The sequence below is a fragment of the Elgaria multicarinata genome, chromosome 10 (assembly GCF_023053635.1).
Source record: "Elgaria multicarinata webbii isolate HBS135686 ecotype San Diego chromosome 10, rElgMul1.1.pri, whole genome shotgun sequence".
Classification (NCBI taxonomy): Eukaryota; Metazoa; Chordata; class Lepidosauria; order Squamata; family Anguidae; genus Elgaria; species Elgaria multicarinata.
The window spans coordinates 15,010,118-15,586,833 of NC_086180.1; the positions used below are offsets into that span (position 1 = coordinate 15,010,118).

Genomic DNA, 576,716 nt, shown 5'->3' on the forward strand with positions numbered 1-576,716 from the left:
GTACAGCTCCATGTACTCAGGAGGAGAAGGAGGAATGATATAGCACTGGAGCAGTCTTCCAGATGTGTTGTACTACAACCCACATCATCCCCAGCCAGCATGCAACACATCTGGAGGGTAGTAGGATGCACTTCCTATACACTATCTTATTATTATCTTTATACCAACTTGGGTAAGAAAGCCATGATTATCATGTCCCTATTACAGGGGTGGAGATGGGGATGGAGGAGCTGAATTCGAGAGAGCTTAGCCTTCCTAAGGCAGCATGCAGGTGGAGTGTATGCATGTTTACTCCAAAGTAAGCCTTGCTTCCACTTTAAGGCCTGGGCCTCAGTTGAAGCTGCCGCCGGACCACGACGGATGCAGGTAAGCCCCCCTCCCCCTGCCCCCTTACCTGGCTCTGCTGCAGTCACCACACAGACTGCAGCAGCACCAGGTAAGCCCCCTTCCCCCCCACTTACCTTTATTTGGAGCTCCGGATCGAGGTGAAGGATCCGCTTTGTCTCGATCCACTTCATCTCGATCCGCAGCTCCTCTGACCCAATCCGTCTCCACCTTTGGTGGAGGAAAATCAGGCCACTCTGCTACCGCTTCTATGAACCAAAGTGAAGCAGAGCACAGCCCTACCACTCACCTTTGTTGTGTTGCAGGGAATGACTACAAGGTTAAGCTGAAGACCTCTTGAAGATGGATATGAAGGAAAGAAGAGAGAAAAGCCAGGTATGATCAGAATAGAAGTAATTCTACAACTAGGTCCTATTCCTAAACATCCGAAGAAAGTTACATTTCTCTTAGGTACCAGTATTCAGGTTTGGCTAGCTGCTTTGGTGTGAGTCCCCTGAACTCCGGTGTTGAGAGACTATGGCCAAGCAGTAGTGAAGGCCTGGAGGAATGAAATTAGGGGAGACGTGATAGCTGTCTTCAAACATCTGAAGGGTTGTCACACAGTTGGGGTTGTCACTCCAAACTGGGACAGAGACTGGGGTTCTAGTCCCCACTTAGACATAAAGCCAAATAATATCAAACAGCAAATACAGATCAAAAACAATTGCAATATTAATTTTAAAAATAAAAGAATAGGTTTCTAGTCCCTGTATTTTTTGGAGACAAGACTGAAGCTGCAGCTCTAAGCACACTTACTAGGGAGTAGGTCTCATTAAGAGCTAGTGTGGTGTAGTGGCTAGAGGGTCAGACTGAGAGTCAGGACATCCAGGTTCTAGTCCTCACTCGGCCATGGAAACCCTCTGGGTGACTTTGGGCCAGTCACAGACTCTCAGCCCAACCTACCTCACAGGGTTGTTGTTGTTGTGAGGATAAAATGGAGAGGAGGAGGACTGCGTGTGCTGCCTTGAGCTCCTTGGAGAAAATGGCCGGATGTAAATAAATAAACAATAAAATTTAAAGTTAAACCTTATCTCCGCAATCCAGCACAGCATGAGGATGATTTAAGGCCATTGAAATCAATGTATGGGATTATATAGGAACACAACAAGCTGCCTTAAAGTGAGTCAGGCCCTGGGTTCATTAAGCCCAGTATGGTCGACACTGACTGGCAGCAACGTTCAGAGTTCAGCCCTTGAACCGGGGACCTTCGTGTGCTTTACCACGGAACTGCAGCCCTTCACCTTGGATCATGCCCCCTTTAAGAGAAGAAAGAAAAGGTGCGCCAGAGAGACTCGTGGACCAAATCCTAACGTTTTCCTTATTTTTAGGCTGAGCAGCTCACCCAAAAGTGCCAGTTAGAAGGCAGTTTGATCCCGCTCAGGTTTTTGGTGCTTGTGCGTGTTTTAAGGCAGCGCGCAAGGTAATGAATCATGCATCGTGGTCCTTCCTGAGAACGGGAGAGAGAGAGAGAGAGAGAGATCCAGAGGAGGAGACAGCCAAGGTCTCACGCACAGGCGCGGAAGGAGGCGGCGGCGGCGGCGGCGGCTGGAGGGCAGCGCGTGCCCAGGTGCGTGTTTGAGCATCAAACACGTTGGGTGAATAATTCATTGGCCAGGTAAGAGGCCAAGCAACTCCCCGGCGAGCCTCCTCAGCCTTTCCCAGTCTGGGGTCCCAGAGGTGATTGGACTACAGTCCCAATCATCCCCGACCACGGGCCACGCTGTTTGGGATGATGGGACCTGTAGTGCCGGGAGCCGATGTTGGGAAGGGCAGGTAGAGAGCTCAATCCGATGCCTACGCACAGACCTGGGAGTGAGGCTCCTTGAAACCGACGAGACTCACCTCGGAGAAGAGGCGCACAGGGTCGCCCTGGGGCGCTCGGGCAGTGTCAGCAGCGGCTGGTGCCCCTGGGGGCTGGTGGGGCTAAGGCCAGGGCAGGTGGGCTGCCGGAGGACGGAAGGAGAAGACCAGATGGGGTTCTTGGAAGCAATGGATGAAAAGTATCTGGTTATGGCGGGGCGGGGGGGGATCTCTGCCCGGTCGGGGACAGCCGGGGGCGGTCATTGCCCCATTTGCCCCAAATGTAAAGCGGTCTCTGGAACTCCGTCTGACCCTAGATGCATTCAGAAGTCCCATGGAATTCAACAGAGCAGCTCGGTCCTGCCAGTCCTACCCACGCCCTGGCCACTTCAGCGGAAGTTTGCCCAGTCCTTAATGGCATTTAAGCACACGGAAATGCATCCCCATTGGTTTTAAATGGGGAGAAAGGACTTCCAAGCGGCGGGGCTCAGGAGCGCAGCCTCCATCCGGTTTCATCTTATTCACAGCAAAGGACCTGGGATTTGTCGCCACTCGCAGCTCAGTTCACTCGGTTGCCGATATGCTCCCCCGACGCACTTGAGCCCCATAACCCCGACGCACTCCCCCATAATGCACTTGAGCCAAACTGCCTTGGGGGTGCCAGAAAGGTCACAGAGGCAATTTACGTTCCCCAGGGTCCAAATCCTGACTCCCTTTTACAATGTCGTCCCTTGACACAGGAAGCAGTAATGAAGACGACCCTTCCTCTGAGCATGTGCAGAGGAGCATCTCTTGGGCGTGAACTTTCGAGATCAAGGGACGGGTGTGTGTTTCCCCCCAGCTCTGAGGACACGAGCGAAGTCTGACTCTTTTCAGCCGTTAAACCACTGCGTTCGAGGCAACTCTAGATGAAATGAAGGCATCTTATTCCAAAGAGAATTTGGGTTGGGTTTCCTTAAGCCGGCCCATCTTAAACGCAGCTGAAGCGCCTCACCAACCCCAAGCTCAGTGCGACTTACAGGATCTCTACAGAATCGCACGGATCGGGGTGCCAGTGAAACAACGGGAATGGGCTTCCCTGATTCAATCCAGACGCCCTTTTTCCAGTCCTGAATTGACTTTCCATCTGAATTCGCCCTTCCAGTACTTTCCCGGCTAGGAAGGAAACAAAAAAACAATCTCGGGCTTTCAGTTTCGCCGCTGCCACTGATACTACTTTCGCTCCCACCGCGCGCCTCTCTAAGCACCCCCCACGCGCGGCGAAAGTAGGTTGCAACGCGACTCACTCCCTAGTGAAGCAGATGCAAGCGGCCCGTTGCTTCAGGCTGCGGTCCTCACCTCAACACACCCAGTGGGGCTGCCTTTCCCCAATCCGGTGCCCTCCAGATGTGTGCGACTACAACACCCATCACCCCCAGCCAGCATGGGAGTTGTAGCCCAACACAGCTGCAGTGGCGGCTGGTGGCTCTGCTGTCAGTGAGGCACTGAATCCGGTCTGGGTTTCAGTCAGAACTGTAAAGGGGGCTCTCCAAAGTGCTGAACCCTACCCTCAAAATAGGCCCAGCACCCTGGACAGCTCCTGTAGAGTTCTGTCAAACCCAGAGCGGATTCATACTGCCCCCACTGACATCGGAGCCACCAGCCGCCACCGAAAGGCAGTCCTAGCTCCACTTGAGCACAGTGGGACTACTGCTAAGTTAAAGTGCATCGGGAAATGGCACTGCCCGTGTCCCCAAATTACACAGCGAGTGCACACTCACTTACCACCACCACCCCACCACCCGACTCTCTCTTTTTTCATTATGCAGCCCCACTCACAACCTTGGTGGGCCTAAACTCGGATTGTCTAAGACCACAAAAGAGCCCTCCTTGATAGACCCATGCCAGGATCCGATTCTAGAAGCCCTGATAGGCAGGGCATAAACGTAACACACACACACACACACTCACACACACTTGGGTATTTGGGGGGGCAGGGTTACACTCAGCATCTGTATTCAGGGATAAACTACTGCTGAGCATGGAGGTTCCATATAGCCACCATGACTGAGAGCTGTAGATACAGGTTTCATCCCCCCTGAATGTGTCTAACTTCCGCTTGCAAAGCCATCTAGGTTATTTATTTATTTGTTTGATTTGTACCCCGCCTTCCTACCAGGAAAAAAAATGGCACTCAAGGCGTTTTACAATCACAAATGCTGGCTAGTAGCCATCGACACATCTCGTGGCACTGAACTCCGTGGGACCCTTCTCGGCTTAGATCGAGTCATTCCGAGCTGCGTGGCTTGAAAACCGGCCTGGCCGCGGTCGCCTTCCTTCCCTAGAATCACAACGCCGGGGAGACCTTCTGGATCCGTTCCGTTCTCCTCCAGAGAACGCAGGCTGGTGGTAGGACACACACACACCCAAAAAATGGAAGCGAGCCCCATTCCCGACCCGGTCGCCTCTCCCTCCCCGCTCTCCGGGGAGCCCATTCCGCTTGTCTCGGTGTATGAATAATTCGCAGCCCGCGAGTCTCGGCTGGGCGGAAATCAGCCCGCTGGTGCGTAAAAGCGCTGCTGGCGCCCACCGCCGCGCGTCCCTGGTGCGCTCGGAGCCTCTCCGGCGTGGCCAGGGGTGACCCTCGCCTCTCCGCCGCCCTTTTCCTCCTCCTCCCGCCCGCCGGGGGTCCTGAGAGGCGCCCCCTATCTCCCCCCACCCCGCCCCAGCCTCGGAAGGGCTGGCGAAGCGAGCCTCCTTTAGACTCCAGGCATGTAGGGAGAGCTGTGAGATCACCCGGGTTATAAATATCTCCGTGCCAGCGCGCCGCGCTCTCGGATCGCGCTCTCCCTCCAGCGGGCCGACGATGCCTTCCCAGCGCGGCGGAGCGCCCGCCCGCTTGTCCCGAAGGTGCAGCAGGAGCAGCAGCAGCAGCAGCAGGAGCAGCAGCCGCCGCCTCCGCCGCCGCCGCCGCAAAATGCCCTGCGCGTCCCTCCCTCTGGAAGAATGAGCTTGTCTTTCTTCCTCTGCTTTCTCTTTCTCAGCCACCTGATCCTCCTCGCTTTGGCACACAAGGAGACGCTGCCCCCCAGAGCGCAACTTGGAGACGCGGCTCGCCGTGCCGAAAACAGCAGCAGAAGCAGCCTTGGAAGTAGGAACACCACTTCGTCGTCGTCTTCAGCACCTGCCGCGTATTTTTCCCCCTCTTTGGGAGTTCAAGGCAGCGGCTCCGAGAGGAGCAGTTTCCAGTGGAGCCCCTCCGGACGCCGAACAGGCAGCCTCTATTGCAGGGTGGGCATCGGCTTCCATCTCCAAATCCACCCCGACGGGCACGTCAACGGCTCCCACCAAGGCAGTCTCCTAAGTAAGTGCGTTTTGCTCCTCTCCGCCCCTTGCTTGGGGAACCGGGGCCGCCTGGGGTCATTTAATGCAACCTTGCGTTTTGTAAGTGTGGGTGGCCAGTGGTCTGCGTGTGTAAACACATTTTGTAATCCATTGTACACCTGTTTAAAAGAGACTTTAGTGTGGCTACTCACCCCAGTCCTAGGGACTAGAGGGCTGGGAAGTTAATACAATAAATGTAAATTCGGTTAAGATGATATACTGGGCTTCCAGACTTATTTAAGTCCAGGTAAAAACAACAAAGAGACCTGTGGCACCTTAAAGACTAAACAATCTTAAACACTAACCAATATATTCTGGCATAAATATACACCAGAATAAATTGGTTAGTCTTTAAGGTGCCACAGGACTTTATTATTTTTGCTGCAACAGACTAGCAGGACTATCCTCAGAAAACTCAGTGGATGTGTGGACTCCAGAGCATTCAAATGGGAATGCCTTAAAGCAGCCTTTCTCAACCTGGGGCGCTCCAGATGTGTTGGACTACAACTCCCAGAATGCCCCAGCCAGCTGGCTGGGGCATTCTGGGAGATGCAGTCCAACACATCTGGAGTGCCCCAGGTTGAGAACCACTGCCTTAAAGGGATAGGAATTTCACCATGGACTTCAGCCTGGTATGAAGATTGCACCCCTAGTCAGCACAAATCCTAAAACTTTGGCTTTCGCATGGGCTGAACCAAAGTCTGGGTTGTGTGCGTGGGGGCGGGGATAAAGAAATACCCCCCAAAACACACCCACCAATTCTTAATTAATCCCTCTCAATACAAAGTAATAACCTGGTTTGAGAGAGCTGGGAACTGAGGTCATGCTATACTAGTGCAATGGTTCAAACAAGGCAAAATAAATGGGCCGGGGGTGGGAGGGATCTATAGCATTATGATCATAGAGAAGAAAAAGAAGTCTAGACTAGGTTTTCGCTTTCCATACAGTTATATTTTGACTTCTTTGCCTTTGAATCCCCTATGCCTTTATTTCACCTCTGTCCCATTTGTTTTTCTGATCAAGGTTGCAGTCCTATACCCACTCCTCTGGGTGTAATCCCCATTGAACTCAGTGGGGTATACTTCTGAGTAACTATGTACAGGATTGGGCAGCAAGTGATTGCAAAGTCAAGGCGGCACCATGAGCTACAAAACAATCACAAGAAAATGTAAATGTTTTTATGTTTGGCCAATAGGAGCAGTTGGAAGTGGACTGAACACTCCAAATGCAAATAAGGCAGCCTCTGATGATTGTAAAGGCACCTGAAACTGCAGGAACAGTGAGGGGCAGCTGATATATCTAACAGAGTCACGTGTTCAAGCTTTTTCCTGGACCACTTCAGGCAGCAGGTGGAAGGATCACATGCTTGAATGTTGCTACATCCCAAAAAAATTGCACATTTAAAACTTGCATGTCAGGGAGAAGGGTTCTGCCTGGGTTCCTCTCTTGATATAAGGATGAAGGGAAGGGAGTCTCTGGTATTTAAGCTTTGTTTCAATGGAGAATGAGGAATAAGGCGATGAAAGTGAGGTGGCACCACTCTCTAGGAGAGAGTTCTAAATATGGAGAATAATAAGGAAAAAGCAAATGGATATATTTCAACAATGGTGGGGCCCCATCCTCCCGCCCCACCGATAAGGCTATAATCACACGCATGATTATCAAGATTAGTTATTGTGCTGAATAATATTTTCTTGTGAGTAAATATTTTCAGAAGTGAACAGCAGGTGTGCTTAGAATCCAAGTATATCAACTCTTAAATCTTTATGATGACCCACTGACCAGCCAAGATAGCCAATGAGAAAGACTTTGGGACAAGGCTACCTGAAAGACTGTCTTCTTCTATATGAGCCTGCCCAGGTGCTAAGATCTTCAGGGGAGGCCTTTCTTTCAATATATCGGCCTTCAGAGGCATGTTTGTTAGCCGCACAAGACAGGGCCTTTTTGGTGGTGGCTTCCAAGCTGTGGAACTCCCTCCCAAGGGAGGCTAGGTTTGCTCCCCTCTGCTGTCCTTCTGCTGGCAGGAAAATATGCTTTATTTAAGAAAGTCTTTAGCCTGTAAGTAGGTCTGGTGGATTGGGTGTTATTTTTAATAATACTTTTCTATAATTATTAATGTTTTATAGTATTTTAATGCATTGTTTTAATCCAATTTAATTGCTTCCGTAAGCTGCATTGAGTGGCATTGTTTGATACAATGGTTAGTGGGAGTTGTAACATAAGCAGATCTGTACAAATTATAGCCTTAAGGCTTTTTATCCGTGGCTCTTTGGGCTTCTTCACACGAGCGAAATAAGGCATGCTCATGATTGGCCACGCACAGAAGCTCGCGGGTCCTTTTGATGACATTGGCAATAACCAGGACGTCTCCCACAGTTTCCAGAGAAAAGCTAGAATAAACCCGTAATGGTACAAAATCAGCAGCATGTAAACCTGGCATTGTGCTATGAACTTGCAGAGGAAAAACTTTGATCGGAGGGAGAAGAGGGTAAAATGCCATTCTTCAGCAAAGGGAGGCAGATCTCAATGTGTCTACTCAGGAGTAAGTCCCATTGTGTTCAATGGAGCTTACTCCCAAGTAAGTGTGCCGAGGGTTTCAAACTTACAACACCATCTTACATCTACTCAGAAATAAGTCCTGGATTTCCTGGGGGCTGCAAGGAGATAAACAAAAACAAGACTCCGCCCCCCCTGCTCCTTTGCACACATGCCAGGCAGGGAGGGAGGTGCTCCCTCCATTCAACCAAGTCTGCCATTTAAAGAAGCCCCGGGAAGCAGCAGGATCTTTTGCCTTGTCACCCCTGTCCTCCCATGTAATGCAGCTCATATCAATCACGCCAAAGAACCAGGAAGCACAACAGCCCCGGGTAAACAACGGGATTTCCCTTAATGTAGAGATGTTCTTTGTGTGATTTGGGGGAAAGGGATTTAAATCAGAATTATTTCCCGCATTTTCAGGCCTAAACTAAATTTCCATGGAAGGTATTGTTACAAAGTTCCTTAATGCGATGGAATGCATATTTCCATTGTAGCACTTTAAGGAAAAGGGACAAGAAAAAGAAAGAAAGAAAGAAAGATAGATAGATAGAAAGAAAGACTACAATCTGATTGATGGTATAGCCCTCTACCCTTCAGATGTTGGACTACAACTCTCACAGTCCCTGAACTTTGGCCTTGCTGGATGGGACTGATGGAAGTTAGAGTTTATTTATTTATTTATTGCATTTTTATACCACCCAATAGCTGAAGCTCCCTGGGCGGTTCACAAAAATCTAGAGTTCAACATCAAGTGAGTTATACGTTGTCCACACCTACCCTACAGTGGCAGTGTGGAGTGGTGGATAGAGTGTCAGATGAAAATTGGGAAGACCTGGCTTCAAATCCCCCATCAGTCATGGAGCTCTCTGGGTAACCTTGAGCCAGTCACTGTCTTTCACCCCAACCCACCTCAGAGGGCTGTTATATGGATAAAATGTGGGGAGAACTAAGTGCACCACCTTAAGCTCCACGGAGGAGTATAAATATAAGCAAGCAAGCCAATGAATGCAGGTCCCACACCTACTTCTGGAAATGGCCCTTGCCCCCATTGACTTCTATGTACGACTTCACCAGCTTAAATGCCTGGATAAATGTGTATTGGATTGGAGCCTGCATAGTGTTGGTCACAATTGTCAGATGCTATGGGACTCAGCCTGGGAGCTCTGTGTGTGGGATGGGGATGTGGGATAGGACTAGCCCTATCATTAGGCAGAATGAGACAGCTGCCTCAGGCAGCAGATTCTAGGAGGTGGCAGCAAGGTATTGAAGGAGAGACCTATAGCCATGCAGCCTGCCCTGTGCCCCTAAGCTAGCCTGCTGCCTTCAAGTATGGTATGCCTATGCGGCAGAGTCTTGCTATTTACTGTTTTACTCTGTACAGCACCATGTACATTGATGGTGCTATATAAATAATAATAATAATAATAATAATAATAATAATAATAATAATAATAATAATATGAAAAGGAGGACAGGGCTCCTGTATCTTTAACAGTTGCATAGAAAAGGGAATTTCAGCTGGTGTCATTTGTATACATGGAGAACTTGGTGAAATTCCCTCTTCAACACCACAGTTAAAGCTGCAGGAGTGACCAGATTTAAAAGAGGGCAGGGCACCTGCAGCTTTAACTGGTGTGATGAAGAGGGAATTTCACCAGGTTCTCCATATATACAAATGACACCTGCTGAAATTCCCTTTTCAATACAACTGTTAAAGATACAGGAGTCCTGTCCTCCTTTTCATATGGTCACCCTAGGTGTGGTGGAGGATGTTGCCGCGTCATCAGTGTTGAAGAAGGATTAAACTATCAGTCCAGCTTTCGTACATGGCATGGCAGGGGGACGCCATCTTGTCTTTTGCCTCAGCCTCATGGGTAGAGAATGACTTCCCTTCAGGACTTAGCAACAGGGTTGGCCTTCTGTTGGCCATCTTTCTTTCTTTCTTTCTTTCTTTCTTTCTTTCTTTCTTTCTTTCTTTTTTTAAAAAGTAAGTTTTTAGAAGTTTTATTTGTGGGGAGAAAAGAAGAAAAACAGGCAAAGTAGCAATTCTACCAATTTACTCACAAAGAAGTAATACAACTCTATAATTTTATGCCCCTTGGGTTCTGGCTGTTTTATTTTATTTTGTTATTTATAAACCAGCCTTCATCTAAAGATATCAAGGTGATGAATAAATAACAAAAATAACCACAGAACGCAATAAAACAGCAAAACACAATTGCTAAAACAGCATTCAAGGACAGTAAAAACAAGCAGAAGAGACAGACCAATTTGACCGCCCAGGAAAAAAGAAAAGGTTTGACCTCTCGCCTAAGTGATTGCAAAGTTGGTACAAGTTGCCCTTCTGTGGGGAGGGTGTTGCACAGCTAGAGCACCAGAACACGGGAAAATTTTGCCCTAAATAAAAGTTAGAAGGTACTTTGAGACGATCTTAAGACGTAAGCAGGCTGGTATAGAGAGAGGTTTTCCTTCAGGTATTAGACTCCCAAGCCATTTAAGATAACCACCAGCACCATGTATCAGGTCTTTAGGTCCCCTCATGATACAATGTCTGCCTCATTCCTGCATTACCAGGTCTACTGGCTGAAAGAAAGAAATTCAAACGGGGATAGTATCACCACAACCCAGAATCCTCCTGGTCCTGGGAGTCAGGTGTCACCAGAGAGCCAATCCAGTGTCACTGCCTGATATAAAGCTCCAGAATCACACACTTCTCACTTAGTTTGGGCCCTCAGGCCTGAGCATTTAACAAAGGACATTGCCGAATACTGAGTCAGACCCTTGGTCAATCTAGCCCAGTATTGTCAACACTGAATGGCAGTAATGGCTCTCCAGGGTTTTAGGCAATTTTTTTTTTCCAGCCGTACCTTGAGATGCTGGGGATTGAACCGGGAAATTTCTGCATGCAAAGTAGGTGATCTACCACTGAGCCATATCAAAAAAATATTTTTAGAATGCAGAGGAGTGGTCATGACATGAGCCATTGTTGTTGTTGTTGCTGCCCATATTAATATAAGGACCATCTTCCCACAGAAGTCCAGGATAGTACACAACAGAATTAAAAATGCAGCATTGCAGATCATAATCAAAACTTCCAACCTTTTAACTAATGCAGTAATGTAATACAATGCACACAGTCTCAGACATTCAAGTTACAGGCACGGAATACATCCTCAAAGCCCAGGTGAAGAAATATGTCTTTAATCGTCAGCTAAAATTCAACAATATGGGGCCCAATCATGCTTCTCCAGGGAAGGGATTCCGCAATTGAGGTGACACCACTGAGAAGGCCCTATCTCAAGTCACCACATCCTGGCCCAAGCCCACTGGTGGGACCTTGAGCAGGGCATCCCCAGCCAATCTTAAAGCATGTAGTACAGCGAGAAGGTACCCCGAGGGATGATATGAGCCGAGGATCAGACTGAACTTGGGGCAGAGGGTTGGACTAGATGGCCTTTAGGAACCCTCCAGCTCTGAGGCTGCGATGGAATTATTCCAAAATAATTGGTTTGGAGATAGCTAGATTAGGCAGCTTTTCTTCCTGCTATCAATGCGTCCTCTTATGCCGCACAGATATTGATGCTTTTCAACCAAGCCTTTTATTTACGCAGCAAGAACTAGAACATGTGTGGCACTGCTGAGCGGTTCCTGCTGGAAAAAAAAGCTTATTGTGTCAGCAGTTTGCTGCTATCCACCCCACTTTTCTCAGCCTCTTTATTTCACCGCATTTTTCTCTTCTCATCGAGTGGCTCATTTGAATTATCCATCTGCTTCCAGCTGTTTGATGTCAAACTCTTTTTTATATTTCATCTGCCCATTTCTTTACAGTACCCATAAATATTTGCACAATGAAAATTAATTGTGAAAATAGCAAGGCCCAAGCAAAAGCAATAATTCTCAAATGCCAGAACCTATTGGTCTCCCCCCCACACACACACAAATGAAAGCAAAAGAGAAAACAAAGTCATGCCCTCTGCATTAATTTAGAGTGCAATCATGTACCCACTTATCTTGAACTCAGTGGGACGTGCTTCTGAGAAGACATGTATAGGATTGTGCTATTAGTTGGCTTTACATCATTCCTATATTCTTAGTTCTTAGTTTAATGGTTGTTTTGACAGTCAGTGTAGTCCCATAAATAGGGATTGGTGAGAAATTTATTCAGTTTGCATTTCAATGCAAACTTACCAGGGTAGGATCTACACTACTGTTTTAAAACGGTTTATAACAGTAGTGACAACTGTTGAGGCCCAGAACACACTCCCTATACAGTCTTTAAAACATTTTCAGAGTGTTATATCCTGCTTAGTGTTGATCTGGCCTTCTGCACTGCCTGAACCTAAACATGAACTGAAACACAGTTTGCCATCAAATCCCTATGTTTCCAACAGTCGCAATACAGTCTGCATAAAAATAAATTTAAAAAAACATCACAAAACTATGCGCATTTCAAAAATAGACACACACAATGCATATGTGTGTGTTTTTAAAATAGTTCATTAAAATGTGTATATTTGGGGGCAATGTGCACAAAAGCTACCGTTGTCACTGAAATGTCGCTTGACAAAAAATTATTTATTTATTACATTTTTATACTGCCCAATAGCCAAAGCTCTCTGGGCGGTTCACAAAAATTAAAACCATAATAAAACAACCAACAGGTTAAAAGCACAAATACAAAATACAGTATAAAAAGCACAACCAGGATAAAACCACACAGCAAAATTGATATAAGATTAAAATACAGAGTTAGAACAGTAAAATTTACATTTAAGTTAAAATTAAGGGTTAAAATACTGAGAGAATAAAAAGGTCTTCAGCTGGCGACGAAAGGAGTACAGTGTAGGCGCCAAAAATATATACATTTGCCAAAGCACTCATGAAAATGTGCACATTTTTAAAAAAATGTATAGAAAATTGTGTAATATTAAAATGTGCACGGAAATGCATGTATTATTTTGTGCTGACTATTTAAAAATTGCAATCCCGTGCAGAAATGGGATGGAATAAACTTAACAGTGAAGAAAAGGGGGGGAAAGAGTGAACCTGAACAAAATTTCAGCATTACAGATTTACCGACCCATAAATAGTTATGTATTGGTATGGGTTCCAATGTTTTGTCACTTATCCATTAAACAGGGCGATCATGGCCAAATCAATGGGTATATTCACATTAGCAGTTTAGTGCTAGTTTCCTGCTGACCCTAGTTAGCTTTTCTTTTCAACCAGGCAAGGCACAACAAAGCAGAAACACAGTAGCTTCTCTCTTTAGTGCCAATGAAGTACTTTACCACTGGTGTAAACTGCTGGTGCTTTAAAATGTAGGTGCAAAACACACTTACTGTTTCTCAATACCAATTCACCATCCTTAATAAAGAAGGAAAGAATTACAAGTTTGCTGAGAGGTGAGCATTACAAACAGCTTGGCCATTCAATCAACTAAAGAAATCATCAATACACATTGAACTATTGCAGCAGATGCTGTGATGCAAAAATTAAACGGTTGTCCAGATGACATTTGCATGTCCCAGGTTCTGACCATATATGCCCATAATATCCACCTTGGACAATGGCACACCATCCTGTTTTGCCAAAGCCAGTTCACGGCTGCCTTAAACAACTAGCCTTTTATCCGTCTCATCAGCTGTCATGGGAATGGGATGAGGGCACACAGAGGCTCACAAACCAGGGAATGTGGCAACCAGATCTAAGCAACTTATCCTTGCAGCAGCACCATGGTCATTCGCTGGAGAAGAAAGCTTCTGTCTTACTCTCTGCTCCATTTATACCCCACCAATGCACCCGGTGGCCAGAGAACACTCTGGCTATATATATTTCAGTGGTTATTAGGTAATCCAAGAGGACCAATATGGTTCTATTTAATTCTATGTATGTGTGGGCCAGTTCAAGCCCATGGGCCAAATCCGGATCTCCAGAGTTCTCCAGATGGCCTCAGGTGTTAATCTTAAAGCTCAGGGATGCTCAAACAGATGCAGGTGGTCTTTCAGATAACCTAGCCCCAAACTGTTTAGGGCAGGGCTGGGGAATCTGTGGCACCTGTGGTATCCCAGATGTTGTTGATTCCAGTTCCTATCAGCCCCAGCCAGACTGGCCAATGGTGAGGGATAATGGGAGTAGTAGTTCCTCAATGTCTGGAGAACCACAGGTTCTCCACTCTTTGTTTAGTGCTTTAAAGGCTAGTATCAGTACCTGAAGCAGCCCAGAAACCAATAGGTAGCCCACAGAATTGGTGCAGAAGAGGTGTAACATGATCCAAATGCCAAGCAATAGCTGCTGCATTCTGCACCAGTTTTAGTTTAGAACTTTAGAACTTTCTGCATCGGGTAATAATACTCTTTACCCATTTCATCCATTTTCTTTTGCCAGTGCACTTCCTCTCTCATATTATGACCTCATCATAACCAGCACTTAGATTGTTCCTTCCATAATTCCGTAGCACTACAGGGGTGATTCAAAAACCTGGCATTGATATGTAAAAATAGTACCCACTTTCTCTCTCTCTCTCTCTCCCTCTCCCCCCTTTCTCTCTCTTTTAAAAATAATATATCTTTATGCAGTTTCAGAATCACCTTTGTTCACCTTCAACGCAAAGTAAATCTGTTCCTATTTTTCTTCTACTTTTGATAGCCCTTTGAAGCAGAGCGGCAAAGGCAAGAGCAAAATGCATTCTCTTCAAAAGCAAATCGCCAAAAGAATTGGGAGGCAGGATAATGCAAGAACAGGAGGAGGAGTTCCCTGCCATAGAAATCCATAGTGATAAAAGGCAGAGATGGGCCTCATGTTGTGGTCCATCATGCGCCATTGAGTCATACCTATGAAAGACTATGGGGAGACTCACTCAAGATACAGCTTGACAATTACACTGATTGAGGCACAGAGGTTCTGATACAGCTTGAACTGTGCTTCTGCCCATGCAGCTAGGATGGGTATATGTACCCTGATGCACCTCAGGCGCATGCATCAAGCTCTGTGGGGACCAGATGTGCATTCAGATACACATCTGTATCAGCTGCACCTATGGATCACTCATGCTGCATGGGAGCAAGAACAGAAAGACTGGCACCTGACAATTTTGCAACTTCCCTGGAGTAGAAGGGCTCAGGCTTTAAACTCTGTAAAGCTTGTGTAAATCTTTGTGTTGGATACCTAAAATACATATAATTTAGCTTAAGACACATTCTGCTGGGCTCATAATAGATGATGATGATGATGATGATGATGATGATGATGATTAACATTTTTATACCATAGCCGAAGCTCTCTGTGCGGTTTACAAAAGTTAAAAACAGTGAACATTAAAAAGAAATATACAAAATTTAAAACCATGAAAAGCATACAATACAAACAAAAACAGACAATATCCATTTAAAACCAACTATTCTGAGGTCAGTTTAAAAACTCAGCATATGCAGTTAAATGCTGTTAAATGCCTGGGAGAAGAGAAAAGTCTTGACCTGGCGCCGAAAAGATAACAATGTTGGTGCCAGGCGAGCCTTGTCAGAATTGAGGGGCCACCACTGAAAAGGCCCTCTCCCTGGTTGCCATTCTCCGAGTTTCCCTCAGGGTAGGCACCCGGAGGAGGACCTTAGATGTTGAACGTAGTGACCGGGTATATTCATGCCGGGAGAGGTGTTCCGTCAGGTATTGTGGTCCTAAGCCGTGTAAGGCTTTATAGGTCAAAACCAGCACCTTGAATTGGGCTCGGAAACATACAGGCAGCCAATGCAATGAACTAAGCGAAGAACTCATTTTCGAAGGAGAGATGGTGCGGCTTTAGCATCACAGATTGAGCAGGGCTTCAGGAGGTTGTTCTCGAATCTTAACCAGGAGGGTCTCCTGTTCCAGGATGGAACCTGGGGGATGTATTCTAGTCAGGTATGTCAAGGTGCAGGACAGTTAGCTGAGAATTGGACCACAGAGAGCTCTCTAAGGAGCAGGCTTCAAGATCAGACTAGAGTCACTGAGAGCTGGAAGTGTTGCTTCAGCACTGGTCTGAGCTGACTAATGTTATATAAGGGAGGTTCAAATGATGCCTTCACATGTTCAGAGGTCTAGACCCTTTCCCTTTGTAAATGTGTACAGCAGTCACACAGATGTTTAGGGTGCATGAGATGCACTCTATGCATACCAACATGCACATGTAGAGGTTTTCTGCATTATAGAGGATCCTTATGTAAAGCATATCCCATTGCATGGAGGAGATCCACTCACTTATGTGTGCATAGAACCCCTTCTCACCCATGCCTAACATGCAGATGGCAGAGAAGGCATGGTCACTAGGCATATCGGTGTCCTGTTCCATTCCAGCATCCCTACTAGGCAATGGTTCATGGCGAGGGGACACGGGGCTGGGCAATAGCTGAAGTAGGTGTGGAGAAGAGCAGGTTCAAGAACCCCAGACAGAACTGTAGATGCTGACACAGGGACTTGGTTCAGCACCATGGAGAGCAACCCTGCAGCTAAGTAAACCAACGTTACCTCTGCACTGGCTTAGAGCAACTGACAGGTGTTTATAGCCAGGCCAAGAGAGCCCTTCTGGGAACTCCGCCCCCTCAAGTGCTGCATCAGTTCATTTTTTAAAGGGCAAGTGCTCTTTCCCACTGGCTTTTCCTGACTGGTGAAAGTCTGGGGAGTGAGGATCTGGTTGGAAAATGCTCCCCAGGGCTTCCCTGTTCACTGGATGGGTCTGAGGCCCACTTCTTGGAGTCAGAGAACCACAGTGTCTCCTTGGGATTGAGTGGCCAGGGTGCAGGATCAAAAGTGGAGGGGCCCTTGTCTGGGAACTGGTTCTGACTAGGGATGTGCTCCGCTCCGATTAGGAGCGTAGAAGCAGTAGCGGATTGGCCTGCTCCGCCTTACCCAGAGGCAGAGTAGGAGCGGACCGCGGACCCCCTAGAAGCAAGGCGAAGAGAAGCGACCATTTTTCGGAGCTCCGAGTTCAGTCGGAGCGCTCCGGTCGCCATCTTGAAAACATTTCGCCATAGGATTGCATTGCGGCAAATAATCGCGCATAACTACGTTGTTTTTGAAGCTATCGTTCTGGAAATTCTTGTGCACAGAGAGTCGTGGATGGGGGTCATTTTGAGACCACTCTCACCTCTCTGCGTGCTGTGGTTCACGTGCAATATTTTTTTAAAAATCGGGTCAACCGCGCGGCTCAAACTGCGTTTCGGCTTTTCGCCCATAGGATTGCATTGAGGGAAAGAATCGGGGATAACTGGGGGGGGGGGTTTAAGCTATCGTTCTGAAAATTCTTGTGCACAGAGAGTCGTGGATGGGGGTCATTTTGAGACCACTCTCAACTTTCTGCGTGCTGTGGTTCACGTGCAATATTTTTTTAAAAATCGGGGTTTGGGTTTTTTTTATTTATTTTTTTATTTTTTTGGAAGCGATGACAGGCACATTCAACTCCCAATCCTGATGAGAATTGATCTCCTCAGAAAGCATCCTCCTCCAATCCCAGCGTTGGAGGGGGGACTAAGGCAGACCCACCCTGAGAACTTTCTGTTTTGTGTCTCTTTGTGGGTTGGCGTTCGTGGAGGGAACACTTAGTTAGTTAGTGCTCCTGCTTTGGACTTTGGAGATAGATTAGGATAGGTTTAGTTTGGCGCGTGTGTGTGTTTGTTTGCTTCTTTCTGACTTGTAGCTTAGTTTGCCCTGTGTTTTCCCCTTACTTTGATTTAATATAAACTTTATTTTTGAATTTTGGAGTGTGTGGTTGGGTTGGTTGCCCCCCCCTTCCCTGTATTAAAGCCTGACTGTTCTGCTTTTGTGAAAGCTTTCTTTTGAAAGCATACACACACTTTTTGTCCCATTTCCCTACATTTATATTCTTAAACATATTTTATTATATTCTTTCACATAGTCCATTAGTATATATTCTCATACATATTATATTAGTATTCATATTTTGTTCTTCTTATAGTAGTGGTTGGTTCTTTTTCCCCCTCCCCTCTCTTAAATCCTGATTGTGTTTCCTTCTATCTTCTATATACCAAATATACCAAAAAAATTGGATTCTCTTTTTCTTCTCTGTGTAACTTCGACGGAGTGGGCTGCTTTTGTCAAGTTCAACAGGCAGCCACAGATTGAGCATTTTGGGGAAAGCATACGCACACCATTTCCCTATTCTTAAACATATTATTATTATATTCTTTGACATAGTCTTAGTAGTCTATTAGTATACATTCTCATACATATTAGTAGTAGTATTCATATTTTGTTCTTCTTATAGTAGTGGTTGTCCCATTTCTTGTCCCATTTCCCTACATTTATTAGTAATATTCTAAAACATATTATTATATTCTTGTAGATATTCTTAGTAGTATATATATATATATATATATATATATATTAGTATATTCTCATACATATTAGTAGTAGTATATTTTATTGTTCTTGTCCCATTTCCCTACATTTAAACATATTATATTCTTCTTATACATATTCTTAGTAGTACCTTATACATAGTATTAGTAGTATTAATATTTTGTTAGTCATCATGAAAAGAGGAAGCAGGCGTGCTGAAAGCAGCAAGGCTCAGTCTGCCAGCAGTAAGCAGGCTTCCTCTCCTGTGAAACTCAAACGGGCAACTCCTTGGCTGACTGCTCCAAAACAGAAGCAGGACAAGCAGCAGGCAGAGCCACTCTCTTCTGCAACTTGTGCCCGGCGTTCTCTTTTTGAGGGTGGGAATGGGAAAAGTGCCCGTTTGCAAGAGGCACGTGGCAGCAGTGCCATTAGAGGAGGAGGAGTATCCCCAACTCCTTCATTCTCCTTTCAGCCCACGAGCCCGCTGATGGACCTAGACGAGGTCCTCAGCACAGTGGAGGGGGGGGGAGGAGGAGGAGGCGGTGGGCCTCCAGGATGTGGGGGCTGAGGAGGAGCAGCAGCAGGCCGAGGCTCTCTCCCCAGTCTCATCCCACACCCCTGTTTCTGTGGCAACACCAGAGAGCTCAGGCGGGCAATTGGTGGTGTCACCACGGAAACGAAAGACAAGCATCGTGTGGGACCACTTTGAGTTGGGAGCGGATCCCCGCTTTGCTGTCTGTCGCCACTGCAAACTCAGCCTAAGCAGGGGTTCATCGACAGGGCATTATGGAACCAGCAGCATGAAGATGCATCTTCATAGGCAGCACCAGGCGATCTTGCTGGGGAAAGAGGCGGGCAAGGCGACTGGTTCCAGGGGAAAGCCGAAGGCTGCTGCTGGCACTGCCACTCTAAGCTCTCCATCTCCCATCCCCACAAGGGTTAGGCAGGCAACCCTGCAGGACATGGGGTGGGGGAAGTATTGACCCACAAGATGGCGTTTTCCAATGCCCACCCAGGGTGCTACTGTGTTGGGGCATCTGCCGGGACTGACTCCTCCCCAATACTAGATCTATGACATGTCACTCTGCCTGCCCCTCTGCTAGCCTGTCCTCCTCGGTGACCGACTCGCTGGGATGGTTTGCGTTTGCAATGCGTGACTAACTGCAATGCTGGCTTAGAAACCAGCCATCACTTCCTTGTGCCCCCAGAAATGCCCGCAGCCTGCCTGCCTGCCTGCCTGCCTGCCCGCCTCCCCCGGGGTGCTGCTGTGGTGGGGCATCTGCCAGGACTGACTCCTCGCCTACTCTGCCTGCCTCTCTGCCCGCCTGGTGCCTGGTTTGCTCCCAATCGTCCTCCTCTGTGCCCCTCAAGGCGTAACTGCTGGCTTAGAAAGAAAGAACCAGCCATCTTTGCCTCACTTTGCGCCCACTTATGGGTTGGTTTGCTATGCGTTAGTGCTCAAGCCATCCTTGCGGCACTACAATGCATGCTGCCTGCCTGCTTTCCCTCCCTTCTCCCCTTCCCGCCTTGCAGCGATGGTGTATGTGTCTTGCTTTGACTAAGGGGAGAAGTCCTTCCTGCGCTCACTTAGACTTTATCAAATTCAATAATCCCTTTTTCAAATGTGCCAGAAGATTTAGGGTTATCTCGTGGCATGTTGGGATTGCCTTGGAACTGGCCCCATTGAGCTGTCTGCAATTGCAACTTTAAATCCCTGACATACTGGAGTGTTCAAATTTCAAAAGTTCCCCTAACATCAGGGGATGATGGGATTGCCTTGAAACTTGGTGTCCATGGGGACACATGGGTAAGCTGTCATGGGACCAAAGGATAGGTTTCTAACGTGCAAATTGACGTAGTTGTAGAATGGGACTTGATTTGGGGTGAGTTAAAAAGTTTAAGCCGCGCCAAAAATCAGGGGATGATGGGATTTGCTTGCAACTTGGCGTGCATGTGGACACATGGATAAGCTCTCATGGTGCCGAGTTTGAGGTTTCTAACATGCAAATTGACGGAGCTATCCCAAGGGGTGTGAATGGGGTGCCCGATTTTCATAAATTCCCCAAAAGTCAGGGGATGATGGGATTGCCTTGCAACTTGGCGTCCATGTGGACACGTGGATAAGCTATTATGGTGCTGACTTTGGGGTTTCAAACATGCAAATTGACGTAGTTGTAGAATGGGACAATTTGGGGTGAGTTAAGCCATGCCAAAAATCAGGGGATGATGGGATTTGCTTGCAACTTGGCGTGCATGTGGACACATGGATAAGCTCTCATGGTGCCGAGTTTGAGGTTTCTAACATGCAAATTGACGGAGCTATCCCAAGGGGTGTGAATGGGGTGCCCGATTTTCATAAATTCCCCAAAAATCAGGGGATGATGGGATTGCCTTGAAACTTGGCGTGCATGTGGACACGTGGATAAGCTATCATGGTGCTGAGTTTGAGGTTTCTAACGTGCAAATTGACGGAGCTATCTAAAGGGGTGTGAATTAGGGTTATGGGAGGTGCGTTAGAGGGTAGAGCCGCACCAAAAATCAGGGGATGATGGGATTTGCTTGCAACTTGGCGTGCATGTGGACACATGGATAAGCTGCCCTGGTGCCGAGTTTGAGGTTTCTAACATGCAAATTGACGGAGCTATCCCAAGGGGTGTGAATGGGGTGCCCGATTTTCAAAAATTCGCCAAAAATCAGGGGATGATGGGATTGCCTTGAAACTTGGCGTGTGTGTGTATACGCCCATGAGGTGTCATGGTGCCAAACGTGAGGTTTCTAACTTCAATGGAAAAAAAGTTGTTTACTTTTTTAGCTTTCAATGCAACCCTATGGGGGGGCAAAAACGGAGCTCCGGATCCGGATCCGGAGCTCCGAGCGGAGCGGAGCGGAAGTGGGCGGAGCGGGGGCGGGGCGGAGCGACCCGCTCCGAAAAATGGCGGATCTGCAAGTGAAGCGGAGCGGGGGGTCCGTGCACACCCCTAGTTCTGACTATGTCTCAAAGTTGCTGCCGTTGGAAAACGCAGTCTCAGAGGGCTCTTAGTCCTGGGCTGTGACACCCGGCACCAAAGGGTAGAGATCCCTTGTGTGCCCATGTGGCCTTCTCATGAACGGAAGCTGGTGGCTCTGATTTTGATGGGGCTGTGCATCCATTCTGGGTTTCAGTCAGAACCAGGCAGAGCTCTAAAGGAGCTACTCCAAATGCTGAGCCGTATCCCCAAAGTGGGAGACATTCCCCCCCACCATAATACTAGAACCCGGGGTCATCCCCTAAAGCAAATTGGTGGCAGATTCAGGAGAGATAGAAGGAAGTCCTTCTTCACACAGCACGTAGCTAAATTATGGAACTCACTACCACAAGATGAAGTGATGGCCACCAATTTGGATGGCTTTAAAAGGGGGTTGGGTAAATTTCTGGAGGAGGAGAAGGCTTATCAATGGCTACTAGTTCTGATGGCTACATGCAACCTCCAGTATCAGAGGCAGAAAGCCTATATACCCCAGTTGCTGGGGAACATGGGTGGATTGTTGCACTCATGTCCTGCTTGTGGGTCCCTGGCTGACAGCTGGTTGGCCACTGTGTGGACAGAGTGCTGGACTAGATGGACCCGTGGTCTGACCCAGCATGGCTCTTCTTATGTTCTTATTATCTTTGGAGTTCTGCCTGGTTTTGACTGAAACCCAAAATGGATTTACAGCCCCACCAAAATTAGAGCCACCACCTTCCACTGCCTCTCACATATCCTTTGAATGCATGAGGGGGTTGTCTGAACCCCATAACGTGTGGCAGAGAGAGGTCTGCATGAAACTCCACTTCTCCACAGACTACTTGTCCAGAAGTTGAAAGGGTTTGTGTTCCCTTATGCAAGCATGGGCATCTGCAGGATTTTTTCCCAGGGGGTGGGGGTTATATACATTACTAGAAGAGCTTTTTAAAAGGACAACTTTGAACTGCACTGTGGTTTGTGGTTGTCATTTGGGCACGTAGCGCTCGCTGCTCTAACACTTCTGTATGTTTTCCGTGTTACATTCCATGACATTTAGAAGCCTGCAGAGTGAGGCCAAAAGTCCTCAGAACTGTGAATTTGACAGCACTAATGCAACAGTGTGATTCCGGCTTCACACAAGAGGCTTCATGAACGTCAACAAAACTTTGTTCGGAGTGAGGCATATAAAAAGACTAAGAGCAAGAGGTGACAGTGCAGTGGGGTGGGGGGAAGCCCAGGTCAGCCGTCTCCATGAAATATGTCATCCTGGGTATTTTCTGGCATCACTGCCTTTATCATAACATTGACAGCATCACTTGACTTGTCATAATGGAGGTCACCATGATCTAGAACAGGGATGAAGTGCCTCAGGGTTGGGGGCCCAAATCCATCCCTCTGGGCCTTCTTCAAAAGGCTGTGCCCCTTCTCCTGGGCCCACAACCTTTGCTGTATTATGAGCACCTTGGATGGCTCTTTCAGAATTCTGACAGGTTCTGACTGAAACCCAGAGCAGCTTCATCACCCCATTGACACCAGAGCCACCAACCTCTGCTGGTTAGGGGGATTGTGGGGAGAAGGAAGTGAGTCCTCACACTAACATCCCCCCTTCACTTTCCTGGGTGAATAACCCCAAGCCTGGTTTGCAGGGCAATGGTTGCTAATAAAATATCAATGATTTACCATATCTGTACAATGCTGTGGTGCTGAGCGGTGCAGAGGTGCTGGGCAGGAGTGAAGCGATCACCCAGTCACTGCAGCAGGTTGTGAGATTTGCACGAAGCTGTTCAGTCCAGTTCATAACGCACTAGTTCGTGAACTGAACCGGGCTTTGCTTCTCCAGATACAGTTTTCAAATGTTCACGGGAGAACCTGTTCTTTGCCAGTGTGCGGCCGCTGTAAAGAAGGCAAACTCCATGTAAGGCATTATAAGAAAAGGAATTGAGAATAAAACCACCAGTATCGTACTGCCCTTATACAAATTTACAGTGCGACCACATTTAGAATACTGTGTACAGTTCTGGTCACCACACCTAAAAAAGGATATTATAGAGCTGGAGAAAGTGCAGAAAAGGGCAACTAAAACGATTAAGGGGCTGGAGCATCTCCCCTGTGAGGGAAGGTTACATCAGCTGGGACTGTTTAGCTTGGAAAAGAGGAAGCTAAGGGGAGACATGATGATAGAGGTGTACAAAATTATGCATGGCGTGGAGAATGTGGATAGGGAGACATTTTTCTCCCTCTCTCAAAATACTAGAACTCAGGGTCATCCCATGAAACTGATTGGTGGGAGATCCAGGACAAATAAGAGGAAGTACTTCTTCACCCAGCGCATAGATAAATTATGGAACTCACTGCCACAAGATGTAGTGATGGCCACCAATTTGGATGGCTTTAAAAGGGGGTTGGATAAATTCCTGGAGGCGAAGGCTATCAATGGCTACTAGCCCTGAGGGTTGTGTGTTATCTCCAGTATTTGAGGCAGTAAGCCGGTGTGCACCAGTTGCTGGGGAACATGGGTGGGAGGGTGCTGTTGCACCATGTCCTGCTTGTTCATCCCTGGCCGATGGCTGGTTGGCCACTGTGTGAACAAAGTGCTGGACTAGATGGACCCTTGGTCTGATCCAGCATGGCACTTTTTCTACTTGGAGACCAGTAGAGCCATTGCTGCATTTCCCAGCACTGTGCAAAGCAGCTAGGTCCTGTGTGTGTGTGAAAATTTGCAACCGATGAAAAGATGTTATTTGGTGCATGAATTAACAGTAAGGTGCCCAAGGCTCAAACTTGTCTGGATAAGATGCTCTTTATTCTGAGAGCACTGCTCCAGATTCATTGACACAGCCAAGGCTATTTGCTGGTAAGAGAAATGCACTCCGCATATCCTCAGAGGCCCTCTCATCTATATAATTACTTCACTTTCCCCAGAATTAAGTCCAACCATTGAAAACTGTTTTCAGGATTCAGGTCACAGGGTGCAGGATTCAACCTTGAAGGTGGGCAGAAATCCTGGTTCAAATGACTCTTTCTGATTTGACAGCTCTCCCCCATCCCATTCCTTAATGCTTTTACTGTTAGCTTCCCATTGAGGCAATTGGCTAATCCCAGTGGAAGCAGCCATTAAATCCCACCCCTACCCATCCTACATCAGCCGTGTCCTTTAAAAACTCAGGACGTCTATAAATAAATGTATATTTAGATAACCCAAGCAGCAAGCAAGAAGCAATCAACCATGAAATCACTGGTTAAGCCTAAAATGACAAAGCTGGGGATTTTTTCTTCTTTTCCCTTTTCCTTTTTTTTTTAAAGGAAAGACAATGCATAAGATTTCTTTCTCTCTTCTTTCTTCTTCTTCTTCTTTGCAGTGCTGTGAAAAACGAATTGTGTTTTATTTTGGGATTTCTGTCATCCTAGGTATTTTGGAAATATTTGCTGTGTCTCAGGGGATTGTAGGAATACGAGGAGTTTTCAGCAACAAATTTTTAGCGATGTCGAAAAAAGGAAAACTCCACGCAAGTGTAAGTAAAACAGACAAATGATGAAAAACTGCATTTCCAGATTATGTTGAAATGTTTCTTGGGGGGTGGAGGCAAAAAAGAAAACATTGCAGCAACATCATCTGTACATCGTGAGATTTGATTCCGCAGACCTACACATACTTACAAAAATTCAGGAGAGGAGGAATGAGATGCTTCACTTTGACCTTAAATATTTCATCCCAAGCCTGATTAACCTTTAACCCAGCATGCTGAATATAACCCACCAACCAGGTATGGCAGAGGTGTGGAACCTCTTCTAGACTGAGTTCTTGGGGGGGGGCGCATTTGAGTGGGGGTTGGAACCAAAGACAAAGTGGACTCAATGCACATCAGGGTTATGAAAGCTACATGTGCATCCTTGACCATTGCAAGGGATTCTGGGAGCATTCTCTCAGTTTGTGCAGCTCCTCCAAACTTACTGGGACTCCATATGAAATGAAACTGCAGGACCGAGGACTGTAGGGTGCAAAGACGGCCGGATACTTGGTGGGTTCCTTGAACTTTCTCCTGGGCAAATGCCTGACCAAACTTTCTGCTTATACAAGCCATGCAAATTCATGCTAGAAGCAATTCAAATGCATTGTGAATGCTGCTTTGCTTTGCCGTGAGTTGGTTTTATGTCACCACACTGTATCTGTAAATTCCTCTCTGGGTTTCGTTATCACCTGCTTAGATGGCTGGCAAAAGAACTAAGGCAGTGGTTCCCAAAGTGGGCGGTACTGCCCCCTTGGTGATGGTTGGATTGCATAGGGGGGCGCTAAGAAACAAAGGGGCAGCAGGGGGCGCTAAGAGGCAAAGGGGCGGCAGGGGGGCGCCCGAGGTGGTCTTTTCTGAGAAGCGCCTCTCCAGAAGGTCTTAAAACCCAGGGACATTTTTATGGGAGAAGGTAGTTTGGTCCCAAGCCATATAGGGGAAGAATCCACACATGTATTAATGCCATTTAAGAAGAGTCCTTTTAACAGTGAATTGAAATGTTTCAAAAGCACCAAATCGCTAATGAAGAGACATACCCCGCTTGGTGTGCCCTGCCATGCTGGCTGCAAAACAGAGGTGTTCGCTTTCTTTTCCCTCCCTCCCTCCCTTGGCAAGCCTGCGGCAGGTGCTTCCCATTTAAAGGGGCCACGCACAGGATGGCTCCTTTTTCATTCTCAGCTCCTCAGCTCAGCTCCTCCACCCAGCTGCCACTGCTCAGCCCAGGTGCCCAGACCAACAGAATCCAGAGGAGCGTGGCCCCTTTAAATAGGAAGCACCCGCCCCAGGCTTGCCGAAGGAGGGAGGGGGAAAAGAGCCAGCATGATAGGGGGCGCTGGGCATGAATTTGTGGAACCAAGGAGGCGGTTACCTGAAAAAGTTTGGGAACCACTGAACTAAGGTCTCCCTGCAAGACGTTAAAACTGAGCTATCTGGCATACAAGCCTGGCTTTGTAGTCCTGGTTTAGCAAAGTTTATTTCAATTAACCTTTAGGATATTGTACGGACTGCTTTGAATGCTTTCGGTCTGAGTTTTCTACCATTTCAGGCTGGCTTTTCCAGAGCCTGAACTATAGCATGTCCAATGAGTGGTTGAATAGGAGCTGTTTTCTCCTCCCTATCAATCTGAAATCATTTTGCTATTACATGTTAAAGCTTTGACTTATGATTCAGTGGCAGCCAAAATTAAATTAAGCCCCTTCCTTGGTTTCCAGTTAATTGCTATGAGCAAGATGTGGTGTTATAGAGGGACACAGGGGTTGAGACAGGTCAGCCTGAAAGGTTAGGGCCTGCAATTTTTCAGCCAAAGCAGTGCGAGAAATTAGTCGAAACCCGAGCCAAACGTCTAAAGATCACTGGGCTAAATAATGCCGATAATACAAAAACAGCATCTGTTGTTCTTTCTTTCCTGCTTTGGCAGGATGAAGTTATTTCGCGGGCTAATGAGTTCGAGGAGGAACAAGCAAGTGCTGTGCCTGTCAGTCACGGAAGCTCTTTGATATCAACATTTTGATTACTTCTAGCTGAACTAGAGATAAAACTAAGTCCCACCATTATTGGTGGTGGTGGTGGTGGGGGAATTTGTTGGGCTCTGATAGGTTTCCCCCTCCTTATCTGAGCTTTGACCTTTCATTTAGGTGGTGATTTAATTAAATTATAAAGCTGTTTATTTTCAATAAGGAAACGGGATTCAGAAGCAACATTAATCCAGGCAATTATCAGCTCCCTGCACAGATGGCTCCATTTTCATTCCTATTTACACACACACACACACACACACACACACACACACACACACACACACGTCGTATGTTTAAGGCTAAAATCTTGTGCATACATACATGGGAGTAAATGATACTGGGTTAGATACAGATTTAGCCATACTAAATTATTTCAGTGGGTGTACTCAAAGTATGATTAAATCTAGATCCACCAAGATACAATATTCAGATTATGTCTGACTAAACATGCAGAGGACTGGACTGTAAATTGCCATACTGTCATTAATTTCAGAAGAGGCATTGCTGGATCAAACTAGAGGCCTGCGTAGTCCAGCGTTCTGTTTGCACAGCAGCCAATCAGATGCCTGTGGGAAGCCCGCAATAGGACCTGAGTGAATAGCCAGTGCAATGTTTCAAGTTTCTATAACTAGGATGAGGAAGGGCAGATTGCAATCACTCCAGAGACAAACAAAATACGTAGATATCTAGCAGTATTTACTTAACTTTAGAATGTTTGGTAAACAACACTATTAAGAAAATGATTAATAGAACCATCAACCAAATACGAAGAAGAACTCTAAATTTAGGCGTTACTGTTGCTAGATCTACAACAGTTGCTCGGTCCAGTTCCTTTAGTCTTTTGTTGCCCATCTCTGTTGTGGACATTCACTCTTCAAGTGTCATCAGCCGAGTGTTTTATCGCACGCTTGTGACTGGCCACTTATGCCACGTGGTCTCTGCACACTTCCCTGTGTAATTTGAGCCTGTCCCCAATGCGGGGACAGCTACAACTCCATGTGTGGCTCATGAACCAGCAACTAAAAACCAAGGATGCTTCCAGACAAGGCTTTTATTGTGTGCTTGTCCTGCCTCATTCACTGAATTTTACGGGGGTCTAGACATCACCAACTTCCACTTATACCACTCCCATGTTTTCCTACCTTTTTCCATCAGTAAAAGAGGAAAAACTGAAGAGTCTTTAGGTTGGTAGTGCTGAGAGCTGACTGCCTGGAACTGCCCCAAGAGCCAGATGATAGTGAGGCAGCAAGCAAAGTGTGGTTAGGCTGAATAGCTCAGGAAAATATGCCAGGTTTTGAGGAAGGACTAGAGGGAGAAGAAGAAAGTGGTGAACTGAGAAAGGGAGGTTGCATTAAACACAGCAAATGGATTTAAAACAAGGCCAAGGAGATGAATGCACAGTTAAAGAAGGCAGAGTCATGCACTACTAGACGTTGGTTGCAAGATGTACATTGCTTTCTTGCAGAAGTTTGGAATTCAGGGTAGGAAGCATCTATGCCATACAGCATGCATTCTGATAAAGAGGAAGTTCCTTCAGTGCTTCTAATCTCCTCAAATCCTTTTGGTAAGACATGAGACCCTTCTAGATACAATCTCACCTATGCCATATCATATAACCATCTGGGGATTTAACAATACAATAATAAACTTAATTGGAATACCTGTTAGCAAGAAACGGCCCGACTTGCTGATGTTCCCAACTCGTACAAAAACACAATTTACAGTGGCATTTTCGGCATACCATCTAGTTTAATAATTCTTTTTTCATTGATTGCAAAGGCAGCTGAGCAAAATTAATGTCCCAAGAGACAAAGGATTTGCTCTTCTGGTTAACACAGATCTTGGCAGGAAACAGAGGACTTGCTTCAGTAGCCTCAGACAAGATCACATCAATAGTTTTTCATCCTTTTGTTCTAGCCTGGATGGCCAGACATAGATTAGAAAGAGGAAAATGACCTTCACAACAGACATCTGTTGGATTGGATGTAGCCACTGTTAATACTCTCTTGAGGTCCATCAGTCAAACTAGAGTAGTGTTCAAAATCTGAGCAATGTGTTTCTCTAGAGTTTATGTCTAGAAAAACTGCAATATCTAGACATCCCCCTCCCCTATTAAATAGCTGAAGTTGGACAGAGAGATAAAACAATGAAGAAAAATATGGCATTTGTTTTCTTCCTAGGGCCATGTTTGAACTGGTGCTTAGATTGTGCTTGTAGAGGGGTGAGACTTGGGCTTGTAGGTCCTCTCTTACCACATTTCCTGCCTTTGCCTTTACTGTCTGGTGGACCAATCACAAAAGTATCTACCTCTTAACACAGAGCTCTTCACGGTGCACAATAAGAATGATTGGGAACGTCACATTGGAACCTCCCAAAGTTGACCAGGTCAACTCAGTTTAATATATTAAGTCAGTGGGGGGGGGGGAGCTCTCACAGGATAACTTCTTTGGGGTAGGGGAAGCCATGAGGCCTGGTGGTTAATAAAAACAGTGTATATGCAGCATCCTGGTCCTTAGTAGGGTGTAGGTTGAGGTCATAACAGGAGAAGCAAGGGCACCAGAAGGTAGTGTACCTCCAAGGGCAGCTCAGAAGTGGTTTGTGTTACAAACACTTTGAATGTTGCGATGTGCTCCTCCTTATTCCATGTACCATTCCTCTAAAAAATAATATTTTTTTATGTAAAAAACGTATTTTTAAAAATCTTTAAATCTCTACAAAATGTATAAACTGGGTGTGCTACTAGTGGTCATTTGTTTATTTGGAGTGCTGTACCATGCGCATCACATCGCCTGCATATCGGTTGACTCATTTCATACAAATCTACGTCCCCGTCCCCTCCTTCCCGTGTCCTCTTTTTGAGGATGCTGTTCCCTTTTCTTGGCAATGTATAAGTGGTTATCCTAACTGTGGGTCACAGTGGGGACCCCTAGCCTAGAGAATCCCTGGAGTATCACAAAACAACCAGGATCCTTAGAGTGTTAAGCGAGGAAATGGTCAGAGGACAAACCCTCATTGTAAACAGGGACAGGAAGGGAGGATATTCATCTGGTAAATTCTCCATTATTCTTCCTTCTCTCTCTTAATGAGTAGATCCTTGACATAAACAGCCCCCCTCCCATCTATCTAGACTGAAGAAGCCCTATTGATAGATGAGACACACATTTCCGTGCCAAAACAATCCAAAACCCTTTGGGAGGTAATCATGTGGAATTGTCTTCTCAAATTTATAGTGAGCAAGTCGGGAGCAGGAATTCATTGCAACGCTATCATCTTTCAGCTCCTCTCTATTGTTAGTAGCTATTTAGCTCAGTCTTTTTTGGAGCAGGGGAGCAGAGGGGGCAGGCAGCAGAATTCTTCTTTCTCGCATAACCCATCATGGAGAACAATAAGAGACAAAAACTTTGCAAGTGCTTCATTAAAACCATTGTTTCCCTTTTGGTCATACAGCCTTCTCCAGCTTGGTGCCCTCCAGATCTGGTGGATTACAACTCCCAGGGATGATGGGGTTTGTATTCCAACAGATCTGGAAGTCATGGGTTGAGGGAAATGACGGTTCTGACTAAGGATGATGGGAGTTAGGAAAAGCTGGTTAAAAGAGATGAAAACCAGGATGTTAGGAAAAATTGCAGGTCCAGAGCTTTCTCAAGCAAAACAAATACTCTCTTGTTGTTCTAGTTGTTCTCATAGGTAGGCATGTAAGGAGGGCTTCAGATACAGATCTCAAAGTGTGGGCAGATTGATATGGGTGAAAGCAGCCCTTCACGTAATTTGGTCCCAAATCGTTGAAGGCTTTAGCAACTCTGGATAATTTTGGCTTACATCTCCCATCATTCCTCACAATTGGCTATGCTGGGTAGTACTGGAGTTGTATGCTAAAATAACTGGAGGGTCACACCTTCCCCACCCCTGCTTCATAGGTCAATACCAGCTATTTAAATTGGGCCCAGACATGCACCAGTATATAGGGGCACAATATAGGTGTCGCATGACCAGCCCCTACTCACACTTGGATGGCCATGTGTTGCACCAGTAGAAATTTCTGAACTGTCGGTAAAGGGAGCTTCATGTAGATCCCCAGACCAGGCTGGATGTCCCTAGCGCATGGCTAACTGAGGCTGGTATAGTGTGGTATAGTGGTTAGAGTGTTGGACTGGGACTTGGGAGACATGAAGCTCATTGGATGAATTTCGGCCTGTCACTGACTCTCAGCCTAACCTACCTCATAGGGTTCTTCTGAGGATAGAATGGCAAGGAGGGTCATGTATGCTGCCTTGGGTTTCTTGGAGGCAAGGTGGGATAAAGATGTAACAAATAAATAAATATAGTGAGAAAAGTAAGTAACATACACAAGATCAAGTAAAATAATTATTATATCAAAATGTCTAGCATGTCACTCAGGCAGCAGAATATTCAGGCACATGTTATTCTTCATTCCTATTGATAGTTCAAGCCACACAAGTTTGATGGATGATTATGTGTCATAGTAGTCACTTCTTCCATTAAGAAGAAGCGTTACAACCCATTGTACTTTTACACAGACTAAAATTGGCTTTACTGATGACTTGAAGCATCAATATGGTGAAGAGTGTACTTTATACGCCCTTTATGGTTGGTTAAGTGACTGTTTCTTATCTTGTATTATGCTAGTCATGCAAAAAAGAAAAAGAAAATCTGTTTCTGCAGCTTCATGAGAAATGCGAGGAAGTTAATCAGGAAGTTTGGACTAGAGAGGGTCTACCAAAAAATCTGAAAGCAGAGCTTAGACATCTAATAATAATAATAATAATAATAAATGTGTATAGAATAGTGCTTTTAAGTATTCAGGCTTCTTCCCATGCATTATCTAGTTACAATCTTTTCAACAAACCTATAAGATAAATCAGTATTATTATGCCTATGTTGCAAATGAAGTAATGAGGCTGAGAGAGAGTGACTTGCCCAGGGCCACCTAGCAAGTTCATGGCAGAGGCAAGATTCAGAGCCTGCCTACATGAACAACTTATTGCATGGTCACAGAATTTTGTGCATCCTTTACATGATGCCATCAACCTCCATGTCACCTCCCATGATTTCCCCCACTAATCTCGCTTTTTTTAAAAAACAACAACAACAACCCTGAGATAATGCAGTATTTAAAATAATTGCAGCATTAATCCCGCCACTAGATGGCACTGTTTCATTGAACTTTATGGAGTATTGCCTAGAGGGGAAATTTTCAATTACAAATCACATGATCACTGTTGGTCACCATTTAAAGGAGCCCAAAGTGAATGTGGAAAGAGCCAAGAAAAAAACACCTGGTAAGTATGGGGTTTTTCCTAAATGTAGAGACGCCCTCAGAGTTTGAACCAGGGACTTCCTGATTCATAGGTCATTCTCTTAGCCACTATGTTGCACAGCTCCATGATGTGTGTAACTCCACCAAATGGCCATCCATGATGCTATGCTCTCCAGCATGAAATCTAGCTTCATTGTTTGAAATCTGATACGAAATGATATCAGATAGAAAATTCACATCTAAAACAATTGCAACATTTATTTTAAAATGAAAAGAATGTTTCTAGTCCCTGTGGTTTTGGACACAAGACCAAGGCTACAACGCTAAGCACACTTACTTGTGGGGGGGGGCATCTCATTAAGAGCCAGTGTGGTGTAGTGGTTAGAGTGCTGGACTGGGATTTGACAAACCCAGGATCTACTTCTTGCTTGGCCTTGGAAGCTCACTGGGTGGACTTTGGGTCTGTCACAGACACTCAGTCCAACCTACTTCACAGGGTTGTTGTTATGAGGATAAAATAGAGAGGAGGAGGGTTATGTATGCTGCCTTGGGTTGCTTTTTTGCATTTTATTTTATTTTTATAAATCACTTTGGGACTGTTTTTGGTCATGGGAAGCCATGTATACATTGAACAAACTAAACAGTAGTCCTCTTTGGGTGGCGGAACTCAGGTAGTCCCTTCCTAGCTGAAACACAAGCCCAAAGTATTCAAGATTTGTAACCTGGTACACCTGAAACCCCTTTTTGTAAACTGCTGTTTTCCTTCTCTAGGCCAAATTTACAGATGACTGCAAGTTCAGGGAGAGGTTTCAAGAAAACAGCTATAACACATACGCCTCAGCGGTTTACAGGACTGAAAAAACGGGAAGAGAATGGTACGTGGCTTTGAACAAAAGAGGCAAAGCGAAGAGAGGGTGTAGTCCCCGGGTGAAACCTCAGCATATTTCTACTCATTTTCTCCCGAGGTTCAGACAAGATGAGCAGCCCGAACTCTCATTTACCGTCGCCGTCCCTGAAAAGAAAAAGCTGCCTGTTGTCATCCCAGCAAAGCCAAAGGTCTCATTGCCGGTGCCTCGAAAGAACTCCCCTCCAGTCAAATACAGACTCAAGTTTCGCTTTGGGTAGTAATAACCGCTCAATTCATAAATTCGAGGACTGACCTTTTTCTCAGGAACTGCTGCTTGTACGTGGTTCCGTGGTGCAGAATGGCGGATGAGACTCCGTGGCGCATTCAGCTCCATTGGGAGACCCTCCCATTGGAAAGATTCACATTCATTTGGGGCCTGCTGACACCCAAGTTGAGTGGCTTGTTTGGTAGTTAAAAACAAAGTCGAATTCTTCAGCTACGTTAAGGGGGAAAGCCCCAAAAGGAGTTCAGGTGAATGGAAAGGCATTTGAGGGGGGTTGCCTTAATTTTCAATCTCATCTTTCTGCTTTCCAGTTGTTGGTCATGGATTGCCAGTTTTAAATGGCTGTTCAAAAATGGCAACAGTAGAGTTTAAAATGACTCTTGCAAGATGTGAAAGATTACCTCATATGTTGAGTTGTGTGTTTTGTTTTTTTTAATTTGTATTACTTTTAATTGATTTCTTACTGTGATTTCTTCTGTGAAGAGGGAGGGGGAATTGCTTCTGTCATTTCTATGCCCTCATCACGTTTTTTTCTGCACTTTTAAGAAAATGTTTGAAAATACCTCAGACAAATAGATGGTTGAAGGTGGATTCACCCAACTGGTTCATCAGGTGATTTAAATTTTAAATCATTCTTACGTCTTGGAATTTGGTGGGAGGAAAATAGTGAGGCAATAAATTGGTCAGGATGAAAAGGCCCCACGTGGTGTAAACTGTAAGACAAAGCTTGAGCGTTAATGTTTTGCTGGCTCTGACCCTGGGGGTGTCTTCATGGCACCACTTTGCTGCTCCTGCCTCATAAAACTGGGAAGAATCGCTGCTGCAGGGTGGGGGCAGGAAGTCGCCATGGCAGCCATTTGGCTCATTGGGCCTGCCCAGACTTCCTGCTCTTCCGGCAACCTATCAGCGCTTGCCATCCACCCTGGAATGCCCCCGGCTCAATGCTGAAGCAAGGTCACACGATGGAATGACCATGGTGACCCTGCTTCAAAGCAAAAAGTCAGGGTAAGTCCCCAACTTCTTAAATTTGCAGCTTTGGGGAAAAGCCCACGGTGCCTGTGAGTTGGTGGCTGCATCATATAACTGACGCAGCACCACCATGCAGCCATTGTGGGGCAAATAAGGTGTACAGACAGCCCCCCCCATTGATTCCTTGGCTCTGAGGCACCCTCATAAGGTGCTTCCAGATGGAGACCTCCTAGCAATCACAGTCAAAAGACCCTGTGCCATTATTCCATCTTTTATTCTTTCACATATTTTGGGGGGGTTTTAAAAAAAAAGGTGGGAAAACTCAGGAGGGCTACAAATTTAAGTCAAGATCATCTTGACCACTGCCCCTCATAAAAAAGAAAAGAAAAGTGAATGAAGCAGGGCGATTGCATGGTAGAAGCCTCGTCAGGAAGCTCCCCTGGCCTCTAATATATATGTGAAGTTTCGTAAGTGCAGGAGCTGCCCTATTCTCTTCTGATGTCAGGGAGCACATTGTGTTAAGGTACTCACCAAATTTTAGCTGAAAGCAAAATTTAAAACCAATTTAGTGTATGTATGTGTGTGTGTGTGTGCTTGGTTCTTTTCAGTCAAAACATCCAAGGAATTTCAAGCAGGGCCGGTGGCAGACTATTTTGCACCCTAGGCAAGGCAAGCTACTTGCTTGTAGGGATGTGCTCCGCTTCTAATCGGAACGGCGAATTAGAAGCGGAGCGGGGTGCTTCGCCTCCCCTTAAAGCGGAGGCGAAGAGGATTGGGGGGGTCGGCGGAGCATTGCGAAGAGGATCGAGGTGAAGGCGGATCCTTCACCTCGATCTGGAGCTCCGCAAGAAAGGTAAGTGGGGTTTACCGGGCCCATGCGGCTGTTGCCCATGTCGCCCATGCGGCTCGGTAAACCCCCCTCCCTCCTCTCCCTTACCTGCGTCCATCCGTGGTCCCTCGGCTTCTTCAGTTGAGCCCGCGGCTCAACCAGGAAGTCTAGGCCGCACTTGCGGCCCAGACTTCCTGGTTGAGCCACGGGCTCAATTGAAGAAGCCGAGGGACCGCAGATGGACGCAGGTAAGCCCCCCCTCCCCCTTGGTCCCTTACCAGGCTCTGCAGGTAAGGGAGAGGAGGGAGAGGGGCCTTACCTGGCGCCACTCCCCTCCACTGCGGAGCTCCAATTCAGAGCCGGAGCTCCGCGGCGAACAGGAGCGGACTATGGGCGGAGCGGCACGGAGCAGAGCGGAGCGGAGCGGAGCGGGCCTCCTCCGAAATCTTCGGATCGGCCCGCAGGGCAGATCGGGGGCTCCGTGCACACCCCTACTTGCTTGCACACACACACAAACACCAAAATTGCCAACTTCATTTCAGCTGTTCAAGAAGAGTTTCTGAACTATTATATTTTCCTTTTATTATGTTTTTTCTTAAAACAGCTAATTTGTATAAAACTGTGACCCTTAAAGGGCAGGACTGCGCCCCTCTGAGGTCTGCGCCCTAGGCGGCTGCCTAGTTGGCCTAATGGTAGTGCCAGCCCTGATTTCAAGGGACACCAAAACAGTTTAGACTAGCAACATTTCATGATGGGTGGGGTATGGGGTATGCATCCGCACTTCATATTCATATGGGGGCGGGATGTTCACTCATTACTTTCCAGGGAGAAATCTCTACCCTAAGTCTTGGGAAGCCATTCTTCTTTTCTGTAGGAGGAAAGTAATGGATGAATCCGGCTATATCGTTTTTATTTGAATTCCCCTGACCAACTGATTGAAAAAACTAATTCCAGGATAGTTCAGATGGTCAGGGAGGTATTGTGTTCCAAATAAACATCCCAGTTCACAAGATGCTTCTGCCCCCTCACCATCCTGGGGAGGGGAAGTGGTACACGAGGGCCCCACATTGGGGTTGAGATTTCTTCACTGAAAATAAAGATTGAACAAGCCCAGAGATACCCACAAAATAGAGGTACGGCATTTCCCAAAAGAGAAGAAAACAGGACAGCCATTGCGTCCCCTAACTCCACATAGACATTAGAGCCCTAAAACACTTTGGGCAGTGTTTCATAATGTGAAAAAACCAAACCACTGTTGTGTGACTCCATCTCTACCTCTGCTGTGTGTTTTTTAAAAGGGTTGATTCCATTCCTTGAAGAACTGAAGTCATGTCTTTAAAGATACCTGCCTTTGTATTCTGTGCCATAATGTTGATTTCTTCCTGTCCCGCTCTTTTTGTGTGTGTTTTAAGGTAGCACAGGGGGTCGGTTTTATCTCCTCCTTCCCCGGGAGGCAAATGTGGAGCGCGGGGGGAGATGAGGCTTGAGGAGGAAGGAAGCGCTTCCGTTCCAAATGACCCTTATTCCATTCTCTCTCCTGCTGTTCCTTGGACAGCTGGAAGAACACGTCTTATCCTGTCCATCAACCTCATTGCTTCGACGTCTGCGTTTAAAATACCTCTGCCATGACCCCGTGGAATTCCTGCTATTATCGGTCCAAAGAGAGCGAGCTGCTTTGTAAGAGAGGTGGAGGGAAGCAAGGCCCACCCTACTGGTGGATCGGATAACAGCCATTGCTGTCATGGCCTATTAAAATGTGTTTTATTCAGTAAGCAAAACCCTCTCCTGAGACTCCTTTTCCAAAGGTGAATGTTCCCTGTTGTTCTTTCCTGCTTATGCAACTATTTAAAGGCTGGCCGGCCGTGTACCACAGAGGGTCAGACCACCTCTGAGGATACGTGGGCTGGTCTTCACATCTAAACAAAAGAGCCATGCCAGGCTCTTTGGATATGACTACAGCTGTGATGATGGGGGGCCCTTTGCTCTAACTTGGCTACAGTGTCTGAGTCAGGGGAAAGTAGGCCTATAAGAGAATAGGGATTTTTCCTTGTGAGACTGAGTCAAAATTTCTTAGGTCAAGACCAAGTCTGCATGCCATCTGCACTAATAAAATTATGTACCAAGGAAAAACTTATTCTGAACCAAGGACAGCTAGATTCTGCTACCTGAATACATTATACAAATCTCCCTCATTTCCTTTACCTCACATTCTTTATTCTGCTTTCTTGCATATATATTTTCTGGTCTTGTGGGGCACAGGGAGAGGTGAGGAGTTATACAAAGGGAATGGAAGCAAAGCCCAACTCTCTAGACAATGAAACCTTATTATTCAGACTCCTTTGGCTTCTGCCATTTTAGCAGTTACTTTTCACACACTTCTAGACCTATCTTCGCATCCATAAGGGCTAGAAACATGATTTGGGGGCGGGGGGCGGTATGGCATACACAATATTTCCCTTTCTTTAAAATTAAAAAAGGTCACTATTAAAAGTGGCTTTACTTTATTTTTGTTGGCCTCTCCCTCTCCTTTTTGAGTAACTATATTCAGTTGCCATTGTTGTCACAGTGAGGACCACTATTTCCCAAGCATCTCTCAAGGGAGCTTGCCTCTCACTTGGCAAGAAGCCAAGAGCTCTTTCTCTAGGCTCATTGCTGGTTTCCAGTATAGTCTGGGTCAATACAGACAACTATTTATCAAGATCAGAAAACATCACACTTTCTAAGCTGGTCATTTGAGCCTGTACGGGTAACAAAAAAACTTGGTGGGTGTGTGTGTGTGAGAGAGAGAGAGAGAGAGAGAGAGAGAGAGAGAACACAGGGTGGCCATGTGTTCTCTTTTACAGAGGACTGTCCTCTGTTTTGAAGGCATCCTCTATCTGAATGATTATCCAGCCTAAGACCAGTATAAAGACAAAGAACCATCGGAATGAAGAGGTAAAGTTGTCCATCTACAGCACCTGGACAGCAGACTGAGCTGGCAGGGACAAATGTCACCTGGGCAGGATTTACACTACTGCTTTAAAGTGCTTCATAACAGTTTTGACAACTGTTGGAGCCCAGGACACACTCCAGATACAGTTGTCAAAACTGTTATAAAGCACTTAAAAGCAGTAGTGTAGTTCCGGCCCTGGTCACAGCATTCCAAATGATGGTTAGATGTACCGTGCTTCTATTTAAATTATAATAATTATTTCTAAATGTGCAACTATACATACAAATTAGCAAATGTTGGTCCTCTTTTTTTGGCTGTTCATAAGTGGCCACTGTACTCGGTCATCTGTAATAGGGGTGTGCACGGACCCCTCGCTCCGTCCCACGAGCTGATCCGCCCATACTCCGCTCCTCTTTGCCGCGGAGCTCCGGCTCCGAATCGGAGCTCCGCAGTGGAGGGGAGTGGCGCCAGGTAAGGCCGGGAGAGGAGGGCGGGGGGGTTACCGGGCAATGCCGCTGTCGCTGCCCGTGCGGCGACGGCGGCAGAGCCCAATAAAGGACCAAGGGGGAGGGGGCCTTACCTGCCTCCGTCCGCGGTCCGTCGGCTTCTTCAATTGAGCCCGCGGTTCAACCAGGAAGTCTGGGCCGCAAGTGCGGCCTAGACTTCCTGGTTGAACCACGGGCTCAATTGAAGAAGCCGACGGACCGCGGACGGAGGCAGGTAAGGGAGAGGAGGGGGGTTTACCAGGCCCTGCCGCTGTCGCCACATGGGCGACAGCGGCAGGGCCCGGTAAACCCCACTTACCTTTCCGGCGGAGCTCCGGATCGAGGCGAAGGACCCGCCTTCACCTCGATCCTCTTCGCCACGCTCCGCCGGCCCCCCAATCCTCTTCGCCTCCGCCTTAAGGGGAGGCGAAGCACCCCGCTCCGCTTCTAATTCGCCGGTCCGATTAGAAGCGGAGCACATCCCTAATCTGTAACATTCTGCGAAGTGGTAAGCATTTTGCCACATATCCATATCCATTCAGAAAACTGAGAGAGTAAACATTCTCACTACTTCGCAGGATGTTACAAAGAATAAAGTGGAATATATACATGTTGCATTAAGTTTGGTTATGGGCCATAGCTCAATAGTTGTAGAGCACATACTTTGCAGTCAGAATGTCCCAAATTCAATCTCTGACATCTCCAGGTAGAGCTGGAAAAGATTTCTTTCAGAAACCCTGGAGTGCTGGGATCAGTCAGTCTAGACAGTACTGAACAAGACAGACCAGAGGTCTGACTCAACGTAAGGCAGCTTTTTAACTATCTCATCATCCAGTTGGACAGGGGTTAACCTTTTCTACTGCAGTGGCAACTCTTGTAAGGTTTGGTTCTGCCCTTATGTGTCAGGTACAGGGATCTAGGTACACAATAATTGTGCCATACAACCCTTCTTTCCTTCAATTTGGAAGTTAAGTTATCATAATACCATACCTTAACCCCAACTGAATTTTTCACCTGAACGGATGAAGGAATGAGAAAGCAAGTTGTTTTGACTTAGCACCTATAGAATTCGTAATCCAACCACTTCCTGGGCATTGACTTGGAAGCAGTTATCTATAGTCGCTAGGCCATGTCATCATGTTTCTTCCCTCTCTTGGGCCTTATAAACAGCAGGACTGGGAATGAAGGTCACTAATGTCACAAAGGCCACTTTTACATAAACCCCAAGGCTTACCATGGATGAACTGCAAGCCCATTCACTCCTCCCACCAGTGTGACCAGCTAAATAAAGAAGAAATTGTACATTTGACATGTTCTCTGGATCTTGGCTTGTTGCTCCCAAACAGAGCCAGAATTTGAAAACCAAGAACAAACCCTGGTTTACAATTCTGGCTTCTAAAGGAGCCAGGATACTGTTTGCACAACACACTAGACACTATTCCTGGGTTGTTTAGCTGGTTGCACTAGCAGGAGGCCCAATAGGGAGTGAATGGGCTATGTGCATTATTTATTTATTCATTCATTTATTTATATTTATTTATTTATTACACTTATATACCGCCCCCATAGCCAGAGCTCTCTGGGCGGTTTACAGAAATTCTAAAATTGAGATAAAAACAAGTATACAAAATTAATTTTTTTAAAACACAGAACATACATACATAAAGCATTAAAAAACTAAACATGTGGTTAATTAAGATGTGCCGCTATATACTTGGGCAAAGAGGAAAGTCTTAACCTGGCGCCGGAAAGATAGCAGCGTTGGTGCCAGGTGAGCCTCGTCAGGGAGATCGTTCCATAGTCTGGGGGCCACCACCGAAAAGGCCCTGTCCCTCGTTGCCACACTCCGAGCCTCTCTCGGAGTAGGCACCCGGAGGAGGACCTTAGATGTTGAATGTAGTGACCGGGTATATTCACGCCGGGAGAGGTGTTCTGTCAGGTATTGTGGTCCCAAGCCGTGTAAGACTTTATAGGTCAAAACCAGCACCTTAAATTGGGCTCGGAAACATACAGGCAGCCAGTGCAAGCAGACCAGAGCAGGTGTTATATGGTCGAACCTTCTGGTTCCCGAAATCAATCTGGCACTGCATTTTGCACGAGGTGCAGCTTCCGAACCGTCTTCAAAGGCAGCCCTTGTAGAGCGCATTGCAGTAATCTAACTTGGAGGTTACCAGAGCATGGACAACTGAAGCCAGGTTATCCCTGTCCAGATAGGGGCGTAGCTGGGCCACCAACCGGAGTTTGTAAAAGGCACTCCGTGCCACCGAGGTCACCTGAGCCTCAAATGACAATGATGGATCTAAAAGAAGCACATGGGTCGTTCATGGTAAGTCATGGTAAGTCTTCAGAATCCTGGCTTACCATTCTGTGCAAATCTGGCCTCTGTTGTTGTCCACTGCACTCTTGATTAGTTGTCCTGTTAAACAACCTGGTCCTGCTCAAAATGTTAAAATGCTGAGGGCACTGATAAGTATTAGAGAGCAATATGCCATAGAGCTTGAAACTGTGATGTTTCCTTTTTATATGCAACATCCTTCATATTCATATCTCAAAGGTTCTGTTTGGAGAGCTATTCCACACTCCACAGAAACGAACATTCAGTCCACATGTACAAAGAGCTTACTTGTGGTGCCAATAGGAAGAAACCCAGGGATGCTTTAAAATGACAACAAATGTGAGATTTGCTTCATAATTAAAGACGGTGATGAAATGAAACCTCCATGTTTAAGAATAATATATCACAATGACCGGATGCAGGCACAGACAACAGAAGAGAATTCTTGTATTCATGTCTTGTCTGTGACCTTCCCATGAGCGTCTGGTTGGCTGCTGCCAGAAACAGTATGCTGGACCAGATGGACATTGTTTGGCCTGATCCTTTTTTATGGATTTAAAAGGAAAATTGTTCCATGGAAAAATCAACTTGCATGATTTTTATCATTTATTTATTCTCTGTAACACTGCATATAAGAAAATATGATTTATTTAATTTTAAAGAGAGTAAGGTATACTCTCACCTTACCTATTCAACTTGTATGCAGAACACATCGTGCGACGTGCTGGGCTTGACGAGTCCAAGGCTGGAGTTAAAATCGCAGGAAGAAACATTAACATTCTCAGATATGCAGATGACACCACTGTGATGGCTGAAAGCGAGGTGGAGCTGAGGAGCCTTATGACAAAGGTGAAAGAAGAAAGTGCAAAAGCTGGGTTGCAGTTAAACCTCAAAAAAACCAAGATTATGGCAACCAGCTTGATTGATAACTGGCAAATAGAGGGAGAAAACGTGGAGGCAGTGACAGACTTTGTATTTCTGGGCGCAAAGATTACTGCAGACGCTGACTGCAGCCAGGAAATCAGAAGACGTTTACCTCTTGGGAGGAGAGCAATGACAAATCTTGATAAAATAGCAGAGACACCACACAGACAACAAAGGTCCGCATAGTTAAAGCAATGGTATTCTCCGTAGTAACCTATGGCTGCGAGAGCTGGACCATAAGGAAGGCTGAGCGAAGGAAGATAAATGCTTTTGAACTGTGGTGTTGGAGGAAAATTCTCAGAGTGCCTTGGACTGCAAGAAGATCAAACCAGTCCATACTCCAGGAAATAAAGCCAGACTGCTCACTTGAGGGAATGGTATTAAAGGCAAAACTGAAGGACTTTGGCCACATAATGAGAAGACAGGACACCCTGGAGAAGAGGCTGATGCTAGGGAAAGTGGAAGGCAGAAGGAAGAGGGGCCGACCAAGGGCAAGATGGATGGATGATATTCTGGAGGTGAAAGACTTGGGGGAGCTAGGGGTGGCGACAGCCGACAGAAAGCTCTGGCGTGGGCTGGTCCATGAAGTCACGAAGAGTCGGAAGCGACTGAACGAATAAACAACAACAAAAACAAAGAAGGCAGTAAGCCAGTCTCTCCAAACCTGGTGCCCCACAGATGGATCGGATTACAACTCTTGGGCTGACTGGAGATGATGGGTATTGTAGTCCAACACATAAGGAGGGCACCAGGTTGGAGAAGGATGCAATAAACAATGGTGTAGATATCAGAAAGGCACTTTCCCAATCTACTGTAAATCTGTGCAGCTTTTACATTTCAGCAGTGAAATCATTGATGTACATTCAAAGGAAAGAATTATGCATAAAGCCTAGTTGTGATGTATTGGTAAAATGCATATCAGAAACTAGAACCAATCACCAATTAAGCCTTAACAGACATTTTTCTTGGTTGAGAATGGCTGGCAATTAGCATGGCCAACTTCTGCACTGACCACATAGCTGTCCTTGGTGCCATGAGAATCCTCACCTGTTGGGTTCTGTGGATCAGAACTCTAATAAAGGAACAGGAGTAGGCCATGCTTCTTTCCTCCTCTTCGGCTGTCTAGCAATTCTACTTGTAAAACATATGCTTTCCTCTTGTTTCTTGTACTAATATCTTTCAGTTGCATATCAGCAATAACAAAGCCATTTGATCAATTTAAGGAGTGACTGCAGCATGAATAAACATGCCAGACAATACATTTCTACATTTGGGGGAAGCTTGACTTCTCATCTCTTTCCCCCCCCCCTCTCTCTCTTCTGAATGATTATTTACAATCCCTTTTTTCCTAACTGTCTCATTTAACACAGTCGAAAAAACACTGTTCAATGTTTCCAATATCAATAATGGATGAAAAAAGATTTTCAGAAACTCATCCACCACTAAGCATATTGAACATGACAATTATGCCATACAATAAAGTAAACCTATGCTGACGTGTAAAGAACACTGTATAATTGTGAGCCTTTTCTTTTACACAACTACAAAAAGGTGAATTGTGATTTCCTAGTGAGACCCTGTTCAGACAACACACTAAGTCACAGAGGTTAAGCACATTGAGCTGAACATTAGGGCTTAGCATGTCATGTGAACCATGACTTAGCATGTCGTGTGAACCATACCTAACCATGGTGGCTCCATAACCAGAGTTTAAACACTCACTAACCATTTGCTGCAAAAGGCTTAGTGGCCTAACCATGGTTTAGCATGTTGTCTGAACAGGCCCTAAGTATGTATACAGCTTTTTGTTCTGCTTTTTTTTTTTTTAAGAAAAAAATCCACACGTGCAAATGACAAAACATAATCCATGCAAATAGGCAAAGTATTCCATTGGTTTAGCGCGTATTCCCTTTCTCTAGGCAATCCTGGGGACTGTAGTTCTCTGAGAAAGAACTTAGGGACCTCTAACAGAAGCAAGGGGGGGCTGGGGTCTCCTATTTCAATGGGTAATGAATCAGCTCTGGGTTTCAGTCAGAACTCCACAGCGGTTTTGTGACATTATATATAAGGGCACAATCAATCTTATGTATGTTTAGTTAGGGGTGGGGTGGGGGGTCCTAAAATTCCAAGAATTCCCCAGCTAGCCATGCTGGTTGGGAAATTCTGGGAGTTGTAGGATTTTTTTTTCCAGTCTAAATATGCATAGGACTGCACTGCAAATGTATTTAAATGCAATCAATCAATAGGCAAAATTTAAATTAACACATATTCTGTATCCCAGAAAGGGGTTAGGAAAGAGGTAATCTCCCAGTTTATCACTCATGTCATGTCTCATGTTGTGATCCAGTCTTAATACAGAGAAGACTCTGAAAGCGCAAGAGCAATTTTGCTATCAGAGCAGGAATTTGGGGGAGATTTTCAAGGCCCCACTTAAAAGAATGAGCAGGAGGAAGCCTCAAAGGCAACAGGACTGACTCCCCACACTGTGAAGTAAGGGAGGTAATATACATTACCATCTAAAGGGGAAGGTGGAACTTAAAACCATTGCAATCAGTATCTAAAATTACCTAACTGCTAAAGCTAAGTAAATCTTTGGTCTGTACCCAGATGGAACTATATGGGAATGTCTATATAGCATTTGAATTCCATGGAAGAAAATGAGATGCAGTAAATAATTATAACCTTCACTCTAGTCATGATAACTTTTGCTGGGAAAGGAGCCAATCCACCAGATTTCAGTACAATCAGATGAGATTCTGCAGAACCAGCAATTCAATTCTCTCTTTTTCTTAATCTTTTATTTTTCTTCCTCCAGGATACAATTAAAAATAGTGCGCCCTTAGCATTATTTTTCATGACTCCAGGTTTCTTTCCAGTGCTTTAGAATTCCAAAACCTAGCCTGACACTGACTACCTCTTTCTCTGAAGGATGAAAAAGAAAATCTATTCCTAATTGGTATGTGCAATACAAAAAAGAGTTATCCACACAATACATCCATATGAAATCTTATTGGGCTGCAGAATAATAATGACCCCAGAATAATATAAACCCTTCTATTGCGGAGGATGAGCTGGCAAGAGTTTTTAAGCTTTCCAGTGTCTATTACTTAGTTTAGCCTTATTTATTTATTTTACAATGAAACGAGGTGACCATCTGGAGTCTCAGCCTTGAGCATCAGAATGTCTTGGGTGGAATATAATAAGAGAAGACCTATGATCCAACATGATGGAAGGCCAGGACAGACAGAGAAAATTGAAGACAGCAACAAGGTGGGGGAGACAGGGTATGGAAGAAGGAAGGTGTAATAGTGCAGTCCTATGTGTATCTACTCAGAAGTAAATCCCATTTAATTCAATGGGACTTACTCCTAGGTTCGTGGGCATAGGATTGCCACCCAAATATCTGTACAATTGGAATGACCTACCCTGAAGTCTTCCGATGGAGGGTTCCATGAACCAACCTGATTAATAGTTATAAAGATGTTTTAATCATGTATGGTATGTTTTAATCAGTTTTTAATGTGTATTTTATATCATGTTTTTATACTGTGTTTTATACTTTGAATGGTTTTAGTTTTTGTGAACCGCCAGGGAGCTTCAGCTATTGGGCGGTATAAAAATGCAAATAATAATAATAATAATAATGGACTTTTCCCCAGCCCCAAACACACTCCACTTTCAGCTGGGAATAAGCATCATTTTGTTGTAGAAATGTATAATATCGTTTTAATGTAAAAAATAATAAAATGAACATCTGTAAGCATGTGCATTCCTGCTTTCCTGTCCCCTAACTATAAAATGTCTTTAAAAATAAGAAGGAAGAAGAGGGAAGAAAAGGGAGAGAGAGAAATATGCACATGTGAAAGGACATTTTTAATGCTACAGAAGAGGCTTAATAGAACCATGCTGCACATGCCCCTTATTTGTCACATCTTTCATGTTTTTTTGTTTTTTTAAAGTCGAGAGGGTAGCTCTTCCTTTTGAATCCCTCATCATTTTCTCGGCTCCATGCATTCCCTAAATAATGCAGGCCTGGCAATCTATCTGTCCTTGAGGATAAATGTGAGAGCAGCAGAGAGAGGCTGTTCCTGATGTCAGCTCAGGCTTTTGATCGCAGTTCGTGGGTTTTGCAAAAGCTCATGCAGCAGCCCCACTCAGGGCACTTCTGTTTCATCAGACAGGTCTGTTTAAGAGTTTCTTCCCATACATGTTCCTGTTGGTGCTTGTTCTTGCAGCCGGCACTGAAAATGAGCTCAGCATTCAGAATAATTCACCTTGGAATACACTACAGTGAAGGCCGTGATCAGACACTAGAACTGTAATGTCTGTATTTGGAGTTCCCTATCAAAATGCAAATGAGGGCTGTGGATTGGTTCATCATGCTGTTATTGATATATTTTTTTAAAAAAAGAATTAATACATTTCTTTATTAATACGTAAAGGTGGTACAAATTTGTACAGATCTATAAAATAGAGAACATACAACTAATTAAACTGACTAACACATAACACATAGTCACACATACAAATATCCTGGTTGCCAGACGCTCTGAAAGAGAGGGAAATTCTCAAAGCTAGGGAAGCACATGGCGATAAAAAGTCTTACTGTCCAGATCTTATAGAACTCTGGAGATTTGTCCATACGTATTGAGATATAACACAAAATCAGTCACATTGCTATTTATCTAAATCAGGGGTGGGCCGTGGAGGCTGGTGGCTCCAATGTCAATGGGGCGATGAAACCTCTCCAGGTTTCAGTCAGAACTCTAAAAGAGCTATCAACTGGGAGTGGGCAACCTGTAGCAAGTAGCCCTCAGCCGAATTTCAAAAGCCATCAGCCGAATTTCAAGAGCCCTTTGCATATGATCAATTCAGGCCCCTGGCAAGAATTATTTATTTATCATCATCATCATTGTCGTCGTCGTCATCTATTACATTCATATACTGCCCCATAGACGAAGCTCTCTGGGCGGTGTACAAGAATGATTTTTCCCTTCCCTTGCAGCCCACTACTTGGGAAGGAAGAAAGAGGATGAGAAAGAAAAGGAGGTGTCAGAAAGAGAAAAGGGGTGGCTCACCCACTATTGGCTCCAGCTCTGTACACCACCGACATGAAGTCCCCGACAGATTACCCATGAGGGAATGAGCCCCTTGAAAGAAAAAAAAGGTTACCCAATCCTGATCTAAATCTAGGCAAGAAGCAATTCCTCTATCCTGACATCTTTAAATGTCCCTGAAGATACCAGTGGTTGGCATCAGCTCCTATTAAATCTCCCACTATAAGAGCCAAGCTGCTTTCATAGTCTCCAACATTAGTCAGATGAAAATGGGTATACTACTTCACTTAAAAATATTCCAGACAGTTCACTCAACCCACATTCTCAGCTTCTAATTTGGCTGATGTAAACTGGTCCCAAGATTAAAGCTGCTTCACACTTTACAGCAAAAGACGGATTTCTGTATTGCCACCATGGACAAAGGCTGACCATATACACTGATGGCGCTATATAAATAAATAAATAAAAATAATATCTTTTGTATCTTGTTTGAAGGGCACTTATTCATAGTTTTTCAGAAATGTGCTCGCTGTATGTGTTCAGACATGGATCGATGCACTTTGAACAATACTGGAAATATGTGGTCAACTTATAGTGAAAACAGAGTTCCATCCGTCTTGAAGCACCCCCGATTGAAAAGTGAGATGGGGTGAATGGATCAAGACAGAGCAAGATAATCTTACTTCATGTTTATACAGTGCTTTAGAGCATTCAGCATGGTGCACATAGATTATTTCAATAACCCTCACACAGCCTTCTACAGGAAGCCAGTCTTACTATTATCTCCATATTACTAATGTAAAACCCATGTCACCACGGGCATTAATAGTCTGAGGGTGAAAAATACTGTTCCTTGACTCCCACTATATCAGTCTTCCAGAAGCTGTATGGAGGTTACTTTCCTTCAATGCAACCAAGGACTTTTGGCCCTCGCTTCCTACAAAAACGGCACCGCTGAACGTAACAGCCATGCTGGATCAGGCCAAGGTCCATCTAGTCTAGCACTCTGTTCATACAGTGGCCCACCAGTTGTCCACCAGGAATGCACAAACAGTACATGAGTGTAACAGCACCCTCCCACCCATCTTTCCCAGTAGTTGGTGTACACAGGCTTACGGCCTCTGCTGCTGGAGGCAGCACAGCCATCAGGACTAGTAGCCATTGATATCCTTCTCCTCCAGGAATTTATTGTACCCCTTTTTAAAGCCATCCAAATTGGTGGCCGTCAGTGCATCTTGTGGTAGTGAATTCCACATTTTCTTTGTTTCTTCCCCTCAGGCTTCAAGCCCACCTCCTTCCCTCTTCCCCCACATTTTAAAAGCCATTCCCCCGCTCCCAGGGCTGCATCTTTTCCTCCTCCACCTCCATCCCTGCTTCCAGTATGACTGCTCTGACAGCAGACTTGACTTGCAAAGCCCAAGGCCCTCCTTCCATCCCCGCCTTTGTCTTTTTCTCCCTGCGTGCCTATTATTATTATGTTTTAACAATGTATATTATGTTTTAATTCAGTTTTATGTATTTTATATTTACTGTTGTTCCCCACCTCGATCAGAATGGAGAGGTGGGTAAGAAATAAATTCATTATTATTTATTATGGCACAGAACTAGGTGAGAGCTGCAGTTCCCTGACCATCTCAGGCTCCTGGCCAGGGCACAGAAACACACTGTTTGGCTATTAAAGCTCAAGCTTTAAATTTTCTCAAACTTTCAAAGAGTTCTGCACATCTACACTGCTCAGGCTTCAGTTGAAAAAGAAATGAGCAAAATCGGTCTGGTAGATCTCGAGTATTAAGCCTTAAATGACCGTATTCTTATAGAGATTATTTCCATATTGCAAAAGCAGGGCTGGAGCTGAGAGATTGTACCTTGCCTACGGCAACCTTAGTACAGAAGGAGATGCTGTTACCATAAGCATGGGGTTGTCTCTCAAAACCAGCCCCAGCTCTGGTTCCTCCCTGCTTTTCCATGTAAATATGTACTAATGAGATCGGGGCTATGACATCATCACATCATATATTCCTATCTGCTCTCCAGCAGCAAAAGTGAACAAAGGACAAATGTGTAATATGTTTTGTGACTACTTTTTACACAAGAGAACAGGGGAAATGAGATGCATGGCTGCTAATTTGGGTGGTAGCAGCTCCAGAGCTCTGGTAACACCTAATTACTGATCATATTAATCCAGTACTTTGCCATCTGCATTGACTACCAGGCTGTTTCCAAGCCCAATATTAAAAGTACTGGTTTTAACTTTTAAAGCCCTAAACAGCTTAGGGTCAGGTTACATGATGGAACATCTCTTCCCATATATACTTATCTGGTGCCTTCAGATGCCCCTGAGAAATGAGAAAAGATGGGTGGCAACAACAGAGTGGTGGCAATCCACCTGGAACTGTCTCCTCCAGAAATATTCACCTGGGTCTTTTCGGCACTAGGCAAAGATCTTTTTTATTTCCCCAGGCATTTTAGAAAAAGTGTTTTATTGTGCTTTTAAATCTTTGTGCTGTCAATTATCTTCTGCTATTGGTTTTACTTTGTTTTTCTTCTGTGCTGTTTTCATAGAATCATAGAATAGCAGAGTTGGAAGGGGCCTACAAGGCCATCGAGTCCAACCCCCTGCTCAATGCAGGAATCCACCCTAAAGCATCCCTGACAGATGGTTGTCCAGCTGCCTCTTGAAGGCCTCTAGTGTGGGAGAGCCCACAACCTCACCTGGCCACTGATTCCATTGTCGTACTGCTCTAACAGTCAGGAAGTTTTTCCTGATGTCCAGCTGGAATCTGGCTTCCTTTAACTTGAGCCCGTTATTCCGTGTCCTGCACTCTGGGAGGATCGAGAAGAGATCCTGGCCCTCCTCTGAGTGACAACCTTTTAAGTATTTGAAGAGTGCTATCATGTCTCCCCTCAATCTTCTCTTCTCCAGGCTAAACATATCCAGTTCTTTCAGTCTCTCTTCATAGGGCTTTGTTTCCAGACCCCTGATCATCCTGGTTGCCCTCCTCTGAACACGCTCAAGCTTTATTTATCTGTTGTTTCATTTTTATCTTGCATTTTATGATTTAAGTAAATATTCTGTACTTCCCAGAGAACTGGTTCTAAGAAATATAAGAATTAACATAATCATCATCATAATTAGTTCTGTCCCTTATAAGTCCATGGCCAAGGCGATTTCAGTGAGAGCGTTCCTAGAATGTGCTCTTTGCTATTATTTATTATATTTATTTATTTCATTTATATCCCACCTTTTTTCCTTCAAGGAACCCAAGGCAGCACACATAATCCTCCTCTCCATTTTATCCTCACAACAACCCTGTGAGGTAGGTTGGGCTGAGAGTCTGTGACTGGCCCAAAGTCATCCAGTGGGTTTCCATGGCCGACTGGGGGCTAGATCCCAGATCTCCAACACTTTAGCCGCTATAGCACACTGGCTCAACATGAACCAAATCAGCATGTTGGATGGTCTGGAATGACAGCCGATGAAGGGTTAAGGAACACAGCTGTCTGTCCTGTCTTTATTTGAGTGACACAGAGGTTTCTAATGGGTATGGCTGTTGACTTGCTGCTCCAACTGTACTCAGCATATGCTTTTTGCCCTTTAACAGATCCCTCAGTATAGGCTTTTTTTTTTTTTTGGTGTGACCTATTTTTCCTCTTGCAAAGACTGGAATGCTATGGGTAAATGCCGGTCCTGGCCCAACAATGGAAATGAACACATATTTCCCCGTCTCTATTCAAAATAGAGCCCTGTATGGTTGTATTAGATTGTAAGCCTATGCGGCAGGGTCTTGCTATTTACTGTGTAATCTGTACAGCACCATGTACATTGATGGTGCTATATAAATAAATAAAATAATAATAATATCTAAAAACGGATACTGAAAAATGCCATCTTTCTGGAGCTCATTAGTTACTTTTCAGCTCACTTTAACGGGGCTTCTTCCTCCCTTTTTGTGCAAAGGTCTGCAGCATTATATAGACTAATAATAGGAAGAGAAAGCTACAAGAGAGAAAGTCACATCAGGTTATTCTTGCCATATGCTCCCAGACCATCCGTGAAGAGGAAAATCTCTCCTGTACTGATCAGAGTTGAGATTCAGCTTGCTGACAATCATCCCAGTTCCTTAGGGGACCTCTTGAGAAAGCAAATGGTAAATGCTGATGCTTAGTAGAGCTTCTTGAGACTTTACACCTGGTGAAATTCCCTCTTCATCACAAGTTAAAGCTGCAGGAGCCTGGCCCACTTTTGTATCTGGTCACCCTAGTATAACTCATGCAGCTTTAACTGTTGTGATGAAGGGGGAACTTCACGAGGTGCTGCATGCATACAAATGACACCTGCTGAAATTCCCCTTTCTATATAACTGTTAAAGATACAGGAGCCCTGACCTTTCCATATGGTCACCCTAATTTCCAACTCATTTTTCCTACAGTATTGAAACTGTAGCATTGCAGAAATTTGTTATTCATACTGACACCCTACAGAAGTTTACTCAGAAGTAAGCCCCATGTAGTTCAATGGGAATTACTCCCTTGTAAGTGAATGTAGTTTATCTTTCACGTTATTAATTTATGATATAAAACGACAGTATCGTCATGACACCTTAAAGACTGATCTGTTTAATGTGATGGCCTGAACTCACTCCATTCCCGCATCTTGTGTACAAAGCCCTAAACAACTTGGGATCAGGATACCTGAGAGAGCGCCTTCTCCCTTACCAACCTGCCCGGTCACTGAGCTCATCCGAGGGCCTGCTCCTGGTGGTTCCACCTAGATCCATCCTCTGATTAGAATCCACCAGGGGAAGAGCCTTCAGCGTGGTGGCACCCTTCCTGTGGAATTCCCTGCCTCTGGAGGTCAGGCAGGCGCCGACCTTGTACTCCTTTCTGCGCCTCCTGAAAACATCTTCATTCCAAGAAGCCTTTCTTTAACATGCAGCCTTGGATTTCTGTTTTTTGCTTCTTTTTAAATTTTGTTTTAACTGTTTTATTCTGTTTTTATTTTCATTTTACCTTGTACACTGCTCCAAAATTTTTCAATAGGGAGCATTATATAAATATTCTAAATAAATAATAATAATAAATAATCTGTAACTACTGGGCAATCCAGGTTTATGTAGGATTACTCAGGAGTAAGTCCCACTGAATTCAATGGAGCTTTCTCTCAAGTGAGTGTGCATGACAATGCAGCCCATGCTGGCTTCCCTGGGAGTAAGCTCCATGGAACACAGGGCAACTTACTTCTGAGTAACCCTGCATAAGATTAAGCTTGCAACAAATCTAACGCGCTGGAATTCTTGCTTCGTGCTCGGCTGAACGTCACGGGGCGGAGTTACTGTGAACTGGGGCGGGCTCGATAAGAGAAGTCGCTCTGCGATTGGATGCCAGGCAGCCCGTAGGCGGGGTGATCTCACGTTCAGGTTAATTATATGCCCTACCTGGGGGGAGGAGGAGCGTGTGACGAGGTAGGGGCGCGGCTTCGGGGTTGGGGCGGAGCGAACGGCTGGGCGCTGCTGAGTCATTGGTTACTTTGATGGTGGTGGGTGGGGGCTAGCTCGTGGCGCTGCTGAACGATTGGCTGCTTGGAAGGGACTGGGCGGGGTTCGGCAGCGGTGGAGGCGAGGCGGCGCACGGTTGCTAGGGACGCCGCGGCCCTGAGGTAGCCCGCGAGTGGCTGATGGCGGGCATGGAGGGAGACGACGCCGGGGCCGCCTTGGACCAAATCGTTACCCAGTTTAACACCTACGAGGATTATCTGGATTCGCAGATCACCACGCAGGACCTCTACTACTTGGAGGTGAGCGGGCTTTTCATTCACACTCCTTCGAGCATTGAGGGCCTCTGAGCATGTGCAGAGTGTATCTGCCCTCCCGCTCGCCACTGTGAATAACTGCAACCCTCACAAACAGCCTCTGAGTTTTTCATAACGGAGGTCGCTTAAGCACTGCTGTAGTGTTGTGTCTTAACGGCCACATCCTGCTTTATGTTGGTTTCCCAGGTAATCATAAAACGTGTGAATGGACAAACACGTGTATCATACAGGTACACGCATCAGGGAAATGTGATGGGTAGATCTGTTGAGTGTGCTCAGGTTTGGAAATAGTGTGATTAAGGCACACACATCTCACCAGCATTTAGTTGTAATAGCCAAGGACAAAGTGGGACCAAGATGGATCCTTGCCTAGGCTTGGTGTTCAGTTGGAGGATCAGGATGTGGGGCTTGTGATTGGGTGGCACTGCTACCATAGATGCATGCCAGCCTTCTCCAACCTGGTGCCCTTCAGTTGTATTGGACTCCAATTCCCATATGCTTATGTCAGCTGTAATCAAAAACTGGAGGGCACCAGGTTGGGGAAGGGTGACATCTAAGGTAAAAGAAGAAAAAGAGGGCTGTAGCTCAATGGCAAAGCACTTGCTTTGGATGCAGAAAGTCCCAGATTCAATCCACATCATCTCCAGATAGGACTGGAATAAATCCTGCTTGAAACACAGGAGAGCAATTGCTGCCAGTCAGTGTCAAAGTGCTGGGCCAAATGGATCCATGGTCTGACTCAATACAAGGCAACCTCGTGTGTTCCTAAGAGAGCCCCAATTATGCAAGTTTGGGCTGAAGTTGGGTCTTGGGTATGAAAAAACTGACAACTTCTGTTCCGGGCTGTGAACTGGCGGAGGAGGAAACGGGAAGAGATAGTAGAAGTTAGGGTACTTGGAGAAGCAAGCAGGTATAGATTTTTAGGCTTTTTACTTGAGAGGCCATAGCAGGAACAATTCTGCCAGTTGTGCTTCTGCTGAGATGGCAAAACTTGCACCTAGTGAAGTTTCTACTGTTGGGAGGCTGTTTGAGGTACAAAGCCCCCCACCCCACCCCACCCCACCCCCGGGTCTCAATATAGAATTCAGAAGGACACTGAAAAACTTGGAAGTGGCGTGGCATGGGGGAGGTTGAGTGCTGAGCGCACGTCCCTAGCAGAGGGTGATGGAGTGGCCAACTTTAAGCTGTGGTTACTCCAAGTAGGCCTCATTCCATGGAATAGGATCAATTGTGTGGTAGATGGCAGCAGTGATCCCAGGTTTCTCTGTGCCCCCCCTCCCCACACACACACTGTGGTAGTGGCAGACCTTTCCTGTGTGAGGTGAAAAGTGGCCAGGGCCTTCTCTCCAACCTTCAGAGGTTTATTTATTTGTTTAAAAGATTTAGAAGCCCCCTTTTAGGAAAACCTTCCCTAGGTGGTGTACAAAATTTAAACCCACCAGACGCAGTGAAACCATGATAAAACACAATAATGAAATCCAAATTAACAATGAAAACCATAAAGCTCTGCCTTAATTATAGGCCAAGATAAATTATAGGCCAAGTCTTTAGGGCCAACTTCAAGGCCTTTTATTTATTTAAAAGATTTATAAGTTGCCTTTTAGGGGGAAAAAACTCTTTACAATGTTACAATTGGCGTACAACATTTTAAAACACAAAGCACACTAAAACAATGATAAAAACAAAAACCCAGTTAACACCATATACACAATAGCATACAGTACAGTCCTGACTCAATTGTAGGTTGAGGTAAATAAATAAGTTTTTAGGGCCAGCTTGAATAGGGTGACCATATGAAAAGGAGAACAGGACTCCTGTATCTTTAACAGTTATATAGAAAAGGGAATTTCAGCAGGTGTCACTTGTGTGCATGCAACACATGGTGAAATTCCCTCTTCATCACAACAGTTAAAGCTGCAGGAACCATGCCCTCTTTTGAATCTGGTCACTCTAGTATAGCTTCTGCAGCTTTAACTGTTGTGATGAAGAAGGAATTTTGCCAGGTGCTGTATACATACAAATGACACCTGCTGAAATTCCCTTTTCTATACAACTGCACAGGAGCCCTGACCTCCTTTTTGTATGGTCACCCTAAGCATGAAGGCCTGTAATGATGGGGCCTAATGGGAAAATATGGGAAGATTACAATGGATGATGGTGTCATGTGGAATTTCCATAAAACCAGAGTGAACCAGCCATGCCAATTCCACAATAATTTCTCATCTGGAAGCAGTTTAAGGTCTACCAGACACATCCTTGCCAAACTGCCATTTTGAATGTCCTGACAATTTTCAGTTGCTTTTCTGCATCTTCACTGGAAACTGCATGCTTGCCCTCTCTAGCATACACTTGCCAAAATAAAAATAAAAGAGTCATCTGCCTCAGAGCAAATCTGTCCAGAGCAAAGGTTAGTCCTGTCCCTATTCCATTATGTGGTGAGGATGAAATTACTGCTTCTGGCTAAGTGCTATGACTGAAAAGCATTATTTGCACAGCTGAAAGCCAGTTTTGTCCCAGTATTGTTTAATACTGCAGGTTTTAGACATTGTCCCTCATAAATCTCTTTCTCTTTCCTCATTGCCTTTTTTTCCTGTTCTCTGATACGCTATGCTGAGGCTCCTGTCCTTTGAGAATGAGAATCCAAGGGCAAGCATGCAGTGCAAGAATTTCCAAGAGATATTTAAGGAGATTGTTGAGAATGTAGAGGGAAGTCGGGGCAGGCTAGAGACTAGAATGGGGAAGAGATGAGTCATAAGACTGACAGGGTAACTGACAACCGAAATCAGGTGTGAGGATATACATGGGTTAGGGTTAGAATTAGATATATTAAATGTAATTAGCTGCTTCAGTGGAGCAGTGAATTAAGAGCTCACTGCAAAAACAATCTTTCTGCATGGTTCTTTATAAAGAGGAATTTAAGCTCTGCTCTTGAGATTAAACAGAAGAGAATATGAAGGGTAGCGAAGTTGGAAAGCAAATGCTAAACCTGTGGCTTCAACATCCTTTTCCTCCATAACAGCACTCAGTGGAAGATTGGCTTTAGGCCTTGAAAAGTGTTGCTTCCCAACCATGGAGTGAGCTCTTTGTGGAAGCGGGATGAAGAGGTGGAAGCAAGATGATGATGATGATGGGGAGATAATGGCTGCTGAGCGAGGGGATCTTTTCTCTTCTCCCAGGCATTTTAACAGCATTTAACAATGTTAAGTTTGTTTTTAACGGACCCCAGAAATGTTGTTTTTCAATGGATGCTGTTGTTTTTATACTGTTTTTATGTTTTTTTATTTTTGTATACTTTTAATGTTAACTATTTTTAATTGTTGTAAACCGCCGAGAGAGCTTCGGCTGTGGGGCGGTATATAAATGTAAATAAATAAATAAAAGTAGATTGAACTATGCCTGCCACAGTAATAATTTCCACCTTTGGCAGTTACGTTGCACATATCGCATGATACAGTTGGAATTGTGGGTGGGTTCTAGCAGGGCACGTTTTTCTAAACTCTCCCCTGCTCCAAGAACATCCAGCTTTATTTTGAAAATAATAATAAAATCATAGAATAGTAGAGTTGGAAGGGTCCTATAAGGCTATCTAGTCCAACCCCCTGCAAAAGGCAGGAATCCACCTTAAAGCATACCTGACAGGTGGCTGTCCAGCTGAATCTTGAATGCCTCTAGTGTGGGAGAGCCCACAACCTCCCTAGGTCATTGGTTCCATTGTTGTACTGCTCTAACAGCCAGGAAGTTTTTCCTGATGTCCAGCCGGAATCTGGCTTCTTGTTACTTGAGCCCATTATTCCGTGTCCTGCACTCTAGGATAATTGAGAAGAGATCCTGGCCCTCTTTTGTGTGACAACCTTTCAAGTCCTTGAAGAGTGCTATCATGTCTCCCCTCAGCCTTCTCTTCTCCAGGCTAAACATGCCCAGTTCTTTCAGTCTCTCCTCATAGGGCTTTGTTTCCAGACCCTGAACATTCTCATTACCCTCCTCTGAACATGCTCCAGCTTGTCTGCATCCTTCTTGAAGTGTGGTACCCAGAACTGGATGCAATACTCAGAATGAGGCCTAACTAGTGCCTTTTGGATTAACCCAGCCTTCCCCAACCTGGTGCTCTCTAGATGTTTGGACTTTAGCTCCCATCAGCCCCTGCCAGAATGTCCAATGGTCAGGAAGGCTGGAAGTTGTGGTCTCAAACGTTGGATCCAAAAGGCAAAAAACGAAAGGAAAAGCAGTGGATAAGCAGATGAAGGGTGTGACACTGTTTGCAGCCCATGGTGAGGTAGGAGGAAGCCAAATTGGAGGAAGGGGGAACATGTGGTATCTGCCATAAGGTCATGTGGGACAATTTGGGATCTAACTGAAGAGCGCAATGCAGACCAGTGCTGGTTGACTTACCAGGAGAAGATGATGTTGGGAATGAGGGAGTCAGGCAGGGATGCTACATTGTCCACAGGTCCCATTAGGTCTACTGAGCCACTCCCCACAAAATGTATGTGCTGTTCATGATGAGCATGCTGTGTTCACTGTCACCCTATGGCGTTTTAAAATGATATAGCACATCTCTTGAGGAAACAACCTGGCTAATGCTGGAGCAATAGTTGGCACATGACAGTCAGTGCCCCCTGGATTAGCTAACTGAGGAATGACCTAACTCGCTCATGGTTTGAGTAACACTATTGTAGTCTGTATGTTGCCATATCCTTACTAATTAAATAAGTGTCCGGGTTGTGTGTATTTGTATGGAAATGCGTAGAATCTTACAGGACTTCGTTGAGCTGGATTTCGTAAATAGCTGAAAATCAATTCTATCACTTTGTCTCCTGTTTCCAGCAGGGAGCCATCAAATTCCAAATTGCTCCTGCAATCAAGTCAGATGTGGCAGGCTTTTGGCTGAGCTGTGATAAGGCTGGTAAATGAGATGGAAGGCAAAACTGGCATTTACATTTCAGCTGACGTTCTTTGGGTCTCAATGAAAAAGGGAGTTTTGAAGAACACTCATGCTCCTTTCCCATGCCTTGCTGATATAGTTAATGAGCTCTTATGGTTTAGGACTCTTTTATTTGTAAGGTTTATTTAGATCAGCGGTGGGTGAACTTCAGTCACGTGAGATCTACTTTGATTTTATCCTGGAACCCTGAGATCCATCAGCTGGATCCAAGTGCAAATAGTGGCTTTGAAAGAGGGGTGGACAAACATTTAAAATTAAGAAACAGGAGTCATTTGAATGCATTTTAGCTCACAAAGTTCCAGAACTAAGCTCGCAGCCCTTTCACCAAAAAATCTGTTCTTCCTCCCAAGCTTCCTTCGATAGATATATATTGTGGCCTGCCACATGTTTCACACTCCCTTCCCAGGGCTGGCACCAAAACACAGCATTGTCAGGCACATGCCCCCAACACACACACCAGTTGCTGGGAAACACGAGTGCAAGGGTGCTGTTGCACTGTGTCTTCGTTGTGGGTCCCTGATCGAAAGCTTGTTGGCCACTGTGTGAACAGAGTGCTAGACTAGATGGACCCTTGGTCTGATTCAGCATGGCTCTTCTTAGGTCATAGAATCATAGAATAGCAGAGTTGGAAGGGGCCTACAAGGCCATCGAGTCCAACCCCCTGCTCAATGCAGGAATCCACCCTAAAGCATCCCTGACAGATGGATGTCCAGCTGCCTCTTGAAGGCCTCTAGTGTGGCAGGTATGGGCTCTAATCCCATCCTCTCAGCGGCCACAATTGTGGCTGCATTGTTATTTTCCCAAAATACAACGTGCCATGGTGGGGTTTGAGTCATTAATAGTAATCATTTTATTGTTTACCTATGAGCCATAAGAAAAAGAAGGAAATTTATTGTTGAGCAACAAATATAGTTCTTTATTTCTTGACTGTCAACACAAATAACAAAACACAGAACATAACATCATTTCCATTATCAAGCAACAGAAAACACACAGATTTGGGACATATAACAAAAGTCTTTCTGAGTCTAAACTTAGCCATTGGATAACATAATGGACAATACCCTCAGTAACAGTTTTACAAACTCACTAGAATACTGTTCCAATGCTAATTTCTTATAGCACCCTTCTAAGAAAGCAGAAGGCATAGCATTACATCAATTCTGTGATAACATTCCTACGTTAAGCTAAAGCAATAAGTTCCAAATAACTGGCTTTCTGATGATCTAGCTTGATACATGGATACAATCTAGAAAAGCTAGAAGAATGGATGATTAACGTATCAGTCAGAAAGTCTTTTCCAAACACAAAAAGCCTTAATTGGGATTTGGAACTAGACTGGATCTTAGTCAGTTGATCATCAGGATGTCTAGCAAGTGTCTGTAATGCAGTTAATATCTTTTGAGAGTTTAAGGGAGAGAGATTTGACCTTAAATGCCAAATATGAAGATGGCAAAGTTAACGTTCTAGTATGAAAATTTAGGAATTAGATTTGTATTCTAGCCCAAATAAAAAGGCTAACCCACTTCTTCACAGTCTTGAGACACAGGGGTTCTAACAGGTAAAGCCAATACTGTTTTTAGAAAATGAATTTGGACCTTCCTCATCTCCTGAATTTATGATTGGCTAAAGCCCCAAAGTTCCACACCATATAACAGAAGGAACAACCTTAGCTAAAAAGATGTTAAGAACCAGGGCAACCAATTGTCCACAGTTTGTATAAAACAGCTTCATGATGGCTCTTGCAGTACATCTTGCTTTAATGAGAATAGCAAACTGCTAGGCTTTTCAAGATAACAAAATGATTTAACCCAGTCTTCCCGAACCTTTTGCCCTCTAGATGGTTGGACTTTAGCTCCCATTACCTTAATCTGGTATGGCCAATGGTCAGGAATTTGGGGAATTGTAGTCCAAAGCATCAGCCAGGCACCAGGTTGGTGAATGCTGATTTATAGAGCAATCCGATGTCCCCTGATCAGTGGCTGGGGGGCACATAGGATTGTTTGGTTTCTGGGAACTGTGGTCGGAACAAGGGCCTCTAGGCCCAGAAACCGCTCTCCCTGTCCCCTTATAGGTGGCATGATTTTCTCTGGTTTTCTTGGAAATGGAGCATGGAGATGGTGAAAAGGGAGCGGTCCAGGGGGTGGAGAGGAGAGGAGATAACAGAAGCAGCTTCCTATCAGGACTTCAGGCTCCTTCCCTCCTCCTCCCCAAGGCCATGGCTAGATGGGTGAAATTGCCCATCTAGGAAAATCGACCATCTAGGCAAAATGCAAGGCAGCTGGAGCAAGGAGGAGAGGATAGCTGGCAGCCTCCGATTACAGAGTCTGGCTACTATCCGGATAGGATTGCACCCTTACCCTGTTGAAAGGAGTTACTAGAAATTGACCAGTTAAATATAGAGAATCCCTTTACAAACACAACCTCTTTAGCTTTTAGTAAAGTTAATTCTTGGCTGTTCCTCCTGAAAAAAAATTGGTCAGCAGGTCCATCTGCTTCTTAAGACTGATCAAGGATAATATAACCATATCATCTGCATATAAAAGAATTATGATCTTTCTGTTCTCTGTTGCAGGTGGACATGCATCCAGTTCCCTAACAGTTGAACCGAATCATTAACATAAAGATTAAAAAGAAGGGATGTTAGAACACCACTCCCTCCGTTTAACTCCCTTCGTAATTGGAATTGGGTCAGACAAAAGCCTACTCTTGTCTACTCCAATTTTAGCAACAGTATCTTGATAGCAAACTTTGGAGAAGCGTCAGCAATGTAGAGCCTCTATCAAGAGCAAGCAATTTAGCCCACTACCAGGTTCTTGTCTTTCAAATCAAAAGCCTTGAATTATTCTTAACCATTTTTTCAATAAGATGAGACAAAGTGTAGCAGTGATCAGTAGTGGAATAGTTCTTTAACCCAGCTTGCTTTTTATGCAAAATACTGTTAAGGGAGACCAACTCCTGCAACTTATTAGGAAGAAAAGTAGCATATCTTTTAGAAGGAATATCCAGCAGACTAATTCACCTGTAATTAATTCACCTGTAATCAGCACCATGTACATTGATGGTGCTATATAAATAAATAATAATAATAATAATAACAATTCTGAGTAAGAAAGGGAATACCCGTTAAAAAAGATAAAAAAAGATAAATATAAGCAATTTCCATTCTGTCCTCCTTGTGAGTTCCTGGTCGACCACAGTCTGAACAGAATGCTGGACTAGATGGACCCTTGATCTGATCCAGCATGGCTCTTGTGAAACTTCATTTGCTCTTTCGCTCTGCCCACTGCCAATCTTAATGGAAAAGCAGGCACAGAGCTGTGGCAAGTTTTCTTATTTCTTGCAGGGCCAAAAAGCTCTTATAGCTGGAACCATGGACTTCTGCTAAGAGCTGCGCTACTACATCTACCAAACTACTTGGTTTTCGATTCCTGGTTGACATGTTTGATTTGTGAAAGCTTGGTGCTTCCTGGGTAGGCTCTGTATTTGGTGTACTTTTTTTTTTCCTAGGCTTTTTCTCTGCCCCCTTCCACCTGGGACCCATGGGCATGTAGATGCTGGTAAGATGTGTGTGAGTGCCTAGCAGAGTGTCCATGTGAGTGTCTAGCAGAGTCCTGTGCATTGAAGAGCTTAATTGTTTAATGGCCCTTGATTTAAAAAATCCATTAAAAGCAAGCTGGGAAGTGGATTTGGGGATGCCTATAGACCCCTTTGGGATGTGCGTTTCATTTCTGGCTTAATGAATGTAATAAGTACAAGGGCAATGGAACTTTCTCATTGGCAGTTAACCCCAACCAAGGCTCAAAAGTTCTTCAAAACAGCTGCAACTAATTTTGGGATGGGTTAGGACAAGAGTTTCACACTCACCATTAATAAAATATCACCATGACTAATGCTTGTAATTCTGGGTATTTTCTCGAAGCATTTTCAGTCTGCACTGCATAAAGACACCCATAAGCTGCAGCAAGAGCAATAATTGCAACCAATTGGAAAAATGTAATGAGCTTATCAATCAAGGCTTGGTTTCGGAGGCATTCAGATCATTTTGGAACGGACAACCTCGTCCTCTATATGAAGGTTGCTAGATGCTATGCAAACCCCGGAACATTTTATGCAATATGGTAACCATTTTTGTGGGATGTTGATCATACAATTTCAGCTTCTACCCTTTGATTCTTGTAAGATTTTGCTGACTTATTAAAAGAAAATATTTACAGCCTGAAGGTCTTGTGACTCTGTACGCTATGCCTCCTAACTAGGTTGCAGTAGAAAGAGAGAAATGGGAAGATCATGGGCACGGGGGTGGAGACCTGCAGTATCCTGTGGTGCTTCAGAAGCTGTCTAGGGGCAATAGGATTGCTCTCTCCATGTATTTATTTTTTCCTCCTGCCTCTCCAGCTCTTTTTCCTTTTGTATCATGTCTTTTAAATTGTAAAGCCCTATAAAGCCTTATACGGCTTGGTTCCAGACTGTATTCTTCCTTATGAGCCGGCCTGTGCCCTGAGACCTTCAGGGGAGGCCCTTCTCTCAATCCCGTCATCATCACGGGCATGCCTGGTGGGAACACGGGAGAGGGCCTTCTCGGTGGCTGCTCCAAGGCTCTGGAACTCCCTTCCTAGGGAGGCTAGACTGGCTCCCTCATTGCTGTGTTTCCAGAGGCAGGCAAAACCTTTTTTGTTCCAGCAGGGCTTTGGAAATTGTCTGGACCTCTGTTAATGTTCTGGATATTTTTTTTTAATTGTCATTTGTCCTTTAATTTTTAAAAAAATGTTTTAATATTACAGCTAATTTAGTTATTAACTTTTGTATATTTCTATATGTTTAATTGTATATGTTTTAATTTTATAAAGCCACCTTGAGTCCCAGTACTGGGAAAAAGGCAGGATACTACTACTACTAATAATAATAATAACTGATGTGACTAAGGAAAAGGTCAAAACTATTCCGTTAGTCATATCAAATAATAATAATAATAATTAATAATCTGATGGCAGACAGGTATTGTTTTTTACTGATCTGTGTGCCTTTTTGGCTGAGGAGGAGGGTAAAAATGCTTAAAATCTATAAATAGATTGTGTTTTATTGTTTTCCTTAATTTTTTCAGGCTATGTTTGCTTCACATTCACTGAGCTGAAGTTTTTAAATAAAGAAACTGTTACTAAAAAACTCTCAACTCCTGTTGATGTGTACAGACCTATGCCCCCTTCCACCTTTTCTCCCCAACCCTTATGCATAATATACACACAAACACACCTGATACTTGCACCCCCTTAAATGTTGGTGTTTTACTGTCTTGAGTTGCTGCACTGGTGCAAAATAGCGACCATTAGTGTTGCAGCTGTGGAACAACCTTTGCAATCTGTCCCATGTATTTTGTGCTTCGCACATCAAGCAAGAAAACTGGGCTGACAGAAGGCCAGAGAGGATTTTGGGTGGTCTGTTCTCCAGTTGCAATAACTACACCCATGCGGTACTGTTGTGATGCTTCAAAAGAAAGGGTGTAGCCACCATTTTCTTTGGTTGCTGTATTGAGTCTGAAAGGTTGTGTCTAGAATGCCACATCAGGAGTTGTAGCATGCCTAGAATGATCGAAATGTTGAGTAAAATTGGGGTTGTTGTGCTTAAAGGCTGCCACTAGGTGGAAATATTATTTCACTTTTGTTTAAGTGGTGCTATTTGAGCACATAAGGTGCGTTGTAGGAGACGAATCGCTGCACTTTGCAGAAGTGTGTGCCTGATCATTTTGGCCCTAAATTAATGTTCCTTAGGTACTGATCCGCAAGCTGCACAAGGCCTGTCAAAGCTTTACCTTCCACCACTGCTGCCCTCACTAATTTCTTTTATCGTTAGTATTGTTATTAATGTTATTATTGCAGTCGATGTATTTGCAGACTCATAGAATGACACATATGGGGCACAGGACTGGGGCAGTGGCAGCCCCCATGAATAGCGGGGTTATAGGACCCATTGGGGGGGGGGAAATGGGCTGTTGTGCCACACAACAAAACTACCCCATAGATGTACATGTTTGAAATAATTGGTATCATTAAAAATTCAAAAGTTCTTAAAAGTGCTCCAATTTAACAACTGTGTCCTGGAGGTGAATGATGTAACATGGACTCAAATGACAAATGCAAATTTCAGTCAGGCTCATACGGGAGGAGGTGGTCTTTCAAATAACCCAATCCCAAGCTCCTTAGGTGCTTTGTAGGTAAAAACCAGCCCCTTGAATTGGACTGGGAAACAAATCCAAAGCTGATGCAATTTTTTTCCTAGGTTCGTATTATACTGTCTGTAAAATGCATGCCAGATAAGAATCTGGTTCCTTCATTTTGCCCTAGCTAAAGTTGCCAAATATTTTTCAAGGATAGCGCCACATAGAATGTGCTACAGTAATCAAAGTATAAGATGATTAAGGCACAGGTCACTCCCTCCACCCCAGGAAGGAGTGCACCAGTAGAAGATGGCAAAGGCGCTCCTGGCCACTGCCACCATCTGCCATCCAGCATCAGCAATGGATCAAAGAGCATCCCCAAGCTGTGTACCTGATCCTTCAGTCAGAGTGCTGCTCCATCCAGAATAGGTTTTATTCCCAATCCAGAATAGGATTGGGAATTATTCTCCATCCAGAATAGGTTTTATTCCCAATTTGTCTGCTGATCAGTAGGACCGTCTTACCTGGATTGAGCCTCAACTTGTTCACCCACATCCAGTTTCCCATTGTGTCCTGATAGTATTTCAGAACTTCCACAGCTCCTTTGACATCAGTTGAAAAGAAGAGCTAGTGCTAGGTTTCATCAGCATAATGATGAGATTCAACCCTCAGATGCTTCATGTAGACGTGAAAACACATGGAGGACAAAATAAGAGCGCCAAGGAGTCCTTTAGGCATGAGCAATAGCCTCCTAACACAACCTTCAGGGAACGTTCAGTCAGATAGGAGCAGAACCACTGTGACAAATCCCATATTGGCCTGTGCCTCAGAAAGATGCAATGGTGGATGGTATTGTGTGCTACTGAGAGGTCCACCAAAACCAGCCGGTTTTGATTGCTCCTGTCTAGTTCCCATTGGAGGTCATCCATCAAGGCTGTTTCCGTCCCCAAAATCAGACCGGAATCCGTTTTAACAACATTTATTTTTAAGTATTAAAACCTCACAATTAACAATTCAACAGAGCATCAGCCTTAAAACTACCTGTTCCTAAGGACCCGAACACCTTCTGGAAAGTGAAGGGCTTGGCTAGCCTCCTAAAAAGCTCCCTGGGAATGGAGTTGTGAAACCACAGATAAAGCTGGAATCCTCTACTCCAGTCTTCCCCAATCTGGTACCCTCCAGGGGTGTTGGATTGCAGCTCCCATAATTTCCAGCCAGCGTGGCCATGGTAGGTTTGTATTGTGTCTTGATTGTGCTGTGTCTGCTCCTTGCTGACAACGATCTAACCTCTAATGCGAAGGCTAAATGCCAACCCGCGATAAATGAGTGAAGGAGTTGGAATTATAAGTTACTGTTGAAAGTTAACTTAGGTTGCCAGGTGTAATGGCAGAAATCCAGTTTTTTAATTTTTTTAATAAGTTAATTAAAAATCAAGATAAAAAACCACACAACCATCACATGAAATTCTGAGGATGTGGTGTGTGGAAGGGGAGACACATGAAGATGGTTTCAGCAAAAGTGAGATTGGAGGGAGTGAAATAAATTGCAAGAGAAACGAAATAAGATTGATTCATAAACGGGCCTGGCAAAAAGGACAAGCCGTATAAGTATAGGTGCTTCTGCGCTGAGCATCGGACACTTCTAAAAGCATAGTTGTTCTTTGTGATCCAGCTGATGTGCTGTTTTTGCGCTTTCAGAATGAAGACATGGCTCGCCAGCTGGTGGAGCTGGGCTTCCGGGGAAGCGGAGAAGTGCTGAAAAGGGAAGATTTCGTAGCGAGGAAACTCGCTGCTGAGGCTTCAAGGCTCTCAGAAAGACACCAGCAAAAGTAAGTGTTGTGTTTGTGAGGGTGGGAATGGGACATCACAACATTAGGAAAACTGGAGTAAAAGATAATAATGCATACATTTTTAAATGTACCCTTGAGGACCATCTAAAGTCAAAGCATGAAAAATGTCTGTCATCGAGGAATCAGCATCAGATTTTTAGCCTTGCCCAAGACTTTATGCACACTCAAGTCCATCACTACCAGCATCAGATGCTTAGGTCAATAATTCCCAAACTGTGTGCTGCAAGGGAGCTGTATATTCCTATTTCTCAAGATACACTTATAGTTAGAGGTCTCTGTGAGTCCAAAATACCCACTCAAGGGAGGGACTGCCCATTATATCTCTGCATGATTCATTGCTGTGGTCTTGCCTTCCAGCCAGCCTCTGCTGGAGCTGGAAAATTTTGCCACATTTTTCCATTGGGTGCAATTGGCTTTTCCAGTCTATCCCATTGTAGAGATGTGGTAAAATGTCCCACCCTCAGAGTAGGCTGCGTGTTGTATCCATTCATGCCTTGTTACTCTGGGCCTGTCTTTTCCCAGTAAGATCAGTGTTTCATGCAGAAGCACAAGACAAGCTTCTCTGTGGGCAGCTACTCCTTACAGAATAAATACCTGCCTATTCTAGTGCAAGAATGAAGTGTACCTCTTACTTTAATTCAGAAAAATAACATGTCTTAGGAAACAATGGTTCATGCAATTGGATTTTTTTTTAGTCCTAATCTTAAAAACACCTGCAGGAAAGGTAAATGAATATTGGGACACATTGCCCACCTTAGAGCAAATAGCAGAGAATTTTCCAGGCAAGGAATGGGTGCAAGTGGTGCTGACCTGTTGCATCCCAGAAATGCTGATCCCATTCCTGTACAGCAGCCTTCTCCAACCTGATGCCCTTCAGATGTGTTGCACTGCAACTCCCATTGTTTCCAGGTGGGAATGATGGGAATTGAAGTCCAACGTATCTGGAGGGCACCAGGTTGGAGAAGTTTGGCTTATAGGATTGCTCCACAATCGTTCTTAGCAGTAGTGTCTGGAGGAAATTTCAACTGATGCAGCTGAAATGCAAAGTAAAGAAACGTGCACTTGCCAAAATTCCTTCTGCACCCATAACCCTTCAGATACAGGAGCTTTGTCCTCCTTGGCACCTGTGCATTATTAGCAGTGGGCTACTGGTACCATCAGCATTTGTGTCCTTCCTGTGCTGAGGCTGCACAATTGCTTAATGGCTTTTGGAACTGATTTTTGACATTCGCTGCCCTTCTCCAGTGTCCTGTCCAGCAAATCCATGTTCTCAGCCTTGTGGTGGAGAATTTAGCCTGTCTTCCTCCTGTTGGAGGTTTTTTGTGTGTTTGTTTTTTGCAAGACTTACTTTGCTTGGACAGCTGTCAAGCATATGCTGTCACATTAGCTGTCAAATTCAAAGTGGAGCATATGCCAGAGCAAAACATTTTTACTTCTTTTGGTCCGTATCTTTGCATAATTGGTAATTGACCTCTGCTTTCACATGCTTTTTGGAATATCGCAGGAGGAAATGCTTGAAACTGTGACTGCTAAAGGATTGGCCTTACTAACAATTCATGGAGCATTTTTTGGTGTCAGAATTGCTTTTTTAAAATGGGATTTGTGTTCATCTGTCAACTCCTAGACTTTGGCTCACTTCAGACAACAAGTTAGTCAACACAGTGTGAAAACTCTACTCAACGCTTGTGTTTTTAGGGGGTACCCTTCACACATGTTCTAACTCCACTGTTGCGTGACTCTGGGCTACCGTGAAGATGAGTAAAATCCATCGCGATGTTTGATTGACAGTTCCTCCACCCTCTCTCCTCCTCCGGTCCTCCTGATAGTATCCCATCAGCCATTGCTGCAAAGAAAAAATCCAGGTGGCTCTCACTGTTTTTGCTGCTCTTGCCAGAGAACTCTGTAGCCAGTGGGAAATGTCAACTCAATGCAACAGAAAACTCCATGGTGCCCACCATATAACATGTAACACAACGGTTGGGCAAGAACTCTCCTCTGCACAGAGTGGATATTTTGCATAGGGTGTTTTCCAGAAAAACACCGTTGCGTGGGGTTTTCCCGCCAGACAACACATTTCTCAATGGTGGTGTAAAAACTACAGTGCGGAATTCTAAAACCACCATTGAGAAATGTGTTGTCTGAACTGAGCCTTTGGCTGCTTTCCATGTCTTGTTATCCTGGGTCAACAAACTGCATTTACCTCTCAGACTCCCCCTGGTAGGAGTGCAAGATGTGAAGTGAAATATATTAAGTACCCTGCTTGATACGGGGCCTCTAATTTATTTAGCTTCTTCCTGTTTTTGTTATTGTAATAATAAAAAGCTTTGAGCAAAATTCCCAACGTTGCACACTCTGGGTCCTGGTTTCTTTGACCTAAGATTAATGGGTTGGAGTACATCGCCAATCATTTGTGGCCAGCATGGCCATTGGGTTGCTGGCTGGGGATTTTGGGAGTTGTAGTCCAAGAAATCTGGAAGGCGCCAGGTTGGGGAAAGCCGTTTTTGTAGGTGATGAACTCATATGGGTGACAACATCCCTCCCAAGCAGCGGAGAGAGATTGCATCTGCTTGGGGTAAGCAAGTCAGAGCCAAAACATGATGTGAATGCAGCCTTTTGTTATTTCTAGTCAAACAGGCTGCAAAGATTGTGGAGATAACTTCACATGGGGCCTAGGGTTAGGAGACCGTATCCACTGCATATGGATTTCACAAAACAGATCCAAAATAAGCTGCTTAATATTTGGTTGCAGGTCTCTAGTTTTTTTAAAAAAATAATCACAAGAGAGACTATTTACTTACTGTTACAGACATGGGAGGCACTCTCCTACTTACCCTAATCTCCTTGTGATTCCCCCACCCCACACTTTTATTGGAAATATCAGCAAAGATAAATTAAATTAATGATAAAGTTAGTTTGGGGATTTTATCAAGTCTTCATGTTATTGAATTAGCTAATGAACACACTGTTTAAAAGTTGTAGCCCTGCACTACCTCTACCAATCCTTATTTATTTATTATTGCATTTATTTATTAATTTATTTGTAGCAAGTTAAAGAAAACACAATAGGTTTAGCAACACTTTCTGAAAATAACTTAGAGTATTGTCTTCGACAATGCTTAATTTTACTATCTTGAATAGCCATGAAATGCAAATATGTGTTCGAACTACGGATGACCGAATCTGTCAATCTCTTAGAGGTCTTCATTTTCCCACCCCACCACCAAGATTGTTCTGCCCTGGGTCTGCACAAGCTTTGTTTTCTCTGCCCACAAATGTGTTCATATTTTTGTATGCTTCTTTCAAATGTACATGTTTTTGTATGAATGCACCCATTGACTAAAGCATGGTTGAGCACGTTTTAGAAATGATGCATTTTACTTGGTGCATTTTCAGATGTACACATGAAGTAGAACGCATTGCAAGGTCGGGAATGAATGAATGTGCTACCAGAAATTGTGTTTAGATCCGTGTTTGGAACCAAGAGGTGCAAACTGCGTAATCCTGTATTAAATTGTGAGCCCAACAAGTAGTGAAATGTTACGATCAAGAAGAAATCTTCCCTTTCCTTCATGAGATATGAGATTTTCTTCCTCCACTCTGCCTATGGTCTTGGTTACCATGTTGTCTTGTTAAAAACTTTTCTTCTGAAGGGGTTTAACTGGTTCTGTCTTATTTGCTTTAACATATTTCTACAAGGGTGGAAATACTGCTGGGCAGGGCTAGATAGCATCCTGTAGAGAGGCAGGACTTTTGCTGTAGCAACAGAAAGGCAGGATTTGGACTCTGCCTTTTCAGTACTATATTGCTTCTCTTCAGGGGCTGAAGGAAGAATGGAGACCCTGATGCTATCAGGTTTCACAGAAGCATCCACTGATCTGAGTACCAGTGGAACAAAAGTAAATGGTGGAAACAGATGGGCCTTGGTACAGGTACACGCTCAGCGTAGAACCTTTTTGTGTGACAGAAGTTAATCACATTTTGTTAGGTCAATATAGAAACACATGAGATCTGTTGCTGGTTCTTCTTGTGAATCAGCTGCTTATGTCAACATTCTTGCATCTTCCTACATGCCTGGAGAAACACCTGGATATTTTTTGTTTGGAAGTGTTCAGAAACCGTGGATCTCTGTGCCTTTGCCAAGTTGCTTTGCAGAGGCAGCGTTGTTCTAATGGCAAAGATGTGGACAACCTTTCTTAATTCAGCTAGAGACTGATCCTGTGCTAGTGTGTTGCCGAGGAGAGGATTATTCCAAAGCTTCTGATGAAACTTTATGTTTGTATAAGTGGCTGTGGAACAGGATGTCTGAACTACAACAACATGGTGCTGTGGAAATTCACCCATACCTACCACTGCAGCTCACACAAAGGTGCAAATTCCCACCAAGCCTCTGTTACCATCCTTATACTTCTCTCTCGCTTCCTTTTCTCCTCCCATTCTCTACAGCCAAGGGCCACCACCACGTGTCAGGATTTAGGGGGGAAGTCATTCAGATTAGAAAGTGTTGCTTCTTGGGATTCTTGAGCCTTGACACTCCTTCATTAAAAAAAAACATAAGCAATTATTAATTGGACCTACCCGCCAGGAATATGGAAACATGTTCACCTGGATTTTGGGAACATCATAGCTTTCCAGAATTGTGATGCCAGCTTCTCTGGATCAGTATGATTCCCCCACTACAACTGTAGAGCCAAAGCCTCAGGGCTACTTTACATATTATATTGTGGAAAAGACATATTTCCATTTTGTGTGCATGTGACAAAGAGCCTGGCCAATGCAGACATGTGTATCTCCATCATATAGAGCTCCGGCTATTGGGCAGTATACAATGCAATAAATACATAAAAATAAATGGTTGTAAGCATCAAACTTTTAGGTATACATGTAAAATGCTGTAACGTGTGCAGTGCCACATCAAACTGGCACTGTCTCAATGGTTGGATTTTATCCATGTGTAACTGAATCTGTGAAGTCGCTCTTGTTTTTTCCTTCTGTACACATCAGAAGGGAAGGTTTGGAGCTGGGGCAGCAAATGGCTGGAAGAATCAACACGAAGGACAGATTTAAGGTTCACCTCCCTTTCCAAAGGGATCATTGGAGCGCCCCAAAATAATGGTTTCTTGTCTCCTTGCTGAGTTTGGCATGAACATGGGGTCAGTCCAACTGTCTATTTGCTACCCGCCCACCCACCCCTTTGCTAAGAAACATTCTTCCGCTCATGCAGCCGGTTGGTGAAGGATGCCAGTTCAAGTTAATCCATATAAACATGTCAAACTGAACCTCACAAACTCAATTCTATGATCCCAAACTCAATTTCTAAGTAGACTGCAAAGTTATACAGTATACAAAACGTTCCCCTGGTTCTGGGAAGACAATTTGGGTTGGATCCAGACTAAATCAGTCACAGTTAAAGTCCAATTGGAGTCAAATTAAGTTAATCTGACAGAAGCGTTACTAAGTTATTCAGGATCCAACCCTTTAGATTTATCCACCACCTAAGATAATAATTCTGCTGGTTAGCGCTTGCCAGTTCATGCAAGTTTCTACCCATAAAATATTTACCAGCTTGCCAACTTACGCATATGAATGCTAGTAGTTTGCCATGCATTGCTGTCAAGAAAGGGGGGAAAATCCAGCTCCCCTCCTGCCTTGAGGCAATTCTTACTTTCCACAGGCAACATGCAAGTGGCCAGATTCAAAATTACTTTATAGCACTAGCAAAAAAAAAAGTGAGAGTAGCAGAGGTGCGAAATGCAGCAGCTAGGTGCTAACTGGTACACAGTATCGTAATCCTATCACCCTGCTATTGAACGATCTGCTGGGTTGCCAGTTGTTTTGCAAGCTCAGTTCAAGGTGTTAACCTTTAAAGCTCTAACGGCTTAGGGTCTGGCTATCTGAAGGACCACCTATTTCGGTATGAATCTGCTTAGTTATTAAAAGCCAGGCACTGTCACTTATAGAGTCCTGTTTGCCGGGCACTTGGGAAACTTTCTCCTGTGTTGCGCCCAAACTCTGGAATGCACTTCCCTGTGGAGATGTGTCCCCCACATACCCTATGTTCATGAAGACGGTCAAGGCACATGTTGGCTTTTTAGATTGTTATGGTTATTAGTGTTGTTTTTAATATTTTACTATGCTTTTATTTGACTATGGTTTTTATGTTCTGAAATAGATCAACAGAGAGAGAGATAGCTGACTAGATAGCTAGATTATGGAAGGCTATTCAATCACCAAGAAACTGGATGAACTTGGGCTAGGCACACTCAGCCTAATCTGTTATGAGGATAAAAACAAAGTAACCTGCAACCTTGTATGCAATCCTGAGCTCATTGGAAGAAGCGTGGGACTCAAATGCGATTGGAAAATAATAATGGTGATGATGATGGGTGGTGATGCTGCTGCTGAGAAATTCTGTTATATTCAGTAGTATATAAATGTTACAAAATAAGTAAAACAATAAATGATATTGCTGTTACCACACTACATGGGTTTTCTAGTTCTAGCACCCATATAAGGCACAATGCTTCTTGCTCAGTGCAAATGTGCGCTTAATTTAAAGGCACCAATGTAATAAGAAAGGAACTGGATATCTCTTTACATTCGTTCAAATTAGATCTTTGAATTTCATTTTCCATATGAAAATTATTTGAATATGGCATCCAGTGAGGAAACATGAGGGGAAGGGGAAGGGGAAGGGATGTATCTTTTCTAAACATTACTTTTGGTTTTGGCATCATAAATTTAACCACCAAAATATAATGGAAAGGATTAAGCACTGGGATCTGACATTTATTCTTCTTCTAAATGTTTCCACGTATTTCAGTGGCTGGAACTACAGGAAATGCCAGCCTCCCAGGCAATAATGTACACAGTAGAGAATGGGACATCCCAAAAATGATTAGCTTCATGTGAGGGAAACTTTGCATCCTTGTGTTTGGATGTGGCTTGAAGGTTTTTCCCTGATGATCCATAAGCAAGGCTAAATTATCCTAGTAAAGGATACAGCATTAGAGTCTAAGCCCTTTGAAGATCCTTTTACTTTGAATCCCACAAGATCCAGAGCATAACTTCCAGTATCTCTCGCTGTGCTGCTCGATCCTCCCAGAGTGCAGGACACGGAATAATGGGCTCAAGTTACTGGAAGCCAGATTCCGGCTGGCCATCAGGAAAAACTTCCTGACTGTTAGAGCAGTACGACAATGGAACCAGTTACCTAGGTTGGTTGTGGGCTCTCCCACACTAGAGGCATTCCAGAGGCAGCTGGACGGCCATCTGTCAGGGATGCTTTAAGTTGGATTCCTGCATTGAGTGGGGAGTTGGACTCGATGGCCTTGTAGGCCCCTTCCAACTCTACTATTCTATGATTCTCTAGAGCTGTTTGTATTTGCATCTCCGTAAGGTGGCTATGCATAGGTGGAATCTGGTATTTCACATTTTGGGATATTTGGGTTATTTTATTAATTTTTTAAAAATCAAGTTTGTCTCTGGACTTGCTCAAATAATCACATAGCAATGTCAATGGGTGGAACAGCCTGCGGTCTCAATGCAAGATGTCACTTTGGTAATTTGAATTGTCTCATCCTCTACAGTAAAAAGGGGACAAAACATTGGGGGACATTGACCAGGTTGAGATGACACTCTGTGGCTAGTCGTGGGTAATTTAACCCGTGAAGAGCTGGGACACCCATGGGTGCCACATTGCACCCGCAACCCTGGCTTGGAGCGTTGCCATGTCATGCAAACCTGGACAGTGTGGCTTATGCAACTGTGAAACAACCCTCACATAACTCTAAAGCAGCCCATTGTTTATGTGAGGGTTGTTTAACCCCCATATAACCCACACTTGCTGAGTTTGCATGACACGACAACCCCTGAGTGGGGGTTGCATATTCAAAATGGCAGGCCACTTGCACCCCGCATATTTAACCAATTGCGGGCTGTCGCGTGTACAGTCCCATTATGAGATATTTGTTCAATTTTGTGGCGTGACCTTTTGTAAGTAGCAGGGTCCTTTGTCACACATGTCACTGAAAATAACTTTGAAACTTTTGTTGTGCCATTAGCATGCAGGTGCAAAAGTTATGGCAAGACACCACAGCAGAAGTGAGCCAGTTTAAAATGAAATTTATATTCTGATCATCAGGCCTTTGTTATAGAAGTTAGGAGCAGTAGGATACCTTAGTATTGTGGCTGGAGGGAAAAGGGATAGTCTTCTGCTCCCAGGCAGTGCCGGTTCCAGGTTTTTGAGGCCCCTTGGGAAAGATACCTTCAATGGACCCCCTCTCTCAGTGAGTCCACCTTCTCACTGCCATGGTCACCAGCTGCTCTTGCTCCTCATCCTCTTTCTCATCAATGCTACCACTCGCTTGCTTGACAGGCAGAGACCCAACGAGCAAGTAGGCCGTGGTGGCATCTATTCTTCCTCCTTTTCACCACCACTGTTATCTGGGCCAGAGCAAGGAGCAGGTGAACAAGCACGTTGCAGTGAAGAAGTCAACGGATTTTTCTGAGTGGCCCCTCTTTGGATGTGGGCCCTTGGCAGGTGCACAACCATGCCTACCCATGATACTGGCCCTGCTTCCAGGTCCCAGCATAGCTCCACCCCTGGGACAGCTGATAGTTTTTTTGGGTTTTGTTTTGAACTGGCTGAACTATAAAGCTTTCCAGCTGAGGTCTGTTCAATACCCAGCTCCTGGCCTTGCTCCTGGTGTCTTTTAATTGCTGGGGGGAGTCCGCACGTAGTTCTCAGGGCTCTTCTATCCGCCCCCAGTGCACCCCGAAAACGAGCGTGTAACTTGCCTGTAAAAGAGCCGGGGAAGAAGCGTCCTTGCCGCCGCCGCCGCCGCCACCCAACTCCCTCCTCGCCGGCTGGGACGGAGAGCTCGGCAGAAGAAGGCGGGGTGGAGAGCTTCTTCCCCGGCTCTTTTACAGGCAAGTTACACGCTCGTTTTTGGGGTGCACTGGGGGCGGATAGAAGTGCCCTGAGAACTACGTGCGGATTCCACCCTGGTCTGTCTGGTCTTCTGCTCTCTCTCTGCTTGTCTGCCAGCTTTCCTATCCACCTGCTTGCCCAGCCTCTTTGAACCTCCATGTTAGGGAGGCTTCTCAGCTCAGAACCTTTTCGGCAGATTGACTCTGCCTACAGACCAGCCTATCTGTGAATATGGCCCAGTGCTTTCTCAAAACCCTGGTCCCCATCCCGCAAGGCCTCACATGTCTGCTCCCTGCGTGCTTGTGGCCCAGTGATGACAGGAATGCCCTTCAGGGTGGCTTCTGTTGCATTGTTACGTCGCTAGCTCCCACCGATGGCACAACATGACCATTAACATTTAGTTGATGAATACATCTTACAAGTAAGACCTGAAAGAAAATATGGCAATGTATTCTCATCACTTAATTCTCACCACTTTTCTTGCAGCAGCCAGCCAGCCAGCCAGCCAGCCATGCCCTCCTTCTCCAGGAGGCCATTTTGTTTCCCATCATCATCATCATCATCATCATTACCATCATTACCTATATTTATTTATTTATTTCTTACCTGCTTTTCCCTTTAGATCGAGGCGGGGAACAACATTAAATACAACAATACAAAATAAATCAAATGCATAAAACAGATTAGAAAAGCATATAAAACCAATACAATATTAAAATAACAATCAGAATATCTTAAAATTCTTAGGTTTAAAATTCACCTGGGTAGGCCTGCCAGAAGAGACTATAGCTGTCTTAAACTCGGAAAGAGTGTTAAGTTGACAAATCTTTTCCATTTGATAGTCAACATTCCGTGCCCACTGAACATGCTCAGTCCTCATTGAGTAGGGTGACCCTATGGAAAGGAGGACAGGGCTCCTTATCTTTAACAGTTGCATTGAAAAGGGAATTTCAGCAGGTGTCATTTGTATGCATGCAACACCTGGTGAAATTCTCCATCAGACAGTTAAAGCTGCAGGAGCCCTGCCCTCTTTTGTATCTGGTCACCCTACAAAAGACGGCAGGGCTCCTGCAGCTTTAACTGTTGTGATGAAGAGGGAATTTCACCAAGTGCTGTGCATGCATACAAATGACACCTGCTGAAATGCCCTTTTCTAGACAACCGTTAAAGACACAGGAGCCCTGTCCTCCTTTTCATATGGTCACCCTATCATGGAGCTGTTTGGTTTTTCCCCTCTCCATTAGGTGTTTATTTTTTTAAACGTTTTTTTTTTTACTTCCGCAAACCTCTGGGCTTACCTGATCATGCTGATACCTTCCCCTTGTTTCTCAAAGCTCCCATTTTTGGCTCCATTTCTGTCAGCATGCACCATTTGAATTGGCTATTGCGGGGAGGGGGGTGGATGATAGTATGTGTGATTTTCCTTCCTTAGAGACCCGTGGGCGATTCTTTATACAGGGTCGTTGTGTGCAACTGCTACAGAAATCTTTTCCATTTGCTCCGTTTGCAGAAGAAATATCAAAGTCTTCCATGTTTTGCTGCTGGCTATTGAAAGTATGTCTGCACATTTGCGACAGTGACTCAGGGAGAAACCGTGCCCCAGTGCCCTTATTCTTACGTTGGAAAAGAGAGAAGGAAACAAACAGTGAAATCTGAATAGTTTGCTATTTGCATTAAGTATTTGAGGATGCTTTTCAATTTATAGCACATACAACACACACACACACCCCCTTCCCTTTAAATAACACGTGGAGGCCAGGAACTCTTTTTGATGACTCCAAACGTTCTTGTCCTTAACATGTTTACTTTAATACAATATTAAGTCAGTTTTTGAAAAGCTCCAGGTGTGTTTGGGTAGCTTTTCACTCAGTGCAAGTGAATTTGTTACATTAACAGAAATGTTTTTGCACCTGGAAATGGGCAGTGATAATCAACGTTCTCAGCCTTAAGAGTAAATTGCTCCTGTTCTTTTCTTTTCGCTTCTGCTTTTAAGTTTCAGAATGGTTTGGTGTAAATGCCTGGTGAATAAAAGAAATTTCTTTAGGAAAGTATTGCAAAATGTTTCCCTTTTGTAAAGAACCATTTGGGGTTTGTGAGTTGTTGTTTTTGCAACACTTTTTTTTAAGCAAGTTAAGCCAGAGTTCAGAAAGCAAAAAAAAATTCTGTCTTTGATTGTATAGAAAATACTGAAAATCATGTAACCTCCTCTGAACCTTTTTGGGTAAGACAGGATAAACACCCAAATAAATAAAACAACTCATCAGTGACATGGTTGGAATAAGATGTGAACTTCAGCAATATGGAGCTAGGAAAACTTTATAGAGTTACATGTAGTCCTGTACTTCTGGTTCCCAACTGAAAGCCGTCTTATTTTGGCAAAAGCACACATTTCTTATCTCTATGTAACCTTACCCCATTTGCCCGGCATTGGTGGCCCCAACCACGGCTCTGTTGGATTGGTCCCCTATATACAGTGCTGGGATCCCACTGATACGTGACTTCTGCTTTTCCCATATTTATGTCCTCTCCTTCGTCGAGCTGCTATAAGTAGTAAATCACTTGAACAGATCCGAAGTTGTGGTGTTATTTATAGCCTGTCTCTTCTGTGGCTGTTTGTCCTTCCTGCTCATCCTGCTGCCAGTCTTTCTTTTAAAAAAAATATTTGGCTGATTCATTCTGTAGGGTAGTTCATTTTTCTACTAGGGCTTTTTTTTTTCTTTAGCCACAATGCACTTAGGTGGCTAAGGAGAACCTCTTGTCTTGTATATCTTTGGTTTTCATTGCATTAAACTTTCCAAAAAGGGAAAAGGAATGCATCCACTGGTGCTGAATGTGTCTCCTTGTTCTTGCCCTGAAGGTATTTTTTCTTTTCTTTATGGAGCTAACTGTTCCCTTGTTTGAATCACTGGTTATGAAACAAAATAATGTGTATTCTTTGTTACCAGGCTTTTCACTAAATGTTGCATATTTGAGAGAAGCCATTGATCCTAAGTTGAAACACAGAAAAGAGAGCAAACTCACTTGGAGACATCGTCTTCTAGACTTCCAAGTGAGGGACAAGAGCCAAGTCACTCTGTGGCTCTTTCCATATTCAGTGACCATAAGCAACAGGTTTTGCAGACCTCTTCTTGGCTACAGATATGCCTCTGTTTAATTCTTGCCTTTCACTTTGTATTTATGTAATGCAAGTGTCTGCAGTTTTGTGCCCTACTGTTATTATGATTGCGATCCACTACCCTCTTAAACCATTTATGCATCTGGTTCAGTCAGCAAGGTGTGAAGAAAGACTTCTTGATGCCTGTCCCTACACACACACACACACACACACACACACACACACACACACACCTACTGCCGCCATTGTGAAATACCCTCCCACAGCAAAATCAAAGTATGAGCATCATTGATCCGCGTAAAAGAACTACCTTTTTTGAACTGGCTTTTAAAGTTTGATTATGTTTGAAAAGAGTGGAGGAAATCTTGCTCTGTTATGCTTATTTGTCTTTGTTGCATACCCTAAGAACTTCAGGCTAGATTGTGCTCTGAAGCTAAAGAAATACATGTTGGGGGTATTTATTTAGGGTGACCCTATGGAAAGGAGGACAGGGCTCCTTATCTTTAACAGTTGCATAGAAAAGGGAATTTCAGCAGGTGTTATTTGTATATATGGAGAACCTGGTGAAATTCGCTCTTCATCACAACAGTTAAAGCTGCAGGAGCTATACTAGAGTGACCAGATTTAAAAGAGGGCAGGGCACCTGCAGCTTTAACTGTTGTGATGAAGAGCGAATTTCACCAGGTTCTCCATATATACAAATAACACCAGCTGAAATTCCCTTTTCAATACAGCTGTTAAAGATATGCCTCCTTTTCATATGGTCACCCTAAAAAATTATTCTATGAGTTCAGTAATCTTGATCATATTGGCTCTCACAACAGCCTCGGTGAAGTAGGACATCATTATTCCTGTTTTAGATATGGAAATTGGAGATGCTCTCTCTTTCACTCTGTGTGGAGTTTGTGGTAGAGGAAAGCACTGAAATTCATGTCTTGCAGAATACATCCAATTCTGTCTTCACTAGACTGCACAAGACGGATCTTATTAATTAAGAGGATTTATTTATTTACTTCAACATTTGTATCCCACTCTATATCACTGGGATCTCAGGGCGGCGATAAAAATCAGCACAATGTAAAACAATAATATAGACAGCTGAAAATGTATTAAATCGTTAACAAATTTAAACCAGTAGAATTTTTTTTTAAAAAAGCAATAGCAACCAGTGAAAAACAATTAAAACTACGTGCAACCATGGAGAATCCAGCCACGTTTAACTTGGCGACGAAATGAAGTTAGTGTCGGTGCCATTCTGGCCTCCAAGGGGAGAGTATTCTAGAACCATGGTGCCACAACAGGAGATGAGGTAGGAAAAGTTGTGTGGGCAAGAGGGTGGACTGATACAGTTAGATTCACCTCTTAGAAAGTGACTGATTTTAGTGAGGTGTGCTTGAGGCTGTGTTCTACGTATCTGCAGGAGTTAATGTGTAAGATGGGAACCAAGTACAGGTGTAATATGTGTGTGTGCAGCTTTTGGGAATGGGCTTTTATGGGTACAGAGAGAAAGGTCTGAATATCTTCAGATCGGGAGTGGGCCACCTGTCACTCTACAGCCACACAAGACTCTTGGCCTAATTTCAAAGGCCCTCCACCCACTGGTTTTGGTTCCACCCACTGGTGGCATGCAACCCCCAACAGTTTCCTCCCCCCCACAAGCACAAGATAATACAGCCCTTGACAGGAATACGTTTTGCCCACCCATATGGTAGAAAATGCTCTCATTCATTGTTTGCCTTTTCTGTCTTCCACCCTTCCTGCCCCACAGCTGTATAAATTTAGATTGTAACCTCCCCATAGCAAGAAGCTGGCTTTTGCTTATGCTGCTCTGTAATCTGCCATGTGCCTTGATGGTGCTCTGTCCAAGTAAAATTGATGACACCTGGAAAAAAAATCTCAGCAGCACAAAGGGAGCAAGCAGGGATGCTGGTAGCAGTCAGTAACCTGCACTGTTCTCCAGTCCTCTACTGTGTTTATTTATTCTGCCTGCCTGGGTGTTGGTCTGTTTGCCGTTGTCTTGCAGCATCAGTGTCATGTAGGGTGACCATATGGAAAGGAGGACAGGGCCCCTGTATCTTTAACAGCTGTATAGAAAAGGGAATTTCAGCAGGTGTCCTTTGTATGCATGCAGCACCTGGTGGAATTTCCTCTTCATCACAACAATTAAAGGTGCAGGAGCCCTGCCCTCTTGACCAGATACAAAAGAGGGCAGGGTCCTGCAGCTTTAATTGTTGTGATGAAGAGGGAATTTCACCAGGTGCTGCATGCATATAAAGGACACCTGCTGAAATTTCCTTTTCAATACAACTATGAAAGATACGGGAGCTCTGTCCTCCTTTCCATATGGTCACCCTAGTGTCATGTAATTGTTGTACCAGGACTGAGGAGATCAGCATCAAACCCCCTGTTCAGCCATGAAACTTACTGGATGCCTTTGGGCCTGTCATCATCTCTTCGCCTAACCTACCTCACAGGGGGGTTGTGAGGATTAAATGGAGGCGAGGGGAAGAACCATGGATGCTGCTTTGCACTCCTGGGATGCAAATAAATCAAATCAATACAGTGTGGTGGCGTGTAGTGGGGATGGCACAGGCCCACACTTCTGAGCATGTGGTTTCTCACCCGGTGCCATGTGCACTGTCCTTCCTGATTTCGGGCGTTTATATGCACATTCTCGGGTCAATGATCTAACTTTGTGTCCTGGTGGTGTTACTAAGTTGCCATCCTCGGCCTATCTGAGAGGTGGAGGGGATGGGCAGCGAAGGAGGCAGCAGTCATGTAGGTAATGGGATGGCAACCGCACACCTGTTACGCGGAGAGCATAATCCTTCCATTATTTGTGCTGCTAGCTGTGCTGGTGCTGAAATCTCACTGCACATAAATCAGAGTAGCTGTGCAAGTGCCAAGGTTTATAATTTGAGTTGAAGCAAAGACAAGGTTTAAGTCTGCCGTCCAGCAGAATGACTTTATACATGTTCTGCGTCTTGTAGCGCCATTTGGCTCGTGCAGATTCCAGCTCCAGCCTGAATTACTGGAAGTAAGCTACATATTCTCTCCAAGGCAGGTACTCTGAACTACAAGGTTGCCTGCTCCAATGAAGCTTTTCATCTCTGTTCAAAAGCAGTTGCAACAGTTGAAGCAAACCTAAATACGAAAATGCCACGGCCATGTTGGCTGGGAAGTATGAGAGAGGCATTCCAGCACACCTAGCGGGCCTCAGATTGGGGAAGTATAGGTTAGCACAGGTTTTCTTTCTTTTGCTCCCTGTGACATCCGTCTTCTACAAAAGATAGGGCAACCCTCTCTTAATCGTAGAAATGCTCAGTTAATGATATTAGATCTGTGTGCACTTTGTGCCGAAAGAAATTCCAGTGCATTTCTGTGCAACAGTTTTTCATAATTATGAGAAAAGACAAGCAGCATAGGTAGTAGAGTGACCAGATACAAAAGAGGGCAGGGCTCCTGCAGCTTTAACTGTTGTGATGAACAGGGGATTTCACCAGGTGTTGCATGCATACAAATGACATCCTTTCAATACAACTGTTAAGGATACAGGAGCCCTGTCCTCCTTGCGATATTGTTACCCTACATCAGCCTTCCTCAACCTGGGGCGCTCCAGATGTGTTGGACTACAACTCCCAGAATGCCCCAGCCAGCTGGCTGGGGCATTCTGGGAGATGCAGTCCAACACATCTGGAGCGCCCCAGGTTGAGGAAGGCTGCCCTACATAGTAGTAAAATCCTGTAACGCCTTGCCCTCTCCTGCTCCTTTTGTACATCTTAAGAATATAAGTTGAGCCCTGCTGATCAAGACTGTCCATGATAGTTCAGCATTCCTCTTTCTACTAGTGACCAGGTTTAAGATGCCTCCTGAAAACCCACAAGCAGTAGCTCTGCCGTGTAATATCTGGGAATGTGGAACAATGAAGATGCTCTATCTAGGGATCATGAGAACATAAGAAGAGCTGTGCTGGATCAGACCAAGGGTCAATCTAGTCCAACACTCTGTTCACATATTGGCCAACCAACTGTCGACCAGGGACCCACAAGCAGGACATGGTGCAACAGCACCCTCCCACCCATGCTGCAACAGTACCCTCCCACCCATGTTCCCCAGCAACTGGTGTATATAGGCTTTCTAGGTAAGGCTCATGGCTAATCACTTTTGTAATTTCACCTGGTTTTGTCTGTACACTTTCTTAACTGTATTTATTTATTTATTTATTTATTACATTTCTATACCGCCCAATAGCCGGAGCTCTCTGGGCGGTTCACAAAAATTAAAACCATTCAAAGTATAAAACAACAGTATAAAACCATAATATAAAATACAATATAAAAGCTCAACCAGATAAAAACAGCAGCAATGCAAAATTACACATTTAAAACACCATGTTAAAATGTATTTATAGATTGTTAAAATGTTGGGAGAATAAAAAGGGCTAGAAAGTTGTATTGCTTTTAAAGGAAACTGAGATTCTCACAATGTTGAATATGGTATATCTGATGAAAAACCCCAGAGGATATTCCTGTATATGTATGTATTTATTTTTCTGTTTTCAAGATGTTTTCACCCCTGTTCTGTTTTGTTGATATTCACAATAAAAATGAAAACCAAAACCAATGCTGAATTCTCGATGCAATACCAAATGCCTTGGCTGTATATGCTCTGGTCATGGGATTACGCACATCACAAGAGGAACTGTGATGTGCATAACTGCCGACACTCAATGTTTTGTAGACACAAAAGGAGCTCTTTGGATTGCAGCTAGGCTGCTGGGTTTGCACTTTACCAAGACCACTGAGTGGCTTACTTGGTAGCGCCCACTTACAAAACAACCTGGTGAATAAAGACATTTTTATAAGCAGTGTACTGTGTAGCAGAGCATCCCGTCACTGAAAATTCAGTGTATTCTCTCTCTTGGTATTTTATTACCACAGGTGCACAGCAGCTCCCAATCGGAGGCAGGCTGTGGGCAAGATTTGCTATTAATTGAAAGCAATTCTATTTATACACCTGCCCCACAAAAGGTTCCAAAGGCAGAGAAGATGCCAGAGGAGGGAAAAAGCAAGAAAACAGCCCCACGCCGTACTGACACAGTTGTAAATTTAATCTCCTCCTTAGGGGAAATAGAGTGGAAGGGTACAAACAATTCTCCAAAACAGCTTAACTACTACTCCAGAGGTGCAGGTGTTCAGAACCCATTTCAAGGATGTTTACCAGTTGATTCCTGCAGCTGCCAAAAAGGTTGCATCCAAATCCTTCTGCAGATGTTTTTAGAAGTAAGCAAAAGTGCTTGGCTCTGGCTGCTGCCTTTTCTATTGGGTGAAAGGGGGAAAGACGTGTTTTGCAGCATTTCTACCTTTATCATTTTTATTGTGATTTTTATTTGCACGGTTCGACCATTTTATCTATATAATGTCAAGTTGTGGCATGTTCTAATACCTCATAGCATTTTAAAATATTAATTAGAGTTATCGGTTTTTCCAGTCAGGCAATCTGACAGATTTGTCCCAACAATTCCCATGGGAGCCAGTGGAGTGTCTCCATAACTTCTAACGTCTTGCAAGTACCACTTGCAGCATCTGAAATTAATGATGGAATTCCCATTCTGTGGATTAAGTTGCTCATTCATCACTCCCCTTATTTTATGTCCAATTATTTGATAGATTATGTGTTAAATTTATTAATTCAAAACATTTAACAGGAAAACACATCTACCACACTTCATAGGTAAGGTCTACTTACTAGGGCAGTGTTCTTCGCCTGCAAGGCCCGAGGGTCACTGCTGGCTCCCAGTCACTTCAAGTGTGGCTCTCCATCTCTCTCTCTCTCTCTCTCTCTCTTTGCAGTAGCTGCTTATTCTTAGCAGGGAGTTTTGCCTAGATTTGCTTTAGCGATGGACCAGCTGCTGTGGTCTGGGCTACCAGAAGAGGCTTTGGGGGTGGAGAGCCAGGAGACCTTCCACTCCTCAGCTATAAGGTGGGGGTTGGGGAAGGAGAATTCAGGCGCAATCAGCTGACTGGCTCTGGTCGGGGAAGAGCCCAAGAAGCAAAGAGCAACTTGATAATTGTAGTGATGCACTGTGCAGCCATTGAAAATGGAGGAGAAATTGAATGCACAGGTGAGAGAGAATGGAATGTGGACCTGTGCTAGGGGATTTTGCAGCACCGAATAGAGTGATGAGAAGAAGATCCATCCCGGTCCAAAGGACCAAGTGAATGTGTTGGAATTTGTCTGCCTGGTGGTGACTTGGTTGCTGATTGATGAGGCCTTGATTGGACAACGTGGAGGGGAATGGGAAGGAGAGGTGGGAACAGGCTTTTAGCCATGTCAGGTATGCAGTGTTGTCTCTTGCCATGGGAGAAAGGAGAGGAGAGACCTCCTCCCCCAATAGCATCTGTGGTGGTGCCTGGATCCAAAATGGCATCTGCTTGAAAAATGGTGAAGGCCACTGTATTAGGGAAAGCCTCGTGAAATGTGACTAGTGGGGCAGTGCTGCCGTAAAGGTGGCACCTTCTCTTTTTTGCAGTCAAGTTCTGATTTTCTCCCCTGGCAGGGGGTTCGCACTGATCCACAATGAATTTGTTGCTCTGACTGAAGCCTTGTTCCACTCCTGCTCCACCCACCCACTCCAATCATCCCAATGTGATCTGAAAAGAGTAGAGAGGTTGCTGTTGATTTAAGTTTCCCTGCATGCGACTTTAGGTGTGAGTCGGAAATACCCGGCTCCATTAAAATATTAGAAAGGGAGACTTTGAGAGAAAGTGATGTATAGATACCCATAGGGAGTTTTGCTGTGATCAAACGTAAATTAGTTAAGGTCTGAGGATTTCAAAGAGTGTTGAGTATACAATCAGAGTTAGACAAGAGCCTACTTCATCAGGTGCATCCCTGTTGTTGTTTACTACAACCATCTGCCCTGGCTGTGTTTATGGCAGTCTTCTCCAATCTGGTTCCGGACGGATCTGCTGGACTTCCATTCCCATCATTTGCCAGGGGAAGACTTGGTTATGGAATTACACATCCTGATCCTCAGAAGGGTCCCACAAGACTTGTGCATGTTTATACAGGAATAGGATTTCAGGCCGACTTATTTGAACCTTGAGATACAAATTATAGTTGACCTTATCTCTGATTGTGTGAGTGGGGCCTTGGATTTATCGATACAAATGATCGCTGCTGAACCACAGCTCCAAACTGTATTCTGTGCCCTGGATATACCAATAGTCTGCTTTGAGCAATGTGATACGTGGTTTCTTTGGAAACTAAACAAACATACCAGCAAAGCTCATCCATTGTTAACCACCAGAGTGTATTCCAGATGATTTTTAACAGGTTATTTTCTTGGTGCCTTCTTTTTAAAATCAAAGCTATTATGAATCAGCCAATGGGGTGGGGCTGGGTGGCTGCAGGGGGTGGGCAGCCACTCTAGAGAAGTAGCTCTGTGCCTGGAGTCTTTCATTCAGGCCTGTTTTAATAGCAACCTGGGAGGAAATTTCAAACAGACTTCGGTCCTCCATTTGGAACTCCTCTGAAATATTTCTGCTAGTTTTCTATGCTATCTTTTTTTGGTTTCCTTGGAATTCCTGAGCTGTTTTGCCAGAGGAGAAGGCTCCCAAATTCGTTTCTGATATCACTTTAGGTGAAATGTACATGGCAGCCCTAGTGAGCAGTGACAGAGGCAATACGTTATTCTGTATTTCACCAGCTTGCTCCAAGACCCAAGCCAGGGGCATGTGAACCTCTCCCCGTCTGGTGCGAATAGCAGCAGAAGACCTGTCAGATCCGTTCTTCCTTCTTGAGGCCTGTGCATGAGCTGATGGGCAAATGGCTGTGAGCCACTGAAACCCAGATGCAGAGAACTCTAAGCAAAACTCTCTGCTGCAGTTTGCACGTGGGAGGATGGAGAAGAGAAAAGAGCCCTTGGCCTGTGCTGCGCCTTGTGTGGAAGAACATAATTGGCGTGCATAATGGGAGGGGATTTGGTTGGCATAGGGAGTTCTGCTGGGGGGAGTTGGAAAATCTTGGGCACCGGATGCAAACCCTGGGCTATGTTTCCTGTCCCTACTTTAATAGCATTATACCTAAGGGTCTTCACTTTCTCTCTCTCTCTCTCTCTGTGTATTTGTGTACACATAAAACAATTTTTGTCTACACCCAAAACAGCTTCATGCACAAAGGTGGCAGAAATATGTCAAAAACATGGAGTTTGTGCGCGGAAGCATGTACTGGCGAGATGCAGGGCTCATCTACACCAAACAGGATATTCCACTATGAAAGCGGTACATAAAAGGCAGGACCCGCACTACTGCTTTATAGTGATATTGAAGTGCACTGCAGGATCTACACTACTGCCTTATAGTGGTGATGAAGTGCACTGAGAACTGTTGGGGCCCATGACACATCTACACCAAGTAGGATATAACACTGTGAAAGTAGTATGAAAGCAGTACATGGTATGTGTCAATGGGCCCAACAGTTGCCAGTGCACTTCAATACCAGTATAAGGCAGTAGTGTGGCTCCTGCCTTTTTATATTCCGCTTTCATGCCACTTTCGTAGTGGAATATCTGCTTGGTGTAGATGAGCCCGCAGACTGTGATTCCTAACACAGGTGCAAGTAGTGGCAAACATATGAAGATCCTAAGGATGGTTTCAAAAGTGACGCTAAGATTGTTTTTTGTCTGGAGCCTGGAATGTGTCTGTGAACTTGGTAAGTGCAGTGGAGAATGTTGGGGAAAAGACATGATTACTTCAAAATATCACACCTAAAAGGGGCAGTTTGAGAGCCCATGTGTTTTTCTGTTCTAGTGAAGGGGCACAATTGGAGCTGAGGCTTTTTTGAAGGCCTGTGGCTCTTATATTGCACTACCTGTTGTATTTATTGATCACTGGATTTTCATTTGCTTCATTGTTAAATATATCATTTTATTATTTCCTAAGTCACCTCAAGCCTTCAAGAGTCAGGGAATAAATGGTTTTTTAAAAAAGTATAAACTAATGCAATTCATCATTATTCGTCCTTTTTTTGTCAGAAAGAAGCTTTCTATGTTCTTTCTCTAGTGCCTTAGATTGTTCTTGCCTAGATTACAGTGACTGTGGTTCCTCTAACAGTAATGCAGGTCTGTGCAATGTCATGACAAACGCTGGAAATGCAATAAATAAAAGCAAATTTGACAGTCTGCATGCAAGAGACAGATAGCTGAACTAGGGAACAGACAGCTGAAGTGCTGAGATAGCGCAACCATTCATTTACGGACATAAAAATGGATTTCACATGGATGCAAGCTGTGAGCAGGGACCACACACAACTAAGCTAAAAGCAAACACCACGGCTGGTAACTAAAGCCACAGGTCTCAAACTACCAGTCACAGCATATTCTTAGTGAAGTCTGAAGAGACAGAGTGGGAACTTCCATGTGAAACAGAATTGATTCAAGATTCTGTCCCATAAGCTAAACTAGAAAAACTCTGGAGCAGTTTCTGCATCTAAGCACTTTTGACTCTTAATAAAGACCTGGAGGCTGTTCTTGCAATTTTTTGCCTGAATGAAGGTGCATTTTGTAATAGTCATGGATGACTTCTGAACCATCACACAAAACACAACTCATCAGTAGCAAGCCACCATGGCTTTGGTACACCTCCAAAGCCCTGCTGGGCACGTACTTCCAAATGGCAAGTGAGCATGAATAACTTGGGTCAGTTCATGCTATTGGAAGCCATGGTGAGTAGGATGACCATATGAAGGGTGACCATATGAAAAGGAGGACATGGCTCCTGTATCTTTAACAGTTGCATAGAAAAGGGAATTTCAGCAGGTGTCATTTGTATGCATGTCGCACCTGGTGAAATTTCTTCTTCATCACAATAGTTAAAGCTGCAGGTGCCCTGCCCTCTTTTAAATCTGGTCACTCTAGTATAGCTCCTGCAGCTTTAACTGTTGTGATGAAGAGGACATTTCAGCAGGGTAATGTATATAACACTTGACATTTAACTTATATTTTATTAAATATTTCGTAAAGGAAATTCTGCTTTAATTTCTCAGTTTCAAAGTCACAACATTCTATTCAAAGTCACTCTCTTCAGATATATCGTCCCTCTCAGTTGCTGGATTAGGGAACGTTTTCCTCATTGGTATATGTATGCCAAAATTGTAAGAACTATTTGTGCAAAGTAGCCCAGAGCAGGACAGGAACACTTTCCTCCTTGAGATTTCACATGCTTGTAACTACAGTGCATTCATTTTCTAAGCAGTTTTCCCCAGTTTGCCTCAGCTTAAGATGAACTTGCTAAAGTCTCCAACGTGGGTACCAATGTGCCTATGGACACCTCTCTTATCCGCCCGTCCACTTCCCGGCTCTCTGTCCCTCCTGATTTAAATACTCTCTCTCTCTCTCTCTCTCTCTCTCTCTCTCTCTCTCTCTCTCTCTCTCTCTCAAAAACCTAGGCGGTTGGCATGCTTGCTAGAATGGCTGTGGTTGTGTAAAAGGCTAATTGGAGGTTAGCTAAACTGCATGAACTAGAATTGCTTTCCTAATGCGCAGTTGCAGGCTTGCTGAAGCATCATAAAATACGGGAATTTAATGCAAGCCATTCCCACGGTAGGGCATTTCCTTAGGAAAGTATAAACCTAGTGTGTTCTGTTACTGGGATACATCTAAGCAGTGAGATTGTTTCGAACTGGCAGTTTGTTGCACATATCACAGATGATCAGCAGGATTACAGCCCGAAATGACAGAATGTGCGTGCAGATTTACTGCTATGACTTATTATTTGCAAAGACAGACTTGTCGGCATGATAAAACATTCTCCTTGCGCAGCTCAAAATTGATGCACCAGCATATTACCTAAAATTTAAAGGGTTTACATATGCCCTTCCTGTGCAGGGACTACCTCATGGGAAAATCACCCAGTATTTTTCAATTTAAGTCGTATATTTTTCTAAAGAACATGTGTTTCTGCCATCTGGATATCACAAAAGTTCAGATGCTTTTAAATACTACTTAGAAACAGTGATCACATGCCAGAATTTATTATCTCTTAGTCATGCCATTCTACATATCTTTTGCATTTTGCATTTTTAAAAAAGAGGTAGAAGATAAAGCCAAGTTGCTTTATATCTTCCCCCTACTTCAATTTTATATTTTCGAATAATGTTGCTTGCTTCTAGTTGCATTAACCAAGCAGAGACGGATACTAAAACAATACTCAACAGTGTAATCTTTACTTTGTGCCAAATTGTGGTTTATTGAATTTTGGTTATTCTATAGGACTTGGTCTGAGCTGACACTCCACAGAGCCAAGCTGTTGAGAGGCCATTGAGTCCAATCCCCTGCTCATTGCAGGAATCTACCTTAAAGCATACCTGACAGATGGCTGTTCAGCTGCCACTTGAATGCCTCTAGTGTGGGAGATTCCACCACCTCCCTAGGTCATTGGTTCCACTGTCGTACCGCTCTAACAGTCAGGAAGTTTTTCCTGATGTCCAGCCGGAATCTGGCTTCCTGTCACTTCGCCCATTATTCTTTGTCCTGCACTCTGCAATGATCAAGGAGAGATCCTGGCCCTCTTCTGTGTGGCAACCTTTCAAGTATTTGAAGAGTGCTATCATGTCTCCCCTCAATCTTCTCTTCTCCACACTAAACATGCCCAGTTCTTTCAGTCTCTCCTCATAGGATTATCAAAGTGATTTTTTTTTAATAATAGTGACTTTGGCAATTTGCTATAAACGATTGTAGGGAAAAACAAATGAAGGCAAGACCTTGACTAAATGCAGGGAGACAGTTACCTTCCAATTTGTGAGACCTCCTTAACCACTGATTGAGTCAAGATGATGCTATAGAAGCCTGGAGTTCAAGAGATGCCAGGAATTCAGTTTACTGAAACCCACCCACCCTGCCCAGTACCTGGCTGAGTTACGGTGATATGATAGAATGTTTGTGACCATTCCAGTGCTCAAGAGTGAACCAGTGGCTCCTTAGTTCTCAGCTCATTCTCGTGAGCTGCTACATTCCACAGCTAATACATCATATCAAAAGAGGATTTAAAACAGTAATTAATATACGGAATTTCAAGGTGGCATCCCATCCTGGACAGTTACTTTCAGACACGGATTACATACGTGTATGCTGAATAATTTATGGGGATTAGAAACTTCTTGGTTGGAGACTCAATGGGAGAGCAGCACGTGCGTAGATGTTGGTTCCCCTGATGGCAGGTTGGGGCGTTCGCTCCCCATCATAATTCAGTGACAGTATAGTAAACTTTTAAAATACTGTTGGAACTCACACACAGCCTGACTGTACGTTTCCAGATTGATTAGCAGAAGATACTGTTGCTGTAATGCCAACCCAGCCATGCCTTTAGGATTAGGATGCCAAAGCATAACTAGATTGGAATGAGTAATGTAAGAGCCATATACATACTCTTCAGCATGGAATCAATAAACACTGGGATTCCTCCGTAATTGTGACCTTCACTCCCGTTGGCGGCCACATGTGCTGTTGGAGAATGATCTGTATCTTCCTTTTAACAAGATATCTGTTGTTTGTCTCTCATCAGTAAGAGTTTGTAGCCATATCCGTTTCCTCTTATTGCAAACAGGGCTTTTTATGGCTTATGTGCATTCATCAGCTGTTAGTACATTTTTGTGGAAGGGAGTCCTTCCCACACATTTCTTTACTACAAAAGCAAACATATGGTTCTTCCTAAATATCTAAACAGTAGTGGTTTTACAGGAAAACTTACCATCTGTCCTCTTAGCCTTAAAGACTATGTCTTGCAGGAGTAAACTAAGTTACAAAAGGCTGCAATCCTGTTGCAGCCCCATTATAAACAATTCCTAACCCAATTTTGATCTGAGTTCGGTCTCTGCATATTTTGAGATGCAAATGAAAGTAATTAGACAGGAAAACCACAGAGGTATTATTTAAATACTTCTTTGAATATTTGAAAGCTTTTGGATACATTTTGCAGGTTGGGATATTACACAATGTGTTAATAAGTATTAATTGGGTTGTAGAACCATGCATTTTTACATCGGAGCTTCCATGTTGGTGTTTGACCACCAACCCTTTGGTTTGGTGGTAGAGGGAGCCTTCCAACTGGGCAGATATGATGGGCTGCCATCCCAACACATGTTGGCTTCTGTCATGCCTGTTTATCATGCAGATGGATGGCAAATATGATTGCCAAGTAATATGTTTGCTTCTCCTGACCTTTAGAGCTATGTTCTGGCAGATTGGTAACCTGGGACTGGAAAGCCAATAAACATGAGTGCAGCGTTCCTCAACCTGGTGCCTTCCAGATGTTTTGGACTTTAGTTTGCATCAGCACCAGTGAGCATGGCCAATGTTCAGGAATCCTGGAAGTTGTAGTCCAAAACGTCTGGAGGGTACCAGGTTGGGGAAGCGTGTGTGTTTGTATCACCTACCTCTTGGTTCTTCTAGGGTGTAAATAAGGAGGAACAGCACTAGAAAAAAACAGAGGCAGATGCTCAAAAGTAGTAATTTATATTTCAATAGCAACCTTCCTCACTGATACTGTAAATTAATAATGTATATTAGACAGATGTTTAAATGAAGACAAAATGCTAAAATAAGCCAATATAATAAATGTCTGCCATCAAATGTAAGAAATACCCCTGAGCGCTTGCTTTTGGCTCTGCCTATTCTCTGTTTTCACCCACCCGGGGTCTAAGTGTTTACAAAAGATGTATATGCTTCTGAGCTTGGAAGGGATGAGGAACCTCATCTTATCTTGGACAAAATTCCTTTGGAGATTTCTGTAAATTTAGGTCTTTCAACATGTTTTAAATCTTTCCCACTCTCAATCATGGCGAGTTCTGGGATTAAAAAGCCACAGAGGGCAATAAGGGGCTGTCTCAGACATCCTATAAAGAGGCAACAGAATGAACTGTGAATGACTTTATGCTTTCTCTCCTGATGCTTCTTCATGCACATGTTCTTCCCATACATACTAATGTACAAGAACACCTGAACTGCTTCTTGCATCAGATCATTGTTCTATTTAGCTCAGATCATTGTTCTATTTGCTATTGAACAACTTTACCCATTAAGCAACGATTATCCTCTGTGGGAGCTTCACAACTGGTATGAAGGATCAATCTTCTAATAGCAGTTCTCATAGCAAAAATGTTGAGTATGATCCAGGACAACACTTGTGTTGGAACTGGAAATCTCCTGAAATGTTCTTTCCTGCATCAAGTAGTATGTTTCAGTTTGCTTTGGGGAACTCCATCCCCCACCCACCCCTCCCCATGGCTTCACAACTCTTATTTCTCACATCATGTCATATATATGAATTCATATGTTAATCATTCAACAGGCAAATATATATATGACTAAATGAGATTGGACAGTCCTTGGTGTAATGTGGGTTCAGAAGTGACTTGTCTCTGAATGAAGGAAAGGGCATGTCTCTTAATATTTCTTCTCATGTATCATTTTGGACATGTTTTTATATACTATATGTCACTTCTCGGTATGTCACTCAGTATCCTATTTCCTGCCAAGCTGAGCAAGCCAAACTGGTGACAACTAAGAGAATGACAACTAGGAGAATTTTAGGTGTTGCCATGTGGAATGGGAGAGGTGCTGCTGAAGAGAAGCCAGTCTGTAGCCCTCTTCGCCTTATAGAACTAGTTCTATGGTTCTCTCTACTTTGCTCCCCTTTGAAATTGGCAAAAATGCATAAAGGTGCCTCCGGAACCTGTTGGAAATGTGAACAACAAGAAGGAACATTTTTATCATATATGGTAAATTGTAAAACAGCTTAAAAAATGGATACAAATTCATTCTCTAATCCAAAAGATATTAAAGTTCAATATGCAATTGAAGCCAGAATACTTCCTTTTGGGTTTAATGGACAATCAGGTGGAAAGGAACTATGGAACCTTATTCTTATATGTGGCAACGGCAGCGAGACTATTATATGCACAAAAGAGGAAAGGATTATCATTACCTACAATGGATGAATGGCTGGTGAAGATGTTGGAGTTGGCAGAGATGGCAAAACTTACGTCAGTAATCAGAGAAAAGTCATTATTTATGACTGAGTGGAAACCACTGATAGACTTTTTGCAGGGACTAGGAAAAAAATGATGTGTTTATCTGTGGATTCAATGAATAAGAAGAAAATTAAGATAATAGAAAGAGGGGAACTAATTATAGGTAATTATAGAGTAATTGTTACATATTTTTGCTGTGGAGAAAATCGAAAGTCCATTTTAATTGTGTATGTTTGTATGGTTTTTTGTGGTGTGTGTGTGTGTAGTGTCCGCTAGTCTTTTTTTGTTTGTATTTTGAAATAATAATAATAATAATAATAATAATAATAATAATAATAGTAATAAATACTTTGCTCTCTACAAGAAAAGAAAATCCTTACTCCCAACATTCTTGGTACGTAGTTTGATTTGTTTATCCAGTAGAATAGCTACAAATTACTTAATATACCAGTGAGGTTTCATATGCTTGTTTTTTGGAGTGAAATTTCATCACTATCTTCATTCTATGGTCAGATGACAAATTGGAACAGTTGCATTTTTATTAATGTTCTTGCCCAGAATCCAAAGAACTGTGGAACTAGTTTTTTTAAAACCTAAGAGGTCTATAGACTGCCTCCTCTTCAATAGCAGCTCTCTGTTTTTGAAAGCACTTTGTGATATGGAATGGGGTGTGTGTGTGTCAGTTGTTCAAAGGGGAAAGCTCCCAGTAAAATATCCCACGTACTAGCACAAGTCCCTTGCATGACCTTAAGCAGCTCTTTGAATCTGAACCTAACCCTTTTTCTGAGCTCTTTAAGGGCCTGTTCAGAAGACACCTTAAGCCCTGCAGGTTAAGGGTTTAACGTTTCTTTGGCAATGCGTTTTGCTAAACCCTGCTCAATTACTAACCACAGTCAGTCTGCAGCAGGTTTAGTGGCTCTAACCATGGCTTAAAGTGTTGTGTGCAACAGCACGGCTTGTGGTTAGTGCTAACCCCAGAGAACCACAGTTTCGCTAACCACAGAGCCTAAAGTGTCATCTGAACAGGCCCTAAGAGATCTGGGTACTGTACTGTCAACAGACCAGAAGTATTGGGAATTACACTTACTGGAATTGTTTGATATGATCATTTCTATACTACAGCCCAGTAGTAATGTTCCTTGGCCTATATACACCAGTTGCTGGGGAACATGGGTGGGAGGGTGCTGTTGCACCGTGTCTTGCTTGTGGGTTCCTGGTCGACAGCTGGTTAGCCACTGTGTGGACAGAGTGCTGGACTAGATGGACCCTTGGTCTGATCCAACAAGTTAAAAGATAAAAGATAAAGGGTCATACCAAAAAGTTATGAAGAGAATCAGTTGCCCAGTTAATTCTAACCCGCATGCCAATGGAGCTTTTTTCAACACAATCCTATTAATGTTTACTTAGAAATAATTGTATTCAGTGGAACTTACTTTAATGTAATTGTGCGTAGAATCACAGCTTTGGGAAATAACTCAGTCTTGATATTAGAGCAATGGTCCAAATAGTTTTCAACCAGTGAATGGTGGTTTCTGTATTCTTTTCATAGTTGGTACCTGCTTTTAATAAATTTAGAATTAACTCATAGGGCACTGATGTCAACAATAACTTTTAAATAACACAGCAATACTTTTTAGGGTCTAGCGGAATTTAATATCCTGTTGTTCCATTAATTATGCTAAGTATGTCTTTCCAATATAGTTGTATAATCAGGAGTATTACCCAGTAGTGAAGGGGCTAGATAATTGGTCTTTTCTGGAATAAAGCAATCCCTTATATATTTAAGCATGTTTTGTTATATATTGCTTACTGCACTTTTCCACGGAGTTGCAAATCTCAGCCGGATTCACTGTTCAGTGCTGGGAGACCTACTGAGCTTTGTTATAACATTTAGCTTGGGAATCTCATAGAATATCTGGGATTTGATTAAAAGTCCCATATGCTACTAAGATTCCAGTAGTAATATTTTCTGAAAGACATTGATTCCAAAATATGGTAAGGTTTTCTCAGCATTTGGAGGTGTGTGTGTGTGTGTGTGTCTGTATGTGTGTGTATAATTTATATATATTTTATGGCTTTAAAACTGAAGGGTTAGAATGTGTCAGGGAAGGAATCTGTGACTCATCTAATGCAGTCAGATCTAATGGTTTCCCCCCCCCCCTTCTGTTCACTTGACATCCATGGGGAAGATCAACTTACTTTTAAGTTGCTGATATTGATGATATTGTACTGGCAGTGAAGATCAAAGAATCAAAGCCAGCTCCCTTTCCCCATCACAAGCTTGTCCATGGAGGCATCTGATCTCATTCTGGCACCTTTAGGGTTCTTGCCTTCAGCGCAGAAAGCTAAGGAAATAAATGGTGATCTCCAACAGGTGCTGAACAGCAGAGAAAGTTGATGGGCCATCATGAGCTTTGGTAACTGCAGAAGCCAAGGAACAAAACGGTGTGTAATAAACTTCTTTTCCAAAGGGGAAAGAGAGGTTCAGCAGAATGTTGAATGCAGAGTCCTCTGGAGACACTATCAAAAGCCTTTTCAGCATTGAGAGTATTGGCATACTTAGTATGTGTGGGGAATGTTGCCTGACACCTGCCCACATTATGCCTGAGCGTAGCCAATGCTATTAATCTCTCACTTTCAAGTATACTAAACTTCTCAGAAATGACCTGGAAAAGTTGTGTGTGTGTTTTAAAAAAACCCAACCAACCAACTTGGCCAGTAGGCCAGTTTTGCTCATCTGTGAATCACCAATAAAGAACATATTCTTCATTCTTCTAGCCTGGCCAAAAGCTGAGTTTTCCCTTTCCTCTTCTAGGCATTGGCAACAAGTTTCTGGCTGAAAGCAACTGATAACAACTTGCTTAGCAGGTGCATGTATACTTCCCCCCACACACACACACATACACACCACATGCATGACTTAGTTGTCCATCCCTCTTTTCTTCAAGGGAGAAGATTTGTGTGAGACACACACATATATGTATATAGCATGCATTCCATCACACCTGTATGCATACAGGACCAGTACAGAGAGTATTCTAAAATTTGTGAATACAGAATCATTTAAGCACAAAGTCTTGGCTCTGGAAGCTTAAGTGTGTTTGATGTGATGTCTGAATTGGCCAACCATGGTTCACAGTGGACGAGTTTGTATGTCACACTAACACAGAGTATTTAAAAATGCTGGGTGGTTGTGAACGAGAGGCAGTGAGTGAGTATGCTGGGTCCCACTGCCTGATAGTTGCCGCTGCAAGCAGGAGGAACTAAACAGTCCAGGGACACTCTGGGTTGTTCAACATGTCTGAACTGAGAATTCTGGGTTGTTCAGGGAGAAACAATCCAGAGTTGGAACGCAGTTAACCATGGGCTTTCAGCTTTGAGTATTCTCTCCCCAACAACCCAAAACTCCCAATTTATTTATTACATTATTTTATTTATTTATTACATTTATATACCGCCCCACAGCCGAAGCTCTCTGGGCGGTTTACAACAGTTAAAAACAGTAAACATTAAAAAAAGTATACCAAATTTAAATTTGGACCTCACCCTAAATAACGCAGGGATGGAGTGTCCCTCAGTTGTTGAGTTCTGCCAGAGAGATCAGGCGGAGGGAGCCAGCGTGCTCGCTCCTGCTCGTTCATAACAACTCAAGGTTGCAAACTGGGCCAACAGATCAGCAAACTAGAATCAGAAAACGTGGTTTGGAACTGGGTTTGCAAACCATGGTTTATGCTTGTTTATTCATAGCCTTTATATGCTGTTTTTTCACCCTAGAAGGTGGTGAATCATGGTTTCGTGTGAGGTCTGAATTGACAAATCATAGTTGTGTCCAGCTCAAACAATGGTATCGGCTCTAAATTATGGTTAATGCAGATAATAGTTTGGCATATTGTATGAAATGAGCCAGTTTAGAATTGGCTTCTGGGTGTTTGATAAACTAAGCAGAAATTATGTCAAATGGGTAGGTAGACCTACCTTGCTTGTGTTGCTCAGAGCCTGTCCATATGAACGTTTTAGCTGATGTTAGCCATTTCCTTCAGCCTGGATGTCGTTCCTACAAACTTTGTTTTTCAAGCACTTGCCTAAAGCTGATCCAGGCTGATTCAAACATATATAAGAAGCACATTGAGCAGTCCTTCCTGGGATGTACCACTTCAGTCTGTGGATGTGAAGTGCATATTTGAATGCTCTCATGTAAATTTGGCCCAAACAAGATATAAAATGTTAGAGTTCCTATTATTATTATTATTATTATTATCATCATCATCATCATTATTATTATTATTAAGCAGCTACGAGGATCCTCACATTAGATTGGAACTATAGTGCTGTGGGATTACTTCCTCCCCCTTAGGACATTTCCCCAATTTCCTCCCAAGCTGCTATTTGCCCCATTAGGGAAAACGTACAGCTACGTTTTCACTAGCGGGACTAAAACCAGCTTTAGGAGAAATGGGTTATTAACTATTGACAGGGCCGGTGCCAGACTATTTGGCGCCCTAGGCAAGGTGAGCTATTTTCACCCCCTCCACCCCGAAAAATTGCCTAGAACAGCAGTAGAACGCGACAGATCCTGCCTACAGACTTAACAATCCAAAATGCCACAACACACAAGGAGATGAAGAGGGAAGAGAAATGTTTAAAATTGAATTTATTACAGTGTGAGTTTTTGTGAGCAACAACCTGCACCATGAAAACTTCACCCACAATAAACATCAGACTTTACTGTGCCCCAGTTCTCTTATTTTGTGATTACTGTAACAAACTGAGTGCTCTGCTTGTGTCCTTTTCTGTAACTTGGTGCAATTAACAATGCAATTACTTGCTGTTTAGCCATACCCTTAAATACCAAGTTACACACAAAAAAGGACATAGCAGAGGATTAACACTAAAGACCCTTTAAAGGACACCCATCTCCTCTGCCTTCATTAGCCTAAATTGATTTTTACCATTCAGGATTTATTTATTTATTTATTTCATTTATATACTGCCCCCGGGCGGTTCACAAAAGCCAAAAACAGTAAACATCAAAAGTATATAAAAAAATGAAAACATCAGAGACATAAAAACAACACTATACAGCTAGTAGGATTGGCTAAAACATCACAGAGCCCCTCTCTGCAGCAAGTTCAGGCACCGCCAGAAAGGAACTGGCAAAGTGAGGGGGACCAATGGCTACTATTAGCAGACTGGCAGTCCCAGAGCAAAGCTAACGAGGAAGAAACCAAGAAAATAGCTTACTTTCACGAACGATGACGGCTGGTTGCTCTCGCCTCGCCTGTCGCCTCGTGTTCCTCAGCTATTGCAGCTGTGGGAGGGACGGGCAGCTTCCGGGCGCGTTCCGGAAGCCTGAATGAACGTGTGTCGAGTGGAGCCGCCCCTCTTCCTCGCCCGCCCAGTCGTTTCTCTCTAGAGCTGCTAGAGCGGCTCTGGGAGCAGGGGGCGGGGGCGGAGGGCGGCTTCCAGGCGCATTTCAGAAGCCCAATATGGAGCGCCGCCCCTCCCCCAGCGTCCCCAGTTGAATCCTCGGGCCAGGCAGCTGTCCTCAGTCACAGCCAACACGTAGGTGAGTGCTGCGTGCGCAGCGCCCGGCCGCCGCCGGCGCCCCCCAGAGCTTGGCGCTCTAGGCAGTGGCCTTAGTCGCCTCTATGGACACACCAGCCCTGACTATTGAGGAAATAGCATGCGGGGAGGGTTTAAATCTCGTCTTGCCTATTGCCATTGTCCCAACCCAATTTGGAGTATCACACAGTTTATTTTTTGAACGTATTTTTAAGAAACAAAGAAATCCAATCACAGATCTCCAATATCTCATCTAGTTTGCCACTAGATAGGGAAAACAGGGAAGCTTGAATGCTTTGTGTTTGCCTATGTTGCCATTTTATGATTTATGTCACTAGCCAACTGAAGTGGCAGATTCCAGGGAAGCCTATACCATGTGTTGTTTCTGTGCTATTTAATTGGCTTCTCTGTTTGCTTATTTGAAAAAACAACAACATGTGCGTATAAAAAACACACACTGACATTCAGCAAATGTGGATGCTCAAAAGAGGCCAGCAGCTTCAACCTCCTTCATATATAAAATAATCTTTGTTTAATGCCAGTAAATGAGGTGGTAATAACGTCAGACAACTTCACAGGGTATGAAAAGAATCTTGGGGGTTGGGGGTTGCGGAGGAAACTGGTAAGGTAACCTCGGCCTCTCTCCTAAGCAGGAGAAATTGTCAGGTGGCTATTGGAACATGGGGCCACAGGTATAAAAGTTGATTTAAAGCAAGAAGATTTGGGGAATATATTTTAATCCCCCCCTCTCTTCCCAATCATTAACAGCAGCATTCAAATCCAGCAATGTGACTGCCAGTGTTTCCCCGGCTGCTGGATGGAGTAGCCCGATCCACTTTCCTTCCACAACACCTGTGTTTACATTGAGGCCTTGGCAGTACATGACCTTGCCGCAATCCTTCACTCACAGCTTTCAGTTTGCTTTCAGCCATGGCAAGAAACGCTGGTCCTGCACTTTCACTAGCTAGCACTGTTGGCATGTTGATTTAGTAGTCCTCAGCTCGGAATCTGATATAAATCAGTTTGTTGGAAGCTCACTCCCATTGGAGAATGTTGCCTGGACATCTCAGATGGGAATAAAAACTTGCCTTGTAAACATGGTTGAACTTATTTTATTTTATAATTTGATAGGGTTATTTTTGGTGGCTGTTGCTCATACTGTTCCCCCCCCTTTTTTCTTTCTGAAGTTTTAAAGTTTGTTTTACCTATTTTTCTTTTGCTCTTTTCTCTTCATCCCCCCCCAGCAGATGTGATTACAAAAGATACTTTAAAAAAGAACAATGAATTGTATGCAACCATTATATTGTGTACTCAATAGGAAAAGAAACAATCCAATCAGATCTGTAGCCCTGACTGAAGTTGGGCAGCTATGTTGCCCTAGGGGATTCCCCCTCTCCCCCCACCCCCGAATTCTATGCTTTGATGTTTTTGTTCAAAGTTTCTAGCCCTTTCTGTTCCAGAGATATATGGAAACACATGCAGGCAATTGCCTACTCTCTGTAAGAAGTAAAACTTGGCCAATTAGTGCCAAGTTACTGAAAGGAATAGCAGGTGCATAGTACTTAATTTTAATTTTTAAATTAATGTTATTTAAATAATCCAGATCTATATCAGTCTGACTTCCAGAGAGTGTTCAATATGGAATCTACCTTGGGGTCATTCTGTTAGATGACCTATAACAGGTTGAGCTAGGGAGAGTATTCCTTTTTCCTTTTCTTTTTTGATTTTGCTAGATCTCTTAATGATGTTCAATACCATTGACTGCAAGTAGCCTTCTGGATTTTCTGGCTGGCTTGGAGCTTGGGGGCACTGCTTTCATAAAGTCATAGAATAGTAGAATTGGGAGGGACCTATAAGTCTAACCCCCTGCTCAATGCAGCACTCCATCTCAAGGCATCCCTGACAGATGGCTGCCCACTACCTCCCTAGGTCATTGGTCCCATTGTCATACTGCTCTAACAGTCAGGAGGTTTTTCCTGATGTCCAGCCAGAATCTGGTTTACTGTAACTTCAGCCCATCATTCCGTGTCCTGTACTCTGGGATGATCGAGAAGAGATCAGCTTCCACTGCTACCTTCAGAAAGTGGGAGGCTACCATTCTTCTTTGCTGTTTTCAGGCTTTTATACATGAAGCCACTGGGTAAGGTTCATTAAGGATTTAGAGTGCAATGCTACTAGTATGTTGATGGCGCCCACTTTTATTTCTTCTCCCTGTCAGCATCCAGTGTTTGTAGGCTCTTCTGTGAATTGCTGCCCGAGATCGTGAATGGACTTGGAAAGAGTGAATAACTTGAAGCACAATCCAAACTAGGCGTATACCAATGATCGGTGGACACACTGATCTGAATATGGGTGGTGGTGTATATCTATTCTTGATGGGGTTACAGTCCCCCTGAAAGATCAAGTGTGAAGCGTGACAGTGTTCTTGGATCTGGCTTTGCTTTTTGACATCCTCGTGATTGCCACATCCAGAAGCATATTCCTTCTTTTCTGGCTGATTTCCCTGAAACACCTCTTTCTAGGGGCAAAGGACTTGCCCATTGACTTTTATGCCGTGGTAACGTCATCCGTGAGAATTCTAATATGCTCTACAAGGGGCAGTCCTTGAAGACAATTCGGAAACTACAACTGATTCAGAATGGTTTTATTCTGGTCTAAGAAACTTAGACCAGCATCATCTAAAAACTCATATATATTTTTGAAAAATTAGAAAATAAACATAACTGTAATATAATTAAAATACCTATTGCATTTATTTATCTATTTATTTACTTACTGGTGGCATTTATATACTGCTGAATATAACAAAATCTTCTAACTACAGGGGGAAAAAATCAACGAGTAGTAAAATGGAACAGCATAACTAATTTACTTACAGACCAGAGAAAGCCTGGGTGAACAAGTGTGCTTTAGGAAACGTTTAAAAGATATCTAATTTTCTGCCTCCCAAACTATACGAGGGAGAGTTTACCAGATGGTGGGTGGTGCTACAGGGAAGGCCCACCGTCTGGATACTTCATGGCAACATTCTGTGCATTTAGGAATGACCAGAAAGGCCTCCTCTGCTGATCGTAAAGGTTGCCTGGATATGTATAAGGGAAGAGGGTCTGCTAGGTATCCTGGCTTTATATGACAATAACATAACTTTGTACATGGCTCAGTAGCTAAAAGGCAGCCAGTGCAGTTCTTTTAACACAGGTGATATGTGAGCATAGCACTTTGAAACAGTCGCTGACTTACCATGACTTTTTCCTGTATTCCAAGGTCACTGCCTTCTTTGCTCTGTCAGTTATTGGTGATCTTGCTTTGGATTGAAGCTGGGGGCATTTCGGGGGCAGATTGAGGCTCAGGGTACGTCGGGGGACACTATTATTATTATTATTATTATTATTATTATTATTATTAATTTATATAGCACCATCAATGTACATGGTGCTGTACAGAGTAAAACAGGCAAGACTCTGCCGCATAGGCTTACAATCTAATAAAATCCTAGTAAAACAATAAGGAGGGGAAGAGAATGCAAACAGGTACAGGGTAGGGTAAGCAGGCACAGGGTAGGGTAAAACTAACAGTATAAAGTCTGCACAACATCAAGTTTTAAAAGCTTTAGGAAAAAGAAAAGTTTTTAGTTGAGCTTTAAAAGCTGCGATTGAACTTGTAGTTCTCAAATGTTCTGGAAGAGCGTTCCAGGCGTAAGGGGCAGCAGAAGAAAATGGACGGAGCCGAGCAAGGGAAGTAGAGGCCCTTGGGCAGGCAAGAAGCATGGCATCAGAGGAGCGAAGAGCACGAGCGGGGCAATAGTGTGAGAGGAGAGAGGAGAGATAGGAAGGAGCTAGACCGTGAAAAGCTTTGAAGGTTAACAGGAGAAGTTTATAGTGGATTCTGAAGTGAATTGGAAGCCAATGAAGAGATTTCAGAAGCGGAGTAACATGGTCAGAGCGGCGAGCCAAGAAGATGATCTTTGCGGCGGAGTGGTGAACAAAAACCAACGGACTGATGTGAGAAGAAGGAAGGCCAGAGAGAAGAAGGTTGCAGTAGTCCAACCGTGAAATAACCAGTGCATGAACAAGCGTCTTGGCGGAAGAGACAGACAAAAATGATCGAATCCTGGCAATATTATACAGGAAAAAACGACAAGATTTAGCTACTGCCTCAATATGAGGAATAAAGGAGAGCGAGGAGTCAAATATAAAGCCAAGGCTACGAGCTTCCTTGACCGGAGTAAGCGTAACATCATTGACAGTAAGAGAGAATGAGAGATGAGGAGAAGGTTTGGGAGGAAACCTTCTAACGCAGAAAGGACACGCAGAAAGGCCAGGCAAGAGGGCAGGCTCAATAAGTTGGATGGCCACCAGCACTGCAGTTTTTTCGGGCAGAAAGTCTGCGCTTCCTCCTGCTGTGGAGATTTACCACCACCACTCTGCCCCACAGGTGCGATGCCGTGGGGACGAGCAGCAAAGTACCATCATCAAGACACCTCCCCACCCGGGAAGCACTCTGAGTTTCGCGGACCTAAGAAAATGTAATGTTTGCATGAATCCAAACAAGCTCTCTTCAACTCTTCACATATTACCTTGCTGTTTTATTGCATGTGTGTTTTATTTTCAGAGGTTTGTCAGTTTCCCACACACACACACACACACACATCATGCAGAGGCCTCTGAAGCAAGAGGGAATCCGTGTTGTATAAAGACTTTGCAACCACATTGCAGGAGCAATATGTTTGTCAGGCTGCTAGATTTCACTCTTGCACAAAACGTCTAAAGATGCCTCGTATTTTTCACTGTTTGAATGCGCCGCAGGAAGGTCAGTTCTCTCTAGAGAGGGCCTGCCTATCGCCACAGGACCGTGCTAGCCCTAATTCCTTCTCTTTTGAACCTTCCCCTCTTTCACCCAGGTAGCTCTTCAAATAGTTTAATCTGATGGCGATTTGATCAAACGACGGCTTAGTAAGACCAGTCTGTTTACTGGATTGTGCTGACTCAGCAGGTAGTAATTAAAATATAGCGTGTGGATATTCCTTGGAGAAAGCCTCCCAGATTTGCTCTCTCTCTCTCTCTCTCTCTCTCTCTCTCTCTCTCTCTCTCTCTCTCTCTCAAATAGTAGCAAGGGAGGAGTCCTCTCTTCAAAATGGAGGGTGTTCTTCCAACCCAGAGCTTCTTGGGGAGACTGCAGACATTCCTGCAGCTTCTTTTTTTCCTACATGCTACGTTTGTTCCTTTCCAGGTAGCCCCAGCATTTTTTTAGGAGTGGAGATGGCCATGGCCTTGCTGCACCTGCTCTTTCTGCCATTTCCACAGAGAGCTGAAGGTGGGAATTACTTATGAGTAGCATTAGCCCTCGCAGAGATCTGTGCCTGGTGATGTGCCAACTTTCAAAAGGGGTCAGGGAGGCTGCAGCACAGCATGGATGCTGGCAGCGACTCTCCCAGCAGAACTGTTTGATGTCAGGCCTAATTTACTAGTTCCTTTCTAGCAGATTCTCAGTTATGGTTTCTGTGGGTCTTCCCTTCTTTCTTGCTGGCTTTGGGGGCTTCTGATCCATTTTTCATCAAGGGATAGCAATTACAATTCCAAGTTTTATCAGGAAGGGCCCATAACTGCCTGAGACTTTGGAGAGCTTCTAGCCTCCCCCAACCCAGCACCATCCAGATGCGTTGGACCATTGGCCTTGTTGGTTGGGGATGATGGGAATTACAGTCCAACACATTTGGAAGTGAGCTGAGCAGCTGCCATCTTACGTTTCCCCAAAGGCAATACCTTCCATCAACATTGGGCATTGCAGTTTGGAACATGGAAGATGGTGGCTGCCCAGTGCCAGCCAGAGGCGAGCAGCTGCTAGACTTGCTTCGAAAATGCTGCTGTCAGAGGAGAAGCCTGACTGGGGTTGCAAGTGCTGGCAGGTGGCCAGGCAGGAGCCCAGTAGGGCTGGGGCCCAGGCAGGTGTCAGCCTCTTTGGGCCTAGCCAGGGCCCCAGCAGTTGTCCCAGTAAGCTGGGTGCTGACTCTGGGCCTGGAAGGATTCTACCCACATCACCTGCCTTTGTTATGAGAATCTAAGAAGTCTGAAGATCAAACCCTTCCTTACGAATGGGGAACCAGGAGTTCAGTACGGAAATGTAAGATCTTTTCTTCAGAGGAAATTTGAGCAAATAATTCAACAAGAATGCGTTGGTGTGTGTCGGTGGGTGGGTGGGTGTCCCCCCCCTCTCCCCTATTTGGAGTTTTGCTGACTAGATGAGGCATATCGCTGAGCCTTATTTAGCAACCCTTTGGCCTGGGTGGGACTAAAGTTTCCATCACGGAGCACTCATGCACTAGAATTAGCTGGTTGGGGAGCGTCCCGAGGCCATGAGATGGGATAATTTTTCCTCAAATGCTCTTCTTTGGCACCTGATTGTTTTGAGAAACATCACAGCATTGGATGGGGCTCATTATCCAGGTGTGTTAAATTAGCCTTGTTGATGCAAACTTTCCAGTGAATGTTTCAATTAACTCTTTTGATGTTGAGAGCCTTAATTTCATACGGGGAGGTGCTTGAGGTCAGAGTTCCCTGGGAGCCTAAATGCCAAGGGGTGAGGTGCATTGCCCCTCCCCACACCTGGCCTTTTCAAGCCGAAAAGGGGAATGAAATGTAGGGGCCCTAAAAACTCAAGTTCTACAATATAAAAGTCAGCTACGCTTCTTGCCTTTTTAATTTTCTCCCTCTGTGTGTGTGTGTGTAAGCCTGCAGTGGGCATGTTCCATAAAGTCGTGACAGACGGTATCTCCACAGGTTGTGTCTATTCTCTCTGTGTTCTTACAGACTGCCTTTTTACAGTCACTGACCCTGTTGAAATGACATGCTAAGCCATAGCGGTTAAGCATTTTGAACTAAACGTTACGGCTTAGGGTGTCATGTGAACCATTCCTAACCATGGTGGCTCCATAACCATGGTTTAAACATGCCCTCTAACCATCTGCTGCAAAAGGGTGAGCGGCCTCACAGTGGCTTAGCGTGTTGTCCGAACAGGCTCACTGTTTCACATGGTTTCTGCTGTGGACAATGTCAGGGCACGCACAGCAAACGTGCCTGCTGGTTAAAGTGTGTGTTGTTGCTGTCTGTTTGGTATCCTTGCAACCATGGCTGTTGAACCTCTTTCAGCCGGAGGGCTGAATTCCATTTTGGAGAAGCTCTCAGGGGTCGCATTCCAGCGGTGGGCAGAGCCAAAGCCAAGAAGGGGACTGGGTCAAAGGGCTGGACCCAAAATGCCCCAGAAGCCAGCCTGTTTTAGCTTAAAGAGAGCTTTGGCTATTGGGCGGTATAAAAATGTAATAAATAAAATAAATAAAATAAATAAATAAATAAATTAAAGCTCTTACTGCTGGTAACTAAGCCTTCGGGGAGGCATTTCAATCTTTTAGAATGGGGGAAAAACTATACATAAGCCAGGAAACCACAAAACGATCGGTGGTTGGCGGGAAAGGGGACGGGGCCAGCAAAAAACGCATGGCCATCTACAAAACCCTGGAGGGCTGGATTGGGACCCCCCCAGGAGTGCTGGATTAGCCCCCACACCTGAGGTTCTGCACCTTTGCTTTTAAGGGAAACAGAATATTCGGCTGGTTAGCTCAAAGCGGTACCTGATTGACTAGCCTTTCTTGCCTCTGCAATTCCTGCCTGTGTACATTCTTGCCCTCTACCATTCCCTCTTTTCCTTTCCTTCCCATCTTAGATGCTACTCTCTGTCCTCCTCCTCTTGCCTTTATTACTCTGGGCCGTTCCCACTTGCAACCACATTTTCGTAGACCTCCCTGCTTCTCTTGCCCTACCACCATTATAGGCAGTAGGACAAAACTCTCTTCTCTTTGCCTAAGCTCTTCTACCTGTCGTGACCCTCTGTAGGATCTGGAAAACTCAGCCAACAACAGAAAAACATCTGTCTATGCTGCTCTCTGTGACACTAGGACAACTAGGTCAATCACCACCACCACCATGAAATGCCTTAATGCATCCCGATACAGGTGTGTGTGTGTGTGTGTGTGTGTGTGTGTGGTTCTTGTGTATTTTTACCAACAAGTCCATCTAATTTCCCCCCTTCTTTTTATGGTACAAGCCAGCTGTGTCAATTTGTTGTGTCTGTGGTCTACCAACCAACAGAAGCTAGTTGATTTATCTTTTTGTTAGTCTTCTGTGCTTTGAACGCTTGGGGAAATAACCTTCCTCAGGGAATGAGCAGGTGTAAAAGACCTCTTCCGTTTGGTCCTTTTCCTCCCCTTCTATTAAAAGCAGTCAAAGCCCTGGTTGTTGTTTCGTTGGGTGATTTGTAATATGAGAGGCCTGTCCAGCTCTCAAAATGAGTGCAACCTTTTATTGCTTGGTTTCCATCACTTGACTTGTTTGTAACTAAATTTATCCCCTGTGTATTTTCTTAACCCGATGAGGGCAGTTCTGTGTGGTTGGCAAGGGCGTTCTAGGGGTTAGAAACACAGAAATGGGATGGCTGTCAAAATAAATAGACTTAAGTGTGATACAGGATGCTGGTCTGAAGCTATTGCTGTGTAACACCTCTGCAGCAAACAAACAGCCTGGAAGGTTAACAATAGCCATCTGACATATTGGCCTCAGTGCAATTAAGCAAGATGAAGACGCCTCCTCTGGGTTCATCATGCGTGTGGCTGTCAAAGACTGCAAATATAAACAGGAATATCCGTACTGCAGTCCCTGTTGAAGATATGCACTTCTGGCTAAAGGCAAGGAGTTGATGCCACATTGTTTGGAAAGAAAAAAAGCACTGCACTCTCTCTGCTGCCTGGTCTACACAACATGTGACCTGCCAAGTTGAATACAGGCCACCAGGCCTGCTAGACGCTTGAGAACACCTTCTCCTCCTTACATTCTGAATGCAGCAAGTTATGGTTTGATCTAACCATAGCTTGGTTATTTGATCCTGCTTTATGATCTTGGTTTCTGGACAAACTAGAGTTTGCTGCGTTTGAATGCAATGGCAAACTGAGTTTTGCTGAGATTAGAAATTGCAGCATGTGAGGGCAAGGGGGAGAGGGAGCAGGTGAGTTTGAGGTTCACAGTTGCTCCTGCACGTAACACCAAGCCATGGTTTTGTGTTCCATTTGAGTGTATTTGAGTTTGACAGTGGCACTTATTTCACACGCCAGCAAGGTAATGCTCAAGATCCTGCAAGGTAGACTCCAGCAATTCATGGAACGAGAATTGCCAGATGTACAAGCTGGGTTTAGAAAAGGCAGAGGAACTAGAGATCAAATTGCCAATATCCGCTGGATAATGGAGAAAGCCAGGGAGTTCCAGAAAAACATCTATTTCTGTTTTATCAACTATTCTAAAGCCTTTGACTGTGTGGATCATAACAAACTGTGGCAAGTTCTTGGTGGTATAGGGATACCAAGTCATCTTGTCCGCCTCCTGAGGAATCTGTATAACGAACAAGTAGCAACGGTAAGAACAGACCACGGAACAACAGACTGGTTTGAGATTGGGAAAGGAGTACGGCAGGGCTGTATACTCTCACCTTACCTATTCAACTTGTATGCAGAACACATCATGCGACGTGCTGGGCTTGACGAATCCAAGGCTGGAGTTAAAATTGCAGGAAGAAACATTTAACAATCTCAGATATGCAGATGACACCACTTTGATGGCTGAAAGCGAGGAGGAGCTGAGGAGCCTTATGACAAAGGTGAAAGAAGAAAGTGCAAAAGCTGGGTTGCAGTTAAACCTCAAAAAAACCAAGATTATGGCAACTAGCTTGATTGATAACTGGCAAATAGAGGGAGAAAACGTGGAGGCAGTGACAGACTTTGTATTTCTGGGCGCAAAGATTACTGCAGACGCTGACTGCAGCCAGGAAATCAGAAGACGTTTACTTCTTGGGAGGAGAGCAATGACAAATCTTGATAAAATAGTTAAGAGCAGAGACACCACACTGACAACAAAGGTCCGCATAGTTAAAGCAATGGTATTCCCCGTAGTAACCTATGGCTGCGAGAGCTGGACCATAAGGAAAGCTGAGCGAAGGAAGATAGATGCTTTTGAACATCTATCAAAAGCAGTGGTGTTGGAGGAAAACTCTGAGAGTGCCTTGGACTGCAAGAAGATCAAACCAGTCCATACTCCAGGAAATAAAGCCAGACTGCTCACTTGAGGGAATGGTATTAAAGGCAAAACTGAAGTACTTTGGCCACATAATGAGAAGACAGGACACCCTGGAGAAGAGGCTGATGCTAGGGAAAGTGGAAGGCAAAAGGAAGAGGGGTCGACCAAGGGCAAGATGGATGGATGATATTCTGGAGGTGACAGACTTGACCTTGGGGGAGCTAGAGGTGGCAATGGCCGACAGAAAGCTCTGGCGTGGGCTGGTCCATGAAGTCACGAAGAGTCTGAAGCGACTGAACGAATAAACAACAACAACAAATCTGTGGATAGGAGGACTTTGAAGCTGCACTACAGTGACCGGGGGAAATGGCTTATAGAATTAGACTTTCAGAGAAGGATGTTCCTTTGTCCTTGAACCCTTTCTTTCTTTCATGTGGATGGTTTCCTTCAAAGCCTTGCCAAGGGGCAGTCAGCATCCGTATCTATTGTTTTTAGAGATCCAGGCTCAGGAGACAGACGCACCAGGAACTGGTTTGTTAACTTATTTTTTTACAATATTTATATGCCGCTCCATATTTAAAATAAATTCTGGAGTGGTGAACTTAGGAATAAAACAGTAAAAAGATTAAAAGAGCAAATTGAAATTGTTCAATTTAAAACAAAGTGAAAATGGTTCAGGCATTAGAAGACGATTCTTTCAGAGAATGAGGGAATGAAAATGTCTGGCTTTCTGCCTAGCTTTTGCCTCTTGCAGGAAAGCCCCATTTTGAGAGATTGGTGTCTGAAATGTGTTCAGCAGGGATGGGCAGCTTTTGGTCTGCCAGATAATTTCATTTACAACTTCTATCATCCCTCACCCTTGGCTATGATGGCTAGGGCTTCTGGGCATTACAGGCTGAAACTTCTGGAGGGCCACAAATTGCACATTCTGTATTGCAGTGTGGGAACGGAATCAGAAGGCCCACCCTTCATGCTGCATATGAAAAGCATGCTAATCAGAAGCAGCACAGTCTTCTTGACAACCAGGCTAAGTTAAGCCTTGCTGCAACTCTCTCTAGATTGTTCTACGTGGTGATTTGGTGCCTCTAGCCAACACTTAAAGACCCATTACTCCCTTGGTTTACACACCAGGTCTTGTGTAGGGTTCAGAGTAGTGGAGAATCACGAGTTCATGCTAGGGTAGTGCATGTTTAAAATGATCTTACGATAGCTTGAGTGAAACGTCCATTGTAGGCCAGCCATCACGAACAAAGCCTATTCTAATCACAACACCATGCATGTCCGTCAAGTGTAGTTTAATTGAGATTCTCAGCTGTAGCACTTGAGAACTACTACATGCAGAGCAAATAAGTGTGCTTAGGGGGATGTATTTTACTGTATTTTGAAAGTCAGCTATGAGTGCTATTCCACCCGCCCACCTCCACCCCCCATGCCCTGCCACCTTTGTGTCATCACTGTTTTTTTCTGTGATTTACCTTTTAGGTGTATGTGAACTTAGAAGATTTTTTGGCTTGTTGTGCAGCAAATTTCCCATGACATAAGAGTCTTTACTATAGCTGTCAGATGTCACTAGACCCAAGCCAGGTTTTGGTCTTTCGTCTGTAGACTCTGAAGGTGAAGAAGTTGGGTCAAAGCTGAATTGTCTTACTTAGTCCTTGACATCTGGCACGTCAAGTGCTTACCTGGCCATTTCAAGTACAGATGGGTAAAGTGTTGCTAAAGTTTCAGGTTTCTCATCCTGCAGACTAGATTCAAGATAAGAAATGTCCCACAGCTAGAATTACTACATAGGAGAAGAAGTGCAGTGGAAAACTGGATAGCAGTAAAAATAACTGGTGGGGAAAGCAACTCCCAAAAGCTTATAAAATGGCTCAATAAGTGCACAGGTGGCAGCTCTGTCTGGGAGTATAGAATTTGAGGCTGCTTTTTTTATGACCCATGAAATCCCTTTACCAGAGGGTGTTGTATGGGGAGTAAGGGCAAATTATACATTTTTCAAACAGTGGTAGCTTTCCTCCCAAATGAAATGACACTGTTCCTTTTCTCTCTGTGTGTACATGGAAAGGATAGTGGTGTTGTCCCAGGCAAACAGAGTTTCATCACCACAATACAGTTATTTCCTTAACTAGTAAAATTCTCCCGTTGTAAGTACGTGGAGGTGGGTTGTGCCACAAATCACTTCATTACAACATAAGACCATAAGAAGAGCTATACTGGATCAGACCAAGGGTCCACCTAGTCCAGCACTCTGTTTACACAGTGGCCAAACAGCTGTTGATGAGGGACACATAAGCAGGACACAGTGCAATAGCACTCTCCCACCCATGTTCCCGAGCAACTAGTGTATGTAGGTTTATTGCCAGGACTAGTAGCCATTGATAGCCTTCTCCAGGTATTTATTCAACCCCCTTTTAAAACCATCCAAATTGGGGGGCATCACTACATCTTGTGGTAGTGAATTCCATAGTTTAAGTATGCGCTGTGTGAAGGAGTACTTCCTTTTATCTGTCCTGAATCTCCCACCAATCTGCTACATGGGATGACCCTGGGTTCTAGTATTATAGGAGAGGGAGAAAAATGTCTCCCTATCTACATTCTCCACACCATGCATAATTTTGTACACCTCTATTATTATTATTATTATTATTTGTTTATATAGCACCATCAATGTACATGGTGCTGTACAGAGTGAAACAGTAAATAGCAAGACCCTGCCGCATAGGCTTACATTCTAATAAAATCATAATAAAACAATAAGGAGGGGAAGAGAAAGCAAACAGGCACAGGGTAGGGTAAACAGGCACTGGGTAGGGTAAAACTAACAGTATAAAGTCAGAACAAAATCAAGTTTTAAAAGCTTTAGGAAAAAGAAAAGTTTTTAGCTGAGCTTTAAAAGCTGCGGTTGAACTTGTAGTTCTCAAATGTTCTGGAAGAGCGTTCCAGGCATAAGGGGCAGCAGAAGAAAATGGACGAAGCCGAGCAAGGGAAGTAGAGACCCTTGGGCAGGCGAGAAACATGGCATCAGAGGAGCGAAGATGTCTACCATGTCTCCCCTTAGCCTCCTTTTTTCCAAGCTAAATAATCTCAGCTGTTGTATCCTTCTCTCATAAGGGAAATGCTCCAGTTTCTTGATCATTTTAGTTGCCCTTTTCCACACTTTTTACAGCGCTACAATACCTTAGAATACACAGTATTTTAAGTGTAGTTGCACCATAGATTTGCACAAAGTTAGTATGACGCTGGCAGTTTTAGTCTCAATTCCTTTTCTAATAACGCCTAACTTCTTTACAGCAGCCACACACTGGGTTGGTATTTTCATCGAGCTGTCCACCACAACCCTAAAATGTCTTTCTTGATCAGTAATGACCAGCTGAGATCCTATCAGGTTATACTTGAAGTTGGATTTTTTTTTGTTCCAACATGCCTCACTTCTCACTTGCTTACATTGAACAGCATCTACCATTTGGATGCCAACTCTCCCAGCTTGGAGAGATCCTTTTGGTGCTCCTCACAATCCCTATTTGTTTTTAACCACTTTAAATAAATTTGTGTCATCAGCAGACTTGGCTACATCACCCCTCACTCCTAATTCCAGATAGTTTATGAACAAGTTGAAAAGAATTGGTCCCTGTGGGACCCCACTATTTACTTCCCTCCATTAGGAGAATTTACCATTTATTCATACTTCCTGTTCTTTAACCAGTTGCTGATCCATAAGAGGACCTCTCCCCTTATTCTATGACTGCTAAGTTTTCTCAGGAGTCTTTGATGAGGGACTTTATCAACAACCTTTTGGAAGTTCAAGTAAACAATGTCCACCACATCTCCTCTGTCTACATGTTTATTGACATTCTCAATGAACTCTAAAAGATTAGTGAGACAGGACCTACCTTTGCGGAAGCCATGTTGATTCTTTTTCAGAAGGACTTGTCATTCTATATGCTTAATATATTTTGCAGATACTTACCGTATTTTGCAGATACTTACTTCATCTGTATCTTTATCTTTGTGGAAGACATGCTGATTCTTTTTCAGAAGGACTTGTCATTCTGTATTCTTACTATATTTTGCAGGTACTTACTTCATTTGTATCTGCAAAATTCTTTTCAGTATGACTGGGCTCTTTAGTATCAGGATGGATGGCAGGTTATGCTTCTACTTGTACTTCTCGATTCCCCCCATGGGAGTAATTTCAGCCCTTCATTATATAGCAGTGAAAGTGAAGGGATGCCCCTGGGAATGCTATTCAGGAAGAGTCTAAACCTGCTCTGTGTCCCTGAGATTATCAGGTTTTGCACCCTCTTAACTGTGTCCCAGATTGTAGTATATATACTTTGCTTCAGAATTTAATGGGAACCATAGAAAATCAAATACAATGAGAGACTTAGGCCACAGCTAGACCTAAGGTTTATCCTGGGATCATCCAGGGTTCGCCCCTGCCTGAGCACTGTATCCCCTGTGTGTAACCTAGATGAACAGGTTTGACCCCTGGACAATCCAAGGATAAACCTTAGGTCTAGCTATGGCCTTAGTGACATTTGGGAGTAGCTACCTCTCTACAGGCAATAATTGTCCCTCTTTAGGTGACTGTTTATGGTATTCAACTTACTATACCAAGTTCGGCATCCATGCTCTTTGGTTGGGAATGGATCACACCCGATCTGACTGCATCTTGCATTCATTTAATTGGAACTTGTATTCATGCTCTGCATAGGACTGTGGCACACCTATGCAGTGTCTTGAATTGCTTGGCCTTTTGACCTCATTTTGTCAGAAAGAGTGCTGTTGTTTTCATATATTTGTTTGCATATATTTGCACCAACTTGAGAACATAAGAAAAGCCTTGTTGGATCAGACCAAAGACGTATTTAGCCCAGCATTCTGTTTCCCATTATGTCCAACTAGATGCTTAGGATAGTTGTTTTTACAAGGATACTGTAGTTTTTATGCTTCTTACGTTTTTAAATTTTGTGTATTTGTTTTTAATGTTTACTGTTTTTTACTTCTGTAAACCGCCCAGAGAGCTTCGGCTATGGGGCGGTATATAAATGAAATAAATAAATAAATAAGTGATCACTTTATGCATCTGACCAAGTGGATTTTAACCCTTGTAAAGTTTATGAATCTCTAAATTTGTTTTTAAGGTGCTGCAGCTCCATGTACATTGATGGTGCTATATAAATAAATAAACACATAAATAAGGACTCTCCTTGTGTTTTTTCTTGGATTGATTTGATCCTTCCTACTCTTGGATCCTTGCTAGTCTTGGTACTGTACCAGATATATTGAGATCTTAGGAGGAAGTTGTGTTGTCCTGCTGCACCAATAATTAGTCCAGGCTACAATTCATGCTTGGTCTGATAAAGCAGCCTCCATTTCAAGAATATTCAAGTTTACAAAGGAAAAAAGCATCAAGCTGGAGCTTCCGTTACTTTTTCTCAGTGTTACTTCTTGGTGCGTGCCTTTTACTTGTGCAGAGTGCATGTCTGAAGTACAGTAGTTCAAGCTCTTCTCCTCCTTAAAACGCTTTTTGTTTGCTTTGGAATCCCTATTATTTGAATTGGCTGCAATTGAAAGTGCTTGTTTGAGGCCAGATCCTTGAGGTTGTGTTGGTTATAACTCTCATCCCATATATATATATATATATATATATATATATATATGGCTGGGGGTTGGCGGAGGATGTACTTTGGCTGCCTGAAGGACATGATCCTAGCTTTGCACCCCTGTTGGATGAAGTATTTGTTTTAATATGCTCGTTTTGGGATGAGGTAGCTTGACACTCCTGAGTCAGTTGATTTGCTTGGCACTCCTTGGATGAGTTGTTCTATTATCCTCATCAGTCGTCACTGGCATGGGTTGTTTTCAGGTCAGCCAAAAGCAGCTGGATGGCTGACTTCTGGCTGATCCTGAAATACACTGGCTGCAGCTGACCTAGTAAAGAATAATGCAATGTTTAGGGTGCTGCCAGCTTAGATTCATTCTGCATTTTGGTTATTCCAATGAATTTCTGGCATAAGGTCAATAATAGAGAGAAAAACTGGGGGAAAGCAGGATGCTGGGTGGATGGAGCCCAACAGTATTCCAACAGTACAAGGCCTACTAAGTCTGGCTTTCACATCCCTTTTAATCACGTATTGACTGTAACATCAAATGATGGTTGTTGTGTATGAATGAGTCATCACAGATATTCCTCGCATATAATTTTTTTGTATTACCCATTGGCAACTCAATCACACTAATTTTCAGTGGGGATGGTTCATGTGTTTGACAGTCATCCAGCATTGAGGAATCAAGCAATGTGCTTGCCAGCCTTCAGTTCAGACTGCTCAAGGCACTTTATTAGGAACTGGGTGAGAGGAGGAAGAAACTTAAATATCTGCAATGGATTCAATGCTACTTGTAGGTAGTTCTTATGTGGGGACAAAGGCTGATGCTTCAGTGAGGACTCTCATTTTCATGTATCATTTTCTCACAAGGCATGTGAGTGCGTTGCAACATCTGATTCAGAGCATCTAAGGTGTCTAATGAGAGACTACCTATTTAAAGTCTTAGACCATTCTGAAATAGCTGTTAGCAATGTCAGGATCAAGGCCGAAATACAAATGGTTCCAGGTAGGGCCGGGAATCTACACTTATGTCAACAGTGTAAGTAGCATCCAGAGGTAGACGCTGCTGTAGAGCAGTCATAAAAACATGAGAATCCCACTGGATCATATCAATAGTCCATCTAGTGAAGTATTTTGTTCTCTATAGTACATAAGGTAAACTGTGCTGGATCAGACCAAAGGCCTGTGTAATCCAGCTTTCTGTTCACACAGTGGCCAATCAGATGCCTATGGGAAGTTCACAAGTAGGGATAGCCTAATTTGTCTGTTTTACTTTCTATTTGATCAGAGAACCGCATCACAAAATTCAGGGAAATGCGAAAACTGAAGGGTGATAGCATTCCGGTTCACGTATTAGTTTTGGAAGTGTGAATTAGGTCAGTTCATTTTAAAACCAAAGCCAAATGAATGCTGCCTGCCTCCCTACACACAGGCAGGACATAAGTGCAACAGCACCCTCCTACTCACATTCCCTAGCAATTGGTGCCTCTTATAACCATGCCATAATGACTATAATCCATTTATAGCCAGCCTTATGCTCCATGTTCCATAAAAACATAAGAAGAGCCTGGCTAGTTAAGACCAGAGACCTATGTAGTCCATCATTCTGTTTCCACAGTGGTCAACCAGGTGCTTCAGGGGAGCCAGAAAAGCAGGACATAAACACAGTAGTGCTCTCCTACTATTGTTTTCCAGCAACTATTATTTCTGAATCTGGAGATTGCAGTCTCTGTTAGTCCAGCTCCCAGCAATTCCAGCTTTCCTCTGGAAGTGCGCCCTGCTTCTTCAATTGCAGTTCTGTCTGGATGCAAAGTTCACTCTATGCCTGGAAATTTATTTATTTATTTATTTATTTATTTATTACATTTTTATACCGCCCAATAGCCGAAGCTCTCTGGGCGGTTCACAATCCTGGAAATGTGTTTGTTGGTTGGGCATTTTATCAGGACACAGTGCAATCTCAACTAAGCAGCATTGACAAAGTTCAGGTGGAGTTTTTTGCTTTGGGAAGCAAGCTACCACTGTTCCAAGAAGTCAGACAAACATTAAGTTAGATCAATGTGTCACCTGGTGGTTCTCAACCTTCATTTCGTGAACAGCTGAATTCCTGAAATTTATTTCTGATTGTCGAATTGATGGAAGCTTATTAATTAGATGTGCTTGAGTATTGCCTCTGAATCAAGACAGTAAACGAATTCCAGATGTCCTGTTTCGTTATGCATCTCTCTTTCTCATCTTTCTGCAAATAATTATTATCCAGGTTGAACTATTCATTTTCTCTTTAAAATATATATGTACTGATAAGGATTGTTTGTAATGATTGCTTAGAGGTTGTGTAGGGAAACTGTACCCATTGCATTGTTATTATAGCATGAGCTACAATAGGCACATTTACAACAACATGGCTGTTTCAGAATTGCACCACACACAAAAATGCTGTAATTATCAACAACAAATGTGTAATTTATTATACAAAAGGTGAAAATCCAACCTTTCAGAATATAGCACTACTAAGTCCATATTCAAAGGAAGGAGGAATTGCAGTAGGATTGAACTTTCAACAGGCACAAATAGAGATCAATTCAAAGACACATAAATCTAAGATTGTACAGATGGGCATCCAGTACTGTTGCCATTTTGATAAGTCTTCGTCATTTTGGTAAGTTCTTCCTCTGTTCACACAACAGTTTAAAACTGAATAAAGGAAAACTCAGTAAGATTATTTATTTATTTATTTATTTATTACATTTCTATACCGCCCAATAGCTGGAGCTCTCTGGGCGGTTCACAAAAATTAAAAACATTCAAAGTATAAAATGTTTTTTTTTTCATGCTGATCTTCCAGCACTGAATAATAAATGGCAATTGCAGCCTGCCAGTTTAGTCAAACCAAGTGACTTTAACCGGAAGTTTTATTTATTTATTTAATTATTTATTTAAAGTATGTGTATCCCACTCTTCAGTCAATAGGCTCCCAAAGTGGCTTACAAGAATTGGCAGTCAGTTGGTCCCTGCCCAGAGGCTTATAATCTAAATAGACAAGAAACAAGGAAAGGGATTGGGAGGAAGGAGGAGGGGGGGAAAGGATGATGGTGATTCTTCAGTTGTCCAGATGGATGGGAATAGATCAATGAATTAACTGCTTACCTAGCTCAAGAAATGCTTCGGCATGCACACCTTACCAAAGTAGACTTTGTTGTAGCATGGCATACAGAAGTAGCCGCCTCACATTGTTCTCTGGACTGTCTTTATAGTACACAAGAAAAGGCAGACGCGAAGATAATTCTTCATGCCATCAATGCCACAGAAAGAGGAGTTACAAAACTCTTTATATTTGCACAGGACACAGGCGTTTTGGTTCTTGATATAAGGTGGTATCCCAAACTTTCCCTTGAGTCTTATTTTGTGCCTATTTCAAGAAACATTATTTCAATTGCAGAGATATTCCTATCACTAGTCTCCTTAAAGGCTTCTGCATTTCCTGCATTTCATGCTTTGTCTGGATTTGATTGCACAGGTACTTTGTTAGGAAAAGGTAAAATTCCATACATGGAAGCATTCAGTACAGTGAATGAAGACACCCTTTTAGCACTTAATTCACTAGGACCACCTGAAGATTCTGTTTCAGGGACCACTTACTGATATTCCCTCTGGTCATACCTTTGCCTGAAGCCTTCTGCTGCTGGCCTCTGCTGCCTGCTGGAAGCATCACCATCATCTCACAACTTGACTTTCTGTTCTCCTCAGCCACCAGCTTCACTATCAGATCTTGCAGTATGGCTCCCTCCCCATCTCTGAGTCCATTCTCTTCAGCCAGCATCTCTCTCAGGCTAAATGATCTTTTTAAATCTTCTGGCCAGAATCTCTGACCAAAGAAACAAAGGCAACTTTTTTCACATTGTCAGCTTGAAGCCTGCCTTTCATAGCAACCATAACCAAGGTAGTTACAACTCTCTTAGGCCCAATGCAGAGTTAGATTTCTGGCCTATTCAGTTACGTTCTAACCTCATTCAGAGGTCATTCAAATAATAAAAATACTCAAACACAATGAAACAGATTTAAATTTAAAAAAAATCATGTTGGGGCAAAGACCTATTTTTCTCCTCAAATTGCTTTAATGTTGGTTTATTTTGTGCCTGAAGCTTAGTTGCTTTGATGTCCGTGCATTTTATTTATTTATTTATTTATTACATTTATATCTAGGCTTTCTCCCTCTTGCAATGAACCCATGGCGGCTTACACGGTCTCCTCCTCCTCTCCATGTTATCCTCACAACAACCTTGTGAGGTAAGTTAGGGTGAGAGTCAATGACTGGCCCAACGGTAGATTTTTTAAGACCAATTTCCACATGATACTTAAATAGTACTAGAGTTCTCCCTTAAGTCATATGTAGCAACTATAAGCATGTTTATGCAGAAGTAAGTTACAGTGAGTTCAAGAAGATTTACTTCCTAATAAGTGAAGTTAGAATTTGGCAGCCCTAATAGCATTTATTATGTATTTAAATCCCTCCTGACTCCATCTCTCCATAGCTTAAGGCAGCTTATTTAAAATAAAACAAGAAAATAAAACAACCACCAATATATTTAAATTCCTATCTTTCTGAAGAGTCATGTGGATATTTAATTATAAATACGATACAGTACTATTTATTTATTAGCAATATTTATATATCGCTTCTCATTTGGAACAAATCCTGAAGGATTTTGCAAAAGAATAAAAACAAATAAACAAAAGTCACATACACACACACACACACACACACACACACACACACACACACACAGATAGCTCATGGCTGGTGGAGAGCTGAAGCAAACAGGTACGTTTTTAATAAACATCACACCATTGAGGCCTGACATACCTCAGAAGGTGAGATCATTCCTCAGGGCAGGTGCCACCAGTGAAAATGTCCACCTCGTTGTTGTCAAACAGAAATCCTTAGGCCATAGACAGCAAGGCTTCCTGTGAATATTGTAGCAGCCTACAAGGTTAGTGTGAGAGGGGACATTCCTTGAGGTGACCTAGTTGCATATTGGTATGTACGGTAATGTCAACACCTGAAACCTAGCTTTGTAGCAGACTGGCAGCCAGTGTAGATCAAAAAATGTGAAGTGCCTCTTGAAATTGAAAATAGCCAGAAGTTTGGCCTGTCTGAGAGTGGATTGTAGTCTTCATATTTAGGCTGCCAGACGGAAATTGAAAACTCAAAAAATGCCTATGTTTATGTCCAATATATTTGAATAATAACAATAATGTGTTTGGATTAACTTTTAATATAATTTAACATTGGCTTCCAGAGGAGTTCTTAGCTCTGTTCGTATGTGATGTGGAAGATGAAGGGGAGCTTCTCTTGGAACATGTCTGGAACATTCACCTGAGGGTGTGAAAAATATTAAAGGATTTATTGGCCTTTGGGCATGTGTAATGTGGAACAGAGCCACCTGGGAGTTTACGAATTAAATTCCTGGGTTATTTTCTATCAGAGGAAAGGAAATGTTTGGTGCTGAATAGCAGTTCACTACACACTAGCTGCAAGATTTTGCTGCAGGTCTTCTCAGATGTTCTTTGGTCTGTTTGAAGCTACAGGAACTGATAGGGATAGCATGCAGAGCAAATGAAGACAGGGGAACTATTTTATAAAGTCTGTTTGTTAAAATAATCTAGGTTGTTTGTTAATTCTTTTTTCGGTGTATGGATGAGCTAGAAATTCCAAACACAAACCTCTCTTGTTGATGATTTGGATGCAGGTCACAAAAGTGCTGATTGCAGAACAGTTTGATTGAAATGTACATGAGGCCATTTGGATTGGGAATATAGGGATCAGTCGTTTTGTATGCCAAATACCATTAACTGAAAAGATTTTTTTTTGTTGGGCCAAATTCCAATGCCCTCCTGGCTAGTAGGCCAAAATCCATCTGAGGTTGATAACTGAGTAAGGACAGTACAGTAATCCCCATACTGTTTGCTGTCAGAAGGTAAGTAAGTGTGGCATGAGAAAGAAATTAAAGACTCCTTTGAGCCCAAATTACCCAACAATAGAGAACTATCCAAAAATACAAAGGTAGTAGCTAAATAGGAGTTCATACTCTTAACTCAGGCCTTATTCAATACAAGAAATGTGATTTCTAAGTTTGTAACCATTTAAACAATTATCCTGCCAATGCAAAGGCAAATAATTAAGCCCATCGTTATTATACTCATATTGCAGGGTAGATTATGTGTCAGCCTAGTGTTGTTATTCCCGTATTGGTCAGATGGGGGCTGAGAAGAGTAGTGTGTGACAATATAGTTCAGTGTTATTCAGTCTCCTGGCATGTTTATTTATTTATTGCACTTATATACCGCTCCCATAGCCAGGGCTCTCTGGGCGGTTTACAGAAATTCTAAAATTAAGATTAAAACGAGTATACAAAATTTAAAATTCTAAAACATAGAACATACACACGTGAAGCATTAAAAACGGTTAAACAACTAAACATGTGGGTGATTAAGATGTGCCGCCATATGCCTGGGCAAAGAGGAAAGTCTTAACCTGGCGCTGGAAAGATAGCAGCTTTGTTGTTGTTTTTAAAGGAAATGCAATTGTGTAAAGTTGATTATCAGAGTGGTGTTGGGAGAAGGGGTGATTGAATGCTTTCCCACTTATATGGGAAAACTAAGGAGTCGGTTGTGTGTGGGTGAGTAATTTGATCACAAAACAGCCCAAAGGGAAAGCGTTCATCATCACCCCTCTCCCAGCTTCAATCAGAAACTTGTTAATTTTATGCATATTTATTGAGAATAAAGTCCCACTGTGTTAGTAGAATGCTTCCCCAGGAAAGTATGCAGCTTTAGACTTATTACAATATATACTTGTCTTATTTTTTTTATTTAGCCTTTGATACCTTTCCCTAGAACAGTTCAAAGTGAATTGGAGTGGGAAAGCAGTGGGGTGCTCATTACCCCTTTCTCAATGCACTACGTGCAAATCTTCTTTGGGGAAAGGGAATATGGCAACCCTAGCTATGTGGGGGGGGCGTTGTAGGGGGGGCTATCATAGGGCACTTTGCCAAAGAAGGGGGCTTAAACCTGGAGTCATCTCTGCTCTTTAGAGTAAGCTTTTTCAGTTATACGAGTAAAATGTGTCTTCCGTTCTAATGCAGAAGGAAGAAGGTTCCTAGAAAAAGGTATCTCGTCTGTTAAAAGTACAAATATATATGCTTGGATTAGAGAGAGCCATCTAGGAACAGATACAGATAGAGTATCCAGATACAGATAAAGATACAGTGCAGAATGAAATTTAATAGGGATAAATGCCAAGTTCTACACCTAGGAAAAAGAAACCAAATGCACAGTTACAATATGGGGGATACTTGGCTCAGCAATGCTACAAGCGAGAAGGATGTTGGAGTTGCTGTAGATCACAAGCTGAATATGAGCCGACAGTGTGATGTGGCTGCAAAACAAGCAAATGCTATTTTGGGCTGCATTAATAGAAGCATAGCTTCCAAATTGCACGAGGTACTGGTTCCCCTCTATTTGACACTAGTTAGGCCTGATCTTGAGTATTGTGTCCAGTTCTGGGCACCACACTTCAAGAAGAATTCAGACAAGCTGGAGGGGGTTCAGCAGAGGGCAATGAGGATGATCAGGGGGTCTGGAAACAAAGCCCTATGAGAAGAGACTGAAAGAACTGGGCATGTTTAGCCTTGAGAAGATAAGGCTGAGGGGAGACATGATAGCACTCTTCAAATAATTGAAAAGTTGTCACACGATCATCCCAGAGTGCAGGACACGGCATAATGGGCTCAAGTTACAGGAAGCCAGATTCTGGCAGAACATCAGGAAAAACGTCCTGACTGTTAGAGCAGTATGACAAAGGAACCATTGACCAATTGAGGTAGGGGGCTCTCACACACTAGAGGCATTTAAGAGGCAGTTGGACAGCCATCTGTCAAGTATGCTTTAAGTTGGACTCCTGCATTGAGCAGGGGGTTGGACTCGATATGCTTTGATATTCCCTTCCAACTCTACTATTCTATAGTTCTATGATTTTATTATTCTAAGTGGGTGAGAGCAGCAGTTCCTGACTCTCACTCCTTTACCCCTTTAAACTGTTTATCTTTACATTGGCAGTATGTAGAAGATGCTATCAGTGAAATTTCCTGAAGTATGTAAAATTGATGAGTTCTCAACTTACTGCAAGTACATGGGATTTTGAGAGTGGTCAGGCTTAGCAGGTGGATGTAGCTAAATGCTCTGATATTCCCTTCCATGCAAACAGAAGGCTTTCGGCCAGTGGACATCCTTGGCTGGCAGTCGTAGTGCGGGGAAGCAAGCCGTAAGAATCCAACGAATTATTATCCTCCTAATTAAAGTTTCTAATTGTATGGTATGACTCCACATGAAAGACAGGTTATTTTTTCTGAGACGCTTGGCACATGGAGGGCTTCCCTCTGCCTACAGGGAAGAAGAAAAATTGCCTCTAGTCTCTCCACAGTGCTGCATGATAACCCTATTAGCCTAGCCTCTGGCTGACCTTATTTCTTACCCGGTTAGGTGAAAACATGTGTCTTAAGATAACTTAGTAAGAAAAGTTGGAGGGGGGAAAATAATTCAGAAACGATCCCTTACGACAGTACTTTTAAGACTTATAAAACAAAGTCCTTTGCATTAACATTACCTCCAGGGCTTCACATTAATAAAAAGAGACACAATGATGAAGACTTCACATTCCTGAAGAGCTGCCTTGAAATTTATTAGGAGACAAAGATTAAATATTTGAATTTCAAGAGTTTTGCATTTGCACTTTATAGCCAGGTGGCTTGGATTGGAATTCTTGTGGTGGCAAGTATCCAACATTGAAAAGATACAGCCCAGGATATGGAGCTCAAGCTGCAAAATGATAGAGTATTATAGCGCATTCCCAATATGATTTCATCTCATGAGTTTCAGTACCTGGCTAAAACATCCTTTCTTTTAGGCCTGCTTTTGGATATATCCAAGATTAAATTATGAAAAAATAACAATGTAGTTTACGCTTGTTTGTTGTGGTTACTTTTTATAACTCATCATGATAGCAAGATAATGAAGAGGAGGTTAGAAGTAACGTATACATACATCGTCACACATCCACATTCTTTTAGCAACATAATGTGTGACGTTGGCAGGAATATCTATTCCATCGGCCAATTTAATAGATTATAACAATAGTTACTCGGTGAGTAAAACCAGTGTCATGGCCAGAAATATAGGTGATCCTGAGAAAATCCCCACATCTGCTCTGGAACTAGGGGATGGGATTCCCCCCTGCCCTTGATAAATGATGGCCAAGGATGAAATATGGCCAACTGTTGACTACACTGTGACTCCTGCTTCATTTAACTAAGTATAGAAAGAGTGCAACTATAAGGGGAGCCTGTTGTCTATAGTGTCTGATCATTTGATGGAGATAGTGAAATGGCCCCAATGGGCATTTCCTGGTTTCTCTGTTTTCAGTGCAATTTAAGGTTGCTATAGTACCTCTTCACACATTATGTTTTAAGTGTGTGTGTATGTTTAATATATACCTAAACAATTATAATGGGTGAATGAGATGTGTGAGAACAAAGTGTCAAATGTAAACACGCAACTCAATATAAGTACATCTAGAATATGTCTATCCCTACTGGCTATCCGGGACCAGGGGTGGGGGGAGAATCCTGGGCTTTCCCACTTCTGGGATCGTCCCCCAGTGTTCAAATGCCAGTGCAACGTCCCAGGAGGAAAGAGGGATGTCTAGTGCGGCGTTTTTGTTTCGTTTTTTGAAGGATACTTGTGCAGCAACGCGGGTGCGATTGTGCTTGAAAAAAATAAGGAGATTTAAAAAAAAACAAGAGGCATCACTCCGATGGCAAAATAACTCCTTCCCCCTCGCAGAGCTCCGTGCCTGGTGGCAGAGCCCCACTACTCTCAGGGAAGAAGGGACAACCCCGGGAGTGGGCGCCACACCACCTGTGATCCCCAGGTGTGCCTTGGAACTGCGGAACAACCGGGATATCTGTGGTCCAAGTTATCCTGGGGAAAGTCTCTGGTCATTCCCAGTTGACCCCGAGATCCCCTGTGCATCATTTGGAAGCACAAGGATGACCTAGAGACGATCTCAGGTGTAGACATGCCCTTAGTGGCAAACCCAGTTTTGTTGGTGTTGTACCCCACCTCAATCCAGAGGGAGAGACGGGTAAAAAATAAATAAATAAATAGATGATGATGATGATGATGATGATGATGTGTGGAATGGTCCAGAGCTTTCAGACCCTTTTTGGAAAACAGCAGGATGGGCAACTTGTTTAATATTGAGAGCCTAGAAACTTCTCCCAAATTTGCATGTTTTAGCCTCGTGTGGTTTAACATAAATTACATATTATTTTCCAAAGTGTTGTGGATGCCAAATAGGAATTAACTATGCTTATTAATATGAATTGTTACACTCAAGCGTACAAAACACAAGCTGCCTGTATTCATATATGTTTCTAAGAATCATAAGTTGAAAAATATCGTGAATTAGAGTTTCTTTTTACTATTCCTGCTAGTTTCTGAATTTTTACCTCTCCCCTTTTCATATTTTGAAACTTATTTCAGCATCCATGAAAACAAGAGCATTAAAAAAATTTAAAGCTGGTGTTCTCCAGATTGAAGAAGAGCTCCGTTATCACACAAATTTCTCTAGTGTATTGCCCACTAATTTAGATATTATAGCAAGAATAGATAAAAATGTGCTTTGACCACATCATTCAGTCAACCTATTCTAAGAACTGTGAGCAGCAGTAATTTTAGCTATGGTTGTAATCTGTTTCTACATGAAAAAGAGTAGTTCTTCAGAGCAGAATGTAAATATTCAGATCCTTTTATGCTTGGTTAAGGTAGCCAGTGTGATATAGTAGTGGGATTGAGTGTCATACTTTGATTAGGGAGACCTGAGTTCAAATCCCTGCTCAGCCATAAAGACCACTGGGTACCCTGGGGCATTTACTCTCTATCCGCCTAACCTACTCCCCAGTGTAGTTGTGAGGGTAAAATGGAATAATTCAATGTGTTCCCCTGAGTTCATTGAAGGCATACAAATGTTATGATTATTATTGATTATTATTACTATTATTGTTATTATTTCTTCCTAATTTTGGATGAATGGAATGTTTTGTTACTAATTCAGAGGAAGTTAGTCATGCTTAATAGGGAAATAAATGGGACATGCGTAGGCCACAACTAATTTCTTTCATTGATGTCAATGGAACTTAAGCGTAACTAACTTTTGATTGAAGCTGTTGACCTTATTGATGGAGTTGCTTTATGTGCTTAGATCTGTCATTTCCAACAGTAATTTTTATGCTTCTGGAAAGTGTTTGGTCTTTGAGGCATCTGGTTGCATCTTCAATATGAGCTCTCAGTTACAATTGATGGAAACGCAATTAAATTCCATCTGGTTTGGGTGTGCGGTCTACTAGAAGCAGGGCACAGATGAAAATGTATTTCCGATGCTCATAAACAAGATACCAACAAACCCCATGGAACCCGGTCCGGTACCTTCTGGAACAGATTTTTCAGACCTAAACCACAGGAAGTAATTCAGGGATTCTTCCCCCCCCCCCTTCCCCAACTGTCTGCTCATTTGAGTATATAACTTTCTCGGGTACCTCTTAAAGCCTTTTAAAATGTTCTTGGAGAGCTAAATAAAAATGAATTGCAGTGACTTAAAACAAGAACATTACCGCCGACAAGGCAGCTCTCCAGTTCTGTTTTATGATGCAAAGGGGAATTTTCGAAGTGTTCTGTAGAAGAAGGAAATAGGCTATTATGCAAAAGTGTGGAAAATGAAGTTTCTGAATTGGGCTAGCTGCGACAGCAATCCTTGAAACAGGTTGAGATTGGAATTAAACTGTTTGATCCGTATTAGGAGCCTCCGAAGTGTCTGCCTGCAGGGGTTCTTCTTCAGTCCCCATTGTTTGGTGCATTGCTTACTATATATAGAATCATAGAGTTGGAAGGGGCCTAACAAGGCCATATGTATTATGCCCTTCTCCAAGATGTTCAAAGGGCATTTTAGCTTCACAGTAAACCTGTGAGGTAGGCTAGACTTGCCTTTCCCAAGATCCCCCAGTGAGCTTCATTGCTGAACCAAACCCACAGTGGCTTTTCATTTGTCTACACAGCTAAAGTGGAAGCCCTGCTCCATCTTCTTTAACTGATAGAGGTATGGCTGTGACCTTTCCTGTCAGGGGAGTTTTTCAGTCCCCTTATCATTTTGGTTTCCCCTTTCTGCACCTTTTTGATGTGGGGGGAGCCCAAAGACAGGCCTACATTGACTATCTTAGTGTGCAGGGCGGCAGATGTGAAGACAAGTGGTTGTTCAGGCACCCTGGTCCCAAGCTGTGAAGAGCTTTAAAGGTCAAAACTAACACTTTGAATTGATCCCAGAAAGAAACAAATCAAACTTGATAAAGCACGGGCATAATCTGATCTAAAGACTCAGTTCACAGCCTCACAGCTGTATTTTGGACTCCAAATCATCTTCAAAGGCAGCTCCACATACAACATAGACAAAAAATGTAATCTGGAGGTTACTATGCCATGGATTGTTGAGGCCTGACTCACTCTGTCCAGGTAAGGTTGCAGCTGGTGCATCAGCCTTAGCTGCTAGAAGGTGCTCTGTACCATGAAGACAACCTGCACCTCCAGTGACCAAGATGGATCAATGAGCATCCCCAGACACAAACCTGTTCCTTCAGGAGGAGTCCAGCCCCATTCACCACAAGGTGGTCACCACAAATTAGTAATGTGTCCTGAAAGGCGGCTAAGAAATGTTTTAAATAAATAAATAAATAATACATTTCCATCATATGAAGATTTTGCATGAAGATGTCAATAATTCCTTCATTAAGAATGAAATGTTTGTGCCATCATTTTGTTTCCACTCTAACAAAACTGCAGAATGAGGCTTTGCTGCTGTTTAATTAGATAAACAATCTCAGTTCTTTAACTTCTGATTCCTATTCCATTTTTTAAAATAATGACTAATGCCAATTTTTGCTCCAAAAAATTGAACCTTAAACGCAACCATTTTTGTATTGATAATGAGGGCATGGTTAGTTGTCAAAATCTTTGATCTGGTTTTCAGCAGTGTGATTGCCTGGCCTAGTATTACGGCTGGTACTAGTTAATTACATTGTTTTATCTACATTCTTACCCATTGGTCTCAGTGGATGTGTTTTGGCTCCCATCTGTTCTAGATTCAAGTTCAAAATTACTAGTGGGCCCCATATACAAAATGAATACGGTGTTGCAGTCCAAAAGTTTAAGCTGTTGACACTTAAAGGGCAATGACAGTGGCTCCACAGCTTCAACAGGACTGTGTTTCTAGGGCATTTTTCACTTTTGGTATGCAGTTACTCAAGTGCATATATGTGTCCCTTTCAATGGTATCCTTCTGAAAATGGGCTGCAAGCCAGAAGTTAATATTAGTGCCTTATTGAGCCAAGCTACCACAGGGGCCAAGGTAGGCAATGAGGCATTGCTTGAGCCCAGAATTAAAGGCAGCATTCACGCTGCCAAGATTGCAAAGTCTTAATCCTGATTGTAAGTATACGGGCAGCCGTCATCGTGCGTTACTCAAAATGAATAACTATACATAGACACAGGTGCAGATTGAAAGAAGGCTTATGCATTTCCATAAGCAAAGCTCTCTTTTTGAAAGTTCAGATGTCAGATCCTATGTCATTGTTTCTAAGGGAAACGAACCGTAGAAAACTATGGAGCTCTCTTAGCCAAAATGCAGAAAAACTTGTGACTTTTGGCAGCTGAGGAAATGAGAGTCTAATTATTTTGAACATGAACTTTCAATAATCACTTCATGCATCCCTTTATGCCACAAACACATGGGACAAAAAATTCTACGTTATTAATATGCACTGATAGATCAGCTAATAATTTTTCTTTTTCTCAGTCAAAATATTTAGATGGTAGATTTTTAAACTGATGTCCCTTGGGGATCAGTTTGATCAACTGGGTTTATTTTGAGGCCTTAGAGGGTCTCGCAGATGATGTCACAAAACAGCTGTACTGAACTTCACATTGAAGCCATTTATTGACCTTTGACCTTTTGTAAAACAGCAGAGAAATAAATATTAGGATTATGTTTCTGCTGCGTTCGGTAGAGTGAGAAGCCCCCACCACTGACAGGCTGAGGCCCTTAAAAATCTCATTAGAGGTTGCTCACGATTTTGGCTTAAGGCGGCTTGAGAGCTTTGACACTAGGGCCAAATTTGTCACTCTGAAACGAGGAAAAGTTAAAAGCTTACTCATAGATTGAACTGCATAGATTTCTGAATGCCTCACGAGGCCTGATCAAAGGCAGTGGAAAGAGTGAGGCCTTGTATGCTTATGCTTCGTTGATCTTTCCAAGTTACTTTTGTAGACTTCCTTCCTCACTCCATAACTTGGCACAGAGGCCAGCTTTGGAGCTCAGTCTTCAAACACAAATATTTGGGGGAACTCCTTAAAACTAAAGTGTGGCAAGATTTGCACCAGAGTAACTGCCTAATCAATGTCTGTTTGCTAAGATATTCTCCTTTTTCTTTAACTCATGATAGGACAAATTGCTAAAGGACTTGGCCTTACATGGACTGAAGGCCAAACTAGACATTGCATGACAGATGTATTTAAAACTTGCCCAATTTTGCTTTCTTTGGAAAAGCAGCTGTGGGATGTTGCCATTTTGAGTAGAGGAATAGACTGTTTAACCCTTATTCTTTCCCTCTCCCAAATTAATCCACTCTTGAGCTTTTTTCCACCTCTGAGGGGAAAGATTTGGGTAAGGTATGAGCTGGAGGGGAAAGGGTTAAGCAGTTTGCCACTTCTGTACCTCCTGTTCCTCGTCTTAAACTGGCAGGTTCCTCTGGTTTGCTTTTCATTAAAAATAGTTGGGAAATTGTTACATGCATCTGCCATGTAATGTCTAATTTAGCTCTTATTCCTAAAGGTATGTTAAATAATAATAATAATAATAATAATAATAATAATAATAATAATAATAATAATAATAATAATATATTTATTGGTTACCCGTCTCTCCATCTGGATCGAGGCAAGGTACAACCCAAATAAAAACACCATAAAGTACATAAAACTAATTATATATGCAAGTCTCCTGTATAATCATCTTGGCTCCAAGTTACACAGGAACAAAGTAGCCATAGCTCAGGGTTGAAGCACCTGCTTTTCGTGCAGAAGGTCCGAGGTTCAATCTCTAGCATCTCCATGTAAGTAAGACTTCAGATAGTTAGCTGAGAGTAAGACCTCTGTCCTCAGACTTTGGAGTGCTGCTGCCAGTTGGAGTAAAACAATATTTGGCTGGATGGACCAATGGTCTGGCTTAGGTCTGAGGCAGCTTCATATATTCATGTGATGTTCAGGTTCTCTGTCTCAGATGGTTTATCCAGAGACAATACCCCTTTTTACAAGAACAAGGAATTCTAAGCTTTGTTAGAGTGATGTTCACACATTTCTCATTTAATGGAATGCATGCGATAAAGTCCCCCATCCACACTTGATTCTGGCAGACTGCAGAGATAGCTGTGGCCTAGGTGCCTCTTTCCAGCTGTTGCCTCGCCCTGTGCTCTTGGCAAGGAGAAGGATGCGGTTGCCACCTGTTCACTGTTGGAACCTCTGCATCAGTGGTCCTTAAATCTCATATCAAGGGACTAGAAGATGAGAACATAAGAAGAGCCCTATGGGATAGACCTGTGGGATCTAGTTCAGCATCTTGCTTTCCACAGTTGTTAACCAGATTTATTTATTTATTGCATTTTTATACCGCCCAATAGCTGAAGCTCTCTGGGTGGTTCACAGATGCCATGGGAACCCGACAAGCAGGACGTAAGAGTAACAACCCTCTCCTGTTGTTTCCCAGGAACTGGTTTGCTTCTACCATATTAATTACTTACCTTATGCTCACCATGCAAGTGGAGGAAAGTCTTTTGAAGTAAAACTCTGCATTGCTGTGTTTGACACTCCACTGATGTAACCTACGCTTGATAGTGGAAAGGTGGGCTTGCCTCTTGAATAATGGACCTCACCAGCAATGAAACTGAGCTAAGCATCTCAATGTCCCAGGTTCAGTGCTCACCTTTACTATGTACTTACCAGGTTGCATCTGCCAAGCCATTATCTCAGCCTTTTCCATGGCAATATGGGGATAATAATAATGACCTACCTTACTGAGTTGTAAAGATTTTTACATGTCAGTATGTGTGGAGTGCTTCGAAACATTCAACAACACTATATTAATGCAAAGGATTATAAGCTGCTTTAGAGAAAATATCACTTTCATTTTTAAAACATTTTAGCTGAAAGGGGGATTGTCTCTTCATGATGTAGTGGAAACATCCAAGAAACTTTTGCCTCTTTTGGCATTTTGCTGTGTTTTGCCATGGTCTCAAGGATCACCTGAAAGTGTACCCCAGTCAATGGTTTGACAAAACGCTGATCTATATACAGTTTGCTGGGCATAACTTTATCAAAATCTCCAGCTGTTTCTGATGACAACTTTTTGACTAGTGTACAAAAGTTCTGCTTGGTTGGTCCCATTTTTTAAGATCTGTCATTTGGGGAAGATAGTATTCCTTCACACATGGGTCTCATTTCCTGGATTTATGTCTGGAATTCTCTTGTAAAATTCTGTTCAGAGAAACTATCAGCGATAGGATATGTATGTTGGTGTCCTGAGATTCACAACTTTATTATATTTCTATTGTGTCATCCTATAATGGATGAGCTTTACACGCGATTTTTATCTATATAGGTGATCACTACTGCTCCTTAAGAGTGAAGGCAATCTTTGAGTCTGATTCTTGGAATCCTCCTCATTCCAGTTGACTCTGCTGGCTGCTTAAAACCTTTTTGCAGGACAGACCTATGAAGTTGCAAGTACACACCAACAAATGTGATGTGTGAATGTGGCAAAATTGTATCTGCAAGCACATGTACCTTGCAGGTACACTCGTACACTTGTAAATTGGTTACTACATATCATGACACCCTGATGGGGAAGTAAGGAACATGTTTGCTTAGGGTGACCATATGAAAAGGAGGACAGGGTTCCTGTATCTTTAACAGTTTCATAGAAAAGGGAATTTCAGCAGATATCATTTGTATACATGCAGCACCTAGTGAAATTCCCTCTTCATCACAACAGTTAAAGCTGCAGGAGCCCTGCCCTCTTTTGTGTCTGGTCACTCTAGTATAAATAACCCACTCTATACACTATTGGTTATTTATGTAGGTTATTTCGGCAAAATAATCCTTGTAGGTTAAAAAAATACCTGCCACACGATACAATAAGCCACAGTGTGCTAAATAACCCACCCTGGATTATTTAACCCATCATGGGTCATCATGTCTTCTGAACCCAGTCAGCATCTCTCAGATGCAAGCCTGATTTTGTGGCTTGAAAACATTGTAGGTCAATTTTTTCATGTTGCTTTTTAAAAAGAATTTTGTACCATTATTTGGGGAGATGGGGGGCGGGAATGCTTAAAAAAAAACATTTTAAATGCTTTCAACCAAACTAATTTAAGTTTGTCTTTGCCTGGCTTTCTACCTTGCTTAATTAGCTTATAACGAGTGCTGAAAAGCAGTGGTAAATTTGTTTCTTGCTTCTGGTTGTTTGTTAAGTTCAGCAAAGATTATGTAGACAGTGGAGACAGCCCATGTATTTATGATAGAATAATTAAAATGTTTGCTCTAAGAAACTATACCGTTAAGGTTGCAAACCTATTTTATTGTATTTTAATAGGGTAGATGTATAGTAAAAACCTCTGAAAATCTTTGGCTACTTGCTTCAGAGATGTGTTACATACTATTTCTATAAGGATTTTGCATTCCAGATGGAGTTGCTTGCCTAATTCACGTCATGAACCTTGACCCCTGAGTGTGAACCTTGGTGCTGTATATAGTGTGTCCTTTAAAAAGTTGCTCATTTTTGAAACTGGGTAACTAGCAGCACAGTTTATCAGGTAATAAATTATTAGAGAAACTTTACTCCATGAAGGAATGTAATTAATACTACTCCATGTAGAACTAACTGTTGCAGATGTTAATATTAGCAAATCAGCTGCAGACCGGACTTCCTGTTTTCCTGGAGAATGAAAGGAATTCTTCTGTCGAGTATAACACAGACTTACGTTTTGTTTTAGAAATGGAGGTGGGTTTGAATGGCAACTCTTAGAACTGTGTTGCTTATGCTCCAAAATCATGGAGTTGATTTCATGTAGGTTTTAAAGTAATGGCCGGGAAGCTTTTGTGTTGCTGAGGGTATCTTGCAAATATTTGAGAATTTTTGGCATTCACTAAGGCAAGGGTGGGGAGCAGGTTTACGTGGGGGGGGGGCAAATTGCCTTCCACTAGGCTCTCCTCAGGCTGTATGATATTGGTGGGCAAGGTCACATCCCACTGATACCCACTAACATCATTGCTCTGCCCAGTTTGCATTTCTTCAAGCTGATTCAGGTACAGAGAAAGAGACTCAGCCAGCACTGGGAGGAGCTGAGTCCTCAGATTTGTGCAGTGCACATTGCTCCCAGGGGTGGCGCACAGTACATGACTGGACTTGGTCAATATCATCAATCCCTGGGCTAAACATTGGCTGGAGATTCTGTGCGCAGAGGTAAGGGGGTTCTTCTCACCACCTCCTCCATAAGACCCCAGTAGTCTCTAGGATAGGGCTTAGAGAGAGGAGGGGGGCAGGGCTCGAAGAAGGAGCCCAAACCTCTGTGGGCTGGACAGGGAACACCTTCCATGGGCCATAGGTTCCCCACTGATGCATTATAAATTAGGGCACAATTCGTCAGGAAGATCCCTTGTGCACACCAGGGCCAAAGTGTGTGCCTTGAGAGAACTGCTGGTACGCTTAAACAATTAAGGGGTCTGGCCTTTCCACCTGCTCTTGTTGTGGGGAGGAATAGTAGTTCTGCTGCATCTCTGCATTGCTGCAGTTGAGTCGTTTGGTCACTTTCAGTGCAGAAATGCCGCAGAACTGTACCACATCCAAGTAGGCTGCCCTCTTGCATCTCTGGTTATCACTATTCTGGGCTCGCTTCTTTCCAGTCTAAATGGAGTCTCCATGTTCAGTATACCAGTGGCTGGGGAACGACAGCTGGGATGGGCTATTGCCTTTATGTCTTGCTTCTTGAGGTCATGTGCTTGTCCACTGCGGGAAACAGACCAATGGCCTAGGTGGCTGTTTGGTCTAATCTAGCAGTGCTCTGCTTACGTTCTTAATGTTCCTAAGTTGATCAGTGGCTTCTGCTGAGAGAGAGGACGTGGGCTCCTCTGAAAATGGGTAATCCTTAGTCTCACATACTTTAAAGGTAATCCCTTTCAGCTGCAAGAGAAGAATCAAATGCTTTGACATTAAATTTGGGGGGAAAGGATACTTTGGCTACCAGAAGATTGGGAAAGCCTTCTTTTAAGATGCTGCAGGACTCTTTCCTCCCCAGCACTTTCTTGCCAGGCCAATAATGGTTCCTGAAATGGTGAAAAGAAGCTGAAGCTTCTTTCAAGGAGTTGAGTTGAGTTTGTTTATTTCGGTCATAGACCAGCACAGTAGAAAATATCATCACAATAATATTAAAAACCCCAACATACAATAAAATACATGCATAAAATACAAAAAAACACGGCAGTCAGCCTAAGTCTAAAGTACAATAAAATTCTTCAACATCAATTTCCGTCGGCTTATGGCAGCTGCACAAAAACTGGCCACTTTTAGAGTAACCTGAGGATTCTGATCCGATAGAAAATGTTTTATGTAATATTCATCTGATCTACCGGGAGTTCGCTGTAAGATAGAGGTTATAAATGTTTGGCGCAAATCTTGATAAAAGGAACAATACAGCAGAACATGGCCTAATTCTTCAAGGAAGAATTAGGCATACCATTGACTGTAGACACACCAACTGTGTTCAATAATGAATGAAGAGTATAAGTGGGAAAACAGCATTTGCTATTTATTTTTCTTAATTTTTAAAAAACTTAGTTATGCTTCTGATTAATGGATTTAGGAAGTTTGGAAGATTGTAAACAGGAAACAGATGCCATGAATCTTTTGCTCTTAATTTTTATTTCCTTTGTAAAATAAAGAACACTACTGTGCTGCTTTTTTTTTTTAGAAAACAAAGTTAAACCACACTAGTCACTACCACTTAGCCGCTATCCTGAATTACTGTAGTGGTTAGAATGCCACTAAAGTGCAGCATTAGGAAAAGATTTATTTCTTGGCAACACTTCAGATGCTTGGATTAACACAAGTCAACAAGCGTATTTGGGGTTATATTTGGAAGTTGCGTCTTGTACAGTCTTTAAATCGGAAGCAATAAAAAACAATTTTAGACTTTGAAGAGCTCATGCAGCAGTTCTTCATATTCTAATTGGGATGGCTTTTGTTCCTTCATAATGCTTTATAATTAGGTTATTCTTTGTACGTTTTTATTTGTTCTTTCAATCATAAATAGCAGGTACTTTGGGTGATGACCTTCCTCATTTGAGTTCTACCTAGGCAGGGTGGGACTTGCCAAGCACAAAGGGTAATTCTGATTCAGCGCCAGCACAAGCTCTCATGCTGCCTGAGGCAAGAGAGCGCTTGTGCACTGATGCCCGCCATAGCTGACCCTTGCCACCGCCCCCGTTGCTTCACCCCCATCCCTGGCACTGCTTCCTACCCCTCATCCCCACCCTTCACGCCGTTGTCACCATCTGCCCCCAGCAGGGAGCCAGAAAGTAGGCTCTCTGAAGCACTGCGTTAACTTCTTTCTCTGCCCAATGCGACTCCACAGAGAGCCTGCCCGCCTTGTGGCTTGCTCTGAGACAGTCAGAGAGAGCCAGAGGTTGGATAGCTGCTGCAGAGAGCCTCCCTCTGCTGCAGCAAAAGAACAGGGCCAGTGGGGCTTTTTGCAGCTACCAGCCACTGGGCGACACTACAATGGATGCTCACCTCTGCAATACCAGTCACATGGGGGGGGGGTGTTTGTGGTCCCCTGGGGCCTCCATGAATGGCTTGCCCCCCTCCCACCATGTACTAGTTAGTTTTGTTTTGTTTTTAAAAAAACTTCCATTATTCATGGGATGGAAGGTCATGGGATGGACTTAATACGTGGGTGGGGAACCTTTTTCAACCTGAATACCTCATTCAGGAGACATGATTGCACTCTTCAAGTACTTGAAAGGTTGTCACACAGAGGAGGGCCAAGATCTCTTCTCAATCATCCCAAAGTACAGGACATGGACTAATGGGCTCAAGTTACAGGAAACCAGATTCCGGCTGCACCTCAGGAAAAACTTCCTGACTTTTAGAGCAGTACGACAATGGAACCAATGACCTAGGGAGGTTGTGGGCTCTTCCACACTAGAGGCATTCAAGAGGCATCTGGACTGCCATCTGTCAGGTATGCTTTAAGGTGGATTCCTTCATTGAGCAGGGGGTTGGACTCAATGGCCTTATAAGCCCCTTCCAACACTACTGTTCTATCAGTCTATGATTCTCTTGTGTTCCAGCGACCACATGCCAGTAGTAGGAAGGGTCACCCCATACTCTCATATACTGTATTCACACACACCCAAACACATGCATGTCCATTCATACAGCCATTCTCTGTCTATCCATCTCCCTCTCCCTCTCTCTCTCTCACGCACACACACAGACACTTACACTTAAACATGACACCCTCCCATGCAGCCTTATTGCTCTGTAGAGGAGACAGTTGGTGTCACAGCTGAAGTGTGAATGGTTAACCCTCAACACATGTGGAACCACCACCCCATCCATCCTCATGGTCATTAAGCTTTAAAAGAGTCTCCCATTGCCTCCAATGGGTGGCTTTTTGCAAGCCTGAATGTGAGGAAGGTATCTCTCTGTGTGTGTATTCCATTTATTTGTAACATTTATATATCGCTGAATATAATAGAATCTTTCAGTGTTTTTGAAAAGCACAGAAGATGGAATGTTGAAGGAATTGAGCCCCACCATGTTGCATTTTCTCACCCTTTTCCTTGTTTTAAAGTTGTGAGTAGGAGAAAAGAAACATCAGAACTGGTTCTTGGCCAGGAACTACTAATGTAATCAAGTTTGCAATTTTCTAGCATTCGTGGTCTCTACGAACTGCCATTATTTGCATGTAATTAGTTCAGAGTCCTGGAGTACATGGCATAAAAATAATAGGTATAATGTTAACATCTCATATGATTTTTGTCATTGGATGCCAGCCCACCAATTTGCACAGTCCCTTACATTTATCCCTCTATACATGTCATAAAAAGCAGAGTAGGGAAAAATGGAGTTGGAACATCTCCTAACTCAATCATATACTTGTTTCCTACTTTTCCATTGTAATTCTCTAAAATATAGCCCAGAGGAGTTTCTCTGATGCTTTTCAAATGGCAATAATTGCTGAAGTTAACTTGTTTAGTGATGACTTGGCTGTAAAGTTTTAGTAGAGTGATTCTGACTGAAAAGTTTGAAGCTTGCATCGGTATTTTCAAGTGTTGCATTTACTAGGCTCTTAATAAATGTTTTTCTTTAATCACTTTCTATGAACTCCCCCGGATACTAGGGCCGAGAAATAAAAACTTGTAGCAAGTATTTAGACATTTTTCATTAAAACGAAACTACAAAATAAAATATAATAAAAAAAAACCCTAGTCCCTTAAATTGAAGTATAAACATAGCTTATAAATTCTTTTTCTCGAGGGTGACTTCTAACCCAGCTGTTTTCCCCCACCCCAGAGCTGATTCCTTTCCTTTCGGCTCTGTCTAGATGATTTTACTACCAAGAATAATACAGGCAAACTTGTACAAACACACACATAATCTTTGAAAATCCCGAGGAAAATGTGTTGCACGTCAGTGTCGTAGAAAGCTGAATTTGACTGATTATCTCCCTTTTTAAAAACTAGCATCCAGGGACTGTGGGTGGAAAGGAGCCGTGGTGGTGGTGGGGAATATCGCTGTTTGCACACTGTAGAGTTTTATGGTAAAATATTAGTCGTGTTTTAGAGACTGAGCACTGCAAAGACTGCATGGTAGCTGAGAATGCTTTAAGATTGGCCTATCTGGCCTGATATTGTCAATCCCAGTGAACGGCAGTGGCTTCCTAGAATTTCAAACAAGTCTTTTGTGGTCTTGTTATCTGAGATCCTTGGAAATAGTGGAGATTGATTTTGGAACTTTTGATATGCAAAATATGGGCTCTGCCATGGAGCTCATGCGTCTATAATGGGTGATGCAAGGCTTGGGTTAAATCCAGAGGAGGGATTTGGAGGCAGCTTGTTAGACAGAGAAGGGATGGATCAATAAGAAATGGGCTAGCATGTTGTTCAATGAAATTGTTTTATCTATGAGCATAGTAATTTATATTTTAAATGATCTTTTTGTATTGTGCCATATGAATAATAATGTGATAGACTTTCCTTATTCAGGGCTCTGGTTCATAGTGTGATTAACTTTTCTCTATCTCTAGACCATAACCCAAGTTTCCAACATGCGGTCGTGTTTCTTAAGACCTCCCGCCTTCTTGGGAGACAATAACGAGATTCGCTAAGCCATCTACAAAGTTTTATTCAAGCAATAAACTTCTTTTCCCACCTGAAAGGAGTCTAATCTCTAGGAACTTTCCTCTAGGCAAAACTATGCAAACTAAGTGAGACAATTGTCCTTTGGAGAAGAATGGAAAGCCCTTTCCCCAAACACATTTACTTCAGAGATACTGGTTGTGATGCAGCTTCTGACGAGGTGCCAGCCAGCTGACTTTCTCTCACCTTCCTTTAGCTCTGCCCATTTTAGTCTGCAGCGTCCCAATCCCCTTTCCTTTTGAGTCATGTTTTTTAGATTGTAAGCCTGTGGGCAGGTACTGTCTTAAGAAATATTTCTATAAGCTGCCTTGAGAGCCTTTTTGGCTAAAGGGTGAGATAAAAATGCTAAAATAAATAAATAAATGAATAAATAGTCAGAACTACAGTATTTGGTCAAGGTTTACTTTGGGCTCAGTTCCAGAATTGTTTTTTTGGTTTGTTTGTTTTTAAAGGATTTATCCCTGAGGCTTGTAAGAATGAAGAGTGCATTGGCACGTATGCAAAAGCAGCTCTCCATTGTTAGGAAAAAGCATGAAAAAGGGTTTTGCTCTTGAGTTCCACTACTTCCCTGTAAAACCGAACAATAGGACTACTGATGTGTATTCAAAAGAGAAATACGGAGCATTGTTTTCTATTTTGCAGGTTTGATCTTTGTTCCTCTCCTCACCCCCAATCTCTAGTTTCATTGACAAAGAACGACAGGGGTGATTTAAATAAGGATTGTTTTGTGTGTTGGTATTGTGGCTTCACCTGGGTTAGGGTTAGGGTTAGGCACCCCTTCGGCAGCTGATTCCCTGAAAAATCTGGGGCATCACTGTTGCAAAGCAGCAACAATAATGTCAGACAACCGCAGCGAGTGTGGGCTTTCTGAAGCAGGAAACTTGCAGCATCCTATGTCAGACGTTAGAAATGCGCAGCAAATTTATTTATTTATTTATTTATTTATTACATTTTTATACCGCCCAATAGCCGAAGCTCTCTGGGCGGTTCACAAATGAAAGGTGGATGGGTGGTAACACTCCAATTTTTTTTCTGTCAACTCTGTGCAACAGTGCAGCTGTGGGAGCCAGTGACTGCGCATCTCTGCCGCCACAACTCGTTTCATTTATGCGTTCTGTAGAATATATAAAAAATATATAGAATTATTGCCCTTTCCCAATAATTGCCCTTAGTTTTGTACAAGAATTTGATATGAAACGGTTGCCATAATGATCATTTGTAGACAATCCCCTGGGTCCTGCCCTGTCTTGTATTCTCGCCCTTGCCTATATTATTACGATACTTTGCATCTGCCTGGAGGTTCCACAGGGGAGGCATATGTACACATCCACCATTTCAGAATGGATTCTGCTCTTCATAGGGTTTATCTCTCCCTGATTTTCGCTGTCTTTGGGATTATTAAGAGCATAATATAGTTCCTGCTGGGCCTGGATTCAGAAGCAAACTAGCCTAGGATTTAAAAATGGCCCATCACACTGTTGTTTTGTATGATACTATCGCTGTGAGTAAAAGATGTAGGCTTAAGATAGAAGCCGGAGATGTATATGATGTGTCACCTAGGAAGATGATCCTTCATCTATATTCAGAGAATAACTCTCAGGCAAGGGAGGAGCAGTTTAAGATGTAAGTATATCAAAAGTCAGAGTGGTGTAGTGCAATGGTTCCCTATTATTATTATTATTATTATTATTATTATTATTATTATTATTATTATTTATTGCATTTTTATACTGCCCAATAGCCGAAGCTCCCTGGGCGGTTCACAAAAACTAAAACAATTAGCTAAGTACTGCGGACCCCTTGTTTTTCAAATGCCAAGCCATGGACCCCCCTACTTTTGAAAAAAATGTTATCTCTATGGTAGTTATCTGTGCAAAGCAATTTTTTGGAGAAAATAAGGGGTAGCCCCTAATAAGCAAAGGATTTTAGGTATACTAAAAAACAGACCATAACGTTTGTGATATTACCACGCAAAAATGACAATGATTTAGTTAGGAATATAAAGACGAATTTAATTTTACTAACGTCTAGTTTACAATTGAACAAATTATGACATGTCTAGCAGCTACTAAACCTAAATGTGATGGGAGAAATCATGCCTCGTTTTTGTCCTGAACAATCCCTTCCACATCCGATTCAATATTTCCTAATTTTAATCTCAAATCTGGATCAACATCAAACCGATTTCTATGTTTGTTGTTCATATAACAAAATGTCGAAAATGTTTGTTCACAAAGGTATGTGGAACAAAAGGGAACTAGATGTTTCAGAGCTTTTTCAACTAACTTCTTATAATCAGGAAAAACCTTCAACCAGAATTGGTCCAGTCTATATTCTTCGAAAAATGATTTCAATGAACCATCACAAGTCACGTCAACAAGTGCATCTTGCTCTTCCGCAGATAGAGTCATTAGTTGTACATTACCACATTCAAAAGGATTTCTTATCCATGAGTTTTCAGGATTAGGTGCAGGGAAGCAATCTCTGAAGCTAGTCGCTAAATCACACAGGTGCTCCGTGATGTTATATTTTGCTTCTGGTAGGAATTCGTTGTCAGTGGACTCCAGAAATGAATGGTGAATATGTGAATGGTGCCATGGACCCCTTGGGTGGGTTACGCAGACCCCCTGGGGTCCGCGGACCACCAGTTGGGAACCACTGGTGTAATGGGACTTGGGAGATCCAGGTTCTAGTTCCCATTCAGCCATGGTAGCTCACTGGGTGACTTTGGGCAAGTCGCAGACTCTCAGCCCAACCTACCTCACACAGTTGTTGCTGTGAGGATAAAATGGAGGGGAGGAGGACCATGTATGCCACCTTGGGTTCCTTAAGGAGGAAACAAGGTGGGATATAAATGCAATACGAAATAAGCAAACAAATAAAAGTCAACAACTTTTGTAAACCGCCCAGAGAGCTTCGGCTCTGGGGCGGTATATAAATTTAATAAATAAACAAATAAAATAAATATTACCAAGTATTTCGGTAAAACTGGTAATATATCTACACTTGCATTTTGGCCAGTGTTTAGACTGCGCTCTTAGAGTTCATGAGTCTGTTTGAAGCCAGTCAGTTTTTTTGTGGGTTTTGCATTGCTGGTTGCAGAATTGTCAGCCATATCAAATCCATATACATCGCAGATAGTTCCACAATATCTGAGGGATTGCCTCATTCTATTCCACCTGCCTACTCCCTGAGATCAGAAGGAAAAGCACTTTTCTCTTTCATACCTAGGGTGAGGCATGGTTGGTCCAAGATATAGGGCTTTCTTAATAACTGCACCAATATTCTGGCCCTGTGATGCATAACGGGCCCCTTCTCTCTCTGTCTTCCACTGGTTGGTGAAGACATCTTTATTCTGGCAGGCTTTTACCTTCTAAATACCTGCTGTTTTATGTAAAGTTTATGTTGTTATCTGTGATCTCTGGCTTTGTTATATTTTTATTGTTGCAGTTATGATATTGTGGTTTTAAATCATGTAAGCCACCCTGACTATGGCATAGGGACTAGAAGGGCCGGATAAAAAAAAAATCTCTCTAAAGAAATTAAATAAATACATTGCGCCAAGTGGTCTTATCCCTGAGATCAAGGCTACGTATTCTGTGTCCCTTTGAATTCTTTGCAAACGTTGTCCCAGTCGAAAAGGTACTTCACCTGCCTGCCTGTAACCTGAGCTGAGCATTCCTGCACGCTTGTCTGCCTCAGAACAGGATTTAAGACCTTCTTTGGGAATATTAAATATGGAGGCAAACACAGGTGCATGACTTCTGGCTTCCATCTCATTTGCATAATAGTGGCTTGGTAATTGAAGTGGAGCATTACCAGGCAGCCAAGCCTGAAAAGATAAGAGCCTTGTGGTCAAGTGTGCTCACGTAAGGCTTTTTGTGTGTGTGTCTTACAAGTGCCGTATTCATTCATTGTTGTGAACTGCACCACCTGTTAGCTAAAGTGCACAAGTGTGTTTCCCCCCCTCCCTTTTACCTCACCGAGATAATTTTAAGTGTCGCTTTGACCAGTCATCTTTTGTTTAAAGCCTTCAGCAGCTAAGGAAAACGCCCCCAGCAACCCCTGTCTTCAGTTGTGTTAGCCATCTGTGAGAGCCACTGTGAGAGCCAGTGTAGTGTAGTGGCTAGAGTGTCGGACTGGGAGTCGGGAGATCCGGGTTCTAGTCCCCACTAGGCCATGGAAACCCACTGGGTGACTTTGGGCCAGTCACAGTGTCGTGGGCTGTAGCTGCTCAAGTGTCCCCAAGGAGTCAAAACCAAGGAAAGTTCCTGGGCCAATCCACAAAGCTTTATTGCAAACAATTAACACTTCTGTAACACAAACTAGGAACCTTTATGGGAAAATTCCCCCTAGGCAACTCTATGCAACTAAGCAAAACAATTGACCGTTCAAAGGAAAGAAAAGGCTTTTCAAATGTCCCAAGTTTCAAGGTGGAGGAGGGAGCGTCAACACCTTCTCACGCAACCTCTCCGACTGTCTCTTTGGTGCTAATCTCGCTGAGCGTTTTAACTTCCGGCGTTTCCTAGCATCCAGTAATGTTTTGGAATGTTCACACCCCCCCAAGTTGACTCCCTGTCTCTTGAGAGCATAGGATTTGGCCTTGAGGAGACAGACTCTGGGAGGGGTGCATTCACAGCTGGAGGCTCTCCTGTGTGAACTCCCCCCCCCACTGGCTCGGCATCTTCTGAATCAGAATCTGTTTCTGATGGATTCCCTGCGTCACCTGGTCCCAACACCGAAGCAGTAGGGGCATACATGACACACAGATTCTCAGCCCAACCTACCTCACAGGTTTGTTGTTGTGAGGATAAAATAGAGTGGCAGAGGTGGATTATGTACGCCGCTTTGGGTTCCTTGGAGGAAAAAAGGTGGGATATGAATGCAACAACAACAACAACAACAACAACAACAACAATAATAATAATAATAATAATAGATCCTAGTGATTTCAGCAGGACTCACTCCAAAGTGCATGTGTACAGGATTGGGCTCTTACGTTTGGTCTAGGCACTACACTTACCACACTGTCATTCTGGAACACAATTATTGGCGTAATATAAGATGCATATGATACTATGGGTTGTGTGGGGGAAAAGGCAGGATATAAATGCAATAATAAATAAATAAATAAATAAATCATCAAGGCAAGATGGTGATTTCTCTTGCAGAAAGTGGAATGTGGAAGAAAGGATGTGATAAAGGATGTTCATTTTACCTGCATATATGTTCTGACTGATTAAGAAAAAAAATAATCGTAACGTACATCATTACTTATATAACTTGGCGCTTGGGCACTTGATGGATTGTTCTCTTGCATTGCGATCTTCATTAGAGGTTCTGGTCTGGATGCCTTCACGCTCTGAAGTTAAGTGGATAGCAACTGTTGAAATGGCCTTCTTTGCTGTGGTGCCCTATTTGTGGAATGTTCTCCCTAGGAAGCTGACTCTGACGTCTTTCTAGTGCCAGGGAAATTATTTTCTGAGATATTCTTTCTGTGTTTTATTCTGCCACTGCTCTTTTATTCCTGATTTTGTTACATTTTTTTGATTTACTGCTTTATGATCTAAACTGTTTATAGTGATTGTAACACCACCCTGAAGGCGTTTTCTACTGAACGGTGTGGTATAATTATAAATAATAAAATTTATTTATTTATTTATTTAAAAATTATCTCAAACCTATAGATGCCATACAGATTTTTTTTTTTAAAAAAAATGCAGTACAGGTTTTAAAAAGAAAACAGGATCTCCCTGCAGCCGTTCAATCCTAAATCAAAGACATTAAGGAGGAAAGGGGAGGGAGCGAAATTGGAAGGATAGTCAATCAGGAAAAGCCAGGGTGAAGAGATAAAGTCATATGGAGGCATTTGAAGGTATTCCTAGAGGAGAATCATATGCCAAATGGAAGATATTTCAGTGTTAAGGAGCTACAAAGGAAAGGAGATATGGATAGGGAACACATGATTCTATGACCTAAGAAGAGCCATGCTGGATCAGATCAAGGGCCCATCTAGTTCATCATTCTGTTCACCCAGTGGCCAATCAGCTACAAGTAGAACACAAGTGTGACAGCACCCTCCACCCATTTCTCCAGCAACTGGTATGCATACATAGGCATATTGCCTCTGATACTGGAGGTAGCACATAGCCATCAGGAGTAGTAACTATTGATACCCTTCTCCTCCAGGAATTTGTCTAACACTCTTTTAAAGCCGTCCAAATACTAGGCACTGTTCGATGTCTTAGAGTTGATGGGAATAGCTAGTCAAACTTGCTAACTTGACTAACTCCTTAGTTGAGAATTGCCATCCTTTGTTCATGCACTACTTGTGGAGAATCCAGACAACATTGTGGCCAGTCCATTGCATCCCAGTGTTTTCTATTTTGTCCTTCCATCATATTCCCAAGGTTTTATGTGTGTGTGTGTGTGTGTGTATGTGTGTGTGTATGATGACATTTAAATTTAGATGTGGTTAATGTTACAGTCATCCTCAAATAGGAAGCAATAAAAGAAAACTGTAAGGAGGAAACCACTGATTTATATTATTGGGGACATTTTGCTATATAGGACTTCCTTCTAAGTAAACATTCTAAGGGGATCTCAGCCACGAGGAAGCATATGACTGGAGGAATTATTTGTTTATTTATTTATTTATTTAAAACATTTATATCCCTCCCTATATCCTTAAGATCTCAGGGTGGCGTGGGATGCAATAGCATTATATTAAGTGCTGTCTGGAACCACCAATCTAGAACCGCCATTTTAATTCTAGTTCCAACGTTATTCTTGGCTTAGGTTGCTCATCATTCTGCATTGCTTCTGAGGACTGATATAGTTTTGATTATGGGCATGTCTACACCAGGTCATAATCAATTACCTTTTTGCCAGGGTCGTCCCTGTGTGTCCAAATAATACACAGAGGATCCCGGGGGCAGGCAGGGACGATCCCTGCATTTTCCTGGGATAACTGGTTGCCCAATTATCCCAATTTTCACCACAGTCCCGGGACCATCTCAAGGACCAAGGCTGCTGTGCTGTGTATTCCCAGTGCCTGAAACAAGTACAGAGCCGTGCAGGGCGTCTCCGTGCCTATGGTGGTGGGGGGTGGGCAGCAATTTCGCCATCCCAAGGATGGTGGTGTGTGAGTGTTTGGGTGCATTTTTTAAAAAAACTGGTTTTTCGCCTTGCGCTCACGGGGCTCCTCTTAAAAAATAATGATGATGGCTGCGATGTCCCTCTTTCCTTCTGGGATGTTGCATAGCCCTCAGGACGTTGGGGGAGGATCACGGGATCAGGTAAGTCTGCGATTCTCTTTCCTCCCTCCTTCTACACCCTTAAGGTGTAGACATGCCCTACGTGTTAAGTACTCAGGGATATTTTGCAGATTGGGGCTTAAGTTAGGTAACATCAGTGTGTGTGGTGTTAAATCTGGTGTTGTGTTTCTCAGGAAACTCCTGCTTTCGATGGGAGACAAACGACAAGGCCTACAAAGCCTTTATTAAGCAATTAACATCTCTTCCCACCTGAAGAGAATCTAGCCTCTTGGAAAGTACCCCCTAGGCAAAACTATGCAAACTAAGTGATACAATTGTCCTATCAAGGAGAACAGAAAGCCTTTTCCCAAAGCCCGTTACTTCAGAGAGGCTGATTCAGAGGCAGCTTCCGGGGCAATGCAAGCCGAGCTGACTTTCTCATGCCCTCTTTTTGCTCCTTTCGCTCCGTGCGTGTTAGCCTGTGGTGCAACCTAGCATCAGCCAGCCTGTCGGGGCGCTCTCCTCCAGAAGAGCCATCGCTTCCCACTGAATGTGTAGGATTTGCCCTTGAGGAGAAAAGCTCTGGAGAGAGATCATCTCCAGATGAAGGAGCAACCGTGAGAGGTATCTCCTCCACTGGTACAGGCTGGTCTGGTGCTGACTCCTCCACTTCAGAGTCCGATTCTGATTGATTAGCTGAAACACCTTCTTCCAAAACAGGGGGAGCAGGGCTAGACATCACTTACAATTCTGCTGTTGGCAACCAGATGCTAGTCAGCTGTTGAGCTGGCTAACAGTCAGTATTTGCTGTGTAGGTGGCCTTTTCCCTTCCAGTTCATTTTCTTCTCACTTCTCCTTGCATCCTCCTTTGTAGTCGTCAAAATGAACATTCCAGGTACATCCCAGAAACAACTTGTGCAAAGGAAAAGATGCCAAGATGTAGGAGCTAGGTTTTTTCTCTTCCTCAAATCTCTTGTAAGAAATCTGTGGGAGTTTTGAACCAGAGTTGCAAAGCCTGAATACTTGTCTCCAAAGCTTCTTAGAAACTTCTAACGTTTTGAATGAAAAGTCAAAAATCTCTTGGGATTATTATTATTAGGTCTTGCTAAGGTTTTCGTTTGTTACTCATCAATAAGTGTTATTTAGGGCTTGATAAGTATCATTACTTTGATGTGTTACTTTCCAGGACTGATGCAAAAAGTGCTTAATAGTATAACAGATGCTTTATATTTCCTTAAAATAGATTAATATTATGATTTGATCTAAAAGTGTTTATTTTTAAAAGTGCTTCTTGTACAATGTGGTCCAGGGTTCATGCACTTCTGATACTTTTGATGTCTATGCTTCTTAGATTTTGCTTAGTTATTTCTCCCAAGCTGCCTGTGAAAATATATTTATAACATGATTCCAAGGCTTCCCAAACCACAGGCCTTGCCCACATGCATCTCTTAAAAGCAAATTTAATATTAGAAATCTCCAATCCTTAACTGTGGATGGAGAAATTGTATAGGTGACCTATTGCTCTGTGACTGAGGCCAAGCAGGATATAATACTTTGACCCTGTTTAGAAGACACCTTAAACCACAGCTTTAACCACAGCGGTTAAGCCAGAAAGCGGTGCTATATAAATAAATAAGAAGAAGAAGAAGAAGAAGAAGAAGAAGAAGAAGAAGAAGAAGAAGAAGAAGAAGATGAAGAAGAAGACACCTTAAACCATGGCTTTAACCATGGTGAATAAAGCAAAAAGCCTTATTCACTGTGGTTAAAGCCGTAGTTTAAGGTGTCTTCTGAACACAACCTGACTTTCTGACTTAACCACCATGGTTAAAGCCATAATTTAAGGTGTCTTCTGAACGGGCCCTTTGAAAGCGATTTGAAAACAGCATATGGTCAATACCGTTATAACAATGGTCAATACCGTTATAAACCGTTATAAAGCACTAGTGTAGATCTTGCCTGAATGTCTATGTGTATTTAGTATACCTGACTAACTTAAGTCCCATTCATTTCAGTTGGTGTACTCTAAGTTGGTCTTATGTTGCATTTTACTCAGGGTTTCTGTGAGCTTTGACCCTCTTGTGTTCTGAATTCTGTGAGCCTTGATTTTGTGAGGAGCTTCGGCTGTTGGGCGATATAGAAATGCAGTAAATAAATAAATAAAATCAATCCATTTCCCAACGCTAATAGAATCACCATAATAGCTTCCTGGTAAAAATTCTATCTTTTAATTTTTTTTATTAATGTTCTCATTAAATTCATGTTGCACTGGATATAACCTATGAAGCTTAGACATTATATACTTTACATGTCAATAATCAATAATTAGGATAATCAAATCACATTTAAAAAGGCCAGATTACTTAATCTGTGCTTCCAATTCCCATTTCTTAAATTACCCAGTACAATTCTTAAGCATTTGTATTTAATACAAATGTCATGTTTTAAGTTATATATCATTATATAAAGGAAATTTGGCTCTCTTAGTTGTAACTGTGGGAGAATTAGATCATTGATATCTGTTTCTGGGGCAGGGTTAAGCACTTGAATCTCTGTATAATTTCTTGGCTTTTGTTTTTTATCTGCTCAAGAAATAAGTGACATTTCCTCAGAGTACAAATATTAGATGTTTTGCCATTAATGAAATGCAATGAGCTTGAATGAGAATTACTGCCAGTAACTAGTTCTGTACTCTCACAACTGGTGGCAGAGTGGCCTATTACAACCATATCAAGCTCTTGACTGGGTTACCACCTGATTGCCCAGTTTCTGATAATTTATTACTATGTGTTGGGCATGTTGGCCTAAATCCAGCATAGGGCTAGGTACGCTTAAGTCAACTGAAGCTGACAGGACGCCTAACTGTACACTAGGTTTAGGCCTTTATCTTGAATCCAAATTTTAGGACAAGGTCCTCTCTTCATGTTAGCTCTGTTAATCACATTAGGAAGCACATTAAACTACTTCCTTTAAAACACACTCACACACAACTTGACAGCAAGTGGTTTTTTTTTAATGAACTTAGCCTAGAGCTGATAAAGTAACTTTTTTTTAAAAAAAAAAGAAAAGTTGTGAATGTTGGATAAATGACAGGACCACGTTGCTGGTAGCTTGCTGTTAACTGTTTGTAATATCGGTGCCAATATTATGTCAGGTGTAGGTTTCTCCCCATCAGCCAAAGCTGTGATAACCATGGAAACTGTTCAAATAAAGTGAATAAGCAACCAAACTATTTTCTAAAAAAAATACCCCAAACCAACCCTGACTTTGTAGAGATTCATGTATCATGTAGTAAGTGTAGTTTTTACAATTACTGTTCATTTTATTAAACAATAAAATACGTGGGATTAAGGCCCTTCCAAAGGTATTTCCTGTACATTAGATTATGTAAGTAGCAATCAAAAGTTTTATAGCCCATTTCTCAATTGAGTGTGTGCCAAAAATGTCAAAAATGGTAAGAGTTTAAGCTTTCTTTTAAAAAGCAACTTCCTAATCCAATTAGTCATTGTAAAGAGTAGCTCTCTCTTAACACAGTCCATGCACGGGAAGAGTGTTTGAAAGCTGATATTCTGCCTTCATGTGCTATACATGTATGAAATACCTCTATAGTTCAAGGTGTGCTTTTTAATGCTATAATCAAAGGCAGTGCTAGCCAGCAAGCTCTGCTGGCTATCATGAATTCAGCCTTAGTTTGACCTTTTATGGGAGAAGTGCCATTTCAAGATGTATAATTTAATGAAGTGAAGGAGAAACAAATATTGGTTGGTGATCTTTGGTTTAGTGGACAAAGGGCTGAGTTGGACACTAGATGGCCAGTTTCCAGTTCTTTGGGGAAGCTTGTTTATTTTATTTTACTTATATAGAAATATATACCATTCACAGTGGCGCAGAAACACAATATAAAACCATGCATTCAATATACAAGAACAATAATGCAATAAATGGCTTCGAATTAAAGCCTCTGTGCTGAATTTGAACACATTCGTCACTGAGCTAGATAGTGACAGATGGATGAATTAGCTAGTTCCCTAATGCTGCGATCATTTTTCCACAGTACGTTTTCTCCAGGGTACATGGAATGTTTGCATTGTGTTCACACGGAACGCAGCATTGTGTGCCAGATTGTAACCATTTGAACAGTTGAGGCAGGCACCATCGTTTCTGCATAGTTGTAGACTATCTCACATTCAGTTTTTTATATTTATTTAGTTAGTTAGTTATTAATACTATTTATATATTGCATTTTCAAAAATGTCACCAGGGCGGTATACAACAATTCAAATATTGGGCAGTATCCTATACTGCCACTGCATTCCTGCTGTTTGTTTTGTGCCAGTGGGAGCAACTGCTTGTGCAACGGGCATTTTTTGGTTCTAAAAGTTATCCTGTAAACAAGCAGAAATGCTTGTTTCCAGATCAGCTAGCATTTCCATTTGTTTTGAGATGCTTGTAAAATTGCAAAATTCCCGCTGCACCAGCAGTTGCTCCAGCTGGCACACAGTAGGATACTGCCCAGTAATAAACAAAAACATAAAGGTGAAAAAACAAAACATATGAAAACATTAAAACAACGTTGAATAAACATTAATACCACTACTCACAATTTAAAAGGCCAAATTAAAGGTATGTGTCTTAACTCCTTTCCAGGAGGTCAAGCAAGTGGCTTCTATAGATGTATTTGGCAGTATTGGTACAAAGAAATGTCTCACTTTGTGATGGTATCTTTGCACTTCACTTAGCTGACTGTGTGTGGTCTGCCTGACTTTGCCTTTAGATTTCTGTATGCGTGTTTTCTCCAAATCCTGTTTTTTTTTAGTTATATTTATGCAAGGAATATGGTTCGAAGAAGAAGAAGAAGAAGAAGAAGAAGCCATTTATGTTCCAATCTAGCATTAGTTGCAGGTAAAATATTATTTATGAATGACTAGTTGCATCTAGATAAGGATGCACATTTGAATGTGTATTTGAATTTCAAGGACTCCGTCACTGAAAGAAATGCAGTATAGATAGATGACATCCTTTATCTTGTATTTGTGGTCGTAATTTTTGTGAACCACCCAGAGAGCTTTGAGTATCGGGCGGTATAGAAATGAAAGAAATGAATAAATCCTTACCACAGTGCACATTCATATAGACATCTGATTTTTAACTGTCAATCCTGATCCAATAAGTGATATATTTTTTCTGGATTGGAGTGTTTGAATTGCTTGCCTATGCCCGTTCCTTTACCTTACATCATCGTCGTCCGTCATCATCATCATCATCTCACATTAAATATATTTCTATTGTGATCATAGTATAACCCTAATTGACAGTATAATTGGAAAAAAAACTGTGACAAGCTTTGTGTCAAATAAGGAAAGACATAACAATAGGGGAAATTAATAAAGTAGTCATTATGGAATGGTAATTGTGCCATTTCAAGTAAGGGCAAAAGCTTTGGAAACAGTAACTACCTGTTGAACTGACTCTTAGGATCACTTCTTGAAGCTGATGAGGACATTTTTTGTTGTTGTGGGGGGTGAGAAAAGGGGCAGGATTCTCACATGGTATTATCAGTAAGCAGTAAAAAAAATGTTTACCACACAGCCCACAGTATCATGTGCATCTTATATTACACCAATAATTGTGTTCTGGAATGACAGTGTTGAAAGTGTAATGCTTAGACCAAACTTAAGAGCCCAATCCTGTACGCATGCACTTTGGAGTAAGTCCTGCTGAAATCACTAGGATCTTATTTATTTATTTATTTATTTATTTATTTATTTATTTATTTATTGCATTTATATCCCACCTTTTTTCCTCCAAAGAACCCAAGGTGGCATGCAAAATCCTCCTCCGCTTCATTTTATCCTCACAACAACAACCCTGTGAGGTAAGTTGGGTTGAGTGTCTGTGACTGGCCCAAAGTCACCCAGTGAGCTTCCGTGGCTGAGTGGGGACTAGAACCTGGATCTCCCAACTTCCAGTCCAACACCTTAGCCACTACACCACACTGGCTCTCCACTTCTATGTAAACATGCATAGGATTGGCCCTTCAGTGTAACATTAAGCTCTTTTTCTAGGAGGTGGCTCCTGGTAGACCCAGTAGGACTTATTCATGGCTAAACATGCATAGAATCAGGTTCCAACTTTTTCACCCTTGGCTCTTCCCTAGGAACAGCCAATTCTAAGCTGAACTATCCTACCAACCATTGGTATGTATGTGGAGCTATCCCAAGCCCATTTACTTTTATTTTAAGTCCCATTGATTTCCAGAGTATTTACTTCTGAGCAAGCAGTTGAAGGAGAGGAAGGCCACCAGTTAACCCATCTATCTTCGTGTTTAGGCTGTTGATATCAGGGATGGAGAGAGAGGGAGGGAGGGAGGGAGAATAAACCTGCAGAGTGGAATTATTATTATTATTATTATTATTATTATTATTATTATTATTTATATAGCACCATCAATGTACATGGTGCTGTACAGAGTAAAACAGTAAATAGCAAGACCCTGCCGCATAGGCTTACAATCTAATAAAATCATAGTAAAACAATAAGGAGGGGAAGAGAATGCAAACAGGTACAGGGAAGGGTAAGCAGGCACAGGGTAGGGAAAAACTAACAGTAGAAAGTAACAGTAGAAGTCTGCACAACATCAAGTTTTAAAAGCTTTAGGAAAAAGAAAAGTTTTTAGTTGAGCTTTAAAAGCTGTGGTTGGTTACTTTGCCTTTCTTGAGATGCACTTCCTCAAGTAAACAACTCAGTTTCTGTGCACCATTTATCTACTGTTAACCACCCAGTCTTCAGACCTTTCAGAGGGCTGAAGAGAATTCTGGGACATGGCACAGGGGACTTCCTCAGGGGTAGGACAGTTAGGGCCCTGCTTGCAAGGAGAGACAGTCCTGACCTTGTCCTCTGACTCAAAGGATGAGTTCCCTATAGAAACTCCAGCAGAAACTCCATCTCCTCAGACTCTTTGAATAGTACAATCAGCTCTTCCAAGTAGAGCAGAGCTTGACCACACTACAGGTTATGTCAGCCTACTGAAGTTTTCAGTGGGCTTTAGCTCCTTGCTGAGACAACATCCTCCTAGTAGGAAGGCGTTCCAGCCAGCAGAACCCACTTGGAGTTATCCAAGATCTTGTTTTCTTCCCATCTTGATCTGGTGACATGCTTTTCCTGCAAGCCTCCAGAAACCAACAGAATGGGACATTATTTAAGCTACTCAAGGGAATGACTGCCCTTAATCCACTTTGCTGCCACCGCCACCTGAATGCTACACTGCAAGAACTTTCTTGCCTATAGTCATACTTTTCAGGTGTACCCATGGTATCTAAAATAGCACCAGTCATGTACAGCTTCCTATCCTGTAGTTTAAAATGGTGCTCCAGGAAATTGACCATCTCATGACTGCTAAAAGGTAACAGCCCTGCCTCTACTAGTCCTTCAGACAAGGGCCTCTTTATCACTGGGCATGTGTTGCCTTAAGATACTTGTGAAGGGTCCAGTGTGTTTCATAGTGTCACATTAAAAGCCTAGACTAACTGGAGCACAACATACCACACTTTAACTACCAGTGGTGTCTTGGGTGACTATCACCATGGGAAGTGAGCCTAGAATTTCCACACAATTCTTCTCTCATAACATGAGCTCTTTGTACTCTTAGCCTGTGTGTTACTCCTGCATAGGTTTTGACCCTTTCCACATGGCATTGTTTGGCCATGCCACTGAGTTGGACAGCCCAGCTGGAATAACCGATTCCAAGTCTCTGCCTCCAGCTCATCTGTGAGTCCTTGGAAGTTCTGTGTCACAGCAGTAGATAATTTTAGCAGATTTGTTTGTGAGTTTTTGTTTTGCATCCGGCAAATTACTGACCTCCAACAGTTTGCAAAAGGTTGTTCTGAGCATCTCAGCATGTGTCCTACTGATCTCATTTGAAGATCAGTAGTGAATACACATTGCCTACGGAGTAAGAACTGTCTCATTACTGTTTCTTTGAAAGCTGGACATGTACTAGATTAGCTCTTTTAAAAATCAGTTTCCACAGGAAGATCTTCTTCCCATCATGCTGAAGAGTTAGCTTTAATGTAAGTGGAAAATGCTTCTGGAGACCAGGACATAGCGATATCTGCAACGGAAAGCTTGCTAACAAGAGGATGATCAGGGGTCTGGAAACAAAGCCCTATGAAGAGAGACTGAAAGAACTGGGCATGTTTAGCCTGGAGAAGAGAAGATTGAGGAGAGACATGATAGCACTCTTCAAATACTTAAAAGCTTGTCACACAGAGGAGGGCCAGGATCTCTTCTCGATCCTCCCAGAATGCAGGACACGGAAAAACGGGCTCAAGTTAAAGGGAGCCAGATTCCAGCTGGACAGCAGGAAAAACTTCCTGACTGTTAGAGCAGTGCGACAATGGAATCAGCTATCTAGGGAGGTTGTGGGCTCTCCCACACTAGAGGCCTTCAAGAGGCAGGTGGACAAGCATCTGTCGGGGATGCTTTAGGGTGGATTCTTGCATTGAGCAGGGGGTTGGACTCGATGGCCTTGTAGGCCCCTTCCAACTCTGCTATTCTATGATTCTATGATTCTATGACTTTTGACAGCCCGTGACAGAGGTTTCCTCGCTCAGCATAACCACGTCACTGTTCATAGCCCTTTTCCTTGTGCTGTTGGTCCAGCAACCAACCTGACGTTAATGTGTTGTATCTCTTTTCTATTTTCTCCTGAAGTCTGAAACAACAACTACGTATTTTTGCAAGCAGAATCTCTGTTAAATCATTGTGTATAATTATGTGTACAAATGGCATGGTTAAGTGTTAGGCGGTGTTATTTGCAACAAGACTTCTTGAAATATATCAAAATCTGCGTAGGAATGTGTAATTGAAACTAAATACCAATTCCCATATATATCTCCTTACTATATCTTCAGTGGCAGCTTTTTGAAACTCACATAAAGTTATCTCTTGAGTCTATAATCAAGTGCAAACCAATCCAGTTCTCAAGAACATGACTCTTATGGCCAACTTTTTTGGGGGAATCCCATGTTCTCATGGGAAAAATGTAAAACAATGGTTAATATATGCAAAGACTCATTATTAATTTTATCACTCTTCACGTTTAGATAAAAAAATATGATAAGCATTCACCAAGCAAATATTTTTTTTCCCCTTGAGTGAACACCTGTTTCTTAAAGAGATTAGGTCGGCGTATTTCTGGTTGATGGAATCCATGTAGCCACACTAGATAACTGTAGGAAAGCCTGAGCGTCATGATTTACATTAGTATTATTCTCATACAGTCCTCTTGTCTGTGAGCAGCAAGGAATGGGGGCGGGGGTGGGGGGCAAAGAAAGAATTCTTGTAAGAATTGGTAGCACATTTTCCCCCCTGAAGAAGCTATCTATTGGCTCTGAAGATCTAAGATAACTGAGCAGATGAATCCAATTTAACTCTAAAAAAATAATAATCAGGTAGCAATGTTAGTCCATTAGAAAAAAGTCAAAAGTAACAATAAGGTAGTACTTTTATCTAGACCACTTCAAATGTCAGAAAATAGTGAGTAAACTTTCAAGTTCCCTCAAATACTTCTTCAGACTGGATGTTGAACAAACTAATGTAAGGGGGAAAGGAAGAAAAATGTTCCCAGGCATGGTGAGAAAGCCCATCTGTAGTTGTAAAATGGTATAGAAGAGATGGTATGCATGTTAGGTTAGATTAGTTTAACTCTATGGTGACCTGGATTTTTTAGATTCCCCACCCCCCACCCCGGGTCTGATTTTAGACTTCACTTTGAGACTGGGGCTATTCTGGTTGTCCAGGTGGATGATCTTCATCTGGAAGTACACTCAGATAATGTGACCTGGTTGGTCTTACTAGACCTGGCAGTGGCATTTGGTCCTGTTGACCACCAAGTATTGCTGGGGTGACTATGGAATTTGGTGGAGGTCATGAGAATTGCATTTGCAATGGATCTAGGCCTTCCTCCCTGGGCATTTTCAAAGCCTGATGCTGGGTGGTTATTCTTCAGCCCTACAGCATAAGCAGCCCAAGCAGTTGCCAAGGACACATACATTTTAGGCACTGTAGTCAGGCACTAGGAGACACAGAAAAATGCTGCAGAGCACACACATGCATAACCAAGTAATGGGGAGCAGTGTGCCCGTGGGTGAAATGGCTGGCACCCTTTATTTGCATTTGGCAATGGAGTTCCATTATTGAATGATTTACAAAAGGAAATGTTTTTCAGTAAGGTGAAGGTGACAGATCTTTCTTGGGGGCTAAAATGTCTTCTGCTAGCCCTATTTTGGCCTTATGGAAATTTAACCTGAGGGTTTAAGTGGCCATCCTATTGTTATATTGCAACCTTGTCTATATCGGGAGTGGGCAAAGGTAAAACTCAAGATTTTTTAGACTTCAACTCCCAGAAGTCCCTGGCAGCATGGCCAATAGTCAGGGATGCTTGGAGTTATTATTATATCTACTTTCTACCCACTACTGATCTATTTGTAGTATCATCTGTCATGTGATGTCATCACTTTGCTGATGATACTTGGCTCCATGTTTGCTATCATTAGATTCCAAGAGCAGAAAGCTTGATGTTGAAGCAATGCATGTGTACAAAATCCACAAAAGACAAAAGTAAATTATTTTATTTTTTGGTGTGTTTTAAATGAATGAATAAAGCAGTGGAGAAAAAGAAAGAAAGAAAGAAAGAAAATAAACATCCACAGCTTCCATCATCATGAACATTGTCACCATCAGCCTGTATTCTTCTCATTATGTGTAGTTTTGACTGTTGAGGGTGCTCAGAAAAATCCATGGTGGGAATGTCCTCCATTGCCATAAAATTGACTTGGGCTTCTCCCTCTGATTCCAATGTAGTATGTGCAGACGTTCCCTGGGGAACACTTCCTTTGTGATAAATGAAAATAAATTAAAATCTCATATCCGAAGCACAGAAGAAAATGGGTTATAAGAACGGGAAGAATAAGCACAGTACATGGCAGAGTTGTATGCATTACATTGCAAAGGCGTGCGTGACTTGCTGGCTAATCATTAAACAGAATGTTCAGTTTTTCTTTTATCGGCATCATCTGTATACTGTATTGAAAGGGTGCGATTGTGTGAATAAGCAATAGAATAATTGAGTGTTTACATACCAGGAAAAAAAGTGTACCTCTGATCCTTTGTAAAGAACTTACTCTAGCTTTTTTTTTCTTGAGGAAATAACTTCTTTTCGGTATTTATTTTAACAAGCTTTTGCAGGTCGTTGAGTGTTAAATAAACTTAAGTCAAATAGGAGAAATGCATAGCAGGGGCTGAAGAATCCTGATTGGTCTTCTTATAGTTGCCACTTCTACCTTCCCTGTGAAAATTCAGATGGTATTATAAGACCAAACAAAGCTTGGCTTATTTCCACCTCGAATATATACCTTGATCCAAGTATTCCTTCTAGGCGTGGGAGCTGGGCATAGTGTCTCTTTTTATTAATGTGACACCCTGGAGGTAACATTAATGCAATGGACTTTATTTTATAAGTCTTAGAATTTTAAAGATTTTATGAACTGTAGTCATATCATCTTGTTTGATATATTTCACTGTGTTATACCATGCATTATTTCAGTTGATTGCACATGCGCACACATGTTAATGACCACATGGCTTCATAACTGAAAAAGGATCATTATGTATTAGTCCACAAATGGTCAAAATTTGTGTTTTTATGAAAAAGTGCACAATTGCTATGGGTCATTGTGTGTTGTACTGTGCTTCATCGAACTGCATGTGCACACATCTGCAGTATCACAAGCCCCAATATCTGAAAATGATACTGTATTCATCTACAAGTGATGAAAAAAATTACGATTGTTAGGAGAGTCACTGTGTGTTTTTACCTCTCTCAGTTGGCTACACATGCACATATATATGCAATATCACATGCCTCCATACCTGGAATTGATCACAATATATTACTCAACAAATACTGTAACTTTGCTCCTTTTCTGAAAAAGTGCACTGCAACTAAGGCCATGGCTAGACCAGGCCTATATCCCCACATCGTCCCGGGATCATCTCTGTATATCCAAATGACACACAGGGGATACTGGGAGCAGGCAGTATCCATTTGCCAGGGATAATCCTTAGGTCTAGCAAAGTCCTAAAACAGCCTTTTCTCTCTCTCTGTTGGAAGCAGCAATTTTGATATCCATACCTCATTTTTTGTGTAAAGTTTAGTTCCATCTACGGAGTAACTAGACTTTGAGAATAGTGATTGGATTAATAACTCTGGATCAGAGTCCTATGTTACGTCTAAAATCATGTTTGAATGGAGCTGGGGTTGTGTTTAATAATCAAGACTTTTCTAGAAATATGGAGTCTCTTTGAACATGTTATCTTGATTTGGAACCATGGTCCAACTGGATCTTCTGAATTTGTCAGCAACTGATCTCCTTCGTAATACTTTTTTTGTTCATTCCTATCAAAGATTCTCTGGATGGGGAAGAATGTAGTAAGACCTGGAAACAAACACTGTGTTCTGTCTTTTTTCCTTTCTAGAATTCTATCAAGTGCAGGAAAAGAACTGAAAGACAACTTTCTAAAGGCGTTGGCAGAGAGGGAGGAAGCCAATCGTAGCGGGAAAATGTCTGTGAGTAAATTTGAGTTCTCCATGTGGAAATGTTAAATAGAATGAAGCTTGTGACTTTCCTATGGGAGAAACTGAGGGCGGGTTTAGAAATCAGTTTCTTGGAGCACAAGTTGGTTTTTCACATAAAGGCAATATCACTATGCTGTGTGAATGCATGGAGAGGATTGTACGGAATGATTCTTCTGTCCCAATAGACAAATTGGATTTGCATGAATGCAAATGCGTCTCTTAGTTGCCTGTGGTGTACGTGTGTGTGTGTATGTTGAGGAATATTTGATTTTCTGAGTAATACTGCAGCAGACGTGTTCACAAGTTTTTACAGAGGCCTTTTGGGAGGGTTTCATGTGAAGCCAAAGTGAGATGGATATGAAATTGCATACACTATAATTCAGATATTCTTCTATGCAGCTAAATATTTAAATGTAGAAAATTACATATAATGGTTTATTTATTTATTTTTTAAGCGTTGTTATAATTCAAACATTTTGAATTCATGCTTATGCTTGGACACTTCCTTGCTCTGCTTCATTCAATAGTATTCTGCTCATAACAGTAGCTTATCCTTCAGCTTCTGGAGCCACCGTGGCAGAAAAAATAAAAATGATCACAATCCTACATGAAGAGCTAGTAGAAGCTGCCTGTGGGACCTCTGCCAGTCAAGCCCATGTCTCTGAGTTTGCACTGCCAAGCCATTATTGCTGCCAGCATCATGGAGGGGGAGGGGGCAAGGGGCAAGCTTGGGGCTATATTGGCCTTCCAGGAACCAGTGTGACCACAAAGACATAATGATTCCATGCTGTTCTTCTTTCTGGATTGCTAGTTATGTGCCATTTTACATTTAAGCACCGAACAACAACACAAAATTGTGATTTGAGCACCCTCTAAATGTACTTCATATCCATGAGAGACGGAAAAGCTCACACAAAACCCAAAAGTATGTTAAGGATGCCCAAATCATTTGCAAATCTTCTATGCGCTTCCAAACATTGTGGAAAATAGTTCTGAGTCTTTTTCAGAATAGTCCCATAGCACACTTTGGATACACATACTGATTCAGTGGTAGTTTCCTTTAATGGGATGGTGGGGATGGAGTATATTAGAACTGGGGTTATCTGTAGTATGTGAGAATACAATAATCTAAACTTACTGTAATACCTACCAGGTGTTGCCATAAACACAGCTATCATATAACCTTGGGACCATCCCATATGTTAAGATAATCAGATGCCTTTGACATATGGAAGCTCTTATTTCCACAAATCAGTATAAGGGATTTTATCATTAGTCTTCTCAAATATCTTGAGGTTTGTTAATAAGCTTCCAATTAATGGTTGGTTTGACATAATAAATAGCCTTTCATACTTTAGGTCTACTAATTTATACAGCACTGAGCGGTGTTAGCTCTTCCAAAGGAGTTGTTTAGTTGTCAGTCAATTAGTAGCAAGTTACAAATGATACAGCTTGAATGATTCAGAAATAATCTCAATAAGATCTTCCCTTAGAACTGTAATTAAAAGATTGGACTGGTCCAAGCTTGTGTGTGGGTGTATGAGAAACAATCTTATAGCTGTAAATAATTGTCAAGGAACATTTCCCAGTAGTTTCACTCACCTTGAAATCATTCTTTTTGTTTTGTGGTTGAGGCAAAATTCTTTCAGTGGAAGAGAAGCAGACTGGTCACCATTTTGTTTTCTCCAGAACGGCATGTTCTGAGGGGTTGTTTTGAATTTTGGGAAATTTAAAATGATTGTCACCATAAAAATGGCTTCCTCCTTTGTGACTCATTGAGGTCCACCTTCATAGTGCACATCAGTTGAATATGTGGTGTCATGGCTAAAGTGTTGGACTGGGAGTTGGGAGATCCGGGTTCTAGTCCCCACTCAGCCATGGAAACCCACTGGGTGACTTTGGGCCAGTCACAGACTCTCAGCCCAGCCTACCTCACAGGGTTGTTGTTGTGAGGATAAAATGGAGAGGAGGAGGATTATGTATGCCGCCTTGGGTTCCTTGGAGGGAAAAAAGGTGGGATGTAAATGCAATAAATAAATAATAATGCACTTTTACACAGTGCTTGGATCTTTCCTCCAGTAGCTCATTTTATTTGAGAGTTGCAGTGTTAAATACCCCACAAGAAGAGGCAGTGATTGAAACAAGCTTGTCAAAAGTATGAAGTCAGAGTGTGCTGTTCCATGCAACCATAATTTTGAACCTGAACTACTAGAAAAAGAGGTTCTTTACATTTGGTTTCTTCTTCTTTATATAAGAATGTCTTGCAAAAAAGCCACTGTGGTTTAAAGGGCTTTTTTGGGTGGAGGGAGGAATCAGAGATTAATAGTGCAACTCTATGCATGTTTAATCCAAAGCAAGGCCAATAGAGTTCAGTGGGGTTTACTCCCTAGTAAAAGTGCTGAAGAATCAGCAAAATGCTTTGGAGGAACAAAGTTGTGAGAGGGACTATCTCATGAAATGGCTTCTCCTCAAAGTACCATTTCAAAGATTTTTTGGTCAAATCGTTGTCTGACATTTGTATTATCATTGCATGTTGCCTGTGTCAACAATGAACTAGCAGCAGGTCATCATCTTATTGAAGCTAGCGTAGAAATACCTGCCACAGCATGACCCTCTTCAAAGGAACCACTGTTGCTGATTCTAGGACTGGAGGTGGGGGAATTGTGAATTGGGTTGTTTCTAATACACCAATTTCCTGTGTTGAAAATGGCCTGAAACATAAGATTACATTGCATATCATCAGAAACATTGTGCTGACATGATCTTTTGCTGCTTTGCTATTTTCCAACTTTCATAAAGTTTTTCGGGGGTGGAGGAATGGGGATGTGTTGCTGCTCAGGAAAAAAAAGAGCGCATTGTCCAAACGTTTATTTCCCTTCTGATCGAACCCATGTTTCTACAATTAATGCTTCCCTGCGGAGATGATATGAATCATGCAGGTAATCATAATTTAATTTCAAACAAATCACTTCTGTGTTTGGAATATTAAGTGCATATCAGATTCCAATTCTTTGCAAGCAGCATAGCATAAAAAGAAGTAAACGTCTGTATTTCCTGGAAGTTGCTGCGATTTGTCTTCTAGCAGTACGTATCAATAACTGCCTTTCCGCCATGTTTAAAGAGAAAGAAATATCACACAGTTTTAACGAGAAATGGTCTTTCAGCAGCTTAAATATCTGATCTTTGCCAGAAGGTTGTTCGTGGGTTTCAGTCATAAAATATATATTTTGCTTGCAGTCCTTTTCCAAAAAAAATTGTTTCCTTTTCCTTTGCTCTTTGTTTTTTTAAAAGCAATTTTGCAAAGGTTGCATGCTCTCTGCAGCTAAAGCAATTCCAATAAAAAGATATCCTTTTCGCTTGCAGAGTTGAACTCAAACGACCCTGGAGGTTACTTCAGTAGAATTCTAGGAGAAAACCCTACCTAGCTAATCTAGGACATGTACACTGGGATTTTGGAGGAGAACACAAGAAGTGGTTTCAAATGTTGACTTTGCAGTGTCTCCCAAACCTGAAGTTTGTGTGGTGTCAGGCAGGGATTCAACTGATAAGCTACCATTGACATCTAACCAAAGGAAGGTAACAAATTCTTGGACAGCACTAGGCCAGATTAGGTCATGTGATAAAAGTTTTCAGTCTAATGAAAGTTTGCAGCTCGAATTTGCTCACTCAGATGAACTCAAGGGTATGCCACTGCTCTGATTCCTGATCAAAAACGTGCACAATTGATGCACACATTTGGGAAAATATGCACGAAAATGCTCACAAATTTTCATGCGAAAGGAAAAAAAGAACAAAGCGAACACGAGTCAGAACAAACGAAATTTGGAATACCTCGACAAGCTCAAATTTTGCTGATTCCCACATCCCTGGGAGAGTTATTCTAAAGAATGCATTAGTTTGAGATCTACAAAGCAGAATCAAGTGGTAAAGCAATTTCTGGACTGTATCACTCTATGATGCAGGTTTAGGATTTTCTCTTGGAATACTCCCCCTTGGAAAAACAAAACAAAAACCCTCCCTCTGCATAGAATCATAGAATAGCAGAGTTGGAAGGGGCCTACAAGGCCATCAAGTCCAACCCCCTGCTCAATGCAGGGATCCACCCTAAAGCATCCCTGACAGATGGCTGTCCAGCTGCCTCTTGAAGGCTTCTAGTGTGGGAGAGCCCACGACCTCCCTAGGTAACTGATTCCATTATCGTACTGCTCTAACAGTCAGGAAGTTTTTCCTGATGTCCAGCTGGAATCTGGCTTCCTTTAACTTGAGCCCGTTATTCTGTGTCCTGCACTCTGGGAGGACTGAGAAGAGATCCTGGCCCTCCTCTGTGTGACAACCTTTTAAGTATTTGAAGAGTGCTATCATGTCTCCCCTCAATCTTCTCTTCTCCAGGCTAAACATATCCAGTTCTTTCAGTCACTCTTCATAGGGCTTTGTTTCCAGACCCCTGATCATCCTGGTTGCCCTCCTCTGAACACGCTCCAGATTGTCTGCGTCCTTCTTGAATTGTGGAGCTCAGAACTGGACGCAATACTCTAGATGAGGCCTAACCAGGGCCGAATAGAGAGGAACCAGTACCTCAGTCGATTTGGAAGCTATACTTCTATTAATGCAGCCCAAAATAGCTTTTGCCTTTCTTGCAGCCATATCGCACTGTTAACTCATATTCAGCTTGTGATCTGCAACAATTCCAAGATCCTCTTGTTTGTAGTATTGCTGAGCCAAGTATCCCCCATCTTGTAACTGTGCATTTGGTTTCTATTTCCTAGATGTAGAACTTGTCATTCATCCCTATTAAATTTCATTCTGTTGTTTTCAGCCCAGCACTCCAGCCTATCAAGATCACTTTGAAGTTTGTTTCTGTCTTGCAGGGTATTAGCTATCCCACCCAATTTTGTGTCATCTGCAAATTTGATCAGCGTTCCCTGAACCTCCTCGTCCAAATCATTAATTAAAATGTTGAAGAGCTCTGGGCCCAGGACTGAGCCCCACTCGTTGCCTCTCCGCAGTTTGAGAAGGTTCCATTGATAAGTACTCTTTGAGTCCGATTCTGTAGCCAACTGTGAATCCACCTAATAGTTGTTCCATCTAGCCCACTTTTAGCTAGTTTGTTAATCAGAATGTCATGTGGTACTTTGTCAAAAGCTTTACTGAAGTCAAGATATATGATGTCCACAGCATTCCCACAGTCCACAAGGGAGGTTACCCGATCAAAAAATGAGATCAAATTAGTCTGACAGGATTTGTTCCTGACAAATCCATGTTGGCTTCTAGTAATCACTAGCATGTCAGGAGGCAAAGTTTTGTTTACTTTTCTTCCCTGGCATGCCATTTATTTATGTGCAAGAGTCATGTTCATGAGGAGCCCTCAAAACATTCAGCTTCCCTACCATCAAAATCTGCAACCTAAAATGATACAGCCTAGGACTAGCATTTCCATTTGATCCTAGCAAATATATAATCTGGTCTTTAGAAATTTAGAGAGTGATTTTAAGTAATTTTCTTCATGTCATTGAGAAGGTATTTGATTGACTTCCCAGCCTCGATTTCTGGACTTTGTATCTTTAAATCACTACTACACTTTCCAAAGATCACCTTGATGTATTACAATGCTATTTAATTTTGAGTAACAAAGATAGTAGGGGCCTCAGAAGTTGGCTTGGCCAATTTTTTAGAATAGCAGGGTTCCTTCAACCTTTTCCAAAAGATCCTCATCCTCTTTCCCCTTGGTCAGCATGCTGATTTGTACAACTGTTCTTACAATTAGGAAATTTGATTTTATAGCCAGTCTTGTTAGAGTTTAAAAATACTACCAAGGGAAGTAAGTAGTCTTTATGAAGTTTATTTTGAGTAGCACCTGATAAGATTAATTTTGTAAATACTTGCCGGATGGGGGTTGCTTTTTTGAAGACTGTAACTACTATTTCACCCTTTAATTTTGAATAGTAGTCTAAGTATGGCAAATGTTTGTATTCAAGACAAATCCCTGCCAAAACTGAAACAGTAGAATATCAAGATAAGGTGGATTAGAGACGATAGTAACCACAGCTTTCCAAAACGATGTAGCAGCCATTCAGTGGTGTATATTTGTAGAAAACTTCAGAACTTATTTAACATCATGAACATGAAATGAAAACATTTGACCCAGAGCCACTGACTTGAGGAAATAATATTCTCAGAACTAGGAAATGCCTTTGAAGTGGCTAACACTACAGTGATATAAAAATCACATCACTCCAAGAAGAAAATTACAAGTTAAAAGTAAAAAAAGAAAACAACTCATAATTTGAGGGCAAACTATGATAGTTGAGAGACTACTCAGCTATTACAAGATGAGCTTGTAATATTTAAAAAAGAAAACCATCCTGAAACAATTACCTCCCTTAGGGTGAAGGCAAACATGAAATTTCTAGAGCACTAGGACCAATTTCAGTATGACTTCACCGCACCGAATACAGACATACAACTTCCTCTCCAGGGTCAACCTCTGGGCAAAAAACAACATCTAGTTTGACAAATTTGCAGCAAAAGCTGGCTGTGGATGGGGTTGACTGGCTAATGTCCATGACATTCCCCAAATATATGTGTTTTTCCCCCACCCCTCATTCCTCAAGGACTTTTTGCAATTGTTTTAATAATATTTTCAGTTAAAAAAAACAAGGTTAAGGATGAACTTTGTGGACCTGTTCAGACGCTAAGCCATAGTTAGGCCGCTTATCCTTTTGCAGCAAATGGTTAGTGAGGGTGTTTTAACCGTGGTTATATAGCCACCATGGTTAGGAATGGTTCACATGGCATGTTAAGCCATAATGTTTAGCTCAAAATGCTTAACCTCTGTGGCTTAGCGTGTCGTCTGAACAGGGTCACAAACAAATTGACAAATGGTCTGTTTTTTAAAAAATAAGACATGTCTGAAGCATGAGGAGAGGGGCAAGACTGAAGCAGTACTCAAATTGCTAGTATGTACATATACAAGGCATATTGCAAAGACAAGCTGAATTAGGTCTTCCACCCTCAGTAAAGAATCTATTCTGATCATTGTTAAGACGCTACATCCATCTTCACCCTGATACTTCCTTCCTTACCTCGTTTTTTTCGCTAAGCCCCATAGTTCTTCAGTTATTCCCACTTTATAAATAGACAATCAAGGTTGAGGGATGTTTGAATCCATGGCTGACAAGGGACTTGAACCCACGTTTTCTGGGTCTATGTGTAATTCTCTTGTCTGTGGACTGGGTTCCCTCTAGATAAAATTATTTAAGGGATAATGCTGTCATTATATAGGCTTTTTCATACATATATGTGTGTTATTCGAGTGTGCTCTTTTTCCATGTAATATTTCTTCTTTTAAATTCATAATTGTAAAGAAAATAAAACCCAACCATCTGGCTTCCCACTGTTGCTATCCAGAGTAAATTGCATACTATGAACGATTGGCTTCAGGACCAGAAATGGGAGAGAAGGGAGGAAGTTGATGCATGAACGCTTCTAAAGGAAATAAGTGAAATAAACAGCTCTTCTGTCAACAGATAATTTTTATTTTCTGAAATTAATTAGCAGTATGATAAGTGAGACTTCTCTGAATACCAGCTGCTAGGAAGGAGGTTCAAGTAATGACTAAAAGAGCACTAATAATACAATTCGAATAAGAAAAGGCAATGAAACCGTTCCTTTTGTAACATTTGGCCATTCAGTAATATTTTCGACCAGCCATTTCAGTGAAATTATGTATTAACACAGCTGTATGCTGGGAATTTTTATAATTTGACAGAAGCCCAATGAATAAACTCCCATGGTAAAGAACTATGATTAGAATTGGTGGAAGTAGACAAGATGGCAGGTGGATAATAATAAATGGAATTTGTTTAGGTGTATTTGACATTATATGGTTTGTGTGGGCAGTAACCATTGATGTACTGCTAGCATGATCAACCTCTAGCACCACGCCAATAGCATAAATTGGTGGGAAGGATTTCCACAGAAAACCCATCATACCAGCTTGACTATTAACGTAGCGCTAGAAGTCTCTTACACTATCATGACATCAATGGCATAAGCAGAGTGGCAGTATTGGATACTGCCCAATTAACCTAAAATCCCAATTCTATATTATCTGATGCAATTTATGAGAGTGGGAATCTTATATCTTCTCTGAAACAGGAGATATATTTTAATTTCAACAGGACTTACTTCCAGGTAAGTGGATATTGGATTGTAATTGTACTTACTTTAAAGTAGACATCTATGATGTAAAGTTTGTGCACAGTACTACTAAATGTAGTGATCGAGTGTCTTCAGTTAATTTAGCACGATTCTCTACATATTTACTCAAAATTAAGTCTCATCGAGTTCCTTAGGGCTGAATCCTAGGAAATTGTATAAGATTGCAGCCTAAAACCTCAGTAGAAAAACTAAGGAAGGTGCAAATGATGATGGGCTGTCAAAACATTTGAATGCTTTGTTCCCACTTTTCAGTACTAGATATCCTTAACAGACTGGCCTTTGGGTGTCATTTTCCCTGGATTTCACATAAGGAGGAGGTGACACCAACATTGACAGACAAAACGCTCTAATTGAGGAGTCAGAGAAAGTGGTGTGTGTGTGTGTGTGTGTGTGTGTGTGTGTGTGTGCTGAAATGAACTTTCAACTCCTTTCAGTCTTAAAAAGATTCTTCATACAGGCTGAATATGCAAATGAGGTGGTATATATAGGTGGTGAAATAGCCCGTATCACCAGAGTGCAGATAGACGAATATATTTATTTATTATTTAATGCTTATGTTAGTTGCAGTTCAGCTAAATAACTGTCAAAATTACTTACCAAAAAAGTCCCACGTGTGTTACTCTTAAACATGAGTTAGTATTATTACTTTTCATCTGCCTTGGGTGAAATGGCTGGCTGTTAAATAGTCAGGGAAGTCCTGTCCTTCTGATTCCTCTGGAAGATGGTAGATCACAGCGAGCCGCTTGAAGTCACATTTATAATGCTCTTCCATGTTCAAACACATGCACACACACCCCAAAAATATATCCAATGGTGAGCAAGTACAAAATTAGTATAGGTGGGAGTGGATTGGACTAGAAACTTTCTCTCTAATTTACTAGCTTTTGATTTGCAGAGAATTGTGGGGGGGGGGTTTTAATACGGGAAAGCATTAAAAATTGCATTCCTCTACCTGTAGTATAAAGTGGTAAAGTTCACTTTACCACCTCGAGACTTGTACCGCGTTATTCCACCATGTGTGCAGACCACACACGCCAGAGAGACTGAGTATTCCTCCTCCTCTTCTGATGTAGTCACTTCCCACCCAGAAGAAAACACCACCACCATGGTTGCTCTCCCTTTGCCCAAGATGCTACCCCCAAAAGGCTCTCTAAATGCCATATTGAAAAGGAAGGAATTTCCCAAGGCCTAGAAACCACAAGTTGCAATTTCCCTCAAGTCCAAAAGACAGCAAGTTCAACAATTAAAGCCTTCCATCAGTCGCTACGCATTTTAAAATGTTTCAGCTAAAAATAAATAAATAGGTTAAAGTTTGATACGAAATAAATCATCTGGTTTGGGGCTTCCCTTTTTATTATTTCTTATTGAAGATGGAGATGTAATTTTTGGTTCTTTCTAAGATCTGGAACTGACTGATGGTGAATGTATTTTGGGGCTGTTCCAATTCAGACTATGTGTGTAGTGTGGGGGTTACATGACTTAATGCTCCTAACAACAACAACGTCAATGAGAAGGTTAAGCTAGTCCCCATCTCCTTGTCATGCTAGTTTTCAAAGTGCGATGATTACACACACACACACACACACACACACACACACACACACTTCAAGTGTAGCTACATGCACACTTTCATTCTGTAGTAGTAGTGTTCAGTTCTCTAAGGGCTTTGCTAGATGACGGGGTAGCCTGGTGCAAGCCCCGGCCCGGCCCCTGTGCATCCAGATAATGCACAGGGGATCCCGGGCTCAGGCAGGGGTAACGCTCCCTTGGCCTGGGATAACCGGCACCGGTTGTGGCCCGGTATTTCCCGCAGTCTCTGGCTGAGCCCGAGACCTCGGACGTGTAGCCTGTTCCACTGCTTTTCCCGGCTACCAAATTTACTCACAAGGAGGCGGGAAAAGCGGCGGATGGCGCGCAGTGCTCTGCAGGAGCACTGCAGCCACCAAGGCAGGGTGGGGAGATGGGGGGGAAACGGAGCCAGGGGGGATGGGGGGGAAGCAGAGCCAGGGCGGGATGGGGGGGAAATGAAGCCAGGGGGATTGGGGGGATTGGAGATCGCGGGGGGATCGGAGATTGTGGGGGGGAAATCGGGGGCAGGGGGAGCGGGGAACCCCCCTTTTTTTTTTTTTACAAAAAAAGGCCTACTTTTATCATTGGTGGGCTCCTGCGCACATGGCCCCTTTAAACTAAAAAAAAATATGGCGGACGCGATGGGTCTTTCCTGCAGCCCGTCATGTCTTACGTGTAGACAGGGGCGACGGCCCGTGCTACTTTTAGCGCAGGCTGGCCCCTCCTCCCAACTGGATTCAAAGGTAGGACTAGCAAGGCCCTTAGTCATGAAAGGTTTCCATTTTCGCCCATTAGATTCAGTGCAATATTCTCACTGAATTTGGTGGGATGAGATACCCATCTGAGCTGTGCTCTTAGTTAAAAGAGTTTGCCAATTAATTACAGTTTAAAGGCGTGTCACATATTTAGCTATGTGTAGATATGCTCCTGATATAAATGTACTGGCATTTTCTAGCAGTCATCCTTAGGCAAATGCAAATAATCCTCTATCAGATCCCTTCATAACATGCTGTAAATCTTTACAGCACTGCAGCCAAATGCAAAACTGCACAACCACATGGCTTAATTCTCTTGAGATAGTGCATATAATTCCATCAGGTTTTTCCATGCTCATTCATCAGTTTGAGGCTTTCATCTGCTTTTAAAGTCATGGTTTTCCAAGCAGGGGTGAAATTGCACCTGTCAGTAATATATGTTCTGGTTACTCCATCATTCTGTCAGTTTATAGCAGAAACCATGAAAAGGGGCATCCTTCCCCAAATACCAAGAAATGCAGGTTCTTCTTTTGAGCTTCTTCTTTTGAACAGCCATTGCTTCCGTAACCTAAAAGGATTTTTGTTGTTGTTTTAAACCGGGTAAAATGGAAGCATGTGCTTTTACAATTAGTTGTAAAGTTAAATATTTGATCTCTTTGCAAGTGCTTAGACCCAGGAAGACTAGAGGGTGATGGAAGCACAAGCAGGTCTATCCAATTAATTCCAAAACAATTTTGTAAAACAAGAGCTACTTGGCAACATTTGTGTTTGGAAATAAGATGATCATAGATCAGGGATGGGGAACCAGCCTCTGGCCTGTGGAGGAGGCTTAAGGAAGCTAGTGGGAAGAAGAATCCCTACTGTTATTGGTGATGTGTTTCATCAGTGTGTTTCATATCTTGATTCGTCAGTTTGCCTCAAAGCAGCTCCCAGGTGGAATCCAACAACCTGCTTAATATGGCTTCCAAAGTCCAAGAGGATGTGTGAAATCCTTTCGATCCACCCACTGAAAACTCATACCAGGTGACACCTAGTTACAGGAACCCATCATAATTGTTAAATTAAAATACCAAATTGGTTACGCTTAACGTTGAGGATAACTTGTTCTGCTTGTGTTTTTTTTTGTGTGTGTTTTTTTACTTCTGAACATCAATGAATGTATAAAATGAACAGTTTAGCGTAGTTCGTTTTATGTAGCCTCATGGCTTCCAGCAAAGATCACACGAACAGGTGTGCCTGAAGAGCTTTCTCAACAGGGGAAGCAAGGTTAATATTTTACCCATTTCAGATTATGCTTGGTCTGAGTTAGAACTAGGAGGTTGAGTATTTGCCTACCGGAAATGTTTTTTGTGTTCGAGATTCAAGCTTTGAGGAAGTGGTCTTCCCCGTGAAAGCTGGTGATGAGCTGAGCTAAGGATGAGACGTGGATCAAGTTTAGGCAGCCAAAGGGACTTTCATGTTGACCTTTTAAATGCTGAACAAACTTATGATGAATATAATAATAATAATAATAATAATAATAATAATAATAATAATAATATAATATTTCTTACCCACCTCTCCACTTGGATCGAGGCGGGGAACAACAATGCATATAAAACACATTAAAAACTGATTAAAAAATCCTTAAAACTTCCTAAAACATCCTAAAAACATTCTATAGGCCATCTTTCCCTAATCCGATGTCCTCTAGGTCATGTCTACCCAGGAGTGTGCAAAACATCTGGCCTAATTTGTTCTGTTACCACATTCATTTTTGCGAAGTGTTTGATTTTGATTTTGCCTCTGGAGAAAACACTGAGAAGCCAAACTTTATCTGTAGGAATGCTGGGTCAGGGTAGATGAAGTGGATGATCTAGCCATGAACGTCTGTTCTGAATAACTAAATTAATTGGTGTGTGTGTGTGTGTGTGTGTGTGTGTGTGTGTGTGTGTATATATATATATATATATATATATATATATATATATATATATATACAGGCATGCATACCTACATGTATTTGTGACATTTTTTTACCCTGCTGTTCAGCTGGAAAGGCTTCTAAGGTGGCTTACATAAGATCAGTAAATTCAAGGTAGTTCTTGCCCACAAGCTTACGATTTAAATGACATGATTCAAAAGGAAGAAGGGATGAAGAGGAAACAAGCAAACTCAGACACAAATTCTTGAAGTGACATAGTACTTCTTTTATCTGAAATGGAAAAACAATATCCAAATCATAGTACTGGAGCATTCAGGGAGACGCTAACAAACACAGACATTCCAACACCGAAATCCTTTTAGTTTAGAGCAGTGGTTCCCAAACTTTTTCAGGTCACCGCCCCCTTGGTTCCACAAACTCATGCCCAGCATCCCCTACCCTACACTATAAAAATCATTATTCAGAATAGCAGTTTTCAGTGACCCACTAAGGAAGATAATAACAATAAAATTCAAAACAGTAACAATTAATTGAATACTTTATTCAAAATCCAATTGGTGTGCCCTGCCACGCTGGCTGCAAACAGAGGTGTTCGCTCTCTTTTCCCTCCCTCCCTCGGCAAGCCTGGGGCGGGTGCTTCCCATTTAGAGGGGATTCTAGAAGTTGAAGGACTTTTTTCTGTCTAAACATGCATAAAATTGTGCCTTTAACTTATCATGTCACGCTAGCATGAATACAGAAATTCATGCTAGCCAAACTTTATCTGTAGGAATGCTGGGTCAGGGTAGATGAAGTGGATGATCTAGCCATGAACGTCTGTTCTGAATAACTAAATTAATTGGTGTGTGTGTGTGTGTGTGTGTGTGTGTGTGTGTGTGTGTATATATATATATATATATATATATATATATATATATATATATATACAGGCATGCATACCTACATGTATTTGTGACATTTTTTTACCCTGCTGTTCAGCTGGAAAGGCTTCTAAGGTGGCTTACATAAGATCAGTAAATTCAAGGTAGTTCTTGCCCACAAGCTTACGATTTAAATGACATGATTCAAAAGGAAGAAGGGATGAAGAGGAAACAAGCAAACTCAGACACAAATTCTTGAAGTGACATAGTACTTCTTTTATCTGAAATGGAAAAACAATATCCAAATCATAGTACTGGAGCATTCAGGGAGACGCTAACAAACACAGACATTCCAACACCGAAATCCTTTTAGTTTAGAGCAGTGGTTCCCAAACTTTTTCAGGTCACCGCCCCCTTGGTTCCACAAACTCATGCCCAGCATCCCCTACCCTACACTATAAAAATCATTATTCAGAATAGCAGTTTTCAGTGACCCACTAAGGAAGATAATAACAATAAAATTCAAAACAGTAACAATTAATTGAATACTTTATTCAAAATCCAATTGGTGTGCCCTGCCACGCTGGCTGCAAACAGAGGTGTTCGCTCTCTTTTCCCTCCCTCCCTCGGCAAGCCTGGGGCGGGTGCTTCCCATTTAGAGGGGATTCTAGAAGTTGAAGGACTTTTTTCTGTCTAAACATGCATAAAATTGTGCCTTTAACTTATCATGTCACGCTAGCATGAATACAGAAATCAAATAGGATTTCCTTCTTCAGTGGAACACACTTACTTAGGAGTAAGCACCATTTTGTTATAGGAAAGGATAATGTATTTTAATTAAAAATTAAAAATAATTACCTGCCACCTGGTACAGAGTTTTCCTGTGGAAAAACTGGCTGGGACTGAAGTAGAGGGGCACTAAGTTTACTGTACTTATTGTCTTTAAATATGGTTAAATATCCCACAGTTACCTTGCTATTCTATTTCTACAATTCATTTTCTCCTGTCTTTTCTTCACCCTCTCTTCGTTTTCAGGCTGAATCCTATGCACATTTACCTCAGAGTAAGTTCTATTGATCTCAGTGGGGCTTACTTTTGAGTAGGCATACTTAGGATTGTGCTGCAGCTCTGTTTTTATGGTGACACAAGATACACACATACCATGTTTACCAAAAGAACGCTTGAAAAAAGGGGGTTGGACACCCTGAAATAAGTAAGAGCAGATAGGAATTGTTTCAGCAAGCATTCTGGAAAAAGGTGCTGCTGAATCTTCTTTAGCCAGGAAGAACCTGGGGAATTGCAGTTCTCTCTCCCTCCCCCTTTTCTTTTCTCTCCCAATCCTGTTGTAGTCCAGATTTTTTCGGGGGTGGGAGCACACACAGAGACACACAGCATCTCTCTCTCTCTCTCTCTCTCTCTAACCCCCCCTGCCCCCAAGTCTCACAATAGCTGCCGGGCTGATTACGACAGGAGGGCAGCAGCTCAGAGGGGAGATGGCCCCAATCTGCAACTCCTGACAAGGGAAGGGAGCCTGGTGATACCTTGCAGCAGCACAAGCAGTCCTGCTCCCCACCCAGCCGGCCTGCCGCTGTTCTTGGCAGCAGCTCTGCCGCCCACTGTCCTCCACGTGCTCCTTCCTCTCCGCCGCAAGGCTGCTGCTGCTGCTCCCGCCTTGTGCAGCAACTTTCGCGAGAGGTCTGTCGGGGCAGCTTGTAGGAGGGAGCAGCTCTGGCCACGGGAGGGAGGGAGCGAGCGGGTGGCGGTGGATCCAGCAGGAAAGAAGCCCTGGGCCCTCCTAGGCAGAAGAGTGGGCAGAGCAGCTGAATTCGCCACTGCTTCCTGCTCTGCTGCCTCCTGTGGGCACTTCCCCCACCCCCTACTTCTGGTGGGGCTGCTGTGGGCTTGAGATAGGAGGAGAGCGGCTGCATGAGTGAGAAAGTCCTTCCTGAGCAGGAGTGGTGTGGGGAGAGCAGCTGAATTTGCCGCTCTTTCCTGCTCGGTCCCTGGGTTTTAAGACCTTCTGGAGAGACCACCTTGAGCGCCCCCCTGCCACCCCTTTGCCTGTTAGTACCCCCTGCCATCCCTTTGCCTCTTAACTCCCCCCTATGCAATCTCACCGCCTCCAAGGGGGCAGTACCGCCCACTTTGGGAACCACTGGTTTAGAGGATTGATTCACATGATCATTTCTGATGTGGAAGGTTCCAGTGGAACAGTTCCTTGGGGTTGTTGTTGTTTGTGATCAATTGTTTCCTAATGTCTTAGTCCCCATAAATCTTGCTCTTTTGTAAGTAGATCCTGGAGTCTTCCTGGTGTCTGTGTAGGTGCTTTGTTCTTTCTCCACCCAGCTTTGGTCCGCAGTGTCCTCAGCTCCATTCTGTCCAGTTTGGCGCTTCCCCAGGGGACGGCAGTGAAAGCTGTCCATAGAAATCCATGCAGAAATCCAAGTTTTTAATGCAGTTGACATTGGGCACTGCTGCTTCCAGCCCCCAGCCCCACTCCACAAAAGGTAGCAGTGAAAAGAGGAGTTCCTGCTCTTGCTAACTCATTTCTTATTTAGTCTGAAACTTAAAATAAATAAATATACCTGCTTATGCAAATCCCAAAGCAAATGGAAGTCACTGCTGGTTGGAAGAGGCTATGGCTGGGAGAGAGTCATGTATGACACCCCCAATTCTGCGTACTGGATTCTGGAGCTGAAGAGCCCTGCAGTGTTGTTCAGAAGTATCAGACCCCTATCGTAGGTTGGCATTGGACTGAAGCTGAGAGAATAGCTTACATCAACCCTGCAGTATAGTTCCCTGTTATAACTAGTCCAGGTAGTGACGGTGGGTGTGTTTGTCACTTCCCCATCACTCTTTGGGTGATCATTTGCAGGGGGAGTTGAGCTGTGGGGCCCTGGGCTTTGGCCCCCAGGTCCAGCCCTGGCTGCGCTACTGCACCCCAGCATCCAGACATAATAGTATGTATCATTGTCTTTCACTATTTCAACAAAATTTATAACATGGATTCTCCAGCAGGTGGCAGGTGCATGTTTAGCTGTTCCAAATGCCAGCAGTGCTCTTTCCGCTTGTTGGACCATGTGCTTTCCCTAAGCCTCTTTTCCTTCTTAAAAGGAAGTGTTTGATACACTGTCCTTCCTCCATCCCACCTTTAAAATGGCTACTGAAGTGGAAGGAGGAAAACACTAGCTCCTTTCTGTGATGCCAAGCAAATATTTCATGCTCATTTGGTGCCCTGAAGGTTGTTGTGTCATGTCAAATATTTTTTGAAGTTCAAATGGAAAACGTTGAATGCCTTGTGGTGCAGCCATTGCATAGAAAGGCTCTACACTTTGCTGTTTTGGTTTCTAAATAACAAGCCGCATGGTTCAGTGAACTGGATTAAGTGTCGGGAGTAATGGCTCCCATCCTTGGTTTGGATAGGGGCCCGCTCAGTAACTTTAAACAAGTTGTGCTCTCTCTATTTCTCCTCCTGTGTCTCTTTTTTTCCTTTGTGGAATTTGCCTTGCTTGACTGTTGTTCCATCAGTATATTTTTCAAGGGAAGCATTCATCCAACCCCTTGGACCAAAGTATTGATCATTCCGGCATGAAGCAATCCTTGTAAAATAGAACGACTGCATCTTGAAGGTTGTGTTTTTATATTTTTTCAAAAGTGTCCGACTAATTGATAATAGACTTACTCCCTGATTGGCTCAGTACCTTTATAGGTTACTCGCCTTGCCCTTATCATCTCACTCTTTCTGCACTGTAACAAAACTTGTGCCGTATTCAGTTCTTGCCTTGTGGATCTGCGCTTTGATCTTGCAGTCTAGTTTTTTTGCTTCCCACTGAGCGTTCCATCTAGAGATATTTAAGGCTAACTCTTTTAACTCTTTGGTCAGCTGATGTTACAATTCTTGATCATGCCAACTTCTTAATTGTCTAATTTTCAACGTGGTTCCCTCCTCTGCAGATTTACATTGTTTGTTTTTCCCTCTAACATCTTTCCTGGTTTACCTATGGGACTAAACCAGAGGCTGTCTTGGATTTCCATCTGAAAGCTGAGAACATTATATATTTATTATGATCATTATTTATTACATTTCTATACCACCCAATAGCCAAAGCTCTCTGGGCGGTTAATTCGTTTAATTAATATAATTTCATTAATTTTTGGCCCCTGCATTCATTTAATTCTTGGCCTCTGCATTAGTCAGGTTTTCGATTAGAAATCCAAATACTGCATCATTAAATGTCACCAAAGAAGGGGAGAGATGGAGAAAAACTCTGAAAGACTTTCCCCTTCAATTTAGCAACGCAAGGTGTACATTTGAATCATATTGCCTTCACTTTGCCTCCCCCCCCAAGCCCTTTTCTTTGTTTAGCTATCGTGTCTCACATAATTTATGAATTTATTTAATTCTTTCAGTGCTGGGCCATGTGCATCTAAGGCATAGCCAAGCTTGAGTACTTGCAGGGTCATGGCTAGGGAGCGGCAAGCACTGTTGACCTAAGGTTCAATGCACCACTCAGAAAGGAGCTGTCCAAAGACTGAATCATTCCCTGGCTGGGGTCAAAGCTTGAGGTATCAGGCTGTAGCAGCTTGCAAGGAAATATTGAGCCATAGAAGCAAGTCCTAAGCCAGGCTGTTGCCCTGGGCTTTCCTGGAAACATTTGCAGCCTGGGCAGGTTGTGGAGAATCAATGTGCTGTCTGGGGGTGGCACCAGTTGGAATCCAAAGGGAATAATACTTCCCCTTTCTCCATTTTAATCTGCACTCTAATTTGGTTCACAAGAAGGCCCTTCTTTGTGTTTCAACTGATCCTGGCCATTCTCATTCTCTCTCTCTCTCTCTCTCTCTCTCTCTCTCTCTCTCTCTCTCTCTCTCTTTTAAAGCTAGGAGAGCTTCGAGTCCACAACAGGCCTGTTCAGACAACACACTAAGCCATGGTTAGGCCACTAACCTTTTTGCAGCAAATGGTTAGTGATCATTATGTGGTTATGAAGTCACCATGGTTAGGAATGGTTCACACGGCACACTAAGTCATGTTTCACACGACGCTCTAAACCATAATGTTTATCTCAAAATATTTAACCACCATGGCTTAGCATGTCATCTGAACAGGGTCAACCATGTCTTGTGACAGGGAGTTGTATAACTGAGATCTTCATCTATTACAGAGAATTTGGATTGGACAGATCCTCCTTCAGTGTCTGGGACCGTGTGGGTATTCAATTCTGAACCTTTCTGTTCTGTCCGGTACTGACTCTGTTATACAAAGTAGCCTCACCAGATATCAGCTGGGCAAATGAGAGCTTACTAAGCATCTGCTTGGAGAACTTCACCCTCCTCTTTCCCTGCTTTCCTTTGATAGCATTTGCCTCCTCTTCTTGAGTCAAGCTGTTCACTTTTTCCTCCTCTCTCCCCACTCTACATTGTTGAAATCCCTTTGTTGTTCGGGTCTATCCATCATCTGAGCTGTTGCTTTTGCCATGGAGGCCCACTGAATCAGCATACCCTGGGGCATCCCCTCTCAGTCCACTGACTCACAGAGGGTGCTTTTTCTGGCAAGATCACCTTAGTTCTCCTGGGGAGGAAGGAGTGTCAGATGCAGCTGTGGTAGCTTCAGGATGAAAAATAGCTCAAGCTCTGAATCACGCAGTAGGAAGGGAAATACCAGCACGCTTGGGATGTGTAATTTTTATAGACGAGGCAGCAAAGACACACCTTTCTTATGTGTGCACAGATTTATGCAGCTGCTTATTAAAGCGGTCTTGGAAAATACACTGTTCCTTGTGCATACAGTTTTTACTAGTTATCATAAAGAGCAGATTTGACATAGCATCTTTCTAACCATGTGCAGGCACATGTCCACACGTACCAAAAAACAGAGAGGGAAACTCTTGTTCTCTTCAAATACAACACTCAGAAATTTTCTTCACTCAGAAAATGTTCGGCAGTTTTACGTGCGTTTGGCTTGCCTATACAGCAATGGCTGCATTTTGTGTTGCACAGAAACATATATCTACACACAGGCACACACAGTGTGAAGCCTCAGTGTGGTATATTAAATACAGCAATGAGTTTATACCTTGTTGATCAGGTTCAAATGCCTGTTCAACCACAAAGCTCTCTGGGTGGCTCCAGGCAGTCACAATCTTGAAGTCTAAACCAGGATGAAATAAAATCAGATTAGGCTATCTTATAACCCATCTTGAATCCTGGGGATGAGGTGGGGACTAAATATAAGAAATAATCAAAGGGAAAATAGCTGCCAAATCCCTCTTCCCTAATCTTTGCAATGACTCTGTCAAAAGGTCACTATTTGGTTTGGGGGTTTTTTCCACACCGTGTTTAGGGAACTGGCCCTAGTCCAGGGTTAGGCAATATTTTGGGGGCCATGGGCACATTTGGCAGTTAGAGGAAACTGCCCTGGGCACCACCACAAAATGGCTGCCATGGGAGGCATAGCATTTGAGATACAATGACGTACTATGGTTAGTTGAAAAAGGAAGCAAATGTTCTGATTTCCCTTTGCAGCTGTGCCAGAGCATGAGAAAGGAGAAGGGAGCTCACACCCCCAGTCCCCCATTTATGTACCATAAAAATAGGTGCAGCCACTGTGATGAACTCACCATTTCTTAAGAAAGTTTGCTTAAATAGCAATGATATATAATATATGAGAGGCTGATATTAAACACAGATCCATATACAACAGTACTGATTTGAGACTTCATTCTTTCCCTCCGTGTTGTCTGCTTTGACTTGCAGCGCCTCTCCAAAGTTTTGGGAAAGGGTGGGGTGGGGGGGCTTTCCCAGCCCTGCTACTGGTTTTTTTAAAAAAACAAACAAACAGTGGAGATGTAAAACCTGCTTTACTAGTGAGGTACAGCTCCTACCAGCAGGCTTTTGTCCCAGCACTGCTTGGAAATTAAATCAGATATTTTGGCATGCTTTAATCACCCTTCATTAGCAAACTTGTTGATGGGTGAGCTTTAGATATTGGCAGTAAAAGACTCCATAATCTGCAGCCTGCAAATGTGGTGGCAAAGTTGTAGTGTGTGTGTGTGTGTGTGTGTGTGTGTGTGTGTGTGTTGGTGACTCTACTCCTTTATGAGTGAATATTCCATCATGTGAGTCTGCAGACTGCAGTGTTACAACCTAGATGCAGTTTGGCACCTCTTTGAGAACTAGGTCTATGCACCATCACATATTTTGTCCGGCCTGTAAGAAAATGTTAAGTTGCCTGTTTCCCAAGGACCTATTGTGCATTTTTTTAAAATGTAAACAACTGAAAATGAAGTTATAAAACAATTATAGGAGAGATCTTGATACAAGAGTAAAATAATAAAGGGATCTTCTTTTGAGGCTGCTTTAGTATTTTAAAGGTTTTCACAGTCTCATGCAGAATTATGGGCTGTTTTCCAATGTACAGTATATGATAGAAAAATGTCCTCTTTGCCTGGTCTGACTCCGAGGGAGGTATATCTTTTGTTTTCCTTCCCTCCCTCCCCTTCTACCCTCAGTGTCAATCTTTCATCGTGGCATCATTAAAATTTGCTGTATGCGGACAATTTCAGGATAAAGATGTATGATACTGTAAAACGCAGAGAGAATCTTGAAAATTCCATGCAAACGTTAAGTGAATTAATAAAAACATGTTTGGCCTTGGTCCGTTTGGCAAGGCGCTGAAGCGCGTTAATGGGCGTGTGATGAGATTTTAATCTCACACTCCACTAGTCACCTCTATGGAGAATCAGCAAGAAATTTTATTTATAACCTCCTAAGAAATAAAGGTGCCCGCCACAGCTGGAGTGATCATCCCTGAAGTGACATAGATAATTTTTGTCTTGGCTGCTTTGGGGACATGCCCGAATGGAAATATGACGCACTAGAGAGGAAATTAATTTGGGGTAGCCCTATTGAATTTTCTTCCCAACACCTGAGTGTGTGTGTGTACGTTTGCATATGTGTTGACCTGCAAATTGACACCATCATAGCAGAGGCCAACGCTGAGATAGTCCCCAGCTCAGTCCCCGGTATCTCCAGTGAAAACCTTAGTTAGCAAGGCTTAAAAAGTCTCCAGCCAGTGGCCCCAGAGAGATCAGCCAGAGACATGGGCCAGACTGGCCAGTGGTCTAGGACTATGTCTAAGAGAGATTTTAATTTGTGAATATTCCTATGAAACAAAGGAATAATGGGAATAGAGTAGAAAATTCCACTGCACTTCTTGAAGCTCTTTGCCCTCCCCTTTCCCATTGCCAGGCCTTGGAAGGTGCTTACTCCAACTCTGCAGAGATCTTGTGGTATGCAAAGCTGCTCTGTGTGTTGCAGCTGCAGGCTTGCACTGCATACCGTTGGAAGTGATAGCATTGCTTTGTATCTGCTACACACGCTGGGAGACTTTGCTCAGGCTAAGGAAACTAAAAAGTTTGCAGTCCTAAACACTCTCACTGTCAAGTCCTTTGAACTTAGCAGGACACACTTCAGAGCAAACTTGTGCGGAATCAGACTTCCTACTCCGGTTTCCCCGCAATCTGCATGTGGGGTACATAATGTTTAAATGCCAGGGCATCATCTTGAGATCTCAAACCACATGATGGAGCATGTCTACCTCCAGGAAATGCCCCTCTCTGGCAGCCCCCATTTTATTTCAGTTGATGAAGCTAAAGGGCCATATGGACAAAGAATCCATACACATTCCATTCTAACAAAGCTCTGGTATATTTATTATTTCCAGGATAAGATTTCCTACATTGCAGCTGTATACAAAGATTCTCACAGCAGTTGTTACCTGTTCTGCAGTTCTTATCCAAAAAACATAGCTGGACATTGCCTTTATTTGGACCTACCAGAATGCCACAAAAGAGTATACAAGCTTAGCTTTCTCCAACCTAGTGCCTTCCAGATGTTTTGGACTTCAATTCCCATCAACATCTGCCAGCATGGCCAGCGCGGGAAGTCTTTAACAAGTATCATGAGAACCAGCTTTCCATTCCTTTTGCCCCATAAATATTCCATATTCCCAATAAAACAAAACCATTTTTACTTCCATCATCCTCTCCTCTCTTCTCTGCATCACCCCCCCCCCCAAACTTATCTTTTCACAAGAGCTTAATTATTCTTGAGTTTTCTTTTCTCCTGTTGATTAATTTCCCTATCTCAAGACCAGGAAAGAACAAGTGAAATAAGTCCCAGCCTCTTGGGTTTAATAGAAGGGGAGAGATATAATCAGGTCTGTTGATCCTTTCCTTCCTGTTCTGTAATTAAGGATGCTTAATGCTTATGGAATTTCTGTGTGTAACTGCTTAAAAACAAAGTGTCTTACAATGTAATGTGCTGGATTGAGCTGAGGAAATAGTGGCGTTGATGGAGAACTAATATTTTCCTTTAGATAACAGAACTACACCTGTTAATCTAGAAAGTGGAACATGAGATGTAGTTCTATAAAGGCACATTAGGTCCTACTTTTATACCTAAGCCCAGTTACAGTTTAAAAGAAATGGAGGGCTGCCATGGATCCAGTTAGCAACTTCACCTGGAGACGAAACCAAGGTGTTTCTACAATAGAACAATATTTTCTTTATACCTTTGGCAACATGCTCAAAAAGAATATATATGCGTGGGAGAGAATTACACAGGCCAAAGGAGCTTTGTTCCTGATTTCAGTGCATAAACTTCCACTGCTGAAGAGAGAAGCCACAGTGGAGTTTTAAAAGAAGCTTGTTTCTACTGCAGCAAAACTGGAAAGCAAATCTCTGTGTCCAGATTTTCTCCTGTGCATGCATAGCTGGGTTGACATTCTAGGCGTTTTGGATATCAGAGGAGATGGTGGTAGTGTAGACACCCCTCAGAAGTCATAGAAGTACCCCAGTTTTCTTAAGAAGTAACATTTGTTTGGGTAACCTTATCACACATCGGTGGTGAGTAGTGGTCTGCCTCAAAGTCTGGAATACAGTGAATTCCTCAAAACCACAAACTCCATTAAGTTTCTGAAGCTAGGAAATAGTTATTAAGGAAAGCAGATGGACAGAAATTCATTTGAGTGACGAAAGAGATTAAGATTCTAGCACTTTCACATTTTCAGACCACTTGTTGAACCAGCATTATCATTAAAGGCTCAAGCGGTCTCTGCAGCTCTGAGCTCATTTTAGCAGCTTAGGCTGTGGCTATAGTTAGTCCAAAACAGGGCTGCAAGATTGTTAACTGGGACTGGGCAATTTGATCATATCACATCCATGCGTTATCAACTGCACTGGCTCCCAGTCCATTTCCTGGCTCAATTTAAAGTGCTGCTTTTAATTTTTAAAGCCTGTAACAGCTTGGGACCAGGATACCAGAAAGATTGGCATCTCCCATATATAGCTACTTGAACCTTGAGGTCCTCTGCAGCGTTCTTGCTCCCTGTGCCTTCACCAAGTGAAGTGAAATGGGTGGCTGTCAAGGAGAGGGCCTTCCTGGTAGTGGCACCGCAGTTCAGACAGACTCTACCCTGATGCCAGTTGATGTCTTTTTAATTATTATTTTCCCAGGCATTTCAAAAATCTGTGTTTTTAGTGTTCTGAACCTTTGAATGTTTTGTCAATTGCCTGCCTTTATTGCCTCTGCTGGAAATGTTTAGGTTCCAAATTGTTATTTAATGATACTGTGTTTTTATTGTATTTTATGATTTCATGCTGAAAGCTGCCCAGAGAACAACATTATTGGAAGACTGGGCTGAGAGGATCAAGATGTCCTTTAACAGGGAGAAATGTAAGGTATTACATTTAGGGAGGAAAAATGTAGGATACACATACAACATGGCAGATTCATGGCTTGGCAGCATTACATCGGAGAAGGATTTGGGTGTGGTTGTCGACAGCATTCTGAACATGAGTCAGCAGTGTGGAGAGCTGCTAGAAGAGCTAACACAGTTCTGGGCTGCATTAGAAAAAGCATTGTATCAAAGACGCATGAAGTCCTTATTCCTCTCTATTTGGCACTAGTGAGACCACACCTGGAGTATTGTGTACGATTCTGGCACCACATTTCCAGAAGGACATTGACAACCTAGACCAGATTCAGAGGAAGGCAATAAAGATGATACAGGGACTCTCTCATCTCACACTATTGCCCCGCTCGTGCTCTTCGCTCCTCTGATGCCATGTTTCTCGCCTGCCCAAGGGAAGGCCTCTACTTCCCTTGCTCGGCTCCGTCCATTTTCTTCTGCTGCCCCTTACGCCTGGAACGCTCTTCCAGAACATTTGAGAACTACAAGTTCAATCGCAACTTTTAAAGCTCAACTAAAAACTTTTCTTTTTCCTAAAGCTTTTAAAACTTGATGTTGTGCAGACTTTATACTGTTAGTTTTACCCTACCCTGTGCCTGCTTACCCTACCCTGTACCTGTTTGCATTCTCTTCCCCTCCTTATTGTTTTACTAGGATTTTATTAGATTGTAAGCCTATGCGGCAGAGTCTTGCTATTTACTGTTTTACTCTGTACAGCACCATGTACATTGATGGTGCTATATAAATAAATAAATAAATAAATAAATAAATAAATAATAATAATAATAATAATAATAATAATAATAAGGGACTTGAGGTCATGCTCTACGAAGACAGGCTGAAGGAACTTGGGATGTTCAGTCTGGAGAAAGAAGACTGAGGGGAGACATGTTAGGAATGTTTAAGTACATAAAAGGGTGCCACAGGAAAGATGGTCAAGAACTATTTTCCATGGCCACAGAAATTAGGACCCCAAATAATGGGTATAAGTTACAGCCACTTAGATTTTAATTGAATATAAGGAAAAAACTTCCTGACAGTGAGATCTGTACAACTGTGGAACGGTCTACTTATGGAGGTTGTGGGTTCTCCATCTCTGGAGGGTTTTAAGAAGAGGCTGGACTGCCACCTCTCATGGATGGTTTAATTGCAGAGGGTTGGACTATATGATCCTTGTGGTACCTTCCAGCTCCAAATTCTATGATTCTATGATTATTGGGTGGCTTTATATACATATAGTAAGTAAATACATGTAAATACCTCATGTGAAAACTACCCAAAGCCATCACCAGAATTCATATTGAGTCTAGGGCAAGATAGTATTTTGGCTACCTAAACCTTCTAAATCAGGGGTGGGCAATTTGTGGCCCTCCAGATGTTTTGGCCTACAACTCTCATCATTCCTCACCCCATTGGCTATGCTGGTTAGGGCTGATGGGCATTGAAGGGCCAGAAAGTCGCCTATCCCTGTATTCTCTTTGATATTCTCTTTCTGTGGGGAAAGAGGGGCAAGCATTCACATTCATGCTTCTAACAGTGAAGTCGGTAAATGCACTTTTGATACATAGCATCAATCTGTTTTTATATGTATCCCTTAACTGAGGACTTTTAAACTTGTTTTTCATTGGAGGTAAAATGTGATTGCTAATTTTTCTATCTACTCTAGATATAATATCTTGGCCTTTGCAAAGTAGGCTTCCCCCCCTGCCCCCGCCCCCCTCTCTCCACCCCATAGTATTTTTTGTAAAAATACCTGTCGTGTTTCTCTGAAAACTCTTGCTTTCAATGGGTGACAAATGGTGAGGCCTGCTAGGTAATCCACAAAGCTTTTAATAAGCAACAAACATCTCTTCCCACCTGAAAAGAGTCTAACCTCTTGGAAACTTCCTCCTAGGCAAAACTATGCAAACTAAGCGAGACAATTGTCCTATCAAGAATAACAGAAAGCCTTTTCCCAAAGCCCGTTAATTCAGAGAGGCTGGTTCGGAGGCGGGTTCTGGTGCAAATGCGAGCCAGACCAACTTTCTCGCGCCTTCCTTTCGCTCCGTGCGTTTTAGCCTGTGGCGGACCCTAGCATCAGCCAGCCTGTCGGGGCGCTCTCCTCCGGAAGAAAGATCACTTCCCGCTGTGTAGGATTTGCCCTTGAGGAGATAAGCTCTGGAGAGAGTTCACTCCCAGTTGGTGAAGAGCCCGTGAGAGCTTTCTCCCCCACTGGTACAGGCTGCCCTGTGTCTGGCGCCGACTCCTCTACTTCAGAGTCTGATTCTGATTGATCACCTGAAACACCTTCTCCCAGAACAGGGGGAGCAGGGCTAGACATGACAATACCAAAGTTTCAGGGGTTAATATATTCTTTTCAGTTAGATAATTCTAATGATGTGTAAGTGATATAATTGCACATTTGTCCTTCTGTTGCTTCTGCTTCTTCCCCCTTTGTTAAATTTTAAATTGTTTGCTCCTCGAGACAGGGACTTGATCTCCCATATACTGCAAAGCAGCATCCTTCTTTCCCCCTCTCTTCCTTTTCCTTTATTAAGAGTGATGTAAATTATTATTGTGCATGGATATATTCAATATGTTCTCTCTCTTTCTTTTTGTCCCCCCACCCTCTATTTGGTTATTGTTATATCTACAAATTATTATTTTCTAAAAAAAATAGTTATAAGTCCCATTAAATTCAGCTGGACTTACTCACAAGTAAATGTGCATAGGCTTTCATCCCTTGACTGTAAAAGAGAAGGGGGAAATGTAATTGTCAGCAGCCGGTAATGGATACAATATAATGTACACTAAAAGGTGGAATTGATAGACAAGCATGTTCTCTCCAGCAAAACTCCTTGGCTTTGGAAGGCAATGGTTGTCAATGCCTGTGTATTTTCTTGACAGGAGATACCACGCCATACAATGGCTGTGTTTGTTTTTGGTCTGTGGACCTGGGATTCCCAGTGTGGCTGGGACCTTGTTCATCAGAAGGAATAATAAGGTGGTCAGTCATGCAACCGAAAGATCAAATTTAAAGTTGAAATTGAAGATGAATTCCCAGCACTATTCCATTTCAGCTTTGTGTAAAAGATATCTTCCTCTTTGCCCAGCCCTATGCCCTTGTCATCGGCCTTGGGAGGTTAGAAAGTTTAACTGGAAAGATGGTGTTAGAGAGAGAGAGTAACAAAGACATATAGCCCAACCTATCCAGTGAATTGATTGGGCAGTAAGTGTAAAAGAGTCAAGGCAAGAATGGGTCTTCCTGTTATGCCTGTGAAATTTACATGGGCGGAACTTGCATCAACTGCTGTTAATTCCCCAATCCTCTGTTACATGATGTACTCTTGTTAGACCCGTGTACAAACATACACACATTCTAATGAGGCCTACACACCTGTTTATAAGGAATCTTTACACACAGAGCTTCTCTGGCTAAGAAGGCGATTTCCACCCAAAGACATCCACACCATTAAAGAGGATAATGCCACAATGGTACATTTATTGAGGTTTACACAGATTCAAATGCACAAGCTAGTTTGGGGGAATTAGCTGAGCAGATGGAGGCCTAAAAGTAATTTCAAGACTGTGAGAAGGAGTTTTCCTGAGACTTAAAGCATACGTGCACACGCACAGGGGAAAGAGGAGATGGAACCTCTAAAAGCAATATACCTTTACCTGGGCTGAAGGCCTTTCCTGTAGACAGCAACTAGTGAGTGTTGCAACTCCCAGTCTCAGTGAAGAGGAATGATGCTACTTGCCATGGGAGAAAGATTCAGCTGGCCTTTCCTCCTGCATAACAAATGAGGGTACTTGGGGATGATGGCTGTACTTGCCGGAAACAAAAGTTCTACTTACTATCTCTTATTTTTGTAACAAAAGATGACTTGACATATTAATGACTGTCTTAAAAGACAGGTGTCCAGGCTGACAAGGTGTATTACTAGATATCTCTCTTGCCTTTGGGGGATGCATTTTAGGAGGTCTACTAGAAACTGAATTGCTGGGTCTAGTCTTACATAATTGCCCTCAACGCCATTCCTGTGTCTTTCTCCCATCTTTGCTGAAGCTGGGGATGAAGATGACTTGGCTTTTCGGCCACCTCAAAATGGAGTAAGTACTGTTCACTCACAAGAGAGTGTTAGGGTAAAAAACCCAACCAGAAGGGAGGGAACAAGAAAACCAGACTAGTCCAGATTCAGTGACCATTCTTGATTGAACTACACGTGTAGCAGGAAACTCACCCTCGATGGATCGAAGACGAGTTTCTCTACCCATCATCCACAACCAACATCTTTTATAACATTCCATGCCCCTCCTGATGAACTCATGGCTCCTCCCTCCTCCCATCCCTTATTGATTGCAGAGTTATACATTTTCCATAAATGAAGCTATTTCTAACAGCTAGCAACGCATAATATTGTGACAACTATGCCCTGTTTATGTAACTTACTGTACCAGATATGCCCCCCGTGCAAGGGCAGGCAAAGCTAACTTTGCTGACCATTGGGGTGGTTTTTGTGTTAACAAGTCTACCTTTCCTTTTCATCAAACCCAGGTGAGGCAGTGACTGTTCTGAACCAGTGCCTGAGCACGGTAATGGACTGGATGAGGGCTAACAAACAGACTCAATCCAGACAAGACGGAGGTACTGTTAGCGGGTGGTTCATCTGTCCGGCGAGGTGATGTTTGCCCTGTCCTGGACGGGGTTGCACTCTCCCTAAAGGATCGGGTCCGTAGTTTGGGGGTGCTCTTGGATCCAGAACTGTCACTTGAGGCACAGGTGAATTCAGTGGCAAAGAGCACCTTTTATCAGCTTAGGTTGATATACCAACTATGCCCTTATCTGGACAGAGATAGCCTAGCTACAGTTATCCATGCTCTGATAATCTCTCTCTTGGATTACTGCAATGCGTTATACGTGGGGCTGCCTTTGAAAACGGTCTGGAAGCTTCAGCTGGTACAAAATAGGGCAGCCCGTTTACTAACAGGGACTGGCCGACGAGATCACATTACGCCAGTCCTTTTCCAGCTTCATTGGCTGCCAGTCCAGGTCCGGGCCCAATTCAAAGTGCTGGTATTGACATTTAAAGCCCTAAACGGTTTGGGGCCATGTTATTTGAGGGGCCAGGTTATTTGAAGGAACGCCTCCTCCCATATGTATCTGCCCGGACCTTAAGATCATCTACAGGAGCCCTTCTCCGTGAGCCCCTGCCAAAGGAAGTGAGGCAGGTGGCTACTAGGAGGAGGGCTTTCTCCGCTGTGGCACCCCGGTTGTGGAACGAGCTCCCCAGAGAGGTCCGCCTGGCGCCTACACTGTACTGCTTTCGTCACCAGCTGAAGACCTTTTTATTCTCTCAGTATTTTAACACTTAATTTTAATTTTAATTTAAATTTTACTGTTTTAACTCTGTATTTTAATCTTATAATCAACTTTGCTGTGTGGTTTTATCCTGGTTGCACTTTTTATACTGTATTTCGTAATTGTGTTTTTAACCTGTTGGATTTTGTTGTGGTTTTAATTTTTGTGAACCGCCCAGAGAGCAAGGAGCAAGTGCCAAAGTGTCTGGGATAATGGCAACTTGGATCTGGGATCCAAGCCTTAGAAGCTGTGTTTTTGGAAACTGCTATATTTGACCAGGCAGATTAGGGGCATTTCCTGTAAGGGTAGAAAGTGCAGAGCAACCTTGAGCAACTTGCCAACTGCATTCTGATGACTCTTTATTAATGAAAGAGGGGGAGGGTGGGGTCTGGTGGCAGAGCCCTGAGTGCTTGGTGTATACTTTCCCCCCCAGAAAGGGGGTCTTTTGGTGGGGGTCTTTTGACTACCATAACAAGAGCTACTTCGAAACACCTCTCAACCACATAGAGACAACCCGCATCTCACAAGCTGCATGGGGCCCTTGGCCGCTCTCTGAGTGGATCATTGAGCCATAGAGTGCCCCTCCCACTCTTTCGAGCCGGCCCACTTAACTCAGTATGCGCGGGGGGGTGTAGCCTCCCCATCTCTGAGATGTTTGGTAGAGTGTGTGTGTGTGTTTTCCTCATTGTGTGTGTGCATCTGTAAGAAATGTGAAATATAAGTGCAGCTCCCCTGTAAACTGTGGTTGTTGTTGTTTATTCGTTCAGTCGCTTCCGACTCTTCGTGACTTCATGGACCAGCCCACGCCAGAGCTTTCTGTCGGCCGTTGCCACCCCCAGCTCCCCCAAGGTCAAGTCTGTCACCTCCAGAATATCCTCCATCCATCTTGCCCTTGGTCGGCCCCTCTTCCTTTTGCCTTCCACTTTCCCTAGCATCAGCCTCTTCTCCAGGGTGTCCTGTCTTCTCATTATGTGGCCAAAGTACTTCAGTTTTGCCTTTAATACCATTCCCTCAAGTGAGCAGTCTGGCTTGATTTCCTGGAGTATGGACTGGTTTGATCTTCTTGCAGTCCAAGGCACTCTCAGAATTTTGCTCCAACACCACAGTTCAAAAGCATCTATCTTCCTTCGCTCAGCTTTCCTTATGGTCCAGCTCTCGCAGCCATAGGTTACTACGGGGAATACCATTGCTGCCTACCATTAATAGCAACATCGTAAGTCTATATACCTAAATCTGCAAACAACAACCACAGGCAGCTTAATCTGTCTTGATAGTTAATAGGGTCACTTTCGGGCAAGAGCGTTCATCCACCGAGAAGGGCCTAAGAAGAGACAATAACAATCTAAATGAGTCAACTGTGATAGATATTGGTACAAATCTTGCATTGTTTAGGATACATGAGTAAATAAAGCATAGTCAGAAGTGGAGATAATTGTCCCAGTGGTTAGGCATCAGCTGGTCTGGTTTCCCTGATGGGCATCAAAGGGGGTAACGATTGTGAAATGCATGGCGTTATGAGGAAAGACTGACGATAATGGCCATGCTGAGCAAATAGGTTTTTAAGTACCTAAACAATTTTCTCTAGGGGAATATAGGTTGCAGCAAAACATTTTTTTTTCAGCTACTGGGAAATGTTTCCTAACATTTAAGACCATAAAGAGCTGAGTCAGATTTATATAGCCCATGTAATGCAGAATTGACCATCCTGACTGATAGCAAAGTCTCAACCAGAGGATTTTCCCTGGTGCCGTAAAATCCTTCAAGCAACCTTTCTCAACCTGGTGCCCTCCAGATGTGATGGACTGCAACTCCCATAATTCCCAAGCAGCATGGCTATGCTAGGTGGGAATTATGGGAGTTGCAGTCCAACACATCTGGAGGGCAACAGGTTAGGGAAGGCTGCTTTTAACCCTTCTGTGTGAAATGAACATTATTTGTCAGTGAGTCATGCTTCTCAGTTGGACAATATAGGAAGTTGCTCAGGAGAAGTTACAGATTTTCTTTCTTTAGAGGTTAAGTAGAGACCGGAAGCAACACTTGTTGTTTATGGTTTCAATCTGTAGATCCCTGCTGTTGCAAGCAGTTCCAGGTGGCTCCTTCCAGCTTGTCAGCTGGATGTGCCGTTCCCTGTTGTGTTGTAGTAGATTTTTATTAATTTTTATTTGAAAATGTGATATGAATTTTGTCTACAATTGCATTTTAATTAAAAAAAAAAGATGCAGAAGTTGGAAATGTAAACCACTGTGATCACCTGAACAATCTAGCTCCAATCCTCTCCTGTTGCAAGTCCTGGAACTCCCAGTCATTTAGGCCTGGTGAGCAAAACCTACCTACCTAAGGCATTTTTGTAGAGCTGGGATTGTACTGTTAACTTTTAAGTGCAGCTGCTTTCTATCCCGGTTGTTTGTTTGCTATTTTTTTATGGATGCAGGAGTGGTGGAACACCAGGACTATTCCTGTTAGAGGAGACTGTGTTGGAATGTCTTATGGGAAGGAATGCACTCCCTTTCTAATGTTGCACTGCTGTACTGCTGAAATAGCATCCTTCCCAGTGTCTCCAAAAGGTCCGAGATGAACACTGAGCCTTCTCGATTGTGGCTTAAGAGCCAAGGCTGTCACCAACTGAGAGAGACGTGGGCCAGAGAAAATGAGGCCTAGCTCTAGAAGAGAAATATATGAAGAGCTCTGTGAACATATGTGCCACAAGCATGGCATTCCTTACAGCTAGCTATAAGAAATCGTTTTAGGTCTGTAAGAATCTGCATCAAAGGGTATCTAACTGGTTACCTAGCAGTAGCCTGGAGATTTGGTTAATTATTTATTTATTACATTTTTATACCGCCCAATAGCCGAAGCTCTCTGGGCGGTTCACAAAAATTAAAACCACAATAAAACCACCAACAGGTTAAAAGCACAATTACAAAATACAGTATCAAAAGCACAACCAGGATAAAACCACACAGCAAAATTGATATAAGATTAAAACACAGAGTTAAAACAGTAAGATTTAAATTTAGTTTAAAATTAAGTGTTAAAATATTGAGAGAATAAAAAGGTCTTCAGCTGGTGATGAAAGCAGTACAGTGTAGGCGCCAGGCGGACCTCTCTGGGGAGCTCATTCCACAACGGGGTGCCACAGCAGAGAAAGCCCTCCTTCTAGTAGCCACCTGCCTCACTTCCTTTGGCAGGGGCTCACGGAGAAGGGCTCCTGTAGATGATCTTAAGGTCCAGGCAGGTACATATGGGAGGAGGCGTGAACCGCCCAGAGAGCTCTGGCTATTGGGCGGTACAGAAATGTAATAAATAAATAAATAAATAAATAAATTCAAATAACCTGGCCCCAAACCGTTTAGGGCTTTAAATATCAATACCAGCACTTTTAATCGGGCCCGGACCTGGACTGGCAGCCAATGAAGCTGGAAAAGGACTGGCGTAATGTGATCTCGCCGGCCAGTCCCTGTTAGTAAACGGGCTGCTCTATTTTGTACCAGCTGAAGCTTCCAGACCGTTTTCAAAGGCAGCCCCACGTATAACGCATTGCAGTAATCCAAGCGAGAGGTTATCAGAGCATGGATAACTGTAGCTAGGCTATCTCTGTCCAGATAAGGGCGTAGTTGGTATATCAACCTAAGCTGATAAAAGGTGCTCTTTGCCACTGAGTTCACCTGTGCCTCAAGTGACAGTTCTGGATCCAAGAGCACCCCCAAACTACGGACCCGATCCTTTAGGGAGAGTGCAACCCCGTCCAGGACAGGGCAAACATCACCTCGCCGGACAGATGAACCACCCGCTAACAGTACCTCCGTCTTGTCTGGATTGAGTCTCAGTTTGTTAGCCCTCATCCAGTCTATTACCGTGCCCAGGCACTGGTTCAGAACAGAGGGTAATGTTGTTTATTATTTATCTATTTGTTACATTTATATCCCATCTTTTCTTCAAGGAGCCCAAGATGGCATACGTGATCCTCCTCCACCTACATTTTATCCCTACAACAACCCTGTGAGGTATGTTAGGCTTTGAGTCAATGACAGGCCCAAAGTCACTCAGTGAGCATCATGACCAAGTGGGGTCTGGAACCCAGGTATCCCAAGTCTCCCAGTCCAATATTCTAACCATTACATGACACTGGCTTTCTAATCCTCTTTTGAGCAGACTTGCCATAGCCCGGTTATCGCTGGACAAGGGGTCCTTCCAAGTACCTGGGAAGCGAATCAGGCCCAACTCCTTGGACAAAAAAGAACGCACAAATGCCTCACACTTTCTCTCCCTATGTTTCTGGATCACATCCAAGGGTGCATATTATTCCCATGGGGAGTTGCACAACCTGCCCCACATCAATAGGATACACAACTCTCTGCAGCAGAAATGTGTATCTTTATCCGTTTGGATGTGTCCCAGAAATGTTGGAAGAGGAAGTGTGAATCACTTCCACTTGCTTTCTCACTACTTCATTTGAACTTTCTAGGCATCTCTGAATTAGTGCAGAATTTAAAGAACTGTAGCATGTAGCCTTCAATTTGGTGTGGGAGCCTTGTTTTCAGTGGCCACAAGAATGATTTATGCTGGCACATAAACAACAGCAGTGGTGAAGTTACTTTAAAATCCATACTGTGTTCTTATAGTTGGATCTTCCCCCCCCTTCAGTTTAACTCTATTCTCCTTACTTTTGCTTCCTTGAAAATCTGTAAGTCTGTCAGATTGAATCAATGCCATTCTTCACATATGGTGAAGACATCAGGTCATACATGCATTAGAATGGAAGGTTTGATAATGCCAAACCACAGCAGTGATTTCCAAGGTCTAACTCAAAAAAGGAGCTGATACAAAGGCATGTGTTCTGCATGTGTATGGGAGAACTCAGCCCCAACATTCCTTCAACCCATGCAATATTTGTGAAATAATAGAGGAAAGAAAGGGTCAGCTATGCTTCATACTGATGTGATATTTAGTCAGCTTGGAAACCCTTTGACCGTGGTTTTAGTATTCAGTAACCATTCCTGGACCCACCTGTCTTTAATTTCAATTGATGACTTGTGACTTACCACAACCTCGTATCACTTTTTTAAAAAATTATAGGTCTCCTATGCAGGGGGAAAAAGTGTGATGTGCTTAGAATAGAATATACAACCAAACTAAATCAAGTAAATTGCAAGTAAATATGTTTATATTTGCTTGAACCCTGGTCTTCCATTTAGTTGAATTGTGACTGTATAAAAGTGTGGAGACAGTCTGCGTGTGTGCCAACATTTATGACCTTAAATTTAAGGTGACCATATGAAAAGGAGGATAGGGCTCCTGTATCTTTAACAGTTGTATTGAAAAGCGCATTTCAGCAGGTGTCATTTGTATATATGGAGAACCTGGGGAAATTTCCTCTTCATCACAACAGTTAAAGCTGCAGGTGCCCTGCCCTCTTTTAAATCTGGTCACAGTATAGCTCCTGCAGCTTTAACTGTTGTGATGAAAAAGAAATTTTACCAGGTGCGACATGCATACAAATGACATCTGCTGAAATTACCTTTTCTATGCAACTGTTAAAGATACAGGAGCCCTGTCCTCCTTTTCATAGGGTCACCCTACCTTAAAAGACCTCCCTAGTTGCAAAATCACTCATTGCAATGAAAGTGCTGCATTTTGTAATTATGATATTCTAATAATTACTTGGAGTTAACTCAGCGTTAAATGAGGAGCAGTTACCGCAAAGGAGGTGCACAGACAGCAGCAATAGTGGCAATTTCAGTGTTAATCATACCATGCTAAGAGTGGTAAAACTGTACTGCAGGCGCTCCCATGTAATGCACCATGGAAACTGGGTAGTCTGGAGAACGGCTTGGAGGATTGTTCGCCCTTAGCAACTAAGCAATATGAAAGAAACAAAACCCGAACTAATTACTCTAAAATCTACATGGAAAATATTTAGACACTGAAAAATAGCCAAAGGCCGAGTGTTTCCTCTATGCATCTGTGCTACAGTGTGGTTAAGGAGGAGTGAGAAAGAACAGGGATGGATAAGAACAAGCAAGCTGGCTAACCAGTCAAACAGCCCAGCCTGGAACGGCTTTATAAGACCAAAGAGAGTCTCCAGATGTGAAGCAATCCATTATTATTTTTCTGACTTGAAGCTACCACTCCTCTAAGTGAGACAAAGGGGTTGCTCACTAGAGGAGTTGTGAATGCTACCTTGGTTTCTCTCCCATTCCACCAAAAAACATGTGGTTGAGTTGGGTACAGGCAGTAGTCCACCTGGTGTAGTGGCTGGAGTGATTATCTTCAACCTGGGAGACCTGGGTTCAAATCCTGATGAAACTTACTGGGTAGCCTTGGGCAAGTTGCTATTTGTCACAGAGTTGTTGTAAGGCTAAAATGGGATAACCTCATGCTTCTCGGCTGCATATATAAAAAAACTGACAAAAGGATTTTCTGCCAGGACTGACTGAAAACTAGGAATGAGTGGATCTCTTCCATTTTGTTCTGTAACTAAGATTTTCACATCTATGAGATTCACTCCACTTTAGACAATGGGCCATTCTGGTCTATTAGCAAGCAATCTTTCTAACAATGATTGATGCTTAGCTAAATGGAGGTGGTGGTGGGGATGAATATGAGAAAATAATCAAATATAGATATACTCATCAAAAGCTATGGAAAATATCAGCAGAACATGGGCTAAAAGTTGCCACACTTGGTCTCACTTGCTCTGTTCTGCATGCAGGCCAAGGCAGTTCCAAATAGCAGGTTCTGTAGAAAAGATTGACAGGATAGACATTTGAGAGTGTCCCCACCCCAAACTACTTGCCTTGTTTTCTGCTCATTTTTGTTAAGTGTTGTATAGTTCCATTACACATTGCCTGGAATCATCTGACATATCTACAGTGATGGGATACATGTCGGGGGGGGGGGAGGGGGGTGCAAGGACCCAGCAGCTTCCTCAGTGGGGCTGATTCTGATTCTGTGCCCCCTAAGTTTCTAGTTCATTCTTTTCCCATCTTGAACCACTGGCATTACGCTTTCTGCCATTTCACATTTGCTACAGCAGAACCTTGCTGACGGTGACTTCAGCACCGTGCAAGTAATGGGGGAAAAGTTTTAAATGGATTGTGGGGAGTGCTACGTTGACACAATGGACCTGCCTAGCCATGCATTCTTGTGCAATTTTCGCTGAAACATTGGCTTTCTAAAGTAAATATTTTGGGATCATTACAGGAAATAAATTTCATGGTGTTTTTAACTTGCATCTATAAAAAGCTAGAAAGGATACTGAGCAGACAGCACTGGTCTGGTGAGTAGTCCCTGCAGCTGTGCTGGCTTCATAAATGTTTTGCATGCGCCGTTCTTCAAGAGTAAATAGGCAACAATGACAAAAAGCCCTCCCAAATTCCATTGTCTCCCAAGATCATGAGCATTTTTTCGTGTAATAATTTTTATCAAATATGCTATGCATTTTTCCCATTAAATGTTTGAAATAATTAGAGGAGCTTTCAGCACCATACAGCAGCTGTCGAGAAAATCAGGCATAACAAAAAACCCAAAATATTTGCAAGAAGTGAAATTGCGATTATGTAAATCCAAGCTACTGGAATTGTAAACATGGAGACCTGGGAGAAAGCCATCAGCTGCATCTTAAAGGAACGCTTCATTTTTTTTGGCAAGACCTTTGTTAGCACGCAGATCATCTCCCTGTTCTCTCAGGGACTCTCGTATCTTTCTTTCCTTTTAGTGTGGAAGTGAATCGGCTGGAAGTTGGCTTTCTTGAATGATTTCCTCCTCTTGTCCACCACCGTGCAAACAGCTGTACTGAATTCTCCAACACCATTTTCAATATGTACTGGCCTATTTTCAACTGAGATGAAAAGCAAAAATATATATATATTAATCTAATCTTTGAAGATGCCTCTGAATTTGCCCTTGGAATAATAAAGGGCGGGGGAGAAAGCTGGAGAGCTTGAGTAAATGCAGAACAAATTACTGTTACAGTTTTGACACCATCTGAACCTAAATCACGAAGTACGATTGCAAAGAAGCATTTCAAATGGTTACTGGGCAGATGGGGCATCAAGTCTGAAGAGGCCTTTTGTTTCACTGATCAACACCAGAGCAGTCAAAGATAAGAGAGCTCTGGTGGCCTTCCCCCATCTGATGACCTCCAGATGTGTTGGACTACAACTCCTACCATCTCCAGGCAGCATGGCCATTAGTGGTTGGGGTGGGGATGATGGCAGGTATAGTCCCATACATCTAGTGGCCACCAGGTTGGAGGAAGTCTGAGTGATGGGACATTAAGAGAGCTCCGGCTATTGGGCGGTATAGAAATGTAATAAATAAATAAACCTTACCTGGAATCTTTTGAAAACCCCAAATAGACAGATGTTCTTTGATCTTCCCACCCTCCTGAAGCCATTTTTGGACCATCATGAAAGTACAGACTAACAACAGCATCTACATTTTAATATTTGTACTAGTCAGATCTTATTCTTAAAAGCCAACCTTTAAGTCTGGAAGAGTAGACTTAGATTCTTATCGGCTCTTTCTATTGTCATAATATACCCTAAAAGGTTAACCAAAAATTGGGCTCTTCTGGAGGTTTCCTATTTATTCTAAGAAGAAGGACTAGACATCTCCACATCAGTCGCCTGTATTCCTGGCTAGTTTTTGAACCCCTTCCCTCCAGCATCACCTCCAGGGCTACTGGAACAGAGGAGAAAACATGCTGGGCAAGAGTTTTGGGACCACTGTCAATGTGCCCAGCTAGCCACACATCAGTGTACTGAGGAGAGGTGAGAGTCCATGCAGGAACCTGTCTAGATTCGGGTCTGGCTGAGAGCTAGGAAGGGGTGAAGCCTCCAACTCTTATATATGCTTGAACTGTATCACTGCTAAAGCAACAGCTCACTTAGAGCCCCAAGCTCCAATACTAAGCCTTCCATTCCACGGTCCTTTGAGGCTCACAGGGGAAGCAGGTAGTAAGGCAGGAATGTGGATCAAGACAGGAAGAAGTTCGGACCTTGGAGAGCTCCAAGTGGGTCCTGCTGGCTGGAACTCACAATAAGAGGACCCTAGAGCTAACTGAAGCCTATGGTAAATGGAGTGTGGTCAGCTCTAAAACATCTAGAGGGCTACACGTTGCCCACCCCCACCTCCTTTAAATTTTACACCTTCGGTATGGAGCTTCACAGTCTCAATCTGGGAGCTGTAATGATTGAATGAGCTCTAGATTTCTCATTTTGGGGGGAAACTAGGCAAGATGCTGGCAGTTTTGCAGCTGGGTCTCCTGTATTTCTTTTCCTTTCAGTTCAGAGCTGTGGGGGGAGCTGTAGATTGAGGGTTGGTGCTGGGGCAGTGGATTCTTTAAACCATCTCCTCTCTGTTGATTTCCCAGTATTGGTGGTCTGTAAAGCTGCCATTGGCCTCACATGGGGAAAAATATAGGTACCTAACATGCAGGGGAAAGAGTTAAATATATTCTTCCTCCAGTGGTGCTTCTCTAATCTGATCCCACTTTCAATCTAGTGAAAGTTAATTGTGCTTAAGTTCCATGGAAATGCATAGGCCTTAAGCACATCAAGGGGTGTGCAGATCCCATTGGGTTCAGTGAGACTTAAGCATGCTTAACATTCCTTGGATAGCACATGTAGTACCTATCTAGCTTCTCCTTAATAGAAAGCAAGATTCTACGTCTTTGTAATGCTTCCAGGCACTCACCTGGACAGTGATTCCCGAGTCCTTTCCCATTTCTTTAAGCAATAGTTTGGGAAGGTTCCCCCCCCCCCACGTCCTAAATTACGGCTTCACTCTTTGTTACTTGTCACCCATGTAGAGGAGGAAGACACAGCTGAGCAGATCAAAGCAAGGGAGCTGTTTAAAGGGACATGCTTTCTACATGAGTCAGTTTCAGGTGTGAGTGCTCTCTGCCTACCATCCCTTGTTACCTTAAGACACTCTGTTCATATCACTTTGTTGCCTTTAATCTGGAACTGGGAGGAATATTGTATTCTTTAAACCTGAATTGGCTTTGAATAAATTTGAGGGTCCCCTCTCCCACTTCCTGCTTTATTTGCATGCCACCCTATTACATAGTTCTCGGGGTGGCTTACAATAAATAAACAATTTAGATACAAAACTAAAAGATAAAGCAATGTGATATACAAGAAATAAAACTCACAGAACCCCCAAGTTAAAGCACAGATTTTAAAGCCGAGTGGCCTAGACTACATGAGCTATTTAAAAGGCTTGGATGAATAAGTCTTCACCTGGTGCCAAAGAGATACAAAAAAGAAAAGAAAAGAAAAAACACACACAGGAATGGTACCACTCAAACCTCCTCCAGTCCTGTGTGACCCTGAGAATTTAAGTGTGCAACCCTATGCATGTTTAGACAGAACAAAATCCAAAGACTCCCAGCATTCCCCAGGAATTGCAACCTAAGTGGTATTCTTCAAGCTTGGGAGGATAGGGTCCACGTGATTGAATGCGCCTCCATACTAAAACCAAGACACCAGCACTCTCTACTCAGAGAATACTAGGATGTTAGGGAGAAGGCTAAGCTAGAACTCTTCTTCTGTGTGGCCAATGTTTTTTTTTTGTTTGCCACAGCACCAAGCCATGGCAATGTTCCTAGTGTGCTCTGGCAGCCATTTCCCCCACGGTGGCTTTTTGGTAGGACATGACTTTCAACACCGTTCTAGAATATGTAGAAGCTTAAGTTATTAACTGGTATTGAAAATGGATATTCATATCTTTCTAAATTTGAGAGCTTCATTGGCTACCAATTTGTTTCAAGACACAATTAAATGTGTTAGATTTCACTCATTTAATGATCTAAAAGAATTTTGGATTGGAATACCTGAAGATTGGTTGATTAAGATTTGATTTCATTTTTATTTCAAACATTTCTAGGCCACCTTTAGGGCAAAAGTTTTCCCCACCCCCAAAATATACTTGATTAAATCTTATCAATATTGCCTAAAAAAATATTCAGCACCTTTCTGTGACCAGCACCCTGTTCCAGAGTAGAATCTGAGCTATGAAAAAGCTGGAGCTCAATAGGCCTGGGAGCTGTTAACCTAGCAGACACTCTGAGGCCACTTGAGAACTTTATTTCCTCATTGCAGCTCTTTCTCGTCTTGTCATCTGCTTAGTCATTGTTTCCTGCTGGATCTTCTTGCTTCCACCTGAGGAGAGTGGTGGTAGAGCCTCCTGGCTGCCAAATGGACAATCTTACAGCAGCACTGGGCTTCCTTCCATGTTTTAAAATCATTACACTGGCTGACAGTTAGTTTCTGGGCAAAGAATAAATTGTTGGTTATTACCTTTAAAGCCCTACATGGTTTGGGTCCAGGTTACCCGCAGGATCACCTTCTCCCGGACAATCCGCCCCACACACTCAGGTCCTCTGGGGAGAATTTACTTCAGCCAGCAAAAACTAGATTAACAACTGTTACCCAGAGGACCTTCTCTGCTGCCTCTCCCAGACTGTGGAACGGCCTGCCGGGAGAGATCCGCCAACTCAATAGTCCTCCTGAACATAAAAAAGTAATAAAGACTGATCTCTTCTGGCAGCACCCAGCCGAATTTTAAGATGTCTGGCTGTTATTTTAATAATGTATTAGTTTTTATATGTTTTAATCAGTTTTATGTATTTTATAATATTTTGTATTCTGTGTTGTTCCCTGCCTCGATCCAGATCCGGGTAATAAATAGATATATTATTATTGTAATTATTATGTCCGCTTCCCTCTTGTTCCTCAGTTGTACGGAGGTTCTCTGAGGAAGTCTCCCCAAGGTTGGCGAGGGATTCTGACAACATATTAATGTTTATCATGGAAAGTTTCTGTGTATTGACAAACCTACATTGTGCTTATTCCTCATAAATTCAATAAAAGGAAGCTAATTTGTGCAAGTTGCCATCTTTCCTCTCTAATACGAATAAATTCAGTTAATTTAATCACATCTTCCATTTCCCATGATTTATCTATTCATTCTTTCTAAGTAGGGGCACTCAGGGTTACACCAGCTTTTTTGTCACCAAAATTTTGGAGCAACCAACATACTCCATAGCAGCTCTTGAAGTTTCCTTTCAACATGCTGATCCAAATATCCAAGTAAAATGACCATAGGATCAATCATTCTGGGTCTCAATTATTTGAGCAGTGCCTGAGGCTTTTTTGTTGGGGTTTTGTTGTTTTGTATATTGTTGGTTTTAATTTTCTTGCAAGTTACCTTAGAAATTACAATTGTGAGGCAGGCTGCTGATATTTTCAATAACTACTAGTTTGGTTTGTGAGTGGAGATCAGTAGCTCAAATCTTGCCTCTGCTATGGACTTTCTAGGCAATCTCCCATCTCACTCTCAACCTCAGCCTCCCATCTGCAATATCAGGATGATAACGCTGAAGTTGATGTGATGTAAGCAAGTGTAAGGTGATGTACGTTAGAACAACAACAACCACAAAAACCCAACTTCAAGTATAACCTAATGGGATCTGAGCTGGTGGTGACCAAACAAGAAAGAGATCTTGGGGTTGTGGTGGACAGCTCAATGAAAATGTCCACCCAGTGTGTGGCTGCTGTTAGAAGGCAAACTCCATGTTAGGCTTTATAAGAAAAGGAATTGAAAATAAAACGGCCAGTATCATACTGCTTTTATACAAATCTATGGTGCGACCACACTTAGAATACTGTGTACAGTTCTGGTCACCGCACCTAAAAAGGATATTACGAAGCTGGAAAAAGTGCAGAAAAGGGCAACTAAAATGATTAAGGGGCTGGAACATCTCCCCTATGAGGGAAGGTTATATCAACTGGGACTGTTTAGCTTGGAAATGAGGAGGCTAAGGGGAGACATGATAGAGGTGTACAAAATTATGCATGGTATGGAGAATGTGGATAGGGAGACCTTTTTCTCCCTCTCTCCAAATACTAGAACCAGGGGACATCCCATGAAGCTGATTGGTGGGAGATCCAAGACAAATAAAAGGAAGTACTTCTTCACACAGCACATAGTTAAATTATGGAACTCACTGCCACAAGATGTAGTGACGACCACCAATTTGGATGGCCTTAAAAGAGGGTTGGATAAATTCCTGGAGGCGAAGGCTGTCAATGGCTACTAGCCCTGATAGTTGTGTGCTATCTCCAGTATTCGAGGTAGTAAGTCTGTGTGCACCAGTTTCTGGGGAACATGGATGGGAGGGTGCTGTTGCACCATGTCCTACTTGTTGGTTCCTGGCCGACAGCTGGTTGGCCACTGTGTGAACATAGTGCTGGACTAGATGGACCCTTGGTGTGATCCAGCATGGCTCTTCTTATGTTCTTATGATTACTGAGATAATGTATGTGAAATGCCTTGGGCACTCTCTAAAGCACTTTATAAATGTACTATTTTCACTGCAGATTTTGTTTTCATATCCTTTGCAACCCAACGCACACTGTAAATCAACCTGGCTTGTATGTGCCTTTCATTGACTCAGCCACATAGATGGATTTTCTCCAGAGTTGTGTCAATTACTTCCAATCAGATGTGAATGCATTGGAGGTTCAGTCCCGGCATTTCAAGCAATTGGGCACCCAGGCCATACTGAATCTGCTGTGAGAAGAAGAAAAAAAAGCAGCATGATGGGAAATGTGACCCAGTGCTGGGGAACTGAATGCCTGCCAATTGCACTACATTGCTGCATTCATTATGTTATACCACACACATCTGATAAGCGAAGGCGTAATGCCGCTGGATAAGTCCTTGTATACAAGAGCTCCGCAGGTCAAGCAAAGAGAGCTGTTTTTTATTTAATAACTGAGGTATGCAGGTGCTAATTTGAACCACATGTAGGGAAGGGAGAAACCAAGGAGCGTTGCCACGGAGCACACGGACTGTGCATTTTGAGGTCAAATGTGGACCTTTTCATTATATTGTAACTTTTATTTATGAAAATATGAAAATGGTGGTTATTTAATCCACACTTTTGTTGTTATTATTGCTTACCTTTAAGTTCCAACCTGCATCGTTGTTTCAAGGGGTGGTGGAGGATACGGATTTAAGGCCTCCCCTCATGCACTTCTGCCACTCTGACACCTCACCTGTCCTTCCTTCTTCATGCCACCATTGGGAGAAGATGGGTGGGGATGATCACTAAACCACTGAAGGAACACTTTGTACAATCGGGGTCACCCATCCAGCTCTTATGAAAAGTCCCTTTTTATCTTAATTTCTGCAAATGTCGGGGGGGGGGGGGCAAAGAAATCCTTCCAGCCAAGAATGCAAAAAGCTGAATTGTTGATGTGCCTTTACTAGTGTAATATTTTCTTCAGTTTTGCTTCCACAACCATGATATAATAACACTCAAAAGACACCAATTGGGGGCCAAAGGTGGATTGGCAACAGGTGTCTCATACTGGATCCGATCCGATTATTTATTTATTTCATCATTTAAATTCTTTAATGCCATTCTCTACAAAGGAGCTAACTCATCCTCAGTATTGACATTACAGAGATACAGAACAGAAATGTCCCCATGTGTTTGAAGAATGAGATATTTAAATAGATTAAAAAGCTTCATCACACACAACACTTGTATCATATTCAATTTCATATTGGATTAAGATTACAGTAGTGTTTTTTTGTTCTTCCACACAACTTACAGATGATACCACATAACAGTGCCGGGCAAATTGTGGTTCCAGGGGAAGATATAACTACCTCCTTTTTTCTGCATCCCTTTCCCCTGTTTTACTGCTACCACCACTGGACTTGCTAGAAGATTTTGAAGAGAACAGTCTTGTCATGAATTCTGACACATCAGGTAGCTCATATTTAGAATTCAACATATTCATTGATTGCTCCATTTCCCGCCTTGTATCAGGATCACTTGTATTGACAACTTTAGGCAGCAGTACAAATATCAGCAACGGATATTGTACAAATATCAGCAAAGGATCATCATAACCGTGCAGTTACGTGAACAGCCCAGGGAGCTTCAGCTATTGGGCGGTATAAAAATGCAATAAATAAATAAAAAATTATTACATTTCTATACCACCCAACAGATGAAGTTCTCTGGGCAGTTCACCACAATTAAAAACAGAAAATGCAACTTGATAAAATTCAATATAAATGTTTAAAACTATAATACAAAATAAAAATAATAACTAAATATAACTGAGCAGCAGCACAAAGTGTTTAACAGAAAGTGAAAGAGCCTCTCTGGGAGGTTCATTCCACAACGGGGTGCCACAACAGAAAAGACCCTCTTTTTAGTAGCCTCCCACCTCAGTTCCTTTGGTGGGAGCCCACTGAAGTAGACAAACCTTCAGGTAATCTGGCTGCAAGTTGTTTAGGGGTTTGGATGTTAATACCAGCCCTTTGAATTAGGCCTGGAAATGGAAAATACCAGCATATTTTAGCTTAAAGCTCTTACTGACAGTAACTGAGGTTTACGAGGGACATTTCAACCTTTTAGACTGGGGGGAAACTGCACAGAAGCTGGGAAACCACCAAATTAGAGGTGATTATGGGAATGGCTAAAAACAAATAAACAATATTTCCCCCCTCATAGACCTGTTCTAAAACAGGAAACATAGATGCCTCATAATATATCATTAAATGTGTGGGAGCAGAAGGTGGTCTTTAACTGGTGCTGAAAAGATGACAGTATTGGCACCAGGTGGGCCTCAGTGGGGGAGCTCATTCCATAGTTGGGGGCCACCACTGAGAAGGCCCTGTCTCTTATTGCCACCTTCAGAGCCTCCCTTGGAGGTGGTACTTGAAGTGGGTGGGGGCAGATGTTGATCAAAGTGACCAAGTATGTTCCGGGCAGGAGAGGCGTTCCATCAGAATTCAGACCCAGTCACGCTCCCAATTATGTCATCAGACATGTGACAGGGCCCATGTAAACGAAGTAATTATGAATTGTAGCATAATCGCTGCTGCTGTCATGAGAAACTTTTACTATAGCTGTTCCTATTCCAGTTGTGAAGAATGAAAACATTATCACAGTGCAGCTGTAGAGTTCATCCTCCCATGAGGCCTTTTCCTCCTCCCACTTCAGCTAGGGAGAGCAGCTCTGCATGGGCAAAGACATATATGCATAGATTGGTATCCATGTTAAAATGAACAGGGAAGCCCATCCATGAATTCTGGAGCTGTCCATGCATATTGCACGTATTATATATATGTATTATTTCCCTTTTGGCAATGGTCTTGTTGATTGCAGCCCATTTACATTGTTCCATAAGACTGAATGGGAATCATTGAGAACTGAGCCCACTGTATCACATATCACGATTTGATGATGATTCCATGAGGCAAAGGCCTAATCTACACCAAGCAGGATATTGCACTATGAAAGTGGTATATAAAAGGCAGGAGCCACACCAAGCAGGATATAGTGTTATGAAAGTGGTATATGGTAGGTGTCAATGGGCTCCAACAGTTGTCAGTGCACTTCAATACTGCTGTAAAGCACTAGTGTGGCTCCTACCTTTTATATACCGCTTCCATACTGCTTTCATAGTGCAATATCCTGCTTGGAGTAGATTAGGCCAAATTATCAGAACCTTGGGACCTATATACTATCAGTATTCTTTGTAGTGGAACAATATTTTATGCTGTTTTCAGGAATCACCCTGCATGAAGTAAAACCAGAACAGCAGACATTGTTTTACTGAGATTTTCTTTGGTATCTTTACCGTGGGGTGGGGCTTTAAAATTCTGTTGCTATCAAACCTGTTCAGTGTGATCATTACAGGAACGGAAAAACTGAATGATGAGGTGAGTTCCTGAGATACAAGTGCTTTTAATTTACTGTAATTGGTAGCTTATTTATGGGTCAACAAACTTAATGAAGATGTAATATGTGGTCGGTTTGACATTGCTTGCATTCACTCAAACCATCAATGGGAAGGTGTTTGATTTTTCTTGTGATTTACCTCTGCTCATATAGCCAGATGGAGATGCAATAGACTTCCACATGGACTAACAATGGACTAGGGTGATGATATCCAGACTTTGACAACGGCCAGCTGTGCAGCATATTCACAGTCAACACGTTTCCTCACACGTATATTTAAGGCTTTAAAAAAATGCTTCAAATACCTGTTTTCCAAGTCAGGTGGACCCCTGCTGAACAACTTTATGAAAGTAGGTTTTCGTTTTGCTGTGGCAAATAACCAAGGTAGCTTTTAGCCAGGGCGGATCTGCTTTTCGAAAGGCAAGCATACGCTGCAGCTTTGCGCCCATCATTTCATCTTGCTGATTCGAAGCAGACTCTTCTTCAAGTGTCGTGTCTGTTCAGATAAAACAAGTAATTCCCCAAGCAAGTATGTGCTGCTGGGGGCACATGGTTGTGCTGCTAGAACACAGTCCGCCTGCTGCGAGAAATAATCAGTTAAAGAACCAAAGGCTCCTGTGAGCCCAAAGCAGCTATCTGCAGACAAGGCTGCTGCATTCCTGGTCTTTTTCTAATCCGCCTCTGAGGATATATCATTCCACTGCAGCTCTGCCTTGGGTGTGATTCAATCACTCAACAACACCTGACACAGAGCCATGGCAGAATTACCTGCACTTGGTGCAAGCAGGCCCAGAACTGTGACACAGGGAGTTCGGACAACCCCTTTGTGCTGAAAGTACATGGAAGGGGTGTCAGGGTGCTGCATGGTCTGGCCCTACCCCCTGCTGTTAATGTGTGCAGTGTCCATAGTTAGTAGCTTTGTTTAGTGGATTTATATCCCACTTTTTGCTTAGAGTCCTCAATGTGACTTACAATATTTATAAAAGAAAAGAAATGAAATAAATCCAACAGATACAGTCTGTAAGGGGGCTCAAAACAATGTATGTGCCTGGAGACCCTTCTCTTGCCAGTCAAGTGCGTGGGTTGTATGGTCGCTGCATGCGGTAGCCGGAGCAGGGCTGTTCTGTGCAGCTTGCACCAAATAGAAGTTACAACAACAACAGATTAAAACAGCAAAGCAAACGTAATTTTAGATTTTTATAACTGGGAGGTTACAATTCTGTATGTCAGAATTTAGACAGTTGGCAATTCAAATGCCTGATGAGATGTACACTGCATCAGAAGTCTAAAAGAGACGGAGAGAGGTCTCTCTAGAAAAGGTGTTTTAAAGCTTAGACGCAGCTAAAACCCAAATTCTAGGATCCAGCTAAGCTGCCTTTGAAAGATAGTGGCCCTTATGGTGTAAGATAGAGCCACCATCTTTGAAAGTTCTCTTAGCCTGTTCCTAGCATTGGGGTTTGTAAGATTACCCCTGACATAGAAGTTCTCCATTCTGTAACATATTGGGTTCATTAATCAAATATTTTTTATTGGTACTTTTGAGAACATGTTCCCTGTTCCATTTTGGTTAAGAAACACGATTGAACATCTATTATTATTATTATTTATGTATTTATTTATATAGCGCCATCAATGTACATGGTGCTGTACAGAGTAAAACAATAAAATAGCAAGACCCTGCCGCATAGGCTTACATTCTAATAAAATCATAATAAAATAATAAGAAGGGGAAGAGAATGCACCAAACAGGCACAGGGTAGAGTAAAACTAACAGTATAAAAGTCAGAACAAAATCAAGTTTTGAAAACTTTAGGAAAAAGAAAAGTTTTTAGCTGAGCTTTAAAAGCTGCGATTGAACTTGTAGTTCTCAAATGTTCTGGAAGAGCGTTCCAGGCGTAAGGGGCAGCAGAAGAAAAAGGACGAAGCCGAGCAAGGGAAGTTGAGACCCTTGGGCAGGTGAGAAACATGGCATCAGAAGAGCGAAGAGCACGAGCGGGGCAACAGTGTGAGATGAGAGAGGAGAGATAGGAAGGAGCAAGACAGTGAAAAGCTTTGTAGGTCAACGGGAGAAGTTTATATTGGATTCTGAAGTGAATTGGAAGCCAATGAAGAGATTTCAGAAGTGGAGTAACATGGTCAGAGCGGCGAGCCAAGAAGATGATCTTAGCAGCAGAGTGGTGAACAGAAACCAATGAACTGATGTGAGAAGAAGGAAGGCCAGTGAGAAGAAGGTTGCAGTAGTCCAACCGAGAAATAACCAATGCATGAACAAGAGTCTTGGCAGAAGAGACAGACAAAAATGATCGAATCCTGGCAATATTATACAGGAAAAAACGACAGGATTTAGCTACTGCCTCAATATGAGGAATAAAGGAGAGCGAGGAATCAAATATAAAGCCAAGATTACGAGCTTCCTTGACCGGAGTAAGCGTAACATTATTGACAGTAAGAGAGAAAGAGAGATGAGGAGAAGGTTTAGGAGGAAAAACAAGCAATTCAGTCTTTGCCATATTAAGTTTCAAACGACGATTGAAACCAAGCTGGGATATCTGAGATATCTACCCAGTGGATTATTGCCATTTACAGTACATTAAGTTGTAGGAGGTCATCCAGTGTGAAACCAGGTGAGACCTGAAGCCATAAATGTCAGGAATGTATTCAAGGGGTCATAACATTCCTCTGTTGTTCTATGTGTGGTCTACCATACACCTTCCTCTTGCTAAGACCTATTGTATGTTCTCCCACTTTGACCGAGTAGCTTGCCTGGGGCAAGTGGTTTCTAGCCTGATGATAAATGCTTCACCGAGAAATGTCATTGTTGTTTCAATGTATTTTGTACATTGTCCTGTGATCTGATAATAAAGGGTGGTATATAAATATTTTAAATAAATAAATTTCATTGCTCATGGTTTCTATATTCAGAAGCACTAGTTTATTGAATTGGCAGAGCTGTGCCATGATTGATGAAATTTTCTTTCTGGATACCTGTAGGAGTAGCTTGGCTGTAAGCTATGATGGCTAAATGGAAACTGCATGTTCTGAGGAAATGGCGTTCAGCCTGTTCCTGATGGGGTTGCAGCCCCCACAAAAGGATCAAGTTTGTAGCTCAGGTGCTTGTGCAGCCAGCGTTGTCACTAGAGATTCTGTGGCACAGAGCACCTTTCATCAGCAAAGGCTGGTATCCCAACTAAGACCCTATTGAGATGGAGGGTAGGCTGGCTTCATTGACCTATGCCCTGGGAACCTCCCGTTTGGATTACTGTAATGCATTCTACATGAGCTGCCTTTGAAGACAGACTGGAAACTTATTTGTGCAGATATGGTGGAATAGATTCTAACCGGGAGGAGGTGTTATGAGCATATTGCACCAGTATTTTGACATCTTCACTGCCACTTGCTCCATTCTCAGGTTCAATTCAAGTGATCTCATCTCGATCATCCCAGAGTGCAGGACACGGAATAATGGGCTCAAGTGACAGGAAGCCAGATTCTGGCTGGACATCAGGAAAAACTTCCTGACTGTTAGAGCAGTATGACAATGGAACCAGTTACCTAGGGAGGTTGTGGGCTCTCCCACACTAGAGGCATTCAAGAGGCAGCTGGACAACCATCTGTCAGGGATGCTTTAAGGTTGATTCCTGCATTGAGCAGGGGGTTGGACTCGATGGCCTTGTAGTTCCCTTCCAACTCTATTATACTACGATTGTATGATTCTATGCTCATACTAATCAATAAAGCCCTTTATGGCTTGAGACTTCAGTACTTGAAGAAGCACTTCTTCCTGTAAATATCTACCCGGGCTCTGAGATTGTCAACTGAGTGCCATTGTAATTCAATATATGGATGTTTGTATGCAAGGCGAACCAATGACATATACCTGAGAAAGCGCCTTCCCCTTGCAGGTGTGGGCAGGCATAGAAGGGCTGTAGCTTAGTGACAGAGCACATGCGTAGCAGGCAGAAGGTCCCAGGTTCAATCTCCAGGCATGGCTGAGAAAAAAATCCTGCCTGAAGTACAGGAGAGTTGCTTCTAGTCAGTGTCAACAGTCCTGGACTAGATGAACCAAGGGTCTGATTCAGTACAAGACAATGTCCTATGTCCCTAGTCTCATAACAGGATTCACTCTGCAATCCACAAAATCTTTTTCAGTTAAAAAAAAACAGCACCTGCAGAGATTGAATGCTAGGAGCTATCCTCTAAGCTTACTTGGCTAAACAAAGCAAGGCAGTTGCCTATCAACAAAATAGACAGTTTCCCGCCATGCCCGACAAGCTTTTACCAGACTCATCCTTCAGGGGTGGGTCTTCATGATGCAACTTCTGACGTGCAGTTAATCTAGCGGACCGCCTCCCACCTCCTCTCAACTCTGCCCATTTGATTCTATGGTGGACTCTGAGATCTGTCAATTCTGATACCTCCTTCGCCTCTGACAAAGACTGAGTTCCCGGAGGGGGTGGGGAACGGGAAGACAGTCTTTGAACCTAAGTGTCCTGTTCAATAAGGTCCTGGGATGATTCCTCCCTGACTCGTGGAAAGTCTTGGGGAATTCCTTCCCCTGCTCCCTGTCTTAGCTGAGCTTCTTGTAGTTCAAGCTCTGATTCTGATTCAGAATCTGAAACCAAACCAGGGAGCCCAAACCTCATCCTGACATTTTTTAAGGCAAAATTGTGTCTTATGTGGAATCGCCAGAAAGCAGTGCAGAAAGATAGAGCATCACCAGTCATGAACTGTCTCCTTCCTCCCAGTACATCAATAGCATTTTTGCAGCCCACACTGGACAGGCTAGTACCGCAATTACACTCCAAGTTCCAAAAGTCACCACAAAGCAGGTTTTTAAAGATAGGAGGAAAATATGGAAGACGCAGCAATACAACAGGGTGGTCAGTGATATTTACTGGATTATCCATTCTAAGTGAACAAAACGGCTACAGTGGAAGCAACATAGTAAAGAAAGAATAATATAACTATGAAACAGCAGCAGCAAAACATTATTGTGCAGGGCTTGCTTAAAGTCCATCACAAACATGTTTGCTCAGTCCTCAAAAATGAGGTACAAAAACATTTACTCAAGTGGAATTATGGCTATTTATCAAGTTCAGGATTTCATGGGTGTGTCAGGCCCATCTGTTACCAATTGACAATTCTACAGACACAGAATGACGCCTGCATGTTCCAAAAGTAACACCTGAATCGACTCACACATTTATGAAGAGCTGTCTGTGCGTCACCCCTTGAAGGGGCCTGGGGCCTCCCTACAGGATCGGGGCCTCTAGGGGATCACACTACAGGGCAGACAGCCCTGCCTGCTGTGCACCGGGGACAGGTGTCTTTCCAAGTAAGAAAGCCAGGCTGAGGTGCTCCGTGCAAGGATTAAAACAGATCTGTGGTTGAGAAGCCAAGCCAAAGTCTAGGAAAACAGTCTGAACAAACTGGGATGGGATGGGATGGGATGGGGTGGGGAGAGCGGGCTGAGGAGCAGGGAGCGGGCCGCAAAGTAAGGCAGGAATAAGGTGAGGTTCTAAATCTGTGAGTGTCATACCTAAAGAGAGGGTAGAGAAAGTAAGGCAGGTCAGCTGTCCTCTTTAACAGAGGACAGTCCTCTGTTGGAAGAGGATTATCTGCTTTTTGAAGGCATCCTCCATTTGAAGGGCTGACCCATCTGGTTCCAGTTTAAAGATAAAAGAACCATAAGAACGGTTGCCCATCACCAACAGGCAGGTACCCTGGTCACCGTCTTCCACGCTATAGTGAAATGTACTATATTTATATTGAAATTATAGTAATTATTTCTGAATTTACAGCAATTCATATGAATTAGCATATGTCAATTTTTTTGCAAATTGGTGCCTGCTTTTGCCCTCTTTTTTGGTCATGCATTTCCTCTTTTTTGGTGATTCATCAGTGGCCACCCCAAGAGCATGGTGAAGCTGCTTTGGGCCCAGGAACTCTCAGTTGTCCAAGCAGGATGTCAGAGAACAAGACTCCAGCTGAGCTCCTAAACAGGGGTGGGCAACTTGCGGCCTTGAAATGTTTTGACCTGCATCTCACCTTTGGCTATGTTGGCTTGGGCTGATTGGAGTTGCAAGCCAGAACATCTGCAGGGCCACAAATTGCCCACCCCTGCCCGAGATATTTGAGACCACCAGCAGACCTCGCAGGGTAAAAATACGCGTGGTGGTGGCAGGCTGATGTCCTGAAATCGGGTGTAAAGTAAGTGTTGCTGAGGTATGCAGCCAGGGGCTGCTAAAGCCACTCCCCCCCCCCCAAATCCATCCAACAGTTGGGCTTCAATGCAAAAATTGAACCTGGATGGGTAGGGGGCTTGGAGGGAAAGCTAGCAGGCTGACACCCTCTGCCCTCCGGTCCACAACCTGTTTGGCATTTTAAATCACCCCCTACTTTTGACGTGGTTGGTGCAGACCTGTGGTTGAGGTCACAGGGCTGCTGCCATCGCATCTGGTTTGGGCTCACAAAATTTTGGATTGCATGTTGCAGAAGGAGGGGGGGGACCACAGCGCGCTATTCTAGACACTCTGGCCTCCCAGGTCTCTCTTCCTCTCTTTTTCGCTAGCGATTAGGTTTCCACATTGAAAATCCTGCCCAGAGGTTAAGTGAAGCTAAAACGTTTTCATTTAATTAGGCACATGTGACCATAAAGATCCTATGTGGCCAAGGCAGGCCATAGTTTATAACTTACATGTGAAGAAATAGAGCATTCAGCTCATAAAGTGCGGAGAGGTGGACACAGATTGTCATTTTAATAGCATTCTCTATCATTTCTTTTCACATGAAAAGAATAGGAGAGCTAAAATGGGTTGTTTGGGGAGGCAACCCTAACCATCTCTCTCCCCCCCACCCCATTATTTCCCCATGCTATTCCCCCTCTTCCAATTAGACTCTGTAGCACCATTAAACTTCCCCTCTTTCCAAAAGCCGCTCCGGCTCAAGGGCCCCAAACGACAATAATTTTGCTCCTGGCTGTCACTTGATATTGCAAATACAGTGTGCTTACAGTGGAGCCCTGGAAGTCCCACATGGAGCGCATTCTTTGGAATCGTCTTTGTTTTATCATTGCAGAACAGCCCACAATGATTTGTATTATTGCACCTGAATAAACAGAGCTCTGCCTTTCACCCATTGAGGTCAATGCATGCGCCTTGCGGAGGGGGGGGGCATTCTTCACATCTTTTCCTACTGTTTCCACGGAAGACCAACAGCTTCAGCACCCGTGCCATCTGACCGGATGTCAGAAAGGGCATGTTTTTGATTCTTATCTTGAAAGGCCAGCTGCTGGCCACCAGTAGTTTTATACACAGGGCTATTTTTCTTCTCGCGGGCAGGAACGGTGTAAGTCCGCCTAGCTCTCAGTTATAACTACCAGCATAGTTTCAAAAGGGTAAGGCCTGCCAAATTCTCCAAATATTTTAATTTCATTGTCATGCACAATAGCAGGTGGACAATGTAGCTGCCAGTTTCTGCGTATTGGCAGGAGAGTGAATTATTCCTGGCCAAGAGAGAATGGTATTTAATTGATATTTTAGGATGGAAACCAGTAACAGCCAAATACACAAGCTTCAGCAGTGATTTCCTGCTTATTATCTCCCCCCCCCCTTTTTTTTTTTTTTTGGTTTAACTGCTCTTTATGTACTTTGTGGGGAACAGGGGAGCTACATCTGAACTTTCCATAAGTGGGATTAAATACATTATTTTGCAACATTTGGTTTTCAGATTGTTCTTGTTATTGAGGTGCGACTTATTTGGATTGTCTCAGATGGAGTGAGATTGTTCCTCGGAGTTTAGAAATACCCTTACAATACGGTCCTTTAGTGAGTACAGATATTAGTGTAAAATGTCTAGTGGGGCTGCACTAGAAGAGTTACATACTCCCTGCACACATATGCGCATGCAGACAGACGCAGAGTTTCCAAGTGAGGTTGATATAAATAGCTTCATTGCACTGACTTTACATGAAAAATTAACACATGCTTCCTGTTCAACAAATGTCTAAATTTTTGACTATCTTTCTAATAACCTCATTGCTGTGGAGGCTTCTGGCAGAGTGGGGGATTTTTTTAATTTATTTATTTATTTATTTTGTAGGAGGCAAGGTACAGCTCTGTTCCTACCTTTCGTCTCGCAGGGCAAGTGTTGTGTGAGAAGAAATTGTGCAGTTCATTCACCCATGTGGTTTCTGAATTCAAAAGTTTGCCATAGCATCATGGGGGAAAGTCGTGTGTTTGTCCCAGTTCATACTTGACCAATAGCAACTCTTCCATAGTTTGGCTGCAGTGTTGTGATGGTGGTGCGATAAAGCTAAAAGTAAACAATGGGCCATGTTTTTCAGCTTTTTTCTTTTCTTTTCACCATTGACTTTATCTAGACTGGAAAGTGAACACTCATTGCCAGCTGATTTAACTGATACAAGTTCTTCCAAATAGCCTGGGGAACTGTAGTTATTATGTGAGGTGGGTGAGTGTTCCCTGCTCTCTTGGCTTGGATTTTCTGCCCCAAACCTTGTCCAAAATGCATAACTAGTAAGAGCATAGGGACTTGCACATCTCTGAAAAAAGAGGGTGTGCAACACGAGGGGAAAAAGCAAGACAAGAAGACACAGATTTGCATTGAATTTGCATATGCTAACTTATAGGTATAGATACAAATTGGGACATAATTACTGTATTTAAATAGAAATACATCTCACCCTAGTGGGGAACACCATGGCCAGGTGACCCTGTGTGCCAGCGTGCAGTCTACTGTCCAGTTGCTAAGTATTGGTGATACTTGCTGTTCTTTCTTATGGTTCTTTAAACTTGACTTGGAATTGACTACCTTTTAAATAAAGGACTGTCTTCTAAAAGCCCTTCAAATAAAGGACTCTGCTCTGTTTCGCAGGACAAATGACCACCCTATAAGAGCATGAAGACAAAGGAGTTGCTGTACCTTACAGAAATACCAACTTTCCAAGAGTTGTTTCCAGCGTGACTTGTAGAATGAGATGTGAGACAAGAAACCTCTTTGCTGATCCTTATTTCTGGTTCCTGAAACCCAAGACAATGGAGATGCGACACACCCCAGACATTCTGTAGTATTGGTGCTATATCTGCATGGATCTATTGGGATGAAGAGTCCAGCTATGGCAGCATTGTCACGGAGGTTCCTTCCACTTTTGAGGGTTAGACTGCCTGTGATTTTGGAAGCTTTTTCTCAAGGCTTGTCCTCTCAGGAATCAAACAGCAAGAGACGGTAGTGGGCAGCACAGCTGGTTACTGCAGCCCAAATGCCCAGTTTACCTGTGTCCATCCTCTCATGCCTGCATAAAATATCTTAAGAGATTTGCAGCCCTGTCCTAGGGCTGGGGATATGTGTGCCCTTTGCTAAAAATTAACGGCCCAGGAAGTACAAACTCTGCACCAAAAAGCTGGATTAAATACATCAATATCCTTGAGCTTCTGTTTGCATCCTATTCTGGTTTTGCCATTTATGGGGAAGCACAAGGACTGATAGCGGACTTTAAGGCCCCAGCCCAGAACCACTGGAGATTTTATTTAACAGCTCCTCGGGGTTCTGAAATTTCTGCGTAGTCCACGTGCTTTCAAGCATATATTTGCATCCATAAGAATGAGAATGTTAGTTGTTGTTTTTTAAAAAAACTTCTTGATTGTTTTTGGTTGAGCATTAGAAGAAAAGTTTTAATGGTAAGAACACTTTGGCAGTGGAACCATTTACCTCTCTGGAGGTCTTCAAGCAAAGGCTTGGGTAGTCAGCCATTTGTTGGAGATGCACTAGTTCTGCGTTTTCTGCAAAAAAACAGGGGTTTGGAGAGAACGGCTTCAAGGCTTCTTCTAATTTCTTTATTCCATGAAATGGAATTCTGCGATTAATCTAACTTTTCCAGCATACTTGCACTGGATTCCGATCCATTTCAGAATCTGATTCATGGCTTTGGACCTGAGTACCTGAAGGAACAAGTTCTCATATTAGCCTGCCCCTGTGCTAAAATCATTGTGGCTCAGCTCCAAGTGCTCCCTTCCATCTGTAGTGAGGTGGGTGTCAACTAGCAAGAGGACCTTTTCAGTGGTGGCACCCTGGTTATGAAATTTCCACCCCAGGGAAGCTCACCTGGCAGCCACTCAGTTATCTTTTGGACACCAGGTGAACACTTCTCTGTTCTCCCTGGATTTTTAAGTTCTCTGTCTTAACCTCTTTTAGGTGATACTTAACTGCTGATTTTATTATAATTGCTTTGCTGTACGAAATTGATTTTATTGTGATGACTTTACCGTTGTTTGTATTTTATTGGGAATAATTTTGGAAGCCATTCGGTTGAAGGATGGCATACAAATATGCAAAATAAAATCTAATAGCAACATCTAGCCTTAGTCAAAGCAATATATAAGCTTATCTGCACCAGGAAGTCCCACTGAACTCCATGGGGCTTATTTCTGGATTTAAATGATTAGGATCAGGCTGTTAAAATAACAATATATTGCCCCCTTCCTCTCCCTCCCCTACACTGTGTGACACTAATATATGTTCCCTGTGAATAAGCAATAACAGATGATAGGGTTATGCATAGAGATTCCAAGGCCAGGCTTTTCCAATGAACTCCGCATACCAATGGAACATTGTACACTCATTTATCATATGCCTTTATTGTGACTGCTTACAGTAATCTTTAAGAATCTTCTTGGATGCATACCCAGTCATTTGCAAGTCACTTCCCACCTGTGATAACTGTACGCACCATTTAGACTGTTTTGAGCAGATGCCTAGTGGAAATGAAGGTTCCAAGTCAAAACTTCCAAAAGCATTTTAAAAGCAAGTGCAGCAGTCCAAGAGCCATCTCAATTTACACTCAGCGAGGTACTAGGGCCCAAGTATCCTTCTGTAGCTATTGTTAAGCTTTCACAGTGTTTAACATGGAGGTTTGCCATTTCAGAACTTTTTATAATGCTCTCGTCCCTGAAATCATGAATATCTCAGCCAGGCTTTACCTGTCAGAAGGAAATATCTGCCCCTTTTGATTGAGGAACTGAAAAGGTACGATTGCAGGACAGCAGTAACAACCAAAATATAAGCTCAAATCTCCCCAAATTGTTTTTAAAATTCTCGTTGTTTAGAAGACAGTTTTATGATTTTGGTGGACTGATTTATAGCCGTTACGGAGCTAGTGTTGACAGGTCTTCTTCTGCTATGTGCAAAGGCTTGAACTTAAGATTCCATTTCGCCCCCAGAAGACGCAGCTAAATCATATTGCAGAGTGATAGGAATTTTATGTCATTTCCCTGATCAAGAAATGGTTTATACAGCCTTCAGCAGTTCCTGCACCAGAGGGAGAGTCCAGAAGTCCATTTTGAATTTTTTTTAATGGTTGAATTCTTAGGTTGAACCTCAAACACAGAGTTTCTGAAGGCAAGGATGATTGGTTGAGCAGTGGCCTGGGACCAAAATGCAGTCTCAATAATCCTGGTATCAAGATTTTTTTTGAACAACACATATTTGTATTTATTACTACTCATTATCAGCAATTCGTCATAACTCTGGGAGTGCAAAAAGCGCTGCGGACACGTCGTAGCTTTATGACTCACTGATTTACCATCCCTATCGTGCAACATGATCTATGGTTGTGTTTGTTACTTTTCAAACAAGCTGGGAATTCAGAATCCTTCCACTTGTAATGCTCCTTTTTCAGTCTTCGAAATGTAACTGAACATGTGGGTGGCTGGTGCAAAGGGCTTTTGAATGGATGCTCAGCAGTCCCTGAACTTTCTTTGATAAAACAGTACTTGAAGGGAATGCGGAGCTGGGGTAAAAGGGGGCAGTCAGGGTACAACTAGGGCACAGGCAGTTGCTTTGACAATGCGCCCGGGGCAATGTTTCAGGCACAGACCAAACAAAGCGGCTGTAAAGTTACCCGGTCACCACCCTGAAGGATGACTAATTGTCATGTGCAACGATCTATCCATTGCAGTCTCCTTGTCCTCAGAGTCCTCCCTGCCCCTTGTCCCTCTTAGCTCTCCTGCTGATTACCCTTGCCCACGATCTTCACTTTACCAGCTCCACCACTCTACACTCTCCGAAGATCTCCTGCTCCCTCAAACTGCATTTGTTGATTTGAAGCATTCCTGCCCAGCTCTTATTTATTTATTTACAACATTTATATAGCGCTCCCCATTGAAAATTTCAGAGCGGTGTACAAGATTAGACAGTTGAAGACCCAGGTGGGACTGGAGGGACTGGCTCTTGCCTGGTTCCAGTCCTACCTGGATGGAAGGGCTCAAGTGGTTACCATGGGCACCTGTACATCTACCCCCACAGCCCTCCCCTGTGGAGTTCCACAGGGTTCCGTCCTCTCACCTTTCTTGTTCAATGTATATGTGAGGCCATTGGCAGAGTTAATTAGATCCCATGGGCTGAGGTACCATATGTATGCTGATGATACCCAACTATACATCTCGGTGGGGTCAGACCTCGGTGAGGCAGTTGCTACTCTGTCTTTGTGCCTGGCTGAGATCGGTAATTGGATGTCCAGAAGTAAGCTAAAGCTCAATCCGGAGAAGACTGAGTTGATGGTGAATGGCTGAGGTCAGCGATTGGCAGATTTGATGCAGGAGCTCGTAGATCTGTCATTTTCAGGAATCCGACCAAGGATAGTGACTGAGGCACGGGACCTGGGTGTTATTCTTGAACAGTCCCTAATCACAGGTGGAGGCTGTGGTCCGGAGCTGCTTTTATCAACTACATATTCTCCACCAAGTTCGCCCCTTTCTGTCAGAGGCTGACTTTACCATCGTAGTCCATGCCCTGGTTACCTCCAGGCTGGACTATTGCAACCTGTTGTATACAGGGCTTCCCTTGAAGCAAATCCAACGGCTATAGGCTGTACAAAATGCAGCAGCCAGGTTGGTCAAGGGGCTCCCGAAGTGGCCTTCTATCACTTTGGTGCTTCGGGAGCTCCGTTGGCTGCTGGTGGCTGCTAGGTCTTGTTAACCACGTATAAGGCCCTGCATTGCTTGGGTCCTGGATACCTGAGTACTCACCTTTCTCCTGTGTCTCACCATTGGCAGACTCGCTCTCAGGAGCGGGGCACCCTGATGGTCCCCTGCTACAAATTGGAATGTGCCAGGGCCAGGGCTTTTTCAGTGGCTGGCCCCCGGTTATGGAACAATGTGCCACTGGAGATCAGACAGGCTCCCACTCTCAGTTCTTTCAAACGCCTTTGTAAGGCGTTTTTAATTTCACAAGAGTTTGGGGAAGGGGTGGTTTAAACTGCGTTGAGGGCTTTTAATGGATTGAGGATGAGGGTTTTTAATGGAATTGTCTTAATGTGGGTTGAAGGTTTTTAATGGAATTGTTTTATATGTGATTGTAAAGCGCCACAATACCAGAAATGGTGAGGTGGCGCTATAAAAATGTTTTAAATAAAAATAAATAAATAAAATAAAATAAAAACAGAATAAAACACTTTTAAATAGATTTTTTAAAAAAGCAAAATGTACAGTGAACCGTGGCTGGTCATTAAGGAAAGGCTTCCTGGAATAATGACGTTTTCAGGAGGCGCCAAAAGGAATACAAAGTTGGTGCCTGCCTGACCTCCCACGGCAAGGAATTCCATAGTAGGGGGGCCACCACGCTGAAGGCTCTCCCCCTGGTGGATTCCAATCGGAGGATGAGTCTATGTGGAACCACCAGGAACATGCCCTGGGATGACCTCAGTGACAGGGGAGGTGGCGCTCTCTCAGGTATCCTGGTCCCAAGTTGTTTAGGGCTTTGTACACAAGTACAAATCTTCAGCTGGAAACGCTCCCAGAGAGGCTTACAGAGCAATTAAAGGAAGGTGGTGCTTTTCCTCAGGCTTGTAGTCTAAAAAGACACAACTCAAAAGGAAGAAGGGGATGGGGAGGGAAAAGGAAAGCAAGAATATTACTCACAATCCTCCTCCTTCACGTCCCGCTTCTCGCTCTTGTCGTGACTTGCATTCTATCAACTATGAGGCTTTCTCTCAGTCTCTAGCCTCCTCTCTTCCTTCTGTCTTTTCAGCTGTCTCCTTGGACTCAGCTGTCTCCTTCTTTAATTCCTCCTTATCTTCAACTCTTGATAATCTCGCTCCATCTACAGCTCGGATAGCTCGCCCTTCTCAACCCCAACCGTGGCTCACCTCTTTCCTCCGCTACCTTCGCTCTTGTTCCTGGGCAGCTGAACGCCTTTGGCGTAAGACCAGGGACTGGGCGGACTTTGTCCATTACAAATTTGTACTCTCCTCTTTCTCTTCTGCCATTTCACTGGCCAAACAGCAGTACTACTCAATGCTGATCCAGTCAAATGCTAGGCATCCTCAGCGGCTCTTTGCGTCCTTCAATTCTCTCCTGAAGCCTAATCCACCATCTCTCCCCGCCTCTCTGACTGCTAATAATTTTGCCTCTTTTTCAATGCTAAAATCCAAACTATTCGCTCTGATCTGGCCAGCTCTGCTCCTCTTCCAGTTCCTGTTCCTCATCTGTCAGTTCCTCCTGCAAATTTCTCTGTGTTTCCTTCGGTCTCAGCTGATGAACTGTCTACAATACTACGCTCCTCGAAGCCTTCCACTTGCTCCCGTGATCCGATTCCCTCTCGCGTCTTTATAAATCTTATTCCCGCTATCCTCCCTTCCTTGCTTCATATTATTAATTTTTCTCTGTCCTCTGGCTCATTTCCTTCTGCTTTTAAACATGCTATAGTCTCTCCCATTCTCAAGAAACCTACTCTTGATAGGCTATCTCTGTCTAACTACCGACCTGTTTCTTTGTTGCCGTTTGTTTCAAAGATCCTGGAGCGTGTGGTCTACTCTCGCTGTCTTGACTTTCTTACTAGTAACTCTGCTCTAGATCCTTTTCAATCCGGATTCCGTCCTTTGCATTCCACTGAAACTGCCCTTACTAAGATCACCAATGATCTTCTTACTGCCAAGTCTAAAGGCCTTTATTCCATTCTTATTCTCCTTGATCTAACTGCAGCCTTTGACACGGTTGATCATGATCTTCTCTTAGATTCCCTTCATGACCTTGGACTCCGTGGCTCTGTCTATAACTGGTTTGCCTCCTATCTAGCGGGTCGCTCTTTCAGCGTGTTGGCTAATGGCAGCTCGTCTTCCTCTTTTCCCCTTTCAGTAGGGGTTCCGCAAGGCTCGGTGCTTGGCCCGTTGCTGTTTTCTTTATACATGTTGCCCTTGGGTAAGCTTATTCAATCTCATGGCCTCCAATATCATCTGTATGCCGATGATACACAATTATATCTTTCATCTCCGGAACTTTCTCCTGATGTTCACAATCATATCTCGGCATGTCTCTCAGATATCTCAGCCTGGCTGCTTCATCGTCGTTTGAAACTTAATATGGTAAAGACTGAATTGCTTGTTTTTCTGCCTAAACCTTCTCCTCATCTTTCATTCTCTCTCACTGTCAATGATGTTACGCTTACTCTGGTCAAGGAAGCTCGTAGTCTTGGCTTCATATTTGACTCATCGCTCTCCTTTATTCCTCATATTGAGGCAGTAGCTAAATCCTGTCGTTTTTTCCTGTATAATATTGCCAGGATTCAATCATTTCTGTCTATCTCTTCTGCCAAGACGCTTGTTCATGCGCTGGTTATTTCTCGGTTGGACTACTGCAACCTTCTTCTCTCTGGCCTTCCTTCTTCTCACATCAGTCCACTGGTTTCTGTCCACCACTCTGCCGCTAAGATCATCTTCCTGGCTCGCCGCTCTGACCATGTTACTCCACTTCTGAAATCTCTTCATTGGCTTCCAATTCACTTCAGTATCCAATATAAACTTCTCCTGTCGACCGTCAAAGCTTTTCACGGTCTAGCTCCTTCCTATCTCTCCTCTCTCATCTCACACTATTGCCCCGCTCATCCTCTTCGCTCCTCTGATGCCATGTTTCTCGCCTGCCCAAGGGTCTCTACTTCCCTTGCTCGGCTTCGTCCATTTTCCTCTGCCGCCCCTTACGCCTGGAACGCTCTTCCAGAACATCTGAGATCCACAAGTTCAATCGCAGCTTTTAAAGCTCAGCTAAAAAGTTTTCTTTTTCCTAAAGCTTTTAAAACTTGATGTTGTTTGGACTTTACACTGTTAGTTTTACCCTACCCAGTGCCTGTTTACATTCTCTTCTCCTCCTTATTGCTTTACTATGATTTATTAGATTGTAAGCCTATGCGGCAGGGTCTTGCGATTTACTGTTTTACTCTGTACAGTACCATGTACATTGATGATGCTATATAAATAAATAAATAAATAAATAAATAAATAAGAAGAAGAAGAAGAAGAACATTCATAATAAAAATGGCTTTTTAATAAAGCCTTTAATGGTTAAATTCACTAAGATGGCACATGTTTTTAACTGTTTTAATTGTTTTTAGTGCTTTCGAATTATATATTGTTTTAACTTGGTTCATGGTTTAATTTGTTTTTAGCTGTGTATATTTATTGTTTTATACTGTATGCTTTTATCTGTACGCCACCCTGAGATCTTAATGATATAGGGCGGGATACAAATGTTTTAAATAAATAAATAAATAAATAAATAATGTTATATTGAACTGTGGTGTTGGAGGAAAATTCTGAGAGTGCCTTGGACTGCAAGAAGATCAAACCAGTCCATACTCCAGGAAATAAAGCCAGACTGCTCACTTGAGGGAATGGTATTAAAGGCAAAACTGAAGTACTTTGGCCACATAATGAGAAGACAGGACACCCTGGAGAAGAGGCTGATGCTAGGGAAAGTGGAAGGCTAAAGGAAGAGGGGCCGACCAAGGGCAAGATGGATGGATGATATTCTGGAGGTGACAGACTTGACCTTGGGGAAGCTAGGGGTGGCGACAGCCGACAGAAAGCTCTGGCGTAGGCTGGTCCATGAAGTCACGAAGAGTTGGAAACGACTGAACGAATAAACAACAAAAATACTGATCTTATAACAACCAACTGTAATGCAGTTGCAATGCTTGTAGTGAGCCAGAAGTTCTTGGTCTTTTAGTGACCACCAGGAATGGAACAGTTCGAAGGGAGGAAGAGCCAAAAATTGCTGGTCTCTTTCTCTCTCTCTCTTTCTCTCTGCTACAGCCTGGTGTCAAAACTCCACCCTTTATCCCTCGATGCCCCATATATTTGGAACTTCCTCCAAGAGCACCTATGTGAGGCCACCTCTCTTACTTTTATTCAGACCCCTCCTCAAAACCCAGCTTTTCAACGAAACCTTTGGTACCTAGATCCCATGTTGTATTGTAATTAAGCCTAAGCATCCTCAACTGAAACAACTGCGTATTGTTTGACAGTTTACAACCTGCCTCTGCTTCCTTCTTCTTCATGGATTTTAGATTCCAGCTCTCTGGGGCGGGGGCTTGGGCTTTTGCACTGTGTAAAGCACCACACATCAGAACATTTGGAGAAGTGCAAAATTTGAAGGATGTTATGTTTCAATCTGCACATTCAGAGCATCATCAGGCAGGTGGATTTTCGCATTTCCCCACCGTCGCTATGGCCTCCTGCTGCTCTCCTACAATAGCGGTGGTCTCTTTACACGGGGAGAGAAAAGGAAGCAGCAGCAACCACATGGCTCATTCAGGAGCCGTTTATATTGTACCGCTTTTCCTGCACACAGCAGGAAACGGCGACACATTCTGTTTTAAAAAGAAAAAGACAGATTAAAAGGGGTCTATTTTGCGATGGAAAAACGAGTGGAAGGAGCAGGAGGCACGCCGGAGGTGTACGACATCGTGTAAAGGACATGCGAACATCCGTAAGTGGGCAGTAGTGAACATGCGATAAAACACTTTTCCGATGATGCTCTTAGTTTGGGGGATGTGGATTAGATGAGTCTGCTTCAAAATGAAACTAAATTAAATCCTGAAACATCCTTATCCCTGACCATTGGCCACTCTGGCTGGGGATGATGGGAATTGTAGTCCAACCACAGAATTGAGGCCCGAGTTTGAAAACCACTGCTGTAGCTGCAACATTATCCTCTTTTCCATTTCCAGTTATGGATACCAGAAGAAGCAAACGTTGACATCAAGTTCAGACTAGGCAGTCAAATAGAGATTTGTCCAAACTCCAAAAATTCTTTACTGACCAAAGTATCGTTAGTATTTTCATATTTCATATGAATTTATGAGGTTCAGCCGGAAACTACTTTTCTTTGTTTGCAAGAATGCGCGCACATTTCTTTCAAAATACAAGAAACTGTCAGGGTGCATTTTATCTCATTTATGACCTGCAGCATGAAACTTCAGCTCTTATTGCATATGTTTATTGCATCTCACCACATAAAGCTACACTTTCCATTGTATTCTGCTCTTTAACATGACATTTCTCTACCTTGGGCTGGAAACCACACAGAAATTAAAACCAGTAAAATGTTTGGGAAATGGTGAAAAAAAGCTGAAACGTCAGTGCCAGTTTCGGAATGCACAAACTAATTGGTTAAAACTCATGAATTACTGCTGGAGCTCTGGCAGTACTAAATAAAATACATGATAGAAGGCATGCAGATAGTATAAATTTAAAAGAATGCTACCAGGATGCCTGAAGAAACATTTACCAGAAAATGGAGATGATCCATCTCACGGTCAGAGCATTTTAACAAGAATGTTAATCCCCTTAAACCAGAGCATGAACAACATCCAGGGACTTTGTGTTCTGCTTTGATGTTTGATTAATGAAACAAAGGCCCCAAAAGTGCAATGTTTCATTAACAGTTTAATATTTACTTATTTACTTTGGGCAGTGTTTAACCTAATGTCCCATTGCATTTTTAGGTCAGCTTTAACATTCTTAAATTGGCTTCTGAAAGACCCAGCACTACCAAGGAAATCAAGGGTGCAATCCTATGCATGTTTAGACAGAAAAAAAGCCCTACAGTGTTCAACATGCCCCAGCCAATCATTGGCTGGGGCATGCTGGGAGTTGTAGGACCTTTTTTTTCTGCTTAAACATGCATAGGATTACACCCAGATTGTGCCAAAAATGACTGCCCTTGGCTACCCTGTAAAATGAGGTCCCTTTTGCGTGCACCTGCAGCAACAAAGGATGGAGCTCTTTCCACACCACTGGGAGTTCCCTTTATTTATTTATTCACTCACTTATACCCTCCCCAGTGGCATGAACTAGCTGCACCTGGAGGCAGGTTTTGCACTGCTGCAGGTGCCTGGGCAGAGACCCCATAGGAGAATTGTCTGCCTCATTTCTTATAAGATTCAAGAAGCAGTTAAATCGTTTGGTGGTTGAATACAATTTTCTCTGAGGCCGTAGCTAGACCTAAGGTTTATCCCAGGATCATCCCGGGTTCGTCCCTGCCTGAGATACCCTGTGTGGCACTTAGATGAACAGGTTTGACCCCAGGACAATCCTGGGAAAAACCTTAGGTCTAGCTACGGCCTGGGTCTATGCTCCAGTGGAAGATAGCAAATTGGTCATCTTACAGAGACCCTGCTACAGGGATTGTGTATCATTCAAGGGCACCCACTTGATCTTATGTACTCCGCAATACGCTCTCTAAGGCACCTGTTTCTGCTCCAGCATCAGAGACCTGCAGATGTCCCCCCACCCAGCAGCCTCTGTACTTCCCATTGTGTACATGCACAAACACGTCTTCCCTGGTTTGCTCCTCCCTGTCTATGGCCATTTCTACACCTGCCATTTCCCCCAGAATCGTCCCTGGATCGTTCCTGTGCATCCAAATGATACACGGGATCCCGGGAGCAGGCAGGGATGATCCCTCCATTTTCCTTGTATAACCTTTAGCCTCTGTTTCCAAGGAAATGTGGCCTACCAGTGCTAGCAGCTGCTTCCCTATTGGCTGGCATTCTGGGCATGTAGAAGCAGAGAATCCCTTCAGGATGGCTGTAAGGAAGGGAAAGGAAAGCATGCTAGAAAAGAGGTGGAGGAAATAGAGGACTTTGGTGGTTCCTTTTAGCCTGGGAGGAAGGTGAGAGAGCTCAAATGGCTGAATCCCTTTTAGGTGCTCAATATTTTAGTGGTGTGTTGTCAAGAGGTGGAGCACTCATAGTGCCTCTGACTATCATTGACTTTACAGTTGTGAAGCAGATGGCTGGGCAGTCTTGGACCAGGTCTAGGGTGACCCTATAAAAAGGAGGACAGGGCTCCTGTAGCTTTAACAGTTGCATAGAAAAGGGGATTTCAGCAGGTGTCATTTGTATATATGGAGAACCTGGTGAAATTCCCTCTTCATCACAACAGTTAAAGCTGCAGGAGCTATACTAGAGTGACCAGATTTAAAAGAGGGCAGGGCACCTGCAGCTTTCACTGGTGTGATGAAGAGGGAATATCACTAGGTTCCCCATATATACAAATGGCACCTGCTGAAATTTCCTTTTCAATACAACTGTTAAAGATACAGGAGCCTAATTGTATCCTGGCCTCTCCAGTCTCCTCCCCTCCCTGTCCACCGGAACACCCGCTTTCCCCCTTCTCTGACATTGAGTTTCGATCTTAGAGAGGCAGCTGACACAGTTCTCTCTCTGCTGGGTCTCTCTCTGTGTGTGTCTGATTTCCTACTTCTCTTACTGAGGTTGACCAGAGGATTGTTCTCTTAACTATATGAAAGATGGCATGCAGGCCGTGGGCTTTCAAATGACACCTGGAACTTAGTCATGCTAAGTCACTGACCAGAGATTATGTTTGCGGGTTGTGATGACATGACATCTTGAAGGCAGCAGAACACCATGCTGACCCAAAGACTGTGACATGGCCTTGCATCTTGTGTACTAGGTAGAATTGACTGTGTAGTGTGTGCATGTGCGTGTTGAATAAAACCAAAGGCATTTGGCTCAAATTTTTGTCTGCAGGACTTTGGTTTTGATGTTTTATTGGAAGAGTTCTTAAGAACAGATGTATCTACAGGAGTTTGCCATCATGGACAATTTCCTGCTTTGTATTCTCTATTTTCTTTTCCCTCAAGCACTGTATAAATTCTCTCTTCAAGCAAAACAGGTGCAATCAGATTTAGCGATGTTTAATATATCAATGGCAGAATTTACACAATGACGTTGGAAAAGAACCATATGGGGAGAAAGAAGCCCATCTCATAAATGTAAACTCTAAATTATGTTTACATTCTGAACAGAGGACACCAGAACATGCAAGCGGGACAGTGCAAACACAGAGGTCTTGTTCCACATTCTCCAGTGAAATTAACAGTGTTTAGTCGTTGAACATCAATACACCCAGATAAGTTTATAACTAAAACGTGTTATTGTTCGAACACTTGGCTACTGACTGTGCAAAACTTAATTAGAATATCCAAGATCCTGTGAAAGAATTTCGTAAAGGGTCTTAAAGCCCTAGGGAGGGTTTCTCTGGGGATTGTGCAATGACTCAACCAGGGAAGCTGTGTGTGTCTTATTTTGTGTCCTGGGTACCAGGAGGAAGGGGTTATCAGTTAATCCCATCTGGGCTCACCCATGTCTCCTTCATTCTGGTTGGAATATCCTCCCATGTGAGGGTCCACCAGGTGTGCCTGGGTGTCTTGGAGCTACTTCTTCAGAAAATTCTTGGTTGTCAGTCAGGGGCAGGCAGCTTTCCAATTGGCAGCTGACTCCGTCTTGTTCCCAGATGCTGTCCAGACGGCCCAGTTGTCAGGACACATAAGCCTCCTCTGACCTTGCCCCAACCCTGATGGTGCCAGATGTGTCTCTGACATTTGGGCTGCTCTAGATCTCTGGCATCTTTGCAGCCAGTTCCCTTAGTGTGCGAGCTGGGGAAAAGAAGATGGCTCTGGGACACGAGCCTCAGAAACCTTTGACAGATGTGGCAACTCATACATGTGAGAAAGTACCTGCATCCTATGCAGGTACATATATGCCGTGATGTTATTCATGTTAGGTTGGGTACATGAGTGTAACACATCAAACACATTTCACTAAGAACAACTTTATTACTCTGTTTTTGTACTGAGAACATGTCTTCCTAGTGACATCCTGGCCTTTGGTACCATCTATACCAGGAAGGATTTTGAGAACAAAAGCAAGTAATCAAAGAACACCCTGTCCTTATCCTACATTTGGGAAGCAGAAATAAAGCCTTACAGCAATGTATGCAATAGGATATTTGTTTCCATCATAATTGGCTAGATGTGTCATTGTATTAGTCGAAATTATAGTATTAGTCGAAATAGTTGAAATTAGACTATTTTGAGAACCCCTTGAGAATTGTATTTGTTTCTCAGTTCTGCTTGTGTCTCTACCTTACAAGTAGTGTTAATGGAACAAATAAATGTCCCCATTTGCTTTCACTGTTCTTGAAAGTGCTGAAGCTTGCTGCTGAGAGTACTTTATGTTTATGGATTCCAAGAACTGGGATTGGGACAATCAGGTGACTTGTAGTTGTGGGTGGTGGGATAACATCTGGCTATCTGCACTGGAGCTGTAAAGGAACACCAGGTTCTGAGAAATTTGAGACACGTTGCTGCAGTTGCAGCTCCACAGAGGATAGAAAGATCCATCTATTTCCAGTCCATGGGGGGGAATCCGCACGTCATACCGAGATCGCTTCTAAGTGACCCCAGTGCGGTGTGAAAGCGATCGTGTAACTTGCCTTTGGAAGAGCCGACGAAGAGGCGTCTTTGCTGCCACTGCCGCCGCCGCCACCCACAGACCTCCTCGCCGACCGGTGAGGAGAGCTCGGCTGAAGAAGGCGGGGTTGAGAGCGGAAGAAGCTCTCCACCCCGCCTTCTTCCCCCGAACTCTCCATCCCAGCCGGCGAGGAGGTCTGTGGGTGGCGGCGGGAAAGACGTCTCTTCGTCGGCTCTTCCAAAGGCAAGTTACATGATTGCTTTCACGCTGCACTGGGGTCGCTTAGAAGCGATCTCGGTACGACGTGCGGATTCCCCCCATGTCAGTTTTGCATGAGTTCACTCAGAACTCAGGTCTATCCTGTTTCGACTTCAATCTGCCTTTTTTTCTTTTTCTTTTTAACAAACCACACAATAATGTGCATTATTATTTTTTATCTTTCCCCCCTCCCCCAAAATCACATTTTTTGTATGCATTTACACTGAAGTATGCATTTTAGGGTACCCAAAATGATTCACCTCTTCACTACCCAGGCATTAGAAATTCCAGTTATTGCTACAGAAGGAAGCTTCTTTTTATACAATGGGTTCTGATTTCAGAGGGGTTGCCATATTAGTCTGTTGCATAAAAAACAACAGTGCCTGGTGGCACATTTAACACTAACTTCTACATTCCCCCCCCCCCCCCATACCCATGTGCTTATACCTGTCAACTGATGAAGTGGACTCTATTCCAGTTAATGGATTTTCGAGGAACTTTAGAGCTAGAGGAAGGGAGAGCAAGGGGCTGTCTAAATGTGGGGAAAGCCCCGTGGTAGCTGTGGATCTGTGCTGCATTGGTTAGATGAAGCAAGCGCAGCTTCATAGCCACTGCGGGGCTTACTCGCAATGCTGCAATTTTTAAAAAGTCAGGGATTTACCACAACTTTTTCAAATGGAGCAACATCAACACAGCTCTTCCACCATCTGATATCACTCCGGGACCAATCTGGGGTCAACCCGGGGGTGGCACCTGGTGGAAGGACACCAGAAATTAGTCACTCTCCACCAGGAAGAGGGCAGGGGCGACTCTGGTACCCAGATGGCTGCCCAGAAACCCCACGCTCTTTCCTCGGCATTGGGATTACCCACTGCCGCCCTGGTAGAGGGAAAGTGCAGGGTTTGCCGGTGGGGGACGACGACACAGACGGTAAAGATAGCCCCCCAAGACCGTGTGTTGAGGGCAAACAGAGAACCCTTTGACAGCCGATCTCAGTCTTCCTGTTGTGATTGAGCAGATGTATTGGGGCAAAGGTGAAGCACCCTCGCCTCATCCTTAGCCAACCCAGACAGAAGCTCCCTGGATTTCCAGCATGTGTAGCTAAAGGAAAGGCCCTGCCACATTGCTGCCTTATTGCTTGCTCTGTGCTGCAGTGGCTTAGCTGAGCAGGCCACACATGTTCATCATCTCCCTAGCTGGTGCTTCAAAAGATGTCTGGATTGAAATCTGACAAGAATGGACCATCCTAGGAGCTCCTTGCCAGAAAAAAAAATATCACTGCAGCTGCCAGACCGGCCTCCTCTATGCCCCAAAGTACCACCCCTTTACAAGGGAGTTGGTTTTACCTGTCAAAGTTTGACATTCTGGTGGAGATAAGCATTGGGGCGTGTGGACATAGGACTGCCCTTTGTACAACTGTTTTAGGGGTGGCATAAGATTTGCTTTGTGTGGGTCAAATCTGTGTTGTGAATGCCAGCAGAGAATGAAGTCTGGATCAGAGAGAAGCAGAAAATGGTCTCCCACGGGGAACCCTGCGCTCTGCTGTTTCCAGCCACCAATGTGATTGTATTTCTGCTACAGTTTTGTTACACGTACATTTTTGGAGATGCTGTAAGCTAAAAGCTATTTCGTAGTGGGGGGTTCCCTGGGTCACATTAGGACACCACCAGAGGATTGAGTCAAGCTACAGGAGCTCATTGTGCTGTCTGGAGAACTTCATTTTCTGCCGGGGTTAATAAGTGAGCAGAGCATCCAGCTAAATCTGTCTGCTCATTGGGGGATGTTTTCTTCAGCCTTCTTAAGCAGGTTATGTCTGCAACTGCTGCCAAGCGTTGATTTGAATGCATGTCTCGGGCGGGCCGTTGCCAAAGCACAGGCGCACGTTCCAGTGCCCAGCAACAGCGGGGCGCTGAACAACAAGCAGAGACAGCTGCATCAGGTTTTACTTAGGGCTTGAGAGTCTCGGGGTGGGGTGGGTGGGGAGGGAAGGCGTCCGTGATCAGTTTTCCAGAAACCAAAGCAACTTCTCATGGAAAGCAGTTGCTTCCTCCATAGTGGGGGTTGCTGCAAGCGGTTCACTCAACTTGTGAACAAGCTTTGAGCTCAACAAGCTTTGGGACACTTGTATGCATGGGTCTGGTAAATGCACGGAGCCTTCAAAAACCCCATGTTTACTCCTACTTAGCGCAGGGCAGGCTGGAAAGTCTGGAGAACTCTTTGAAGAGACAGATTGTAAAATATAATTGCTGTTGTTTGAAATGGTGGCTTTTCCCTAACTCTTTGCTTGTCTCCCTAGAGTTAAGAAATGACTGATGGTGCTATTTCATGTTCACAGCAATGAAATCACAGACGAGGGATCACAGACTGATCTTTCACAGACTGGGGACATACATGGTGACCGCTAGCATGCTTTTCCCCCTTTTGTTTTGCGTCTTTTCTCACTCATGTTACCCCCCGTTCGTCTTGACTCTGTTTGACAGATGCTCTGTTCTCCAATAGTGGCGCATAATAACTGGGATTATGTGGACAGATTTATTTATTTATTTTATTTATTATTGCATTTATATCCTGCCTTTTTTCCTCCAAGGAACCCAAGGCAGCGTACATAATCCTCCTCCTCTCCATTTTATCCTCACAACAACAACCCTCAGAAAGGGGTATGTGTCCGTGGGCTTTATGAGCTTCGGTAACCCTTCAGTCACATCTCTAATCTGTGCTCCAGGGAGACAGCACACCTGGCGAGTCCATGGGTCTTCACGACATACTTGGGTTTCAATCCCACGAAGCAGGGAGTCTCCCACAACGACTACTCTTCTCTTCTTCTTGGTTGACCTACCTTCTGTCTCTTGGTCACTGTTGCATGGTGTCTCCTGTACTTCCTCCTCTGCAAACTGTCCTTCAGTCTCATTCTCCAGAAGCTGAAAGCGGTTGCTTAACTGCAATGGCTCCACCGGTGCAGAACGCCCTCTAATTCCTCCTCTCCTAACTGTCACTCTTTTCCAGGGAGTTTTCTCTTCATTGGCTTTCCTCCCCTCAGCATACTCCACTTCTGCTTCAGCTGGCTGTTGTTCTTCAATCTCATGTGCTTCTTGTTGCTGTTGCAGTTCCACCGTTCGGTCTAAGAACTCCTCGACTTCTCTTATTCCTTGGAGGGTGGACACTCGCTGCTCAAGTCCCCTCACTTTTTCTTCCAAAAGTGCCACCAGCTTGCACTTGTTGCAGGTATATGCCATGTTGAGCTCAGGCAGAAACACGAACATTGCACACCCTTTGCAGGTCACTACCTCTAGGGACTCCTTTCCATCCATAATGTTGATTTCTGCTTTGGTTTTTTTCCTTTTTGATTATAGTAGAATTGCCTTTGCTTTGTTGTGTCCTCTCTGAAGGTACACAACTATATGAGGATGTCTTAAGGGAAAGTAATCTTTTGTGGGGGGGTTTTGCTTTTGTTTGGTGGTGGTTTTGTGGGGGTTTTTTTCTCTTTATGCTTTTCTTTTTTCCCGACACCTCTTTTTTTATTTATTTTTTTTTATTTATTTTTATTTTTATTATTATTATTATTATTATTATTATTATTATTATTATTATTATTATTTAGAGGCCTCCCCCTTGGCCTCCCCTGCCGAACTCCCCCTGTCAAACTCCTGTTTGCTCTTCCTGTTAGCTCGCTCCCTGTTCGCTCGCTCCCTGGGAATCTGGCTTACTTTTCTAGCTCCTACTTGAGCTGGGCCAGCTGCTTTTCCCTGCTTCTGCTCTGCTGAGCTCCAAGTCAGGATGATCAGAGGTCTAGAAACAAAGCCCTATGAAGAGAGACTGAAAGAACTGGGCATGTTTAGCCTGGAGAAGAGAAGATTGAGGGGAGACATGATAGCACTCTTCAAATACTTAAAAGGTTGTCACACAGAGGAGGGCCAGGATCTCTTCTCGATCCTCCCAGAGTGCAGAACACGGAATAACGGGCTCAAGTTAAAGGAAGCCAGATTCCGGCTGGACATCAGGAAAAACTTCCTGACTGTTAGAGCAATGCGACGGTGGAATCAACTACCTAGGGAGGTTGTGGGCTCTCCCACACTAGAGGCCTTCAAGAGGCAGCTGGACAACCATCTGTCAGGGATGCTTTAGGGTGGATTCCTGCATTGAGCAGGGGGTTGGACTCGATGGCCTTGTAGGCCCCTTCCAACTCTGCTATTCTATGATTCTATGATTCTAACCCTGTGAGGTAGGTTGGGCTGAAAGTTTGTGACTGGCCCAAAGTCACCCAGTGGGCTTCCATGGCTGAGTGAGGACTAGTACCTGGATCTCTTGACTCCCAGTCCAACACGTTAGCCACTATGCCACACTGGCTCCCAGGGGTGAAGGTGGAGAACTGAGTTCCTCACTAACTAGAGCATACACACCATGGAATGTGTCTTGGGTTTTCCTAAGTAAAAAGTGTCATCTTTAGTTGAACTATCTCTAGCTATCTATCACAAAGGAACAAGGCTTGTAGTACTTTAGGCTGCAACCCTGTACACATTTAGAGTTGATGGATGTTGTACTCCAAAACTTCTGGAAGGTACCAGGTTGAGGAAAGGCAGCATAGTAGATTAATCTAGCTTTCTTTTTAAAGTTAATCAGGTTTAGTCTGTCTCAATTAATTGTACTAGTGAATATAATAGTACTGATAATAGGTGGTTTGTTTAGCCAGGGACTTGGCAGCTTTACCTAGATGTTCTACATTGGGCTGCACTCTTCCAGAAGAATCAGGTGTGGAATTTGGGAGTGCTCCTAGATCAATAGTGCAATGGTTAAGGCTGCGGTCCCTCCTGGATAGATAATGGCAGTGGCTATCTATGTAAATCATAGATAAATCAATTAAAGATGACACTTTTTATTCAGGAAAGTACAAGACATTCCAATGTGTATATGGACTGCCTAGTGATGAACTCAGTTCTGCACCTTCACCTTTGAGATTTGTCCATATAATCCCAGTTTTTGTGTTTTTTGGTTTTCAGTTTTGTTACTGAGTTCAATGAGACTTACTTTCAAGTTATAGTATGTATAGGATTGCTATGGCTGGAAATATATCAGTTAAAGATGACACATTTTATTCAGGGAAACATGAAGCATATTCATGATGCTTTTTACATTTTCTGGTATGACAAGCAACATAAGGTCAGTGGGATATATTGATCATGACACTCATGTGGCAATTGAAAAACTGAAAGCAGAGCTGGGCATAGGTAGAAACTTAACTATAAAATAACATAAAAATACATCTACAAAATGTTGTTTCTGATATTACCTACAGAATTCCATATAGAATTAAGAAAATGATGGGGAGATGTAATTAAGTCAAAGACACACATTATCGTGGATGTTTTGCAAAGTGAATTTACATTGTACAAGCATGGTTAGAATGATTCAAGATGTAATAGGGTACAATATAATAACCAAAGCTCCACCAATGTTGGCTTGGCATAGTAATCAGCCTTTTTTTGTGGCTGCCACTGATCTCTTCCTGAACCCTATGACATTTACAGAGATCTCATAGGAGGAAGACCTGTTTGCCCTCATGCTGGGCTTTTGTGAAAGATGCAAGGGGCACCTTTCTGCTACTCCATCCATCGTTGTACCCGTCCCTCCAGAGAGGTCTTTTGAGGGTTGTAGATGGCTGCAGGAAAGAGGAAAACTTTCCTTCCATGAACTTCCTTAAGTTAATTTAACTTGGAATCCAAGCCATTGAGGTAGTCTATATATTCAGAGAAATGTACACAAAAATTCATACAATTTTTTGTGAAGACTTCTTTTTTTTAATTTGCTAGCTGATACGGAATCCGAATGGAATGAACTTAATGGTGTTAGCTTTTTAAGTCTGCTGTTTTAAACTTCTGCGTTGCTGCTTGGTTTTATTCCGGTTGTACTTTTGTATCGTGGTTTTAAGCTTTTATATTAAATTTAATGCTGAACCTATGATTTTAATTTTTGTGATCCGCCCAGAGAGCTTCCGCTATTGGGTGGTATAGAAATGAAACGAATAAATAATAATAATAATAATAATAATAATAATAATAATAATAATAATAATAGAGAAACAAGGCAAAATTCCCTATGGAAGGCTGTTGAAATCTATGGTACTTTAGCCAGTTTAACTGTGGCCTGGACAGTTCTTATTCTTGAGGTGTCACAGATTTTGTCGACCAAAGGCTGTTGCCAACTTTCTAATTTTATGCTGTAGTTTTTTTCTGTAGTTACCACACATGGGGGTTTGCTGTTATTTCTGTTTCATCCTAGTCTGAAACAGGTTCCGGAGGCTGTGAAGTGCTTTGGGGTAGCTTGTTAATGTTCCATGGTTCATTTGTTAACTAAGTGATCGCTGTCACTACCCAGGGAAGAACGTAATCATTTTTAAGTACAAATATTTCAGTCTGAATGTGCCTGGCTAAAGAGAGTACGAAACAGCCTTGCGTGTTAAAGGAAAGGACCTTTGGTGGTGTTGGCTGTGACAAATTTTCGGCTGCTAGCTGCAAGCTATTTAATCAACACTGAATTAAGCCAAGGAATACTGGGATTAGCTGGTATAGATTCCTTTTGTCTGCAAAAATAAAAAACCCTTAATCCATTAAATGGACTGAATAATTGTTAGCAGAAGGGCTTTGCCTGTAGCAGTGTTGGTGGCCCTTAATAATATCTGTGTGCTTATATTACATTATATTACATCCTTTCCTGCTACCACTTTTTTTTTGGTGGGGAGGGGGATGTTCCGTTTTCTTTTTTTGGCTTCAGCAATATTTCTGGTGGGAAGTCTGTACCAGGTCATGCTGAGCATCCCCATATGCCCAGTCTACTCAAATGGATTTTGAAGGCATGAGAAATGGAATAATAATGGCAAGAAAAATATAACACAGCTTGATCAACCCATATAAACAGATTCAAGGCACATAGCAAATCTGGGTTCTGTTTGTTGTCCCAAAGCCTAGCTACAGTTATTTATTTATTTATTTATTTTATTTTATTACATTCTTATACCGCCCAATAGCCGAAGCTCTCTGGGCGGTTCACAAAAATTAAAACCACAGTAAAACACCCAACAGTTTAAAACACAATTACGAAATACAGTATAAAAAGCGCAACCAGGATAAAACCACACAGCAAAGTTGATATAAGATTAAAATACAGAGTTAAAACAGTAAAATTTAAATTTAAGTTAAGATTAAGTGTTAAAATACTGAGTGAATAAAAAGGTCTTCAGCTGGCGACGAAAGCAGTACAGTGTAGGTGCCAGGCGGACCTCTCTGGGGAGCTCGTTCCACAACCGGGGTGCCACAGCGGAGAAAGCCCTCTTCTTAGTAGCCACCTGCCTCACTTCCTTTGGCAGGGGCTCACGGAGAAGGCCCCCTGTAGATGATCTTAAGGTCCGGGTAGGTACATATGGGAGGAGGCGTTCCTTCAGATAACCTGGCCCCAAACCGTTTAGTTATCCATGCTCTAAGAACCTCTCGTTTGGATTACTGCAATGTGTTATACGTGGGGCTGCCTTTGAAAACGGTCCGGAAACTTCAGCTGGTACAAAACAGGGCAGCCCACCTACTAACAGGGACTGGCCGGCGAGACCACATCACACCAGTCCTTCTACAACTTCATTGGCTGCCAGTCCAGGTCCGGGCCCAATTCAAAGTGCTGGTACTAACATTCAAAGCCCTAAACGGCTTGAGGCCAGGTTATTTGAAGGAACGCCTCCTCCCATATGTGCCTGCCCGGACCTTAAGATCATCCACAGGGGTCCTTCTCCGTGAGCCCCTGCCAAAAGAAGTGAGGCAGGTGGCTACTAGGAGGAGGGCTTTCTCTGCTATGGCACCCCGGCTGTGGAACGAGCTCCCCAGAGAGGTTCGCCTGGCACCTACACTGTACTCTTTCCGTCGCCAGCTGAAGACCTTTTTATTTTCTCAGTATTTTAACACGTAATTTAACTTAAATTTAAACCTTGTTTTAATTCCGCATTTTAACCTATATCAATTTTTGCTGTGTGCTTTTTATATTGTATTTTGTATTTGTGTTTTTAGATTGTTGGTTGTTTTTTAATGCTCTTCACGGTTTTAATTTTTGTGAACCGCCCAGAGAGCTTCAGCTATTGGGGGTAAAAAAATGGAATAAATAAATAAATGACAATGGTGGTGAACCTCAGAATATCAAAATAGTTAGCAATTTAGAGAGACAGACAGACATGGGCGGCGGGCGGAAACTAAAAGCCCACCCCTTGGAACGGTTTCCTTTTATTTTCGTAATGTGCTCTGCTTTTCACAGCTGGTTATTGTTGTTTATTTGGGGTTTTGCTGTTTGCTCTCCCTTTTTCTCCCTACCCCAGATGAGTTGGGGATTTAAACCTTGATTTCCTATATCCATTGTTTAGCCACAGCACCACATTGCAGTTCATTGGTGTGCACTGAAATGGAAGTGCCCATCTGGGCCTACATGCTGCTAGATGCCTTACTTCTATGCTTAACTCCAAGGGCTGAAAAACATCACAATCTGTCTCTAAACTTCATTTTGCAGGTGCAAAAAGAAAAGGGGGGGGGAGAGGAAAAAATACCACCTGCAAAAAATTTCTTTTCCCTCCCTGTACAGCTGGCCTCCATTCTTTATTATGATGAGTGCCATGGGAGAAGCATGGTCTTTGAGTCTTCGTACAAATTTCAATTTAGGCAGAAACCTCATACTCTTTTCTTTTATAGAATGATTGTAGAACAAGATAATTTTTATATCTGAACACAGTTGTCCTTGGGCAGCTTGTCTTATCTAAGCTGCCAGAAGAGTGTGTCATTCCAGCTGATAGTTTACTTTTGATTGAAAAAAAATTGTACAGCCCAGACTTTATGGGCCCTGACATTTGTCTGCTTTCCTCCCATTTCATCCTGTTCAACTAATGACTCGCATCATTAAAAATCTCAAAATGTCAATGACCCAACCAAAGTAATTGTTTGAAAACCCCATCTTTCATGGGCTCTCAGAGCATTGTACATGGAAGGAGTATCTTCTCTCTGGATGCTTTTGTACTCCTTAAAGAATAGAAAAGAAAAGGACGTAAGGCAATTACATTGCGATATACTGCTGTGTGTCTTCAGTAATGATTTTTCTTTTCTCTAAATCCCTCCTGCATGTCTTCAGCAAAGTATTTCCTGAACTATCCTAATTTCACTTTGTCTGAACCAACCCCTCTGTGGTCCCAATTTCCCTTTGAGCTGATATTTGTGGGCTAAACATGGCCAATAGCTCTTTCTCCCCTTATTACTCCTCAACAACTGGTATTGAGAGACCTAGGACCTCTGAAAGCTGGAATTTGCATATACCCATCATGACCAGTAGCCATTGATAGACTTTTCCTCCATGAACTTGACTAATCTAATCTAAGAACTAGTGGCCATAACCACATCTTGTGGCAGTTAAGTCCTTAAATTATTTATGCATTGCCTGGAGAGAGAGATGGGGGGGGGGGAACACTTTCGTTTGTCTTTGTTGAATCTTTTACCAATTGGTTTCATTGGATGATCCTGAGTTCTCATGCTATGAGAAAGGAAGGGGAAAGCTTATCTCTCTCTGCGCATGCAGATGTTTAAATACCACAGTCATGATGGGGAGCTTTTTCTAAAGTAATCCATTTTGCAAAGGATTCTGGGAAGGATTCTGTAGTACAAATGGGTCTTGTCGATAATTGCCAGTGGATACAGAATAGAATTCAATACTCTCCCTCCTCTCGGTACCATGAAACGGACTTGCCCATCTATAGCTCTGCTAAATGGGATCTTTGTACTTCTAGGCATGGGGGCTATATAGAACAAGTCACCCAAGATCAAATAATGGATGGATTTTATTTCAAATATTTCACGGTACCGAAGAAGGACCGTGAAGGTCACGATCGATTCTGGACTTAAGGGATCTAAATTGGTTTCTAACACCAAAAAAGTTCCAAATTATTTCTATTGCTGCCATCCTTCTGCTACTGAGAGAAGGCACCTGGTTTGCATCCATAGACCTTCGCGATGCGTATTTCCACATTGCAATCAACATGTCACACCACAAGTACCTACGTTTTATAGTAGGAGACCTTATATATCAGTATCGAGTCCTTCCCTTCAGTTTGGCTACTGCCCCGAGGGTATTTTCAAAATGCATGTCGGTAGTATGCGCTTACATTTGACTCTGCCACGTCGAGGTGTGCCCATACTTAGACATGGCTGGGATGGAAAAAGTTCTCAGACAAGCTATAACAGTAACCTTGCACCTTCTGAAGGCCCTTGGATTGTATGTCAACCTAGAAAAGTCCTGCCTAACTCCTCAGACGATCATAACCTTCATTGGAGCATGTCTCGACTCTACAAGGGCTTGAGCTTTCCTACCCGTACAGCACCATGTACACTGATGGTGCTATATAAATAAATAAATAAATAAATAAATAAATAATAATAATAATAATAATAATAATAATAATAATAATAATACCCGAGGACATGTGTCAGCAGATTACAAACCTTGCTGCTACATTTCGATGTCAAGAAAGAGTTACCGCATTCTCAATTTAGCGGCTACTAGGCCTCATGGCATCTCTTACAGGGTGTGCATTTTCATCAACTACGTCTATCCGCAATGATTACAACAGATGCCTCCCTCCAAGGGTGGGGAGCCCATAGCAAGGGACTGACAATTCATGGTTGATGGTCCATAACAGAGGCAAAAGATCACATAAATTTACTCAAGCTAAGTGCAGTTCAGAAAGCACTCAGGGCATTTCAACCACAAGTCAAGGGCAAATCGATACAGATAACTTCAGACAATACAACAGTAGTAGCTTACTTAAACAAACAAAGCGGGACTCGATCACCACCTCTGCTACAACTTACACTTCATGTCATCCATTGGTGCTTGCTAAACCAAGTAAGACTGAGAGCAGTGCATGTGGCTGGAAGTGAGAATGTCCTAGCAGATCGCCTAAGCAGGATCACCCAGACCTCTCATGAGTGGGAACTAAGCAGGACAATACTCCAATCCCTCTTCCACGATTGGGGATTGCTGCAGATGGATCTGTTTGCAACAGAACACAATGCAGTATTGGCATGTTTTTGTACGCGAGCGGGGAGGGATCAGAACTCGATGGGAGTTGTTTTTCTCGTTCCATAGACTCGAGGGCTCTACTATGCTTTCTCCTCCCCCCTTTCCCCTCATAACTTGTGTTGTTGTCAAAATTGCCAGTGAAAAGACCAGTTGCGTCTTGATCACTCCGTGGTGGCCGAGACAACCTTGGTTTGCCCCACTTTTACATTTAACTCGTTATTGATTTCAATGGCTACCACAGATTCCAATGCTCCTAACGCAACAACAAGGTCAGGTTCGGCACCCAGACCTTTCCACTCTCAGGCTCACAGCATGGAGGATGTTAATACCTCCATCCATTCAGAGCATGCTGCAGGCATTGAAGAAACCCACTACACATGCATCTCATGCCAGGAAGTGGACCAGTTTTGAAAAGTTTGTGCTTATGAGTGGATTTGATCCTTTCAAAGCATCAATTATTGAAGTGTTGTTATTTCTTTTCTCTCTATTTGAAAAGGGACTTAAATTATCTTCACTCTACACAAGCTTAATGTTGGAAGGGCAGTTGCCTTTTATAAGGACAGGACACAAGCCTTTCGTAGATCTCCAAGACTTTATTTGTTATTCTGGTAAAAATAAGGGTCTACCGGTCTCAACCCAACGTTTTGCTTCTTGGGTGGTGAGCGCCATTACATTGGCTTATGAAATATCTGGACTCACATTACAAGCTCCTGTGCATGTGCACTCAGCTAGAGCGGTGGCAACATTGATAGCTTTTCAGAAGGGCATCACTCTCCTGGATGTCTGTAAAGCAACAATATGGGCTACACCTTCCACATTCGTGAAACATTACTGGTTGGACATATGAGCACATGCTGATACCACCTTGGTTAGAACTGTGCTATCATCCATCTTCACATGAGCACCAACACACCACCGGTAAGTTAGCTTGTTAATCGCCCATATGTGTGATACACAGAGACCACGAAGAAGAAAGACAGGTTGCTTACCTGTAACTGTAGTTCTTTAAGTGGTCATCTGTGCATTCACACAACCCACTCACCAACCCCGCTTTGGTGTGGTACAACAGTTTACGGTTAATCAATGTCCTTAGTTCTGGTATAATAGGCCACAATGTCGGTCTACAGGAACTGAGGGAGTAGGGCGGGAACCCTGCAAGTCATGCACGGTAGAGCATGGGGAAGGGGTTCCCGCCCCAAATGACACCTCAGCTATAGAAGTCCCCCCCCCCCCCCGGAATGAGACTCCACGCAGCCGCAGAGCCCATATGTGTGAATGCACAGATGACTACTCGGAAGAACTACAGTTACAGGAAAGCAGCCTGTCTTTACCCTAGAATCATAGAATTATAGAATAGTAGAGTTGGAAGGGACCAATAAGGCCATCAAGTCCAACCCCCTGCTCAATGCAGGAATCCACCTTAAAGCATACCTGACAGATGGTTGTCCAGCTGCCTCTTGAATACCTCTAGTGTGGGAGAGCCCACCACCTCCCTAGGTAACTGGTTCCATTGTCGTACTGCTCTAACAGTCAGGAAGCTTTTCCTGATGTCCAGCTGGGATCTGGCTTCCTGTCACTTGAGCCCATTATTCCATGTGCTGCACTCTGGGATGATCGAGAAGTGATCCTGGCCCTCCTCTGTGTGACAACTTTTCAAGTATTTGAAGAGTGCTATCATGTCTCCCCTCAATCTTCTCTTCTTCAGGCTAATCATGCCCAGTTCTTTCAGTCTCTCTTCATAGGGCTTTGTTTCCAGACCCCTGATCATCCTGGTTGCCCTCCTCTGAACATGCTCCAGCTTGTCTGCATCCTTCTTGAATCGTGGAGCCCAGAACTGGACGCAGTACTCAAGATGAGGCCTAACCAGGGCTGAAGAGAAGGGAACCAGTACTTCACGCGATTTGGAAGCTATACTTCTATTAATGCAGCCCAAAATAGCATTTGCTTGTTTTGCAGCCACATCACACTGTTGGCTCATATTCAGCTTGTGATCTACAACAATTCCAAGATCCTTCTTGTTTGTAACATTGCTGAGCCAAGTATCCCCCATCTTGTAACTGTGCATTTGGTTTCTTTTTCCTAGGTGTAGCACTTGGCATTTATACCCTGTATTCTTGTCATTTGCCGTTCAGCGATTCCTGAAGACCAGTGTGTAAAACAACCTTGCATTACTGGAGCAGATCGATGCAGTCCCAGTGAACTGTGTTAAATAACTCTGAACATTTTGGGTTGGCCAAGGATCACACGTCTCTGAAATGATGAGAATGGCATGCCTTTAATTATTAGGAAAAGATAATTGTTGCTGTTAGGAAAGGTGCCAACTTTTTATGCAGCACTCACAAAAGTGGGGAAATGTAGAAACAGCTTTCCTTCCCTTTGGAAATTTAGATGGGCTTTGTGGAAGCTGATGAAGAGGGTAACAGCATAACAACCTCGCTGTACCAACTGGCAGAGTTTGCCACTTTGCTAACTGTAAGTCTGTCTTTGATTTTAAGATTTGAATACTGTTTTCTGAATTCCAAATAGCGCTTCTTATTAGACTTGTAAATACAAACAAGCCTGTGCCATAATCTTTCTCCGTTGCTATGGCCTACGGTCCTTAACACCTACATTTTACGATCTAAGTATCCTTAGTTGATCCACTGGAGAAATGCCTCTCAAATGGAAAACAACAACATCAAGCTGTTGCAGTAGTCTCTCAAATGTTATGTGTCCTTTTAATAGCTGTGGTCAACTTGTCTTTTAGTGAAGGTTAGGGTGAGAATATATCATGCGCTGCAAGTAAGATGCATTTTGAGATTTAGTAGTAATAACAATAGTAATTATTAGTGTTTGTAAAGCAATTACACGCACATGTTATCTTGTTGTAATCTTTACAACAAACATGTTATCCCGATATTTTAGGGAGGGGGAATTTAGGCTGAGAAAGAAGAGCATGCCTAAGGCCAGTGAGTTGAAGGCAGACCGGATTCAAATTGGGGGTTCACCAGGTCGTTAATGTAATTTGCATATCATCTTAACATATCCATTATCATACCAAAATACAGTTACTGGGCAAGGTTACACTTATTTTACCACATCTCTCCTTCTGAAATTGTTCCCTTCAAATGTGGCGGGTGGGGAGAGGTAGAGATATTTGACACTTGAAAAATCGGAATAAGTAGAATTAGAAAGGATAGGAGTTGAGAAGCAATTAATTATTTGCATCTGTTTCCTTGCTTCTGGTACTTTTCCATTCTTTTTGTAGAGCTTTCATTCAGACTTAGCCCTGCAATCACTTGAACTTGAAACCTTTTTTTTTAATTAAAGTTTTTATTCTTGTGTTTAAGAGCCATTCTCCACATCAGAAACAAGGAGGTGGTAGAATTCTGCAGTGTACCACTTCAGTCTGCAGATGACGGTCAAATCTTTTAATGCATGCTTCCCATGGTTGGTTTTGGTGATACTTAAGATTACATTGCCAACACCCCCAATGCATTTAAGAGCATTCGCTGTGCTTATTCATTTATGCCTCATAATAACTATAGCTGCATGGTCAAAGCAGATCAAGTGTTAGCCTTTTTAAACAAAGGGCTTTGTGCCTTTGACATTTGTATCTAGTATAGTGTCATTTAGGGTGCAATCCTATGCCTGTTTACACAGGGGAGGGGGGGAAACTCTCTAAACTTGATTTTTATCCAGTCTAACCAGGCATAGGATTGCATCCTTAATTGTTTTATAATAGTCTCTCAGTATGTAAAACCACTCAGTTAGCCAGAGATAAAAATCAATCACATGGGGTCTGAAATATTCACCTAACTCACTCTCTAAATGGTGGTCTTGTTGGAAACTTTATGTAGAGGTCTCAACCCCCTCACCTCAACTTCTGAAGGCACGAGGTTAGGGAGGACTAGCTTAGCTACTCAGGTGACCCAGAAAGGTATGCCAACACTGCTTGCCCAGTACTACTGGAATCAAGAGATTTGAAACCTAGGGACTATGAGCAACATTTGTAAAATTAAACAATATACTTAACTGAAAACCCTGAGGTTTTAGGTGACACTTTTCTTTTTGGTGAAAATCAATTGAGTGGGACATCATTGGGTACAGTACAAACAGAGAGATGACATTAGCTGCTTATGATGTTATAAAAATATTATATTTTCCATCTTTTAACCAAGGGGGTCATGTAGTGAAGAAAGGATTTGGGGGCTCCACAGGGGCTGCCCTATCATTAAGCAGATTTTTTGTTTCATGAAACAGCAGCAAATTATTACTTCTTTAAGGTGCAATCCTATTCATGTTTAGCCAGAACAAAAGTCCTAAAACTCCCAGCATAACTGACTGGGGAATGCTGAGAGTTGTAGGACATTTGTTCTGTCTAAACATGCATAGAATTGCACCTTACATTTATTATTATTGTAATGATACTGTCAAGGAGAGGGATGCGGTGTTATTTTCTACGTCTGGTGCTAAAATAACTTGAATGGCCATGAGTATTATTTACTGTTTGACCTCAAGCAGCAAAATATCTTGGGCCAGCCCTGGGGTTTCAAGACAGGTGAAGGAGCCTAGATCTTCCTCTTTTGTGTTTTGACTCTCCTCCTAACCTTATAGATTTCACAGTTCCAGCAAGGCTTGGGGCAACCTGGATGGGGACCCGGCTCTTTTCTCTCCCCCACCCTCCTCTCTCCCACGGTACATACCTGCTCCACCTGCAGTTACTGATGGTGTTTCATAATCTCCCATAATATGGAAGACTCTAGCAGCTGTTCCTCACTCCGCCAGGTCTAGTAAACAAGGGGAAATCCTATATTTGCATTCAAACCGGTTTGCCTACCTACAAAGAAGGAAGGCAGATTAGTTAGAATGCAAATTGAGGGGGGTTCCCTGTTTACTGGCCCTGGTAGAAATTTAATATAGAAATTTAACCACATTCTTTAATTTTTATATAGATATACATTCTAAATATGAGCTCAGGCAACCTTCAGAAGCCTCTCTGGTCCTTGTCTAGCTTATAATGGGTGGCTATATTATGAACTATTTACAAAATGATCAATAGACTGCTCACTCTCTCTGTAGTATTTAATGGAAACGTTAACAGCTTTATACGAGGTGTAGATGGATGGAGAGATTACATACTGCAGTTGGGATTATAAATAGGTCTTTTTTTGTTTCATTTTTTATTTAAAGGTTCTTTTAAGTCATTCTTTGTGAGTCAAAGTTCTGGCATGAGATAATGTACTGTAGATCTTTGCTGGCTCTTCTTCTTCTTCTTCTTCTTCTTCTTCTTCTTCTTCTTCTTCTTCTTCTTCTTCTTCTTCTTCTTCTTCTTTGTGATTTTCCATTCCTTTGTTAAGTGAGACATTGTGAAGCCTGGATGCGTTACTTTCCAATAGATTATGGAAACAGTAGACCGACATGGAGTGCTAATCCAACTCATTGCAGGTGGTGGTTTTAAGCCATAACAGCCTCCACAAAAGGAACATATCAATTTTGTTCTCGTTGGGAAAATAGTTGGATCGTTCATGGATGCATTGCTGCAAAATCCACAGATGTGCTAAATCTTCAGATGATGGAAGCACATAAAGGAAGTGAGCTGCCATTGATCCTTTTGATTACTGCAGTGGACAGTCTCCCTTGTATTTATTTTATTTTATTTTATTTATTTCATTTTTATACCGCCCAATAGCCGAAGCCCTCTGGGCGGTTCACAAAAATCAAGCCTTGGTCTTATACAGTTTAAAGAATGCATCAAGCCGAAGTTCGTTCACAGTTCGTTAACCATCTTCTAACTCTTCTATTGTACCTAGTGAGTAGAAGTTTCGGGGCCTTTTCATTCCTTCCCAGGATGACATGTGCCTTTATTATTATTATTATTATTATTATTATTATTATTATTATTTATATAGCACCATCAATGTACATGGTGCTGTACAGAGTAAAACAGTAAATAGCAAGACTCTGCCGCATAGGCTTACAATCTAATAAAATCATAGTAAAACAATAAGGAGGGGAAGAGAATGCAAACAGGCACAGGGTAGGGTAAGCAGGCATAGGGTAGGGTAAAACTAACAGTATAAAGTCTGCACAACATCAAGTTTTAAAAGCTTTAGGAAAAAGAAAAGTTTTTAGTTGAGCTTTAAAAGCTGCGATTGAAGTTGTAGTTCTCAGATGTTCTGGAAGAGCGTTCCAGGCGTAAGGGGCAGCAGAAGAAAATGGACGGAGCCGAGCAAGGGAAGTAGAGGCCCTTGGGCAGGCGAGAAACATGGCATCAGAGGAGCGAAGAGCACGAGCGGGGCAATAGTGTGAGATGAGAGAGGAGAGATAGGAAGGAGCTAGACCGTGAAAAGCTTTGAAGGTTAACAGGAGAAGTTTATATTGGATTCTGAAGTGAATTGGAAGCCAATGAAGAGATTTCAGAAGCGGAGTAACATGGTCAGAGCGGCGAGCCAAGAAGATGATCTTTGCGGCAGAGTGGTGAACAGAAACCAACGGACTGATGTGAGAAGAAGGAAGGCCAGAGAGAAGAAGGTTGCAGTAGTCCAACCGTGAAATAACCAGTGCATGAACAAGCGTCTTGGCGGAAGAGACAGACAAAAATGATCGAATCCTGGCAATATTATACAGGAAAAATCGACAAGATTTAGCTACTGCTTCAATATGAGGAATAAAGGAGAGCGAGGAGTCAAATATAAAGCCAAGGCTACGAGCTTCCTTGACCGGAGTAAGCGTAACATCATTGACAGTAAGAGAGAATGAGAGATGAGGAGAAGGTTTAGGAGGAAAAACAAGCAATTCAGTCTTTGCCATATTGAGTTTCAAACGACGATGAAGCAGCCAAGCTGAGATATCTGAAAGACATGCCGAGATACGATCGTGAACATCAGGAGAAAGTTCCGGAGATGACAGATATAGTTGTGTATCATCGGCGTACAGATGATATTGGAGGCCATGAGATTGAATAAGCTTGCCCAAGGTACAACATGTACCTTCACCTTTAGGGCTGTTCACATGTTACACTGAACATATGTTCACACTGTATGTATGCTCATTCAGATGGTTGTGAGAATCTGTTCATATGTGTTCATACCTGATTTGTACAAAGGTACTAGAATCCTACTTAACTCTGGATACAGATCAAGTGTACAGCTGTACCTGTGAAGGGCTTCAAACTGTACCTGTGTAGAGCATTTTTTCATGCACATTTGTTTGTTTGTTCCATGTTTCATGCCACAAGCTCAGAAATGTATGGATTTTGGTGATAGATTGTATAAGGTTCGCTTCTGAATGGTGTGAACTGGGTAAATTCTGGTCAAAAATGAACTGAAACAACATTCTCATACATCCCTAGCAACTGTATTAGGCCCATTTATTAAGCAGGGTAATCCACTGGTGATTCTTTTTGCTGTTCTGCTCTTTGAATTGTATGGCTGCTGACAGATTAATTTAGATTCTTAATTATTTTATGAACATTTGAAAGATGAACATCTGAGGTCTTAAATTGACTCAGAGAATTGGTCTATCTAGACCAGTATCATCTATCCCAACTAGCAACAACTCGTAGAAATACCTCTTCACACAGTGTATAATTAAACTATGGAATTTGCTACCACAACATTTAGTGATGCCCACTCATTTCAATGGATTTAAAAGGGGATTACACAAATTCTTGGAGGAAAAGGGCTAGCAATGGCTACTAGTTATGATGACTATAAACTACCTCCAATATCAGAGGCAGCATGCCTCTCTGTATACCAGTTGCTGGGGAACATGAGTGGGAGGGTGCTGTTGCCCTCATGTCCTGCTGGTGGGTTACTGGTCAACAGCTGGTTGGCCACTGTGTGAACAGAATGCTGGGCTAGATGGACCAATGGTCTGATCCAGCATAGCTCTTCTTATATTCTTAACGTGGTTGTCTGACGGTAGACTTGCATTAGAATGCTGCTACCTGGTTCATGTGGCTATTGTGGTGTATGTGATACGCAGGCACTTGGAGCAGGAAGTAAAGGGAGACCCAGATCTGATTGGAGCAGAGCCAGAGGAGGAGGGAGCTTTAAAGGAAGCAATTCAGTTGCGTGGTTTTCCTTAATAATTTTTTGTTTTTATTTGGAGGAGAGCCATTGGTTCTCAGTTGGCTTGGTTCAAATGCAGCACACCTGGAACTGTTCTGTTCTGTATACAAGACCTTTTCAGAGGCATACTGTGTCCTACCACTCAACTTCCCTGAAATGCCTAGCTGACCAGTTAGTATTCAGCCCACACTAAATAAGAATTGCCAAGACTTTTTCCCTTGCTGGGGATTCCAAAGCAACCACATTAACAACATTATTTGTTGTCACTGAGATGGAGAGAAAAACATATTTGGAACATTTTTCTGGCTCCCCAAGTCCTGAGCATGCAAAGACTTGCCGGCTTAGTTTACAGGTGATGTGTTCTTATCGCTTGGGGTCTGGCAGTGTTTTGAGAATAGAAACTTTCCCTCTTTAATCATTGCTTGCAGCAAAAACATTGAATCCAATCTTAGTCGTAATAAGACTATATTCTAGGGGGAAATATAAGGGCAGCTCTAGCAGTTGTGGTATCCTATATGAGTCGGATGGGTAGAAATGTCCAGCTCTGTTTCCATTTGCAACCCAGACTGTTTCTGTTCTTTTTAATTCACTTGATTAATCAGCTGCCGTTGCATTTCTGCTTATCGGCTTTTCTGACCTCAGAATGTTACTACAGTGACTCTTCTGCGAACATCCTGGGTTTGACTTACCAACCTCTCCAGCTCTGAACTTAACTCCTTCTCTGTAACCTGCTTCCCTCTGGCTATCCTAAGATAGTGGCAGAGCAAGACACACACACCCCAACAGTCTTCCATCTTGTCTGGATTGAATTTCAGCATCCACTAGCTGTAGAAAAGCAAAGAGTTATAGTCGGTGCAGAAGCGTAAACCCCAACCACTGGAAAATCTACTCAGTCTCTTATTATGGTTTTGGGATTTCCTGCACATTTTCAACCCTCCCTTTGCAGCCATAAGGTCAATGCGCTTTTCAAATAAAAGTTGAGAATCTCAGGATGCGGGATGGTGCACTTTATACCAAATTTTGCATTTGCACAGTGCTTGCGTAGAATTGCAGAATATATAGAGCCCTGAGCGTAGGCCCCAAATAGGCTTCCAGTTCAATTCTTCATTATCATGCAACCCTGTAGTGCTACTGAAAGTTACCCGGCCAAGTTACTGAAGCCTGGAAAAATCTAATAAAAGAGAGCTGACAAAATTAATTTTATCAGACACTTCAAATAATTGTTAAATGCTGGAAGATGTAGCTGAAAAAGTAGTGATCTTCAGGATCTTATGATTAGGTGCCAGCTGCATGCTCTTTGATGCTGCAACAGAGAAGAATCTTATATAAATGATGGAACTTCTCAAGCAAGAACTAAGAAATGTATGTAGCTGTAAGCATCATCTCTCAAATTGACTTTCCTCATTTATCTCCTTTAAAATATTCACAACTCTTTTGATTTAAGAAAACCCCCGAAAGAGAGTGAAAATAAAGAGAACTTTTAACCTTCCTTTTACTGTCACTTTGATTACAATGATACTTCCACTTTGCTGATTTTCTTCAAACTCCACTATGTGATGCACACAGGATGTATCTCCAAGTCAGAGAGTTGAAATTCATCTGCAACATGTTGTGGCATGATTTCCTAGTGACTTGCTGGGAGACAAGAAGGGGTAGATGAATGATGAAAACTTTCTGACCAAGCCCCTCAATGACTAACACAATTGGTATGGAGTTTTTGCTGGATTGATCCTCTCAGAGTTTGGCTGCTGGAGTTGCAAGTAGCATTGGTTTCCAAATGCAGTTTAGACGGAAGCTTCTTTGGAAGGCGCCGCAGCAGAGAATTGACGAAAGAGCTAGCTCCCGGGGCTGTCCATTTCACTGTGCTCTTTGCAAGGAACTGGGCTGGCCATTTTCGACATCCACTGTGTTATATGCAAGTGAGGACCCATGAGGAATTCAAGGTGATTGGACAAATAAGGCACTCCTTTCTCTATACCTTTCCCAAGGGTGGCCATATAGAAAGGAGGACAGGGCTCCTGTATCTTTAACAGTTGTATTAAAAAGGAAATTTCAGCAGGTGTCATTTGTATATATGGGGAACTTGGTGAAATTTCCTTTTCAATACAACTGTTAAAGGTACAAGAGCCCTGTCCTCCTTTTCATATGGTCACTCTAGCATAGGATAAATTGTATCCTGGCCTCTCCAGTCTCCTCCCCTCCCTGTCCACCAGAACACCACCTTTCCCCCTTCTCTGACGTTGAGTTTCGATCTTAGAGAGGCAGCTGACACAGTTCTCTCTCTGCTGGGTCTGTGTGTGTGTCTGATTTCCTACTTCTCTTACTGAGGTTGACCAGAGGATTGTTCTCTTAACTCTGGGGGAAGCCAGCACCACGTCTCAAGAGCACTTGGAACATGGCAACTGCCTGCCCAGAGTCATCCACACTGGCAGCTCTATAAGGATTGTGAAGGAGCAGGTGCAGAAGACCAGTGTTCTTTGGACAAAGGTTGTCCCACCCAGTGGCTCCATTCTTTGCTGACGGAAGTGAAATGTGCTCTCTTATCCTCGGCCGATAAGATCTCTCTGCATTGTGTGGGGGGTTGGACTCAATGTCCTTATAGGCCCCTTCCAACTCTACTATTCTATGATTCTATGATTACCCCTTCTGACACCACTGCAGGTGCGTGGTCATTGCCACCATGATCCCCTAATCGGCCAGGGATATTCCCACACAAGACAAGGGCAGCATGCTGACTCAATCCTTTCCCTGGGTGCTTTTGGAGGAAGGCAGGGTATTGTTGCCACAATTCTGTTAATTCTCTGAAAGGGTAGAACAGAGACTGAGACTTTCTCTTACACTGACCTCCAGACAGTTTAAGCACCTGGGATGCCTGCAAGAGGACAGCCCTCTTCACAAACAGATAAATAGATTATCTTTGGTACATTTACACTTTTAAAACACAGGATGTATTCCAGCAAAAATCACTGCTGTGACTGCTATTGAAAAACGACCCCAGACTTTAAAAAAGAGTTATATGCCAAGGTTGGCCTAAAAATGCAACATTTTAAAAGTGTAAATAATTCTTTTTGGTAGGTAGTCATATGTGAAATCCCTCAAGCAAAAGAAGTTTATTTTTGCAAACGGCTGTGTAGACTTTTTTTTTTTTTTTTTTGGTGTGAAAGTAATTGCTCTGGGCGTTCCTGAATGCTGTTACTTGTTTTCAAGATAGAGCAGTGAAAAAATTATCTGAACACTGATGCTGCCCTAATTAATTGATTCAAAAGATTGCATTCTGCATTACGCTGCACAAATCATTTCAGAGTAAAGCACGCCATCCTCTTAAGGAGAAAGATCTAAGTTGATTTGTAGTGTGGGGTCACCTTGGGTTTTTGTTTAATCCAAAACTTAACTGGAAGAACAGCTTAGAGAATAGGGGTGTGGTTACACCAAAGCCAAGCCCCGTGGGATGCCGGGTCTCCTTTGAAAAATATGGGCTCTGTTGCCATTTAATACACACTTGTCCCAGTTGCTTCTTAATTGCACTGTTGAGTTATCTTCTTACTCATTGTAGCAATTAAATGCCTTTAAAAAGGTTTCTGGGTTAGGTGCTTGGGTTTTTGGTTTTATCTTGTTTTATTGCTTTGTTTTTAAAATTCTCCAGATAGCCCGGAGAGCCTGAATTTCAACACATGTGTGTGATAGGGAGGGAGCGCTGTCTGTTTTAGCATGTGTGTGTGACTTGAGTTTTATAGGGGTGATTTGTTATATGTGAACATATAGAAAATGCTGAATCAGATTGTTGGTTCATTTAGCACAGTATTGTCTATTCTGACTCTATTTGGATCTCTCCAAGGACTCAGAGATCTTTCCTAGCCCTGTGCTTGAATGGTATTTTCATTGGAGACAATAAACATGGAGCTTCTGTACAACACAAGTGCTTTTTATGGCCCATGTACACCACTTATTATCTCTAGCACAGCATAGGCTTCGTATCAGTAGCGGAGACTCATCATCATCATCATCATCATCATCATAATTTATTACCCACCTCTCCCTCTGGATCGGGGCAGGGAACAACACCAAGCACAATATGTTACATAAAATTAGTTTTAAAAGCTTATAAAACCAATACAATATTAAAATAACAATCACAGCATCTTAAAATTCTTAGGTTTAAAATTCATCTGGATAGGCCTGCTGGAAGAGACTCAGAGAGTCTCTCAGAGAGAGCTTTACGCTGACAAATCTCCTCCGGCAGGCCATTCCACAGTCTGGAGGCGGCAGAAGAAAAGGTCCTCTGGGTAACTGTTGCCAACCTAGTTTTCACTGATTGAAGTAAATTCTTCCCAGAGGACCTGAGTGTGCAGGGCAGATTGTAAGGGAGAAGGCAATCCCTCAGGTAACCTGGACCCAAAACATGTGGGGCTTTAAAGGTAATAACCATCACTTTATACTTCGCCCGGAAACTAATTGGCAGCCAGTGGAGTGATTTTAAAGTTGGTGTAAGAGGGTCATTTTATCTCCATTTTGTGACGAACTCTAAGCGTTTGCTTCTTACAACATGTGCTCCGCATACTTTGTTGCTGATGGTTTGTTGTAAGATGCCTTTGACAAGTCGAATATTTGAAAGCAGCAAAGAAATGTATTCTATCGTCCTATATATACCCTTTCTCCTATTTCCTCACCAGCTTCTATTCATTTTCCTGTACTGTGGAGATACATTTTGGTCACAGGTGTATGCATGTTAGATCATGTATGTGTGATCTCACTTGCTTGGGTTGTTTACCAATGTCAAGCTCAATGACAGAATCATAATTTTGGGGCTCATTTGATCTCATCACATTAGAAACCACAATAATTCAGTTTGGGGGATTCCACAGCCATTAATTGGATTCCACCTGTGCTGCTGCTGTGATGATTAGGATTCGGTAATAGAGCACTTGTCCTTCAACAGACACCAGTAAACATTAGTTACATCCTCTCCCTCTAGTTTTTAATTATCTTGTGGTTTTGGAACCATTAAGCCTAATATCAGCGCAGCAGCTCATTGCCTATAATTTGTTTGGTTGCCTTACACAGCTCAAGCTCATTTGTAAAGCTACAAAGTGGGATGTCTCTGCCTTGCATCTCACCTCTTCCATGAATTCCCTAGGTGGCCTTAGGCATTCCGCTATCTGAGCGTCATCACACCGGGGGAAATCGCGTTTCCTTACCGTCGCTTCTCCACCCCTGTGTTTGTCCCTCATTACTTCCTCTTCTGCCCTGGGGGGAAAGGGGAAGTAAACAAAGTTCACGTGGCCCATTAGGGGCCGTTTTAATCGTGACACTTTTCCTGCACACAGCAGGGAAACGTGGCACATTCTGGTGTTGTTGTTTTTAAAAGTCACATTAAAAGGGGTCTGTTTAGTGATGGGAAAACGAGCGGAAGGAGTGGGAGGCATGTGGGAGGCAGACATCATTGTCTAAAGGACGCCCACACATCCGTAAGTGGGCAATAGCGAGTGTATGATAAAACACTCATATGATGAACCTCTCTCTCTCTCTCCCCTAGGTTCTGCCCACCATCTGCAATATGGGGATAATAAAACTGACCTACCTTCCAGGCTAGTTGTAAGGATTACAGTTAGATAATGCATGAGAGATGCTTGAAACACTCAAAAAAGCTGTGGGTAGCTGTGTTAGTCTGTTGCAACAACCCCAATAAAGGTCTTTGGCACCTTAAAAGACTAGCAAATTTATTATGCCATGTAGTGAATGAGTCCACTTCATCAGGTAGCTGTTAACAGTGGCCATTGACAGAATAGTTGGTGATAACACAGACATTCTAACACTAATAAGCTAATTAACCCATGTATCAGTTCCAGTTGGAGAGGGTGCAACCTTCTCCCCTAAAATATCGAGGCTATAATGGCCATTCTCCAACATACTTTGTCCCTCATCCGACATCTATGGAGTTTGAGTGATCAGTGGGACACTATAGAAATGATGCCTCTGTGCTAGATAAAACGGGCTTAGCTAGACAAAACCTTTCCTTCCTAAAAAGGAAGGTTTAACAAACAACGACAAAATATTAAAGGATAAACATGGTGGGCTTCCCTCAGGAAGGCATTGCAAAGCTTAAGCACAGGTATTAATAAAATCCGTTTCCACGGTGACTAAGGCTTTTTGCTTTATTCACTGTGGTTAAAGCCATGGTTTAAGGTGTCTTCTGAACACGGCCTGGCTTTCTGGCTTAACCACTGTGGTTAAAACCATGGCTTAAGGTGTCTTCTGAACACGGCCTGGCTTTCTGGCTTAAACACTGTGGTTAAAGCCATGGTTTAAGGTGTCTTCTGAACAGGGTCGTTTTTTATGATATAGTCTGCTGCCTTTAACTTTTTATTGTTATGTTTGATATTGAAGATAGGGTTGTTTTATTCTTATGAATATTAGCTGCCTCAGACTCTCAGGAGAGGCAGGAGAAAAGAGAAGAAAAATCAAAAATGGTTTTCTGTGGGATTGATGATCATGTTGGTATCACAGGAAACTATTGAATGGAAGATGTCATTGTCAAATGCATTATAGGATCCACCCCAGATACCTACACTATTCTGAATGCCCTGCAAATTTGTGGTTGTGGTGGTTCCTTTTCCTTTTTCCATCAGAGGATGTATATTTCCTCCTCAGTGCTTGAAAACAAACCTCTTCCACTTACAAAATAGCCATCCCTACCAGCAATGCTAGTTTATTATACCAAGATGGAGAAATCACTTCTTATGGCTTGGGCTACCGCCACATTAAAAGAGAGACGCATTGTCCCTCAGGGAAAGGAGAACATCTGGAATTTAAAACTTGTTTTAGATTACCAATATTTTATCATAGTGGAATGAAGTACTTCGTGTTCTCTTTCTTTCTACCAATAAAATTTAATTTGCCAACATAAGACTTGGTAAAAGAAGAAGAAAATGTTCAGAGAAGTGTTAACAGGGTGACGTTAATATTTTAGATTAAATTCTTGGAAAATGCATCTTATTGAAGTTCTTGGCTTCAGCCTTGAGACTGATAATAGTAAACAAATTCCTTCAGTTTCCAATTGATCTGGGTGGGAAGTGGAAAGCCACTTATAATCCAGTTAATCACAAAGTACTGGATGCTCCTTTCACAAAGCAAAAGCAACTTGCACACTTAGCGTGCTCAGCTGTTATCTTTCCCAAGAAGTAGCACAGTTGCCATTAAGAGTCGCTTGCCAGGAAAAACATCCGTTGGGTTTGTTTTACCACCAAATATTTTTACACTTCTGCTCGAATAAATATAAGCTGCCCTAACTGGAACAGACACATTATGACCCTCCTTGTGGCTTTAGCCCATAAACCATTTACTCTGGAGCCATCTTCAGGCTTTCCGTAAAGTTCAATGGGAGAAGATTTGCAGAGTTAAAGGGGTTGCAGGTTATAATCAGTCAGATTGATCCGCAATCTGGTTGAACCAGGATATGTGGATTTTTAAAACCAGTTAAGCACAGGCCTGCGCAGCTGGTGAGGGTGGCCAAAGGTATCCCAAATTTAGTGAAAGATTTAGTTAAGCCTTACTCCAGGCCAACCCAACTTGGCACCCAGGAAGCCAAACTAGGGGGTTATCTTCCCGGCACCAAATTAGCACCACTTTCCTCCTCAAACCCATGCTTTCCCTCTCCCAAGGCAGCGGTGGGTAACCCCAACTCTGAGGAAGGACTGCGGGGTTTCTGGATGGCCATCTGGGTCGCAGAGCCACCCCCGCCCTCTTCCTGGTGGAAGGCAACCAATCGCTGGTCACCATCCACCAGGCTTCGCCCCCGGATTGGCCGTGGAGCAATGTTACATGGTGGAAGCACTGTGTTGATGTCGCTCCCTTTGAAAAGTCAGGTTAAATCACAGCATCGCGGGGAAGCCCCATGGTGGCTGTGAAGTTGCGCTTGCGTCATCTAACTGACAGGGCACAGATCCACAGACACCGTGGGGCTTTCCCCATGTGTAGAATCATAGAATAGTAGAGTTGGAAGGGGCCTAAAAGGCCGTCGAGTCCAACCCCCTGCTCAATGCAGGAATCCATCCTAAAGCATACCTGAGAGATGGTTGTCCAGCCCCCAGAATTGTAGACAGCCTCCGGATTTGTATTATGATTTATCTGGGCATGACAACGCCCAGTTTTTTTCCAATCCCAGGCAAACAAGGAAGCCAGTCTGTTACACAAGAAGCTGCCTTATACGAAATGAGTCCATCGGTACTTATAAGTGAGGCAGGCATTGGCCCATGTCACAGCCTACTGTGGTTCCATTTCTTCGGAACAGCCTCCCAAAGAAGTTCGCCTGGCACAAACTTTGTTTTCATTCCAGAACCATCCATGTAGTATGTTTCGCATGATGGTATTTCACTTCATTTGGACTTGTTTTTATTATCTGTTGTATTTTTATTTTATTGTTGGTTGTTGTTCTAGCCAGGGCATCCTCCTCGTTTGACAGGGCCTTGGCAATATCTTCTGCAGCGGAGGGGCTCCTCTTATGTCAGTTGGCCCCTCTGGTTGCAATAATCTAGAATTACTTCTGGGGTTTATATTACATACGGTTATTGTATCATATTTCCAAACTCTCTGGAGTTTTGATGGAATGTTTGTCAACTCTGGATCTTTTAAACTCCTATCATGGCCCAAGGGCACGTATTTGGTTGATATTCAGGATGGAGATTTCTACTACTTTCAGATCCAAGGGACTGAAAGGCGGGGACAGGTGAAGACAGACATATTTAATGAGAAGTTACTGCAGGTTCTTCGATCACAATGTGAGCCTGCCTTCACCATTTTTGTGGTGGACATTTATGTTCAGTCCTTGCTTGTCCAGAGTGAGATTTCCCTGTCACCCCCATGCTCCAGATAATGTATCCCTTTTCTTTTCTTTTTAAAGTGGCACCTGTTTTTGTATTCATTGTATGTGATCATTCTTCACTTTATTTTTTTAAGGAATTATTTTAAAAGCAGATGTGATGCTCCAGGTGTGTGTGTGTGTGTGTGTGTAATGTTAGAGGCACTAGATAATCAGCACCCTTCGCAACCTGTTTTACATTGAACTATGATGAAAACTTGCACATGAAAACTCACCCAGCAGGCCAAAAGGTACATCTGTACTGAGTGCACTCCCAAACCAGCTCCACTGTTCCACAAATATTGCATCTGTCTTCATCCAACTGACCTCTGGGTGAGGTAAAAGTACTCTTAGCCTTAGAGAGGCTAAAAAAGTGATATAGGGAAGGTTCTTACAGCAGAGTGTGAATGCTGCTGAAAGATTTCCTATTTTAAACAACTTTCTGTTTCACAGAAACCCGATAGCTCTGATTATAGCTCATTCCAGGGTTTCAATTAATGTGAGTGCATTTCTCCAACGATATGTTTGAAAATTTTGTTTTGCTGACATCCACAGATTTTTTTTTTATTATTTCAAAAGCTCAATTTAAATTTTGTGAATGTCTTACATAAACAAGAACATATGTATAACTAAACAGTACGTCTCCCTTGGAATCCAGCTTTTTGCTTCTGGGTGGTCACTATAGTGTTCGTTGCTTTACTACGATAGAAAAATACAGTAAGGGCACTCTTACCCAAATTAAAATACAATAAACTTCAATTAACAGTTAAAGTACTTAAGCAATCACAGCACACCTCCCGGTCACTTCCAGTAGCTGTCAGGAAGGTGTGTTTAATTTCTGTTTTTTTAAGAGTGTCCGAGGTAAGACCCTCACCAACAAGAAATAATTTTACTTTTTGGCAAGGCGAATAGAAACTGTAACACAGCCTGCAAACACCGACTAATGGCAGCTCCACATATTACAATTGCTGCAGGAAAAAACAGCCTCACCCACTAGCAAACATGTAATATGTGAAGATCGCACCAAAGTATACATCCCTCTTTTTTGCAGCAATTGTAATTTGCACAGCTGGATTTAGGGTTGTTGCAGATGCTGCTCAACCCTTAATTTTGATAGTTCAGGGTTCGCACGGAGGATTCTAAGCATGTTAAGCCGAATTAATGAAAAATCCCATTTCAGACTAGGGATGGGCAAATCTATCAGTCTGGCTTTCTTCCATACTGTTTTTTTAAATAAATAAAAATAATAACAATCTTAAGATCTTCCTTTCCTGAAAATGAAGAACTTTTTACATTTTGATAAATTGTGAACTGAAAGCAAATTCTCACCCATGGGGACCAGCAAAATAAAATAGGTATATCCATTTCCAGCATGGAGAGGACTATGATGTACCTGCCTGCTATATAGCTGTTAAAGATGAGGAGAAAAACGATGCCAACTTGATTTAATCACTAACGTGGTTGAATAGACAGGGATTCAAACCCAGACATTAAGAGCAAAGCATCCAAGTGGCAGATGTGGTTCAATGTAAGCAAGTGTAAAATGAGGCATCTTGGGCCAAAAAAATCCCAACTTCAAGTATAACCTAATGGGATGTAAGTTGGCAGTGACTGACCAAGAAATAGATCATGGGGTTGTGGTGGACAACTTGATGAAAATGTCAACCCAGCGTGTGGCTGCTGTAAAGAAAGCAAAATCCACGTTAGGCAATATTAGAAAAGGAATTGAAAATAAAACTGCCAGTGTCATACTGCCTTTATACAAATCTGTGGTGTGACCACACTTAGAATACTGTGTACAGTTCTGGTTACAACAGCTAAAGCAAGATACTGTAGAGTGGGGGAAATGCAGAAAAGGGCAACTAAAATGATCAAGGAGCTGGGGCATCTCCGTTATGAAGGAAGGTTACAACAGCTACGACTGTTTAGCTAGAAAGGGGAGGCCTGATAGAGGTGTACAAAATTATGCATGGTGTGGAAAATGTGGGTGGGGAGACGTTTTTCTCCTTCTCCCATAATACTAGAACGTAGTGGGGGGTCATCCCATGAAGCTGCTTGGTGGGAGATTCAGGACAGATAAAAGGAAATACTTCTTCAAACAGCACATAATCTCTTGAATTCACTACTGCAAGATGTAGTGTTGGTCACCAATTTGAATGGCTTTAAAAGAGGCTAGATTCTTGGAGGCTATCCATGGCTACTAGCCCTGATGGCTATGTGCTACCTCCAGTATCGGAGGCACTAAGCCTATAAACACAGTTGCTGGGGAACATGGGTGAGAGGGTGCTGTTGCATCGTGTCCTGTTGCCCTGGTCGACAGGTGGTTGTGTGAACAGAGTGCTGGACTGTATGGACCCTTGTTCTGATCCAGCATGGCTCTTATGTTCTTAAGTAGGGTGACCATATGAAAAGGAGGACAGGGCTCCTGTATCTTTAACAGTTGTATTGAAAAGGGAATTTCAGCAGGTGTCATTTGTATATATGGGGAACCTGGTGAAATTCCCTCTTCATCACACCAGTTAAAGCTGCAGGAGCCCTGCCCTCTTTTAAATCTGGTCACTCTAGTATAGCTCCTGCAGCTTTAACTGCTGTGATGAAGAAGGAATTTCACCAAGTTCTCCATATATACAAATGACACCTGCTGAAATTCCCTTTTCTATGCAACTGTTAAAGCTACAGGAGCCCTGTCCTCCTTTTAATATGGTCACCTTATCTTAAGCATTCAAAGCCGTGGGTCTGGACAGATCTGCCAGTTTTAGTTTCTCCCACATTTGCTTTTTTTTAAAATGCTAAGTTCAAAATTCTCACCAGTCCCTATTGAAGACCTTTCCACTCAACATGGAAAGGTTGACAGTGGATCTTGCTCATGGAGGTTTTGGGGGGCCAAGCTAGTGTGCACAGCCTCCCTCCTCCTTCCAGAGGTTGAGGCAATAACCCCTGAATCAGGTTTAGGTCATCCTATGAAACGGATTAGCAATGGGTCCAAAAAGAGACAAAAGGAAATGCAACTACATGCAATACATAATTGATGAATAGGATTTATTATCACAGGACCTGGTGATGTCCAACAGCTTATATAGAGTTAAAAGAAGAATAGATAAATAAGTGAATGATTAGTATGTTGCTACTGGTAGCCATGATAGCTTGGTGGAACTTCCAGAAGCCATGTAAGTCATTCAAGGGGGAAACTAGAGCCCTTTGCTTGAACACAGGCAGAAGATGCATGGATCCATGTCCAATCCAATATTTCACCAGCTTGGGCTGAGAAAGTTCACGTCTGAAACCTTGGGAGAGCCACAGCTAGTCAGTGTAGACAATATTGAGCTAGTGGCAGATAACTTACTTTGCATGCAGAAGATTCAGTCCCCAACTTCTCCAGGTAGGGCTAGGAAAGGATAGAGTCTGAAACCCTGGAGAACTGCTGCCAGTCAGTGTTGACAATACTGGGCTAGATGGACCAAGGGTCTGACTCAGAGTAAGGCAGCTTCCTGTGTTCCTATGTAAGCCCTGAATACGGAATGCTGATGACAAATAGCTGAGGAGGGCTATCCCTTTCATGCCCTGCTTAGGAGTTCTCAGAGGCACATGGCTGGCAATTTTTTCGGTCAGATTTTTGTGGTTCATTAGAGAGCTGGTGTGGTGTAGTGGCTAAAGTGTTGGACTGGGAGTTGGTTCTAGTCCCCACTTGGCCATGAAGCTCACTGGGTGACTTTGGGCCAGGAACAGACTCTCAGCCCAACCTACAAAATAGAGTGAAGGATTATGTATGTTGCCTTGGGTTTCTTGGAGGAAAGAAGGTGGGATGTAAATGTAATAATAAATCAATTAGATGAATTTTTGGCCAAATCAAGTAAGGCAGTACTTACAAGCTGGAGCGTGTTCAGAAGAGGGCAACCAGGATGATCAGAGGTCTAGAAACAAAGCCCTATGAAGAGAGACTGAAAGAACTGGGCATGTTTAGCCTGGAGAAGAGAGGATTGAGGGGAGACATGATAGCACTCTCCAAATACTTAAAAGGTTGTCACACAGAGGAGGGCCAGGATCTCTTCTCGATCCTCCCAGAGTGCAGGACACGGAATAACGGGCTCAAGTTAAAGGAAGCCAGATTCTGGCTGGACATCAGGAAAAACTTCCTGACTGTTAGAGCAGTGCAACGGTGGAATCAGCTACCTAGGGAGGTTGTGGGCTCTCCCACACTAGAGGCATTCAAGAGGCAGCTGGACCACCATCTGTCAGGGATGCTTTAGGGTGGATTCCTGCATTGAGCAGGGGGTTGGACTCGATGGCCTTGTAGGCCCCTTCCAACTCTGCTATTCTATGATTCTACATTCTGATCTGACTGCCTACATAGTTGATGTTGCCCTACAACAAATTTATAAGCAGCCACCATGGGGCAAAGAGTGACCCTTATAAAACCCTTAGCTATACTATATGTATGCTATTAATTGCCATTACTGATAGAGATCAGAGTGTATGTCCTCTGTATGCACCTGTTCACAGAGGTTAACGCTTTTAAATACAATTGCATCTCAAAATATGATATGTGTGCCTTTAGATTCCATTGCTGCAAAGGAAATGAAGACTGTGTTTCTCATGCAGGAATTAAACTGGGAACTCTATTTCCCAGCGGTGCCAAGTTTTGCTTCTAAAAGTGCTCCTTCCACATCCGCTGCTGCTGCTGGTTGCACCTATACTTGGTCACTGAGCGAAAAACCACTTCGCGTCTGGATTTTCCCATGTTAATGTGAAGGAAATCTATTTTGGTCCTTTACAGATGGAAATAATGTTGCAAAACGTTGGTCCTTGCAGTTAGAGATTTTAAAAGCAATTAGAGATTTAAGTAGGGGATCTACTACTATGTCTCCCACCACTCCTCCAAAAAAGAAGGAAAGAAAAGAAAATCAGACAGTTTGGCATATGTCCAAGTGAATAGTTCTAATAATAAAAAACCCTCAAACTTGCATAAATATTGGAGTGCAGCAACAGCCAAACCACATTCCACAACGGTATCTAATGTTTGGGTTCGAAGCAGCAGAAATGTTAATCAGTCCCACCAGATGCTGTTATACTAGCCTCCCTCAGCAGATATGCCTGCATCTTCTAGGCTCCATGTAGCAATACAAAGGATTTTTAATAGGTAGATATTCTTTCCTTTTGATGCATGTGGCCCCAGTGAGTTAAATGTCTTGTTCTTCGGCATAGGACCAATGAAAACAGTTTAGGAATTAACATGACAAGTTTTCAGTCCGTTGATTGTCCGTTACTATGTAGACTCTATTTTATACCATCCCCACCTATCTTTCATAAGGCTCTCGTGCAGCCAGCCAGATCCAATGCATACATGCGAGAAGTAAGTCCCACTGAGCTCCATGGGATTTACTCTCAAGGAAGAGTGTGTAGGATTGCAGTATTCCTTTGCAAAGAGCTTTACAGTCTTCAGTATGATTGTTCATAACTTGTTCACTTGTTCATAAAGGATCTGGACATCACCATACTTGGCCACGTTTGCTGATGATACCAAATTATTTGGGGTGGTTAAAACAAAAAACAGATTGTGGAGAATTCCAAAAGGATCTCTCCAATCTGGAAGAATGGACATCAAAATAGCAAATAGAGTTAAGTGTAAGGTAGTGTAAAACGATGCATAATGGGGCAAAAAATCCTAACTTTGCATATACACTGAATGAGGGTTGACCTGGTAGTGATTGACTAAGAAAAGGGTCTTGGGATTGTGCTTGATAGCTTGATGAACATGGTGGCCTAGTGTGCAGCTGCTTTAAAAAGGCAAATTACGTCTTGGGGATCTTTAGGAAAGGAATCGAAAACAAGACTGCCAATTTCATACTGCCCTTGTACAAATCTATGCTGCAACCACACCTAGGGGGATTCTACACGTTGGACTGAGGGCACTTCCATGCGCCCCCAGTGTGCCCCCAAAGCGATCGTGTAGCTTGCCTGGAAGAAGAGACGAGGAAGAGGCGTCCTTGCCGCCGCTGCCACCGCCACCCACAAACCTCCTCGCCGGCCGGGTCGGAGAGCTCGGCAGAAGAAGGTGGGGTGGCGGCGGCAAGGACGCCTCTTCCTCGTCTCTTCTTCCAGGCAAGCTACACAATCGCTTTGGGGGTGCACTGGGGGCGCATGGAAGCGCCCTCAGTCCGACGTGTAGAATCCCCCCTAGAATACTGTGTAGAGTTCTGGTTTTTGCATCTCAAAAAGGATATTGTAGAGTTAGAAAATGTGCAGAAAGGGGCAATGAAATTTGGGGTTGTTTAGCTTAGAAAAAAAGGTGAGTGAAGGAGGAAAAGATAGAGGAGTATAAACTTATATATGGGTAGAGAAAGTAGACAGGGAAATGGTTTTCTTCCTCTCTCATAATATTAGAACCTGGGCCATTCAATGAAGCTCAACGGTGAGGGATTCAAGACAGATAAAAGGAAGTACTTCTTCACAAAGCACATAGTGGACTAGTTAAACTGTAATATTTGCTCCCACAAGATGTAGTGTTGGCCACCAACTTGGATGGCTTTTAAAGGAAATTAGACAAATTCATGGAGGATAAGGCTGTCAGTGGCTGCTAGTCCTGATGGCTATATATTACCTCCAGTATTGGAGGCAGTATGCCCCTGAATGCCGGTTGCTGGGGGAAATGATCAGGAGTTGGCTACTGTGCTCATGTCCTGCTTGAGAGCTTCCCATGGGCATCTGGTTGGGAACAGAATTCTGGACCTTATGGCCTTTGGCCAGATCCAGCAAGGCTCTTCCTGTGGTCATGTAACGATGTATCCCCCATACACTTTATAGAGAGAAAGCAATCACTTGAGGGCTGACTATGAATTCACGGGAAAGCTCCGAACCCAACCCAGAACCCATCTGATGTGCACTGAGCCAATCTGGCTCTTATATAAAGTGAATTCAGAGATACCCATAGTATCTGTCAGATAGTTGAATATCTCACTGCTTTGGAGACTCATGGCTTAGTGAGAACTAGCCCTGGATAGGAGTTCTGTGAATTTATTTAATTGTATTGTACGTTCTCTCCTTGCCTTATGTACTTACATTTTTTCTGTAATGCTTTGCCAACAATTCGAATCTGTCCACTATCTTTGTAAATTTATATTTTTAATGTATAAGGGCCATCAACAGATATGGCAGAGTTAATGGATTTTAATCCAGACTTTCACTTCTTGCTCCACATTCAAGATCTAGTCTACATGTAGGGGCTGTTTAAAACTTGACTGTGTAGTACCTTATCTCTGCAGCTGCCACATGATGTATGTAAATTTATTTGTGCATTTATTTGTTATAACTCTATCAATGCACATGGCATCTTACAAAGTTACATAGGCAACATAGACATGGTACTCTGTCTGTGGAAACAACAAGTCACCTGGTTGCCACTGGCAGTCAGAAATTATGTCCTAGAACGTCATCAGATGAGCGTTTTATTGCCCACTCATTATTGGCCATTCATGGTTTTTCGCGCGTCTTTTCGATGACAGCGTCCACCTCCTGCGTGTCTCCTGCCCCTTCTGCTCGTTTTCCCATTGCAAAAAAAGATCCGGAAAATCCGACTTTTTCAGATGTAGCGAAACGTGCCGCCATTTCCTGTTGCGTGCAGGAGAAGCAGCGGGATAAGAACGCCTCTGAATGGGCCATGTGGTCATTGTTTACTTTTTCTTCCACATGCAAAGAAAGAGGAAGTATGGTGGGACAGAAGCAGTAGGGAGGGAAGTGATGGGAGGGAAACATGATTCCCCCACCCTGTCTGATGACACTCCCAGACAACTACATGGTAACACAGAGCTGGTTTTCAGCATATTTTGAGCCTTGCCCGAAAATCCTATTGGACCTGCGTCCCCACAGTACAGCCCTAGAGATGCTTCCTTGGAATTAAGTCCTCCTGTGTTCAGTGTGACTTACTACCTATTAATTGTATTTAATTAATTGTATTTAGGGGTTGCATTCTTGCCCTGCTGTTTCTATCATTTTTGAAATAATCAAGACCCAGCTAAGATCTGCAGGCCTTAGATCAGTGGGTTGTGTGTCTTTGGAAAGAGCTCCTCCCTCTCCCTCTCCCTCTCCCTCCCTCTCTCTCTCTCTCTCTCTCTCTCTCTCTGTGTGTGTGTGTGTGTGTGTGTGTTTACCTTTTCTTTGCCCTGAGGCTGAATCATGGGGAGAGTATGGTGAACTTCATTTTTATTTTTTTTATTTTTTGCATTGTTGCAGAAGCTGCAGCTGCCTTATGAGAAAGTGGCTGGAAACTGCTTTTCTGTGAAGTCTGGGGGCTATGCAAAATTGTTTGTGGTTACTTGGTGAATAAAAAAGTTACTTTAGAAATGTCCAGAGACCATCTATTACTGCACATGCTCTTTAGCTGAGCACTGAGAGTTAAAAAAAACTTCTCTGTTTAGTTAGTTCTAGGGGAGGAAAAGAATAAGACGTTTCAGTATGGACATTCACCAACAAAATCTACAGCATTTTGTTGTTAATAGGTGCCAGTTTGAGGAATAACAAAATTTGTTCCATCTTTGTTTAGATAGAATCCGTGGAGAGGAGATAATAATGAAAGTCTATGCAATTGTGGCTATGATCCTTCTATATAAATTCCTTTGTGCTCTTTTGAAGTTACATTGAGGTAAACAAATTAATTGTGGTTTCCTTTCTTCTTTTTCTTCTAATCTTGTAAATCCAGAATAGTTTAATTTTCCACTTTGTTTCCTAAGAATTGAGATTATAGAAACACTCCCGTCCCTGAAAAAAAATGCATTTGGAATTCACTTAGTTATCAGTAGATAGGCTACTAATATATATATTTCTGTAGACTATTAACTTTTTTGAAGTTATTTTAAAGGCTGTATCCTTCATTTCATTAGGCTTTGGTCAAAGCAAACCAAAGTGATGAATTTAGACACCCTCTTCTCTCCCTCTCCCCAATTAAGTACAAGGTCTAGAGACATTTACAAGCAGTACTGTTTTCATGTATCTTTCTGGATTGGGGTTACTCTATAAATGGTAGCCTTTGACATCTTTTCCACAAAGCTCGAGTCATGATAGTTGTGGGAGTTTGATGCTTACTAAATGAATTTGCTCCCCACCAATTCTGGGCTTACCGTATTGGTTCTGATAGGGTGACCATATGGAAATTCCCTTTTCATCACAACAGTTAAAGTTGCAGGAGCCCTGCCCTCTTTTGCATCTGGTCACTCCAGTATAGCTCCTGCAGCTTTAACTGTTGTGATGAAGAGGGAATTTCACCAGGTGCTGCATGCATACAAAGAACATCTGCTGAGATTCCCCTTTTCTATACAACTGTTAAAGATACAGGAGCCAGGTCCTCCTTTCCATATGATTACTTTTGTTCCGAGGAGTCTGCAACTGAGTCTAATGGTGTGGGAACTGCTACCTTAATTTAGATTTCTTGCACATCCTTTAAATGGTTCTTGTGCAGGTATGGGAAAGAAACTGAAGGCCTGAGTATATGGGAGTATATGGTAGGAGAAACATTTACTGCAGGTAAGGTAATAACACCCCAGCTCCTGATCCTGTCCTATGCACACCCTTCATACTCTGTCAAGATCTGTGTTCGCTTCACACCTGCAATCCTAATTATAGCAATGGCATTCTGTTATTCTGGTGATCAAAGATGAAGCTTATACACACGCTAAGATAAACAAGACTTTTGCACCTGTTTTCCTTCCATTCATGGATACTATTTGCACCTGGTGATAAGGCGATTAGGCAGCGAGCCCTAGCCCACAATCAAATAATTGCTATTTAAATGTACCCTTAAACCTAGCATGGTCTAGTGGTCAGAATATTAAAATATTGTAAGACCTGGAACACCTGGGTCCAACCAAATACCTGTTTCAGTCAAGGACACTGTGGGTGGGCTTAGGTATTATCTCTTTAGTTCAACAATTGCACAAAGGCAGAACACTGGAAATAATAGCATAGTTTGCAGGGATTTTGCGAGGATTAATCAGATGACGATGATTACAAAATATAAAGAGTTTTTGGGAGGTGCGGTTAAAAGATAGGTTGAGAGCTGAAACATATTCTGTTAATCTAGAAATATAGCGATACACACATTGGCTTTTGCAGATCATTTTTCTAACGAATGAAAGTTATATGCTCTCACCTTTTTCAGTTATGAAACTGAAGTACAAGTCTGTTCCTAGTCCTTTTTTCAGAAAGTACTTTCCTAGCTACTCTGCGTTGAGTCTTTCTAACTAGCTTCCGTTGTGATTTTTGGAGAAGTGCTGACAATCAGCAGTCATTTGAGTGTTACATGACTTTCATTGGTAGCATCTCTGGAATATTAAAATGTTAGAATACACTATGAGACACATTAATTATGATCACAGAGGGTTTGAACTGGATCGTCTGTGCCCATGCCAGTAAATAATGCGGCCAAGAACATTTTGCTCCAACTGTCCTTTACTTTTCCCCCCTTTCCCGAAGCCAGATAAGAAGTACTCCATCCATAACGAACGTTTGTCCTTCCACCACTTCCATCTTCTTTGGAATACTTAAGTGAACTTTTAGTTCCTTCCTGTTGGATCCAGGTGGTCACAAACCTTGCCCATAGCATGTTCCGTTTCATGTGACCTCAGAATCCAGTCAACCTCAGATATTGAACCAATTTTCCACAAATAATAAAAGTAGAGAGTAAGATGAAAAGAGCATGAGCTTGCTTTTGGATATTGCTTTCCTTCCTCAGAAGTCCCATAGAAACTGCTACATGGAAACTCCATTAAATCTTTCTGCGTGGAAACCTGTCACCAGATGGTTAACTATTTATGTACAGAGATTCTCAATACATTTTTCCACATTACCAAGACCCTTGGAAAGGATATTGGTAATGTGGAGAAGGAAAATGACCTAGTCTGCATAGGCCTAAATGCTCTAGGACCCCAAAGTGCACGCTCTGATTTGAGCTTTCCGGAATCTTAAGTTCATCCTTGGAGGCACAAGTTTGGGTGCCTACACCCTCTGAGATGACTTAAGCAAATATCAGGGATAGGACCACTACCTTCTTCGTAGTAGGACCTCAGTTGTAAAGCTCTCTTCCCTTATCTACTCAATTGGTGCTGTATCTGGTTTACATCTAATTTCCCCCACACTTTTAGTGGCATTTAAATCAGTTTATTGGCATGTGTGGTCCTTCTTGAGTGCCCACTGTTAAGATCTGTTTGATTGGCGCATGCAAGAAATACAGGCTTCTTGGTACTGGCCCCAACAATGCAGAAAGAACCCTTCTTATTGGCGTGCACCAAGTCCCTTCTGTGCAGGCATTTAGGTGACTATTAAAAACCTTTCTGTTTAAAGCTGCCGTCAACTGAAATGATAATTGCTTGTATATTCAAAGCAGCTTTGCAAAATATTCTCTGTGTTTGCTATTGTGGCTGTGTTACGTCTTGAATCTGATTGTGTTGTGAGGGCGTACTTCTGGAAAGCAGCTAAAGATTCCATAAATAAATAAATAAACAAATAAACAAACAAACAAACTGTACTACTGATTTAGACTTTTACTATGTGCCTCTGTTATATAGTTATATTTTAAGTAATTCTGTAAGCCTCCATGTGGAATTTGAAAACAAAAAGAGTCTCTGGTACCTTAAAGACTAATGGTGTTTTATTATTAAGGCGTGAGTTTTTGTGGGATAAACCCGCTTTATCAGATGCAGATGAAATTAATTCAGCCCATGAAAGCTCACACCTCAATAGTAAAACACCATTGGGGCTGTCTTCTTTGCCCCGGGGTGGCGCCAGATCTGTGCGGCATCAGTTAGATGATGCAGCCCCAGATTGAAAGCTGCCCTGGGGCAAAGAGCCGGAAATGTGCAGCTGAAAAGTTGGGGACTTAGCCCGACTTTTCCAGCCAGAGCGAGGACAGCTCAGCTCTTCCACTGGTCTGTTCTCACTCAGAAGCTGCTCTGGAGTCGCTCAAGGTTCGTTCCCGGTGGATGGCGACCCCTAATTAGTTGCCATCCTCTGGTCAGAGAGAGGGGGGGTGGCTAGCAAGCAGAACGGATGCTAGAATGTCCTGTGGTGAGAAGAGTTTATTTTCTTCCCCCGAGCCGCTGCCTCCTTCTCCGGCTATTTTTTTTAATCTCCCGTCAGCTGCTGCTGCCGCCACTGACTCCTACAAAATTTCCTTTCTCTACCCCTCCCCTCGAGCTGCTGCCTCCTCCTCACCCTGTCTCAAGGAGGGAGGGGCAGATGATAGCCATAAACTCCACGCTTGCTCCGTGGCATGAGGATTATGTAGGGTGACCATATGGAAAGGAGGACAGGGCTCCTGTAGCTTTAACAGTTGCACAGAAAAGGGAATTTCAGCAGGTGTTCTTTGTATATATGGAGAACCTGGTGAAATTCCCTCTTCATCACAACAGTTATAGCTGCAGGAGCTATACTAGAGTGACCAGATGTAAAAGAGGGCAGGGCACCTGCAGCTTTAACTGCTGTGATGAAGAGGAAATTTCACCAGGTTCCCCATATATACAAATGACACATGCCGAAATTTCCTTTTCAACACAACTGTTAAAGATACAGGAGCCCTGTCCTCCTTTTCATATGGTCACCCTAGATTATTAGGGGCAACCCTGCAGGAGAAAAAGCACAGAGTTTGGGGGGAATGTGGAACCAACTTGGTGCCGTGAAGACACCTCCTTAGTCTTTAAGGTGCCACAGAGTCTTTTTGTTTTCATCATACAGACTAACACAGGCGCCCCATTTGAATCTTGTGTAATTTGATATCCATATCAGATAGGAGTGTCAAACTCTTTTATTATAAATTGTACTGCAAAACAAATGTGGATTACTGTCAGATGATCTGTTCCTGGTGACTTTCTTTACCCATTGGGAGTCACCATTCCTCTTGTTTTATTTTGTATGTCATTTTACTGGTTCATTCAGTGACACGTAACGTCTGATATATCAGTACCAGTGAACCATAGGCGTCAAAGGTGCATTGGAAAACTGTTCCAAAACTTTTGGGCACTCCCAGCCCCTCCTAACCTTACAAAAACTGTGGCAAGCAAACTTTGACTAACAGAAAATTCATGGGAAATCTGGTGTGTCCCAATCGGGCAAAATTTTCTGCAGGAATTGAAATGTGAATGAGTGACATTGCACAGATTGCATTAGATCTTACAAAAATTTCTCAGGAGAGAAGGGTTTGCATACATGTCTACTTGAAGATAGTCACATTTGCCAAAGAGGTTGTGCAAAGTCAAAGGAAGACATCCTCCTCTCTACCAGCATGAAGAGTCTTAATATTCACGTGGAAGGGGAATTGCTGCTGAGCACTGAGCAAACACACAAAATTTGGAGCCAAGTTTGTGCTTGCTAGATTTTAGCCTGTAAAAATAGGCTTTTACGGGCTGCTCGTTTGTAAACAAATACATGGACAGAACTAGAAAGTTTGCATCTGTGCTCTTATTACTTCTAGCGCTCCAACATGTTCCTGTGATCTGAATAGCAATTTAGAAACAACAAAATAGATGCTGGCATTTGTGCTCCTGGATGGTGCTGGCATTCCATGAAATGATTTGTGGTTTTGTAGAGTTGATGATGATTCTGGCAAAGGTGCCCCCTCTTTTTTTCTTTTTAAAGCTTGTTTTTGTTGTTACTGTTGAAACTGAGGCCGTCCCTGCCAAGCTCAGATGTTGTCTTGCCAACCATAACATCATGACAAGCTATTTCGAATTGAAATTAACAAGTAGTGCTAGCAAGGTATCCCAAGACATTAGTATTTCACAAAACACACACACACACACGCCCATAAGAGTACTCACCTGTGCCAAGAAAGCCCTCCCACTTCTGAAAGTGAATAAAGAAGCTCTCTGCAATACCCCTAGCTTTGTGTGTATGTGCAATGAGTAGCCAGAGGGGTGGGGACTCTACGGTTGCTGCCTTCCAACCTAGAATGCTTGCACAAGCCCTTTAATAATGTGGAAGACAAGGCAGCTGTGGTTTCTCCTGCCAATTCCCTTCCCTTCTCTGCCTGTTTTGGTGAACAGAACTGTAGGTGGGCTGCCTGGCCTAGGAAATACAGGGTAGACCATGGAGACAGCCACAGCTGCTTTTTCTCCTACTATACCAGGGGAATGAAAGGTACAAAAGTGGTATCTGGACTGAAAAATGGCATCCTGAATGGAGTCAGGAGCCATGCCCATTCCTGTCCAAAAGGCAATCCAACTTTGAAGATGCATTCACATCTAGGGATTGCAGCATGGGTCACACAGATGCATCTGGTGCATCCAGTTCAGCAGCTTTTTTTAATGGGGTGAGATGGTTTGGTCTATTATTGGTTCCAGTTTAGCCCAACATCTCTTTACTAGGGGTTTGAGTAATTCACAGAATTGTTGGAGATCTAATGTACCTAAAGCTTTTTTCAACCGTAGGTTTTGACAATGCCCAATCGTTGCTACTTTCAGGAGGTGGTCATAACATGGATAAACTTTATATTGGAACACTCTTTAATATTTTATGATGTACATGACCTCCTAAACAATTCATCGGTTTCCTGGACGTTAGCACAAATGGATCTTCCAAACCCTTTTGGCAGCCAAAAAGCTGATATTACCACATTGGAAGGATAGATGCTCACCTCCTACAATGCAATGGAATGAGGACCTAACAACACTATCAGCATTTGAATGGGTTATTATTATTATTATTATTATTTATTTATTTATATAGCACCATCAATGTACATGGTGGTGTACAGAGTAAAACAGTAAATAGCAAGGCCCTGCCGCATAGGCTTACAATCTAATAAAATCATAGTAAAACAATAAGGCGGGGAAGAGAATGCAAACAGGCACAAGGTAGGGTAAGCAGGCACTGTGTAGGGTAAAACTAACAGTATAAAGTCTGCACAACATCAAGTTTTAAAAGCTTTAGGAAAAAGAAAAGTTTTTAGTTGAGCTTTAAAAGCTGCGATTGAACTAGGCGCCACTCGTGAATGGACAAATACACAGATATTTGCTCTGCTTTTGCTGAAGCTTCTGCTCAGTCCTCTGTAGTTTGTAGAAAGTTGTACTTTATGAAATACTGTTAATTTTATGCATGCATTTTTTTAGTTTTTTCCTCCCCCTTTCTTTTCTTTTCCCACAATTAGCTTTGTTTTGTTTTGTTAAAACCAGAATAAAAAATAATTTTAAAAAGCCTCATGTGTTCCCACTTTCTAGCGTTGCCCTATCTCTTTGAACTTAAATATACTCACTGTTACGAACAATTTTGTGCATTTCTTCAATAATACCTTTTTAGGGTTCTTAATACTTTTTGTATTTGTTTTGTTTTCACAAGTTTATTTGTGACTTTTGGTGCATGTTGACACCTGAGTGACACATGGATTTGAGATGTAGGTGGATGAGCCCAGTTGCATAGGAAGCTGCCTTATATTGTTTTGTTGTTTATTCGTTCAGTTGTTTCCGACTCTTCGTGACTTCATGGACCAGCCCACGCCAGAGCTTTCTGTCGGCTGTCGCCACCCCCGGCTTCCCCAAGGTCAAGTCTGTCACCTCCAAGTGACATTGAGCTCCAAGTGATATTGAGCTGCCTTATATCCAAAATGTGCATTTTTCCCCATTGAGCAAAGCATGAAAAATGCTGATTTTTCAAACAGGCTCACAAGTTCAGAAATGTGCAACATTCGGAAACACTTTCTCTGAAAATGCACATCTCTGTTCAGGGTTGCAAATGGGGCTTTGTTCAAATGTTTTGCAAGTGGAAATGACCATTCTAAGACCAAGTGCTGCTTCTTTGTTTTTGAACAGCCCTCAGCGCCTTCCTTTCCTGTCCTCATCTGGTCGATAATCTCTGGAAAAACTCTGTATGAGATAAATCATAAGATCGTGCTCCTGGTACCACTTCCCCCTCTCCATTTTCCTCCTGAACAAACTTAGTCTATGGGCTCATCTATACCAAGCAGGATATAGCACTATGAAAGCAGTATATAAAAAGCAGGAGCCACACCAAGCAGGATGTAGCTCTATGAAAGCAGCATGAAAGCGGTATATGATATGTGTCAATGAACCCCAACAGTTGTCAGTGCACTTCAATACCTGAATGATAATTATAAATACCACTGTCATCTTGGCCCTGTGGGGAAGAAGAAAGACCAAGGGGAACAGGCGGAGGAAACATTGGGGCCTGCTCTAGTTGGACAATCCCATCAGCCCTATTCCAGTCCACTTAATTTCTCTCTGTCTCTGTCTCTCTCTCTTTACCTCTTCCCTTCTGGACTCCTTTTCCTTGTGTGTCATGTCTTTATTAGACTGTAAGCCTGAGGGCAGGGACTGTCTTTTTTGCTAAGTGTAAGCTGCTCCGACAGCCTTTTTTGGCTGAGGAGCAGAGTATAAATATGATAAATAAATAAATCAATAAATCAATAAAACAATAGTGTGGTTCCTGCTTTTTACATACCGCTTTCATACTGCAATATCCTGCTTGGTGTAGATTAAGCCCTAGTGTCCAGCCGTAACATTAGTGTGGAAAAAGGCAAAGCAGATACCTGCGTAGTTGGGAATTATTTAACACATTGAAATGTGCACTGTGACTACCCTTGATATATAGTGACAATGATGTAGCTTGAATGTATTGTATTTTACCTATTTGTTCTTTTAATAATAATAATAATAATAATAATAATAATAATAATAACAACAGCAACAACAACAACCCATCCTATTCAGAAATGTTGAGGTGGGTAATAGCACCTAATACATTGCTTTTGGGGTGAGTTCCTATCCTTGGTTCCTACCTCAAGCATTTCATTTGTATTGTTATTCAGGTTACTTTGAGGGTTTTGTTGGTGGTACATAATGCTAATAATTCAGTGCAGGATCTTCTTTGCTAATGGCAGGTGTGCAGTGAACTGAAAGGATCAAAATACGGGCTAGAGTAAACTTCTATTATAGACACTGGAACAAAGAGTAGGGGTGACTTTGAACATTGTCACAAGCTCAGCGTTTGCTTCGTGAGACTGCTGAGAATCTCTGTACCACTTTCACCATACCGATCTCAATGTTACCTTAGGTAATTTCCAATTCTTCAGTCATTTAAGCTCTTGACAGTTTTGAAAACAACAGCTGGTCCGAGCATAAGCAGGCCGTTTTAATTTTACAAGGCACATGCCTGTAGATTCAGTGGCCTAAGTGATGTTTTCACAGATTATGCTGAGTCACATCTAACTCATGAAATGGAGGGACCAAATAGGAGAAGATGCAATGATGAAATGGGTAGAATACAGTTTAGAAACCCATGCGTTATTATTTTTAAAAAGCCTGTGCAAAGCAATTTATTGAACTACTCAAATATATTTTTATTTATTTTAAAAGAGTTTTAGGCCACCAGTGGGGTGGGGATTGAATTAAGCCCATGATTCCTGAATGATAATTTTTTTAATGTTCAGAAATGTAATTCATCTGAATTAAGCAACATCTCCTTGTAACCTCTTGAGCAGATGAGTGAGTGGCAGGAAAGGCAGTCCAGTTTTGTTCTGTGCAAGAAGGAAAAAATGTATCAGAAATATTAAAGCCCCATCCGCTACTTGTCTTAGCCATGGGGGAGTGGTCAATGCAGATGGAAAGCTTTTTTGGTATCTACTTGCAAGCTGAATACTATTACTGTATTACTCATACAAACAAATACGCCTACACTTATCCAAGCCTGGAAATTACTTTCAGATATCACCTTGCTTTAGAAAATCTAATTGTTTGGATTGTTCCCTAGGTATTTCTCAGATCAAGTGCATTTTACTACAAATTACAAATTGTTATTTATTACGGTCACAGACCAGCAAAATCAACACCAAAACATGGAAAAGATAGATTAAAAAGTGACATAAAAACAGAATACAGCTTAGTGAGTTACTTCTCTCAGAAGGATTGCAGCATTATTTTTCTAATTTGCATTGAGGTCATGAGAAACTTAAGCCACAGCTAGACCTAAGGTTTATCCTGGGATCATCCAGGGTTCGCCCCTGCCTGAGCACTGGATCCCCTGTGTGTCACCTAGGTGAACAGGTTTGACCCCTGGACGATCCAGGGATAAACCTTAGGTCTAGCTATGGCCTTAGAGACCCTTTCAGTAATATGGGAGGACACATCCCTTAAACAGATTAATGCCAATGTTGTGGGGTTACATCCAGAAAAGGCTGTTAATAAAGGAAAGATTAACTTTTTTCTGCATTCCTCATACATGTTACAATGCAAAATGACATGTTCAACAGATTCTATTGCTCCAGAACCACAGGGACAGATCCGTTCATTAACCGGGATCTTACTAAATCGTCCTTCTAGTAATGCTGATGGCAACACATTAAAGCGAGCGAGGGTAAATGCTCTCCTTTATTTGGGAATGGTTAAAGCATACAGATATGAAGTTGCTGTGAGTCCATAGTTATTAAAATTATTGTAGAGCAGTGGAGGGCAAGATTTGTTAGCAGCAGTTCTTAAATGCTGTAGATCTAGATCTATTAGTCTTTGAACAACAAGAGATTGGGCCTTCTGGAGCCCATAGTTGCCCACAACTTCCACAGAGAAGCCCAGCCTAAGTAGCTTCTTCTCCATCTTTCTCATCCAACGAGTGACATAGGAATCTGAGAGCAGTAAAAAGAGATAGCTACCGGGAGCTGCAAGGAAGTGTAGCCGTAGCCACCATTTAAAGGCCTCGATCCATGCCTTCAGATCAATTCGGAATCAGCTTCATACTGAACGAACTTTCTCAGATTTTTTTTTAAAATTAAAACTTCATTACACTTTAAATGCCCCAAAGCACATAATAAAACTGAGAGAAAACCAACAAGGGGTAAAAACAATGCAGCACGTAAAAGCGACATAAAACTAGCAGCAAAAATAAAAGTTAAGATCTAGTTGCACTAAAACAGTTCTTAAAATTCTTGGGAGAATTGATCTGTACTTGGCACAGGAAAGATCATAATGTAGGCACCAGGCAAGCCTCTCTGGGAAGGGCATTTTAAAGATGGGATGCCACCTCTGGAAGGCCCCTTCAGGTAACCTGACCCAAAGCTGTTTAGGCTTTTTAAAATAAAAACCAGCACTTCCTATTCAGCCTGGAAGCAGGCTGGAAGCCAGTGCAGATGGTAAAGTACTGGCATAACATGCTCATATCAGCCTCCCCTCCCCCCCCCCCCTCTCTTTAAAGAGTTCTGTGAGAATCTCATTTTACATTTTGAGCCGGAGAATAAGTTCTCAAGAGAAGAAATACTCAATTCACAATACATTTGAACATTATAAGCTGGCCAAATTCATATTCCAAGCCAGGTAATAATGAACTCTGGCAACATCACTAATTTAACACATGCACGGCTGCAACCCAAGGGGCACAATCCACGAGGAACTCCTTTTCTGAGTAAACTGTGTTGAAATGAATGGGAATTGTCAAAGAGGCAACCATTGCTATGCTTACGTCTGTTTTTGGGGAAGCGTTTAGCAGGAGAAGTTTCCAGGGAGAGCCCCCAGACCATCACAATGATCTAAGGGGCAGCTCTTTGGACAAATAGGTTGTATTTCCGTGGTACCCTGACCTTCAAGAGCTTTGCTGTATTCAGGGACTAGGGGAGAAATTCATGTGGTTTTCATTTTAATGCAAACTTACCTAATTCGCAGTTCCGTAACCACTGTGTGAAGTAAAATGCATTTCAGTATTCATACTTTTTCTTAAATTTGTAATGCAGCACTCCAATTTAAAAGACATAAAGTAATGTAAGGGGAAAGTATGCACAAAAATGCATATTACGGACTAAACATACATGACTACATGTATTAGAGAAGACCGCTTACAGCAAATGCCTACAAAAAGGCAAAATTGCACATAAAACTAGACAAACTTAAGATGAGAAACTGAGCCGTACCAACAGTGACGGATTTCACTGTGATCATAGGAATCTGCCTTGTATTGAATCAGACTGTTGGTCCATCTAGGCCAGTGTTGTCGACACTGAGTTACAGGCTCTCAACGGTAACAGGCATGATTCTTTCTTAGCACTACCTGGAGATGCTTGGGATTGAACCATGGTCTCTTCCACTAAAGCTACAATCCCTCCGCGCATTGCACTTCAGTTGTAAAGTCTTCGTCTTCCTTGATAACGTTTCCATAACTGTTAAACCTAGGAACGAATGTGACAGTAACACATTTTCACGTCTCTTGAGAGTTAGCAGCACACACATGGGCTTTTTATGACCCAAGAACAATGGCTGGCATGTCCTGTCCATTCCCTATTTTGCCGATGGAACATGACACTCCAACAAGATCTCTATCACATCTTTCCCTGGCTGGCTTCTTTGGTTCTAGACCACCTGGACAAGTTGACATTGGATTTGGATGCCACTGATTGAGAAAGCAGAAGAAAAACATGTTAAAAGCATCGTCTTGATGCAATAAAACAGCAGTTGATTATACTGGTCATTTTCGTTTCTGGTAACTCTGCTGGCAGATTTTTTTTAAAAAAAAAATGTCTAATGTCTATCATACTTTTCTCCGCTACATTAAACATGTAAATCCAATCAAATTATTATTTCATGAACTCGTAGATATTCTGTTAGGTTCATGCTCTGTGAACAGCCAATGCAAGTGGGATTTTTCACACCAGACTGGTGGCGACTAGCAAATATTTCTGATTTTCTTGCCCTTGAAAAACATTGGAATAGAAAAGGAAAACATGTGAGTAGTGAAAGAAATGTAACATAATTAGTTAGCATGGGACCAGGGGGAACAGTAGCATGTGTGTTTCAGTGCCCAAATGTGATTCTTTTTCCCACCCCACTTTTTTACGCAGATGGAAGAAAAGGCAACGTATTTATTCAGCCTGTGTTGCCAATTTGAAGGAAAGTTGTGAAATTACTGAATTATATAAAATAGCTCATCCGTTAATTCCTCAATTAGCCACCCAATAATGGCATGTTGTGTAAGGCAGTGGAGCCTAGCCTTTTCCTGGCAGGATTCTTTTTAAACTATAAAAGTTATGAGCAACCACCACGGCCACAACAACTTTGTGAGCATGAGTCAAGAAGTGCACAGTGAATTCTCTTGGTATTACCATGTGGGAGAGGACTGCCTGATCAAGACATTGTGAGTTAGCCAACATTCATAAGACATGGAAGTGGTGGAGGGAGCACAGGGACTAGCAAATATTTTGTTAGAAGGAACCTGACTTTGAGCATAGCTTTCCTCAAGTGGAGAATAGTCCCCTATCCACACACTCCCAAACAATAAACTCATACCAAATTACCTAAATCTCAAGGGTACCATGGTGGCTGTAAACTTGGTTAATCTTAAATGGCTATTTTAGGCAGAAATTCGACTCACCTGTATCCTACTTCTGATGAGGGAGGTTGCAGAACAGGAGAGGATATTTATGATAGAGACCTCTGCCCTTGCAGAAAAATAGGACGAGCAAATTCACTTCTGTATGAATGTGAGTGTGAGTGGGTGAATGGGTTAGGATAGATGGAGGGGAAGAATTTTTTCATTCTTTTCTTTGCCCCGCATCCTTCTATTCATCCTACAGGCCTTCATTGCAAGGGTATTATTAGATCAGTCCCAGAGAATACCTGTGGGGGGATTGAAAGCTAAGGCCTTTCATGCACTACAATTTATTCCAGGCGTGTTACATGTGTATTGTTTTCTTGTAACTCCGTGGAATGAACGTGGTAAGAGCCTAGAAGACAAATGGATTTGTGGACTGGGAATTTGCCTTCCTTGTCTAACTAGAGATGGGTAAATTATGTAATTTCTGGAGCCTCCATTGTGGCACACGATGGCCCAGTTCAGAAAACACCTTAAACCACGGCTTTAGCCATGGTGGTTAAGCCAGAAAGCCGGGCTGTGTTCAGAATCCACCTTAAACCACAGATTTAACCACGGTGAATAAGGCAAAAAGCCTGCAACATCCCTATAGAATCATAGAATCATAGAATAGCAGAGTTGGAAGAGGCCTACAAGGCCATCGAGTCCAACCCCCTGCTCAATGCAGGAATCCACCCTAAAGCATCCCCGACAGATGGTTGTCCAGCTGCCTCTTGAAGGCCTCTAGTGTGGGAGAGCCCACAACCTCCCTAGGTAACTGATTCCATTGTCGCACTGCTCTAACAGTCAGGAAGTTTTTCCTGATGTCCAGCTGGAATCTGATTTCCTTTAACTTGAGTCCATTATTCCGTGTCCTGCACTCTGGGAGGATCAAGAAGAGATCCTGGCCCTCCTCTGTGCGACAAGCTTTTAAGTATTTGAAGAGTGCTATCATATCTCCCCTCAATCTCCTCTTCTCCAGGCTAAACATGCCCAGTCCTTTCAGTCTCTCTTCATAGGGCTTTGTTTCCAGACCCCTGATCATCCTGGTCTAACTTGCCAGTCATAGGGACCAAAAGAAGTCTTTTGCCTTCTTTATTTTTCTCCTGAAGTGGGCAATGTGCCAAGAGAAAACCTACAAGAAAGAGAGAATACAGGACAGACCTTCACCCACCAGCGCCATTACTAGAATACTCAAAAAGGAGATCAGGAGAGAATTCAATCTTAAGAAGTGAGGTGTTGATTCTTACCTTTCCATAACATCTCCCCCCCCCTTCTTCTTTTTTTTTTTTTTTTTGCATTTCCCTTTAGCTCCGCTTTCTAAAGAACTTGTAACTGTTCAGTTGCTCAGAGGCACAAAGTGTTAGTGGGTGATAGGTGATATAACTATTTACTATTGTTACTAAAAGCTGAGAAAGTACACTATCAAAAAGATCAAGGGTGACTCATAGCATGTTAGTATGTGTTGTGAATACACTGGGTTGGCTACAGTTCCACAAGCCAAAGGCTAGATGTTCTTATTTTTAGCCAGGAGGAACTGAAGTAATAGTACACCAAGAGGTTGGGGGCGGGAGGGGGGGGAGGAACCAGTTGTAATTGGTATGGTTTTCTTTTCATAATATTTAGCCTTTAACTCTAAAGCTGCATAAAACCTTGAGCTGAAGCTAGCTGCTGCAACCACTATGTTCTACTGCAACCAGGTTTGTGACTTTGGAATCAATGCACTTCTGCAACCACCTTCCACATAGCATTCATCACAATACGCATTTGCAGGGAACCAAACCCTTGTTTCCATTAACAAAATATTGCAGTCTGACTATTGGGGAGATGTTGTTTCCCCCACAACAGATGTGCTAGAAGGAGAATGTTACTTGGCTCTCCGGCCACAACTGAGTAACAACTGTACCTGTTGTTTCACAGTAAAAGGACTGTCTCAAATGGTTGTAGTAGCATGACTGAGGGCACAAAAAATAGGGTGACCATGTGAAAATGAGGACCCGGCTCCTGTATCTTTAATAGTTGTCTAGAAAAGGGAATTTCTGCATGTGTTATTTGTATGCATATAGCACCTGGTGAAAGTCCTTCATCACAACAGTTAAAGCTGCAGGAGCTATACTAGAGTGGCCAGATATAAAAGAGGGTAGGGCTCCTGCAGCTTTTACGAACAATCGTGATCGGTTGAGAAGGAGATTCATAGAAAAGGGAAAATTTTGGCACCTGCTGAATTTCCCTATTCTTCTCAAACATCAAAAGGTAAGCGACACAGACTTCTTCTGCACTGGGCCACACTCCCTTTCCCTTCCAAAGTTGTTTTTAAAATGCTGGCTCCACTGCAATCCACCATAGGTCAGGGTGCAACACACCTATGCGAGAGAGGCAGGTGAAGACCACAGGGCCTGCTCCAGGTGGACTCCCGCCCTCCAATCTACCTTATACCTTCAGACACCTGCTCCTGTTCCATCTGTACTCTCCATGTGTCAATGCCATCTTCCACCAACTGCCTTGAGGGAAATAATAATAATAATAATAATAATAATAATAATAATAATAATAATAATAATATACACCACTGGCCATGGAGGTTAAAGAACTATAGCAACAGGAAAAGGTCACAATTATTCCATTAGTCACATCAGTCACTGGCATCACATTAAAAAAAAACTATACAGAAAACCTTCAGAGACTGGGCCTACCAAAATACATCCACACCAACATCCAGAAAGCAGTCTTACTTAAAACATGCTCAATTCTCAGGAAATTCCTGAATCGTTAAAAGACAGCATGACTTTGCAAAGCCCATCATACCTGCCTAAAAAAACCACCACAAGTGAGAAAAGTGATGATATAATAATAATTTTAAAAAGTTCAGTGTCACTATTATTTTTATATTTGTAAACCTCCTTCGTAAGTTTTGTCTCCTGAACAGCAGCATGTAAATAATTGGATTAATTAATTAATGGTTCCTAATCCACTCAATAAAAACCATTAGTATCATGCACTGAGTGTTGGACTTATGCTAAGGGGACTTGGATACAATTCCATGCTCAACCCTGAAGCTCCCAGGATGGCTTTAGGAAAATCTTTCTCTCATTACCTAACCTAAAATATCATTTCTGAGCTCCTTACGGGCAGGGTAGGATGCAAATTTAATACTAAAAAAAAAACTTGGAAGAAAGAAAGAAAAGCTGTGCTGTGAAAATCTGTAGCAATTGAATTTCTTATGGCATGTCACCTCTTAAACGCACAGTCCCCCTCGGGGAAAAACACAGCTCGCTTTGAGTTGCCTTGGAAGCACTAATTTTCCATCACACAAGCAGTGGGCGGTGCCTGTGCAGTGGAATTGTGGGATTTAAGAGAATTGCTAGGGGCAGAAGAGCCCATTGAATTCTGCCCCATGGCTTAACAAACAGTCTTTGGTGAGACATCTGAAGAAAAAGTATATTAGAATCATAGAATCATAGAATAGCAGAGTTGGAAGGGGTCTACAAGGCCATCGAGTCCAACCCCCTGCTCAATGCAGGAATCCACCCTAAAGCATCCCTGACAGATGGTTGTCCAACTGCCTCTTGAAGGCCTCTAGTGTGGGAAAGCCCACAACCTCCCTAAGTAACTGATTCCATTGTCGTACTGCTCTAACAGTCAGGAAGTTTTTCCTGATGTCCAGCTGGAATCTGGCTTCCTTTAACTTGAGCCCGTTATTCCGTGTCCTGCACTCTGGGAGGATCGAGATATTATCTCCAATCAGCTGTACATCTCACCTCCAAACTTATCAGAGATAAGAATTTCCCAGGCAGGGCCTGGGGGAGAAGCTGGCAGCCCAGTTGAGAAAGCGTATCTGCCTGGTGGTTTCCCAGCCCTGTTCTATGGCTATAAAAGAACGACTACATTCTGGATCAGTGTGGAGGAAACACACAGTTGGTGATGCCTGTATGGCTCAGTGATTTAGATATGTCCCTTTCTTTCACTTTGCACGCCTGTGATGGTTGGGTTCAAACTCCATGCCAAGGAACATCAGGGAATTTCCACACAAGAGAGGGAAGCCGTCCTATCCATTCCCAGCAGCTGGCTGAACCCTGCTGGAATAGAATGCTGTAATCAGGGTGGCCATGTGTTGCACTTTACAGTGGACATTTCTCTATTTGAAAGTCGTCCTCTATTTGAAGGGCTGTCCGGTTTGATGATAAGGGAGAATAGGGACCTGGACATGGGCCATGAGTTGCATCTGAGCAGCACACAGGTAATAGTTTCACAATCCTTCCCCCCCCCCCCCGCCCCTTGGTGGGGTGAATTGAATAAGTTTATAACAACCAGCACTCCAATCAAACACCATACAGTTTAACACGTTACATTACGTTACAGATGTAAAACATGCATATGTTATTAACGTCTCTTCTCTTTACGGCGTGAGATGGCTGCAGCACAAAATCTGGCTACTTTCACAGTAACTTGGGCATTCATGCCTGACAAAAGGTAATCTAAACAAAATTTGGGTGTATTTTATTGCTATTTAAATTACAGTCATTATTTCCAAATTTGAGTCTTTACCTATAAATCTGCCCATGCAAATCTGTGTCCTCATTTTGGTGATGCATTCCCACTTCTTTACCAGTTTGTAAGTAGACACCCTAGTCTGAATTGATGGATCTTGGCCTGATCCAGCATGCCAGTTCTTAAGTTCTTGTTTATGCTTGGGGTGCCAGAAGGTAGCTGGGCTTTCCAGATGCATTTTCTGAATTCACAAAAGTTTCCCATGAGATAGGCTTGCATTTAAGAAACACACACACACAACTTCCTCTTGCTTGCTTTGATTAATTTGTTTTGATTCTTTAAAAGGGGTTAGCCTGCTTTCCTTTCTCAGCTGAAACTAAAATCTGTTCTTTAATTGCTATAGATTAAAATTTTAGGGGAGGAATACAGAGGATTTAAGGCTTTAGGTGCAGAAACAGTAACATAAGCCCCCCAAAACATCCCCCCAAACCCAGTGCAGCCTTTTTGTTTTTATGTAAACCTCCCTATCACAAACTCTGGAGGGATAGACTGGAACTTACTTTTGAGGCTACATTGTTTCTAAATTGTCACATCAAATAATGGCTCCACAAAACTTGCCAGCATATATTCAAACTTAAAATTAACCATTACAGGTTCACAAGAGAGAGAGAGAGAAATGGGGGGAGGGGGGAGAGAGAGAGAGAGAGAGACTCAGGGCCTTGCTAGATCAGGGGTTAGCACGGTGTGAGGCTCGTGCTCATCCCTGTGCGTCCAGATGACACACAGGGGATCCTGGCCTCAGCCAGGCCTCAAGCCGTCCTGGCTAACGGGAATCACTAACGGGAATTGCTTGTAGCACGCTTCAGTCCCGGCCTCAGGTCGGGCTGAGGCCGAGACCACGGGCGTGTAGCCAGGTCCGCCGCTTTTCCCGGCTACCGGATTTACTCCCAAGTAGCCGGGAAAAGGGGTGGCCATCAGGGCTACGGTGGGGACGTGGGAATGGAGACCGGGGAGCTCGGGGGAAATCGTGACCCAGGGGACATCGGGGGGGGGGGGAGAATTGCGGGCGGAGGGCACGTCGGGCGGGGCATCGGAGATCGCATATAGGGGGCAGGCGGGGGAAGGAGAATGGGGTAGGGGGCGGGTGGGGGATAGGAGATCGCATATGAGGGGCAGGGGTTGGAGATCGTAGATGGGGGGCGGGCGGGGGAAGGAGAATGGGGCTGGGGAGGCGGGTGGAGGAAGGAGAATTAAAAAACAACAACCCCTACTTACCTTCCTGCGTCCTGCCGCTTTAAAAATAAAAAAATGGCAGCCATGACGGCTTTCCTCCAGAGCTCATTACGTCTCACGTCTGAATAAGGGCAAGATCTCGTTTTATTCATAACGCGAGGTCTCCCCATCTCTCCTCCGGATTCTCACTGAGGTCTAGCAGGGCCCTCAGAGCGTCATTAGGTGAGTGGATTTTCGCATTTCTCTACCATCACTACAGCCTCCTGCTGTTGTCCCACAATAGCAACGGTCTCTTTACACGGGGAGAGAAAGAGGAAGCAGCAACAACCACATGGCCCATGCAGGGGCCGTTTATATCGCACCACTTTTCCTGCACACAGCAGGAAATGGCGGCACATTCTGTTTAAAAAAGAAAAAATATGGGTTAAAAGGAGTTTATTTTGCAATGGGAAAACGAGCGGGAGGCGGACGTTGTCGTGTAAAGGACACGTGGATATCCATAAGTGGGCAGAAGCGTGCGTGCGATAGAACACTCGTCTGATGATGCTCTCATTAATGTACTTCAGAGGGAAAGAGTATGTTTTAAATTGCAGATACGTATGCATATCTGCTCAAGAGTAGGCCATATTGTGTTTCGTGGAGCTTACTCCCAGGTAAATGGGTATAAGATTTCAGCCCACAACTTCCTTGAATTTCTGTCGGAGTTAGACATTTCCTTGGGAGAAAAAAAACGAGTTTTGGAAAGGGAAGTGGTAAGTTTTTTAAAAAACCAGTTAGCCCTCCCCCCCCCCTTCAAGGACAACTGAAACAAAATTGAAAATCTAGAACTACGTAGATCTTAATATCACCAAGTACTGCAGTTATAGTGCAAAAGTGGCAGTTGCAGCTGGTTTAGCAAGCATAGGATGTTTTTCAAGGCATTGACTGTTTCTTTAAAACTGAAAAATATGTGTGGTCTCTTTACGCTGTTCCTTAATATTATAAGACTATTTGCAGCTAGACATATAAACCGGTTCTTGTTTGTTTTCGGTTTGCTTTATTCTCCCATCCCATAGGTTTTCGTTGTTGCTTGTTGATGGGATTCTGATATTTGATTTTGGCTTTTATAGCTGAAAACTAAAATATTGCATACCATAAACACCAAAACTCATATGTCTGTTTCCATTCAAATACTCTGTAAATTGTTCAAGCCTTCTGCACCAATGTCATTCAAAACCCCAAGGATGACTGCTGTAAATGAAGGTGTTTAGATTATCAGAAGTTACTCATGGATCTTGGAATTCAAATTTTCAAAGGTCTCCAATGATCCCACCACAGCAATCTGCTCCGCAGAGCCAGGGGGATTCTACACGTAGTACTGAGGGCGCCCCCAGTGCGCCCCCAAAGAGAATCGTGTAACTTGCCTGGAGAAGAGATGAGGAAGAGGCGTCCTTGCCGCCACCGCCACCCACCTACCTCCGACCCGGCTGGGTTGGAGAGCTTGGCGGAAAAAGGTGGGGTGGAGAGCGGAAGAAGCTCTCCACCCCACCTTCTTCCGCCGAGCTCTCCGTCCCGGCGAGCAAGGAAGTAGGTGGGTGGCAGTGGCGGCGGCGGCAAGGACGCCTCTTCCTCGCCTCTTCTCCAGGCAAGTTACACGATCGCTTTGGGGCCGCACTGGGGGCGCATAGAAGCGCCCTCAGTACTACGTGTAGAATCCCCCCCAGGCTACATAACTCCTCTGTAACATCAGAGCAGCCAAACTAAGGCAACCAGAGCTCCAACCATATGCAATTGTATACATGCAGGCACTCCTTGAGAAATTAAAGGATTGTAAAATAATGCTAATAGCACCACATTAAAGAAAAATCATATTATAATTCCTTTTTCTTTGTAACATATGCTTATCTGTCTGTGTGCATGTGTGTGTGAGAGTATGTCTATACGTACACATATACATACATACACATATATAACAGCCATAGCTAAAAGCAAGTTATTGAGAGATTAATTTCAAAGTAACAAGACTAACAGGCCGTTTTGGTAGCAGCCCCAGTGTTATCAAACTGTCAACCAAGAAAGATTCATATAGATTAAAAATGTTTATGTTTTGGTTGATCTTTGAAAATTAACTTTTTCTTTTTTTAAAAAAAAAATGTTTTATTTATTTAGATTTAATTTGTGAACTGATTTTGAAATTAATATGTGAAAGTAGCAGGTAAATGTTTTAAAATAAATAATAACAGATTAAATTGTAGAGGTAGATGCATTTCAAGGCAGAGATTATTTGGACAGAGATAGCCTAGCTATGGTTATCCATTCTCTGAAAACCTCTTGTTTGGAATACTGTAATGTGTTACACGTGGGGCTGCCTTTGAAAACGGTTCGGAAACTCCAGCTGGTCCAAAACAGGGCAATAAGATTGTTAATAGGGACTGGCTAGTGAGATCATATTATGCCAGTACTTTTCCAGCTGCACTGGCTGCCAGTCCATGTCCAGGCCCAATTCAAAGTACTGGTATTAACATTCAAAGCCCTAAAAGTCTTGGGGCCAGGTTATCTGAAGGATCGTCTCTTTCCCGTATGTACCTGCTGGACCCTAAGATCATCTTTAGGGGTCCTTCTCTGGGAGCTTTCCCACCAAAGGACGTGAGGTCGGTGGCTACTATGAAGAGGACCTTTCCTCCTGCGGCACCTCAGCTGTGGAACGAGCTCTCTAGAGAGGTTCACCTGGCACCTACATTGTACTCCTTTCAGGGCCTGATGAAGACCTTTTTTAATTTCTCAGCATTTTAACGTTCTAGTCATTTAGCTCTTGTTTTGAATCTGTATTTTCAATCTCTGCACTGTTGCTAGGTTTTAAGCCTTTATATTTTATATTGTTTTATGCTGTACCTTGTAGTTTCAATTTTTGTGAACCACCCAGAGAGCTTTGGCTATTGAAATGTAATATAGAAATGTAATAAATAAATAAATAAATAAATAAATAAATAAACAAACGATTTCTTAGGATTTATACCTTATAATAATTACCAGAGATCTAATAGGTGTATTTTTGTAAACCGCCCAAAGAGCTTCGGCTATGGGGCAGTATATAAATGTAATAAATAAATAAATAAATAAATAAATATTTGAGGAATTTTCTCATTTGGTCTTCAGACATTCCCAGATATTGGAGAAATGAAATGCATCCCTAAGCATCACACATGAATAGGAGGACCTGAGTTTGGTTCACTGGGGCCATTCTGGTTCCTCTCTATTCGGTCCTGGTTAGGCCTCATCTAGAGTATTGCGTCCAGTTCTGGGCTCCACAATTCAAGAAGGACGCAGACAAGCTGGAGCGTGTTCAGAGGAGGGCAACCAGGATGATCAGGGGTCTGGAAACAAAGCCCTATGAAGAGAGACTGAAAGAACTGGGCATGTTTAGCCTGGAGAAGAGAAGATTGAGGGGAGAGCACTCTTCAAATACTTAAAAGGTTGTCACACAGAGGAGGGCCAGGATCTCTTCTCGATCCTCCCAGAGTGCAGGACACGCAATAACGGGCTCAAGTTACAGGAAGCCAGATTCCAGCTGGACATCAGGAAAAACTTCCTGACTGTTCGAGCAGTGCGACAATGGAATCAGTTACCTAGGGAGGTTGTGGGCTCTCCCACACTAGAGGCCTTCAAGAGGCAGCTGGACAAGCATCTGTCGGGGATGCTTTAAGGTGGATTCCTGCATTGAGCAGGGTGTTGGACTCGATGGCCTTGTAGGCCCCTTCCAACTCTGCTATTCTATGATTCTTGGAAGGGTACATGGATGTTTCCAGGAAGGGGAATTAGCGATAGCTTCCCTAAAGCGGAGACTTTCAATTGCTGGGAATGACTTGCAAGAGCCATGCCGTTAAGGGATGGAGCCCAGCAGTAAAGCGGAGGAGCACATGCACCTTCCAGGCCAATAGAAGAAGGCAAAATAGTGCACAGCAATACATGCTGAGTTTTCAAATTAGAAGGGGAAGGGGACACCCTTTCTCCTCAGAAAACCAAGTGGCGCTGGTAGCACTGCACCGATCCACCTCAGGTTGGGCTGCAACCCACCTTTTCCAGACCGGTACCCTTAATGAAGTAGTCCTCCTTTATTTATTTATTTATTTATTTATTTAATTACATTTTTATACCGCCCCACAACCGAAGCTCTCTGGGCGGTTTACAACAATTAAAAATGGTAAACATTAAAAGTATACAAAATTTAAAAACCATCAAAAACAGTATATAAACAATATCCATTTAAAAACAATTCTGGGGTCCATTAAAAACAAACTTAACGTTGTTAAATGCTGTTAAAATGCCTGGGAGAAGAGAAAACTCTTGACCTGGCGCCGAAAAGATAATAATGTTGGCGCCAGGCGAGCCTTGTCGGGGAGATCATTCCGCAGTCAGGGGGTCACCACTGAGAAGGCCCTCTCCCTTGTTGCCATCCTCTGAGCTTCCCTCAGAGTAGGCACTCGGAGGAGGACCTTAGATGTTGAGCGCAGTGTACAGGTAGGTTCATGTCAGGAAAGGCGTTCCATCAGGTATCGCGGTCCCAAGCCATGTAGGGCTTTATAGGTTAAAACCAGCACATTGAATAGGGCTCAGAAACATATAGGCAGCCAATGCAAGCGGGCCAGAATCGGTGTTATATGCTCAAACCTACCTGTTCCAGCTATCAATCTGGCCGCCGCATTTTGCACAAGCTGCAGCTTCCAGACCGTCTTCAAAGGCTGCCCCATGTAGAGGGCATTGCAGTAATCTAATTTGGAAGTTACTAAAGTATGGACAACTGAAGCTAGGTTATCCCTGTCCAGATAGGGGCGTAGCTGGGCCACCAGCCGGAGTTTGTAAAAGGCACTCTGTGCCACCGAGACCACCTGAGCCTCAAGGGACAAAGATGGTTCTAGGAGAACCCCCAAGCTATGAACCTGCTCCTTCAGGGGGAGTGCAACCCCATCCAGAACCGGTTGAACGCCCCCCATCCGATCAGAGGAACCACCCACCAACAGCATCTCAGTCTTGTCTGGATTGAGTTTCAGTTTAGCCCTCATCAAGTCCATTGTCGCAGCCAGGCACCGGTTCAGCACATCCACAGCCACACCTGATGAAGATGAAAAAGAGCAGTAGAGCTGCGTGTCGTCAGCGTACTGATGACAGTGCACTCCAAAACTCTGGATGACCACACCCAACGGTTTCATGTACATGTTAAACAACATGGGGGATAAGACCAACCCCTGCGGAACCCCATACTGGAGAGCCCACGGGGCCGAGCAACGTCCCCCAAGCACCACCTTCTGGAGCCAACCCGCCAAGTAGGAGCGGAACCACTGCAATGCAGTGCCTCCCACTCCCAACTCAACCAGACGTTCCAGAAGGATACCATGGTCGATGGTATCGAAAGCTGCTGAGAGATCAAGGAGAATAAACAGAGTCACACTCCCCCTGTCTTTCTCCCTACATAGGTCATCATACAGGGCAACCAAGGCTGTTTCCGTACATATACATATTGATAAGGCACAACGACCCCAACAATTCCAGATTTCCCCCCGATTTTTCTTTCGTAGGAAAGCCGGCTGAACATGTAACTGTTGCAGATTAGCCTTTGGGATGAGGATCGGTACTTCTGTGAAGCTCTCGGTACTCAGTGGATAGAATTCTTTAGAAATGTGTGTGGTTATTTTCAAGACTGGTGCAGCGCTCTCTCTCTCTCTCTCTCGCTCTCTCTCTCTCTCTCTCTCTCTCCTCTCTTTCCTTCTCCTTTTACCATTTTTCTTTTCTAAGGAGAAACAAAGTAAAGGTTTCTCGTCGAGTGTTCAATAACATCTGCAACATAAACAAGGCTGACATTTGTTTCGTTTGGGTAGGTCTTCAAGCTTTCCGAAAACTTCCAAAACCTCTTGCAGTCAAGGCTTTCAGCTGTGCCGGAGTGTGGTTTTTTTATATGCCTTTGAACTTGGAATGCTGCCATCTTTGGAAGAACCTCTAAGAAAGCTATCAAAACCTGAAGGGGAAACCCCCAGAAACATTACAGGCATCGAGAAGACCTCCCACTCCTCACTTCAATCCTCATCACAATGGGAGTCCACCTCCCATTTCCAACGTTTTTTTTAAAAAAACAAACCCGCTTTGGCAGCAGAAACCAAGCTGCAGATTTTATCATTCGTTGCCTCCGGAAGTAAACGTTTTGTGGGCTGTGGAGGGCTCAACTGTGGATTTATGTAGGAAATAATTCCTGGAACGGGTTTCAGCGCTCAGTAGCCTGAAACGTGACATATAAGTGAGGATCCTGGTGTTTGGTTGCTTAATTACAGGGCAGGGTTACTCGGCATCAAAGAGCTCAAGAGCCAAAATTACGGCCAGCTTTTCAGCCGTTGCTCACGGGTTGTTGTTGTTTTTTTAGCGCTTTCACACAATTAAAGGAATCCTAGCCAATTAATTACATGAAGGTTAATCAACCGATTAAGACCGGAATCGTAGACACATTTTATTCAACAGTAAGCTTCAGTGAATTCAATGGGGAATGCTCCCAAATTACATGTGCATTGGATTGCAGCCTAATTGTGCATATATGGCCATGAGTATGGGAAAGTATAGTTGTGAAGAAGAACCCATGCTGTCTTGTTCTTAGATGATGCATGTGCATGCTGCAGCAGGCAATATCTTAGCATGACCTCTCTTGTGGGACCAAAGAAGAAGGTCTGATTTAAGACAGCATTGACCACCTACAGTTTTTGAAAGCTCTCGTATTAACAATGATTACTTTTCTGAACTTTTAATAGATTATGAGGTCTTAACCAGTTAACCAACAAAACATGGAGGATTTTTTAATTTTATTTTATTTCGTATCCTAAAAGCAACTTCTTCTCCCTCCTAATGCAGGCTTGGGAACCTCCCTACACCCTGTGATCTAGGGCAAGGTTTGACCATCTGCCGAGACTAAAGACAATCTCTTTTAGATTATAAGACTTTGGGGAGGGACAGTCTTGTTTCTGATCTTTGTAAGCTGCTCTGAGAACCCTTTTTTGGATGAAGAGTGGGATAAAAATAGTTTAAATCAATAAATAATGGACTGCTTTGATGATTTCGCTATGGTGGCATGTAAAGCAACACGGGGCATTTTCCATAGGAGACTATGGTTAGCAGCCCTAAATCTTAGGGAATGGATATGTTGGACATATAAATACCACATTTGATATTCTGCCTTATTTTTCAGTGAAGCTGCTAGGCCTGAAGAAAAATCCTATGGCATCACAAAGTGAGGAATCCGTTTAAATTATGTGCTCTACAACTGATACCTGTTCAATGTGTTTCTTTGTGCTCCTTAATGCAGCATACGCCTTCATTGTGTACAAGTATTGTCACATAGGCGGAAAGCATTTGACCATTTGTCAGGCATGCTTTAATGTTTATTCCTGCATTGAGCAGGGGGTTGGACTGGATGGCCATTCCAGCTCAACTATTCTATGATTCTGTGAACGATAGCAGGCCATGAAAGCTAAATGGAATCCCCACAAATTCTGAATATGTGTTTTGCATGGTGGGGGACAATAAAGGAGGGTTGTTGCCCTCATCCTTTTTTTTTTTGAGTTTCCCAGAAGCATCTGGTTGGCCTCTGTTGGAAGCAGGTTGGATCTTCAACCTAATCAAACAGAGTATACAGCTAGGTAGTTTTAGACCCTGGATGTAATGGTCTTACGGAGGATCCTTTAGATAGCCATATGTATTATTTCAGTCGTAAAGCATGGAATGAGCAGGGGGAAAGGTGGTTTACAACTGCTTCTACATTCCTTATATATTAGAAGAAACAAAACAAAACATTGCTTGCCAACCTTGATTTAAAGAGAGAGAGAGAGGAAGTAGGCTGGGTTCAGACAACACGATAACCAGTGGTAGTTTAAATAGTTATTTAACCCACCATGGGTTATCGTGTCGTGTGGACAGCGTTTTTTAACCAATGGTTGGTTTTTTGGCCGAAATAACCAATGCAAGTAACTAACACAACCACAGAGTCACAAGGCAAGAGCAGTCAAAGTGGTGCCTGCCACTCTAGTCCAGCTGGCAGGATAGGAGGACTGGGGGGGGGGGGGGGAGAGCAAAGGATAAGTGAGTCAACTCAGCATCGACTAACAGTCAACTCAATGCTGATCCTAATCTACACCACTGTTGATTATTATCATGTTTTGTGGGAAGTACCCCTCTCTCATCTCACACTATCGCCCCACTCGTGCTCTCCGCTCCTCTGATGCCATGTTTCTCGCCTGCCCAAGGGTCTCTACTTCCCTTGCTCGGCTTCGTCCATTTTCTTCTGCTGCCCCTTTTGCCTGGAACGCTCTTCCAGAACATTTGAGAACTACAAGTTCAACCGCAGCTTTTAAAGCTCAGCTAAAAACTTTTCTTTTTCCTAAAGCTTTTAAAACTTGATTTTGTTCTGACTTTATACTGTTAGTTTTACCCTACCAAGTGCCTGTTTACCCTACCCTGTGCCTGTTTGCATTCTCTTCCCCTCCTTATTGTTTTACCATGATTTAATTAGAATGTAAGCCTATGCGGCAGGGTCTTGCTATTTACTGTTTTACTCTGTACAGCACCATGTACATTGATGGTGCTATATAAATAAATAAATAAATAATAATAATAATAATAATAATAATAATAATAAAATAACTGTCAAGTTGATTATTACCCCACCATTGACTATTGTGTTGTCTGAACACAGCCTAGTCTACTCAAGTTCATTATAGCACCATCATGACTACAGAAATAAACTGAAATTTGTTTCTGCTGTGGCTAAGTACATGTACTTGGGAATAAACACTATTTTTTTTGTAGGAAATGATGATATTTATTTAAAGGAAAAATAATAAAATGATCATCTGTAAGCATATACATGCCCAGCCAGCCCCTAACTATAATTTTTTTAAAAAAAATAGAAGATAGGATGTTGCGGCAAGTGGTTCCAGCCCCAGTGGGCCTCACCATATCTTTGTGAGTACCATGCGTGTTCTCCCCTGCCCCCATTGCCTCCCACTCTTGGGGGTGGGCGGGCTCATTTGTGGGCCCTGAAATTTGACACTGAAGTCCCAACAGGGCTCTTCTTAAGTTCTGAAGTCTTCTTCTCTAGCCAGGCTGTTTGATTATTATACTCCTAGTGGCTCTGTATGGAGTAGACTATGGCCTTAGCTATACCTAAGGTTTATCCCAGGATCTTCCCAGGATCATCCCTGTTCATGTAAATGACGCAGGGATATCCCGGGAGCAGGCAGGGACGACCCTGGGACAATCCAGGATAAATCTTAGGTCTAGCTAAGGCCTTCGTCCTTGAATAGTATTTGTAATAATGTATTGTGCAAATTGTATTACAAAAACGTGCTCACACTGCACACTTACATGTCACCCTACAAGGACTTAGCTCAATGTGCTTTAATTCTGAAAGCAGTTGCCTCTAAACGCCCTCCCGCCTCTCCTATCCACAAACAATTAAATTGTTTCACCACAGTAATGAATTCATAGTGACAAATTGCTAGTTGGTCATACTGATTTACTTGAAAGTGAAGCAATAATCCACTCCTCTTAGAAATGTGAGCCTGAATTAACAACTTGTGGTACGCACCAAAGTCTGATTGTTTCCCGATAAGGACAGGTTTTACAACTTTTTATCCTGTTTGCATGTAGGATCACTGGGTTATCTTTTAGCTGATTTATTATTTAATGTGCTAAGAGCCACTTGCATGGTTTTTATTACTAGAAATGATTATAAAGCAGAAAGAATGCAATAGAGGGCCAAGTACACATAGTCTCAACTGTTCCATAACTTTTCCATGGGCCAACAATAGTCCAGAACTACCGTTTGATAATTTCTGCATTACAGGATTTAGTTACATGAAATGAAGGCGAAAGGAACTCATAAGCTTACTATCATTTTTAGGGAGAGAAGGAGTATAATTCCTCTTACATCTCCTCTCCACGTTCTTTATTCTGTCTAGTTTTCCCTGTTCTTACACACCTCAAGCCTTTCAGGTCTGTGGCAAATGCAGCCTGTGGCGTCTTCTCCATCCTGACCTGGCACATTCGTATTTCCGAACACAATCTGTCTCACACGGATTGGGACCAGATGGTTTCAAAACCTGCTGAAGGAAAACCTCAGCTCAAAAATGCCCAATTGCAGCAAACGTATAGTAGCTTTATGAAGCTCTGTAGCTATTTATACCCTGATCTGTCAAATTTTAAAATAAACTTCAGAACCCCCACCCACCCGGTGCTCCATTTGCTTGTAACCGCATTTGCTGTACGATTCTTCTGGTTAATTGCAGGCTGCTCCAGCTTTCCATGAAGACATCTGCATAGCGGCACACCCTATAATTATATGGGAAGGGATCTCTATCTTGCGATTTTGTTGATAGCTGTACTTGACTGGCGTTCTGATGAACATGATTGGGAGGGACAGATCATTTCCACTCAGCTGTGGGGGCTTACTACAAAAAAGCCAAACAAACGGAAGAGAGCCTGGCTGCAGAAAACTGTCAGAGATGACTTTAAAATGGTGGCTAATCCCATGCAGACACATCAGGGAAGAGTAGACACATCAGTCTTGAGCAACTCAAAGTGTGGTGGCATCAAAACAGACCAATGGTAGGGTCCTCCATGTGATGAAGAGTGCATCCAGGCCTTGGGAAACTGCATACCCACCAACACGCAAATGATATCTTGTGCGTTTGCACATGCAAACAAATACATAATGCAACTAGTGTTCCTGTAGGGTGAAGATGTGGAACGGAGGACAGGGCTCCTGTATCTTTAACAGGTGCATAGAAAAGGGAATTTCAACAGGTGTCGTTTGTATGCATGCAGCACCTGGTGTAATTCCCTCTTCATCACAACAGTTAAAGCTGCAGGAGACCTGCCCTCTTTTGTATCTGGTCACCCTAGTTCATAGACTTGCCACATCTTTGGTGAACGGAAGGATTTTCATGTGTATTTTACCGCTGTGTTGCCGTTTTCATGTTGTGTACGTTGCCCTGAGATTTTACTGTATTTTTGAAGATAGAGGAAGGTACTGGCCCTGCAGCAGGCATCAGCTAGGCAGGAATTTAACTGCGTCATTACTCCTTGCTGCTCTTCTAAAACCCAAACCAGTTTTATTGCTGTTCATACAGCAGTTGATTCAAACGTGGCAGCATAATAAATAAATAAAATATGGGTAGGTAACTTTAGGCCGGTGCCACAGGATTTGAGGCACACCCATACCATGCTTATTTTGGGATTTGGATGTGCCCTGTGTGATGCATCCAGTTCCTGTAGAGAGAGGCTCCAGCTGCCCCCCCTCCCCTCCCCTCCCCTCCCCCCCCCCCAGGTTTCCACACGGCCCGACAGAGACTCTGTGCCTCTGAATTGCTGTTTAATTATTTGCGGCTGGTGACAGAGAAGTTCAGAGTGCAAGACGTAAGGACGCCTTTAAATCTGGGAATTTCCCACACAGCAAACACACGCCTTGGCAATCGAAGCCACAGGTGTAAAATACACAAGGAGGTGAAAACATAATTGCCATGATGACAGTTCTATATCCATAATGCACTCGAATCAAAGAGCAGTTGGCACCCGTGCTCTGGGCCTCATCCAAGACTCACGGAAAGCAATAGAAGCCTTTCTTTGACTTCAGTAAGCTTTTGATTGAATTCTTAAGCACCAGATGGATTCACACAATTATGTGAGGGGCAGGCGGTGGGAGCTCTGCGGCCCTAATCCGGAGGCTTCTCAACTGGTCCCCAGCACAACACCTTTTGAGAGGAGAAGCATGCAAAGGTAGGGTGACCGTATGGAAAGGAGGACAGGGCTCTTGTAGCTTTAACAGTTGTATGGAAAAGGGGATTTCAGCAGGTGTCATTTGCATGCATGCAGCACCTGGAGAAATTCCCTCTTCATAACAACAGTTAAAGCTGCAGGAGCCCTGTCCTCTTTTGTATCTGGTCACTCTAGGATAGCTAGAGCAGCTTTAACTGTTGTGATGAAAAAGGAATTTCACCAGGTGCTGCATGCATACAAATGACACTTGCTGAAATTTCCTTTTCTATACAACTGTTAAAGACACAAGAGCCCTGTCTTCCTTTTCATGTTATCACCTTACACAAAGGGGTGTTTAACCCCTTCCTTCCCAGCACAAACAGCCAAAGCTCTGCAGTTAATACACCTTACCTATTCAGACCTGATTGTGAGCCAGATGTAGGCAAATTAGAGTGAGCAGCCAGGGGGTATTAGGGGGAAATGGGTGAAATCGTAAGCCATGGTTGCTGTTCATCCTGGGGGAAAGGGAGTTAAAGGAGAAGCCCTTTCCTCATGATGTAGCTTGCTGGGAAGCGAATCAGCGCATTGCTGGCCCTGCAGCCCTTCTTCAGTGCAAAATATGGCCCTTGTTAAAAATTAGTTGCTGACCTGGGGTTATGCGATACGACAGCATATAAAGTGCAGAAATACATACAGCAAGCAGATAAGAGAAAGTTAAATGCCCGAGTGAAAAAGTTAACCATTAACAGCTACGCTGCCTAAGAGAAGCCAGGGACAGATGATCAAGAATAAGCTGCAAACATGCTAGGAGGTTGTTAAGCCAAACAAAAACAAAACAAAAAAGAGGCCATGCTGGCTGGGCATTATGGGAGTTGCAGTCCAACACCTCTGGAGGGCTTCAGGTTGGAAACCACTGCCTTAAGGCTTTTGCATTAAGGTCCAACAAATATATTACTTGGGTGGTGTGGTTGTTGCAGACAAGTCAAAATTATCTGCATCCTGCTCTTAATAGTAAGCTGCTTGTGAGAGCCCAGGTGGCCTAATGAATGGTTAAGCATTCATTACTTTTCAGGGTAAAGTCTGCCATGTAGTTTTAGGGCAAACAGGAGAACTGAGTTGTGCCAGATATTCTGATGGGTTATCGTACTGTCTAAACACAACGTATTTTCTGCAGGGTGGCTTGTTAACCATGCAGCGTGGTTTATTTTTCTCATACAAGCCACTTTGAGAATCCTTGGCTTGTTGCTGATTTATTCACGATGGTTAACTAGGGTGACCATATGGAAAGGAGGACAGGGCTCCTGTATCTTTAACAGCTGTATTGAAAGGGAAATTTCAGCAGGTGTCATTTGTATGCGTGCAGCACCTGGTGAATTCCCCCTCTTCATCACAACAGTTAAAGCTGCAAGAGCCCTGCCCTCTTGACCGGATACAAAAGAGATCACTTTTTGCCTGAGATCACTAGAGGCAAATTCCAAACAACAGGAAACAGCTTTGCGAGGAGGAGTACCACCACTTCTGGTTGGCAGAATGCCCGTGAGTGGGCATATGGAGTCCACCGCATATGGGCTACCTGTGGGGAGTGGTTCCTGGATAAGAAGCCATGCCACTGCTTGGTGCAGCCATTCAAGAAGAGGAAACAGTAGGCTGGCAAAAATTTGGTGTCCTACATAGTGCTTGAAGATGGATCTAAGGATGAACCTCATGGAGATGCATGGCCCAGGGTGGCAGGCCCTGAGGGTTGCTTGCATGCTGACTGTGTGGTGAAGGAGAGGGTTGCTTCTATACTGAAGAAAGAGCTGTGATGGGCTTCCAGCCAGAAAGCTCTTGAGGCTCTGGCTGGGGCAGATGAGAGTGTATAAAGAGGTAACCACAGTGGAGGCTGGTGGCTTTGATGTCAGTGGAGCGGTGAATCCGCTCCGGGTTTCAGTTACAACCAGTCAGAACTGTAAAGGAGCCATCCAAGGTGCTTCATGGGGGTGCCTCACACCTTGGATAGCTCCTTTAGAGTTCTGACTGAAACCTGGAGTGGATTCTCTGCCCCATTGATGTCGGAGCCACCAGCCTCCCCTGGGTAATCGCTGCCCCTTGCAGGTTCCTCTCTCGTCCTTTGAACCTGCCTTGCTGTGCTCCAGGGGCCGGAGATGGTGCCAAGGTAGGCTGGTGAAGACTACAATAATTTTAGAAAGGTTAGAAAAATCATCCCGTTCAGTAGTGTAAGAGGATCAAACGGCTTAGGAAAATATTTAAAATTGAAAGCCTGACCATCGTCCCACCTTCGTATCATTTGACTATATGGGAGGGTTTTTTTTTTGTTTTTGTTTTCAAAACATTTTTTCCGGCATGACAAAGTGCAAAAAGATGCAAATGAATGCTTCAATATTTTTGCTGATTCCCCCCCCTCCCCTCTCTCTGTGGAAAACAAATTGTATAAACAGACTTCTAAAGACAGAGAGGGTGGGGGCGCCGGGGTGGGGGGGGAGACCCAACTCATAACCCAGCGGAGGAAGTATTCCTCCAGTGGAACTGAAATGAAAAGAGCAGCACACCTGCGTCCATTTGGTTTCTGTCCTGCGCATATCTCACGCGGGCCCTGTTGCTGTGTGTGAAGTTCCTTCCAAGTCAAACAAGGAACAATTTTTAAGTAGCACCTCAAGAGGAACCGGAGCAAGACCTTGCCAGCAGCCCCCTCCCCCTCCCAGACCCTACAGGTTCCTGCTGTACTGTCTTTGTTTTCATTTCCCTGACCCATTTGCACAGATTTGTTCCTGGTGGCCTGGCCTGCCTTCCTGTACACAGCAAACCAATAATAAACAGAGGCCAGCTGACACCCGGAGACACCTGCAGCAGGCTACACAGTGCGGGATTGTTCACCCCCAGTGGAAAGCCTTGACAGGGAGACGGCTTCCACAGGCTTGGAATACACGCAAGCACACATGCACACACACGCTGAAAGAGGGCTTGTGTGTTTTTGTTTTGCTTTTTGTTTACCGAGAAGACTTCAGAAGCTCAAAAAGAATGCACTGTGCTGGGGAAATATTTCCAGTCCCCCCCCCCCCCAAGAAAGGGAACTGGCTCTTTCGACCACAGCTGTACTTCTTAGGGTCATGGAGGTACAGTAACCTTAAGAGGAGTGAGTGCTTCAACTTCCAGATCCTTAAAAAGAAGTCCCTGCATCTTCTCATTTGATTGCCGGAATCTGACGAGGCCTTTGAACTCCCTGATGCTTTAGAGATAGGGTGGCCAATTAATCCCCACTCAATGAAAAGGGGGAGGGGAGGGGGGGAAAGAGAGCACCGATTTGCATTAGATGTGCATATGCTAATCATGCGCATAGAGGCAAATTTAGAAAGAATTGCTCTAATTTAAATAGGGATACAGTGTGCTTCAGGTGTAGGGTGATCATATGGAAAGGAGGACAGGGCTTCATATGGCTACAACTGGATACAGTTGTATCCATATGGAGATACAACTGTATCTTCAACAGTTGTATATAGCATGACCATATGGAAAGGAGGACAGGGCTCCTGTATCTTTAAAAGTTGTATTGAAAAGGCAATTTCAGCAGGTGTCATTCGTATGCATGCAGCACCTGCTGAAATCCCCTCTTCATCACAACAGTTAAAGCTGCAGTAGGCCTGCCCTCTTCTGTATCAGGTCAAGAGGGCAGGGCTCCTGCAGCTGATGAAGAGGAAATTTCACCAGTGCTGCATGCATGCAAATGACACCTGCTGAAATTCCCCTTTTAATACACTGTTAAATTTACATGTTAAAGACACAGGAGCCCTGTCCTCCTTTCCATATGGTCACCCTATGCAGGTGCTAACTGCTGATGGGGAACGTCAAGCACACACCCGGTTTCCTTTCTTGTTCTTTAGGCCCAGCCTTTCAAGCAAAAGATTCTTTCAAATAGAGGACTGTAGTCTGTGAAATAGGACATACGGCCACCCTACCAGAGCACACTTTGTGGAGGAGAAGGCACAAAGGGCAGCCTCACTTAGGAACCTTGAAAGCTACTGTCAGGTGCTGTATTTGCCAGGACACTTTTTGGATTCAAATGGGAGCCCCTCTCTGCCAAGCAGGCTCTAGCAATGCTGATTGGGCTGTGGTGGTGGCGGCAGCAACCGACTCATCAGCTGTGCCAATCTCATTCTTTGTGATCTTGCTGTGTGTTTCAACCTGTTTAATCTGATTTTCATATGGCTACTTTCCTGCTTCTGACCTGCTTAAAACATGTGACAGTGTGGAGTCAAAACTCGCCATCAGATAACAGTTTCCATTGAAATGTGCATTACATAAATGCAGCCTTCTCTTTTCTTTCATAGTGGCCCACTTTCGTCTGGGCTAAAAGTTAAGGGGAAGGGTTCCCTTTTAGCACCATTTAGGGCCTGTTCAGACAGCACTTCAGGCTCTGTGGTTAGCGAAATTGGTTCTCTGGGGTTTGCACTAACCACAAGCTGTGCTGTCGCACACAACACTTTAAGCCATGGTTAGAGCCACTAACCCTGCTGCAGACGGTCCAACTTTGGTTAGTGAGTGAGCAGGGTATAACAAAACACATCGCATAAGACACCTTAAACCCTGCTGCTCAACCAAAAGCATCAACCAGCAGGGTTTAAGGTGTCTTCTGAACAGGCCCAAAGGGTCCTAGCTCCGAGGCAGGCGGCAGACAGTAGGATGAGTGGTCAAAGTTCAAACTTCGACAGCACTTCAAGCACATCTAAGATCCCTTTACTCCCACCAAAATCCAAGGGGCTTATGTCTTAACGCCTTTAAAAGCAGAAACGGTCTTATGCTGAATGGCCTGGTGCCAACTGCTCCTGAAACCTGGAGATGACGTGACAGTGACATCTTCGTTGTCTATTGCATTGTACATCTCAAGCTGCTGCCTGTAGCAGTCTTCAAGGTCAAAGACCTAATTGGGCAGCTTTGGTGCTGCTCTGTTCTCCAAATGTGAGCACTGCACCCTAGTTTCCCATGCTTCATCTGCATATTTATTCACAGCTCAGTGACTAATGCAAAGCCCTTTGGTGCCTTACTGGAGAACAGCAGTGAGTGCCACCACCGAGCGAAGGGTGAGGGCCGAGAGAAGGCCAGGACATGTACTAGCTGCCGGCAAGTGCCAGCAAGGTCTAGTCCCCAACAGCTGGAGAGGCAAGAAGGACCTAAAGTATGGAGAAGGGGAAGTAGGAAGGCAAACCCTCTGCAAGGCCCAAGGGGTAGCCTAGGCCCTAGGCCACCTTGAACGATGAGTTATCCAGCTGGTTATATAGGACAGGGGTGTTGAACCTCTTTCAACCTGAGGGCCAGATTCCATTTCAAGAAACTCGGTAGATGGGCAAATGTGCACCTTCCAGGTATGGGTGGGGCCTAAGGCAAAAATGGGCAGGGCCAAAATACCCTCCAAAACCCCAGCATATTTTAGCGCAGCTAAAACTGCTTAAAGCTCTTACTGCCAGTAACTATCCCTTCTGAGAAGAAGGATGCCAACAATTGGTGGTCAGGGGAATGGGGGTGGAGCCAAGAGAAGGAGTGTGGCCATCTGGGAAACTCTGGAGGGAACCCAGGCCTGAGATTCTGCACCCCTGATACAGGTCACAGTGCCATAGCATTGGCTGTCTGGGGTCACATGATTCCCAGAAACAGGAAGAGGCTGGTCTGTAGTGTAAGCATCCAGGTTTGAACAGCCCCCTGACCAGAGGTCCCTGTGGTGCAGTTAGTAGTGCTGACCCACCAAGAACAAGACTGAGCTGTCTGCCTGTGCTTTATATCATCTGCCCAGTATAGGTGCTGGCATGCTGTGCCCACAGGCTGATCACATCAGTGGTCTTTGCTGGCTCAGGTCCTGCCTCTTCAGGTACTACTCAGCAGTGCTGGCCGGTGTATACATGCCTCACCTCCTCAGTCTCTACTTGGCTGTGGTAGTCGAGGACTGTTGGAAGTTTATTCCACTTTCTTGGAAAGAGGACGTTTGTTTTTATTGCAAAACCTCAAACAGGAAATCTTTTGTTAATAAAATGTTAATGCTTATCAATATGAGTTACTTGTTTCTAATAACAAGGAAGAAATACAGCAACAGATAATTTAAGAGCTTACTCTAAAGAACATATGCAAACAATAGGCAGATGTTGGGTTTAGGGTTTGTTTTTTTAACTGTAACTATCATAGAGAAGCGTTGGTGCAGAATGTTGAATATCTGTCTCATTTTGGAAGGTAATGTTGGCACACCTGTTTTACACAATCAGCGCTTGTTGCAAATTTTACATGATGGCAAATTAACCAGTTAAGTTCAGGTTACATCTTTTTGTCTGTGCACTGAGCTGAACCACTGATGGCTCCTTCCTTCTCCAGGATTGGGCCACATCCTGCAGCCAGGGTTGGAACTTGTCCATGGACCCTCTCCCAGTTTGTTGTGATATGATCCTCCACCTTCAAGCATGCCCCACATCATGGGCAGTGTTGAAATAGGCCCACCTAGGCATGGGCCCTGGTTCGTTTTTTGAGCTGTGCCCCGAATCTTTAGAGCTGTCCCAAATGCCACCACCTGCCTTAATACAAGCCTGCTTCTTCTGAACTGAGTAGCCTTGCTGTTATTAGGAGACCTTAGGATTCACTCCCTTAGCAGTCAAAGGGTGCATCAGCCCTGAAAGGGGAAGAGCAGGCACATTGACTGCTCATATATCAGATGGAGTGCCAGAGGCCTTCCTCATCTGTTGCTTCTTCCAAGCTGGCCCACGGCCCTTACCTTGGGGGAAAATTAGGAGAGGATTTGCTTGCAAGCAGGATTTGAATGAGCAGCAATGTCTGAATTTGAGGCAAGGTGATGTATGAGTGCTGTGACTTGCTGGCTTACTGGAGTGTGTCTGGAGTTCATTGGCTCTGCAAACATCTTTCTGGAGCACACCTGCATTTTGCATGATCCATGTAACAAGATTCTGGTGGGCTCATAGTCCTCCTTGGCATCAGGGGTTTTGTACTAGGCCAGAGAATAGATGTGGCCGGAGGACAGGGGCTTCTTGCTGTTTTGTGCTCAAAAGCCACAATACCTTGCGGCACTTCAAAGGCTCACAAATTTACTGTGGCATAATAACCTTTCATGGACCACTGTTCAGAAAGTTATTTTGAAAGATGTTGCTTTTCATGTACCCGGAGAAAGTCCCAATAGTAATTGTGTACGTTTGCAGCCTAAGAGTATCATTTATTACAGTCCACAATACATTCCCACACTCTCCCCTGCCAGTGTGCCCTGTTCAACTTGCAATTAATTAGTAGATGTCTAAGGTGCTGTACAACTCTTTGCAGGTCCCAAGCTCTGCCTACCCTTCAACTGGATAGCTTTACATATTCAATTAGCATATGCAAATTTGTGCAGCTTTTTTGTGGGGGAGTCATATGGGCCTGAGACTGGGATTTTTTTCAGTATTTAGCGCTGCCCCTGCCCCCACATGGTATGGAGTGTACATCCAGTCATGCCAGATCATACAAGTAGACTTACATTGATCTGCATTAGGCTTCAAGGCTACCCCATCGACCTCCCCAGGTTGCCACCACATCAGTGCTCTTCAACCTACACCACTAAATTGCAATACTTTACATGACCATGGATCCATTCACCAGCTACTAGCTATTCTGAAAATATTACCTGCATGCCCCCAAGTTCATCAACACAACTTCCTTCCCAAAACCTTCTAGAAAATCCTCCCCTCCTGTCCCTACCCCATCCTAAAGATATGAATACCTTTGGCTTCACATAGGTCAGCCTTCCTCAACCCAGTGCCCTCCAGATATGTTGGACTACAACTCCCAGATGCCCCAGCCAGCCATGCTGGGAAATACTGGGAGTTGTAGTCCAACACATCTGGAGGGCACTGGGTAGAAGAAGGCTGACATGGGTCATGCGTTCATTTTCATTGCAACAGTGACATCAGAAACTGAGGCTCCTGAGTCTAGTGAATCAGGACCTAGTTGGTGAAGTAGAGAGTTGTTATTAAAACATTAATAGAAATCGAAGGAGCGTATCAACACAGGCTCAGCCAAGTTCATTGGTGTGTGTTTTTCATCAATATGTTTTGCTAAGTGTGCTCTGACGTGGGAGTCCACTGTAAAAAGGAAGAAGATTGAAAAATCCAAGTGATGTTTTGCCACCTGGAGACACTGGAGCTGAAACACATAAAACGTTACAAGAAAATAGTGAAAGAAGTCCTTGTTTGAATCAGGTAGAAAAGATCATTGAGAATTTTCACACATCGGATGAGAGCCAGGCTTTTTACCAGGTCTTTAAATAACCCTTAGTCTGGCCTTAGGCAGAATGAACTGGCGGCACTGATCAAGTGCCTCAGAGATAATTTTTCACATTGCATTTTATATGCACCGGCGTATTCTCACAAGTTCTTCTGAAGACATCACATTAGAACCAAAACCAAAAGGCCTTTTTCCCTTGTATTTTTCACAAGACATCTCCTGCTTGGACTTACTAGGTCACAAACCACCTCTTCAGCTGTGCTCCTTCCTGTCATCATTTGATCTATTTTTGCTAGGTTGAGCACAGTTTTCCTTGTGGGACAGGATTCCCTGTATTAAGACCTCAAGTATGTCCTCTTTATTTCCCATACTTGGTGCACTGAAATAAAGATACCAGAAACCAAGGGTTGTGCTCTCCAACCGATCCCTCACCGTTACCCATACCATCTTTCCATTTCACTGACGTTTTTCTCCCCAATACATGGCATCATTCTACCCTCTGGAATTTCTTCACCCTTCCCAACAGGATTTAGTTTCAAGCTCTCTTGATAAGGTTTGCATGACACCTGTCAACATGTTCTTATCTGTTCCTCATGAGATCCAACATATCTCCCACTAGAACTCCTTCATAATGGAACCATTAGAATCCAAACCTTTCCCAATGACACCATCTGTGTAGCCAGTCATTCACTGCCAGGGTTCTTTTCTTCCTTCCTTCAGCCTTCAACAGGAAGAAGTGAGGAAAACACTGTCTATGCCCCAAGGTCCTTTACTTTCCTACCCAGAGCCTCATCACTTAAAATAGTTTCAGAACAATGTCCGCCATTATCATTTGTCAAACAAGGATCAGCAGGAAGGGATAATGTCAGTGAGCTTGATGAATCTTGGCACATTTTCCACCACATCCTGGATATGCGCACATGGGAGGCAACGCACCTCCTGAAACGACTCATCAGGGAAGCATCCTGCTGTCTCTGTCCCACTCGGTAGGGAGTCACCAATTACAACCACACATCTCTTTGGGGGAGTTACAGGATTCCTTCCACATGTCACTTTCATATCACATCACGTGCAATGCTTTTCAAAGGCACCAATTCAGATCCAGCTGTGTGTCATCAAGCGTAGAGAAATAAAAAGACACTTTCAAAAACTTTTTCAGCAGCAGTGAAAAGTAGGGATGTCGGAGGAATCCGTTTGGGGAGTGGCGCTTGGTGAGTTTTTGTCATCTTGGTCCCCCAGACTCCCATCCCATCTTCCACCAGCTGGCTTGACTCAATGTGCAACAGGTCGTGCCAGCTGGCGGGTTTCTCTTTTTCATTTGCGCAAATTGACATTCGCACAAAAATGCAGCTGGAAATAGCGCAGTGTGCACAGTTGCAGCCAAAACTGGTGTGATTTGTGCAAATTGTAATTTGTGCAAATTGCATCATTCATAGCTGCAATTTTGCACAGTTTACTGTCGCATTTTGTGTAAATGGCTATTTGTGCAAATTTTAAAAAAGGGCGAGAGGCAAGTATGAGCCACAGAGATTGCTCATAGTTAGGGCAATGTGATGCAGGAAGACTTTCCCTCAATTTCGGTTGGCTTAGTTTCTCTGCAGTGATATCTTGACAAAGCTGACTTTGATTAGCTCTGTTGTAGCATTAGTATGTTGCCATGTTCATGATGAGATCCCTAATTGCCTGGCATGATTTGAAGGAGACTCCAAAGTGGGGCCGAGGGTGCAGTTATAGAAGCATTTCTTGCCTGCCCAAGGGTCTCTACTTCCCTTGCTCGGCTTCGTCCATTTTCTTCTGCTGCCCCTTATGCCTGGAACGCTCTTCCAGAACATTTGAGAACTACAAGTTCAACCGCAGCTTTTAAAGCTCAGCTAAAAACTTTTCTTTTTCCTAAAGCTTTTTAAACTTGATTTTGTTCTGACTTTATACTGTTAGTTTTACCCTACCCAGTGCCTGTTTACCCTACCCTGTGCCTGTTTACCCTACCCTGTGCCTGTTTGCATTCTCTTCCCCTCCTTATTGTTTTATTATGGTTTTATTAGAATGTAAGCCTATGCAGCAGGGTCTTGCTATTTACTGTTTTACTCTGTACAGCACCATGTACATTGATGGTGCTATATAAACAAACAAATAAATAAATAAATAAATAAATAATAATAATAATAATAATAATAATAAAGCAGCCGAGAGAGAGAAAATAGAATTAACCATTTCTGTAATGGAAATTTAACACACACACACACATACACGCCCCGAAAGCACTAATTTAACTGTGAAAAGCAAGGGCAGTGAACATTCAGCACTGCCTTAAAATCAAGTGCAGGATGCACATGTGTAAACCAGTCTTGTAACTCTGCATCAGGTGTGCTATCCCGGGATAACTACTTAGGTCACTTGGCAGTGATGAGTTCAGACGTGGGCCCTCTCCCTTTGCAACTTCTACCAATTGTTGTGAGCATCATGGAATCAGTCTGGTTTGACTGTGCATTGTGCAAGATCCATGCTTCTTTAGCGGCACACAGAAAAGTACAGAAATCTGTTCAGTTTTTAATGCCATCTGAATGAATACGAGAACACACACACATACTCAGGAGCCTGTTCTCACTGTGAATTACTACTTGCAAATGCAGCCAACACCCTGTTTACACAGATAAGCAAATCCGCAGTCTGCTGAGCTTCCTCCAGTCAGAGCAGCAGCTGTGGAACACTGTGAATAATAGTTGACTGGAAAGCACATGTTGCACACACAGTGAAAACAGTTCTTCTTCTGTACAGGGAGGGCAAGCAGCTTTTCTTTTGAAGACTTAAAAGCTGTGACATCTGCTTCTCAGCCAGCCACTGTCTCTCCTACGATCTTGCTTCTGAGATGCAAGAGGGATTGGAGGTGGGGGTGTCTGGTTATTATTTTTTCATGTGTCCCTCTGAACTTGTGTGGGTGGGTGTCTCAATCTCTCTCTCTCTCTCTCTCTCACACACACACACACACACACACAGAGAGAGAGAGAGAGAGAGAGAGAGAGAGAGAGAGAGAGAGAGAGAGAGAGAGGAATTAAGAGCAATGAGCTTTTGAGCAAATTTTTGTTTATTTGACTCTGACACTTTTTGGTGTGCACGAGCAACGTTTTACTTAAGGCATGTTAATTTCATTCACCTTTTAAAATAATTTCTAACAGCTGGCAGGACATTATAGACAAACTACTAGAGACCAAAAAAATATTCTAGCTGTTAAAAAAATGGAAAATGAGCATTTCATCTATGCAACTTAACATAGGGCTCATCTACACCAAGCAGGATATTCCACTATGAAAGCAGTATATAAAAGGCAGGAGCCACACTACTGCTTTATAGCGGTATTGAAGTGCACTGCAGGATCTACACTACTGCTTTACAGTGGTACTGAAGTGCACTGACAACTGTTGGGGCCCATGACACATCTACACCAAGCAGGATATAATACTACGAAAATGGTATGAAAGCAGTATATGGTATGTGTCAATGGGCCCCAACAATTGTCAGTGCACTTCAATACCACTATAAAGCAGTAGTGTGGCTCCTGCCTTTCATATACCGCTTTCATACCACTTTCATAGTGGAATATCCTGCTTGGTGTAGATGAGCCCTGAGAGTAAAGGAAGGGGAACCAAAAGTGAACGGGTTTGGGAATCCCGGTTATCGGGCCTGTTTAGACAACACGCTAAGCCATGGTTAGTCTGCTAACCTTTTACAGCAAATGGTTAGTGAGCATGTTTAAACTGTGGTCATGTAGCTACCAGGGTTAGGAATGGTTCACACAACATCCTTAGCCATAATGTTTTAGCTCAAAATGCTTAACCGCTATGCCTTAGTGTTGTCTGAACAGGGTCATTGTGTACTAACTACTGGAATCCATTGTATGTGTTTTCAGGCTAATATGAGTAAATGTAATATTTCTTAAAGCTGTAGCATTACTCATGTGTTTGTATTTCCTGCGTCCATCATTCATTATTGAAGGTTTTTTTTTTAAAAAAAGCAAAGAAATAAATTTCCCCCAACAGTGAGAGCTAGAAATGTTCTCCCTTTAAACAACTAAAAAGCTAAAATTCTGAGGATGTCAGATGTCTCTGAGGATTTATGTGTATTCACCTGCCAAATAGACAGGGATGTGTTTTTCCCAGTTTTGACAGCTTATCACCTATTTAGCAGAAAGAACCTGCCCCACCCACCCACCGGAACAGGTGGTGAGCATTTTCAGAACTGACCACATCAACTATCTTGTAGGAGCTCATATGCAGATCCAGTCCAACCCAGAATACTGTGCTTATGGCCTTTGTTTTGTTACCCTTTGCTTTATGTAGGAACAGATGCAGAGAGTGAATCATGTCCAGAAGCTTTGTCCTGCACACAGATCGTCATCGTGTTTGCATAACAAAATATTCCAACATATGTACTTTGAAAGACTAACCCCAGCCATTCCTAGAAACTGGCATCCTTGTACTTCATGCAGGCAAAATAGTGAAACATAAGATCATGTTCTGGCTGGCTTTCATCCCTTTTCTAGGCAGGTCCAGCACTTCTAACATTTTTCTTTTCTAGAACAAAACTGCTAAGGCCATCTGTTTTAAAGATATGGAATGGGGGTCAGTTTTGCGCACCGCTGTAGACCGGTGGTATTTTTGCTAGATGTAACTTGATCCACAGGTGGCAAATTAGGCCAAACGGTATGCAAGAAAAATAAATGGCCCGTCCTTAAGAATTTATTTTAACTTATATTTTAAGTCTCTCCTTTTCAATTGTTGCTTCAGGCTCTTGAGGCAGCACCTGTGAAACTGTCCGTGTTTTTGTGGCGGGGGGAAGGAGGGGGGTTTAAAGCTTCCTCAGTGAATTAATAACTGACTCCTAAATATTGTCAGATTTTTGCTTTCCAGTCGTTTGCCTTTCATTTGGCATCCCTTCAAACATTTCCTGTTGAAGATTTCCGAGAGGTGACATGGCCGAGGCTTCGATTCCCCATCCCACCCAAATTTTCTCCACTCCCCCTTTTCACTTGAGTAGAAAGCGGGATTTCTCAGTGAACACTCTACTGGTCTATTTGCCATTGTGTAGCACCCGGAATAAGCAAAGCCTTTGACGTCTCTCACATAAATACCCCCTGGCTCAAACAGACTTTCAGGTCAGCAGTGAAATAGCAGGAAGTGGAAGAAGGGCTATTATGATTGCCACTTAGGCATTGACAAATAAAGAGGCCAAAAAGAGGACACAGATTTGCATGACATTTGCCTTTGCTAATGTATATGTCTAGACTTAATAGGGTGACCATATGGAACAGGGCTTCCATATCTTTAACAGTTGTATTGAAAAGGGAAATTCATCAGGTGTCATTTTTATGCATGCAGCACCTGGTGAAATTCCCTCTTCATCACAACAGTTAAAGGTGCAGGAGACTTGCCCTCTTTGTATCTGGTCACTCTGGTATAGCTCCTGCAGGAAAGAAGAAGAAGAAGAAGAAGAAGAAGAAGAAGAAGAAGAAGAAGAAGAAGAAGAAGAAGAAGAAGAGGAAGAAGTTTAGTCAGATTTCCCAAAACCTTGACTGAGGTGCTGACCTCTACCACTCTAGGAAAAATGTGCATTAACATGTCTGGCTTCTTGGTAGAACATCCCTCCCCCATCCTTGCCATACTTACACCATGCTGGCATGCTTACCATACATTCTTAAACTGTCAAGCATCCCAAAGTATTCAATGGGCTGCTTGCTCCCATTCAGACATATTAAGGTCATTGGAAGACCAGCTTCTGGGTCTGCTCTCCTTCTGAGATGAGATGGGTGGCTACCAGGAAATAGAGCCTTCTCACTATTTATTTATTTATTTATTACATTTCTATACCGCCCAATAGCCGGAGCTCTCTGGGCGGTTCACAAAAATTAAAACCATTCGAAGTATAAAACCATAATATAAAATACAATATAAAAGCTAGTAACACCTTCCACTTTTGTTTTTACTTAACACATTTTTTTACTGACAGCTGGGATTGCTGTGAAAAGAATAGGTGTCTGTTAATACCGGAAACTGTGGCTTCCAATGAGTTGTTTAGTGTGTTGGGGCTCAGAACCCACCTCTGCCTTGTAGAGGCAAGAATCCTTTGGGCAGATCACTTGTCCTTTGCCATGCCACCCATGGCAGCCATTTTGTGGTGATGCCCAGGACAGTTTCTCAAATGCCAAATGTGCTCATGGCCCAAAAAGGTTACCTCCGCTTTTCTACATACTGTCACCTCAAAATGGCCTTGAAGACACACCCTTAAGCTCATCCTGTGAAATCCACATTGACTGTCTAATTGCTAGCGTGAAAAGCGTTATCTACCGTTGATCATTTTCAGAGGAAAAAATGTTTAAAAGACTGCATATAAACCTGGGGCAGAAAGGTGTGGTAAAACTGAAAAGTGATAGAACATCTTAAGAAAAGCCATCCAAGACACTTGTAGATTTTATGAATGAAAGCTTTATAAGTGCTTCTAGATGAATGTTTGAAAGGGTGGGGGGAAAGAACAATGAAGATGAATGCTGACAGGTGATACAGGATCAAAAGCAAAAGGTGAGCCTTTGTACCTTTATCACAGGATTTTTTTTTCTTTCAGATATTTTTGATTGGGTGTTTGAAGATTATATACACACACACACACACACAGATAGACATCCAGGCTACTTCCCTGTAGAGCAGTATAAATTTGTCATTTTTCACTTGGGAAGTCTATGTGAAAACAACTACTTTAGGAAATTAATTTTATAATCAGACGAGAGTTGAAAGATGTCCTTTATGTTGTACACTGAACATAAGACATAGTACTTTTTGCCAACTTTTTAAACATTGGAACATCCCATATAATTGAAGGTGTTTATTTTTAATCTGTTACTTCTGTGCTTTTTTTAAAAAGAGAGATTATGAACCAATTCTTCATATATTTATGACAAGCTTTCTGTCTTTTATCTCCTCACAGCTGCAATACATTGTATGTTACAGTTCTTGCCATTTAGAGGAAATGCTTTTCTTCTAACTGTAGAAATTCCTTTATCGCAACAGCTCAATTTTTCCTCTTCTGAGGCGGAGTGTGTGTGTGGTAAATACACAAGCCATATATGATCCTTCACATTCTGCACGCTCACAAACGGCAACTCCTTCAAAATCTTCCCAGATCAGTGTAAATGACAAAAAATATTTGTTTTATTAGGAGAACCAAAGGGAGTGCCTTTCAATCCTCACCATTCTTTTGCATTATCCCGTCCAGTAATAAACATACAACAATCTCCATTTCTGCAGGCCTCCATGTACCGGGGCTGGGGAAAAGGCCAACCTTCCTCATACAACCACTGGGGCCCAGCTTCCTCTTTTTATACGCCACTCAAACTTTAACAAACATGGTGTGGAGCCTCTGAGCATTGTAGATGGGTTTGGGCTGTGCTGTTAAAGGGTTTGTCATAAGTTCACATGGAGCATTGGCCAAACCTGCTAGGCATCCTGGTACTTGTTTCATGTAGACTTGAGAGTTGTCCTTAGAGCACTTCCAACATTCTCCCAAGGCAGAATAGATCTGGCACCATTGGACGTTGCAAGTGAATTACCATATCTTCTTTCCTCCTCTTCCTCTTCTCCAGGGCCAGATCTACACCAAGCAGGATATAGCACTATGAAAGCAGTATATAAGAGGCAGGAGCCACACCAAGAACGATATAGCGTTATGAAAGTGGTATACGGTATGTGTCATGGGCCCCAACAGTTGTCAGTGCACTTCAATACCGCTCTAAAGCAGTAGTGTGACTCCTGCCTCTTATATACTGCTTTCATACCACTTTCATAGTGCTATATCCTGCTTGGTGTAGAACTGGCCCTAGAACATAACTAGAACATAAGAAGTACCATGCTGGATCAGACCAAGGGTCCATCTGGTCCAGCACTCTGTTCACACAGTGGCCAACCAGCCATCGGCCAGGGACCAACAAAGCAGGAAATGAATGAAACTACACCCTCCCACCCATGTTCCCCAGCAACTGTGCACACAGGTTTCTGCCTCAAATACTGGAGATAGCACACAACCATCATGGCTAGTAGCCATCGGTAGCCTTCAACTCCAGGAATTTATCCAACCCCCTTTTAAAACCATCCCAATTGGTGGCTATCACCACCACATCTTGTGGTAGTGAATTCCATAGTTTAACTATGTGCTGTGTGAAGAAGTGCTTCCTTTTATTTGTCCTGAATCTCCCACCAATCAGCTTCATGGGATGACCCCTTTGGGTTCTAGTATTTAGAGAGAGGAAGAAAAAAGTCTCCCTATCTACATTCTCCACACCATGCATAATTTTGTACCCTCCTTTTTTCCTAGCTAAACAGTCCCAGCTGTTTTAACCTTCCCCCATAGGACAGATGCTCCAGCCCCTTAATCATTTCAGTTGCCCTTTTCAGCACTTCTTCCAGCTCTATAATAACTTTTTTTAAGTGTGGTGACCAGAACTGTACACAATATTCTATGAGTGATCGCAACATAGATTTGTATAAAAGCAGTATGATACCGGCCGTTTTATTCTCAGTTCCTTTTCTTATAAAGCCTAACATGGAGTTTGCCTTCTTTACAGCGGCCGCACACAGGGTGGACATTTTCATTGAGCTCTCCACCACAACCCCAAGATCTCTTTCTTGTTCGGTCACTGCCAGCTCAGATCCCATCAGGTTATACTTGAAGGTGGGTTTTTTTTTGCCCCAACGTGCGTCACCTTACACTTGCTTACATTGAACCGCATCTGCCATTTGGATGCCCACTGTCCCAGCTTGTTTTTACTGCCAGGATTTGGTCCAAAAACTTGTGCAGTTTTAGATAGGGTTGGATCCATCTGGCCTTCTGCCAAAGGAAGGGACCTTCCCTGAGAGGGAGGACTCTGCTCATGGAAGGTTGCTCCACCTGATTTTTGGGGATCCCCTCTCCCCTAACACCACAGCTCTACCCATTCAGCAAGTCACCTGACTCTTTCTGTTGTATTTTCTGGGGGCTAGAGGCACTGCCATGGGAAGGAGGGTCTCAGAAAGTCCAGTTCTCTGCTGTTGATCCAGTATAACCTATACTTTCTGGGCTTTTTAATTCACAGAGTCACCATAACAGTCTTTCATAGCCTTCAAATCTACTCTATTCAAAAGCAGCTTCAAGGCTATTGTCTCTGAAGGAAGCTGCAATTTCCAAGAATATACGAAGAGCTAATTAGCATTTTTTCCCATGGCAGCCTCAGGGCAAGGAAAAGGTAAATGGAAGGAGATAAGGTCTTCTTTCATACCCAAGGGCCAGATTCTCAAGTGTTCAGTAATCTATTGGTTCTGAGTTGCTTTACTGGATCTTGTTCAGCATAATAAGGATACAAGGGGGGGGGACTCTTTGCAAAACAAAGCAGAAGGCTCAACCTCTCAAAGTATTGGCTCAGTATTTGATGAGAGCTTATTCAGAACTTCATTGAGCATGACCATTATCTTTTTCTTTTCTTTTTAAGGAAAGTGGGCAAGATTCAGACTAGGGATTGTACTGCAAAGCAGCAGCTCTTATTCACCACCCGGATGCCTGGGGCAATTTCTAGTTGCCAATTGCTACCATTTGCCTTATTGTTTCCCTACTTATAGGAGCAGAGGCATATTTATGTTACCTATGTAGATTTATAAGGCGCCATTGATGCACATTGATGGGAAGATGTCATTGTTCTTGGTGTTACATAAATATACGTAATGTTGCAGTGGTGAGGATAACGCACCACAAGAAGGCTGTTTTAAACTTCCCCTTTTGATAAAAATTATTGAATAGGTTCCGTTCAATATGGGAAGGACCACACTGTAGCCATTAAGTCTTCCATATCTGGTGTGTGTGTGTGTGTGTATAAATTTGTAAGCAAATCAGATTCCTTTTGCAGAAATGGAAAAGCAGTATAGCAGGGAGAAAAAAATAAACTGCGAAAAGGCCGGAGGAGAATATACAATTTTAGTTTGCATAAATTCTGTTCAGGGCTAGTTCTCGCTAACAGTGAGTCTCCAAGGCAGACCTTCTGCTTATCTTTGTATTCATTTGATATGAAAGACAGAATGGTTCCCTACAAAGACAGTAGATGGTGGGTTTAAGACTTTCCCCATGAATTCTTCGGCCTTGAGTGAAAACTTCCTCTCTATAAAGTGTGTGTGTGCGTGCGTGCGTGCGCATGTGTGTGTGATGGGAGCAGGAGTATAGGTTGTTGCATGAGCAAGCACAATGAAGATTGTAAAGCTTTTTGCAGATGAAGACTACAGTGCTACACATCCTTCTTTGAGAATCCTGTTGAACTCAATGTACTTACTTTTCAGTAAGCATGCATTGGATCAGGCTGCTGATCATGTGGATCAGGCCACATGAAATATATGCAGTGACCCTGTTCAGACGACATGCTAAGCCACGGTGGTTAAACGTTTTGAACTAAACATTATGGCTTAGCATGTTGTGTGAACCAATCCTAACCATGGTGGCTACATAACCATGGTTTAAACATACTCACTAACCATTTGCTTCAAGAGGTTAGTGGCCTAGCCATGGCTTAGTGTGTCATCTGAACAGTGTCAAAGATGATATTAAATAGATAGTATAGACACCTTATTTTAATCATACTTTTCTCTCTGTATTTTCTAGTCCATAATCTTCATTCGGGATAGAAATGCCCGTGGTCAGGAGGTATCTGCATATATTGACTATGCACACCGGTTGAAGGTGGATGAATTTGACGTCTATTTCAGTGGCAAGAAGAAGATTTTCCCCAGGCGCACAGATCTGAGGTTTGTTGGTTATTTTTTTTTGTATTTCTGAAACACAGGTAGTAAGTATACAGAGTATCCACTGGCATCTATGGAAAAGCTGAGGCCTATTCATGGATCCGTATCTTCTCAGACAGACCCATGCATGGTCATAATCTTCTACTAGAAAACAGAAAGGGAAGGAATTCTAGAACCTTGATGCCACTTCAGAGAAGGCCCTGTCCCATCTACTCACCATCTTAATATGGAGCAGAAACCCATCCAAGGCCTTAGCAGGAGGGCAAATTATATGGGGACAAGCAGCCTTGTAGGGACCAAATGGACCAAAATGGTTTAGGGCTTTAAAAGCAAAAAACCAGCTCTTTGAATTGGGCTCAGAAATGAACATGGAGTCAGTGTCACTGCAAGAGTATAGGAGCGATATTATCATAATATAGGTGACAGTGTGGCATGAGGATCAGGATATTTCAGGGCCTCTTTAGACATACATGTACATTGCTCTATTTCTCTTCAATTGATTGTTCAGCATTTGGTGGCTTGCAATTGGAAACATTATTTTTCAAGTGTGGCATCTCTATAGATAGTGTTTTATCTGTGATGGCTGTTGCACACATGCAAGCCATTACTTAATGCATTATTTAATGCAAACCATTATCTAATCAAGTGATACACAGTCTGCTGAATACATATTTATTTCCTTACTTGGATTCATCGACTAGCACCTCATCCCCAATTAAAAGCGGGATATAGGAGAAATTCATTTGGAAGAAATAATGTTGTACTTTTGAACCAGTATGCAAACCAAATCTCATTCACCCTTCAAAATTTGCACTTCTCTGAATCTTGCAGTGGAATTCCCCAGTGAAAAAATGAATACAAAAATACACTTATTAGAGACACGTTCACCGAAAAATGCGTACTTGCTTGCAAAAGAGTGGCCATATCAGGCAAAATTGTGTGCAAAAATGCATGTAATTGGAGAAATGCATTAGTATATGAATTTTCGTGCAAAGTCCCCCCACCCCATCCCTTTTAATTCCCAAAGTTCAGGATGAACCAAATTTAAAATTGGAAAAATGAGAAACGGAGAAACCAAAATTGACATTCATCCATAGTGGAATCAGCTACCTAGGGAGGTTGTGGGCTCTCCCACACTAGAGGCATTCAAGAGGCAGCTGGACAACCATCTGTCAGGGATGCTTTAGGGTGGATTCCTGCATTGAGCAGGGGGTTGGACTCGATGGCCTTGTAGGCCCCTTCCAACTCTGCTATTCTATGATTCTATGATTCTATGATCCCTAAAAGATTAACCCTGGTCATCGAAAGCCAATTCAAATAGGGTCACCCCACTGAGTGGCAGGCAACAAAAATGTGTCTCAATATACCGCTGCTGTCCAAATTTATCAACTACATTGGATAACCATGATAGTGAATTTGGTAGATCTGAGAGTCTGCAAAAGGATGTAAGTGAACAGGCAGTCCCAAAGGTATGTAGGACTCAAGCCCTTCAGGCACTTACAGGTTAACCTAGGTAAAGTTGAACAGGATTATCTCAAGACAGGGAAGAACTTTACATCAATACAAGTATTGATGTGTATTGGTGTAATGTATTCCCAGCAATCTATTCCCCAGCAAAGGCAGGCCACTACATGAAATTTGCACAGTTAAGAGTATGCATGCATATTCATGTATTTGTTACATTTATATCTCCATTGTCCTCCAGGGAGCCCAAGGTGGCATGCATGACTCCCCTCCTCTCCATTTTAACCTCACAACAACAACCCTGTGAGGTAGGTTAGGCTGAGAGTGTGTGCCTGGCCCAAAGTCACCCAGTGAGCTTCCATGGCCTGAGTGGGGATTAGAATCCATCTTTTCCCAGTCCTAGTCTAACATTCTGATCACTACACTACACTGGTTCTCCCATGGGCATTTAAAAGTAGCCCATCCTTGATTATAAGAACATAAGGAGAGCCATGTTGGGTCAGACCAAGGGTCCAGCACTCTGTTCACCCAGTGCCCAACCAGCTGTCAACCAGGGACCCACAAGCAGGACACAGTACAACAGCACTTTCCCACCCATGTTCCCCAGCAACTGGTTATATAGGCTCACTGCCTCTGCTCCTGGGCAGGATCTACACTACGGCTTTATAATGGTTTATAACAGTTTTGACAACTGTTCAGGCCCAGGATATATTGAATAGACAGTTTTTAAAGTCTTTTCAAAATGTTATATCCTGCTTGGTGTAGATTTGGCCCTGGAGGTAGCATATAGCTATCAGGACTAATAGCCATTGATAGCCTCCTGCTCTAGGAATTTATCCAACCCCCCTTTTAAAGCCATCCAAATTGGTGGCCATCACTACATATTGTGGAAGTGAATTCCATTGTTTAGCTATGTGCTGTGTGAAGAAGAACTTCCTTTTATCTGTCCTGAATCTGCCACCAATCATCTTCTTGGGATGACCCCGGATTCGAGTATTATGAGAGAAGGAGAAAAATGTCTCCCTAGCCACATAATAATTGCCAGGATCATCATCAGGACCCCGGGATATTTAATCTAGCTGTGTATAAAAGAGGAGTCCGCTGTAGCTTAGACATTGTCAAAGCCTGCCTTTCCTTGTTTAATGCCATCACTACACTTCTCCTAGAATAAGGACCTTCTGATCGGGATACAAATAAATAGCTAGAGCCAGTAACATTTCATTCTATCCCTTGGACAGCAGATGTCAGTACAAAGGCAATTAAATAGCTGACAATTTCCATACAATATAGGAGCTGGTAATTAGAATGATTTTTTTCTCCCTCACTTGTACCTTGGGATTCTAAGGGTTTGAAATTCTGTGTGATCTCAGCAGCTGATGTTCTTCATCTATTAGCTGATCCTCCCATTTAGGTTCTATGTCCCGTTCATCCAGCTACATCATACCCAGCAAAACTGGAGAGCCCTTTCGGCTCAGGGTTGCTGTCTGTAGGGAGTGTAGTTACCCTCTTTCTGCTTGCATGCTTTGCGCTGGAATAGCTGACGGCGTTTAGCAAACAACTTCTTATCTTCCTGACTTCTGCCTTAGCAGCCAGCAGTGGGGCACAACATGACAACTCCCTGTTTGCATTCTCTTTTAATTGCTTCTGTTTATTGTACCAAGATTAAAGAGAAATCCAGCACAAACCTTTAACATCCCTGCAGTGCTCTCCTGAATTTGGAAGGTGTTCACTTCCACGTCTCGGTAGCCAAGCACTTGCCTAGACTCATTTCTCATTATTTTATCAGTAGTGCCATACTTTGACATGTTAATGTGTGGTGCTGCATATTCTCTCTCTCTCTCTCTCTCTCTCTCTCTCTCTCTCTCTCTCTCTCTCTCTCTCTCACACACACACACACACACACACACACACACACACACACTCTGTTAGAACATAGGAAGAACCCTGCTGGATCAGACCAAGGGTCCATCTAGTCCAACACAGAGACCTTGTTCAGAAGACACCTTAAACCATGGCTTTAACCACAGTGGTTAAGCCAGAAAGCCGGGCTGTGTTCAGAAGACACCTTAAACCCTGGCTTTAACCATGGTGAATAAAGTAAAAAGCCTTATTCACCATGGTTAAAGCCATGGTTTAAGGTGTCTTCTGAACACAGCCTAGCTTTCTGGCTTAACCACTGTGGTTAAAGCCATGGTTTAAGGTGTCTTCTGAACGGGCCCACAGTGGCCAACCAGCTGTTGACCAGAAACCCATAAGCAGGACATGAGTGCAATAGCACCCTCCCACACATGATCCCCAGCGACTGGTGCACAACCTTTATATAAAAAAGGGGGGATCAAATCACTTGGCAATGAGGTTGAGCTAGTGAGCTTGCAGTTCCAGTGAGCATACTAATCCCAGCTACCTGGCCCCAACAATGTGCAAAAGCAGCAGTCATGGCTCCACAATCGCCTATTCCCAGGTCTTAATTGTAAGGCTGCTTCCACAAAAACCATTAAGAATCAGCTAGGTATCACAGTTAAATTAACTTTGACAGCAGCAAGCACATCGCTTAAAATTCTGATCCATCCCAATTATACACAAAGCAGCAAGTGGGCATCTGACTCCAAGGGCAAAAGGTGTGTGTCATGTTATGACCCCCCTGCCCCGGGCCCACCACATAGCTCCCTCCAGCCCCTCCACCCAGATGTCTTTCTCTCTTCCAGGTTCGCTTCCAGTATTGGAGCGCAGCTGAAAAAGAAGTGGTGTGGGAGGACGAAAGACCCTCAGGGATGGGGGATGTGTGGCCCTCAGATGTTCTTGGATTTCAACTCCCATCATCTCTTACTATTGGGGATGCTGGATAGGGCTGATGGGAATTTCTGCCCATTAAAATCTGGAGGGCCACACGTTCCCTATCCCTGCTGCAGGCCGTGGTAGGGGGAGGATTCAGCACCCCTTTTGACCCTCAATTCCCCCCCCCATTTCATCACATCTGTTTTGAGCCTCAGAAAATACAATAGAGGTGTTACATAGAGTCCTCCAATGCCCAGTTAGAAGATTCAAGTAAGTAACAAGTATCAGCAGAAACTCTGCTAACCACAATAGCATTTAGGTAAGTTCCCAGAACGAAGAGTGAGCAGCGAGGGGACAGAAACTGGGATACTCTTTGTTTACCTACAAGATGAATGGTTACCATCTCTCTAAGAATAAGCCCTGCTTCGCTATCCCTCTTAATTACCTGCTGCGAAACATCAGTTCTTCAGTGAGCGTCATTTGCGAGACCTTTGAGAACCAGCTTTGAACCGTGTAACCTATGGCTATTTTCCAGTATTCGACTTTGTTGGCGTACAGTGCCCATGACATCTCTGTGTAATTTTAGACAGTGCTGGTGTTAGTGGTTTCCAAATGTGGTGTTTCAGCTATCCAGAACCCGCCCTTTCCATTTCCTCCCCTTGCCACAGTCATCGGTAAACAGCAGCCTTTGTTCTTAGCCAAATTTTCATTCAAGTTCACCCTAGGTAAAAAATATTCAGATAAGGAAACTTCTTTGCAGGCCAACATTGGGCAGAAACAAATATGGCCTTTAATTGTGGGTCTCTTCCCTTCCCCCCCAAAAAAAAGATGATGGGCAAAGTCAGCTTATTTACTGAGGCTTCTGCTGTTTGTCCTCATATACTTTCAGGATATTTTCATTTCGTATAAACGGGTGCGTGTCTGATACCAACAAACAAAAGCAGTGGGGAAACGGACATGAACCACCCAATAGCTTAAGGAGAACTCCACACAACTAATTGCTGCAAGACATAAAAACCCCAGAATTAAACACTGCAAGACACTTCAAAGTCACTTCACATTAACAAAGTGGTTAACACATAGCATGAATTCTTTTCTGGGGATGGGTGATGGGTGGTGGGATATAGTTAAGACTGATTGCTAGTATTTCAAATCATTAAAGCTCTAGCATTATCCCTCCCCCCTCCCCGCCAATTTTTAAGAAATCATAAACGTCCATTATACAGGTGCATGTGGGTCATCTGAAGTGTTCTAGAACTCTTTAACCAAATAAACCTATAGAATATTTTGATCAGGCACCAAATTATCTGATTCCAAATTTGGTCTGATACCAAATTATCTGTGCTGGGTATTCTAAACTAAGATAATTTTCTAGGACTCCAAAACAGCTTAGCAATGGGATATGCCAAGTATATTCAGGACATATTAATGTTCAGGACATGAGGTTCAAACAGGCTTTTTACTCTGTGATACTCTGGATTCTAATCCTGCCATTGGGGATGTTGGAGAAATCCTCAACAGGATCAGTGAGTTCTGATTTTTATTAATCCAACCCGTGAATTCCACAGCAGACCCGCTTTTCCCCTGTTGGGTGGATTCTGTGGACTTGTGGACCGTTTCTCTAACCTTCAGGAATTCCCTGCAAACTTCATCATAGAAAAATATGCAATTTTTTTAAAAAAAAACACATTAAAAAATGAGAATTTCCATAAGCTAGCGAGCAAAAATGCATGTTTTGGGGAAATTGTATTTGCAAAAAGTCAAATTTGCACAAATTCGGAAAGGAAATAAAACAATTCCGTCGATGGGAAGACAGTGGAATGAAAGGCGCCTGACAATCCATGAAGCACAAACAGAATGAATTTTACACACTGTACATCCCTACCTGACATTGAATCCAAAATGGTGGAAATTCTTACTAGAAAGTTTGCTACTATCTCTTAATGACATACTCTTGAAAAACCATTTCCTTTTAGTTCATTTAAATCTGTTGCCCTTTAATTTCATTGGATGTCTTACCATACGTATAGCTATGGAAGATGTATAAGTTATCCAGCTGACTGTTTAATAGTAGGGCTAGCCAACTTCTGGATGGTTCAGATGTATATTTGGTCACACCGCCTGACCAATATATGATTGGTTAGGCTCTGTGCGCAGTGCTGTAGTGGAGTCATAGAATCATAGAATAGTAGAGTTGGAAGGGGCCTATAAGGCCATCGAGTCCAACCCCCTGCTCAATGCAGGAATCCACCTTAAAGCATCCATGACAGATGGTTGTCCAGCTGCCTCTTGAAGGCCTCTAGTGTGGGAGAGCCAAGTTATGCAGGGATGCAGCACCAACATTTTTTAATTAGCAAGAATGTTGATGTCATCAGCCACGATCTGCACTCCCCACCTCTGTATCCCCGGTTCCCTCTGAGCTTTGTGGTAATGCTCACAGAAGCAGAAGGGGAGGGGATAGATTAATTTTTCCAGCGACAATATTCCCTGATACAATGCAAAGTATTTGGGGGTGACTTGCTCTTGACTGAGCAATCAAGAACCATTAGCTAAACAAAAGACCTGCTTGAACTAGTGGAGATGGAAACTGCTAGATCTGGTTTGTTGATATTGGATCGACACAGCAGCCTGCATTTTGGACTCTTCTTGGGGTGTGACTAAGGGCACTGTCGTGACGAGCGCCTGCACTTAAAAATTTACCACTACACTACTACATGTGCTCAGATATAGCATCACATACAAATATTTATGGCTTTCATGCTGCACATATCTTACATTCAAAATCGAAAGGGGAGATGTGTGGAATATGGTTCAGAAATCAAAAGAGAGGAACTTTCAAGAAGCAAGAGATGGTAGTTAAGCTGGACAAAGCCATTTTCATGAGATGAAAAACTAAAATGAATGCCTGTGTTTCTTTGAATTTCCTACCCGCATGTATAAGTATGATAGAGCCATTAATTCATTTTTAACTGGCTGTTAGTGTAGGGTTAGCATTTTCATGATGAGACTTCATTGTAACAGTTATTTTTTAAAAAAATGGGAGAAGAATTTAATAGAATCATAGAATCATATTTATTTATTTATTTAAAAATCCATTTAAATTAAAACCAGACTTACTTATTTATTTTGAATCATCCACTTTTATCCACCCTAGAAAGAGAACCTTATGATGCACTTCGCATCTAGTTTCCCTCCAGGTAGACTTGAGGCCTTTATCCCAATCAGTTTATTACATTAAATTATATAATTAAAAGTGCTGTATAGAGTGATGATTCTGCATTAATTAATATCAGTCTCTCCTCCTATAATTTTCATATACTTTTAAGGCTGCAAAAGGTGTGTGTGTGTGTGTGTGTGTGTGTGTGCGTGTACATTTGGCCTGGTGTCAGGAACTGCTCCATGTGGTGATCCATGTAACCACAGTCTTTCAGGGAAGATCTGACTTGGCTCCACCTACCCTTGCTGGCCATTGGTTCCTCCTGGGCAGGGAGGAATACAAAGGACTTCCTTTTCTTAGCTGAGCCTTCCTTGAACAATAAGGCCTACCTGACCTCTAGTATGTCTTGCTTTTCTTGTATTGCTCTTGGTCTTGACACCTGGCTTGTTCTCCAGTCCTTCCTTTTGGTTTGCCCTCTAGTCCCACTCACTCTTTAGTCTACAGGGTGACCATATGAAAAGGAGGACAGGGCCCCTGTATCTTTAACAGTTGCAAAGAAAAGGGAATTTAAGCAGGTGTCATTTGTATGCATGCAGCACCTGATGAAATTCCCTCTCCGTCACAACAGTTAAAGCTGCAGGAACCTTGCCCTCTTTTGTATCTGGTCACTCTAGCTATACTCCTGCAGCTTTAACTTTTGTGATGAAGAGGGAATTTCACCAGGTGCTGCATGCATACAAACGACACCTGCTGAAATCCCCCTTTCAATACTACTGTTAAAGATACAGGAGCCCTGTCCTCCTTTCCATATGGTCACCCTACTTTAGTCCTGGTTCTCAGTTCCTGACTCTCTTCAGCCCTGATTGTGGGTGTGTTTCCCAGCTGCTTGTCTAAAACATGTTCAGAAATTAGACTCAAGGTTTCTGCATTCTCTTTCCAGTTTGTCGTGTGATCTTGACAAATCATACCTTTTGAGTTCTTGATTGTAAGACACCCCAATGGAGAATTTAACCATAAGCGTTGGAAATTTCTTCCAATGATTAATTACCCTCACTATTGGACATATGCTGATTTATGCATCCAGCAGATTTTGTCTTGTGTTTGTCCGCCTAACTAAAAGAGTCCTATGCTACCACCTGGCTTTCTTGCCTAGATAGCTTAATCATCGCCTGTAAAATACCTTCTGACTTTCCCTTCAATACGCTAATTAGTTTGAACTCACTTAAACTCTCAATCAGACGCCTGTGTAAAGAACCCAGGCACCATGACACTTAATTATTATTACAACACATACTAACCTCGGTAACATTAAGGCAATATTTCATCCAAGAACATATTACTCAATCTGACCAGCAAAGGAGCTATGAGAAACCTTCCAGGATCTTGGCTTAGAGTGCCTGTTTTGCTATCGGTATTGCACTTTGTAGTTCAGGGCACTGCTAGGAAGCGTTTGTTATGGCCAGAACACAGAAATGCTCAGATTCAGAAGTCTGTAATAGAAGGGGGCATGAATCCCCTCTACCTTTGCCTAAAGCTCTAGAAAGAGGGATCTGCACTCTCAAGGTAGAATCATGGGTGTTATTGATTGGAGGACTGACAGACTTCAGTGGTTAACGACACTTGATAGATCCACAAAGTGACAGAATGCTAGAATACTGCATTATGGGCTTGTGATGAGATGAAGTGACTTCCCTCTGGCACTGTAGGGGTTAACTGCCTCCAGAATCTGAGCAGCCAGAGGGAAGTTAAAAATGGCAGTTCATAAGCAGTTGGTATTTTGTGGGTAGTGGATAGAGGCCAGGGGTGGATGGTGTCCAGAAAGTAGTGGTGTACGGATCAGTCTATGTCGGCTCTATGTCAGTTTTGCATGTATTCAGTCATTACACTGTTCTGTCCAGTTCCCACATCATTCTGTGAATTTTTTATTTTAAAGATTTGCGTTTATTTTTGTAGGCAACTTCCCCTAACATCTGCATTGTGTATGTATCTTTCCCAAACATCTGCATTTTGTACATGTCTGTTTTGCATTTTTTAAAAATGCAATTTTGAGCTAAGAACTGCATCACAAAATTCGGAGATGTGAAAGATATCTATGTTCTCATCAGCATATTAAATCAGGAAGTGTGAATCCGGTCAGTTCACTTGAAAATGCAGACCAAACTAAATTCTGCAACATCCCTACCGGAAAGTCTTAGGGTGCAATATTATGTGTATTTAGTCAGAAAGAAATCCTGCAACTTCTAGCATGACTCAGCCTGCTATGGATAGGATTCTGCCCTTACTGTATTAATTGGCTTGAGACCCGCAACTGAGATAGCTTAGCTGGATGTTTAGGTCTTTTACTACCAACATGCCAACACGTACATTCTCCTCCATTTGGTCTGGATGCCATTAATAAATGTTCATTGCTTTCTTTATAAATGATGGGACGGAGTGATGGCTGACTTAATACAACCCCCACTTACTTCCCACAGGAGACACGCTCATTAGGTTGTAGTTTTCTATCATGGAGCAAGAAGTGATCACAGAGCTATGGTAGGAGAATAAGCCCACCGACTGAGGCAGTGATATGAATTCTGAGGAGACGCATTCTTTGTACAACACACCAGAAACATGTTGTGGCTCTATGCATAGCACATCAATGTCCGCACAAAACAGTAACCCAACGCAGTTATGAATGGTTGTGTAGCTGTGGGCTGGTTTGCTCACCTCTCAGTGCAGAACCATGACCAGACCACATGATGATGTCAGGCCTCAGCAAAGGTCTGCTCTTGGTTGTTGGAGGCCAAGTCAGACGGGCACTGTTGAGGTCAAAGCAAGCCGATCAAGTTCCGAAGGGTCAGAGACAGGCACATAATCAGGACTGAGTTCCAGAGAAGATGGATGGGCACCAGGAATCTGCTCTCGCTACTTAAAGTAAGGGATTGCTCAGAGTGCAAACCCTAAGACCAAGGCTTTATAGGCCTAGATGAGCAGGGATTGGCCCATGAAAAGCTGCCAGAAAAGGAAGTGAAACATCACAGTATCCGTGATATGTATAGCACTGATGCTACAGATATCACTTTGCCATGACTGGGCATGTAGGGTTACTCTTGCCAGCTATGGTAGATAGAACGAGGCACACCCCCCCTGCCATCTTTGATAGCAGTAATGCCCCTCGCCCACTTCACAGGTAGAACCACACTGCTAGAACACAAACTAGATGGGGCCCAAGAAGCTCTGCTGGCACCGGGACATCTCAAGGGATCCCAAAACAGTATGATGGGGAAGCAAAAGGTTAGCTTGTTTTTTGTCATTTCACTCCATCGTGGCAGGATTCCCCCCGCCCTCTCCCGTGGTATATGGAACATTGACTCATAAATTTTTGACAGTGTAGTACAACTCAGTATCTGTAGCAGAACTGTGAAAAGATTAGTCTTTCACTGTGGAAATTAGCACTTCCTTGTTATCTCAGGTTTCCCCATTCAGTGGAGTTATTTCCCCCCTCCCTTAAGCTGTCAGAGGCTGTCAGAAGACATTAAACCATATGTTAGAGTCTCATCCAGGTCAAATTCTCCCTCCTGACAGAGAGAGAAAGATTTGGACAATTAAGAAGCTAATGTGATGGTCATACTTGAAATCCTTTGGGCAGGACTAGAGGGGCTTGTATTTGATCTATATAGCTCCTTAGGCATTCTTTTCCATTTTATTACATTCCTTTATCAAGGGACCATTATTTATGTGTTATAATACTCATTTGGTTCGAGCTTGCTAAAGGAAAGGAATGTGTTAGCACAGAAGTTTGAACTGTAGCATGGACTTTAAATCTGGCCTGTAATTTAATCCATTTCTCCTTTGCTGGTCTGTGTCATCTGATGAGGGTACAGGTGTAATTCAATTTGCTCAAAGAGAATACAGTGTTTGCTTTGGAATCATATCCCCTTTCTCCTCATCCCCTGTGCGTGCGCGCACACACACACACACACACACACACACACACACACGCCCCTGCTGAGATAGAGTGCACGAATATGAACAGTGATATCATGCATGAAATATATATATAATCTGATTGTCATTTAAGTAGTGAGGCCTCGTTGGCATTGTTAATGGAGTTATCTAAAAGGTGGAATCTGAATAAAATAAATGCAAATCTTTAATTTTAGCTCCGGAAATTTGAGAACTTTGAATATTAGAATGTAAGCCTATGTGGCAGGGTCTCGCTATGTACTGTTTTACTCTGTACAGCACCATGTACATTGATGGTGCTATATAAATAAATAAATAAATAAATAAATAATAATAATAATAAGTGGCTTACAGTGCAATCTTATGCACATCTGCTTGGATGAACGTCCCATTCACTTCAATGGAACTTACTCCCAGGTAAGTGTGTATAGGACTGCAGGCTTAATTCATCTTAGGTAAAATTTAACTTCAGCTGTAAAATTACCGATAGATCAGCACAAAGTTGGTCAAAGTACTAAGACTGATTTACACTCTCCATTAGCAATGCCATAATACCAAAGAACAACTAAAGAAATCAGGAATTCCCTGATATGTGAAATAATGGCCTCATCTGCCAATCTCATGTGATCCATCTGGACACCGTGTTACCGGTGAAGCCTTGGACCAAATCACTTGGCAGTAGCAATCCTGCTGCAATGACAGCATATGAATTTGTCTAAAAGAAAGCACAGTTTACCTGCCACTACCTAAATGTTACATCAGTATGACTTTCGAAGTGACCTGCAAGAAACACATCTCGAATTATCTCCCTCCTGTTCTGTAATGTGTAGCACAATTTACTTCAGCATTTCAGTGGGTGTTTTGTCACTGCCGCTGGTGGCAGCCGGTGATGTGAGATGGAAGCAGAGGTGGAGGTAGAGAAATGCATCAGGAGGCGTTTTTAGTAGGAGTCAACTTTCCTTTTAGCACGTGGTTTCTCCTTGGTGAAACAGCAAAACCCAGTGATGGTTTATCCAATAGCAATTACATGTCTAAGAAAGCAACTGTCTGTCTAAGATTTACTATTGTTTGTTAAATATAGCAACTGCATGTTAACCTCGTCATACTTATTACAAATTACAAATTAGCAACTGCTTGTTATAAACTGGAAAAATACTTATTATTTAGCCATTATTATGCTTTAAGATTCTATTTAGACCTGTAGAGTAAGCAACTGTCTATTAATGATTTACTATTGCTTGTTAAATACAGCAACTGCATGTTAAACTTTATTTTATTATATTATAACTTTATTACAAATTAAATATTAGCAACTGCTTGTCAAAATCTGTCATGCTTTATATCAAACCAGTTGCTTGTTAAAATTTATACCCACAACTGCATCCTCTGAAAGCGATTACATTCGTGTTCTTTAGCCACCTATTAGGTCCTTCTTTTGCTATCTGTTCCATTGTGAGAGTCTCTCTCCTCCTTTTTTGCTGTGTGCTTGTTTTGAAGGCATATATGGGTTTTATTTTTGTAAAGCTGCCTTGAGTCCCAGTATTGGGGAAAAAGGTGGAATATAAATAAATAAATAAATAAATAAATAAATACTAATATATTAACAACAACAACATAAGGTCCCAGATTCAGACTCTGACATCTTCAAGTAAAGGTTCTGAGGCAGCAAGTGCTCTGAAAGACCTTTGTTTGAGATCTTGGAGAATTGCTGATACTCAGAGTAGACAATACTGGGTGAGATGCACATACCTAAGAGCACTTGTGTACAAAGCCCTAACCAACTTGGGACCAGGATACCTGAGAGAGCGCCTTCTCCCTTACCAACCTGCCCGGTCACTGAAGTCATCCGAGGGCCTGCTCCTGGTGGTTCCACATAGATCCATCCTCCGATTGGAATCCACCAGGGGAAGAGCCTTCAGCGTGGTGGCGCCCCTCCTGTGGAACTCCCTGCCTCTGGAGGTCAGGCAGGCGCAAACCTTGTACTCCTTTCTGCGCCTCCTGAAAACATCTTTATTCCAAGAAGCCTTTCTTTAACATGCAGCCTTGGATTACTGTTATTGCTTCTTTTAAATTTTGTTTTAACTGTTTGATTCTGTTTTTATTTTCATTTTACCTTGTACACCGCTCCGAAATTTTTCAATGGGGAGCGGTATATAAATATTCTAAATAATAATAATAATAATAATAATAATAATAATAATAATAATAATAATAATGATGGCCCTGCTGGATCAAACCAAGGCCCTTCTAGTATAGCATTCTGTTCACACAATGGCCAACAAGCTTGCCCACTAGCAGGACATGAAGGCAACAGCACCCTCCCACCCATGTTCCCCAGCAACTGGTGTACATCAGCTTATTGCCTCTGATACTGGATTGACTCCTTAGGGCTGCTTCATATGTTCATCTGCCCAAGAAACTTTACTAAAATCTATTTAAAGGGGATTGTCCCTTATTGCAGCCCCCATGTAAAGTCATGCATACCCTTTGTTTGCACACTTCATCCAGAATATAATCAATGTCCTTTATTTCAGGCATTACAGCACTGAAATGCTTCTTTTCTGTCTTGGCAGTCCTAAACCCAGCTGCAAGACAATTTTCGGAGAGACAGTATGGCATTACCGTAAGAGACAATCCTGATCTCAAACTTTCTTACATACAGCTGATAATGCTCTTTGTTACCTTATTAGGATAAATGCCATCGTTTACTGCTGATGAAACAGCTGCTCTCTTTTGAAATGCAACATATACAGTGATGAGCTAATGAGAAGACCAGCAGAACTAGACTAGCTACTTTCAAATACAGTCCCAGATACTTCATGGCAAAAATTCAGATAATAAAATGTGAAGGCTCAGAACTTAAGGCCTGCTGATCTGGTGCTTAGCCTTGTGAGCTACCGTTCCATATCTCTACCTGTCGATTTGACTCTATTTGTCAAAGATGGGCTGTGATTTTAGGGCCGGGAATTGGAGCCCTGCTACATCAAACTTGCAGCCTGATACCAAAACTGATTTAAAACACACACATGCACTTTTAAAAATCTCTGAGTGACTACTCCAACCTCTGTGTTGCCTTCCAGAGTGGAGCTGGAGCTGTGCAAAAGGAGCAGGGCCGTGCACATGGCTCCTTTCTCCATCCGCTCCGGCCACTCGCTCTTGAATTCTCTGCATATCAGACTGGTCATCGGATCCTCCTGCACTGCATGGATGCCATATATGGACATATCCTGTCCCCTCCCCAACAACAAGAGACTGGAAAATTCAGTGGGGAAATGGGCATGAAGGAGGATGCCCCCAGCCAATCAAAAACAGGGGACTGGCTACATATTAGCTACATAAGTGTTCTCCCTTCTTTCCCTCCTGGATGAGTGATGATGAGCAGAACCCATTTTGTGAGGGTGGGGTGGGGGAAACAGCAGAAGTATCCTCATCCATTCAGTTTGTCCTTCTGCAATCCCATGCAGGCAAATTGCCTTACTTAATTTGACTTCATTAATTTGCTGTCGACAAACTGACTCAAGCCAGTGTGTGGAAACCCCATCTTATCTCCCAATGTGCCTAGACTTCTACATCTGAGCCCCTCTTTTTATCCCTACCACAGTGTGCTGGGAATGAAGACTGGGGGCTCTGTGCTCGTCAGCAGAGCCCTGGAGATGCTCTGGTCTTTATCCTCACCATGGTGTGGTGGGTGGGGACGTTTCACCCTGATTTACATGAATCGGCGGGAGGGGGGGGGTGATCTGCAAATCTCTGTATCTACGAATGAATGGTGTGTGAGAGAGAGTATGTGTGTGCATGAATAAATGGGGTGTGTGTTTGTCTAAATGAATGGGGAGTGTCTGCGAAAATGATGTGTATGTTTGTGTGTGTATGTGTATGAGAGGGAAGGAAGGAAGGAATTGAATGAATACATGGTGCATGCGTGTCTATCTGTAAATGAATGGAGAGAGAACAGAATGTATATGGCCACAGCTAGACCTAAGGTTTATCCTGGGATCATCCAGGGTTTGCCCCTGCCTGAGCACTGGACCCCCTGTGTATCACCTAGATGAACAGGTTTGACCCCTGGACGATCCAGGGATAAACCTTAGGTCTAGCTATGGCCTATGTCTGTTTGAATGCTCTGTGAGTGAGTGTGACAGAGAGAGAGAGAGAGAGAGAGAGAGAGAGAGAGAGAGAGAGATGTGTTTGCATGCGAAAAAACTGTTGGGTTGGGGAACATGCCAGCAGTGCCTCTGCCCGCTTTGGATGATAACCCTGCCCATGGCTGGCACGCAGCCTTCCTCTGCCTCACCATCCCTAGTGGGATCAGCTGTTATTGCCATTTGTTATACACAAATATCAGGGGTGAGCAAAACGCAGCCCTCGGCCTAATTTCAGAAACCTCTGCATACAATCAGATCTCTGGCGAGAATGATCAGCTCCCTTTCTTGGCAGCCCGCTGAGTGGAAGGGCGTGGGAGAGAGTGAAAAAAGGGTGGCTCTGGTCCTGCCCACTGCTGGCACCCACCTAGAGCTCTGCCCCTGCGCATTGCCAGCTTCAGCCCTGCCTATTGCCGACATGTCCCCCTTGACAGATTCCTCACAAGGGAGCAAGATCTAAAAGGAAAGAGGTTGCCTCCTCCCCAGGGAGGAGAAGTGTTGCAACATCAAGCATTACCATCCGCACTCATGTCCGCAGCGAGCCTGTGTGCCTATGAAATGTATGCATGTAGCCTTCTAGATGTGATCAGGGACCCAAAGGCAAATTGCACACCTGAGACTATGCTTGTACAGTTTACACACGCGTAGCATAAGTGCAGGGGTGGGCCTTGCTGCTGCAAGCCTGTTTCCCGCATACGTGTGTGAACAGTGTGCCTGAAATTTCTGACCTGATGAGATGGCTCATGGTAGTCATCACTTGGAGAGCCAGATTTCGGTTGGACATCTTCAGAGGCCAAATCCTTGTTTGCTTGTTGGAACACAATGCCTCATTTAGGAAATAGAAACCAAATGCACAGTTACAAGATGGGGGATACTTGGCTCAGCAATACTACAAACGAGAAGGATCTTGGAATTGTTGTAGATCGCAAGCTGAATATGAGCCAACAGTGTGATATGGCTGCAAGAAAGGCAAATGCTATTTTGGGCTGCATTAATAGAAGTATAGCTTCCAAATCATGTGAGGTACTGGTTCCTCTGTATTCGGCCCTGGTTAGGCCTCATCTAGAGTATTGCGTCCAGTTCCGGGCTCCACAATTCAAGAAGGACGCAGACAAGCTGGAGCGTGTTCAGAGGAGGAGTTCAACCAGGATGATCAGGGGTCTGGAAACAAAGCCCTATGAAGAGAGACTGAAAGAACTGGGCATGTTTAGCCTGGAGAAGAGAAGATTGAGGGGAGACATGATAGCACTCTTCAAATACTTAAAAGGTTGTCACACAGAGGAGGGCCAGGATCTCTTCTCGATCCTCCCAGAGTGCAGGGTTCAAGTTAAAGGAAGCCAGATTCCAGCTGGACATCAGGAAAAACTTCCTGACTGTTAGAGCAGTACGACAATGGAACCAGTTACCTAGGGAGGTCGTGGGCTCTCCCACACTAGAGGCTTTCAAGAGGCAGCTGGACAACCATCTGTCAGGGATGCTTTAGGGTGGATTCCTGCATTGAGCAGGGGGTTGGACTCGATGGCCTTGTAGGCCCCTTCCAACTCTGCTATTCTTTGATTCTATGATTGTCGTTTTCTTAGGATTTCCCCAAAGTTGGTGAGAGTTTTCCCAGAGAAAAAGAAGTTCCAGGATGGATCGTGCTAATGACGGACAATCTCTTTTAAGTACATGCTACCTCCAGTATCAGAGGCAGTATGCTTATGTACATCAATTGCTGGGGAATATGACCAGGAGGGTGCTGTGCTGTTCACATCCTACATGCAACTGGTTGGCCACTGTGTGAAAGGAATGCTGGATGAGACGGACCCTTGTTCCGATCCAGCATGGCTCTTCTTATGTTCTTACAAAGGCAGAGAATTAAAGAACAGCAGCTAAAGAAATCAGGAGAATCTCTGACTGGATTAATGCAGAAATGAACTCGCGTCTTATTTGTGAATTGCACAGATCGTGAGATGATTTAGATCAGTCAACAATGCCATGCATTCCATCTCCTCTAAAATATTTATTTTTTCTAAGTTATTTCCCGAATATAAAAACCAAACCAAACACGGACTGTTTATATCCGGCCAAGAACTGTTGTTGTTTTTAAGAATGGACTTTGGAGAGAAGATGATCTCTTAGATATGTCAGGGCTATGCTGGCTAGAAATGATGGGTGTTGTAGGCCAATACATCTGGAGGATACCAGGTTGGGGAAGGACAGCCTAAGCCTTTCAAAGAAGTTCTCTCTCTCTCTCTCTGTCTAGTGAAAGAGAGGATGGATTTTGTTTCTAAAACAGGCATAAGTTCATTAATTCTTTTCGTTGATAGGGTATTTCCACTGTGATATTTTTTTTATTGTCGTCCTTGTTGCTCTCTGGGTTCTGAAAAGGGATCCCTTCTCCTCCACTCCTGCCTGATTAGTATCCAGAGAATATGGATTTAGAATGAAATTCCAGCTTGCTCTAGTAACAAGTTTTGGAAATGAAACCGCAGAGCACACGTCCAAGCCGGTGGCCAAGCCAGGCCAGAAGTGCATTGTTTCTGTCCGGCGTCTGGGTGGTGCACCTGCGCCTATACATTACAACCACCACTGGGGGGGGAGGGGAGGTCCCTGAATGCTGCTTCTCATTACATCCCTGGATCAAAATGTTCCCCGTAATGACATGGTTGGAGGCCTGCCTGCTCTTCAGCTCTGGTGTACCCTGGTGCTTGCAGGATGTTGATACAATTCAGAAGCTGAGTCCAAAAGTGTCATGTCTAACTCTACTGCCCCTGTTTTGGGAGAAGATGTTTCAGGTAATCAATCAGAATCAGATTCAGAACTAGAAGACGCAGCGGCAGACACCAGCCAGCCTGTACCAGTGGGGGAGGAAGCTCTCATAGGCGATTCCCCAGCTGGGAGTCAGCCGTCTCCAGAGCTTATCTCCTCAAGGCCAAATCCTACACACTCAGTGGGAAGTGAGGTTTCTTACGGAGGTGAGTGTCCCGACAAGCTAGCTGATGCTAGGGTCGGCCGGAAGCTCAAACGCACGGCGCGGAAGGAAGGCGTGAGAAAGTCGGTTCGATTATGCCAGAACCTGCCTCTGCACTAGGCGCTCTGAAGTTACGGGCGTTTGGGAAGTGGCTTCCTATTTTTCTTGAACGGACAATTGTCTTGCTTAGTTTGCATAGTTTTGCCTAGGGCGACGTTTCCAAGAGGTTAGACTCTCTTCAGGTAGAAGAGACTTTGTTGCTTAATAAAAGCTTTGTGGATTACTTAGCAAGCCTCGTCATTTGCTTCCCATCGAAAGCAGGAGTGTTCTGAGAAACACGACAAAAATTCAGTTTTGTGGGCACATAACTGTGGATGTTGCAACCCCCTCACATGTTGAATACCTATGTAGTGGTTGTCTCTCCCCCTCCCACCCTGACCTTCCTGCTGGCCACATGTTTACATTAGTGAGAAAAAGACCCTATGCACATTTGGATCGAATTACTGCAATGCATTGTACGTGGGGCTGCCTTTGAAAACAGCTGAAACCTCAGCTGGTCCAAAATTGGGAAATAGGATTGTTAACAGGAACTGGCTAACGTGATCATATTATGCCAGTACTTTTCCATCTGCACTGGCTGCCAGTCCAGGTCCAGGTCCGATTCAAAGTGCTGGTATTAACTAGGGATGTGCTCCGCTTCTAATCGGACCGGCGAATTAGAAGCGGAGTGGGGGGCTTCGCCTCCCCTTAAGGCGGAGGCAAAGAGGATTGGGGGGCCGGCGGAGCGTGGCGAAGAGGATTGAGGTGAAGGCGGATCCTTCGCCTCGATCCGGAGCTCTGCCGGAAAGGTAAGTGGGGTTTACTGGGCCCTGCCACTGTCGCTGTCACCCATGCGGCGACAGCAGCAGGGCCTGGTAACCCCCCCCCTCCTCTCCCTTACCTGCCTCCGTCCGCGGTCCCTCAGCTTCTTCAGTTGAGCCCGTGGTTCAACCAGGAAGTCTAGGCCGCACTTGTGGCCCAGACTTCCTGCCTGAACCGCGGGCTCAATTGAAGAAGCCGACGGACCGCGGACGGAGGCAGATAAGGCCCCCCTCCCCCTTGGTCCCTTACTGGGCTCTGCCAAAAGCCCGGTAACCCCCCCCCCACCCTCCTCTCCCGGCCTTACCTGGCACCACTCCCTTCCACTGCGGAGCTCCGATTCGGAGCCGGAGCTCCGCGGCGAAGAGGAGCGGAGTATGGGTGGAGCGGCGCGGAGCGAGCTGATCCGAAATTTTCGGATCGGCCCGCGGGGTGGAGCGGGGGTCCGTGCACACCCCTAGTATTAACATTCAAAGCCCTAAATGGCTTGGGCCCAGGTTACCTGAAGGATCGTATTCTACCTTATACACCTGCCTGGACCCTAAGATCATCTTCAGTGGTCCTTATCTGGGAGCCCCCACCAAATGAAGTGAAGCAGGTGGCTACTAAGGAATGGGCCTTTTCGGTGGTGGCACATTTTTATACTGCCCAATAGCCGAAGCTCTCTGGGTGATTCACAAAAATTAAAACCATAATAAAACAACCAACAGTCTAAAAACACAATGAGCTTCCCAGAGAGGCTTGCCTGGCATCTACACTGTGCTCTTTCCAGTGCCACCTTTTTATTTTCTCAGTATTTTAACAGTTTGACATCTTACCTTTTCTAAAACTTTGCTGTTTTAAATCAGTATTTTAATTGTAGAACATACTTGAAGATATTTATGGGAAAGTATTTTTCTGTATCTACGTATCCATTGCCCAGATCTTGTGACAACTGCTAGAAGCAGTATTAGAGCATCACTCTGAACAGTGAATTGATGGACCAGAGGCTGTGTGTGCTTGTGTAGTTAAATTAGAACTTGTTGCTTGGGAGACAGAGGGCTCATCTACACCAAGCGGGATATTCCACTATGAAAGTGGTATGAAAGTGGTATATAAAAGGCAGGAGCCACACTACTGCTTTATAGCAGTGCAGTATTGAAGTGCACTGCAGGATCTACACTACTGCTTTATAGTGGTGATGAAGTGCACTGACAACTGGTGGGGCCCATGACACAACTACACCAAGCAGGATATAACACTATGAAAGTGGTATGAAAGCAGTACATGGGCCCCAACAGTTGTCAGTGCACTTCAATACCACTATAAAGCAGTAGTGTGGCTCCTGCATTTTATATACCGCTTTCATACCACTTTCATCGTGGAATATGATGCTTGATGTAGATGAGCCCAGAGAGATTTGTGCTTCCTTATGTGACCTGCTCATTCAAGAACTATGAGTCTCAGAGTTCCTTCTGCATAAGGGAAAGGAAGGCAGAAGTGAAGGACAGCTGGTGGGAGGGACTGTAATAATCAGGGACATTGATCCCAAGGACAGTAAGAGCCAGCAGGGGGGGAGCTACACTACTGCTTTAAAGCGCTTTAGAACAGTTTTGACAACTGTTGGGGCCCAGGACACACTGCATATACAGTTTTCAAAATGTTTTCAAAGTGCTTTAAAGCGCTTTAAAAGCAATAGTGTAGATCCCCCCATAGATTTATATATTTGGGGCCTGCTAATAGGATTTACAGGCCAAAAATATATGTTAATACATGTGTAGTACAAATACACATATGCTGCCATGTCTGCCTATAAATATAAATGATCTGACAGAGATTACTGAGAATTTACCTTGTGGAATGCTGCATTTGAAAAAATATCTTCAAGTCTACTTTAGGAAAATAGAATGATTTACCACCACCACTACCCCACTGATCTTATTAAATGAGATTTACACGTATTATTATTATTATTATTATTATTATTATTATTATTATTTATTTATTTATTTATATAGCACCATCAATGTACATGGTGCTGTACAGAGTAAAACAGTAAATAGCAAGACCCTGCCGCATAGGCTTACATTCTAATAAAACGTATAAAACCTCCACACAAACCCTGCAATGGATTTTCTGTAACATACATAGTCCAACAGGGCTGACAGTGGCAGAAGCTGAAAGGGGCTTCAGCAAGCTAGCACACATCAGAAACGACAGATGAAATTACAGGTGTTCTACTATGAGGCAAGAGTAGTGAAAGGGTATGATCATAGACATGTTTAGACCGAAAGAAGTCCTACAACTCCCAGCATTCATGGTTGGGGAATGCGGGGAATTGTAGAACTTTTTTCGGGTGGGGTCTAAGTAGGATTGCACCCTAAGTCACCTAACTATTTTGTGTATCGAATGTGATTTTGTATCGTTTTCATGATTTTGCAGTGGAAAAACAAATCTTTAGAGCGAATTGATCTATAAAATGTTTGCAGCAGTATCAGGCCATTCGAATAAGAATAAAATCAGTACATTGACAGAATAGTACACTTATTAGGACCAAACCAAAAGGTTCAAAATAGGCAGCAAGCTTTGTTAGACTGTTCTTCAGATTGTATGTTATGGTAAACAAAAATAGCAAAAGGATGTGTATGACAATTTTCAGACAGGGGAAACTGCGTTTCCTTACCGTTTCTCTGCAACAATATTTTATTTATTTTATTTATTTATTACATTTTTATACCGCCCAATAGCCGAAGCTCTCTGGGCGGTTCACAATAGGAGCGAGCCCTCTTTGTATCTGGTCAAGAGGGCAGGGCTCCTGCAGCTTTAACTGTTGTGATGTAGAGGGAATTTCACCAGGTGCTCCATGCATACAACGAACACCTGCTGAAATCCCCTTTTCTATGCAACTGTTAAAGATACAGGAGTTACAGCAGTTGTCATTTGTATGCATGCAGCACCGGGTGAAATTCCCTCTTCATCACAACAGTTAAAGCTGTCCTCCTTTTCATATGGTCACCCTAAATAAAATGTAAAAAATAAAAAATAAAGTGGCGTCCATAGCAGCTTCTGAGAATTAATAGAGTCAAAATTGGCTTGCTCTGCTTCCTGCTCCTCTTCCACACGGGGAAGAAAGAAGGGGAGTAGCAACCACGTAGCCCATTCAGTTTAGTGGGACAGCACCCTCTAGTGGGCATTTTATAGCGCAACGTCTCCTGCACACAACAAGAAATAATGACAAATATCATTATAGTTCAGACGAGTCGGGTTTTCAGAATCTTATTTTGTTACGAAAAAATACCCAGAAGAAGCGGGAGATGCACAGGATGATTACTGCATCATCAAAATGATCCGTGAGTGGCTAGTCACGAGCGCTTTATAAAATGCCAATCTAAAGAAGCTCTGTGTGAGTGTCGGGGCATGGTACAAAAGCCCCAGTGTGGACCATAGTATTTCAAAAATGTAAATGTATTTTCAAAGTTAAAACAGAAACTTTGATTTCATAACACATGAGACTTTATGTATTGAGTAGGTTCTTGATATCTTTTTTGAGAGAGGACCCGTATTCCGAGTTTGTACTGGGTCCAAATAAATGATGCCTGGGCCCTGCATGAAGCCAAGGCGGGGGGTGGGTGTTGCCAGCAGCCATGTCTGTATTGGGGGAGGGAGGATGGCCTACGAGCATAGTCTTTGCATTTCTTGAATGCGTGAAAGGGGGTTGTTTGAACATGATAGCAATTATGTTCATGCTGGAACATAATGACCATTTATCCAGTGATAGTCATAAATCATAGAATAGTAGAATAGTAGAGTTGGAAGGGTCCTATAAGGCCATCAAGTCCAACCCCCTGCTCAATGCAGGAATCCACCTTAAAGCATCCCTGACAGATGGTTGTCCAGCTGCTTCTTGAAGGCCTCTAGTGTGGGAGAGCCCACGACCTCAATAGGTAACTGGTTCCATTGTTGTACTGCTCTAACAGAAAGTTTTTCCTGATGCCGTGCATGTGTGAATCAACCTTGTACGTATATGCAATTGCAGAATGGGTTGTTCCTAATATCTGTTTGGTTCTCTGTTGGCAGCAGGAAAGCAGTAATAACAAATAACTCTGTTCAAGGGGAAAGGCAGGAGTTTCATAGTTATGGCACACATTTTCTCTACATCGCGTTGGGAGCCATAAGTGCAAATCCCTGCACATCTGGAGCAGAACGTACCTGCCTCTATAAATATTCCATTTAGCACACTAGTATTCCATGGTGTGCATAGCAATACACTCTCAAAACTTCCAATAATCAAATTACATTTAACTGCATTAAACAGACGCGGAAAACTAGGTGATTGCATCAGTTACATAAAGAAAAACACACAAGAATCTAATTTGACTCATTGTGCAGTAGAACAATTCCTAAGCATGTTTTTATTAATCCTGCAGAGTGGGATAGTAGACTGCCAAAAGACAATTAACCCCGCCGGGGTTTAATTTTCCAGCCATTAAATTTGTGTATTGAATTTAGTCTAGCTCCAAATTTTTCTTTGGGGAGTAATTTACTCTTTTTTATGCTTCAAAAAAGAAAAAGGGGGAAAGGAAATAATAATTCTACCTCTGTAGGAGACATGTTCCTACGTTCTGCAACTTTTTATTCTACCTTTGCCTTTCTGCCTCCCTAACAATATATAATATTCCTAAGATGATATTCCTATATATGCATTTTTTTTCTTTTTCACAATTTATTTTTTTGTTCTGTTTTGTTAATATTTACACATAATATGTTGTTACTGTTATTCTTAGCCCACCCCCCTCAACCTGTCTTTGGTATCCAGCCTTCCACATTTTATGCTTTACTCTATCATCTTATGGATCTGCCCTAACTTAACTAGACTGACCATATGAAAAGGAGGACAGGGCTCCTGTATCTTTAACAGTTGCATAGAAAAGGGAATTTCAGCCCGTGTCATTTGTATATATGGGGAGCCTGGTGAAATTCCCTCTTCATCACAACAGTTAAAGGTGAAGGCGCTATACTAGAGTGACCAGATTTAAAAGAGGACAGCTTTAACCATTGTGATGAAGAGGAAATTCCACCAGTTTCCCCATTTATACAAATGACAGCTGCTGAAATTCCCTTTTCAATACAACTGTTAAAGGTACAGGAGCCCTGTCCTCCTTTTCATATGGTCACCCTAGTTAAAGATACAGGAGCCCTGTCCTCCTTTTCATATGGCCACCCTACGTTAAAGCTACAGGAGCTGTGTCCTCCTTTTCATACTGCCACCCTACGTTAAAGCTACAGGAGCCCTGTCCTCCTTTTCATATGGTCACCCTACGTTAAAGATACAGGAGCCCTGTCCTCCTTTTCATATGGCCACCCTACGTTAAAGCTACAGGAGCCGTGTCCTCCTTTTCATACGGCCACCCTACGTTAAAGCTACAGGAGCCCTGTCCTCCTTTTCATACGGCCACCCTACGTTAAAGCTACAGGAGCCGTGTCCTCCTTTTCATACGGCCACCCTACGTTAAAGCTACAGGAGCCCTGTCCTCCTTTTCATACGGTCACCCTAACTTAACTAATTACAGTTTGACATCCTAACAAAGCACACTTCCCCCACCCCGTCGTGTACTTTGATTTTGAGTTGCTGTTTCTCTATCGCAACCCCCCTCCCCATTAATTTGAGGGGGGCTTGTGAAGGAACAGAGTTTAGCGGGTTGCATTGTTGGTACCACTTCCTCTCCATTTCTAGAGCTCTCTTATCTTCTGCCCAACCAAAGCAAAACCTGGAACAAATTAAGCATTCCAAACTGGTCAGCTATAGTCATCATTTTTTACTCATGCAGCCAAGATGCTAATATGACTTGAAAGCTTCTTTTTTGATACCCAGATTATATATTTTTAAACATTTATTCCTTCATCACAGGAACACATGATGATTTAGGCTTCAGTTTTGAATCTACCAAACTAGAAACTGAATTGCAAATGAATTATTCAGAGATTTTCACTGAATTCCTGGGGATACTGTGCTCTTGACCTGTTCAAAATAGTATTAAACATTGGATTGAATTGTTCACCACGCCACTGTAGTAGTTTGTGCATTTTGTTGTTTATTCGTTCAGTCCTTTCCGACTCTTCGTGACTTCATGGACCAGCCCACGCCAGAGCTTTCTGTCGGCTGTCGCCACCCCTAGTTCCCCCAAGGTCATGTCTGTCACCTCCAGAATATCATCCATCCATCTTGCCCTTAGTTGGCCCCTCTTCCTTTTGCCTTCCACTTTCCCTAGCATCAGCCTCTTCTCCAGGGTGTCCTGTCTTCTCATTATGTGGCCAAAGTACTTCAGTTTTGCCTTTAATACCATTCCCTCAAGTGAGCAGTCTGGCTTTATTTCCTGGAGTATGGACTGGTTTGATCTTCTTGCAGTCCACGGCACTCTCAGAATTTTCCTCCAACACCACAGTTCAAAAGCATCTATCTTCCTTCGCTCAGCCTTCCTTATGGTCCAGGTCTCGCAGCCATAGGTTACTACGGGGAATACCATTGCTTTAACTATGCGGACCTTTGTTGTCAGTGTGCATATTGGGCCCTAATCTACACCAAGCAGGATATTGCACTATGAAAACAGTATGAAAGCGGTATATAAAAGGCAGGAGCCACACTACTGGCTTTATAGTGGTATTGAAGTGCCCTGACAACTGTTGGGGCCCATTGACACCTACCGTATACCACTTTCATACCTCTATATCCTGCTTGGTGTGGCTCCTGCCTTTTATATACCACTTTCATTATTTTATTTTATAATTCATTATATTTTTATACTGGCCATCGGCATCAAATCAGGCCTTACCTCTGAGAATTCGGTAAAATCCTAACTGCCATATATGTCAGCCAGTATCATGTCAAGTGAAAGCAAGCAGCAAATATTTGGAGACCGTCAAAACTCAGATGAGGATTCTGAGGACTATTTTTGAGAGAAAATTCTTTTCAGCTGTATTAGAGATCACTTGAGGACACCGTCTAAGATGCTAAATGAAGAATCTGCAGCACTTCGGCATGGTATTGATCTCTCAGGCAGCTTTCTTTTAACAAATCAGGCACAGACATTTTCCAAAACCTCGAGGAAGTGACACATTCCTAGTGAAGCATAATGAAGATGTTTCTTTTATGCAATCCAGATTCATGAGTACTGTGATTTAAAGGCCAATGAAATTAGCAGAAGATTTCAAACGATTATTTATCCGTGTTTCTACCCCCACCCACAATTCCTTTCTGTGTGTGTTTTTTAAAAGACAAGGTCATATAGCGGTTGGTTTTTCACACACACATATATACAAATCCTTACAAAACAACAACAACATTCCAACATAATGTTGAGTGAGCTGTGATTTTCACAGAATAATTCTTCCCAGTCTCACATCCATGGGCAATGCGTGTGGATACTTTTGGCACTGGGAAGGCGCCAACATGTTATTTCTTCTAGAGGACAATAGAGACACGAAGTAGACCTTGGCGCTAAGGCCTGGCTGGGTAGTCTTGGAGGTGTGGTTTTACGAGGGGTCAGCTTAACCTTTTGAGCAGGCACACCATCAAAATACATTGAGCTCATTCAGAAGACACCTCAAACCATGGCTTTAACCATGGCGGTTAAGCCAGAAAGCTAGGCCGTGTTCAGAAGACACCTTAAACCACAGCTTTATTCACCATAGTTAAAGCCGTGGTTTAAGGTGTCTTCTGAACACAGCCCGGCTTTCTGGCTTAACCACTGTGGTTAAAGCCATGGTTTGAGGTGTCTTCTGAACGGGGCCACTTACAGTTAGACAGTGGCGACAACATATTCTGTGCACGTTTACTGGCTCCTGTAGGGATGATCCTGCATTGATCCCATCGCCTCATAGATTCTCAAAGCTGCTTCACTCGTTGGGGGAGTACAGAAGTGTACCCCCCATGTATACACGAGGTAACCTGTGATGCAAGTGCAACTTATGTGTATAGACCCGATCCATATGGTCTTCTACCCCACATGTACAGAGGGTATGGGGAAGTTGCATTAGTCAGTCCTATTTATGCATAAATCCTTCATGTAAGACCTGGGCCACATGTTACTTTAAACACATAGTATGATGTGTGTGCATCATGCCTGCTGTTCCACCACGCTCACAGTTTCTCACCTGATTAAACCACCTTGTCAAATCCAGGTCTTAAGACACAGCCACTCAAGATCATCTGCTCCTTCAATCCTCTCTGAGCCTCTTCCTTGTGGTGATCCTTTCTGGCCTTATACTCTTTCTTGGTAACTCCTCTGTTGAGCTGTTATCCTAAATTGCCTTTTCTTGCAATCTTGTTTTGATGTCTTTTATCCTCAGTTTTCTAAAGCTGATGTTAGCTTGACCAGGTCAACTATCCAAGAGAGCATTTTGAGGCACTGGAGAGCTACAAAAGTGCTTTTCACAACATTCTGGTTGGTGCTCAGCACGATTACGTAATACATTTTTGTTGAGGCGAAATGGACTTCTGGACATTTTAACCTTCAGTGATGTTTCCAATATTACTATGAATGGTGGAATTGTTCTAATGCCCCCACATTTGGAATAATTACAAATTAAAATTGTGGTGTGTTTTTAAACTGTGGGGCAACAAACAATAAAACCTCTATCTCCAGTATTCAAGGCAGTAAGCCTGTGTGCACCAGTTGCTGGGGAACATGGGTGGGAGGGTGCTGTTCACCATGTCCTGCTTTCTTGTTCCCTGGCCGATGGCTGGTTGGCCACTGTGTGAACAGAGTGCTGGACTGGATGGACCCTTGGTCTGATCCAGCATCAGGGAACTTCTTATGTTCTTACGTTAATAACAGAAACAATACAGCCAATTTAAGTTCTTAATATGGATTTGTTGCCTCTTATTACCCCCCACCCTTTGTGAAATACAGGATGAATTAGCTAAGAGGAATTGTCTCCTTTTCAGTGAACACCAAGAGGGCTATTTTGATATTCAGTGATTGTTTGTGAGTACAGAACATAAGGCTGGTACTTCTTCCAGATTAGGTAACACAGAGTGAAAAAGGTATGCTCTTGTGTAAGCACCCCCAACTTTATTGGGCTGGTGAGCGCATTTGGAATTTTGAAGTGGTGTTGTGGGCATTCTCACAAAATGGCTGCCTTGGAGGGCTTGCCCATCCATAAAATCACTGCCAAGGTGGGCATAGCCGGTCACAAAACACTCATTTCTCAGACATAACTTGTCCAAGAAGTCAAGTACAAGGCAGAGCTGGGATCTGAGCTCCAAAACCACTCTTCTGAACTCAAATAAAGATGGTGCTGGTGCGCAGCACTTCTCTTCACAGCATGCCAGCGTTCCAGTGAATGCCGTTAATTTTAAACAAATCTTAAGAAATAAAAGAAAAATCAGGGGGGGCGGGGCCCTGGTGGGCATTAAGAAAGACGTCTGTGGGCACATTGGTGCCCACCGGCACCACACTGGTGAGCCCTGATCTTGTGTATATAAGAGTGAAGTCTAGTAGTTCCGATGTCAGTTGGGTAGGAAATCCACTCCAGGTTTCAGTCAGAACTCTAACGGAGCAATCCGAAGCACACTGGGTAGTTCCTTTAGAGTTCAGACTGAAACTCAGAGCAGAATCACCACCCCACTGACACTGGAGCCAGCAGCCTCCACTGGTATACAGTGGTAGAGGATACTAAGCTGCCAGGAAGGTCCATTGCTCTCCTCTGGCTTGGTAAGAAGGTCCAGGTGGCAACGCCCAGTCTGAGTTTGGCTCGAGGGCCGTCAACTGCCATCTCTTACCCTCTGGACTGCTCACTATCAGTGTGAGGGTTGCACTGCGTAATAACATACAGTTTCACCCCATGGATTGGTTTTTCAAAAAGAGATTGACCCTGTTCAGACGACACGCTCAGCTACTGTGGATCTTTTGTTCTTTTTGAGCAAAGAGAGTGACGCCAATGGAGGGGTGTGTGTGTGTGTTTACCCCTAGGAGGGGGAAAATTTAGGCATGGAAAGTAGCTTGGTGGGAAAGTTTAAGCCTCCATCCCCCTGTGCACGTTGGAGCCAATGCAGATCAGGGCCATGCGTGCTTCCTCCAAGGTAAAAAGGGGATGAGGATCTTCTGCATGGTACAAATTTAATACAGTGCATAGTTTAGCCCTTAGATTTCTTTGCACATGTTATATTCATACACAGCAACTTAACAACAGATTTAACGTGGGAAATGCATGTAAGTCAAAGATGGAGAATGGGTGGCCTAGCAGTTATCGCTGGATAACTTGTCATCCCTCACCATTGCCTATGCTGGCTCAGGCTGATGGGAGTTGCAGTTTGGCAACATTCGGAGGGCCACATTCCCCAGCCCTGGTGGAAGCGAACAATGTCAGAGGCTTTGGGTCTTGAGTCAGAAGCTGGCATCTGAGTTCTCTTCTGGCACAGAAAGGATTTAGGATGCCATGCTGATCCCTGGCACTGGAAGACACTATGGCCTTAGCTAGACCTAAGGATTATCCCAGGCAAATGGAGGGTCGTCCCTGCCTGCTCCCGGGATCCCCTGTGTGTCATTTAGATACACAGGGATGATCCCGGGACAATCCCAGGATATAGGCCTGGTCTAGCCATGGCCTATGAAGCCAATGGATTGGCCAGGGCTGGTATATATATTAGGAGGAGCCTGGCCTTCTACCATTGGCAAGTCAACTGAGCAATGCTTTCTGCATATTGCTCTCCAGCTCCATCCCTGAATCCCAGGGTCCTTCGATTTAAGGTCTGTATTAGAGAACCACTACTCTGGACATCAGATGTACTTGTATCAGGGAGCTCAGATTGAAATCAGACATTGCCTGCCACATGGTCTTAGATGGCATCTCTTCAGACCTGTCTTCTTCCTGTAGTTTGCCAAACCCTGGGTTTAAAACATACAGTTTGTATGATATTTGAAGCTGAAATTTTGTGTTTATGAGGTTACTTGCCCTGAGCCTATGAGGCTGTAAGGACCTGAAAATCAAATAAATGAGACTTATAAAGGCTACCCGAAGTGAAGTGTCTTCTCTCAATGGGATGAAAAGGACGTTGAATAAGCACCGGCTTTCCTTTTCACCCCAAGCAGCGGAAGTGTTTGAAACAACAACCGGGGGTGGAGGGAATCCCATCAGCTTGGCTGGCGATTAGAAGCTTTGTGCACAATTCTGCGACTTGATTCTCTCCGGATGGAACTTCTTCAGTGCCTAAGGAGATTAGAAGGGGAAAGCAAGAAGCCCCTTTGAAGAAACCACAGAACAAGAGAGCGAGCGAGCGATATTGCGTATATTATGTGTGGCTTTGAAAACATGCCTTCAAAAAGATCCAGAGTTTCCATCTTGGAGAGTCTTTGATCAGAAAGACTGATTTATTCACGGATGTTAAATGCTGCTTCCTTAAAAGGGTAAATCATTCAAGAAAGTGGCCCAGCTCCAGAAAAGAAGAAGAAAAGTCTCAAAATCAAATCGGCCGGGATTGGCTGTACTTCCTTTTGTATTTATGTTTCGCTGGGCCCTCGGGGCCTTTCAACTCGTCATCATGGCTCCAGTTTACCAAAGTCTTGGATTTCGTTAGGACTCAAACACAGGTTTATGTGCCTTGCTGGAGAGGGACACTCTTTGACGGAGACACATAATTATGTGCTAAGTCATAAACTGCAGTTCCAGCGCCCCCATTAAGGGTGGTTCCAGATACAGGGTTCTTACCACTACCAACCAAAAGACATGGCACAACTATTCTGTCTTTCTCTCCTTAAGAGAGTTCTTTTGGTAAGAGAAGAAAAGAAAAGAAAGACGGAAGAAGCAGTGAGAAAACGCAAAAGGGTTACAAATGGGAGTCAATGACATCTGGACCCTGCCACAAAATTCCATGAATGAGGCAATTGCACAATTTAAAAACAAAAAAAACTAGGGATGTGCTCCGCTTCTAATCGGACCGGAGAAGCAGTAGCGGAGCGGGGGGCTTCGCCTGCCCTTAAGGCAGAGGCGAAGAGGATTGGGGGGCCGGCGGAGCGTGGCGAAGTGGATCGAGGTGAAGGCGGATCCTTCGCCTCGATCCGGAGCTCCGCCGGAAAGGTAAGTGGGGTTTACTGGGCCCTGCCGCTGTCGCCCATGCGGCGACAGCAGCAGGGCCCGGTAACGCCCCCCACCCTCCTCTCCCTTACCTGTCTCCGTCCGCGGTCCGTCAGCGTCTCCAATTGAGCCCGTGGTTCCAGCAGGAAGTCTGGGCCGCACTTGCGGCCCAGACTTCCTGCTGGAACCACGGGCTCAATTGGAGACGCTGACGGACCGCGGACGGAGGCAGGTAAGGTCCCTCCCCCTTGGTCCCTTACCGGGCTCTGCCGCCGTCACCGCATGGGCGGCGATTATTATTATTATTATTATTATTTATTTATATAGCACCATCAATGTACATGGTGCTGTACAGAGTAAAACAGTAAATAGCAAGACCCTGCCGCATAGGCTTACAATCTAATAAAATCATAGTAAAACAATAAGGAGGGGAAGAGAATGCAAACAGGTACAGGGTAGGGTAAGCAGGCACAGGGTAGGGAAAAGCTAACAGTAGAAAGTAACAGTAGAAGTCTGCACAACATCAAGTTTTAAAAGCTTTAGGAAAAAGAAAAGTTTTTAGTTGAGCTTTAAAAGCTGTGGTTGAACTTGTAGTTCTCAAATGTTCTGGCGGCAGGGCCCGGTAACCCCCCCGCCCTCCTCTCCCTTACACTCCCTTACGGAGCAGAGTGGGCACAGGCGGAGTGGGGGCGGGGCGGAGCGGGCCGATCCGAAAATGGCGGATCTTAAAATGAAGCGGAGTGGGGGGTCCGTGCACACCCCTAAAAAAAACCACCTGGAAGCATCCTGAGCCTCTAATCTTACCGGACTTCATAAATAATTTGTTTTATTTATTTATTTTTCAAATGTTATACGCTGCCCCATAACCAAAGATTCTCTGGGTGGCTTACAATAAAAAAAAACACCACCCACTCATTGTAATTAACCATATTTTTAACGAGTCAGTGAATCGGCCGAGGTATTTCAAAATCACCAATGAAGTCGGCAGGCATGGAAGAAGATGGTGATCAGGCAGGGGGGTGGGGGTGGGGGGTGGCTCTCTCTGTTTGTGCTGGGGAAACGAAGAACTTCGCATGAGTCCCCAATATTGCTGATTGTCCAGCAGCCACGGAGAAAGTCTTTGCTGGTCTTGCTGCTGCTGCTGTTTAGCTTGTAACTTGGCTTTCTCGCTTGAGAGGAATTTTAACGATGGCTTGAGAAGAGAACAATTAATCAAGAATTGGGTGAGCTCATTCATTTAATAGGGTTTCACTTAAATATTTGGCACAACATGATGGGACTTGTGGTGTTCTATTTGAGCAGGAAGCCAAAGATAGCTCCAAGAATGAAATCTTACAAAGTTTGGGTCGGGGAGTGAACTCTAGCTCAGCTACGGACTTACTGAATGGATTTCAGCATGTCATTGCAACCTTCTGTTGCAATGCTGCTTCTTATACAGGCACCATTTGTGTGAGCACAAGGGATGGGCTAGAGATACAGTTGCAGCCATTTGCCCAATCATCATCATCCTTATTATTGTTGTTGTCATTGTCGTTGTTGTTATTTTCTATGTTATTTTCTATATAGCCGAAGCTCTCTGGGCAATTTAAAACATTAAAAACAATAAGCAAAAATTTAAAAACTTAAAAACACACAACAGACAGTATACACAGAGGCAATATACATCTAAAAACAACTTTGAGCAGTCAACAAAGCCTAAAAAAAATCTGGAATCAATTAAAACTCATCACATGCTGCTAAACACCTAGCAAAAGAGAAAATTCTCTAACCCAGGTCTGAAAAGATAGCAAAGTTGTTGCCAGGCGGGTTATTCCATAATTGGGGGCCACCACTGAGAAGGCCCTCTCCACTGTGTCCATAGATAGCATGACAGCTGCATGTACACACTCCCCCCTTCCCCCGTGGAGGTACCAGTTCATACCAAGAGTGTACCTAAGCATCATCACTGCATCCCATACCTCTCTGTATTTCTGTTTAGCATTTGGGGATAAACGAACTGATCAAAATCCACATGTAAATACTATATGTTTTCAATGAACCCATAGATTTCCAGAATATATATGTTATGTATAGGAAGTACTCATTTCACAGTTTTTTTCCCCAGCCACTCAATACTCATTTATTTCTATGTCTTTGCTCCAGTATAAAGCAATCTGGTTTCCATGGCTATAAATAACTACCTGTTTTCTTTCCTAGGTGGAGAGAACTAATAAGATAATAAATTTTGAGTGATTACCAAATGGTTTCTGGAGCCTGACAGTAATTTCATCATTTTTGGGATTGGGCCTATTCCCTCGAGGACGTTAATTTCCTTTTCTTTTTATTACATTTTTTTTTCATTACTGTTCCCCTTCATCCTCAAAATATAAATGTCCCATAATGATAGCTCCAAAGGAATTCCACAAGTACTGAGCACAGCACACAACAAAAAGAAGAGAAAACTCAGCTCTGGTCTCCAAATTATTATTGGAACAGGCACACACACGCACACACAAACACACCCTCCACTTACCAGACCTTAGATAAACTCCCATTTATCTAAGTTCACAATATTCTCAAATCTATTTCACTTCTAGGTTAATAATATTCCCCTTTACCGAAACGTAAAGCCCCATTACTTAAACAAACCTACTCGTGAGTAAGCCTGGTTTAAATCGGTTAGGTCACCGCGTCACCACAGATATTTAGAAAATCAGCAGTTGTGTTCAAAGAGCTGAATTAGGTTTGATGGTTACTTTTTCTAATGCCGGTAGACCGCAAATTTATTTATTTATTTAATTACATTTGTATACCGCCCCATAACCGAAGCTCTCTGGGCGGTTTACCAAAGTTAAAAAACAATGAACATTAAAACAGATATACAAAATTTAAAACCACTAAAAGTATAAAACCAATATCCATTTAAAACAACTATTCTCGTGTCAGTTATAAAATCAGCATATGCTGTTAAATGCTGTTAAATGCCTGGGAAAAGAGAAAGGTCTTGACCTGGCGCCGAAAAGATAACAATGTTGGCGAACAATGGGAAATGGCTGAAAACAGGACGGTCCTGGAATCGGATTGTCAACACAAACTCTGCAATCGGTTAATGACATGATTTTGTTCTCCCTTTAGATCTTCTACAGCAGAGATGGGGCAAGTGTGGGAGAACAAAGGGGCACTTTTCTCTGCCAAGCCCCCTGCTCACCTCACCACCACCACGGGTGCTGGGGGGGGAATTAAAATAGGGTGACCCTATGGAAAGGAGGACAGGGCTCCTGAATCTTTAACAGTTGCATAGAAAAGGGAATTTCAGCAGGTGTCATTTGTGGACATGCAGCACCTGGTGAAATTCCCTCTTCATCACAACAGTTAAAGCTGCAGTTGCTATACTAGAGGGACGAGATACAAATTGCAGTTCCAGTGCCCCCATTAAGGGTGGTTCCAGATACAGGGTTCTTACCACTACCAACCGAAAGACATGGTACAACTATTCTGTCTTTTCCTCCTTAAGAGAGTTCCTGTGGTAAGAAAAGAAAAGAAAAGAAAGACGGAAGAAGCAGTGAGAAAACGCAAAAGGATTACAAATTTCTAATCCAAACTTCGGGGGCGAACCACCACTCACCTCACCAAGTAACGCTCCATGATTAATTTATGCCAGCTCCATGTCAAAAAAGAATTAAATTGTAATTCTTTTCTCAAACCAGGCCAATGGTTGTTATATTACATAGGATTTGGCAGGGCTGACTGTCTCTTGATGGATCCAGAATTGCGAGGTATAATTAATTTTTTTAACGATGTGGTGTTTATTTTTCTACCGTGCCTACAGATTCAAGATAAGTCTCCTTCAGTCTGATTCTGCAGATAAGGTGTGGGTTATGAATGCAGATGGAAGTTGTAATTGGTGCTCATTAGAAATCAAGAGTGTGAGTATAAACTATGAGATGGGAAGGTGGGCTTGAACCTGGGAGGCACAGAGCTGTTGCAAGCTCGGGAGAATCACGTGGTACAGCCTTAGTAGGAGTAAAGTTTGAGCAAGTGTACTTAGGATTAGGCTGTGCTTGTGTCTCACACGGTTAGACAAAAAGCTCCACAGATACCCACGGCTTTAATTTAAGGATGCAGCCTTCCGAGACTTACGGGTGCCTTTCACTGATTAGAATTAAGTCCTAAACCCGAAAGTCTCCATGCACAATGAATACACCCTCTTGATTATAATAGAGGCTACTCTGATCAACATGGAGCAATCCAGATCACAGAACACAGCCTTTACAGCCACACCTTTAAGAAGGCGTGCAAATGGCATTTTGTCATCGAACAATCCGTATGCAAGATGCCTTAGGGCCAAGGTAAAATAGGGTTACTAGGCTGCAATGGACAGTTTCACACTGCAAACAAGCTAGATAGGGTGACCATATGAAAAGGAGGACAGGGCTCCTGTATCTTCAACAGTGGTATTGAAAAGGGAATTTCAGCAGGTGTCATTTGTATATATGGAGAACCTGGGGAAATTCCCTCTTCATCACACCAGTTAAAGCTGCAGGTGCCCTGCCCTCTTTTAAATCTGATCACTCTAGTATAGCTCCTGCAGCTTTAACAGTTGTGATGAAGAGGGAATTTCACCAGGTTCCCCATATATACAAATGATACCTGCTGAAATGCCCTTTTCTATGCAACTGTTAAAGATACAGGAGCCCACGCAATCAGTTTGAGCCCATGGCAGTTTGAATAAGCCACCGTGGCTTGCAGCACGTGGCAGGCGCCCACAGGCGTCTGTTCCATAACCCAACTCCTGCTTGCAGGTCCTCATGTAATCCAAACCTGATGAGAGTGGGTTGTTGGTGTGGTTAATAAACCACCCACACCTCATATGGGCTGAGTTCGAATGACACACTAATCAATGGTTGTTTCCCATTCTTTTCCTATTACCCACCCACCCCAGTTGATTAACGTGTCGTCCAAACTCAGCCATGGTCTTTTAGGGTTGTGGGTGGTTTGGTAACCATGCCAACAACCCACCCTTGCCAGGTTAAGATGACACGAGAAACTACGAGCGGGTGTTGGGTTACAGAACAGACGCCCGTGGGCGCCCGACATGTGCTGCAAGCCATGGTGGGTTATTTAAGCCCATCATGGCTCGAATTGATCATGCAAACCAGATCATTGTCTGATAAGTTGCTTTCCCTTTATGCATTAGTTTCCTCCTACTTATCCATCACGAAAACGCTAAACCCCTTCCGTTTTTGCAAAGCTTATTTCAGATTATCACAGCCAGTCTTTTTATTTTCACTTTTCTGCTCCTAGTTTTTCCTCCTCTTCCACCCCACCCCGCCCCAATCATTCTCTCCAGGGTCTTTAAGACTCAGATTTGTCCGTTTATCATATGCAATACGCATGTTTCCCTCTTTAGAAAACTCGCCGACGGGTATTAGATTATTTTTAATGTGGTGTTTCAGCCGCACGCTCTCTCGCTCACATACCACAGACACCCATTTGCAATGCTTATTCTTTAGGCGCCATAAAAATCATCATCATCGTCGGCGTCATCATCATCATCTAATTTTACATTTGAGTTCTTCTTTTTCTTTTTCTTCTGGATATCAGAGACTGGCACAGCTGGAGGCAAGATGTTTGGCTGGGTGCACTTTTTCCTCTATAAAAACATCTCTTGGGGAGACTCAATGGCTGGATTTTGGTACACACTCACAAACATGGGTTACCATGTTTGGAGTGGGGAAGAATTTTCTCACCAGCTGGATTACTGCTAGGAGGGGATTACCTCACCCAGGCTAGCATATGGCTTGGCTCATTTGCTTGAGTGGTTTGGGACTATCTGTTCCACAGATCTAATGCCTTCAACCTGGACTGGAAGCATCTTGGCAGCCAGTACAGTTCCTTTAACACTGGTGTTATGTAGTTTCTATGTGTTGTACCTGATGGCAATCTAGCCACCACATTCCACATTTCAGCCTTAAGAGGAATCATAGAATCATAGAATCATAGAATAGCAGAGTTGGAAGGGGCCTACAAGGCCATCAAGTCCAACCTCCTGCTCAATGCAGGAATCCACCCTAAAGCATCCCTGACAGATGGTTGTCCAGCTGCCTCTTGAATGCCTCTAGTGTGGGAGAGCCCACAACCTCCCTAGGTAACTGATTCCACCGTCGCACTGCTCTAACAGTTAGGAAGTTTTTCCTGATGTCCAGCCGGAATCTGGCTTCCTTTAACTTGAGCCCGTTATTCCGTGTCCTGAACTCTGGGAGGAGCCCCACATGAGGTGTATTGCAGTAATCCAGATGGGAAGTGACTAGTGCATGAACTACTGGGGCCAGGCCATCTGTGTCTGGGTGGAATCCTAGCTGGCGGGACGGATGAAGCTGGCCAAAAGCCCACCATATGAAAAGGAGGACAGGGATCCTGTATCTTTAACAATTGTATTGAAAAGGGAATTTCTGCAGATGTCATTCATATATATATATATATATATCTCCTGGTGAAATTCCCTCTTCATCACAACAGTTAAAGCTGCAAGAGCCCTGCCCTCTGTTGTATCTGGTCACTCTAGTATAGCTCTTGCACTTTTAACTGTTGTGATGAAGAGGGAATTTCACCAGGTTCTATATATATATACAAATGACACCTGCTGAAATTCCCTTTTCTATACAACTGTTAAAGATACAGGAGCCCTGTCCTCCTTTTCATATGGTCACCCTAACTGAGCCACTGAGTCTACCTGAGCCTTCAGTGACAAAGATGAATATTCTTCATAGATGAATATTCTTGTGCACGTGTTTTTTGATTGGAGTAACTGCATCACAAAAGTGTGAATACGAAAGGATAACACCGCATTAGTGATGATGTTTAAACTAGGGTGACCATATGAAAAGGAGGACTGGGTTCCTGTATCTTTAACAGTTGTGTAGAAAAGGGAATTTCAGCAGGCGTCATTTGTATGCATGCAGCACCTGGTGAAATTCCCTCTTCATCACCACAGTTAAAACTACAAGAGCTATACTAGAATGACCAGATACTAAAAAAAGGCAGGGCCCCTGCAGTTTTAACTGTGGTGATGAAGAGGGAACTTCACCAGGTGTTGCATGCATACAAAGGACTTCTTTTCTACACAACTGTTAAAGATACAGGAGCCCTGTCCTCCTTTTCATATGGTCACCCTTTTTAAACTCCTAAATGGCTTAGGATCCTGATATTTGAGAGAACATCTCTCCCTCTATACACCTCCTGATTATTAGGCTCTGCAGAGGGTCGCTCCTTTGTGTCTTACCATTGGGATCTATACATTACGTAGAGATGTGAAAGAGAACCCTCTCAGCTGTGGTGTCCGAGTTGTGGAAAGGCCTGCCCTCGGAAGCCCAACTGGTGCTGACATTGGTCTTCTTTCATTACAAAGTTAAGACTGGTAGATTCCGGTAATGAGGAAGTTCCATTTCAGATCATTGAGTGTGGGGATGTGAATATTACCCATTGTGCTCTACCAATACTTAAATGAGGTTGACCATTCCAGATTTTGGGCAGACTCATTGCTAGAAAAAAAAATACAGTAGAAGTCATCTTTAGTTTGACTTCTCTTGCTATTGATTTCAGTAGCTTCCCTTCTATGTGATGAACCAATCTGAGCCGGTGGGTTTGTGCACAGAATGATTGTGCCGTCTCACAATTATTAGACATGTTCATTAGACAGTAGCCACCTGTCCCCTTGTTATGCTCAAGGCCAGCTGCAGTTAGATTCTTGTTTACCTCCATCTTTAGCCACAGCTTGCGAGGAGGGTCTTGGTTACCTAGAGGTAAACAGAGCAGTTTCCTCCTGATACATGAACAACCTCGGGAGAAATTGCACTATATGCACAAACCTTAAGTCTGCAATTTTTGAATGCGCTGAAGATACCTACCACTCCAGATGATATTAAAAGAGGTGTGACGTGTTTCTCACTGAAACCATGCCCCCCCCCCCGTTCTGTCCGAGTTTGGGGGTGAGAACAGAACCAAACAGGTAGAGGAAGGAGCCCCACTGTGGCTTCGGGGATATCAGGACGCAGTGGGGAGAGTGCGTAAGATCAAAGAGGAACAATGCTGACAGGAGCTGTACAAAACCCTTTGATCTAAGAGCTGCTCCAGCACGCCACTTAAGATGTTAAATAAATTCAGGGCCGGAAGCCAACTTCTTGACAGCGGCCCACTGGTCACCTCCCATCATTTTAATATGAAGATATTCCCATGAATCTTACCCCTCTGTTTACGTGGTAGGGCTCTCCAGAAGAGGACACGCCTGGCAGTGTGTCTGTGAATCCTCACTCTGCTGGTTTGCTGGCGCCGTGGCAGGATTTGGCCATCACTGTGCATTATCACTTCCTTGGGTTATTAAAAACCAATGGAGAACTGATGTAAGAGGTTTATAACGTGACACATGACTTGGCTGATTAAGATCTGTCACGTAGGATGTTGACTTAGTGCATGGCGTGTAAAGCAAAGGCATGTTAATTTAAGGGTTTATGAAACCACAAAGCAGAAGGCAGATCAATCCAAGAATCCCTTTGGTGTGAGCACATTTGGGTGATAGTGTAACGAGCATTAAAACTAAGAAGGTAAATGCAATTTTAAAAGCAGCTCTTCGTACAAGGGGATGGAAGGGTCATGCAGTCTTAATCGTGCTTGATACCCGAAGCAGCAAATACGTTGTCTGTTTATTTCCAACGAAAGGCTACAAAAATCGCTCAACCGATTTGTGCCAGCCATGGATCATTCGAAAGCCCACAATATCTGGGCAATATTTTTGCAGCTTATGGTAACAACATTTCTCAAGAGTTTAGAATTCCAACTTTCGGGGGGGTGTTTCTCTCGCTCTTGTCTGGCCGAAAGCTGCCCCTGTGACATCACAGTGGGTCAGCCAGTGGAATTTGAGCAAGGAGAGATGTCAGAGTCTGAGGAGGGGATTGCAAGAGTCATGTGTTTCCAGGAAAAGGAGGGGAGGCCAAGAGTCCATAAGGACACATTGTCACACTGGCAAGCTCTTAGCCAATAGACAGCCTTAAATTACATCTCAGTGGTGTCCTAAGGCTGGAATTTTAGATTCCATTAAAAGTGTGGCTGCTGAAAACAGCAAACATCTTTAATGGCCCTCCCCTGCCTCATAAGCTCCAGCACAGCCTTCCTCAATCTGGGGCGCTCCAGATGTGTTGGACTACAACTCCCAGAATGCCCCAGCCAGCTGGCTGGGGCATTCTGGGAGTTGTAGTCCAACACATCTGGAGCGCCCCAGGTTGAGGAAGGCTGCTCTAGCACAACCTAACCCTGCATCAACGTTTCCTAGTCCCCTCTAGTCCTGGCACTCCGTGATGTATGACAAAGATGGCAGATAGGTTGCAACCTCCCCCCTGCACCGTGTTGGATGCTTCTCTGGAGCCACCTCTCCCCTGCAACATTCAAAAGCAACTTTTGGGGAGAGGGCATGAGGGGCTGTTGTAGGAATTGGAGCCCTTGGAAGCTCCAGCGCATGCGTGTCCTTTGGATCCTAGCCCAAATGCGACTTCCTTTCCCAATATGTAGCCTGTATCTACCTGTTGACAATTCAAGCCATGGATTCTGGTTATGTCCTGAACGTCCCACCAATCAGCTTCATGGGATGACCCCATTGGCTTCTAGTGTGAACCGCCCAGAGAGCTTCGGATATTGGGAGGTATAAAAATGTAATAAATAAAACAAATAATAAAATAAATAGTATAATGAGGGAGGAAGGAAAATGTCTTCTTTACCACATTCTCCATACCATGCATATTTTTTTTTAATTGGTTGAGTATTTATTGACAACCTCATTTTTAATATTTGAAACCGTGGCAGAGTTCTCTCTCCTCTCTCTCTCCTCTTTTCTCCATACTGAAAAATACCCAGTTCCTGAGGCCTTCACTGGTAAATACGGCCTTCTAAATCTTTTATACATCCTTTGGGTTCTCCTCTGAATCCTTCCTAAAGAGGTGGCCTTCTTCTGAAAGTTGCCTTGTCATCATTACTCCCTTGCTAAGTGTGGAAGGCAGCAAAACCATGGGCCATGTTGGCTGGGGCTGATGGGCTTGGATTCCAACAATGTTTGGAGGCTGCAGGTTCCCCACTCCTGTAAACCTTTGGCAGCTGCAATTACTTTAAGAAGATGTACTCCATTCATTCATTCATTCATTCATTAGATTTCTATACTGCCTAATAGCCAAAACTCTCTGGGCAGTTCACAGCATGAGAAAATGAAATATAAAAATGTTAAAGTTCAAAAAATTTAAACAGTTTAAAAACAAGTTTTTAAAACATGGACAATAAAACTACCAGGAACTGATAAAAAAATAATAATAGAACACTCTGTCATATGCTGTTGAATATGCTGTTGAGTCAAGGAAAGTCTTAATCTGGTGCTGAAAAAATGACAATGTTGGCGCCCAGTGGGCCTCACTGGGGAGAGCCTTCCACAGTCAAGAGGGGCCACCATCGCAAAGGCCCTCTCCCTTGTTGCTGAACATCCCTCAGAGGAGAGTTTCAGAGTTGATCATAGTGTACTCAATAACCCTGTTTAGATGACACACTAAGCCATGGTGGTTTAGCATTTTGAGCTAAACATTATGGCTTAGCATGTCACAGCCTATCCAGTAGAAATTTAGGATACTTTTAGTATGCTTTTAGGATGTTTTTAACAGTGTATACTATATTTTTAATCAGTATTTTATGTATTTTATGTTTGCTGTTGTTCCCCGCCTCGATCCATCGGAGAGGCGGGTAAGAAATATGATGATGATGATGATGTGAGCCATGACCTAGCATGTTGTATGAACCATTTCTAACCATGGTGGCTACAAAACCACAGTTTAAACACACTCACTAACCATTTGCTGCAAAAGGGCTTAGCGTGGCTTAGCGTGTCGTCTGAACAGGCCCAATGTGTATAGATAAATCATAAAACTTCTAGCTATCATGCTGTTCTGTGTCCCAGGGGCAGGCATTATCCAGAATGTATGCTGTGATATTGTGTCCCACTACAGTATGCAGCGAAATCTGCCCTGAAAAATTGATGGGATGAATCCCCCCTAAATTGATGGGATGAATTCCCCCTCCCCTTGTGCCCTGTTGCTCCTCAGTGTCCCATTCAGCGATGTCATGAAGGGTCCCAGGAAAATGATTATATAAGTAGTCAGAAATCAAATGCCTGATGGGTCTGATTTCTGTTTCTCGGCCTCATCACCAACCCTCCTGTCTGCTGTCACCACCCTTTTCTTTCACCACTCGTTCGTGGAAGGGCTGTAGTTTCAATTACGAGAGATGGGAAGCCGGGCCGGATGACTGACATCACAAACTTGTGGAACCACAAAGTGAAAAAAGCTGTTGAGCCATCATTGTTTGTAATTAGCTCTTGACTGAATTCCCAATCTGCTATAGGGAACAGTTTTATCTGGATGTATTTGTGTGGGTGGGGAGGGAAAATTGGAAGACTGGAGTTCCTGGCCTGGTGAGCGAGATGGAGAGAGAGACAAAAAAGTAAGCAGAATTTAAATAACGTACTGTGCCAGGGGGCAAAGTCACATGCAGCCTCCACCTTGATCATGTTCTGCTGTTTGAAGCAGCAGGTATCACCTAATTTCTTTGCGTTCATCTGTATCCTAACCTCCTTCCAAGGAGTTCAGGGTGGGGTACACATGGTATTAGCCCATTTTATTCTGCCCAACCCAGGGAACTTCGTGGATTTGAACCCAGCCCTGCTCACCCGAAGCCCAACAAACTATTTATTTATTTATTTATTTATTTATTATTACATTTTTATACCGCCCAATAGCCAAAGCTCTCTGGGCGGTTCACAACCCACTAGGCCAAACAATCTTGCCATTTCTCTAAGTCACCTAGGTAGGGTGACCATATGAAAAGGAGGACAGGGCTCCTGTACCTTTAGCAGTTGCATAGAAAAGGGAATTTCAGCAGGTGTCATTTGTATATATGGAGAACCTGGTGAAATTTCCTCTTCATCACAACAGTTAAAGCTGCAGGAGCTATACTAGAGTGATCAGATTTAAAAGAGGGCAGGGCATCTGCACCTTTAACTGTTGTAATGAAGAGGGAATTTCACCAGGTTCCCCATATATACAAATGACACCTGCTGAAATTCCCTTTTTTATGCAACTGTTAAAGATACAGGAGCCCTGTCCTCCTTTTCATATGGTCACCCTAACCTAGGAGCATACCAAGAACATTCCTAATTTGTAGATTTTCTGCTATTCAATGTAGAGTTATATTGCTAAAGGGCTGTATTGCAAAGGAGTCTAATAGCAGGCAGTTTTGGGGTGTTTTGGTTATACCAACTAACTATTTGATAATTAGGAAAAAGCTGGTAAAGCCTTTACACTCATTCATCAGTCGCCCATTCAAGAGCTGGTTCAAACTATTACTTAAATAAACAAACCATGCTTGGGTGCTTACTTGGAAACAGAACTACTTGTAAGTAAGTGCCTGAACCTGATGTTGGAAGTAGCAGGATTACGTGCCTACCAACACATGTGAATAAGTACAGCACCCTTTTTCTGGTTCTTTGCTGGGTCTCTTTTCCCTTAAATATTCTTCTGTGCATTTGTGTACTTCACATGTGCAAAAGGCACCAACGTCTCTGTGATGAACAGATAATGAGATGATGATGATGATGATGATGAAGAAATGAACAGCAGCAGTAGTAAGGGCCAATGGTAAGAGTGCCTGTTCCTCTTACTATATTGTTATGAGATTGGTTGGTTGCTTTGGATAACTTCTCAGGATCCCTCCCAGTTCAGTGGTTCTTGACTTGAAGATTTCGGTGAACGGATGAGTGTAGATTGCCTGAGGTATGCCTGGTCAGAGCCTTGGGGCATGGCTAGACGAGGGGGGTGGAGGGGGATGATCTCGCGATATGGTGATCGTGAGATCGTCCTCGTCTACAAGCTGTGTGCGACGTCCCATGAGGAAGATGACATCACGCGTGCCTTTTTTTTTTAAAGAAACAGGAGGCGCTCCAGCGCAAAGGTAGCTGTTTTTTAAAAAAAGCCCCGACCCCGCTTCCCCCCCCCCACTCCCAATGGAGGAGCCGGGACTATACCAGGATGGCTGCCCACATGTCCTGTGGTCTCGGGATCATCCCTCCCTGCTCCCAGGATCCCCTGTGTATCATGTGGATGCACAGGGACGATCCTGGGATATCGCCCCATCTAGCCGTGCCCTTGGACTTGTGGCACAGCATCTTTCCTTTGTTAAAGAGATCAGCTGTTTGCTATCAATAGATGGTCCACAGTAACTAATGATGGCCAGCAACTATTTCTTTTTCTAACTCCTTCTGCTTCCTATGGCTGAAGATGATGTCATCAAGCTGTGTGTGAGAAGATACACAGTTTTTGAGAAAGGCAGACTGACAGGTTCATCAGATGAGCATTTTATCGCACGCTCACTAGTGCCCACTTACAGATGTGCGTACGTCCTTTAGATGATATCATCCACCTCCTGCACGCCTCCCACTCTTTCTGCTTGTTTTTCCATCACAAAATAGACCCCTTTTAATCCGACTTTTTTTTTTTTTTTTAAACCGGAATGTGCCACAATCTCCTGCTATGTGCAGGAAAAGTGGTGCAATTAAAACGGCCCCGGAATGGGCCACGTGGTGTTTGTTTACTTCCTCTTTCCCCTCCAGGCAGAAGAGGAAGTAATGAGGGACTAAAACGGGGGCGGAAAAGCAACGGTAAGGAAACACGATTTTTCCTTGTGTGATGACGCTCTGAGATGAGAGAAAGAGTGGAGTTGATGCTGGAGGCATCTCAGGATACTGGCTATTTCCTTACAAATCTAATGTGAGAGTAGTTAAATTTGGGACATCCATCAGAGTGTTTAATGCTCTACTTCTTCATATGGGCCAGATCTACACATTGGGTCAAATCATTACGATTCCATCATGGTAACACTATATCCCTCTTGCACATTTATACCTCGTAGGACACACAATGGCCTTAGCTAGACGGGGCTTTATCCCAGGGCAATCCCCAGGATCGTCCCTGTGCATCCACATGACGCACAGGGGATCCCGGGATCAGGGAGGGATGATCCCTCCCTTGCCCGGGGATCTTGCCCTCCCCTTTAGGCCCACTTTTTCCACGGTCTCGGGCTGAGCCCAAGACCACAGAACATGTGGGTGGGCGCCGCGGTTTGTCCCAGCTCCTCGCAATTCCTTGCGAGGGGCCGGGACCTACGCATGGGGCACAGCACTCCTCGGGGGCCGCAGCACTCACTGATTAGGTAAGGTCAAAGCACCGCAAAATAAATTCAAAATATATTATAAAATGCTCTGAGATGAGGCAGAAAAGTGGAACCCTCATCACAGTTGATACTGTTACCAGTGGCAGTGGAGGTGCAAGAAACCAAAACGTCTTAGGAAAAAAGAAGGAAGCTGTGCCACTGTCATGATCAGGCCTGTTCCTCTTAGTGTGGAGGAAGGAGTTTCAGGCTATCAGGCAGAATCAGATTCTGAACCAGAAGAAACAGGAGAAATGTACTAGTCAACACAGGAAGTGGGGGAGGACATTCTCCCAGGCTCTTCAGGAGCCAGGGATGAATCTTCACCAGATTTTATCAGAGAAAATGCTAACAACCCAGAGTCTGTGGGAAATCCGCTTTCCTCAGATGGGGAAGGGACTTCAGGGTTGACCAATCCTAGAGTCTGCCGCAAACTCAAACGGACGGAGCTAAAAGAAGGCGAGAAGTGATCAGCTCAGCTAGCTTCTCACCAAAGGCTTATTCAGAGGAACTCTCCCTGAAGTAAAGTGGCTTAGGGACCAACATGTCCCTTTTGTTGAAAGGACAATGGTCTAGCTTCGTTAGCCAAGTTTTATCCTAGAGGAAAGTTCTTAGTATTTGCACTCTCTTCAGGTGCAAAGAGATGTTTATTTGCTGAATAAAGTTTTGTGGATTACTTGGCAGACCTCTTTATTGTCTAGCATCACAGCAGGAGCGCTTGGAAACACGAGAGCTGCAACCCCTGCCAACAGTAAGCGCTATCTGTGAGAAACAGTTGGAGAATTTCTGCTCCCTTTGGTGAAATTTGGTCAAATCGTTCACCCAATTTCTCTGCCCCCAAGAAGTCTGGAGAATTTTGAGAGGCCAGTTGAACACAGCTGCAGTTTGTTTGCAGGGATGAGTTCAGACGCAGTGACAAGCCAGATTTCAACAAACCACACCATGGCTTAGCATGTGCGAACCAGGTCGCTGCGAGGCAGTTTCGTGTGTTTGTTTTTCTTCTGTTCGTTTTTCAGCCTGTATGTTTTTGTAGTTCAGTTCAATTTGAGTCACCCTCTGGAATGAATAACAACCCTTACTGTAGCATCAACTGCAACCTAAGAATCACTATGGCCCTAGTACAACTAAATCTAATTTTGATTAATAGAATTAGAGATGCCTCTTAAATGCTTTAAATCATCCTGTGTGTGAGAAAAAGAAATGCGATCAAATGCACGGTAAAGAATGCCAAAAGTGTTTAAAATTTGCTGCACAGATTTCCTCTTATTATTATTATTATTTAATACATTTCCAAACGTTTTAAACTTATTTAATACTCTTCAACAAGGCACTCAGGTATGTGGAATATGCAGCATTGAACAGTGGCCAGTGGCCAGCTGCAGGAGGAATGCTGCTTTTTATTTTTAAGGGAAATTGTCAAGGCTGTTCGTGCTTAACAAGCAGCGCGTTGTTTGGGAAAACAGAGGCAAGAATGCAATGCCGTCTCCCGCTGGCCAACTCTAACCTGGCTAAGAATTTGAGGGAGGGAGCCATGCTTACTGTCCGAGGCAGCCTTTCACAGGCCTGGTGCCCTCCAGAAGTTTTGGACCACAACTCCCATCATTCCTGACCATTGGCTAGGCTGGCTGGGGCTGATAGGAGTTGTAGTCCAAAGCATATAGAAGGCACTGGGTTGGAGAAGTCTGCTCTAGGGCAATGAGTAGCTTATTGTTGAGTGAGGCCACCAGAGAATTGATGGAGACACTTCCAAAGTCAACAATGCAGAGCTCAATCCACAGGATCTCCCCAAAGCCTTCGCACATTGTGCTTTTTAGGGGTTCACATGTGATGCAGCCAAGGACACCAAGGCCCTGTTCAGAAGATACCTTAAACCATGGCTTTAACCATGGTGAATCAGGCAAAAAAGCCTTATTCACCGTGGTTAAAGCCGTGGTTTAAGGTAGGGGTGTGCATGGACACACACCCCCGATCCGCATCTCTTCCAGATCCACAACTTCCGGATCAGGTCCGCTCCGCTCCGCCTATAGTCCGCTCCGATTCGCTGCGAAGCTCCGGATCTGGATCGGAGCTCCGCTTCCCCCCCATAGGCTCACATTGAAATCCAAAAAAGCCTACAACTTTTTTTCTGTTAAAGTTAGAAACCTCAAATTCAGCACCATGACACCTCATGCATGTATACACACGCATGCCAAGACTCAAGCCAATCCAAGCCTCCCCTGATTTTGGGGGAATTTTTGAAAATCGGACACCCCATTTTCAGATATGGACTGTTCTCTGACATTTTGACAGATAAAAACTTGGAAGCAGGCATCCGCATTCATGGCAAGTTTTGATTTTGGGGGAATTTTTGAAAATCAGACACCCCAGTATCTCAGGGATTTAAAGCTGCAGATAGCTCAATGGGGCCATTTCACAGGAAATCCCAACATGCCATGAATTGGGGAGTAGATAACCCTAAATATGAATCGTCTTCCACACTTGAAAAATTGATTTGGAACTTCAAAAAGTCTACGTGAGCGCAGGAAAGACTTATCCCCTGAGTCAAAGCAAGACACACACAAACCATCCCTGCGAAGCGGGCAGGGGAGGAGGGAGGGAAGGCAGGCAGGCAGGCAGGCAGGCAGCAGACATTTCTGGGGGCACAAGGAAGTGCGGCAAGGATGGCTTGTTTCTTTCTAAGCCAGCAGTAATGCATTGCAAACCATCCCTGCGAGGCAGTCACAGAGGAGGAGGACAGGCGGGCAGAGAGCCAGGCAGAGATATGCCATAGATCTAGTATGGGGGAGTCAGTCCCGGCAGATGCCCCACCACAGCAGCACCCCGGGGGGAAGGCAGGCAAGCAGCAGACATTTCTGGGGGCACAAGGAAGTGAGCCAAGGATAGTTTCATATCCAGTAATGCAAACCATCCCTGTGAGGCGGGAGCAGCACAGAGAGATGCCTTTTCTTTTGCATCTCATAACTAGGAGGCTAGGAGGATAAGAGTAAAGCTTTGTGATCCTTGCTTCAGAGTTGATTGACTGCACTGTTATGACAGCCATTATTAAACAACAATAACAACAATAGTAACGTTAATAACAGCAGTACTAATTAATATTAATAGCAATAATAATAACAACAACAACAACAATAAGGAGTTGAACCACAATGAAAGCCTGCCTGACTTCACTGAAGAGGAAAAGCCAGGAGAGCTTGGGCTATGGGGTGTAAATATAAAATGGAATAAATAAATAAACAAAGGAGGGGTGGAATTAAAAGCAGCAGTGTTGCTGAATAAACAACAAGAATATATTTTTTAAAAAGGCTATGTCTGTCTTTTACCAGTAAGAGGAAAGTGGACGTGCCCAGGGGGAGGGGGATATGCCAATTTTTGACTGGCCCTAAGTAAGTACCAGTCTTAAGAAGCTACCTGCCACTTCAACTCATGATAGGCATTAGCTTCAGTATCTCCACTGGGTTACTCTTTGGAGGGCTCTGATGACCCTCTAGGGTGGGAGAGTGTGTGCACTGGGCACGTCCACATGTCCTAGGGGATCTCATCCCCTTGCACCACATCTATTCAGTTGTTCACCAAGGTTAGGGTGGGTAGCAGTGCTGAGTTTCCTATATGTTATTGATTTGCTTAGTATATGATTTCAGGTTGTGTTTGTGCATTTGGTGGGGCTACTGTTTTAAAAAACACTGGGAAAAGTCCATTTAGACTAAGAAAGAGAAGTTTCTCAGTATCCCAAGTTACTAAGTATCCCGTTTTGCCTATCCCCTCCTCCAACTTTGGGATTGGAGGATGCTTCATCAGGTGATCATGACTGGGAGTTGAATCTGCCTCTCAGCACTTCAAAAAGGTACCTCTCCCGCTTTTTTTACCCGATTTTAAAAAATATATAGCAAGCGAACCACACCACGCAGAGTGCTGAGAGTAGGCTCAAAATGACCCCCAGCCACAACTCTGTAAGCACAAGAAATTTCAGAAAGATAGCTTTAAAAACAACACAGTTATGCCCTAATCTTTTCTGCAATGCAATACTATGGGCGAAATTATCCAAAATGGCGGGCGGATCGCTCCACGAAAAGAGAAGTGCTTCTCCTATGGCCGCTTCTCTTCGCTATGCTTCTAAGGGTCCCCAGTTCGCTTCTACTCCGCCTCTGGGCAAGGCAGAGCAGGCCAATTCGCTTCTGATTCTCCGATTCGAAGCGGAGCGGAGCACATCCCTAGTTTAAGGTGTCTTCTGAACAGGGCCCAACAGGCACTAGAACTTGAAAGAAATTCTGCCCTGGCTTTAGCAGCAGCAGCAGCAGCAGTAGCTAGGAACAATGATGATAGTGAGTGGAGTTATAAGGAAGCAGAATGCTTAAGAGAAGAAGCAGATAGAGGCAAAACAGGACTAGCAGATCCAAGAACCGCCAAGCTGGTGGGTATCAAAAGCGGCATAATAAACGTTCACTCTAGACCCACCCCTCATTCTAGCTAAGCCTCCTCTCTTAGTGGGCTACTGGAGATGCTACAGTTGCTCTCTGCATTTCCACAGGTCTCATATGAGTGACAGCACAAGGGGTGAGTCACCTCATCACGATACACAAGGTGCTTCAAGTCTGTTCCTAACAACGTGACTTGTGAATGTGACTTTCACCCACCAGAGACCAAGGCACGCCGGGGTGTTCTTGGAGCCCCTAAGAAGGCTTCAGAAGTGGGGGCAACAGAGCCCTTTCTGCCCCCTTTTCATCCCTGTAGCTGTCGGGGATGATTGTCATGGGAAGAATGTGGCACGGTGAGCCCGTTGCTCCTGATCGTTTATGGCCCATGTTAACCCCCCCCCAACAGAGATCCTTTTGGGAGGGGAACTGCCACGACACAGGCTCTGATCACCAGACCTCACGGCTGCCACCACTTATTATGGGGCGACACAGGCTCTGAACACCAGACCCGGCCGAGGCTACTCCCTGCTCAAGCCAAGCACCACCGCTTGATACGCCTGAGGCAAGGGATAAGAACCACCTTCCTTCAAACTATGTGGAGAAAGGGGTTTAAAATGGAGAAGGATTTTAATATATATAATAATACGCTGTGAGTTATATCTGCTTTGGTGGATGATTGTCAGAGTGGGTGCTGAATGTGTAAACTTAAGATGATAAATGCCAAACAGACACGTGGGATTTTTGTGGTAGTTTTAAAACAAACAATCAAAATTTATTTTTAAAAGTTCATAAGCTTTGTTTCAAATAACAACATTTAAAAACCTTTTTGAAACCTTCCATACAATCCGGTCACTCATTCACATTCGTGCTTTCCTTTTTCTCACACAATCACTCTTAAACTTTCTTTATTATCAGTATTGATTAATATACATCAACTACGTGCACACCACACCCTAAAGACACCACTCACTACACTGACCCTCAAATTTCCCAGAACTTAAGTACCATAAATACAGAGAGCACTACAGACTCTAAGAGTCCCTAACAAGTCTCCCTGAAAAGGTTTTCTGAAAAAGATCTCCCTCAATCCCCTCCGTCCTTCCCTTATATATCACTCCTCCCCCCTCCCAAGACCTTCTAACTCCGCCCACTCAGGCCAACATTCTACAAACCACAGACTTACAAACTGCAGACATACATTTGGAATTGACTTGTGGGGTGTAACGCCACAGGAACCGAAGGCACTCCCCAGCCCCACACCAGATAGGCCCAGTGGGTGCCTGCACGGTGCCGTCTATTTCCTTTAAGGGACAGGAGGTATCAGAAAGGCAGAGCATCTCGTGCCTGTTAGAAAACGTATCGCAGAGATGCTTGTGCTAGCTTGTGCTGTGTGCCAAATGAGCATCTGGTGAAAAACCAAAGTCGGCTGTGTAATGGTTATGCGTGGTCTGGTTTATCGTGGCAGGAATGGACTTGCAAAGGAGGCTGTGATTCACTGGCAGCACCCGCGTGCCCGGGGTGCAAAGCCCTCCAGGACCGAGGGTGGAATGAGGCTGCTGCCGTTCCAGTTCATGGCATGTGGCTGTAAAACTTGGCAAAACAGAGGAAGGGATTATTCTGCAGCTGATTAATGGCACTTTCCCGGCTAATTTATTCTTAATGATTGGGGTGGGGGGGAATCCCTAACAGAACAACTTACCTCTTTCAGGAAAAAGAGAGAGAGAGAAGAGGTAGGGAAGCGTTGCTTGATGATAGTGGTTTTTCCTTCCCAGAGCCTTTTCAGTTACACAATGCGGCCATTAGTTGAGCTACGTTATGGCCCTCGTCTTTACGGCTTCTGCAGTGCTGCGCCTGGCAGCGCGAGCCGGGGCACAGCTGCATCGACGCTCCTTCCCAGCGTCTATATGGGAAGGAGCGCAGTTGAGGGTTTCCAGAGGTGCCTGGGAGCATCCCCCCCCTTCTCTGGTAAGTGGGGGGGGGTTAATGGGGAAAGTGTGGGGTTGGTTTGTTTGTTCAGCTGTTAATGCGAAGGATCGTATTTACAGCTAACCGGGGTGGGGGGGGACAACCAGGGAGGAACGAGACAGCCCGCTCTCCTCCCTCTGAGCTCGCTCTGGCTGCCCCATTCCTCCCGCCCCCCGTTCTTTTTATTTTTAATCTTTAGATGTGAACCTTCGCATGTGAAGATTAAAAAAAAAAAAAAAAAACGGGGGTGTGGAGAGGAACAGGGCAGCCAGAGCGAGCTCAGAGGGAGGAGAGCCGGCTGCCCTGTTCCTCCCCCCTCCCCCGTGGTCCTGGCAGTGGTGGCTGACTCCATGCTGCCCGGTTCCTCTCCACCCCCACCCCCGTTCTTTAAAATGTATCACTGTGGAGCCCGGACCTCCCTGTCCGGCCCCTTCCCCCTTTAATTTATTTATTTTTCTTAAAAAGGCTCCGCCGAGGCGTGGAGCCTGGCTCCGAGCTAAAAAAAAGCCGGGTTAAGTCCCCGACTTTTTTAGCGCGGAGCTTTGGGGCTTTGCCCCTGGATCCGGTCGGAGTGGCGGCCGCGTCATGTAGATCGCCAGCCGCCACTCCGAAGCTACCCCGGGGCAAAGCGCCCGTGTAGACGAGCCCCTGGTGAGGGAAAGGAATTATGAGGCAGCCATGCTAGATCAACAGATAATACAATCCTAGATACTTATCATGCAAAATGTGGCTTCCTGGTTCAAATCTGTTTGTGAAATTGAGTGTGCATACACACACACACACACAGAGAGAGAGAGAGAGAGAGAGAGAGAGAGAGAGAGAGAGAGTTTTTTTCCATATGCCTCAGCCAATGTTCCCAAGCTGGCGCCCTCCAGGTGTTTTGGACTACATCCCTCAGCATTCCTGACCATTGGCCATGTTGGCTGGGGCTGATAAAAGATGAAATCCCAAACATCTGGAGAGCACTAGCTTGGGGAAGCCTGCCCTGTTGATGTCCCTCTTGCACAATTCACTTTTTTTACTTCGCCTATGTATTTCAGTGCCCCCCTTTCCATCTCTCTTCCCCACGTGGTCTTGCCTTCCCCATTTCTGTATACTCCAATCCTTGCTTTTCAGCCCACTTCCTACTTTCGGTATTTCTGATGCCCTTCTCAGCTTCTGAGCCCCCAGCATGTTTTCTTCCCTTACCTCCCCCTGTTCCAAGCCCCTATGTGAAGCAAGCCCCCCAACCAAGCTGGAGGGAAGGTTACAACAGCTGGGATTATTTAGCTTGGGGAAAAAGGAGGCTAAGGGGAGACATGATTCTGTAAACGCCCAGAGAGCCCTGGCTATGGGAGCGGTATATAAGTTTAATAAATAAATAAATAAATAAATAAATAAATAAATAAATAAAATAAATGATACAGTTGTACAAAATTATGCATGGTGAGTGTGGATAGGGAGACATTTTTCTCCCTCTCTTATAATATAATACCAGAACATGGGGTCATCCCTTGAAGCTGATTAGTGGGAGATTCAGAACAGATGAAAATAAGTCCTTCACACAGCACATAGTTAAACTATGGAACTCACTACCACAAGACGTGGTGATGGCCACCAATTTGGATGGCTTTAAAGGGGGAATGAATAATTTCCCGGAGGGGAAGCCTGTCAATGGCTACTAGTCCTGATGGCTACTTGCTAATTCCAGTTTCCGAGGCAGTATGCCTAGGTGCGCCAATTGCTGGGTAACATGGGGAACACCGAGCTTTGACGAAAGATCTCCAGTCAATTAAGATGCAACATTTAGCTTTTAGTGGCAAATACAAACATTTTTGAAGATGTGTTACCATTTAAACTGCTAGAGTGAAGTAGGACCTCCATCAAATGAAACAATAGAACTATCCAGCCTCATTCTCTCATTTCCTAGAATCTAATTTTTCGCAAACAACCTTTTGGAATGGGGAAAAAACTGCCCCAAAGCTGGGCAGTTACCAAATGATCGGGGGTGAGGGTGAGGAGTAGTGGGGGTGGCCATCTAGAGCAAGCAAACCAAGCAATCTTGGATGATACAGATTTTCTAGACCCATTTCAAACTGGCTTCAGAGGAGGATACGGAGTTGAGACCACTATGGTTGCCTTAGCAGATGATCTACGCCTGAGTATTGACAGGGGGAGTGTGTCCCTGCTGGTACTCTTGGACCTCTCAGCGGCTTTCGATACCATCAACCATGATATCCTTCTGGATTGCCTGAGGGGACTGGGAATCGGGGGCAATGTGCTTCAGTGGTTCCGGTCCTACCTCTCAGGCAGGTTCCAGGTGCTGATGCTTGGGGATAGCTGCTCCTCAAAGAAGGGGCTGCTGTGTGGTGTACCACAAGGTGCCATCCTTTCCCCAATGCTATTTAAAATTTACATGAAACCGCTGGGAGAGATCATCCGGAGGCGTGGGGCGGGGTGCTATCAGTATGCTGATGACACCCAAATATATTTCTCTATGCCTTTGACAACAGCGTCAGCTAAGGATAGTGTGTCTCTTCTGAATGAATGCTTAGAGACGGTAATGGGCTGGATGAGGAAAAACAAACTGAAGCTAAATCCAGACAAGACGGAGGTGCTTGCTGTCAAAAGCCATAACCTGGGTTTGGAGGTGTGTCAACCAGTCCTGGATGAGGTTACACTCCCTCTGAAAGACTGTGTTCGCAGCTTGGGGTGCTTCTGGATCTGTCACTCCAAATGACAGCCCAGATAGATGCGACGGCCAGGAGTGCCTACTGTCAGCTTCGGCTGATACACCAGCTGCGCCCCTTCCTAGAGTCGGAAGACCTAAAGACGGTTGTGCACGCACTGATAACTTTGAGGCTCGACTTCTGCAATGTGCTCTACATAGGGCTACCTTTGTGCCTAGTCTGGAAACTTCAACTAGTTCAAAATATGGTAGCCGGGCTGGTCACTGGTGACCACATTACACCAGTTTTAAAATCTCTTCACTGGCTGCCAATTAGTTTCCGAGCGAAGTATAAAGTGTTGGTTATCACCTTTAAAGCCCTACACGGTTTGAGTCCAGGCTACCTGTGGGATCGCCTTCTCCCATACAATCCGCCCTGCACACTCAGGTCCTCTGGGAAGAATTTACTCCAGCCAACAAAAACAAGGCTGACAACTATTACCCAGAGGACCTTTTCCTTTGCTGCTCCCAGATTATGGAATGACCAGCCGGGAGAGATTCGTCAACTTAACAGTCTTCCGGATTTTAAGAAAGCTATAAAGACTGATCTCTTCCAACAGGCCTACCCAGTTGAATTTTAAGACACCTTTTAATAATGTACTGCATTTAATAATGTATTAGTTTTAAATGTTTTAATTATATGTATTTTATGACATTTGCATTTATGTTGTACCCCACCTCAATCCAGAGGGAGAGGCAGGTAACAAATATTATTATTATTATTATTATTATTATTATTATTATTATTATTATTATTATTATTATTGGACTTCAACTAGTGGGTTGTGACCCAAATGTGGGCCACGAGAACAGTCCAGATGGGTCATGGCAAAGCTGTTGCCGCCATATTGTGAAGGTGGGTCCCATGTGAGTCTGAGGTGGGTCTTGGGTCTGGACCAGTTGAAGACCGCTGATCTAGAGAAGCCTTGAGGTCTGGATTGGGATCTAATAAGGGCTAGATTTCACCTCCCAGGCCTGAAGTTCTGCACCCCTGTGCTAGATCAAGCAGTAAACATCAGTTATGCTGGTGCTACATCCCTGCTCCTACTCTGAAAAAAAAAAGGCCTGGAACAGCTTTCCCCTGCGTTCCCCCATTACTACACCACCAAAAACTACTTGGGGGAAAATGTGGACAAGTGCTTTCAGCAGCGGCCATGCAAGGATTGTCGTGTTGGCCTTAACCCAACCGTCTGCACACTGCATCAGAAACGGATGGTTTGCATTGCTTATGCCTTGTTTTCACAGTTTCTACAACTGGGATAGGAACATCTGCTGCTTGAATTCAAGTCCAAATTACCATGTGATTGCAGAAAACGTTTGCGGCTTACTCTTCAAGAACAAGGCTGACCGGAAGATCATTAATGTGGACCCCAAGGTAGGCATTTTTATGCCTTGAGTATTTGTGATTTTCCTCAAACATCATGTCTCTGCCTGTGTGTCAGAGGTCCATACTATCAACTTTTATTGAGTATGCACTTGATTGGCCAAGTGCCAAGGTAGATCCGTCCGACCCATCGCTTGAAAACATGAAGCTCTCTTAAACACCCCTGGACCATAGTCACTCTAGCCAAGTCCTTGTTCCTCTGATGACAAAGGCTCTCTGAAGACTTCAGGAGATTCAGTCTTTGCCCGGCCACCAGATGTCCTTTTAACTGGAGATGCCACTGCTCTACCATTGAACTGTGCCCACCTCCCCATCACATTTGTGGGCCTCACAAAATGGAAACACCATCTTCTCATTACGCGAGCCTCTAGTCCAGCTTTCCTCAACCTGGGGCGCTCCAGATGTGTTGGACTGCACCTCCCAGAATGCCCCAGCTGGCTGGGGCATTCTGGGAGTTGTAGTCCAACACATCTGGAGCGCCCCAGGTTGAGGAAGGCTGCTCTAGTCTCTTTCCCATGTTGATAGCACTAGGCTTCAGTTCCATTAGACGTAATGTATATCTAGAGAAACATCATAGCTCTCTCCGGATTCCCTAGGGCATTTTCCTTGTGTAAGAGTTCAGTAATCCTGTGCAGAAGCTGGGTGGTGCACCTGCTACCATGAATGCAGCAAGCAACCTACTCAAACAGTGTTAAGCAGTGGCTGCATGTCTTGGGCTTCAGTAGCAAGCTGATTTTTAATTTCTCTCTCTCCCAGGTTACAGGCAAGTTATCACTCTGAATTAAATACTGCATTCAGTACTTTAAGAAAAACTAAACATACTCAATAAGTATATAGAAAACCATTAATATTAAGATATGAGGGGATTATGGAATCAGATTGCTCCAAAATAACGATATGCAATTCTGCTGCTATTACACAAATAATTAGACTCTACTTATCCATTACGCAGGGTGACCACACGGAAAGGAGGTCAGGGATGTTCTCAGAGTGGAATTTACTACTTTCTTCTTCTTTTGTAAAGGACTGGTCGCTAACATTTTCTCTCATATATTCTTGCTCTCTCTCTTTCTCAGTGATAAAATGTTAGTTTACTTTAAACGTTGTGCTACCACTTATATTTATTTCATTTGATTTGGGTGTTTGGTTTATTATTCCAAGTCAACTTTGGCCACTCAGCTAGTACTTTGGAAGACAGACTGGTAAATACGAAGTGAACTTTTCGAAAGTTTTCAACCACATACATTTATCATTTTTCTCCCCCCAAAAAGAAAAGTTATGAACATATGAACAGACTGTCTGGTGGTGGTGGTGGTTTCAATAATGGAGAATAGTTATTAACAACATTCTTGTAGTTTGAACTGATACCATATATTTCCAGATGTCTAATGGACTGGCTAGTTCCATTAGGTTGACTGGATTAGTTGATTGTGCAAGAGGAGATCCTTTTTCCATATTTGTCACCATCACTTCTCTCTTACCGATGTTTACCTTATACTAGAGTGACCATATGGAAAGGAGGACAGGGCTCCTGTATCTTTAACAGTTGTATAGAAAAGGGATTTTCAGCAGGTGTCCTTTGTATGCATGCAGCACATGGTGAAATTCCCTCTTCATCACAACAGTTAAAGCTGCAGAAGCCCTGCCTTCTTTTGTATCTGGTCACTCTAGTATAGCTCTTGCAGCTTTAACCCTTGTGATGAAGAGGAAGTTTCACCATTTTGCATTTTACAAATGCAAATGCATTTCTATGCATTTGCATGCATACAAATGACACCTGCTGAAATTCCCTTTTCTATGCAACTGTTAAAGATACAGGAGCCCTGTCCTCCTTTCCATAGGGTCACCCTACCTTTTACTCTCCAATAACAGTATATATTAAGTAATTCCACAATTATATTCTGTTCATTAGTTACATAGAGTACATCATCATCTGCATATCAGCTTCTTGTTCCTTTATTAGTCACTCTTGCTATACCCTTATTTTGTCAAACATGTGTAAGAATTGTTTTTGTCTTTTCACTATTAAATGGCCTCATGCAACCCCTCTTGTGAAAATCTGTCCACTTCCTAGGCTGGAAAATATTAATTTTCCACTAGAGGGAGTTCATGAGGACAATCACTTTGCAAATGGCGGCAAGAGAGAAAACCATTTCCTACACCTATTTGCGGCCTCCATCCATGTCAGCTGATTTCCTTTGGCCTTCCTCTGGTTTATTTATTTATTTATTTTATTACATTTATATACCGCCCCACAACCGAAGCTCTCTGGCCGGTTTACAGCAGAGGTTTATGTTTTATCAGACTGGTTTACGACTGCTGATGTTTATTGTTTAGTGGAACTTTTCCTGCTTTTATCATTGCAGTTTTTAATTATGAATTTTATTATATGCATGTTAATATTGTATGGATAGGCCTTGGGAAGGCTTCTACCCTGAAAGGTGGCCTCTAAATATTGTAAATCAATTAATCAATAATTCTTGGGCTCCAGCTTGCTCCTTTCTCTGACTCCTCCTAATTCTTCCTTCCTTTCCTGGAGCCTTCTCTGTGTCCTACCACTCTGTAACATCAGCCTGTCACTGCTAGAGGCTACTTTACCACCAACACAACACCAGCACATAGCCATGAGGACTGGTAGCCATTGATAGCCTCCTTCTCCAGGAATTTGTCCAATCCCCTTTTAAAGCCATCCAAATCGATGGCCATCACCACATCTTGTGGTAGCAAATTCCAGGATTACCGCGTAATGGCTCATATTTGGCGTGCTGAAAAGTAAAGTCATCACTGAGCTGAGATCTTAACAAAAACTGGACAGCTGCTTCTAACTCAGATGGGTCTTTTGAGGGCAGACCTGCTGAATACCTCTCACCAGCGACCTTGGATGTGGTAGCTGTTCCTTAGGCTCCCTCCCTGGAATCGAACCCTAATTCTGTTACTCTGGGACCACCACGGTCGGCACAGGAAGCGCCATCACGACTTGACAGGGCGGCTTGGGTCGGTTTTCGTCTGGCAAGCATGGTCAGGAGTGAAGAATTTCATTGGCGTGCCTGCTGCCTGAGAAATGGCCACTTCCATGGAAGGCACCAGGTGTGCCAGTTACCTGCTCCAAAACCTGCCTGTTCTCATGAGTCTAGATAATCCCAGGCCGGCTGCACACCCCTGATCAGTGACGGCGCATTGGAAGGTTTGTCCTGTCATCCCCTTTCGACGGCAGTTCTGGTGAGAAGGACGAACACTGCCGTTTGTATGTGGAAAGGGCACAGCAGGTGTTTCTCTCTCTTTTTGCTTTCCTTTTGCTTTTTGCTTCCATGCAAGCGAGGCAAGACGCTTGTCTCTCCCTCAATCCCTCCGTGTTTGCTAGTGGGCTGGAGGAATTGCTCAGAGAGGACAAACAGAGGTTTGGCTAGCAAGCCAAGCTGGGACTTGGGAGCCTTGCCTAGAGCAACGAAAGCCAAGCAGGACGCGTTGCCAGATACAAACTTCGGGACTCTGCCTGGAGCCTGGGGGTGGCATGCAAAAAAGAAAAAGGGGGGGAAAACTTAATCCCATGCTTGGCGGCAGCTACACACATTCTCCAGGCCACAGGCAGGAAGCTGGCGCATGCAGGTTTTCAAGTGGTTTCCCTGGAGTGACTGTGTGCTGGGTGGCCATGTGAACCGACCGTAAATCAGGAGGAAACGGGTTCCAGCAGTTGGCATTATCAGTAAGGCTTTTCTAGGAGGAGGAAACTTGAATGAAATAAGCGTAAAGCAGCCTTCACCCGCCTCGTGGCCCTCCGGGTGTGTTCAGTCACAGCTCCCAGAACACCCACACCCCCAGCAAGATTGGAGAAGGCTGGTGGAAAGCCAGTGTAGCTGGAGAAGGCTGGTGTAAAGCTGGCTGGGGGGTGGGGTGGGAGGGTTCTGTGGTGTAAAGTTGTATACTGGCTGGGGGATTCTGTGCGTTGTGGTCCAACACACCTGGAGGGCCACGAGAAGGCTGGTGGAAAGCATAGCTGGTGTAAACCTGGTGGAAAGCCAGTGTAGTTGGAGAAGGCTGGTGTAAAGCTGGCTGGGGGTGGGTGGGTGGGGGGTTCTGTGGTGTAAAGTTGTATGCTGGCTGGGGGATTCTGTGCGTTGTGGTCCAACACACCTGGAGGGCCACGAGAAGGCTGGTGGAAAGCATAGCTGGTGTAAACCTGGTGGAAAGCCAGTGTAGTTGGAGAAGGCTGGTGTAAAGCTGGCTGGGGGTGGGTGGGTGGGGTTCTGTGGTGTAAAGTTGTATGCTGGCTGGGGGATTCTGTGCGTTGTGGTCCAACACACCTGGAGGGCCACGAGAAGGCTGGTGGAAAGCATAGCTAGTGTAAACCTGGTGGAAAGCCAGTGTAGCTGGAGAAGGCTGGTGGAAAGCTGGCTGGGGGGGGGGGGGTTCTGTGGTGTAAAGTTGTATGCTGGCTGGGGGATTCTGTGCATTGTGGTCCAACACACCTGGAGGGCCACAAGAAGGCTGGTGGAAAGCATAGCTGGTGTAAACCTGGTGGAAAGCCAGTGTAGTTGGAGAAGGCTGGTGGAAAGCTGGCTGGGGGGGGGGGGGGTTTCTGTGGTGTAAAGTTGTATGCTGGCTGGGGGATTCTGTGTGTTGTGGTCCAACACACCTGGAGGGCCACAAGAAGGCTGGTGGAAAGCATAGCTGGTGTAAACCTGGTGGAAAGCCAGTGTAGTTGGAGAAGGCTGGTGGAAAGCTGGCTGGGGGGGGGGGGGTTCTGTGGTGTAAAGTTGTATGCTGGCTGGGGGATTCTGTGTGTTGTGGTCCAACACACCTGGAGGGCCACAAGAAGGCTGGTGGAAAGCATAGCTGGTGTAAACCTGGTGGAAAGCCAGTGTAGCTGGAGAAGGCTGGTGGAAAGCTGGCTGGGGGGGGGGGGGGTTTCTGTGGTGTAAAGTTGTATGCTGGCTGGGGATTCTGTGTGTTGTGGTCCAACACACCTGGAGGGCCACAAGAAGGCTGGTGGAAAGCATAGCTGGTGTAAACCTGGTGGAAAGCCAGTGTAGTTGGAGAAGGCTGGTGTAAAGCTGGCTGGGGGGGTTCTGTGGTGTAAAGTTGTATGCTGGCTCAGGGATTCTGTGTGTTGTGGTCCAACACACCTGGAAGGCCACGAGAAGGCTGGTGGAAAGCATAGCTGGTGTAAACCTGGTGTAAAGCCAGTGTAGTTGGAGAAGGCTGGTGGAAAGCTGTGCAGTACGCCTATGTACACCGGTGGCCAGGGAACATAAGTGGGAGTGGCTGTGGCCCTCATGTCCTGCTTGTGAGTTCTCCTTGGGCAACTACCTGGCCGCTGTGTGAACAGAATGCTGGACTACGTGGAGCCTCGGTCTCGCCCAGCATCAGGGCACTTCTTGTGTTCTTCTGCCCTTAATTTTTAAAGGTTCACTCACTGCTGCAGCAGATGTGTTTAATATCCCCTGTAGTTAGGCCCTGACACTTATCCCAGTGTAATAGTGCTGCTTTATTTCATTGCACCAATTCTCCCCCAATGTTATTCTATCCCCACAACAATCATAGGACATAGGAAGCTGCCTTATCTAGGGTGACCCTATGGAAAGGAGGACAGGGCTCCTGTATCTTTAGCAGTGGCATAGAAAAAGGGAATTTCAGCAGGTGTCATTTGTATGCATGCAGCACTTGGTGCAATTCTCCCATCATGACGACAGTTAAAGCTTCAGGAGCCCTGCCCTCTTTTGTATCTGGTCACAAGGGCAGGACTCCTGCAGCTTTAACTGTTGCGATGAAGAGGGCATTTCACCAGGTGCTGCATGCGTACAAATGACGCCTGCTGAAATTCCCTTTTCTATACAACTGTAAAAGGTACAGGAGCCCTGTCCTCCTTTCCATAGGGTCACCCTACCTTATCCAGCTCAGACTATGAACCCAACTAACTCTGCGTTGTCTATCCTGAATGGGAGTGGGTCAGGTCGCGTGATCACAGACGGAAAAGAAGCCACAGTGGTTTATTCCCCCTCTCTGCGAGTGCCAGTTGGTGAGCCCCCTAAGTAGCATAATTTCTCTCGCTGGCCGTGGGTTGTTGTGTCGTCCAAACCCGGTGAGAGTAATTGGCTGGGGTGGCTTACAAACCACCCTGAAAACCTAGAACAAGCTGTGGTTACGTGTGCCTGGTCAGCGGCTGCCCATCCGAACAAGTGGATGCCTTTTCCATGACTTGCCACCTGGTCCGTTCAACTGGAACCTCTGAACCCGGGGCTTCTGCATGCAAAGCATGTGTTTTACCATTGTGCTGTGGTTCTTCCTCCTAACAGTGGAGGTGGTTCAGGATACTGACCGGCCCAAGGTCACCATGTAAGGCTCGCGCCCAGAATGTCAGACTCACCCACCCCTCTTCAACATGGAAACCAATTGACAAATGGGAAAGATTCAATCAAACTTAAGCCTCGGAAGTGCCTCTGATTTCCATTGGAGGAAAGGAAAGGGACCCCTCGTGCAAGCACTGAGTCATTACTGGCTCTTGGAGGGACAGCAGCTTTCGCTGACGTTTTCTTGGCAGGCCTTATAGCGGGGTGGTTTGCCGTTGCCTTCCCCGGCCATTATTACCTTTCCCCCAGCTAACTGGGTACTCATTTTACCGACCTCGGGAGAATGGAAGGCTGAGTCGACCTGAGCCGGCTGCCTGAAACCAGCTTCCGCTGAGATCGAACTCAGGCCGTGGGGAGAGTTTCAGCTGCAGAAACTGCTGCTTTACCGCTCTGCAAACACCTACATTTCCCATTGAAATAAATGGGACTTAAAATGTTTAACTTTGGTTGAATCATACCCATTTGTCCGTTGTTTCTTTGCTGTCTTGCTAGAGAGCGGGAAGTGGTCTATTCCCTTCTGAACAATGGGGCCTCTGTTGTGATCCGAGGGTGTCCATCTGTTCCTCATTGCCCCTTTAAAAATGTTGTATCTGAAGCCCTTGGACTATAGATTGAATATGTTTGAATATGGCAAACACACCCATGCTTTGGTTCCTCTCAAAACCAACGCAGAGTAGGACGGGCAGTAATTTGTTTGGGTTTGCAGGGAACAGCGCTCGGATGAGGGTTTCTTTGAAGTGCTTCCCGCGAAAGATGGTTGCATATGAATAGCAACGGTACAAAATATCAAATTATACACATTTAAAAATGAGTGCATTGGTTTGCGAGACATTTAAAAATGCATACCTAAAAAAAGTGTATTTGGTTGCATTCAAAGTGGGTCACTAGTCTAACTTCCTGCAGCTGTGGAACATCTGTAACAAATAAGCAGATGCCCTGTTGCTGCATGAAATATATACTTTAAGCATTGAGAAGCAAATCAAGCACAGGGGGGCGGGTAGAGCGCTTTAAAGCCGTACACATTGCACCGCTGGCCTCCTTGCATTGTGCGTGTCAACTTCTTGCTGACATAAATACCAGTGAAAAGATCCAACGTCGATGCCTCCATCGCTGTATGTAAGGGCGAGGCTGCACTGTGCCCCTAACCCCCATGGCAGGGGGTAAAGGATCATCACCCACCAAGGACCTTTGGGATAATGGGGGTTCTTCCAGGGAAGGACAAATCTTTGCCTCTCCGTGGTTTTGGTGGGTGCAGCCTCTCTTTCCCACATGCAACCCAACGGAAACTTCAAAAAGGGGGGAAGTGATTTTAAATATGGCTACTCCGGTGAATTGACCCTACGCAACATGGGTATGTCATGCCCACTCTTCTGTCTGGAACACAGCAGGACATACACACACAGAAAATGCACAGGACTCCTGAATTGTGGAAAGTCAGTTGTGTTTCCGCTTGTCGCTTACAGCAGAGAAACGATGACTGGATAGCACTGGAAATACCCGGTGGGTTACCTGTCCCGCTTCTGAGCCATCATTCACCCAGGAATACAGATTAGACCAGCCTTTCCCACCCTGGTGCCCATCAGATGTTTTAGACTCCCAACTCCCATCAGCCCCAGCCAGCATGCTTAATATTCAAGAATTTTGGGAGTTGTAGTTCAAATCATCTGGGCAGGGGGGGCATGTTGAGGAAGGCTGGATTAGCCCCTTTTACAAGACGGATCTCTGCAGATGGCTTTTACTAGGGGACAAGGGACAAAGGCAGTAAATTTCATACTAATCAGCAGTAATGCAGTGGCAACTTGACCTAACAGGCTCTCACACCACATAAGTTGCAATGACATGAGCTGGAAATGGATTTGATCTGAGCTTCTTTTCTCCCACTTGGATTGTCTGGTGACCTCCAATAATTTATTCTCAGGTTTTTCCGGGAGACAACACGACACGGACCCCGGTCGAAACGGACCTCTATCTGCAAGTGGTTATCTACGACCACGTCCTCAGAAGAAAGCTCTAACCATCGTTTCTTTGTGGAACAAACGCCCCAGAAGTGTTTAGTGTGTGTAATAGGGGTGAATTGAGGGTGCAGTTTTCCATGGGCCAAATTGACAGAGGCACCTTAGGCCTCAAGAGGCATGATCTCCAGAGAGGACTTTCCTGTGGCTATTTATTAAAGATTTGGTTTCCTCTTCCTTCCCTGTGTGCCTAAGAGTGTTTTAAATCATTTAGAAATGAGTGTGAACTCATAGAATCATAGAATAGTAGAGCTGGAAGGGGCCTACAAGGCCATTGAGTCCAACCCCCTGCTCAATGCAGGAATCCACCTTAAAACATCCCTGACAGATGGTTGTCCAGCTGCCTCTTGAAGACCTCCAGTGTGGGAGAGACCACCACCTCCCTAGGTAACTGGTTCCATTGTTGTACTGCTCTAACAGTCAGGACATTTTTCCTGATGTCCAGCTGGAATCTGGCTTCCTGTAACTTGAGCCCGTTATTCCGTGTCCTGCACTTTGGGATGAACGAGAAGAGATCCTGGCTCTCCTCTGTGTGACAAATCAAGGTGAGATGACTAGTTCTAATTACTTTTTAAACTACAAGATACCTTCCACATTTAGGGGGTTGTAAACACCATTGGAAGGAAGAGGGGGGGGGTCACACACACACACCCCTAGGCAAATATAGACAGACTTTCAGGGTGTTACTCCTGGCGATGTAACAAGTGTGGATCAATCAGAACAGTAGGTCCCAAAACTTAATTGGCTGCTGCTGTCTTCATGTCAGTTCCTTATTCTTTCTCCTAGCTTTCACTCCAGCATCTTGCAAGATATTAAGATAGGTTTTGCAAAACAAAACTACTACATATATACAATGTTATAACTTGGCTTATTTATGATTGGTTTTATTACTAAGGGCTGTAGGACTTACAAACTTGAAGTTTACATGGCATAAAAAAAGAACACAATAGGAAAATGTATGATAGCAACAGTATATGAAAAGACAGAGATAGTTAAAAGCCTTAGGCCACAGCTAGACCTAAGGTTTATCCTGGGATCATCCAGGGTTCGCCCCTGCCTGAGCACTGGATCCCCTGTGTGTCACCTAGATGAACAGGTTTGACCCCTGAACGATCCAGGGATAAACCTTAGGCCTAGCTATGGCCATAGTTGGAGTGGGGTGTTCTGAGAAACTGAAATGGCAGCCAGACCCAACCGCCTGGCACTGCTCAGACCACTACTGCTGCCACCACTAGAACCAACTGATGTAGGTGGGAGCCCACCGTAGGTCATGTTGCCCACTCAACCCCGGAGCCAGCCCTGAATGTATATTCTGCTTATACTCAGAGGCACTCTTTATTATTACTTGCTGTCTCATGATTATTTCACAGCTTTCACAGCGCTGAGCCAAGGTGGGGTCCGAATGCTGGTGAGCCCCTTGGCTCAGCTTAAACCTCTTCTTTGCTTCCCCCTTGGAGACAGGGGAGGGAGAAGGTGTTTAGAAGTTCAGAGAAAAACCTAGGAGGGTTCTGGATTTCTTGGGAGGGCAACTGAGGCCTTTTAGGCTGTAGGTGGATGCCAAGTTTCAGATTCCTTGAAAGAGAATCTAGATAGCAACTTGGCTTCCATATGATGGGCCAGGCTGAAATGATAAAACCAAAGCTTGTTTCCTGGGGTTGAATTTTCCTGAATGAGGAAATTGGGTTGTGGTGAGTGCTGTCCTTGAGTTTGCAGAAGGAACAGAGATGAAATAAATGAGGCTGTGAAGCAAACGTTAAGTCTGGAAACAGAAGCAAAAGGCCTTCCTCCTAGAGAATTACTTTGGAAGATACTTCAGGGGGACACTGCTTCCTTTGAGAAGGATCACATAACCCTCACAATTCAGCCTTGAAGAGCACATGGCTAGCCAACTGGATTACAACAGAACCCTACACAAATATCAGGAGGTCTTTCATAGGTACCCAGTGAAGTTGGCTCATGAGATCCCCCTGACATGAGACCTATCACTCAACTATGGGCTCCTATTGAAAATTTCCAAGGACCAAATGACCAGGTCATCTTGACCTATCCCAAAGTAGGTGTCACATGGAGGCAAGAGATTTTTGATCTGTTTTTTGCCAGTGGCTATATGGAAAATGTTCTGCAGGCTGTCATGCACATTTAGATCCTGTTCCTAGAAATCTGCTCTCCACCTCCTGTGCCTTCAGGGGGTTGATAAGTTGGTGAATGTCCCATCTCCTTGTGTGATCAAAATTCACCTCCTCTACCAGCTTGTTCCTCAGAGCTTTTGGGAAAAGAACTGCAAAATGACCTACGTTGCTCAGAATGAGAAGGACAACCTGGTCTCCTACTTTTTCTTTCACCAAATGTATTTGGTGAATTTGCTAGACTCGGTGTTGTGGGATGGCTGCATTAAGAAACTAATAGAGGCCAAAGTTCCCTGGACTACTTAGTACAAGCACATCCAGCGTTACTGGATGAGAGAGGATACTACCATATGTTGTGTTTCTTCTTTAAAGTCGTAAAAAGAGGACGTGGCCTGTGAGGTCTCCTGCATGAAGGATTTCCTGGAGGTTGACCTGCCTGAGGATGTTGTTCAGAAGATCATCCAGCACATGACATTCAAGGTTATGAAAGACAACCCAGTAGAAAATTACAGCACTTTCCCTGGTCTCTTCTTTGAGAGAACAAAACATGTTCATGGGGAAAGGTGAAGTTGGCGACTGGAAGAATTATTTCACGGTAGCTCAAAGGGAGAAGTTTGATGCAAATTACCTGAGCAAGATGGAAGAAATAACCTTGCACTTCAAGGATGAATGACTCAGAAGTTTACTCCTCTTTGCACTTTTATCTGTCAAGGAGCAAAACATTTTCCTTTGGACTGCACTTTTGTTATTAAAAAATCTGGTGACTATTATGTGAAACAACTATCGGCTCCAACTGCCAATTGCCCTGGAACTGCTGAAGCAAAGGGAAGGTGCGTTCTCACCACAATCCACTGGCCAAAGGAACTATCATGGGCAAACAAACAGTGTTCGAGATTGCCAGAATTCTCCAAATACCATCTCATGGCCCAGTTCCCATTTGCAATTGTGATCACTGCTTGCTCCGCACAAACAGGAAACTTGTGCAACTTGAGCAGCAGTCAAATAAGAGATTTGCACACATCTCCCCAAATTTGCGAAAATTTCCCAATCTGAGCAACTTTCCTCCATAGGCTAAAATGGGGCTCATTCCGATATTTGTGCAAACCAAACCAGGAATTGGGAACAAGACGACTGCAAGCGCGGGTTTCACAATTCGTGAATATACTCACACTCACGTTCGGAGCTTCGATTGGTGCAAGCTCATATGTTTTGCAAGCAAAACAATATTCTCATACGTCCTGATAAGAAACAATAGCCTCTTTCAAGCAAGAGCACCAGTCAGGGAATATCCGCTTGGGCAAAAAGCATTTAAATGCCCACGTATAGCTCATCAGCTTGTTCTTGTCTTGAAAAATTGATTTCCCTCTTATCCCTCCCCCAGTTTCCCTTGAATGTCAATTCATTTTAATTTCATCAGCCTGATGGCAAAGCACATCTCTTTTCCCCCAGCTGCTTTGGGAGACAATAATCGTCTTAAAAGCAGGGTAGAAATACATGTGATAACAACAATAACAACATTTATTGTTGTAAAATGACAACATTTTTAAAGCAATGAGATGGACCCAAATCAAGTAGGTTGCACTTAGGTTCCATTGTAATTAATGGGAAGTTAGTTAGTCTGGATCCAACTCAGATGCAGGATCTACACTACTGCTTTATAGTGGTACTGAAGTGCACTGACAACTGTTGGGGCCCATGACACATCTATGCCAAACAGGATATAGCACTATGAAAGCAGTATATGGTCTGTGTCAATGGGCCCCAACAGTTGTCAGTGCACTTCAATACCGTTATAAAGCAGTAGTGTGGCTCCTGCCTTTCATATACCGCTTTCATAGTGGAATATCCTGCTTGGTTTAGATGAGCCCAGTGTTAGAGGGTAGAAAACAAAATGGGAGCCATCTTTATATCATAATAAATCAGAACAGTAGTTTATGGCCTATAAAGTGACTTGAGACAGAGGCAGCAGATATCTAGACCTGTAGACTGTCACTGAAAACATCCATTAAAGATGGGCAACTCCACTTTCCCCTCCATCATTTCTAGTATGTGCTTGGGTCCATACAGTTAGTGCATTGTAGAGTTGAAAAGATCTTCACCTTTCCAGACCTACTGTAATGATGTTCATCTCTGCAATGGGAGTGGGAAGGTGAGGGTCTCAACATTCTATACGGCATATAGTGTTGGGGCAAGCTAGTGGTCTCTCTCGCAGTTCTTAGTTGGGCTAGATTTGAGCCTTTGCTAGTCCTAGATGGACACTCCAACAATACCTAAGAAGCACAGAGGAGTGCACAGACACGAAGGACGTTGACCAAATAAAATGCTGTGGGGCAGGTTTGGGAGAGGGTTGTGTTTATTATTTTATTTTATGTCAACTAGTCCTGATAGTCACTAGTCCTGGTGGCTATGTGCTACATCCAGTATCAGAGGCAGTAAGCCTGTATACACTAGTTGCTGGGGAACATGGGTGGGAGAGTGCTGTTGCATCGGGTCCTGCTTGTGGGTCCCTGGTGGACAGCTGGTTGGCTACTGTGTGAACAGAGTGATGGACTAGATGGACCTTTGGGGTGATCCAGCATGGCTCTTCTTAGGTTCTTAAGTTCTTTTATTTATTTAATACATTTCTATGCTGCTTAGCATAATTTAAAAATACCTCTAAGCGTTGTTAGATATTTGAGTAGTCTTGCCTTTCAGTTAATGATGTTTCTGAATGAGTGCCCTTGAAACTCAAGGCCAAAGTATGTGTGACGGTAGATGAGACACTTGGGAGTTGGAGTTACCTGATTTTTGAAAAACTGAAAATAGCAGCTGCTAGGGGACCCAATCAGGATTGAGACCACACCTCCCTCAGGGGGGAGGGAATGCCTTATTTCCTGGCTGTGGTCCTGACAAAAATCGTCAGCCTCAAACACAAAACTGCTATTTGGCATGGAAGCATAGCTACGAGTCGTAACACACAGTCACAAATTGCACTTGGAAATGCTAACTGAGAAAGAACCAATTTCCTCATTGACAGATTATTGCAGTTTCAAAACTGGGAAAATGCTAGTTCCATCTGGATGCCACGTAACATATTTCATGGAAAGCTCCTTGATGTGGTGCATCTTCTCCCATTCAACAAGCACACCATACCTTATATGTGGTGAGTGTCCCACCACCTGGTCCTCCATAGTGCACTAGAGTACAACCCCAAGGGTTCTCCTTCCTCAACTTCCTCCCTTTTCTCGTGCTAAGGGGTCTCACACCTGAGCGCCCAGGTAGCCGGATTTTGCATCTCAAAAGGAACGATTCTCTCGTCAGTTTGCAAATCTATAATTAAAAGTACCCACCTAGAAAAGATACGTCTCTTCCTGTAGGTGAGAGACAGACGATGCCACGGGCCAAACGCTCACAGGGAGGGCTGGGAGAATCCAGCTTGGAAATGAGCAAGGAAGGGTTACTGTCAATAAGCCCATAAAGAGGACACCCAAAGGAAGGGCTGGGATCCCTGAAAACAAGTAGATTCATCAAAGTGCTGCACTGAGGAGAGGCAAGCTCATTAAGGGGTGGGCACAGCTCCAGTAACCTAGCAGGATCTAAGCCACACGGGAGGGGCCCATGGTATGGCTCCTTCTCATGCCAGGATGCTCTCAGTTCCCAGGAGTGGCATGGGATGGAAGAACCAGTCAGTTTCACCTTCTCTCTGTTGCTCCTCTTTCCAATCATAAGTTCTGTTGTCTCAGACTTTGACAATTTCTCCAGTTCATCCCAAGCTTTGAGGGGGTTTTTTTAAAAAAAGTTTGCATGAAAATTCATTAGCATTTTCATGTACGTTTCCAAATACATGCATTTTTGCCCAATATACAGATTAATTGAAACCAATTTTCCTAACATCATGTGTTTTGAATGTTATCTTCCCTGTATGCAGTTTTTGATGGGAGAAATTCATGGCAAAATTCAAGGAAGTGCAAATTTTGAAGGGCAATTGGGGCCATAAGGTTTATCCTGGGATCATCCAGGGTTGGCCCCTGCCTGAGCACTGGATCCCCTGTGTGTCACCTAGATGAACAGGTTTGACCCCTGGATGATCCAGGGATAAACCTTAGGTCTAGCTATGGCCTGGGTTTCGTTTCACGTATGATGTTCAAAAGTGCAAAACCAGGTAGGTTTGCATTAAACTATGAACTAAACAAATTTCTCCCCCATCCCTAGTAGTGAGCTTGAGATTTGGAGGTCATGCTCAATATCTCCCACACTGCTAAAGTGGCCGTGAGGAGGATTCAGTGCATAAACAGCTTAAATCACAAAACACTGTGGATGTTGCCATCATGTGAGCCAGTGTGGTCTAGTGGCTAAAGTGTTGGACTGGGAGTTGGGAGATCCGAGTTCTAGTCCCCACTCAGCCACAGAAGCTCACTGGGTGACTTCGGGCCAGTCACAGCCTCTCAGCCCAACCTACCTCACAGGGTTGTTGTGGTGAGGATAGAAATGGAGAGGAGGATTATGTATGCCACCTTGAGTTCCTTAAGGAGGAAAAAAGGCAGGATATAAATGTAATAATAATAATAATAAGACAGCCACTGAGGTGCAACAGCTCATTATGTGGATCACATAATTTGTCCACGCCCACCCTCAAAAAACCCTTTTTTTTTTTACCATTCGCCATGGAATGGGGGAAACAACCCCTTGTCTTTGCATTGCACCTGGAGGAAGGGAGCTGCTTCATTTACAGGTAGGGAAGAGGTTCAAGGCACGGTGAGAGACAATTTCAGGAATTTTGTTTACCTTTTCAAACTCTGACTTGACTAATTTTTGCCCTCCATTTAACAAAATGGCCAAGAAGCTCTTATCCAAAATCAGGTTTTGAGTTTGCCGAGAGACATGCACACCTCATCAGTCTCTTCTGATTTAGGATTTATGGGCCCGAGGGCTGGTAACAAAACAAATGCACACACAGGTCCCAAAGGTGAGGCCTTTTGGTGAAGCCAGATAGAGGAAGGCCATGAAGGAAGCCTAACATTCACAATTGCTAAACTTTTTAATATTGCTGTTAACACTAGCTCTCTCATGGTGGTGAACTAATCTGTACTTGCACTCTGAATGTGGTTCTGTCTGCTTTTCATTTTGTGTGTATATTGAAATCAGCTAATACACTGTGATGCTAATAATGAGTTGGAAGGGACCTCAAAGGACTTGTAGTCCAGTCCCTTGCCAGTGAAGGAAATTTGTTCCAGCCTTGGCTAAAAGTTTTCTAAGGAGAGTCCATTTTTCAAGCCAATCTGTTACATGGTCAAAAGCTCATATCATCACAGTGGAGGCTGGTGGCTCTGATGTCAGTGTGGTGGTGAATCAGCTTTGGGTTGGAGCTTTGTTTGAGTTCTGGCTGATTCCGACTGAAACCCGGAGTGAATCCACCACCACTAATATCGGAGCCAACACCCTCCCCTGTAACATCAGGAAGTTCTTCCTAAGTTACAATTAATAAAGTTAAATGTAATCATGGATATCAATATTGACTCAGCTAAGACAAGAAAGTCTCAGAAGGTCCAGTTCCCCAATACAAAGTAGTGCTGTAGACGTCAGAAGGTTGTCTCATCTGTTATGAAAATTAGGAGAAGTTTGCACAGACCCCAAATTCAACTTGGATCCCAACTGGGCACTCTGGAAAATGATCTGATTCTGCTCAGACCGATACAGAGGCCATCTACACTTTGATTCAGGTATTGAATGTGAGTCAAGATTTGGAAATCGGAGGTTTTGTGCCCCGCGTTGACTATGAAATAAAACATGGCTATATTGTTTTTTCTCTTTCTCAGAATGGGATGAAAGACATAACCGTTCCTTAAGAGTGATTTACACAAACCAAATGTCCCCCCAATTATTATTTTTTGAAGGGGGCAGAGAGTGAAGGACTTTGTGGAAGGTTGCTGTGGGTGCCAGTTTGGGGACTCCTGTCATATTCCATATCATCTGGAAAATAAAGATAATGGGATATTTTCAAAGCTCCACTACTATCTTCAGTGAAATCCTGAATAAACTGAGAACTGGTTGATGATCGTTTCGCTAGATAGGTGATGAAGGAAAACCACATTCTTCCATTCCTTTGAACAAATTCTATCACTCTCACTCTCTCTTTGACTAATTCCATCTTAAAGTAATAAAAAACTGAGGTGGGACACAACCCATGGAATGTATGCAAAATTATCCAAACTGGAAATACAAGCAAACCAAGAAACCAAGAGATTAAATTGAAGTAAATAGAACAAAAAACTTCCAAGGATGTGGAAATTGTTTCTTCAAGGTGTATTCAATGTTTTCTTACTTAGTCCCTATAAATCAATGCTTTTGATGTTGGTTAAATTACAGCAAGATTAGGAGAACACCACGTCTGTGCCTGTAGGGGTAGAAAAGGAAAATTAGATTAACGTGGGGTTTAAATTACAGCGCGAACTTATTAATGCCATGATCATAAAAGTACTGATGACTGAGAAGTAATCTGTATGTTGTTTCTGTTTCAAGTGTAGGAGGATTGTAAGAAGTGACACACCAAGTAGGAAAGGTGGTTTGGTGCTTGTGAGTTGCACAGGGAAAGATTCTGCTGATAAATTAATTACATTTGGATAGAGATGGTACCAAGTCAAAAAAAAAATTAAAAAAAAATCCATAAAAATGAACTCTCAAAATCCTTAATAACAGTGCAAACCTGAGCAAGTCTATTGGGAAGCAAGTCCCATGGATTTCATTGGCCCCACCCCAAAACTATTCCACACCCCCTGTTCTAAGCCATGTCCTTGGCACTTTACCATTGCTAATAAAAGCACGTGTTTTGGATACACGAGTCAGGTTATCTTTACCATTACAGCACTAGATTAACTTCAGCAAATACGATAAGGAGATACAATATAACAGAGTGCTTCCTCGTTCTTCTTGGAAATCCTCTGAGACTGGATTGCATTCGAGATGCACTGGCAGCATCACGTGGGCCCCGGGCTTCACCCCCCAAATCAATTGAACAGTAACAAATAACAAGTGGCCAGAATTTCAGTAAAAAGTGTTTATATGCAAATTCTCAGCTTCTGTTGACTTAACATTTGAAAAAATATCATGGTGATCAGCTCCAGAAATTTGGCACGGACGGACACACACACACACACACACACACACACACACACACACACACAGAGAGAGAGAGAGAGAGAGAGAGAGAGAGAGAGAGAGAGAGAGAGAGATTAAAGGAAAGGATCCCACATTCATTTAAAAATAATAATCTCAAATTCTTCCTATCCCATATACAAAGGGATTTCTGAATTTTGGTAAAAAAAAAATTAAAAAATGAACAAATGCAATTTTCTTCTCTGTGCCCCAGCCAAATTCAAAAGATACAGTAAATCCCAGCATGGAGAGGATCCTGTACCTGCCTTCCATAAAGGTGGATCTGTCAGGAAAAAAAAGAGACACAGCAACCCTAATTCAATACCACAAACATGGCTGAATATACAGCCAGACTCAGACTTTTAATGGCTAAACACTCAAAGCCCTGGGCGTGGATGGATAATAGTCAGTTTTAGTATCTCCCATATTCACTTTGCTTTAATGTCAAGCTCTTTCTGTCCTGTTTATGAAGGTATTTGCAGATTTTGGTAAGTTCTTATAAAAAAAATGAACTGAGTGAAATTCTCATCCATCTCTTTCTCTTCTTCTTCTTCTTCTTCTTCTTCTTCTTCTTCTTCTTCTTCTTCTTATTTATTACATTTCTGTACCGCCCCATAGCCAAAGCTCTCTGGGCACTTTACAAAGAGTTAAAGGTTATCTTTCTAACAAGAGGTTGTTTATAATTACCAAAGCTTCCTTCAGTAGCTAAAACAAAACACCCCAGTATTAAGTTTCCAGTAATACGAACATTTGTCGTTATCTGTCAGCTTAGCCTACCTCACAGGGTTATTCAGAAGATAAAATGAGGTGGAGATTCCCAACAGTGTTACTGCTGGCCATCTGTCTTTTGGGTGCAAGACAGATCACAGGAATGACTTTGCATAGCCTGACTTTTTCGGAAATTTTGTCCTGTGCATCTGGTTTAGCATCGAAGTATGCAAATGTGCCCTGGGTGCATTTGTATCCTTTGTGGAAACTCTCAAAATTTGAAGAACTCCATGCTTTGTAAGACTACAGCACCATGTTATCCTGTCGACAACCAAAAGCTCTGCGGTAAAGCCCCATTTGCGTTGATAGAGGCAATCCATCTGCAGAGTTAGTGCATTATTTGGCAGGCATCTTCCCCCTCTGTGACTACAGCGAGGTTTTGTTGTTATTGTTTATACTTTGGAATGTTTATAGCTTCCCTTTGGCACAGAAAGTGAAATAATAAAGTCATCATAAAGATAGCAGTGTTTATCACCAACCCCAAGTCCTCATGACAACCTCAAAAATACACATTACAGGGACTAGACCTTACTAATACAGCCCATTGCAAGCAATAGCTCTTTAGATGAATATGTGTGGAACAGAGCTTAAGGGCACAATCCTATGCATGTTTAGACCAGATACAAAAGAGGGCAGGTCTCCTGCAGCTTTAACAGTTGTGATGAAGAGGGAATTTCACCAGGTGCTGCATGCATACAAATGACACCTGCTAAAATTCCCTTTTCTATACAACTGTTAAAAATACAGGAGCCCTGTCCTCCTTTCCATATGGTCACCCTAGTACAGGGAGAAAAATAATATGTCATGGGTGTTTTGTGTGTGTGTGTGTGTGTGTGTGTGTGTGTGTTTTAACTAAGCAGTACCTAAAGGTCATGTAATGGAAGTGATACCAGCAATAGGTGTGACTCGCAGTACTGTTCAGAGAATGATTTAATACAGAATCCAATCAAATAAATACAAGATCCAATCAGCATGGGTGTGACCCACTCCCGACTAGCAGCCAATGAATATAAATAGACATGGCGAGATCAAAAGTGTAAACACGCAGCTAAAGAGCAATTCCCGGGATTTGCTGTGGCCAAGTTCCCCAGTGTCAAATTTGCTAATGAATTCCAATTTGGCAGCTTCATGCTGGAGTCCCCTTTGAAACTTTTTTTGGTTGTTATATGGCAAATTTAAGGACTGCAATAGAATGTCTTTGTTGTTTATTCGTTCAGTCGCTTCTGACTCTTCGTGAGTTCATGGACCAGCCCACCCAGAGCTTTCTGTTGGCTGTCGCCACCCTTAGCTCCCCCAAGGTCAAGTCTGTCACCTCCAGAATATCATCCATCCATCTTGCCCTTGGTCGGCCCCTCTTCCTTTTGCCTTCCACTTTCCCTAGCATCAGCCTCTTCTCCAGGGTGTCCTGTCTTCTCATTATGTGGCCAAAGTACTTCAGTTTTGCCTTTAATACCATTCCCTCAAGTGAGCAGTCTGGCTTTATTTCCTGGAGTATGGACTGGTTTGATCTTCTTGCAGTCCAAGGCACTCTCAGAATTTTCCTCCAACACCACAGTTCAAAAGCATCTATTTGTTTATCTATCTTCCTTCGCTCAGCTTTCCTTATGGTCCAGCTCTCGCAGCCATAGGTTACTACGGGGAATACCATTGCTTTAACTATGCGGACCTTTGTTGTCAGTGTGGTGTCTCTGCTCTTAACTATTTTATCAAGATTTGTCATTGCTCTCCTCCCAAGAAGTAAACATCTTCTGATTTCCTGGCTGCAGTCAGCGTCTGCAGTAATCTTTGCACCCAGAAATGCAAAATCTGTCACTGCCTCCATGTTTTCTCCCTCTATTTGCCAGTTATCAAGCAAGTCTTGGGGAGACTGAAATGGTTCCCCGCTGGTTTCTGAGTGTTACCATTTTCAAGAGAGACTCCTCTGTGGAGTTTTCACATTTGCTGCAAACTTTTCTCTGTATGTATGCACGTGCACATACAGGCCACAATCCAGCTAAAGCACAGTCCACTTGCATTGGATCCAGGTTTAGTTGTGCTTTGGGAGACCCACTGGAGTCAATGGAGCAAATAAGTCATTTCTAACACATCTCCTATTGATTTCAATTGGTCTACTCTAAGCATAAGTATGTCTGGATCCAACCCATTGAAACTAATGGGACACAGTTACTGATGGCTAACTTTAGTTGGGTTGGGGACATAAACTCAGAAACACTGATATTCCCTCTCCTGGATTGCTTGTTAGATAGAACTTGCATTGGTGTGCTCAGAATTCACGTGATCTTCAACTGCATCATCCCAGCATTTGCTAAGCTCGTATCATCTTGGTCATTTGTTTGCTTTTTACTTCCTCATTGTTGTTGCTCATACTAATTATTGGCTACATGGAAGACAGTTTTCTAGGATGAGCTTGAGGTTGTATCCCACCTGCAAAACCTCCCATGGAACTCCAACATTCAAACAGAGAAAAGAAAGCAAACCAAAATGAATTAAACACGTGTTCTTTCTCTCTCTCTCTCCCTGTAAGCCAGGCGTGTGTTCTCATAAAGAAAACAGAAAAACAGGTGCAGAACAGGTTAAAGCCAGGCAGATTAGAACATACTTCCACAAGAAGAAAAATACTGCTCTTGTTTTGGATACATCATGGGCCTGTGACTTCTTTCAAGCAGGCATATAAATAGCCACTTTCCCAAGTCACCTATAGTAAGTAAGAATTGCCAGCAGGTGACCAAACAAGTAAGCTTTTCAAGGGCTGGTTCTCCACCACCCCTCTTTTAAACAACAAATGTTTAAAACAATTTGCGGGCAGGCAATCCAGTACCGTTTATGGGCCCTTTTGCAAGTCTACTATAACATACCATGCCAAGCAAGAAATGGCTAACCTTCCTCTCGCCAACAATGCCCCCTCCCTCCCCCCAGCACTGAAAAATTGCCTCTAACCAACTGAAACCAGGCTTTTAAAAAAAGTGGGGGAGCCTAATTGCACTGCAGGATGGGCTTTTTCTGGGGGAAGGGGGTTGTTGGCGGAAGGAAGGTATAATTTTCCCCTCCCCAATACTGGGACACCTCCCCCAAAATACTGCCCCTCCATCTATGCAATCAGGGTGTTATCTGTATATGAGTATATGGTATCTGTATATGGGTATCTGTATATGAGTGTGTATATGGGCAAGCACATCAGACCATATGTGAGCAGTGGGTGTCCCCACCCACTTTGGGATGTGGCTCTCCCTACTGCAGTTCCCAGAAGCAATATGGTCCTGGGGCCAAAAAACGTTCCCCACTCCAGATTTAAAGGTTCCCTCCTTATGTAGAGCATTGCAATGTTCCATTCTGGTTGTAATGAGGGCATGCATAACTATGCTCATGTTCCTATTTTGCAGGTACGGGACCTGTTGTTCAATCAGCCAAAGCAGGTATTTTATTTATTTATTTATTTATTGCATTTCTATACTGCCCAATAGCTGAAGCTCTCTGGGCTGTTCGCAAAAATTAAAACCATGAAGACTTTTCAAAGTATAAAACAAACAGTATAAAAACACAATGTAAAAAGTACGCTATAAAAGCACAACCAGGGTAAAACGAAGCAGCAATGCAGAGATTAATACAGATTTAAAATACAGATTTAAAACAGCAATGTTTTAAAAAGTTAAGAGGTCAAACTGTTAAAATACTGAGAAAATAAAAAGGTCTTCACCTGGCGTCAAAAAGAGTATAATGTAGCTGCTAGGCAACCCTCTCTAGGGAGCTCATTCCACAGCCAGGGTGCCACAGCAGAGAAGGCCCTCCTCCTGATAGCCACCTGCCTCACTTCCTTTGGCAAAAAGGTGCAAGCCACTTGAGCATCCAAAGATAGTGTTGAGTCTAGGAGCATCCTCAAACTGCACATTGGTTCCTTCAGGGAGAATGCAATGCCATCAAGGTCAAGTTGTTTGCATCCAGATCAGCAAATCCCCTGACCAATAAACCCTCTGTTTTGCTTGAATAAAGTTTTAGCTTGTTCATCTCCATCCACTCCAGAACAGAGTCCAAACACACTTTCAGGGTATCCACTATCTTCCTTCGTAATGGGTAGCCTTAACAAGCAGTAGAGCATATAGTGATGATATTTCAGTCCCAGTTTCTGAATGATCTTTCCCATCGGTTTCATTAGCTATTAAAAAAAAAAGCATGAGAGACAGGATTCAACTTTGTGGTACACCACAAGCCAAAGGCCAGTGGGTGGAACAACCTCACCGCACCACCGTCTGGGTACAATTCTTCAGGAAGGATCTGAGCCATCGCAAAGCAGTGCCTTCAAGTGCTATCCTGGCCAAACAATCCACAAGGATGCCATGACCAATGGTATGGAACACTGCTGGGCATTTTAGGAGGATCAACAAGAGTCACACTCCCCAGAGCAGACCATCTGCTAGAGTGATCAAACCATATGCCCCAAACCACAGAAAAAAGGAAGACTGGAATGAGATGTGTACTTAGTGCTGCTTTTAAAGTATAAAGGCAAAAAACAAAAAAACACCCCGCGAGTCTGTATTTAAACTATAGAGCCATAAAAAACTGGGAGTTTACATTCTTAGACCACTTGGTCTTTTGCATTTTGTCCAGAGCATGTTCATAATTATTCCATTTATGTATCAAATCCATGTGGAGAAGACAAATAGAGGCATTCTCAGTGGTTGCTCCAAAACTACTTCCCCCTGAAAATCTGCCCAATTTAGATTCTGAACACTCTCCAGAAGTGCTAGAAGACCACGTCGTATGTACCAGCTTTAGGGCCTTCTTGGACTGATTTTTGCTTATATTTAGTGGGGATGGTACTTGTTGCTTTTGTCATTTCCCCTCCTAAACCCTCAAAGTCAGGTAGGTTCAACACATAAAGAAATATAGGAAGTTTCCTTATAATAAGTCAGACCATTGGTCCATCTATCCCAGTATAGTTGATACTGACTAGCAGTGGCTCTCCACGGTTTCAGACAAGAGTTTTTCCAGCCCTACTTGGAGATGCTGAATGTTGAACCTGGGACCTTCTGTATGCAAAGCACGTGCTCTATCACTGAGCCACCTACTACAAGTTATGGCAAGGTTAAGGAACAGGGCTGAAGAACTCCAGTAGTCAAATGTGATGAGTAGTGCAGTCTCGTCCAACCTGCCGCCATCTATATGTGTGTGGGCTACAATTCCCATCATCGCCAGCCAGTATGGCCATGCCAGCTGGAAGTTGATGGTAGTTGTAGTCCAACACATATGGAGGATGCCAGGTTGGAGACAGTTGGAGTAGTGTAATCCAGTCTTTTGACAGCTGATGAAGGTTGAAAGGAGAGAGATTGGAAATTCACAACATGCCCATAGGATGGTAGCCAGCTAAAAAAACTCTTGCTATGCCCATTGCTATAAACTGGGTTGTTCAATGTGTTAATTAAACAGGGCTGGAGAACTTAAACATTATACAGTCCTAACCAAGACCATCTTCATTTGTCAAAAATGCAAAAGTACTGGACATTTTGTAATTCTAAGAATTACAAAGATGTAATTCTAAGAATTACAAAATGTCCAGTATTTTTGCATTTTTGACAAATGAAGATGGTCTTGGCGCTGTACTTCCGTGAGGTTTCGGAGCCAATACTATTCCCACTCCAACCCTGCATGCATGAACACCCCTCTATATGCTTCAATTTATCTACAGCACAACATTGAGCAAAGTTTTGCTTTCCTCACAAGAGCTGACGTCAGAGGGATCAGTTGAAACGGTAGAGTAAGCCACAACTAAACTTATCTGTTGGTGCAATTAAGAGGCTTTCTTAATAAAACAGTAAATGCAGAAGTCATTTAAATCATTAGTTGATGATAATTACAGTCTAGGGAATGTGTTGCATGCGTAAAATGATCTTAACCAAAAGTCTACATGAACGTCATGTTGAAATTCTTAGAATACTTTCTGTTCTGCAGGCGCAGTGAAAGACCAGTTGCATATTAGTGCCATTATTGCAAACAGACCACAAGATGTGAAAGTACAGATGGAGGCTGATAGGTTAGTAGGGCAGTGAGGAAACAAATTGCAGCCCTATCTCACTCCAACGTAGCCATGGGCCATATCTGCACTACAAAGGTTAAACCAGTTGAAAACCAGCCCTAGTTTCCCGCAAGACATCCTAGGAAATGTTCCATGAAGGAGCTTGGTGGTAGCTAAATCTTTTGCTCCATGCTTCTTGCTACACTGAGAAAGGCAAAATGGGGTCTGGGGGAGGATGACATCAGTGGAGGTGGAGCTTTGGAACGGGGCCCTGCCCCCATGACATAATCCGCCCTGCCAGATTTATTTGGAGGTCAACCCAGCCCCCAGACCAGACGAGGTCCCCTACCCCTGGGACAGTCCCTGGTGAAGGCAACAGCTTTGACCAAGAACCATTGCTGTTATTTCGGTTGTATTAGTTAACCATTCAAAGAACTTTCCCACCTAAATAGTGTGATCTTAGGCTGAGTACATCATAGCATCATCAGAGGCCCTTCAGAGATGGCTGGGTACCTACTGGAGAGAAGGTCTTCTCCGTCATCGCATCAACATTTTGCAATCCCCCCACCACCACTACGAAGCCTAACTCTGGTGCCAACTTTGTAGTCATTTGGGCAGCAGCGCCAAATTTTCCTGAGCTTTTAGTTTCTGGATGTATTTTTAAAGCATTTTAAAAAATAATAATCCCAGCTTTATTTCCTAATTTATCTGTATTTTTATAGTATTGTATTTTATTGTTTTATTCTTTATTGTTAGCTGCCCTGAGAATATTTTAGATTAAATGGCAGCATATGAATGTATTAAAAACATAATAACACAAGAAATAAATGCTTGCAATGGCTACATTGAATAAAGCCAATTAAAGAAAATATTGTGTTTATATGCAAAATGCTCACATAGGGAGAGGGTATGTTTTGGCTTCATTTTGCAGTACACTTTCTTTCCCTAAAGGCAAATAAAAGTAGGAGGAGATATTTATTATTCACTGTTATTGTATTGTTTGTAATTATTGAACAGTTTCAATTTTGATGTATTTATGAATCATCACAAATACATGTATGAACACAGGCCTGTATATGTTAATAGAAAATGTAATTTTGAAAAATCAAATGGAATGCAGCATTATATATTTCAGTGCAACCCAACCAGATGAGAGGCTGTTGGAAGAAGAGGAAATGTTGCAGCTGAGGAAAAATAACAAGTTCTGGAAAAGATTTTCAGTTGCGTAGAATGCCACAAGGTAAAGGATAGAAATCAACTCATTTCTGGCAGGGGGGCAGCAGAAAAACTAAGCTATTTGTGGGGGGGGGCGGGGGAAGCAGGTTAAATAACAGACCAAGGTAGCAACCTTGGTAGGGCAATGCTATGGCCATGGGATAAATTGGACCCCCTCCAGGATTGGAAACAGAGCTCCAATCTTGGAGATTTCATCCTCCCCTCCTTGCCCCACAGAAAGCTCCCCTCCCCTCACTGCTCTGACATCGGCGCTCTGATGTCGGATAGGAGGAACATTGTGACTGTGATAAATGTGAAGCAGGAGAGGCTCTAGAATTAGTTATTTATTTACTGTACTTCTAAACTGCCCAATAACCAAAGTTCTCTGGTTGGTGTACAATACATTAAAAACATACAGTTCAAAACATTAAAACAGAAAATAAAAACAGGCACAGAATAAAACCAAAATATAACCGAGAACGAAATAAATTACTAAAAAAAAACCACTTAAAACTGTTCTTAAAGTGCCCGAAAGTTCACTTGGTGCCAGAAAGAATATAACATAGGCGCCAGACAAGCCTTATGCCAGCCAGGTTGAGAGGTGAGGGGATTCTTTAAATGGGGTGACACCAGTGAAAAAGCCCTCGTTCTCGTACCACCCATCTTGCCTCCTGTAGCAGCAATACCAGCAGAAGGGCCTCAGATGATGATGCAAAGGATCCAAAGCCCTCTCAACCAGGCCCCCAATACAGGGAAACTTTTACACCAGCCCTGGAACTCATCGAAATGCTTGCAATGGGAGGGAAAAGGTTAAAAAGAATAAGAAAAAAACCCACAGAGAAAGAGCAGCAACCACGACTCCTCCCTCACGTCTGCCTTGCTAAGGCTTTGGAAAGGTCTGAACGTTCCGATCTCAGAGCAGTCTGACATAACAATAGGACTGTACCTTAACAGTACTTGTTAAAGTAAACATGTTTTTGGTTCAGGCTGTAATCTCAAGGAATAGTTCCAGTGCAATCTTAAACAAGTGAGTGGGATGAAGTCGCTGATTTTCTGCCACCTCCAAAGCCCTTTTGGTTTATGCTGGCCAGGGTGAAAGGGGAGGGGGGGATAGCTTCACAAGGCCTTTTAGCCCAGCGGAACTTCCACCCCACCCCAAATCCAGTGGAGGTTGGTGGCTCCGATGTCAGCAGGGCGAAGAATCTGCTCCAAGTGTTAGAACTCTAACGAAGCTATCAAAGTTTTCAACCAGACCCAGGGCCTTGCTAGACGAGGCCTTAGCGCGCATTGAGAGCCAGTTTCCCTGCTGTGCGTCCACATGACACACAGGGGAATCCGGCCCCAGGCCGCACTGAAGCCTCTTCTAACGCGCCATAAGTGAAGTCGCCAACGTCTAGAGACTTCTCGTTAAGCCAACGTCTAGAGACTTCCGTGGCTTTTTGCGGCTACTCACTTACTCGCAAGTAGCCGCAAAAAGCCACGGACTGGCACAGCGCTCTTACGAGCGCTGTGCCCATCGGGGCAGGGGCATCCAGGGGGGGAGATGGGGGGGAAGGCCGGACCGGCAGGAGAGGGGGATGGCGGAGGGAGACAGACGCGACACACGGGAGGGCGAGGGGGGCAGAGGGTGACAGACACGACACACGGGAGGGCAAGGGGGCGGAGGGAGACAGACGCGACACACGGGAGGGCAGAGGGCGACACACGGGACGGGGACGGGGAGGGAGGGCGGATGGGGGGGCTTAAGTAAAAAAAAAAAACCCTTACCTTGTCCGGAGTCTTCGGGCCGCACGTGGCCTGTTTAAAACAACAACAAAAATGCGTCGGCCATCTAGGAGGCTGGGCAGTGCGCGCTAAAGTTAGCGCGCCGTCACCCCGCCTCCCTGCCGGCTTATCCCGGCAGGTGTAGCAACGCCCCCAGTCAGAACTTTGGAGTTCTGAATGAAACTCACAGTGGATTCACCACCCCACTATCACTGGGGTTACCAACCTCCACTGCTTTCATCTGAGCAATGGGCCCCAACAGTTGTCCGTGCACTTCAGTACTGCTATAAAGCAGCAGTGTGGCTCCTGCCCTTTACATAACCGCTTTCATAGTGCAATATCTTGCTTGGTGTAGATGAGGCCTGAGTCGTGCTATTTATAAATTGAGAGGCCATTCATAGGTAGATGGCCACTTTCACAGCCCCACCCCACCCCCCAAAAAAGACAAGGCAGGATATAAATTTGCATAAAATCTGCATAGACTGATTTATATGTATAGATACAAAATTAGATGTAAAGGCTATAATTTAAATAGAAATACATCTCGTTGCAATGGAGGGAAATGGGACCAGATGACTTGTATGCCTGCTGTCTAGCTGCGAATTCTTGACGGCCACTTCAAGGTCCCTGCTGCTGTCCCAGCATATGGTTCTTTATATGTAAACTGGGCTTGGACTGGGCAGATAAAGAACTCTCTTGTGTAAAGTAGGACAAATAGCTATCCTAAGGGTACCACAGGATACACCTGGGATAACAGGTGGGCTTTTATAGGATCACTATGGAAATCTTGTCAATTTTGTTGTACTGAATGAACTGGACCCTCCCAAAAGAAACAGCCCACCTGCCTTTGAAATATCCAGTAGCGTTTTATTTTTACTTACTTTATCATTTGAGTGGTGGGCTTTTATGCCATATCACAACCTGCTTTTAAAACTCCCCTTCAAAAGAGGGTTTCCATATGGTAGCTCTTCTTTTTCATCCCAGACTGCAGGACAATGGAATAATGGGCTCAAGTTACAGGAAGCCAGTTTCCGGATGGACATCAGGAAAAACGTCCTGACGGCTAGAGCAGTACGACAATGGAACCAGTTACCAAGGGAGGTTGTGGGCTCTCCCATGCTAGAGGCCTTCAAGAGGCAGCTGGACAACCATCTGTCAGGGATGCTTTAGGGTCGATTTCTGCACTGAGCGGGGGGTTGGACTCAATGGCCTTATAGGCCCCTTTCAACTCTACTATTCTATGATTCTATGGTGTAGAAGGCTCCTTTAGATAAAGGAGCATCCATTTGTGGGCGGAAAGGGAGGCAGAATTAGTTGCATGGCTCTGTAGAAGTAGGCCATTTTGTTTTAACTTGTAAGCTTAATGTATAAATCAATATATGAGCTGTAAATCAATAAACTATCAGAATGCTGAAGTAAGCGACACCAGGAAGAACACTGAATGAAGCTTTCATATTTTGTTCCCTACCAGTTATTCAGGGTCAAGCAGGCACTTCAATAAAATGCAGGAAAAGTGAGTTCTCTCTGTTTAATCTCTGGTTTCACTAATTGATTGTGTTTTTGCTCATTTCCAGATGTGTGAATTAAGCGTTCCAGCTGACCGGGACTCGATTTCTGTTGAGGAATGCTATTATATCTGGTGCTTAGTTGAAAGGGGACATTATGACACGTTCAATGAGTAGATTCCAATACTCTGTTATTTGGGATGGGAGGGGTGTATTTTCTCTTGTTTGAATGTGGAAGAGAATTGCCAAAGCTAGAAAGTAACAGGGGGACTATACATAACCCTGTGTCAGAGACACCAAAATCAGAATGTAATATGCAAGATATGTTTAATGTAATTATCTCTTGATCATAAAGAAAAAGAAGAGGAAGAGAAAAAAAAAAGCAGCCAATCTTTGTGGGTGCAGCCGTACATTGATCAGTTAAAGCACAGTAAATCCCATTGATTTCAATAATACATGTTCTTGGGATTTAAAGCCCTTTCTACACCTAAGGATTATCCCAGGAAAATGGAGGGATCATCCCTGCCTGCTCCCGGGATCTCCTGTGTGTCACCTGGATGCACAGGGATGATCCCAGAGAAAAAAGGCAGGTGTAGAAATGGCCCAGTAGTTTCAAAGGAAATCAATTGACCCATCCTAAAGCCCATCTAAACCAAATGGAATGGGTTTTCATTTGGGCTCCTTGTAAGCCCAAAATGATAATCCATAAACCGCATGCCCCACTGTAATCATGCCAAATTCCCAGGCCACAGCTAGACCTAAGGTTTATCCTGGGATCATCCAGGGTTCGCCCCTGCCTGAGCACTGGATCCCCTGTGTATCACCTAGATGAACAGGTTTGACCCCTGGACGATCCAGGGATAAACCCTAGGACTAGCTATGGCCCCAGTGATGTTTCAGCACTGCTCTTCTGGAGTAAGTGGCTTATGGGTTGCAGTTTTGAGTGAGTCAGAAACACTTCTTCTAGTTCTGCCTGATGTTGTAAGCTAGAGGAAATTACAGCATGACCGAGCAAGGGGAGTGGCACAGGTTATGTTTGTTTTCAAAAGTCACCTGACCAAGTTCCCGTTCAAGTACACCCTAAAACAACAGCCAGCCAGCCACTCAGTTCTGTGCAGCGTTGGGATGAAAAAAAACTGACTTTGTAAGGAGTTTTGTTTAGTTTGTCACTGGCAAGTCCAATTGTCTTCATTTTAACATGTCGTTCATGTAGCACAGTGACTAAGAGTGCAATCCCAAGCAGTTTGTTTGAGCGTCAGCACACAGGGGGGGGAAATCGTGTTTGCTTACCGTTGCTTCTCCACCCGCACGTTTGTCCCTCATTACTTCCTCTTTTGAAAGAGGAAGTAAACAACTTGCACGTGTCATGCTCCTTCTTCTACACACAGCAGGAGATAGCGGCAACTTCCGTCTTTAAAAATGTCAGACATATTGGGGGGAGGGGTTTGTCACGCGAAGAAGGCTAGAAGGAATGAGAGGCACACAGGAGGCAGACGATGTCATGAGAGGGACCCGTGAAAATCCGTGAGTGCCCAGTAACAAGCATGCAATAAAAAGCACATCTGATGGAGTTCAACCCTCTCATTAGCCATGAATTGGCTATCTGGTCTTCTCCAAGCTGCGATATTCTCAGCTAGTGACCTTGTCCCTATCTGTAATGTCTGGGTAATTCTGTCCTACCTTACAGGACTATTGTGAAGAGTACTGGGCTAATTTTGAACACTTGAATCTGCTTTATAAAAACTAGGAGAACAAGCAGTTTATGCTAGCAACCAATAAAGAGTATTATTCAGAAGTGCCCAATTTCTAAAATGTCTTGCAAGTCAAATGAAAAACAAAACAGAATGTATATGTAAATATAGGTTTGATTTCGAAGTTGCTGCCTTCCTCTTCAGAAACATCATCCAAAAACGATACCTGCTGATTCTAAGGATTGCTTTAGTGCCCTTTGTAAAAGTTGCCTGCAGAATAACCAATTCACAATTGGATTAAAATCTGGGAAGAGGTCCGGGGAGGCAAAGAGAATGCCCACACAAGTACAGAAAAGTCTCTAAACTATCTCAGAGGGTTGTGGGGTTTTTTTTTAATAAAAGAGAAAAGTAAAGCGAACAGATTTAATTTTCAGCTAGACAGAGCTCACGAAAGTGGTACCATAAGTGGAACATATTGGAAGCAATAAAGATGATTCAATGTCAGGTTTAGTATTTCCTTGGGTGGGTGTGCATGTGTTTCCCTAGCTAGTTAACCAGGTGGACAGAATAGAAAACCTACCCCTCCTCCTCCTCCTCCTCCTCCCTACCCGCAGCCTCTCCTCTCCTGTTGCTACCGCCCGGGGCAAGGGACACCATCCAGGGGAGTGATCGACTTCTTGGCAGCGAAGGGTGTGCGCGCGCGCGCGTGTTTCTTTTGGGTGGTGTAATCCCCACCCCCACCCCTTCTCTCTCTCTCTCTCTCTCTCTCTCTCTCTCTCTCTCTCTCTCGCAGCCGGCTTGGCTAAAAGGAGAGAAGGCGGCGCGATTGGCTGCTGATTACCCAGCGCCGGGTCTTCTGCACACACGCCGTACAAAACTCAGCCCAGGGCTGCGCCTGCCTCACTCAAGGCTGGAGCAAAGGAACCTGCGAGAGCTGCTGCTGCTGCCGCCGCCGCCTGCACGCGCGCCTGCCTGCCTGCCTGCCTGGTGCGTGCGAAGCCGGTGCTCGCGTTTGCGCCAGCCCGTTGCCCTCGCGCCGCAATAACCGCAGGCGCCCCGCGCGCGCGGCCAGAGAACTCCGCTCCCGGAGCGACGGCTGGAGGGCGCGAGCGTCCCCCCCCGCCCCCGGTGGTTGTGCGTGTGTGTTTAATTTTGCGCACGCACCCACCTGCTGCGGGGTCTTTCCCGCTCGCGCCTTGCTTTTGCCCGCCTCGCGCTCTTCGCCGGGCGCGCGTGGACCAAGCGCGAGGAGCCTCCCCTCGGAGGAGGAAGTGGTGCCGGGGGCTGAGGAAGCGTCCTCTGGCGCCGGGAGTCCAGCGGGCGGGATGGCGGGCTCTCCCCGCGCGCTGCTCCTCTGCTTCTGGCTCGGCTGGAGCCTGGTGGCGGCGCCCGGAGAGCCGGTGCCGGAGCGCCCGGACGGGCTAGGGAAAAGAACCGGAGAAGCAGGGAGAGGCGGCGGCGACAGAAGTCGGGCGGCGGCAGACGAGCAGCACGCCCCGCGCGTCTCCCCCGGGGACAAGGTGTCGGAACACATGCTCCGGCTCTACGACAGGTACAGCGGGTCCAGCGGCCAGCCGGAGGATTCGGCGTCCGGCGCTCCTCAGCTGCTTCACCTCCGGGAGGGCAACACCGTGCGGAGCTTCCGAGCGCTGCCGGCAGGTGAGCGGCGTCGATGCCAGGCTGGGCGCGCGCGCGCAGGGCGCTTTTTAGGAGGCGCAAACGGAGACGGGCGCGTGGGAAGGAGCCGCCGCCGCCGCGCGCCAGCAAAGCGAAAACAACACGCGCGCCCGGCTGCTTCCATGCAAAAGGCACAGGCGTGCACGTGCGCCTAGAGTCTGCGCGTACGAAGCATGCACTGGGGGGAATTCGCGCAATGCAGCCTGACGGGCCCTCCAGTCGCACCCGGGCAAAGGGCTGGGGCTGTTTTGGCACACGGCGCTCCGGAAGCCAGCTGAAAGTCGTAGGCAAGTGGTGCGCTTGCATGCGTTCACACGCAGTGGTGACACCAGGGAAGGAAAGGACTCGCCTGTGCCACGCAGCACACGCTCAGCATCTTGTTTAAGCAAAAGCTGCCTTGCCTGCGCGAGCAGTGTTGGCACAAAAGGGATCCACAGCACAGGTGCTGTTCTGCTGTGCTAACACGGCACGTGTGGAATCGTAAGAACATCTGTTCTTATTCAGTTTGTGCAAGATGATGGAGGCCTATAGCACAACGTGGATGAGTCGCTTTTGCCCACCCAGCGTCACATTCAAAGCAGGCATGTACCTTCAGGTATACTGAAGGAACACTGTTGGGGGGGGGGGCTGGGGGAATAAAAGAGAGAGATGTCCATTCATCTCTCTTTAAGGAACGTTCCACATATTTATTTTTGTGAGGTGGTGGTGAAGTAGGTGACCCATACCTGCTGCCTGCATGAGAAATCAATATATATTAAAAAGAATTTGCAGCAAGCCTACACTGTGTGGGCTTTGGGAGTCAAAGCTGTGTTCCTGCCTAGGGAATGACCAAGAGCGAAAGGTGGAGCAGTTCCACGTGTAAACAGCTTTTGTTTACACAGATAGTTTGAGGTTTCCTTTTCACTCTTTTTTGAGATCTCCAAGGCAATCTCTTTTGTGACCTGGTGGAGTTGTCCTAGCTGACTAGAAACTAATCATGAATTTATTTATTTATTTATTTATTGCATTTCTATACCGCCCAATAGCCGGAGCTCTTGAGTAATGCATTGAGTAACTTTGAGCAAATGATATTTAAAGCAAATGACAGCTGTGAGCTTTAATTCTAAAATATGGATTTTCACTGGTATCTGAATGCTTCTTCGTAGTATTCAAGCTATTTTTCAGTGCAAAATTGCTCTGAAAGAAATTATTACTTACTAGACATTCCCCTGCTACTAATAGAACTCGCTTTCTAAAAGCTCTTTCGTAGGTAAAAGCCAAATCATACATGATAACGTCCAATGAAGGATAAAAGTTCATTGAGACATCAGGAAATGGGGAATCTGTCTTGCTTCTGCTCCAGTGAACTCTATAGGGATTTGGTGAATGATTTGACAGCTGGACCAAGACCACAGCTTGCACTTGTCTCAAACCACTGCAGAGAGATTTTCCAAAAGTTGCTACATGCTCAAACCTCGGAAAATCTATTCCTGGGCACAAACCTGAAATCCGCAATATAAATATAGCCTGAATCCACTGACAAAACGACATGGATGGGTGATGTTTGAATGACACCCCAATCTTACACCCGATGGACACAAATCAGAGAAAATTAGCTACATTTTAGGCCTGCTGAAATCTATTTGACCTAAGTATTCCATTGTATGCTTTGTAGCCTGCACATTATCACTTGTAAATAAGTTTTAATTTGTAAAGCCATCTAGAGTCCCAGTATTGGGGAAAAGGCGGGATACAAATATAATAATAATAATAATAATAATAATAATAATAATAATAATAATAATAATATGTTGTTGTTGTTGTTACATGGAGTTCCCTAGTAAAGATATTTAAGATTGGCAGCATAAATCGAATTGATTTAAATGGGGAGTAGGCGCATCTTACTTTCTCTGGATGATTTCCAATTATTGGGATTAACTTTAATTGATCTTGGTGAAAATTCTTTCTAAATAATGCGTTCAGGATTATGATTCTAGGCTGCTATAAATGAACTTGTTGGTCCATGACTAAGGGGTGGTGGTTTTAGGATAATGTATGCCCATTGATGTCAATATGTTGATTCCAGTGGGATTCATCCCCCACCCCACCATCATAATAGCTTTACTGTTAGAGTAAGTGCCATTTATTTAAGTAGGACTTACACTTAGTCTGTTTACAATCAGAATGCAAGGCTGCAGCCCTAAGTCAATGAGGTTGCATACTCCAACATACTAATCATGACCCTCAGTTAGCCAGCTAGGTGCCTGGCGGAAATGTCACAGTCACAGAGATAGCCGTCTCCTGTGCTTCGACTTCAGGATCTGGTAGTCAGAGGTATATTGTTTCAGAAAATGAAGGCTCCTCCACTATGGCTAATGCCATTGATCGAGCTAATATCACTGCATTTGTCTATACCTTAACTAAGCATTGCATGGTGAAATACATCCTTATATTTCTTCTGAACCCATTGCCAATTTACTCTTTCTCTATGGCTCAGAATTTTATAAACCTCTTTTGCCCTCCCCCTCCCACTCCACCCTCTCTTTATTTTTTTCTCAACAAGCTTAGAAAAATTAACCTTGAAGATTGGTTAAAACTTAACCTTAAAAAAGCTTAACTTTGAAGATTGGGTTGTATCCAATGCTTGTCTAACTTAAGTATCATTCATTTTAATGGGTGCTACCCTAGGTAGGACTAACACTGGAAACAACTCCAAATACTGCATCTGTGAAAGACAATGTCAACAGTTTTTGCAATCTAATTGTGGTGCTACCAAGAGGAAGTGAATCTACAATACTATGTACTCTTCTACCAATTTATTTCTGACTTCTATGCCTGTGTCTTAGTTATATCTATATATCTCTGCATGTGTAACTGAAGAAATGGCTACAAGGTACTGTTGAAAATGCCAATTAGTAATTTTCAGCATGCCATTAGTAAACCACTAAAATATAATACTATTTGGAATAATTAAATGTTTGACGTAGCTGAAGCTTAGACAATTTCTACAATTTAGCATACTTTAACTGTCTTGTAGATAAACTGGTGATAGTACCACCCCACCCCCACATACTATATTTCAGGATTGGGGAATCTTTAAACAGAGAGAAACTATTCCTTAGCCTTTCTTGCTACAAAGGAGTTTACCTCTCAAGAATCCCTAGATGTCTACTTAACACTGAGGTTCTAGACTGCTGTTACATAATGTTTAGTGCTCCTCAAGTCCTGTTCTTTTCACACATACACAGTTACAATTTAATGCTAAAACCAAAACCACTTCATTATTGGAAGGCTGAATATTTAAGTGAAGTGATGGACAGAAATTTGTGGCTAGATTATCCTTACTTTCCCTGTAAATCTACCCAATGCCTTGTTAGGAATGTAAGATGCTTTTCTATTTCTGTCATTCAACCTAGTTAGGAAAAATGGGAAATTATATATTAATTTGTTCAGTTCAGAGTTAGTACTGGATTTGGTGCTGCATTACTTGCAGGCTGATCCTACACACATTTACTCAGAGGTGAGCCCCACGGTGTTCAACGGGTCTTACTCCCTAGTAAGCGTGTTTAGGATTGCAATATTAGAGTGGTTTTAGTGGTTTTAGAAATTAATCCATAGTAGTTTTCAGTGGGTTGTGGACATCATAGCAATTATCCAACCTTGGGAAACTTGTGGAAGTATCATCCATCAACATTGACTAGATTCTGGTTTTAGGCTATTGCAAACAAAGTTGCTACATAGCTGTCATCAATTTTGTCAATCCTGGAGAGCTTTACTAATGTCATTAAAACAGTATAGACATGGTGGTTTGATCTGCTGAATAACAGTATTTTCTGGGGCAGGAGCATATGCCATTTTCCATGGCAGAGAATGTTTTTGTGCACTGCACTACACACACACACACACACACTATAACTACTGCTGTTCCCAACGTTGTCGTTTTCTCATGTTTTTCATGAATTTTGAATGCGCAGGTGTTAAATATACTCCCAGGAATTTTCTGCTTGCTTTCTTGAGCCATCTGGGTTTCTTCTACTAAATCTTAGTTCTATAGTCCTCTTTAGCGTAATATCCACTCCTGGCCAACTACAGCCTAGAGCATTATGGCTGAAATTGTACACTGAAGAGGACTTTAGTGGGACTTCCAAGTCAGTGGTACACTCTTGAGTTTTGCAATCTGGCAAACTCCCACTGAAATGAATGGGATTTAAATTGGCCACAAGTAAGTCCCATTCCATTAGAATTTAGCCACGGCTGGCTTTTGCTGGATTGTGCCTACTGTCTGTAGGTTCACAGCCTGGCATCTCAATCCCAGATAGCTTACATGGAAGCAATGGTGCAGCTGGAGCTGAACCTTGGAGTCAAGGTTGAACCTTGGAGTCAAGGGTGGGGCAGGGTGGGGTGGGGGAATGACCACCCAGAGAGTGGCACCTGCAGAAGCAAACTGCATTTTATTTCTGCAGTCATGATGGTGCTATGATTTGAGTGAGTTAAAATAGATCATGCTCAGATGATGATGATGAAGAAGAAGATTAAGAATAAGAATCAGGGTTGGCAAACAGTTCTGTTGCGCTAACAGATCAGGAATGTTGAAGAAGCAGTTTTAAAGCATGAGATAGTGGTTGTGGGGCAGGGGGTGGAAAAGAGGAATGTCAGTTGTGTTCTTCACAACTGAAACCATACACATAATAGCCATCTAAAGGGGAGCCCCATTAACCATTAAGTCCAGGGTCTAAAATTACCTAGGTCTTAGCTAGACCTAAGGTTTATCCTGGGATTGTCCCGGGGTCATCCTTGTGCATCTAAATGACACACAGGGGATCCCGGGAGCAGGCAGGGACGATCCCGGGATAAACCTTAGGTCTAGCTAAGGCCCTAGCTGCACCACTGCATGGGAGTAGGTCATGCATGTCAAAGGCACCATCAGTGTAAGAGTGTGTCATGATTATAAGGCCACAATCCATAGGCATTTATTCCAAACCAGCTCCACTTACTTCAGTGGAACTGCGCTGTCCAGGATAACTCTGTGAATTGCAGCCAGAGTCATCCTATGTCTAAGTACTGTGCTTCATTTTAATTGGTTTATAGCAAGCTTATAAACAGTGATTTGTTCATTTGCCACTGGTGAATTAGGCTTCTCTTGAGACTAAGATGATTTCTAAAGCTGGAAGATAATTGTATTGGTGCTCTTTTTACTTCGAGACAATTGGTATGCCAGAAATAACCAACATAGGTATGGGTTGGCATGGATTATAAATCACTCTAGCTATTTCCAGTCTCCACATTCTGCTTGTCCTACATATTGCTAGTTTGAGTCTTTTATCAGCTATGACTATGGGTCAACCTAGTTGTGATGTTTAAAGTATGAATGGCTACCTATTCATTAATGGGCCAGATTTAAGTTTCTAGTATTAGAATCATAGAATAGTAGAGTTGGAAGGGGGCTATAATGCCATCAAGTCCAACCCCCTGCTCAATGCAGGAATCTACCTTAGTGTTCAAAGTTCTAAACATCTTGGGAGCAGGATACCTGAAAGAGCGCCTTCTCCCTTACCAACTTGCCCGGGCACTGAGGTCATCTGAGGACATGTTCCTGGTGGTTCCATATGGGACTATGGCCTGATTGGAGTCCCCCAGGAGAAGAGCCTTCACTGTGGAGGCCCCCTTCCTATGGAATTACCTGCCTTTGGAGGTTAGGCAGGTGCCAACATTGCATTGCTTCTGACGCCCCCTAAACGTTGTTGTTTCAGGGAGTTTTTCTTCAATGACTGACCGTGGTTTTACCAGAACTCGAGTTTTATCAGAACTTTTTTCTTTTAAGATAGTAATTTTAATATGGTGTTTTTATTCTTTTATTCTATTATTTGTTCATTGCTCCAAAATCTTTTGGATGGGGAGCGGTATATAATTATTGTAAATGATTTTTTTTATTTTTAAGAAATGCAGTTAACTTGCATGGTTTTGGTTATAGAACAGTGGGGAAGCCTGAGCAGGCTCTGGGGCATGGGATCAGAGTGGGTGGGGTGGGTGGCTAGTTAACCTTTCTTTCCTGTTGAGGACCCAGCCAAAATCACGAAGATGCTATTTGCATTTCAAGGAAAGCCTCTATTAGTGCCAGTGGCATCTATTTTGGCCTCTACTCATATGATCTTCAGCAATTCATCAGTCTTCTCAAAAGTAGAATAGGCTTTTGTGTTTAATGGTGCTGCAGTATGCCATGTTTGCAGCTTAAGGGAAGCTTAATTAGGTCTAAAGGCAATTCATAACCGCTCTCTTCTGTCCACCTTACATTTAAAGGAGCTGTAACATAATAATTCCAACAAAGGCTGCCTGTCTTTAAATTTCACTTATAGATGGATGCCTGGCTCTCTTGTACTGAGCTGACCTCCACATACAGCTTAGTGTACATGCGCACCTGCAGCTTAATTCTGTGTATATTTATTCAGAAGCAAGTTCCACAAAGTTCATTGAGATTTATTCAGAGGTTTGCTGCCCTGATGTAGTTTCTTTGTTCCAATGAAGCCCTTGCATGCAAACCCCCCAAAGTTAAGCTCCTTTAAGTGATTTCCATTTTGAAGTTAGCGAGACTTAAAAACTTAAGCTCTGTTAATTTCAGTGGGATGTAACTACTTTTCAGCTTCCCCTGGAATGTACTTCATGGGTCCAAGCATCAGTAATTAGCTGCTGTAAGCATCAGTACTTGACTGGGTTTCATGAGATAATTGAATATATATATATATATATATATATATATATATATATAGGTTGCTACATCACAGTGTTTTGCTTTGCTCCTAAGGGTTGTTGCACTGGCAAATAAATGCTTAGGACTGTAGTACACGTGATATTACACAATATTACAGATATATCTATGCATTAGTTTAGGATCAATGTGTAAGGCATATTTGAAAATGCCAAGGCTATGTGCTGCCATACTCTTTGTAGTTATAATTCCCAAAAGAAAATTGTGTTTTACAATACTGGCAAAATGCATGTCATAGTCATAGAATCATAGGATAGTAGAGTTGGAAGGGGCCTATGAGGCCATCGAGTCCAACCCCCTATGCAGGAATCCACCCAAAAGCATACCTGACAGATGGCTGTCCAGCTGCCTCTTGAATGACTCTAATGTGGGAGAGCCCACCATAAGTTGTCGTTGGCCCTGTTCAGAAGACACCTTAAACCATGGCTTTAACCATGGTGGTTAAGTTGGAAAGCCAGGTTGTGTTCAGAACATACCTTAAACCATGGCTTTAGCCATGGTAGTTCAGTTGGAAAGCCAAGTTGTGTTCAGAAGACACCTTAAACCATGGCTTTAACCATGGTCACTAAGGCTTTTTGCTTTATTCACTGTGGTTAAAGCTCTTCTGAACAAGGCCTGGCTTTCTTGCTTAACCACCATGGCTTAAGCCATGGTTTAAGTAGGGTGACCATATGAAAAGGAGGACAGGACTCCTGTATCTTTAACAGTTGCATGGAAAAGGGAATTTCAGCAGGTGTCATTTTTATTTATGGAGAACCTGGTGAAATTCCCTCTTCATCACAACAGTTAAAGTGCAGGAACTATACTAGAGTGACCAGATTTAAGAGAAGGCAGGACACCTGCAGCTTTAACTTATTGCCAGGCTATATATATAAGCTGTATTCAGGCATTCGTAAACAGCTTCATAAGCCATGGTTTATGAAGCCTTGGACAAGTACCGTGGCCCTCCCATGGTCTTCCTCTTTCTATTTTGAACTGGTTTCAGCATAGAGATCCCAGTTCGCATTAAGCTAGAGTTCCCTTTTATATCTGAACCAGGGAAATCTGCTTTAATGTCAGTTAAAACCAGGATAATAAGAGGATCTAGGGAGAAGGCCTTCCCATCTTCTAAAAATGTTGTATCGGGGAAATGACCCAGTGCTCCTGTTTTCTTGTGTACAGCTCAGGGGAAACTATCTTGGCTCCTTTCAGGGTACCTGATTAAAAGGTATTTATTGTTCTAAACCTAAAATGTCTTTGGATAGGAGCCCATCTTTGTGGTCTTTCGACTTGTATTTACTCTGTTACTTGACTGTGGGTGGCAAAAGTCCTATAAACACACAGTTCACTCACCCTTTCCTCCTCCTCCCTGATCCTTTTGCAGTTCATGTGCCAAAGAAATAAATTTGAAGTGGCTATAAGTTTTTTGACACTTTTATAAGTATTTATGCAAAATATTTAACCAGTTAGGTGTTATCTTTCCTGTCCCTTAGGATGTGACAGCTCATTTGTAAGGTTATTAATGGCAGAAAAGTGCATTTTCTATGAAACCTTAGATCATATATTGATGGGGAGTGGATCTTATTTTCCCCCACTAGGTTCAGTTCTTGGCTTAAAATGGAGTTGAGATTGGATATTTTGTTTCCATTTGAAGGTATTCTTTTTGTATTGAAATGTATCCACAGTGCATGGGATATTAGCTGGAATTTGCACAGAAAAAATTGCCTGTCTCAATTTTCACTGTTTGCTTCTTCAGCTTACAAGAGTCTTAAATACTTTGGTTTTATAACCACTGGAAATTTTTGCATTGTCTTCAGTGGCATGTGCACGTCACCCATTGTCATAGCTTTCTTTAGGTGGCAAAATGAATCAATAAGTTTTTACTTAATGAAACCCAATGAATTGGTTTTTGTTCATTTCTAGAATACAATGACCCCATTTGCAAATAATGGGAACCTATGGTCTATTTTACCTATAGTGCACCCATGGTTTGTTGCCCTACCCAGAATTTGTGTGGCAAATTGAATAAATTGTGGTTTATTTTCTCCATCCCTGGGATGCTTATATCCCTCCTACTTTGCCGGTTCCCTCCCTGTATCCCAAATGCCTTTGTGACACTGTAGTACTGGCTGACTTTACTACTTCTGTAGCCTGGCAGAACAACCCATGTTTCTAGGTTCACGTGTAGCAACGACCCATGATTTCAACAATGCAGAGTTCACAGCCCAATAACAAACTATGGGTTTTCTTTCTGGGTTTGTGGTTAACAAGCCATGGTTTGTTCGTGTACCTTGGTTCACACATCACAACGACCCAGAAATCATCAGCCCATGGCTTAAATAAACTATGGGTTAGTGTTATGTGCAATCCAGTTCAATATGTGGGTGAACTGCTAAAATATTTCTTATGAACTAGCTTTTGTTTATCTAACAGTTGTTCTATGCATTATGCAGAATGAAGTGGTAAACTGATGGAGCAGAATTCTGGACTGTTCCTTTTCAGACTAGGGGGATGACTTCTTTTTTTAAATGCTCCTCAACATAAGATGTTCTTTGCATGTAGTGAACTAGTGCAATAGGAAGAAAGCTGCACTAAACTTTTCTCAGAGATGTGCTAAGTTTACCATGGCCTAATCTACACCAAGCAGGCTATTGCACTATGAAAGCGATATATAAAAGGCAGGAGCCACACTACTGCTTTATAGTGGTATTGGAGTGCACTGATAACTGTTGGGGCCTATTGACACATACCATATACCACTTTCATAGTGCAATAGCCTGCTTCGTGTAGATTAGGCCCATGTACAGGGAGTTTTGTATTTGGGGAACATTCAAAAATACCCCTCAGACTTGTACACCTCTAGCTTGAAGTGGTTTAGTCCAGAATTCTGCCACCGCATCATGTGTCCTGGTGTAGACTAGCTCTTGGTTATAGTCAAGAGATTCTAAATAATGGATTGACTTCATTGATTTCTGCACACCCATGTTCCATGCTGAAGAATGAATAACTTATTAAATAAACTGAGTTGATTTAAATTCATCCTTTAAAAAAGAGAAGAAGGTAAAACACTTCAATGTCTTTTAAGTCATGTTGGGTATTATACCAGCCCTTGAGCCAATTCTTGTGGTTTTTACAGCCATACGGTTTCTACTTGGTGGGGAGGAGGGGAAGAAGTGAGAAAAATGAAAGTAGAGTTTATTCAAATAGCTTCATAACTGCTATTGATTGTCAGCTTCTTCACGCTTGGACCCATATCTTGCATGGCAAGCTGCATTTGAAACCTTTTTAAAAATGTTGATAACATCGCATGGGTTGCATTCTGCTGCTCAAAAGGGTAAAACATATTTATTTTTTAGAATCTACACATGATAGACCTTTATTTGTGCCAAAGCTTTGGCTTCTGTTCTAAACAGAATTTCTTCTGGATGATTTGCTATTGCCTCTTTGAGAGTGTGTGTCTATAGGTGTTTGCAAAAAAATTATAATTTTAATCAGAACATAGATAATTGACAGTTCATTGGAGGCACAATGGACTGGGTAATACTTACTAAGGAAAATGAATTTCTGTCCATGCATTCTGTCCCACATGGTCTGCCTATGAAAATGCATGTCTTTTATTCATCTAAGAGACTACTATGTTTATATACAAAAAGTTTAAATCTAGTTTTTGAATAGCACATTAAATTAATTGGGAGGGATGTCACCCTGGTTCATAAGCACTTAAGGCTGTAAAACTTGTACTTTTTATTTTTATATGGGAAGTTTCGGGGGGGAAATTAAACAATTTGTGAGAACAGGAAGGAGTTAAAAGGAAGGGCTTGAACAAAGAAGGGGAAAGGGTATTTTCTACTTCACAGTTGCCTCGTAGAACACGCTATTGGGGACTAAGTTATAAAGCTATGAAAAGAGGGATTTATAATGGAAACGCTGATGCATTCTTAAGTATACTGGGGCAAGCGTGCTGCTTTAATATTTAATTTAAAGTAGGCCTAATGACGACTATATAACTAAATAGCCCTCATTATTGCATCCTTTTTCACCGGTGGGATAGATTTGGCAGTCCATAAAAATGTCAGTATATCCTCAATAAAGGTAAACACGCCACATGCTAATGGACATGTTCCAGCCTATTGATGCACTGGAATGCCCCTTGTAACATGAATATTTGTTTGTGATGGTGATGTCAGTTCTCGCGGGTCTGCCACACTTTCTCTGGCCTAGTCCTCATTGTGATGGTAAACTTGTGCCTTGGACATTGCACTTCGAATCATAGAAGAGTAGAGATGGAAGGGGGGCCTATAAGGCCATCGAGTCCAACCCCCTACTCAATGCAGGAATCCACCTTAAAGCACTTCAGACTGTAGGAGTCCATGAAACTGAATGCTTCTCCATACAGATCATTACCCGTGCATAGAAAACTAACACATCAGGGAGAAAGGATCTAGCCTGACATCTTAGCTTGCTTTCTCTCTCTCTCTCTCTCTCTCTCTCTCTCTCTCTGTGTGTGTGTGTGTGTGTATGTGTGTGTATATATATATATATATATATATATATATATATATCATATATACACACACATATAGGTGCTGGAGAAATCCGAGATGGGCTAACATGAGTTCAGATTTCTAAGAATCCATCCTGTGGAATCCACTGTGGACTGGCCTCTTCAGGCCGTGTGGAGTTTTGTAGCTTTTTTTTTACTTTCCCAAAATTTATGCAAATATATTTGTAGGAAAATATGCAAATTTCTGCTGAGACGGGAAAATATACGTGGTGGAAAGTTTAATGGAATGGGGGATCATGCGTTAAATGTTATGTATTAAAGTAAATTACGTAACTAGTTGCAAACCCCCCTTGCGGAGTTATTTGTGTATTTTTCCACATAATGAATAAAAACATTCAAATTCATCTGTGAACGTGTGCTAGAAGGAACGAAACCGCACAATGCACAAAACATCCTGGGACGGATTTCACAAAATCTGGATGTCCCTAATATAGAAAAGCTTTAAATCACGTGAGCCTGCATGATCATGCTCCTCCACCGTCCAAAGGTTTCTTGCTATCTCAAATAATTCTGGCCCAAATTCTCTATACGCTTGGAACTTTGTGTTGTGTTTCTTCCCTTGGTTTTCTGTTTTCCATTACACACAAATATTAAATGATGCCTATTTTGAGATAGCAGGTTGTACATTTTACACCAGTGAGCACTGCTGCTGCCTGCCTGCCTGTCTCTTTACAAATGACATTTCCTGCCCTTTTCTGTTGGAAGCCCCTGAGTCCTAAACAATGAAAGAAGGAAAGATTAGCCAGGTCCTATCACGCCAGCATAGAGTGATCACGTATCCTATTTTGAGGATGGTCTTCTATTAGAAGGCGTCTTTTATTTCAGGGCTGGGCAATTGTGTGAGTCCAGGGCGCAGGATTGTTCCTCATCTTGTTAACTCTCTTCTAGGCTCCCCTTTCTATGTAAAGTAATTGTCCTCTTAAAGTAATAGGCACAATTTCAATTTCCTGGACCACTTCAGCCTGAGGGAGAAAAGTCGTATGTATACTTCCCACCAGAGCCGGCCCAAGATATTTTACTTCCTGAGGTGAAAGACAAGATGGTGCCCCCTACAAAAACTGAATGGACTGGTAGTCAGCGCTTTCTTCAACACTGGCAGTGGGACATCCCTCCCCTCCCCTGCCCCCTTGAAGGCAGCAGGCTAACTTAGAGGGTGCAGAGAAGGCCTCTTTGCCCATATCTCTCTTCTCCAACAACTTGCTGCCACTTCCCAGCATCTGCTGCCTGAGGCAACTGCCTCACCCTGCCTTATGGTAGGGCCAGCCTTGCTTCCAACTACAAACAAACAAAAACCTATGTCTTTATTTTATTTTAAACAGGGCATTAATAATTCCACATCTGCTGCTGCTAGCCTTTGCACATGTGCAGAGCTAAAGTGGTATAGTCTGGGAGAAATGTTGCCACTGGGTTCTGCTGCATGTCTAAACAGAGGCTACATTTAAGGATCCCCTCCCCATGTGCCTTCCTAAGCAGATGAAGACAGTTCCATATTCTCTTTAAATTGTATTTTTGGATTCCTGTTTAAAAAAGGATTTATACATGAGGCAAGCGCGCATAACACTTACCCATTACAATGTTTCCTATTTTTATTTCATTTCTAATCTAGGGTGACCATATGAAAAGGAGGACAGGCCTTCTGTATCTTTAACAGTTGTATTGAAAGGGGAATTTCAGCAGGTGTCAATTGTATGCATGCAGCACCTGCTAAAATTCCCTCTTCATCACAACAGTTAAAGCTGCAAGAGCCCTGCCCTCTGTTGTATCTGTTCACTCTAGTATAGCTCCTGCAGCTTTAACTGTTGTGATAATGAAGGAATTTCACCAGGTGCTGCATGCATACAAATGACACCTGCTGAAATTCCCCTTTCAATACAAGTGTTAAAGATATAGGAGCCCAGTTCTCCTTTTCATATGGTCACCCTATCTAATCATTACATTTCCATACCACCCCATAGCTGTAGCTCTCTGGGTGATTCACAAAGATTAATGCTTCTTAATCCCACAATCTGATCCATTGGCATGTGTGAACGCAATACCAGCATCATATATCTAAGAATAAAGGGGGGGGGAGAGGGGGTGTTTGGAAACAATTGTATGATACAGCAATTAGTATGCCCCATCCTAAAGTGATGATTTGTAAACACAGAGTTTGCCTAGTAGAGTCCTTTTTTTCACTATCAGAACTGGACCCACTGGGCTATAGCACAGAGTTGGATAAATTCACAAGCCATATGTCAGACACATGTGAAAATGGCAATCAGGCATGTGGTGGTGGTGGCAGGAGGGTATAAGCAATCATTCTGCAAAAATCTGGCTACATCCATCCATCACTCCATCATCACCTTGACACATTTGCAAAATCAGCTTTGTGCCAATATGGAGACAATTTGAACCATGTGAAAAGACCCTAAATGGCAGGAAAAAATGGGGAGTGGGACTAGAGAGAGAAGAAATAAAGAAGTAACACACTTGTAATAAGTTGTTTAGGTTTAACACTGCCTGCAAATAAAGGGAAAACCTATAGAGATCCCATATTCAAGGATCATCCTGAAACCATGCCGATATTTTTGGTAGAGATACCTAGCCATTTAATACTCTTGAATTTATTTTGTACTACATCCTGAAGGCTGAGGTAAATGTATATGTGATCTTCCTATAATAATAAAAAAGGAATTGATGCCATCAATCCAAGATCACGTATGCTAGTAACTTGAAACTTTGATGCATACTGTGGGGACCCTTGATGTGTGCACTACGAGGTTACTTGGTTTTTTAAATGCCCTAAATAATTTAAATGTGTCTGTGTGTTTGAATCCTGCAGTACCATATTCAGTTACTAGGTAGCAGACTTCCCTGAAGCCAAGAAAGAGTAGTTATGGGGTCAAAACTGTACGCCTCTCACCTGTTGTGGGGCATCTCCACTCTCAGGGAAATGGACTGGGCAGACCTCTCCCTCAGGGAGTGCACCATGGGCAGGGTCAACGCTAGCCGCAGCTGTGGCACAATGTATCCCACTCCAAAAGCTGTGTTAGATTTTCTTAAAGGCTATGCTGTATTAAACCAAGAGCTCTTCCAAACCTGAGTATATTTGCGTGTGTGTGTGTGTGTGTGTGTGTGTGTGTGTGATGTAAAAATTCTCCTTAAAATCAGTCAAGCTAAAAACATTACAAATCAATTAACTGGATGAATACTTCCCCCAACACCATCCCAAAATGATACCTTGTATTGGAGCAAGATGGACATGAAGTTCCCAGACAGGTGTGGTACTCATGGGAAGAGCTAGGTGGGTGGGAAATCCTGACACATTTCCCTCATCTAGCCTTAATTTTATTTTTATTTTATTATTGCATTATATCCCGCCTTTTTTCCTCCAAGGAACCCAAGGCGGCATACATAATCCTCCTCCTCTCCATTTTTATCCTCACAACAACAACCCGGTGAGGTGGGTTGGGCTGAGAGTCTGTGACTGGCCCAAAGTCACCCAGTGGATTTCCATGGCTGAGTGGGGAACCCGGATCTCCCAACTCCCAGTCCAACACTTTAACCACTACACCACACTGGCTCTTAATCCACTCAGGTTGTGCTTAGTTGTTTTTCCTTAACCAGTTACCCAAACTTGAAGCTTAACCTGGGAGTGGGAGGACATTTGCCAAAGAGTTGCCAAGCATGGTCAGGGTTCAACAACTTTCCCACCCACTAGTTTTCCCCAGCTGACTCCCTTTGCATTCATGCTATCTTAGCAAATGTGTGTTTAAGAACATGCATTTGCAATCATCTCTACGGGATGATTTTTTCCTAAAAAAATGTTTTGGTGAGAAGTGATTTTAATGCAACAGTTCACATCTGTGTCCAGTCATTTGAATATACTTTCCATATGGATTGGAATTGTACTAAGCACTGCTGCAAAATGTCACAGATACAAAGGAAACACTCTAGCATTTAGTACAATATGGCCTAGCTGCTACTGAACTATAAACTCCTTAATCTACTCTCTCTCTCCCCTGCTCCCTTCTTTCCCCTCCTTCTCTCTGTATATGAGTGTGTATGTATAAAATCAAAGTGCATCTCCGAGAACTAATTGCAAAAAAGCTATGGAGGCTATCTGTCCATCTAGATTTTCTAACACCTACCCTTTTTTAAAATGGCACTACAGGATGGAGAAATACTTGTCTGAACTAAATCCACCTCTTCACAGGGCATTCACTGCCCTGTGCTGCCAGACAATAAAATCCAAGTTTTTGGAAGGCAGTTTGAAGAAAATCTCCGGAGATCAGCATTGGCAGCCAATGGGTAGAAGACACCGTACACTATATGCTACACTGTAAACCGTATGAAACACTCTTAAGGGTGATTCCTCCCTCAGTGATATGGAGAAGGACAAATATCTACTGTGCAGTACAGACAGCTTTGTAATGTTTAACACAGCCAAATTTGCTGTGAAGGCTGCTTAGCTTAGACCTGCCTTGAGATATAAGGTCTTAGTTGTATGTGCATGTATGTTTTAACATTTTATAATATTTCATCTATTTTTTGTGTAGGACATGCTTTTATATTCTGTGTATAACTTTTGTGAACTTAATTGGCTAAAAGCTGTATTTCATAGAATCATAGAATAGCAGAGTTGGAAGGGGCCTACAAGGCCATCGAGTCCAACCCCCTGCTCAATGCAGGAACTTGGTTGCCTTCAATAAATCAGTTGATTGCTTGATATAATGCATGCCTTTATGGAGGTCATGCTAGGAAATTAAGGAGCTTTTAACTCAACGGTGGGGAATATATGGCCCTCCAGATGCTGTTGGACTGCAACTCCCATATCCAACGGTGAAGGAATTGCAGTCCAACATCTGGAGGGCCACATGTCCCCCGTCTCTGTTTTAACTAAATGTAAAATGTAGCCTTGAACTCTGTTCTCCAACAGAAATGATGCTAAGAAACCCATTTTCATTTTGGCTTTAATAAATTGTTACTTAGATAGTTAAGCCCCCTGAGTTAGATGAGACTTACAAGTAGGTATGCTTAGGACTGCTGCCCTGGTCTGGTACTTGTCACTAGTGTGAATGTTGTTAATGTAAGACTGAAAGCAGAAGTGAGCTATTTTAAAATCAAGTTAGCATTCCAGCCAGTGTAGGCATGACGTTAAAATTATAGACACAGGAAATTTAAACACACACACACACACACACACACACACACACACACAAAACAACCCAAAAAATAATTTAAGCATCACTTAGGAGAGTGCTGTCAGTCTTGTGGTTTGCCTTCTGGGACATGTTTTCTATTTGGGCTGCTATCCACGATTTAAAGTTGATTAGCAAACTGTGTATCAGTTCCATGAAAAATTATTTTTCCCTTTTCTCTTCCAGAGCTATAGGCATGTGTTCCTTTCTGCTTTTTCTAAATCAAAGCTAATGTACATCAGAGCATCTGTGGCGACAACATCTAATAACCAGCTTGCTGGAGTTTCCATAACATTGCTAGCTGAAAATGCAGGAAAACAGTGACATCTATTGATAGAGATTAGCAAGTTTCAAAATATCAAAACATGCGTCGGCTATCTTGGGGAGCAGTGGGCTGGCTTTAAACTACAGTATATCTCTCCTATTTGTGTGACACCTAATAAACTTTTCATAATTTTCAGAATGGGAGAATAAATATACATAATACTCCATTGGTTTAATTGCAACATGAAATTGGGCAAGTACAAGGAAGCAAAAGCTCTTGAGAGGAGCGAGTACTATTTTGCTATGCATTTACACCTCAAATGTAAGGGCATAGACTGAAAGAACTGGGCATGCTTCGCCTTGAGAAGAGAAGGCTGAGGGGAGACATGATAGTACTCTTCAAGTACTTGAAAGTTTGTCATACAGAGGAGGGCCAGGATCTTTTCTTGATCATCCCAGAGTGCAGCACACGGAATAATGAGCTCAAGTTACAGGAAGCCCAATTCCAGATGGACGTTAGGAAAAACTTCTTGACTGTTAGAGCAGTATGACAATGGAATCAATTACCTAGGAAGGTTGTGGGCTCTCCCACACTAGAGGCATTCCAGAGGCAGCTGGACAACCATCTGTCAGGGATGCTTTAAGGTGGATTCCTGCATTGAGCAGGGAGTTGGACTCGATGGCTCCTTCCACCTCTGATCCTATGAAAATCTTCCATATCATTTGGGAGAATGATGCAAATCACTAAGTTTCTCAGGGCTGACAGAGCTCACCCTAGGTTGCTTTGACTCCTGTGGGAGGTTCACATTTTAAATGGATGATAACATTATTATAATCTGTATATTAGCAGTCATTTGATCATTATTATAGATTGCAAAGCACTTATGTTCCTTTCATATGGAACTTCCTTCCACAGCTAATTAATGCCAGCTAGAGCAGAGGTTTTTCTTTAGTCCCTGATTTTGCTGGTGTCATCTGCACTGATCCCATTTGTTTTGGATTCGCACATATAAAACTGCTAGCAGTCTAGCTGTTGCCAGGTGAAGCTAATACTCCACTCATCCAACCATCTAAACATCAAATGCCTGCAGTAACTGTTTCTTAATTTGTGGTGTTTCTAATCTCTCATTCATACTCTGGAACAATCTGGAAGTTTGCCTGCAAACCTACCTTACTGTTGAAGAATAGAGCTGAAGAAAACAGTGACTACTTGGAGCTTTAAAAGTTCTTCATCTCTTGCTCTGTGGAAACTTTCTCAGAATCTTGTGATTCTGTAAGTGACCAGAACTTTATTTTCAGAAGTCCTGAAACATTGGGGCAGGGGCTGGCTACATGTTCTATATTCTGGAACACTATTCCTAGAAAAGTTTGCCTGGTGCCTACTTTATTGTTGTGGGTGGGGCAGGAAGAGTTTCACAAAGACCATATTATTTTTCAAAGCTTTATAGCAACCATTTTATGTATTTACATATTGTTTTATTCTTTCTTGTAAACCGCCCTAGGGATACGATTGAAGGAAGGTATAAAAATACCTATAATAAAGAAAGAAATTTGAGTCACAGAGCTTCTCCTGGTCAGAGGTTCCACTGAACTTGCTGTGTGCGTGTTTTGATGCAGAGGGGGACATGCATCTCCGTTCAAGGCCACTAGCTGTTGTGTGATGAGTTGCATACAACTAGAGTTGTGTTGAGCATGAATGAAGACATGACTAACCATGAATCTGCTTGGATTCAGCACACATTTGGCTGGATGAAAAGTTTGTTGACAATCATTTCATTTTTATACAAATAAGTGTAGTTTACAATTTTCTTATAGCACCCATACAATTTTACTCGTGTGTGTGTGTGTGTGTGTGTGTGTGCGTGTTTGTGTGTGCACACGCACGCACACACACATGTTTCATGTCTGCAAGATATTGTGGCTTTTCTATTTTATTTTACCTAAGAATTTAGCAATCTCCTGCAGTGGGAGCACTTCTCTAAATGCTATGCATACTTCCCAGAAGTGGATTGGATCTTGGCCTGCATTTTTTTTCTAAATAAAGTGAGGTGAATATGGTTCTCTTACCAGATGAAGGCTAGCCAATTGGGCATTGTGATGTCATTTTTAAGTGTGGATTTGCAGAATGATTGTGCAAAGGTCAATATTAACTGTCTTTACCCTTCACAACTCTAAGCTGACCTTTTTTTTTGCGGGCGGAGGGTGGGGTGTCTGGCAGCCTGAAGCTAGCTGAAAATAAAACATTCTTGAGGCAGAGAAATGATTATTTGAACCCACATGTATTTCTGCTGTCTGCCTTTAGATGTCATCTTATTACTTTCCCTAGTTCCAAAATAGGGCTGCTGTTGACTTCCCAGGATCTGTCCAACAAAGGGAAAGTGAATGAAGTGAAACACTGTTTTACAAACATAAGATTGTTTACACATTCTGCAGCAGGGAAATAAAGCCTGTCCTATATTCCTGATGAGTAAACCCTGTATCTGTACTGCACTTGTGTTTCCAACCATTTGTAATTCAAATATTACATGTTTAGGTTATTATTATTATTATTATTATTATTATTATTATTATTATTATTTCTTAAAGATGTATTCTTTAAATTATTTAAGTGTGAAGTGGTTTTAAGTCTAATCTCATACCACCTGGGAGTAAGTGGATATAGTATTGTAGGACAATTCTGAACACACATATATTCAGAATTGTCCTTTTAGTACAGCTGCTTTCTGTAATGTGATTTCAAAACTAATATTGGCTGAAATGTGCAATTGCCTGTGTTGATTACCTTAAAATTATGTGCAACACACTTCATAGAAGAACTTCAAATGCATTTTAAATAGGAATAGTTGAGGATTTCATTCAGTCCATATTTTGAAGCAGATCACTCTGATGTGTACATCCTGAGCTAATATGTGAATTGGAACACAGCTGGTCATCAGATTTCACATTCTCTGAATTTTGGGGTGAAGTTCCAGGCTAAAAGAACATACTAAAATGCATAGACAGTGTGTATTTTAGGATAAAATATATTTAGAAATAGGTACTTTTAGAGAAAATTTGTTTAGAAATGCATGTCTTATGAGAAAATTCATTCAAAAGTATTTATTTAAATATGTATTTGAATAAAAAAGTTCATGCAACTTTTTTAAATTGCAGGTTAATGTAGGTATGGGACAGGGTGGACTTAGAATAAACACATGGAAAGCTCGACATGGAGCAGAAACAGAACGATCCATCCTTATTTCTAAAGGCGAGGATCAAAAGAGCTACCTTAGCTCAAGGCCTTGGGAGTACTCAGTGGAATTGTTTACTTTCTCTGAACAGTGAACCCCTATGTAGAAGCAGTGTTGGGGCTGCTGTTCAAGAAACACAAATTTCTTCTAAAAGTTGCAGCATTTTTATTTTTTGGATTCTGGCAATAATCTCTCATGTGAGGGATTATAGAGTGAAGACACTCTATACCAATAACCCACCCCACAGAACATTTATTTTACAACAATACTTACACTTGACTACTCATTGCTGCCTGAAGATCATACTGCCAGTAAATTAGTCTTTGGTTTATTGTTGAATATGAGCCAGATCAGAACCCTTTGGACTATCTCTGGTGCTTCCCAAAGCAAAGAGGGCTTCCCTCCAAAGTGACGAGAACCAAAGCTGGACCTTGCATGATGTTTCATTCACAATTCTTCTTCAGACTGGCAGGCAGCATTTCTCCAAAACTAGCGTCTTTTGCTTTCATTTCCCTCCACATCCTTTGGCCTACAACTCCCACGATCCCTCACCATTGGTTATGTTAGCTAGGGCTCATGGGAGTTATAGGCCAAAAATCTGGTAGGTCACAAATGCTGATAAAGGGTGGGAGATGGCTTGAGTGACTGATAGGTCCACCTTCTAATCACAGGGAACATTTTACAAGAGGCTCTCTAATTACTGTGCTTTGGAGGAAGGCAAGGATGAAATGGTATTTTTCCAGTGTTATCAGGCCTCTCTACTGGTTTTCAAACTTTATAACTCCGTAGTCCCTGCACCTGTCCTTCTGAAACTTTGCCGATTTCTTGCTTGGAGGCACCTCTGTGAAGTGTACCATTTCCATACAAATCATCCAAAAACCCACAGGGGGAGATAAGGGGAAGCAAATCCCCCTCCCCAAATTTGAGGACTCCTTTCCACATAAACTACTTTACCTATATTTCCAAAACTTTGCTGTTTTCTTATTTAGGATGACTTCTACATTAACTGTCATTTTCAGAAGAATAGTCTACAATGAATATAGGGAGATAAGCTTTTTTTGTGTATCCCCCTCCCCCCAAAAAAACCCAGGCTGCTCTTGCAATAAAAAATGAAACGAAACACCAAGCACCTATTCATCTGAAACTTGACAGGCTTCCACCCACCCACCCTGCCCAAGAAAGGACAATTATCCCCACAAATTTCGCCAAGTTGCCAAGAAATAAGTAAGTAATTGGCAGTTCCCTTTTTAAAAGACAAAAAACAAAAAAATATTGATTTCCCCATGATAGTCAATGGGAGGCATAAAGCCTCCAATTTCTGAATCTCAATTCAGCTTTGGTATCTGAATTGAAGTGGATGGCCTCCCAATTGATCCGAGCAGAATCAAGCCATTTTCCAAAGCTCTGAGTTGGGGTTCAAGTCTAAACTTGTGGTTATTATATACCTCTAGGGCTTGTGAATATACATGGAAGCAGAATCTCCGGAAGGAAGCTGCTGTTATGGGTCTGGGGAAGAAAACCTCTCACCACTGTGTGTGCATGGAGAGAGAGAGAGAGAGAGAGAGAGAGAGAGAGAGAGAGAGACTGGTGCCAACCAATCAGTGCACAGCAAGGCAGTTGTTGGCTTAAACTCTCTCTTCTCTGAACCTGGTCTTAGAACCAGGTTGTTGCAGCTAAATAGGAAGGGAAGTGCCTTGAGCATTTTCATTTTGGAACTTGAAAGGAATGGAATAAACCCTCACATAAATAAATGTGCCTTTCTGGCACATCCTGTTCTTACAAGTATGCAACCGAATGTTTTGGTGTTTTGTTTTTAAATAAAAAGCAGTGTGTGTCTCTGTGTACAAATAGTTTGCAAACATTTACTTGCTTTTTACCTAGAACAGCCTTGTGAGAGACATCAGTGTTAGTTTCATTCTACAAAATCCAGGGTGGATACCAAAAATGCCAGTGTTTGCATTATACTTCTGTTTAGAAGTGAAAATTTATTTATTTATTTATTTATTTATTTATTTATTTATTTGTTACATTTTTATACCGCCCAATAGCCGAAGCTCTCTGTATAAACTAAATAATAAGGCAGTCCATTGACTGGATTTTAATCAATTGAATAATTAATTAATTGTATTAAGTAAATTTATTTTATTATTAGATTTATATCTTGCTTTTTTTCCTCAAAGGAACCCGAGATGGTTTAAACAATCCTCCCAAATCATAATTATTAGGAATTTTTTTTTTTTGAGCATATTGAAGGAAGGGTGAAAACTTGCAGTCTAATAAACAAAAGGAACTACCTCTTGTTATAAAAAGGGGGGCCCTTTTGCATGTTTTCTTTTTCATTCCAAGAAAACAACAGAGCAAAATCAAGGGGGTCCTTCAACCTCAGCCCCACTGAATGAAAATGTATCCTTGCCAATTAAATGAGCTCAATTTCTGTTACGTTGATATACTTATTAAAATCCATTAAAGGCAATGTGTCAACATTGTTGTAATTAAAGGGAAAGTTTTGCATTACATCGACTTATAGAAGTACAAAACCGACAAGCAGGTCTGGCCTATCTCCTCATGTAAATATTTTTGTTCTCCTAGGGATCCCTGGCAACAAAGAAGTGCATGTCTTCAATCTGACCTCCCTCACAAAGTCTGAAAACATCTTGTCAGCTCTGCTGCATTACTATATTGGAGATCTCCAGAACAGTAGCACAAATTGTCCTCGACATAAGAGGTGTTCTCGTCATGGGCACAGGAAATCTGATATGCAGATTAGCCTCTCGCTGTTGAGTTTTCCTTTATCAGGAAACCACACTCGGACCTTGGGACATTACTCAATCAACATCTCCACTGCTTATCGGGATGTCCTTTCTTGGCAGTGGAAGAATATTACTCATGTCTTGAGTAAGGCAAAGCAAAGTGATGAACTGCTCATTGGAGTCAAAATGGCCTCTGTTGGCCAACACCCTTGGAAGAGCATGCATCCCAGTTATGAACCATACATCCTTGTTTATGCAAATGACTCTGCCATTTCAGAACCAGAGAGTGTTGTTTCTAGCTTGCAAGGACACCGTAATCCCCTGCCTGGGAGTTTTCAAAAATTAGACAGCCGTTCAAAAAATGGCGTGAGTGAACGGAGGCAAAAACGCTCCACCAGTGTTCTGTTGCCTTTGCAGAACAATGAGCTTCCAGGTGCTGAGTATCAGTACAATGAGGATGAAGGATGGGAGGACAGGAAGCACTACAAAACACTCCAGCCACGACTGGCAGAGAGGGCAAAGAACAAGAAAAAGCAGAGAAAAAACAACCATCAAAAAAGTCAGACGCTCCAATTTGATGAGCAGACCCTTAAAAAGGCAAGGAGGAAGCAGTGGAATGAGCCAAGATACTGTGCCCGGCGCTACCTCAAAGTGGATTTTGCCGATATTGGCTGGAGTGAATGGATTATTTCCCCCAAATCTTTCGATGCCTATTATTGCTCGGGTGAATGCCAATTCCCTATTCCAAAGGTATTGTATCTTTTTTCTTTTTTAAAATAAATAAATCAATACTATTCTTCCTTTATCTGTACACACAGTGCAGGAAAATGCATTTCCATCCCTTTTTAACTGCATGCAGCATTGTCAAAAGCATTAATAAAATCCAGCTTAGTTGTTATTAAAGTATAGTGTGGAGGAAAAAGACAATTTTATAAATGTGTCTGCTTTATGGGCAATTGCTAAAATGGCTAAGTACGAATTCAAAACTGGTTTACACAAAGTTATAAAAAAGTTATATGGGAGAATTGCAGCAGGTTTTTGAGCAGACGCCATATACACTATAAATTGCTTATTCAATAATAATAATAATAATAATAATAATAATATAATCTCATGTCTGCCTAGTTAATTAATATTCTCTAATATCCCCTGCATGACCATTTTTAAAAATACAACAGTGTTTAGTGCTTTATAAAAGTTGCACCCCATTCCCAAATTTTCCTGTACTGGAAAAAAGTGCTTTAGATGGAGTTTAGGATGTCACAAGCCATGAGATTCCATTATGGCTCAGGAGAAATTACAGCAGTGGCCTAGAATGCTTTCCATTATGTTCAGTTAATAAGTATCAGGTGGATTCCATGGGTATCAGATGGATTCTATGGGTGACTGCTATGTAGTTAACACCCACTTGTCCTTACACCTCCTCCAGGAATTGAGGATCGGAGAGGCAAGTATTGGTTGTGCTATCTCCAATGCAAAGTCTGGGCAAGCTTGTAGGAACCCATTCATAGGTCTCTTAGTTGTACAATGGAAGCAAATGTCCATGGATATAAAAGCAATCTAATCCAGTGACATGGAACTTTGGCATTGTGCAATTAACTTGTTAAAAAAAAAACAGTTCAAGTTCATTTTGACATTAAAAAGTTCAACTAAAGATCATCCTGAGACCATGGGAAAAATCGAAATTAATGGGTAGGGCGATAACCCGGGGAAAGGGAGGGATCGTCCCTCCCTGCTCCATGTGGACGCACAGGGAAGATCCTTGGGATATTGCCCCATCCAGCCATGCCCTTTGTTGACACTAGGTGGAGCTGTATAGTTTTCTCAGCACAGGCTGAGTGGCTTCACGTGGCTTCTGCCCGCCCCCCATGGAGATAATGTGCACTGCATGAAGCCAGGGACTTGTCTGCCATGTGGCTGTTAAAGGTGACAAGAGTTGGCAACCCTAACTCAGCAGTAACGTGGTTGAATCCATGTGGATTCAAGCCCAGACTTTTGAGAACTAACCACACAAAGCCCTGAGCCTGCATAGACAAATATGCCAGTGCTGTTTTCTCCCATATTTGATTTTTTTTTAAAAAAAAATTGTGTTCCTTTTGTTCCAAATATGGATAACTTTGCTAATTTTTGTAAATTCTGATCAAAATCAAACTGAAATGAAATTCTCATCCACCCCTTGTGCCTTGTTGGGAAACAAACTGGGAGCTCCTTGTATGCATCCTTGAGTTCTAGTCCCAGGTTCTAGTCCCCACTTGACCGTGAAACTCACTGGGTGACTTTGGGCCAGTCACTGACTCTCAGCCTAATCTACCTCACAGGGTTGTTGTAGGGATAAAATGGAAAGGAGAAGGATCTTAGATGCCAGCTTGGGTTCCTTGGAGGAAAAAAGTTATGAGAGCAATGTAAGAACATAAGAAGAGTTATGCTGGATCAGACCAAGGATCCATCTAGTCCAGCACTCTGTTCACACAATGGCCAACCAGCTGTTGACTGGGAATCCAAAAGAAGGACTTGAGAGCAACAGCACCCTCCCACCCATGTTCCCCAGCAACTGGTGCACACAGGCATACTGTCTCTGATACTGAAAGTAGCACAGCGCCATCATTATTAGTAGCCATTGATACCCTTCTCCTCCAGGAATTTATCCAAGCCTCTTTTAAAGCCATCCAAATTAGTGGCCATCACTAGATCTTGTAATAATCAGTGTATAATACTAAATAAATAAATACACGTTGTAGCAGGGAGTGGGTCAGGACCATGCCCATTGGCTGCCTCAAGCATACCTGCCCTTCATGTGCTTAATATGTATAGGTTCCAAAAACACAACCTGCACTCTACGGCATTGGAAAGTTCAGGCTGATAGAACCTTTGGAGCCATAGATGGACCTAAAACGCATGCCATTGAGCACTGTAAGAGGATGGGGACAGTGGAGCATAATAGTACACACACACGCACACAACATGTAAAATTTGTCACCTACAGAGGGTTTGGGTCTGTTACTAAATAATTTTCAGCCCCTGCTGATGCTCCACATCCCTCCAGTTTTCAGGCTGGGTTGTTAATCATGGCAAGGAATATAGCTTAAAATCAAACAACTTTTTAAAAAAGTGACAGCAACACCACTGAACAAATTTGACATGGGTGGCTTTGATTTCGTTCTTACGGTTCCTCTAAACCTTAATGAAAATTCCACCTTTGCAAATGGATACAGCATCCATCAGGTAATGCCAGAAAAATGTCTTCTGTGCCTGTGGGCTAAATTAGCAGGTGTCCCTTGGTGAAGGTCCACATCACATGATCGTTCAGTTCAGCACTGTTGTCAACGAATTAACAACAGCTGTGCCTCAATTCAGATTTCAGGTGTTGCCCCTTCCCCTTTTTCCTTTTGGAAACAGCTTCACATTTTATACGCATAAAGCAGACCAAAACTTGATAAAATGTTTCTTAAAGCCACAACAAGCTAATTATATTGTTTGTTTTATATAGCACCATCAACGTACATTGTATAATGGTATAGCACCACAATAAAACTGGTGCCTACTCCAGTAAACTTACAGTCTAAATTTTACGGTGGAGGAAACTAAGTGAGTGGAAGGAAGCAGGGGGTTGGACTTGATGGCCTTATAGGCCCCTTCCAATTCTACTATTCTATGATTCTATGAAGGGCAGAAAAGGCATGGTTAACAGGGAAGGGACTATGAGCCAAAGCCATTACACAGATGTTCAGCAAAATCCTATGCATGTATACTCAGAAGTTAAAACACAAGTACCAAGAGCTTCCAGCTAAAAAGCTCTACATTTTATACAGTGTGCAGGCTAAAGATTGCCCACCCTTGCAGGAGACCACTCCTGTTCTTCTGCACAAGTCGCTGTTCTGGGCATGCTTGCTGATTTGAAGGAAGCAAGCCCATAGTAATGATTCAAGCAGAGGTGCAATGGGTAGCCACTTCTCAGAACCATTTGCCCACCCCACCTCCTCCTCAGGCTGATTAGAAGGAGGCGAACACCACAGCAACGAATCATCCAGAGGTGCAACCAGCAGACCCGTCTGCATGTAGGTCTCTTGGGGTCTGGCGTATTGCTTGGGAATCACTACTTTCTGCAGTGTATTAATAGGAGGCTAACCTACCTTTGTTGCTTAAAACAAAAAGCAGTCTTTACCTTTGAGTTTTGATAAAGGATAAAATATTCTCCATAAACCGATGAAAGCTTTTCCTAAGTTTTCCTTCCACAACTTGGGCAGAATCTACGCTACTGCTTTATAACAGTACTGAAGTCCACTGACAACTGTTGGGGCCTATGGCATGTTCTACATACCATTTTTAAACCACTTTCATATTGTTATATCCTGCTTGGTGTAGATCTGGCCCCCGTGCCTTCCAGATGTGTTGGACTGCTCATCTCCACCTAGCATGGTATATTGGTCCTGTTGGCTTGGAATAATGGGACCTGCAGCACAAGACATTGGGTGGATACCATATTAGGGAAGCCTGCCTTACCTACTCCTTTGCTACCATCTGATTCTCCCTCCTCCATCTTAATTACTCATTCTCTTTTCCTTTCCTTCCTTGTTTCCATTAAACCTGTTGTGATTGGATAAACATTCTAGTTAGTCAGATGTAGACCAGCTGGGAGCTAGAAAAGGTGAAAAATTATGCTAAACCATATGTATTAAAATAATAACCACTCTACTTTAACAGTGCTACTTTCAGCTAGCTTCCTGGTACATGTATATAGATATCTGATGCTCATCAGGTGTTCTCACTTCACAACACCTGGGTAACACAAGTGTTCCCATGAGTGTGACAGTGGAACTGCTCTGACACAGGCCTTATTCAGAAATGTAGAAAAGCATTGCATGCTCATATATTCCCCTGCAAAGCTAGCATAAATTTCTTCTTAAAAGGGCTCTGTAGCTTATCTCTAAACCATTCTGCAAAACCAAAGTAGCATGTGATATATGTGTTTGTATGACTCTTCCTTTAAGCTGAGCAGAGAGGTTAGTTTGGGACAGGCAGATTGCAGGACAAGAAAATGTTTGGGTCACGTACATCTATATGGTGTGCTTCTAAGATTCGTCCAGAGTATAGCAATAAGGAAGCCAATTCCAAAGATGATTGGTATTGTAGCACTGATAAGCTGTTACATCTTCCATTTCAGCAAGTCATTTTTGGGAGAGGAGGGTCTAGTAGCATTATGTTCCATTTTAGAGAGGAATTTAAAGATTATTTGGAGGAACGGGTTTGCATCTTGCATTGAAATTAAAAACAGAGCTTAGCCTGTGCTTGAAATGAAAAACTGGCCAAATCCAACAAGACGCTGGCCCCAATCCACGAAGTGCATATGTGACAGCCAGAACTGCACACACATAGCGTGATAAGGGAAGCAGGAATCCAGCTGATGGAGAAGAGGAACTGTAAATCCAGGCCCCGCTCCTCCTGAAAAGCTGAATGAGATTCCAGCTTTGCTGCTTACGATCTTGGCATCTGGAGTCAGCTGGGGAATGATATGTGCAGCACCTATTTGCACGCATGATTCTCTATAAAGCTAGGAAGTTTGCTTCTGCACAAGTGCAACCCCTACTGTGCATAAGTGTGTGTGCATGTTTTTTTTGAAAAAGTTATTTTATTACTTTTGTAAGTTGCATCGAATTATTATTAAAGATTACAGTAAAATATCTGACAGATCACATGCGACACTGTTATTGTAAACTCAAGCATATCAAGTGTGAAAGGGTATGTATACCTTATGTATTACCTTATGTTTTTCATCATGAGCTCATTAGAGGTACAGTGGAATACTATGGGTGAGAAATTGTATTTGATAAGTAATATATGATGAGGGATGGCAATTATGCCAGATCCTGGCTGAGTTTGGACAACACACTAATCAACTGGGGGGGGGGGGGTGCAATAGGAACAGAATGGGAAACAACCATTGATGAGTGTGTTGTCCGAACTCAGCCCCTGTGTCATCCATTCCTTATTCCAGCATTGATGGTGTTTTGTCAGAGCTATTTTCAGATCAATTAAAAAGTGAGTGCAAAGTCCAATAAAAAGTCTTTATTTCTGATTTTATTTTTCACCTACGCAAGTGTCTAACTTCTGAATAATATTAACACCTGTTAAGGCTGCAATGCGATCCTGAGCATATTTACCATGATATAAGACCCATTAAACTCAGAAGGAGCAAATTTGCTTAAAAGTGAGTTTTAAGCCTTCAGGGTGTAGTTTTCTAATCAGAGTGAAATACTATTAAAGCAAATAAAAGCCCAAAGCCTACCACTGCCTTTTCTCACAGCAACTTTTGTGAACTGCCCAGAGAGCTTCGGCTATTGGGCAGTATAGAAATGCATTAAATAAATAAATAAATAAATAAATTTGTAGCTCCCCCACCCCCATTCAATGATTTAGGGTGCAACCCGGGGTCATCCCATGAAGCTGATTGGTGGGAGATCCAGGACAAATAAGAGGAAGGACTTCTTCACACAGCGCCTAGTTAAATTATGGATCTCACTACCACAAGATGTAGTGATGGCCACCAATTTGGATGGCTTTATAAGGGGGGTGGATAAATTCCTGTAGGTGAAAGCTATCAATGGCTACTAGCCCTGATGGTTGGGTGCTATCTCCAGTATTCGAGGCAGTAAGCCTGTGTGCACCAGTTGCTGGGGAACATGGGTGGGAGGGTGCTTTTGCACTCGAGTCCTGCTTGTTGGTCCCTGGCCGATGGCGGTTTGGCCACTGTGTGAACAGAGTGCTGGACTAGATGGACCCTTGGTCTGATCCAGCAGGGCACTTCTTACGTTCTTATGTTCATGTTTAAGACAGAAAAAAAGTCCTACAATTCCCAGCATGCCCTGGAGGGATGCTGGGAGTTGCAGAAGGGTTTTCCTTTCTTTCTAAACATGCATAGAATTGCATCCTTGTACTACTTCCCACTTACTTTTAATGTGCTCCATACTAAAAAGTGGAATATTCCTATGTAGATCTCCATTGGTTATTCTATATCATCTGGCTAGGTTACATAACAATGCAGCATTATTAGGCCGAAAGTGAAAGGAAGGATAGGATCTGGAGACCCCAGGGCATGTTTTTCATACCACCAACTCTGCCACAAAATAAAAGAACATCTATCTCTATATGCAGAAAATGACAGCCAGGTTCCAGTTCCCTCATCATAATTACTGTCACAAACCTTGGCCAGATCTACAACAAGCATAATATAACACTTTGACAACAGCATATGGAGTGTGTCCTGGGCCCCAACAGTTGTCACTACTGTTATAAACAGTTTTAAAGCAGTAGATCCTGCCCTTGAGACCTTTTTGAAATATAATGACCTCCTACTGGCACAGACACTTGGGCCATAGCTAGATGGTGCGAAATCTTGGGGTGATCCCTGGGATCATCCCTGTGCATCCACATGATGCACAGGGGTTCCTGGGATCAAGGAGAGATGATCCCTCCCTTGCCCCGGGATCTTGCCCTACCCTTTAGGCCCAGTTTTTCCACGGACTCGGGCTGAGCCCGATACCGCAGAACGTGTGGCCAGGCGCTGCAGTTTGTCCTGGCTCCTTGCGGTTCCTCGCAAGGAGCCGGGACCCGTGCACGGGGCGCAGAGCTCTGTGCCCATTGGGGGTAGGGGGGAATTAATTTTTTTTAAAAAAAAATACCTTCTGCCCACGAGCGCTCCAGTCTATTTAAAAAAAATGTAAAAATGGCGGGCACAGCGCCTCTCCCTCTGAGATCGTTGCGCACCGCGTGTAAACAGAGGAGGGATCTTGCGATAAAAACATCGCAAGATCTTCACCCCTCCATCACGCAATAACAGGTAGGTCTAGCTAAGGCCTTGGAGTGAGTCGTTTTCTAGCTATTTCTACCCAAAACTGATTTTGGTATATCCTAAGAATGGGTATTTCTGCAACTACAGATTGGTTTAAACAGACATTTAATGTGAAACCCCAGGAATTAGAGTTCTGGGTGCGTGGTTAGGGATCTCTAGCAGAGAATTCTCAGCACATTCCCTGTTCAATTCCCAGTTTGATATTATCCTTCTTGTCTTCTGCAGGCCTTGAAGCCCTCAAATCATGCTACCATCCAGAGCATAGTGAGAGCTGTGGGCGTTGTCTCTGGAATTCCTGAGCCTTGCTGTGTCCCAGACAAGATGTCATCACTCAGTATCTTATTCTTTGATGAAAATAAGAATGTGGTACTCAAAGTCTACCCAAACATGACAGTGGAATCCTGTGCCTGCAGATAACATTCTCCTCCCATGGAGCTTTATCTAAATCCCACCTCTCCTTGCATTGACTTAGTTGCTTAACAGTTCCTCCCCCACCCCTAAACATTTTGCACTGCCAATGCATTTCATTCTCCAAAGATTTATTAAATATATATATATGAATGAATACACAAGCAGGAGCTGAGAAGGAACATGCCATAGATTTCCAGAACATAGAAGGATCTAATTGTAAGTTTCTTACTGTGAGGATATGACCGAAAAATTATAAAGCTCAGCACCAGTAATAAACCCTGTGTGGCAAGCTATGTATGAGGAGGAGGAGAGAAGGAAGGAAGAACTCAACAAGATGAAAATGAAATCTGGAAAGAACTTCTCAAAATGATTTGAAACTTTTGAAAGCAGTTCAGCAAAACTGCTGGTCTTTTGGTCCATTCTTCCAGAAATGAATGGTGAAGGAGATTTAAGATATACATTATGCATTTGAAGCTAAGCTTTCTGCCTTAGGTTACTGGAATTCTCCCCAAAGTGCTAAATAACATAATATGTTCTGACATCCTAAGAGCCTAGGAAAATCCAATTGAAGATGTTTATTTTCTTGACATGGCAAGTCAGTAGTGCTCTGTGTATGTGTCATCCTACACAAACAAGGGCTTTCTTTCACAGAATAATGGGAACATTTAACTTGCAAGAAAACTTAGTTCTCTTTCTATATCTACTAAGGTTAAACCATGACACACCTATACTGGTAGTAGACCCCCAAATGTTTACTCTCTGCCTCAGTGCAAATCACTGCAGGAAAGCAGTGAAGAGGAAGAGGTGGCAAATGGGGGGCAGATTATGGTTTATCAGGGGTTTCTATCACCAACTGTGGTAGCAATTCCTTTTGCAATGGGTAGTCCTACATCCTGATAAAGTGTGCCGTAAAAGGCTACTTAACAGTGCAATTCTGTATATGTCTATTCAGAAGTAAGTTCCACTGAGTACAGGATTGCAGCCTTAACCAGGTGGTAGTCTTTACTCCGTGAAGCCAAGGATTAAGAAGAGGTTGAGTCATTATTACATACCTTTTTTCCAAATTGAGAGTTGCCCACAATCAGATATGGCTAGGCAATTGGATTATGCATTGCATCTTTGTGTGCTGTAGAGCCCAGAAATAGTGGTGTTTTCCCCTGTTTTCTAGCTGGAAAGGCCAGGATTTGGGATGACTTACCATTGCCGTACATCTCACAGAAGATGCTAAGTGCCTTCCACTCTCTACAAAAAGAATGGGGCAGTTTTCTTGCATTCAAGCAAAGTTCTAGTATTGGGAATGGGGTTTAAAGCTTTAATTTCCAGCTCAAAAGATACATTGCAGCTTCAAAGGATTGACTCCTCTCTTACTGAGGAATTGAGGCATTCCTTATTAAGCTATCTCCTTCTCCATGTTTTTAAAAAAGACTTTTGTACATTTTTTTTGCTTAGGAATTAATGCTTGTACAGTCAGCATCAGTAAAGTTAAAAAAAGCCAAAGGATATTTGTATATGGAAAGAAGCTTTATTAATGCCTTTAATTTATTTTATTTCTGTTGCCTTCCTGTGTGTTAATTAATTTCCACTTTTTAATACTCTTAAACACACACCATTTTTACATTAATTTTTATAAATTTATATATGTTGTCAGAACCAAATGAGCATGTTGCAAACACACCGAGGATACTTTTCACTACTGATGTATAAGCTTGCCTGACTTGTATTTGTTTCTCCCCTTCAATAATAAGATTTTTTTTATTGCAAACTACTATGTACAACTTTACGTTAAAAAAATTTAAATGTGGAGCTTCGTTTTCTCTTTGATTTTTAATAACTGCAAAATTTTATTCTGCACAAGGTAAACAGGGTAAACGCTACGCCTTGTTTTCAAAAGTATCACAAATAAGGATGTATGAGAATTATTCACAAAACATATGGACATGCTTTGCTTGAAGCCCCGAACACGATCGCAAGCCCATGTCTGCTGAAAATATCTGCAAATTGCCAGACGTGTGCTTGCATTCAATTTCTGCAATTTCCCTCTCTTCCCTTTTGTGCAACTTTCCTAATATTTCCCTTGTAGACTGAAAGCCCTGCTTTAATCTATGGGGGAAAGGTGCACAAATTAGGAAAGTTGCACAAATTCCACATTTGATCACTGCTTGATTTGCACGATTTTCCTGTTCACATGGCACAACCAGCAATCGCAAACGCAAATAGTTATCAGGCACAAGATGAGCAGCAACTCAGCTTTCCAAGAATCCTAGTGATCTCAAACACCACTCATTTACTCATCTCTAATCACAAATGAGCAATTTCCGAACAATGGAGTATAAGGAAGCAATTAAAAACAAACAAACAAATAAAATGGTAGCCACAGTGGCTAAGGTAGACTACAAAGTAGAGTTGAAGTCAATAGTAGTGCACAACTTGTGACTTACAAAACCAAACTCAGCCCACCCTTGTGGCTTTCCAGGTATTTGATAATCCTCACTTCCCCCCCCCCCCCACAAAAGCACCTTTTGCAATTTCAGGCAGGCAACAAAATAAGGTTTATTGAGTCCCTAGAAGACGGCCATACATGGCTGGATTGCATATACCTTGTTGAATGAAAGGTTGAGCAGATCTGGAAAAATTGGATTGGCTGTAATGACTTCCAGAAAACATCAACACTAGAGCTTGAGCTATTGTTGTGGCCCAGAAGCTGGTAAATGGCCCACAAAGTAAAAACAGAGCTCATAACTCATTGCAAAAGGGTGTCTGAAAAGGCCAGAGACAGTTTGAGCCTCTCATTGCCTCAAACTTCACAGACACTCAAAAGTTAAGTGAGTAATTAAACTCCTCCAGAGCCTTTTGTGGTTCAAGATCATTCCGTAGGGATGGCTGGGTACATGCTGAGGAGAAGTTGGCTGACCCCGTAACATAAAGGGGAACTCTCCTCAGAGGATTCTGGGTATTCCCTTCATTTAAATGCTCAATTGCCACCCATCTCTTGCCAGTTAAGGGTGCTCATTTGTGGTCTTACCTTGGAACTCCAGTGACTGCATTCTCAGGGAACAACTCTGGGTAAGCACTGGGACACCTGAAACCCCTCGCCACTTAGACATCAGCTGCACACACACATAGCAGTCTCTATCTTTGTTTTGTTTGAGATGTTGAGAAGATTGCTGAGCCCCTAACAAAATGTCAACTGTCCTCAACAGATTCTGGGTGTTCCCTTCATCTATATACTCCCCTGCCACCCATCTCTTGCAAGTTAAGGGAGTTCACTGATGGTCTTTTGCAATGGAACGCCCCCTCCCACTCAAAATCCTAGCAACCACAAATTCTTCCCCCTTTGTCCAACCCTCACAGATGTTCTATTCTTTGTTCTATAAATCAAACAAAACAAAGAAGCTGTTATGCATGTGCAGCCAATGTCTGAATGGTGAGAGGTTCCAGGGATTCCAGTGTTTACCTGGGGTTCAGTTTCCTTAAGAGGAGGTCACTGGAGACATATGGTGTTTCTATGATGTTATGTTTATTTACACATATATTCAGACTGAGCATAAAATGAGGGTTCACATCATTAACACACCAACAAATTTCATCACATATTTGGGGGAACCCATAGTAGCCGAGGATTTCCAGCAGAGAGAAAAGTTAGCTCTCTGCCACCTTTTCAGATCCCATTACAGCACAGACTGACTCTCTCCTGCCCTTTGTCAACTGAGGAGAAGATAAGACATCTTCAACCATCACCTATGCCTTCTTGGGGCATCCTAGGTGACACTGAAACACATCACCAGAATGTAACCACCTATCAACTGTCCTTTGTGAGGTCTTAAGAGACATTGGGCCTGTTCAGATAACACTGAGGGCTCTGTGATTAGCTTAACCAGAACAGTCGCATATGACACCATTAACCCTGTCCGGTTCCTGGTTTCCTTAACCATACACTAACTACAAACCTGTTAGATGAGCACCTGAGTCCTCCGAATGCTCCACCCCATATCCCAGCAGTCCTTGAGCTAAGAGACCCGGCAGATGTGCCCATCTCTACAGTCAGTAGCCATTACTTTTATAATGCGGCCCTTGAAGCTAGCGATTCCAGTGTTCTGCGGCTCAAATGCCGTTCGCCGTTCAAGATTATTGATCCCCTCACCCTTTCAGCGGCCAGGAGTTATGCCAGCAGATTTATTTACACAGAAGGCGCGGAAGCACCATCCTGCTCTTGCTGCCATTTTGGGAGGATTGGCTGCTCTGATATATGTTGTTGTTGTTTATTCGTTCAGTCGTTTCCGACTCTTCGTGACTTCATGAACCAGCCCACGCCAGAGCTTTCTGTCGGCCGTTGCCACCCATAGCTCCCCCAAGGTCAAGTCTGCCACCTCCAGAATATCATCCATCCATCTTGCCCTTGGTCGGCCCCTCTTCCTTTTGCCTTCCACTTTCCCTAGCATCAGCCTCTTCTCCAGGGTATCCTGTCTTCTCATTATGTGGCCAAAGTACTTCAGTTTTGCCTTTAATGCCATTCCCTCAAGTGAGCAGTCTGGCTTTATTTCCTGGAGTATGGACTGGTTTGGTCTTCTTGCAGTCCACGGCACTCTCAGAATTCTCCTCCAACACCACAGTTCAAAAGCATCTATCTTCCTTTGCTCAGCTTTCCTTATGGTCCAGCTCTCGCAGCCATAGGTTACTACGGGGAATACCATTGCTTTAACTATGCGGACCTTTGTTGTCAGTGTGGTGTCTCTGCTCTTAACTATTTTATCGAGATTTGTCATTGCTCTCCTCCCAAGAAGTAGCAGTGCAGCAATTAGCAGTGAGCAAGCCTGCAGCTCTATACTGCTAGCTCTATGATTTTGGCCCTGTAACCACAGGTGCATCACGCACGACACCTTAAGCCAAAGCTGGTGCCACTAACCCTGCTGCATAAAAGGGTTAGTGAAGCCAACCATAATGTAGTTAGCAGGGGCACCTGGTTAAGAAAAACGCATTGCACACGACACCATAAACCCTGCTGCTTAACCAAAAACCTTTAACCAGCAGGGTTATGGTGTCGTCTGAATGGGCCCATTGCTTCACAGCACTCACATTGATACCTCTGCTTACAGAAATCATAGATTGAAGAGTTATATAGTTGGAAGGGGTCCTGATTCTCTTTGCAGTCATAGGCCATGGCTAGACAGCCCTATATCCCGGGATTGTCCCGGGATCATCCCTGTGCATCCAAATGACACAGGGGATCCTGGGAGCAGGCAGGGTCGACCCCTCCATTTGCCTGGGATAATCCTTAGGTCTAGCTAATGCCATAGGCTCTGGGCTGTGAGAGGTCCCTGGAAAGTAATTCAGACAACCCCCCCAAATCATAACAATGGGAAGATTAAATACTACAGACCGTTCTCTTGAGCATCTCCTATACAATTAATTCCACCTGATCCTTTCTTCTTTAACTCATACTATACATTCATAACCCAACACTGAAAACAGTCACACACCATTGCAATATAACAAGGAGCTCCCTTCAATCCTGCAGGAGCCATAAATAGGTGATATTCTTCATATGCAGATGCCTGCAATAAAATAAGTGTGGGCTCAACAAATGTTGTTGTGGAATTGGTGCCTACAGTTTAGAATTACATTGGTTTAATAGTCTTTTCCTCTTCCAGAAAATTATAGTTTTGTGAATGGGGCTAGGAATCTCCAACAGCAGTCTTTTCAAATTATGCTCCCAAGCATTCTCAGGTAAAGGGTGTAAAACATATACAAGTTTGTAGCCCAGATGCTTACAGTGTAATTGTTGCTCAAAAATTTGGCCTGTTTAGTGAAAGGGAACATGAAACGGTACCTTGATTTTATGCCTGCTGAAATGGTTGGGTATCACTCACCCACCCATCCCAATTGTTTAGCAGCTAACCATGGGTCAGTAGTTCTCAAACCCTGGTTTAAATCAAGTGAAGAGTGGCTCTGTGTGCTTGAAGTTGTAAAATATTTCATTTTTGTGCAGTACGAACCTACAGTGCCTGTAACTGCCCCATTCCTCTGTGTGGATGAGAAACAAGTCTGGAGAGCAGACAAATTGAGGCACTGATTGGTGAGCTAAAAATATTAAGATTTTAAACGGGATACAGCTTTCTCTTCCTCCATTATGAACTTATTTGGCAAATTCCAATGGAAATTCACCAGAAAGGACTGGTTTATGAGAAAGGGATTCTTTGCACTCCATTACACCATCAAAGGGAACAATGAGATGGTAAAGGAGAACGTAAGTTTTTCATAAAACAGCTTTTGAAAAATCCCCATGTGGTGGAGAAAGGGGCAGGACGAGTATTTATATACGATTTCCAAAGATCAAAGTTCTCTTTTCTTTTACATTCTTCAATGCACATTGCAGGTTTCCCCCCAAAAAAACATGAGGTAAGGGCCAAGTAAAACTTCAAAGGCAAAGAGAAGAAAAAACATTATGTTGAAAACAGGCAATTCAGGTGAAAAGGGCGAGATAATATTTATGTGCATGTATTCATTTGTCCTGTAGAAAAAACAGATTCAATTGCTTGCTCTCTTAAGATGCTTAGATGATTACGTTCAAATTCTTAAAACAAAAGTTTAGCTTAAATCCAGAGAGCTGTAAGGACACGAGAATTGCTCTGCTGCATTAGACTGAAAAACTGCATCCAAGTAGACAGCCAAATGCCATTGGAAAGGTTTTAAAAGTGGGCGGTGGGGGGGCATGAAAGAGGAGGCTGGTAGCTCCGATATCTGTGGGGCTGTCAATCCGCTCTGGCTTTCATTCAGAACCAGTCGGACCTCTAAAAAAGCTAGAGTGCTGAACCCAATCCCCCAAATAGGTTTAGCACTTGGAGAGCTCCTTTAGAGTTCTGACTGAAATCCAGGGCGGATTCACAGCCCCACTGATATCGGAGCCACCATCCTCCACTCAGACATAATAATAATAATCAGAGCTGGGTCTAGACTCTGGTGGTTTCCCTGATGTGCTTAGTTAGTAGGACCAGTGGCAGCAGCCACACTCTTATGAACAGACAGCAACCAGGGTCAGCCCTGCCATATAACAGACTGAAGAGAACTGCTTCAGGAAAGAGGTAGGTAGACAGAGGTGGGCATTTGTGTCTGGAAGTACAGCAAGACTTTTTAAGTTGTTGTTGTTGTTGTTATTATTATTATTATTATTATTATTATTATTTCTAGAATGGCCTATAGCTGAGGCTCTCTGGGCGGTTTACAAAAAATTAAAACATTAAACATTAAATTACAGTAAAACAACAACAGTGCAAAAGTTTAAAAACCATTTACATAAAACACACAAATTCTATACATGAAGACAATATATATAACAACAATGAGCAATCAGCCATAAAAAACAAATGCAGGACTCAGTAAGAACTCTGTCAAATGCCTGAGAAAAAAGATAGGTGTTGGCTCTACTGTTGCGGGGAGGGAGATATATGAGATCCGCTCCAGACAGAAATATCTTGGATCAGCATTGGATGGTGGCTTACAGATGTGCCAGAAAAAACACATTCTTTGAAAGGGGGGTCATGGGGGGCCCTGGCAGCTGCCCAAGGGTGCTATCTAATGACGGTGGGTCTGATAATAATATCCCCCCCTGGGTTATTATTTGTGAAGTTATTAGTGATGGGCGAAAAACTTTCCATTCCCATGTTCTCAGTCTATGCTGGCTCCTTTTTGTGGCAAAAAATCCAGACTTCGGAGGCTGTGTGCTCCTCCTACACTGGTTTGTACCTGAAACTGCATGTGTAAAAAGCATTGTTTGGCTGGGGAGAAACATGGAGCAGATGTCTGGCATTTAAAGAGGAGGATTGCGTTTTGTCACCTTATAAAAGAATATAAGCTAGTATAAGGCCTTTGGGGTTTCTCTGTCGATTCTGGATGCTTATGGTTCCCTGTTCGGCTACTGAAGACGGGCCACATTTCTACCAGTGGATTGCATTTGATGCCTGCCTTCAATTGGCAAAGTGATCAACCCTTCACATCAAAACAATTACCCTCAAATTTCCTGCACAAAGTTACTCTCCATCTGCTGGGTGTTTTCACCACTGGGACCGAATTACACCTGCACTCCATACAGAGTCGGCTTTGGCTTTCAATTCACTTCCAGATGCAATACTAGGTGTTACTTTTGGATTGTAAAGAACATTATTGTAGAACCTAAGCTATCATCTCTTTTGTTCTTCTGAACCAAGAGGAAACCCCTGTGGACAAATTATTTCCAGTAAAGAATCTGGGCTGGTTGTAACAAAACCAGAATAATTGTTTTGCAAAGTAACTGCTTCCCGTCATAATCTCTTAACCGCTACACCAGAATACTATATGATGCAAATTAGCCATACAGGAAATTGTACTGACTAGATCACCTATCTCTTAGAGGATGGCACAATTTGGCATGAAAATGAGGCAGGAAAAAACAGGTTTTGGAAGGACTATTGGGGAGAAAGAAAGACCTTGAGATAAATCAGATACCGTATTTCTTCGATTCTAAGACACCATCGATTGTAAGACGCACACTAATTTCAATACCAACAACAGAAAAAAAGCTTTGATTCTAAGAAATAATAAATGCACCCACAATTCTAAGACACAGCCCGTTTTTAGAGATGTTTATATGGGGGGGAAAGTGTGTCTTAGAATCGAAGAAATACGGTATAAAGGAATGACAGGCCTTAAAAGATAGATTTCTTCCATGTTTTCTTCGGAGCTGCCGAAGTCATTGTTAGATCAGAGGCATTCTACAATAGAGGTCAGGCTGTAGGTGAAATATTAAATTTCCCCTTTCCCATCTCTGAATGCTGCAACGAGCTGAGGCAGAGTGAGTCCATCCTCACACACATTGGGACCCTTAATTCCCGTGTTACTTCCAGAACCCAGGTGAAAACCAACACAGTTTTCACACGTCCCAGGAATCATCCAAGATATTCAGATAAACAGAAGAGTAGATAAGAGGCCTAATCTACCCCAAGCAGGATATTGCACTATGAAAGCAGTATATAAAAGGCAGGAGCTACACTACTGTTTTATAGCGGTATGGGCCCATTGACACATACCATATACTGCTTCCATAGTGCTATATCCCGCTTGGTTTGGCTCCTGCCTTTTATATACCGCTTTCATGGTGCATTATCCTGCTTGGTGTAGATTAGGCCCAGCTCTTAACAAAGTGCTAGATTTAGGCTGACCAGCTGAAAAGGAGGACAGGGCTCTTGTATCTTTAACAGTTGTATTAAAAAGGGGATTTCAGCAGGTGTCATTTGTATGCCTGCAGCACCTGGTGAAATTCCCTCTCCATCACAACAGTTAAAGCTACAGGAGTTATACTACAGGGACTAGATACAAAAGAGGGCAGGGCTCCTGCAGTTTTAACTGTTGTGATGAAGAGGGAATTTCACCAGGTGCTGCATGCATAGAAATGACACCTGAAGACATTCCCTTTTCAAAACAATGGTTAAAGATACAGAAGTGCTGTCCTCCTTTTCATATAGCCACCCTAGCTAGATTAATAAGGGTATGAAGACTCAAAATTAATTTTCATTCAAAAATAAACATATCCTAAAATGGCCCTTAGTGTCTTTATTGCTATCAAAGTGTTTAAAGCAAGAGATCGGCTGCAGGCCTGCACAGCAACAGTTCTGTGGCAACAAAATGCCATTACAAATGGTATTCAAAGAAATAAATGATATAATGGGATGGAAGGTTAAGTTAGAGCCAAGGACAGTACTGTTATCAATACATGAAGGGGTTAAATGTACACAAAATAGTAAAGAATTAATAAACAATTTATTAACTGCAGCTAGATTAATAATTGCCAGGAATTGGAAGGAACAAAGGGATTGTCAAATAGAAGAATGGTACAAAGAAGTCTGGGATATAGCTATTAATGACAAACTTACGCATAGTATTAAAGTTAAGAGAGGATTGAAACGAAATGACTTTGATGAGGTTTGGATTCCATTTGTTAAATTTGTACTGGAAAAAGGGAAAGGGAGTAAACCGGTGCAGGATACATTACAATTTTGGAAAGGAGAATAAGGGTCCTCGGGGGGTGGGGTGCATGAGATAGTTTTATATTACTTTATCTAGTTTCTTAATTTTATTATTGTGGTATATTAAGTTGATGTAATGTGATTATTGTATGTGTAATAAAATTCAAATAAAAATTATTAAAAAACAAAAAAACTAAATTCCTCCCAAACAGCAAAGAATGATGGTAAAAACACCATTTAAAAAACAGTAGTTATATGACACATACTGCCAAAGGAAGCTACCTTGGCATGGAAACATTCTTTTTAACAGGCAAAGAGGAAGGCATTTGTCAAAATCACATTTCATTGCAGGTTTGTTTGTTGTTGTTTTAAAAAGTTCTCCTTACCTTAACTGCTGAACCAGGGTGCTGACATTTGTCTTTCTTGTCACACTGCAATTTTATGCCTCATAAGGGAAAAGAAAGGGAGAACTGCCTGTACCAGAGAGAAATGGAACTGGGAGCTGAAATGCCTGTGTTTTGTTCATTCCTGTCTAGGGTGACCATATGAAAAGGAGGACAGTGCTTCTGTATCTTTAATCATTGTATTGAAAAGGGAATGTCAGCAGGTGTCATTTATTTGCATGCAGCACCTGCTGAAATTCCCTCTTCATCACAACAGCGAAAGCTACAGGAGCCCTGACTAGCAGGGCCAGATACAAAAGAGGGCAGGGCTCCTACAGCTTTAACTGTTGTGATGAAGTGGGGATTCCACCAGTTCCCTTTTTAATACAACTGTTAAAGATACAAGAGCCCTGTCCTCCTTTTCATCTGGTCAGGTCTTAATACCACCGCCTGGTTCGTTCCACGCTCCAATCCTGCACCTCATAAGGGAAAAGCAGGGGAAGAAAACCTCAAGACCTGCTCCAGTTGGATTCCTTTCCAGCCCCGCTTCCACTATCCTACAAAACCCTCTACCACCAAATGCTATGTGGGAAGGATCCTGATGACTTGTAATATGTTTTATTCTATTGTTGCTGTGGCTTTTAATTGTGTTTTAATGTACTTATTTTATTAAAGTTTAAATTATTTTAATTTTTTTAAAAAAAAATTATTTCCTGTGCTTGTTAGCCTCCTTGAGTGCCCTTTGCTCCGTGGAAACACTGGGCACAAATTAAATAAATAGTTAACTATTATTTATTGTGATTTTATTAACACATTTTGATGTTGCTTGGAAGCCACCTTGGAAGGGTTAGTACCATGAAAGACAGGATAGAAATGACTGAAAAACATACATACATGGGATATGTTTGCTCACAAGAGGAAATTGAGAGGTTCTCCAAAATGTCTGCTCTGACTCTGGCCTTAGCTAGACCTACCTGTTATTGCACGAGATCCCCCTGCATGATGGCCTTGGAAGGAGAGGATGTCACGCCCGCCATTTTGGTTTTTTAAAAAGAAACAAGATACGCATGAGTGCTTGTGCGCAAAAGGTAAGTTTTTTTTTTTAAAAAAAAATTCCCCCACTCCCCCCACCCCACCCCCGATGGACCCAGTGTGGGGGCCCCAGCTCCTCTCAAGGAACCGGGACAAACCACAGAAAAAGCAGGCCTAAAGTGTAGGGCAAGATCCCAGGGCAAGGGTGGGATCATCCCTCCCTCATCCCAGGATCCCCTCTGCATCATGTGAACGCACAGGGGCGATCCCAGGGATTGCCCCGGGATTTCGCCCCGTCTAGCTAAGGCCTCTATGAAGCATTGAGGGGCAGGGTAGTGGGGAAACAGACAAGAGAAATTATGATGCTGGTAACCAAGATGGGTTAAAAAAAAAAAGGCAGGAAAAACAGGAGATGTCATGGAGCACTTTGGAGATATTCATTAAGGCATCTTTACTGTTCTCCTGGCACTTGGTGATGTTGGTGCTGCTTTGTGGCTTCTGAGGTAATATGAACCAGGAATGGAGTGTTGGGTCTCCAAATTGATGGCCGATGCCTGCCTCTTCTGCAATGTTCAAAATGGTGTCTGCCTGTTGTGAGGCATGGAGGAGCAACATTGCTTCTGGCTGAGTGATGTGGGCAGGTCATGTGACTGCTTTGCCTCTCTCACCGCCCGAAGGCAGGGCGGTGAGGGAAGATTTGGAGCGGAATAGTAGTGCCAACCTGCCCATTTCATTGAAGTGCCAGCTGCTTTCCCACTCAGAGACGGAGGTGGACAAGCAAAGTGCAGGAAGCTGTGCCATAAAAGGAGAGGCTGACTCTCCTCAGGAACACTCTTTTCCTCAGGCTTTGGGGTTGGGGCCCAAGCAAACCACACACCAAATCCCTGCCTAAAATTGTGCCTCTCTCCCAGAAGAAATCATATTCAAATAGTGTGGCTACATCTCAAATACAGCCGAAACCTGCTGCTAAGCAGGCAGGCCTGTTTGGGAGCTGAGGGGGAAAGTCCCTTTGTGTCATTCTTGCTAAAGGACCTTGACTGCCAACCATGAGGAGATTCTTCCCAGAACTAAAGATTGCCTCATCTTGGAAATCACTGGAGTAGAACCAAGATATCATGGCCTTTAATTCTCGTTTGACTGTTCACTCTGACCCACATAAGCATCTATAGCAGAGGAGGGATTGGGAAACCTATAGCTCATGGAGCCTCCTTGTCTGGTCTATGGCCTCCCCACAGTGCAGCAATTCCACTTTTAAAGCACCTCATTCAGTGCCAGGGTGGAGGATTCTTAAAGCCTAATTGCTGCACAGGGAGGGGATTGGCGGGTCTCAGCTTGGAGAGGAAAGTGCTGTGTGCTGTTAGCCCCCAAAATCCCCCCACTGAACGCAGCAATTGGTGTTAACAAGCTTCTATTGATGCCACTGGGAGCTATCTTTAAAGCCAAAAAAGTGCTCCCCCCACCCTCTACACACACAGACACACACTCCTGATGTATAGCCAGGGTTATTGAATTTCTGCAATATAAAATTTAATGAACGCATTGCAGTACATTCATCCAGGTGTTATGACAATGGGCACATAGGAAGGGACTACTGGTTAATCTATAGCTGAACTACCACCTGTAGTAGTTCAACTAGGGATTGCAAACACCCTTTCTGTGTCTTTGATCTATTTTTCACAAGACCTATATTAAATTTTCTACACAAAAGAGCCCATCAATGTCAATAGATTTATAATACTGTTATACCGCTTAATATAGTAAAAACCCCAAGCGGTTCACATTAATTGCAATGTATCTGGAGGATTCACCGATGTAACAGACCATATTCTGGCCTGCCACATGTAAGGGTTTTGGGAAATACAAACTGTTGATGTGGAGGATGCTGTGTAACAGATTTATTTGTGCACACAAAGAAGTCAATGCATTTTACAGCGGATTTCAAAAGGACAAAGGCATTTCTCCCTCTCTGTACACATCAGCAGAACTCTGCAAGAAAACCTACCATTTTTTTATATTCTCTCATTTTAAAAATAGTCATATATGAAAATTGCACATATATACAAATAAATTGGAAAAAAATCACCTTATTTTAAAAAAAGGTTTTACAGCTTTTACATTTTGAGATGTTCTAAAAACAGGGCACAAAATATAGATGATGATTGTGCACTACGAAGAAATAGCTTCTGGAGACAACACACAATCTTTGGTATTACCGGTACCTGTCAGCATTTGCCCAGGGTGGGTGGGTGTAGGAAGCATCCTTTAGATCAGAGGTGGGGAACCTCTGGCCTTCCAACTGCCATCAGCCCAAGACAGCATGGCCAATGGTCAGGGAAGATGGGAGTTGAAGTTCAACAACTGGAAGGTGAGAGGTTCTCCACCTCGGCTATAGGTGAACATCTGAAGCTGTCTTATACTGAATCAGACCACCAAGGCCAATAATGTCTCCTTTGACTAGCAATGGCTCTTCAAAATCGTTCAGATCTTTCCCAGCCCTTCCCCCTGAGATCTTTTATCTTAAGATACCAGGAAGGTTCAGTACTTTGCCCACTTAGCAGATTAGACAAATTCATGGCAAACATTAATGGCTACTGTTGACTTGTGTGCCTCTGAAAAGCAGTTGCTGGAGAACAACAGTGGGAGAGGGCTATTGCCTACATGTTCTGCTTGTGGGATTCTCAGGGAATTTAGCTGGCTATTGTAGGAAACAGTATGCTGGAATAGATAGGCCTTTAGAGATGTAAAATTTCCGGAAATTTTGAAGGCATGGGGAAAAAAACGTTTTTTTCCCCATTTTTTCCAGAAAAAGACGGAAATTTTTGGAAAAATTGAAATAATGCAATATTAGCACTTTTTACAGATTGAAAGTCACTTTGTTACTTTAGGAACATAAAATGTAATTATGTCCAAGTTGGTTTGGCATAAAATTATAACATTTGGTATATTAAAAGTAGTGTATTCAAACAATTATTACAAATTTAATTTACTTTTTTAACTTTTTTTTGGTAACAAATGGAGCTACAAGCTCCTGAACTGTTAGGAACACCTGAACTGTAAGGAACCTCTTTGGTTCTGCCAGTTTATGAGGAGCAGGCAAAAAACAATTTTAAAAAACAACAACTGAAGAAACCACCAACATTAGTAACAAAGAAAATTATTTATGTCTCCGCTAGTCCTCCAATGTCAAGACATAAAGCCCCCATTCCCATAAAAAGAACTGAGAAAAAAAAGGGGGGACACACCAAGATTCAATGAATATGCATGAAATTTAATCAGACTCATTTTCTGATCTATAGCTGTCACTATTAGTTTCAGTCCATGCTTCAGTGGCAGTGCCCCCTAGAGGCGGAAATGCAACTTGCTCTTGCATTTGAGAGATGTAGTCTCAGTTTATAACCTAGGACTTGCTTGTCCTTGGTGCACAGACATTGTAATAATCTGATACTGTACAGTTTTTAGAAATCATTTAGAGAAGTAAATATCTGAACACCTTGTCTTAAACATTTTATTCATCATGCTAAAATAAAACATCCCGTAATCCGTTTTTTCTTCATTTTTTTTCAATTTCCCCAATTTTTCAGAAAAAAACAAACAAACAAAAAAGCCTTCCAAAAAATGGGGAAAAACTGTTTTTTTCTGAATTTTTCTGGGATTTTTTCTGGGCCTTCACATCTCTAGGTCTGACCCAGCAGGGATCTTCTTAGGCTCTTATTGAGAGATGGAGGTTAAATCTTCTGCACCCTGTGGCCAGATTCTGCAAACAACTGGATCCCTGCAGTCATGTGATGAATTTAAAGGGAAATCATTGTCTTTGTGCCCAGGTACAAAGGCAACACTTGTCCAACAAGACTTAATTCTACACTCATCCTAGGATCCCTTATATCACCCTTACATCATATGAAAGCCACGATCCCTTTGATGTTTGGGAACCAGGCTGTGGATTTCAACCCTGTAAATCTTCAGAGTGACCTACCAAGAGATCTCCTTCATTATCTTCTGGCCACTGCCATTAAATCTTAGAAGGACCCCAGCTCAGCGGTAGAGCACATGCTTGCATGCAAAAGGTCCCAGTTTCAATCCCTGGCATCTCCAGGTAGGGCTCAAAAAGATCCCTGCCTGAGACCTTGAAGAACCACTACCTATTGATGTTGACAATGCTAAGCTAGTTGGACCAGTGGTGTGACTCAATATAAGGAAGCATCCTATGTTCCTATCTGTAGTGTTGCACTGAAGCCACTGCTCCACAATGGAAAAAAGCCTTTAATTTCTAACTCTAGTCAACTCATTTAAAAAATCTTAAACTGGAAGACGAAACATTTTTTCTTACAAAATATATAGCCAGGATCTAAGCCTTTTAAAAACTTGTTTTTTGTTAAAACGTGGCCAGTGCGCTTGGGTACTAAACTACAGAAGCCTATTTCCATTACATGAAAATACTAATGGAAGTCACCCAAGAAAGAAATAATGTGTGATGCTATGCAAGGGCTAAGAGACGGGCCATTAAGGAGATCACAGCGCTTTCTGTCACTAGGCAAAGGTGTCTGTTAGTTCTTGGCAGATCCAGATGGTGGAGAAGGGATATATGGACAAATGTTTCAGCCCAATGAAAAGTCTAAAAACGAAGTAACTAAAACAGCTAAAGGGCAGCTAAAACAAATTTACCACTGAGTATACTCTGCAAGGAGCTGCAGTCAACCCCCACCCCCACCCCGCAGTGAGATTTACCTGTATTGCATACATATTTTTAAACCCACAGGCTTTGCTTAGGGACAGAAAGCACTGTGCTTTCATACTTTTGTTTTTTGTTTTTTTTAATGTGCAACAAGGCCCTCATATGCACAGAAAATTATTAGATTTTGGAAATCTATGGCTGCATCATTATGAAATTAAGTTTTTAAAAAGTGTAGGTTACTTGGAGAAAAGGATACCCAAGTGGAAATAGTAGTTCTGTTACAATTGAATTTCTTGTTAAAGTTTAATTGGTAATCTTATAATGTTTTATACACGCTTGGTTCCTCTCTGCACTGATACTGATAGATTTTTTTCTGTAAGAATGCAATTGTTAGCATTAAAAATAAGCTGAAAGTCTTAAGGGTGTGTTTAAAAACTTTCAGGGGTAAACCAATTTTTAAGTACGGATTTTATTCATCCTGTAAAGTATCAAAAATAAGGACATTAAGACCTCATTTGCACATAACGCTAACCCATGATTTATTTAACCCATAGTTTACTGCCCTACCATTTATTGAACATGGTTTGTTTGCGCCTACTTCTTCCCTGTATGCCAAATGGCTTTGCGGCTCTGTACTACTGGTGGTTGGGTTTTTTACCACAATGTAATCCTTGTCTGTAGCCTGGTGAATTACTCATGGTTTTGGGTTCACATGTAACAGCAACCCATAATTTAAACAACCTAAGTTCACAACCCAACAACAAACCATTACATAGATTAGTGTTATGTGCAAACCAGGTCTGTTAACCACACAAGCCTATTCAGAATGTTGCTTTGCTACCAGCATTTTGCTTATGTTCCTTCATTTCTCATCTCTACAGTCCAAGGCGGCTCACAGTGGCATGCAAAGCACACCAGAGCTCAGATGCTATAAGAGATGAATGAAGCATTCAGTTCATAAATAAGCGGGGAGTGATAATTCCAGTCACTAGACCCCTTTGTTTTGTCCTTCAGAGGGCATATTGTTATAGTCAAACCCTTCATGCTATGAAGTTACAAAGCAAATTAGGGTGGCTTTTTGATCACACTTCAATTGACTTTTAAATGCAAAAGTCCTGCTGATTTGAATACAGCTGGGTTGGGCTCTTAACAAGTACATATATGATTAGTTCAGATGCAGATGCTTAGAATGACTGGTCTCTCTTCTTAGAAATCTTTATCCCAGCCTGAAAGCTCATCTGGTGGGACTCCCTGTTCAGGGGGGTATCTGTCGAAGTAGCTGTAATCCATTGGACCTGCAAGCTGAAACAGAGTTAAGAGAGAAGCAAGTTTAAAAGAAAATCTTAAAAGGTGCATTGTGTGCCACAATTCCCACCTGCCCTACTCCCCCCTATTGTTCTCTTCTCTCGATTGCACTTTTGCTTCTCCTTCTTTTTTCTTATCTCACTGCTCTATCAACATTTAGACTGTAAGCTCTGTGGGGCAGGGGCCTGCCTTTGTTGCTGTTGTTTGTGTTACTCTACTCTGTGCCTCTGGCTGGCCACATCTTTCCATTGCACAAGCAGCTAGCTGCCCATTAGGCTTGAGCAACCAATTGTGCAAAGCAGCTTGCAAAGTAGTTGTGGAAGCGGTTGCACAACCAGGCCGTTTCTACACCAGCCCGAAAATGCGGGCTGGTCACAGCCGAGTCCCTGTGCGTCCAAATGACACGCAGGGACTCCTGGGAGGAATGAGGGATGAGAACGGGTTTTCCCAGGGATAAGTACACGATGGGAAAATCCGATTCTTCTTGTGGTCTCAGGATCGTCCCGGCTTCTTCCTTCCTCCCTGCGAGTAGAGGGAAACTGTAGAGGGAAGGAACCAGGCCAGGGGGAATCGGGGTGGGGTGGGGAACAGGGTCAGGTTTTTTTTTAAAAAATCAACTCACGTTTTGTTAGAGCGCACGTGTGCTCAGAACCTTTTAAAAAAATGGTGGGCACAACACCCTCATTCCTCCCAGGATGTCGCACCCACATGTGGACTAAGGGGAGGATCTCGTGATCAGGATATTGGGCTAAAAGCCATCCCAATTATCTCGGGGAAATGGAGGGATCTTCCCTCCCTGCCCCCGGGATCCCCTGTGCATCATGTGGACGCACAGGAATGATCCAGAGACGATCCCCGGGATAAACCATGGTGTAGACCTGCCCCTAGCTACTTTGGGAACCAAGATTTTAAAATGCAACTCACCAGTGCAGGTTCACTGACATGAATGGGACTTTGCTCTGTGCAGGCTTTCAATTAACTCCAAATACTTAATGCTCTAAAATATGTTTGGCTCATTACCTCTCTTTTTAAAGGTGATGTTAACTTCCTGGCCTTGAGGCCATCCCAGTTAAAACCGTTCAGCCACCTAAAAAGAAAGTTTACGAAAAGTATAATCCTAAACAAAGACACATCTATGTGGGAAGTTCTATTGGATTCGACCCTACCCCCATTCAGAATTTAGCGCTTAGAACTGGGGGGGGGGACTTTTTTGTCAAGGGCCACATGCCAGAGGTGCACAGGGCTGAAACCAGTGCTGGCCAGGCTAACCCATCTCTCTGCCACTCTTCCAACATCCTCTCCACCCAGCAGGCTGCCAAGAGAGGGGCAATCACTCCAAACTGAACTGATCACTTGCAAAGCATTTTTGAAATTCGGCTCTGGGCCACAGAAAGTTAGCCGGCAGCCCTAGGGCTGTAGGTTGCCCACCCCTGTAGAGCACTCAAAACAAAGACAGGAAGTGAAGAAGAGATCACATTCTGTAGGAAATCCCATCTTGATCAGTCCCCACCCTTTGCCCTTTCCTTACCTGTGCCTCTTAATATCATGGATTCCATTCTTCAGGTTCCCTAATCTCTCAGTAGGGTTTTGTCTAAAACAACAACATACAAACCAAAAAGCAGTAAACATCCATCATCTAATAATAATATCGCTCTTACCTATTACTACCTGATGCAGTTCAAGGGGTTGGATATTGTCTATAAAAGTCTACACTGCCTGGGGCGAGGAGTATCTTCTTTTGAGTAAACTCAACCATGGCTTAATGTACACCAAGCAGGATATTGCACTATGAAAGCGGTATGAAAGTGGTATATAAAAGGCAGGAGCCACACCAAGCAAGCTATAGAGGTATGAAAGCGGTATATGGTATGTGTCAATGGGCCCCAACAGTTGTCAGTGCACTTCAATGCTGCTATAAAGCACTAGTGTGGCCCCTGCCTTTTATATACCACTTTCATACCGCTTTCATAGTGCAATATCCTGCTTGGTGTAGATCTGCCTGTTGGCTCTGCTGTCCAATTATTCAGACTGTAAGATGGTTGGGAACTTGAAGAGGTTGTCTGGCTGTGACTTTTAACTACAGCTCCATTCTCACCAAGTCGGTAACCTTGCGGTTTGGCCAACTCAAGAAGAACCAAAGGTCTTTCTACTCCAGTATCCTGTTTCCCACAGGGGCCAACCAGATGCCTAAGGGAATCCCACAAGCAGTACATGAAGGCAATAGCAGTGTAGCGGAACCAGGGCATACGGGATCAAAGAGGCAGGATGCTTTGATGAGCGGGGCCAATGATGTCATCTGGGGCCCCCACCCCCCATGCATACTTCCTGGTTTCACCTTTCAGTTTAGGGAAATCCTCAGCATTTAGGGACAGGGGGAGGAATGACTTTACCCCACATATATTGTTGTGAGCTATCCCAATGCAGGGAGCTGCATGGATCCCTATATATAGCAATCAACACAGCTACCAGCATTTTGGGGGTTGTGGCTATGGGGATTGTCATAATGAGCACCTGCACTTCAAATTTTACCACTGCACCACTGGAGGGCAATAACCCCCTTCCAGCATTGTCCCCCAGCAACTGGATTTCAGAGGGATGCTGCCTCTGTTTCTTGAGGTATCATATAGCCATCGTGTCTTGCAGCCATTTATAGCCTTATCCTCCATGAATGTGTTTAATCATCTTTTACGGCCATCTAGGTTGATGACGAGTTGACTGAATCATCTCCATGTGAAATTTCTCTGCAGACAGAAAGCTAGCAGGTCAAGGAGAAGGGTGCAATCTATGCATGTTTAGACAGAAAAAAACCCTCCTACAACTCCCAGCATGCCCCAGCCAGCCATGCTGTCTAAATATGCATAGGATTGCACTTTAATCCCTGACCTGCTAGTTTTCTATGTGCAGATAATTTGTTTGTATGGAGCATTTTAAATGTACGATCTTCCATTTATACTCTAAAGCGGTACAGCTCAGATACAGCTTTACCACCTCCATGAGAATTAGGCCTAAGGGTCACAAAGTGTTTGGGGAGGCCCGCTAAAGTTCAAACTTGCTTGCCATTTGAAAGACTTGGGGGGCTTCCACACACAGTCTTCGTGGCGCCCCGAAAGTGCTTCAGGGCGCCCCGAAACTCCTAGTGTAGCTACCTGGTCAGAAGAGACGGACGAAGAGGCGGCGGCGGCGAAAAGTTCCCAGGGCTCGGCGGCTTCCTTGCCGCCGAGCCCAACTCCCCGCCGGCCTCCTGCTGCCGGCGAAAGAGCCACCCAGGTTGGAGAGCTTCGCCGGTAGCAGGAGGAGGCCAGCGGGGAGCTGGGCTCGGCGGCAAGGAAGCCGCCAAGCCCTGGGAACTTTTTGCCGCTGCCGCCGCCTCTTCCTCCGTCTCTTCTGACCAGGTAGCTACACTAGGAGTTTCGGGGCGCCCTGAAGTGCTTTTGGGGCGCCCCGAAGACTGTGTGTGAAGCCCCCTCACAAGACACTCTCGTTCAAGCAAGCATTTGAGAGGATTTAACTTGATTCTCATTCCCATGATTTCTTTTCTTATATTTATGAGGATTATGTTTGATGTAATTTTAAAACAGGTTTTGAGGGTTTGGGGGGAAAGGGGGATGTGTATGTAAAAATGCATAAGTAGCATAAACTGGTTTTAATTTTGTTTTTAATAAAAATAAATAAAATAAAAACAGCTGAGTTGAAAGGTAAGCAGTTATTATTAAGGTTCTTAATAATAAGTATGCTAATACTTAATATTAAGTCTATACTTAATAAGTACATACTTAATATTAAGTAAGCTTAATAAGTATATTATTAAAAATAATGTTCACAAAACATGGGACCAGTTCCTCTTAATGTTCTTTTCCCTTCCTACATTTGTGGGGAATTGTGTGCATTCCCCAATGGGGGCACCAGCAGTCAGATTGGGGTCACATGCACGCCCTGCCCATGGCATAACACAAACTCCACAACATCTCCAATAACTCAGAGTTGGAGAACAATTTATAAAAGCCTACGGTGACCCATCCTGACTGCGAAGGTGTAGTACTAGGCTCTGGTTTATAGCCATCTTGTGTATTCAGAGTACAGCATATGTAATATTAAAATGGCTGCAAGCTTGTAGTTAATTATAAGGCAATAGGCTAAGAGCATGAACACACGGAAATCTATTCAGGGCACCAAAGTGCTGATTCAACGTATCCCATGCATCTGAAGCGTGGGAAACAGAACACCAAGAAATGAGGTACCACATTGGATTTCATGTAGCCTTCATGTGTGCTACCCTTGATCTTCCAGTTTTGCTGGTGCTGTGCCCCAGTCCTCTCTGATAGAATTCAAGACAGCATTCCTAGTAGGCACAGACTAGACTCAGAGATTGCTTCGCATTAGCAAGGTTGTCGCATCGTGTGCCTTCAGGCCCTGGTGCACAGTGTCATTGTGTAGCTTGTAAGAACGCGATGTGTCAACTGATGGTCTCGAACAAACCTTCAACGAGGACAACAGCCTCAGCACCTCAGCCTTCAATGCATGGTCAGTGGGCAGCAACTTCCAACCAATCCTGCTATTCATATTTATAGGACATGTCCTAAAAAGGTTTATATTTTTCTTCATTGCTAAGTGTTCAGTTTTAACTTAGTTGCCTAGCAACTTGTACCAAAGGTTTAAATGTGAACATCAGAGCCACAAAATAGTTGATTTTGGTAGGAACTGCTGCAGCCTAATGTGAAGAGGAGAGGCAGAGACATGGCAGGCTAAAACGAGGCTTGATGCAGCACATAGAATTAAAAGCTCTACATAGGGCTACCTTTGTGCCTAGTCTGGAAACTTCCACTAGTTCAAAATATGGCAGCCAGGCTGGTCACCGGTATATCTAGGGGTGACCACACTACACCAGTCTTAAAATCTCTTCACTGGCTGCCAATTAGTTTCAGTGTGAAATATAAAGTGTTGGTTATCACCTTTAAAGCCCTACATGGTTTGTGTCCAGGCTACCTGCGGGATCGCCTTCTCCCATACAATCCGCCCTGCACACTCAGGTCTCTGGGAAGAATTTCCTTCAGCCAGCCAAAACTAGGCTGACAGGTATTACCCAGAGGACCTTCTCTCCTGCTGCTCCCAGACTGTGGAATGGCCTGCTGGAGGAGATTCGTCAACTAACAGTCTTTTAGCATTTAAGAAAGCTATAAAGACTGATCTCTTCCAGCAAGCCTATCCAGTGGAATTTTAGGATGCTTTTAGGATTTTTTTTAGGGTGTTTTAACAATGTATATTATGTTTTTAATCAGCATTTTATGTATTTTATATTTGCTGTTGCTCCCCGCCTTGATCAAAATGGAGAGGCGGGTAAGAAATAAAATTATTATTATTATTATTATTATTATTATTATTATTATTATTATTAAAATTCCTGTTGCATGATAAAGTAGCCTGTTGTTTTTTTATTTAAATATTTCCATAGAATGTCCAAAGTGGGCAAAGCAAGCACATAGCAATAATAAAGCATCACAAAAACACTAAGCAATCCTACACACACTTTCCTGGGAATAAGTCCCACAGAATGCAGTGGAATCTACTGCTGATTAAACACTTAATAATAATAATAATAATAATAATAATAATAATAATAATTTCACAATATACAATAACTTCAAAAACAATCAGTTCAAACTGGAAGGATTTTACAGTAATACTTAGCTTCAAAAAATGTTGGGAACATATGACAGATTTGGTTGAAACTTAGCCTTGAATCTGGATGCCTTACAGAAAATAACATTGCTAAAGTATTCTTCTCATGCCTTTGCAACACAATTGCCCTTCTCACCTGCAGAGCCGCCGAATCAAATCTTCTGGCCGCTTTGTTATTATCCTGGGAAAATCCAGCCTTTCAACTCCTTTTAGAATCAAATTGTAGGTCATCATTTGATCAACCCCAGAAAATGGAGGACTAGAGTGGATGTCACAATTTGAAGTAGTATTAAAAAAAAGAGAGGGGGGTGGGAAGAAAGAACGGTTAAGAGAAATGAGGCTTGTAATGTCTAACGGGATGTTCTATTCTTGCCATAGTCAACAACCATTGGAAGTGCCTTATAACAGGTCAGACGTATTTATCCATCAAGCCAAGTATTTTCTAAACTGATGGGCAGTGGCTCCCCAGCGTCTCCGGCAAGGGTCTTTCACAGCCCCTGTTACCTGATCCTTTTAACTAGACATGCCAAGGATGGAACCTGGGACCTTCTACATGCCAGCCGCAAGCTCAACTGCTAAGCTATGGCCCTTCCCATCCAACACCCATGAAAATATGATTAAATCAAATAAGACTAGACCTTCAGTTTAGAGCTGCCTAACAGTTTGGCTACACCAGGGGTTGGCAACTTGTGGCCTCCAGATAGAATAATAGAATAGTAGAGTTGGAAGGGGCCTATAAGGCTCAATACAGGAATCCACCCTAAAGCATCCCTGACAGATGGCTGTCCAGCTGCCTCTTGAATGCCTCTAGTGTGGGAGAGCCCACAACCTCCCTAGGTAACTGGTTCCTTTGTCACTGTGTGACAACCTTTCAAGTATTTCAAGAGTGCTATTATGTCTCCCCTCAATCTCCTCTTCTCCAGGCTAAACATGCCCAGTTCTTTCAGTCTCTCTTCATAGGGCTTTGTTTCCAGACTCCTGATCATCCTGGTTGCCCTCCTCTGAACACGGTGTAATCCCTCACTAGTGGATAGCCATTGGAAGTGCCCGCTGGCTAGGGCAGATGGGAGTTGTAGGCCAAAACCATCTAGAGGGCCATCCCTGGACTACACTAGATCTTAAAGAGGTTTAGTCCTGAAAGATGAAAATATGGAGCTGTGTGATAATGAGTCAGTACCTAGCTCAGTACCATTCCTAGCTCAGTACCATCTGCTCCAGTGGCTTGTGGCTCAAGCAGAGGCTAATTTCCTAGCTTTTCTACCTGCAAATCTTCTAACTGGAGATTTCAGTTTATTGAATGTGGGCTTTACCTACAAAACAGGGGTGGGGAACCTTTTGCCTATGAAGGGTGATTACCCCACAGGAAAAGCAAATCAGAGGTTTCTGCCCATGGTGTTTGCAACTCTCTCTCTCTCAATGTGTGCAAACCCATCCTTTCTCTATCTCTTTCATACACGAAGTGTAAGAAGCTATTACCAGAAGAGCTCCCCAGTGTGGGTTTGACCAAGAGTGGCCACTTACGCACTGCCAAAAGAGAGGAGATGCATCCCCAAAGGGGAGCACAGATGAGGAAATCAATTTGTATAACACAGTGATGGGTATCTTGTGGTCCTCTAGATGTTTTGGCCTACAATTCCCATCATCCCTCACCACTGGCTATGGTGGGTAGGGCTGATTAAAGTGATAGGCTAAAACAACTGGAAGGCCTCAAGTTGTCCATGTGTAGTATAACATTTGCACATGCTAATTTATATGTACAGGTGCAAATTTAGAAATAACAACTATAGCTGAAATAGAAATACAATACATCTCACCATATTGGGGAAGACTGATAAAGTAACCTGTGGGCCTGCCCCATCTGCTGTCCAGTTATTAACTCTTGATGAGTAACATCAAGGCCCTGGTCCCTCCCTTCTTATAGTTCTTTGTCTTTAAATTGGACTTAGACTTGACAATCTTTCAAATATGGGTTTGTCCTCTGACAGCTCTTCAAATAGAGGACTGCCCTCTGTAAAGTAGGACACCCTAGCTCTACCATTTAATTATGGCCCTTCCTCAATATATAACAATCAGTTAAAATCACACACACACACACACACACACACACACACACTCTGGGCTCATCTACACCAAGCAGGATATAGCAGTATGAAAGTGGTATATGGTATGTCTCAATGGGCCCCAACAGTTGTCCGTGCACTTCAATACCACTATAAAGCAGTAGTGTGGCTCCTGCCTTTTATATACCACTTTCATAGTGGTATATCCTAATTGGTGTAGATGCGCCCCCACACACAACACAAACAACTGCTTTGTGAAACACGTTATAAACGTGGCAAAAGGCAGTGAAGCCTGGCACGTACTTTCCTGTGAGCAGTTCATACACAAGGATTCCAAGCGACCAGAAGTCCACACTGAAATCATGGCCTTTATTAAGTATGACTTCAGGTGCAACATATTCAGGTGTCCCACAGAATGTCCAGGTCTTTTGTCCTGCTCCAATCTTCTTGGCAAACCCAAAATCAACCTCATGGGAAATAGAAGATACTGCTATTAGAAAGTGATATATGAGTTTGGTAATTCTTCTTTACAACATCCATTAAAAAAGTTTACACTGAGTTTATTACGTTCCAACTTCTCCCAATTCACACTGTTCTCTTCTTGGTTACAAGAGTCATACCAGAAATAAATAAATCTGAAAATCTACCAGCTGATCTTTATTCATTTTATTTCATTTACTTAGGATTTTATATCCCACTTTTCAGTATTTGAAAGGAAAATTCACAAGGCAGCTTCCAATATTAAAATGCAATAAAACATTCAAACTTCATTATTAACAAATGCAAATCACTAGATTCTAGTGACTACAACAACAGACCTTAATGGAGCAGCAAACAACATAAACTCTGATAAATAGCACAACATTGTTGTACTTGATATATATATATATATATATATATATATATATATATATATATATACACACCCTGCACACTATAAATGAGTCGTTTTCAGAGACAAGGCCTGCTTGGCCCTCTTCTCCTTAATTTCACTTTCTTCCAATGCAGCTCCAGGCGATGAACCTAAGGGTTCAATCCTACATATGTTTAGGCAGAAAAAACTCCTACAACTCCCAGCACGCCCCAGTCAGCCATGGGAATTGTAGGACTTTTTTCTGTCTAAACATGCATAGGATTGCACCCCAAGACCATCCCTTTTCATGATGTCACTTTCTGAATGCACAACTGGCCCACCATCCTAGTCCGTTGCATAAAATAGAACTCAAGAGTAAGTCAACACAGGAAGCTGCCTTATGCCTAGTGAGACCATTGGTCTATCTCTCTCAATATTGTCTACAATGAATGGTAGAGCCTCTCTAGAAAAGGTCTTCCCCAGCCCTGGTGGGAGATGCCAGGGATTGAACCTAGGACCTTCTGCATTCAAAGGTTGTGCTTTACCACTGAGCTATGACCCTTCGCTTTATTCTTCTCCACCCTTGGGAGTTCCTATCTCTACTACATGCCATGCACAAAAAAGCCAAGAACTATAAATGAGCTACAGATATAGATATATAATTCCTTGATCAGCAACTAGGGCCATAGCTAGACCTAAGGTTTATCCCTGGATCGTTCAAACCTGTTCATCTAGGTGACACACAGGGGATCCAGTGCTCAGGCAGGGGTGAACCCTGGATGATCCCAGGATAAACCTTAGGTCTAGCTGTGGCCTAGTTTACAGGATGAGTAGAGACTGAAGTTGGCGGGCTGGGCTCCATCCTCATCCTGCCCAAAGTGGACTGTGAGAAAGTTTGTTTTTTACAGTTACTATTCCTTCCACACACTCCTTGTGTCCCTGGGCTGGCAAATGGTATTTCTCAGAGGGCTTCCAGTGTTGCTGATCCCCAGAGCAATTCCTTCCCTTCCAGTGAATTGCAGTCAAGCATGCAATACGCTGGAACGTTCTTGTGAATGAAAATTGTAACATGAGATGGAAAAATCAATATATGTAAGGAAGATGGATCCTTCTCTTGGTAATATTTCTTCCTAACCAACCAGGAAAAGTAGTCTTGCCTTTAGTGTGTTAAAGGATCAAAGAATTAAGTGCACTTAAATTCTCCTTTGATGGCCGTAGTATTGGATGAAAAATGAGCTTCTCTCTGTAATATGGCTACACATATTTAAAAAACAAAAACAAAACCCTACCAGCTTTATATATCCTTGGGCATCCAAAATTAAATTTTCTGGCTTCAGGTCCCTGTAGATCACACTGATGCAATGCAAATATTCGACAGCTTCCGTCACACACCCCACACAGAATTTTGTTGTGGTTTCATCAAAGCTACCTCTGAAAGAAAGCAATTGTTTTATTTATTATTTATATATTAAAGGCACAATCCTTAATATACAGGACATAAGTTTGTTCAGTTTCCTGGCTCAGAGCTAGTAGACAGGGCTCTGAGCCAGGAAACTGTTATCCTCACCCCTGCCCCTCTTCTTCATAGTTGGTGCGGAGAGAACTGTGCCAGCTACTTCTCTGTGCTCACAAAATGGAATGCAGAAACAGGGAGAAGGGGGCGTTCCTCTGGGTGGGGAGGGGAGAAGACCGGGGACATGAGGCTATGAGGTATCCCCACCTTCTCTCCACCACCTTCCCTCCACCACCACCCCAACGCCTCTGCTAGACAGGTGAAATCGCGAGCTGTCTCCCACTCTGTATTGAATACTTGTAAGCTTCCAGGTTCGGAGGCTTACAAATACCTAGGGCATGTTATGTTTCTCAAAACCTCCTGCCTTCTTGGGAGACAATAACGAGGCCTGCTAAGTAATCCACAAAGCTTTATTCAAGCAGTAAACATCTCTTCCCACCTGAAGAGAGTCTAATCTCTAGGAACTTTCCCCTAAGCAAAAACTATGCAAACTAAGCAAGACAACTGTCTTTTCAAAAAGAATGGAAAGCTCTTTCCCAAGACGCATTAACTTCAGAGAGACTAGTTCTGATGCAGCTTCTGACAGGATGCCAGCCGGGCCGACTTTCTCTCGCCTTCCTTTAGCTCTGCCCATTTTAGTTTGCAGCGTACTCTAGGATCAGCTAACCTGCCTGTGCTCTCCCCCTCAGAAGAATATTGGCTTCCCACTGACTGTGTATTGTTTGCCCTTCAGGAGATAAGCTCTGGAGAGGGTTCACTCCCAGCTGGTGAAGAGCCCGTGAGAGCTTTCTCCCCCACTGGTACAGGCTGGCTTGTGTCTAGCGCCAACTCCTCTACTTCAGAGTCTGATTCTGATTGTTCACCCGAAACACCTGAGCAGGGCTAGACATGACAGGGCACATCCCATAGGATTGTGCCCTTAATTGATTTATCTACCACCATATACCAACAATATGGTATTGTTATATGGTATAACAATACCATATCTTTAAGTGGTTTACAGAAACCGATTAAAAGGCATCATTACAAATACACAAAGAGTTAATGTTTAAAATGTTATTTAAATTATTTTCCTTCTCTTTCTATAATTCATTATAGAGCTATATATCATTAAGGAAACAGCGGGGTTCCTAACCCTGCATTAGGCTGGTAATATTAATCCAGGAGGGGACACTTGCAGAAGAGAATTGACAGAGGAGGTGGGGTGCTTAATCCTTTCTCACAGATTCTACCCTGCAAAATGCTCCCAAGACCATTTCAACCCACCCACCCACCCACCCCGGTTTTTTAAACATCCCTTCATTAATTTTATTCTTCATACAGAAACAGGAAAAAGGGTGTTGAACAACACCAACAAAAACGGTTAAGGATATCACCTGTCCCTGAGAATACTCCATAGCTCGCCTCCAAGACAGGCTTCCAAGAGCATGTAAACATATTTGTTGTCTTTGAAAGTGCGGTACAATCTGAAGCAAAGAGAAAGAAGAACAGAAAGCAAAATCCAAACAATTCCAGTTTAAAACAAAAATCTAATTAGCATAGTATTAATGCTTAATATTTGTATAGTGCTTTGAAGTGTTCAAAATGCTTCACGTGCATTATATGGATGTAATATTTACAACAACCGTGTAAGGTAAGTCAGTATTATTATTCCCCATATGGTGGGGGGCGGGGGGAGATAGAGGCTGAGAGAAGTGGGGCTCACCTACACCAAGCAGATATTGCACTATGAAAGTGGTATGAAAGCAGTATATAAAATGCAGGAGCCACACTACTGCTTTATAGTGGTATTGAAATGCACTGACAACTGTTGGGGCCCATTGACACATGCCATATACTAATTTTATAGCACTTTCATAGTGGGATATCCTGCTTAGTGTAGATGAGCTCGTGGTTTACCCAAGGGCACTAAGGACTCATCTACACCAAGCAGGATATTCCACTATGAAAGTGGTATATAAAAGGCAGGAGCCACACAACTCAGTGGTACTGAAGTGCACTGAGAAATGTTGGGGCCCATTGAGACATACTCTATAACGTTTTCATACTGCTATATGCTGCTTGGTGTGGCTCCTGCCTTTTATATACCGCTTTCATAGTGGAATATCCTGCTTTGTGTAGATGAGTCCTTAGTGAGTTCATGGTGGAGGTGAGTTCTGAACCAGGGATCTCCTGATTCACAGCTTTGGCCACTAAACTAACACTGACATCTTCAACCGTTATTTTACAAATGAATCTTTTGCCTTTGCATCTGACAGGAATCCAGCATTCAAAAGGCAAAGCCGCATCTGTAATTGCGTCTTTTTGAGAGGAAGTAGAACATAAGATCAATATGTTAAACTACACTGGGACCTAAAAATGATTTTTAAACATTCTAATTCTAAGCCCAAAGCTTGCAAAGAAACTGAGGCGGCTGAGCTGAAAGCTGTGGAGAAAATAACAATGTAGGTGCAATTGTACAGTGTGTCCGGAAGCTCCCTCTGTGGTGACCGGAATGCAACCTTTATTTACATATTACCTGTTCATTTCATAGCTATTCATTTATCTATTCAGTGCACCAGCACTGAATCTGACAGTGTAGAAAGCTGTGGCTCTGTTACTATGGTGATGGGAATCCATGGGACAGCGAAGACCCATCCCCCATCAAAGACCCATCACCGCCCCCTCCTCATAGAATCATAGAATAGCAGAGTTGGAAGGGGCCTACAAGGCCATCGAGTCCAACCCCCTGCTCAATGCAGGAATCCACCCTAAAGCATCCCTGACAGATGGTTGTCCAGCTGCCTCTTGAAGGCCTCTAGTGTGGGAGAGCCCACAACCTCCCTAAGTAAATGATTCCATTGTCGTACTGCTCTAACAGTCAGGAAGTTTTTCCTGATGTCCAGCCGGAATCTGGCTTCCTTTAACTTGAGCCCGTTATTCCGTGTCCTGCACTCTGGGAGGATCGAGAAGAGATCCTGGCCCTCCTCTGTGTGACAACCTTTTTTGAAGAGTGCTATGTCTTCCCTCAATCTTCTCTTCTCCAGGCTAAACATGCCCAGTTGTTTTAGTCTCTCTTCACAGGGCTTTGTTTCCAGACCCCTGATCATCCTCGTTGCCCTCCTCTGAACACCTCCTCTTCAACTCCTCTTCAACTCTGTCACAAAAAGTAAATCTCTGCCATATTGATTGATAGCTTTTAGGGTCTAGTGGCCCTGGCATCACATAAAATAGTTACGTTGAGAAGAAATATCGGGCAGTATCCAACAGTGTCACTCCGTTGGAGCAAATGACATTGCGCTAGTGGAAACTAGGTTCCAAACTATGCACAAGAAGAGAATCCAATTAAAGTTACAGTTGTGCCGCCGGCTATGCATTACAGTTCAGCTTGCACAACCGGCTGTGCACAAGCATAATGCGCAACCACGTGTGTAATGGAAAGGCATCACAGAATCATAGAACTGTAGAGTTGGAAGGAACCACAAAGGTCATCTAGTCCAACCCTCTGCAATGTGCGGAAAACCCAATTAAACCATCCATGAGAGGTGGCTGTCCAGCCTCTTCTTAAAAACCTCCAGAAATGGAGAAACCACAACCTCAGTAGCTAGACTGGTCCACTGATGTACAGATTTTACTAGCAGGAAGTTTGTCCTCATATTTAATTGAAATCTAGGTAGCTGTAACTTATACCCATTATTTCAGGTCCTAATTTCTGTGGTAACGGAAAATAGTTCTTGACCATCCTCCCTGTGGCTCCCTTTCATGTACCTGAACACTGCTAACATGTCTCCCCTCAGTCTTATTTTCTCCAGACTGAACATCCCAAGTTTCTTCAGCTAGTCTTCACAGAGCATGTCCTCAAATCCCTTTATCATCTTTGTTACCATCCTCTGAACCTGTTCTAACCTGTCAGTGTTCTTCCAATGTCTGGAAATGTGGTGCCCAGAATCATACACAATACTCCAGATGTCATCTCTTCTAGCACTATTTAAGTCTGTGAGCTCTTCTAGCGCTATTTAAATTTGTGGAATGACACTGTTGGGATACCGCCCTATAATTTGGAGCAATACAATGTAGTGATTCTGTGAAGTTGCTCCTTAAAATGTCTTCATCCAGAACAGAAGTGAACTGCAAAGTGTAGCTGTCCGTTGCGGAACTGAGGGTGAAAATGGGAGTCATGGTATAAGGGACAAACTGGAAAATGATTAAACCATGTCTTGACTCCGTCATTTTCTGTAACAATTGTTAAAAGTAAAATATATAAATAAATAAAAAATAATTTACTTCACAATGAATGGAGAACAGGCTTCTTCTAGAATCTTCTTTTCAGAGTGAATGTGTTCCTGCTGTTTGGTATCTACTATGTGCTTCTTCTTTATACACTTCATGGCAAATGCTACGTTCTCATTCTTAACTTTGACCTGAACAACAGCAACAAAAAATAGTCAAAAGAGATACACGAAAATAAAACTCCCTCTCACTCTGAGCTTCTTCAAATTTGTTCAGAGTAAACAGAATAGAATTATGTGTTATCCATAATGGAAGGAAAGCGAATTGTGGAGTATAAAGCTGTATACTTTATACTCCACAATGAACAAGAATCTGGAAGGAAAATATCTTGCAATGCAATGAATTTTATTTAGCTATTAGGGCTGGCATAGCTATGTAAAAACATTCACATCAAAAGCTATAGCTAAATGTTTAAAAGGCAAATTCTTACAAGCTCAACTCTTCCAAATCCACCAACACCCAGAGTAGCAACAATTTCCAGATTCTGAAATGGGCAAGTCGAAGGAAACTGGGTTACTTTTTCTTTCAGCTGTATCATCTCCAAAGAGACATCGCTGGGTAGTCGCTCCAAGGAAGAAACTCTGCATTAAAAGGAATAAAATATCTTCTTCAGTTCAATCTCACTGAGTGCACAATTGAGAATGACTTTTCAAAAAGCATTTCTGCTAGCCCCATACTTTGGCTTGGATCCAAAGATGTGCTTCTGCTAGCCCACTTATAAACAAGCAGCCTGTGAGCTAGCTGCTCTCTGTGAGGACTGCCGGGGCTGGGATTTCCCACAACCTTTTCCCACTGCTCCGTTGTGCTGATCAACCATCACAATCACTGGGGGAGCAGGGGAGGAGAAGCATAGCACTCGCAACCCCGAGATGCTAATCAGGATGATGGGGTGAATGAGTGAATGTGTGTGACAGAGAGAGAATGAGTGTGTATGTCTGTAATGAGTGTGTGTGTGTGTGTGTGTGTGTGTGTGTGTGTGTGTGTGTATGTGTATGCATGTGTGTCCTGGTCTCACCTACTACCACTGCAACCTGTTCATGCAGCCCCCAATGGTTACCCAGGGCCAGCGCAGCTCTCCCTCGACAGTCTACTTCTGCCTACCCCGAGCAGGGCAGAGGTCACCTGCTGTCAAAGTAGGGACATGATCCAGCAGCCTGGACCAGGAGGGGAGCTGTCCAGCAAAATCCAGAAGAGCTGGGTTATTTATTGCATTTGTATACCGCCCCATAGCCGAAGCTCTCTGGGCGGTTCAAATAAGATTAAACATTTAAAAACAATATACAAAAATTAAAAACCACAAAAACATGCAAAATGCACATACATTTAAAACCACTATAGCAACTTTAGAAACGATGAGCCAAAAAAACAGACCCAGGCTTATTACATATTGCAAAAAGCCTGGGAGAAGAGAAAAGTCTTGAGCTGGTGCCGAAAAGATGGCAATGTTGGCGCTAGGCGGGCCTCGTCCGGGAGATTGTTCCACAGTTGGGGGGCCACCACAGAGAAGGCCCTCTCTCTTGTTGCCACCCTCTGAGCTTCCCTCGGAGTAGGCACTCGGAGGAGGACCTTAGATGTTGAGCGCAGTGTACGGGTAAGTTCATGTCGGGAAGGGCATTCTGTCAGGTATTGTCGTCCCAAGCCAGGTAAGGCTTTATAGGTTAAAACCAGCACCTTGAATTGGGCTCGGAAACATACAGGCAGCCAATGCTCAAACCTTCTGGTCCCAGTTATCAATCTGGCTGCTGCATTTTGCACAAGCTTCGAACCGTCTTCAAAGGCAGCCCCACGTAGAGTGCATCGCAGTTAGCAAGGCTGTGTGAGGAGCTTTCTCACTGAGCCCTTGAGCGTCATCACACAGGGGGAAATCGTGCTTGCTTACCCTCACTTCTCCGCCCACACTTTTGTCCCTCATTACTTCCTCTTTTGAAAGAGGAAGTAAACAGTGTGTACATGGCCCATTCAGTGGGACATTTTTGATTACAACTTCTGTCTTTAAAAATAAGTTGGACTTACTGGGTTGCTTTTTTGTGGCGCGAAGAAGGCTTGAAGGGGTGGGAGGCAGACAACATCATTATAGGGGACACGTGAAAATCTGTGAGTGCCCAGTAACAACTGTGCAATAAAACACTTGTCTGATGGACCTCCTTGGACCAGAAACTAGCACCAGGCAGAGTCTGAGGTGGGTTATAGCAAAACAGGCAGCTTTGCCTCTCCCCAGAGCTCAGTGGAGCCACTTCCACAGCAGGCTCTAGTACAGAGATGCAGAAACAGAGGCGTTTGGGGTCCCAATCCAGCCCTGCAGGATGACTACGTTTCCTTCACCTGGCCCCATCCCCCCTTTCCTCCAACTACCAGTCCTTTGGTGGCTTCATGGATTTTGTGCAGTTTCCCCTCCATTCTAAAAGGGTTGGAATGCCTCTCCTAAGACCCTAGTTACTGGCAGTAGGAGCTTTACGTTAAAACACGCAGGTATTTTGGACATGTCCCTTTGCCTTCAGTCCTGCCCCATCACTGGAATGTGGCCTCTGAAAGCTTATCAAAAACAGAATTTGGCCCTTGGGGTGAAAGAGATTCAACACCTCTGCGCTACTGCTTGCCTCTTCCCAAGTAAGGGCTGAGGGAGGCGAGATTTGGGGCTGCCAAACAGGCCCAGCATCTCTAGTGTTGGGCTTGAGCACAGGCCTGTTAGCACTTCTGAAGGGTCTTGGAAGTGCCCATCAGGGTCCTTTGGGTCCTTCAATGTCACAGCTTCCCGGAGTGTTGATTGGGCTCTTAGGCTGTCCTTCAGGAGACGTTAATTCCTTGTAGTTCTGCCAGAACTGGGGCCCACAGCACGAAGGTGCTCCTGTCTGAGCACGGAGGTGGGAGGGTCCTGACACACAGAGCTGTTCCACTGATGAGGACCCACCCCCGCCCCCGCCCCCATACCCTTCAGTGGGAAGTGCATCACAGCACGTGTGTTGCTTTGCATGCAAAGATGCCCCTGCTTTTGAAATAAATGCGAGGAGCCTGCATGGGTGGGAACTGTGTGTGTGCATGAATTTTGGTTTGCAGAGCATCATAGCTGGACCACAGGGATGTCAGTATGCTGGGCAAACCTGAACTGACTTTTAGGCAGTGGAGGCTGGTGGCTCCAATGTCAGTGGGGGTGGTGAGGAAGGGGAGGCCTGCTTCACACCTTGCATAGCTCCTTTTGAGTGGTTCTGGCTGAAACTGAAGTGGATTCTCCACCCAGCTGAAATCAGAGCCACCCGCCTCCACGGTGTTTAGGTCATCAGGAGGGATAGGAAGGAGAGCCTCTTCCTTGTTGGGGAGGGAGAGGCAGATGTCGTGTGTTCTTTGCCATGGAGGAATCATCAAAGTAACCTTGACAGTAGGGCTGATGCGTCTCAGTAGGATCAAGCCACCTAGATCACTCTGCAGTGTTTTCAGTGCCCTTGAAGGTTCTTGGCATGTTAGAGGGAGAGGGAGGTTAGTGTGTGCTAAGAGACTTCTTTATTTTCTCATGGGGAAGTGGGGGGGGGGATAATGTATAAACCCTAGCATCAAGAACAGGCAAAGGGGGCTTAAAAGCTTAAATTTAAGGAAAGTCCGAAAGGAACAGACTGTGATATATATTTTTTCCAGCCAAGTTTAGAGGGTTCCCCTCCTCCTCAGATGTCAAATCATCATGCAGATGAGCTGCAATTGTCGCCTACAGTTCTATTTAAAGCCTTTTTTAATGACAGCATTTCATGAGACATTAAATATTGATTGCGTTGTCTCTGTTTAGATACCTTGGGTCTGAAATGGTAATTTGTTTGATGAACAGTCATCTGGCTTTATTGCATCTCTCTGTGCGGCCTTTTGTAAGTTTATAGTAATGAAGTGAGGGTCGAGGAATTTTTCAACAGACTGCCAGTAGTAATTTCTTCAGCCTGAGCAAGGATCCCTGTTCTGCATTCATGGTTATTTGGATAATCCATTAAAAAGGGAAGGATTCAAAGTGCTGGTATTGACATTTAAAGCCCTAAACGGTTTGGGGCCAGGTTATTTGAAGGAACGCCTCCTCCCATATGTACCTACCCGGACCTTAAGATCATCTACAGGGGCCCTTCTCCGTGAGCCCCTGCCAAAGGAAGTGAGGCAGGTGGCTACTAGGAGGAGGGCTTTCTCCACTGTGGCACCCCGGTTGTGGAATGAGCTCCCCAGAGAGGTCCGCCTGGCGCCTACACTGTACTGCTTTCGTCGCCAGCTGAAGACCTTTTTATTCACTCAGTATTTTAACACTTAATTTTAACTTAAATTTAAATTATACTGTTTTAACTCTGTATTTTAACCTTATACCGATTTTGCTGCGTGGTTTTATCCTGGTTGTGCTTTTTATATTGTATTTTGTATTTGTGTTTTTAACTTGTTGGTTGTTTTATGATGGTTTTAATTTTTGTGAACCGCCCAGAGAGCTTCGGCTATTGGGCGGTATAAAAATGTAATAAATAAATAAATAAATAGATTGAAACAAAAAATGAGACTGATAACGTGTCCTGCCAATCAGCAGTCAAAAAAAGGTACATTGCTAGTAGAAGCCACTGGGCCCTGTTCAGAAGACACCTTAAACCACGGCTTTAACCATGGTGAATAAAGCAAAAAGCCTTATTTACTGTGGTTAAAGCTGTGGTTTAAGGTGTCTTCTGAACACAGCCTGGCTTTCTGACTTAACCACCATGGTTAAAGCCATGGTTTAAGGTGTCTTCTGAATGGGCCCATTACGGCTTAGCATGTTGTGTGAACCATGGCTTAGCATGTCATGTGAGCCATTCCTAACCATGGTTGCTACATAGCCATGTTTTAAACATGGTCATTAACCATTTGCCACAAAAGGGTTAGCAGGCCATGGTTTAAGGTTTCTCCTGAACACAGCCCAGCTTTCTGGCTTAACCACCGTAGTTAAAGCCATGGTTTAAGGTGTCTTCTGAATGAGGCCACTATCTTTTACTGGAAAGGCATCACATGGAGTCATTTAGGCCACAATCCTATGCATGTTTAGACAGAAAAAAGGCATGCTGGGAGTTGTCAGACATTTTTCTTTCTAAATATGCATTAGAACTGCGCCCTTATTAATTCAATTAATTAATTTTAAAGACTGTTGTGCTGCCCTTCAAAAGAAAAAAGTTTTTGCAATGCAAACACATTCTGGACAATAGTATAATATCAATATTTAGACGTTCAGAAATTTAAAATGAACTTCTGGAAGAAGGCACTACATCAGCATTGGGAGACACACACTACAAAGCAAATTGTTGTTCCAACTCAGGTCAAATCAGTTTGGACCAAGGCGAGGATGACTAAACTTGCACACAGCCAGGTTTGAATTGCCTACCACTAGGAGCCTCTGGGAAATATTTTTGGGCCCCATGCTTAAGGGCTTCCTATTACCTAGTATGAGAAAGCAGAGCGGGAAGGATTCATGCAAAGAACAGAATGGGAAACTCTAACACAAGGGAAAGGGAGGCCTCTGAATTTCATCCAAAATGTTGGAAGCCCGGAAAATCGTCTAGTGATTCTCACAGTGGTGCCATACATTAAGGCAACACAACTGAAATACTAAAACATAGCCAAACTGCAATACGCTGTTGCTGAGCAACTCTACTGGACAGCAATAGACGGAGTGCCTCTCCTGGTATTAGTCTACCTGTACACTATTGTCATCACCTGAACTCCTCCTCCAGGTGCCTCCTCCAAGGGAGGTTCTGAGGATGGCAACACAGAAGAGGGACTTCTTGGTGGTGACTCCCTGATTCTAGAATACTCTCCCCAGTGAGGTCCGTCTGACACTGACACTGTCATTTTTTTTTGGTGCCACGTTAAGACTTTCCTCTATTCATTCTTCTACTCCCAGGTATTTGACAGCATATGATAAGGAATTTTGTTGATTGTTTTAAATTGTTTTGATGCATAAATGTTTTTCTATTATGTTTTATATTGTATTTTTTAGGTTTTAATCTGTTGTAAACTGCCCAGAGAGCTCTGGCTGTTGGACAGTACAGAAACCTAATAACGAAATGAAATAAATCTAAACTGCTGAAAACAAAGAAAACAACAGCATATGTCCATTAGACAAATAGCTCAATTTTGTCATCATTGTTATTAAATGTTAGCTAAATCTGAGATGTTTTAAAAGTTTGCAAGATTTGTGGATTTAAAGTGGCGGACTAAAAGGTTTTAAAAATCATAGCAAATTTGAGGGGGGAAACCAGAGTTGTTGCAGGCTGTATCTATTTTTAAATAGCCTGCAGTTATTAATGTAGAAATTATACCTGTGCTGTCTGTCCTTACATAATGTGGGTGAGGTGACCTTCCATGTGATTTCGAGGACCGGGTGCAAGACTTACTGGGCTTGCCTTTTTTCATCATCACGAGCGAGATTAGCCACATAACCCACAAGGTATGCCTGGAGTTCTTCAAAGGTCCCAACTGTCTGATTGAAAGTTCTGCAGGAACAAAAAGAATGAACCAACTTATTGCGAGGAACAAAATTTACAGTAACTCATTTTTGTTAGTTTGCTTTTCGAAATAAAGATACTATAGAAAATACCAATAAGTTTTCTGCTTAACTCTTATTTTGTGGTTTTATTTCTATATCCAACTGTTTTTAATCTTTATTGTAAGGTGCCTAGTAGAGAATGTACATTATTGGGCAGTATAAATATGCATCATCATCATCATCATCATCATCATCATCATCATCATCATCATCGCAGTAACAGCAACAGCAGCAGCAGCAGCAGCAGCATGGAGCTAGACATATCGTAATGAATAAAAAAGAAAACCATCCAGAGAGCATTTCAGGACACTGCAGTAGTTGACCTTCAGGACGCTGTGCTTGAACAGAAAAGCTTTCATGGGCAATCATTTCACCAGACTGCAGTACGCTAATTCACTGGGAAAAAATCTGACTGCATCTCTCATTGCTTGAATAAGATTGCAGGCAATTATCACTCTAAGACAGGCATGTACCGCTTGTGAGCCACCGAACTGAACTCTGATCACCAACCACGTAGTGCGGCCTGTCAGGGACTTGATTAATTTCCCATTTTTGCTGTCTGCCTTAGACTGCAAACACAAGAGGGCCTTGTCAAGCACCTGGCAGGTCTCGACATACCTATTTCTTTTAAATAATTTCTAGGCCGCCCTTCAGTATAAAATACCCAGGCTGGCATATAATCAATAATAAAATTACAATGACAAACATAAAAACAAAAGCTAAGTTAGAACCACAGGCTTCAATCCGATGTTGCATTAGCAGACTGCAGCTCATGGGACAGGACTTCACCTTGCATGAATTACATTGACATAAACCTTCTACCATCTCGGTCCATTCCATACATCTGAAGGAGCAAGCTGCTGTCTATAAAAATGCAGGTTGCTTACCTGTAACTGTAGTTCTTCGAGTGGTCATCTATGCATTCACACATATGGGCTTTGCGCCTGCGCAGAGACCAGACCGGAACCTACTATAGCTGAGTGGAACGTTTTTGGCGGGAACCCCTCCCCCACGCTACCACGCATGTCCATGGGGTTCCCGCCCTTACCTCAGTTTACAGGAGTCCGACATTGTGCCCCCATAAACATGAGTGTAAATAAAACAAAGTACATTCCACAATATAACAGTGTCATTTATAAGTCTCACACCACCAAGTGGGGATGGTGGGTGGGTTGTGTGAATGCATAGATGACCACTCGAAGAACTACAGTTACAGGTAAGCAACCTGCATTTCTTCTTCGTGGTCTCTATGCATCACACATATGGGCGATTAGCAAGCTGACATACCTTTGGAGGTGGGTTGGTGCATCATCTGAAGATCTCCAAGAGCACTGTCCTCCCAAACGAGCAGTCCTGCCTCGCACGGGTGTCCAAACTGTAGTGCTTGACAAACGTGGATGGAGTGGACCACGTTGCGGCTCTACAGACTTCAGTCAGTGGAACACCTCTGGTGAAGGCCACCGAAGTTGAAACAGCTCTGGTGGAATGAGCCGTCACAGGTTTCACTAACTCTATTTTAGAAATAGAGTAGGCCAATTCAATTGTCTCCACTATCCAGCGTGACAACCGCTGGCAGGAGACAGGGAGTCCCTTAGAAGGCTCCCCATAACAAATAAACAATTGTTTTGTTCTTCTAAAAGTCTCTGTCCTGTCTTTGTAAAAGGCGAGAGCCCTTCTTACATCAAGAGTATGCAAGGAAGACTCAAGAGGTGTAGTTGGATTAGGGAAGAAAGCAGGCAAAGTAATATGCTGGGACAGATGAAAAGTTGACACTACCATAGGTAGGAAGGCTGGGTCTGTGCGTAGCACAACCTTATCCTTATGGAAGATAGTGTATGGAACATCTATCCTAAGAGCTTTAAGCTCACTTGCACGTCTTGCCGATGTAATGGCTACTAAAAAGACAGTCTTTAAGGTAAGCAACCTAAGGTCTGTCGACGCCATGGGCTCAAAGGGCTTGCGTGTCAATGCCTGTAGTACAACTGACAGGCTCCATGGTGGTACGATACTCTTCACAGTTGGTATCGTGTTATTAAGACCTTTCAAGAATTTCTTGGTTGTTGGATGGGTAAAAGGTGTAAAACCATCTATACCCTGGTGAAAAGATGTAATCGCAGCAAGGTGAACCCTGATGGATGCGAGCTTAAGTCCTTGCTGGAAGAGTGTCAATAAATAATTGAGGATGAAAGACAAATGGCAAGATTCTGGTATTTGACCATCTTTTGAAGCAAAGTTCTGAAATCTTTGCCACTTTGCTGCATAAGTTTTTCTTGTGGAAGGCTTTAGTGCTGCTAATATAATGTGGTCCACAGTCAAAACCCTGGTCCCAGAGGAGGAGTGGTTGTTATCCTCCATGCAGTCATCTTGAGGGTCGACAAATCTGCGTGTCGAACCCTGCCCTGGTGTCGAGACAGTAGCTTCGGTGTCGACGGGAGCTTGATGTAATCCCCTCTCGATAACCGAAGAGCGTGAGAAAACCACGTCTGTCGAGGCCACCACGGTGTGATCAGGATGCAATTGGAGTTGTCCATCTGGATCTTGGCTAGCACCCTTGTCAATATTGGAAAAGGTGGAAAGATGTATAGGAGATTTCCTCTCCAAGTCCTGGTGAAGGCGTCTCCTAGAGATTGCTTTCCTCTTCCTGCCCTGCTGCAATACTTGGCGCAAACTGCGTTGTCTTCGGTAGCGAAGACATCGACAACAGGACGGCCCCAGTATAGAAAAAGGCTTTCCCGCACCTCGACGTCGAGCTCCCACTCGTGGTCGACATGGAAGGACCTGCTGAGAGAGTCCGCAACGACGTTCTCCTTGCCGGCTACATGGATCGCAGTCAGGTAAGTCCTTCTCTTTATGCACCAGTTCCATATCCTGAGTGCAGAACGGTTCAGAGGGTGTGATCTTGTTCCACCCTGCCTGTTGATGTATGCCACTACAGTAGTATTGTCTGTCGCGATCAAGACATTCTTGCCCTCGATCATCTGTGCAAATGCTTTTATTGCATTTTCTACTGCCAGGAGTTCGAGATGGTTGATGTGATGCTCCCTCTGTGATCGAGGCCAACGACCCTGAGAGGTTAAGGAGCTGCAATGGGCTCCCCATCCTTCTAAGGATGCATCCGTCGTGATCGTTACCGAAGGCGCGTCTTGTTGGAATGGAACGCCTTCGAGAAGAGTCGACATCGAGAACCACCATCTCAGGGATGCCCTCACTTGCTTCGGTATCGAAAGGTAAGTCCGTCGAGCATTGTGCCTGAGATCGAAAGTCCTCAAAAACCAGGCCTGCAATATCCTCATTCTGAGTCTTGCAAATTTTATGACTGCCGTAGTAGCTGCCATCAAACCTAATAGTCTCTGAACTGTCCATGCCGAAACCTTTCGGCGGCTCTCGGTATCGATGGCTAACTGCTGTAAGGTATTCGCTCTGGTTGATGGTAAGTATGCCCTCCCGTCTCGAGAGGATAGGGTTACCCCTATAAAATCCAATTTCTGCTGTGGAGTCAAAATGGACTTTTCGTGGTTGACCCACAGCCCCAATGAGTCCAACAGGTTGAGGGTGGTTAATATGTCTAACTGGAGCGCCTCGCTGTTGTCCGCTACGAGGAGCCAATCGTCCAGGTATGGATAAACGTAAATGCCTTTCTGCCTTAGGTGGGCGCACACCACCGCCATGACCTTCGTGAAGACCCTCGGCGCCGTGGCCAAGCCGAACGGAAGAACGGTGAACTGGTACTGGGATGCACCGATCGAAAAGCGAAGGTAAGCCTGATGCGACTTCCTGATGGAAATGTGGAAGTACGCATCCTTCAGATCCACTACTGCGAACCAAACTCCTTTCTGTAGAAGTTGCAGAACTGAAGTAACCGTTGTCATACGGAACTTCCTCGGGGTGATGAACTTGTTCAATTGTCTTAAGTCCATGATCGGTCGAAGACCTCCGTCTTTCTTCGGGACCGTGAAGTAACGGGAGAAAAATCCCTGATTGAGTTCCTCTACCGGTACGGGAGAGATAGCTCCCTTCGATAGTAAGGTCTGTACCTCGAGCAACAGAGGAGGAGATGGAGCCGTTACTTTCACGCCGGAAAAAGGAGGAAGGGCATCGAGCTCGATGGCATAGCCCGAGTTGATGATAGTGAGCACCCAGGAGTCTGTTGTTATTGACTCCCATAGGTGGTAATGGGGTGCTAGGCGGTTCGCAAAAGGGAGTGGATCTGGAGCCGAAGAGTCAAACACGCTGCTTCTTGCTGAAGTCAGGTTGCCTCTTGTCCAGCTGGAATCGGCTTTGGTAAGGCCTCTTCCTCTGCAGCTGTTGTTGTTGCTGCCGAGGTTGAGGCTGGTATTGGGGCCGATGCTGTTGCTGTTGCATCGGAGGTCTCCATTTCCTCGAACGGTATTGAGGTTGCGAGGGAAAAGTAAACCCCATCTTTTTAGCAGTCGTCCGAGCTTTATAGATGGAGTCCAGCGTGTCATCGGTCTTGCTGTTAAATAGACCTTCTCCATCAAACGGCATATTTTCTATCCTGGCCTTAGTCTCGTTGGTTAGATTTGAGGATCTAAGCCAGGCATGCCTTCTTAACGATATGGCCCCCATCATCGATTTTGAATGGCAGTCCACCTGGTGTCGAGCGGTGGACAACTGCTGCCGTGCTATGCCCGTTGCTTCATTTTGAAGAACTCTTGCCACCTCTCTTTTATCCTCTGGGAGGTGGTCACACAGATTACCAATCTTCTCCCAAAGAAAAAGTTGATAACGGGCCATAGTTGCTTCATAGGCTGATGCTCTGATGCCCAAAGAGGATGACGAGTAGACTCTTCTGCCAGTAATGTCTAGCTTTCTTCCCTCTCTATCCATTGGAGCAGAATGTGCTTTCTGAGACTGGCCCTGTGCTGACTCAACTACTATTGAGTTCGGCTTAGGGTGCTGAACTAAAAATTGTGCACCCTCTTCCTGCACTTTATACAGCGTCTCTAGGCGTTTTGATGTTGCCTGCGTCGACGTCGGTGTCTTCCAAGTCAACTGCGCTGCCTGCTTTAGCGCGTGAGGGAGGGGAATTGCTATCCTCTGATTTGTGGTAGTCTGAAACACATCGTAGATGCGATCTACTACCGCTTCATTAGCCTCCTGAGTCTCTATCCCCAATGCTCTAGACATTCGCAAAATATGGTCCGAGAACCTAACCATGTCGTCTGATGGGGAGGAAGGGTCTTTATCTTGGACCTCATCCTCCGGTGACGGAAAAGAAGGAGCGGCCGACACACCCGATTCCGAGTCCGAAGGATAATGTTCCTCGGGTGACGATACGGTGACTAAATGTAAATCATCCGTCGATACCGCAGGAATCGGCACGGTCGACGCCGATGGTTGTTGTCGAGGCGTCGATACCGTTGATCTTTGAGGCGCCGGTGATGGAGGCAAAGGGAAGTGACACACCCTAGTTGTAGGCGGGGGAAGAGCATAGTAATCCTCCCGCGGATACTGCTGTTCCTGAAAATACCTTTGGGGGCGGTATCCCTGCCATTGGTATTCGTCATCCCTCGCCTGAGGTTCAGAGTAGCGAGAGGCTGCCTCCCAATCACGGCGTGGTGTTAGCCTTGGAGATGGCAACAATGGAAGTTCTCGCGGTCGAGGGGGCTGGTGAGAAGACGCTGCCGACATCGAATCCCTCAGTTCGCCTTCTGAAAGGCTAGGCGGACGAGTCGGTACCGCTGGTAACGAATGTGGCCTCGATACCGAGGGTGGTCTCGACATCGAAGCGGCAGATACCGAGGGCGGTTTCGATACTGAGGCAGTGGGAGCAGCGGGTGGAGTGGATTGACTCCTGACCAGCTCTACTGGGCGAGGCGACGCTAAGGAGGTTCTCTCCGCATCCCTCTTTCTCTTCTTTTTCTTCTTCTTCTCCGTCTCAGAAGAAGGAATCGGAGTTCTGGCTTTTTTAGAGTCCTTTTTAGCCTTTGAACTCGAGAAAGACCGACCAGGCGTGAGGGGTATCTCAGCCCTATGAGCTCTGGTCTGCACTTCAGTGCTTTGGTCTGATGATTTGACCGGTGCGGTCTTAGTAAGTGCCGTTTTGTGAGTTACGGACTTATGAGCCGCAGTCTTCTCCATTGCCGGGGCCTCAGCGGCCTTAAGAGCCTTTTCCCAAAGAACCGAACGGAGTCGGTCTGCTCGATGTTTTCTCGTCTGCTTTGTAAAAGCCATACAATGGTGGCAAGTCTCGACAACGTGTCCTTCACCTAAGCACAATATGCAAAGAGAGTGTCCGTCCGATGGAGGGAGCTTAGCCCCGCACTTCACGCACTTTCTAAACGGTGCTTTTAGTGCCATACAGGCCCCAAGCGACAAAGTCGCTGAGGAAAAATCTAAACTAACAAAAACTTTTTTTTATTATTTTATTTTATAGGATAGACAAAGGAGAAAAGAACGCCGAAGCGAGAAACGACGAGAAAGAAGAGAAAGAATTAGAGTAAAGAAGATATTTTAAGACACAAACGCTAAGAGGTTGGTTCTATGGTCTATGCACAATGGCGGACGACGAAGAACTGAGGTAAGGGCGGGAACCCCATGGACATGCGCGGTAGCGTGGGGGAGGGGTTCCCGCCAAAAACGTTCCACTCAGCTATAGTAGGTTCCGGTCTGGTCTCTGCGCAGGCGCAAAGCCCATATGTGTGATGCATAGAGACCACGAAGAAGAACCTCACACTTCAACAAAGCAACTGGTTCTCATCGTAATCATGAACATATCACAAAGTATCTGAAGAATATATTCAAAGTACAAAAGTGAAGTTAGAGATCATAGAATCATAGGCCTTAGCTAGTTTTATCCCGGGATTGTCCCGGGGTCATCCCTGTTCATGTAAATGACACACAGGGGATGCCAGGAGCAGACAGGGAAGACCCCGGGACGATTCTGGGATAAACCTTAGGTCTAGCTAAGGCCTCAGAAGAGTAGAGTTGGAAGGGGCCTATAAGGTCATCAAGTCCAACACCCTGCTCAATGCAGGAATCCAACTTAAAGCATAACTCAATAAAGCAAGTAATGTAAGAAGAGAGAGTTGGGATTGGCATTACAATTTAATGACCAGTTGTACTTAAGTCTCTATTGCAGACTTCCCCAACCTGGTGTCCTCCAGATGTTTTCAACTACAACACCCAGTATTCCTCACCACTGGCCATGCTGGCTGGGACTGATGAGGGTGGGGTTGATGGGGCTGATGAGAGCTGAAGTCAAAAATACCTGGACAGCATCAGGTGTGGGAAGGCTGTTCTATTGAACAGAACCATCCAACAACTAACCAAGGCCTTTTTTAAAAGGGTATGCTTTCTCTTCTTCCTGCTGTTATGAGAACTATTTCAGTGATTCTTCCACATTTTCCATAAACATTCTTTAACTGTCAGAACAGCCGGAGCATGCCATTTAGAGGCAATTAAAATCTTTGATGCTGTGAACAAGTTCCAAATGAGAGCTTCATGTTCTTTTCTTGCAGAATCATCCAGGTATCCCAATCGTATATTTAGGGGGTTGGATGTGGTATCATAATTAGTCATCATCTTAATCACATAAACTGCCTTTCCCCCCAGTCATTCGCAGCTTGGGCAGCTGGCTTCTCCGGTGTGACTGCGCTGTGCCTTTTTGCAGCAGCAGGTTAAAACAGAATCTGCTCCAGAGCACTAAGGGCATAACTAGCTGAAGTGATATCCAGGGGATCGTAACGGGATCATCTCTGTGCGTCCACATGACGCACAGGGGATCCCGGGAGCAGGGAGGGATGATCCCTCCCTTTCCCCGGGATATCACCCTACCCTTTTTTTGTATTTTTTCCACGGTCTTGGGATGATCTTGAGACCGCGGAAAGTGTGGCCTGCCATCGCGGTTTGTTCCAGCTCCTCGTGAGTAACCGTGAGGAGCCGGGAGCTGGGCACAGAGCTCTTCAGGAGCTCTGTGCCCATCAAGGGTGGGGTGGGGTGAGCAGGGAAACTATTTTTTTTAAAAAAAAACCACCCTCACGTTTTGCACATGAGCAGTCGTGCGCTCCGTCTCCTTTAAAAGAAAAAACCAAAATGGCGGCCGTGATGTCATGCGCCGCATGTAAACAAGGGCGACGATCCCACGATCATAAAACTGCGAGATCGTCGCCCTTTTACCCCTTCGTCTAGCCATGGCCTAAATGTGCAAGTAGGGCCTGCAAGCAACTGTTGCATTTTGGAGTGTCTCTTCTCCATTCCGCTCCATTCCTCCCCTCCAGTTTCCTTGAGTTGTTTTCTCTCAACCATCCATCCATCACCCCTAAATATGCTCAGTCCTCATTATTATTTTTTGGGTGTGTGTGTGTGTGTGTCCCTAAATGTTTTTTGAACTTCCACAAACCTCATGATCTCACCAAGTCTGCTTATACTTTGAGATCCTGCTAGGTTTATAAACGCCGAGCGAACAAACAGTGGAGAGTATTTACACTGCAAATATCCAAACGGATAAATAATAGAGGCTGACAAATGTCAAATGTTTTGAACTTACTCAGACTTAGTGAAAGTTACTTATTTAGGGCGTCATCCAGCCACGTAAGCACTTTTACATACCATTGATACATTCATTTCTCCTTTTGCAATCTTTTGGACTTTTTGTGCCCTTAGGGACCAATCCATGTTGGTTGGGGAATGCTGGGAGATGTAGGTCTTTTTTTCTGTCTAAACGTGCATAGGATTGCTCCCTTCTTCTTCTTTTTTTAAAATATACTGTTATATAATAATGAACAGGAAGCATATTTAGTAACAACTACAGTTTTGGGCAAGCTGCAAAAATGTTTGAGAATCTCTCGCTTAAGGTAGATTCACAGAATGGATATTTTTCTCCCCCCAGAGTCAATATTTTGCACTTATCTTGTAGAAATCTAGAAGATCTCATGGAGACACCGGCAATCTCATGGAGGAAAGGGACGATCTTGCTGGCAGTGGGCGATGGCGCAGAGGATCAGGTGATGGCGGTAGCGAGTACCCATATGCCCTCTGTCCTGAGCCCCGGTAAGTACAGCGCTCCCAGGCACTACATACTGGGAGTTGTAGGTTGTATGGGGGCCTAGGGCTTTGCATTAAAATGGCAAATCTGTCACAAAATGGCTGTCGTGATTCGATTATTCGAATCCAAGGCCTGAATTTGAACAGCCCTAATAGGAAAGGAGGTCTCAAAAGCACTGGCTTATCATGTCAAGGCACATTGGACCCTTCCCCCACAACTTCATTAGCTCCACAATGATCATCACCATGAGATGTCTGCAAAAAAGATGCCTCAGGGAACAAACCTACTGGGGTGACCATAAGCCTCTGAACTTGGAGGCTTACAACCATCCAATGCAGAGCGGTAGGGGCAGCAGAGGCAATCTTTGCCTTTATGCTCCTCCCACTCTGCATTTTGGCTGGACAGGCTTTTTTGCCTGTCTAGCTGGGATTCTGCAGAGCAGGAGGGAAGGAGGTTAGGAAGACCTGGGGAGACCTCCCCCCCCCCACTGGCCCACCCCCTTCTCTCCTCTCTGAGGTTGCTTTTGTGAGTTTGGAAAGGCAGGTAACACTTCCTATCCACACCAGCTGCGAGGGGGAGGGGAGCTCAGATTCCTGCTCCGAGGTCAGTGCGCTGTCTCTGACCTCGGATCCAGGAATCCGAACTCTGTCTAGGGGCCATAGGATTGCTCCTTCATAGTAGTAAATACGAATATATCATAAGCTTGCAGACTGTAAAATGATCCTTACCAGTTGGGCAGGGAAACAGAGGTTAGGAAAATGTAGAAGGGTTTTATTGTTGATATACAGCACGGATGCTTTGAAAAATTATAGGAAAGGCAGCAAAATATAAAGATACTACTTACTCTCTGTCAATAACAAGGCACTCCACATCATTTTCATCTGCAATTATATTAGCGGACCTCACATCATCACTGTAAACAGAAACAGATCAAAGAATTTCACTAGCAAAATTGCTTCGGCATCGATAATTAAGTAGTTACGTATCAAATGTCAACTTGTGGTTTCCTGCCAGTAAAACATTAACTACACTAATCACCTCTTCGCCCAATAAGAGTGCTTAAATACCACTGAAAACAATGAGATGTAGGCTGCAATCGGATACACTCTTACCTGGGAGCCTGTCATAGAGGGCGTAGTGGGACGTAATATCTGAGTAAACATAGCTCACAGGGGCTGCAGAACCTTTTCAGAGAAATTCTCAGGGGCTACATTCCAGTAGTGGACAACAAATTTTACCTTGAAACTCTTGCCGACAGTAACTAAGGCCTTAGCTAGACCTAAGGTTTATCCCGGGGTCATCCCTGTTCATGTAAATGACACACAGGATATCCCAGGAGCAGGCAGGGACAATCTCGGGATAAACCTTAGGTCTAGCTAAGGCCTAAGACTTAGGAGAAGCATTTCAAACCTTTTAGAATGGGGAAATAACTGCACAAACACTGGGAAAGCACCAAATGACTTCTGCAGAATCTTGGGGGGGGGGGGTTGAGATTGGCACCACACTATTTTATTTATTTATTTTTATCCCACCTTTTTTCCTCCAAGCAACCCAGGGTGGTGTACATGATCCTTCTCCTCTCCATTTTATCCTCACAACAACAACAACCCTGTGAGGTAGGTTGGGATGAAAGTCTGTGACAGACCCAAGGTCACCCAGTGAGCATCCATGGCTGAGTGGGGACTAGAACCCAGATCTCCCAATTTCCAGTCCAATAAACTCTACACCACACTGGGGCCTAATCCACACCAAGCAGGATATTGCACTATGAAAGCAGTATATAGAAGGCAGGAGCCACACTACTGCTTTATAGCAGTACTGAAGTGCACTGACAACTGTTGGGGCCCATTGACACATACCTTATACCGTTTTCATAGTACTATACCCTGCTTCGTGTGGTTCCTGCCTTTCATGGTGCTATATCCTGCTTGGTGTGGATTAGGCCTTGCTCTCTGTTTGTGTCAATTAAGCAATCAATTGGATATATAAACCTCTATGCATGCAACTTCTTTTTGAAAGTAACTTTGTAAATCTTTGCCATCAAGATTTTACAGCAGCAGAACTGGCCAAATTACCCAACACCAATATATCAGCTAAAAATCCAATGAAGTGGGGAGGGGGAAATAAACTTTTTGCATTTTCGTGAGTGTTTCCTTTGCTAAATTCCACTTCAAAATTTGGATCCCACCATGATCAATATCACTACTTTCTACTTCAGATGAAAATCTACACTTTACTCAGAACAGTATTAACACTGAACCACCAAGGGGCACTGAACCACCAGCGCCACCCCACTTGCACTACTTAGGGTGACCATATGAAAAGGAGGACCGGGCTCCTGTATCTCTAACAGTTGCATAGAAAAGGGAATTTCAGCAGAAGTCATTTGTTTATATGGAGAACCTGGTGAAATTCCCTCTTCATCACAACATTTAAAGCTGCAGGAGCTATACTAGAGCAACCAGATTTAAAAGAGGGTAGGGTACCTGCAGCTTTAACTGTTGTGATGAAGAAGAAATTTCACCAGGTTCCCCATATATACAAATGACACCTGTTGAAATTCCCTTTTCAGTACAACTGTTAAAGATACGGGAGCCCTGTTCTCCTTTTCATATGGTCACCCTAACACTACTGAGGTACCATTAGCATAAGCAATCTCTAGTGATATGTCAATAGCTTAAACTGAGATGATGAGTTTCCCCAGAAAACCCGTTGTATCAGCTTATGCTATTGGCCTACCGCTAGCTGTACATCAATATTGCAAGCAGAGTGGTTGTGCTGGATACTGCCCAAGGCTTTTATGGAGCCATCAACTTGGTTTATTTATTTATTTCATTTCTACTCTTGGAACAGAACCCATCACCCCAGCTTAAGCTATCAACATACCACTAGAGTTGCTTATGTACGGTACCTCAATAGTGTAAGTGGGGTAGGGTTGTTGGATACTGCCCTTTGTCTGAGAGCAAGTTAAACAATATTTCCCACACGGATCATACAGATTCAACACTTAATGGCAACATAAGAGGTGAAAAGCCTGGGGAGATGATAAAAGAGTGGGTCAGTGCTTTATTCATGGAAGTTCAGAGTGGGGGGCAGCTGACATGGTCTACTAGTGACCCTCCCATGTTTTCTCACTGGTTCGTCTGGCTTTTCTCTTAATGCAGAAACTCCATTAAGGTGAAAGAGATGAAGCTGCTGCCCAATGCTTTCTGATTGCTAGTGCTACGAGCCCTCCATCTGGAAGCACCTTTTGGGCACATCTACACCAAGCAGGATATTCCACTATGAAAGTAGTATATAAAAGGCAGGAGCCACACTACTGCCTTATAGTGGTATTGAAGTGCACTGACAACTGTTGGGGCCCATTGACACATGCCATATACCGCTTTCATACCGCTATATACTGCTTGGTGTGGCTCCTGCCTTTTACATACCGCTTTCATAGTGCAATATCCTGCTTGGTGTACATGAGCCCTTAGTCTTATTTCCCCAAGAACTGTGTCCACACCTTGTATTCCCAGTCGCTGTTCCGCTCCTGAACTCCTCAGCTATCCGACTTTTTTAAAAAAAAACACTTTGGGAAACAAACGTGAATGTTTGTGAATCAAAAGTAACTTTGAACTAACCTGATCAGGGCCTTTTCCCCAAAATAATCTCCTTTCTGCAACGTTTTAATCAGCTGGGGCTGTGCCTGTCCATCTGTGGTCTGGGTAACCTTAACCTAGGAAATGGGGAACCACAGGTCATTTGTCACATACAAATGCAATGAAACCTCGCTGTTTCCTTTGATCTATCACTCATATAATTCATCGCCATAGTTCATCAAAAGAAGCAATAAAGTAGTTTAAGCCACAGCCAGCAAACTGCAGATCTTTATCAGGTAGGATCGAAACAAAGCAAATATAATAGTATAACAAAACACAACGATACTTATGCTATTTCCTCCTACCTCTTGAAACCAGACCAGCATTCAAAAATATTGAAGTGCATTTTTTAAAAAATACTAAAAAAATACTCATTTTTAAAAAAATGGTCGCATATTCAGGAATTTACTAACTTTTCTTGGGGAAAAGCGCTCTTGCTCACATTTGCAATTGTGAAAAGGACACGTTTGCATGATTTGTGAACGGAAATGAAATTCTCATACAACCGCATTCATGCCTTGCTTATGGAGTTTCGGAAGCATCTGCTTGGCCATTCTGGGAAGGACGCTGGACCGGATGGACTTTGGGTCTGACCCAGCAGAGTTCTTCTACTGTTTCTTCTGTTTTAAAACTTGACTTGACTGCAGTAAGATTTGGGATTCCAACCCCCTCCTGCCCTGTGCTTGTTAAAATGTCTTGCAGAAGCCCAACTTATTTTCTCTGGGATGAGATTTGTCAGTTCCCAGATTCAGTAAATAAATTGCCTGAGCAGCACTGAGTAGCGGTGGCACACGTTTGCTTGCCTTCTGTAAGCAGACTGCATAAGTGTTTATTTATGGATCTTGCCAACTGGTAATGCACCATCTGTCTGTATTCCTGCATGATTGCTGATCGGTTTGTTCTCCATTCGTTAACACATAAATGTTTTCTTGATTAAAAGTCTCTTCACCCTCTGCATGAAAAGAGAGGAAATATTTCTCTCTGGCGTTAAAAATAATAATAACGAGGCTGCTTTGGGAGACAGTGGCTGAGATCCAGATAAGTTATTTTAGGCATGCTTAAAGGCCTGGGCACATCCAGTGGGATTATGACCTTTGACCTCTAAAAACTAGATTTACCTTCCATCACCATGCTATATCAAAAGCTACTTTTGAAACTTGAAAGTATTATCCTGCTGAATGCTTTACAACAACCTCCCCCAACCTGGTGTCCTCTAGATGTTTTGGAATACCACTACCCAAATTCCTGACCATTGGCCATGTTGGTTGGGGCTTCTGGGAGTTGTCCAAAACATCTGGGTTGGAGAATGCTGCACTGCAATGGTGTTGTGTGTCATATTTGGTTTTAGACATCCAGCATTTGTTAATTAAATTATTATTATTATTATTATTATTATTATTATTATTATTATTATTTGCATTTATATACCGCCCCATAGCCAAAGCTCTCTGGGTGGTTTACAAAAGTTTAAAACAGTAAACATTAAAAATATACAACGTTTAAAAACATTAAAAGCATAAAAACAACAGTATCCTTATAAAAACCGCTATTCTGGGGTTCTTTAAAAACAAACTCAGCTCATGTTGTTAAACACTGCCTTGGAGAAGAGAACGGTCTTAACCTGGTGCCAAAAAGATAACAATGTCAGCACCAGGCGAGCCTCGTCGGAGAGATCATTCCATAATTGGGGGGCCACCACTGAAAAGGCCTTCTCCCTTGTTGCCATCCTCTGAGCTTCCCTCGGGGTAGGCACCCAGAGGAGGACCTTAGATGCAGAGTGCAGTGAGTGGGTAGGTTCATGTCGGGAGAGGCGTTCCATCAGGTATTGCGGTCCCAAGCTGTGAAAGGCTTTATACATCAAAACCAGCACCTTGAATTGGGCTCGGAAACGTATAGGCACCCAATGCAAGTGGGCCAGAATCGGTCTTAAGTAGATACAAACACCTTAGATAAATTAAAATAAATAGTTGAAATGAGATAAATAAATAAATTTAAATAAATAGGGTTAGGGTTAGTAACCAAGGTCTGCTTGTATTTTAAACCCTGGGTTACTGCCTGTGAACCAGCTTGCTAGTTCACACACAATGTGATCATTCCCACTTGGTTCCTCCTGCCAGTTGGAGTGGCTATGTACTGTAAACTAGGGATGCTCCATTCTTGATTAGCTTTACATCCAAACCCAGAACTCTGGCTTGACTCACCCACAAGAAAGAGCGGTAACGCAGGATTTGTTTTATAAGTTACAACTCTGGCTTGTTGGAGACAACACAAGCCAGAGGACTTGGTTCAGACATGATGGTAACCAAGCCAAGGATAGACAAGCCTACTTGCTTAGCTCCTCCCACTAGCAAGAGGAGCCAAGCAGGAGTGATCAAGCCACATGAATTAGCATGTTGGATCATTCATGGTAACCTAGGGTTTTTTTAAAAAACAACAACAACAACACAACTTGGGTTACCATTGCAAGGATAATCAGCAGTGGTGGACAAGTCTTTCAGGAAACCTTCTCTCCCATAAGTGACTATCACTGCTGAATCTCTGTAAAAATTTCCATTGACTTCCAGAGTTTCTTGGAACACAACTGGAAACCAAGCTTTAGGTACTGAGCAACCTCACCTAAAGAGGCATTCAGACGTAATAGCCTGCTGGGTTCCCACCTGTTTATATTTCTCAGATTCAAATGACATTGAGCATTGTCATCATGGAATTGGAATTGCTTCTCCATGTATGGCACTGCTGGGTTGTTGTTTTATTGTCTCTATTGCTTGCTGCTATTATAAGGTTTTACTGATTATGCCCATGCACAGTGAAGTCAGAAACAGATGACATGGTACAAACAGGCCAGTAGTCAAGTTCCAGAGCAGACAGAGGGCATGTTCAGACAACACTCTAAACCATGGTTAGCCTGCTAACCCTTTTGTGGCAAATGGTTAGTGACCATGTTTAAAACATGGTTATGTAGCCACCGTGGTTAGGAATGGCTCACATGACATGCTAACCCATGGTTCACACAACATGCTAAGCCATAATGGGCCCGTTCAGAAGACACCTTAAACCATGGCTTTAACCATGGTAAATAAGGCTTTTTGTTTTATTCACCATGGTTAAAGCCATGGTTTAAGATGTCTTCTGAACACAGCCTGGCTTTCTGGCTTAACCACTGTGGTTAAAGCCATGGTTGAAGGTGTCTTCTGAACAGGGCTAATGTTTAGCTCAAAATGCTTAACTGCCATGGCTTAGTGTGTCGTTTGAACAAGGTCATCCTAGGGTCCAAAGAGCCAGAGCCAGGTGATATGCTTTATAATGGGCTGGTGGTTAGGTTCCAGAGCACATAAGGTAGAAAAAGGCTCAGTTTCTCTTCTCTCATAGAAGAGTTGCTTGGACTAGGGAGCCAAACCTAAAGCAATACTTATCATTTTTTTCCTTCTGGGCTGACTAGCTGCTGTTTCCTTTCCTGCCACCATCGAGGGAGGTGCTGTAGAGCAGCAAAGTTCAGGCCACCTGTCCGTCGCGCTGCAAGCTTTCCCAGCAGAGCAAAGAGTAAGATGCTTGAGTGCTGCAGCCAGATTCCTTAATTTGAACCTTCTGGCATTTAACAAAGATTTATGATTATTGCTTATTGTTGCTGTTATTGAAATATGTGTCATTTCTGGTTAGCCGTCTTGTGCATCAAGTCATTGGAAGGCCGAGTGAAAATGACTAATAGTAATTGTGGAGTTGACTAAATAGAACACAGAGCCAAGAAGAACTTGCTTCAGCCCATGATGGAGTGGGGGGCTTCTCCCCTTAGTGGCCACGTCTCTAGCAATCCATTCATGCGTAGGCTGGCAGCTTAGCAACTTAGAAGCTCAGCAGCTGATTAATTTCTAATGATTTCACATCTTGTTGTGGCTGTCATCATAGCACTGTACATATCGTTGATGTGGCAGATCAACAGTCTATTTTAGCTGTACAATCTACTTCACAGTGTCCCTGGCCCCCAATGTAACAAATAGAGAAAACACAGCTTCACATGCAATTCTTTTGGCAAATATAGTCATGCACCTTTCCTGGTATCTTACCTTCCCTTTGGATATAACAAAGAAGGTGTTCCCTTCCTCTCCCTCACGAATAACATAATCACCTTTGTCGTGGTATTCCTATGGAACAAAAAGAATGCAGATTATATAAGGATAAAGTAAGCTCTTTCAATGCTTTTCTGGATCCTAAAGTAAAACATCAGCGGTTTATAGCACATTGTCAAGTGTGTTGGCTTTAATATGGACAATTATTTAAATTCATACCGAATCCCCAGCCCTAGATAAAAGGTTATATTATTCAATTTGCTTGAAGACAAGTAGATTGCAGTGTGCGCCTCCAAGCAGGGGTAATCTCAGTGTTATGTAACTATTACCTTGCTTGCAGATTTTCTGCAACAGGACAGCAGAGAGCATTTGAAAAGGAAAAATAATGCAAATTCTAAAAAGCCAGGGCAGAAAAGGTTGAAGCTGCTGAAGGAACTGGAAGGACAGACAGCAAGAGCCAAGCATCCAGCCCCACTGCCTGCATTGTCTTTGTAGCAAGCTGCTGTTAAGTCTGCAGGCGACCATATTGCTACAGCCTAAAGGTGAGGGAAGTAAAACAGACAGGTGTAGTGCAGGTATGAAAAAGGTGATTTGGGGATGAATTATGTCAGGGTGATTACTATGGAAGTAAAAATATGTATTTGTTTGGGGTTGTACTTAAGTGTATAGATTTCAGCGTATAGATTCACCAGCTAGATCTGGGCAGGATCTACACTATTCATTACACCGTTGTTTAAGTGCATTGTTGCGTCCTCCCTTGCTACGTTACAAAATGCAACTTGAGCCCAGTCAACCGAAATACCTTTTCTTCTATCGTTTTACCCCGGCACACTCTTCTTTAGAACGTTCTTCATTATGCTCATACCGGCTCTGAAGTAAACCTCCTTCGTCCGGTGACTCTGAGCTAGACCTGCCGGGATAAGCCGGCAGGGAGGCGGGGCGACGCGTAGGGACTAGGGAAGCCCTGCAGCGTCTTAAAGGGGCCACGTGCACCCCGAAAGATAAGCGGTTTTTAAAAAAATTAAGCCTCTGTCCCCTCTTTCACCGCCCTCCCTCCCCCTCCCCCTCCCCCTCGTCTAGAAAAGTCCTCACTTGTCCTAATCAGGAAGCAAAGACCATGGTCACGAGACATGACTTTGAAAGACGGCTTTGAAAACAACGAAAGGTTGGAGCACATTGTTAGTTTTAAAACGATTTTAACAGAAAGTGGAACGGTTTTAAAAGTCAGAAGAAACGTAACAACAACAGCATCACGTGACTTCTGACGTCATCTCTGCCAACTTGTTACGTTTCATCTAGACAAGTGTAGACGGTCTCCTGGTGAAGCTAAAACAAGCCAAATGTTAACTAGGGCTGCCATCGGATTAAACAAATCTTAGTAGATTGATCAAATTGATTTTAGTCAATTACTTAACCAATTAATAGATTAAATCTGCATATCACAAACAAAAGTGTCAAAGAAGAAAAAAAGATGGTATATATACATGTCACAGTAGGCGCCATTTTGGAAGAAACATTTCCTTCCATTTTGTGATGGGAGCAGGGATCCCTCTTCTAAGACATAAAAACTGCAGATGGCAGACACTAAGTATGTAAATGACTGAGTAAAACAAATGTTAAAATGCATTTCAATCAAGCATGAATGCCCTTTTAGCCAATTGAAAGGATTTTTTTTATTTGATTAATTACCCAATTAATCAAGTAAAGGTTGCAGCCTTGCTATTTACATACAGGAGTTCAACAGAACTTTGCTTCTTACGGTCAATGGGTTGGTTCCATACAAGGCCAACATTCACCTGTCTCTCACACTGTTATTTATTATTTATTTATTTATTTATTTATATATATATATATAGCACCATCAGTGTACATGGTGCTGTACAGAGTAAAACAATAAAACAGCAAAACCCTGCCGCATAGGCTTACATTCTAATAAAATCATAATAAAACAATCAGAAGGGGAAGAGAATGCACCGGGATCTCGCCCTACACTTTAAGCTTGCTTTTTTCCGTGGTCTCGGGCTGAGCGTGTGTGCGGGCATCACGGTTTGTCCCAGTTCCTCGCAAGGAGCCAGAACCCGCGCAAGGGGCGCAGAGCTAGTCAGGAGCTCTGTGCCCATCGTGGGTGAGGTGAGGGTAGCAGGGATTTTTTTTTTTTAAAAAAACACTTTACCTTTTGCACATGAGTGCTCATGGACATCTTCTGTTTCTTTTAAAAAAAACAAAATGGCAGGCCCGACATCCTCTCCTTCCAAGGCTGTCATGTGCCATGTGTAAACGGAGGGGGGATCTCGTGATAAAAACATAGTGAGATCTTCACCCCTCGGTCCCACAATAACAGGTAGACTAAATATGGAACCAACCCAATAAGATCAAGGACAGAAGCTTCTTTTCTGCATGGTCATTGGTACATGTTTCCTTAACCAAAAGGTAACAATAACAAAGGTAACATGAATATTATCAGGCTCCAAATACACATACATATAGTGTATGTTTTTGAACTCTGAGGCCTTAGCTAGACCTAAGGATTATCCCAGGCAAACAGAGGGGTCGTCCCTGCCTGCTCCTGGGATCTCCTGTGTGTCATTTGGATGCACAGGGATGATCCCGGGACGATCCCGGGATATAGGCCTGGTCTAGCCATGGCCTATGTGTCATAGAGGACACCCTAGTCAGGAAGGTAGATAAGAATTCTATCGTCTTGCCTAGACAGGAACAGAACAGCAATGTGAAACTCCTGACCCCAACCAGATACAAGTAAGTCTAGTGCGACCTAACAGCTAAATTGTATAATGACACCTGCTACACAATGCAAATGACAGACCATAAAGAAATACTGAAGTTTTTGTACAGTATCAGTTACTGCTTCCCATTTACATAAGCAATGAAACAAGAGGATTATAAATGCAGGCCCTAAATTTCTTAACTTTCTACAGGCAGGCATATTTCGGTACCAGAAGCAGTTGCTAAAAAGTTTTTAAAAATTAGGTAGGTTTACTGGACTTCCAATACAGGGGATTTAAATAATATTTAAGCCAGGGATCAAAAGCTATTACATAAAGGCAGTAGATGTTATAAAGCAATTTCCGCCCCTGCCCCTATTATTTTAAAAAAGAATATATTTCTGAAAGTTATCCCTTTGTTCCTATGAGCCTGGAAAAAGGACGGAAGCTCTGTCACGGCATGTGTCTGGCGCAAATCATCCTTAACAAAAGTGTTCCAATTTTCCATCAGGGGGCACTTTTTTGTCTCATTTCAAGACTGGAGAATGGCTTAACCCATTGACTTATGGCCAAATGTGATTCTTTAGACTGCTATTTCCACAAATATAGTCAAAGAGTGGAATTTTCATGAGATTTGCTAAATATATAATTACCCTTATCATTCATGCAGTAACCTGCTGCTCTTTTAAGACACTACACTGTGAGGTCAATTTGATATAGCTACATTATTATTATTATTTACATTTATATACCGCCCCATAGCCAAAGCGCTCTGGGCGGTTTACAAAAGTTAAAAATAGTGAACATTAAAAACAAATACACAAAATTTAAAAGCATAAAAAGCATAAAATACAAACAAAAACAGTCAATATCCGTTGAAAGCAACTATTCTGGGGTTAGTTAAAAAACTCAGCATATGCTGTTAAATGCCTGGGAGAAGAGAAAAGCCTTAACCTGGCGCCGAAAAGATGACAATGTTGGCGCCAGGTGAGCCGCGGCGAGGAGATCATTCCATAATTGAGGGGCCATCACTGAAAAGGCCCTCTCCCTTGTTGCCATCCTCCGAGCTTCCCTCGGAGTAGGCACTCGGAGGAGGACCTTAGATGTTGAGCGCAGTGTATGGGTAGGTTCATGTCGGGAGAAGCATTCCGTCAGATATTGTGGTCCCGAGCCGTGTAAAGCTTTATAGGTTAAAACCAGCACCTTGAATTGGGCTCGGAAATGTACAGGCAGCCAATACAAGCGGGCCAGAGTTGGTCTTATATGCTCGAACCTTCTGGTTGCTGTTATCAATCTGTCCGCTGCATTTTGCACAAGCTGCAGCTTCCAAACCGTCTTCAAAGGCAGGCCCACGTAGAGCACATTGCAGTAATCTAACTTGGAGGTTACCAAATTATATTTTATAAATGACATATTTTATTCAGAAATGAAAAATCATATGAGGAAAATCCAGGCCTGACTATTGCACCAGCAGGGGAAAGGACTACCCAGAAGCTAGGGGAAGAGGTTACAGTTGTTAAAACCAAGGGGACAATCAATTAAATTTATGACTGCATTTTAAATCTCTGCAACACTGTTAGGTTTTATTCTGGTTGTACATTTATACGGCATTTTTAAGCTTTTATTTTCAGGGAGATATTATATGCATAATATCTCACAGGACCCAGAGCTCTGTGGTTCAACAGTCACATGTGCGTCCGAATGGCCTCCTTCCCTTTGTCATTTGCCACAGTTGTGCTGGTCCCTTTGCCTAAGGCGTGTTGTAGTTTGAAAGGAGTAGGGATGTCACGAGCGCCTGACTGAGTCCGGGAGTCTGACAGACTCCCTCGCTTCTGCCCCACCCCCACCGACCCAGTTGGGCACCCACAGCATGAGCGCAGATCTGCGCTTGAGTGCTTGCGAGGGCCTGGCAAGAATTGGGCAGTCGTCTGCACCTGCTGTCGAAATGGCACATTTCCATCCGCTGCGTCAATGGGGCCTTTACAGTGATGCAGCCGAGGGGACGTGTGCCATTCCTGGAGGCTCCATCGTTCACAAGATGGAGGCTCCAGAAATGGCACACTCCCTCCCCCACCCCATTGACGCAGCAGGCGGAAGTGTGCAATTTTGGCAGCGGGGGCGGACGGCTGCCGCGTGCTTGTCAGGCCAAGCCGAGCCTCAGAAGAAGCTCGTGCAGCTGATGATTGGGAGCGGACACAGGTGAGTTCGCCCACCCCTAGAAAGGAGGCTGGTGTTTATGGTTGGAAAAAATGATTTCCCAATTTTTTGGTCTTCAGTTCAACCATAACTCACAAGCCATCCGATATATCATGGTTTTTATGCTGTACTTGTGGTTTTAATATTTGTGAACCACCCAGAGAACTTCAGCTAGCTATTGGGCGGTATAGAAATGTAATAAATAATAATACAGAGATACATAATGGAAAAGAAATTCCACCCTCAACATCAATATTTTGGTTCCTGCTGAAGGACAGGCATAGGGAAGTTTCTGTTATATTATTAATCTAAAACGTGCTACAGGACTCTTTATTGTTAAGGAAATGACTTTATACTTGAATGAAGATGGAGTTGAGCAAAGAGAAAATATCTGAAAGTTACATTCCTACTACATTCTTGCTAGAGACTGCAATATCATAGGGAAAACATAATTCATAATCTCGCATTGAGGCTGTTAGACCTGCAGAAGCACCACAAACTCAACTCTGATCGGAAGGAGAAACAGGAGCCCTCAGATAAAGGCAATATCCTTTTCTCTGGAAGCGTGACACAAAACACAAAGGTCTGAATGGGAAGTCAAGTAATTCCCCCACCCCCAAAAATGCTTTTTTCTTGCTGAGAAACAATTAATAGGAGAGTGCAACTGTTTTCTTTTATCTATACTGGTATTTTGGCTTTCTTGTACTGTTGTAAAGTGCCTTGTTTGTCCAGTGAGGGAAAAGTGGGATATAAATACATTTTTTAAAATCTATATTTTAGCCTTCAAAATTTCAACTGCAAGGAGAAAAAACAGCCAAACATAGTTTTCCCTTTCTTTTCTCAGGCTCCTAATGTTAACTATGTAAAACTTAACAAAGTTTTGTTGAAACTACTCCTTCCATTTTGCGAAGTACTCAATTTATTAGGGTAGTCACTGTCTTCTCTCTGAAAAATCTCCTTGTATTAGCATTTCCCTCTCTCATCTTCTATACAAGGGGTGCCTAGCATGGCCAATGGTTGGGGATTATGGGAATTGTAGTCCAGAAACATCTGGGGGAACCATAGAGTCCCCATTCCTCTTCTATACCTTTAAAGTCCACATCAAGTTGTCTCCAGCAGTAATCCAACCCTGAATGTTTTCCCATGAGCCTTCACAAGATGGACATAAGAGAAATAGGATGGCAAAATGTGTGGGTAGGTAGTATGAGCAAGTTTTAGCTTTATCCCAAATGCATTTGTCTCGACAGGAAATGATGTGGTAATTATTCTGTCTTCAAAATGGTTCAGCAACTCACTACTATGAGAAGGTAACCTTTCAAAGTGTTTCTTTATAATCGCCACTTCAGCGGTTTCCTTACGCTGACAAACACATCCCTACCAAGAATCCATACTGTGTGTAGACGTCCTACGAACAGGTACAAAAGGGTAGAAGAAACCCTTTGCTAGCTGATTAACGGTAACAACCACTCATGTCCCACTCTTCTTTTAAGAATCTTGGGAACTATAGCTTGCTAAGGTGCAGAGGACTCTGTCTGAGGTCCCTCCTCACTGCCCCTTCACAGGGTACCCTGAGTAGAGGAAATTATCCAAATCAGATAATGTTGTAGTGTAGCTATGCCCTCACAACCTGCCCAAGGCCCCAGTCTCCCATCTAGGCACTAAAAGAGACCTGCTTAGCTTTGGTGTACAACATCATGTTCCTTCAGACTATTTTCTGGGGGCCCTTGGAAACAGTAGAGAAACTGAGGCTCACATGAAGTTAGAAGGGACCCTGAGTTGTGTGTAGGAATATAGGAAGTTGCCTTTTACTGTGTCAGCAGGTGTGCTTTAAGGTGGATTCTTGCACTGAGCAGGGGGCTGGACTGGATGGCCTTATAGGCCTCTTGCAACTCTGCTATTCTATGATCTTCCAATGCAGGATGGGAGGCGCAGCAGAGGCGTTCTTCACCTCCCCATCCTCTGCCTTGCTAGATGGGCTTTTTTGCCTAGGGTGACCATATGGAAAGGAGGACAGGGCTCCTGTATTTTTAACAGTTGCATTGAAAAGGGAATTTCAGCAGGTGTCATTTGTATATATGGGGAACCTGGTGAAATTTCTTCTTCATCACAACAGTTAAAGTTGCAGGTGCCCTGCCTGCTTTTAAATCTGGTCACTCTAGCATAGCTCCTGCACCTTTAATTGCTGTGATGAAAAGGAAATTTCACCAGGTTCTCCATATACACAAATGATACCTGCTGAAATTCCCTTTTCTATGCAACTGTTAAAGATACAGGAGCCCTGTCCTCCTTTTCATATGGTCACCCTATTTTTGCCTATCTACCTGAGGCTCATTGGAAAGGAAAGGAAGGAGGATGGTGAGGCCACAGGATAATTCATATCCTGGCCTTTCCAGTCACTGCCCCTCCCTGCTCACCGAAATGCTCCCTTGGCAAGGTCAGGTTCCTAACCTTAGAGAGGCAACCAGCACAGTTCTTTCCGCACCAGCTGCAAGGAGATTCCCACCTCTGAGGTTGGAACGCTGTCTCCAACCTTGGATCGGGGAATCTGAAATACCCTATGGCCCCTCAGATCTGGTTTAGGGGCAATAAGATTGCTCCCTAAAGGTCCCAGGTCCAAGCCCTGCCATATCCAGGTAGGGCTGGGGAACATTCCTGTGTGAAATTCTAGAGAACCTCTGCCAGTCCATGTGGACCAATGGTCTGTCTCAGTATAGCTTCCTGTGTTCCTGGTACCCCTAGAAATATTTCAGCCCCAACCAGCTGCCTGGGTTGTTGCTTGTGCAGTCAGGCCATTTCTTCTAACAATCCATGCACTGGACTACTGTTTCAATGCAGGCACACTATTGTTGTAGCTGTATAATTTGAAGACAGGCAGTAGATCTCTTTAGATTTCCCTGCCAAATGGAAGGAGTGTGTTGCAAAGGACTAGCTTGGAAGAAATTCAGGTCACTCACGCTAGGCATTAGCTTTGCTAGCAAAGAGAAAGTGAGTGAGAAAGAGAGAGAGAGAGAGAAGCAGATAGGAAAGATCAGATAGGAATCAACAAACGCTGGGCACAACCTCACACAGAAAACATTTCAATATATCTCAAATTGCATTTCCTTATTACCAAACTACGATGAAACAGTCTTGTGCAGAAATAAATCCCACTGAATTAGATGGTATATTTACTTCCAAGTAAATTGTGTTCAGGATAGGTGATGAAATAAGCTAAGTGAGTTCCTTTTCCATACCATTTGTTCTACTGGACCATAAAGTTATATGCTTACATAAGAATAATGTGCATAATAAACCAATTTGCCCAGAGCAATTCCAATCAGCTCTTCGCATAAACTGTCTCTACATTTAAACTGATAAATACATCAGTAAAAAAAACAAAAACAAAGGAAGAAAAAGAAGAAGAAGGAGAAGAAATACTGGTAATAATTTATGTTTCAAATAATTATTCCAATTCCAAGATATCATCATATTTTAAAAGTATTACTGAAGAAGGGTTGTGCAGAGAATTCTGACATTTATTTTTGAAAGCTATGCATGACTGTTTTTATCAGTCACTATCACTAATATATTCATTCCTGCTATTTTACAGATGTAGGAGTCGAGTTGGTTCCCTCAAGCTTCATGGCAAATATTTTTACAGATAAATGCCACAATTCGGAGAGCTATTTTAGGTGCTCCTAAGGGCTTGCACACAGAGTGGGTTTTTTTGGAACAGCAGAGCCCATCCCCAATATGTGATGTGATGTGGAATTCGACTGTTTGAGAAACATAAGCCATAAGAACATAAGAAGAGCCAGGCTGGATCAGGCCAAGGGTCCATCTAGTCCAGCATTCAGTGGCCAACCAGCTATCGACCAGGGACACACAAGCAGAACTTGAGTGCAACAGCACCCTCCTACCCATGTTCCCCAGCAACTGATGTACATAGGCATGCTGCCTCCGGTACTGAAGGTAAAATATAGGCATCAGGCCTAGTATCTATTAATAGCCTTCTCCTCCAGGAATCTGTTTAACTCCCTTTTAAATCCATCCAAATTGGTGGCCCTCACAGCGTAAGAGAGCTGCCCTGGTCTCCTCCCCTGGGAATGACCCATTTCTGGATGATTGTCACTTTTCTTTTCTTATAATTCAATGACTTCCTTTATAGATTCCCTACCTTGTCTGCTCTCTTTGCCATGTTCGAATAGTCCTAAACATAAAAAGATGGGGAGTGGAGCACCAGTTCCCTGTATGCAGATAGTTAGCACATCAATCTGGGGAAAAACCTTGGCTTTCCCATGGAGGGAACAATCCGAAGTCCTCTTGACAGCATCTAGCAGGGGGCAGACAGGGCTCCACGCTAGGAAAACATGCTCCCCGCTCCTTCCCCATCTCCCTCGTACCCAGCATGGAGAGACCTGTGCCGGCTACCTCTCCGCGCTCAGAAAATCAGAGCGTGGAGATGGGGGAAAGGGGCATTTCCAGGGGCAGGGAGTAGGAGACCGGGATGGCTGCCTTACGCGGCTTCCTATGGCTGCCTTAGCCTCCTTCCCTCCCTCTTCAGGTTGTGGTGAACAGCTCAATGAAAATGTCCACCCAGTGTGCGGATGCTGTAAAGAAGGCAAACTCCATGTTAGGCATTATCAGAAAAGGAATTGAGAATAAAACTGCGTATCATACTGCCTTTATACAAATTTATGTTGCAGCCACACTTAGAATATTGTGTAGTTCTGGTCACTACACCTAAAAAAAAAATGTTGTAGAGCTGGAAAAAGTGCAGAAAAGGGCAACTAAAATGATCAAAGGTCTGGGGTATCTCCCCTATGAGGGAAGGTTACAACATCTGGGATTGTATAGCAGAGAAAATAGGAGGCTAAGGGGAGTCATGATAGAGGTGTACAAAACTATGTATGGTGTGGAGAATGTGGATAGAGAGACATATGTCTCCCTCTCTCAAAATACTGGAACCTGGGGTCAACCCATGAAGCACATTGGTGGGAGATCCAGGACAAATAAAAGGAAGGACTTCTTCACACAGCGCATAGTTAAATTATGGAACTCACTACCACAAGATGCAGTGATGGCCACCAATTTGGATGGCTTTAAAAGGGGGTTGGATAAATTCCCAGAGGAGAAGGTTATCAATGGCTATTAGCCCTGATGGTTATGTGTTACCTCCAGTATTCAAGGCAGTAAGCCTGTGTGCACCAGTTGCTGGGGAACATGGGTGGGAGGGTGCAGTTGCACCATGTCCTGCTTTGTTGGTCCCTGGTCAACAGCTGGTTGGCCACTGTGTGAACAGTGTGCTGGACTAGATGGACACTCGGTCTGATCCAGCGCGGTTCTTCTTATGTTCTCTCTGAGGTGTCACTGCTGGACAAGCGAAATCGCCTTTCTACCAGAAATGCAGGTTGGGCTGGAGCACGGAGGAGAAGATCGCCTCTGTTCCGCTCCTGCTCTGCATAGGGTGCTAGTTAGCCTCTAAGCTCGGAGGCTGACAGAAGTCGTGATAGGATTGTGCCCTAACACACTAACTTTCCACAAGCGGGAGCCGCCTTATGCTTCTGCAGTAAAGTCATTTCTCTTAAACTTCAGCCACTTAGGTGCCTGGTTTGCCAGCTTTACGTGATGCAATTTATTTATTTAAAATTCTTTCTAAGTTACTTTTAGTGGTGGAAGCCTTGGTTATGTGTATGAATGTGTGTGTGTGGGGGGGGGGTGAGGAGCTGCCAAAAACTGAATGGTGCTAAAGCATACACTAAACAAATGGCAGCTAAATGATGCCGTTTAGCTAATCTTTCTAGGGAGCTTCAACATAGACAACATAATCACAGTAGATTGTGCTGTGAATTTGTTCTGCCGAATTTTACACTTACCTAAAGTGGATGCAAATCCAATATCTTTTATAAAGTGCCCCTGATTAATTAACATGCACTTGGGCTCTGAGATTAACCAGAACACATTGTAATGAGTAACTAACCTCTTAGTGAATAGCTAACTTAATATGGCTTTGTTCTACCATGATTCTGTAGAAGATTTATCACCGGAGAGAAGAAATCTCTTTAGAAGCCAAAGTACTTACCACTTCCAAGCAGTCTATGATCTTCGTCAGCTTATCTTCAGGTAAATTCTTCAGCAAAGACACACTTTTTAAAAATAAAATAAAACAGAAAACACATGCATTTTATTCAATTTGTATATAGCGCTTCAGCTTACTTTTTAAAAATAAACATTACGTTAGTTTTCACTTGTAGAACTGGATTCTTCAGATAATGTTTCTCACCCCGATCCTAAAGGATATTATGCCTGAGAAATCTCAGGTAAGAATGGTTCTTGATATTATGTCCAAGTAACCATGAAAGTGAGTGGATAGTGGTCAGGTATGGACCTGGTTTTGCCTGGATGCCCAGGTGTGGGACACACACACGCGCACACTGGGGAGAGGCAGCTAAGATCACTGTTTTGACAATGCCATTAGCAATGCCAAAGCAGAAATCTGTGCTGCTTCTGGGTTGCAAGGGAAGCAAAAAGGCTGCAGCAGCCTTCTCACTCTTCAATGACCCCCGACCTCATCACTGCTTTGGTGTCACTGCTTGAGCGCCCTAGACGCCCTCCCTGCTGATTATCTCCGATTTCCGAGAGAGATCATTGAGAGATCAGAGATCGGCAAGGGATGGGAAGTGCCACCACGGGGACAGATGCACGGGGTCTGGCAGGCTGTCAGAAATGGCTTGGTGAGCTGCACGGAGCTGACAGGCCACACATTTTTGCGCCCTGGTATAAAAGATTTAGTACTAGTACCGGAGAACCACTATAAGCTAAATGGTCTTCAAAAAAATGCTTCCCCACAAAAAATGTTTTGGCAAACTGTCCTCTATGGTGTGAGCAGTACCATAACAACATAATATTTTATGCTTAAGCTGCCTGTTTCTTTAAAGAAGGACTGTGACTAAACAGGTGTGTTTAAATGGGGAAGGGTAGGGCTACATGACAAAGATAAAAATATACCTGCAAGTTATCTTTTGTCAACAGGTGCAGACCTTTTATTCTCAAGGGCCACAGCTAGACCTAAGGTTTATCCTGGGATCATCCAGGGTTCGCCCCTGCCTGAGCACTGGATCCCCTGTGTGTCACCTAGATGAACAGGTTTGACCCCTGGATGATCCAGGGATAAACCTTAGGTCTAGCTATGGCCTCAGTATTTTAACAGTCTACAAATTAATTTTAACTTTGCTGTATTTTAAAATTTGTATTTTAAATTTGTATTTCCGCACTGCTGCTGAAATATGTATTTTACCGTTTGCTGTTGTTCCCCGCCTCGATCAGAATGGAGAGGCAGGTAAGAATTATTATTATTATTATTATTATTATTATTATTATTATTATTAATAATAATAATAATAATAATAATCCCGGTTGTGCTTTTATATTGTATTTTATATCATGTTTTTATACTGCTTGTTTTATACTTCGAATGGTTTTAATTTTTGTGAACTGCCCAGAGAGCTTTGGCTATTGGGCGGTATAGAAATGCAATAAATAAATAAATAAATAAACCTATACAACTGCTTTCAAGACGTAGGATGAAATCCAAAAGCATTCCTCTGCCAACAAAATGGAATCCACTGATGAAGTGTATTTTCACTTCTCCCTGCACTTCTCCCCAAAAAAATCCACTATGGAAGGCAAGGGGACCCTCCAGGGCAGACTGGGGAAAGTACAGTTGAGGGGGACAGGATAGTGAATGCAACTCCTGTTCCACAAACGGAAGTCTGCTCATCAATTTGTATGGAACCCATATTACTGTGCCATATTTACTACATATAGACCAGCAATTGAAGTCAATGATTGACCAAGGTTGACTTGCATTTACATCACCCATAATCAATGACTCATTAAGTGGGTAATTGCTAGATCTGGGCTCTCCAACATGGTGCCCAAGATACCTGACTCTCCTGATTTCTATTTTATTTCTTGGGAATTGTTTTAATATTTAAAAAAGACTTTCAACTGGGAAGCTGGCATGCTGATCTGCAGAGGGGACCCTTCCGGTGCCATCTTTATTAGAGTTCAAAAGAGTGGTTTTGCATTTTAGAGCTTTGACCCACCTCTGCATTATGCTTAGGTTCTTCAGCAAATTCCTCTTTTTATTTTAGCTTCTTTGCCTTCTAAGGCATGAGTGTTTTGTGACTTGCTATGCCTACCATGGCTGCCATTTTGTGCCACTTCCCCATAATCCATGGCAGCCATTTTGTGAGAGTGCTCATGACATCCTCTCAAAATTCCAGATGTGCCCACCAACCCAGAAAGGTCAGAAAGCCCTATGCTACAGCAACTGGTGGCATCCATTAAATAACTAAATAACACGTTCAAATCTTAATTCCTGGGGAAGATCATTTTTACTTGGCAACTTGTTCCAATGTTTCCTCAACTGGATCAATAATAATTTTGGCTGCTCATCATTAGTAATATGCAGTTAATGCACTTGCCTGGATGCCTTCTAAAGGCAATAACACTCTTTGTAGTGCTGTACTGAATCCTGCCTCCTATTTTAGGGAACCTTTTCTCTCGCTGTGAAAGAGGCATTGTTTTTTCTGCCTCTTTCGCAGGGAGGGGGAGAATTTCTGAGAATGTTCTCTTGGGGAGGGGGACAGCGTTTCCACATACATTTGTAAAATGTAGCCAGTTGCTGAGGGGGCTTCTTTCTATTTCTTTATTTTTTTAAAAAAAACAGCCCCACACACAGCAGTTGGAGAAGCCCAGCAGTTCTTCCTGAATGCCTATTGGAGACCATGTGACCTCACCCTCTCCAATAGGCATTCAGGAAGAACTCCTGCACTCCTACAAGTCCTGGGGGTGGTTTTTTAAAAAATAGAAAGAAGACCCCTCAAAATTGCCTATACTTAAAAAAAGGTATGTGGAAATCTTGTCCCCCTCCCCAAGGAGAAAATTCTCAGAAACTCTCACTTCTTCTGGCCTCTTTTTCCTGAGCTTTCATTCCTCCCCACCCTCGCTCACAGAATGCCAAAAATGGACCAATCAAAATTTATGGCACAGCACTAATCCTTCACCCAACTTGTGCTTTTTATATTGTATTTTGCATTTCGGTTTTTAAATTGTTGGTTGTTTTTATGCTCTTCATGGTTTTAATTTTTGTGAACCGCCCAGAAAGCTTCAGCTATTGGGCGGTATAAAAATGTAATAAATAAATAAATAAATAAATAAATGACTTAAGCATTCGCTAAATTTACCTTCTGAGGAAGTTTCTGTATTGATCATGTCTTGCTTGTGCTGTCCTCCTCATGATATTTTGGAAGACCTCTCTGTCTAATGCCCATGTTTTCACACTGGTGACAGCTTTAGGAAAAGAAAGAGGGGGGCAAAATTGAAAAGGCAGACACTTCTATAGCATACAAGACGCTGGCCATCAACACCAAATGTCCTGAAGGAATCACATTCACTGATGTTCTCCATGGAGCTGAGAATATGTTCACACTCACAGTGGTATTTTTGAATCACCTTTTTATAGCAGGAATTACCACTGAAGTGTCGCTACCAGCTTCACACCTCGTTGGCTCTATTACATGGCTCTACATTGCAACTGCCTACCCCATGGCAATTTTCATCTGAAGGCAGCTTAAAAATACTGTAAATAAATAAAGGCAATTACCGACAGCATTTCAGAGTAAAAATGCAACAATAGCTCAGTGCTTTCCAAGGGAGTAGGTGAGATAGTGGAAGAGTATCTAACTTCAAATACTGCCAGTGGAGGCTGGTGGCTCCGATGTCTGTAGGGCGAAGCACCTTGGAAAGATCCTTTAGAGTTCTGACTGAAACCCGGAGGCATGATAGAGGTGTATGGTGCGGAGAATGTGGATAGGGAGATGTTTTTCTCCCTCTCTCAAAATACCAGACACCAAAGGGGTCATCCAATGAAGGTGGGAGATTCAGGACAGATAAAAGGAAGTACTTTTTCACACATCACAAGATGTGGTGATGGCCACCAGTTTGGATGACTTTAAAAGGGGATTGGATAAATTCCTGGAAGAGAAGGCTATCAGTGGTTACTAGTCCTGATGGTAGTGTGCCACCTCCAGTATTAGAGGCAGTAAGCCTATATGAACCACTTGCTGGGGAACATGGGTGTGAGAGTGCTGTTGCAGCATGTCCTGCTTTGATGGTCGATAGCTGGTTGTTGGCCACTGTGTGAACAGAGTGCTAGAATAGATGGACCCTCGGTCTGATCCAGCATGGCTCTTCTTATGTTCTTATTCACCACCCCACTGACATCGGACCCACTGAATACAGCCATCCTCCACGGTTCCTTACCCAGTGAAACATAGTATGGAATGGCATCTGGAATCTCCATAGAAACAGCAGCTATTTAGCACTGATATCCAAGATTACTAGGGGTATGATGCAGTGGTTAGAGCAGCCTTCCCCAACCTGGTGTTTTCCAGATGAGTGTGGACTACAACTCCCATCAGCCCCAGCCAACATGACTGAATTCAAGTCCTCCACTCTTATAAAGACTCCCAAGTGGGTAGCCTTTAGCCAGTTCTTATTCCTCAGCCTAGGTTATGCTGTAAGGTGGGAAATGGGATAACCCCCTGGTATGTCACCCTGAGCTTTTTACAGAAAGAACAGAACACAAGTAAAATGAAGGCCCTTACGGTAAGAAATAAATTTATTATTAATTATTATTAATTATTATTATTATTATTATTATTATTATTATTATAATATTTTGGAAGATTTCTTTACACATTCTGCAGATTTTTATCACCCTTGAGCATGTATTGGGTATACTTATGTATGCGGAAAAAACGAAACAAGCAGTGTCAATCAACAATGAAAGAACTTGATTGTTACTGCTAACGAACTAAAGCTGTTTTCTATGGAGAGTGTTGATTGCTACAGCAATCTTGACCCTTAGTAGGTTGCTAACATCTGGAGTACACTCCCCTCTCCTTGGGAGAAATCCACAAGCTCCCTTTTCTGACGTGACAATGTCAGAAATGAAAAAGAGGTCAGGGGTCCTGTATCTTTAACAGTTGAATAGAAAAGGGGATTTCAGCAGGTGTCATTTGTATGCATGCAGCCCCTGGCGAAATCCCCTCTTCATCACAACAGTTAAAGCTGCAGGAGCTCTGACCTCTTTTGTAGAGCGACCAGATACAAAAGAGGGCAGGGTTCCTGCAACTTTAACTGTTGTGATGAAGAGGAAATTTCACCAGGGGCTGCAGGCATGCAAATTTCACCTGCTGAAATTCCCTTTCCTATACAATTGTTAAAGGTATGGGAGCTCTGTCCTCCTTTTCATAGGATCACCCTAAATCTATAGAACCATTTTTAGGAGAACCAGACTTCTGCATAAGAGTTACTGAGCTGGTGCCATCCTGTATCTCTCCACTCCTTCTTCCTCATCCTTTCTACTATAATACCATCTCCATGCTGTACATGGTGGGGCAAAGAGAGGGAGACACAGAGCATAATCTCTTAGGGTGATGCCTCTCTTAGGGTGCTTCCAGACAGGTTCTTTTATTGTGCAGTCGCCCCCTCTCTTTCACGGAACAATACAGGGGGTCCAGATATCATCATGTTCTATTTGTAACCCTCCCATATTTTCCCAATGTTTCTTCAGTCTTTTATCTTACCATAAAAAAAAAATCTGTTAGGGAGGAAAAGATGGAATAGCTGCACAGTGGCTTTTGCTTAGTAGCTCTAAAAGCTGCCCATCTGGGAATCAGTGTGGTGTAGTGGCTAAGGTGTTGGACTGGGAATTGGGAGATCCAGGTTCTAGTCCCGACTCGGCTATGGAAGCCCACTGGGTGACTTTGGGCCAGTCACAGACTCTCAGCCCAACCTACCTCACAGGGTTGTTGTTGTGAGGATAACATGGAGAGGAGAAGGATTATGTACGCCGCCTTGGCTTCCTTGCAGGAAAAAGAGTGGGATATAAATGCAATAATAAATAAATAAAAATAAATAGGTGAAAAGCAGGTGAGCATTTGAGATTAACACACAAGGGGAGGATAGTCTCAGGATACCGAAAACAATTTTACTAATGAAACACCCGACGCGTTTTGGCCTCTTTCTTTATTGTTTGGCTTTCTTCAAAGGGCTGTAACAATACATATATGGAACATGAATGAGACAACACATGAATAAAATATTTTTTAACAATATGAAGAACACATTGCAAGGCTTGCATTGTTCCAGCCCTTTGGGAGGCCCAGTGATAAAGGAAGAGGCCGAAACGCGTCAGGCTTTTCATCAATGAAATTGTTTTCTGCATCCTGAGACTTAGGCCACAGCTAGACCTAAGGTTTATCCTGGGATCATCCAGGGTTCGCCCCTGCCTGAGCACTGGATCCCCTGTGTGTCACCTAGATGAACAGGTTTGACCCCTGGACGATCCAGGGATAAAGCTTAGGTCTAGCTATGGCCTAATTCTCTCCCTGCATATTCATCTGGGAGCATAGAAAGTCAGAGAAACACACAGTGTGCTTCCAGATGGATGGCTCCAACTGCTACCAGTCAAAAGTCATTGTGGAGCTATTCTGTCTTTCCCTCCTTAATGGGTTTTTTTTGGGGGGGGGCGTTTAGAAAAACGTCATTAGAAGAGGTGAAAAAAAGAGGGTTATAAATGGGAGGTGACATTTTCAGGAGGCCCTGTAAAATGCCATGAATGAAGCAAGGTGATTACACTATAAATGCCTCATTTGGAAGCACCCACAGTCATGCATATGTCCATTAAGACTGCAAAACCTGTGAAATAATTACTCACAAGTAAAAGCCAATGAGGTCCTTGAACTTGCCAGGATTTAACAACGCTGAAGATGTGCTTTGGATGTAGGCAAGAATGCTGACAAAGGCTGCAAATTAATATGCACCGAAAACTGCTCAAACCTGACTCGGAGCTGTAACTAGCTGACAACCCAGGAGCACTCCATGAAAAACAAAATGAAAAGAAAAAGGGAGGGTTGCAGCAGATAAACTAATCTGCATGGCACTGCCTCTTGCACGAGATTAGCAGAAATCGTCTTGCGCTGCTTTTCTGAATATGAATTGCATGTGATCAGCATTCCGAAGCTGTCAGCATTTGAAAACTGGGAATGGTGGTTACTTCAGAATAGCTAGCAGGAACTTCTGAGCAGACCTCATTCAGCCAAAGAGTCAAATGATCATAGTGCACTGATCAGGTCCTTCTATGTAACCTCCAGGGCTTTCACCTGTGACTCAATCAGAGAAACATGTTGCCAAGGGAAAACACTGGGTGGGCCTCAGCACCTTTCAGACGAGCCCCTACGTGCCCCACATCTCCTGTATCTGCCCTGGTTCTAGAATTGTAGAATCACAGAGTTGGAAGAGGTTATTTAGGCCATCGAGTCCAACCCCCTGCTGAGTTCAGGACTCCAGTCTATGGGCTCATCTACTCCAAGCAGGATATTTCACTATGAAGGAAAGGAAAGGGAAAGGAACCTCTCGTGCAAGCACTGAGTCATTACTGACTCTTGGAGGGATGCCAGCTTTCGTTGACATTTTCTTGGCAGGCCTTATAGTGGAGTGGTTTGCCATTGCCTTCCCCGGCCGTTATTACCTTTCCTCCAGCTAACTGGGTACTCATTTTACCGACCTCGGGAGGATGGAAGGCTGAGTCAACCCAAGCCAGCTGCCTGAAACCAGCTTCCGCTGAGATTGAACTGAGGCCGTGGGGAGAGTTTCAGCTGCAGAAATTGCTGCTTTACCGCTCTGTGCCACACGAGGCTTTCACTATGAAAGTGGTATATAAAAGGCAGGAGCCACACTACTGCTTTATAGCGGTATTGAAGTGCACTGCAGGATCTACACTACTGCCTTATAGTGGTAATGAAGTACACTGACAACTGGTGGGGCCCATTGACACATCTACCCCAAGCAGGATATAACACTATGAAAGTGGTATGAAAGCAGTATATGGTATGCGTCATGGGCCCCAACAGTTGTCAGTGCACTTCAATACCGCTATCAAGCAGTAGTATGGCTCCTGCCTTTTATATACCACTTTCATACCACCTACATAGTGAAATATCTGCTTGAGCCTAAGGAAGCATCCCTGACAGATGGATGTCCAGTCTTTGCATGAATACCTCCAGTGACAGAGAACTCACAGTCCCCCCAGGCAGTTGGTTCATAAGAACACAAGAAGAGCCCTGTTGGATCAGACCAAGGGTCCATCTAGTCCAGCGTTCTGTTCACACAGTGGCCAATCAGCTGTCGACCAGGAACCCACAAGCAGAACATGGGTGCAACAGACCATGTTCCCTAGCAACAAGTGTATACTGACTCATCAGATGGGGGGAAATTGCGGTTCCCAACTTTCAATTCTCTCCCCCCGCTCCTGTCCCACATCACTTCCTCTTTCCTCCTGGAGGAGAAAGAGGAAGTAAACAAAGACCACGTGGCCCATTCAGGGGCCGTTTTTATTGCGCCACTTTTCTTGCACACAACAGGAAACAGCGGCACATTCCATTTCCCCCCCAAAAAAGTCAGATTAAAAGGGGTCCATTTTGTGATGGAAAAGAAGGCAAGAAGGAGCGGGAGACGTACAGGAGGCCGATGGCGTCAGCTAAAGGACGCGTGAAAAACCGTGAGTGGGTAGTAGCGCGCGTACGATAAAATTTTCATCAAACCCCTTACTGCTTCTGATACTGGAGGTAGCACCAAGCCATCAGGACTAGTAGCCAAAAATTTTATGGTTCCTCCTTTTTGTCTTATCATAACATTTCCTCCTGTTCTTCTGTCAGTAAAGGGCAGTCTCTTAATTGTTTCCCTGCTTTTGCAATGTTTTGAGGAGAAAGTGCACACACCTTTCACAGAGGCTGTCCTCGTACAGTTGTATAAAATAGCCAACTCTCCAAAGGCTGTCCACACCGGAATCGACGAGAGAAGTTTGTTCTGCTGAAAGACCTCCAATCTGCCATCTGTGGGGGAAGGAAATAATCAAGAAGGTTATTTAATTATCATACAGACCAACACAGACACAAGTACGCTTGCTTCCTTGCTTCTGCAAGGCTCTATTAAAAAAAACATTTTTTAAAGAAGGGCAATTGCATTACATTTGGTATGCACTTACTTTTTTAAAATAATTACCACATTTGTATCTTGCCTTTTTCCCCTCTTGCAAGGAATCCAAGGCAGTTTACGGGCTCCTCCTCCTTTCCATTTATCCTCACAACAGACCTGTGAGGTAGGTTAGGCTGAGAGTCAGTGACTGGACCAAAGTCACCCAGTGAGCTTCATGGCTGAAGGAGACTACAACGTTCAACTCACTACATCGCATTGTCTCTCTAATTTGCGTCCCTTAGGTGCTATTGATCTCCAACAAGAACCCATAACTCAGGAGTAGATTGCATGCTTTGCACACAGACAGTCCTGCATTCAATCCCAGGCATTACCAGTTTTAAGGAAAGGATCAGGTAGAAAGTGATGGAGATCCTGGAAATGCCTCCCTCTGCCTGCAGTGCTGCAGAGATGCTTGGAAGCCAAAGCAGACAATGACCCCATTCAGACAACACACTAAACCATACTGCTTACCCACAAAATGGTTAATGGAATGCATTAATGCATTCCATTAACCATTTTGTGATTAAGCAGCATGGTTTAGCGTGTTGTCTGAATGAGGCCACTATTGAGTTAGATGGACCAATGCCCTGTCTCAGTATAAAATACCTCCATATATGTCAACAGAGGCATTACGCTCCACAGGTTGTCCTTGAGTTGTGCCTAATGTCACATTTACAGCAGAGTTATTGTCAAGGAGCGAGTAGTATGATTATTATTATTATTTATTTATATAGCACCAGCAACGATGAACCTTGAGCTGAGCGATATCGATGTGGTTGGATCAGATTAAGAACAGACGAAACTGTTTTATGCTGCTCCATCTAATTATTGTCTACACCAGTCTTCCCCAACCCAGTGCTCTCCAGATGTTTTGGCCTACAAGTCCCATCATACCTGCTCAAAAGCCATGCTTGCTGGGGCTGATGGCAGTTGTAGTCCAAAACATACATGGGGCACCAGGTTGGGGAAGGCTGGTCTACCCTGAATGACAGGGTTTTCTGGCAGAAGTCTCTTTCTAACCCTACCTGGAGCCTAGGATCTTTTGCACGCAAAGCAGGTGCTCTACTGCTGAACTGCAGCAGTTTTGACTCACTAAAATGAAACAATACGAAACAAAAAACAGCACCTTGAACCAAACAGGAAAACTCAATTTGATATTCCACCTCCAAATTGCTGACAGAACAAGATGCTCTTTGCACAATTTTCAAGATGTTATAAAGGTTCACATTTAAACCTATCCCTCAATAGGCCATTAGTTTCAAAGCTTTGGAGCAGCAAGAAGTAAAAGCTGTATTCCCTCTGGCTGGTTTGCAGAAGGACTGACCCTCCCAATCCATACAACCGCAGATTGTAAAACACACATATTCTTGGGGTGTGTGTGTGTGTGGAGGTCATATGGAATGGGAAAAGTTAGTCACTTCCGCAATACGGTATATGCCGCTGGACAGAAAAGCTGGTTAATCTAAAATGTTATCTAGTATATCAGCATCTGCGTGGACTAACCCTAGAGGTTTAGAGCAGGAGGCAAAGAGCATCATCAGATGAGGGAAAATAGTATTTCCTTACCGTCGCTTTCCTCACCACTTCTGTCCCATTATACTTCCTCTTTCTTCACACAGGGGTTAGAAAGAGGAAGTAAACAATGACCACATGGCCCATTCAGTGGGTGTTTTTATCGCGTGGCTTTTCCTGCACACAGCAGGAAAAGGTGGAACATATTGTTTCAAACCTCCCCCCCCCAAAAAAAACCTCCAGATTTACTGGGGCCTATTTTGTGATGGAAGAAGGCCAGAAGGAGCGGAAGGTGTGCGGGTGGAGGACAGTGGCATCTAAAAGCTGCGCAAAAAAGCGTGAGTGGGCAGTAATGAGCATGCAATAAAACGCTCATCTGATGATACTCAACGAACAAAGGCCAATGGATTAAATAGCCAACAGTTGAAAGCTCCTATATGAGCTTCGACCTCAGACTTTCAATGGATGCAGCAAGAGAAATTACAACCTCTCCATGAAAATTCTGCTTAGGGGAATTTCTTTTCTATGTTTTTATCGCTGTTGAAAAATGGATTTCATTAGTGTTAGCAATACTTTACCCCTTTCTGCATTCAAATCTTTATTTATTGCAACAGCTTAAGGTGAGATTTCATGTCCCAGAGAGCCCTAAACATACCTGTCCATTCCTTTATTGAGTGTAATTGCTCCTTTCAAGGTAAAACATTTAACAATTCACAGCATGCTATCCACAAAATAGCTATTTTTTATTTTATGATTTTGCTAAACATATCATCATTGTGGTAGCATTGGATGGAGTCGGTGAAAATTAGAGGTTAACATATTTGTGGGAAAGGACAGCTTTGCAATGCCACATTCCTGTGAGCCATTTTCTCTCTAATATTGATTTCAGTGGCTTAATTAGGACTAAGTCAATTCAGCTATTGACTTCACTGGAACAATGGGAGTTTAAGTGAATTGAGGGTCAAACGAAACATGATGGTGGGAGCTGTACTTATTTAGTCACATATCTTGCATCAATTCACATACAAAGTGTGGGGCTAAATAATAATAATAATAATAATAATTTCTATCCCGCCTTTTGTCCAATGCTGGGCCTCAGTATGAGACCAAGAGGGCAGGGCTCCTGCAGCTTTAACTGCTGCGATGAAGACACCTGCTGAAATTCCCTTTTCTATACAACTGTTAAAGATCCCTGTCCTCTTTTCCATATGGTCACCCCCATCAAGTGCACAATCCTATGCATGTTTAGACAGAACTAAAGTCCTACAATTCCCAGCAAGCTGGGCTGGGACATGCTGGGAATTGTAGGACTTTTATTCTGTCTAAACATGTAAAGGATTGCACCCTGAGTGGTCTTTCAGCAGGGTTGATGGAACAGCCCTGCTTCCCCCCTTATTTCCCTGTGTTGCACCCTGCAGGAATGATTGCTGGAGGTGACAGTTGAGGGAAGAACCTCATGGAAGGCAGTCTTTCAGCAGGGGCTTTAAAACCTTTTATTTTGAGCTGCGGACGATATGGATTATTGACTCTCTAAGGCCTCTGCAGCCCACTGTAAGGCTGGGAACATAAGAACTTTCTGGCTGGATCAGATCAAAGGACCGCCTAGCCTAGCACTACGAAAGTGGCCGGCCAGGTGTCCAGGCATAAGTCCAGCAAGATGCTCATGGTCAAGGCTTGATGGATCTAGCAATCATAGACAAACAAAAAAAGTCATAGCTGCCTCCGTCATGCTCTGCTTGTGAGCATCTTTGGGAGTGGAGGGGGAGATGGCCATGCTGACTGGGAATGATGGGACTTGCAGTCCAAAACATCTAGAGGGCAGCATGTTGGGGAAGACTGCTTTGTTTTATAGAATTGTTGCAAGAAGGCACTTCAAACCGAATATACATTATTATTACAAGTACTAAATAATTTTCCATGTAGTCATCGGTAATAGTTGATGCAACCTGCAAAACTAGTTAGCTGGTATAGCAGTGGAAGCTGGTGGTTCTTATGTCAGTGGGGGGCGGGGAATCCGCTTTGGGTTTCAGTCAGAACCAGTCAGCCTAAAGGAGCTATCGGACTGACGTCGGAGCCACCGGCCAGCACTTCGTAATAGCTAAGTAGAACCTCCACATTCAGACACAGCCTACAGTTGCTGAGGGAGGGGTGCACAACACCAGACTACCCAGGAGCTATCTGGCAGGCGTGTTTGGGAAACCAGATTCTAGATTAGATGTGTCGTTGGTCTGATACCAGTAGGGCTCATCTTAGGCCTTAGCTAGACCTACTGTAAAGTCCGGGAGAGAGGAAGGGTGACCTCACGTTGTGAATAACGCGAGATCCTGCGCCCGTTTACACGTAAGGCACGACGACCTCAAGAAGAGAGGCGTCGCGCCTGCCATTTTTTAATTTTTAAAGGGCATAAAGTAAATTTTTGTTTTTTTAAAAAAATTGATTTCCCCGTTCCCCACCCTAGTCCCGATGGGCGCAGCGCTCCTGAGGCTCTGCGTGAGTAATCATGTGGAGCCGGCTCAAGCCGCAGCAACGGAAAAAGTGGGCCCAAAGTGTAGGGCTGTATCCCGGGACCAGGGAGGGATGATCCCTCCCTGATCCCGGGATCCCCTGTGCATCATTTGGATGCACAGGGACGATCATAAAGGCTGGTCTAGCTAAGGCCTTACATTGACACGTTAAAAGTGCCTTCGCCAACCTACTGCTCTCTAGATGCCTTGGACTACAAACTTCCATCAGCCCCAGCCAGCAGGGCCAATGGTCAAGCACAATGTAAGTTGTAGTCCAAAGTATCTGGAGAGCACCCGGTTAGGGTAGTCTGCGTGAAAGCGAAGACTTAGCAGCGCAATTCCCAGCAACCGTTATTTAAACGCGCAAGTGAAATGGCTACTAACCTGCCAGTACAAATATATGGTTGCCAGGCTCCCCTTGCTTGATTATATAGCTCCCCTGCTGGTACGTCCTTCCATACATACATTCTACCATATCTCTGATCTGCTGCGGGTCCAGCCTCTTCAGAAATTGGTTTCTGCTCAGAGCATCCGTGATTAGCTTTTTCTCACTTGTATTCAGCAGACCAAAGAGAGGGGGAGAAAAAGAGAGAAAGGCAAAGTCAGATTCATTTGCAGCACATGAATGAACTGTATTATACACAACAGATTGCTCCATCATGGTATTTACAGCCACTTTTTTCAGTTACAAACTTAAGTGTTCAGCAAGTAGGAAGCTGCCTTATATTAAGTCAGACTATTTGTCCATCCAGCCCAGAATTCCCTACACTAACTGGCAGCAGCTCTCCAAGGACCCAGGCAGGGGTCTTTCCCATCACCGTCTCCCTGGGTCTTTAAACTGGGCATGCCGTAGATTGAGCCCAGTGATGTGGGGGTAGAATGCTTTCTGGAATTTTTTCCACTACTATATTTTTCTATGGAAAATTTTCCAATTAACACATATAACTCATCAGTAAGTTAGAGAGCAATCTTATAGTCCCTGGGCAAAATCCCAGGGACCGTAAGATTGTCCGGATTCCCCCCTCCAACCTGGGAAAGGGAGTGTTCTGCTGGCCAGGGAGGGGAGGAAACCAGAAAGGCCAGGATGCGATTTACCCTGAATCTCTTCCAGCCTCATTCCCTCCCCCTTCAATACACCCCCTGTAGATGGGCTGAAAAGCACATTTAAATTAAGGAGATCTAGGGGGAGGCAAAGATCAGTTCCCCCATTCTTCCTGCCCTGTTGGCTTCAGCCTGGCAGGGCAAAGGAATCTTGGAAGCCTCCGAGTTTGGGAGCTTCTGAGCAAAAACAATACAAGTCAAATTCATCAACTGGAATGGATACAATGGCAGTCAAATCTAAAATCAAAGGGCAGTATCCACACGTGCGGAACGGCCTACTAGTGCATCAGGAACTAGAGGTGGGAAACTAGCATTCCTACTCAGTTCTGGAATAGGGAAGGTACCTGCCCGGATCTGGAAATAAGTGTTTCCACTTGTTCCTAAGATTGTTTGAAGAACAGGATTCGAAGTTCCTATTGCACTAGCAGTGGGTCTCACAGGTGCAACAGTGGTAGTGGAGGCTCAGCAGTACTACCCAAAGTTATAATAAACTTTTTTTTCAGCTAACAATCCCTAGGAAGCACATCGATTTAAGGTGTTTTCAGACGGATGGCTGCTAGCGCTACTGATCAAATATATTGTGCTGCTATTCCATCTTTTACTTCGTAAAAGATTTTCTGTAGTAAGAAAAAACACAGAAGCTGCAGTGGAAAAACATGAGAGGGCGGCAAATGGAAAACAAAGATAACTGGACCCTCCATACCGAAGGAAAGAGCAGCAAGAGAGGAAGTTGGCCCAATGTAGAGCTTGGGACTAATTTTAATTTGGGATGTGGCGTTGGACCAAAGGCTTAATGGGAAATGAGAAGGGCAGAGGAGCAAGATGGCATCACACAGGTGTTATGGGATATAGGCGGGATAATGGTGAAGGGAAAGGCCAGGGCTTGATAAAGTAGAGGCAAGGTCAAGAGAAGGTTCTTTGTTAGTTAGAAAAACTTTGCAGAACAAAATTAGTTTTGAGAAAGGGAACGACCTTGGCAGAAAGAAGAAAGAAGCTGTTCAGTACATAGGAAGCAGTGTGGCAGAACTCTCAAAGGCAAGAGTTGGAGGAGAGAATAAAAGGGGGCGTTGACAGCAAGCCTAGTTTTCACAAAACACTGAAAGATAGAAAGGGAATCACGGAACAAAAGAGATCATCAGGAAACGAGAGGATAAAAAGTAAAGAAATGGAGCATGGAAGTTATGTGGCGAACAAAACTTGGTGAATGCTGAGCTTCAAACTGCATTCCTACATCCACTTACCTGGGGCTTACTTCAGAGTCGATATTTATAGGGAAGCAGCTGCAATCCTATAAATATCTGAGTTGAAGCTAAGTGCAAAAGAGTGGCTTAAAAAGAGGGAAGGACATACATCTCTATCATAAAATTTTATTTTATTTCAAAATAAAGGTAGCAGAATAAAAGAAACATGCGTGATAATAAATAAGATCACCAAAGAAGCAAAGGAATTCACTAATTAAAATTCTTAGTCTATAACCGATACGCTTATGGAACATCTACAGTAAAACGGACTGAGTAGAAGCTCAATATCTAATGAAAGAGTAAAAATGCAATTTATACAGGTTATAAAAGGAGTGTGTGTGAGTGTGTGTTATTTTGTGTTTATGTGTGTATTAGTCAGAAATATATATATATAGGCAACTGTACTTATTTGGGATTTGATCACAGGTGTGAAGTGCTTCAACATAGGAAATAAATGGAAATCGTGGTGCCATAACAAAATTAAGTAACAGGGTAAATCCAGAGTACATTTCAGCAGGTGTCATTTCAATGCAGGCAGCACCTGGTGAAACTCCCTCTTCATCACAACAGTTAAAGCTGCAGGAGCCCTGCCCTCTTTTGTATCTGGTCAAGAAGGCAAGGGTCCTGCAGCTTTAGCTGTTGTGATGAAGAGGGAATTCCACCAGGTGCTGCATGCATACAAATGCACCTGTTGAAATTCCCTTTTCTACACAATTGTTAAAGATACAGGAGCCCTGTCCTCTTTTCCATTTGGTCACCCTATCTAAACATGCATAGGATTGCACCCTAATAGTCCCTGGAAAGGGGAGCGGAGAAACAAGTACACACATCATGTTTAGTTTGGGCCTAAATGTAGGCGATTCCTCCACAGCTTGACAGTATCAGTATGCAAGAAGCAATGCAGCTATTCAAGGCAGCTATCATTAAAATTATCCCCCAAAGACAGCATCACATACGCTTGCAAACTAACTACTATTATCTATGCTGCCATGATAATTATGACAAAAGACCAGAGCTATGAAGCAAAGGCAATTCCAGAAATGGGCGTGGGGGTGGTAGGGACTTGATAAGGAAGGCAAAGTGTTTGAGGAAGATCTCAGCAATACCAGGCAACAAATAATATGAAAACAAGGAATTAAAAATAAACTAATGTGAATGTAATTTTAAAAGAAAATTAGAAGACTGCAATTTGCTGGCTCCATTATGGGATCCTTGGAACAGAACTTGGGCAGGGTTGCTGCTGTTGTAATTTATGATTTGTAGAATTTGGGTCAAATTGTGTGGTTCCATCAGAATACTATTCTAAAACTGCAGGCAGATTTACTGACATCAGCTTTGCTTTAATCAAGTTACCGTACATTGATACAGAAGTAGTGTTTTTGTATTCACAAGGCCAAAGCCACAAGGCTTCAGCATTCTTGCACTATGTTAAGCTTTTCAGGGCAAACCATCTCCTATGCTCACATGTGCTCACATAAAAACATCAGATGACTCCTGCAGAGATCAGACAAAAAGTCCATCTAAGTCCAAGATCCTGTTTCTCACAATGGTAGGGTGACCATATGGAAAGGAGGAACAGGGCTCCTGTATCTTTAACAGTTGCATAGAAAAGGAAATGTCAGCAGGTGTCATTTCAATGCATGCAGCACCTGGTGAAATCCCCTCTTCATCACAACAGTTAAAGCTACAGGAGTTATACTGCAGGGACCATACAAAACGGGGCAGGGCTCCTGCAGCTTTAACTGTTGTGATGAAGAGGGGAATTTCAGCAGGTGCTGTATGCACACAAAAGACACCTGCTGAAATTCCCTTTTCTATGCAACTGTTCAAGATACAGGAGCGCTGTCCTCCTTTCCATATGGTCACCCTACACGACGGCCAACTAGAGGCTTCCAAAAAAACCCCACAAACAAGACACAGTAACAACTGCCTTGATGATCCCAGCAGCTGCTATTCAGAGACACCAAACATTAGAGGTTGCTTATAGTCATCAATGACAAATAGCCATTGATAGATCCTCATGCACCTGTCTAATCTCCTTTCAAAGCCATCTAACCCAGCGGTCATCAATTCCTATGGCAGTGAGTTCCACAACACACATTGCCATGAAGAGCCAGTGTGGTGTAGTGGCTAGAGCATTGGACTGGGAACCAGGAGACTCGGGTTCTAGTCCCCACTCTGCCATGGAAGCTCACTGGGCGACTTTGGGCCAGTTACAGACTCTCAGCCCAACCTACTTCACAGGGTTGTTGTTGTGAGGATAAAATGGAGAGGAGGAGATTCCTTGGAGGAAAAAAAGGCGGGATATAAATGTAATAAGTAAATAAATAAAATAAATAAAAAAGAACTTCCTTTCTCTGCCCTGAATCTTTTGCTGGTCAGTATCACTAGAGGACTCTGTTATGTATTTATTTACAATATTTTACCCTGTTTTTCAGCTAAATTAAAAGGCTCCCAGAGTGGCTTAATAATGAGAAAGTGCCTGCCCTCGGCCTACAATCCAAAAGACATAACACAAAAGGAAAAGTAAGCAAAACTCATGAGGAAAGATGGAGAAAAAACTCTCTACTTTTCCTCCACACCATGCATAATTTCACAAACCTCTATCATGTTCCTTTCTAGCCAGCCTTTTTCTAAACTAAGATACCCCAAATGATGTACCTTTCCTTGAAAGGAAGATACTTGAGTCCCCTGATCATTTTGATGGCACTGCAACAAATTCCTGCGGCCTGTGTCAGTTGTGGCCATCCATGCTCTATGAAGCACACACTCTGTGATCCCATTAAACTGTGACATTCAACCATCTTTTAACTTACTCAACTGCAAATGAGCAGATCCGAATCCATGACTAACTCGCAGGGCAACCTTTGCCCCTGGAAATCCATGTTATCATTATCGCCTGAGAGCTTATCTGCCTAACGAAGCATATCTTAACACAGCGCTCTGGAAACCTCCAAGGTCTCTTCACACTTGGATTCATAAAGCAAAGTAAAACTGTCCCAGAGAACTAAGCTTTACAGGAAGATCTCTGAAGGCCATCCCAAAGAATGAATGATCACTTCCCTTTAAGCGGCTTGATTTATTACCTTTATTACCTGAACAGCAAGCTTGAAAATGAAGGATGGCAGTGATAAAAGGCTAGAAAAAGAAGGCCAGAGGCGTAGTAATCATCATATTTGCAGGCTGAAAAGGAAAGCTTAGGCGTGTAGGTGCTCCCTAGCAAACCATGCTGTAAATAGGTCACAATGTTCCGTAGAAAACAAATTTCATCAGCACAGGCTAGCCCATACCACCATGTGTTATTTCTAAGGAATACTTAATTAGACCCAAATATTAAAAAAATTCCACAGAGTTTGGCCAGTACACTGGATATGTTTTCTTCAGGGATCAATTCAGGCGACTTCACTTTCAAATTGGGAAGGCGTTTATCCGAAAATGGCCCCTGAAGACTGTAGGAGAATTTTGTTGTTCCCAGTTATGCTGTTTGTGTGACTTCATTTCTCCATCTTTATTTTCTTCTGTGCTGTTTTGCTAGTATATTAAAAACGCGATGAAATAAAAACAGAGATAAGGCCCCCAAGGGAAGGCCTGTTTCTGAATGGTGTAATTTGTAAGATTGGAGCATGGCCAATTTTAGACCAAAGCCTCCCCACACAAAATTGAGTTATACTCATGAAACAGGAGCCACTGCTGTACTGGGTCTCTTCTCTATGACCCAAAAGTAGCATCAAAAGCCCTGGGACAGCATTGGCCCATATGCTGCTGCTGCTGTAGGGAGGATTGGCCTTGCTCAGGCTACTCTCATGGGGCCCAGGCCTTCTCATGTTACCTTAGCAACAGCTGGGGCAACAACTCTCACACTGCAAAGCTAATGTAAGAAGGGCCCCTGAAACCCTTCTTAGGGGGACCGCAGCTCAGTGCTAGCGCACCCACTTTGCATGCAGAAGGTCCCAGGTTCAATCCTTGGCATCTGCACGCAGGGCAGCGAAACTCCTGCCTGAAACCCTGGAGAGCTGCTGCCAGTCAGTGTCGATAATGGACCAAAGGTCCGAGTCAGTATAAGACAGATTCCTAGATTCCTATGTAATTTTAATCTTAGTATGAGAGGGCCTTAGCTCAGTGGTAGAGCACCTTCTTTGCATAAGATCATAACGGGCTCGGAATAATGGGCTTAAGTTACAGGAAGCCCGATTCCGGCTGAACATCAGGAAAAACGTCCTGACTGTTAGAGCAGTATGACAATAGAACCAATGACCTAGCCAGGTTGTGGGGTCTCCCACACTAGAGGCCTTCAAGATGCAGCTGGACAGCCATCTGTCAAGTATACTTTAATGTGGATTCCTGCAATGAGCAAGGGGGCTGGACTTGATGGCCTTATAGGCCCCTTCCAACTCTACTATCCTATGATTCTAAGAAGAGCCCAGCTGGATTAGACCAAGGCCACAGCTAGACCTAAGGTTTATCCTGGGACCATCCAGGGTTCACCCCTATCTGAGCACTGGATCCCCTGTGTGTCACCTAGATGAACAGGTTTGACCCCTGGACGATCCAGGGATAAACTTTAGGTCTAGCTATGGCCCAAGAGTCCATGTAGTCCAGCATTTTGTTCACACAATAGTAGCCAACCAGCTGTACCTGGGAAACTCACAAACAGGACAGGAGTGCAACTATACCCTCCCACCTAAGTTCTCCAGCAACTGGTGTTCATAGGCATTCCTGGAGGGGGATCATTTATGGGAGAAGATGCTCTCTTATGCAGCAGTCACCAGCCTTTTCACACCTCGGAGCAAATAACCAAAGATCTCTGGGTGATGTACAATACAATTCTTGACTGGAAAGACCTTCAAATAGAGGACTGCCCTTTGTGAAGTAGGACACATGGCCACTCTGTGCTGCCATCCTTGGTTCCTATAAGAACATAAGAGCCCTGATGGATCAGGGTTCATCTAGTCCAGCATTCTATTCACACAGTCACCAACTAGCTGCCCACAGGAAACCCAAAACAGGTCATGAGTGCAACAGCACTCTCCTACCCATGCTCCCCAGTAACTGGTGTACATAGGCTTATTGCCTCTGATACTAGAGGGAGTATATGGAAACTACAGTAGCATTCTGAAAGCCCAAGGTTTGATCCCCAGCATTTCCAGACAGGTCAGGAAAACTCCTGACAGAAACCCTGCCAGCCAGTGTTGACACTATTGAACTAGGCCAATGGTCTAAGGCAATTTTCTATAGCCCATGAGAAAAATATCTTATGTGCATGGTTACAGGGCCAGCTCAGGTGCAATCTTTTGAGGATTTCGAGAACACTATCCTGAGAAGAATATTATGCCACCACTTTCCCAGGGATTTTCATTTTAATGCATAGTTACACCTGCCCTTTAAGCCCCACAATCAATGCATCCGTCTATCTCCAGGACGGCATTTTATCAGCCATATATCAAGCCTGTTATTCAGATCACTATATTTTATAGAGATGAACTGTTAGATTTGCATCACTACTGTAAATCATTCTGGTTTAAATGAAGGTAATGTACAACCAGGCCAGCTTTCCCTGGTGCCCTACAGAAGTTTTGGACTACAACTCTCACCATCCTCAGATAGCATAGGGATGATGAAATTTGTAGTCCAACAGATCTTGAAGGCACCAGGTTTGGAAGGCTGCATATGCACAGGGGGAAAAGGCCACAGCTGAGTGCTAGAAATCTCTTCATTGGCTTCCAATTCACTTCAGAATCCAATATAAACTTCTCCTGTTGACCTACAAAGCTTTTCACTGTCTAGCTCCTTCTATCTCTCATCTCACACTATTGCCCCGCTTGTGCTCTTCGCTCCTCTGATGCCATGTTTCTCGCCTGCCCAAGGGTCTCTACTTCCCTTGCTCGGCTTCGTCCATTTTCTTCTGCTGCCCCTTATGCCTGGAACGCTCTTCCAGAACATTTGAGAACTACAAGTTCAATCGCAGCTTTTAAAGCTCAGCTAAAAACTTTTCTTTTTCCTAAAGCTTTTAAAACTTGATTTTGTTCTGACTTTATACTGTTAGTTTTACCCTACCCAGTGCCTGTTTACCCTACCCTGTGCCTGTTTGCATTCTCTTCCCCTCCTTATTGTTTTATTATGATTTTATTAGAATGTAAGCCTATGCGGCAGGGTCTTGCTATTTACTGTTTTACTCTGTACAGCACCATGTACATTGATGGTGCTATATAAATAAATAAATAATAATAATAATAATAATAATAATAATAATAATAACGTACATTTTTCATCTACAAGGTCTGCAGCATTTCTATTTAGAACACAGCCAACAACAGGAAGCATCAAAAGTAGGCAAAACCAAAAATAATACAAGATCACACAAGTGCCAGTTTATTTTTCCCCACTTGCCCATCTTGTGTAACCTCCTTCCTCAGGGGTTCCATACACAAAGCAGAAAGTTCTTGTCACTGCACATTCTACCTCCAAAACATGGATCATGTAGCAGAATTGGAAAGAGCCTGTGTGGTATAGTGGTTAGTGTTAGACTTGGACTCAGGCGATCTGGGTTCTATTCTCCACTCACTGGGTGACGAGAATGCAGGATGCGGAATAATGGGCTCAAGTGACAGGAAGCCAGATTCTGGCTGGACATCAGGAAAAACTTCCTGACTGTTAGAGCAGTACGACAATGGAACCAATGACCTATTTATTTTATTTTTATTTATTACATTTCTATACCGCCCAATAGCCGGAGCTCTCTGGGCAGTTCACAAAAATTAAAACCATTCAAAGTATAAAACAACAGTATAAAACCATAATATAAAATACAATATAAAAGCTCAGGTGAGAGCTTTTATATTGTATAAAATATAAGGGAGGTGGTGGGCTCTCCCATACTAGAGGCAGCTGGACAGCTATCTGTCAGGGATGCTTTAAGGTGATTCCTCCATTGAGCAGGGGGCTGGACTCGATGGCCTTATAGGCCCCTTCCTACTCTACTATTCTATGATTCTATAACTTTGGGACAGTCACTGACTGACTCTCAGGCTAACCTACTTCACAAGGTTGTTGTGAAGATAAAATGGAGAGGACGAGGGCCATGTAAGCCATCTTCAGCTCCTTGAAAGAGGAAAAGTGTGGGATATGAATGTAATATATAAAGCAATATCATCAGTACGGAGTTGAAGCATATGGACATGACATAAGAGAGTTCCACATCTATTTTGGAGTTGCATAAAAGATCTAAGGGGAAGTGAAACCTGACGAAGCCCTTCAGCCCCATAGCCAACCCAAGAGTGCCCCCTTCTGTGATATAGAACTCCCCTTCGCCCCAAAGTCTCAGCTATTCAAAACCGCTCTTTGGTCTGATCCACTACATCACAACCTGTACTAATGAACCAAACATTTTGTTCCGTTTCCCCAAATGATTACTTTCCTAACAATTTCCCACCCCACTCATCTCCAGCTATTCAATTGGTAATTGTTATTTGCATTGGTGTACTTTATTTATTGCAGAGAACATAAAGAAACATTAACTTCGTTAGAGGGCCGTCTGGTGCAGTTACTTTCTCCCTATAACTGTTGATTGATAGCACAACTATCACCAAGTTTGTTGTGCTTCCCCATTAGATTTACTCAGGGTAATAATTAGTGGGCATATAATCATTCACAATAAGAATTCAACTCCATTACACAATATTAAATTGGAAAAAGAAATTGCAAGGTTCAAACATCGAGAGCAGAAAGAGAAATGGAAAAGGAATTGCAGTGAGGAATAAATAGAAGCAAAGATGTTAAAGACATAATCCTCAGCAAAATTCTTCTTTGTAAACCCACTGGCATAAATAGGAGTTGTGTAAGGAAATGATGGTGCTCAAACACTTCATTGTACTTGTGAAAATCTCATAGAAATGGAAGAAATTGGGATCAAGCCTAGGGTTGTTGCAAGCGTCCAACTGGGTTCATGAGGGCAGCGGACCCCACCCCCCACGTCCAGCCCTCATACCCAGTTGGCTGCGCTTAGTGTGACCATGAATCTGTATCTGAAAGCCCCCATGTTAGAGCTCAGTAACCGCCCATTCTGGCTTCTGGCATTGCACCCTTTCCTCCCCTGAGTCAATGGCAGCCGCCATTAACTTGGGAGGGGGAAGTGTGCGATTTCCAGAGCCTCCGGAAATTGAACATTTCCTCCTTTTGCTTTAATGGTGGCCGCCATAAGTGTGGAAGGAGAAAATGTAGAATTTCTGGAGGTTCCAGAAATCACGCATCACACACTCCCACGCTAATGGGGGCCTTAAGGGCCTTATTAATTCAATGAGGCCTTTAAGTCCCACATTAGCGCAGGGGAGAATGCGCAAACCTTTACCCTTGCATTAAGGCCCCATTGGCACAGGGCGGGGAGCGCGATTTCTGGAGCCTCCGTAAATTTTGCATTTCCCCCTTCCATACTAATGCCGTCCGCCATCAACACAGGAAGCCACGCAGGCAATTGCAGAAGTACGGAGGCTCAAGCGGCCCAGCTCATGGGGGCAGACTGGACCCAACTCTTCAAAGAGAAGATACCTTCAAATAGAGGACTGTCCTCTGTAAAGTAGGACAAATCCACCCTATGCCCCAGGCTTAATTTGTAAATGGGGCAGACACATGAAAAAAAACCTTCAACCTGTTCATCAGGGATAGCTTAACCATTCTGATCCATGCGCTGGTAACCTTGAGACTGGGCTTCTCTAATGCCCTCTTTGTGGGGCTGCCCTTGGGGCCACTTTGGAAGATGCAGCTAAGTGCAGAATGCTGCAGCAAAGCTGTTGAATTGAGTGTTTTGCCATAATACCTGTGCTAAAAGAGCTGCACTGGCTGCCGGTTTGCTACCGAGCCAGGTTCAAGGTATTACTATTGACATATAAATCCCTAAACAACTGAGGATCAGGTTACCTGAATGATTGTCTCCCCCTTTATAGACCTGTTAGACCACTACAATCTTCAGGGAAGGCCTTGCTGTCCATGCCACATCCCAAAGAGTCCCATTTGGACACAGAAATGAGCCTTCTCTGTGGTGGCACCCTCCTTCTGGACTGACCTCTGCTCTGCAATACGTCAAGCACTGATGATCATGTGCTTTCAACCATTGGCCATCACCACATCTTGTGTTAGTGAATTCCATAGTTAACTATGTACTGTGTGAAGAAGTGCTTCCTTTTATTTGTCCTGAATCTCCCACCAATCAGCTTCATGGGATGATCCCGGGTTCTAGTATTTTCAGAGAAGGAGAAAAAGGTCTCCCTATCCACATTCTCCACACCATGCATAATTTTGTACACCTCTATCATGTCTCCCCTTAGCCTCCATTTTTTCCGAGCTAAACAATCCCAGCTGTTGTAACCTTCCCTCATAGGGGACATGCTCCAGCCCCTTGATCATTTTAGTTACCCTTTTCTGCACTTTTTCCAGCTCTACAATATCTTTTTTAAGTGTGGCGACCGGAACAACACAAACTTTCTTGATGGGATACATTCTGTAGAGTTCATTATGCAAGATTATATTGGAACATGCAGGGATGGGGGATGTGTGAGCATCTGGGAGAGGTCACAACTTGCTGAGTATAGAGGTCAATCAATACCAATTTCAGCGGAAAAAGTCAGAAATGCCTAGGGGAATTTGGCTGGTTATAGTGATTACTTCATCTCTCATCTGACATCTGGTGGATTTCAACATTTTTTTCCATGCCCGTACATCCACTTGCCATGTTTACAAGAAAGGCAGTGGACCTGCCATTTTGAAAAAAAGGGCACTTCCTGGCACTTACAGCATATAGGGCATTCACCACAGAGACAAAGAGATAGAATGAACATCTAATCAGCATCAAAGAGCATCACTGCTAATGATAAATCCAATTCACGATAATGTTTTTGTTCATCAAGTTACCATGTGTGTGTGTGCATGTGTGCAAGAGTGGTAAAAAAACGCAAACCCAGCTTCTCTAGATGCCAGTACTACCGTACCACAAAGGTATTTGTGGTAAAGAAAGAAGTAAAAAGGAGACCCAAAGGGAGAGTCGTGACAGAGGGCTTCCATGTGCTTCTGTTCTGCTCGCACAGCTCTTGGCATAGGATAGGAATGTGCTGTAAAATAATCCCTCAGAATTGTGCCTTTGAAGATATGTCTGAACATTGGCATGTGGTTATACACTTATGCTAACATTCCATGTATAAATGGCTAACATCTAAGGTCCTCCTCCGGGTGCCTACTCCGAGAGAGGCTCGGGGTGTGGCAACGAGGGATAGGGCCTTTTCAGTGGTGGCCCCCAGACTGTGGAATGATCTCCCTGATGGGGCTCGCCTGGCACCAACACTGCTATCTTTCCGGCGCCAGGTTAAGACTTTCCTCTTTGCCCAGGCATATGGTGGCACATCCTAATTACCCACATGTTTAGTTTTTAATCGGTTTTTAATGCTTTATGTGTGTATGTTCTGTGTTTTAGAGTTTTAAATTTTGTATACTTGTTTTTACCTCAATTTTAGAATTTCTGTAAACCGCCCAGAGAGCCCTGGCTATGGGAGCGGTATATAAGTGTAATAAATAAAATAAATAAATAAATAATATTTGGGATGTAGAATGGAAGTGGGAGAAAAAGGAAGAAAACAGTCCTCAAGAAGGAAACAGCCCTCAAGATAAGTCTTTAATGTTGGGGGAATTCGGATATGGTGAGCATCCTTTCAGTGTCTCTAATTTTGGTGGGATTGTGAATCCATTCTGGGTTTCAGTTAGAACCAGCCAGAACTCTAAAGAAGCTCTCCAAGGTGCTGAACCTTTTTTTAAAAGCTAGGGTTCAGCACCTTGGATAGTTCCTTTAGAATTCTGGTTCGTTCTGGCTGAAAACCAGAAAGGATTCACAGCCCCACCAAAATCAGAGCCACCTTTTATCCACTGCTTCCTTTTATAGATGGCTGCATTGGAGGTAAAAATCCTGCTCCGCTTTGTGCTTTGAAATGCACTTGTTCAGACCTCAAGGAAGTGCTTCCCTTTCAGACCTTCAGGAAATGGAGGTTCAAATCCTATAACTAGGCAGGCATATGCCCTAACCTCAACAGGATTAGAAACATAGTTATATGTTTTAGGACCCACATCACATGAGTTCTTCAGAACATATTTAATTTTTTTATCACTGCATTAATCTGCCTATGCCTTAGCTTTTTGTCACACATGCATTTCAATCCTCTGTCTTGCAGCACACTATAAGTAAACAGCTACAGAGAGAGGGAGAGAGCAGAGGTCGTGGCAGGTAGAACTCCCATTTTTTTGGTAACTATATATTTTAATTACCGGGGAAATCTTGCACCAGGAGGTGCAAGATTAGGAGACTGGAAAAACACCTGCTTGGATCCTGATCTCTCACATAGCCAATGGCAACTTGCAATTTAATAATATTAAGTTTGGGCAGTATATAACTCCAATCTTTCTCCTATCTTTATACTTTGCAGCCCTAGTAGGAGAAAAACACCACCAACAACAACTCTGCTACTGTCAAATCTTCCTTGTTTTATCCTGCAGATTTGAGTTTCTTTCCAAGAAAATCCAAACTGCTGCAGGTTTCATTTATGTGGCCTCTGGAGAATCCCTTCCATCCCTGGGGAACTGATTATTCAGCACACTAACTGATAAGTGTCAGAACCTATTTCCGTAACTAGTGGTCAAAAAAAATAAATCACTCTGTGACTTAGAAGGCCAAAGGCACTTTAGTTATTCAACAATGATGCTGAACAGTTAGGGCCGAAGAACTGGGGCTGATTCCAACATTTTATAGACGAACCAACAGCCCATATAGGGGTTGCTAGAGAGCTAGAAAAGTGATGGCTGGTTTCTATTTGAAATTCCTAAGAACGTAAGAAGAGCACTGCTGGATCAGACCGAGGATTCATCTAGTCCAGTACTCTGTTCACACAGTGGCCAACCAACCATCGGCCAGGGATGAACAAGCAGGACACAGTGCAACAGCACCCTCCCACCCATGTTCCCCAGAAACTGGTGCGTATAGGCGTACTGCCTCAGATACTGAAGGTAGCACATAGCCTCCAGGGCTAGTAGCCATTGATAGTCTTCTCCTCCAGGAATCTGTCTAACCCCTTTTTAAAGCCATCCAAATTGGTGACCATCTCTACATATTGTGGTAGTGAGTTCCATAGTTTAACTATGCACTGTGTGAAGAAGTACTTCCTTTTATTTGTCCTGAATCCCCCACCAATCAGCTTCATGGGATGACCCCAGGTTCTACTAGTATGGGAGAGGGAGAAAAATGTCTTTCTGTCCACATTCTTCACACCATGCATAGTTTTTGTACACCTCTATCATGTTTCCCCTTAGCCTCCTTTTTTCCAAGCTGTAGTGTGTGGTCTATTTTAAGTTGAAACTGTTTTTATGTTATATTAAAAACAACAACAACCCACTGTTCAATAACGATGCTGTCTGCCTCACCTCTTCAAAAAGTGATTTCTTACAGAGTCAATGTTCAACTTCTGTTTAGAATAGGGGAAGGGCTGTGAAAGATTCATCATTCTGCCTAGGGTCAAAATTTTATTTCAATAAGGGAGAAACTTTGGACACTTCAACAAGAGCAAGTGTGGTGTAGTGGTTAGAGTGTTGGACTGGGACTTGAGAAATCCAGGTTCTAGTCCCCACTTGGGCCTGTCACTGATTCTCAGCCTAGCCTACCTCACAGGGTTGTTGTTGTGAGGATAAATGGAGAAGAGAAGGGCCATGTTTTGGTCTCTTTGGAGGAAAGGTGGGTTATAAATGTAACAAATAAATAAAATAAACAAATTCTGGCATAGAAAAGGCTGTAAGTACTGTCATTAATATGGCCTACATAATGTCACTGGAGTGGGTGAAATACCCTGGAAAAAACAAAGATTTCAGAAAAACAGGAGGGGAGAGCACAATTAAAAGGAAAGACGAGCAAGAAGAAAATAACGGATTGTCTGGGTTCGTGATAATTTCAACCTTGTAAATAAAGTCCAAATATGCCTAGTTCATATGAGTTCTCTCTAGCCTATCTGCTCAAAAAGACCCATGTTAGTCATTTAGGGCTGAGTCTAAAAGAAGTAAGTACAAACTCTTCCAGATTACAGAAACTCCCTGGCTTCACTGTCTGAAAGCAATTCTTACTGGCTATGGGCAATACAGGCCTCGGATAATATTTCATTCTTCTGTTCAGTAGTATGCATCAGCTGGGAAAAAAACGCCTTTCTTATTGTGCATATGCAACCCTATCATTATACAGTATGCACACATAAATAAATTCCATTCCTTCTACAAAAGCACACACACCCTCCACTAGGAGCAGAATTAAAGCACAAAGTTTAAAATATGCATTTAAACACAATCCATCAAGCTTTACTGGAAATGCTTAAACGGGCATTAGGGAAAGAACAACAGCAGACAACCTCTCCTCATTTGGGACTGGCATTTTTTAGTAGGTTTATTTTTATGTAGTAGTGCAACCTCTTGCACAACAACTCACAAGCCTGTTATGGAAGCTCTCCTTTCCTTCCCCCTTCCTGTTTTTTCCTCTTATCTAACTTATGATGACAGGTTCCTCAGAGAAAGATAGTCCTTTTCAGAGGGCCTGCATTCTGCCGAATTAAAGCTTTATATTCTCTTATATTCTCTTCAGTCAAGGTATGCCTCTTTCTTAAAGGACAATGCAGAGAAGGCTAATGGGGGACTAATGCCACTCCTAAAACAGTGTAAGGGCCAGCGATGAAATATGAACAGAAGAACAGAAGACGAGCCATGCTGGATCAGACCAAGGGTCCATCTAGTCCAGCACTCTGTTTACACACTGGCCAACCAGCTGTTGACCAGGGATGAACAAAGTAGGACACGGTGCAACAGCACCCTCCCACCCATGTTCCCCAGCAACTGATGCACACAGGCTTACTGCCTCTGATACTGAAGGCAGCACGAAGCCCTCATTATTAGCCATTGATAGCCTTCTCCTCCAGGAATTTATCCACCCCCCCCTCTTAAACCTCCAAATTGGTGGCCATCACTACATTTTGTGGTAGTGAGTTCCATAACAGGGAGTGCGGTACACTGTGGCACAATCTTACAAACCATTGGCACGGCACAAAACAAATAACAAATGGGCAGAAGAACCATGCTAGGTCAGAGCAAAGGCCTATCTACTCTAGCATTCTGTTCACACAGTGGCCAACCAGCTGCCTGTAGGAAGCCCACAGGTAGGTAACCTGCAATACAGGTAGGTAACAATGAGAGCAAGACCATCCTCCCGTCCATGTTCCCCAGCAACAAGTGTACACAGGCATACCAGCTCTGATACTGGCATATAGCCATCAGGACTAGTAGCCAATGATAGCCTTCTCCTCCATGAATTTGTCTCACCCCCTTTAAAATTCATCCAGGTTGGTGGGAGACATCTTAAGACACAGCAGTTGGTCCTAGCTCTACATAGGATGGGGCAGCGGGAGACAGACATCCTGTGAAGGGCATATCCATCCATGCCCATTGCTACTGGTGTGCACATTGACTGCCCAATTGCTGTGCCATGGGTCCTGTAGTCTGCATTACCAGCACATGAGATTCTCTCACCTCGAGGCCTTTCTGACTCTGGCTTTTTCAAAGGAAAACCTTGGCTGCTCAGTCAGGTCGTACGTCCGGGTCGTTGGCTCCGCAGACACACCTTCCTTTGCACCTCTCCTTCTGTTGCTGACCGCTGCTTGGTTGACCCTGGGCACTTCTTTAAGCGGAGAAAACAGGAAGGGATTTGCTCCCTGGGTGTCCACAACATCCTGCAACTTGTTCAGTTGGATGCATTTGCACTTGAGCTCCTCAGTAAGATCTCCGATGGTTCTGGTTTGTTTGGCCAGCTGCTCCTGGAGCTCGAGGATGTGATAATTCCTCTCGTGCAACTCTTCCTCCTGCCGCTTCAGTTCCCTTTCAAGCTCCCAAACCTTGCTTCTCAGAATATCTGCAGCGCCTGTGATTGTACTGATGTTCAAACCCGGGTCTTTCAAAAACTTGCTGCTGCCCGAACAACTGAAAGGGCAGTTCCCCACATGGCCATCTGGCCTCTTCAGGTACTTGGGTTTTACTGAACCATTTCCCATCGGGGCTGGTGACCTACGCAAAGAAAACAGATCAAAAGCTTGCTGTGTTAACGGGAACAAACAATTAGAGCATTTACATGACAGCCGAATGCTGAAACCAGCAGTTTTTCTTCCCACACAATTATAACAGGTAGAAAGAGAACTTCAGTTCTTTTTTCCCCGTTTTTTAAACGCTGCTATAAATCCATCTAGCAGGATGTCTGCTTATGTGGCACTACACATTTCAAGCCAATAGCTCATCCAAGTTGCTGCTCTTGTTGGACATTCTTATTAAGAGTTTCACACATTGGAACTGAAATGCTGGTGTCAGACTGGCAGAAAATAAAACTAAACAGCAAGAATGGAAGTGAGGAAAAGGGATCAACCTTGTCTTTCCTACTGCAAGAAAGCTACTGCTGTGTTTTGGGGAAAGAATCAATTATGTTTTCTTTTTTTAAAGCCCAATTCTCACAACGTTTTTGTTGTTTTTTTAAAAATCACTTTGACAGAAACCGGACAATCGTTTCAAATTCTTTGTCACAACCGGCAAGCATCAAATACTGAGCCACCAAACCTACGCAGGGCTGAATAATCATTTGAAGGTCCTAGGGACTAGTGTCAAATTTCAAAGTGGCCAGTCAATCAAGCTCTTCCCAGCTCTTCCTTTAGATTCTCCTCCACCCCACAAGTGAATTTTCAAGTTGCTGTTTCAGTCTTGGTTTTTGTCCAATTCCTTTACAGAGTCAACACATCTTGGCATAATGCGAATTTTAAAAGACCTTTTGAGGGTATATTTTTGGCCAGTGGGCAGATGGTGAAGTCAGGACAAATACTGCACAATTCATAGGTCCGGTTTACAACACCAACAAACCGGCTGGAAGGCAGCTTGCACTGACTGCAACTTAGAAAAATGATTGTGTGAATTGGCTCTTAGGAAGGCCAAGAATCACCTGAGGAAGCCTTCTGATTTCAGGGGATCTCAACCTCCCATATTCTGGAAACTGGTCATCCCGTTGAGGCTGGTGGCTCCGATGTCAATGGGGCAGTGAATCCGCTCCGGGTTTCATCAGAAGCAGTCAGAACTCTAAAGGAGCTTCCCAAGTGCTCCTCACGAGAGTTCTGACTAGTTCTAGCTGAAAATGGAGTGGATTCACCACCCCAGTGAAAACAGAGCCACTAGCCTCACCCTAATGGATATTGTAAAATAAATGTGTTGCCTTTGACTGTGGCTTGGCTCTGTTTCTTGAATCATCTGGACTATCATTGTGCACTCTGCATGCTACACGCTGTAGATTGCACTGATATGCAAGATGTGAGTCATGAATGGTCTTGTCTTAGGGCATAGATGGCCATTTGGCCTCTCTGGCTCTTGCAACTCAATGAATTATGCAAAGGATAAATGGGGGCGTAAGAACCACCATTACTGGCCCTTGTTGGTTGCTACTAGCCATTCTACAAGCGCTGCCTACAAGCCTGCCCTGCCCGCTGCCAAACAGTACCCTCCAATAATGACAGTGGCCAAGGGGTGCTTTCAGTACTGGGTTCAGTGGAGGCTGGTGGCTCCGATTTCAGTGGGGCTGTAAATCCACTCTCGGACCAGGCAGAATGCTAAAGGAGCTATCCAAGGTGCTGAACTCTAGCCACAAAACAGGTTGGCACCTTGGATAGCTCCTTTAGAGTTCTGACTGGTTCTGACTGAAACCCACACCGGATTCACAGCCCCACCAAAATTTGAGCCCCCCCCAGCCTACACTGATGGGCTAGATGATCGAGAGCCCAGGATTCCATGTATGGAGATGTCAGACTCTGGGAGACGAGCCTGTTGCTATTATGACTTGAGTCTCTCCTCTTTCTACACCTGCAGCTGCTTGGATAAGATGATGCTTTGTGTCACAGGAGGCTTTGAATCCCACCATTTCCCCCATTTCCCTCTAAAATTATTGTAACTCTTAGAGGTCACCCAAAAGCTAGGCCTGGCCATGTCTGGGTCCCCGCAACATCTCATAGGAGGCCTGAAGCTGCTTTTCCACAGAACTATCAGCCAGCTACTCTGCTGTTGTTATCGCGACATATTTTCGTCCTTATCAATGTGGCCTCCGTCAATCTCCCTTCAAAATAGTTAGGGCAGTATCCCGCTGTGTCATTCCGTTAGCGCAAATGATGTTGCGCTAGCGGAAACTAAGTTCCGAACTATGCGCAAAAGAAGAATCCAACTAAAGTTATGTTTGCACAAGCACAGTTGCACATGCAATTGTGGGTTAAGACTGTGTGAAAAACCTATTGGGCATAACTCCTGTACAACCAGTTGTGTAACCAGTTGCACAAGCATAATGGGCAACTGTTTGCACAATGGAAACATTCAAAAGAGCTCTGCCAGCACTATTTGAGTTTGCAGAATGACACCACTGAATACTGCCATATGTCCCCTCACACAAATCAAACATTTTGGGTGGGATCCAGATTTATGCTGGATTAACTGTGCTGGTGGAAGTGGAATTCCCTCCCTACCATTCCAGCCCCTTGAAAATGTTATACATAGAGTAAGGTGATCCTGCTGAATGGGGTGAGCAATGGGGGGGATCCCCAAAAAACAGATGGAGGAACCTTCTGCAAATGGAGTCCTTCCTCTCACAGGAAGTCCCTTCCTTTTGCGGAAGGCTGATCCTGGAGCCAACCCGTGCACAGTTTTATGAACACTTGTGTGTGTGGGGGGGAACCACATCTGGGCTCAAACATGGGAAGGCTGTAGTAACCTATGGAACTCATGTGCAAGAGTCCTCCTAACCGCTGAGCAACAGAGGAGTCCAAGGGGATAGGGGTTGGTGAGTTCTTCCTGAGAGCCCACTTGTGCTGTGTGTTTATTTGTCTCTGTGTGTGAGAACATAAGAACATAAGAAGAGCCCTGCTGGATCAGACCAAGGGTCCATCTAGTCCAGCACTATGTTCACACAGTGGCCAACCAGCCATCGGCCAGGGATGTACAAGCAGGACATGGTGCAACATCACCCTCCCACCCATGTTCCCCAGCAACTGGTGCACATAGGCTTATTGCCTTGAATACTGGAGACAGCACACAACCATCAGGGCTAGAAGCCATTGATAGCCTTTGCCTCCAGGAATTTATCCAACCCCGTTTTGAAGCCATCCAGATTGGTGGCCACCACTACATCTTGAATTCCATAATTTAACTATGCGCTGTGACAAGAAGTACTTCCTTTAATTTGTCCTAGAACTCTCACCAATCAGCTTCATGGGATGACCGCGGGTTCTAGTATTTTGAGAGAGGGAGAAAAATGTCTCCCTGTCCATATTCTCCATAGCATGCATAATTTTGTACACCTGTATCATGTCTCCCCTTAGAAATGGGATTTATATTATCTCAGCATTTCTGCCATTGCTGTAACTTGATTGGTGCTTTCCGTGCATGGCGAGTATGTGACTGTATGGGGTTTGCCATCGGAGAGCATCGTCACGATTGATGGGTGACAATGGGGGATGCATGGGGATGTCCTCGCTGCTACTTGAGCTCTACTGTTACTTGGCTCCTAGGGAGCACAGGGTACCACTTACCCTGTGGCGCCACAAGCCCAGGTACAGCACTGGCACCAACCCAGTCACAGCATTAGCCTGCTTATGCACTTTGCCTCCAACTCCACAGTTATTCAGTTATTCAAATGCCATCGTATACAGGCCATTATTTATAGAGTTGCATCTATTCTGGGCCAGATGTCTGGGCTAGGGGAAGGAAACAATCATCTCCTTCCTTTGTGTGCCAGATCCATTGCTTCTTAAGCCTAATAGGGAGAGGAGCTGGACCTTCATTCCCTGCCAGCCAGGAATGCAAAACACCAATTGACTAGAAACAATCCGGAGCTTAAAAAGTGGGCTTGCCAACTGGTACCGTTCTGCTTCTTTTATGTTTGTCCTTTCATCGTAAAGAATCTGGCTATCACCCTCTCCTCTTACAGTCCATTTGCTCCACTTCATTTTATCCTTTCTGCTGCCTCCCATTTTACCATTACCACAACTTTTTCATTCTCCCCCCCCCCAACCTCATTTCCCCTATTTTCTCCCATATTCCCACCCTGCCCTCCATTTTTTGGCCTTTTTGTTTTGTCCCTCTCCTTTTTGTGTACACTTATTTTTCTTCACTGGCCTTCCTTGGATGTAGAACATCACTTCAACGGAGGCTTCTCAGGGCACTTGTTCCTAGAAAAATCGGGTCTGGCTCTGACATTTTGCAACCATTTTTGCACCCGATCCTTCTCTCTGTCTCCATTTTTACAAAAATGGCAGGAAGAACAAGCATTTATGACACAAGTAGCTTGTCACAAACCCTTTCCCCAAAAAGCTCATGGTGGCATCCATGAGGGGCTCTTCACGAGAGTCCACAGATGTAGGTTGGGGTGAGTGTGAATGAATAGCCTAAGGTAACCCAACAAACTAAGTGAGGATTTGAACGCAGGTCTACCAGGTCCAAATGCAAGACTCTGTCTTATATACTGCATTGGCTTACAATTGAAGCTGTTTTTAAAGTGGGGGCAGGGCTGAGGAGGGGAGGCAGCTAGAATGGGAAGGAGAAAAAAGAGACACACAGAGAGATGGAACAGAGAGTGTGGAATGGAGGTATGTGTGTGAACAGATGTGTGCATGTGTGCATGTGTGAATGTGAGTGTGTGTGTGAGAGAGAGACTGTGTGTGTGTGTGAGAGAGAATGTGAATATGTGTGTGTGTGTGTGTGTGTGTGAGAGAGAGAGAGAGAGAGAGAGAGGCATGGTATATTGTGTTTTCATGCATACGTGTCTGACTGTCTGAACTTTTCCAGAAGGATCTCCTCTGTACCACATACACCTCCAATAACTGGCGATAATGCTCACAGAGGGCTTTGGTTGCTCCAAAAACTCTTCCATTTTTCTCCTTTGTTGCTATGCTATTTAATTAAGCAACACAGGGGCCAGTGTGCAATCAAGTCTCATCAGATCTTCATCTCTTCCTCTGTCTCATCCTATCCCCAGAAGCAACGGAGTTCCAATCAAACAGTGCCATTCCGCAGCACATCTTGGGAGTGGTACAGTTACTACAATCACTCCCAGCAGTGGTTATTTCATATACATATAGGCACACAGGCAAAATGCTCCCCTGTTACATAAACTTGATTCCCCCCTTATATACCATGGTAAACAGAAACTAAGAAAGCTATTCATGCATGTACATACATACTCAGCGATGTCACCTAGATGAAGCTCATGTGTCATCTCATCACTTCTCCTCTCCCCTGCCCCCCCAAATGTACTTGGAAATATGTTTTGTAGGTGAAATCCTAACACCTAATACACCAAAATAGTGCAATGAGGCTCCACAACTTAGCTCAAATGTAGATGCATTCTGCAGTCATTAAATTCCAGCTCTACCAAACACGGGTGAAATGAACAGACATTGGACTCCTGGTAAAAATCAATATGCACTTCGAATTTCAACATGTTGCACTCTGGAGAAGCCTACCTCCCCCTAGTTCTCCCCCCACCTATACCCCCCACCCGAAGTCTCTCTCCCAACAGGCAATCGTAGACCCAACACTTCTAAAGCGCACCGGCTCCTTCTCCCCACTGTATACAGATGTAAAGCAACCTCTGCCACTGAGATAACATGGTTAGTTATCCCTGAACATGCTTTATGGCTTTCTTCTGGAGCCCTAAAATGGGGCATAAACTGCAATAATAAGCACCATGAAGTGGAGCTACTGTTAATTAGGTCAAATTGTTAAAAAGCTGGGCTTCTTTCCCACCCTACCCCAGTTCAATCAATCCATGCTTGAAGTAAAGTGTGGATTTGAAGGCACCTAGCAGCTTCGGTTATTCTGGAGCAATCAATGCTCTGCAAACCGCCCAGAGAGCTTCAGCTGTGGAGCGGTATAGAAATGTAATAAATAATAATGATAATAATAATAATAATATAATGATGATGATGATGATGATGATGATGATGATGCAGAACACAATGTGTGTGAATGTGCGCGTTATACACGCTAGTTCCATAACAGTGCCACCTTCCCCCTTCCAAATAGCTGGACGTTTCTCTCCGCCAGCCCCCACTCAACAAATTCCACAAGTGGGGGGGGGAGATGCCACCGCACACGCAACCAACATGCGTACACGTGAACTGGCAACGCGCTGCTGTATCCTGAATTTCCCCCCGACACACACACACACACACACACACACCGGTCCTGGTCCTCTGCTCCGTCTCCTTCTCCTCCTCCTCCCCACGGGCAGCCTTTGCCAGCTGCTTCGCTGCACTCACCTGCCCGCTCAGGCGGCTGGTCAGCAGCCCTCCTCTCCGGTCACTTCCTCCGCCTTTCCAGGGATAGAGCCCTCGGCCCTCGGCCCGGAGCAGCGGGGCCCACAGGGAGAGAATGAGAAGCCGAGAGAGGGAGAGAGCGAGCGCGCAAGAAGGGCAGCGCGTCGTGTGAGCACCAGCGCCGTCGCCTCCCGGCTGCTCGCGGGAGCCGAGGAGAGACGAGGCGCGCAGGCTGGGGCGGGAGAGCGCACGCGGCAGGGCGAGGGAGGGACGGACGGACGGAGGGAGGGACTGAGCAGGACGGAGGGCCAGGGGGTGGGCCCAGCGGCAGCAGGAGCAGCGGCCGCCTCGGGCCAGCGGCTTGCCCTCCTCTCGCGGTAGGCAGGCAGGGAGCGAGCGAGCGAGCCGGCGGCGGCTTTTCGCTTGGCGACGAGACTGGCGTCGGGACCCCACCGCGCGCATCCCCGGCCTCGCGCGCAAGGCGGCGGGTTTGTTTACTCTTGCGAGGAGGCGCCGTGGCGCGCGGGGCGCAGCCGGGGAAGCACGTGCAGGGTTGGGGGGGGGGGTCGGGTCGGCGCTGCGTGACCCTCAGCCGGGGATGACTTGCATGTGTGAATGCGGCATGCAGACGGAACGCCTCCGACGGGGGAGCGGAGGAGCAGGTGGGGTGGGTGGGCTCTTTTATACCCCCTCACTGTAGAGCCAAGGAGAACGCAGCTCTACTTCAGCATCATCTACTTCGTAAGAACGTAAGAGCCCAGCAGGATCAGACCAAGGGTCCATTTGGTCCAACATTCCGGTCACACAGTGACCAACCAGCTATCGACTAGGAACCCAACACCCTCCCGCCCATGTTCCCCAGCAATTGGCTTAGGTAGCATATAGTCCCATGGGGTCAAAGGCAAGTGCCCTGCAGCTTGGAGACAAGGGCAGATGACCTGTCCAGAGCATGGCAGGTGATGAGGGCATCAAAAGCAAACTCCATATTATTATTATTATTATTATTATTACCTGCCTTTTCCCCAATATTGGGACTCAAGGCGGCTTTCCAAATTAAACATGTACAGTTAAAACAGAGTTATATAAAAATTTAAAAATAATTAAACACGCTACAATATTAAAACATTTAAAATACAACTTTTTTTAAAAAAAAAATCCAATATATAAACAATGCATAAACAGAGGTCCAGACTAGCCCCCCAAAGCCAGCCAGAACAGAAAAGGTTTAGCCTGCCTCCAGAAACACCCCACGGAGGGAGCCAGTCTAGCTTCCCTGGGAAGGGAGTTCCGCAGCCTTGGGGCAGCTACCGAGAAGGCCTTCTCTCCCGCGTTCCTACCAGGTGTGCCTGTGATGGTGGTGGGACCGAGGGAAGGGCCTCCCCTGAAGATCTCAGAGGACTGGCAGGCTCTTAAGGGAGAATACGGTCTTTCAGATAACCTGGACCCAAGCCGTATTTTATATGTGTAGTCATGCTGGTACAATGATTTCAGTGAGTTTAAAATGCAAAACTGCACATGGTCAGAGTCTTTCGTTTTTAAACCAGGATTAGCAAACAATTTTGTAGTTGTTCTAACATATCAGGGATGGAGAAGCAGTTGTAAAGCGTGGAGTAGCAGTTAGGGCGGCAGGTGTGTGGGGAGGTAAGATAAATGGGGAGGTAAGATAAAAACTGAAGAAACTTGGCCCTCTAAAGCCCCCCAGCCCACCCCAAGACAATTAAATCCAATTAATTACCACTGGGTGGCACTTCCTTCCGCCCACCCCCAAGTCCCTCTGCAGGGTCTTCTTGCCTTGAGGGGATGGGAGGAGAAACAGATTAATTTTGAAGTCAAAATAAGAGAAACTGCAGGAAAAAAAGAAGAGGAGCAGATCTACAAGGAACATGCCAGCCCAGAAGGAGAATAGATGCAGTGAAAACCTGAGTTCAGTTGGTTCCGGAATAGGTAAATGTCCATCCCTCAGGGCAGCTGAATTGAGCATCATCATCTTGCTTTTTCTTCCTCCTTCCTCCCAATCCCTTTCTTATGTCTCATGTCTTTTTTAGGCTGTAAGCCTGAGGACAGGGACTCTCTCAGTATTGATGTTTGTAAGCTGCTCTGGGGGTCTTTTCACTGAAGAGTGGGACTGAAATACTTTGAAGAAATAAATTAATAAAATCTCATGTTTTTCCAATGGAGTAGTCAGTTCACACATTTGTAAATGACACACAGGATATCCCGGGAGCAGGCAGGGACGACCCCCGGATAAACCGTAGGTCTAGCTAAGGCCTTAGTATTCCACTCTGCACTGGATGCTCATAAGCTTCCAAGTTTGGAGGCTTAGGAGCAGTGAGGGCACAAGAAATAGGATTGGTTTTATTGTTTTCCTGCACATTGCAGAGGGGTAGATTGGATGATCTTCGTGATACCTTCCAAATCCACAATCCTATGATTGCACCCTTAATGCATTTCTAAGCTGCCCAATGATTAATGTTCCTTGGGTGGATTATAACCAGTTAAAACGCTAAAATACCATTTTAAAACACAGTTAAAAATATAAAATACAATGCAAATATTTAAAAGAATAAAATGCAATATGACCCAAAGCAATGAACATCATAAGAATCGATAAAAGACTCGTAATAACCTAGAACTTGGGGAATGGAGGCTGGTGGCTCTGATTGTGGTGGGGAAGTGAATCCATTCCAGGTTTTAGTCAGAACTCTAATGGAGCTATCCAGGGTGATGAACCACAAACCATCACCCCCCAAAGGCTCAGCACCTTGGATAGCTCCATTAGAGTTCTGGCTGGTTCTGACTCAAACCCAGAATGGATTCACAGCCCCACTGGAATCGGAGCCACTGGTTTCCACTGGAACTAGGTCTCTAAAATAGTCAATATAAAGCAGCTTCTTAACAGTTCTAAAACCCACTGCTAAATTTAACATTCTCCTGTAGGACATCTCGAAAAGATGGAAATCATTGTGAAAGGTTCTATTAGAATGATAATAGCCATCATTACTATGTGCTCAAGTGTTGTATACATGTTTCCTCTAAACTGGTTTCAGGTGGCTTAGATAGACCTAAGGTTTATCCCGGGATCGTCCCGGGGTCGTCCCTGCCTGCTCCCAGGATAGCCTGTGTGTCATTTACATGAACAGGGATGACCCTGGGACAGTCCTGGGATAAACCCTAGGTCTACCTAAGGCCAGAGACTCACGAAGATAGGAGGTTCAACCCTCCATAAGTAATCAAGAGCAGAACAACCTGTCACACTAAAATCTTTAAAGAAATATATAGCGCGGACATATTCCTAAGCATACGACTCATAATGAAACTTACTTCTGAGTAAACATGCATAGGATCAGACTAGGAAGTTTTAAAACAGTGCTATTTATTCTGCAAGTAAGGTGACTGTATTTTTTCTTCCTGTCAGGGTTCCAATGCCTATATGTTTACCCTACCCTGTGCCTGTTTGCTTTCTCTTCCCCTCCTTATTGTTTTATTATGGTTTTATAAGAATGTAAGCCTATGCGGCAGGGTCTCGCTATTTACTGTTTTACTCTGTACAGCACCATGTACATTGATGGTGCTATATAAATAATAATAATAATAATATATTTTTTTCCATGGCAGGAAGAAATTCAACAGATGAAGCTTTCTCCATCATGGCATCTGTGCTGGAGCAAAGTTCACCTGCTGAATTTGTGCTTCTCATGCAGCCTATTTTTTTTTTATCTTCCTTTGAAATTAGGAATCCTGAAATTGTTCAGTAAAATATTCTAATTGCGGCCTCTGATCAAAACAGAACTCTCCATGCAAATGAACCCTAATAGCAACATTCCTCTGAGTCCTGCCCTACCTACCCCTTCAACCTCGTTATATTTTGTTCTAATTAAAAATGACAAAGTTATTACATAAAATGCACTAATTGTGCTCTTATTGCTTTCTTGGTGCTTCAGAATGCAAATCCTGTGAACGATGCTGTGAGAATTATGCAAAAGGAGAGGAAAAAAATAGGCCACGCAAAAAAAAAAACCCTCGCATAATTAAACTACTCTGTGCAGAAGAATATTGGCAAGGAAACAAATGTTAGCAAACACTCATCTCTTAAAGCCAAACTACACGTGAATTGAGTAATTTGTTGAAACAAGTGTTTTATTTTGGAGAAAAAGCAACTGCAGGGCCCTAATCCTGATTGTACTTCTGATCCATAATGGAGCACAGTGCGGGAAAACTCCACCCAACTGTGGAGGGGTGTTTTATTTTGGAAAACACTCCATGCAGAATATCCATGCTGTGCAGAGGAGAGTCTCTGCACAACGGTTGTGTTGCGTGTTGTGTGGCAGGCTCCATGGAGTTTTCCGTTGTGTTTTGTTGACTTTTCCCACTGGCTACAGAGTTCTCTGGCAAGAGCGGTGAACGGAGGGAGTGCCTCTCTAGGAGAGATGCCGGGATTGGTATTTTGCAGTTTGGCTGAAAGGATACCATCGGGAGGACTGGGGGAGGAGGGAGGGTGGAGGAACTGTCAGTCAAACGTTGCAATGGATTTTACTCAACTCCACAGTAGCCCACAGTTACACAACAGTGGAGTTAGAACGTATTGCTTGGGAAGTACCCCCTCAACCGTTGAGTTGAGTTTTCACACTGCGTTGACTAACGTGTTGTCTGAACTGAGCCACTATCTCTCTATCCTTTTTATATTTATGCATCTCTTCCTTCCTCTTCTCTTTCCAGCTGCTCCATTCCCATTTCTGCTCCCACCCAGCTGCCAGTTCTTTTCCTTTCAATCTCTGAACAGCCCGGTGAGTCCTACTCTTGTGGCCAACAACTATTGACCCAACTGGGAGAGAAGGAAAACATGGAACTAGATTCTCTGCCAACTGTATGCAGCGCTGCTTGGTCAAGAATGCCTTCCATTTCTCCTATTTCCATCAAAGAGTAGAAGTAGAAATTTACTGTGTGACCAAAAGTCATAACATGAAATTGAAATGGTCCTGTAAAACAAACCACATAAATTGGGGTAGAATAAATCAAAATGGCTTAAAATGCCCTTATTTTTAAAAAATGCAGTACAATAATTTAAGCAAAATAGTCATTTTAAGTTTAAATTTAAAATTAATGAAGATCAGTACAAATGTACTTTCCCTTGGCAATCCACAGCTGGAACCTCCCTTCCAGGAGAAGCCTAACCGGAGATTTTACGTAACCCTATTCAAAACTAAAGTCAGCCACGAAGTACATGAGCCCCCAAAACAGGCCTGGTGAGCTAAGAGGCTTTTGCCACGCCACGGTGCATTAGCCCAAATGCTACAGAACCGTATTTGGTTATCCAGCCAGAAGCCCTTGCCTAATTAATAGCAACAGTTGGCAAAGAATTCCAGAAATGCCTCCATGTTTATATCTGTATTGGGCCAACAATCTTTTGTAACAGCAGCAGAAGCTATGGAGCGCTAAAATATTATTTACAGAAAACCAGCTCCCTGGCCACACTTGTCACAGAGCTCTCCAACCTAATAATAGCATTTAGAAACAAATGACGGAGATTAATTTCTGAGATTTGCTGCAGGGAGAAATTATTTCCTTGTGCTCCCTCAAGGAGGATCAAACTTCTACCTGAGGATTCCTCAACCATCAGGATGAGGAAAGAATATTGTACTAATTAAGTAGTGCTGGCAATAAAAACTTAGTTGTTTACTATAGTACTCTTCCAGCCAAATGGTCTTCAGTTGGAGGATTTGGACCCACTATGGATCACAGACTGTTCTGAGGTAGGGTGATCCTATGGAAAAGAGGACAGAGCTTTTGTATCTTTAACAGTTGTATAGAAAAGGGAATTTCAGCAGGTGTTATGTCTATGGTGAAACTCCCTCTTCATCACAACAGTTAAAGCTGTAGGAGCTATACTAGAGTGACCAGCTACAAAAGAGAGTAGGGCTCCTGCAGCTTTAACTGTTGTGATAAAGAGGGCATTCACCAGGTGCTGCATGCATACAAAGGACACCTGCTGAAATTCCCCTTTCAATACAACTCTTAAAGATACAGGAGCCCTGTTCTCCTTTCTAAATGGTCACCCTACATGAGGGGGTTTGGAACAGCAGCAGGATCACCGTACAAATATAGGACAAAACAATACCTTTGGGGTTAAAAATGGACCCTGGGTTTGAAAGGAAGGTGAAAAACAACTCCTCTTCCTCCTCCTTCTTCTTTAAATGCCTTTCTCAGAAAAAGTACCAAGGCATTTTTCAACAAGGATTAAAAAATTAAACACACATGCATAGAAGGCTACCATGCCAGTGTTATTGTGTTATGGGGTCATCAGACCACACGCACCATGCGTTGCGCAAGCTACACTATCAACTTGCATCCAGAGCTGCTATATCAATGGGATCCAAATTGGATTACTTTTTGGATTGCATTTCAAACCTTTGGCACACAGTCTAGATGAAAATTTCCGCTCCTGCTGAATTATTTCTGGAGGTGAGCTCAGCGGTTCTGCCCATCTCTAAAGTGGCAGAAAGCCTGGGCCACACCATGAAATTCCTGTGCCTCTCGAAGGAGGCAAGCTTCACCAGTTATCATACTCCACTACGTTAAGTATAAATGCATGTTGACACCCATCTGCAATTCACAGTGTCACAAGCATAACCTTGCTCTAATTAAGACAATATTTCAGGGAAAGATGCTGCAAGTTTGTGACTTGCAGAGATGTGGCTTACCGATCCCCCTTCACATTAACTAGAAATGTGCCTGCTTTTATATTAGGAGTGGGGGAATTATTCATATGTTCTGACTTTCACATCTGTTTTATACATTCACAGTAAGCACAGTTATGTAAGCTTTGGCAAATGACAAGACTGTTTCATCATCAGTTAGATTACATGCTGAATTAACTACTGTTGTTGGTTCTTTAAAGCATTTTTCTGTCCATTACATTTTGATAATTTTTTTTATTATTTTATTTTTTATTATTTTATTTATTATTTATTTATTATTTAATTTTGTTTATTTATTTATATCTCGCCCTATATCATTGGGATCTCAGGGTGGCATACAGATAAAATCAGTTCAAACTATATAAATCAATAAATAATGTACGCAGCTAAAAACAAGCTAAAACCTGTAGAAAATTTAAAGCAATACAAACAATTAAAACTATGCACCGCTTTTAAGCCAATTTAGCCTTCAAAGGTTTGATAAAAAGCCATGGTTTAACTTGTTGCCGAAATGAGGCCAATGTCTGTGCCAGTTGGGCCCCCAATGGGAGGGCATTCCACAACCGGGACACCACAACAGAGAAAGCTCTCTCCCATGTCCCACCATAATGTATGTCTCACAGAGGCAGTCACAGAGGACGGAAGCCATGCTTCTGTGTGCTTGGCTGGAAACAAAAATACCATTTCTTAAAAGTTAGAACAGGTCTGTGAATGAGATGACAGAATCCTAAGGTGGTGCTACACTATACAACTAGGGTGACCATATGAAAAGGAGGACAGTGCTCCTGTATCTTTAACAGTTGCTTTTAGACGCCGGGTAAAGACCTTTTTATTCTCCCAGCATTTTAACAGTCTATAAATAAATTTTAACTTGGTGTTTTAAATTTGTAATTTTGCATTGCTGCTGTTTTTATCTGGTTGAGCTTTTGTATTGTATTTTATATTATGGTTTTATACTGTTGTTTTATACTTTGAATGTTTTTAATTTTTGTGAACCGCCCAGGGAGCTCTGGCTATTGGGCGGTATAGAAATAATAAATAAATAAATAAATAAATAAGTTGCATAGAAAAGGGAATTTCAGCAGGTGTCATTTGTATATATGGAGAACCTGGTGAAATTCCCTCTTCCTCACAGCAGTTAAAGCTGCAGGAGCTATACTAGAGCGACCAGATTTAAAAGAGGGCAGGGCTCCTGCAACGTTAACTATTGTGATGAAGAGGGAATTTCACCAGGTTCCCCATATATACAAATGACACCTGCAGAAATTCCTTTTTCAATACAACTGTTAAAGATACAGGAGCCCTGTCCTCCTTTTCATATGGTCACCCTAGTACAACTTCAAGGTAAACATAGGGTATGCTCTTTTTGCATGTCCACTGTGTAAAAGCAAGCAAACAAACAACTCTCTACATGTAGAAAAAGCCCTACCTCATAACGAGAAAGAGCATAGTCACTAGGTTCTCTGTGTGCTAGGTTGTTGTTTTTACTCGCAGGGAGAGTTTTAACTAGAAAAGCATTAAAAAAAGGTGATTCCCTCATCTTCAGTCTGAAGCGGTAGAGCCCATTCTACCACTTCATTTCTCTACTGTATTGTCAGTCACTCATTCTAAATGCAGGTGTAGAGTAGCCTCAGTGGCACAGGATGAAATTCTAAAGGGATAGCCATCTGGGTCTTGTTGAAGCAATACCAACAAAGGCTACAATCTAACACAAGAGTTGCCAGTGTGGTGTAGTGGCTGGAGTGTTGGACTGGGAGTCGGGAGATCTGGGATCTAGTCCCCACTCTGCCAAGGAAGCTTTGGGCCAGTCACAGACTCTCAGCCCAACCTATCTCACAGAGTTGTTGTTTTGAGGATAAATGGAGAGAAGGAGGATTATTTACACTGCCTTGAGTTCCTTGGAGGAAAAAAGGCAGGATATAAATGTAAAAAAATGAATAAATTTAATTCTGATCAGTTCAGTTCAATATTGGGGTGTTCCCAAAAGGTCACGTGGTACCGTAATAAAAACTAAAGAGAATTATTGTGGCATAAGCTTTTATGGGTTAGCCTAGACCTCATTTTGCCAGATGCATGATGGTGTCTAGAAAGCTGTTAGGGAGAATGACTAGTTAATGCAGTTAGGCTGGATCTCAGATGGTGATCTCTTCCTGCAAAAGCGTATGCCACAATCTTTTTTGTTTTGTTTTGTCTTTCAGCTGCCACCCAATTCATTTGTTGCTTTGACAAAGCAAGATCATTTGAATCAGTGAGGTAGCCCTTCTAAATCTCTCCCCAAATCCATCCCAGGAAAAGCAACAGGTTTATAAAGAAGCAACCTAGGATTTAATACAAATTCATGGTTTAGATGAGGTGGTAAGGACCCGTGCCAAACTCTGTGGAAGAGCGGCAGGACTGAATTGGGAAATGTGGTATAACGTCCATTGGGAGCACAGTGCTCTTGTAGAATGCAAACCAAAATGTAAACCAACAGATTCCATTTCCAAACATCTCTTGCAAAGGATACCAGAGGGATATAAAACACAACATTTTCTGAATTTTTAGAGGGATGCCCAATTAAGAACAATCAGAGATATATTTAAAGAAGAATACTTTTTAATGCATGGATTCAAATGTTCAGGAAAAAGTACAGTTCTCCTCGGACTATACCCATCGGAAAATAGGAGGGAAGGAGGAAGGTTTTATTTCTGAATGTTCCCAAACATTAAAAAAACAACAACACCCAACTCCCCAGACCTAGAAAACTAATATGTAAGTGGAAAAAAGCTAGAGCTTTTCTTCCTGATATACTAGCTTTTTACTTGCAGAGAATGGGGGAGTATTCAAACATGCAATCTACTAACCACATTCTGAAGTGACACACAGCCATAAAGCTCTTTACACAGGTCTCTCCCTATTTTGAAAAAGGGGAAAAGAAGCAAAACCTCAAAATGATGCTCCAAAATGGAAATTGATTGTTGTATGTAATATATCAGTCTTCTTCATAGGAAAGAAATCATTTTACATGTTAAATGTGTGTGTGTGTGTGTGTGTGTGTGTGTGTATAAACAATCTGTTGAAAAATGAGCTAGCTACTTATTTAAAAGCAAGTGTTCTAGAAACATAGCAATATTACAACAGAGATATTTCTAACCTAGTTAATCTATGATGAACCAGCTAATACCATATGAAAGGGCCCCATACCATACAATAATAACCTCTTTTCAATTGATATTGCTTTAATTTTATATATGCTGGAATTCTCCCTAATTTTCCTACATTCCATATTTTATTTAACCATTCTAAATTTAGAAAGCAGTTTGTTGGTCTTCCATTTGGCAGCAGTTAGCATTATGGCTGCTAAACGCAAATTGCTAGCTAATATCAAACTATACTTCTCCAGATATTCACTCACATTTCCTATCAGAATTACCCCTGGACCTAAAAGTAAATTAAACCCAGTAATTTCAGGAATATATTTATATATTTTCACACAGGGGCAAGAAATCTTACACTGCTTTGTTCTACTCTCACAATTTTCACCCCAAACATCTAAACACAAGGTGCAGATGTTCCTAAAGTTTCTGGCGTTTCTGGTCTACAGAACATCACAGCAAGTTCCAACATAATGGACCCATTCAGAAGACACCTTTAACCACGGCTTTAACCACGGTGACTAAGGCAAAAAGCCTTAGTCACTGTGGTTAAAGCCATGGTCTAAGGTGTCTTCTGAACATGGCCCAGCTTTCTGGCTTAACCATTTAAAGCTGTGGTTTAAAGTGTCTTCTAAATGGGGCCATTGTCATAACACTCATCTCTTCTGGACAATGTTTACAGCCCTCCACACTTTACGACAGGGGATGGAAGGGCTGGATTTAGTTTTGGATGAGCAATTTGCTGCATTCCCATGGTGGATGAGCTGAACGCAAAGGTAGGGTGACCATATGGAAAGGAGGACAGGGCTCCTGTATCTTTAACAGTTGTATTGAAAAGGGAATTTCAGCAGGTGTCATTTGTGTGCATGCAGCACCTGGTGAAATTCCCTCTTCATCACAACAGTTAAAGCTACAGGAGCCCTGCTCTCTTTTGTATCTGGTCACTCTAGTGTAGCTCCTGCAGCTTTAAGTGTTGTGTTGAAGCAGGAATTTCACCAGGCATTGCCTGGCCCTCTTCTGTGTGACAACCTTTCAAGTACTTGAAGAGTGCTTATAGAAGTTTCTCTGCTGTCCCTCCTGGAGTTTCCCACAACTACAAGAGGGAAGTAGACCTTATGATTGTACTCTGGTTTTATGTACTCTCTTACATTAAGCTACTGTATGTTTGTTTCTCAATCTTGCGTATTTCTTATATAAAGTAGGTAAGCCTTATTGCCTTTAAATCCCTGAGAGAGAGGGGGAGAGAGAGAAGCCTCTTGCCTCTTGGCAAGACAGACACTCAGGGCGTTACTAGACGAGGCTCTAGCGCGCGTTACCTTCCGCAGTCACGTCGAGGCTTCCAGATGACGTTCACGAGGATCCGCCGTTATCCTGCGGTGAAGCCTCTTTCTCCCGACTTTAAAAAAGTGAGTTTTAGGGCGCCTTTTCCTGCCGTCCCGCGGTAATTTGGAGTACGTGTGGGAGGATGTGAGGTCACTGCGGTCCGCACTGGGCAGGAAAAGGTGTGCTAAGGGGGAGTGGTCAGCGGCTTCGGTCAAGCCGCCTCCGCCATTTGCGCGCAGTCCGCCAGCTGGGGCAGCGCGGTGGAGCGGCTTTTTTTTTTTTATTCCCCCAGTGACAGTTTGCGCAGGAACGGAGGAACGGAAAAGTGGCTAGTGTGCTGCTGGGGTGTGTGGGGGATGGGTGGGGGATGTGCGCCTGTTCTAGTGGTTTTTTTTTTATTTCCCCAGTGACAGTTTGCGCAGGACCGGAGGACCGGAAAAGTGGCTGGTGACTCCTTGCGGTGGGCAGCTACCGTGGCCGCATAATGGCGGTGCTGTACGCTGCCTGTTAGTGTGGGTACCAGGCTGGCAGAGGGCAGAGCTGTTTGTGGGCTGCTGCCATGGCTACGGCCAGATGTGGGTTGGCTCCTTGGGATGGGGCACAGGGCACAGAGGCGGTCATCGCCGCCGACACCTCAGAGGCATGATGGGGGATGTAGGCACAGAGTGGCCATGCAGACGATTGACCTCGGGTCATATGACACCCGCCACGACCCCCATCAGGAAGTGAGCGCATCAATGTTGACCCTCAACAGCACCAGCAGCACTTCAGCTGGCACTGGCACTGCCGCCGCTGCCGCCGCCAGGGCCGGCGGCGGCATCGCTGACGGCTGCGCAAGTTTGCGGTCTTTCGGACGTGCGCAAACCGTGCAGCGAGCGAAAAAAAAAGCCGCGGCAATCAGGCCGGTGTGGCTGCGCAACCGTGCTCGCGGCGGCAGCAGCACAACCGGCGCAAACTTCCGCCACAAATCGAAGGCAGGTGTGGATCATGAGGCGTCACGGCTGAACGGGAAAAGCCGCTTTCACCGCTCCTCAACGACGGAACACCCGGTAGGTCTAGCAACGCCCTCAGTCCTTTGAGGCCTAGCCAGGAGGACAGAAACAGATCCACCAACTTCTAGTTCAAATGTCAACAAGAGGAAGCCCACAAGCAAAGAAGACAAAATCTTTTGTCCTTCTCTTGTGAAAATGGCACTATGTTCTTGGAGGCAGGTATGCATCTTATTCCTGCATTTGAGAGTTGTACTATAGTTTGTCCTCAGTCTACAGGAATTTTGTTGATCTGATACTGTACATAGTTTTACATGAACATCTTCCTGTTACATAGTTTTTAGAAATCATTTGAGGGTCAAAAGGCTGGGTAGCATTAGCAATATATGAACTCCTTGCCTTAAATAGTTTATTCATCATTCTAAAAGAAAAGATTTCATAATATATTTAGGGGAGCCAAAATAGTCCTTTGGGGGGGGGGGAATGGTGTGTGTGTGTGTTTCTTGATATATATTTGTTGACATTTTTCCCCAAGAGCCTTCACATCTCTTAATTGCACTCTCCAAAAAGCACTTATTTTTATGCACATCTACAAATTGTTACCCCAGTAAATGCTTTAATATCTCACCATGTACAACCAAATTAAATTGTATGAGAAAGGTTAATTTGGCCTAAAGAGTGGAGGTGATAGAAGAAGAAACAAGGGCCACAGCTAGACCTAAGGTTTATCCCTGAATCGTCCATGGGTCAAACCTGTTCATCTAGGTGACACACAGGGGATCCAGTGCTCAGGCAGGGGCGAACCCTGGACAATACAAGGATAAACGTTAGGTCTAGCTGTGGCCAAGGATTATGGATATAGAAGGAGTCAGATAAGAAGGAATAAAATAAGAGGGCAAAACATTGCAACAAAATAGTAGGTTGTTTTGAAAAACAAGATGAAATTAGGTTACCATGATTCTGTCTAGAGGCATTAGAATTGAATTATTATTATTATTGTACTAGGGAATTTCTGTCTTCAGGTTGTTCATCTTTCATCTTTATTTTATTTATATGATTGCTCAAAAAATAGCATTATATTTCTGCAAAATAAAAACCTTCTGAACAAGACATCCGTCTTCCACTTCTGAAGAACTGTGTTTACTCAGAGGAAAGCATTTCCACCTTTGTTTATAATTAAGGTATCCAGTTTTCTCCTGCTGCTACAGATTTCATCATTTCTGTGAAATCCTTTAAGTACAGATGAAAGGAATAGGTTTGGGGATAATGTTGTTTGACACTGCTGGCCTGGTTGTTGCAACCATTATCAAGGGGCTGAGCATTTCAGTGTGGCATTGTATCTTACAACAGCAAGTCACTTGACAAAATTCACACTTCCAGCTCAACATGAGCTGAAAGGACAAAATAGTCCATATGCAGGTAAATGTGTGATCAGTTTACACTTAGGCTATACTCTTATTAATGTGTGGTCCTGAAGAAATAAATTTCCCAGAGGGAATGTCATCTAAAGCACCAACAATAACCTTGTGGTACATGCCTACATCTAAAACTTAAGCATCCACTCCACTAATGGTACAGTTCATATTCACATATGCTGTTGTATTATCCCTCGACGGAACCACTTTAGACTTCAGATGTGGGGATTATGTATTAGAGGGGGTTCAGAGGAAGGCAATGAGGATGATCAGGAGTCTGGAAACAAAGCCCTATAAGGAGAGACTGAAAGAACTGGGCATGTTTAGTCTGGAGAAGAAAAGATTGAGGGGAGATATAATAGCACTCTTCAAATACTTGAAAGGTTGTCACACAGATAAGGGCCAGGATCTCTTCTTGATCCTCCCAGAGTGCAGGACACGGACTAATGGGCTCAAGTTATATGAAGCCAGATTCCAGCTGGACCATTTTCCAGCAGGAAAAACATCCTGACTGTTAGAGCAGTATGACAATGGAATCAATTACCTAGAGAAGTCGTGGCCTCTGGACAGCCATCTGTCAGGTATGCGTTAAGGTAGATTCCTGCAATGAGCAGGGGGTTGGACTTGATGGCCTTGTAGGCCCCTTCCAACTCTACTATTCTATGATTCTATGTTCCACTTTATTAAAACCAATCAAAACCTCCTTGCATGGTCACAATGAGCACTTCAGGGAGAATGCTAGGCTAGAAGTCGTCTCCTTGACACGCCCTCCATATGTTTTGGACTTCAACTCCCAGCATCCCCAGACAGCATGGCCAACGGCCAGGAATATTGAGAGGGCACAAGGTTGGGGAAGGCTGTTTTAATCTGTTGCTGATTATTTACTGCTGGCTTTTTAATATTTTGGGGGCACGATGCTATGCATGTTTAGACAGAAAAAAGTCCTACAATTCCCGGCAATCCCCAGTCAGCTGCGGCTTGCTGGGAGTTGAAGGACTTTTTTCTGTCTAAACATGCATAGGATTGTGCCGTTAAATGTCTTAAGATTTAAATTTTATGTATATTTATTGTTGTATTTGTTGTTATTTTATAGTTGTTCTGGTTTTTCATTTGATTATAAACTGCCCCAAGGGTATCAGCCAGTTTTGCAGTATATGACTATGACTAGGGTGACCATCTGGAAAGGAGGACAGGGCTCCTGTATCTTTAACAGGTGCAAAGAAAAGGGAATTTCAAAAGGTGTCATTTGTATGCATGCAGCACCTGGTGAAATTCCCCCTTCATCACAGCAGTTAAAGCTACAGGAGCCCTGACTAGCATGACCAGATACAAAAGAGGGCAGGGCTCCTACAGAGTTAATTATTGTGATGAAGAGGGAATTTCACCAGGTGCTGCATGCATATAAATGACACCTGCTGAAATTCTGTTTTCAATGCAACTGTTAAAGATGCAGGAGCCCTGTCCTCTTTTTCAAATGGTCACCCTAACTATGACTAACTAAATAAGGGCACATCACTATGCATGTTTAGACAGAAAAATGTCCTACAACTTCCAGTGTAGCTGAGGAGTTGTAGGACTTCTGTCTAAACATGTATAGGATTGCCCTCTAAATATATCCCCGGCACACACGTTTTATTGCTGATCAGTGATTATTTTGTTGTTGTATATTTTTGGTATATATTAGTGTTCATGTTGTCATTAGGTTCACCAGTTTGATTATTTTGTTGGGAAGGGGTATATATAAATTTGCGAAATAAATAAATAATGAATATTAAGATGTTTGGGGACCTCATGGCCATTTATAGAGCCACTTGCAAGTCAGCTGCCTGACATCCCATCTGAGAAGAGTGCGTTCGTGAGGAACAAAGACATTTGGCTACCTAAGTCGAAGCACAAAATGGCCCCTGCTTGCACTTGATTCTTATTTCACCACCGGCAGCAGGACAGCATACAACACCACACACCTGAGGGAAACAGGTGAGCTTCGGAGTGTGACAAGCCACATGCTGTGCTGACCTATCCAGTGGAATTTTTAGGATGTTTTTAGGATGTTTTAATAATGTATACTATGTTTTTAAGTCAGTTTTATGTGTTTTATACTTATTGTTGTTCCCGGCCCGATCCAAACGGAGAGGCGGGTAAGATAATAATAATAATAATAATAATAATAATAATAATAATAATAATAATAATAATGATTATGCTCAGTCCCCCAAATATCTCTGGCCTTCCCAATATCTTCCGTCTGAGGCAGCCACTTCACACTGCCTAATGGTAGGCCCAGCTGTGGTTGGTGTCTTTTCTCATTTCTAATTAGTTATGTTCAGCCTCTATTTGATTACTGAAGCTGTTCCGGCACACGGCTTTTATTCACTCCATTTCACCCAAGGGACAGCGTGTGCACACACATCATTTTCCAAGATAGTTGTCCCAAAGCATTTCTATGGGCCACAGGGAGTTTTGTCAACGTTTCATACAGCCAGATGTAAACCAAGGATTTTCCAGGCTTTCATCTTTCCTTCTCTCCTATGAGTTCTGTCTTCTATTTTTAAGTACTTTTATTTCTCTAGTGACACAAGATTAATATTGGTGATGTTGAGCATCTAGATAAGTTCACACTATTTATAGAGTTGCTTCTGTTGCTTAGCTTTTTAAAAAAAAGAAAGAAAAAAAAGTGGGACTTGCCTGTTTCTCTTTTATTTGGTGTCCTGCAGCCATTTTCCTTCTCTTTCCAGGAGTAGTCAATTGAGAGACATTTGGCTCCATGCTGCTGATTTCTATGCCTAGGGGTGCATATGTTGCACAATCGTAGGCATGACACAAGTGCAGAAATTGATATTGGGTATAGAACCAGCATCCTAAGAATCTCAGCTCACTTTTCTTTTTTTAAAGAAAAAGCAAGTTTCTAGCCCTTAAGGTCGCAAATACAGTCTTGAAATAGGACCAGCAATGTTGAAGCCCACACACCTCGAAATGTTTAGTTGGGTTGCCAACTCACTGAAAAAAATGTTGTGCCTACTCTTCTGCTTTAAGCAACAACTTCATTCTGCAGGTAAAATTTCACAACATGAAGACAAACCTGGAAATATAGATACAATTGTCAACTGAACCTTTGGGAGCTTTCTACTGTTCGTAGAGGTTGTGCTTTCTTCACTGGGGATGAGTGGTAGTTATAACCTACCTATGTTATAGTAGTAGATTTCCTGCATTGGCTGGGAGTGAGCTAAATGACCTTTGAGACCCCTTCCAACCCCACAGTTACCTCTGCATATCCTATTCTCCATCCTGTCCTCATGGTTTATATCTGCTTTGGGAGAATGAGAATTTCACTGGCACTTTCTGCCTCCTTAGGGAGGATGTGGCGTTCTAGGCCTGTGAGCCTTAACTCCCAATTTCCCTGCTTTTTGGAGTTTGGTTGAAAACTGTAGAGCCTTTAACGTTTTGTAAACAGTAGGTTTTTTGTTTATTGAATAGCAGTATTGATGAAGTGCACTAACAACTGTTGGGGCCCATTGACGCAGACCATATACCGCTTTCATAGTGTTATATCCCACTTGGTGTTGATGTCTCATGGGCCTCAAGAGTTGTCAGTGCACTTCAGTACCACTATAAAGCAGTAGTGTGGCTCCTGCCTTTTATATACCGCTTTCACACCACTTTCTTAGTGGAATATCCTGCTTGGTATAGATGAGCCCTTTGATTCTATAAGCCCCTGCTGCCTTTTGGCACATGGGAATTGTTTCTCAAAATACCAAGAGCGCCAAGAGTCCCATCTCGCAAACATTAAGTCTTCCAGTGCAGCAGAAAAGCCACTATTCCTCCTTCCGTTGGTGATCTCACCTGCTGTGTGGCAAACTTGCTTGCACAGCAGGCGAGAGGAGAAAGCAGACAATTGTCTGCATTGTGAGGTAGCAACTGCTGAGCACGCATAGCAATGAACAAATACGTCACTTTTGGTTTCTCAGAGTTTTTCCAATCTTAAGTTTAGTTCCTCCTGAAATTTGAAAATGTATGGGGGATAGGGGTTAAATTTGCAGGAAATTTTCTCTGCTCTTTTGTTTCTCTTAATATATGCATTTTTGCCTAATATACCATCCTTGCATTGTAAGCAGTTTTCCTAATAGAATGCACTTGGAATTTTATTTTTGCTAACATATACATTATTTGAGGTGCACTTTCCTCTAATACACGTAATTTTGTATGCATTTTTGATGGGTGAACTCCATTGCAAAATCTGGAGAAGTGTGGCTCTCAAAGTTCCGGTTCACGTGCAAAACTGGGTAAGTTCTCATTAAAATGCAAAATGAACTAATTTCTCCCCCCATCCGTATGCTTGCTTAATATTTACACAGTCTCTGGAGAGATAGTGGCCAAAATGTTGGGAAAGGGTCCTTCCCACAACCCTTGCCACAGTCTATTTAGTATGCACATGGCATGTAGGGTGACCATCTGGAAAGGAGGACAGGGCTCCTGTATCTTTAACAGGTGCATAGAAAAGGGAATTTCAGCAGGTGTCATTTGTGTGCATGCAGCACTTGGTGAAATTCCCCCTTCATCACAACAGTTAAAGCTACAGGAACCATGACTAGCATGACCAGATACAAAAGAGGGGAGGGCTCCTGTAGCTTTAATTGCTGTGATGAAGAGGAAATTTCACCAGGTGCTGCATGCACACAAACAACACCTGTGAAATTCCCTTTTCAATACAACTGTTAAAGATACAGGAGCCCTGTCCTCCTTATCAAATGGTCATCCTAGTCTGTCTTATAGGGTCTATTCAGACAACACACCAAGACATGGTTAGGCTGCTAACCCTTTTGCAGCAAACGGTTAGTGACTGTGGTTAAACCATGGTTATAGGAATGGTTCACACAACACACAAAATGCTTAACCATCATGGCTTAGCATGTCATCTGAATAGGGTTATAGAGTCTATGACATCGCATGTTGTGATTTTCCACAACAAAACAACAGATCAACTACAGCAGCTCTGTGAGTAATAATTTGTTGCTCTTTTCACTCTTCTGGTGGCACAGAGAACAATTGATTAATGTACCAGGCACTCATTTTTTGCACTGCAGATGTTTGTTGATTCTGCCAGGAGGTTTTATTATTATTATTTTATGGAAAAGATGTGTGTGTTTTTGTGTGTTTGCTTGCTAACATTTGTCGGTAAACCAAGGGAAAAATGCAACCTTTTCCTGCAGCTTTATATCAGATTTTAATCTTTTACTAATAATTACATTGGGCAAAGTTCCTCTTTAACATTTCACCCATGGGTAGTTATATGCAATCTGTTTCTCTTGATAATGGCAATAAAAGTTTACGAGCGAGAATATTTGCATGTGTGAGTGTGTCCCAAGAGGAAATTGAATTGCATCCTTATTCCCAGAAAACATTGGCCACAGCTAGACCTAAGGTTTATCCTGGGATCATCCAGGGTTTGCCCCTGCCTGAGCACTGGATCCCCTGTGTGTCACCTAGATGAACAGGTTTGACCCCTGGACGATCCAGGGATAAACCTTAGGTCTAGCTATGGCCATACTTATGTGACGTAGTTCATATTCATTTGCTAATTGCTATTACTACCTTTTAATGGGAATAAACTGATCTTTCAGTTTCCTTGCGTTAGTTCGTTGACCACACTGGTTAAAAAGAGACCAGGGCCTCATCTACACCAAGCAGGATATAGCACTATGAAAGTGGTATGAAAGGGGGACATAAAAGGCAGGAGCCACACTACTTTTTTATAGCGGTACTGAAGTGCACTGAAAACTGTTGGGGCCATTGACACATACCATATACCACTGTCATACAGCTTTGATAGTGCTATAGCCTGCTTGGTGTGGATTAGGTCCTTCTGTACCAGAATGTTTGATTCTTGGAAAGGTGTCTTAGTTGGCAACAAGAGAGGGTGCTTGTATGTTACATTACAATGCTGTCCTTCCCCCACCCCCTAGCTTATCCACGCATCTCTGAGCAAGTTGACCTTGCATGTCCATGCAAAAAAAGGAGAGGTCCTGCCTGCAGCCTAAGGGTGTATCTACAGATGTAAAGCACAATTCTACCTATGTTTTCTCAGAAAATGACTCCCTATGAGGTCCGTCTCAGGTAATAGGGTGGCCAGGTATCCTCTTTACTGAGGACAGTCCTCTATTTGAAGGAATGCCACAGGATGGTCCCCTGTTTTGAAGGTGGCCTCTATTTGAAAGACTGTCCAGTCCACGTCCAGCATAAAAATAAAGAACCAACAGAAGGAAATGCTGAGTTTTGAAGCTGCCCACAGCACCTGGACAGCGGACTGAGCAAGACACACATATCATCTGGTCGCAGTCCTCCACACTAAGGTGAGGTGTACTGTATTCCTATTTAAATTATAATTATTATTTCTAAATTTGCATCTCTGCATATAAATTAACATAAATCTTCTTCTCCAAGCTCTTCTTCTCCAAGCTCTATTTCAGTGTCTTCTTCTCCAAACTCCTCTTTTCCAAGCTCTATGTCATTCTCTTCTTCTCCAAGCTCTTCTTCTCCAAGCTCTATTTCAGTGACTTCTTCTCCAGGCTCATCTTCTCCAAGCTCTATTCCAAACTCTTCTTCTCCAAGCTCTATGTCATTCTCTACTTCTCCAAGCTCTATTTCAGTTTCTTGTTCTCCAAGCTCTTCTTCTCCAAGCTCTATTTCTGTGTCTTCTTCTCCAAGCTCGTCTTCTCCAAACTCTATTTCAAGCTCTCCTTCTCTGAGCCACCACATATGGTTACCATTTTTATGCAGTGGCTTATGGTGTACCTACACAGAGCTGATGGGGTGCAGTTGATAAAGTGTCCCACATGCAAGTTTACAAAAGGCTGGTGGCACTTTAGGCACAAAGCCCAGTGTCCTTTTGTGTATGCGTAAACTGTTTCCTGTGGATTAGTCAGCTAAAATGAAACTAAACACAAATATAGACTACCATATTTCTTTGATTCTAAGACACACTTTTCCCCATATAAACATCTCTAAAACCGGGGTGCGACTTAGAATCACGGGTGTGATTATTATTCTTAGAATCAAAGCTTTTTTTCTGTTGATGGTACTAAAATTAGTGTGCGTCTTACAATCGATGGCATCTTACAATCGAAGAAATACGGTATTTCGCTACAAACACTGAAGATAAAAACTGGATGACTTGGTAACCACGGATATGAGCACCCAGACAGGAAACTGTAACATTTTCCCACAAGGATTTTTTTCCACACCTTACCATTCTAAAAGATACAGATAGACCCTTTGTAATGCTCTATTCGCAACCAAAAGCCTTTCCCTAGACTAAAGAGTATGTAATTTTAAAGAAGACGAGGAGCCATTTATATGAATTATAGAACAGCTTCTGCAGTTACATTGGCTAAAATAACCATTACATGAGTTTCAGATTCTCCTACTTCAGTATATATATTGAGCACCCAACTGAGGGAAGAATGAAATTTCCCATTGAGGTATGGTATTGCATATTTAAGCACTTTATGTGGGCTTTATGGCTTCCTGTGAATCATCTGGCTTTTAAGTACTCTTGGAGACAGGATACGAACCTCAAAGCCATACTTATGTTACATAAAGTCATCTCCTTTCTGAATTCCTAAAGCTTCTCAGGAAGTGTAAGAAGCAACTTCAGAAATAGCAGTTCCTCCTCAACACCTGCACTCACAGAATCAAGGACACCATTTCCATATGCTCTAGCTCAGGCTAGGATGACTACTTGCACATAACCAAAAAAGAGGACAAAGAATTGCATAAAATTTGCAAATGCTGATCTATATGCAGTGGATGCCGGCAGCTCCGATGTCAGTGGAGCAGTGAATCCTCTCCAGGTTTCAGTTTGAACTTGTCAGAACTCTGAAGAAGTTATCTGAAGTGTGCAGTAGCCTTTTTAAAAGTTCTGTCTGAAACCCGGAGCGGATTCACTGCCCCAATGACACCGGCACCACCAACCTCCACTGGCTTCATCCTAATGGATAATAAACGCATGTGGCTTGGCTCTGTTTCTTGAGTCATCTGGAATATTATTGCTAGGCAAGCACCTTTTGTGGCACATGTGCTGTCTGCTTGTTACACGCTGTAGATCGCATTGATATGCAAGATGTGAGTAGTGAATAGCCTTTTTCTTAGGGCATGGATGCTGGGCTCTTCAGCGCTTGTGATTCGAGGTCATCCGAGGGCCTGCTCCTGGTGGTTCCACCTAGATCCATCCTCCGATTGGAATCCACCAGGGGAAGAGCCTTCAGCGTGGTGGCTCCCCTCCTGTGGAACTCCCTGCCTCTGGAGGTCAGGCAGGCGCCAACCTTGTACTCCTTTCGGCACCTCCTGAAAACATCTTTATTCCAAGAAGCCTTTCTTTAACATGCAGCCTTGGATTTCTGTGTTGTTGTTTTTTGCTTCTTTTTAAATTTTGTTTTAACTGTTTTATTCTGTTTTTATTTTCATTTTACCTTGTACACCGCTCGGAAATTTTTTCAATGAGGAGCGGTATATAAATATTCTAAATAAATAAATTAATTAATTAATTCAATGAATGATACAAAGGATAAATGGGGATAAAAGAACTGCCATCACTCACCCTTGTTTGCTGCTGTTAGCCACCCTCCAAATGCAAATTTAGAATAATGACTAGAATTTAAGTAGAAATAGACGACACATCTCACCATAATAGGGAACACTAGGACCAGCTGGCCTGTGTCTGCTCAGTCTGCCACCCCGGCGGTGCAAACCATTGATGGGTAACTTCAAGGGCCTTCCTTCTCTTTCTTATGGTTCTTTATCTTTAAATGAGACGTGGACAGTGCAAACCTTCAGATGGAGGATGCAAACAGGACTGTCCTCTGCAAAGTAGGACACATGACCACCCTAACTCTGGCATGGGTAGAAGTTAGATCGACATCTACTGGTAGTGCGCTGGGTGGTTTTCAATAGATCACCGAGGCTTTCTGACTCACAGGTGTTTAACAATTGCAACAACTCAATTGCACAACAACTACAACAAAGGCAACAGCAGCCAGTGCGGTGTAGTGGTTAGAGTGTTCGACTAGGACTCAGGACATGATCCGGGTTCTTGTCCCCAGTCGGCCATGATTTTGCACCAGTCAATGACTCTCAGCCAGACCTACATCACAGGGCTTTTGTGAGGAAAAAATGGAGAGGAAGAGGACTATGTCAGCCATCTTGAGCTCCTTGCAAGAGGAAAAAAGGCAGGATATAAATGTAATAAATACATACATAAGAAGTCTGGGCTCCCAAAATTAGGCTGCTGTAATGCTGGCTGGGGTGGCGGTGGACAGATATGCACTGTTCCTTAATTCTAAATGTATTTCCAGCCGTCTCTTGAACCTCCCCCCCCCCTTTTGCACCTGGTTTCAGCTGGTGGATTTGGGGTCTCTAGGGAAAAAATATGTAAATCTCTTATGCTTGAGGTCCACCCACTTCTGCTCTAGCTGTTTGTATTTACCAGGGACAATCCTGGTGCTAACTGCTCCTGAAGAATAAAGCCACTCATACTGATTATGCTATCTTTAAATGCATAAGGCCCGAGTTGTACATAATAGCAGAGCTGCAAAATGTTGGACCCATAATTAGTATGGGTGGCATTATTTTCCAGGAGAGGTTAGCACCAGGAATGTCCCTGGTAAACAGAAAGAGGCAGAGCAGAAGTGGGTGGACCAAGCGTAAGGGATCTACTTAGGTTTTTTTGCACCCAGGGGCCCAATATGGCTCGCCTGAGATCCCAACCTGGCTCTTCAGGCTTCACCAGGTGGACACATCCCTTCCCCCTGCTCCCACCTCCTTTCCCTAGGCCACCAATTCTTAGGTCATTTCCCAGATTTTGTGTAGTTTTCCCGGAATTCTGCAAAGTTGGAAATGCCTCCCTTAAGGCTTAGCTACTGGCAGCAAGAACTTGGAAGCTAAAATATGCTGGGGCGTATCTTGATGGCGATGTGTTGGCCCCACGAGACCTGAAACGCCCTCATTTGTGCTCCTTCATGTCCTCACGTGGAGAAGCTAAGACAGGGTTTACAGGAGAGGAGCAGGGAACCTTCACCACCTTGCTCCTTTAAAACAACAACAACTTTGTGTTTAACTGTAAAGCTTCACAGTTATAGGGAGGTGAGGAGGTGGACTACCCCCGTCCCTCTCTCCCCGCACCAGGCATCATCATCATCATCATTATTATTATTATTATTATTATTATTATTATTATTATTACATTTATATCCCAGCTTTTTTCCTCTAAGGAACCTAAGGCAGTGTACTTAATCCTCTTCCTCTCCATTTTATCCTCACAACAACAACCCTGTGAGGTAGGTTGGGCTAAGAGCCTGTGATTGGCCCAAAGTCACCCAGTGGGTTTCCATGGCCGAGCAGAGACTAGAACTTGGGTCTCCCAACTCCCAGTCCAACACTTTAGCCACTACACCACACTGGCTTTAGTGTTTTTAAAATTATTTTTCTTGTCATGCGCAGGTTCAACGGCACAGCGAGACAGAGGTTCGCTGGATCACCCACTCCCTGTGCCCCGCTTTATTTTAAAAAACATTTTTCTTTTAATGGGAAAGCTCCAGGGAGGTGCGCTCGCTGGCCTGCCCCTATCCCTGTCCAGCTGATGTGACCAACAGGGGGCAGCATTGGCTGGGGCACGCCCCCGACGCAGCTCCGGATCAAGGTGACAGACGCTGTCATTGCCTCGCTGCAAGAGGAAAAAGTCGGGTAAAGTAGCCAACTTTTTAAAACCGGAGCTTCAGGAGAAAACCCTGGGATGGCTCCACAATGGTGGCTGCATCATATAAATGGCCTGCCGCCACTGTGGATCCACCCTGGGGCTTTCCTTTTGTCAAGATTAACCCCTGACATTCTTTGCCCTGTCCCCTTGCCTTTGGCCCTGCCCACCACTGGAATGCAACCACCCACCCACCCAAAGCTTCTCTGAAATGGAAATCAGCCTTTGGGCTGTAGCTCAGTGTGATAGAGCACATGCCTTGAATGCAGAAGGTCCTGGGTTTGGTCCCCAGGTTCTCCTCGTAAGGCAAGGAAAAAATCCTGCCTGAAACCCTGGAGAGCTGCTGCCAGTCAGTGCCGACAATACTGGGCTAGATGGACCAATTGTCTCACTCAGTATAAAGCAGCTTTCCTATGTTCCTAACACCCCTGCATCTGATGGGGAGAAACCTGGAGGCCCCAGTAGCTTCTCCCTCATTCCAGTTCATCGGTTGTGGCTTGCGGTACATAGGAAAATGCGAACGGCACACGATTTCCCCAGCTGCACATAACCAGGAAAACCCCAGGGGGGAAATCCTGGGATCTGTTTACCCATCTCTCTCTCTCTCTAATGTATAATTTGAGCCTAAGTTGCTCTCTTTCATACGTGACATTTGGGCCGTAGCTAGACCTAAGGTTTATCCCAGGATTGTCCTGGGGTCAAACCTGTTCATCTAAGTGCCACACAGGGCATCCGGTGCTCAGGCAGGAATGAACCCAGGATGATCCTGGGATAAACCTTAGGTCTAGCTACGGCCTTGGTCTTCTTCCCCTGCTTTTCACACAGTTTTTAAGATAACAATGAATACTTTGCTCCCCAAAAAAAGCCTACCTCAGCTTGCCTGCTTTACTCAGTTCCTACTTAGCATGCTGAAGTCCCACTGACTTAGGACATTAATCAGGCCCCAATAACAAAGCAGAGGGCTCAAACAAAATTATCAGCCTTAAGAATGATTGACCACGTTTTAAGCTGGCAAGGGTTAGTGGTGAGCAAACATGATTAACTCATGACTTGAGAAAAATATCTCTGTCAGGCTTTTTGTTCTGTGACTTAAGGAAACATTTGACAAAGTCCTCTATTTTAAGGTTTCCTCTGGTTTAAGGGCTGTCCAGTTCAGGTCCCGTTTAAAGATCAAGACCCATACAAATATTTATTTATTTATTTATTACATTTTTATACCACCCAATAGCTGAATAGAGAGAAGGGGTCTTGAAGTGCAAAGCCCAAAACCCACCAACAGTTCACACCTGGACAGCAGAATAAATAGACACAAATGACAGCAGAATGAATAGGTCCAAAAGCTCACACAAGCTTTACGCTAAAGGCCATAACCCATGATGTGTGTGTAAGACACCATGTGAGCTTTGAAGTTCTCAACATATGACATGGGGTGCTTTCCCCATTGCTGCTGGAAACAAAGCCCTATGAAGAGAGACTGAAAGAACTGGGCATGTTTAGCTGGAGAAGAGAAGATTGAGGGGAGACATGACAGCACTGTTCAAATACTTAAAAGGTTGTCACACAGAGGAGGGCCAGGATCTCTTCTCGATCCTCCCAGAGTGCAGGACACGGAATAATGGGCTCAAGTTAAAGGAAGCCAGATTCCAGCTGGACATCAGGAAAAACATCCTGACTGTTAGAGCAGTACGACAATGGAATCAGTTGCCTGGTGAGGTTGTGGCCTCTCCCACACTAGAGGCCTTCAAGAGGCAGCTGGACAAGCATCTGTCAGGGATGCTTTAGGGTGGATTCCTGCATTGAGCAGGGGGTTGGACTCGATGGCCTTGTAGGCCCCTTCCAACTCTGCTATTCTATGATTCTATGATTCTATGCCCTGTACCAGGAGATGCTTTACCTGTTCTGCAGGCGTTTATTAATTATTTTTTAATCTGCCTACTAACAAGCGTTCTCTGGCTAGATTACAAACAGAAGAATACAACGCAATGCAAATAGCTAAAAGAATAAGATACAAGACAAAATGACAAACAGCACTGGAATGAATAAAAATAACGATATTTATTTATTGATTTATTAAATTTATATACCGCCCCATAGCCAAAGCTCTCTGGGCTGTTTACAAAAGTTTAAAACAGTGGACATTAAAAAGTATACAAAATTTAAAACCATCAAAAATATATAAAAACAACAGTATAAAACAGTATCCATTTTAAACAACAACATTTCTGGGGTGCATTAAAAAACAAACAAACTTAGCATATGTTGTTAAATGCTGTTAAATGCCTGGGTGAAGAGAAAGAACAGCCATTACAATCTAAAAACATAGTGAGCAATCCTCTGGGTTGTGCCCTGGGTTGTAAGTTCCAAAACTCAGAGGTTTACAAGCTTCCAATGCAGGGTAAGAGGAGGAGCAGAGGCACCTCTCTGACCTCCTGCCCTGCATTTTTCACTAGATAGGCTTTTTTGCCTGCCTAGCTGGTGGCATCAGAGGGGAGGAAGCTGGAGAGGCCCTGGGATAGCTCGTATCCTGGCCTCTCCTGGCCTGAAACACCCCCTTTCCGCCTCTCTGACTTCGGAAAGTCATCCGCTGCAGTTCTTTCCATGATACCTCAAGGGGGAGGGGTTTCAGATCTCTGATTTCCCCCTCCGAGGCTGGAGTGCTGTCTCTGATTTTGGATCGGGAAATCCAAAATATCCAATGGAACCTCAAATGCTTTCTAAGGTCATAGGATTGCTTCCTGCATCTCTATAATCACCTCTAAAATGCTTGGGAGAAGAGAACAGAAATATCTCTAAAATGTTTATCTTTAACAGTGTAGGCACCAAGCAAACCTTCTTGGGGAGGGCCTTTCATAAATGGGGTGCCACCACTAAGAAGGCCCTCTCCCTTGTAGCCACCTGCCCAGCTTTAATTGGTGAGAGCTCCAGAAGAGGGCTTCCAGAGTTTCCCAGTCTCCAAGGCATAGGAGTAGGCCAAAAGAATAAGCAGCAGCCCAAGCTTCAGAAAGCAAGGGGCTATTAGGACCTCTTTCTGACCCAGCATATAACCCCACTCCCTTCTGAATCCCACAGCCAGGCGCATGTGGATGGACTACAAGTAAATAAATAAACACTTTTCTGAACAGCCTTTAACCTCACATTCTCTGCCACCTGTGTGCTGTGCTTAGTGTTAAAATCTATAAAAGCATATAAAAATGCAATCTGGTTTCAAAGTAGGGAAAGGTTTAACACTCTCCGCTCCTAAATACTTCTCCACCTTCTCCTCCAACTTTCTCCTTGCAGGAATGTTTCTCTCCAGCTGCGTTCACGGGACATAACATCTATTTCCACCCCCTCCGGTCTTTAACAGAGAGTCAATAGACTTCGGCTTTCTGCTGGAAAGCCAGTGGTCTTTTGAGGCACCCTTAACAAGCGCATTGCTCCTAGTGCAAAACAGATGTGCACCTCAAGAGCAGGTGAAAAGTATTTCAGTGTTGAGGGGTGGGGGTGGGGAGAGAAGTCCTCTTAAGTCCACAGCTCCGGCACTCGGTTCTGGACTAGCACATGTACCACGGCAATAAGGTTTATGGACAGTTTTCAAAGTATTCTAACAGGTGCGTGTGTTCCTATCCATTGTGGAGGGAACAAATTAAAAAGGGATAGATGATGGTTGGGATAGGGAGGAGAAGGCGAAGGAGAAGAGGAGAAGCAGGGTGGAGAAAGTTTAGTTTGGCATGGACAGAAATCGCCGGAGGTGGCTGCGTTCACTTGAGGAAAAGGAAGTTCAAGACAAGAGAAGCAGTAAAAACAGCTGTCTGAGATGGGGCACCTAACAGTACAATATAGTCTGTTGCCTATATGCTCTCCTTTGCTCTCCTTTCTGACTGTTCTTTATCTTTAAACTTGGACTCCACAGCCTTTCCAATAGAGGACCGCCCCCTGTAAAGTACGCCACATGACCACTCTAGTCCTTTGCCTGTGCTATATTGTCATTCCCTACTCACAGTTCTGTACAGGTTCTTTAGACGATGACCCTCCAGTTCCATTTCTGTTGATAAAGATAATTTCCAGCGAGTTTTTTTAGGGCAGGAAAAATGCAGTGTTATTTCTGAAAGCGAAAGAAACCCTATCTCCTCTTGCAAATTTGCATTATTCTGCCATACCACAGTGCCACCTAGAGATTATGTAGCAGAAAAGCAAATGCCTAGCCCCCAGTGTAATGGGAGGCTAGGCTAGGCTAGACAGTGCTGGCTTCCGGTTTTTGAGGGCCCTTGAGCAAGACACGCTCAATAGTCCCCCTCCATCAGTGAGTTTACCTTCTCACACCATTGTCCCCAGCTGCTATTGCTCCTCCTCCTCTTTGTCATCATTGCTACGACTTGCTTGCTTGACAAGCAGAAAGCCAGCGAGCAAGTATGCAGTGGTAACTACTGCTCCTCTTACTCACCACCAGCTTTGCCTGGGACAGAGCAAGAAGCAATTGAACGAGCAGGTTGCAATGGTGAAGAGGAGCACATTCAGGGGGCTCTTGTCAGTGGGCCCGTGCAGGGACATGGGCCCTTGGCCGGTGCCCAACTATGCCTTCCCTTGATGCCAGCGCTGAGGCTGGGGGTATTTCATTTACAGAGTCAGCCTTTTGATGTGGTGGAAGACGCTGTCCCATTGCCAGGGTTGAAGAAAGATCCAACTGCACATCCAAACAGCTTTTGGATATCACATTTGAGAGGGCACTTCAGGCAACAAACATCTCAGGTCCGCCCTGTTCATCTGTTCACTCCTTCCCTTTAACTAGATTGCCCTCCACCATTTTCCCTGTAAGAAAAACACCCTGAACCTTTACACCTGTAAGGACGTGAAGGCCAGCTTTGAGATCTCCTAGCACCATCCTTCTGCTCTTCCATCATCCTTCTGCTGTTTCTTCTGCTTTTTCCCTTCCCAAAGGGCATGGGTGTGCAGGGACAGAACAGAAGAGATGAGATGAGCAGCAGACACATAGCTGGACATTCATATTTAGTTGTAGAACAGGTAATGGTGGAGGTTACACACGGTCATCTATCACATCACAATCCACTTCTCCAAAGCAGAGGAGACGATGATGCTAGAGATGTTTAGTTCTGAAATGTTTGTGTTACAATAGTGATGGGAAGCAATATATGAGTGAGTGAATGAGCTCAATACAAGGGGAAGGGCTAGGGTGGAAACAGGGTAAATCCCCAAAGAACTCTGGGATGGCTGGAGGGCAAATGCTGGCAAAGGACAGCAGGTGAACAAGCAGGTTGCAGTAGCAAAGAGGAGGAACAGCTCCAGGGGGCTTTTGTCAATGGTAGGGTGACGACATGAAAAGGAGGACAGGGCTCCTGTATCTTTAACAGTTGTATTGAAAGGGGAATTTCAGCAGGTGCCATTTGTATGCATGCAGCACCTGGTTAAATGCCCTCTTCCTCACAACAGTTAAAGCTGCAGGAGCCCTGCCATCTTTTGTATCTGGTCAGTCTAGTATAGCTCCTGCAGCTCTAACTGTTGTGATAAAGAGAGAATTGCACCACGTGCTTCATGCATACAAATGACACCTGCTAAAATTCCCCTTTCAATGCAACTGTTAAAGATACAGGAGCCCGGTCCTCCTTTCCATAGGGTCACCCTAGTCAGTGGGACCCAACTGAGATGTGGCCCTTGGCAGGAGCCCAACCATGCTTACTTGCCTTTTTGCACCTATATAGATTTGCAAAATCAGATTGCAAATGCATATTGGTTAGAATTTTCCAGGACCTACCATTTCTTCCTGCATTGTGATTAACTAGAAGTTTGAAATACAAATGTATAAAGTTGATGCTGAGCTATGGATGGCCTTCAGCTTTAAGGATTTGAGATTGAAACAGAAGAGTTTGTCATTCTCCCCAGATCTTTAAAAATGTACTATGGTTCCCATTTCACCTTATGAACAAAGTTAATCCTTACAGTTATTAGATAAGGTTCTTTTTCTGCCTGAATAGTGCTGACATCTTGTGGTTGAGGTGGTAATAGTTACCAACAAGAGGCAAGTAACAACTCACGCAAAATGGAAAAAAAAAATCCGTCAGGAATTTGAAGGAAAGTTTAAAGAACTACAGAAAGACTAGCTGCAGAAGAATTTGAAGTGAATTTGGAGGTTCCTGCCTTGCAAGAAATGGAAGAATTTTGAGTGAGGCTTTATTGATAAAGCTGTTGGAATTTCTTGCAGGGCAGAATTTTCATCAAAAACTTCACTGGATGGATCAGTGACTATGTGAACCAATCATATTTTATTAGGACTCAAATGATACAGCCACAATAATCTCCCCACACATTCCATTTCACAAATCACAAATCATCCATTTCAAAATTGCTGGGGGTCTTGATGGACCACTCAATAAACTTCTTTGTTTGTTTATTGTACGAGTGCATACATGGCGCTTACATTCATATTATAACAAAAACAAACAAAATCTTCAGCACTGTCATCATAATCAACAGCAGTGTCGTCTTATGAAGATCATGGGCCCTATATCAGGGCCCTGGTTAGCCTGTTTGATAATCTGGCCTGCTCCATAGTCAGAAAAAAATAAATCACGTGCATAGCATGTATAACAAATATAACCAGGCGGCTGTTTTTACAGCGCTGGGTTGGCTCCACCTCCCTCTCAGTCCCTGCGCTTTCTCCCTCCTGTGGCAGTAGTGGGTAATCCTGATGCAAAGGAGGGAGGGCAGGGTTACCAGAGCTGCCCCCCCTTCCTGGTGGAAAGAGACCAATCGCCAGTCACCTTCCACTTAGGGTTGCCATATTCTGAATCCACAAAACCAGGACAATTTGGGAGGGGGGTGCTAGGATTTGTTTTTAAAAAAACTGAGCAATATGTAAAGGTCTAGGGAAAGAAAGAAAGAAAGAAAGAAAGCTATCTAAGATTTAGTTATCTAACACTGCAATCCTATGTGTGTCTACTCAGAAACAAATCCTATTAAGTTAAATAGGACTTATTCCCAGGTAAGTATGCATAGGATGGCAGCCTAAAGTACTTAAGCACCTCGAAATAAATAATAGGCAAAAAACAGTTTAAGCAAACAAACAGAAAAAAACGACACTAAATTACATTCCTCCACTAGTTCTCAAAAGCTAGAGGAGACTTCAATATGGAGACTTAGGCAGGATCTACACTACTGCTTTATAATGGTTTATAACTGTAGTGACAACTGTTTGGGCCCAGGACACACTACATATACAGTTTTCAAAACATTTTCAAAGTGTTATATCCTGCTTGGTGTAGATCTGGCCTTATACTCCACTGAGCAGGCTCAAGGCACCATTTCAGAGGTTGGAGTTTCTCTGGTCAGCTGGAACAGGAATCCGGGATTCTTGACTGACTGGCCGGGACATTTTGGAAATGCTTGGAAACCGTGACATTCCCGGTTTTCCGGGACGTATGGCAACTCTACTTCCACTAGACACCGCTCACAGATTGGCCCCCGGAGCGACATCAGATGGTGGAAGCACCATATTGATGTCACTCTGATTGAAAAAGTTGGGGTAAATCCCCGACCTTTTCAAACCGCAGCATTGCAGGAAAGCCCCGTAGTGGCTGCAAAGCTGCATCTGTATCATTTAACCGATGCAGCACAGATCCACAGCCACCGCCGGGCTTTCCCTGCATATAGACAGCTCCCAGTACAGTTACTGTTAACTGACCTGCAACCTTTCTGCAGACCAGCTACATGGAGCTCGCAAACCATCATAATCTGCAAATCACAGTCTGAGAACCATAGGGTACAATCCTATGCATATTTAGACAGAAAAAAGTCCCACCATGGGGAATACTAGGAGCAGTAGGGCATTTTTTTTCTTGTCTAAATATGCATAGAATTGTGCACTTAGTTGATTAGTCCTCCTCTTCAGTATCATCAATTTATTTGTATGTCACTTCGCCATGAAGAGCCTCGTGTGGCACAGAGCGGTAAAGCAGAAGTTTCTGCAGCTGAAACTCTCCCCACGGCCTGAGTTTGATCCCAGCGGAAGCTGGTTTCAGGCAGCCGGCTTGGGTCGACTCAGCCTTCCATCCCCCCAAGGTCGGTAAAATGAGTACCCAGCTAGCTGGGGGAAAGGGAATAATGGCCAGGGAAGGCAACGGCAAACCACCCCGCTATAAGGCCTGCCAAGAAAACGTCAGCGAAAGCTGGCATCCCTCCAAGAGTCAGTAATGACTCAGTGCTTGCATGAGAGGTTCCTTTCCTTTCCTTTGCCATGGTAGAAGCATGCACAGAGTGGCTTACAGCAACATCAGATAAAAAAATACACAATAAAATACTGTGACATTTCCAGATAATTCATGAACAACCCTAGTATTTCCCCCTTGTAGAAAGTTTTTGCACATTGAATGCACTCACAAAAGGCAATCTCCCTGCAAAAGAGATTCTGTCCACAACGGCTGCTCTTGGGGATCTCCTCACCATCTGGACCACTACATCCAACTTGGGGTCTGGGGCTAAGCAAAATGATCCACAGAACACTTACTTCTTGCACTGTGGATGGAGATGCTAATAGTCTCATGGAAAGGAAGTCTGCACAAACACGATTAGCCGGGCAGGTTAAAGCACCTGTGCAGATCCTGAATCCAGAAAAATTCTGCCCAGTTATGTAGACAAGCGGAGACCACCTCTGGGCTAAAGCACCCGTCCAATCTGAATTTGTAGCCTGGGGAGAACAAAACAGAGCTTGAAGCCTCTGAGTGCACAGCTTTCTGATAGACCTCAAGCAGAACCGACTTTACAGCATTTATAATATATTTGAGCACAGACATACAAAAAACGTAAAAAATAATAATTAAAAAAGTAAAATAAAATTATTCCACTCTGTGATTTGTTGTAAGACTTTGGGACACGACATCCAGATGTTCCTATTTTAGCTTGTCAAATAAGAGAGGGTGAAAAAGAACCAAAGAGGAAGAAGGAGGTGAATTGGATAGATCATGTAACATGTTGTCAAAAGTGGAGGATGAAACTCTTGAAGATTTATGAGACTTCTGAGCATTGCTTGAGGAGATACATAGACATCTGACATCTGTATTTCCACCACCAGCCCCTCCACAATAATTTTGATGTTCTTGTGTTGAAAGGTGGTACAATTTGTTTTCTGTACTAGTTTATCTGCGAAAAACAAAAGCAATGGAAGAAATTAAGTATGTGGGACCATCCAGGCTTCAGATGCTGTAGTTGTCTCACACTGGAAGTACTTTGGTGTAAGAAGGTGTGTCAAAGCCACGCCTAGACACATTGTCATGAGACAATGCTGTGCACATGAAGTCACCAGCACGTGATCAGGATTGTCACCCATGATGGTCTACTATGTGGATTTCATGAGTTTCCATAGCTGCGTTGTGCAGGATCGAGTGGTTGGATGCCTCCCACAACCACTACCCCTCATGGGACCTTTGCACTGTTCTTCTGGACTGTCTCACATGGAAGGAGGTTAGCTATCACCTGTTGGCCTTCTCATCTCCATGCTGGTTTCGAAAGACCATTATTCCTCTTCCCCTTCTCCTTCCTTCTGTCTCTTATAGGCCATTTTTCAAACTATGCCCATTTCTGTTCCACACATCCTGGCCTTCATACTCGAATATGGTGGCCATGTGCCCTACTTTGCAGAGGACTGTCCTCCATTTAAAGGCATCCTCTGTTCGAAAGGCTGCCAAGTCCAAGCCTGGTTTAACTCCTTTAGAGTTCTGACTGTTCCTGACAGAAACCAGGAGCGAGGGCCTTGCTAGACCTACCTGTTAATCCGGTGGGGAGTAGGGGCAAGGCCGCGCTGCAGCTAGAGCAGGCCGTCGCCCCAATCCACATGTGAGACGTGACGGGGTAAGGGAAAGCCCTGTTGCGTCGGCCATTTTCTTTAACAATTAAAAGGGCCATGTGTGCAGGAGCGCACCAACGATAAGGTAAGTCTTTTTTTTTTTAAAGGGTTCCCCGCTCTCCCCTGCCCCCACTCCCCCCCCACAATGTCTGATGCTCCCCCGCTCACCCATCCGGCCCCCAGCTTGCCATGTTCGCCCCTCGCTCACCATATCCGTCCCCCTGCTTGCCTGTCCGCCGCCCCGCTCGCTTTGTCCGCCCCCGCTCACTTGCCTGCTTGCCTGTTCGCCCCCCCCCCCGCTCACCATGTCCGATGCCCCCTCCACCCACCCCCCGGCCGCGATCTCCCCACCCTGGCTCTGCTCTCCCCCCCATCTCTCCTGCCGGGTCCGCTCTTTCCCCCCTGGCCCCTATCTCTCCCCCCCCCCACGATTCCCCCCCAGTCTGATGGAGCACTGTGGCCCATCTGCTGCTTTTCCCGGCTACTTGTGCGTAAGTGCAGTAGCCTGGAAAAGCGGTGGAACAGTCCACACGCCTGTGGTCCCGGCCTCAGCCCAACCTGAGGCCGGGACCGCGGGAAAAACCGGGCTAAATGGGGTTTCACTTACCCCATGCCCAGGGAGGTTTCACCCCTGCCTGATCCCAGGATCCCCTGTGCGTCATCTGGACACACAGGGGCAAGCCCAGGGCGAGCACCGGGCTAAACCTCCATCTAGCAAGGCCCCAAGTTCACTACCCCAATGACATTGGAGCCACCAGCATCCACTGGTGCCTGCTATTTCTTCAAGCTTGTGTCCTAATGCCATTCCAGGAAAGGAACATTCCTTCTACCTGCCCCTTAAAAATGCTGCCCAGAGGTAACTACTCAGAGACATTTAAGTTGGAAGGCCAACCTTCATTCCTCTTTGCATTATGATGGGTTGGGCAGGATGAAAACAGATAATATTTATCTTGCATATAGTCGGGTTAAGAGAAAATTGGTTACAGATGTCTCTCAGCTGTACAGGATACCTTTGTTTCATTTGAAGCTTGCTGTAAATCTGGTTGCTTAATGTACCTGCTCCAGTGAGTTTAATTTAGGGGACATTGGGAACGTCCCTGCACATGACCCTCGTATTTTATTATAAGAGGAGGGGGCTTGTTTGGGGGCCTGGAGACATCTCAAGGGAGGCACTGTTAGATTTATAGAAGGGCTGTGTTACAACGAGGAGTTCAAGGAATACGACAAAAAAATCTTTCATTGATTAGCAAAGCTGTAAAGAAGAAATCGGTGAAAATGGGCTTTTTTTATTCCCTCCCCTCCCAAAATCTCTTTAGGGCCATAATAAAAATGCTTTATTAGATTTATTTTCTCTCTCTTATATGTATAACATGCATGGTTTAGGACTGATTTTTTTTGAAAAAAAACAGTCCACGTTTAGGGAATGCTTTTGCATCAACCCATCATCTTAGGAGCATTGCAGAGTGTTCTGGGGCATGTTCAGGGTTATGTGCTGTGTTCATATGGAGTCTTGGCCAGGATTATTGGGCCTCATTATTGCCCTGCATGATGCGAGTGCATGCGCTGGACCAAAGCTGTTCAATGCTCTATTGTGGATGCGCATTATACGGATTCTTTGGCAATGGTGGGAAAGCTGTTTTTCAGGGACATTCGTTAGTTGTGACGGCTCTTCTCTTTAAGGAGCCCCGGTGAGTTTCTGAGAAGCCCCAGAAGTCTCTGGAACAATTTCTCAGGCCTTGCCCAAACTTCAATACAGGCCACAGTTTGGGGTTCAGTTCTGGTACACGCAGACCAAGCTCTATACCGTTGGAGGCAGGTGGCATGGATGAAGACCGGCAGAGAAAGAGCAAAGGGGCGAAAGGCATAAGATATGGCCAAAGACAGTTCTGCGTTCAGGTTCCAGATGAACAAGGCAAGACAAGGCCCTCTGTTTTCTATTCCTTTATTTGTTTTAGCAACTTGTACCCCACTTTTCTTTATAAATATAAACTCAAAGTGGCTTACTATTTATCAGTTCCAGCTCAACTAAAAGCTCTTTGAAACAGCCACATTTTGGGCAACTGCCTAAAAGAATAGAATGTCATGGCCTCCCTAAGGGAGCACATTTCACAAAGTTGGAGCTACCACTAACAAGGTCCTGCATCTAATGGCTGCCCACTGAACTTTATGTGGCAATGCCACACAGTGCAAGGCCTCCATTGTTGAATGGAACATAGGAGAAACATATGTAAGAACGTGATCCTTAAGGTACCCAGGTCCCAAGACATTTAGGGCTTTAAAGATAAAATTCAGCACCTTAAATTAAGCCCAGAACTAACAGGCAATAAGTGCAGATAAGGCAAGACTGGAGTATTGTATTTTATATTATGGTTTTATACTGTTGTTTTATACTTTGAATGGTTTTAATTTTTGTGGGCGGTATAGAAATGTAATAAATAAATAAATAAATAAATAAATAAATAAAAATATATTCCGATCGCTTAACCTTAGTCAACAGCTAGGTGGCAGCATTGTCCACCAATTGGGTAGCTCCACACAGAACTTGCTGTAGTAGTCCAACCTGGCCGTAACTAGAGTATGAATCACCATGGCAAAGTCCAGATTTGTCAGGAAGGGTTGTATCTGCCACCTCAGCCAAAGGTGGTAAAAAGCATTTCTAGTCACCGGAGCACATCCAGAAAAAGTGCTGGACCAAGGAACACCTCCAAGCCACAAACTTGTTCTGTCAGGGTGAGTGCAACCCTGTCCAGAACGGGTTTTGCCCCAAATGTGAGTTAGAAGGGCTGTCCATCAAGAGTAGGTCCTCCAGGTTGGACCTGGTATATCAGAGTTTGAGTCATCTTCTCAGGAACTCTCTGGACAACAATAATATCTCCAGGGGAGGGGTCAAGACGGTGGGGGGAGGGCAATGCCATTTTCTCCTTGCCTTGAGAGGGTTTGTCCCTTATCTCTCCACCATCCATCAGGTTCCACACTGAGGCACCAGGCACGGCCTGGCTCTTCCACTGATCAGTCCAGTTATCTGCCCACACCAGGGACCACTAGCCTCCATAAAGGTTCAATGATTTTTCAGTTTCAGTTTCTCATTTTTCCAGTTTTACGTTTGGTTCACCTTGAATTTTGAGATCCCTCCCCCCAAAAAAAGTTTGCATAAAAATTCATAAGCATTTCTGCACACATTTGACCTGAGACATTTTTGCATTTTTCTCTAATCTTCACTTTTTTGGGGAAACATTTCCCCCTAATATAATGTATTTTTAATGTTATTTCTCCTAATATACTCAATTTTGTACCCCTTTTTTATTAGAGTTCATTGCAAAAGTTGGAAAAATGTGAATTTTGAAGTATAACTGAGTTTCAGTTCACACATTGGTTCGAAAGTGCAAGGTTAGGTAAATTTGCATTTAAATGCCAACTAAACAAATTTCTCCACCATCCCAAACTTTCACCCCTATCTGACTAGACACTACTACACCTTAGCTCTCAGGTCAGAGCTCTGGAAACTGGGCAGCCTTCAATGTATATCTTACAGGGAATGTCAAACATTTGCTGAATGCCAACAATGTCTGTATGTCTGTGTATTATAGAATCATAGAATCATAAAATAGCAGAGTTGGAAGGGGCCTACAAGGCCATCGAGTCCAACCCCCTGCTCAATGCAGGAATCCACCCTAAAGCATCCCCGACAGATGGTTGTCCAGCTGCCTCTTGAATGCCTCTAGTGTGGGAGAGCCCACAACCTCCCTTGGTAACTGGTTCCATTGTCGTACTGCTCTAACAGTCAGGAAGTTTTTCCTGATGTCCAGCCGGAATCTGGCGTCCTGTAACTTGAGCCCATTATTCCGTGTCCTGCACTCTGGGAGGATCGAAAAGAGATTCTGGCCCTCCTCTGTGGGACAACCTTTTAAGTATTTGAAGAGTGCTATCATGTCTCCCCTCCATCTTCTCTTCTCCAGGCTAAACATGCCCAGTTCTTTCAGTCTCTCTTCATAGGGCTTTGTTTCTAGACCTCTGATCATCCTGGTTGCCCTCCTCTGAACACGCTCCAGCTTATCTGTGTCCTTCTTGAATTGTGGAGCCCAGAACTGGATGCAACACTCTAGATAAGGCCTGAACAGGGCCGAATAGAGAGAAACGAGTACCTCACGCAATTTGGAAGCTATACTTCTATTAATGCAGCCCAAAATAGCATTTGCCTTTCTTGCACCCATTTTGTTTTGGACACACACCAATGAATGCTGGCAGTCCTCCCCTTTTAAGTGAATGTCAATGTTCAACAGTGCCTATCTCTGAATGTTTAGATATACAGAACACTTGTCTGGGATTTTCATTCTTTGTAGCATATAAGTACCTATATAAGTCCGGAATGCATCCTCCAGCCCGTCCCCCGACCAATCTGAGCCTTCTCCTTGGCCAGTGCGATTGCGCCAGCCAAGGAGAAGGTCAGATCAGTGCTGGGAAGGAGGACACATTCCCGGAAGTCCAGGAATGCATCCTTCTAGGCCCTCCCAGTGCCGATCCAGGCCTTTGCTTTCCTGGTAAATTGGGGCCCAGTCCTGGTTGCCCTGGAGACCCTTGTTTTTCCGGAGGTCTCTGGAGTTTTCCAGGTCATCTGGTCTATTCTGTGATTTTGCAGTTGCACTTTTCAACAGCACACAACAGTAGTGGAGCTTAGGATTCAGCATCTTAGGCATAAGGATCTTGAAAATGCAGACAATGCATGAGATGAGGGTTGCGCTGGATTTCTAGCAGACAAGCTAGCAGGCCTTCAGTACCCTACATGCTCTTCGCTCCTCTGCAAATGACCACATATACACATATTTGCTGAATTTATACAGATCAGAGAATTAGGGGTTTATGAGAAATTCAATTCAGTTCACAAATCATTCAGACTTGTGCCATCTGCAATCCTGAACGTGGAGCCCATTTCTTTCAAAAAAGGTTCGCCAGTTCCCGAACTTGCAATCGTATTTTGAAAAATGTGCATTTAAAAAAATATCTATTTCCAGGCTCTAGTCAATGTGGGAAAGTGAGCACTTTTGAAAAATGCACAGGGAAATGCCCATTTTGCCCATTTGAAAGATGCACTTCTCCCATCCAAACAAATGAAAAACAGGTTGCAAATGAATGAGACGAACCGATCTTCAGTGTCGCGTTCATAGAATCTTGGTTCTAAGCTTATATTTGGAAGCTTGGTGTCTTGGTTCTCCCATCCCTACAGGAAATTCATCTTTCCTGGCATAGAACTTGAGTTGCCTCGGTGTAGAATGTCGTTGCTTAGCAGTATACAACACCTCCTAGCCTTCAGGCTCTTTAGTTTCACTTAGACACCTGTTGTAGATATTGGTGAAGTGGGCATTTAAAATAAATTGGGAATAAAAGCATTTAAAATAAACTCAAGAAATGGTGTTGGTAGTGTTGGTGTTGGGAATACACACATCTCAGCTCTCCTATTTGCACTACTACGTGGAGGATCAAAGCTGCACATCAGTGCAAGAAGATGCCTTGCTGGAACAATGCTGTCTCATAAAAATCATTTTAGGAATTGGAGGCCCAGTGACAACTCTTTGGACCTGCCTCAAGAAGCTGTCAGTCTTGGGATCCCGCTATTTGCTACTATTTTTATGTGATAAGCATATATATCCCGATCTTAAACTTGGGAAGGGCTCATCATGGTCCGTGATTCATGTGTCGGAGGCGAAGGGCCCCTCTTGGCCGGTTTGGCTCACGCACGCAGGGCTTTGGCAGAAGAACTGTAGATGTTTCCAATTAGGTGAAAAACAAAACCTCCACTGAGCGTGGCTTTAACCCAAATCAAACCTCCCCTGAATATCACATTTTCTACATTAGGAAAGTGGTTGAGACAGCTGCACCACACAGGTGGTATCGCAGGCAGTAAATTACGCAGCTCTTTATAGACAGCTTGGGACGTGCAGTCCCGGAACAATTAATTTTACCACTGGAACTTTGACCCCAGAGCACTTTTTATCACCGCAGGAATTTCTTATCGAGTTCTTGCACACAGGTGCAGCACGGATGCTCTAGGGAGGAGAGCCGCAGGCTTTCAGGCAGGTAGGGCCGAGAACGAGAGAGGGAACTGGGAACTCCAAGTACAGGCAAGGGAGAAAGAAAAATCTCGCCCAAGTTTAAAAGGGGAGGGGGAAACAACGTCAAATAAACTCATCCCCTGCTAATGAGTTTATTGCCTACCCTCTCACCCAGAAGGTGTGCTGGGAAATCTCCAGAGCTCACCTAATGACTGGTCACAATGCCAGGGAGAGAGAATTACAAGCACAGCTGCACGGTGTATGCAACAGGCTTATTGCAGGGAGACAACCTGAGTCCAGGTCCAACATAAAGTCACAGGTGTGATGTTTGCCTTCTCCTTCTTGTGGACATTTGTTGCACTTTCAAAGGTGCTGCCCATGGAACTGTCCCTGGGTTAATATACCTTTGAATCTGCTCATTACAAAGAATTCACTGACAGCACCACTGGCTATTTTAGAACACACCTAGCTCAGTAGTGCCCAGAAACCACTATCACTGAAAAAAGTAATAATAAAAGAGGTCTGGGGGAAAGTGTCAGGGCCATAGGCACGCACGAGGGGTGTGCCAGGTGTGCCCAGGGACGCCCTAATGTCTCAAGCAATAAGTGCCAAATTGAGGGGGGGCATTGAGTAGGAATCCAGAGGGGGAGATCCTGACAAAGGGTCTCCGGATCCGAAACGCTGAGCGTTGTACAAGTTTGGTTGAAAGTTTTTTTGAACATTTTTATATTTCTATATTTCGGATAAAACTAAAGAAATTTCTTCTGACATTTCCAAGCACCAGAGCTAGTAGCCTCTTTTCCTTATAGCCTTTTCGTGGTGCTTTCCCCCTCTTTTTCCTCAACCTCCCATGGCCAGGCAGGCTGAACACAGAGTAGGGCATCAGTGTCTATAGTATTTAATAAATAGATGAATAAAAATAATGTTCTTTATGACTGAGTATTCAATAAATGTTTGTCTTTGAAAAGAAAATCCCTGGATGCACACCCCCAGTGAAATGTCCTGCACACGCCTATGGTCAGGGCAATGGGTTGAGATGTGCATTGTATATCCCATGAGTGAGCCAGACATTACGGATGATCCCAAGACCATGGAACATGTGGACGGGCATTGCGGGTTGTCCCAGTTCCTCGCGAGGAGCCAGGACCATCGGGGGTGGGGTGGGGGAGGGGGGAAATTAAGTTTAAATTTTAAAAAGCCTACCTTACTACACACGAGCGCTCGTGCACTCTTTTGGTTTTTTTTTTTATTATTTTAAACATCACAAACACACAATCTTTACACCACATATAATACATACAAACAAAGGTATGTATTATATGCGCTCTTCTTCTTTAAGGAAAAAATGGCGGCCGCGACATCCTTGCCCTCCAAGGTCCTCGCACGCCGCGTGTAAACAGAGGGGGAGATCTCACGATAAAAGTATTGCGAGATCGTCACCCCTCCGTCCCGCTAGGTCTAGCTGAGGCCTAAATTATGGTTTAGCTATATGTCCGAACCAGTCCAATGTCTGCACATCAAGATGCTATTAGCAGGGTGGCCATTTGTGAATGACCAAAAAAGGATGCGAAAGAAGACACTGATTTGGATAAATTTTGTATAGCCTAATTCATATGCATAGGAGCAAATTTAGAAATAATTATTGTAATTTCAATAGAAATACAGTACATCTCACCATAGTGTGGGAGACAGTGAGCAGATGACCTGTGTGTCTAGCTGTTCAGTCTGCTGTCCAGGTACTGCTGATGGGTGTCTTCAAGGCCCAGCTCTTCCTTTTGATGTTTTTTATCCTTAAATTGGGTTTAGACAGAACAGGCCTTCAGAAAGAGAACAGTCTTTTCTAAAAGAAGACAAATGGCCACCCTAGCTGTTAGAAGCGCAGCTGTTAGAAGCCTAGCTACAGTTATCCATGCTCTGATAACCTCTAGTTTGGATTACTGCAATGCGTTATACGTGGGGCTGCCTTGGAAAACGGTCTGGAAACTTCAACTGGTACAAAACAGGGCAGCACGCTTACTAACAGGGACTGGCTGACGAGACCACATTACGCCAGTCCTTTTCCAGCTTCATTGGCTGCCAGTCCAGGTCCGGGCCCGATTCAAAGTGCTGGTATTAACATTTAAAGCCCTAAACGGCTTGGGGCCAGGTTATCTGAA

The 576,716-nt window shown here is 43.4% G+C and overlaps 4 protein-coding genes and 1 pseudogene across 6 annotated transcripts; 4 read left to right on the forward strand and 1 right to left on the reverse strand.

Moving 5' to 3' along the window:
- Positions 1-5,169: 5,169 nt before the first annotated feature.
- On the forward strand, positions 5,170-33,749 carry FGF5 (fibroblast growth factor 5). 3 transcript variants are annotated; one of them, XM_063135364.1, is made up of 3 exons: positions 5,170-5,527; positions 24,807-24,910; positions 32,972-33,749. In XM_063135364.1, the coding sequence occupies exons 1-3, from the start codon at positions 5,170-5,172 to the stop codon at positions 33,323-33,325; spliced, it is 816 nt and encodes a 271-aa protein (XP_062991434.1). In that variant the 3' UTR covers positions 33,326-33,749. The 3 variants fall into 3 exon arrangements, with proteins under 3 accessions (XP_062991434.1, XP_062991435.1, XP_062991436.1); XM_063135365.1 differs by lacking the exon at positions 5,170-5,527 and adding an exon at positions 22,525-22,604; XM_063135366.1 differs by lacking the exon at positions 5,170-5,527 and adding an exon at positions 24,198-24,252.
- Positions 33,750-52,535: 18,786 nt separating this feature from the next.
- On the forward strand, positions 52,536-376,889 carry CFAP299 (cilia and flagella associated protein 299). Its single transcript, XM_063136207.1, has 6 exons — positions 52,536-52,655; positions 65,464-65,594; positions 157,400-157,490; positions 312,215-312,357; positions 368,297-368,426; positions 376,701-376,889. Exons 1-6 carry the CDS (start codon positions 52,536-52,538, stop codon positions 376,794-376,796), a joined length of 711 nt encoding a protein of 236 aa, XP_062992277.1. The 3' UTR covers positions 376,797-376,889.
- Positions 376,890-378,671: 1,782 nt separating this feature from the next.
- Positions 378,672-379,593, forward strand: LOC134404891 (sulfotransferase 1 family member D1-like; annotated as a pseudogene).
- Positions 379,594-400,326: 20,733 nt separating this feature from the next.
- Positions 400,327-432,434, forward strand: BMP3 (bone morphogenetic protein 3). The gene is made up of 4 exons (XM_063135164.1): positions 400,327-400,401; positions 400,489-400,660; positions 423,227-424,137; positions 431,459-432,434. Exons 1-4 carry the CDS (start codon positions 400,327-400,329, stop codon positions 431,648-431,650), a joined length of 1,350 nt encoding a protein of 449 aa, XP_062991234.1. The 3' UTR covers positions 431,651-432,434.
- Positions 432,435-448,815: 16,381 nt separating this feature from the next.
- Positions 448,816-534,423, reverse strand: PRKG2 (protein kinase cGMP-dependent 2). The gene is made up of 19 exons (XM_063136209.1): positions 534,385-534,423; positions 527,588-528,118; positions 511,047-511,213; positions 506,391-506,504; positions 500,790-500,895; positions 497,621-497,684; positions 486,638-486,715; positions 482,559-482,653; positions 479,777-479,845; positions 469,774-469,872; positions 463,833-463,983; positions 463,397-463,533; positions 460,510-460,599; positions 458,910-459,051; positions 457,071-457,234; positions 454,844-454,966; positions 450,560-450,622; positions 450,052-450,118; positions 448,816-449,028 (listed from the first exon to the last, which is right to left on the reverse strand). The coding sequence occupies exons 2-19, from the start codon at positions 528,103-528,105 to the stop codon at positions 448,933-448,935; spliced, it is 2,343 nt and encodes a 780-aa protein (XP_062992279.1). The 5' UTR covers positions 528,106-528,118; positions 534,385-534,423; the 3' UTR covers positions 448,816-448,932.
- Between the last annotated feature and the right edge of the window lie 42,293 nt (positions 534,424-576,716).

Excerpts from the sequence above, each read along its gene's own strand:
- FGF5 (XM_063135364.1), top strand. The coding sequence starts at position 5,170 with ATGAGCTTGTCTTTCTTCCTCTGCTTTCTCTTTCTCAGCCACCTGATC. Across the intron at positions 5,528-24,806 it reads CCACCAAGGCAGTCTCCTAA|GTATTTTGGAAATATTTGCT; the intron begins GTAAGTGCGTTT and ends CTGTCATCCTAG. Across the intron at positions 24,911-32,971 it reads AAGGAAAACTCCACGCAAGT|GCCAAATTTACAGATGACTG; the intron begins GTAAGTAAAACA and ends TTCCTTCTCTAG.
- CFAP299 (XM_063136207.1), top strand. The coding sequence starts at position 52,536 with ATGGCGGGCATGGAGGGAGACGACGCCGGGGCCGCCTTGGACCAAATC. Across the intron at positions 52,656-65,463 it reads AGGACCTCTACTACTTGGAG|AATGAAGACATGGCTCGCCA; the intron begins GTGAGCGGGCTT and ends TTGCGCTTTCAG. Across the intron at positions 312,358-368,296 it reads CCCAGGCGCACAGATCTGAG|TTTCTACAACTGGGATAGGA; the intron begins GTTTGTTGGTTA and ends TTGTTTTCACAG.
- BMP3 (XM_063135164.1), top strand. The coding sequence starts at position 400,327 with ATGGCGGGCTCTCCCCGCGCGCTGCTCCTCTGCTTCTGGCTCGGCTGG. Across the intron at positions 400,402-400,488 it reads TGGCGGCGCCCGGAGAGCCG|CAGCACGCCCCGCGCGTCTC; the intron begins GTGCCGGAGCGC and ends GCGGCAGACGAG. Across the intron at positions 400,661-423,226 it reads CTTCCGAGCGCTGCCGGCAG|GGATCCCTGGCAACAAAGAA; the intron begins GTGAGCGGCGTC and ends TTGTTCTCCTAG.
- PRKG2 (XM_063136209.1), bottom strand. The coding sequence starts at position 528,105 with ATGGGAAATGGTTCAGTAAAACCCAAGTACCTGAAGAGGCCAGATGGC. Across the intron at positions 500,896-506,390 it reads GAGGACAGCCTCTGTGAAAG|CTGTCACCAGTGTGAAAACA; the intron begins GTGTGTGCACTT and ends CTTTTCCTAAAG. Across the intron at positions 449,029-450,051 it reads CATCACCTTTAAAAAGAGAG|CTTGCAGGTCCAATGGATTA; the intron begins GTAATGAGCCAA and ends ACTCTGTTTCAG.